At 43.1% G+C, this 576,716-nt stretch overlaps 4 protein-coding genes, 2 non-coding genes and 4 pseudogenes across 32 annotated transcripts; 4 read left to right on the forward strand and 6 right to left on the reverse strand.

Annotated features, from left to right (window-relative positions):
- Nucleotides 1-9,993: 9,993 nt before the first annotated feature.
- On the reverse strand, nt 9,994-346,797 carry CNIH3 (cornichon family AMPA receptor auxiliary protein 3). Of its 7 annotated transcripts, none has more exons than XM_035280719.3 (7): nt 346,640-346,797; nt 281,782-281,897; nt 73,102-73,170; nt 68,701-68,748; nt 21,869-21,981; nt 15,693-15,836; nt 9,994-11,065 (listed from the first exon to the last, which is right to left on the reverse strand). In XM_035280719.3, the coding sequence occupies exons 2-7, from the start codon at nt 281,812-281,814 to the stop codon at nt 11,038-11,040; spliced, it is 435 nt and encodes a 144-aa protein (XP_035136610.1). In that variant the 5' UTR covers nt 281,815-281,897; nt 346,640-346,797; the 3' UTR covers nt 9,994-11,037. The 7 variants fall into 7 exon arrangements, with proteins under 7 accessions (XP_035136610.1, XP_017821943.1, XP_017821944.1 ...); XM_017966454.4 differs by lacking the exon at nt 346,640-346,797 and adding an exon at nt 345,461-345,728; XM_017966455.5 differs by lacking the exon at nt 346,640-346,797 and adding an exon at nt 345,272-345,474.
- LOC103789173 (dnaJ homolog subfamily B member 6 pseudogene) lies at nt 89,723-90,471 on the forward strand (annotated as a pseudogene).
- On the reverse strand, nt 156,913-185,987 carry LOC128930190 (aldo-keto reductase family 1 member B1 pseudogene; annotated as a pseudogene). The gene has a single exon (XR_013529659.1). The product of XR_013529659.1 is annotated as an aldo-keto reductase family 1 member B1 pseudogene (transcript).
- On the reverse strand, nt 198,073-199,862 carry LOC144580345 (ADP-ribosylation factor 1 pseudogene; annotated as a pseudogene).
- Nucleotides 345,529-389,061, forward strand: WDR26 (WD repeat domain 26). 4 transcript variants are annotated; one of them, XM_054248017.2, is made up of 14 exons: nt 345,529-346,624; nt 348,502-348,601; nt 348,702-348,806; nt 354,890-355,026; nt 360,005-360,102; nt 361,197-361,353; nt 367,613-367,766; nt 374,090-374,230; nt 377,888-378,007; nt 379,943-380,088; nt 380,392-380,470; nt 380,753-380,882; nt 384,792-384,977; nt 388,338-389,061. In XM_054248017.2, exons 1-14 carry the CDS (start codon nt 346,212-346,214, stop codon nt 388,361-388,363), a joined length of 1,992 nt encoding a protein of 663 aa, XP_054103992.1. In that variant the 5' UTR covers nt 345,529-346,211; the 3' UTR covers nt 388,364-389,061. The 4 variants fall into 4 exon arrangements, with proteins under 4 accessions (XP_054103992.1, XP_003735262.1, XP_054103993.1 ...); XM_003735214.6 differs by having other exon boundaries at nt 367,628-367,766; XM_054248018.2 differs by having other exon boundaries at nt 348,702-348,758.
- Nucleotides 389,062-399,053: 9,992 nt separating this feature from the next.
- On the reverse strand, nt 399,054-453,874 carry CNIH4 (cornichon family member 4). 6 transcript variants are annotated; one of them, XM_078356442.1, is made up of 5 exons: nt 453,725-453,780; nt 453,385-453,486; nt 417,976-418,088; nt 411,794-411,934; nt 399,054-402,384 (listed from the first exon to the last, which is right to left on the reverse strand). In XM_078356442.1, the coding sequence occupies exons 3-5, from the start codon at nt 418,041-418,043 to the stop codon at nt 402,357-402,359; spliced, it is 237 nt and encodes a 78-aa protein (XP_078212568.1). In that variant the 5' UTR covers nt 418,044-418,088; nt 453,385-453,486; nt 453,725-453,780; the 3' UTR covers nt 399,054-402,356. The 6 variants fall into 6 exon arrangements, with proteins under 6 accessions (XP_078212568.1, XP_002760517.1, XP_035137336.2 ...); XM_002760471.7 differs by lacking the exons at nt 453,385-453,486; nt 453,725-453,780 and adding exons at nt 423,175-423,243; nt 429,083-429,188; XM_035281445.3 differs by lacking the exon at nt 453,385-453,486 and having other exon boundaries at nt 453,725-453,874.
- Nucleotides 446,858-446,956, forward strand: LOC118149620 (small nucleolar RNA U13). The gene has a single exon (XR_004737189.1). It is a non-coding gene; the product is annotated as a small nucleolar RNA U13 (small nucleolar RNA).
- Nucleotides 453,875-454,073: 199 nt separating the features above from the next.
- NVL (nuclear VCP like) lies at nt 454,074-553,229 on the forward strand. Of its 12 annotated transcripts, XR_013529660.1 has the most exons (24): nt 454,074-454,152; nt 457,675-457,748; nt 465,488-465,540; nt 465,629-465,728; nt 471,947-472,004; nt 475,133-475,405; nt 477,832-477,964; nt 478,078-478,154; nt 478,699-478,833; nt 481,557-481,658; nt 486,586-486,703; nt 488,449-488,593; nt 492,061-492,310; nt 493,834-494,052; nt 496,507-496,611; nt 502,850-502,912; nt 507,396-507,515; nt 512,779-512,878; nt 528,262-528,368; nt 543,630-543,706; nt 544,172-544,293; nt 546,539-546,627; nt 550,630-550,700; nt 552,928-553,229. XR_013529660.1 is itself a non-coding variant. In XM_002760472.6 (23 exons), the coding sequence occupies exons 1-23, from the start codon at nt 454,096-454,098 to the stop codon at nt 552,970-552,972; spliced, it is 2,571 nt and encodes an 856-aa protein (XP_002760518.4). In that variant the 5' UTR covers nt 454,074-454,095; the 3' UTR covers nt 552,973-553,229. The 12 variants fall into 12 exon arrangements, 11 of the variants coding, with proteins under 11 accessions (XP_002760518.4, XP_035137338.1, XP_008983396.4 ...); XM_002760472.6 differs by lacking the exon at nt 544,172-544,293; XM_035281447.3 differs by lacking the exon at nt 544,172-544,293 and having other exon boundaries at nt 465,493-465,540.
- On the reverse strand, nt 477,514-477,620 carry LOC118149571 (U6 spliceosomal RNA). Its single transcript, XR_004737149.1, has one exon. It is a non-coding gene; the product is annotated as a U6 spliceosomal RNA (small nuclear RNA).
- Nucleotides 553,230-566,835: 13,606 nt separating the features above from the next.
- Nucleotides 566,836-566,959, reverse strand: LOC118149599 (small nucleolar RNA SNORA67; annotated as a pseudogene).
- Nucleotides 566,960-576,716: the final 9,757 nt, after the last annotated feature.

A 576,716-nucleotide genomic window follows, 5' to 3' on the forward strand; every position in this document is an offset into this window, starting at 1 on the left:
GAGAGGACACAAACAGATGGAGAAACATTCCATGTTCATGGTTAGGAAGAATTAATATCGTGAAAATGGCTATACTGCCCAAAGTAATTTACAGAATCAACGCTATCCCCATCAAGCTACCACTGACTTTCTTCACAGAACTGGAAAAAACCACCATGAACTTCATATGGAACCAAAAGAGAGCCCGCATAGCCAAGTCAATTCTAAGCAAAAAGAACACAGCGGGGGGCATCACACTACCGGATTTCAAACTATACTACAAGGCTACAGTAATCAAAACAGCATGGTACTGGTACCAAAACAGAGATATAGACCAATGGAACAAAACAGAGGCACCGGAGGCAACACAACATACATACAACTATACAATCTTTGATAAACCTGACAAAAACAAGCAATGGGGAAAGGATTCCCTGTTTAACAAATGGTGTTGGGAAAACTGGCTAGCCATGTGCAGAAAGCAGAAACTGGACCCCTTCCTGACACCTTACACTAAAATTAACTCCAGATGGATTAAAGACTTAAACATAAGACCTGGCACCATAAAAACCCTAGAAGGAAATCTAGGCAAAACCATCCAGGACATAGGAGTAGGCAAGGACTTTATGAACAAAACACCAAAAGCATTGGCAACAAAAGCCAAAATAGACAAATGGGACCTAATCAAACTCCACAGCTTCTGCACGGCAAAAGAAACAGTCACTAGAGTGGATCGGCAACCAACAGAATGGGAAAAAATTTTCGCAGTCTACCCATCTGACAAAGGGCTGATATCCAGAATTTACAAAGAACTCAAACAGATTTACAGGAAAAAAACAAACAAGCCCATTCAAAAGTGGGCAAAGGATATGAACAGACACTTTACGAAAGAAGACATATATGAGGCCAACAATCATATGAAAAAATGCTCATCGTCACTGGTCATCAGAGAGATGCAAATCAAAACCACATTGAGATACCATCTCACACCAGTTAGAATGGCGATCATTAAAAAATCTGGAGACAACAGATGCTGGAGAGGATGTGGAGAAAAAGGAACACTTCTACACTGTTGGTGGGAGTGTAAATTAGTTCAACCATTGTGGAAGACAGTGTGGCGATTCCTCAAGGCCTTAGAAATAGAAATTCCATTTGACCCAGCAATCCCATTACTGGGTATATATCCAAAAGACTATAAATCGTTCTACTATAGGGACACATGCACACGAATGTTCATTGCAGCACTGTTTACAATAGCAAAGACCTGGAATCAACCCAAATGCCCATTGATAATAGACTGGATTGGAAAAATGTGGCACATATACACCATGGAATATTATGCAGCAATCAGAAATGATGAGTTTGTGTCGTTTGTAGGGACATGGATGAATCTGGAGAACATCATCCTCAGCAAACTGACACAAGAACAGAAAATGAAACACCGCATATTCTCACTCATAGGTGGGTGATGAAAAATGAGAACACATGGACACAGAAAGGGGAGTTCTAAACACTGGGGTCTATTGGGGGGAAAAGGGGAAGGCCAGTGGGAGGGGGAGGTGGGGAGGGATAGCCTGGGGAGAAATGCCAAATGTGGGTGAAGGGGAGAAGAAAAGCAAAGCACACTGCCATGTGTGTACCTACGCAACTGTCTTGCATGCTATGCTCATGTACCCCAAAACCTAAAATCCAATAAAAAATTAAAAAAAAAAAAAAAAAAAGAATTTAGTGTTGCAAAATTTGACCTGGGAGATTTGAACTTGGTAAATTGGTGGTTTCATAGAAAATTCACAATGGCAGAAGCTATAACTTTAAAAAATTGACTAATAAATTTAATCTTTTTCATAAAGTTTACATAGAAAATAACTGACCTCAGGGAAAATAATTTTGGAAAAATGAAAATGAAAACATTTGGAAATAGTTTATTGATTCTATATGAAAAATTATCCAAGGAATTAAACTGGCCTAATAAAGTTCACTCTAGAAATGTCTTTCTCAGTGAAAAGCTATCAAGATTGTTAAGGTTCTCATTTTTAAATTTGTATTTTTAGACAGAGAGTGAAAAATTGACCTGGGGGGTTCAAAACTGTAGTGTCAAAGATGTCCTGTACTCTCACTGGACGACAACCTTTTCAGAGGCCTAGGACCCTCTAATAAGCCAAGGACGGCCTCAAAAAAAAAACAAGAGCTGGGCAGCAATGTCTTTCTCTCTTGTCCTAAGGCCGATTCCTAAGGCATTTTCATCCAGTATTCTCAGATACCACTGTATTTTAAGCATACTCTTAGAGCAGAAGAAAAGTCAACTCCTTCTGTGACTATAATAGTAACAACCTCTCATATCTATATTGCATTTTCTATACTATAAATTGATTTCATGTAAATAAGCTTATATAGTGATCACATCATCCTCACAACATTATGCATTAGTGTTCCCATATTGTAGTTAAGAAAACAGAGACTCGGGAAGGTTGAGAAATTTGACTAACATCACCCAACTGACAAGAAGTATAGTCAGAATCCCAATTTAGGTCCTTCTTGTTCAAAGACCAGAGCTCATCTGATGAGGTAAGAGTTCACTGATCACCTGATTAACATGACAGCCCCAGGTGGATATCCAGTGTCAGGAAGGCAGCAGATTATGAACCCCAGAATTCCCAATCGTTCCTGAATAGCCTTGGACCCTGGAGTCAATATACCCCTCAGATCACCCATCATTTGGCCCCACCACTCCCATTCCCAGGCCCCTGGCTTCTTCCAGGTGCAGATTGAGGGGAGCATGTAATACCTTGACTGGGTCAGATGACACCACCCACCCAGCTCAAGCCTGCCTTCTCCCCTGCTTCCCTTGAGACCAGGCCGATCGACCCTCAAAAATGTTGGATGTGAGAAAAGGGAAACGTTGTAGAGGTGACTGGTTTAGAGTCATTCTTGCTGTCCACTTGCTCTGCTCTCACCGCCTCCCTCCCCTTTCGCAGCCCCCCTAGCTTGGAGAACTTCCAAGGGTTTTGGGGCAGAGTAGGAGCCACTGAACCATTTCCACCAGAAACATCAGACAAGAGCTGAGCCAGTGAAGGACTTCAGACCACCTCTCACACACTGGGGCCCCGTGGGCGGGCTTCCTGTGTGTTACTCCCCAACAGCTGCTCCCCCGGCCATGAGCCAGACCCTCTCAAGCCAGTAAACAACATGCAAAGGCCTGGCCTTTTTGTTTGGAGTTTTTTTTGGTCAATGTTTTCTAAATTGTTAAAAGTACAAAAGTGATGGAGTTCAATAATAGTCACTTTGCGACTCTGGAGAGCCAGTTGTCTTTGATCCTTTAGGCCTAGGAGTCCTATGTTTTAGTGATTCCGAGAAGAATTCAGAGGAAGAAACCACTCCACTTCAGTCTGGAGCAGTTTCTGCAGGGGTGAAGGACAATCTGCTGATGCCCTGTGCGTGTCTTTGCCTGTTTTACTGAACACGACAGGAGGTTGCCAGGACACAGCCTGCTTGGCGCTGCCACGTTGCCTTAACATTCCTCCCTGGGATACTGATTCCTATTTACTACAAGGTTATCTCTGCCTTCTGCTGGCTCTAATCATTGAAAATTCCATTTAATTCAACATATAATTACTGTGGGCCTAATAAGGACAAAGCCAGCTCTGGAGCTATCTAAGTAAATACCTGTCGTCAAAGGGCTTATAATGGATGGTATCCTGAATTCATCCCTTTCTATTTTTCTGCATTTGAATTATGTGGTTTGTCATTTGTGCTGTTGCTCAACTGGGGGCAAGTCCTATTTCTTCACAGTACTTCTGACAGTTGGTTCCACATTTGATCACATGGTACACACTCATCCCTCAGTCTTCCATCAACCCCAGAAAGCTCTGCCCCATGCCTCTCTCCGCTGAGTCTCCACTGCTGTCTTTCACAGAAAAGTGCTTTGCAGACAGTGCCCCCTTGGTGCTTCTGACTGAAGGTTCCCACAGAGACAGATTTGAAAAGGGCTGCTTGTGTTTAGCCCAGGAGTTCCACACACATTTGACCACAGAATGGTCCTTTCCCCTAACACCTCCCCAGAACCCTCACTGGGAAGCAACGGCTTCAACCAACATCATCTGAAGAGCAAGGGTGAGATGGTGGAGGGGGGCTGCTTTCACCCAAGTCCTCCTGGAGCCTTCATGTATTGAAGACGGTCTTCTAGACTTCTCTACCCAGTCCTATGAAATCGACCCTTGATGCCCAGCAGGCTCAGATTTCTCCATGTCCCTCCTAAAGCACATGGTTGCCCTCAACCCTTCCATATTGTGCTGCTGACTTTTCGAGCCCAATCTTAAGACCTTTCATGTATGCCTATGTATTTCCTCTAGTGAGTCTGAACTTTGTATCTTTCTCAACATCTCTCCCTGTCATGACTAAATCCTTTTCAGTTTAGCGTTATCCCAGAATTGATCAATGGCTTTCACCTAAAAGTCACTAAAAGTAAGCAGTGAAAAGGACAGGGTCAAGTGCAAAGCTCCATGGTACTCACTCAGGACAGCCTTCCACCTCCCACGAACCAGCACTCTTGGGTTACCCTAGTTAGTTCCTAGAAAGTATCATTATCCAACTGGGGCTGAACATCTGCACGGGGCCTGGGCTGGGCTTCCTCAAACTGTGAGGCTGAAACCGACGTTGGGATTTCCCAGTAACGCAGACCTGGGGAGGTCTGTGTCTCAAATGGAAAAATATGATCTGACCTCGTTTTCTTATTTTCACCTAGAAGTGGTCATGCTACAGCTGCTGTTGGGTCCTTATGATTAATTTTTCTGCTGTACCTATAACACAGTTAGGTATGCGTTAGATCTCGGGGCACAGGTGTTTTAATGCAAGCATAAAATATTACTGAAGAACACAGAACTGCCGATTTTAAAGACTGGTCCGCTAGGGTGCAGGGCTCCTAACCATCCTTTGGAGATCTGGCTCATCTGCTGGGCATCTCCATTTCACTGAGAGGGCTCTTTCTACCTTGTAGAGTCCAGAAAGTGACCTTGACATCACACTTATTTTCAACTTAGCTCTGGAAAAATAAGAACAGCATCACAAGATCGTCCTCGGAAGCCACTCACAAAATCTCCACCAAAGCCTCGAGTGCTGCCCTGCTGTTTTCATTGCAGCAATCAAAACAGACTGCCCCAGGCATGGGGGCCTGATGGATGGGTTTCATTATAATTTGATGTGGGGTCTGATATTTAGCTGGGCTCTCATTTTCCCTACCTCTCCTGCTCTAGAAGATCAGACATATAAAACTGAGAGAAAGGTGATATTGTTTTTTTGATGTGTCAAGCGTTTTTGAAAAGGACAAGGTTTACTGCTAAGACTCCTGTTTGATGTTTGAACGGAAACACTGTGGTGGCATTTAAGTCTCTCTCTGCTGCTGTCAGGCAGTCAAACTCCAGGCCATAAAACCACCTTTTCAGACTGTTGTTTCTTTAAGCCAAAACGTATGTGTCTGCCCCTTGAGGTCCTCTGGGGCCCAGCGAGGAGACTGGCCTGTCTAGAGGAGACTGTGCATGTAGAGGAACTGCTATAAGACTGGCTGGTCTTACAGCTATGAGCAATTTCCAGTGATCAATGGGGCATCGCTGAATGCAAAGATGGGAAGAGATGCGCAGTAGCATACCGTCACATGCATTTCTGCCACAGATGCAACAGACCTGGCCTCGAGTCAAAAATGCAGCAAAATACTTGGGAAGTGACAGGTTTGACTATGTGTTAACCTCTGTTTTTGAAATTATTGATTTCATTGTAAGTTCATGTAACTTGTTTTAATAATGGCTCTGTTTAACAACTATTTAGTGAAATCCCTAAAAAACTAACAGTTGGCTCTCACAAACCTGTACAAGTGGACTTTAGTACACCACTGGCTGGGAAGAAACGTGGGCATCACGTGGCAGCTAAGGTCAAGTTCACAGCACTCCTGGGGTATCCAAAACTATCTGCGCAGAATTTAATGTGGGCAGGAATGACCAGAGAGTGGGCGGGTGGGAGCAAAGCCTGGAAAATGTTATTTTGTTGTGTCTGTTTTTGACCCTGTTTCTATTTCCAATCATGGGCAGCAACTGAAACCCAATCTGATGCGTGGCCACTGAGGTCTCCCTCTACAAATGCAGCTGTGTGAAATATTTCCATCATGTGCCACTCCCCACAAGGAAAGCCTGCTCCCTGATAAACTGGACAGAGGTAAAACTTGGCTGGGCATGGTGGCTCATGCCTGTAATCCCAGCATTTGGGAGGCTGAGGTGGGTGGATCACCTGAAGTCAAGAGTTCAAGACCAGCCTGGCCAACATGGTGAAACCCCATCTCTATAAAAATACAAAAATTAGTTGGGCATGGTGGCGCGCGCCTGTAATCCCAGCTACTCAGGAGGCTGAGGAGGAGAATCTCTTGAACCCAGGAGGCGGAGGTTGCAGTGAGCTGAAATCATGCCACTGTGCTCCAACCTGGGCAACAGAGTGAGACTTGGTCTAAAAAAAAAAGCTAAAAGTTGCCCCCACATTTTTCTAGACTATGTGGTTGTATCCTGAAGGCTCACTCCCTTGGTCAGCTCCTCATGCCCTGAGCCAAGTCACAGGGCAGGTCCCAGGATGCCCCTCAAACACCCATAGTGAGTAGTGCCTTCTGCCTGAGCCTCAGAGGCAGCCGAAAAATGTCCAGCTTGGACCGGCAGCTCGGAGGCCTGCAGAAGTCTCTGCCCAGTCATTTGCCAGAGCACAGCTGAAAACAGCCCAAGTCCAGGAGGAGAAAGGGTTATGGAAATGGATCTGTGTAAAGACACAGCGTGAGTGCAGTTAATTGCTGTCAAAGCATCTCGCTGCCTGCATTCATCTCTTCTGTAGGAGAACGAAATTGTCATAATGATGACGACTTTATTCAACATTGGTGCAACTACCAAGCCTAAAAATAGGACACAAAGGGGATATTTTCTTGAGAGGGCTGAACTCTGCTGCCCATGTTGTATGCCTGGGACAGTCCGCTCCTAAGATGGAGAAAGGAAAGGAGAAAGCTAAGATTCATTGACTGTTGTCATGTGCTCCTAAGAGGAGCATTTTACCTGTTTTTACCTACGTAATCCTTCCTTCCACTCCTTGGAGGGAGGGGTAGTGGGGTGGAGAGCACTGAGGACCAAGATTTGTTGAGCACCAATTGTGAGACGGGGTCAAGAAGCATTCTGTACATAATTTCCTTCAATTATCACGACAATACTCAAAGGGCGGTATTATGAGCCCCATTTTACAGATAAGAAAGTTGATTCTCTAAAGGTTAAGAAGTTTGCACGAGATTGTAGCCAAAATCCTTCTAATTGTACAGTCATTCACACAGAGCTGCTTGCTGTGAGACATGTGAGCTCAGCAGAGCCGCACTGCTGTCCCATCTACAGCCCCTTTTCCATCTCACATCCCACTGTCGAAAGGCCTTGGGTTGCAGTCTAGTCTCCATGACTTATTAGCAATTGTGACCTTGGCTCAATTGCTAGACCTCTATAAGCTTTAGTGTTTTCAGATACATCAAAGACAACAATCATTTCCACTCGACAGCATTGTTTGGGGGATTAAATGAGACCAGATATGTCAAGTGCTTTGCAGAGCATCCAGCACATAGCAAATACATGATGGCAGTGGTCATCATTATTGGCAGAGAACATGGCACTGAAAAGAGGGGCAGGTCCCAGCCTGACCTCCAGTCAGGATGCTATAGACAGGAACGGGGCCTCGGGAGGGCGGCGGCATCCAGGAATCTTCACTCCTGTCCCACACGGCAGTTGACTTCATGGTCCTCCCAAAGGGAGGGACTTCGCCCTGGAATAGGCACAGGGCAGGGTAAGGATGGTGATACAGTTTGAATGTCTACCCCCTCCAAATCTCATATTGAAATATGATTCCCAGTGTTGGAGGTGGGGCCTGGTGGGAGGGGACTGGATCGTGGGGGCGGATCTTTCATGAATGGCTTAATGCCATTCCCTTGGTCCTCCACCATGATTAGAAGCTTCCTGAGGCCCTCACCAGAGGCAGGAGCCATGCTCATACAGCCTGCAGAACTGTGAGCCAATTATACCTCTTCTCTTCATAAATTACCCAGGCTTGGGTATTCCTTTATAGCAACACTACAGTGGGCTGGCCCAGATGGTGGGGAAAACTCGCCCTCTACAGTTAGGTGTGCTGACCACATGCAAGGTGCTGTTCTAAGTTACTTGCAGGTATGAATTCATCTCATCTTTAAGAAAGCCAGTGTGGTCACTGCCATTATTCTTCCACCTTAGCCAAGTGCAAAGTAAGCTTTAAGCCGCTCTTCCAGGTTACCCTCTGACCCTTTCTTTGGGCACAGCCAGGCCAGGCCTATAGCTCTGCCTGTCTCAGGGAATGGGAACCAGTTCACCAACACCACCCTCAGGGGATGACTCTGCCCCCGGGAAGCTCTCTCCTTGATCCACACTTGGAAAGGTGAGCTCTTTGTCTCCCAAGGAAAATATTCACTTTGTGCTTTGAAAAACAGAGGAGTTTCTCCTGCTTTTTCCATCTTCTTCCCTTTGGTCACTTCTGTGGGATAAATAACAAGAGAGTGGACAATAAGAACAAAATTATGTGAGAAGAGGCAGACTTGGGTTTAAACCCCAGCTATAGCTAGACATACCTGTTGGTAGCTGTGGATCTCTGCAAGTGACTCCCTTCTCAGTTTCCTCATCTATAAGGCAGGCAGAGATCGTACCTGCCTCGTGGTATTGTCATGAGGATCAGGGAAAAGCATACGAAGCATCTAGATCACTGCCAGATGCCTTGGTTTATAACTGTTGTACTTGGCCACATATTCACAGCATCGAGCTCTTGTTCTGGGCTACGTCATCTGGGGAGGACTTACCTTCCCTGAGGCTCCCGAGTTCCCTCATGGGTGAAGTGGGGATGAGAACATCTAACCTGCTGTGCAGGATCCCTGTGAGGAGTGGGTGAGGTCACCATGTGAGCACTTTACACAGTGCCTGACACGCAGCACGGGCCCCATTAACTGTGCTCATTACTCTTATCTTTATCATCATGATTAGCTTCTCCCAGGAACTGAAAATTCACTGAAACACCCAACGGATCACTAGAATTATTTCCCAATCACAACTTGTGGGAGGGAAATAGCTGGATGTTTCTCTTTCATAAGCCTAAGAGCTGTCAGGTCAGGAACAGTGGTTCATGCCTGTAATCCCAGCACTTTGGGAGGGGAAGGGGAGCAGATCGCTTGAGCCCAAGAGATTGAGACCAGCCTAGGCAACATGGAAAAACCCCAACTCTACAAAAAATACAAAAATTAGCCGGGTGTGGTGGTGTGCACCTGCAGTCTACTTGGGAGGCTCAAGTGGGAGGATCACCTGTGCCCAGAAAGGTCAAGGCTGCAGTGAGCCAAGATTGCACCACTTGCACTCCAGCCTGGCTGACAGAGAGAGACCTTGTCTCAAAGAAAAAGAAAAAGCAATTTCTAGTTTCATTTTAATGGTCTTTGTGTACTTGCATCTCCTGTTTTGAACCACTTCAAACTGTTTTGAAAGGGGGCAGAATATAAAAGCAAAACAGCTCCACGGTGAGCAGCAACATGGATCATTCACCTTCTACATCCAGCCGCATTTGCAGGACGGCTGTGCAGTTGGATTAGCATCTGCAGCCTGCCATCCAAGGCTTGCCTCGGATGAGGGCCCTCAGTCTTCCCAGGAATTAAGCCAGAGCCAGGCCCAAGTGGCCCCAAAGGTAACTCTATCCCTAACAACAGTTACCTGGTCAGTAAAAAAAGGTATTGGCCAAGGGGAAGCCTTCTTCCAAAAATTATCACCTCAGATTCTCCAGTTTTATACAAGAAACCTCAGAGTAAAAGTCTGCCTTTTGATTTCCACAGAATTTTTAGCAGCACGAGGCCTTTTTGAAAATTTGCCTTTTCTTCCTATCAGTTTTCCAACCATATGTAGACAAATCCAGCCTGTAAATAGGTTGAAATGAGAGAGCCAGTTAAGTGAGACACTCAAGTTGTCACTGCATTTTAATAAACATAGCACACAATGTGTTGCTACACACACACCATTCATAAACCTGAGTCACAGGTTTCAGATGGGAGCTGCGGACGTGTATAAATAGCCGGTGTATGCTAAACAGTAGAAAAAAAGTTTGGGGAATAAGGTCAAAATCATTACGCCCAATTTAAACATCATAAAAATCTCAGCCTTGTCATTATTTACAACCCCCAGCACAACTCCCACCCGAAAGAGAACGCCAAGTGGAAAATTCTAAATAAGATCATGTCCTCACGTCGACCCAAACAGTACAAATGATGCAGTATCATAAAACAAAGTTATAATTATATTGTCGCCCTTCCTGGTTGCCGGCTGCCCATGGTACAGGGCAGCCACTCCACAGGATTTTCTGAGCCCTGAGCTGTCTGGGGTTTTTATAAGAACATAGCTTTGACTAGCATTGACCAGCTGATTCACATTAAATGACTCTGTGATGGTTTGAGGTGGCAAAAGAAGAATACAGCTTCTGTGGTAGAGAACTAACACTTTGAACATGTTGCAAACATTTCAAAAATCCATCTTTCCAATATTCACCCGTCCTCAGCTTTCACCAGGTCCCTGCAGACTTGGCCTTGACTCTGGTCCTTAGCAAGTAACTTCCAGCCTTCCAGCCTCCGTTCCCATGGCCCAGGAACCCAGTGTGAACTTGCAAAGTGCTGTTCAATGAAGTGGATTCAGGAAGCAGCAATTCTCTCTCAAGAGAGGTCTAGTGTTTCGTCACATGCTCCCCCATACCACTGATGCTCAGCAGGGCTCTGTGACCCCGTGTGTGGGATTCGAAAACCAAAGACTGACTCACAGGGCGACAACAGACACGCAGGGTTAACTCAGCTCCCGGCTGCAGCGTGATCCCAGCTCTCATTCAGTCAAGACTGCCTGCCGGGTCTCTTTCTCACATGTGCCCATTCTGGTCCCTCCTCCAGTCACCAGCAGAAATGCACCTCTCCGTCTCAGGCCTCTCCCATCTCAGTCTCTGATGACGTGCATGGCCTTTGTGTTAAGAGCTCACTAAAGTGTAGATCATGCTGAATGCAAAAATAAAAGGAAAAGAAGGGATTAGTGGAAGCGCACCAAGGACTCAGGCTGCCTCTCACGAGAGGGACCTTCCAGAGGCCAGACCCCTTGGCTTCTCCCTCATTCCTGTCACGACAGCATCTCACCCACTCCACTACTGTGCCCCTTCTACTTCCCACAATGCTGGAATAAACATTTTTGGGGAGAGCTTATTGTATCCCTTGGATAAAATATGTGATTGCTCTAAGTGCCTATTATTATTCTCATTGGGATGATGATTAGGGTTGTTTTTCTTTTCGTGCAATTGCAGGGCAGGCCTGGGTGGGGTGCAGTGAATACTTTATGCCATCGGCCACCACACACTTGCATGACGGCTGTATCTAGGGCCTCCCAGGTGATACTGGATAATATGCTAGTGCTGAGGAAAAGATCATCAGCACTATTGCAAAGGCCAGTGTGGGAACATAAGCCCTCTGGGCACTAGAACTAAATGAATTATTGATTGGGTAATTCCCTGGCTCTCCTATTTTCAATGGACTCCAGGAATCAAACATACCTTAAAAGCATGTGACCTTAAGTATTGCCCCAATACTACTAAGAGTGGTGATGAAGGGGACATGTATCCCTGTGCTCTTGGTAAGAACTTCAGGTTAATTTTGCAAAGCTGAGGAATGATCTGCAGCCAAATATACCTCCGTCTACCTGGCAGAGAAAAGCCCAACCACCTTTTCACATTACAGTGAGAAAAAAAGGCTCATCTAAGAAGTAAAACCGAAGGAAAGAAATGAAAAGGTTTTACTTCTAACCCTGTGGAGCTGTGGAGGTGCAGTGAGCTCTTCTGAGTAGCTGAAATTCCAGCTTCAGCAACCTGACACACCTCATGTGCACAGAGAACCAGTGGTCAGACCTGGAGCAAGAGGGACTTGCTCTACTTGGAGAAGTCGAGGGCCAGATGAGGAGTCGCTTGCTCAAGGTCACAGAGCTAGTCACAGCAGGCAGAGAAGCCACATCCTAACTCCAAAGCCAGTGCTTTTTGCATGATAGTACTAAGCCTCATGTGGATACTTTTGCTTACTCACTTTCATTCATTCTTTCATTTAATGTTTATTGCGCACCTGCTGCATGCCAGACACTATTCTCCATGCTGGGAAAAATGCTGAGTGTGCAGCCCCAATTCCTGCCTTGAGGAAGCATACAGCTAAGCTGTAGCAGCAAGCCACGAGGGTTCAGTGAGCGCCAGGCACTGGCCAGGACACCACAGATGCAGAGGTGAATGAAACCAACATGGTCTCTGGCATCAAGGAACAAGTAAACCTTAAATAACATAATTGCAGATGGAGAGAAATACACCTGAGGAGAGGGGCAGGCATGATCCACAATAACTGTGCAGGAGGGCAGTCCTACTACTTTAGGTTTGAAAAAAATCTTTCCACAGAGCAGACACTGCACACTGGGCTGGCCAGCAAGTATCTGCGTCAACTCGCCCCCTTCTAACACAACCCACAAATATCACCTGGTCCACGAGGCAAACTGAGAAGTGGGCTGATGGGTGCCATGTGGTTCAAGCAGGGTAGAAGAAAGAGCACAGGCTCTGAATCCAGATGGTGCCAATTATTAGCCAGGACTTGAGACACATTTCTTAACCTCTCCAAGGTCCTCAGGACCCCCGCAGGAGCCTCAAACCATAACCATCAAGCCTGTCTTCCCCACTGCTGTTATGTGGGTCTCTAGCCCTGAGCTCAGTTCAGAGACGTGGCTCTGCACCCACATGGGTCCCCTTCCCTCCCTGCCACAGTGGCCTGTGCTGACGCTCCTGTGCTCTCCACCAGCTCTGGATCTGAGGGGCCAGCAGCTCCTGAGGTGAGAGAAACAGAGTCTTTTAAGGAGCCCCAAAGAGCACCAAGGTGCCAGATTTAACAAAGAACGTAGGTGTCGGTGGCCGGCTGCAGGAACTGACTGTTTCCAATTGTGTTTTAGAAACAAAGTAATTAGCACACATAACATGAAGGCAGGGCCAAACTGAAGTAAGGAACTAGAGGACAGTCAAACAGAATGTCTGGAACATACTCGGTTCAGAACGATCATGCCCATCTAACCGAGAGAAGCTGCCAAACCCACCCCCGACCCCCACAGCTGAGCACCCACATTCACTTCCCTCCCTGTGAATTCACAGGCCTTCTTCCCGGCGATGCCTCAGCTCCAGCAGTTTCTGCACAAAACTGAAATGAGGGAAATGTCTTGCCTCCATCTTCATCCACACTGAGGTGGATCCCAGGCTAAAGGGCAGGAGCTAACGAAAACACTGGTGCCACTCTGCTGGCTTAGAGAGGAGACAGTGCTGTCTCTGGGGACAGGCCACTGAGCCCATCACCCTGAAGAAGGGGAAGTCTGTGGCTCCACAAAGAAACCGGGTTGAACACACTGCAGGGAAGACACCTAACCTCCAAGGTGTCAGATCACTAAGCCCATGACGGCTTTGTCCAGGCTCAGTAGTTTCCCAACACAGGAACCCATCTGACAAGCCTTTGGATGTTAAATAGTTCAGACTTGGAGTCAGAAAGACTTAGGTGAGCCCACTGGATACCGGGGAAATCTCCCGAGGCTTCAAAGACAATCAGGCTCCCTGCAAGCTGGAGCAGTAACATTCCGGAGCACCCCACAGAGTCTGCAGACACTAGGGATGTAAAAGGGAGAGAAGGCAGAACCGAGCAGAATGCTCCAGAGCCACCAGGGTGAGCATCAGGATGGTCCAGAGAGCTTGTTTCAAATGCAGAGGCCCAGACCCAGAAAGTTTGAATAGGTAGCTATAAGCCCAGGAATCTGCATTTTTAAAAAGCACACCTTCCTCCCTTCCTTACCACTCACTTTGATAAAGACTTTTCTAGATGTTTTCTAAAACAGCCAGCAGTTAAGAGTTACTGGACACGGTGGCTCACGCTTGTAATCCTAGCACTTTGGGAGGCCAAGACGGGTGGATCACTTGAGCCCAAGAGTTCAAGATGAGCCTGGGCAACATGGTAAAACCCTGTCTCTGCAGAGAAATACAAAAATTAGCCAGCCATGGTGGCACATGCCTATCATCCCAGCTACTCAGGAGGCTAAGGCAGGAGGATCCCTTGAGCCTGGAGTTGGAGGCTGCAGCGAGCTATGATCCTGCCACTTTACTCCAGCCTGAGAGACAGAGTGATACCCTCAAAAAAAAAAAAAAAGAAAGAAAAGGAAAAGGAAATTCAATCTTTGAAATCGGGACTCAAGATGGACTATTTACAGATACTATTGGCTGTGACTTCAGAAAAACTATCTAACTTCTCAGATTCAGTTCACTTTTCATATGCGAATGAGGATAGTAAGTATCTCATAAATTGAGCGATACATGTAAAACTCTGAGAGCAAAGTCTGGCTCATTTTTAAATGTCAGAACTTTGGAAGGCTAAGGCAGAAGGGTCACTTGAGCCCAAGAGCTCAAAACCAGCCTGGGCAACATAGTGAAATCTCGTTTCTACAAAAAATTTTAAAATTAAAAAAAAAAAATTAGTCAAGCATGGTGATACACACTTGTAGCCTCAGCTACTCAGAAGGCTAAGGTGGGAGCATCGCTTGAGCCCAGGAGTTCAAGGCTGCAGTGAGCAGTGATAGCACCACTGCACTCCAGCCTGGGCCAAACAATGAGACCCCATCTCTAAATAAAAATGTTTTAAAAATTAAAAATTAAAAATGCCAGACAAACGCAGCCACATTCTGACTGGCCACAGCCCAATCCAATCATAGGGGTGGGGTGGAGCCCAACACCCCAGCCCCTCCTCTTCGTCCCCTGGCTGCTGTCAGCCATGTCCTTTTGGAGACATCACTGGAAGGTTTGGAGGTCACCATGGCCCTGCCACAGGTAACAATGGAATCACAAGTGACAGGTGCGAGTCCCTAGAGTTGAGCCAAAGAGGAGCAGGAAGGAGAAGCAGGAGTTTTCGGAAAAGGCACTCTCTGGTGTGCCAAACCACAAGATAGTCTGTTTATGGCTATCTGCTTAGTTAGGGCGTTCTGAGCGGAGAGGTGAAAAGAGAGGAGATTCCTGAAGAGGACTGCAAAGTCAGCAGGTTTCTCTTAATTGGAATAGTGTTATGTAATATTGGGAAAATTGTAAATGAAGCACTTGGCGACCCAAAATGCCACTTTATGAAGCGTGACAGCCACTGTGCGGCTGGCACAGGGAGTTTGGGGCCTCTGTTATGGCTCCCAAGAATCCTTGCAAACAGGCTAGGGGGAAAGGAGCAGTAAGGATGAGTCCCCGGGGCTACAGGCAGCCTGGTGGGCTGACCTGAAGAGTTGTGAGAAGCCCTATAGGTAAGAAGGAGCAGCCAACTGTACTTCACCAGTTATCTCCAAGGGACGTCGAGTGTTTTCACTGTGTGGCCCTGAGGATATACCAGCAGCAGGCAAGGCCTCCTGCAGGATCTCCGGCCCCTTACTTGTTTAAGTAAGGAGCCCTTGCTCCTGAGCCAGTCAGACAGCTGGGACCACACAGACTGGCCATGACTCCCACCCTCACAGGCCCTCTCCCAAAGGCCACCTCCCCAAGGCCAGCCTGAAATTCCCTTCCATGTGCTGCAGGGGTCAAAACCACCAGGAGGGGCAGATACTCACCAGTAAAGGTAGTAGAAGAAGGAGAGGAGATAGAAGGCCAGCTTACACCAGGCCTCCTTCTGACAGTAACTCAAAGTGTCAGCATTCATGACCACCGGTGGGTCGTAGGCTAGTTCTGAGCTATCTGCTGGACAGTGGAAATACCTGCAGGGAGAAAGGACAGCATTGTCTCTGAGGTCCTGGTACTTGTGGCATCACCTGGGCAAGCCCTTCTGGAGCAGAACTTCTGCTGAGCAATCCCTGCCAAGCAATTGCCTGCCTTCTGTCCAAGTCACAGTTCCAGTGCCGCTGAAAAGTGGCTCAGCCACTATCTTCCAGCAGGTAGTAAGGCCCCAAATACTCCGATCGCTGGCATCAGGGCAATTTCACCAATATACAAAGCTGCTCCAGCAGAAGGGAAAATGTTTCACCTGGCATTGCCTGGAAGTCTGAGGAAGAGCCTCCTCTCAGGACAGGTGTAGGCAGAGGTACGGGGCTATACCGCCACTGCTGGGACATCACCGTGCCTCCATTCTACCCTACAAACTAATTTACACAGACCCTCAATGAAAATCCTAAATACTTCAGGACATCCTAGTCCCTCTTGAGTGCAGAGTAGTTTACAGGTGCTTTCCTTCTTGATAGTGGGACCTAGAACTCAAAAAGAACATCAGCCATCTGTGGAGAGAGAGTGGCCTCAGACGGCAGCTGAGTGAGCGGAAGAACGTGGGCGGGGGAGAGGAGGAGGCAGAGCGGATAACATGAACTGTGTCTACTTCAAAATACCAAGTTCCCAAGGCTCACCTGGCCACAGCCCCTGAGGAGGGGAGCCCTCAGGCTTGGTGAGACCTGGGGCAGGAGTCTGAGCCTCCTGAGCCCCTTGGGAAGTGGTCGCTGCCCTCAGGACACTGCCCCCAGGACCCTTGGCCACAGCCTCCTGCCCAGCCCAAGAACAAAGTGCAGCTGGAATCTCTCAGCGAGTTCCTTTTTCAGTCATTCTGGTAAAGGCACCAGAGGCCAGGCGTGCAAATAAATGGCTTCCTGGACTCTGGGACAGGCAGTGGTTCTCAATGGTGAGCAAGGGGCCCAGGGAGAGGGCTCCAACTGGGAGATGAATCCCACTGACTTTGAAGAACATCCCTGCAATGCAGCAACTCGCAGATCCAGCATCGCACCTCCTCCCCCTTCAGAGAATTGCACTGATGTTATCTGACACTGACACTGTGCTGAAAAGAAATCACAAGCCAGATTCAATGACAACTGCCAGCTCACAGCCCGCCAGGCCACTCACCTCTCCTCTTCCTGGGAGCCTATCCCAAAAGCTATTTGCTGTCACTGTGGTTTTGTTCCTAGGTGACCTCATTAAGTGGAGGCAGAGGGGCAGGGTAGCCAAGTGGCTCCATGGGAAGAGCAAATGCCCTGCCAGTCACCGGTCAACACACTGACCTTCCTTGGGTCTGAGCCTGTCTGAGCCTCAACTTTTTCTTCTGTGAAATGGGGGTGGAATTGCCCACCTCAAAGGGCTATTGTGACCATTATGTGAAGCGGTGAAGGGAAACAACCTAGGAAGAACAGGTCAACAGCAGACAGTCCTATTTCCTTTAAGCAAACTAAAAGGGGACTTTCTCTGTACGAGACACGTCACTGGACCGGACCTGTTGGAAGGGACAGGGAGTGAAAGGGGGAAAAGGGGCTCTGATTTTTGTTTTGTTTTGTTTTTGTTTTTTAAAAACTTTTAGTTTATATTTTCTAAAGATGGGGTCTGACTATGTTGCCCAGACTGATCTCGAACTCCCGGCCTCAAGCCATCCTCCTGCATTGACCTCCCAATACTCTGAGATGACAGGTGTGAGCCACTGTGCCTGGCCTTATATTTCTTTTTTTTTAATTGCATTTTACGTTTTGGGGTACATGTGCAGAACATGCAAGATAGTTGCATAGGTACACACGTGGCAGTGTGATTTGCTGCCTTCCTCCCCTTCACCCACATCTGGCATTTCTCCCCATGCTATCCCTCCCAAACTCCTCCCTCCCACTGTCCCTCCCCTATTCTCCCCAATAGACCCCAGTGTATAGTGCTCCCCTCCCTGTGTCCATGTGTTCATCACCTGCCTATGAGTGAGAACATGTGGTATTTCATTTTCTGTTCTTGTGTCAGTTTGCTGAGAATGATGTTCTCGAGATTCATCCATGTACCTACAAAGGACACGAACTCATCATTTTTGATTTCTGCATAATATTCCATGGTGTATATGTGCCACATTTTCCCAGTCCAGTCTATCATCGATGGGCATTTAGGTTGGTTCCAGGTCTTTGCTATTGTAAACAGTGCTGCAATGAACATTCGTGTGCATGTGTCCTTATAGTAGAATGATTTATAGTCCTTTGGATATATACCCAGTAATGGGATTGCTGGGTCAAATGGAATTTCTATTTCTAAGGCCTTGAGGAATCGCCACACTGTCTTCCACAATGGTTGAACTAATTTACACTCCCACCAGCAGTGTAAAAGTGTTCCTATTTCTCCACATCCTCTCCAGCATCTTTTGTCTCCAGATTTGTTAATGATCGCCATTCTAACTGGTGTGAGATGGTATCTCAACGTGGTTTTGATTTGCATCTCTCTGATGACCAGTGACGATGAGCATTTTTTCATATGATTGTTGGCCTCATATATGTCTTCTTTCGTAAAGTGTCTGTTCATATCCTTTTTCCATTTTTGAATGGGCTTGTTTGTTTTTTTTCTTATAAATCTGTTTGAGTTCTTTGTAAATTCTGGATATCAGCCCTTTGTCAGATGGGTAAACTGCAAACATTTTTTCTCATTCTGTTGGTTGCCGATTCCCTCTAATGACTGTTTCTTTTGCCGTGCAGAAGCTGTGGAGTTTCATTAGGTCCCATTTGTCTATTTTGGCTTTTGTTGCCAATGCTTTTGGTGTTTTGTTCATGAAGTCCTTGCCTACTCCTATGTCCTGGATAGTTTTGCCTAGATTTCCTTCTAGGGTTTTTATGGTGCCAGGTCTTATGTTTAAGTCTTTAATCCATCTGGAGTTAATTTTAGTGTAAGGTGTCAGGAAGGGGTCCAGTTTCTGCTTTCTGCACATGGCTAGCCAGTTTTCCCAGCACCATTTGTTGAACAGGGAATCCTTGCCCCATTGCTTGTTTTTGTCCAGTTTATCCAAGATTGTATGGTTGTAGATATGTTGTGTTGCCTCAGATGACTCTGTTTTGTTCCATTGGTCTATATCTCTGTTTTGGTACCAGTACCATGCTGTTTTGATTACTGTAGGCTTGTAGTATAGTTTGAAGTCCGGTAGTGTGATGCCTCCTGCTGTGTTCTTTTTGCTTAGAATTGATTTGGCTATGTGGGCTCTCTTTTGGTTCCATATGAAGTTCATGGTGGTTTTTTCCAGTTCTGTGAAGAAAGTCAATGGTAGCTTGATGGGGATAGCATTGAATCTGTAAATTACTTTGGGCAGTATGGCCATTTTCACAATATTAATTCTTCCTAACCGTGAACATGGAATGTTTCTCCATCTGTTTGTGTCCTCTCTTATTTCATTGAGCAGTGGTTTGTAGTTCTCCTTGAAGAGGTCCTTTACATCCCTTGTTAGTTGTATTCCTAGGTATTTTATTCTCTTTGTAGCAATTGTGAATGGCAGTTCGTTCTTGATTTGGCTTTCTTTAAGTCTGTCATTGGTGTATAGGAATGCTTGTGATTTTTGCACATTAATTTTGTATCCTGAGACTTTGCTGAAGTTGTTTATCAGTTTTTAAAGGACTCCTCCCATCCTCATTCTTTTTTTCTTTCATGTTCTGAGAACTTACTAATTGCCAGGAACTAGACTAGATCCTGTCAAGGATTCAAAAAAAGGTAAGACAAAGCCCCTATTGGCAAGGAGACTACAGCCCCTCCCTTTTCCCATAGAGATAAACTTTCAAAGTCTAAGGGTACTGGCTGCCTTTCCTTCTCCCTCTTGGACAAGTGCTAGCCCTATGAAGCAGTGCCCTGATCCATGTGTGGCCAATTAACCACATTTCCGATGCCCTGGCTTGACAGCCCCCTACTTGAAGGAACTTGGGACAAACTCCTTTCCTGGGGAGAGGAGCCAGCCCCTGGGGCACTGTGTCAGACAGCAGGGACTTGGACTGGGATTCATACAGAGGTGGGGTGGAAACTTGGCCCAGCCATGTCCGAGATGAGGAATGCTGGACAGCTGACATAACTCTGTGAGTCTCTGTGTCCCCATGTGTCAAACACAGAAAACGAAATCCAGCTCACTTGGCTGTTGTGAATCCTGGATCCCAAGTGGGGACTCGATACATTTCCACGCCATAACTTCTATTTGACGTCTCTCTAATTCAGATGATAGCAGATTACCTTTACTTAAAGTGAGCCTTCTCTGTGTAAACAAATATTTTTCCTTCCTCCCTAAACCTGAGATTTCTTCTACCCTGCTGGCCCTAGTCAATGGCACCATCGACCTCCCAGCCACCCAGCCTAGAGGATTCCCCTCCCTCACCTGCACCCAGTTATGGGCCAGGGCCCATCCAGATCACCTCCACGGGTTCTCTTGTTCTCTCACCATTCTCACTCCCACTACCTGGGTCAAGGCTGTCTCATCTCTCTACATGCAGTTCTCCCCAGAAGCTCCCAGTTGATCCTCAATATTTCACCATCTAACCCATTCTTTACACTGCTTCTCAGACCACCTTTCCAAAAGTCAGATCAGGTAATGCCATTGTCTTCTTCCAAAGCTTCTGATAGTTGTCCATTACCTACAGAATAAATTAATTCCGCCTTCCCTATCAAGTCATTTCAGGTCCTCCATACCATACTCATGGCTATCTGCCAATCCTCTCCTTATTTCCCTCTGAGAATCCTACATCCAACCTCACCAAACAACTGCCATTTCTCAAACACACCAAGTGCTCTCTGAACTCTAGGCCTTTGCAAACTGGTCCCTTGCCCTGGAACATGCTTTTCCAGTATAACTCTTGAGTCTAGTTCAAGTGTTCCTTTCTCTATGCTCCTACCTGTATTCCTCATACATCTGATAAGAATGTATTTCCCTCTGCCACTAGGATGTACATTCCTTAAGGGTAAAGGTTTTGCTTTGCACTTAAGTTGAAATCCCTCACAATGCCCAGCATGTAGTATGTATTCCATATGTTTTCTAAATGAAGGAGTACATGTTTTAGGTGTGGCTAAATTCAAGCCAGATTTTATGGTACAATAATAATGATCAAACACTTTGGAGACCAATGCTCTGGCAGCAAAGGGTCAAGGGCAGGCAACTTATCTGCACAAATACCTTCTCTACGACTTTGGTATTCCTCCACCTCTGCCTCCTGTGTCCATATGGTGACTCTATTTTACAAAAATCCAAGAATCACATGATCTGACGCATGGTCTTAGCAGGGAATAGAATATATGAAATTATAACTGTCCCAGAAAATCCAGCCCATCTGGTAGGTGCTTTTTATTTTATTAAGATATAATTTACATACCATAAAAGTCACCCTTTTAAAGTGTACAACTGTACAGTTCAGTGGTTTTTAGCATATTCATAGAGTTGTGCAACCATCATCACTATCTAATTTCAGAACATTTTCATCACCCTAAAAAGAAAACCTTAGACCCATTAGCAGCCATTCCCTATTCTCATACCCTACCAGCCCCCAGCAGCCATGAATTTACTTTCTGTCTCTATAGATTTGCCTATCCTGGATGTTTCATATAAATAGAATCATAAAATATGTGGCCTTTTGTGTCTGGCTTCATTCACTGATATTTTCTTTAGGGTTCCATGTTGTAGTATGTATCAGTGCTACACTTCTTTTTATTGACAAATAATATTCCATTGTATGGATATACCACATTTTGTTTCTCCATTTATCAGTTGATGGGAATTTGGGTTGGTTCCACTCTTTGGCTGTTGTGAATGCTACTGTAGCTGCTTTTAACTCTGACCCACAAGGCACGGGGTTGTGGCTAATGAAACCAGCAAGAAGGGCCTTCCCTTACTGGACCTGCTGCCTGAGAGCAGCTCAGGAAGGGGATTAAAGAGAGAGACCCAAAAAGGAAGGGATAATTGGAAGGCACTAGAAGCTGTCCATTTGGGGGACATCATCACTGGACAGCAGGCTGCCCTGGCAGAAAAGAGAAAAGATAGGCCAATCCCAGTCCAACTTACCTCCAGAAGTGATAGAAAAGTAGAGGGACATTCAGCCCCAGCGTGAGCCACTCTTGCGCACACAGGAACATGATGCAGAATAGGCTATGGATGGAGTATTCTGGCAGCACCAGCTGAAGAGGGAGCAGAGACACAGCCCTGGGTTAGAGGAGGGAAAGCCACTCCTGCTTCTACAGCAGCTGACTTCTGCCTGGACACTGTCTCTCCCAGGCTGGTGACATGAAGGCCTTCCCTGCAGCAGCAGAGTCACCGGCCCGGGACAGATCCATTTCTGACATCTTCTTCTTTTCATGACGCTCTTCTTTTTTATGGCACTCTTCTTTTTATTATGCCCAACCCCAAATGACACAAGCCCTCAGTGCACTACTTACTATTAACAGAATACCGCACTTGCTCCTAGGGGTCACCCATATATGGCCACTGGGAAGACTGGAAGAGCTGGTCCAGCCCATGTGCCATCTGACCCAAGGCAGGACCCCTAGGAGAAATACTGCTAGAGTTTCTAATGAATCCATAACTGCCCCACTCTTGTTTCTCTGGCTCCTGTGTATCACAAACCCAAAGTGTATCTGTACGATTATCACAAACATAGGCGGGTGAAGAAAAAATGGCGCTCCCCAGGAGGTAGGCATTTTGCCTGATGGTGGATGGAGAAAGAGGAACATAAGAGAAAGAACAATTAGCAATGATGAGGAAGGACACCGTAGCCTCTGGAGGGAGAGGGAAGAAACTGACCCTGACCCAGAAAGGCCTGATGCTAGGAAGTGAGCAGCAGGAAGACTAAGCTCTCCTGCCTCCAATCCAGCTGCACAGGTATAAATGGGTAAAAGGAGCTTAAAATCATTGAGAAGCCCCTCCCAAGGGTACTTACATTTTATCAAAAATCAAAGTTGTAAGCTAAAGGGTAACTGTAAGGAAGAAATTGGGCCCCTAGGCCAGCAGTAGGGAAGGCTGCAGATATAAATGCATCATTTTACCCACTTATAGAGGAAGATATAGGCATACATTACTAAATATATTTATGTAACATATAAATGTACTTTGTATGGCTTAGGCTACCATGGATGCTTTGGTCTTCCCCTCAAAACCTTTTCAAACATCCTTGCGGGCCCAACTCAAATGCCACTTTTTTTTTCTTTTTTTTGTGTGTGTGACGGAGTCTCACTCTATCTCCCAGGCTGGAGAACAGTGGCATGATCTCGACTCATTCTAACCTCTGCCTCCCAGGTTCAGGCAATTCTCCTGTCTCGGCCTCCCAGTAACTGGGATTACAGGCACCCACCACCATGCCTGGCTAATTTTTGTATTTTTTAGTAGAAACAGGGTTTTACCATGTTGGCCAGGTTGGTCTTGAACTCCTGACCTCAGGTGATCCACCCACCTCGGCCTCCCAAAGTGCTGGGATTACAGGCATGAGCCACCATACCTGGCCTCAAATGCCACTTTCTAATGGGAGCTCTCCCCACCCTCCCTTGCTCCCTTGTTCCTTCGCCTTCCGCTGTACCTCTGGGCCCCACAGCGTGTTTTCTGACCCTCTCCCAGGAGTACTTTCCATAATCCATCCATTGTGGAGTCATCATCCTCTTCCCACCTCCCGGTGCAGATAGACTCCTCTGTACAGCATTCTGCAAGCCATCTTCGCCAATGTCTATTCTTTTCTCATTTCCACTTGCAAAGGGCCTTTGTACAATGCACGGCAGTTAGTAGAGACTTAACAAATACTTGGTAAAGTGCATCGACCTGACCAAGTGTATATGTTTGTAACATGGCTGGCTGGCATTAGATACCCAGCCTGTGGTTACAAACTAAGATTTCTTTGGGTGGAAAGCAAACTCCCTCAAACCATCCCATTTGGGTATGGACCATGACTTTAATCTCTCAATTTAGTTAGCTGAGCTAACTCTCCCAGATGGCAGACACAGAGGGAGAAACACATACGCACACATTAAAAATAAAGACATGCACAGCACACGCCTAAGACATTTTGTAACTATGGGGCACCTTCTTTATTCTCAAAAGTCCAGTGCAGATGAATTGCATTAACCCACACCATAGATTTCCCAGGCAGTCACCTGAGGAATCAGAGCAAAGGAGCCATCATTCCAGAGGTGGTGACCCTGGGTGGGTGAACCAGGCACAGCCAACCCCTGTGAATCTCAACCACCTGGCAGGAGGGGGCACGCATGTCCCTACTGTATCTCCTTATAGGACCTCAGAGCTGTGCTTACCAACCCCATCTGCCCCCAGCCAAGGCACCACCCTACCCCCTCCCATCCAAAGAAAAAGCCCACTTTCTCAGGGCTGGGTGCACCAGCCCCAGGAGGCAGTGGCTGTGAGTTCCCCTGTGCACATCTCTACATTTTCTAATCATCAGTTCCAGCCACTTAAGCTGAAGTAATTAACATGTTTAGAGATGATTCAGGCCCACCCTGGGCCTGAATCATCCATTATTGCTCCATCTCCATCTCCAATTCCAATTCCAATGATAAATCTCTGATTACAGTTTGGATTTCAGGTCCCACTCTTAATCACCACTGCTTCTTCTCTCTTTGAGGTTTGATTTATTGCGGAGGCTGCAACCTTTCAAGCAGGGAGGATTCATCGCTGTCTCCACGTAAAGGAAAACTGCTTCGTGGAGGCCAGGTAGTCCCAGAGGTCTCCAGCCTTTTGGAGAGTGGGAAAAAAGCTGAAGAATTTATTCTGCTGTTTCAGGTGGCCTCTCAAGGTGACTTCTGACTATCTACCACATTGAACAGATCCTTACAAATAGAAGAGCCTCCTCCCATTATCAATCCATGGACTTTTAGGAGTAATAGTGACTTTTTGATGCACACAGCGGTCCTTGCCTACTTCCCCAGCTGCTCCTTGTCACAATGATGTGGAAGGGACAGGGAACCTCTTCCTTCTAACCCAAATGGGAATCAGCCAGGTCATTCACATGAGGCCTGTACCATAGCCATTACAGCTTCCCTCCACTCACACCCAGCACTCTGCCTTCTGGAAGGTGGTAAGGTTTCATTTTCCAGCTCCCAGAACTTGGGGGTGCCAATGGGCTGTGGGCAGAAGTGATGTGAAGAGAAGGCTGGACCATTTCACGGCTGATACAAAAAAGTCTCTTTTCCTTGTCCTCTGATGAAGCAAAAAGCATTTAGGATGGTGGGTAAGCCATAAGTAAAGAAAGAGGTCCCCAGGCAATTCATGATGGACTAGAGTGAGAGCAATAAAGAAACTTGTGTTGTTTTAAGCTGCCAAGAGTTGAGTATTGTTTTTACCATAGCATGATTTAAACGATCTCATATGATACAGTCAGCAAACCCCAGAGTGAGTAATCAATGGAAAAAGCAAAGTTTTGTTCTTCACTCTTTATCCTCCTGCAACTATCCACCCAGCCCTTCCTTAACAAGACATCGAGGCTGGCAGGACACGGCTCCCTGTCACTGGACATGCTCAGGCAGGGCTGAATAACCACCAGGCAAGCATAATGCTTATTCATGTGTGTGGGCAGCCAGACTCAGTGTTCCCTCCCAATTCGGAGAATATCTGTTACATAAAGACCACCCCTGAAGCTTCCAGGCAAAATTCAGAAATGCTGATGCAAGCACTCATCACAGCCCCATGACCCTGAGTCATGTCTTAGCTTTGGAAAACACTGTTTTTTGAATAAGAGAAGCTGTTGAATGGTCCCAATCTCATTCTTTCACTAACAAAGGGAGAAACTGTTTCATGCAAGCCACAGCCTATTCAATTGCCATGTATTATTATACCCTGCTTTCTAGAGTTATAAATCCCAAATCTCAATATGAGTCTTGTGGGATTACTGAAAGACTGCAATTCATTCCAACCAGGGGGGATCATGGAAGGTTTGTGATCAAAGGGAAGTGGGAAAGGGTGAGTAAAACCTAACCACGTGTGGGAAGCAGAGGTCGGCATTCTAGAAGTGGAACAGTGACAGCAAAAGCAGAGAGAAATGGAAGTCACTGGCCTGGGGTGGCTCCTTAACAAGGCCATCTCAAAGGGCCTCTATTCAAGGACATTAATAATATCAGGCAAGGACTGCGTAAATGCTACCTTTATTCCACCTGTCCTGACTTCCTGTCCAGGTGCTCATAGTCAATTTTCATTTGCTGGCAAACATTTCCATCTGGATATTCCCCAACCACTTTGTGCTGAAATTCTCATTCTTCCCAGTACCTGCAAACTCTATCCCCTAAATTTCTGACTTCTACTAACCACACCATCTCTGACTCCTCATCAATCTCCATGAGTCTGTTGCCAAATCCTGCTTTTTCACTGCCACTTGCATTTGTTCCTCCCTTTTTATTTATTCTGCCCCTATTGGTCTGGGCCCTGGACCTCCTCCCCAGGCTGGTGCAAGAACCTTCTAGCAGGTTTCCATCCCTGTTCACCTGTGCCCTCCATCCAACAGAGCAGTATGTGCCGTGCTCAGCTCAGCTCAGCATTAAGCCATCATCCACAATCTTGTTCTTCTAGGAATTTTCCTGACTTGTCTGCATTCTAAATATTTTATTTTTAGTTATGCATCCTCTCCTTCATTCATGTATCCATTTGTTTGCTGCTTTATCCCATCAATGACCTGCAGCTAATTGGCACCCTTTATAGACTCTGAGAATTATGGAATCATGTGCCAAGTCCTGTCTTGCTTTTACTGCTGTGGTAGACAGGGGCATTAAGGTTTGTGAGAGAGATTCTTTTTATCCCCGAAGGAAAAGAAGTAGAAAGGGGATGCTAGGAGTTGAAGCAAGGGAATAATGCTCCCTGGTGGAAAAAGGGAATTCTCTAAGACCAGGGGAAGGAAGAAGATAAGGGAGACGGAGAGGCAGCAAGCGCCCCTGGTGTTGGAGATCTACCTGCTCCTGGCTCTCACCATGCACCCCAAGGGCATAGGATTTCTGAGGGGCTGGCGTCGGCATGCCTCGGACCAAACACATTAAAACTCACAGCCACGGAAGCCACAGGGAAGCTCTTGGGGCTGAGTTTATCTTGAAGAGAGTGAGAGCTGTGAGACTCAGACCCATCTCTGAATCCCCCTGTCGACTCAGACAACAAGCTTTACAGCTGTAATCCCATAAGTCTCAATATGTTAGCCCAGTGTCTCAAAGCATTATATCAATTCCTACAGTTATATAATAATCAACTGTCTGATATTTAGAAAAGCAGCTTCCCATGCTGAGTCTTATTTTCCCCATCTGTAAAATGCCACACCTACCAGCCAGGGACACAGGATGTACTATGAATGACAGAGCTCTCAAAAGTGAAGAAGCCTCCAACAAAAGAAGACGCCACTATTGTGTTGTGATCAAGATTATTATTTTTCTTCCCCAAGATGGAGTCTTGCTCTGTCACCCAGGCTGGAGTGTAAGGGCACGATCTCAGCTCATTGCATCTCCACCTCCCAGGTTCAAGTGATTCTCCTGCCTCAGCCTCCTGAATAGCTGGGACTACAGGCATGTACCACCATGCCCAGCTAATTTTTGTATTTTTAGTAGAGACAGAGTTTCACTATATTGGCCAGGCTGGTCTTGAACTCCTGATCTCACGATCTGCCCACCTTGGCCTCCCAAAGTACTGGGATTACAGGCGTAAGCCACTGCGCCCAGCTGATCATTATTATTTTTAATAATCATACACTAGCTGATGATCATTCCCAGGTGGATAACTTGTTGCTCTTACTGTGAAGGTCAATGAAATGACCCAGAGCCAAAGTTGGTTTCCTGATTTTCGATTCAGTCTCCTGACTCCTCTGATTGAACCAAGCTCCAGCTTCCTCATTGGGAAAAGAAACCAAGGGCTGTTTCAACAGCCTGCCTCTCAAATCATAAAGAACCTCGGTCCTTGCCTGTTTTCAACAGCAATCATCCTGCTCTGTGTGTCTGCCCTAAGGTTTATTTGCCCCAGGAGCCAACAGTGTAGAGAAAGAGAAAAGGATTCTATCTCTTCTATTTGATTCCTCAGCCCATCCTAAGCTGGCCCTAAAGCAGAGGATCTCTCTGGGACACACAGGACGAAGTCAATTTTCCCAGCATGGAGATATCCATTCTCCATTTATTCCCAAATGAAGAATCATACACATGAGTGTGCAGTTAGTCCTTGTTCAGTTTACATCTGGGTGAGGGGACAGCAGGAAGGAGGGAACATGGACAGCATGCTTAGAAAACTAGGATTTTGCTAAACCACAAGACTAAGAGAAAAGCCTCTCCAAGTACTCTCAGGAAACCACATGCTCTTTAATCACTCTGGATGAAGGTCATCTTGGGAGAGCCTGCACCAGTCTGGGCATCCAGGAGGGCTGCCCAGCCCCATAGGCCCTGCCATGTCAGGGACTAGCACCCAACCTCAAATGGCACAATACAGTAGGATGCTCCGCCAGCTGGGACCTGGGGTTGGGGCGACTTGAGTTCCCTATGTGTCAGTGCCGGCATATCAAATGTTTTGACCTCCTGGAATTTGCATCAAAGTTTATTAAATATTTTTAAGTTGTAAAACAAATGCTCTGCTACATAAGCAACTTAGTACAGAATCAGCTAGTCCAGAATTATAATCTTATTTTTAAATTTTTATTAAGAGATGGGGTCTCACTATGTTTCCCAGGCTAGTCTTCAACTTCTGGGCTCAAGCAGTCCTCCCTCCTCAGCCTCCCAAAGTGTGGGGATTATAGGTGTGAGCCACCATGACAGGTCCTAGAATAATTTTAAAAGTCACCATAAAATTAATATGACACCTGGTGATTTTACGTACACCAGGAACTGTGGATGTGGCTCAGCGCCCCTCACTGCTAGCAGCTCTCCTAAATGCCTGGACCAAGTATTGCTTTGACCTTGGCCATCCATGGCCAGAATTGGACCCTCTTGGCTGACCCCTGGGGACTGGGCCACAATTCAAGGGAAACCAGTAGCAGATCATTTTCCCCATGGGCCTACATCAGAACACCAAGGAAAATAAGTCAGAGAAAGCAAGAAATGGTTGCCCGCCTGAGTGACCCAGGACCTGAAGACAGAAGAATTTTCCTCTTGGCCTGGGGAGGCCCAATAGTCAGTGAGGGTATGCAGAGCAGAGGGGCGGCAGGCTGCTTCCACTTTTTCATCCTGTGGGGCCTCTGGTTTCTCCCTACATTTTCTTTGTTTACCCTCCCTGAGCACATTTAATCCACAGTGTGTATGTTTCTGCTGCTTCTTGGCACCCAGTTGGACTTATTTCCACCTCTGCATTGGGAGAAGGCAGCACAGGAAGGAAAAAGCAGAGAGAGAAAGGGGGTCAAAACCAGGACCCCTGTGGCCCACTGCTCCTGAGTACCCAGGGTGTGCGTGGCCCAGAAGCCCCCTGTTGGGATTTAGCTGTGCCTGACACATCTGCACCCGGCCACATGCTCCAGACCCATGGACTGCCCTCATGGACTGCTCTGGGCTCCGTTCTTGCCCTGTCCAGCACCCTGGGAGCTGCCTGACCTTTCCTGTCCTCACTGCTTGCTGGGGACCAGTTTCCAGCCTGACTGACACTAACTGGCTCAGACACCTCTAGCCCCACTGTTGTTTCCCTTGGGGCCCTCACAAGCTGTACCCTGTGCAGGGTTTGCAAGCCAACCATTCTGCATAAATTACAGATCCCGGCCAGTCAACTGGGGAAATTCTCCTGCTTTGATCCAAGAGGAAAAGCATGTATGCACCACACCATGAGGAAGAAGGGCTTCTTTCATTGGAATTCACGGCTCTCAGCTTTGTTTCTGGAGGAGAAGGAAACCAAGGAAGGAGGTGACTGACTCGGACTAGTGCCCGGCTCTACAGCCCGGCCACTCCCACCCTGCCTCCCACCCATTTCTTGAAGCTTCCCCATCTTTTAGCAGTGGTTCTCAAGCTTCATGGTACCTTAGAATCCCCTGGAGCTTTTGCTAAAACCCAGATTGCTGATGCCACTCCCTGCAAGTTTCAGATGCAGTAGGCCTGAGTAGGGCCTAAGAGTCCCCCTTTCTAACCAGGTCCCATGTAAGCCACTGAGAACCCTGCTCCTCAAAGTGTAGTCCCTGTGCCAGCATCCACTTTCTCCTGGGAGCTTGTTAGAAATGCAGAGTTTTGGCCCCATCCCAGGCCTACTGAAGGAGAGCCTGCAGTGTAACAAAATCCCTGGTGAGGTACATGCACATTAAAGTTTGAGAAATGGCTGCTCAGCACTGATTCCCAAAACAGAGTCCCCCAGCCACCATCATCCCAATTGCCTGGGGCACTTGTAACAAATGCGGGTTTCCAGGTTCTACTCTAGACTCCTGAGATAGACTCTCTGGGTCAAGAATCTGCATTTTCAGAGCATTCCAAAGTGATTTTGTTAAACACTTGAGCTGAGGTTCATAGACCAAAGGTATCAAGAGCATACAAGGGTCATAACACCTGGAATGTGCCCAATCCCATCTAAAGAGTACACGAGGCAGATACTTCCTTTTAAAGCCCCTAGTGCCAGGCCTCTGCCCACCCACCCATCCTAGAGGTTGTGAGTCTCCTCCTGCATCATGAGGATCCTGTCCACACAGAGCCTCCTGTTCACTACCACTTCAGGGGCTCAAGTCTGGGCAAGCAGCATTTGCAGTCAAGAGCAGTTTATCTGGCTCCTGGCTCTCTCACACACCACCCTGTGAGAGAGCACCCCTGAGGTTCCCTGAGCCCTGTAGCCCATGGCTGGTGGTCTCTAGTCTTGGAAGGTTGGCTTTGGCATCTTCCTGGGATGGAGGTGAGCTCTCCAGTAATCTTCCACTTCCTGAATCCCATCCAGTTCTGGCCAGATGCTTTCCACCCACCACAGGCCACCTCTTCCTTCAGCCTCACAAGCTCCTTCCACCTTTCTCTGGCCCTCCTGGTGTCTCAGTAGACGCTTTATAAATCTGGAAGGGGACAGCTTCCTTTTAGGACCAAATCTTTGGATTCTAGCCTTGCTCTGCCCACTCCTCCCAGCCTTCCTTTTATAATTGTTTTCATGTAGCATCAAGACACACTTGAATTTCAAAAGCCTCTGCCAGTTTCCTCACACACTTGCTAAATGACTGAATTAGCTAAGACCTCACTCAGAGAGGAGATGACAATAAAAGTGCTCTCTCCAATAATACCATATTTTTTAAGGGACAAAATTCTCCTACAACTTATTGGCAATTCGGAGCTTCTTAACACTTATAACTTCCCACTCCTTTTCTTCTTTACTTTGAGCCAGAGATGACGGGAGTAGAAATCATGCCCAGATGTGATCAGGCAGAGACTCAGATTGTTTGAAAAGAGACACTCACCAAAAGGAATGTTCCAGAATGAGGAGGGCAGTGGGGTTAAGGGTCTAACAAGCCTTGTTCTGGTGCTGGAGAGCCCCACTTTCACACTCATTCAGCAAATATTGATTAGAAGCACTTACTAGGTAAGATGCAGAGCCCTCTAGCTGGGGAGATTCAATGCAAATGAGCAGGTGCACGACAGGCTCTATGAACTACAAACACGGCAGCCAGAGGACAAACTGAGGCAGCACACGAGCACTCGAGGCAGGACAAAGGAGAGAAGAAACCGGTGTTCGGAGTGAGGAAAGGAAGGAGGAGGCCCCTTGGAGGTGACGGCCTCTCAGGTAGAGATTTAAAGGATAAGATGAGTTAGACTATGGAAGGCAGAATGTGGAGGCCAAAGTTTCTCCCAAGGGACACTCAGAGCCATCCTTTCATTCAGGGGCTTGAGACAGTCACTTTTTCCTTTATGTCTTAGAAAGAAAATCTCCATTCCTTCACTTGGGCCATCCCTTATAAGTCTTCCAGGGAAATGCCATGGCGACGGAAAATCCTTCCTGCCAGTCTCTTTGTAAACCTGGGAGACTTCCAGGGAATAGTCACGACAATTTCACCTGACAGGGAAGAGCATGGTGACAGGAAGGGGAACAAGGGCAGAAAGAAGTCATCTTCTGCCTGTAGTTACTCAGCACGGAGCAGGTAAAATGAGCCTTGACACCAACCCCACCTGCCTAGAGCTCACCCGGGAATTTAGCACAGCTGAGAACCCTGCCCTCCTCTCCAACCTGTCCCACCCAGGGTGCCCGCCCACCCGAGCGAAGGAAAGGAAGCCCAACTCCGCTTGGAGAAGAGGATTCCAAATCCCCAGGGCCACACCTCCCTACTTCCACTGCCCTGTTAAGGCTGGGTGTCCCATGTGAGGCTGTGCTGCCAGGTCTCTTCTGAAATCAGAACCTGATGTTTCCAGAGGAGAGAGTTGATCTCGTGCACCACTGTGCTCCTTAATAGACCTAACCTACTAAGAGCCTGCATCTTCGGCAGCACCATTAACTTCTAAAGAACCCTTTCCAGGAAAAAAACCAAATGATTATTCCATTTAACAGCTATGAAGTGGTTAATTACCTGTTACACTCATCAGGTTGGAAAAATTTTGCTCTAACGGACAAAAGAGGGTGAATTGAATGAGAATGGCGAGTATTGGTATTTGCAAAAGAAACACAAGCTGTCATCAGCATCATCAATTAATATTTATTGCATGCAGTTACAGGGAAATGGGCAATTTGCTGAACATCCTGACCCAGGGCCCAAGCGCAAGGACAAGACGAACAGACACAGTCCCTCTCTCCCCGAGGCCCAGGCAGAGGGGGTTGTCTGAATCTGAGTACATGCTATGTGTTTGCCCAAAGTCTGGCAATAATTCCTATTAGCTGGACTATGCCAAGCTTTACCACAAGTCTGATTTAGCAAATTAATATTTTGAAGAAAAGACAAAATAATATTGTAACTTGCTTCCAGCAAGGACAAGAAACTTGGGCTGCAGCCCTGGCTATTAAGAAATGACAGAAACTTGGGTAAACCATTTAATCTCAACAGGCTCAGTTTGTTCATCTACAAAATGAAAATAATAATAGTATCTAATGGCACAATACAGTAGGATGCTCCGCCAGCTGTACCTAGGTTGGGGCGACTTGAGTTCCCTATGCGTCAGTGCCGGCATATTAAATGTTTTGACCTCATGGAATTTGCATCAAAGTTTATTAATATTTTTAAGCCATAAAACAAAGGCTCTGCTACATAAGCAACTTAGCACAGAATCAGCTAGTCTAGAATTAGAATCTTATTTTTTAAAACTTTTTTAAGAGATGGGGTCTCACTATGTTTCCCAGGCTAGTCATCAACTTCTGGGCTCAAGCAGTCCTCCCACCTCAGCCTCCCAAACTGTGTGGATTACAGGTGTGAGCCACCGTGACTGGTCCTAGAATAATTCTAAAAGTCACCATAAAATAAATATGACACCTGCTAATTTCGGCCTGGCACTGTGGCTCAAGCCTGTAATCCCAGCACTTTGGGAGGCCGAGGTGGGTGGATCACGAGGTCAAGAGATCGAGACCATCCTGGTCAACATGGTGAAACCCCATCTCTACTAAAGATACAAAAAATTAGCTGGGCATGGTGGTGCGTGCCTGTAATCCCAGCTACTCAGGAGGCTGAGGCAGGAGAATTGCCTGAACCCAGGAGGCAGAGGTTGCGGTGAGCCGAGATCGCGCCATCGCACTCCAGCCTGGGTGACAAGAGCGAAACTCCGTCTCAAAAAAAAAAAAAATTAATATTACATCTGCTAATTTTATGTACACCAGGAGCTGTGGATGTGGCTCAGAGCCCTTCACTGCTAGCAGCTCTACATAGTATCTAAATCATACGACTGTTACGAGATTAAACGAGTTAATATACTGAAGCTCTTTAAATAGTTTCTGGCACAGTGTAACACTTTATAAATAGTAACTATTATTTGTAAGAGGAGGCATTTGACCTCTACAATCGCTACAGTCCTTTTCAGCTCAAATACTCCATATAGTTTTAAAAAGCAGCAACTAACTCCCTTGAAAACTAAGCCAATAGATCCTGCCTTTTACTCTCCAGTGCTTGTGCATTTTTCAAATCCTCTTCCTCCAATAATTTTTATCCCCAGAAACACCGTGTGTTCTGGGGAATCTGACCATGTTGTGTGTCAGAAATTACCACTCCTAAGTAATAAAAGTTCCCATGCTCCTGAAGGAGTCTGCCACTTCTCGAGTTAGTGCTGTGCAAGCGTAAGTGTCTGTGTGCGTCTTTGTGGGTCTCTCTCCATACGATTGTTCCATCAGCACAGGGACCGGCACGTAGTAGGTACTCTCCATTTATTCACGTAACAGATATGCAGCAAACTCTCCATTTATTCACGGAACAGATATGCATCAAGAGCCTAATGTGGCAGGCACTGGAAGTGCCAGGAATGTTCCAGGCACCCCCAGGCTGCTGGGAGATTCCGGCAGCCGAACGACGGACCATGCTGCAGCCAGCAGTCACACACTGGTGAGTATGCGAAGGGGTGAAAGCCACAGCCTATAAACTACAAGTAGTGGGGAAGCAGAGGCAGACACGTGAGCCGGCAGGCACACATGGAGAAAGTATCCCGCTGCAGGACGGTGGTATCACCTAGGGCCGTCTCTGAGTCTTGGGAATCACTATGACAAACTGCCATGAGTCCCAGGAAACCCCTATGCCCCTAAATCAAAGAACAGCCTTCACACAGGAGGAAGGAACCGCCCCTCTCTCCTGAAGTGTCACTTCTTCCTCCTCTCATCCCCTGTCCCTGCCTCCTCCCACCAGAGTCACCCATGTCCTCCTAACTGGTCCCCCCACTTTCACCCTACCCAAAGCTATTTTTCACCACAAAATATATTTTTGAAACATAAATTACATCCTGCCACTTTTTGGCTTAACTCTCCAATACCTTCTCATTCTCCTAGAACGATCCAGTATCTTCTCATTCTCCTAGAGCAAAACCCAAACTCCTTATGACAGTCTCTAAGGCTCCACATGATCTGGCCTCTGTGCCCTTAGGCCCCACAACCCGCCCCTCTCACCCCACTCCAGCCACATTTGGCCCTGTGTTGTTCCTCAAACCCAGCACGTTTGCTCCCACCTCAGAGCCTGAGCACGTGCTGCAGCCTCTGGCTGGAGAGCTCCTCCTGAGATATTCGCATGGCAGTGCCTTCGTCCTTCAAGAGTCTACTCAAGGTCACCTCCTCACATGAGCCCTCCCTGCCAATCCAGTATCGTCTCTCTCCTTATTTGCCTTAATTTTTCCAAGGCTCTTAGCATCATTATCTGAAAACGTACCCATTGTGCGTCTGTTTACTTGCTTACTCTCTATTTCTCACACTTGAATGTTCCATAGGGCAGCGTGTCTTGTTCATGATTTTACCCACGAGTCCCAGAACAGTGGCTGGCACACCATGCAATTTTGTTGTTGTTGAGAGAGAAAACAAACTGGTCCTTTGGTCATTCCCCACACAAGCATAGCTACCACCACCGCTGAGCTGATTTCTGAATATGAAAAACCATAACAGCCATCCTAGTAACTAAGAAATGGTGTTCACACAACGCTAATTTAGCAGGGCGCAGGTTCAGTAGGTCTGGCCCCAGTTTAGTGTCTGCCTGTTGCACATCCACAGAATGAAGCTCTAGCTCCAGCTGGTCCCTTACAGGTGAGTACAGTTGGTCACAAAGGGCGTGGACAAAGAAGAACCTGTGCAAATTCAAACTCAGCTCAACTCTCCAAGCTTTGAGCACCCAATGCCCTGAGTTAAACATGGCAGGAGGCTCAGCAAAAACCTTACAGTAGATCTGGAGAGACAAACTGAACATCTAAGTGACTGTATAACCCAAGAGTGAATGCATACAGGCAGAAGCAGAATAGAGGTGTAAGCATAGTGAGTCAAAGGAGGGAGGAGGCAGACAGGCCAGCACTGGCCCTGCCGGAATACATGCTGCTATGGACGGAATGTTTGCGCCCTCCCTAAACTAAGAGACTGAAATCCTAACCCCATTGCGATGGTATTAGGAGATGGCACCTTCGGAAGGTAACTGGAGTGGAGCCCTCATAAATGAGATGAGTGCCCTCATAAGGAAAGACACTAAGGAGCTTGTTTCCCCTCTCTGCTGTGTGAGGATACAGTGAGAAGACGGCCATCTGCAGACCAGGAAGAGGGCCCTAACCAGGACCCAGTCATACTGGCACCCTGATCTGGGACTTTAAGCCTCCTGAACTGTGAGAACAAATTTCTGTTGTTTAAGCCACCAGTCTATGGTCTTTTTGTTACAGCAGCCCACGCGCACACGCGCGCGCACACACACACACACACAAATGCACACACACGTGCACACATACACACACACAAATGCACGCACACACGTGCACACATACACACACACAAATGCACGCACACACGTGCACACACACACAAATGCACGCACACACGTGCACACACACACACAAATGCACGCACACACGTGCACACATACACACACACAAATGCACGCACACACGGGCACACACACACACAAATGCACGCACACACGTGCACACATACACACACACAAATGCACGCACACACGTGCACACACACACAAATGCACGCACACACGTGCACACATACACACACACAAATGCACGCACACACGTGCACACATACACACACAAATGCACACACACACGTGCACACATACACACACAAATGCACACACACACGTGCACACATACACACACACAAATGCACGCACACACGTGCACACACACAAATGCACGCACACACGTGCACACACACACACAAATGCACGCACACACGTGCACACATACACACACACAAATGCACGCACACACGTGCATGCACACACACACAAATGCACGCACACACGCGCACACATACACACAAATGCACGCACACGCGCGCACATACACACACACAAATGCACGCACACACGTGCACACATACACACACACAAATGCACACACACACGTGCGCACACACACACAAATGCACACACACGTGCACACACACACAAATGCACGCACACACGTGCACACACACACAAATGCACGCACACACGTGCACACATACACACACACAAATGCACGCACACACGTGCGCACACACACACACAAATGCACGCACACACGTGCGCACACACACACACAAATGCACGCACACACGTGCACACACACACACACAAATGCACGCACACACGTGCACACACACAAATGCACGCACACACGTGCACACACACACACAAATGCACGCACACACGTGCACGCACACACACACAAATGCACACACACACGTGCACACACACAAATGCACGCACACGCGTGCGCGCACACACACACAAATGCACGCACACACGTGCACACATACACACACACAAATGCACGCACACACGTGCATGCACACACAGACACACAAACACACAAGGCCTCCCCAGAGCTTCCTCCTACTGCTTCCCACTGTCAGGGCCAAGGGGTGAAGCAGCAGGAAAAGGCTGGCCCGTGTTATGAGAAGGGAAGGAAAGGTCATCTCCTAACGTCCCTCTCCAGAACCCTAGCAGGGCTCCCCTCTATCCAGTGGCAGAAGCGGGTGCTCTGAAGGGGCCTGATGAGGAGCTTTACTGCATGGCTGCCAGAAGACAGCACTTCCCCTCCTTTCTTATTTCCATTTCTCATTACTCCCACCCCCTGAGTGACCACAGCAACAGCAGAGAAGGGCAGGAGAAGAGGGGAAGGCAGACACTACTGGGGACTTTCCTCCTCACCCCACAGCTCCCTCTCCTCCATGACAGTGCCTCCCAGTTCCCTCCTGGGTGCCTCAAAATCCCCTAAGTCATCAGCCTGCTTTCCAAACCTCCAAGTCCCCACACTGTACCCCATTCCTTCCCCAAATCTCCATTCCTGCTGCTAATCCCAAGAATCTTGTCCTCCATGCATCTCCCTCAGCCCCCACAACCCCCATTCTTGGAGCAAGTGACACAGACTTGTTCCTGGAGAAGCCAAGGCTACAGTGGTGACAGATGGTTTCTGTGATTCCCATGCAAAATTCAAGACATGTGTTTATTCGCTCACTCATTCAACATTTATTATATGCTGGGTCCTTTGCGGACCCTTACTTTGGGTATACAGAAGTAAGATACCATCCTTGTCTGCGTGAAGCTTATATGCTAGTGGAGAAAATGCATGTTGTTATGAAGGAGAACGTTGATGTTATGCATGAAAAAACAGATGGTCAGAGTTTGGGGTCTGGGATTCTAGGAAGATGGCCCTGAAGAGGAATAATCAAAGCTGAAGTAAGAGTAATCCTTTGGCCCTGCCTTTCTTTGTATGTTCCAGGCAACAGATGGTGGTGGTCAGGACAAGTAGTTAGGGGCAGAATATGATGGAGTCATATGGATAGATTTGAAAAATACTTAGGAGGTACCATCTACAGAACTTAGTAATCGATTGGATGGGAGGGTGAGTATGAGCATTACTCTCAGAAATCCTGAACATCAGTGTGAATGATTTACTGGAATGAGCAGCAGCACTGGGAAGAGAAACATTTTTAGGGGTGGAAGACAAGAACTCAGCATGGGCCACCATTTGGGGTTTGACCTCTCCAAATCTCATGTTGAAATTTGATCCTCAATGTGGTGGTGCTGGGAAGTGGGACCGAATGGGAGGTGTTTGGGTCATGGGAGTGGATCCCCCATGAATGGCTTGATGCTGTCCTTGCAGTAATGACTGAATTCTCACTTTATTAGTTCCCATGAGAGCAAGTTGTTATAAGGAGCTGGCACCTCCGCAACCCTCTCATTTCCTCTCCCCCGTGTGATCTGCACAAACACCTGCTTCCAGTTGCCTTCTGCCATGAGTGGAAGCAGCCTGAGGCTTTCACCACATGCCCAACCTTTCAGCCAGCAGAACCATAAGCCAAATAAACCTTTTTCTTTATAAATTACCCAACTTCAGGTATTCCTTGATAGCAACACAAAACAGACTAAGACAAAGTTTCTGTAGGACATCAAGGCAGTTGGATGTTGACGACTGGTTCTCAGAAGAAATATCAATGGTGAATGAAACCCTGGGCTGGTGGAAGAGTGGAGAGTGAGACAAGATGGAGGATACAGTCCTTGGGCTCACCAACCTTCAAGGAATGAGTAGAGAAAGCAGCACAGAAAAAGGAGGCTGAGGATCAGCAAAGAGACAGGACAGAGGAAAACCAGAGGATGTGGGGTCAGGAAGCCAGGTTAAGGATGGAGACGTGGCTGCCAGACACTGCTGAGGGAGATAAGTATCGTACAGCATGAAAAATGCCCCCTGGATTTGGTCACTGAATCACTGACACTTTACACACCATTTAGGAAAGTGTGGCAGTGGAAAGCAGGCCATGGAAAGCAGGCAGGGAGAGGGCAGGAACTAGGGAGACACATGGGAACAAGGGTTTTTTGTTGGTTGGCTGATTGTCTTCAAGGAGCTGTATTAGATGACCACAACTTTATGTGGAGATAGTATGGCTGCAGAAATACTGATCCTATTCCTTCACATAATGTGAAATCTGGATTAGTCTGAAGACTGAACATGAGGGTTTCATTTGAAATGACCAACCTACGGGTAAATTTCTGGAATGCAAACAACCACTTATAAGCTGGGGACAGTCCGTGCTTGTCTTGGAGCCCCCACAGCTCTCTGGGATGTGGCTGTCATGTGTCCTAGTGTAGGTGTTCAATATTAACTTAATCAACTGGTGGATGAATGGAGTGAGCCCGAGGTCCAATTAATCACTTCTCCCTGGAATTTCAATCATGGCCAGCTCATTCCATCCATCCACACTCAACAGACATTATTCAGGGCCTAATAGGTACCAGAGCCCTGTGCCTGGTAGAATTTATATCACCTCAAACCACAGCACAGGGAATGTGTGCAAGGCACACACCAGGAGGTGTCCTCCATATACACCAGGAAGTATAAAGGAAGCTGCTTCCCACACTCCATGAAAAGCGAGGCTCCATATGTGCATTTGCCCCCTTGAAGAGGGCAAAGGTAACAGCCACTGCACATCTCCTCTCTGCTCCCACCACTGGTAACCCCCATTATCTTTCATATTTTCACTTGGTGCTACCTGAGAAGTTGGTCCCAACAAGCTGTTTCTCAATGAGTTTAAGGAATAGTGGGAGTGGGGTCTTACAAAGACATGTCCCACACTGTTCTGATACAAAACTCTCAAAAATAGGAGCTAACAGTGTCATCTTGTCTGGGACTTTCCAACTGAAGGCTGCTTTAATTTCAGGGAGTGTGGGCCTTGTAGAGGCTGCTTAGAAGATAGACAACATTAACGCTCTATGGCTATGCACCAATTAAAAGTTGCATTGAGGCTGGGCATGGTGGCTCACACCTGTAATCCCAGAATTTTGGGAAGCCAGGTAGGGTGGATCACTTGAGCCCAGGAGTTCAAGTTTAGCCTGGACAACATGGTGAAACCCCATCTCTACAAAAAATACAAAAATGAGCCGGGTGTGGTGGCATATGCCTGTAGTCCCAGCTACTCTGCAGTCTGAGGTGGGAGGATCACTTGAGCCCAAAAGGTTTAGGCTGCAGTGAGCTGTGATTGTGCCACTGTACTCCAGCCCAGGTGGCAGAATGAGACCTTGCCTCAAAAAATAAAAATTTTAATTTTAATTTTTAAAAAGTTGCATTGAAACCAGAGGGGCAAAACTTAGGCTAAAGTATTAATACTAAAATAGACAGATTTCAGGTAGAAAATAGCGTGTGCTTTTCTCTTTTCTTCCAACAAACTGGGCTATGTGTATATAAGCTGCTTAATAATAATAGCGGCTAATGTTTATTCAGCCCCAACCACTGTGGTGTTTTATTACATTATCACATGTATTCTTTGCAGTAACCTATGAAGTAGGTGCTTTTATATCCCTACTTTACAGAGTAGGAAGCTGAAGCTCAGAGAACTCAAAGTAACTTTCCTCAATTCATATTGCCTTTTAGTGACTCAAACAGTACTGCAGCCCTGACCTCTGGTACCAACAGCACATGTGGACTTATGGAAATAAACCCCTGAACCTGCACACAGCATGTGCACTGATTAATCAAACCAAGGCAAGAGCTGAGGTGTCAATAACAAAACCTGAAACTGTGCAAAGACTTAGCCATGATCATCAAAATCACATATACTTCTCAGCAGATAAATGTTTTTTTCTCTGGTTGGCTTTTCAATAAAACCAAAGACACTTTCTGGAAGCTACAGGTCCATTGATTATGATTTCAATGAACTACCCGAGTGCAGCAAGTCTCCTGGGCACTGTGTGTTTGATACCTGCTTGACCAGCTGCTGAAGAGCCAGAGCTCAATAACGGTACAGTCGAGAAAGGAACGTGCAACAAGGATGCTATGCATGCTGGGGGTTTGAAAGGATTTTAGGAGATTGAGCTAATTAATTGAGATTATTTAATGGTAACCTTTTTGTCAGGGCACTACTGAAAACTGGTGTGGCAGCCAGAAAATCTGAGGAGTTTGGCAACTTAGGATAATGCTCTCTGAAGTTTTCAAGAAGGTTGCCAGAGCAACCTCAGGGACCAGATCCTGGAAGAGCTGAAACATTCTATTTTAAAAACACCCAGTTGATCATCAGAGAGCCAAAATGAAACAACAAAATAACAAGGCAGATATTGAAAATTCTTATAAGGATGAGCATCTCCCCAAACTGGAAGTAATTTAATCTATGAGGAATATTCTAAACTCTGGAAGCAGAGCGATTTTAAAATGAGTCCCCAGAGGTCTGATTATCACCTGCATCTTGCACAAAACATTGGAATTAGACACTCTCCTTTCTGCTTGAATTTCCTCCTCTAAGTTTCTGCTATCCTTCAAAGGAGTCTCCCATACACTTATTCATTCTTTCATTCATTCAACAAATGTTTGCTGAGTAATTTATCCTATTACTGTGAACGAGATATCCTGCCAGGTGATTCAAATGCAATTCTGCCTTTAGGAAGAGTATAATCCAGAAGGAGAGATCAGAAACAGATGTCAACACCCACAACACACAGCAGAACGGGACCTTCAGCGTATAGAGTCCCAAGAGTCACTGGCTCCCAAAACTGTTGCACATCAGTATTTCTTTGTAGATATTAGTACAAATGCAGATTCCCAGGTTCTACTTCAGAATTTCCAGAGGCTAGGGCCCAGGAATCGGTATTTTAAATGCCGTGCATATGCACCCAGGTTTGGAAACAACTGCTAAAGGTGAGAGGAAGAACTTATTCCCAGCAAAATCGGTCATTAATAATTTTGTGAAAGTGAGTGGGCTTTAGGTAAGCCTTTATCATCTAGGGAAGATGTGGCACCCGAATGGAAGGGATGCTGCCTGGCTGGCAAGAGCTTGAAGCTGGAGAGAACCTGGACTACAGCCTGGCGAAAGGGCCTCTGAGGGCACCTTCCTTGGCACATAGCAAATACTTAATGCTGGCTAAAAAAACAGGTGTTTGAAAGAAAGCAGACTTCAATAAGGTTAAAAGATGTATTAGGGGAAATCACAGAGTAACTTAGTAGCCATGCTGAGTCCTCTAGTGGCCAGTTACTATCCAGAACCAGGATCTGGAGATTTCTGTGTATGGAAACTATATATGATGAAGGTTTGCTTCGTGCAAGGCCATGAAGGTCAGGCTAAGGAGCTGAGACCTGACGCAACAGGTGGTGAGGAACCATCAAAGGCCCCTAAGCATGAGAGTGACAAGCACAGCAGAGTTAGCAGAAATAATTAGAGGAGTTGTGATGAATAGATTGAATAGATTGGCAAAAGTTGGCAATAGGCTTTAGAAAAGCCAACAAGAAAATTTCTGGTTCTTTTTTTTTTTTTTTTTTTTTGAGACAAGGTCTAGCTCTGTCACCCAAGATGGAGTACAGTGGCATGACCAAGGCTCACTGCAGCCTTGATCTCCCATACTCAAGCAATCCTCCCACCTCAGCCCCCTGAGTAGCTGGGACTACAGGTAGGTACCACCACGCCTGGCTAATTTTTGCATTTTATGTAGAGGCAGAATTTTGCCATGTTACTGAGGCTGGTCTCAAACTTCTGGACTCAAGAAATCCACCCACCTCAGCCACCCAAAGTGTTGAGATTACAGATGTGAGCCACGGCGCCCACCCTCTGGTTCTTAAAAGTAGAAAGATTAGATCTAGGCATGGTGGCTCATGTCTTTAATCCCAGCTACTCAGGAGGTTGAAGTGGGAGGATCACTTGCGCCCAGTAGCTCAAGACTGCAGTGAGCTACAATTGCATGACTACTCTCCAGCTTGGGCCACAGAGCCAAAAAGCTGAGAGAGAGAGAGAGAGAGAGAGAGAGAGAGAGAGAGAGAGAGAGAGAGAGAGAGAGAGATTAAAAATCTAAATTGGTTGCAGTAGGAATGAAAAGGAAGAGATGAAGAAATATTATTTAAATATGTTAAATACTTTGTTTCCAAAGAAATAGATGACTCAAATGTGTTATTAATTAATATGACATATTTGTCTCTGTACAGCTATATTTAGTAATACCTAGGATCATGTTTAATTTATTCGTGTATTAAAACATTTTTCTCTGGGTTTGTTTCATTTTCTGCTTCAGAAGAGATGCAATTTTAAAGACACTCATCTATGGAGTGCCTCAAATGTGCTAAAACTGCACAGGCTGCGTGGGGAACTCAAGGTTGAAAAAGATATATCCTTGGCCCTCAGGAAGATTACAGTGAGGTAAGGGAATGAAACATGTAGATAAGATATCATTATGCAGGAAGATGCTTTAAAACATTCAGTAAAATAGAGAAGGCAGAGATTATTTCTTTAATGGAATAGAAAAGGCTTCTTAGCAGAAATGACATTTGAGTTGAAATGTTAAGATAACATTTTAGCTAACAGAGAAGAACATGCCAGGTGATGAAATGGTGTCAGTGATGGCATGAGGATCTCAAATAGAGACTGTGCCCTATCATCTCTCCTCCCAGCACTTGGCACCCTCCTTGGCACATAGCAAATACTCGATCAATGCTGGCTGAGAAAATGGGTGTTAGAAAGAAAGCAGACTGCAATAAGGTTAAAAGATGTATTAGCGGAAATCACAGAGTAACTTAGGAGCCATGCTGAGTCCTCTAGTGGCCACTTACTCTCCAAAACTGGGATCCGGAGATTTCTGTGTATGGAAACTATATATGATCAAGGTTTGCTTAGACCATCTCAGCAATGTGAAGGGTGAATGGGGGAGGAGGCCTAGGGACTCGACTGAAGACAAGAAAAACAAAAAGCAAACAAACGAGGCAGACTGTGTAACAGTCCATGCAGAGAAACGAGAATCTGAGCCCTTTGCGCAGCGGCCTGGGGAAGGAGGGCTGTAATTCACGAAGCACTCGAGAAACAGAATCCACAGAAAGAAAGAGGTGGTGTAAAGCCTGAGTAACACGGAAGACAGTGTCTCAATTAAAATGCGTGAACGAGCATGGCTGTAAAGCAATTCAGCAGTCCCCTTTCACCTTCTACCATCTCAATGACCTGCGATTGACCACATGTGAAAATAGGTCAGTACAGTACAATAAGATACCTTGAGAGAGAGACCATATTCATATAACTTTTATCACAGTATATTGCTATAATTGTTCTATTTTATTAGTTAGTAAAGGTAATTAATAATAAATTAATCTCTTACTATGCCTAATTTGTAAGTAAAACTTTATCACAGACATGTAGGTATAGGGAAAAACACAGGCTATACAGGGTTTGGTACTGTCCACAGTTTCAGGAGTCCCCACCAGGGACCTCAAAACATATCCCCTATGGAAAAGGGGGTCCTACTGTCATGAGCATATGGCAAGCTGAAGGAAGAGAGAACCCTGAACTCCTCTCTTCCTCTTCCTGCATTCCTGCTGCAATCCATAAAGCAGGAATTGCCACCAACTTTTCCCCATCCTGGGGAAGTATTAGGAGGAAGGCTGCAGCCTGGCTCTCTTGCTCTGGGGTCTGCCTGCCCTTAAACTGCAGGCCTCCTCCTTCTCTACTCCTGCCAGCAGCTGGGAGGCTTATGTGGTCAGGTCCAGAGACAGCCTCCTTGGCAGCACAAGCCTGAAGCCCACCCCTCTTTGACACTCACTCTTTCTCTCTCCTACACTTGAAGGTGTTAGAGTCAGTCCTGCCATGCCCTACATGCAGCTGGCTGAGGACCTCATGGTTCTTGAGACCTCATCTGGACTCTTGTGTCTGTTCTCAATTGGTTCGAAACTCAACGAGGTGGAGGAGTCTGATTCATAAGCACTCCTCATCCCAAGACTGAGTCTGAGGTACAACGAATAAAACCAGGTAAAGATGCCCAATAGATAGTTAGAAGCACATTCCTGGAATTCAAGAGAGAGAGAAAGCAGGAGAAGAGGCATAGATTTGGGGCCGCTAGAGGATGAACAAGGATAATGCTTCGGCCCTAGAGAAGATGAGCCCTGGAGAGGGCCCCCACTTACTCAGTGTGAGCATAACTAGCTCACACTCAAAGGCATGTGGTGCTCGACAGATACGCATGTGGCCGTGGAAGTGACCTGAGGGCAGACACCCCATCTAAAGGGGTCACCTGCTACCCACTCCAGCTGATTGTTGTCCTGAAGAATACGAATCCACTATTGCCAGGTGCTATGTTGTGTTTCATTTTGTTTTTTCAAAAGCAGCTTGAAACCCAGATTTTTGTGTGGAATTTTCAGGTTCCTAAGATATTAGATGCGTCAAATGAAATAAATTTGCAGGACATCTCTGATTCATAGGCTGCCAATAGCAACTCTTAGTACAGAGTAAGAGGAAAACAAGGGTAGAAGGTGCATGAACACCTGTATTTGGGGTGTGAGAAAGGGGCAGGGGAGAAAAAGGAGAGAGATGAGTGTGCCCAGACAGGAGGAAAACTGAGCTGGTCTCCTGCCAGGAAGCCAAAAAGGAGGAGGAGACCAGTCACGTCATACTACAGAGAGCTCAAAGGGGAACAGAACAAAGCAGTCAATCTATTGGATTTGGCAATTGGGACGTCACTGGTGACCTTCAATCACCAGTTTCAATAGAAGGGGAGGCACATCTGCTGGACTGCAAGGGATTCTGAGATGCGTAGGAGTCAGGAAGCGCAGGCAGGGAGTGCAAATGACTCTTTCCAGAATTGGGCAACATATGAAAAAAGAAATGTGTGGGTTGGTAGCGTGAAGGGTTACCAAGGCCAATGCAATTTTTTTAGAACAAGGAAGATGAAATGCGTTTGAAGATGGGGGAAAAGGGAGTTGGATAACAATGAGAGAGAGAAGGTATCGCAAGAGGGAGCTGGTCTGGATACGCTCCAGAGTGAGTCAGAGGGGGCTGAATCATGAGGCAGCATTAAAATGGGGCCCTGAGGTGAGAAGGGCCCTGAGATGGGAGAGGAGGATTGGAGAGGTGAAGATGGAAAGTGGAGGGGGAAATAGGAAACTCAGCATCAACAGCCCCCACTTACTCAAGAGCCTGCATGGTTGAGAGATGGCAGGATCGCTGGGGAGCTTAAGGAAGGTAGAGAGAGCCAGGAGCTGCCCATTGAGGCAGCGTGACCAGAGACAGGGAGCAGGATAGGGGTGAGTCGGAGGCTAGCTGCATGGCAGGAGCACCCTGCAACAGTGAGACGGTAGGAATTCTAGTGGACAGAGAGGGTCCCAGCAGCCCACCAGGGGTTCACCCAAAGGAGTGAAACTGATGAGGTGGGAAAGGCATGTCAATAAGGACAAGATAACAATGAGGGCAGGACATTCATTTCTTTGGTGCTGTCCGAAAAGGCCACACACGGTGCATATCCGGTAAGTGCTGAAGAGCAGGTACAGCTGCCAGCTCTGAACCTGACCCTGGAGTTCTCAGCCATGCCGCCCAAAATAATGTGCATATAGGATCTTGTTAAAATGTGGATTATGATCCCACAGCTCTGCGTGAGGCTTGAGATTCTGCTTTTATAACAAGCTCCCAGGTGATGCCAAACTGCTGGTTCATGGGCCACTTGAATAGCAATATTCTCAGGCCCTCCCAGGACTCATATGGCTCATTGGCCACACCTGCAATGGGTAGACAGCAAAGATTCTGTGAACTTTGTGGTTAACTCAATCATCCACACCAACGGGGAGCGGTCTCTCCATGACGTTTCAAAGCAGCACAGAATTCCTTATTTGAAGTTAGGGGTGGTTGAAGTGTGTTTTGAGCTTGTTGCTTTTTATCCAGTAGATTTGCCCTCCTGATTACATTGTGCTTAAACTTTGATTAAAATGGACTTTTCTTTCCTGTGGTCAGAAAGAAGACAGCTGGTGGCTCACACATGTAATCCCAGCACTTTGGAAGGCTGAAGTGTGCGGATCACTTGAGGTCAGGAGTCTGAGACCAGCCTGGATAACGTGATGAAACCCCATCTCTACTAAAAATACAAAAATTAGCCAGGTGTGGTGGCACACACCTGTGGTCCCAGCTTCTCAGGAGGCTAAGGTGGGAAGATTGCTTGAACTCACGAGGTGGAGATTGCAGTGAGCCAAGATACCACCACTGCACTCCAGACTAGGCGAAAGAGTGAGATTCTGTCTAACAAAAAAAAAAAAAAAAAGAGAGGAGGGGAGGGGTAAGGAGGGGAGGGGAGGGGCAGGGAGGGCAGGGGGAGAGAGCTGCCTAGTAAGTGCTAAGGCAGTCATCAGCCTGGGGTGCTATGGGAGCCCCCAGAAGCACACAGACTCCAACTGAGGAAGGCAGCAAAAGGCTTCCCAGAAGTGATGCTGTGTTCTGAGTCTTATAAGAATGGGTAGGTCCAGCTCAAGAAAAAAAAAGTGGAGGAAGAGGAAGATGAAGGGCAAGTGAATGGAACTTAATTCAGTGTGGCTGGAGCAGGGTACCGTGGCAGCCTGGGGGAGACATCCCCCTCGGCAGAACATTCGCAACAACCCCTCGCTGCTGCCACCACAGAGAGCAGACACCACCATGCCCCCTCCCTTCACCCTCCTCTGTGAGGTTGCTCAGGCGATTCCTATTATGGCTCAATACCTTGAATATCCAGCTCAAAAAACACAGAATGGGGGCAGGAGATCCCAGGAGGGAGGGGAAAGAAGAGGCGAAGATGCTGAGCCACCAGAAAAGGTATTGATCAGAGTGGCTTGTGACTCTGTGTAACTAAAAATAACCACCACCATGAAAAGGAGCCAGGACTGTGCGTGGAAGGCACACGCAGCTCTTCCCAAGAATTGAGGGCGGCCCCAGGCCAGTGTCCAGCTTCCTTGTTCATTTCCCCACATATTTATATGGGAAAACCAAACATGCAGACTTTTATTGCTGTGCTTCTTAATCCTGCTTCTCATTAGAAATACATGGGGAACTTTTAAAAACCCTGCATTCAGGGACTCTTCGGAAGATGTCAGTGTCATTGCTATTGGAAACACAACTAGATGCAATGTGTGATTTTTTTTTTTTCTGTGAGATGGAGTCTCGCTCTGTCACCCACCCAGGCTGGAGTTTAGTGGCACGATCTTGGCTCACTGCAACTTCCGCCTCCTGAATTCAAGCAATTCTCCTGTCTTGGCCTCCCAAGTAGCTATAGGCTATTGTAGTCCACCACCATGCCCAGCTAATTTTTGTATTTTTAGTAGAGATGGGGTATCATCATATTGGTCAGGCTGCTCTCGAACTCCTGACCTCAGGTGATCCGCCTGCTTCAGTCTCTCAAAGTGCTGGGATTACAGGCATGAGCCACCGCACCTTGCACAATGTGTGATTTTTAACTGCACCCTGGATTTAAAAAACAACATCTGTAAAGAAGATTATGGGGGAAAACAGAAGAAATGTGACTATGAACTATGATTAGGCAACAATATTACAACCATGCTCTTTAGTGTGACAATGGTATTGTGATTATGTCAGAGGATGTATTTGGGGATGAAACTAATGGGTCTAGCAAAAAAAAAAGTATGTGCTGTACCTACATGGGAAATGGGGAAGAGCCGAGACGGCAAATGTGGCTAACTGTGAACAAGCAGCGAGTCTTGTGAAGGCTACGTAGGTGTTCATTATGCTGCTCTTCCAACATCCCCTTACATTTGACATTTTTCAAAATAAAATGTTAAATGAGACTAGAGATGGCACCCTGCATCTGGATCCCTGTGTTTTAAAAGCTCCCCAGGGGGTTTGAATGTGCATAATCCTGCATCGTATTATCTGCTGCTGACTTTAGCTTTTGCAGAAAGCCCCTGCTGGCTTGCAGGACGCTGCAGAGCCACACTGCCCTGGATAGCAGCTTCCCACAGTCCCCATGCCGCTGCTTCCAGGAGAGAAGGGGCTGTCTCCACGCCTCTTTGATGACCAGAGACTCATGGAGGTCCTGCTCTGTAGGTTATGCAGCCTGCTCACAGCAGGCAGGACACATGCCGTTCTTCCACCCGCCACCCTTACTACCTGCAGTGTGCACTGGTGTGACCCACGCACCTACCTCCTCAACAGCAGTTCAGGTTCTCACTCCACCTAGAGGTGTACGAACCACATGTAGGGTGCAATGCACCGAAACTCTGGACTCGCTCATGTCATGATTGGCACATCTTGCTCACTTTGAGCTGGAATGCATCGTGGCCTGAGGTGGCAGGCCTGCAGAGCAGCAGTGACTCAGGTGTGCTGCGGTGAGAATATGCAGGTGTTCACCTTGTTCTGCCTAAATACCTGCTGTGTGCTGAACGGGCTGGCCGTTGGTGACGGGCCCGAGAGAGTCAACAGAATCCTGCAGAACCAGGAAATGTTCACATATATAAAAATACTAGGAATATTTTTGCCTTATGAAAAAAAGATGAACTTCTATCTTTTAGGAAACAAATTGCTTTGGAAACTCTATTCTTAGCTCAAGAACCAGGAAGGGAGGCTTGAAAGAGGCAACCGAGCAGGTAAAGGCAGCGACGCTAATAGGAAAGCAGAGCCAGGCCGACGAAACTCAGTGCCCTAACCAATGTAACTAACATCGCAAAATGCTCTCCAAAGCACTGTTTTTTCAAACTTAGCTGCACACTGGAGTCACTTGGGGAGTTTTGTAAAATACTGATGCTGCGTCTCATCCCGAGATTATGACTTAATTGGTTTGGGATGGATTCTGGGCATCTGGATTTTTAAAATTTCCCCCAGGTAATCATAATGTGCAGCAAAGTTTGAGCACTTCTGCTAAGCAGACTTCATGTTCATTAACACATTTAAGCTCAGCTGGTCTGGTGGTCACGTCTACCTTGGCCGGCTCTCTCCCCTCCTGAGGGCAGGCCCATGTGGGATGCACAGACACTAGGCCACTGGCTCCTCAAAATCTGCTGGCTTCTCCAACAGGTAGAAAAAAAGGCTTTGACCAGCCAGGACAGATGGACCTTAAGAGGTGAGAAGTGTTTCCAGCTCTGAAAAGAAACAGGGCAATGGTCTGCCTCTGCCGGCACACTGGAGCTATCTTGGCAGCATTCATAAAATGCTGAGGCCCTGACCTCACCTCCTGAGTTTCCAATTCAATGATGAGGTTCAGACATGGAAATTAAAAGCTAGCCCTTACAACCAATGTGGTTTTTCAGGCCCAGGAGAGTAGAGGGAGAGGATGCTATCTCAGCGAAGTCTCCCCTGACCAGCAAGGAGAGGGCTCAAGGAATGGGGAAGGAAAGAGGGGGAAGGGAAGAATGGGGAAAGGGAAGTTAGGATCTTGGTGTCTGCAAGGCCTCTAGCAGAAGTCTCCACCTTGGCAGCCCATCAGAAGCCTCCGAGAGCTTTTGAAACCACCACCGTCTGTGCCCTCTTGACCAATCAGGTGAGACCTGAGGGTGAGGCCCTGCATCCGGATTCTTGGGTTTTAAATATCCCCTAGCGGACTGAAATGTGGTGCTGAGACTGAGAAAGTCGGTCCCTGAGAAGTTCCTGACTGCTCAATTCTGCATCTACCTGGGGCTGCGCCTGGGGCTGAGGACAGAAGGCCGCCTCTGCAGCAGGCCAGCCATGGGCCACTCCGGCTGGTGATGCTGCTGTGCGGAAACAGGCACCTTCTTATGCTGCTGGTGGGAACACACTTGCTCTGACCTTTTTGAGAAAGTCATCTGGCAATTTTTTAAAAAAGAAATTCATATACCCCTTTGCCTGACACTCTCACTCCTGGGATATAAGCCCACAAAGGTGTTTATTGCAGGGTTAGAGGCCAAACAGAACTAAAAACATACATAAGGTCTATAAATATGAAAATGACTGAATCAGTTGTGTGTCCTGTGGAACATTATGAAAGCTTGTGTAATTACTTTTAAGAGAAATCTACAGCTATTGACCTACAGGGTTATCTGTGATGTAATGATATGTTGCAGCATTAGGAGAAAAACTAGTTATAGGAAATAATGTAATGTTTCTTTTTACATTATTAGGAAAAAGAAACAACAACAGAAAAATCGAGCTGAAGTGTGTATCTGTGCATACATGTATTTGTCTATCTAAATGTACATGGAGATACAGCATAAGAAAAGGATACAGACTGAGCTTTGATGTCAGTTAGGAAGAGAAGGGTGGGCAGCTTATTAATATTTTCTTCACATCAACTTTGCATCATTTTACTGTGAAAATATGAACATATTACTTTTATAACTAAAATAATAAAAAAAACCCGAAGAGCATGATCCAAGGAAAGACTATCTGGATTCAACCCCAGCTTTTCAGTTACTAGCTTGCGTTACTTAACTTCCCTGTCCCTCAATTTCTGCCTCAGTGAAAAGGGGACCAGAATTTATGTTCACATCCCAGGGCTGTTGTGAGTGACGTCATCCAGCCACACACTTTGCACAATGTCTGGCATATTACACCACACATAATACCTTAATAAGTGTTGTCGTTATAGGGAAAAAAACTTTACTTAAGCCTCTGTTATGAGCTGAATGTTCATTTCCCCCCAAAATTCACATGTTGAAACCTTACCCCCTAATGTGATGGTGTTAGGAAGTAGGGTCTCTGGGAGGTGACTAGGATGAGATGACAACATGAGGGTGGAGCCTGCGTGAATGGGATTCGTGTCCTGATAAAGGGTGCAGAGAGAGCTTGCCCTTCCTTGTGAGGCTGCAGCAGGAAGACAGCTATTTATGAACCAGGAAGTGGCCCTCTACAGATGCTGAATTGTCTGGCACATTAATCTTGGACTTCCCAGCCTCCCGAGCTGTGGGAAATACATTTGTGTTGTTTAAGCCATTGAGTCTATGGTATTTTGTTACAGCAGCACAAAAACAGCCACTGAAAACCAATCTTCCACATCTAGCTAACCTCGCCTCCTCCAGCCAAGAAAAAGAACCTGAGCCCCCCTTCCACTCCTGCATAGCAGTGTGACGTGCCCCCAGTGGCCTCTCCTAGAGTTTGTGCATGCCATTTCTTTTGAGTGGCCAACACAGCACGACAGGTGGCCAGTGCTCTTCATTACTTCCTTCAGCCCGAGCATGGGTCAATGCTGTCCTGCTCTCAAGTGACAACTTCTGGGCAATGAAGTGCCTGGGATCTTCTGGGAAGGGATGTCCTACAAACAAAAATAGTTACAATAATTACATGACTTCAGCCCTACTCAGCAATTGGCACCTCTGCAGAAGCTCATGTGGCAGATGTGGATTTGTCCTGACTCTGTGCCTGCTGGGGAGACAGGCACTGGAGCTCATTAGAATCATGAATGACCCATGCCTTGTCCAACATGTGCTGAGCCAACTGACTAGGTCCAGGGGACCCGCTCTGCATGCCGCTCCCTGCAAGGCTGTGGTATCATGGAGAGGCGGGACCCAGTCCCTTCTGCTTGGGCCCTCTCTCCAGGAGAATGATGGGGGAAAGTCTTCACAGGCTTTACTGAGGATCATGTTGCTTTTGATCTTGATACACAAAATAAAACCCAACTGAAAGAGGATCCAAGTCTTGCCCTTTCTTTCTCTGAAGCACATCTGGGATAATGAGAAAGTGCAGGAAAATCAAAACCCAGAAACACACTATTCACTCTATTCGCCATTCACCAAAGAACGGAATTCAAGGGCAAATAAATCCTTTCTCCTAACCAAGGGGATGTTGTTTCCATGAAAACTCTTCTCTGGTGCAGGGATACTGTTGCAGACTGAAAAACGTCCTCCCAAAATTCATATGTTGAATCCCTAACCCCCAGTACCTCAGAATGGAACAGTAACTATTTGGAGACAGAGTGTTTAAAAGAGGCAATAAGGTTAAATGTGGTCATTAGGGTTAGCCCTATTATGCCAAAACCCTAATAACCTCAGTAGGGAGGGTACCAGATTCAAGAAGCTGAAGAAGAGATGAGAGCTAGCAAATAAGACATGGGGTTTTATTAGGGGCCTACATACAGGGGAGGGAGTCCAGTAACAGCAGGCTGGACAGGAAAACTGCCTCATATGCAGAAATGGTCCGGCGGTGATGGGCTGGACAAGATATCTGCCTTCCTACAGTGCAGCGGCAGTGGGCTGGACAATACATCCACCTTCCTACGGTCCATCAGGGTGTGGGCCAGACAAGATAACCACAGGGCCCAGGGGCAGCAGGGTGGGCAAGAAATCCGCAAGCTCCTGCAAACACCGTGCAGCTTACATGACATTTTCACTTAACACTCTCCCCTAATGACCCCCGCATGGCAACCTTCATTCAACCCAAAGCTCGGGGCCTCAATCCCTGCAGTGCATGTTCCATGGGACAGGCCAGGTTGGGGGTGAGGGGCTGAGATTTGTATCATAGATAAGGTATGAACCTCTGGGTTGGCCACACACAGATTCCCTAGCTTAGAACATACATTCAGACGCATCTGCCATGTAGGGCTATTCTAAAGGTGTGCTTAAATTACTGCTGTCAATAATCTGCCCTACAGACCCTAATGTGGTAGGACTAGTGTCCTTAAAGAAGAGGAAAGTAGGACACTGACACACAGAGGAATAATCCCGTGGAGACACAGTGAGAAGGTGGCCATCCACAAGCCAAGCAGAGAACCCTCAGAAGGACCCAACTCTGCCGACACCTTTCTTCAGCACTTCCAGCCTCCAGGCCTGTGAGATGATGAACGCCTGTGGCTAAAGCCACCCAGATGCCATGATATGGCAGCCCTGGCTGACATTCAGCTGCCAAAGGGCCAGGAGAAGGGGGTACAGTGTCCTCTGAAGATTCTCCCAAGACAGCAGTTTTAACAGTGAAGTTGAAACAATGCCTTTGGTCAAAACCTCTTAGCCCATTTTTGACTTGGTGGATGGGAATCAGTGGAGAAGAGATGGCAGTCAGACTAGAGAAGAGAACAGGGCCCGTACTCATGAGACTAACAGTGTATCATGGGAATGGCTATGCCCAGGAATGTCAGGGGATGGTGCCAAGCTTGGTCTGAAAAACTCAAGACATAGAAGTATTCCGGAGAAAGTAGGGAACCATGTCTTTAATCCCTAGAGCATGGAAACATAAGGACTCCTAGAAAAGGCAGGGATTTGGGGACGAGAGGTAGATTTGAATCCAGACCCTGCAGTTACTAAGTGACCTCATAGCCCTCCGAGTCTCAGCTCCCCATCTCCACATCACAGTGGTGTGGTAAGAACAAGTGAAACACTTGTAAAGCACGGAGCACATGTAAAACAGGTAGCAGTAACCATGGAGTTTGTTCTACTCATTCATTCATTCGTTCCATCAGCAAAGCATTACTGGCTATGTGCTGAGCCGGCTGTAGGCAGAGCCCCGCACAGTGAACAAGATATACAGTTAATGCCCTTACTCATCTTCTAGTCTGCTAAGGAAAGCATGCTCTTTTTTTTGAGACGTTGTTTCCCTCTTGTTACCCAGGCTGGAGTGCAATGGCATGATCTTGGCTCACCGCAACCTCCACCTCCTGGGTTCAAGCAATTCTCCTGCCTCAGCCACCCAAGTAGCTGAGAATACAGGCACATGCCACCATGCCTAGCTAATTTTTTGTATTTTTAATAGAGACGGGGTTTCACAATGTTGACCAGGATGGTCTCAATCTCTTGACCTCGTGATCCACCTGCCTCGGCTGGGATTACAGGCGTGAGCCACCGCACCTGGCTGGAAAGCATGTTTTTTACAAATTATTACACCTTCTGAATCCCATCTACACCCACCTTCCTTTTAAAACCCAGAATATGTGTGCTTGACATATGTTATCGGTAACTCAGAATAACGCAATATTGGCAATTGGCATCACCACTATCAAAAAACATGTGAAGTACCGAATAGCACATATTAAAGTCTAGCTCATGCAGAGAATTCTACAATTCCTCTCAGAAGACACAGAGTTTGTCATTTATCAGTACATCCTGTCAAAGTGACTCCTTTATTTGGCTCCCACCAGGACATGAGGGGCACTGGAGCTCCCTTACGCTGGTGTGCTGAGTGGCAACAGCAGCGATGTCAGCACTAACAGGCCACAAGAGCAGTGCTGTTCTTGCTGCGTGCTCCCCGCCTACCTCCTTGTGCTATCACCGGTGATCATTGTCCTCCAGAATCTCATCACTGCTTTGACCATTTGGCTGATACAGAAAGGAAACAGGATGGCTTTTCTGTCCCTTTATAATCATGGCACTTTGCATTTGTATAGCACATTTAACTTATTCAGTGCATTTTCTTGTCTACTGCCGGGTCTTATCCTAATGAAACAAAACTCCATGTGTTGTGCAATTGTCTGTGCCACAGAGACGGCTCAGAAATCAGAGCCAGTGAAACTCAGCTCTGCAGGAGTACCAATGCCCCAAATTGCCTAAGGAATAACAAGTCCCATAGAAGTTACAAATGGAGCCAGCATAACTCGGTAACGCAGGTTTTCCGTGGGGAGAAGACACGTCTGGAGCATGCGAATTAATTCAGCACAAGCCGGGAGCTCAGAGGAATTCTCTCTTGCTGTTCCCACGTGGGTACAGGCTGGCACGGTTTCACCTTTAGAGAGGGGCAGTAGGAGCTGGAGAAAGCGAGAGGCAGAGACTGGATGAGGTTACCAAGAGTAAGAGGCTATCAGGATTTCGAAAGATTGCCTAGAAACAGGACCCAGAAATATTCCTTTCTTCTTTGGCGACTTGGAAAAGGGCAAGAATGAGTGCCTGGAAGGGTGAGCATTCTGGGGGCTGAAAAACAGCATCTTTACTTCTCATCATATTCTGCAAAAGGAAGTATCTGGAAGCAGAGTTCCCACCATGAAAAACACGTGGCTCATGGATTACTTGCAGTGAATCATCCCGCTGGGCTGACCATCTCCCTGGAATTTGGGAAGTAACTCCTTCAGTCCACTTGGACACCTGTTGACAAATCATTGCTTTCACTCTGCTACCATTTTGAAAATTGTGGCTCTCTAAATCATACCCTAGAGAACAGAGAAAGTGAAAACACCTCCCCACCTGCACGATTCTCCCACTCGGTCATCCTCAGCCTGGCTACACATTAGAATCATCTGCAGAGCTGTTAAAAAATGTAAATGCCCAAGCTGCACTTCAGAAATCCTGGGAGGTGGGGCCTAGGCAACAGTATTTTTTCAACCTCCACAAGCAATTGCAGTGCACAGCCAAGGCTGGAAACCAGCACTCTATGTCCACTGCAATGCTCACCCACCAGGCACTGAGGGTACTCTGAGGTGACAAGCTTGTCACACCTGTCATGGACTTTCTCTGGTCTTCTCCACATACTGTTACCCCATGCTCAGCAGTGAGAATTCCAGCTCATGCATTAAGAAAATCATAGCCCGTGGCATTCTGTGGTTGCCAGCCTCATGTTGGCTAATCCTCGTAGCTAGCTGACATGAATCTGACACCATGCTAGGCAAGGTAGCAGGTGCAGAAACCAGAAGAACAGGATCCTTGTCTTCAACAATACAACTGTAAGACATGTGTACGGGCAACTATCATGTAAGGTTTTAGGTGATTGGGGCTTTGAGGGACTCTCAGGCAGGAATGCAGAGAAAAAGCGAGATTTCTTTTAGCTGTGCTGAGCATGTCTTCACAACTGACACACATACACACACACACACACACACATTTATCCCCTTCAGCACATAACAACTGACTATGTACATGGTAGATGCTGAATGAATTTCAGCTCAATGAATGAATACATTCAGATTGGTACCTATTGAATTCCCTCAAAGTCAACACCCAGCACTTCTCAGCTCCCACAATCCACACCATGCTCAGCCTCCTCCAGGTCCCGATTAATATCATCCAGCCTGTGACACCTCATCTTGCTCCTCTCTCACCCACATTCCTGCCCTTAGTTTTCCATAGAAGTCACAAATGGAGCCAGCATGATAACTCGGCAATGCAGCTTTTCCGTGCGGAGAAGATATGTCTGGAGAATGCAAATTAATTCAGCACAAGCCAGGAGCTCAGAGGAATTCTCTCTTGTTCCCGCCTAGGGACAGGCTGGCACGGTTTTACCTTTAGAGAGGGGCACATGAGGGGCCGTGTGTCCTGCACAGGCTGCTCTGCTGACCAGCCTCCCCTGTGAGACGCATCTGCAGCTGTCCTCCAATGTCCTCACTCCCATTTCTCTGGAATAAAATCCCTGATGTTTAGCTGAGCACACAGCCCCACAGAATAAAAACTAGATTCTGCCATTTGCAAGTGATGTGTGTGGCTTCTGGGTCACTCCCTTCAAGGAAATGGCCCTTTTCCTCTTGCCCCCTCTAACCTGCTACTTGAAAGGAGGCCATGATGTGACATCCTCATGGTCCACATGTACAAGGAAATGCCCAAAAAATGACAGAGCTCCAAAGATGGGAGGAGCCTGGGTCTCTAGACAGCTTTGTGAGGCCGAGTCCCACTTACCCCATGCCAGCCTGGACAGGCCTCCCAAGGCAGAGTGAGCCCCATCGTGTTTCAGTCACAGTTATATTGGGTCTCTGTTACTCACAGCTACAAACTCATATCCCAATATGCTCTCCTGCCTCCCACACATTCTACAATCCCAGAGTTCCTTGTTACATTAGTGAGAGGAGAAAGACATTATAAAAACCCGAATTGTTTCTGTCACAACAGTCAATGATTTGGTGACTTCTCATAGCAAAACTGCCAAGAGTCCATAAATCTTTACTGCCAAGAAGGTCAGGCTGTGAAAATCTGCTCTGCCTCTGCACATGAATGCAGTAAGGGGACAAGCCTCCTTTCATCTTATCCACGTGGTCTGTGGAGACTATAGGGGAGGCTGAGCAAATTATCCTTCCTTTCACTGGCCTTGCAGAGATTGGCCCCTAGGGTAGTGGTAAGAATCTGTAAAGTTATGGAAAATAACTGACTCCTATGAATGTAAAGAATTGGAAGCAGCAAGGTATGAGGACTGTGAACCTGGACTCTGGGGCCAGACCTATGAGCTGGGTGACCTTGAACAAGGTATTGACCATCTGGTGAGCAGATAATTTCACTCAACTCACAAGGTTGCTACCAACTCACAGGGTTGCTAAGAAGGTTCAGTTCACAGCAGTTCCAGGCCTCTCTGTAAACCTACTCAACCTGAACTTCCCAAAATTGAGGGAATTTCAATAGTTACGGCTCTCCAGAAAAACAGAAACAACAGGGTGTGTGTGTGTGTGCATGTGTGTGAGTGTGTGTGTGCGTGCGTGTGTGTGTGTGTGTGTGTAGAAAGAGAGAGAGAGAAATTTTAAGGAATAGGCTTAGGCAACGGTAGAGATTTGGTAAGTCCAAAATCCATAGAGTGGGCTGGCAGGCCAGAGACCCAGGGAAGAGTCAATGGGGTTGAAGTCTGAAGACTGACTGCTGGCCGAATCCCCTCTTGCTCAGGAGAGCTCAGTCTTTCTGTTCTAGTAAGGCCTTCAACTGATTGAGTGAGACCCACCCACAGAAGGGAGGGTAATGTGCTTTACTCAATGTCTAATTTACTTTTTAATTTTATTTCAGTAGTTTTTAGGGTACAGGTGGTGTCTGGTTACATGGCTAAGTTCTTCAGCGGTGATTTCTGAGATTTTGGTGTCTCCATCACCTGAACAGTGTACACTGAACCCAATGTATAGTCTTTTATTCCTCACCCCCTTCCCCCCAAATCCCCAAAGTCCATTATATCATTTTTATGCTTTTGCATCGTCAAAGCTTAGCTTCCACTTATAAGTGGGAATATATGACATTCAGTTTTCCATTCCCGAGTTTCTTCACTTAGAATAATGGCCTCCAGTTCCATCCAAGTTGCCACAAAGGCCATTTTTCATTATTTCATTCCATTTTATGGGTGAGCAGTATTCCATGGTGTGTATATACCACATATTCTTTCCATTTCTTGGCTGATGGGCATTTAGGTTGGTTCCATAATTTTGCAATTACAAATTATGCTGCTATAAACGTGTGTGCATGTGTCTTTTTCATTTAATGAAAGTCCAATTTAAACGTTAATCTCATCCAAAAAATACACCCTCATGGAAACAACCAGAACAATGTTTGATCACATATCTGGGCACCGTGACCTAGCCAAGTTGACAGATAAAGTTAACATCCTGGGTGGATCGGTACCTGCCTTTCAGAGTCTGTATGTTTAATTATCTATCCAGATTCAATGTGAGGCACAGCCAAGATTAGGGGCCCTCTCAATGACGCATCCTAAGGCCACTTATCATTTTAGGGTTTCTCCTGCTGCTATGAGGGCTGCTTGACTTCTTTACTTTTGGGAACTGGTTGTGACAGCCACATATTCCTCTCAAAACCAACCTTCTACTGTGGCTCAGGCCAGGAAGTTTCTCTCCACACACAGCCAGGACATAGCAAAAGTTGTGGAAATGCTCCTCAAGTCCAGGGCTCAACTCATCCTGGGCTGTCTGTAAAGGAGTGGACAGCATCTGTCTGCTGTCAGCTTCTCTGGGTGGAGGCTCTTCTACCTCTCCTCTCCTCCTCCACACATCCCAGTCCTCCAGACCCTGGGGAGCCCGGCTGGAACTGCTTAGGAGTCACCAGAACATCCACCAAACACTTAAGTCACCAAATATTTCCCAGAGTGTTTCTCTACCCTGGTCACCCATGGGGCATTTTTAAAACACAGATAACTGGACCCTCCAAAGAACTCCCAGAACAGAACTTCTGGAAGTGATTCTTAAGCAGATATATGTTGAAACATATCCAGGGATAATCTTGATATGCCCCAAAATTAGAAACTACCAGTTCCACTTATGACAAATGAGACCAGCAGACTCTAACACGTGCTACTTCCAGATATAATGCTAGCACAGGAATTTTCACAATCAAGGCAGCAAGGTCTCACTGAGAATATCCATGCCCTTTGCCCTTAACTCTGTAGTTCCCTCACACGCTGACCAAAGCTTGAAAAAGTGCTTGTGCATTCCCTCTTCTCTTGCTTCTCTATGACACCCTGAGAACAAGCCTCCGATAGCTGGTGAAGAATGAGATGTGGCTGAGGCTGAATGAGATGAGGTAATGGCCTGCTGCCAAGCAGATACATGAATGAGCTCCAGACAAGACCAGAAGAACACCCCCCTGTCCAAGCCCAGCCAAGAGCAACAGAACTGACCACATGACCCATGGACTCGTGAGAAATAAATGGTGGTTGTAAGCTGCTTTGATACCATATTATCAGGGCAATAGAGAACTAATAAGGATAGGACCAACCAGCAGCTCAGATCCCCAGTGAAAAGCCAGTGCCCATTTGTTAGGGATTTGTTTGTAAAGTCCTTCAGTTTGCCTGCTGCGGCCCAAGGGTGTGAGGAGTGAGGTGAGGACATGTCCCCTCCAACTTCTGGTTCAGCAACCCCATGACAGCACCACTGTTTACACATCAAGGAAAATGCTCTATCTTTCCCTCTGACTAACAAGGAGTTTGCCGCAGAAAGTGTCTGAAATTAAATTATACATGAGACACGGTTTCTGAACTAGTTACAAGTTTTGTTCCAGGATATTTTTACTTTTCTTCAAATATTCCCTCCAGGGGTGAACTACCCTACCAAGAAGTTAAATGGAATTAGAAAAGAGCCTCAGGTGAATCCACTCGGACCCATCAACAGTGAGCCAAGCATCTTAGAGGGTCCCTGAGGCCCTCTGTGGTTTCAATATCTGTATCTTCCCTTTAAAATAGCTGAGCCACGTTACTGTGGCAGTGGTCCTTAAGGAGCATTGGTTTAAAAGAACCAACAATCTCCCCTGTAACGTGGTGATCAGGATTGTGGACTCTGGTCACATAGGCTTGCCTTCAAATCCCAGCTCTACCACTTCAGGAACAGGAGACTCTAGGATGTATACTTAACCTCTCTAAGCCTCCATTTCCTCATCTGTTAAATGTGGCTTTTAATAGTGACTACCTCATAGGGTTGTTGTGACATTAAAGGATTTAATACTTTTAAAGGCATAGAGTAGTCAGCATCACGATTTCTGTGCTTTAGAAATCCCCCCAAGAAACAGACAATTCTGATCCGGAAAACTTCTGCATCAAGGATGGTCTCTCAAAGGCACCCACGCAACTGCCCCTGAATTTATACGTCCCTTTTTGCTGTATCCTGTCCTTCAATTAAAATATGCCATTCCCTCCAGAGCCCTGTAGAAAGAACCATATTCACAGCTAAAAAGAGTTGAAATCAAGTCAATCCCTGTGGCAAGGAGTGCCAGTAATTAGAAAACAAAAAAAAGGCAGCATCTTCACCATTCCTCCCAGTTGTGGTGGTGTTTCTAGAGACAGAGTCTCACGCTGCCCCAGGCACCGTCTTCACCATTCCTCCCAGTTGTGGTGGTGTTTCTAGAGACAGGGTCTCACGCTGCCCCAGGCACCGTCTTCACCATTCCTCCCAGTTGTGGTGGTGTTTCTAGAGACAGGGTCTCACGCTGCCCCAGGCACCATCTTCACCATTCCTCCCAGTTGTGGTGGTGTTTCTAGAGACAGGGTCTCACGCTGCCCCAGGCACCGTCTTCACCATTCCTCCCAGTTGTGGTGGTGTTTCTAGAGACAGGGTCTCACGCTGCCCCAGGCACCGTCTTCACCATTCCTCCCAGTTGTGGTGGTGTTTCTAGAGACAGGGTCTCACGCTGCCCCAGGCACCATCTTCACCATTCCTCCCAGTTGTGGTGGTGTTTCTAGAGACAGGGTCTCACGCTGCCCCAGGCACCATCTTCACCATTCCTCCCAGTTGTGGTGGTGTTTCTAGAGACAGGGTCTCACGCTGCCCCAGGCACCATCTTCACCATTCCTCCCAGTTGTGGTGGTGTTTCTAGAGACAGGGTCTCACGCTGCCCCAGGCTGGCGTGCAGTGGCATGACCTTGGCCCACTGCAGCCTGAACCTTCTGGACTCAAGTGGTCCTCCCACCTCAGCTGCCCTCCCAGTAGCTGGGACTACAGGTGTGCACCACTGTGCCTGGCTAATTTTATTTTATTTTTATTTATTTTTTGTAGAGATGGGGATCTCACTATGTTACCCATACTGATCTCAAACTCCTGGGCTCAAGCAATCCTTCTTCCTCCCAAAGTGCTGGGATTACAGGCACAAGCCACTACACCCAGCCCTTCCCCATTGTTAGTACCTGACAAATACTGTGGACCAAAGCAACACAGATGTTTCTCTAGGTTCTGGTTTATAAATGTACTTAGTAGCCCACATTTAGGTCAAAGAAATTTAGACAAAGCTTGAAACCATCTATTTGTAAATTATAGAGTCAAGAAATGGCTGAACTCTGGCAAAGAGTAACATCACTTTTAAGAAAAAAGTTTTCCCCTTACACAAAAGCCACATGCTTATGGTATCAGTTAGCTGTTGCCATAAGAATGTTATATAACAAATCATTCCAAAATCCAGTGCCTTATAACAATAGCCATTTATACTTGCTCACACATCTAAAGCATGGCTGGCAGTCACTGGCTCTAGCAGGCTTGGCTCTGAGCTACAGGTGGGCTCAGGTAGGTTCCCCACGCCTCTCATGCTCCTTAACCCGTGGACTAGACTTGCCAATGACAGAATTTCAGAAGGGAGAACAGAAATAGCCAATGACTCTTACGAACTCAACACACACTCCCACGCCTGCCCACTTTGCAGTGGACAAATCCCGTCACCTGGCAGAGCCAAGAATCAGTGGGGAGAGGAAATATACTCTGCTTATAAGAGGAGGAACTGCAAAATCACATAGCAAAGGTCACAGGGACCAGGCTAAGCTGCTTCAGGGGCATGTGATCTGTGCAGCTGCACAAGGCCCTATGCTGGGAAGGGCCCCACCTCTGTTTAAATGTTTGGCATCATATTCTGACATGCAACCTCACATTGCCATTTTTCACGAGGCCCTGCCAATTATGTAGACGGTCCTGGATAGCGGGGAGGGTAAGGAAGCACTGATAATAATGCAATCTCATTTAACAAGACTGACTTTTCACTGTGAAAGTGTCATATCCACTCCCCACCTCCTGCAACCCCTGTTTGCAGAACCACATCATGGAATCTCTGCAGTGGGCTCAGGCTGCTACTGGCAGCCTCACGTCACATCATAACTCCTCCATAAGACAGAGCTGTGGCTCTGGGAAGCTTGAATGAGGAAAAGACACAAGTGCCCATTAGTGAGAACACCTGTGGTCCTATCACGACTGCATTTCCAGCACTAAACCTGGAGCACCTGCCCCTTCCCACCAGGCTCCCCAATGGACTCAACAGCCCACTCACCCCCAAATCCTACCCACACATCCTCCTCCATGTTGTGATGGGAAGGCCCAATGAGAGAATGAAAATAATCCATCCACTACAGCTTTTTACATCCACAAAAGTCAGGAAAAACCTGCAGTGGGACTGAACAAATTCTTGGGAAAATTATGACATGAACTGGAGAATCACAGAATTGTCAAGCCAGAAGGGACATCCCAAAGTATACAACTAAATGCACCCAACATTGGGCAGGCTCAGTCTAACTCAAAATCATCTCAGACATGAACTTGTCTAACTTCATATAAGGGGCCAGGCGCGGTGGCGCACACCTGTAACCCCAGCACTTTGGGAGGCTGAGGCGGGTGGATAACCTGAGGTCAGGAGTTCAAGACCAGCCTGGCCACCATGGCGAAACCTAATCTCTACTAAAAATACAAAAATTAGCCGGGCATGGTAGCACATGCCTGTAGTCGCAGGTACTCAGGAGACTGAGGCAAGAGAATCACTTGGACCTGGGAGGCAGGGGTTGCAGTGAGCCATAGCCTGGACAACAAAGAGAGACCCTGTCTCAAAAAATAAAAATAAAAAATCCTAACTTTGTCTGAGAAATGTGATCATTTCGCAACCAGTCCCAAAGTTTGATGACCACCACTGATGACGCACATTTCTCCTTAGTCTCACACCGATCATTTGGGCTCACACTTAATTTCCTTAAACCACTCGCTAAACTTGCAGATGCAATTGGAGTCAGTCTTCTCTCCACAAGAACCCTTTATGTGCCTGCAAGCAGCAGTCACACCAACCTCTGCCTTCCGGGATGCTTCCTGCTCCCAAACCTGTACTTTGTAGGGGCCCCACAGAGCTCATGACATGCTCTAGTGGGAAGAGCTGCTCAAGAGGCAAGTGGCTCTTGCCATAAAAAAAATGGGCCGGGCACGGTGGCTCACGCCTGTAATCCCAGCACTTTGGGAGGCCGAGGCGGGTGGATCACAAGGTCAAGAGATCGAGACCATCCTGGTCAAAATGGTGAAACCCTGTCTCTACTAAAAATACAAAAACTTAGCTGGGCACGGTGGCGCGTGCCTGTAATCCCAGCTACTCAGGAGGCTGAGGCAGGAGAATTGCCTGAACCCAGGAGGCGGAGGTTGCAGTGAGCCAAGATCACGCCATTGCACTCCAGCCTGGGCAACAATAGCAAAACTCGGTCTCAAAAAAAGAAAAAAAAAATGAATCAGGAGCACAAGTTAACACAAGAATCCTGCAGTTCAAACAATTACACAAAGAATACATTCTGATAATTACAGAGCTAAAATTGGATCCACTTTGAAAATCCCTTCCTTTCTCCCAAGAAAGCTGAGGAGGTGGTTTAACAACAAGCAGCTGCTGAGATGCATCACATTCTAGGGTGTTTAGGAGGCTAGTTCCAAGAAATTCTTGGAAGGTACAGTTCCCAGAAGGTGGTGCTGCTAACTAGTCCCATTAACCCGCCCCGCCACCCCAAACATGTGCTCACAGCTAGTGAATCGGAACTCAGAAACCCATGCAAAATGAGAGAGACAGGAGGGAGGAGGCCCAGGCCAGCCCACCTCGTGATGCCGCTCAAACATTAAATGGCATTTACCTAAGAAAATGAGATTGGATGCTGAGAGGGGGTGCAGCCAGCCAAGGATTATCTTGACCAGCTTTGGCACCAACGGTGTGCATAGGGATGTTATAAAGGGTTTTAGGTAGGAGGTAAGGGTTAGAATGATAATAATATTTAATATGCATCGCATGCTTATGAGCCAGATATATATTATCTCACTTAATTCTCACACGCCTCTGTGAGCACGGTACTGCTCATTTTACCCCAGTTTAGTCACACCGAGGCACACACTGTGGGTTACATAAATAATAAGGGCAGAGGCAGGATTTGGAAGTAGAAGTTTGCATACTCACTTTTATATTTGGAAGGTTACAAATATAAAGATCCCAGAATTGGCTGAGAGCAGATATTAGGACCATTGAAATACAGACTACAAGGGGGCAGTGGGTATAAGCATTACAGAAGAAAGTCAGACAGAAGAAACTATACGTTAGAGATCCTCTGTGTCAATAACAAATACAAATATTAAACTCAATTTTTAAATACAAATCTTATCTAAGGAGTAAATGTAATAAAATATGTAAATTTTGTACTATATCATGGACACTACTGAGATGAAGAAATGGAAAGATTATTGCCTAAGCCAGTGTTCCCAAGAAGGAGGATTTGGATGACAGAAGTGCCAGAAAGTTGGCACTTATTCACTTAGTAAATACTCAGCACCTTCAACGGGCTATGTGTTGCTCTACATTCTATGTCATATGACATGATGGTGCAGCTTAAACACAGCTGCTGACCTTCCAGAACTGGCATTCTAGTGAGAGGAGACATACCTGCATGCCCAGGACCAAAATGCCTTTGCAAGAATAGTGTTACCAACGTAAGCTACATAACACGTGAGCTACAAGACCTCACGGGCTAGACAAGAGCATCTATAATTTGAAATTACATTCAGAAATAAATGATGTTGAAATCATCCTCATAAAGTTAATTTTAAAAATGGCTTAGTTTTTAATAAAAGCATAAGCTTTAAACAGAAGTATAATAAGCATTAGCCAGCTTCCCCTACAGCCCACCTCCTTAGAGCCACTTACTGCTTAAAAGTCCCATTGCCTCTGTCACAGGCCCTAACTTCTATAGATAACATCTTTAACATTAAAAAAGAAAACTCAAGTTTCCCATTTGAGATATTTTCTAGATCCTGATTCTACCAGGCCCACTGACACCAGCCAGTCTGTGAACTCCCTCCAAGGAACTGACTCAGTACAAGAACGCAGTTTCTACATCCTTATGATTCTTCTCTCCCGTGCAACCCCCAGTTCTTCAGCCCACCACCAACCAAAATTCCCTTTAAAATCCCAGCCCAAAACTTCTCAAGGAGGCAGATTTGCGATTCCCTGGTGCCTCCTTGTTTGGCTGCCATACAATTATTAAGCTCTTTCTCTGCTGCAACTCCTGCTGTCTCAGTGTATTGGTCTGTTACCATGCAAGCGTGCAAAACTGGTGGTCCTGGTACAAAGCTGATGGTCCTGTAACAATCATGACATCACTGAAAACAATCTCAGGTATCCAGGGCACACAGAAGAACTAACAACCAATTGTTAACAGTAAATGTGCTTAGGGCAAGAGGACTGGAGAAGGAAAAAGATTCCACAAATAAAGAAAGAAGGCTGGGCTGGTTTAGTGGCTCATGCCTGTAATTCCAGCATTTTGAGAGGCCAAGGTGGTAGGATCACTTGAAGCCAGGAGTTAGAGACCAGCCTGGACAACAAAGCAAGAACCCATCTCTATAAAAAATAAAAAAGTCTGCCAGGCATGGTGGTGCATGCCTGTAGTTCCAGCTACTCAGGAGGCTGAGGCAGGAAAATCTCTTGAGCCCAGGGACTCAAGGCTGAGTTACGATTGCACCCCTGCACTCCAGCCTAGGTGGCAGAACAAGACCCTGTCTCAAATGAATAAAGTTGTAGATACATGGCTCATTTCTGCCTTGAATTAGTGAAGAGGTGCTGGCTACTCCAGTGCCACTCCCCATGGGAGCCAGAAAACTGTCAGGCTGCAGAAGGCGTGACCGTGCAATTACAACACCTTGTTGAAGTCAGTATTTCATGTCCTCTGATGTCTGTCTTTTCTCCCTGGCATTTTCCATAACCAAGAGCAGCAACTACATTTGACTTCCCAGAAGATGCAGTAGAGGCAGTGGCATGAAAGAAAGGAGCATGTACAAATGAAAGGGTCAAAAGGCAGGAAAATGTACCTAGAGTACAATGTTTCTTGGAGCAAAATGTCTCAGTTTATTGTTTAAAGAACCTTATGCAAATGATATGCAAATTTGCAAACAGTAATGCTAATTCTTGCATAGTGTGCTTACTTTCATACCCTTGACTCTGACCTTTAAAAGTCCAGGGCTGCAAGGCTGTGGACCTTGGCCATTGCCTGCTACCTGACCAGAGTCAGTCGTCAAGAAGTATAAAAGGGTCAGCAGGGCTAAAAGGTGATGGATACAGAACATTGTTCTGCCTGAGAACACAGGATGGTATATTCAGGATGGAAGAAAAAGGGGCAACCGAGTCTGAAAGGCAAAACTTTGATTTTGTTTTGATCCATTCTATGCCACTTAGGTGTCAAGTCTTAAAGAACAAATCAGAGACTATAAAAGCACTGGCTGGGGCAGGTTATGAGTATCTAAGATATTATCTGGAAAAATAATGTATAAATTTATGAATTCATGTGTTATTTTCCTAATAAGTCTTTATTCCTTGGATTATAAATATTTGCATATATAAGTTTTATCTGAGAATATTTCCCTGCTGTATCATACAAGATAGGGGATTCTAACACACTGACCTTCTTAGAAGATATTAAAGGACAAGTAATTAGCCAGAAAAATAACTGGCTTCTTGATTAAGCTCTCTCTCAATGAAAGGTATCATTATTGAAATACCAGAAAAAACTTGAAAAGCTTACAAAACAGTTTCCGCTCCATCAATGCCGGCATGACATTTTATTTCTGTCCCATTCATTTAAGGCTCAGAAACTCCTTTTGGGCTAACGTAGCTTTCTTATGGCCTGTGTTCACCCACTCTGTATAGAGTTTAGGGATGTCCTTTGGTTATTTACCAGAAAATTGCCATTCTCCATATTTTGCTGCAAAAAGCACACACTTTCTTGACTGGAAAAAGACACAGGGGCCCCCAGCTATGGCCCAGAGCTGTGCTAAATACCAAGCTTGAATTGTGTGTGCCTACATGCGCTTCCTGAATGAGTCTAGGGAAACTGTAACATACTACCCATCCATTCAGAGCAACTCTCTGAATGACGTGACTCTGCCTTCAATAACACCTCCTCATCCCACCCATCCAGCATTCTCAATGATGCTGACAGTCAAATTGCAAAGCTGAGTGACAGGTTGAAATCTCAACGGGAACCCAGCATCTAGTTAAAAATTCCCAAGGTCAGCAGGGAGTGTTCCTGAGCCCAGCACCAGACGGGAACAAAGGCCCTGTGGCAACAGCAGCTGGAAATGCCATCCATCATCATGCAAAGATAAAGAGTGTCTAACTCCAACCACAGGGCACTTGCAAATATGCAGGGCTGTCCTGACACTTTGATAGATGGCTCCTCCTTTAATTAGCTCCTCCTGTCTCTGGAGGTTTCCAAAGAACTGATCGCTTGCTCCCACCTCCCCTTTCCCTGCCACCATTTGCCTTCCTGAGTGGACAGGACTGGAGTAGGCACTGAACCTCACCAGCCTCTTTCACTGTGTGCCCACCCACCACCACATGACTCTCCATCCTCCGTCATGAAGCTGCCACACTGACCTTTCGCAGAAGGAAGCAGATGCGCTCGATGTTCCTCAGCCGCTCCCTCTATCAGGAGGCATAAGAAAGAAACGAGAGGGCAGGTTAGGGGTTCTGCTAAAACAGCATGAGAAGGCCTCGCAATCAGCCCCAATAGTGGACAGAATCCACCAGAGACCCCTGCTAGGCACATGGCTAGCATGGTCCCACCTACTGACTTTTCCTAACAGTTTCTGACTTTCTTCCCTCTACCTTGTCATGGTCATTTGCTCTTAACAGAACTGTCCCAGCAAACCGTATGGCCCCATCTTCCCTCTCAGTCCAACATGGATTTCTATTCTTTTACCTACAGTCAAGTCTCTCTCAGCTGCCATGTACACATAAGGTAGTCAAACTGCAGAATGGTACCTCATGTTCATGGAATATCCTAAAGCCTACAGCCAGCCCTCCCAGGAGGACTTCCCACTTGGGTCTCAAAGAGCGTATGTGCCCTCATTATATCTAATGTAGACAAGTTATCTGCCTGCTGGTTTTGTGTTTCTAAAGTGAGTCTATTTGGAAGAAGCAATCTCCCACTAAATTAGACACCAGTCATGCCCCCAGGCTACGGCTTTTTAAGAAGTTCAGGTCCATCAAGGGTTGGCTCACTGCGAAGGGAAGGTAAGATGCTGGCCTGTGGCTGGGCAGGAGGGGATGCCCACAACCTGCACTAAATGCCGTTGCCTCCCTTTTCCTTCAGTGACTTTAATGATTTGCAAAGCCACACTGAACACAGCTGTGGCATCACCCGGTGCTTCATTACTGAGGCAATTTGGTTGCTGTAGATGGAATGGTAATGAGATTCCTTGTGAATCCAGAAAGGAGAGGTGGCTTGGACACTTCATTTCCCTAATTAAATCATAAATATAGTGATTCCTGTGCCTCCTGTAACCCCAGAGGAAGGAGCCCACATCAGGGCATATTAGTGTCCACATGGCTAGCAAGACACATCGCATGCTCCTCACACACGTGTGCACACACACTAGCAAGACACATCACATGCTCCTCACACACGTGTGCACACACACTAGCAAGACACATCGCATGCTCCTCACACACGTGTGCACACACACTAGCAAGACACATCACATGCTCCTCACACACGTGTGCACACACACTAGCAAGACACCGCATGCTCCTCACACACGTGTGCACACACACTAGCAAGACACATCGCATGCTCTTCACACACGTGTGCACACACACTAGCAAGACACATCACATGCTCCTCACACGTGTGCACACACACTAGCAAGACACATTGCATGCTCCTCACACACGTGTGCACACACACTAGCACACACACTAGCAAGACACATCGCATGCTCCTCACACACGTGTGCATACACTAGCACACACACTAGCAAGACACATTGCATGCTCCTCACACACGTGTGCACACACAAGCACACACACTAGCAAGACACATTGCATGCTCCTCACACACGTGTGCACACACAAGCACACATACTAGCAAGACACATTGCATGCTCCTCACACATGTGTGCACACAAAAGCACACACACTAGCAAGACACATTGCATACTCCTCACACACATGTGCCCACACAAGCACACACACTTATGTGCACACACACATGAAAGGAGATGCTGCAAGACACACACTAGCTCCTTCTCCAGGAGGTCAGAGGCCCTGAAGGACAACATCTACGATTAATTTAAAGTAATACTGAATGCCCAGCTGGTAAAAGGGAGGGAAAACATGAGAAATGAGGAGAAAAACAGAGCATTCCTCCTCCTCTCCACCCCAGAGGGTCCAACAATATTAGGAGCTTCAGGGCATCTTAAATCCAAATGGGCCTCATGCCCTCATTGAGAGACACATCATACGGATCAGCAATTATTTGTGACACACAAGTCCTTCCAGGGCTGGAGTCACCAATCAGTGAAGTAGCTTTCTTAAGCCACCTGAGTCTGAAATGCTGCTCTGGGGGCTCTACAGAGGTCTAAGAGCCTGCAGAAGAGTTAAATGAGGCATCCGAAGCATTTAACTTCCTGCCAGGGAGTAACATCATAAAAACTGGGAAAATGTGTCTAGCACGTTTCCATTTAGGGTTCTTACTTTTGTTTTTGTTTTAAATATGAGACAAAAGTCTTTTCCCCAGGGGCATCTAGAGTCTCTACTCTGCCCATGAGCTTCATAGGGCGCAAGCTCCCTAATCATTAACTAATTAGAACTGTGCCTTTAACAATAGGAGTAAAAAAAGAGAATTGTGATTTAATTTCTATGCCACCAGTTCAATATTCATCCAATGTTTAATCAACAAATATCTATGGGGCACCTACTATGTGCAAACGCTATTCCTGCACTGGCCTTTCACAGAAGCGCCGTAGAGAGCATATACTAGTCCTGATTTTCTTTATTCTGTCTAATTTTCCTTATTCTTCACCAAGGCAAGCTGGAAAAGGTTCCACAAAAAATATTTCATGGTTTCACCAATCACGTGCAACCCAGCATGGAATCTGCATGATATAATTTAGCGGCAGGACAAATTCCTTCCCTTGCATTTGCCCTGGAATCATACAAGAAAGCTTTGGGTGTCTAAGTGAGCTGCCTATTAATTTGAGCCCAAACAATTAGAAAGAAAGCTCTTGTCTTCCCTGGCATTTCTACATGAAAGTACCTCTCTCTCAGACTAGAGCCACTCACTGCGCCTGGTAGATATTGACAGGCCAGGTGTGTACTGTTGGTGCCAAACACAAAAACACCCAGAAAGACATGAGACCCAGAGTGAGACCTTTCAGGCCCAACAGATCCAAATTGTCCCAGGTGCAGGTGAGGCTGGTAGGTGGAAGCAAAATAGATTTTAATATTTATAAGTTCATGAAATACAGAAAGTTTTCAAGTAGATCTTGCAGGTTCTTTAAACTTGCATCAAAACTTGCTTTGAAAGACTCTGGCTCTATTTCACAGAATCAAAAAATACACCAAAGCTGACCTCAGATATTATAAAATCAGGTCTCTTAAAGAGACAACATAGGGGAGGGGGTAGGATGGCAGGCTTTGGAGACTGGCAAACCTGGGTTCAAGTCCTGGCTTCACCACTCATGAGCTCTGAATCCCTGCACAAAAGAGTGCATTTTGTGGTTTATAAATTGGGTTAATGATGCCTGTCTCACAGCATTATTGTGAGGATTACAGATTATGTATATGAAGTTCCTAGCACATAGTAAAAACTCAAAAAAGTTACAACTCCAGTAACAGCTCTCGACTTTCTAGAAGGGGACCCTGAAGCCTGGTTCTTCCATACGGCCTTTTGGTACCTCCCTAAAAGCATATCCTTCTTCATGGGGCCTGCAGCGAAGAAGAGACCTCTTTGTCCCTGCTACTTAAGAACCACGCCATAAACATTCCAGGCTGAGATGGTACCGTGATAGCAGAGCCTGTTGTTCTCTCTACAACTTCTGGCTGAAAAGGTCAACAAAGCTATTCAAATAGGCAAAAAAATTGCCTTCGTGCTGGAAAGCATGGCCTGGAAGGAACTTCAGCTACACACAGAACCAGTGGATTTAGACTGAGAAACACACTTGAATGAACTGTGTGTGCCCCACCCTTCAAACTCAGAAGTGCTGGTCTGGAGTAAGTTTGGAAAAGGCTCTGTCCACATACAGGGTTGGTCCCTGGCTCTAGACATGGACTGCACTGACCAGAGAAACACACACCCAAAACACCCACCCCCACCTAGCATCCATTCAGAAGCTCCCAGTCAGAGGCACAGCCAGGGCACAGGGGTAGGGTGGCATGTGGGGCCTGCCAAGCCAGAAAAGCAGGAAGACACCAGGAGCCACACATGCCGGGGCAGGTGGCCTTTAACATCCTGAACCCAGACCAGAGCAATCAGACTGCGCCAAATTCTCCAGGCAGAGGAGAGCTGACCTCAGGCCCACAGAACCACCTGAGATGAATGCTGGCTGGGCGATAGATATGGGGCCAGGGGCTTTGTGCATCAACCCACCCTCCATATCTCCATCTGAGAAACCTGGTGCCCGAGTGGAGAGTGCAGCACGGGACATCCCTTTATGGTGCTCATGTGCCTGCAAGCATGCTGGCCAACATGGAGCCTCTTTCCTTGTTTAAAGATGATTAATCAAAACACATGAGCACCATGCTTTGAGGACTCAAGAGCCACAGCACAGTAGACAATTTCCCTGGGTTACTGGGACAGTCACACCTGATTTGCAAGAGACCTCAGCACACTTCAGATGTGAGAAGGTTCCTTCACAACCTTGAGCCAGGTGGGGAGGCACAGTGGAGCAAGAATGTTCTTTATGCACTCAAATCACTCACATTCTCACCCTCTTTCCCAGGCCCTGGGTAGCTTGGGGTGACAGCACCTTCCCATCACCAGTATCCACTACTTACCGCATGAACAGGGTTGCATTGGTCTATGGGGCTCTTAAAATCCGTCCTTAACTCATCAAAGGCAATTATCTGAAACAGAATACAGAGATTTGAGGTGTTAGTGCACATATGAGTCAATACACCATGTCCAACACCTCTGTGGATTTGCTTCCAAAGAGTACAAGAAAAAGGAAGAGGCTGTAGATGGCACGAGATTGGCCAGCAGCTGGTGACCGTTGAAGCTGGCAATAAGCACATGGGGTTGATTATATTCTTCTGTCTACTGTGTATGCTTAAAATTGTCCTCAGTAAGGTTTTTTAAGTATTCTGTGCTTTACAAAGATGTAGAGAAAGTTCACCATGCTGAGAGCATGTTGGGATTTAGATAAAAGCACAAAAAAATTAAAACTTCAAACCACTACTTTTAGCTCCTTTCCTTCCAGGAAGGGTTATTTACTTTTCATTTGTGTATGTGGGCAGAAAGGGTGATTGGAAGTAAAACAGATAGAAGTCAGGTGAGAGGGAAGAGAAAAATAGGGTAGTAGAGTTGACAGTTACAGAAATAACCAATCTCTAGATGTCCACAGGCCTGGACAGGAGGCTCTGGGCAGTCAGCGCTTCACAGCACAGTCCTTTGAACTTCGGTCCTAAGTTCATTTTGGACGAAGACTCAGAACTCCCCAGAGAGCAAGTTTCCCCATAAGCCCGGAGGAAAGAATGTTGGAGAGGACCACTCCAGTCACAGAACGAGGCATGGCCCGTCCACAGAAACACGTAAGCGACAGTGAAGGTTCGCAAGCCCACACTCTAACCGCAGCTACCTGGTCTACTGCAGGAAGAAGAAATAACAGACAAAGTGGGATTCGGCCAGGGGTGTGTCCTTTCTTAGGGTGCTCGCAGTGAAGTCTCTCCTAATGAAAATAAACAGACATGGCCAGGCACAGTGGCTCATGCCTGTAATCCCAGCACTTTCAGAGGCCAAGGCGAGTGGATCACCTGAAGTCAGGAATTTGAGATCAGCCTGGCCAACATGGTGAAACCCCGTCTCTACTAAAAACACAAAACTTAGCTAGGCTTAGTGGCATATACCTGTAATCCCTGCTACTCAAGAAGCTGAGGCAGGAGAATCGCCTGAACCCAGGAGATGGAGGTTGCAGTGAACTGAGATCGAGCCACTGCACTCCAGCCTGGGTGACAGAGTGAGACCCCAAGAAGACAGACAGAGGACAGAAAGAAGAGAAAGAAAGAGAAAGAGAAGAGGAAGAGAAGAAGAAAGAGAAAGAAAGGGGGGAGGGGAGGGAGGGAGCGAAGGAAGGAAGGGAAAGGGGAAGGGAAGGAAAAAGAAAGGAAGAAAAAGAGAAAGAAAAAAACACAAAGAAAGAAAATAGACAGACAAAACAGGAAGGCACATCCCAGGGGTCCCTGAACACTTGGCAGAATTGCCGAAGCAAGGAAGCAAGCTTCCCACCCCCGAATGTCCCCAATCCAGCAACATGGGGCTGAGAGTAAGCAGCAAGTGAGAGAAAACAACTTCCCTCTACAAAGCAAGTAGAATCTTAGAGCAGTCATATGTCATCCTGATTTCAATCCTCCTACAGAATTTGAAGAAAATTTCAGTATAACTTGTATTAAACCAACATATTTTTATATCGTCCCTTGCCAGATAGTTAATTATCCAGCCTGTACTTAAACTCTTTAGTAACAAGAAACTCACCACGTACTGAGGATGCTCATTCCATTTCTGGCTACCTCTAATTAATCACTGCTTTCTTATTAAACTAATATATAACTCCCTGAAGCTTCCACCCACAACCTAAGCCAGGGTCAGCAAACTACAGCCTGAAGACTAAATCCAGCCTGCTACCCATTTTTGTGCAACCTGTGAGCTAAGAATATTTTGTTGTTGGTGTTTTGGAGACAGAGCCTCACTCTGTCAGCCAGGCTACAATGCAGTGGCACAATATTGGCTCACTGCAACCTCTGTCTCCTAGGCTCAAACAATTCTCCTGCCTCAGCCTCCCAAGTAGCTAGGATTACAGGTGTGTGTCACCACGCCTGGATAATTTTAGTATTTTTAGTAGAGATGGGGTTTTATGTTTTTAATATTTTTTAAAATAATTAAAATAAACTAAAAGGAAAATATTTTGTGGCATGTGAAAATTAAATTAAAATTCAAGTTTCATTATCCATAGATAAAGGTTTATTGGAATATAGTAGCATCCATTCTTTTATTTATACTGCTTCTGCACAATGGCAGGGATGAGTAGTAGTTACAGGCTGTAAGGCTCACAACACCCAAAATATTTACTATTTTGCCTTTTGTAGAAAAAATCCGCTGACGCCAGCCTATTCTTTCATTTGCCTTCTAGAGCTCTCCTCTCCAATATGATAGCCACTAGCCACGTGTAGCTATTAAAGCTTAAACTTTTAACTAATTAAATTAAAAATTCAGTTCATAGACACATTTTAGTTGTTCAACAACCCTACCTAGTAGCTGTTACACAGCACAGAAAGTTCTACCAGACAGCGCTGCTTTAAAGCACATAGGATGGGTCCAATGACTCTTCCACAAAGAATCCCTTTAAGTACTGTCAGCTACAGTGACCTCAGCAAATCTTTCTTCTTCAAGTTAAATCTCTCCAACCATTGTTTACACAAACTGGCACTAAGCTGCCTCATCATCCTGATTGTCCACCACTGATGTTTCCGGTTGTAAATGTCCATTCTCAAATGTGACTGCCAGTATTAAACACTAGATTCAAGGTGAGGGTGGCTGGTACAGACAGTAAGAATGTCACTCACCTCCTCTGTTCTATGGTCTATGCTTCTTTTAATCCAGCCTGATTGCATTAGCTTTTTTGTGGCCATATCACATTCCTGGCTTTATACTAAATTTGCATTCCCTAAAAACCCTAGGCCTTTTTTCATGTGCTTCAGTTAAACTCAGACCACCTCATTCTGCACAAGTATTGTTGGGTTTAGAGGCCTAAGAGCAGGAACTAATCTTTATCCTGATTAATTTCTCCCTATTCAATCTGGTCTATTGGTCCCATCTTTTGAGACATGACCTATCTCCCAACTATTATGCAAATCCTAATAAACACAATATCCACACCCACATTCACTCTGATATAAATGTAAACCAAGCCAGGACCAAGGGCAGAGCTCTGAGCTCACCATTCCTAGCTCCTGTGAGGCTGACATTGGTTTTCCTGGCACCTATTATCTATCCAGTTATAAAGACAGTTCACTACATTCTGATCCAGTCACTGATAGCAAGTATCTGGATAGCTGCAGAACTCCACAACTGTTAGTGCACCACATACAGGACCCCGGCAAAGAGGCTGGGTGCCCATGGAGGAAAGGGAGCCAAGGCCCCCCATGGTGGACAACCCCCATCCCCAGTCCTGCCCCAGGGCCTGCATCCCTGTCTGAGTGCAGGGGGGTGGGTCTGGACTGAATAGAACAAATGTAGCTGGAGCTTGAAGTAGGAGAGAGGAGCCAATGGGGAGCTGGAGCTGTTCAGCCAGGCTGAGAGCCAGTAACCCTGCCTCAGCCTACCTCAGTGCCTCACCTGGCGCAGTCAAAGGAGGCCTGAAGAGTGGCTTATGCCTTTGAACTCCATGAGATAAGAGGTCCTTCATGAGTGTTTTCTGATGAAGTGATGGCAGTGCATCCATGAGGAGGGAGGCGTTTAGCCTCCCTGTCCCCAGTATCACTCACCAATGTATCTATCCATTCACCTAACATTTAGCCGGCATCCTTTATACACAGGCACTGGGCTAACCACTGCAGACACAAAACTCAACAAGACTGGTTGCCCGTGCTCACCAAGTTCCTAGTCTAGAGGGGACTGCCATGTAGACAGGCTACTGTGCCACAGTGTGATGAGGGCTGCCAAGACGATTGTAAAAACTGCTATCAGGTATTGCCTGCTCACCATGTCAGGTGCTGGGCTACATGCTGCACATGCTTTCTATCATTTAATCCTTTGACACCCAAAGGATTAAATGGGACCAATAATAGTACCTACCTCACTATTGTTGGTCCCATTTCAGAGATGAAGAAACTGAGGCCCAAAGTAGTTAAGTTACTCGCCCAAGATCACTCTTTGGTGCCAAGATCCAAACCAAGGCCTGCCTAACACTTAAAACCTGAGCAATACCATTACATTCTTCTGCCTCCAAGTACATACAGAGAAAAGTAAATAAGGAATCAGAAGACATACAGAAGAATGAACAGCTGTCCCCATGGAACCAAAGCAAAGCTTCCCTGAGGAGGCAGCGTTTTGGCTCTGGGCCGCCTAGCACTAACTCATCAACAGATTCCCAGTCCCAGCCTCCTGACCTGGCTGAGGAGAGAAGCCATGGGCCCTACACTGTAGTCTCATCTTCTGAGTGTGGCAGACTTCCACCTAGTGCTAAGCCTTAGCATCAGCAATGGACTAAGTGTGATAAGTGCGATGAGGTAAGGATGGGCAGATGAGCAGCCTGCACAGTTTAATTCAGCTGCACGCACAGACCGGCCTGTGTGTGTGTCCTACAAGGCTCCATGCACCCTGAGGCCCAGCCACTGACAGTACAGGTTTAACTGCTGAACTTTACCAGAACTTCAACTGCTAAACCAACAATAAGATCACTTCATTTCTCACACCCGTCTTTAAAACATTTTTACATTTAATGCAGTAAAATTCACTCTTTTTGGTGAAGAGTTCTGTGATTTTTGACAAATGCAGTCATGTGATCACCTCCACAGCCCCTGCCCAGCAACCACTAATCTGTTCTCCATCCCTCTAGTTTTGCCTTCTCCAGAAAGTCACATAAATGGAATCATGGAATATGTAGGCGTCTGAGCCTGCTTTCTTTTGTAAGCATAAGGAAATACGCTGTGTTTAAGTTTAACCCACACCGTTGCCTGTATCAACGGTTTGTTCCTTTTTACTGCCGAGTAGTACTCCATTGTATAGATGAACTACGGTTTATTATCTGCCTGTTAAAGGATATCTGGGTTGTTTCCAGATTTTGACAATTATGAATAAAGTTGCTATAAACATCTACACAAGCGCTTTTATCTAAACACAAGTTTTCAATTTCCTTGGACAAATAGGAGGGTCCATGTGGTAAGTGTGGGTTTAATTTATAAGACACTGACAGACTGTTTTCCAAAGTGGCTGCACTATTTTGCATTCCCACAAGCAACATGAGCCTTCCAATTACTCCACATCCTGGACAAAACTAAGTACTGTCAGTTTGATTTTTAGTTGTTTTGCTCGGTTTTGTTTTTTAGTCATTTCAGCAGGTGTGTTAAGGTATCGTTATAGTTGTCATTTGCATTCCTCCGCTGCCTAAGGATGCTGAATATCTTTTCATGGGCTTAGTTGCCATCTGTACATCTTTTTTGATGAAATGGTGTCCAGATAATTTTCTCTTTTAAAACAAAATTAGCTCATTGTTTTGTTACTGATGATCTTTGAGAGTTCTTTATATATTTTGAATACAAGTGTCTTGTCAAATATGTAACTTGCAAATACTGTTTTCTATGCTGCGGCTTGTCATTTCATTTTTGACAGTAACACTAGTTTATCCAATTTACCCATTTTTCTTTTATGAATCATATTTTGGTATTGGACCTATGAACTCTTTTAGATCTAAGAACTAAGATCACAAAGGTTTTCACTAACTTTTTTTTCTAAACCTTAAGCGTTTTCTTTGTGGAAAAGCTTAACTACAAATTCAATTTATTTAATAGATTTAGGACTATTCCAGTTATCTATGTCCTATGACATGAGCTTCGACAGTTTGTGATTTCAAGGAATTGGCCCATTTCATCAAAGTTGTCAAATTTGCAGATTTATATTGGGAGCCATGCCTATTTTTTTATATTTCGCCCTCCCTCATCGAACATCTCCCCTGCTTTTTTTCTCACCAGACTTTTGAGATGGAGGCTTAAGTGATCACAGAAAATATCAGACAAGTTGGCAGCAAAGCAAGAGTGATTGTTCTTCCCCAAGTCGCATAACTGAAGTCCTTGAAAGCCAGGTTGCCTCTGTGCCGCCTGGGGCTGGGCCCTGCCTGAAAAAGTGGGGCAAGGATGAGGCTCTGGGGTAGAAAACTGGAGGTCCTGAGGAGATGCAGCACCAGAGGGAGAGAGAAGGATCAAGTAATATCAGTAACATAATGCAATATATACGGGCAGACTGCAGGACTTAGTGGAGTACCAGGCTTGAGAAGCAGAGCCCGGGGAAGCCACTGAGAAGTCCAGAAAGGAGGGCAGCTACAGAGAGAACACTCTAGATGTGAAGCTGTTTCTATGAACATCGAACCCTGTTCCTACCATCACTAGGCTTAGGCAAGTTCAGCCCCAAAAGGCCCTGCCCCAACCCTCCAGCCTATGGCCTCTACCTCTTCCCCCAAGCACAGGACCATGAAGCAAGGATCCATGAAAGCTCACCATGCAGAGCCTCACCAAGGACTACCGCAAGGACAGTAGCTGCTTGGGTCTGCCCTAAGCCCAGATGGCCCGGATTCCATCCAGCCTCAAAAGTTGGGAAACTATAAAGCATCTCATGCTTCCTTCTTTGGGTTCATGGAATTTATAATCAGGAGATTTTTTTTTTAAAGTTATCTCACTTGTTTGACATCATTATTTTGCTAAAAAATAACCATGCTGTACTATGGCAAAAAATAAAAATCAAAAAACCTTCCTGCAAGATGAAGAAATGATCAAAATGTCAACATGCGTTAGCTAATGAGTCCCCAGGGCTGCCCCATCAGAGCTTAGCATTAGAAGAGGCTGGTTTTCTCTGGGACTTTCTCTTCCCTGCATTTGCTCCTCTTATTTCTGCAAGCTCTTAAATGGTCAAGACCTCACTACCTTGCATGTGTATTGCATTATCTTATTGACATAACTTGACCTGCACAAGCACTCTGTGAACTGAATAGGGATGTCCCCCTAGCACACAAGTTCAGGAGACCAAGACCCAGTCAGAGTGTTTGAATGACGTACTCCACCTTACATGATGAGGGCCAATCCACACTGGACCCAGGTCTCTGAGTCTTTGACCACTTAGTGCTCCATCCAGCACACTGTGCTCCCCTCTGTGACTTGAACGGGTAAAAAGAAAGTGTTGGGTTACTGAAGAGGCCCAGAAAATGTTGACTAGAGACCCACGATATACCTGGCACCATTTTTGGCTTTCTATAACAGTAGTGAGAAAGAAGAAAAGGTCCCTGCTTTCATAGAAATTATAATCAAGGGGAAGAGGGGAAGAGATAATTAATAAATAGATAATAAAAGCATCAGAAAATGGCAGACTGTGTGAAGAAAGTAAAACAGCTAAGAGGAAGAAATAGAATTGAGAGTAGAGAGGGAGGTGGTCAAGAAAGGCTCCCTGAGGAGGTATCTTTTAAGCTGAGAGAACTGAATGACCAGGAGGCAGATGAGGAAAGGTCTGGGAAGAAATTTCCAGAGATGGAAATCATGCTGCAGATGCCAGAAGCAGGAAATAAGCTTGGCAGGTGTGAGGCAGGGAAAGGCCTGCACAGGGGAAGCCAGAGAGTGAGACGGACAGCAGCGGGAGGGGAGGTCAAGGCTCGGGGCTGGTCAGGATCCCACTTGTGCAGGTTCATCCAACTGCAGCCCCCCCAAAGTAGATGGTGTGACAAGAAGCCATGTGGCCCATCTGCTCCACTGGTGATGTGGCCCTCATGTGACTCACAGGACTGAGTGTGTTTGCTAATTGTGGTCTCTCACTCTAACAAAAGGAGTTGCATGTACATGACTGAGGGGGCCACGGCTGATACAAGTTGATCAGTGCAAAACCAGTGTCACTTGTGCAGACTGTGAAACAGGTATTCGGCTGACAGCTTTCAAGTCCGTTCCAAGAAGTAGCAGATTCACTCAAATGAAAAGTCAGTGTTCAGGGGCAATATTTAAAGAGATCATGAACCCTAAGCAAGCCATACCCAGGGAGTCAGAGGATATATTTAGGTTAACCCATTTTAGCATTTGGGCACTGGTAAAAGCTGTGCAGTTTTCTAATGAGGCCTACCTACATTAGGAAGGGCAATCTGCTTTACCAATTTAAATATTAATCTCATCCAAAAACACCCTCACAGAGACATCCAGAACAATGTTTGGCCACATAGCTAGACACTATAGCCAAGGCAAATTGACACACAGAGTTAACCATCACAAGCCCCCAATACTAGGGACTGTCACAGGCTCTAGGCAGTGTGCTGGGCCCTGGCCAGGGGCACTTGGTTGGAAGATGGCAGAGTGATGACCAGTGGGTCCTTTTCACATGTGAGAAACCATCAGAAATCACGGCATCCAGCATCTTGGCACATGCTCATCTTAGGAAGGAAGCTGCCTTACAGTAAGGTGGGAAAATTGTGTGACCCAGCCTCCTCCACTTAGGGATGAGGAGCCCCAGGACCACAGAAGAAAGGGACCTGTCCTGGCACTCTCACTCTCAGAGCCTGCACAGGGTCGCTTATCATTGTCTCAGGAGCAGTGTCCACTCTCACCATGAGTGGGCACCGTCTGTGCTGTGGGTTACCCAGAACAGGCTCTACAATAGGATGGGGCTGGGCCAACCCCAAAGCTGAGACTTGAGGACCATGAGCACTCCATAGGAGGAGGGCTGCTGCTCAGGAAAATGAGACCCAGCCCTTCTGCTGCCACACCCTCCGTGCCTGAGCAGCAGCCCTAAGTGCCCAGATCTGCCCGTGCCACTGCCTTCTAAGTCCTGGCTCAGCCATACTCCCTTCTCACACAATTGCCACTGACTCCACGCCGCTCTCTCCTGAACAGGTAGTGCCTCTTTAGAGTGAAGAGCCCTGGATCTGAAGGAGGTGTCACTTGCATCCTGACCCTGCCTGCTCCCAGCTGTGTGACCTAATTTCACTCCTCCAGGTCGTGGCTTCCTTATCCATAAAATGAGAATAATCCCTACCTCAACCGGTTGCTATGAGTGCAAAATGGGGTTACAGACTACAGCACCATGATGGACAGAAATAAAGACTGCTGGATGTGGGGGTGGGGGAATGCCATTGTGTAAAAGGCACAACTGTGTCATTGTTACGCATGCCATGCGAGTCAGTATGTCTCAGTTCAAAGCCAAATTCTACCTCATTTATCCGTGTGGCTCAAGCCCTCCAAGCCTCAGTGTCCTCAAGTATGAAGAGGAGAGAGTAGTGGTTTCTTGGTCCCTACTTCACGTTGTTACTTTGAGGATTAAATGAAACCATGTACAAGCACTGGGCGCAATGCCTAGCATGTGAAGTTAAAACGTTAAAATCATTACTTTTATTTCTGTAATTATTACCACGCCGATGTTTGGGCCCAACCCTCTGGTCCCCTTTCTGGCCTTGAGCACGATCATTAGCAACACACCATCTGAATCAGGAGAATCCAGGCACTGCAGGGGAAAGCCGGGGTAGGGGGGTAGGTAAGAGCCATGGCAAAGCCACTCTGAGGACTCAGGTGGGTGATAAAGCCAGCATGGCCCATCCTGTTACAGGTGGAAACCTGAGCTCAGGGTTGCCAGGAGCTGGAGATCAGCAGATGAGCTGAGAACAGAGGCACTGGCTGCCCCAGAAGAGTCCCTAGACCTGAATCATGAGTACAAATTGGGAAACACAGGATACGTTGGATTATTGGCCATCATGTGCCAGAATCTGCAGACACAGCTGGTTCTGACACAGCTTCCCTGGTCCCCGTCTAGTTAACAGGAAACAAAGACACCCCAGAGTCGTGCAATTCTGGGACTAAAGCCAAGTGAGCAGGAGATCAGGCAGACCTAGCCCCAGCTGACTTGCTTCAGCTGACAGCACAGCTGAAGGTCCTCACCTCCAGCCAGCAGCCATCTGGGTCAGGGTGAAATCCAGAGAGAAGAGAATGAGAAGGCCCTTTCCTGCTGACTTGTCATAGTCATAGGCCAGGCTGTCACTCTGAACAGCTCAAGCAGTGACGGAGGGGTTGGCAAGAAGTAACGGCAGCCTGCAGTGTGCTGGGATCTCCCCCAGCAGTCAGGCCAGAATCCCCTGCTCCACCAGCCCCTAACTCAGCCAGCCCATCAGCACTACATCTGGGCCTGCATACGAAGCACATTGGGACCACAGAGCCTGCCCCAGGTAACCATCCCCAGCCCCAGGGTCCCCCTCCTCTAACCAAATGTATTCGTGCTCTGGCATCCTTGGTTCTCAAACAAAAGAATGCAGGACAAATTTCTGGCTCAAATGTTTGACGATCTTCTAGACACGCTTTTGGAGTCCCTGCTTTCAGTCTCCCTCCTTCTGGTCCAATGTCCTCTACTCCTTGGGTGCTTCTTCGACACCTAGGCCTCAAGGGCCCATGGCCAGCCCAGCCCTGCTCAGCTCTAGGGGAGCATGCACCCAAGAGTGAGTGTAGATGTGCACCAGAAAGGTTCCCCGAAGAATCTTCCATGAAGAGCCATCGTTACTCATTCCTAAAAATACTTACTAAGCATCTACCATCTGCCAGGCACTGTCTTAGGAGCTAGAGATACAGCAAAAAGCAAGGCAGACAGGAGCTGGCCTCTACCAGCCTCCACCCATTCTGTGCTGACTCTGAAAACACAACGGCTCTGGGTATGGCAGCTGATTGACAAGGCATCAATTGCTCACCTGAATATGGATTCTTTTAATCAAACTGAAGACGGAACATGTATAAAGAAGCACAGTTAATGCCAGCTCCGGGCCAGAACCTAAGTTTGTAAAAGTTGTTGGTGACCGGTTGCTTGTAGTTTGAGACATCATCATTGATTCAAGCAAGCCCCTCTCTTACATATATATGTGTTCATTTATTCATTCACTCATTTCCTTCTAGCCCATTAGCCCTTTTGTTCCATCCTTGGCAATTATTGTTTTATGTTTCAGGTGTATCTTTCTGTTCCTCGTGTGCTTACAAAATGTGTATTCTCTTTGTGTGCTTTCTTCCCTGGCAATACTCATTGTCTCAGTAATTGGCTTTCTGTGCAGCAAGCAACAGGACTAGACCAAACCCCTGGCATTTCAGTAACAGATTTTGGTTCCTTGACCAGAAGGCCTTGTTCACGGCTCTGCAGCTGTGGGCCAGGAGAGGCTCAGAAGCCCTCCTAAGTAACCACGTGGCCCTTTCTCTGGCTGGAGATGGGTTTCAGTCTCTCTCTGACTCTGTCACTGTGGCCCCAACTGCATTTCTGATTGCCTAGGAAGAACAGTCTTTGAAATTTGACATCTGCATCTGGAAAAGTGAGTCTTTTGTGGGCACCAGACAAGGGGAATGGCTCAATTTTAGGAATTCCAAAGAAATTTCCATTTGCAGCTTGAACAAGTGCAACCAACAGAGAGGCAAGCACCCCAACGATTTGCTTGGACAGTCTCGGGGCTTGTTAGTAATTGTGCGGGACAGGCATCTTTCATGGGTCTAAACAGTGGCAACTGCTCCTCTCAATTTTGCAAATTCTGAAGGAACTTCCATCTGCAAGTTGAACAAGCCCAACCAAGGAGGAAAGGACCCCAACTGTTTCAGTTTTGACACTTGGGGCAAGGCGGCTGCTGCTGCTACAGTTGGGCTGTGCTTTGGCGATTGTGTGTGCATTGACACAGCTGTGGGAGGTCAAGGTTCAATCCCAGAGTACAGCCTGCTTGGGTGCATTCTTCAGGTTGGTATGAACATAGTTGGGGGCCAAGGGAGCAAGGGAAGTCTATGGCCATACCACCCTGAACGTGCCTGACCTCATCTCATCTTGGAAGGTCTTTGAATTGTAGGGCTGTCTTACAATTGGATTCCTTTTACGGTTAAATGGGAAACTGGTCGGAGTTCCTTGTATCCAGGCTTGCAGGCTGCTCATCTAAAAAGGGTCAGGACTGATTAGTATTAAGCTGGTGCAAACATAATTGCGGTTTTTGCCATTGCTTTCAACTGGCAAAAACTGCAATTACTTTTGCGCCAACCTCATACATGATGTTCTTCTGTGGTGCTGTTTAGTCCCAGTGTTCTTTGGAGTCTGGGGAGGTTTGGCCTTTAAACTCAAACTGCTTAACCCAAAATTTTGGTTCACAGCCTTCACTGGATTACCTACCAAGGCAAAATTTAACCACATGAACACGTTCATAAACTGGTGAGTTTGCATTGCTATCTCACGGCTAGAATTCCAAGGTAAAAGCTATTGGATCTTTGTTTGTATGTGTCTGGATATTATGTGTTGTCTTTACATGGTACCAAATTGGCTTATAAATAAAAGGGAACTCATAAAGTAAGTAAATAAGTCCAAGGCTTTTCTCAAGTTCATGTGATTTAAATAAATCCTAAATAAACAAGCTGGCTTTAAAATTATTGGTAAGATTAAAATACAAATGTCTTCAGCATTGTCAACATATTTTTGGGGGTTATATTTGGTTATATTTGTCTCTGCTAGATATTATAAAGTCTAAGCGTTTGGCACAGAAGGTTATAAAACTATAAACCCAGCCAAAACAAATGATCTTTGTGTGATTTTTTTGATAAATAAGACTAAAACCATTAATTTAATAAAAAGCTGAATCTTCTTAGTTACTGGTGAAAATATCCATGTATTTAACTTTAAGTTTCTTGGGTGAGCACTTAATATGCACAGGTTATAAAAATAATTAACAAGGAAATAATGACTAGCTCTAATATCTCAATTCTCATAAGTAATCTAGATAAACTGCTAAAAATGAGTGAAATGTAAATGGGATAAATGCTACAGCTGAAATTTTGATGTAATATAAAATCTTGAAATTACTTTAAATGCGCACTAGATGTCTGGGTCATTTCCAATTAAGAAAGGGTTACAATAGAGGGGAAACATGTTTTGTTTTTTTTTTAATTTTTGATTGCATTTTAGGTTTTGGGGTACATGTGCAGAACATGCAAGACAGTTGCGTAGGTACACACATGGCAGTGTGCTTTGCTGCCTTCCTCCCCTTCACCCACATTTGGCATTTCTCCCCAGGCTATCCCTCCCCACCTCCCCCTCCCACTGGCCCTCCCCCTTTCCCCCCAATAGACCCCAGTGTTCAGTACTCCCCTCTCTGTGTCCATGTGTTTTCATTTTTCATCACCCGCCTATGAGTGAGAATATGCGGTGTTTCATTTCCTGTTCTTGTGTCAGTTTGCTGAGGATGATGTTCTCCAGATTCATCCATGTCCCTATAAACGACACACACTCATCATTTCTGATTGCTGCATATTATTCCATGGTGTATATGTGCCACATTTTTCCAATCCAGTCTATTATCAATGGGCATTTGGGTTGATTCCAGGTCTTTGCTATTGTAAACAGTGCTGCAATGAACATTCGTGTACATGTGTCCTTATAGTAGAACGATTTATAGTCCTTTGGATATATACCCAGTAATGGGATTGCTGGGTCAAATGGAATTTCTATTTCTAAGGCCTTGAGGAATCGCCACACTGTCTTCCACAATGGTTGAACTAATTTACACTCCCACCAACAGTGTAAAAGTGTTCCTTTTTCTCCACATCCTCTCCAGCATCTGTTGTCTCCAGATTTGTTAATGATCGCCATTCTAACTGACGTGAGATGGTATCTCAATGTGGTTTTGATTTGCATCTCTCTGATGACCAGTGATGATGAGCATTTTTTCATATGACTGTTGGCCTCATATATGTCTTCTTTCGTAAAGTGTCTGTTCATATCCTTTGCCCATTTTTGAATGGGCTTGTTTGTTTTTTTCCTGTAAATCTGTTTGAGTTCTTTGTAAATTCTGGATATCAGCCCTTTGTCAGATGGGTAAACTGCAAAAATTTTTTCCCATTCTGTTGGTTGCCGATTCACTCTAGTGACAGTTTCTTTTGCCGTGCAGAAGCTGTGGAGTTTCATTAGGTCCCATTTGTCTATTTTGGCTTTTGTTGCCAATGCTTTTGGTGTGTTGTTCATGAAGTCCTTGCCTACTCCTATGTCCTGGATAGTTTTGCCTAGATTTCCTTCTAGGGTTTTTATGGTGCCAGGTCTTATGTTTAAGTCTTTAATCCATCTGGAGTTAATTTTAGTGTAAGGTGTCAGGAAGGGGTCCAGTTTCTGCTTTCTGCACATGGCTAGCCAGTTTTCCCAACACCATTTGTTAAACATGGAATCCTTTCCCCATTGCTTGTTTTTGTCAGGTTTATCAAAGATTGTATAGTTGTATTTATGTTGTGTTGCCTCCGGTGCCTCTGTTTTGTTCCATTGGTCTATATCTCTGTTTTGGTACCAGTACCATGCTGTTTTGATTACTGTAGCCTTGTAGTATAGTTTGAAATCCGGTAGTGTGATGCCCCCCGCTGTGTTCTTTTTGCTTAGAATTTACTTGGCTATGCGGGCTCTCTTTAGGTTCCATATGAAGTTCATGGTGGTTTTTTCCAGTTCTGTGAAGAAAGTCAATGGTAGCTTGATGGGGATAGCATTGATTCTGTAGATTACTTTGGGCAGTATAGCCATTTTCACGATATTAATTCTTCCTAACCATGAACATGGAATGTTTCTCCATCTGTTTGTGTCCTCTCTGATTTCGTTGAGCAGTGGTTTGTAGTTTTCCTTGAAGAGGTCCCTTACGTTCCTTGTGAGTTGTATTCCAAGGTATTTTATTCTTTTTGTAGCAATTGTGAATGGCAGCTCATTCTTGATTTGGCTTTCTTTAAGTCTGTTATGGTGTAGACGAATGCTTGTGATTTTTGCACATTGATTTTATATCCTGAGACTTTGCTGAAGTTGCTTATCAGTTTCAGGAGTTTTTGGGCTGAGGTGATGGGGTCTTCTAGGTATACTATCATGTCGTCTGCAAATAGAGACAATTTGGCTTCCACCTTTCCTATTTGAATACCCTTTATTTCTTTTTCTTGCCTGATTGCTCTGGCTAGAACTTCCAGTACTATATTGAACAGGAGTGGTGAAAGAGGGCATCCTTGTCTAGTGCCAGATTTCAAAGGGAATGCTTCCAGTTTTTGCCCATTCAGTATGATATTGGCTGTTGGTTTGTCATAAATAGCTTTTATTACTTTGAGATACGTTCCATCGATACCGAGTTTATTGAGGGTTTTTAGCATAAAGGGCAGTTGAATTTTGTCAAATGCCTTCTCTGCATCAATTGAGATAATCATGTGGTTTTTGTTTTTGGTTCTGTTTATGTGGTGAATTACGTTTATAGACTTGCGTATGTTGAACCAGCCTTGCATCCCCGGGATGAATCCTACTTGATCATGATGAATACGTTTTTTGATTTGCTGTTGCAGTTGGCTTGCCAATATTTTATTGAAGATTTCTGCATCTATGTTCATCATGGATATTGGCCTGAAGTTTTCTTTTCTTGTTGGGTCTCTGCGGGTTTTGCTATCAGGATGATGTTGGTCTCATAAAATGATTTGGGAAGGATTCCCTCTTTTTGGATTATTTGAAATAGTTTTAGAAGGAATGGTACCAGCTCCTCTTTGTGTGTCTGGTAGAATTCGGCTGTGAACCCATCTGGACCTGGGCTTTTTTTGTGTGGTAGGCTCTTAATTGCTGCCTCAACTTCTGACCTTGTTATTGGTCTATTCATAGTTTCAGCTTCCTCCTGGTTTAGGCTTGGGAGGACACAGGAGTCCAGGAATTTATCCATTTCTTCCAGGTTTACTAGTTTATGTGCATAGAGTTTTTTGTAATATTCTCTGATGATGGTTTGAATTTCTGTGGAATCTGTGGTGATTTCCCCTTTATCATTTTTTATTGCTTCTATTTGGTTGTTCTCTGTTTTCTTTTTAATCAATCTGGCTAGTGGTCTGTCTATTTTGTTGATCTTTTCAAAAAACCAGCTCTTGGACTTATTGATTTTTTGAAGAGTTTTTCATGTCTCAATCTCCTTCAGTTCAGCTCTGATCTTAGTTATTTCTTGTCTTCTGCTGGGTTTTGAGTTTTTTTGATCTTGCTCCTCTAGCTCTTTCAATTTTGACAATAGGGTGTCAATTTTGGATCTCTCCATTCTCCTCATATGGGCACTTATTGCTATATACTTTCCTCTAGAGACTGCTTTAAATGTGTCCCAGAGATTCTGGCTTGTTGTGTCTTCGTTCGCATTGGTTTCGAAGAACTTCTTTATTTCTGCCTTCATTTCATTGTTTACCCAGTCAACATTCAAGAGCCAGTTGTTCAGTTTCCATTAAGCTGTGCAGTTCTGGGTTGGTTTCTGAATTCTGAGTTGTAACTTGATTGCACTGTGGTCTGAGAGGCTGTTTGTTATAATTTCAGTTGTTTTGCATTTGCTGAGCAGTGCTTTACTTCCAATTATGTGGTCAATTTTAGAGTAGGTGTGATGTGGTGCTGAGAAGAATGTATATTCTGTGGATTTGGGGTGGAGAGTTCTGTAAATGTCTATCAGGTTTGCTTGCTCCAGGTGGAGAAACATGTTTTTATAAAAAATTATGGAATTTTCCTACCTATAAAATGCTAACAACTGATAGACAGTTCAGAATTTCTTACTTCCTAGATTTTCACCCAAATTTAAGGTAACTAAGAACAGGAATTCTAGCTAATATTTAAATTTGGGCCACAGCCACCAACAGAGCCATGCTGCCACCCCACGTCCCCTGCTTCCCGCCAGCTGCCCACATCCTCCAACCTGTTCCAACAATCTGGTAAAATGTGGTGGATTACTATGAAGTTCTAGGTGTGCAGAAACATGCCTCACCAGAGGATGTTAAATGACATATCAGAAACTGGCACTGAAGTTGCATCAACATAAAAATCCTGAGGATAAAGAAGCAGCAGAAAGAAAATTCAAACAAATAGCCAAGATATATGAGGTGGTGCCAGAGGCTAGGAAATGAGACCGCTATGACAAATAGGGCGAAGGAGGATGAAGTGGTGGAGGAGGCGGCGGAAGTCATTCTGACAGTCCATTTGAGTTTGGCATCACATTTTGTAACCTCGATGATGTCTTCAGGGAATTTTTTGATGAAAGGGACCCATTTTCATTCAACTACTCTGCAGACCCATTTGAGGACTTTTTAGGAAATCAAAGGGGTCCCCAAGGGAGTAGAAGCTGACGGATGGGTTTTTTTTCTCAGCATTCAGTAGATTTCCATATTTTGGAATTGAATTTTCTTCTTTGATATAGGATTGACTTCATTTTGGTCACTAGGTCATGGGGGACTCATTTCATTCTCTTCCACATCATTTGGTGTGGGATGGGCACATTTGGTGTGGTAGGATGGGCACCTTCAAATGTGTATCAACTTCTACTGAAATGGTTAATGGCAGAAAAATTATTAAAAAATAAAAGGATTGTCACGAATGGTCAAGAACAAATAGAAGTTGAAGAAGAGGGTCAGTTAAAGTCCTTAACAATACATGGTGAGGAGCAGCAGCTGCGCTTGGTTAACAAGTAATTCAATTCACACATTTAACATAAATGTCAAACTATAGCAAGCACCATTTGAGGATTAACAAAAACAGTTTTTTGAAGATATCCAATGAACTTGACTTTCAGTATGATTGTACCTAAAGGATTTATCAACAGCTCTTCAGAGCTCCTATTTGTCATAGACTTATGAGTTTATTGTTGGGACCACAAAACAGGACTCTTTTTGTTTTAAATCTCTGTATGCACTTTGCTTTTTCATTAAACATACTCCAAGGTGAGCCTTGACTCTTCATTGGTAGGACAAGATTGTACACACAAAAACCGGCATAGATCTGCTTTTCCATCATGTCTGAAATGTGAGCCTGCTATGATGTTAATATTGCCAGGACAAGACTTCTATAGAAATAATTTCATTTTTTTTCACTATTTAGTAGTGAAAGATATCAATGCATTAACAGTAATGTGTTTCCGGTTTAATGTAAATTAAGGATGTTTTCTACTTGTGCATAAACGCTGGCAATTTAGTAGGTCTTGACAATTGTTTAAACATGCAATGTTAAGCTTGGGTTTAAAAAAGTAAAGCTGGTAAGCTGGGTCTTTGTCACTTGCTTTTAAAAAAAGAAATGCAAATGTGTTCAGTGCATTCTTTCCTGAAAAAAAAATTGTATATAAGGTATTCCAAAGAAGACATGTCCTTATTGAGAAAAAGATAATTTTGTTTAATTCAGAAGTTATCTGATATGGTTTGGCTGTGTCCCCACCCAAACCTCATCTTGAATTGTACTCCCATAATTCCCATGTGTTGTGGGAGGGAGACAGTGGGAGATTGCTGAATTGTGGGGGTAGTTTCCACCATACTGTTCTCATGGTAGCGAATAAGTCTCACAAGATCTGATAAGGAGTTTCCACTTTTGCATCTTCCTCATTCTCTCTTTGCCCGCTGTCGTCTATGTAAGACGTGACTTGCTCCTCCTAGCCTTCAGCCATGATGGTGAGGCTTCCCCAGCCATGTGGAACTGTAAGTCCAATTAAACCTCTTTCTTATGTAAATTGCCCAGTCTCAGGTATGTCTTTATCAGCAGCATGAAAATGGACTAATACATTATCCAAAGCTTAATTTAAATTATAGACTTGGAAAGGTTATTTATGAAACAAGGTAGAAAGGAACCAATAGGTAGGGGAGAGAAGTGTGAAAAAGTTCAGATTGGTCACCTATGTTAGAAAAAATTTTCCATAAAATACCAATTTGCTCTTAATCAAATCACAACAGGTTTTGATTTTGATTCTATACCATTTCTTTTTGAAAACTTCTCAAATTCATGTCTCAGAATGTGTCTTGCTGCTTTCAGCTTTTTTCTCCCCATGAAAAGGCCTGAGATGTTAACTCTCTCCTGAGATGTTAACTCTCTCCTGAGATGCTACTCTCCTGAGATGCTACTCTCTCCTGAGATGCTAACTCTCTCCTGAGATGTTCACTCTCTCCTGAGATGCTACTCTCTCCTGAGATGCTAACTCTCTCCTGAGATGCTACTCTCTCCTGAGATGTTACTCTCTCCTGAGATGCTACTCTCTCCTGAGATGTTAACTCTCTCTGAGATGCTAACTCTCTCCTGAGATGCTAACTCTCTCTGAGATGCTAACTCTCTCCTGAGATGCTAACTCTCTCTGAGATGCTAACTCTCTCTGAGATGCTAACTCTCTCCTGAGATGCTAACTCTCTCCTGAGATGCTACTCTCTCCTGAGATGCTACTCTCTCCTGAGATGTTAACTCTCTCTGAGATGCTAACTCTCTCCTGAGATGCTAACTCTCTCTGAGATGCTAACTCTCTCTGAGATGCTAACTCTCTCCTGAGATGCTACTCTCTCCTGAGATGCTAACTCTCTCCTGAGATGCTAACTCTCTCCTGAGATGTTAACTCTCTCTCTGAGATGCTAACTCTCTCCTGAAATGTTAACTCTCTCCTGAGATGCTAACTCTCTCCTAAGATGCTAACTCTCTCCTTCAACTTTTTCCTACCTCCTTTAACTTTTTTCCTCCAGTTCTAACTACTACAGTGGCCTGATGCTGAAATGTTTATCTGTAAGGTCTAGAAAAATGATGTTTTCTTCCAGTATAACTCGATTCTGTATTCTCAGCTTTTCTTGGTTATGTCTAAATTGTTCCATGTAATTGGAAAATTTCTCTTGCTGTTCCCCTGCTCAGAGTACTAGTTTTCTGGTTTCTTGTTTCCTCTATAAGGTTCATCCATGACCCTGGACACACTCTTCCTGTGTCTGATTAATTCAAGTACTCTTTTCTCATGAGGTTTGAATTTCAGGTTATCTCAATGAGCTTCCCATGAGGGGAAGCAGTCACACTGCAGAAGGTCTTTCTTTGTCTTATGCTAACTGGACTAAGAAGCAGATTTTACATTTTAGCAAGATTATTTCTATCCCGTTATTATTAAGTTTTTGACGAATTAGTAAAACTGGAATTTATAGTTTTTACATCCTTGTAACTTTCTGTATTGCTTTTAAAGTCCTTGTGCTATTAAGTTACAGGACATTGACTCCTGGTTCTGAAAAAGGCACCAACTCCTGCTACATCCTAAACACTGACACCCGTCAAAGCCTTGTCTTCAGACCCAGGAGAAGGTGACAAAACAAACTGCTTTCACAAGACACAGGGCCAAACACTGACACCAGTCAAAGCCTTGTCTTCAGACCCAGGAGAAGGTGACAAAACAAACTGCTTTCACAAGACACAGGGCCAAAAACTATAACTATTCAGTCCCTCTAGGCCCAGGGACTATAGCAGAAGAGGTGGGCACATGAGATTGCAAGGCCAATTTTGAGGAGTAAAATTAGTTCAGTCTTTCTAAAAACTAAACATTAATATCAAAAGCACGCCGATGCAAGGCCAGCATCAGGGCCTCTGTGTCAGAATAACAGGCTTTTCTAGAAGCACTGGTCTGCTCTAAAAGAAAATTATAGAAGGTTATAAAAGGTTTATGTAAATGTCAAATTGGTTAAAATGAGATGAAATTGTTTATAAGGTTTTACTGAACTTAGCTTTAACATTAGTAATGCACTATACAGAGGTAAAATTTGATTTTCCCTTTTGAACCAAATTTGTAACATTAATAAGAAATAATAGAAGATTTCTGTTTACCTTTTCAGTTAACTGCAGGAAAAAAAAGAGTAGAGAGAGAGACAATTTTTCTTTTGAGCTATTTATAGCCTTTAACAATTGAGTAAACTAAACTCATCAATAAAATTTGAAGCATATTTCTCTCTATTTCCCTGATTTCTCTAGAATTTGAAAACTATTTGTAGTGTTCTTTTTTTTTTTTTTTTTTTTTTGCCAATCAGTTTGAGCTTATGAGGTTGCTCAGGTTAGCCTTGAACTGATGACCTCGCCTTCACAAGCGCCACGACCTCCGGCGGGAGCCACTTTGGCCCCCCTTGTGGTGTTCTTAATTTATGGCTTAATATATGTTTTGTATACAAACCATAGGGGGCTGGCTTTACGATGACAGGTATATTAACCTTAATTTTTAAATTTTGGGTTTTGGCCCTTATGTTGATTTAAGGGTTAAGGAGTGTGTGCTCACCTCCATTCCTGTCTGGCCTAAAACTTTTAAATGGCCTTGGACATGGGTGTTCTACTGAAGGACAGGATGAACCCAGGGCAGGTAGCCATACCACCCTGGCAATGACATGGGATAAAATAAAAGCCTGACCATCAATGTTGCCTCTGGCATATCAAGACCAAAAGGAACCAAAGTGAAAACAAAGTCCTAAGCCCCCCATCAACTAAATGGACCCACTTGTAGCCAAGGGAATTCCAGTTGCCAATAGACAAATCTTCTCTAGCAAAAGGTCTTGCCTCTTGCCCTGCTGAAGATACATGTAGCTCCCAGAAGTGGGTAGGCTCTTATCCCCTTCAAAATGTATGGAAGACCATTTATCCAACTCCTAGACTCTAGATCATATATAAAATAATTAAGAAATATATAACTACTCTCTCTGAGCCTGCTTCCAACAGGCTCAGTTCCCTACAGATGTGCCTCTTCACTCTTTGAAACTGGAGGATCAAGTCTGATTGAAGACCTGGAAAACCCACCAGGTTGAAGACCAGCCACAACCACAACAAAACAAACAGCCCTTTTGAAATGCTGCTGACCATCCACTCACCTGTCAAGTTAGCCAGTATAGACTGGGTAAAACCAGTCCCTCTGGGATCCTTCTGGAGTAAACAGTCATGCTCTTATGAACACACCCCCCTACCACCCTTTCACTCAGCCAAAGATCCTAGATAAGAAATCATAAAGGGAACATGAACTTTTCAGGTCATTGTTCTTCCCCAGACCCTAGCTTTTTACATGTGGAATACAACGAATCAGGAAGATGTTTTGGTAGGCTTAGGATTATTCTCTTGGATTCCCCAGTAGATCCACTCCATATTCTCTGACATTTTAAAATTTGGTTTATCTGTGCTATTAATCACTATAGTTCAATGTGGCCTAAATGTTTTCCAAAAAAGCAAAATAAAAGTACACAGATCATGGCTTTCCAATGCACCAGATGCCAACCAGGTACTTTGAATATTTCCCATTATAAGTGCAATACTTTTATTCCTTCTCATTATCCCATAAGGATCTTCCTCAGTAAAAGCAGCCAGGATTGATGGTCAGATTCCTCATGATTGAGGAATTGATCAATAGAAAGGGGAAGGACTGAAACTGCCCCCAACTGTTCTGATAACTTTGGATATTGGGCCACTGGATTAGAGAGAAAACTTCTAGGATGCTCACTGGAGAACTGATGTGTTCATGAGGATTTCTGGCCCAATATCAAGCAGAACAGGTGGGGTTCTGCTTGAATGAATGCTTCTGGTTTTTTGACTAAACATGGAAATTAGTACTCCCAGTCTTAAAATGTGAATTTTACATTTGTCTCATTTGAGTTCCTTCCTCAGAAAACTGACCATCAGACAAGAAGCTGAAGCTCACAAGGTTACCACATCCAATGAGATGCCAGTCCCCACATCCTTCATGTTTGCTTCCATACTACCCCTCCCTAATTCCTGTTTCCCCATGCAAAGCTACACTCCTTCCTCACTACATAAACCTCCAATTTTAGTCAGTTGAGAGAGATGGGTTTGGGACTGATCTCTCATCTTTCTGGTTGATACCACCCTATTAAAAAGGCTTCTTCCCTGGCAATACTTGTTGTCTCAGTGATTGGCTTTCCATGCAGCGAGCAACAGGACCTAGACCAAACCCTGAGTGTTGCCAGACACTGGTGTCTAGAAAGTTGAACAAACAAGTGGAGGTGAGGTTTCCAGAAAAAGCCTATTCTGCAGTGTTCTGTGTTGCTCATTAGGAGCGGCTCCCTAGGATTCTCCCTCCTGCTTACATGTCCATTTTCCTTCAGCCCAAAGGTTAACTGTGATGAAAAGCCTCCACTTACCTTTCCAGATCCCTCTTCTCCTTTCTCCACCCTGCCCACAACCTTGGTACGTTCTGAAGTATGTATCACCTGGCCTTTCTTGCCCTCTTGCCTCCCATTACATTAGGCCAACAGGAGGTATCAGCTGAAGACATGAGGATCTTATCAGGGCACTTATTCCCCAGTTCCCTTCCTGCTAGACTGTGGCTTCACAATGTCTCTACCCCTCCACATGAAGCCCTAGCTCCTTCAGGAGACAACGCTACCCACTATAGCTCCCATGAAGTTCTAGTAACAGCCTCTTCCCCTCACCCCTTCACATCTAAGGGTGGTAACAGCTTCACTGGGTTGCTAGATCCTGGTGCCACTTCAGCCCTGTTGGTTTCTTAACCCTGTACCTCCTCTTCATTAAACTTTCCTCAATTACCCCATTTGCATGTGCCATATGTTTTCTAATGGGACCCTAACAGATATATGAGCCAACCAGAGATCTGAAGGTTAGGTCAAATTGCATTTCCTAAATACTCCAGAGATATTCTAGCATGTAAAGGGATGGTCAATGAAAGTTCTCAACATTCTATACCATAGGGATTGGAATTAGTTTGGACTAGAAAAGTTTCAAAGCAGGTACTATTTGTTTCTAGTTACTCAGCAGAAATTTTTTTTAATTGCATTTTAGGTTTTGGGGTACAGGTGCAGACATGCAAGACAGTTGCATAGGTACACACATGGCAGTGTGTTTTGCTGCCTTCCTCCCCTTCACCCACATTTGGCATTTCTCCCCATGCTATCCCTCCCCAACTCCCCACCCCCCACTGTCCCTCCCCTATTGCCCCCAGTAGATCCCAGTGTGTAGTGCTCCCTTCCCTGTGTCCATGTGTTCTCATTGTTCATCACCCGCCTATGAGTGAGAATATGCGGTATTTCATTTTCTGTTCTGGTGTCAGTTTGCTGAGAATGATGTTCTCCAGATTCATCCATGTCCCTACAAATGACACAAACTCATCATTTTTGATTGCTTCATAATATTCCATGGTGTATATGTGCCACATTTTCCCAGTCCAGTCTATCATCGATGGGGATTTGGGTTGGTTCCAGGTCTTTGCTATTGTAAACAGTGCTGCAATGAACCTTTGTGTGCATATGTCCTTATAGTAGATCGATACCAAGCAAATGGAGAGCAAAAAAAAACAGGAGTTGCAATTCTCGTCTCTGATAAAATAGACTTTAAAGCAACAAAGATCAAAAGAGACAAAGAAGGACATTACATAATGGTAAAAGGATCGATACAACAAGAAGAGCTAACGATCCTAAATATATATGGACCCAATACAGGAGATTTTTTATTAAAAATCTCAGTAATGCTCCTGTAGAATATCTGGGTTTGAGCAATACAGTTAATGAATTCTCCAGAGTGAATTACTTGCAAAATGTGTCCCTAAGTAACTAAAGGAAATGACCTGCTGTATGGAGTTATTGCTATAACCAATTAAATTCTGCAAGGCATTTGCTGATTCAGGTTTTAGAACTAGGCATCAACTGTGGCTAAAATCAGTGTCCACTGAGGTCACAACTAGTTTATGACCAAAGAAAGGAAGAAAAAGCTGTATATCGACACACAGAATATCTTCTTTATTAAACAAACAAAACCCAACTCTACAGCAAGGAGGCATGTATCTGGGCTATTCAAAAGCAACTTAAAATCTTTTGTTGTTGTTGTTAAGACAGAGTCTTGCTCTGTTACCCAGGCTGGACTGCAGTGGCACAATCTGCAACCTTCACTGCCTGGATTCAAGTGATTTTCCTGCTTCAGCCTCCAGAGTAGCTGGGATTACAGGTGCACATCACCATACTGGCTAATTTTTGTATTTTTAGTAGAGGCAGAGTCTCACCATGTTGGCCAGGCTGGTCTTGAACTCCTGACCTCAGGTGATCCACTCACCTCAGCTTCCCAAAGTGTTGGGATGAGCCACCGCACCCAGTCAAATCTTTTTTTTTTTTTGACACAGGGTCTCACTCTGTTGCCCAGGCTGGAGCACAGTGGCACAATCACAGCTCACTGCAACCTCGACCTCTCAGACTCATGTGATCCTCTTACCTCAGCCTCCCAACTAGCTGGGCATGGCGGTGCACACCTGTAGTTCCAGCTAATTTTTTCATTTTTTAGTAGAGACAGGGTTTCACCATATTTCCAGGCAAGTCTCAAACTCCGGGCTCAAGCAGTCAGCCTTCCTTGGCCTTCCAAATGCTTGGATTGTAGGTGTGCACCACCATGCCTGGCCTTAAACTCTTTAAAGGAAGGGAAGCTAAGAAGCAGCTGCCTTCCTTTGTTCAAAACAGATACAGGAGACCACACTGACTCTTCAGTGTTAAAAAGCAAGAGTAACTGAGAGTTTATATCGACTTTATGCAGCTTTATCAGGTCACAGAGTGAATACTAAGGAAAGACTGCAAACTCTGATATTTTCCTCAACAGATTTCTTCCCAGGAGAAGTATGTAAAAAACAATCAATAAAAATACAGAAATACCCAAAACCCCATTGCCCCTCATCTAAAACACTGGTCTGAGAAACACAGATTCACCAATTCAAGAAAGAAAAACACAAAATTTAGATGAAATGCCTAATAAACTATAGTCACTTTTTTTTTTTTTTTTTTTTGAGGCAGAGTTTCACTCTTGTTGCCCAGGCTGGGGTGCAGTGGTGCTATCTCAGTTCAATGCAACCTCCACCTCCCAGGTTCAAGTGATTCTTCTGCCTCAGCCTCCCACATTGCTGGGATTACAGACATGAGCCATTACAGTCGCTTTTAATGATGAGGTCCTCCCAGTTTAAAAAATGAGAGCCAAAAAACGATTGACAAGGAACACGCAGCCTAATCAGTAATTTATTTTAGTTATCAAACTGCAGCTGGTGACTCACCTGGGCCGGCACAAAATGTGCTCCCTTCCTCCAGCTGGCCTTCACCATTATGGGAACATGGAATTTCCAGTGAGTTGTGCCCCTGTCACATTCCCACTGTCTTCGCCCTCTGAACACCTGGGCAGCTGGAGCTGCTGAGACCCTCACATGTGGGCTTAGGCAGAGAAAAGAAACCCAAGTGTGCTGTGCCAACCCTCACCAGGGACAGAAAACACATTAGCAGGCTGAGCCCCACCAATTGATACAACCTGGATTTAGTTTTGCTTCTGTGGGCTTGGTTTCTGGAAGTCCAGAAATGATCCCTGGGCATCTGTGGAGCCCCCTTGCTGTCCTTCCAGCTCCTTCTACACTGATGTGGTATGTGCAGCCAGGCTCCATCCCCAGCCACTGCCCAGTAGAGGACTGGCTCGCCATACCTGGAACACCTATTGGGGACCCGACACTCCACTAAGCTCCTGCTTAACCCCCTCGTAGGGGCCTTAGGTCCCTTCTTTTTAGCCCACTCCCTTTCTTCCTACACTAAGCAACTGGCTAGAGTCCAGCTAACCGCAAGTTGACTGACTGCCTGGAACGAACACTTCTGCCAACCGAACTTTGAATATCAATTCCCTACCGCTGGGTTTCAGTCCTGCCTGCTAAACGCATCGAAGCTGTTAGCTCTTGTGCACAGACCACCCTGCAGCCCCTTTGGAATGTAGCCAGATGATATTCCCCCACCTTATGTCCAGTCCCAATCCAGGAAGGCTAAAGTTACCCCAACCCCCAGATAGATCTGCTTGCTCCCATCTGGTCATGCCTCTGGCCAAAGGTAGTACACAGGAAAGGGTCTGAGTGAGGTCACAAGGCCCATTACCTGCCATCCCTCAAAACCCACAAATCCCAGGTTGAAATCCCAGGCCAATATTCCTGCTTTGCAAGAATATCCAACAGGTCAATAATATTATGAAAGTTTCTCACCCTCACTGGTTGGCTAGGGAGTGCAACGAGGATGACAAGGAGATATCATTTTACATCTAACAGACTGAAAACAAATTTGTGATAAGTTACTGTTGAGAAGCAGGGAAAAAGGAGCCCCCAGCCACTGCTGGTGAAAATGTGAACTGATAAAGCCTTTGGAAAGCAATGTAATAATATCTATTATTAATGAAAATACATACATCCTTCACTCAGCAATCCCCTGAGGACTTATCTCATTGAAATAGATGCCACTAGGTAAGAATATACGCCCAGCTACTGTCTGAGATTGTAAAAAGCTAGAAACACATAAAGTCTGATCAATAAAAGCGTGACTAAATAAACAGGGACACATCTAAACCTGGAATATTACACAACTCTGAGTTAGACCTTTACCAATTAACTCAGAGGGATTCAGGGAGAAAAGCAAGATGCAGAGATGTAAAACCAAGACACACCCTAAAAAGCATTGGTGATTATGTGAGATTACATGAACAGGAAGAAATAAATGAAGGAGATACACCAGGCTGCCAGCACCAGCAACCCTGAGGATGGAGCGGACAGTGGCTGGAGGGAAGACTTCAGCAGTGGCGGCAACAAAAACTACAGCTTTTTAAAAGTGATGGTGAAGGCAACCAAAATGTGTGATGTAATCCCATATCATTTATGTAAGATTATACATGTGTGCTGTAAAAAGACATGTGAAAACAGTCTGGAAAACTGAGCCTGCCCCATCAGAACAACCACACAGAAAACTGAGGACTTGCTCCAGAAGACCCCACAATCCAGTGTCTACACTGAACACCTGGTCTCTGTACTCACCTCATTTTCCCTTGCCCAGGGAGTCCAGATCTTAGCCAGGCTTGTGAGGCGCTTTGCCTGAATTCCAGCAGCAACAAGAGGGGCTCCACCAGAGAGCCGAGGAGTCTTCTCCCTGGTCATCCCCTCAGGAGCTGCGTTCTGATGAATCTCTCCTGACTTTTACTCCCAAAAAGAGAGCTGATAAAGCCTCTGAATCCTCATGCACATAGAAAGCCATTTATGAACAGCATGCCAATTTGCTAAAACAACTTTTGTCATTGCAGGTGTTTAAACTGGAGAAGTCCTTCCCTCCACTGCCCACCCCTCCACCCATACCAAGCTTTGCCAACACAACATCCCCTAAGTCCCAGAGCCAAAAACAGAACTACGCACACAGTCAGCCAGATCAGGGCTGCCATCCTGTGTGAAGGAACAGAGCCAGGCACCTGGCTTTGGTGTTCATTTGCATATCCTTTTACATAAATTTGCATGTTGGCCTCCAGAAGCCTTACTCCAAGTATTAATATTTAAAATCAAATTGGTTAGTTTATGCAAACTCCAGAAAGTATATACTCAATCTCCCTGCTTGGTCAAGTCCAGAGAAACCTCTATCCTGTGGGAAAATGCTACTTAGGCAGACAGCGCCCTGGCCCCATCCTCGTGAGCGTTCACAGTGGAGGTTCCATCCTTAGCCTGGAATAGGTTATCCAGTCTCCCAAGTCACCCCTGAAGATGCTCCCCAGCCTCAAAAGCTAGGTAAGGGTGTGGCCAGTGAGGCCACAGGGCTGCTGTTGGAGAATTAGTCATTTTTAGGACTCTTCAGTTGGGTATAACGCAGAACCCAACTACGACGCAGCTCTTACACTTGACACACATTTTGTGCCTGAGGAAGAGTACTTTCACAGATAATTGTGCATAACAGCCACCATCCTGAAAGCAGAAACCACAGCTGCCACTTCAACGTTCCTGCTAGTTCAAAGATCTCTAAGATTTCTGCTCTTTCAAAGACTTCTAAGGTTCCGTTAAGGACTACAATTTTTTTTAGATGGAGTTTCGCTCGTTTCCCAGGCTGGAGTGCAATGGCGCAATCTCGGCTCACCGCAACCTCTGCCTCCTGGGTTCAGGCAATTCTCCTGCATCAGCCTCCTGAGTAGTTAGGATTACAGGCATGCGCCACCGTGCCCAGCTAATTTTTTGTATTTTTAGTAGAGACGGGGTTTCACCATGTTGACCAGGATGGTCTCGATCTCTTGACCTCCTGATCCACCCGCCTCGGCCTCCCAAAGTGCTAGGATTACAGGCGTGAGCCACCGCGCCCGGCCAAGGGCAACAATTAAGTGCAGTTGTCTTTCCGCCTGGCTACTTAAGCTTGCACACAGTCTCCTCCACCTGGATTTACAGTAGAGACTATTTCAAGCAATGAAGGGCAAGCTAGATGCAAAGCAGTGAAGTCAGTCCTCACAGCTGTAAATGCTGCCCAGGCAGACACCGCATTTGGTGGACTGGGCTGGAGGATGGATCATTCTGCAGCTTTCAAAAGAGCAACCACTGGGATTTCTTTGCTTGGGCAAAGTTTTCCCCAAGTTTTTAGCTACCTAAATGAAGCCAAGTGGATTTCTAAAACCACTGCAGAGAGCCCTACTTGGGAGTTAAATATGGGATTCATAATTCATCCAATAAATTCATTTGAGCAGGTATTGCATAACAGGCTGTGTGCTGGAAATTAGGTATACATTATAGTATTAGTCCTTACTGCTGCTTAATAAATGACCACAAATTTAGTAATTTAAAGCCACACCAGTTTATTACCCTCTAGTCCTAGAGGTCGGAAGTCCTAAATGGGTGTTGCAGGGCTAACACCAAGGTTTCAGCTGGGCTTCCTTCCTTCTGGAGGCCCTAGTGGAGACGTCCTTTCCTTGCATTTTCTGGCTCTTGGAAACACCGGCATTTCCTGACCTCTGTCTCTCCTGCCTCCCTCTGTCACCTATGAAGACCTTTGTGAGTACACTGGCTACACCCAGAAAACCTAGGACAATTTCCCTGTCTCGAGACCCTTGACTTAATCACGTCTGCGAAGTGCTTTCTGCCACATAAAGTAACAGTCACCGGTTCCAGGGATTAGGACACGAACATCTTTGGGGGTCTCTCAGTCCGCCTAGTACAACTGGTGAGCTCCACACATAAGGAAAGATCCACCATGGACAGGCTGGCTGCAGAAGCCAGGGACTCAGAAAGGAAGAAATTCTAGGAACAGAGGGTGGTGGATTCTTCACAACTCAGGATAAGTCATAACTTCTGGGTCTTCTACTTCCCTCTCTGCAAAGGGGGATTTAGTCATGGTAGCAGGAGTTTACGCTTGCAGCAGGGCTGAGAGCCTCCTTGCTCTTGTCCCACCAGGAAGGAATAGTGACTAACCTCATTGCAGAACCAGACTAGATCTTGCTGACTGCCGGACAGGGTCACTGTGCACCAAAATATTCATAAGGTCTTACAGGCTGTTCCTTAAGTCTAAGCATCTTCAGAAGCATCGTGGGGGTAAGTTACTTGGCCAAGGCAAAATTGGTATTCCCACATCCTTCTCTAACATCGTCTCAATATGCAGACTCCCCAGGCCCAAACGCTGCGCTTTGCTCCTAAGTGACTCTGAATAATGAAGATTGCCTATTACAGTACCTGGTATGAAATAAACATTTAATGTAAATGAGTGGAGAATATTCTCCCTTTGTGCTCTTTCCTTTGGCATACTCATCACTTCCCACAGTTCCCACTACTATTTCTTTTCCTTTTTTCTTTTTCTGTTTTTCTTTGAGATGGAGTCTGGCTCTGTTGCCCAGGCTGCAGTGCAGTGGCATGATCTCAGCTCACTGCAACCTCCACCTCCCGAGACTTAGCCTCCTGAGTAGCTGGGATTACAGCCACCCACCACCACAGCCAGCTAATTTCTGTACTTTAGTACACACAGGGTTTAACCATGTTGGCCAGGCTGGTCTCAAACTCCTGACCCTAGGTGAGCCGCCTTCCTCAGGGTCTTGGTAAGAATCCCAAAGTGCTGGGATGACAGATGTGAGCCGCCGTGCCCAGCCGCCCACTACCATTTCTAGCCTGTTTCACTCCTGCATAGACATGGCTGGTTCTTCACTCTCTCCCCAGCTCCAGATCCGATTTCCATCCCAGGTCCCTCCAGAACCCCAACATGCCCCAAACAGAATTCATCAGTATACGCCTCCAAAAACTCCTGCCATTCCCATAACCAGTAGTGTAAGGTAGAACTTTCTCACCAACCTGTTCTCACCAACCTGCCACTATCTGTCCAGCGGCCTGGCCCACCCAGCCCCTGTGCCTGCAGCTCCTTACGCCGATCTGGGAGCCACAGCTGCTGTACTTCCCGCCCCTCTGCCCTGCTTGCTCCCAGCCCACTTTCTCTTCTCCTCCATGCCACCCGGCTCTGTCCCAGCCTTTGTCCTCGCCAGACGTGGGGTTAACACCCATTCTCCCGAGTTTCCAGGCTTCACTTCCTCCACAGGACTCTAATCCAGTTCACTGCTTTGTGTCTCATCATGAACATCTGGTCTCAGGTAAGAATTTCCTGCCGCAACCTTGGCCACACAGAGCCCAGTCCCTGGTGGTGACTGCCATCCCAGCTTCTGCCCATCCCCAGCCACCACCCCGATACCCAGGCCCAGGCAGGGGAGTGGTCGGACACTCCTATTCCACCTCCATGGACAAGCAAGCCAGACTACTTACGGGTTTTCCACAAGACACCCTCACTGTTTGGTCTGAGGAAGAAATTTTTTATCTGAAGAATTCAAGCCCCTTTAATTATGAAGCCCAAAGAGACACTGAAATGTGACCATAGGATGGGCACAGTGGCTCATGCCTGTAATCCCAGCACTTTGGGAGGTTGAGGCAAGTGGTTCACTTGAGGCCAGGAGTTCAAGACCAGCCTGGCCAACATGGTGAAACCCTGTCTCTACTAAAATTACAAAAATTAGCTGGGTGTGGTGGTGCATGCCTTTAATCCCAGCCAGTCAGGAGGCTGAGGCAGGAGGACCACTTGAACTCAGGAGGCAGAGGTTGCAGTGAGCCAAGATCACACCACTGTATCTCGGCCTGCATGATAGAGCGATACTCTGTCAAAAAAAAAAAAAAGATATGACCATGCCACGCATGAAAGCAGTCATGTCTCATTCCCCCCTTGAGCTAAATCATTTCCTCTTGTGGCCACTGGCTATGTGGGCTCTAGGCTAACTGACACCAGGTCGTCACAGAATGGCACACAGTGGACACCATCACTCATACTCTATAGCACACCAGCGTAGAGCCCATCACTAAGAAAGGTTTGTTTCTGTAAACCGGTAAGAACTCCCATCAAACAACTTTGTATTGGCTTAGGCCTTGTTCCCTTTGCCTTTAACAACCTGCTTATAATAGGCTGGACATGGTGGCTCATGCCTGTAATCCCAGTACTTTAGGAGGCTGAGGCAGGAGGGCTGTGGCATCCACCCTGGGTAACACAGCAAGACCCTGTCTCTACAGAAAATATGAAAATTAGCTGGTGTGGAAGTACACGCCTGTAGTCCCAGCTACTCAGGAGGTTAAGGTAGAAAGACTGCTAAAGCCCAGGAGGTCCAGGCTGCAGTGAGCCGTGACTGTGCCACTGCACTGCAGCCTGGAAAACAGTGAGACAGTGTCTCAAAACAAAAACAGACACACAAACAATACACTTGTAACAAAGGCTGAAGGAAGCACTCCCCAACGCAACCTGGAATTACGTCCCGGGCAGCTGTCCTCAACCTTGGCTCAGATAAACTGTCTGTATTAACATGGCCTCAGTTCTTTTTTAGGTTGACAGCACTAATCTCTCTTTCTTTCCATCTGCCAAAATGTTCTTAGGCCCATCTAAGTGCCACTCTCTGTGATGCCCCGAATCAAACATGACCCCGAATTGAACCGTCACCACAAACCTCTGCTTTCTTACGTTAGAGTTACTGTCTTAGACAATAAGAGCCCTGAGGACTGGCCTTTATCTAACTCTTCAAATCCCATACAATTATGTGCCCGCTGTGGCTTATAAATAGATGCTCAATAAGTATGAACATAATTAAACACAACTGGATTCCCTAAAGGGCTGCCCAGCACAATGCCCAAAATAGCCTGCATATTGCCAAGGAGAAGAGATTATCTGATGTGTAAATTAAACACGGCCCACCTTCTCTACTGCATCTCCCCACTGCTTCCTGCACTTTGGCCATTTTGCTCCTTATTAATTTCCTTGGAGAAATATGCCCAGAGAAAGAGAATGTACTAAACAAAATTTCCCATGTGTTGTGGGGCGGGGAGTGGCAGTGGGGTGGTGGAAAAAGCACATCGGCTGGAGCTTGGATGTGCTTTTCTTTAGGTTTCTAGGCTCCAGCAGATGTGAACATGGGTGACGCCACAATGGGTGCTGCACCTGCTGCCACAGCACAGCCTTCCGGGCTGAGCCTGCTCCACATGTTATCCTAAACCTCACCACCCACCGTACTTCGGAAATAAGCACAGCAGGAGCACAGAGGGCGCGTCACCACGTCATGGGGAGCTGCGTCACCACGTCATGGGGAGCTGCGTCACCACGTCATGGGGAGCTGCGTCACCACGTCATGGGGAGCTGCGTCACCACGTCATGGGGAGCTGCGTCACCACGTCATGGGGAGCTGCGTCACCACGTCATGGGGAGCTGCGTCACCACGTCATGGGGAGCTGCGTCACCACGTCATGGGGAGCTGCACAGCCCTGCCTTCAGAGTGCTAGAAACACTTGGCACCCCTGGCTCAGCATCTTCCACGGCAAGCAGTCCAGTACAGCACTGAACAGAGGTGCAGGGGAAGGGAGGCCAAGCTGGGTCTCTCTGCCACTTCTTTAAGGATTGCCCTTCAAGAGCTGAGTGTACTGCCTCTTGGGGGCTGAGTCTCCGCTGCAGCATCAAACCCAGATACCAAACAGGGCAAGACCCAAGAAAGTAACATAGGAGGGAAGGGTCAGGGCAGGGCAGTGGGGAGGTGGTGAGACGAGAGAGAGAGAGAACAGACCAAGAATGATGGGGGGAGGCAGAAAGTAAGCTGCAGTTTTTCCTTGGTAGAGACCTCACTACTTCCTGTGTATTTCTGCATCCTTAAAACTGAAATAAAAGTTGCACAGCACTAAAACAGAAAGCGAGCAGAGTTTCACACTGTTCACCACTCCAGGTGGTGAGGCAGCCTCAATGACCTTCCATAATCCTCACCCAGGTCTGAAATGATTCCACCCTCCCTAGTTGGCCACACAGGCATCTCAGCCACTAGCTGCACGGGGTCTTTTGGCAGTACAGAAGCCCCTTCTCCAGCGCCCCAAGCTGAGAGGTGCATGCACTTGGCTGCTTACACTTTAGCAAGTTTCCAGCACTGGATTTTGCATGGGCCTTTCTGGGTATCTCAGACCTTTGAACTTGGAGGAGTCCTCAGCGCCATCGCTGTGCAAAACCTCAGCCCTCTAGTGGCGATGGTTGAGCATTACAGCTTGGTGAAAGAAAAAAATTGGAATACAGCAGTCAGGTAGGTACCTGCAGGATAAACGACAGTCATCTGCTTGTGGCAGCCAGGAGAAATTTAACTAAGAATGGACGAAAATAAAGCTAAAAGTATAAGGGTCATAGGGATGCTTTTTTCCTCCCTTGAATTGTAGAATTTTAATTCAACAAATACATCTTGCTATATGCCAGGCAGAATGTTAGAGCTGGACACCACCCAGGCCAACCCCACACACCCCGATATACTGTAGTCTAGCTCCATAGCTGCCACCTTGCATGGGAATCATCCATTAGAGATCTTTACAGCCCCTTCCACACATTCGGTCACCAAGCATGCACCGAATTGCAGGCCCTGCTGAGGTGCTCGAGCAATGGCTACGAACAAGCCCCACTCATGCTCCACCTTCATGAAGCTTTCAGTCTAAGAGGTCCCCAAGGCCACTCGGCCTCTACTGCAATTCTAATACCCCACTAGATCCACCAGAGTTGCTGCCAACCCCCAACTTCCAGTTGCAGAGATACCAGGATGGCCTCTACTGGTCTGAGCCACAGCAGTGAGACAGCCAGATGGGAAGGGGTCCCCAGAGAAACTCCAGCTGACCTGTGCACTGAGAGGAATGCACCTGGGGGTAGAGCCTCAGAAGTGCCCTCCATTTGCAGCAGAAAGGAGCCAGTCCCTGCTCTTCCGGGGTAGAATCTGGGATTTAATCTGTGAGGCAGAAAGCCTGTCCTGGAAGGACTCTGCTGAGTCACCGTTCCTCATTGTTTTTCTTTCTGCCCAATAAATCCCATTATCCCCACCCTTCAAATTGCCTGTGGGTGTCATCTTTCATGGCTGTGTGACAAGGACCCCATCTTTGGCTGAACTAAGAACAAGTCCGGCAATGGGAAAGAGGCTACCCGGCCCCCGTAAAGGCAGGCTCTCCTCTTACACACCAGACCCATCATCAGGCTTTGCCCTCATGACTGACTCGCTGCCTCCCCAGGTCTCTCCAGCCAAGCCAACTGGCCTCAGGGCCGAAAGCAGGGCCAGTGAGGTTACACTGAACACCTCGCTGCATTTTCCCCAGTTTCCCTAAATCTAGATGAGCCTCACGTAGATGTGACTGGAACGGATGTCCCAAAGATACTGCAAATGAAAGTCACTGTAGACACAGACACCACCACACTGGAGTGTAATTTCTCATATTACATTGGTTTTCTCTAGTTGGCTTCCATCTTTCTCAGGGCCGGCCTTGTTTTGTTTCTCCCTCCATTCCCAGGGCCCTGGATCCTTGGCAGGTATTTGATAGCTGTGAAATAAGCAGGTACATCTGAGGGCAGGAAGATAAAGTGAATGGCAAAGTGTGTACACTCTAAATACACGCCTTGACCATCAACAAGGCCACAGAAGGGCTGCAGACATGTCCACACTGTCAGATCTTAGCTGGCTGACACAGGCAGAAATGGAGGACCCGTTAGGAATCTCAGGGGAGAGCCATACCTTGGCCTGTACGTTAAGATACAATCCACTTTCCCTTAGTCCAGAGAGTTGACAGCTCAGAGCACCAACAGTTCACAATGTCCCAAGTATTATCCTGCCCAGCTCTCTGGCACCTGACTTCACAAGGCCAGGCTTTCTGTGCAGAGATGCAAGACCCAGATATCTTTCTGATATATGTGCAGTTCTAAGACAATGAGAAATCAGAAACACAAAGCATTCTATAAAATAAAATCTAATCTCTACCTACACTGCACAGAGAGCTTGAAAGAGTCACACAGAAGATACAACAGAAAGGTGGAAGAGCACAGTGGTAAGGAGCCATGCGCTGGGATCAGACTGCCTGGAATCAGTCCAGACTCAGCCATGTACTACCTGTGCCTCCACTTTCTAATCTGAAAAACAGACGCCATCACAGTAGCTACAGCCAGGTAGAGTGGCTCACGCCTATAATTCCAGCACTTTGAGAGGCCAAAGCAGGTGGAGTGTTTGGGCCCAGAAGCTCAAGAACAGCCTGGATATCATAGGGAGATCCTGTCTTTACAAAAACTAAAAAATTGGCCAGATATGGTGACATATGCGTATAGTCCCAGCTATTTAGGAGGCTGAGGCAGAAGAATCACTTGAGTCCAGGGCTTTGAGACTGCAGTGAGCCATGATCACACCACTGCACTCCAGCCTGGGAGCCAGAGCAATATCCTATCTCAAGGGAAAAAAAATAGTATCTGCATAATAGAACACTGGGAAAATTAAATGATTTGTTACAGTTAGAACAGCACCTGATACAGCAACTATTCAATCAATATCAGCTATTACTATGGTGGTGCCTATCCTTCACATCCTTGAACAAAATAACAACATAGATAAAATGCCATGTAACAAATCTTGTCATGTCCAACCCCAGCATAACCAGAAATCCCAAGGAGAGGAACACCAGTCTGCATTCTGGAGATGTCTTTTAGTGATTCACACACACGCTGTAGTGTGCAAACTTCTGGCCAAGGAATACCCTGAATGCAGAAGGAACAACGCAGCGGTTTTTGCTAGTTTTACAAATACAACTCACGTTTCCAATATGGGGGCCTGGGAGCATCAGGAAAACTTTACACATGGTCACAAGCCATGATCCCAATCCTAGATTCCATGACACATGCTGAGGAATTAGAACATGATAAAGAAAAATGGAAGAGTGTTGTGGATAGAGGCCACATCCTCTGAGTGTTGGTCAATCTTCCTTTGCGAAGTGCACCAGTGCCCAGAATAGATCCTGGAATCCAGCTAGAGCTGCCTAAGCAGAGGCCACACCTGCAGCATCTGTGCTCTTAGCAACGTCTTCCACTCAGACATCAGGATGTTGACTTGTCCCACGGCTGGCAGTTCCTGGCTTCCTTCAGGGCCTGGGCTGGGCCGGTGACTGGAATGGGAAGCAATGGCCAGAAAGTACAGACCAGACCCTGATCCTCTCTGAGAAGAGTTCTCTGGAGATTATCCCAGAGCATTGCACCTGGGTGCCTGGGATGAGGAGAGCATCAGTGAAAAAAAGTGGAGACTCCAAAGAGGCCAGGTGAGGAAGGATGGAGGGGAGGATTCCCAGCCCAGTATACATGTCAAGCTTGGGCACTGCTCCCTGGGAACTGACTGGTGAGCAAGGAGAAGCATTCCCTCAGAAGGGAAACTTCTCTTCCGCTCCCCTGCAGGTGGGGCTAAACCTCTTGCTGTACAGCAGGTGCAGCAGCTCAGGGCAGCAGCAGGGTGGTGCCGATGTATGCTGGGGAGGCTTAGCCCAGGCATCTCCCCCGGGTCCCTCTGCTACCATGCCGAAGACTCCAATCACAGCATCTTCATATCCCAATTGCACTGAAAATGAACCTCAGAGCCCCGAGGAACTGCACTTGCCTGATCAGAGAAGCAAATACAGCACATGCAAAGTAAAAGAATATGGTGTAATCTTTGCTGAACGTCAACTCCTTCCTGGAAACATATCATTTCCACGCTTGCTCACAATCAAGTGCTCCTTCTTCCCTTGCCTTTAGATCTGCTGCTTAGAACACAACAAGCAGCTGGCTTGCAGCCTGCCTCAAACAGCCCCTGCCCCTTAATGACCATTCAACCATGTCTCAAAGGTGACACACACAAAGGGAATCTTGGCAGATGGTGGCAGAGATCCCCTGATATCTCCCAAACATCTTATCTCTGGGGTTAGCTCTGCCATGACCCCCCACCAATTCACAACACGGCAGCCAGGTACATCTGAGGCCCCTACCCGCTCTGGGCACAGACACTAATGAGCAGAGAATAGCTAGAAGAGGAAGTGGGGATGCTGAGGGGTAAATAAATTATTCAGCAGATCATAGAAACTGGAGAAACACAAAGGGCTCTGAGAGTCTGCTAAGCTCTGAATCACCCAAGATCGCATGTGCCTTCTCCAAACTTGACATCAACATCCTTTGCAAAGAAAGGGCTTTTCTAAGCACCATGCTTCAAATGACCTCTTGGGGCAACTCTTGTTCAAGAGCTGGGAGCAGCGAGGAATGATGAGGGAGTCAGGGCATCGCTAAAGCACAAGAGCTGAAAGGGGCTGCTGCCCAGCCACCCAGATGAGAAAAGTGCCGCTCAGAGAGGTGGGCGAGGCGGTGAAGGAGCACACTTTCACCGTCACAGGGCAGTGGGTGTGCTAGCACGTTTGCACACACACGCACGCGCACACACACACACACACACACACAATGGCGAGAGGAAACGGAAAGCTGTTACCAAACTGAACTGGGTCCACTTGCCCAGCACAGTAAAACCACACATCCACGCCAGGGTTTTGCAGTGGGAGAAAGGAGGGCATTTATTTGCAAGGCACCGAGCAAGGAAAACTGGGCAGCTCCTGCTTGAGACCTGGCCTCCTCTACAGTTTACAGGCTTTTAAAGGCGGGGGTACGTGTCAGGAAAACAGGAACTTCAGGCAAAATCATAAATCAGTACACGGACGTTATACATCATTTTGGCCTAAAAAGGCAGGATATCTTGAAGTGGAGTCTTATGGGTCACAAGTAGATTTAAAAATTCTCTAATGTGCAACTGGGTTAGGGAAGTAAGGCTTTGTCTATAATCTTGGGGTCAGCAGAAAGCAGTGTTAAGCTCTGGCCTGTGGGCATGACTTCCGCCAGGCCCTCAGGAAGAAATTTAGAACAAAGAATGACAGAGTTCAGTCCTCCGTTTCCCCTTATCTGAGGTCTACCTGCCAGCGGATGGCATCTTCTATCTGGTAGGGGTCCAGGTTTCTGAGGAACAGCTGAGGGACAGATGCTAAGATGCTATCTTTAGTTTCTACAGGGAACCAAACCCCTACTGCTTTCCCTGGCTACTGTTTTAAGCTTTTATCATCTTCTTGCTTAGCAGGCTATTCCTTTATTTTTCAAGGCTAGCCAGGTACTTGGAATTTTCCTTGAAGGAACTCCATATTTTCCATTATTTCCATGTTTGGGGAGTGGGACCAGCAGGCCCCTAAGAGGGCTCACAAGACAGATACCAGGTCTTGCTCTTTTTCAGCCATATCTTCTTCAGGGCATGAAGGAGGAGGATGCGATGAGGACCCCATCCAGGTATGAATCACATCATCGTCAGTTAATAGAGCTTCTTGTATTTGAAAATCCACTTGAAGAGAATGTTAAGCAGTGTCTGTCAATTTCCCATGGAAGAGAAGAAAGAGCTCAAAGGTCAATAGTATGCACTGAGCCTCCCATGACCCTGGGCTCCTTGCTGGGAGCGGATAAGGCTACTCAGGAATTTACCTTCCTATTGGGGAAAGAGAATTTGCAGACCAAACAACCGTGAGAACACATTTCCTGGGATTTCCAGCTCTCTGGAATCAGTGGGAGCTCTCTTTCCTCTCCTCGATTTCCCCCCTTTGGTGTCCCCTTCCACCCAGTGTGGAAGCTGCTTTTCATCTCCTAAACTCCATCTCTCTCTCTCTCTCTAGTCCCTTCCACTCAGTGTGGAAGCTGTCTTTCCTCTCCTGGATTCCATCTTTTTGGATTCTCTCACTCAGTGAGAGAGGAGCTTTCCTTCTCTGGTTTCCCCACTCTGGGAACCCGTCTTACTCAATGTGAGAGCTAGCTGCTTCTTCGTCTCCTTCTCCTTTTTCTCCTTCTCTATCTAAATAAATCACTTTCGGCAACCACACACACACAAAAAGGATACATTTCCTGAGCAAAACAGTATGGCTAGCTTTCCACAGTGAGAGATACATATCACCTTGAGGATGTACAGGAGACCCCAGTCAAAAGGGAAACCAGGCCAGGCACGGTGGCTCACACCTGTAATTCCTGCACTTTGTGAGGCCTGCACAGGCAGATCACGAGGTCAGGAGTTCGAGACCAGCCTGGCCAATATGTTGAAACCCCATCTCTACTAAAAATACAAAAATTAGTCGAGTGTGGTAGCATACACCTGCAGTCCCAGCTACTCAGGAGGCTGAGGCAGAAGAATCACTTGAACCTGGGAGGCAGAGGCTGTAGTGAGCCAAGATCATGCCACTGCACTCCAGCTTGGGCGACAGAGCAAGACTTCATCTCAAAAAAAAAAAAAAGGGGGGGAACAGGCAGGTAAGAAGCAAATCATGAGAAACTTCCTAGAGCAGAGGAGGAAATTGGAAATGTAGAAATGTGGATTGGTACAAAGCAGAGCTGCAAATAAAATAATGACATGTTAGAAGTACAGATGAGAGACCAAGTATAAGGTATCGATACAGTGACGAATTTCATTTAATGCAAGGTCCTAGAGCGAGATCATGAGAGTGTAAGACAGAATATCATGGAATGGAATGCTGGAGAGATTCCATGGCCAGTGTTTCCTGAAGCTTCCTAATGCTACCTGTAGGTCCTAATCACTTGGAAGCTAAAAATTCAGAGTCCTGAACGCACGTTAGACTTTCTAAGAGACACTATCTAGGGATGTGCCAGCCTTGGTGCCACTAACCCTGCCACCCCTGCTTTTACAGAGCAGGAAACTGAGACCCGGAATGTTAGGGCACTGCTGGGAAAGTCAGGAAAAGCAAACCAGAGCAGAGTTCTAGAGCAAAATTCAGAAGCTCAGGGCTGACGTGGCATGGGGAAGAATGAGCCACAAGAGAATCCACCCGTCAGGTGCTTGACACCTACTTCTTAGCTTAGTCCATACGTTCCTTCCACTTTTCCTTCCTTCTTTCCTTTGTTTAGAGACAGGGTCTCGCTTTGTTGCCTGGGCTGGCGAGCAGTGGTGCAATCATAGTTCACTGTCACCTTGAACTCCCGGGCTCAACTGCGCTCAAGCATTCCTCCTGCCTCTGCCTCCAGAGTAGCCGGGGTTACAGGTGTATCCCAGCACACCTGGCTCATTTTTTTTTCTTTCTGGAGATGGGAGGGTCTCACTCTGTTGCCCAGGCTGGTCTTGAACTGGCTTCAAGTGATCCTGCTGCCTTGGCCTCCCAAAGCACTGGGATTATGGATGTGAACTCTCTTTTTTATATTAAAATACCAAGCGGAGTTCAACAACCAGTCTTTGCATGCTGCGGGCTGACTGCTTGTGTCCAAGGCCAAGACCAGCTCGACTGTGCTATGAGGTCTGAGTCAGCATCCCCGTCCCAGCCCAGCCTCCGGCACGTTATTCCCTCCCTGTTGCTCAGCAGGACTGACTTCTTGAAAATGCTTGCTGTTCCTACAGTCATTTCTCCGTTGATTTTAATAATCTTGCCACACGAAACTTTATTTAGCTCCTTTAAGGAACTTGTTTTAACAGAGGTGCCAGCACACAGCATAGCCCTGAGCCGTAATATCATCTCTCCCCTTGTTAGGGCTTGGCTCTATGTCCTCATCCAAATCTCATCTTGAATAGCAATCCCCACGTGCTGTGGGAGGGGCCTCATGGGAGTGGATCATTGGCGCAGGTTCCCCCATGCTGTTCTCATGACAGTGAGTGAGTTCTCACAAGAGCTGATGGTTTCAAAGTGTTTAGAGCAGTTCCCCTCTATCTTTCTGTCCTACCACCATGTAAGACATGCCTTGCTTCCCTTTCATCTTCTGCCATGATTCTAAGTTTCCTGAGGCCTCTACAGCCATGCAGAACTGTGAGTCAATTAAACCTGCTCTTTATAAATTACCCAGTCTCATGTAGTTCTTTACAGCAGTGTGAAAAAGGACTAACACATCCCTTGTGAGACAACGGATGCTGCCTCCCATGTACGGAGCAAAACAACTTACTCTGAACAGTACTGGGAGCTGCGAACGTTGCTAATTATGAGCGAGCAGCTCCTGGTGGGGATGCAGCAGGGCATATTAAGTGGTGCAGGTAGGGCTGAGGAGGGGTCTCCACCACTGGTTCAGCGTGAAGCAGGGACATGAAATTGAGCACCTCAGCTCAGCACAGGCTAGATGCAGGGTAACTGGGCAGGTGTGGGGGCATCTCTCAGGAAGAGGAGTTGGGAGGCAGGCACTTATGCTCCACTGGGGACAGTAAGAAGAAAAGGAAGGGAAGAGCTAGGTTTTGCTTTACCATTTATCCTCTAGAATTTGGGACTGCACTGACTGGGGGACGCCAAACTGGCAAAAAACCTTTCTCCTTATTCTTAATTCACACCACTGCTATTCCTTCCAAGTGAGCACGTGCTCTGCTAAAGTCCTGCAAAGCCCTTACCCAAGCGGACTCTGTGAAAGCTGCAGGCTCAGAAGGACAAACACGTGCTGTGGAAGCATGTTGCCTCCACAGCCATGAGAAGTGCAGGTTTTACTAAGGGGCAGTGGGCACTCATCCCCTTGCAGGGAAACGTGTTCAGGGCCACAGGTCTAAATCCATCATTCCGGCCAGACCACAGCTGCTCTGCCTCAAGCTGAGAAGGAAGAGAAATAAGATGTTTTTCTGCAGCTCACATGGATAACACATCAAAGAGTCTGTGGCACCAAGAAGATAATCTTGACTTTAGAGAAAATCTTGTTTTCCCTAAATACAGGTGAGGTGACAAGCTAAAAAATTAAACCAAAGAGCCCAAGTGATTATCTGGCTTTTTTGGTAACATACATTCATGCCACACTTCTACGCCAGTCTGATTTCCTCTGAAGAATTCGCCCACTTTGAGTGCAGTCCTGGTGGGGACATAATCCAGGGGCCTGCCCATCCACTGGAGAGATTAAAAGCATGCCTGGGGACCCTGCCATACTTCTGGTTCCTACTGGGTACGACCAAGAGACAGCACTCACCCCAGCTCAGCCTTAGAAGTTCAGAGTGATTCAAGGACGGGATCTAAGTCTGGCTGTTCTATTGTTTCAAGTCTTGTTTTCTGGACTTCCCATCCATTTTATAAGCACTCCAGTTCCCTTCTCAGAAATCTCCTTGTTGGTTATCATGACCAGAACTGATTTCTAAGAATCTTAACTGACAGGCCTGGTGGCTCACGCCTGTAAGCCCAGCACTTTGGGAGGTTGAGGCAGGTGGACAACTTGAGCCCAGGAGTTCAAGATCAGTCTGGGCAACATGGCAAAACCCCATCTCTACAAAAAATACAAAAATTAGCTGGGTGTGTTGGTGGGCACCTGTGGTCACAACTACTTCACAGGCTGAGATGGGACAATCACTTGAACCCAGGAGGCAGAAGTTGCAGATAACAGAGATCACACCACTGCATTCCAGCCTGGGCAACAGAGCAAGACCCTGTCACACGCACAAAAAATCTTAACTGATACATTCTTTACTGAGAAATCTGAAACCTCATACCCAGGAAGCCCATCAAGAGACAAATCATGGTGGGAGGAAGATAAAAAATAAGGGGCAGGGAGCAAGCAGTGGAGAAACACAGCATTTGGGGACTGGGTAGGATCTTAGAGATCACTTCGTCCATCTCCTTCATTTAACATGCAAGGAAACAAAAGGTCCAGGGGATGCAGACAGCTTTGCTAAGGAGCGCCCTCAGCAGCACCACCAGCCCCATTCGCTGCCAGCCCCTTTCTAGGGCACGACTTTTGGTACTAAAACTGCCAACCAATGAGAGAAAAGGATGTCAAAACTGAACACATTTTCCTCCAGTCAGCACATATGCTTGGCTGGCCTCGGCTCAATTCCCTATCACTCTCCAGAACCTGCAAGAAAAGCTATCCCAGGGCAAGTTATGGTCTCATAATGACTGAGCGACCTAAAGTCCCACAGCATCTGGGCCAATTCCCAGCTCCAGATGATTCCACATGATCTGGGAGACCACCTCTCCTCACCACCCCAGCCTGCCCTCACACATTGCATCCCAGTGGCTCTTGCAAATCTCTTCCCAGACCTACCCCATCCTCTTGTGAAATGACCACTGCAATTAGAACCCCATCAGACAAAGATTTCTGAGCTCCACTCAAAGGCCTGCTGATGACATAAGACGATAACAATGAGATTCTGCTAGATTTCAGGCAGGCCCATGGGGTTCACTTTAGCAGAATCTGGCCTGTATCATTTCCCAATGACCACAGAGAAAGGAAGCAGGATAATCTATGTATCTGTTCAGTGCAGAATTTAGAAACTATTGACACCATGTGTTCTTTTCCACCCGGTCTATACGTGCTCTAAAGGCTCCCAGTTTGCAGTGGCCGTGGGGAGACACAGAAGCTCAGCTATGTAGCTCCTCATCCACATGCACGTGTTCAAACAGGACCTCTCTGCCTGTGCCCCACTCAAGAGCGGGTATCTCAGACCTACGGGCAATGCAGGCAGTTCCCTCACAATATGTCTCCCCTTGTTTCCTGGCCCTGGACATCCCAAGCCCTATTTCCTACTCTTTGCATGCCGGGGAACTACCTAATCATTTGACTATTTCCACAGCCACAACTCTGGAATGCAGTTACTAATTCCTTTTTCTTAAAAAGGTTCACAGAACACAGTGAAAATTTTTTTTAACCCAAGATACAAATGTCTCTATTATATAGGGGACCATCTGGGCTGCTACAGCTAAGCTGGCTGTGTTGCTATCAACTCTTTTTTTAGAGTTCATGAATCAGTTGCCAATAAGAGAAAAAAAGAAGTAGTTAGTGCCAAGACTCTGCTTTCCTCCCCTGCATTTCTCCCCAGCAGAAGAGCTGTATCCCCAAGTCAAAATGGACCATGCGAACACAAAACAGAAAAGATACCTAAGACTGATGCTCTGGAAGCATCAGCCCACAGTTCTAGACGCTATGGAGGTAGGAGGTGGTGCCAGCTTACTTCCCAGCCCTAGAGCCCACCAGCTAGGCTACATAATATTGTGTAGCCTCCACAGATCCAAGATATGTGCACAGAAGGAATAAAAGGAGGGCAAAAGAGAGAGAGGGAAAGGGAAGGGGAAGAAGAGAGAAAAAGAAACTAAAGAAAGCATACCCAAGGCCTGGGAAATCCCTAATGCCAGAGACTCACCGACAACCACAGACTTCTGAACTAGCCAGACAGCCCAGAGAAGCTGCTGAGCAGTGGTGGGAGCTGAGTTCAAATGGGAAACCAAAACCTTGAAAGAATATGAATGGGAAAACTCATGAATGGAGAGGAACGTGCAGGTGGATTCACAGTGGCATGGCCTGCCATTCCTCCCTTGCTAGAATGAAAGGGGTCCAGTGAAAAGGGAATCATTGGGTCATTCTGTCATCCTATGTCCTGAGCACAAACCTTCCGTTTTTACAGACATTGCAAAGGACCAGAAATTACAACTCCATTCTGGCCAGACAGCATACCCAAGGGCAGAGGCCACTCACCTCACTCACCTGAAGGCAGTTTCAAGCATTAATTACACTCACAAGCAACCACAAAAACAGAGTTGGGAGCCTTTGGCCAGAAGCCTCTGGATGGTGAGAAGCATATGATGGTTGAATAAACGTGTGTGATTAATTGTTCCCACTAAGGCATTCAGCCCAAAGACTGCTGACTGCAAATGGGCACACAAGCATTCTCCACCTCCCACCCTTACCCCAGGAGGAAGAAGAAAGGAAAATTCTATCCCCACAAAATATATGGCAGGTAAGTGTGGGATGTGCATAGTTATGGAATTCTTTGTTGTGGTAGTGATTTTGTACATGTGTGAGAGAAACTACCTTTTTACAAATCTGGTTGTTTTTTAAATCACTTTTGTGACTCAAGGCAGCCTAAAGACATTAAAAAATGAAAGTATCCCCCAAATTGTCTCCCAGTCACTGACAACCTACTTCATTTCCATGTCCCCAACAGCCCCCAGCTTAGGGGCAAAAATGGAAGCGTAAGACTTCAGTCAGTAAGCCTACCTGATCCACACTCTCTCCTCCTCAACCAAGGAACTGCTAACCCTTTGCACTGATTTGAGAGCAGAAATGCAAATAAGGTTTTAATGAACAACAAAATTATTGGCAAGATGCCCTTTGTGCTTAATGGCAGGTGCATTTCTCAGTTCTCACACACCCAAAAACATTCACACCCCTAAAATCATGGGAAACACTGCTCCTCTCTTCCTGGTGAAACCCTCTGGAAGCAACAACTGTGATCAAGAGGCAAACTCCCTGGAAAAGCCCAAGAGTTGTCTTCAATAAAATCTCTGTTTAAGGACCATTTATAACTTTTCACAACTAGAGCTTGATGCAAAGACTTGAATAAAGAGTTTATAACTATTTTGTTCACTTATAAGATGTGAAATGTCCAGGAAATGTAGTAAAACAGACCAGATATTTAAGCAAATGCATGAACCTGGGTCCTGCTGTTGCTCCAGCCTAGAGAGGACAGGAGAGAGACAGCAACCATCAGGGGCCAGAGGGTCAAGGAAGAGCAGAGTCTGTGCAGCAAAGACTGAGACCAAGAGCTTCTGCCTGTAAGATCACAGGAGCCACAACAAATTAAGCATTAAATATTTGATCCAGCAACTCCACGTCTGAATATACACACAAGAGAACTAGAGGCAGGGATTCAAGCCCCGTGATAGTCATACACCCACATTCATAGCAGCATTATCCACTATAGCGAAAAGGTGGAAGCAACCCAGCGTTCATCCACAAAGGGGTGAACAAAGTGTGGTCTATCCACCCAACTGTCAACAGGAAGAGCCAAACTCAGTAAAGTACTTGAAGAGATTTATTCTGAGGCAAATATGAGTGACCATGGCCCATGACACAGCCCCCAGGAGATCCTGAGAACATGAACCCAAGGTGGGTCAGGGTGCAATTTGGTTTTATACATTTTAGGGAGACATGAGATATCAATCAAATATATTTAAAATACAAATTGCAGCCAGGGGTGGTGGCTCACGCCTATAATCCCAGCACTTTGGGAGGCCAGTGTGGGCAGATTACAAAGTCAGAGTTCAAGACCAGTCTGGCCAACATGGTGAGACCTTGTTTCTACTAAAAATAAAAAAAATAAATAAATTAGCCAGGTGTCAGCACTTTGAAAGGCTGAGGCAGACGGACCATGAGGTCAAGAGATCGAGACCATCCTGGCCAACATGGTAAAACCCCATCTCTAGTAAAAATACAAAAATTAGCAGGGCATGGTGGCGCATGCCTGTAGTCCCAGCTACTCAGGAGACTGAGGCCGAAGAACTGCCTGAACCCAGGAGGCAGAGATTGCAGTGAGCCAAGATCACAGTCCTGCACTCCAGCCTGGTGACAGAGCAAGACTCCATTAAGAAAACAAAAAAATGGTCGGAAATGGTGGCATATGCCTATAATCCCAGCTACTCAGGAAGCTGAGGCAGGAGAATCTCTTGAATCCGGGAGGTGGAGGTTGCAGTGAGCCAAGATTGGGTCACTGCACTCCAGCCTGGGCGACAAGGCAAGACTGTCTCAGGGAGGAAAAAAAAAAGATATACATTGCTTCAGTCCAGAAAGGTGGGACAATTCAAAGTGGGGGTGGCAGGTGGTTGGGGGATGTTCCAGGTTGGTAGATTCCATTTTTTGCTGGTTGACAATTGGTGGAAAGAGTTATTAGGAATAGAAAGGAATGTCTGGGTTAGGATAAGAGGTTGTAGGGACCAACATCATGACCAAAATCATGCAGATGAAGCCTCCAGGTGGCAGGCTTTAGAGAGAAGAGATGGTAAATATTGCTTGTCAGATTTAAGGTCTGTGTTGATGGTAAATGCTAGTTGGTGTTCCCTGAATTCCAAAAGGGAAGAGGGCTTGACACATGACCGACCCTCCCTTTCCCTCATGGCCTAAACCAGTCTTTCAGGTTAACTTTCAAGTACCCTGGCCAAGGAGGGAGGCCATTCAGATGCTTGGGGTGGGGGACTTCAAGTTTTATTTCTGGTTTAACCTTAAAAAGGAGAGAAATTCTGACACATGCTACAATATGATGAACCTGGAAGACATTATGCTGAGTGAAATAAGCCAGTCACAGGAGGACTAATACTGTATGATTCCACTATATGGAGTATCTAGAGTAGATCAATTCAAAAAGACAAAGTAGAATGGTGGTGGTCAAGGGCTTGGGGAGGAGAGAATGGGGAGTTATTATTTAATAGGCACAGAGTTTCTGTTTGGGAAGGGAAAAATTTCCGGAGATGGATGATGGTGATGGTTATACAATGACATGAAGGTACTTAATGCCATTAAGCTGTGTTAAGCGTTTCAAACACTTAAACACAGTTTGAAAAAAGCAAATGTCATATATTTTACAATTTAAAAAATTTTTTTAAGTTAAGGAAGCCAGATTGAGCCCCAAGTAGAAACTGCAGGGTAGGGTGAGGTCCCTTTTGCTCTCAGGTACCCAGGGGAATACAGAGACAGCTGAGCAAAGCGTAGAAGCAGGATAGAACTAGAGAAAATGGTTAACTTGACAAGATGGGCCAAGTCTAGACCTGGGCTAGACTATTAAATGATAGAGTCTGGGCAGATATACCCAATCTGATTCAATCTGCAGTTAGTGTCTATACAGGTTCCAGAGGCAGAGGTAAGAGAGACAGCCGCTGCCCTCCATTTGCTGACCAGTGACAGGGCCCTATCAATCCTTCAGCTGGAGTCATCCAACTGTTCTTTCAAGACAACGGCCTCCGAGACTCAAGTGGTAATGAAAGGTTCTGTTCTCAGAGCCCCTGTCCCAGGCATAAGTGCCAAGGCCCATTGTATCAATGGCAGAAAGCAGGCAGTCCCTGGAGAGAGAAGCCATTCCCTCCAACAATGGCCTCCGGGCCTCTGAGCCTCATTAACAGACTGACTTGTGGGTGTCAGAGACGGCACTGCACTGACTCCCCTTCCAGAGTCACAGGGCAGATTGTGGGAGCGGTCCTCAGTTCCCACAGGTCGGCTGTGCACACAGGACATACTGCACACTGCCAGACAGACCATCCTAGCAGACATGGCTCCTGCAGCCAACCACCACTGTCTTCAAAGTCACAGGCTCCCTCTTTTCTTCAAAAGAACAAGACTCATAAGTTTCTGGGTTCAAGCCAGAATGAAGCTACCAAAGAGGTGAGTTTTTTCTGCTTCCATGGACAGTCTGAGAGCCACCATCAGTCATGTGCTCAGCACGCATCCACCATGTCCTCCTAAGTCCCATGAATACATAAATTGCATACTAAGGGCCCTGCTTTCCATCCGCCCCTGCTTCACTTAGAAAGCCCAGGCACAGGTACACAGAAGCGTATAAGAACACAGGTTTGTACGTGGAGAAGAACAAACGAGACGCACAAGTTTGCCAGGTTGCAGGAACCCGTGGTAGGTTGGAGTGAGCGGAATTGCTGATGATGAGACCCAGTCTTGTCAGTGACAGCACATGGAAAACTTAGATACAAGAGGGAAGGAGCCTCTGCTTGTAGAAAGATGAATAAACAGACATATCTGGGGTGCAATAAAGTCTACCTGTCGATTGGGGATGTGAGATGGGGAGTTGAGGGAGATGGCCTGGAGAGGCAGATAGGTAAATGCTATGTTGTAATAAGCTCCCAACCCCAAATTGAGGGGTTTGGATGTTATCCTACAGGCAGTTTACATTGATCTCATCAGATTCCAAGATTAGTCTTCAATCCCCATGCCCGAGGGCAGGGACCATGGTTTTTGTTTTGTTTTGTTTTGTTTTGATCGAGCCTTGCTCCCTCACCAGGCTGGAGTGCAATGGCGCAATCTCGGCTCACTGCAACCTCCACCTCCAAAGTTCAAGCAATTCTCCTGCCTCAGCCTCCAAAGTATCTGGGATTATAGGTGTCCGCCACCAAACCCACCTAATTTTTTGTATTTTTAGTAGAGATGGGGTTTTCACTATGTTGGCCATACTGGTCTCAAACTCCTGACCTCATGATCCGCCCGCCTTGGCTTCCCAAAGCACTGGGATTGGCAGGGGTTATCTTAACCAAGATTCTCAAATCTTTTAATGCCTAGGATACACTGTGTACACAGAAATAGCGGTGGCCCCATTACAGTCTATCAGCCTAATCTTTAGCTCTATTTTTTTAGTTTCTTATTTGGGCTTTATTTTAACATATGTAAGAATATCTCGTGTTTGCCAAATTAAAAATATTTGTGAGTGTGATTTTTAAGCCCTGGACTTGTATTCAGAAATGATTAAGGATCTAGTTGTGCAGTTAGAGTCTTCAGTGACCTTTCTGGGAGTTAAGCAATTCCAAGTACCACTAAGACATGCAGGCAAGCATCAGCTACCCAGTTAAGACACAGACACCCTGGCTATGAATGAGCCCCAACAGCAACCACTTCCAACCCTGTAGATCCAAGTTGCTCACTCATGCACGTGACCTCACTATTTGTAGCAGGACCGATTTAATGCTTCTTCTCTAGATTAAAACAGTTTAGCTTATTTTTCTAAAGACCCTCCAGGTTCTAGAAGGGAAGCAACTCAGAAGCAATGTGAATGGCAAAGATTTCAGCCTGGAATTTAATATCTACCCTATCTAACCCACAAGGGGACTATCTACACCTAGTTGTCAAGGATGGAAGAAATGTATATTTCACAATCTATGATTTAAAAAATGGGTGCCACACAATAACAGTGGGACTGCTATCTTGAAGCATAAAATCAAATATGTGATGTTGGAGAGACAAGGATGCAGCCCCCTGCATCAGCCTCGACATCATCCTCTGCTTTGGGGCATTACACGTGGACTGTGGGCTGCAGTCACCACCTGACAGCCCTTTCCTGGCACAGCTCTTCTTCTTTGGTGTCTGTTGTTCACAGCCTGTCCCCAGCAGTGTCCTTCACACCTTCAACCACCCTGATCTATCCCATCTAGCATCTCCCCTCCACCTAATTCTGGACTGAAGCTCAGTCAGCCTCCCTCACACACAGAGTGCCACGAAGCCTAGGATTCCATGGGCCTCCAGGAGAGCCAAAAATGTGAATCTTTAATAAGCATCCAGATGATTGCCATAACCAGGAAAGTCTGGGAAAGTATTCATTGAGGAGGAGTCTGTCAAGCTTAAGTTGGCTATAATAAATTATCCAGATACTGAATTTATTTATCAGCAATCACTGAGTTCCCACCACACTGCCCCATGCTGGACACTGAGGCCACAAGTGAGGGCAACCATTTCTGCCCTCCAGAATCTTACAGTCAAAGCACAGAGACAAATACAGCAGTGGGACTCAGACCTGGGGACGGGGCAAAGGACAAGTGGGCTCAGATTGCCAGGGAAAATGCAGCTTCCAAGAGGACAGAGTCTAGAGCAGAGCCAGTCAGGTGAAGAATGAAGTGGGGAACAGCATTCCAGGGAGACAGAAGAGCCCATTTGGAAATCACAAGAAGGTGAGGATATCTGGAACACAGAAAACGTAAAGTGTGTTGAAACCGTTAACTGGGACCTGGTCCTGCCAGCCCTCTAAACTTTGACAGTGAGAGAAACCAGAAAAAGCTTTAGTCTAGGAATAACATGGAAGGCTCCTCTCAGGAATTAGATCACTCTTGGTAACCATGTGTGGGGAGATGATAACCAAGGGGAGTTCATAACCAAGGAGGCCAGCTTGGAAGGGACCACAGTGCTCTCAGTAACAGCCAATGAAGGCCTGAACCAAGGCTGGGATGGGAAGCATGGAGGGGAGGGGACCTGCGTGACTGGTGACTACAGAAGCAGCAGATGGTGTAGAGAGGGTCCTTGGGGTGGAGACTGAACCCACCAGGGCTGCGAGGAGTAAAAAGGGCATGAAGATAAGTTCATCTGGGACCCAACTGCAGGGTGTGGGGCCACCAGATGCATGGGTCTGTGTCAGAGGACAGGTCTGGGAGGCCAGAAAATGACCAACATGGAAAGGAAGGTGCAGAAAGAAGAATCCACAGGGGAGATGGAGGAGAAACAGGGTCCTGGAAAAATAATATTTGAAACAGCACTAAGGAAGATGCAGACAGCAGTCTCAAAGCCACAGAGAGGCCAAGATAAGCACTAAATGGTGCCCAGAGATTGACACAGGAGACCAGGGGTGTCCTCATCAAGTGCTGGGCCGAGAAGGGATGGAAGCAGAAGCCAGGTGGCCAGAAAAGAAACTCGTGGTTTTGGAAAAGACGTAAGATATAGAAACAGCAAAATGCTGACACTTGCCAATTCTGAGTGGTGGATGCAGAGGGCTTTGTTTTATTAGTCTCCGTGTTTCTGAGTGTCTGATGTAAGAATCCAAAGAGGCAACAGCAGGAAGGATGTGGTGAGAGAAAACCAGTCTGCAAGGGAAGAGAGGCTGAGCAGCATCTAGAGGGCCTGGGGACCAAAAGCTTGTCTGCAACTCAGAGGCACCAGATCCTTTGAATCTGCCAGGGAGTGGGGGTGGGCAGATCTTTGAAGGGCAGTGGCTGGAGACACAGACACATGGGGAGAAGTGATAGAGTAATGTCCTCAGAGAACTAGGTATGGAGGAAGTTGAGGGAGACTCTGCTTCTGAGTCTGGAAAGGAAAGAGAAGTCATTAATTAGAAGTCTGTGGATGGGCAGGATCCTGAGGCATCCCTGTCTGATCATCTCTCTCTTCTCTGGGAGCTGGAAGTAAAATCATCTGCTCAGAGACAGTCGGGTTGGGGGCGGTTTGGGGAGCTTCAGGGGACTCTGAGAAAATGACCACAATCTATAACAGTGTTGTGGAACCTGAAGGAATGGACTCACATCCTGCTGATGAGTTAGGAGGCAATACTGAGACCAGCTGAGATCAAACCGTGCATCTCCCTGGGCCCCAGCAGCTCCCAGGTATCTGGCGTGAGAGAAGAGAGGGAAGAGAGTGGATTCCTGGGAGACCGAGGCATCCACTACAGGAGTGGCAAGAAACGGGACGCAGCAGTGGGGAACGGCAGCAGGAGCTGAGCGGTGGATGATGAGGGGTGATGACACAGAGGAGGAATTAAATCCTAGAGGGGATATGAGTTGAGAGAAGGAAAAGCCACAGCCAAAGCCGGGCCAAGAGTTCCTGGAGCAGCAGAGTGCGGGGGTAAAGAACAGGGAGCTCACACTGCAGAGGCAGGTCCAGGACAGGTCAGGGTGCCCAGGGACCACAAAGATGGAAGTGGTCACTAGAGGGGAGGTCAGGTAACCAGCAGGACAGCAAGGACAGGACAGTGACCAGGAGCCAAGTCCTCGGTGGTGCCCAGAGGAGGGGCCCATGGGAGTGAGTCAGATGATGGTGACAAGGAAGGGTGGCAAGGACACCATCCAGATAGCACATCTACAGAAGAATGAGGCCCCAGAGGAACCTGTTTGCAGACTTACTGGAAGAGAGACCCAGAACAGAAAACAAGTCCAGAGAGCAAAGAGCAGAGCCGTGTGGATATACGTAAGGGAGAGGCACCAGGTAGCCAAAAGGGCAAGAGTGAGGCAAGGGCCCGGCACGGCTTCTGAGCCAGTATAGGTGGGAGCTCCAATTGCCTGGCAAGGGCCTCACAACACTCACTGCCTTGAATGTTTGTTCTGGAACTCTGAAGTCAAAGACAAGTTCCTTTAGTGTCTCTAACATCCAACACCAGTGAGGCCTTGAAACCTCACCAAACAGTTGGGATTGGGGCTGGTGCCTGATTGTTTTAAGTGACCTGTGAACTGTGCACACTCCTCTCCTCTCCTCTCCTCTCCAATGTGACTGTAGTGGAAATACAATGACAATGTAGGATTTCTTTTTCATTGGCCAGCCTACATTGCCATGCAAACAAGGACAAGGCGGCACGCATCAACACCAACATCACACCTTCCAGAAGGCGTCCTCTCCAGGAATAGCCAGTGCTTCTCCCCAACCTGCTCTTCTGCAAGAAAACTACCTCCACCATCATCAATAAGGGGCCTGTACTCCAGGACAATGGCCAGTTTTCTTTGCAATAATTAGTTTCCAAAGTTTCAAAATGCCAGGGCATGGGGGAAAATGCACATTGTCCAAACTGCCTAAGCAGCAGTTCCTAAGAAGCAGCCAGAAGCCAAATCAGAAATGTGTTACCATGTATATTAGTCTGTTCTCACTCTGCTAATAAAGACACATCCGAGGCTGGGTAATTTACAAAGAAAAGAGATCTAATGGACTCACAGTTTAGCATGGCTCTGAGGAGGCCTCAAAATTATGGCAGAAGGTGAAGGAGGAGCAAAGGCATGTCTTAGATGGTGGCAGGCAAGAGAGTGTGTGCAGGAGAACTGCCCTTTATAAAACCATCAGATCTCATGAGACTTATTCACTATCATGAGAACAGCACAGAAAAAAAAAACCACCCCCCCCATGATTCAATGACCTCCCACCAGATCCTCCCCACAACACATGGAGATTATAGGAGCTACAATTCAAGATGAGATTTGGGTGTAGACTCGGCCAAACCATATCACTATGTCAACTGGAAATACATCAAGCCAGAAGAAAACGAGAATTTACACCGGGGATGGGGCAGGCTGGAGCTGCGACATCCCATCTGAAAATGAGATGCCAGAATGGACAGGGGCATCACAAACAGAACAAAAAGTGGAGACCAGGTAAGACCTGGCAACAAGTGAAGTGCCCTTATCTGAGTAGGCCAAAGTGGGGTCATAAAAAGCAGGCTATTTATTGCCAACCCCAAGCATGCTACCATTACACATAAACCCATTTTTTGTTTTGGGATGGGTACTCTGAGAAACTGAGATGTTTACTAGATTTCCAGAGGCTGAGTCTGTGACAGAGTAGAACTGGCTAAAAGGCTCTACCATGAGGACATCTTCCCTAGCAAAACTGCCTCTCACTACGTTATGTATGTCATCCCAGTCTGGGGCCATTTAAACCCTCAAACAGCAAATGCTGCCGTGAATCCAGAGAAATTTCAAGGTGTGATGGTGCATCGGCTCTTTCTAGGGAATTTTATTGGGAATTAATTTTATCTGTAAATTGTCAAAACTCACAGTGACTCCAAATATAAACACTTCAAAAGCTAAAAACCTGAAATCCAGTAATGAATCTTTGATCTTTTCAAAGAATGGCTTCATCTGTGTTTATATAAATGAGACACGCTGCAAACAGGCTTAACCAAGCCAGAGCTGAGACGGTTCTTGTGAATAATCACCGTTCATTTTATACTGGCTGGGAATATACATCATTTCACATCAAAACCCCTTTAGAACACTTTTTTCCTTCTAAACATTCATATGCAATTTTTTTCTTAGAAATGGGGTCTCATCGTGTTGCCCAGGCTGGTCTCAAACTCCTGGGTGCAAGTGATCCTCCTACCTCGACCTCCCAAAGTGCTGGGATTACAGGTGCTAGCCACTGAGCCTGGCCATATGCAGTTTTTAAAAATACACAAGAAATAATCTTTTATGGACAAGATTAGTGATGATTTTATTTAATTACAAATCATTGTATTTTCAAAATTTTGAAAATTTTATGAAGTCTAATTTTTAAAAATAGAATTTTCTTCTTTTAAAAAATGATATATAGCATGTCTTGAGTCTGGTTGCTGTTGCTTTTATAACTCCAATCAGAAATTCCAACTCTAAAATTCATTTATATAGAGAAAGGTAATCCCTTGGATAGAAATTATCTAAGTTATGAATCCAAAAATAGTGACTACATTTAGAGAAAGGGCTTAGGCTTAAGAGTCTCACAAACCTAGCTCAAGTCCATGCATACCAGCTCCAATACATACAAGCTGTGCAAACTTAGGCAACCTTGTAACCTCTCTGATCCAGTTTTTTAATCTGGGAAATTGTCAGTTGTGAGGACTAAAGGGCTGCCTGGGCAGTAAGAGGCCACATGCCGAGGATATGCAAAGCCACACGGAAAAAAACTCAGTTTTCTTCTGCCTCCTCCAAATGTGATAAACGTACTCAGAGACAGTAGCTGATATAAAATAAATTGGTAACTTGAAATATTTTCATCTGAAAACAAATGCAGGTCAATTTTCAAAGTAAAAAACAAGACTTGAAAGACAGGCTGGCCACATCCATCCTTGCTCGCAGACAGCCGGTGGGAAGAGGGAGAGGAAAATGACTGCACTGAGAGATTCTCTGTACTCAAAACTTATCCTACAGCAGACACCCAATACAGAGTAGCTACCATCATAACCCCTAAGTAGGTACATACAATTCCATAAGAAAACCATGCCATCCATCTTCATATCTTACAGCCTAGGCACAGCAGCATGGCAGGCATTTTAACTGCTATATGTTAAGTGCCCAATTCATTATTTGGGGTATTGATATATACCACACAATCAATATCCCTTGTCCAATCAAGAAGTACATAAGAAGTATAAGATGCTGAAAAGAAGGCAAACAGTCTAACATAAATCCAAGTCTCCCCAGTTTTGGTCAAAATAATTACTACCATGCAACTAACACCCAGACATACGAACTGTGCCCTGAAATCAGTGTCTCTGGTTTCCCGGTTCAGTGTTCAGGAACCAAATCAGTGTGATTGGGTTTGGGTTGTTTGATTTGGAGGGAAAGGGATAGAGAAGGAAAAGACTAGGAAAGGGGGGACTGAGACTATGAAATTGTTACTGTAATTTAAGTTCAAAATGCACAAATTCTTTTCATTATTAGAAATGAGAATCTTGTCACTTCTATGAGGAATCTGGACAGAACCTGAGTTGGGATTTGAATGCATTTCAGCTACCCCTAGATAAGGGGGTGAGCATTGAGAAGTTGGAGGTCAGAGGCCAATGCTGGATCAGGAAACACCTGATTTTCATTCAAATGTCAACCAGCTGCACAAACCACTCAATTAAGCTGTTCTTGAATTATTAATCATCTTCCCCCGAATGAGAGAAAATTATTCTTTGTGGTTACTTGCTCTGCTTCTGAGACCAGTTCAGAGAACTCCAGGCCTGATGGAGTTTGAGGGAGCTGTCCAGTACCTGACGCCCGTTGGCCAGAAAAACAGCAAATGAAGTATTGCAGAAAAAAAGAGAGTAGTTAGCCTTCTAGAATGCAAATAACTCCCCAAATCCAAAGAAGCTGAGAAAGTGCATTGAAAGCACATTAGCAGAGGTTTGCTGCACTGCTCAGGCATGATCTGATCTGTACTCCTTTCTATTCTAAATTAGTAAGTTTCCTTTTCCCTTAAGAACTGTCAACAACTTCAAGTCCCAGTTTGCTACCGTAGATTAGACCCAGCCTTGCAGAGCAGAGAAGGGAGGGTTTAAAATCCCATTACTTCTAAACAGCAGGATTTGTTTTATCATCCCCCAAATATCTATGTTTGATATTTCCCTGTCAGCCCCGGATTCCTAAGTCTACTGATGGATTTACACGATCTGAGAAATGGGGGAAAGCTTAGCGACCATCCAGGTCAATTTTCTCACTTTAGAGATGTGGAAGGAAGCCAACAAGGGTCTTTCTAAGGTTACATGGTCGGAAGCCGCCTTCCTCCCAGAGCTTCCCCTCTCCTCCCTGTCAGAGCCCTGTAGCAGGAGCTGCTCTAGCTGCTTAGTTCTATTTTAAGACAAACCCTCACTCTGCAAACCACTTATACAAAACACCGACATCTCACCCACCCTGCAATTTTCTTCAAATCTTCATTTTGGGTCATCCCCACTGTAAGAGAGTCTCTGATGCTCCCCAGAACCATGTCTCCAGGAATTCGTCTCCGGGTCCCTCCCTGTCACCTAGACGCTGGGCTGGGCAAGGCTGACAAAGGTGGGAAATTATGCACTGGGGTGCTCCTTCTAAAACATTCGGCCTTGTCCATTCTTCCCACCAGCACTCTGAGGGTGAGAATAGGGCGCTTAAACAACCTCAGAGAAGGAAGCCTTGAGAGTTGCGTGCACTCGCTAAATGTTGCAGTCTTTGAAAGGACCAGGGTACTCAGTCCTGCGCTCGCTCTCTCTGTACTTCTCTTCCCCATTCAGAAGTTTTCGCTCCTCTATTCTCACTTACACCTAAAGAGCTGGGATCCACGGCTGTCCTCCACCTGGCATAGTCCCAGGAAGGGTGACAGGAAGCTTGCGCGGGCTGGGGACGCTGGAGGCCTAGCGGAGGTTCGCCACCCTCTGGGAGTCTTTAGGAGTCGACGTTCGGACGCCACGGGGGCAGAGGACACCATCGTCGCCTCCACGGTCTCTTTTCGTGACTTTCCTCCACGGCCTTCACTAAGCCTGCCCTTCCCCAGGATCCCTCGCCTCCTTGCTCTTCTCTTCCCCGCCTTTCCCCCTCCGCCTTCCACTCCGACTCGCATCACCTGGTCTCCCGCCTCTCCCCGGGCTCGGTCTCTCCACGGGCTCGGTCTCTCCCTACTTTTTACAAGGCGCTCCCGTCGCGTTTCCACTTTGTCTACAATTATGTCTAAATGCAACCCACCACAGATGCTGACATTTTAAATGTTTAGTTGTTATAGCTACTTGACTAATCGCTGGGACTGACGGCGGCGATTCTCCTTCGCCTCCCGCCGGCCGGAGAGGAGGGGGCGGAAGAGGAAGGGTTAGATGTGATTGCAGCCGCCACTCCCCGGGTCCCGGGACTCCCGGTCGGGCCCTGAAGAGGGTCCCCTACCCGGGCACCAGCGATCCCCCGCCTCCAGCCAGGACGCCGAAGGCGCGCCCGGCGGCACGCGGCCTCGGGATGCAGCGAACTGCCTCCTGCTCCGGGACAAAGGAGCAGCAGAAGGTCCAACCTCCCGGTCCGTGCACGCCGGCAAGGTGGAGAAAGTGGGTTGAAATCGGGGAAATGTGGAGATATTAGGACGAAAGAAAAGACCAAAACGGGTTACTCACGTGCCAGATGGCGAAGAAGATGAGCGCAGCGCACAGCACCAGAGACAGCATGTAGCAGAACGCAGCGAAAGTGAAGGCCATGGCCGGCGGACCCCAGTCCCACCACACACGCCAAGAAGCCCCTAGGAGCCCAATGCCTCCCTCGAAGACCGCTCTCCCTCAAAGGAGCCGCGTCTGCACGCTCCTCCCGAGGCTAGTGCCCAGGAGGGCGCACGGCTAGCGGAGCGACTGGAGGGTCCGCGAACAGGCGCTGGATTTCCGCAGGCTCCGGCGACTCCGGACCCGGCTCTCCTGCGAAGGCAGGGAAATGTGAGTCGAGTGTCGTTGGCGGGAACTGTCCTCTAATCGAAGAAGAAACCAAATCAGCAGAGAACACCTGCAAGTTAATGCCAAGCCGTGAGCCCCTCGAGACCAACACGGCGAGCGATGCGAGGGCTCCACGGAGGACCGAGGGAGGAGGTCCCGTCCGCCCCGGGAAGAGCTCTCTGCTTTCCGCCACTAAACCGCAGAGGGGAGACGAGCGCTCCGCTCCGGACCCTCTCGCGCCACCGGGGCGCAAACGTATGGTGTCCAGCTAGGTGCCCGGGAGGGCTCCGACCTCCTCCCAAATCCCAGAGCCGGCAGCGCTCTTTTCCGAGAGAAAAGGTCTTTAGGTAGCCAGGAGGAGGTAGGTCCAGTTGGTCCTGCGCCCCAGACGCGGCTTCCAGCGCAGCCGTGCGCTCCGACGCGCGCCCGGCCCCAAGCGCGACCCCGGCCAGCCGGCTTCGGCAACCCCAGTGTCCCGGAAACTGGGGGTCTGACCGGGGCGAGCACTAGCTCCACCAAGCCGGTCCGCTCCCGCCCGGATGCCTGCAGCGGTGGGTTTCAGGGCAGGCGCTGGAGCTCGCTCCACCTGCTGCTGCTGCTGCTGCTGATGCCGCCGCCGCCTCTGCCACTGCGAGAACTGTATCGGCGCGACCCGGGATTCCCTCCTCTCGGCGCCCCGCCCTCAACTCCTGCTCCGCTGAGAGCGCCCTCCCTGGCGGGCGGAGACTGCGGGGCCGGGTGCCGGAGAAAGGTGGGTGGCGAAGCGCCGCCGGGCGCTTAGTGGCCGCTGCCGCTGTCACTGCAGCTGTGCGCGCCCGCCTCTCTGAGGAAACTTGAAGCCAGCAGTACTGTCAGGGCTGGAGGCCGAGCGGAGGTGGGGCGGGACCGGTTGGAGCAGGGACTCTTTAAACACGTGCGTCTGGAGGAGGTGGGAAGCTGCGGAAGGGTATGATGTGCGCCTCGCACCTAAACGCGGCAGCTGCCCCTCCCGGTTCTTGCAGTTTCGCCTATCGGAGTGGGAAGTGTGGGGACTTGGGGCGTTGCCTAGTGTTGGTTGGGGATACAGTACAAGCCTTGGATCCCGAAGCTGCTTGGGTGGATTTTACCAAACTGTAGCATACTCAGTGCTTAGGGCTGCTTTTACTGCTCTGCTCCCAGACGCTGCAAAACTCTCCACTAGCGTCCTTCTGTCGTATCCTCCACCCTCCTCAGGCATCCCACCTTGGGATTAGGGAAACATGGACTTGGTGGTGGACTATGCTGGGCTGAAGAGGCAGTTACAGGGGCTCAGCAGTATTGGTGTTAGTCTAGTGGAATTGTCAAGAAGATGCTTTGGAGGTAGGCCGTTTCCTAGCTGCAAGTTACCTAACCTCTTTAAACCTTAGTTTCCTTATCAGAAAAAAAGTAAGAGTAGAGTCTAGCCATTTCAAAGGATTAAAAGGGAACATAGGTAAAAAACCTAGCACACAGCCTGGCACCTGTAAGTACAGGCATTATTAAGTGCACACTTTGTCCCAGTGGCCCAGCATCTTGGAAGTTCACCATGCTTGCTTTTGCAAGAGATTCGGACCCTCCAGTGAAAGAGGTCCAGTCATTCCAGATAGAACTTTGGTTTCAGGTTAAGTCCAGAAAGCAAGGAGAAATACCCTGAAAGATGACTGGCAAATCTGGGTGAAAGAATAGACCCACCTCATGGATTGGAGTGAATCTTAGAGTACCCGGTACCTTGCACAGGTTGGGAACTAAATAAATGACTATTGTTTGGTTCTGACTCTGTCGTGCTAGTGTTCCTGTTCACAGATGTGGTTCTGATGGCTTGAGAGCTGGAAGGAAGGAATTCCAGCAAGCTAGAAATGCAGCTTTTTAGTGACAAAACTGGAATCCTGTCTTCCGACTCCTAATCCTGGGCTCTTTACTAGGCCTAAACATTCCTACAGCTGTTTGGCCACATCTTCCATTTATTTTTAAATTTTATTTATGTATTTCTTTCTTTATTTGAGATGGAGTCTTACTCTGTCACCTGGCTGGAGTGCAGTGGCATGATCTCTGTTCACTGCAACCTCCACCTCTTGGGTTCAAGCGATTCTCCTGCCTCAGCCTCACCAGTAGCTGGGACTACAGGTGTGCACCACCATGCCCAGATAATTTTTGTATTTTTAGTAGAGACGGGGTTTCACCATGTTGGCCAGGATAGTCTCCATCTCTTGACCTCATGATCCACCTGCTCGGCCTCCCAAAGTGCTGGGATTACAGGCATGAGCCACCATACCCAGCTCTTCAATTTATTTATGTGTTTGTTTGTTTATTTTAAGATAGAGTTTTGCTCTGTTGCCCAGGCTGGAGTGCAGTGGTGCTATCATAGCTCACTGCAGCCTCGGACTCCTAGCTAGGATTATAGGCAGGCACCATCGCCCAGATAATCTTTGTTTTGTTTGCAGACACAAGTCTCAATATGTGGCCAGGCTGGTCTCAAACTCCCAGCCTCAGGCCGTCCTCCAGCTTTGGTCTGCCAAAGCACTGGAATCACAGGTGTGCACCACAGTGCCTGGCCTCACATCTTCAGTTTAGAAACTAGATGCCTTTCTGTGGGAAGCAGAAAAACCAGAGCAAGTCTAGAGGCTGTTGACCAAAGCAATCAACCTATCAACGTTTTATTGCCTCTGGGTCAGAACTGGCTACATACTTTGGAGGGCCATGTGCAAAATGAAAATGTGGAACTTGTATCAGGTCATTCTTGCATTGTTATAAATACCTGGCCAGGCATGATGGCTCACACCTGTCATCTCAGCAGGGAGGCCAAGGTGAGCAGATCACTTGAGCTTAGGTGTTTGATACCAGCGTGGGCAACATGGCAGAAACCCCATCTCTACAAAAAATACAAAAATTAGCCAGGTGGAGTCGCACATACCTGTAGTCCCAGCCCAGTCCCAGGGCTGAGGTGAGAAGATTGCTTGAGCCTAGGAGGTCAAGGGCACAGTGAGCTGTGTTCATGCCACTCCAGCCTGGGCAACAGAGCCAGATCTGTCTCAAAAAAAAAATACCTGAGGCTGGGTAATTTATAAAGAAAAGAGGTTGAATTGGCTCACAGTTCTGCGAGGTGTACAAGCATGACACCAGCATCTGCTCCGCTTCTGGGGAGGCCTCAAGGGTGCTTTTATTCATAGTAGGTGAAGCAGGAGCAGGCATGTCACATGGTAAAAGCAAGAATAAGGCGGGGGAGTGCCATCTCAACAACCACATCTTGCAAGAACACTCTTTATTGTGAGGACAGCACCAAGCCATGAAGATCCACCCCCATGACCCAAACACCTCCCACCAGGACCCACCTCCAACACTGGGGATTACATTTCAATATGAGATTTGGCCAGGGACAAATATTCAAACTATATCAAGCTTCTTGCTTAAAAATTAATAATTTCAAGACAGCAACAGCAGAGTATTAAGCCAAACAGGAGGCCCTTCTGAGCACAAGACCCTTGACAACTGTAGAATTTGCATGCCTACAAATTCCGCCCGGCTCTGGGTTATACCCTATGTTACCTTCTCTTTTACATAAGTATTTCTTCCAGTATAAATTGTCATTATAGAAAATTTGGAGGCCAGGCACAATAGTTCAAACCTGTAATCTCAGCAGTTTGGGAGGCTGAGGCGGGTGGATCACTTGAGGTCAGGAGTTCACAACCAGCCTCGGCAACATATCAAGACCCTGTCTCTACAAAAATTAAAATTAGCCAGGCATGGTGGTGTGCACCTGCAGTCTCAGCTACTCAGGTGACTGAAGCAGGAGGATTGCTTGAGCCCAAGAGGTCGAGGAACAGTGAGCTGTGATCATGCCAGTGCACCCCAGCTTGGGTGACAAAGCAAGATTCTGTCTCAAAAATATAAAATAATTTGGAAAATAAAAAAATGAAAAAGATAAACACCATAGTTGGCTGCTCTCAGATACCACCCACACAATCCTGGTATATTTCTTTCTGTTTTTTTCCTTTTTATTTTATCTAGATCATTTTTTTCATTGTTGTAATATTCTGTATAAAATTTCATGACACAAAAACAATGAGATTGTATCAAAGGAAAATTCAAGAATTCAAGAATTGTGAGTCCCTTTGGAACCAATATGATCTTTTGTTTCTGCTGATTCTTGCTTATGGAGTCCTAGCTTCTCATCCATTGAATAGATTTTTACTGTGCCAACATTGTTTTGAAGTTTTCTTACAGCCGTTTGAGGCCTAAAATGATATTATCTTTCTCCAGGGAGGATTTTCAGCTGCTTTTGCCAGGTGTCTAGGGCAACCTAAAGTTCCAGGAGCACCTTAATCCAAATTCAGCATTTGAGATTTTCCAGGATGACCAGGATAACTGTGGTCTCTGCGAGGGCTGGTTTATTTCTGGTTCAGCCTTACTCACATGGAGCAGTCCTTCTGGATCCCAAGTCAAAACAGAGGGCTTATCAAGTCCCAACTCTTGATGGTCTTTGGACTCTGACTTTTGCCCCTAGCCCCACAAAGTACTAAAAGCATAGCTCAGTCTCTCAGCCACCCTCAAGATTAACAAATGCCCCTAGAAAGAAAATTGGCCCCAGGAGCTAAACCAGCCCCTCGAAATTCTGAATCACTCTCAGATTTTGGCCCCAGTAATTCCTTTCTCTCTTATTAGGTCTTTGATGCTTTCAAGAAGATGTTTGTATATTTCATTCAGCTTTATAAGTTGTGTTCAGTGGGAGAACTGGTCGGAATTATCTAGCACAGCTAGAGTCAAGAGTCTGTACATCAAAATAAAATTTCAAATTAAAAAATGGAATCCATTATCCTACTACTGTGACTTCCAAGTCTCCATCCAGCCGCTGTTTTTCTTGCCATTTACCCGGTCCTGCTTTGCTTTATCAGTTACAGAATGATATCTTAGCAAAGGTGACTGCAAAACTTCAGAAAATAAGAACCCCAGGCAGTTATTGCTCATTATTTCAAAATAGCTTAGTGTCCATAGTTCCAGGCACTGTCAGGGATACACATGGTTTCTAGTCTAATTGGTGAGGCAGTAATTACTTCACAAGGCAGTGTTAAAAAACAAAAGACACCGTAGTGGAAAGCAAGGGAGAAGGTGGTTGGGAATGGATGTTGAGTAGAGTGACCAACCTACATTTTTTTCTCTACTGTAGACATTGAAAAACCAGTTACTTGATTTTCTCCCCACCCACCATGCAGCCAGGAGAGGCCATATGACACAGTGTAAACTCTGAGGCAGTATTTCTTTTTGCCTGAAATGCAGACCTGATGCCTAGAGGTACAGCAGTCATCTCGTGACCATAAGGAGGAAACCCACACATTAAGAAGGGAAAAGCTAAGAAGATACAGAGAGCAAGGACCACGGACAAATGATAAAGCCACTGTACCAGGCCTTAACTTCCAATTCCCTGACTGCTGTTGAGACAATCAAACTCCTCACTTTTTTAACCCATAGAAGTAAGGCATTCTGTTATTTATGAGTGAACACAACTCTTAACTGATACCACAGTTTAACAGAAGTAGGGGTCCTGGTATGACAGGAAACTGGGATACTCAGTTTATGGCTAGTGTAGCAGCTCCAAGACGCTATTAATGTCCCAAGCTCTTTTGCTGTCTGACTTGCTAGCTTCAGTATGTGGATTTTATTCTCCCAGTCTGAAGGCATAACTTTTGGGGAAGAGTAAAGGAAACCCTTTCCAGATATCTCCCACGTCTCATTGGCCAGAACTCTGACATTTGGCCACCACTGCTAGTTGCAAGTGAATCTGAGAAGGTGAGTGTTTTCTCATTTCAGTCTTTATTAAATAGAAAAGCAAAGGAAGGAGAATTTTGAGCAGCTTTTGAACAGCCAGTTCACATTCTAGCTATACTGCTATAGTCAGGTTTTCTGTTGCCAGCATCTAACACAATTTTCAGGTGCCCCAGGTTGTGCTGACAACTTGGTGTATAAGAGAGACAGTGCTTTGGCGTCAGTGTGATCAGGGAAAGTTCGTAGACGAAGTGGCGACTTAAGGCAACTTACATCACACTCTCTCTCTCTCTGCTTGTAAGTCTGAATGTTCCATGTTTTCCCAACCTATTCTTAACCTGTTCCTGCTCCTCCTGAGTTGTTATATATAAATTAGTTTTTATTTTCTGTCTTTTCCTAATATATAGCAATACCTCTGTTTATTGAGGGTGAAGGCAAATACAGTTTGTAATAGTCTGTTTTCGCACTGATACTACCTGAGACTGGGTAATTTATAAAGGAAAGAAGTTTCATGATTCACAGTTCTGCACGGCTGGGGAGGCCTCAGGAAACTTACAATCATGGCAAAAGGCAAAGGGGAAGCAAGGCACATCTTACATGGCAGCAGGCGAAAGAAAGAGTGAGTGAGGGGGAATTGCCAAACACTTTTAAACAATCAGATCTTGTGGGAACTCTCTATCAGGAGAGCAGCATGGGGAGAACCACCCCCATGATTCAGTCATCTCCCACCACGTTCCTCCCTCAACATGTGGAGATTACAATTCAAGATGAGATCTGGGTGGGGACACATAGCCAAACCATATCACAGATGCTCCTTATGATAGGGTTACATCCCAATAAAACCCTTTGTAAATTGAAAATAGTGTACATCAAAATGCATTTAATACATCTAACCTATCACACATTATAGCTTAGCCTAACCTACCTTAAATATGCTCGGAACACATTAGCCTACGGTTGGGCAAAATCATCTAACATAAAGCCTATTTTATAATAAAGTATTGAATATCTCATGCATTTATTAACTGCAGTACCAAAAGTGAAAAATGGAATGGCTGTATGAGTACTTGAAATGTGTCTACTGAAGATGTATTGCTTTGGCACCATTTTGAAGTTGCAAAATCTTAAGTCAAACAGTTGTAAGTTGGGGACTATCTGTAAAGTATATGCACACAACTAAAGACTTGGTTTATCAGCCGGGCGCGGTGGCTCACGCCTGTAATCCCAGCACTTTGGGAGGCTGAGGCGGGTGGATCACGAGGTCAAGAGATCGAGACCATCCTGGTCAACATGGTGAAACCCCGTCTCTACTAAAAATACAAAAAATTAGCTGGGCATGGTGGCGCGTGCCTGTAATCCCAGCTACTCAGGAGGCTGAGGCAGGAGAATTGCCTGAACCCAGGAGATGGAGGTTGCGGTGAGCCAAGATCACGCCATTGCACTCCAGCTTGGGTGACAAGAGCCAAACTCCGTCTCAAAAAAAAAAAAAAAAAGACTTGGTTTATCATGAAGCTTTCTCCAACCGTATCTCCTATCCGCCCTCCCCTTACATACCTGTCTTCACCCCACCCTCAAGCATCCATCAGAGAAATGATGAAAGCATAAATGGGCATGCCTTTGGAATCATGGGAAGATAAGTTAAGTGGTCTGTGAGCCTCCTCCTGCCCCATCACTAACACCATTCTGCCCACAGGAATATCTGACCAGATGCTTCATTTAGCACGAAATTTGAGAGTATCTCCTAACCGGTATTTTCCCCCATAAATGAACTCTGTAAACTTTTCAGTGCCATATGTAACTGGTATGATATATCCAGTTACTCTCTTGCTTCCCAACCAAGCCCTGTCAAAATTCCATAAAGCTTTCCCCATCCTCCAGCTGAAATCCAGCTCACCAAATTCTCACTCCCACCTCTCACCCCCTGTATCCAAACACTCCCTCCAGTCCCCACCACAAAGATACTCTGCTCTGGCTAAGCAACGTCCCCTAATACTGTTTCTCTCTTGGTGAAGTTTGGATGTTTGGAATGTCCTGAGAATTGGGGTTCTTTGAGTGTTAATTATAAAATCTTAAAAGATGTAGAAGGATAGAGTTTGGTGAACATTCATCTACCCATCTGGATTCAGCAATTGTTAGCATTTTTGTGCTTTGGGTTGTTTCTACATTGTATTTTACAGCTGGTTTGTTCAAACAAGGATCTAAAGATTTTCTCACCCCGCAGTGTTACAGTAGGTAGGCAGGCAGAGTTGAGCAGGGCAGGAGAGGGCCTCCCCCCAAAAACAGGCATGCCAGGCAACCATCAGGTGATGGTCAGATGGTTGTTAACTGTCTCTCTAAAATAATAATTGGTTGCAGCTGGTGCCAGAGAATGGCAGTCTCCCAATAGGTAGAAACACCTGAAACTGGTAATCAGCAGCTTCCCATTAAGATCTCAAGAGTTGGGTGAGTGGGCTCAAACATGCACACTAAGAGGCAAAATGGTGGAGTTTAAATGGTATATGAACACTCGCCCGGTAAAGGAAGAATTCCAAAGTGAGCATGCGTACAACTTCAGTAAACTCACTGTGCATGTAGCCCCTCCCAAGTGCTGGCAGGCCACCGTGCATATGGATAGCCCACCCCAAGGGAAGCATCAGGGGAGAAGGGATGCAAGCCCCAAGAAGCATGCCAGCATATAAAGCCCCAGGTCAAAGTCAAACTCTGCCCTTGAATCTCTCAAGTCATCAGCTTGGCCCTCTTTCAATTGTCCTTTACTTCCTTTCGTTTCAGCTCTAAAGCTTGTTAGCAGATGTTCAGTCCTGCTCTGAAACCTGCGTCAGTAACTCGTTCTGCCTTATGCCCCTTGGTTGAATTCTTTCTTCTGAAGAGGCAAGAATTGAGGTTGCTGCAGACCTATACTTTGGTGCCGGGGTGACTTGGATACATTCCCTAAGTGCTAAGAACCAGGACACGTTAACCCTTTTCTTGCACGTAATTTATTGAGCAATAACTTTTTTTTAATTTTGAGTGCCATGAAAGGAAAATAAAATCTCAGGACCAGAAACTCACTAAGCTAAAGGGCTTAGTGGGAACTGAGTCCAACTAGGGCTAAAGGGCAAGCTAGAAACTGGGTCACACACACCCACCTCCCATTGTATTCCTACATACCTCCCTCACCTTTTGCTCATGAGGAAATTTCCTGTGGGCCCCAAGACCTTTCCCCTAAAGCAGTTCTGCTGAATTTCACTCTGACAATGCAAATTCGCAGCTTACTGTTACAGGTAAGGGACCGTGAACAGACCTAAAAGCCATGCCTTCACTCGCCCGAGACAAATGCATATCTGATTGCTTCCTATACTCTGCGATTATTTTATCTTCTGTTAAAATGCAGATTCCCACTGAGCACCAGAGGAATGCATAATTGACTATTTCTCCACTTCTCCTTTCAAATGAAAAATGTGGATTCCATAAAGCTAATCAAAAGACTCAAAGGAATGCAACCACTTGCCTCTTTTATCCACCCGCCCTTTCTTCTTCTCTCCCCTGCTGCCTACTCTTTTCCCTTTAAATATTGAAGATCTCAGTCCCTCTGGGAAAAGCAAGGACCACAGACGTTTCCAGTGGTTACGTGTCCCTTTTTCCTAGATGTGTCCTTAACCTTGGCAAAATCAACTTCTAAAAATGATTGAGACTTGCCTCTCACAATTGATTTACAGTGCCCACCATTGGAAAGGATCAAGGACCAGTTCAGCTGTGTGGAAGCACAAGGACTTAATTCACTGCCAGCCAATATCTGTTGCACTGCATGCCCCTGTGTATCTAAGTTGGCACTTAGGGCTATGTTAACTTGCATGGCACACATCCATATGTGTGGGAAATTATGAATTGCAGATTTACGTGTACTGGCTAAATCGCCTCTTTCTTTAAAATAACTTAAATCTAAATTTGAGCCCCTCTCCTGCTTGAATGGCAGAAAATTCAGTATCAGCCTTCATTGGGGCTCCCCACCAAGTTGGGAAAAGCTTCTGAGAATCGTTCATAGCACAAAGCTCCTCACTCTGCAGCGCCTCGCTCCGCCATTGGTCCTGGGTCCACACTGGTTCCTCCTGGAATGTCCCGGTGTAAGTGCCCAATAGGTTCCTCCTGCCCACTGCACAAATAAAATCAACTCACTGAGACCATGGCGATATGGATACGAGGAAGAGAAATACTGGGTAGGAGAGGGCGGTACCCTGCAAGAACCACACCCTCAAGCCGGACAGTAGCCCAGAGTGAGAACATGTATTTCTGTTTTCCAACCTGAATGCTGCCTTTTCCAAAACAACCCTGGCCCACCCTACCCCCATCCTGTAACCATAGAAACCCCAGGCTCCACTGGCAGAGGTGCAGCAGAGAAGGAGATAAGAGAAGTGTCTGAACTTCGAGAGGAGAAGCAGCAGCCAGACATGAGAGATTATGGTTGGAGAGGAGTTCAACTAGGAACAGCTGGACTCCAGGGAAAGATAATCTTCTCACTGCATCCCCTTTCCAGCTTCCCATCCCATTGAGAGCCACTTCCACTACTCAACAAAATCCTCCACATTCACTACCCTCCAATTCATTCGCACGACCTGATGCTTCCTGGATGCCAGACAAGAACTCGTGTACCAAAAGGACAGGTACAAAGGCTGTCACCGTGATCCTCCACTGAGCTGGTAAACACTTAAGCCATTCATGGATGCCAAAACTAAAAGAGCACACTGTAACACACACTCTGGGGGTCTGGGGATCGCAGGTACCCACCCCGAGACACTGCCACAGGCGCACACAGTGTTCTACTCCTGCCAGCTCCCAGAAGCACTCATCCCGGCCCCTGCATGCACTCACTTTCTTGCTCCCCTTCCTGTGAGGGGCTGATTGCTGCAGGCTGAGTAAACAAGCCACCCACTCTGTGAGTCCCGCAAAATGGTCGAGGGAACTATCTGGTCTCATTGGCACTGCAGTAAAGAAAGTGTTTAATTGATGCAGGCCAGTCAGCCACAGAAGAGACAGAGTTATTACTCAAATCAATCTCCCCGAAGGCTTGGAGGTTAGAGGTTTTTCAAAGATAGTTTAATGGGCAGGGGGCAAGGGGAGTGAAAGTGCTGATTGGTAGGGTATATGATCATAGGGGTGTGGAAAACAGTCCTCATGCACTGAGTCCTCTGGGTGGGGGCCATAGGACTGGTTGAGTTAGGGGTCCTGGTAGGGCCATCCAGTGGTCAGAAATGCGAAAACCTGAAAAGAAATCTCAAAAGGCCATCTTAGGTTCTGTAGTGCTGGTATCTGCAAGAATAACTGGGGGAGTTGCAAATCTTGTGACTTCTGGAATTATATAGAATTCAGGCATTTTTCATCCTCCTTAGTGCCCTTTCATTAGTTTTACAAGGACAATTTAGTTTTGGGGAAGGGCTATTAATTAAACTATAAACTAAATTTCTCCCAGAGTTAGCGTGGCCCATCCCAGGAATGAGCAAAGACAGCCAGCCCATGGGGCTAGAAGCAAGATGGAGTCAGACATGTCAGCTTTCTCTTACTGTCATACTTTTGCAAAGGCAGTTTTGATCGCAACAGGAGGCAGCCAAATGCCAAGGCAGATAGGGGTGGGTCCCTGGTGAAATCCCACCTGCAAGCCACAATTTAAAGCCTGAAAGCCAAGTTACAAGTTAAATCCTCAGAAAGGATTGAGAACTTGTCTTCCCATCTGGTGCACTTTCCTCTGATTGATCCCCACCCTTCATCTATTTTACACATACCTACTTTTTCTTCATTACCTTTCTACACTGTCGTGCCCACCTTTGAGTGGTGTCTTTGCTTTAACCTTTTTTGCACACTCACAAGCCAATCAGCACACACTCCCCATTCCAAATCCACAAAAAGCCCTGGACCTAACAACACAGGGAAATTTCCCACCTTTGGTTAGGAGGCCCAACCCCACATCCCCTCTCCTCTGAAAGCCATTTTCATCAGTCAATAAAACTCTTCTCTTCCCTCCTCACCCTTCAATGTCCAGTGTATCCTCATTCTTCCTGGGCATAGTAAAACAGCTCAGGAGCCACCGAATGTGGGCACAAGCTATAATACAGGCTAGCTGGGGCATGCCAGCATGGCCGAGTGAAGACTGGGCCAGGTGTCAGCAGCCGAGGGTCCCCGGCTTGCAAAGTGACCAAGAAGAAAATTCCTACATCAGTTTCACCAGCTGGACTGGTCCTTGTTCCTTTCACCTCTGGCCTTCTGCTCTCCTCTAGCTAGACAGTCTGGGAGCCCCTATCCCTGGCTCTAGCCTTCCTGGTACCACACAGCCACATCTCTGAGGACCTGCCTCTTGCATGAGTCACTGGCACAAAGCAGCATAGGGGTCCCCTCTTCTCCAGAGCCTCCACCTCAGCCTCCGTCCAGTCCACAGGAAGCTGCCTCTCGCTTCCCTCTGACTGTTGGCAAAGGCATTCTCTCTCCTCTCCCATCCCTCCCCATCAGGGACAGAATCTCTTCAAAAAGCTAAACGCTTTGCCAAACCAGAAAGAACCTTTATCTTCAAAGCTCTACTTTCCACCTTATAATTTGTTTGGCTAACATTCTTAATGTAACTGCAGCGATTCCTATACTACTGAAAGATTTCTGTTCTGACTGGCAAATAGTATAATGGCTCTTGCAGTAAACAGCGGAATTTATTAATAATTAAATTCAAAATTAAACTCATTCATTCGGGCTAATTATCATAGGATGTCACAGGGACCACTGATAAATGGGCCTCCATGTGCTTATTAATCACAAAGCACTGTGTATGTGCACCACATTTTTATCAGTCTATGGAAATCATGTGGATGCCACTGGTTCTACATAGTTGTTACTTTAGTTATCTGTGCATTGTAATTCTTGTGTAACTTGTAAATACAGCATTTCAATATTTATACATTTAAGAGTTTACAAATAAAATATTAAAAATGAACTCTAAGAATAAAGAGACAACCAAATATGGATACCTTTATTAATTTTCCATTAAAGATCATACCCTTCAATCCTCTGATTGTGCAGAGTACAAGTAGTGACAACAGTACGGAACCACAGCCTGGAATGTCATCCAGACCACCTCAGACATCCTCTACACTGTGCAGGCATCAGTAAGGAAACACAGCCTGGAATATCATCCAGAACACCTCAGACATCCTCTACACTGTGCAGGCATCAGTAAGGAACCACAGCCTGGAATGTCATCCAGACCACTCAGACATCCTCTACACTGTGCAGGCATCAGTAAGGAACCACAGCCTGGAATGTCATCCAGACCACTCAGACATCCTCTACACTGTGCAGGCATCAGTAAGGAAACACAGCCTGGAATGTCATCTAGACCACCTCAGACATCCTCTACACTGTGCAGGCATCAGTAAGGAACCACAGCCTGGAATGTCATCCAGACCACTCAGACATCCTCTACACTTACAGCCTGGAATATCATCCAGACCACCTCAGACATCCTCTACACTGTGCAGGCATCAGTAAGGAACCACAGCCTGGAATGTCATCCAGACCACTCAGACATCCTCTACACTGTGCAGGCATCAGTAAGGAACCACAGCCTGGAATATCATCCAAACCACTCAGACATCCTCTACACTGTGCAGGCATCAGTAAGGAACCACAGCCTGGAATGTCATCCAGACCACTCAGACATCCTCTACACTGTGCAGGCATCAGTAAGGAACCACAGCCTGGAATGTCATCCAGACCACTCAGACATCCTCTACACTGTGCAGGCATCAGTAAGGAAACACAGCCTGGAATGTCATCTAGACCACCTCAGACATCCTCTACACTGTGCAGGCATCAGTAAGGAACCACAGCCTGGAATGTCATCCAGACCACTCAGACATCCTCTACACTTACAGCCTGGAATATCATCCAGACCACCTCAGACATCCTCTACACTGTGCAGGCATCAGTAAGGAACCACAGCCTGGAATGTCATCCAGACCACTCAGACATCCTCTACACTGTGCAGGCATCAGTAAGGAACCACAGCCTGGAATGTCATCCAGACCACTCAGACATCCTCTACACTGTGCAGACAGCAGTGCAAAATAACACACTTTTTATTTCTTCAATAAGAAAAATTTATTATTTTAACAAAAATACAAGTGTCTCTTTCACACTGACAAAAGCCATGAAAAAAACATGTGTCTCACCAGTGCTACTGACGTACGTATTAGATGCAAATGGCACTCAAAGTTCATTGTTAAAAGACTTTGTGGGAGACCAACATATGCTACCCCAAAATACGGATCACCGAGCTGAAGGTGATCAAGAAGAAGCAGCTACAGGAAAAGTTCTCTGCCCTCCCTCTGTTTGCCTAAAAGCAGGACACAGGTCTACAAAGACAAAAGGTATCCTGGCCCATCCTCTACCAGGATAGACAGCATTGAAACTGTGAAAGAAAAATGAAATCTTGGGACCCCAATCCACTATGCCAAAGGGAAAAATTAAGCAGAAGCTGATTAAGTCATGCCAAGAAACTGCCTTTCCTTGTTCCTAAGCAAATAGCTGCAGATAAAAGGCCAGGTAGCCCCACAGGAGCTACTCTATGTTCATCTCATGTAAAGTGTCGATTGACTGAGTGCAAGACAAATACATAATGGACTATTCTTCTGCCTATCTCCTTCTTTCCTCTCATAACATGTGGATTCAGTAATGTGACCATGGCCTCCCTTTTCCCCTCCATCCTGCTTTTCCCCTTTAAATACTGAAGCCCTCAAAATCATCTTTGGAAACAGCAGGGATCACAGATTGTTTCTGTGGTTTTGTGTTGCTTTTTTCCCCCCAGGCATGTCCTTAACGTTGCTAAATAAACTTTAAATTGACTCAGACCTGTCTCAGATACTTTTTGGTTTGCAGACCGTTTCTGGCCCAAGATGGTACCCAAGGAAGCTACATTAATGAGCTTTACTAACCAACCTTTATCTGCCATTAAATTGCCTTTCCCAAAGTTGCCACCTCTAGAGATTCAAAGTCCTTTTCCTTTTTCTTGTTACTTCTCTAAAAATTTACTGTTTTTTTGTTGAACACTCCATGTAAGCTGGAATTCAAAGCCACCTCTTTGAGAACTCATTCCCTCAGTGTCTCCCATGTACATATGAAATATACATGTTAATAAGCTTCTGTTTGGTTTTCTCTTATAAATCTGTCTTTTGTTACAGGGGTCCCTTTCAAATAAGAACTTATGAAGGTTGAAGGAAAAATTATTATTCTTCCAAGACAATTTACATACTCTTCAGAATGGCAATCACATTCTATCAAAGCTCACAGTTGTAGGGAATCCATGAGCCCCACATCACCCATGGGTAACCCGAGTTCGGTGGCGACAAAAGAATGAGAGAAAGACAGATTAAGAGAAAAAGTGGGACCACAACGCCATCACTTTATTACTCTGGAGGCAACAGTGAAGGCCCCAGGCTCTGATCATCCACACTATTTATTGATTACAATGACTTTGATCTGTAGGGTAGGGGTGGAGTGATGGTGGATGAATCATTGAGCCAGAACTGGTGTATCATCCTAAGGACTGGTAACAGTGGCAGTTTGGGAGTTTCAGGAAACAAGAACATGTGGTTATCTTTAGCTTATAATCTATGTACAGCTGATGGAACGCTGGCCTTACAAGGAGTCTACAAGTCTGGCTACGTCATACTGCTAGGAGGGGGTTTTACGTCATGGAGCACAGTGTTTATGTACAGAGCCTAGGTCACCCTGCACATGAGGCATGGAGAGGCCTTCCTCCCCAGAGGCCTCCTGGGGCCTTCTGCAGCTTATATGTTTCTCATAACCAATTTATGCAGGCACTCTGTAAGTCCTTTCTCCTTTACTGTTTTTCCCAGCACACAGTTCTATTTTTAAAATGTAAATATCTATGAGAAAAACAATCCAGAGATCAATTTCAGAAAACAATGCATTTGAAAGAAAAGTGCTGTAAATTTGACAAAACATTGATAAAGCAATTTAAAATATTACGGAAGTAATCTTTGAAATGTTGCTTGCTATACAGCATGTACTAAGCATTTTCAAACATGAAATATTCAATAGCCATTAAAAAATAATATCCATGTAAGTACATACTGCGGTTTAGATTTATGGTCCCACTTGTTGGGAAACATCATTGAAATGAGAAAGCAACTTACTTGAGATTTTATAAATCAAGACAGTAAAATGTCAATGTCATTCATTTTCTATGCCATGGTTTCACATAAAAGCATTTAATAATGTATTTTAAATGAGACATTTAAAACTTCGTTGATCTTGTGGAGTTGAAAGGAATAATATTATAAATAATATACAAACTATATTGTTAATATTGGAGAAAAACGGTACCAGTAAGAAATATTTTCATGGAAGCATATGGTTCAGATAGTGCTAGTGTTTGTATGCTACAGAGAAAGTTTGGCATTTCAGCCAAAGTTTTAGAAACATTTCTGCATATTTTTAATTTGGCACTAAGTCACTGTATTCAATCCCCACTGGATGATGCAATGAGATATTAATTCAATAATTAATTTTTTCTTCATAAGCATGATATTGACTACTATATTATTTTACTCACTCTGCTATAACAAAACTCAGCAGACTAGGTGGCTTAAACAATAGAAATTTATTTTCTCATGGCTCTAGGGGCTGAAAATCCACATCTAGGTACTGTAAAATTAAGTCTCTTGTGTGGGCTGTCGTCCTAGTGTTACAGTAGGGAGTCAGGCAGACATAAGCAGTGCCAGAGAGACCCACACACACCAGGAATGTCATGTGACCATCAGGTGATGATCAGGCAGTTGTCACACTATCTCTCTAAAATAATAATTGGTCACAGCCAGCGCCAGGGAAAGGCAGTCTCACAATGGATGGAAAAGACCTGAAACTGATGGAATCTGCAGCTTCCCAGTAAGATCTCAGGAGTTGGGCCAATGGGCTCTAGCATGCACACTAAGAGGCAAAACGGCGGAGTTGACTGGTATACAGTGTTCCTTCATCTAGGAACACTGGAGTGGTAAGGGAAAAACACCTCAAGTGAGCATGTGTACAACTCCAGTGAACACACTCCGCATGCAGCTCCTTCCAAGTGCTGTCAGGCCACTGAGCATGTGGACAGCCCAACCCAAGGGAAGCCTGAGGGGAGAAGAGACGCAACCCCCGGAAGCATGCCAGCGAACAAAACCCAAAGTCACAGGTCAAACTGCGCATTTGAATCTCTCAAGTCATCCACTTGGCCCTCTTCCAAGTCTACTTTACTTTTGTTCCTGTACTAAAACTTTCTTAATAAACTTCCACTTCTGCTCTAAAACTTGTTTCCATCTCTCACTCTGCCATATGCCTCTCAGTCAAATTCTCTCTTCTGAGGAGGCAAGAATTGAGGTTGCTGCAGACGCATTTGGACTCGCTGTCTGTAACACTAGCATGTGGACAGCCACTTTCCCTCTGTGTCCTCACATAACCTTGCTTCTGCGCACACATGGGAAGAAAGAGAGATCTCTGGTATCTTTTCTTATAAGGACAAGAGTTCTAACAGATTAAGACTGCACCCTTATGGCCCTATTTAACCTTTATTACCTCGTTAGAGGGACTTTCTCCAAATACAGTTACATTGGTGGTTGAGTATTCAACATATGAATTTTGGGAGAACACAATGCAGTCCATAAAAACTACCACAGACGGGGCTGGGCACAGAGGGGCAGGTGCCTGTAGTCCCCCCACTACTCAAGAAGCTGAGGTAGAAGGATTGCTTAAGGCCAGGAGTTCCAGGCTGCAGTACTCTGATTGTGCCTATAACTAGCCACTCGACTGCACTCCAGCCTGCATGACAGAGCATCTCTTTTAAAAAATACCATCGATGAAAAAAAACTGAGAATTAAGTAATATACCTGATGATCTTGGAACTGAAATTAAAAATTGAGAGAATAGCATTTTCAAACATGAAATATTCAATAGGCATTAAGAAATACTATCTATATAAGCTTACATTGCATTCTAGGTTTATGTACTCACTTGCTAGAAAACATACTGAAATGAGAAAGTAACTTATTTGAGAACTTATGAATCAGCACAGTAAAATGTCATTCATTAATTTTCTATGAAGCCCCAGTAGAAAACCTGCAATGCTGTAATGCAAAGAGAGTTAGAAATTTTATATTCATTTTAACATAACATCTGAAATAGGAGTAAATATTTGGAAAATTAAAACATAATTTAGAGAATTAGCCATAATAAACAATATTCCAATACTGATATATATACTTCCTCATGTCTTTATGAGAAATGTTTCTGTTAAATCAATAATTTAACTCAACAATCAATAAAAGTTATTAAGTGCATAAGAATAAATTTTAAAACTACAGAAGCAAAGAAATGTAATATGCCACATGAAACAAAGCAAATGATAAATTCTAAGAAAGTTATTAGAATATCTAATAAGTTGTGTAAAATGATTAAATGAACAAATAAATTATGAACTTATTTATATAAATCTGTATAGTACAAATATAATTATGATAATTTAAATGACAAATTATTGAATTGTCTAATAAATTATGTAAAAAACATAATGAGTTTTTAAGTTGTTTCTATTTATTAAACACTTCAACTCTGCCAAAAGCTGTTTGCAAACCTCCATGGATTGAAGGTAATGAAAAATTAATAAAAACTGATTCATTAAATATGATACTCCATAAGAAACAAGAGGCCCAGCCAGCCACTAGCTGTCCCAGTCTTGCTTCCAAGATGCCATACATTTGAGGAGGGCCATCTTGGCTCAGTAAGCCCGCCAACAGATTACAAACCCATAGGTAAGTGCCGCCAACACCACTTGGAGCAGAGACAAGTACCCAGCTGAGCCCATTTCATAGTGCAGAGTTATGAGCAAATAAAGGGTGGCTATTGTTTTAAACAACTAAAATTGGAGTAACTAAAATAACTTGTGCAGTTATCTATTGCTGCATGGTAGCCATTAAAATAAGAAGAACATCTATATACACATACATTACATTCTAGATTTATGATCCCACTTGTTAACAATAGATATTATTATGTAGCAATTATGTAATTACCTATTGCAGCAATACGTAACTGCCAAAGTTATTTATTCATCAAGTGACCTTTTATCTGATACCTGTATTGTTTATACCCGTACAACTAGGAGATACTGTGGGATCGGTTCCAGACCACCACAGAAAAGCAGAGTCACATGAATTTTTTGGTTTCCCAGGGCATATAAGTTATGTTTATGCTATACTGTGGTCCATTCAATGTGCAATAGCATTTGGTCTAAAACAATAACGTACAAACCTTAATTTGAAAATACTTTATTGCTAAAAAAATGCTAATGGTCATCTAAGCCTCCAGCAAGTCTTAATCTTTTTGCTGGTGGAGGGTCTTGCCTCCATGTTGATGGCTGCTGACTGATAACATGGTGGTTGCTGAAGGTTGGGTGGCTCTGTCAATTTCCTAAAATAACAATGAAGTTTGCCACTTCAACTGACTCTTCCTTTCAAGAAAGGTCTCTCTGTAGCATGCAATGCTGTTTGATACTATTTTGCCCATAGTAGAACTTCTTTCAAAATTGAAGCCAATTCTTTCATACCCTGCCACTACTCTATTACCTGAATGTATGTAATACTCTAAATCTTTCGTTGTCAGTTCAACGATGTTCATAGCGTCTTCACCAAGAGTAGATGTCATCTCAAGAAACCACTTTCTTTGCTCATCCATAAGAAGCAACTCCTCAAACATTCAAATTTAATCTTGAGATTGCAGCAATTCTCTCCCACCTTCAGGCTCCACTTCTGATTCTAGTTCTCATGCTATTTCCACCACATCTGCAGTCACTTCCTCCACTGAAGCCTTGAACCCCTCAAAGTCATCCATGAGGGTTGCAATCAAGTTCTTGCAAACTTCTGTTAATGTGGATATTTCGGCCTCCTCACATGAATTACACATGTTCTTAATGGCATCTTAGAATGGTGAATCCTTTCCAGGAGGTTTCTGCGTGGCAAGAAAAAACTACTTCTCCTTCTGCTTTCACATCACAATGTCGGTGGGATTCCCCACACAACAAGCGAACAATCAGTTCTGCAGTGGACTCTGGCTTGGTGTCCTTCAATTCAATTCTGACACTATCTACCTGGAAATAGCTTAAGATCCCACAGGTTGAGGACTCAGTCCCCACCCCCCACTTCTGATGCCAATCACAAGCCCCAGGTCATTTCAGCTACGTTTCTGACCGACCAGCTAAAAATCAGGGCTCCTATGACTCCTTTCCTTCAGGTAGATTAATTTGCTAGAGCAGCTCACAGAACTCAGGGAAACACTTATTTATGTTTACCAGTTTATTATAAAGAATATGACAAAGGATACAGATAGAGATGCATGGAGAAAGGTATGGGCAAAGGGATGGGGAGATTCCATGCCCCCCATAGGTACATCACCCTCCAGGACCCTCCACAAGTTAAGCTGTCTGGAAGCTTTCTGTACCCTCCACCCCCATCCTCTTGAGCCCTTTATGAAGACTTCATTGGGTAGGCATGACTGAAGCATGGACAACTGTATAGAAATGTGGTTGGACCAAAGGAGTATGATTTTATATTAATAAACTGAGCAAGGAAACCTAGCAAGGCCTGTCTGTTCAGATTCTTCTTGGTAGGTCAGAGAATTTCTTTATGGCTAGCCCCAAGACAGAAAGAGCAGGAGAGATCCCTGCTTTGGAGAAAAAAAGGAGCAGGTGAAAGGAGAGCAGGAGAAGGACAGATAGAGATTCTGTTTTGTTTTGTTTTTGTTTTGAGATGGGGCTTTGCTCTTTTTGTCAAGGCTGGAGTGCAATGGTGTGATCTCAGCTCACTGCATTCTCCACCCCCCGCCCAGGTTCAAGTAATTCTCCCACCTCAGCCTCCCAAATAGCTGGGATTACAGGCACACACCACCACGCCCAGCTAATTTTGTACTTCTAGTAGAAATGGGGTTTCACCATGTTGGCCAGGCTGGTCTCGAACTCCTGACCTCAGGTGATCCACCACCTCGGTCTCCCAAAGTGCTGGGATTACAGGCATGAGCCACTGCACCTAGCCAAGATTCTATTTTATGATGCCTGTTTCTGTAACCTAAAGTGCCCCAACATTATAACAAATGACTATCTCTCACCTTTCTCACTCTGAGCTGTTCCAAAGCTGCTTTGGGACCCATGGACAAAAGCCCAAATACTTTAATAAAAGATATTCTTCTTGTTTTAGTCATTGGGAAATAATAAGGGTTCTGGAAGTTATGAGCCAAGAACCACAGACAAAAACATATACAAAACAGTTTCCAATTTCCTTTGCCCAGATCCATCACAGGAATCACTGTCTATGTCAGCCATTGCCTTATAAAATGTATTTCTTAAATAATAAGACTGTAAAGCTGAGAATACTCCTCAACCCATGGACTACAGAACGGAGTAGTGCAAGCAGGCATGACAACAATACTCATACCCTTGCACATCTCCGTCAGAACTCCTGGATAACTAGGTACATTGTCAATGAGCAGTAATATTTTGAAAGGAAACCTTTTTTCCTGAGCACTAAGTCTCAACAGTGGGCTTAACATATATACTCAGTAAACCATGCTTAAACAAATGTCTGTCACACAGGCTTTGTTGTTCCACTTAGAGAGCACAGGCAGAGTATATTAAAGGGCTCTATGATTTTTTGGAATGGTAAATGAGCATTGCCTTCAACTTGAAGTCAACAACTGCATTAGCCCCTAATAAGAGAGTGAGTTTGGGACTTTGAAGCCAGTCATTGACTTCTCCTCTCTAGCTATGAAAGATACCAAGATGGCATCTTCCAAGAGAAGGTGTTTCAGCTACATTGCAAAATCTGTTGTGGAGTGTAGCCACCTTCGTCAGTTATCTTAGCTAGACCTTCTGGATAACTTGCTGCAGCTTCTCCATCAGCACCAGCTGCTTCACCTTGCACGTGGATGTTACGGAGATGGCTGCTTTCCTTAAACCTTGTAAACCAGCGCGGCTAGCTTCAAACTTTTCTTTTGCAGCTTCCTCACCTCTCTCAGCCCTCATAGAGTTGAAGAGCGTTAGGGCCTTGCTCTGGGTGAGGCTTTGGCTTAAGGGTATGTGGTGGCTGGTTTGACCTTCCGTTTAATGTTCTCCACATCAGCAATAAGGTTGTTCCGCTTTCTTGTCATTGTGTGTTCACTGGAGTCGTGCTTTTACTTTCCTTCAAGAACTCTGCCTTTGCATTCACTGCTTGGCTAACCGACAAGAGGCCCAGCTTTTGACCCGTCTCGGCTTTAGACATGCCTTCCTCACTAAGCTAAATCATTTCCAGCTTTTGATTTAAAATGAGGGACATGCGATTCTTCCTTTCACTTGAACACTTAGAGGCTATTGTAGGGTTATTCATTTGCCTAAACTGAATATTATTGTTTAGGCAATAGAAAACAGTTCAGGGAAAAGAAAGGCCCAAGGAAAAGGAGAGTTAGGGGAATAGCTAGTTGGTGGGGCAGTGAGAACACACACAACATTTATAGATCAAATTTGCTGTCTTAGCTGGGCACAACTGTGGTCCCCCAAATGACTACAATAGTGACATCAAAGATCACTGATCACAGGCTGGGCACAGTGGCTCACACTTGTAATCCCAGCACCATGGGAGGCCAAGGTGGGAGGATCACTTGAGCCCATGAGTTTGAGACTGGCCTGGGTGACATAGTAAGACCCCATCTCCACAAAAAAATTTTAAAATTAACCAGGTGTGGCTAATTTAAAATTATCCAGGTGTAGTACACCTGTAGTCCCAGCTAATTCCAAGGTTGAGGTGGGAGGATCACAGCCAGGAGTTCAAGGCTGCAGTGAGCTGTGATCACACCCCTGCACTCCAGGCTGACAACAAGGCCAGATTCTGTCTCAAAAAAATAAATAAATAAAAAATCACTGATCACAGATCACCACAACAGATATAATAATAAAGAAAAAGTTTGAAATATTGTGAGAATTGCCAAAATGTGACGCAGAGATGTGAGGCAAGCACATCCTGCTGGAGAAACGGCGCTGGCAGATTTGCTCAACTCAAGGCTGTCACAAACCTTCAATTTGTTAAAAAAAAAAACACATCAGCGAGACACAGTAGGCAAAGTGCAGTAAAACGATGTGTGTTTACATTTTTATTTTCTGTATATTTTAATGTTTATCTTAAAACTCTTTCTGGATGGGGAGAGACTGCCCCTGCAGGGGCTGGCCTATCTAGTCACATCTCCTCTATGGGATCTGTGTACTATAAGAAGCAATATTCTTCTGCCTTAGTCATCCCAGAGCCAGGTACCAGGCAACTAAAGACCATCCCTATAGAACCCAAAGCCTGCCGTTTATAATGCAAATTGGCCAATCCAAAACTGTTTACACTGCCCAGCCTTATCTTTCCTGCAGAAACCCCAATAAAGGCCATGGCCTAGATCTTCCCTCACTCTGGCCCTGTCGGCCTCCTGACCTACACTGGTGCGTTCCCTTGTGGCCCTGTGTGCCACACCTCCTGCTTCTAGGACCTGTGTGTGTAATAAACTTCCTTTTCCCGATCCTGTCTCGTGTGGCTGCACCTGACCAACCATCACATGAAATAACATAGAACAGCACCCACTATAGACAGAACTTGTGGCTTCTCAAAAGGTGAGGTGTATAATGAAGCTCTCATAGCTTAGATAAGATCTGTTCCAGATCCTCAACCCCCATTTGCTCCAGTTCCCATACCTGCTCTAGTCCCTTCCAGACAAGCAGGGGTGCAAAGGATGTGGAGACTGGATCAGGATGCAGTGGCCAGGCCACCTGGGCCAGGCTTGGGCTCTAGGGGTCACTTGTCCTCAGGCTGCAGAGCACTTTTCTGTTTTGCTTTATTGTGGCAAAATAAATATACATAAAATTTACCATTTTAAGTGTTCAGTTCTGTGGCATTAATTACACTCACATTGCTGTGCAACCATCACCCATCCATCACCAGAACTTTTTCAACTCAAACTAAAGCTCTGTACCCATTAACAATAATTCTTCATTCCCCACTTCTCCCAGCTATTAATAACTTTTCACTTTCTGTCTCTATGAATTTGACTACAATGGGTAGGATACCATTATAGGAACAGCACTCTATAATTCAACTCTTCCCGTCTATCTCCCTCTCTAAGGTGGCAGGTTCTTGACACTGGAGATTTTTTTCTTCATCTTTAGAATTCCCAATACCCCTCCTAGTGTCTGGCATAAAATAGGTGTCCAGCAACTATTCCATAAATGAGTAAATGTAATTATCATGGTCTAACTGGTTTTGTAGATGACTTTCAACAAGTCTTCCCCAGATGATAAGCAACATGTAGACAGGAATAGAGCCAACCTTTCATTTATTTTTAGAGCACTTACTACTCGGCAGGCACAATAAACAGAGCTCAATCCCTGCCTATAAGGAGCTCGAAATCTAACAGAGATGCACAGAAGCTGTCTATGACCTTGATAAGAACAGCGACAGAGGGCAGCAAATGTCTATGGATGCACCCAGCACAAGGCTCTGGACGGAGTGTGTGTTCAATAGAGGTATTTTTTTTCTAAATTTGCTCACTTCCTGTAATGACATTGTTTTATTTTTATTTAAAAAAAATTTTTAATTGACAATAATTGTACCTATCTGTGAGGTACATATGTTTTGATACATATAATGTATAGTGATCAGATCAGGTAGTTAGTATAAACATCATCTCAAATGTTTATCATTTCTTTGTGTTAGGAACATTGAATACCAGCGGAGGTATTTTTAACTGAACTGAATCAGATCACAAGCTCGTTGGGAAGTTTTGAGCTTCCCACTTTCAAGCTATGTGACTTTAGGCAAGCCACTTAATTTCTCTTTGCCCTGCAGATGTGTAGCAGTTATGACCCGAAAACCAGGTATAAGCCAGTTTGGCCTGTGTGGACTGGATGCAGCAAATCAGCAAGCCATGTTTTTGCCTAAGAAGTAACAGAGTAGATAGCTGGGCATGGTGGCAATGCCTGTGGTCCCAGCTACTTGGGAGGCTGCAGGAGGATAGCTTGAGCCTGGGAGGTGGAGGTTGCAATGAGCTGAAATCATGCCACTGCACTCCAGCCCGGGCAACAGAGGGAGACCCTGTCTCAGGAAAAAAAAAAAAAAAAAAAAAAAAAAAGTTTTAAAAAAAAAGAAGTAGTAGTAGTAACATAGCAGAGCTGGAGATGGGAATTGGGGAGAACCTCTAGCCACAGAACTGACCATTTCAGAGAGTCCTTGGCCCAGGGAGACAGAGTAATGGGATACAGCTTCCTGCTTGCATTTCCTACTAAACAGACACTGTAAACAAGTCACAATGAGCCTTTATTAGAAACTCCTCATCTAGTTCTGGGCCTGGATCCTTCCACACCTGGAGATGTATCATCTATTTTCACAGTACTGCTTAAGAAGCAGATGTTTGTCAGGGGAATCGCCCCACTCAGAACCTGTGGAACTTGAGCAGGGGAGCTTCCTGGTGCATGCCGAATGCCCACATCCCCCCAACTTCAGCTGTCAAAGCTAGATCCCCAGTTCAGCCCTCTGCCCTTCTAAAGGCTAAGCAGTCGATACACAGGGTTGGGCATGATAATTCTGTGATGCCAATTTTTTTCCTGATTTGCTAATTCCAACAGGAAAGTTGAAGTCCTGAGCTTTCTTGTCAGATGTGAAATATATTCCTCCGCTTCCATCAGCCATGAACGGGTATGCCATTTTTCATTCCTGTTTCAGGCATCCTGAACAATATCTGAGGCTACTAAGTTTAACCCTACAGCTAACAAGTCTATAACCCACAAGACTGATGTCAAATCTAATTTTATAGCCTGAATATTACTGCTGTGATTTCCTCTCCTTTTTCTACCCCTTTTAGGCCCTGACTTCAATACGTCATGAAAGTGCCCTGTCTGTTCATTGAGTTCTGCTCTCTTGTCTTTCATTCCTCTAAACTCGACCAGAATCTCAGCTTTTATATACATACACACACATACACACATACACACGGAATGAAGATGCTTTCACATTGGGACAAAACATAAGTCCTGGATGTGTCATTTGAATGAGCATCGGGTGTCATCATGACCTTACCACAACAACAGCCACTCTTTATGTGTTCCATGAAAGCAGTTTATAAATAGTGGCTATCAATAATCTATGTTGATTGCTTCCTGGTATCACATCTTGGGCAAGTACTTGCCTTGCACTCTTTTTAATTCTCACCCTCTGCAACATGGGTACTATCATCCCCGTTTTGCCAATAAGAAAACAGTGTAAGGCACAGATTAGGCACCAAGGTCACATAGTAAATGGCAGGGTCAGCTAACAGTCATGCCCAAATCTATCTGACTCTAAAGCCTGAATTCTGAACCTTCCCCGCTGTATCTCAGAGGTGAAGGCCGAAGGATGCTAGATTCCTGGAGAGAGGGAAAAGGAACCTGACAGCTTAAGCCTCTGACAATAAAAATGGGCTGTTTTACAATATCGTATCTGAAACCTATAAAACCACAAGTTCTCCAGTTGGAACCATTCTCCAACTTTTGTGTCTTGGTGTTCAGGAAAGGAGCCATTGCCAAGAGAGCTGGGCCTGATCAGTCTATGGTCTCTCCTTATCATGTAAATGGGCCTCCAAGAAACTCATCTCTTCAGTGAGACCAAGCCCTTCTCAGCTACCCATTGTAAGACCCAGAGGTACACAGAGAAGTTGAGTGACTTTGCCAAGGACACACAGCTAGTGAACAGTGGGGTTAGGATTCAAACCTAGGGAGTTCCACTGAAGAGCTGGTCCTCAAACTTGGCACTTCACAAAGGAGCCAGTGCAGAATACAAATGACTCCCCAGTACTGAGAGAACAGGGGCTGGAATAAGGAGAAACTTTACAGAGGACTTAACCATTCAACCGCAGCTAGAGCAGGTAGAATTTAGACGTGTGAAGTGGTGCAGGGTGTCAATGTACATGTTATTTTCACTGGTCACTGAACAGACCTACTTAGCTAGAGTGAATAATAAGTGAAACAGGAAATATAATTAGAAAGGTAGATCAGGCAGCCTTATATACTAACCTGGATTAAATAAAAACAAGTTCAAGAGAAGCTTAGATCTACCTTTCCAACTGCCTCCCACATGGTTTTTCTGTATATGTAACTTCAGGGGTGGGAGCTCTCTAGGTCAAAGAAGTCCTTTCCCTGGGCCTGGGCAGTTGTGTGTATATTTTGGATTAAAAATCTTTTCTTCTCATCAACACTTGAATTTGGGCAGAAATATCACATTAAGCTGTAGAGCAGCTATCAGACATAAAGGTGACCAAACATCAACAATTCATGCCAAACGCAGCCCTGGCCAAACCCCCTAGGTGTCAACTTTGAAAAGAGGCTGCAGGCTGCAGCTCACCCAGAACAAAATCAGTTTTGCCTGCAAATACCTTCATTTAGCCCCAGATACTCCCTCTCATCTGAGAAGACTAAACCATTATTTTGATTCAAAATGTAGACTTATTATAAAAACAATGCTGTGTGTTTCTATAATGTGTTATATCTTCAAAGTGTCTCACATTCATGGTGAGGACGGGAAGTGAGCATGGAGATGTTGGGAATTCAACAGTCCTTTGTGGCAGGGTCTGGGAATAGCAACGTGGTGCATTTCTGTGCCTGTAAATCACACAGCTGCCCTGACCAGGCAGAGGTCAGGCAAAAGTAGTTACAAACTTAGAAAGTTTCTACTCATGCCTTGCAGGTTTTCTTAACAGTAGTAATGGTGCTTGCTTAGCCACTTTGATCTTCAGAGCTCAGACTCCTCAATCCATTCTTGCAGAGATCTGGGAAATTGATAGATGTCATTATTCTCAGGAAAATGGCTCCAAAACAAAAAAAGGGTCAGGAAGAAGACAGTGGCTGGGCCCACGGCTTAATGCTAATCACCTCCAGACTTAAGAACAGAAACTTTGAAGGCCAGCCTTTACTCCCACAGTAGGTTCCCAAGCCTGAGAAGCTGCCCCCTTATTATCCAAAGTCTTTTTTTAACTCCTAGAATCAGCACCATCAAGTCGAAGCTAAGAAATAAGTAAGTGTTGCCTAGTGCTGCCAGCAGAATGAAAAAAGTGCAAAAATCTAGCTAATTACTCAGGACATGTTGGCAGACACCTCTGCTTGTCAGATTCCTGGTTGTCTGAATGGTTATTTACATCTGAATTAATTTACACTGTGGGAGTTTAAATATTTGTTTTTTTTTTTAAGTAGCAGCAAAGATCCTACCAGAAACTATGCTGTTTCCAAAAACTTCCTTTTCATCCTTGATTTATTCATGTGCATAGGACACTCTGCCATAAGGCCATGACTCTTGAAAGGAAAGATCCTAAATGGGAATTCTTCCCCAGACGTTATCATCAGAGCCTCTACCATCCTCCTTGCTCACTCCACAGACCTCACACTCCTGCTTCATGCATGTCTGAGGCAAAGGCCCTAAGAAAATTGACACAGTCTGTAAAACGTAAAAGATATTGAGAAACAATTTTTTTAAATTATGTATACATTCTGACCTTTTTCATTCATTCAACAAATATTCAGTGAGATGACACCATGTGTTAGGATTGCCCTGTTAGGTCTTGCAGGCACAGATAGATATCCAAACATAAGATGTTTGTGTCATCTCTACCCACAAGAGGCTGACAGTTCGAGGGAAAGAACAAACAGGGGGTAGTGGGAAACACAACAGAATATGGCAAATGTCTAGGAATGAGAGGAGATGGGAGCTGACATTAAGATACTGTAACTGAAATAGGAAAAAGCTAGAAACCTATTTCCATAACTGGTCTCATCTTGTAATTAATTCTTTGTTTTAGGGTTTCTATTTTTTTTTTTTTTTTTTTTTTTTTAATTCAGACAGGGTCTCATTCTGTTACCCAGGCTGGAGCACAGTGGTATGACCACAGCTTTCTATGGCCTTGACCTCCTGGTTCAAGCAATCCTCCCACCTTGGCCTCCTGAGTAACTGGGACTACAGGCACACATCACCAGGCCCCGTTAATTTTAAAAACTTTTTTGTAGAGATAGGATTTCCCTATGTTATTCAGACTGGTCTTAAACTCCTGGGCTCAAGGGATCCTCCCACTTTGGCCTCCCAAAGTGCTGGGATAACAGGTATAAGCCACCACGCCCAGCCGGTGATCAATTCTTAATGACAACGCACACATATACACACACCACAAAGATCTTAAATGTTTTTTTTTTAATTGCATTTTAGGTTTTGGGGTACATGTGCAGAACATGCAAGATAGTTGCATAGGTACACACATGGCTCTGTGATTTGCTGCCTTTCTCCACTTCACCCACATCTGGCATTTCTCCCCAGGCTATCCCTCCCCAGCTCCTCCCCATCCCTGTCCCTCCCCTATTCCCCCCAATAGACCCCAGTGTATAGTGTTCCCCTCCCTGTGTCCATGTGTTCTCATTGTTCATCACCCGCCTATGAGTGAGAACATGCGGTATTTCATTTTCTGTTCTTGTGTCAGTTTGCTGAGAATGATGTTCTCCAGATTCATCCATGTCTCTACAAATGACACGAACTCATCGTTTTTGTTTGCTGCATAATATTCCATGGTGTATATGTGCCACATTTTCCCAGTCTAGTCTATCATCGATGGGCATTTGGGTTGGTTCCAGGTCTTTGCTATTGTAAACAGTGCTGCAATGAACATTCATGTGCATGTGTCCTTATAGTAGAATGATTTATAGTCCTTTGGATATATACCCAGTAATGGGATTGCTGGGTCAAATGGAATTTCTATTTCTAGGTCCTTGAGGAATTGCCACACTGTCTTCCACAATGGTTGAACTAATTTACACTCCCACCAACAGTGTAAAAGTGTTCCTATTTCTCCACATCCTCTCCAGCATCTGTTCTCTCCAGATTTTTTAATGATCGCCATTCTAACTGGCGTGAGATGGTATCTCAGTGTGGTTTTGATTTGCATCTCTCTAATGACCAGTGATGATGAGCATTTTTTCATGTTTGTTGGCCTCATGTATGTCTTCTTTAGTAAAGTGTCTGTTCATATCCTTTGCCCATCTTTGAATGGGCTTGTTTTTTTCTTGTAAATCTGTTTGAGTTCTTTGTAAATTCTGGATACCAGCCCTTTGTTAGATGGGTAAACTGCGAAAAAATTTTTCCCATTCTGTTGGTTGCCGATTCACTCTAATGACTGTTTCTTTTGCTGTGCAGAAACTGTGGAGTTTGATTAGGTCCCATTTGTCTGTTTTGGCTTTTGTTGCCAATGCTTTTGGTGTTTTAGTCATGAAGTCCTTGCCTATTCCTACATCCTGAATGGTTTTGCCTAGATTTTCGTCTAGGGTTTTTATGGTGCCAGGTCTTGCCAGGTCTTATGTTTAAGTCTTTAATCCATCTGGAGTTAATTTTAGTGTAAGGTGTCAGGAACGGGTCCAGTTTCTGCTTTCTGCAAATGGCTAGACAGTTTTCCCAACACCATTTATTAAGCAGGGAATCCTTTCCCCATTGCTTGTTTTTGTCAGGTTTATCAAAGATTGTATGGTTGTAGATATCTTGTGCTGCCTCCGATGCCTCTGTTCTGTTCCATTGGTCTATATCTGTGTTTTGGTACCAGTACCATGCTGTTTTGATTACTGTAGCCTTGCAGTACAGTTTAAAGTCTGGTAGTGTGATGCCTCCTTCTGTCTTCTTTTTGCTTAGAATTGACTTGGCTATGTGGGCTCCCTTTTGGTTCCATATGAAGTTTAACATGTTTTTTCCCAATTCTTTGAAGAAGGTTATTGGTAGCTTGATGAGGATAGCGTTGAGTCTGTAAATTACTTTGGGCAGTATGGCCATTTTCACAATATTGATTCTTCCCGACCATGAACATGGAATGTTTCTCCATCTGTTTGTGTCCTCTCTTATTTCGTTGAGCAGTGGTTTGTAGTTCTCCTTGAAGAGGTCCCTTATGTTCCTTGTGAGTTGTATTCCTAGGTATTTTATTTTCTTTGTAGCAATTGTGAATGGCAGTTCATTCTTGATTTGGCTCTCTTTCAGTCTGTTATTGGTGTATAGGAATGCTTGTGATTTTTGCACATTGATTTTGTATCCTGAGACCTTGCTGATGTTGCTTATCAGTTTCAGGAGATTTGGGGCTGAGACGATGGGGTCTTCTAGATATACAATCATGTCGTCTGCAAATAGAGACAATTTGGCTTCCTCCTTTCCTATTTGAATACCCTTTATTTCTTTTTCTTGCCTGATTGCTCTGGCTAGAACTTCCAGTAATATATTGAATAGGAGTGGTGAGAGAAGGCATCCTTGTCTAGTGCTAGATTTCAAAGGCAATGCTTCCAGTTTTTGCCCATTCAGTATAATACTGGCTGTTGGTTTGTCATAGCTTTTATTATTTTGAGATACGTTCCATCGATACCGAGTTTATTGAGGGTTTTTAGCATAAAGGGCTGTTGAATTTTGTCAAAGGCCTTCTCTGAGTCAATTGAGATGATCATGTGGTTTTTGTTTTTGGTTCTGTTTATGTGGTGAATTACGTTTAAGGACTTGTGTATGTTGAACCAGCCTTGCATCCCCGGGATGAATCCTACTTGATCGTGGTAGATAAGGTTTTTGATGTGCTGTTGCAATCAGCTTGCCAGTATTTTATTGAAGATTTTTGTGTCTATGTTCATCATGGATATTGGCCTGAAGTTTTCTTTTCTTATTGAGTCTCTGCCAGGTTTTGGTATCGGGATGATGTTGGTCTCATAAAATAATTTGGGAAGGATTCCCTCTTTTTGAATTATTTGGAATAGTTACAGAAGGAATGGTACCAGCTCCTCTTTGTGTGTCTGGTAGAATTCGGCTGTGAACCCATCTGGACCTGGGTTTTTTTTGTTGGTAGGCTCTTAATTTCTGCCTCGACTTCAGACCTTTTTATTGGTCTATTCATAGTTTCGGCTTCCTCCTGGTTTAGGCTTGGGAGGACTCAAGTGTCCAGGAATTTGTCCATTTCTTCCAGGTTTACTAGTTTATGTGAATAAAGTTGTTTGTAATATTCTCTGATGATGGTTTGAATTTCTGTGGAATCTGTAGTGATTTCCCCTTTATTGTTTTTTATTGCATCTATTTGCTTATTCTCTCTTTTCTTTTTTATCAATCTGGCTAGTGGTCTGTCTATTTTGTTGATCTTTTCAAAAAACCAGCTCTTGGATTTATTGATTTTTTGAAGGGTTTTTCATGTCTCTATCTCCTTCAGTTCAGCTCTGATCTTAGTTATTTCTTGTCTTCTGCTAGGTTTTGAGTTTTCTTTATCTTGCTCTTCCGGCTGTTTCAATTTTGACGTTAGGGTGTCAATTTTGGATCTCTCCACTCTTCTCATATGGGCACTTATTGCTATATATTTTCCTCTAGAGACTGCTTTAAATGTGTCCTAGAGATTCTGGTGTGTTGTGTCTTCGTTCTCATTGGTTTCGAAGAACTTCTTTATTTCTGCCTTCATTTCATTGTTTATCCAGTCAACATTCAAGAGCCAGTTGTTCAGTTTCCATGAAGCTGTGCAGTTCTGAGTTAGTTTCTGGATTCTGAGTTCTAACTTGATTGCACTATGGTCTGAGAGACTGTTTGTTATTATTTCAGTTGTTTTGCATTTGCTGAGAAGTGCTTTACTTCCAATTATGTGGTCAATTTTAGAGTAGGCGTGATGTGGTGCTGAGAAGAATGTATATTCTGTGGATTTGGGGTGGAGAGTTCTGTAAATGTCTTTCAGGTTTGCTTGTTCCGGGTCTGAGTTCAAGTCCTAAATATGCTTGTTAAGTTTTTGTCTGGTTGATCTGTCTAATATTGACAGTGGAGTGTTAAAGTCTCCCACTATTATCATGTGGGAGTCTAAGTCTCTTTGTAAGTCATTAAGAACTTGCCTTATATATCTGATGCTCCTGTATTGGGTCCATATATATTTAGGATCATTAGCTCTTCTTGTTGTATCGACCCTTTTACCATTATGTAATGTCCTTCTTTGTCTCTTTTGATTTTTGTTGCTTTAAAGTCTGTTTTATCAGAGATGAGAATTGCAACTCCTGCTTTTTTTTTGCTCTCCATTTGCTTGGTAAATCTTCCTCCATCCCTTTATTTTGAGCCTTTGTGTATCCTTGCATGTGAGATGGGTTTCCTGGATACAGCACACCGATGGGTTTTGGCTTTTTATCCAATTTGCCAGTCTGTGTCTTTTGATTCGTGCATTTAGCCCATTTACATTTAGGTTTAATATTGTTATGTGTGAATTTCATACTGCCATTTTGATGCTAGCGGACTGTTTTGTCCATTAGTTGCTGCAGATTCTTCATTTTGTTGATACCCTTTAGAATTTGTTATGTTTTTGCAATGGCTGGTACTGGTTGTTCTTTTCTGTGTGTAGTGCCTCTTTCAGGAGCTCTTGTAAAGCAGGCCTAGTGGTGACAAAATCTCTGAGTTCTTGCTTGTTTGCAAAGGATTTTATTTTTCCTTCACTTATTAAGCTCAGTTTCGCTGGATACAAAATTCTGGGTGGAAAGTTCTTTTCTTTAAGGATGTTGAGTATTGGCCCCCACTCTCTTCTGGCTTGTAGGGTTTCTGCCAAGAGATCTGCTGTGAGTCTGATGGGCTTCTCTTTGTGGGTGATCCGACCTTTCTCTCTGGCTGCCCTTAGTATTTTCTCCTTCATTTCAATCCTGGTGAATCTGAAGATTATGTGCCTTGGGGTTGCTCTTCTTGCGGAATATCTTTGTGGTGTTCTCTGTATTTCCTGCATTTGAGTTTTGGCCTGTCTTGCTAGGTGGGGGAAATTTTCCTGGATAATATCCTGAAGAGTATTTTCCCGCTTGGATTCATTCTCTTCATCACATTCTGCTACACCTATCAAATGTAGATTAGGTCTCTTCACATAATCCCACATTTCATGGAGACTTTGTTCATTCCTTTTTGCATTTTTTTCTCTTATCTTGCCTTCTTGTTTTATTTCATTGAGTTGATCTTCGACTTCTGATATCCTTTCTTCTGCTTGGTCAATTTGGCTGTTGAAACTTGAGCATGCTTCGTGAAGTTCTCGTGTTGTGTTTTTCAGCTCCATCAATTCACTTATATTCCTCTCTCGGTTGTCCATTCTTGTTATTATTTCCTCAAATCTTTTTTCAAGGTTCTTAGTTTCTTTGCATTGAGTTGGAACATGTTATTTTAGCTCACAGAAGTTTCTCATTATCCACCTTCTGAAGTCTGAGTCTGTCATTTCATCACCCTCATTCTCCATTCAGCTTTGCTCCCTTGCTGGTGACGAGTTGTGGTCCCTTGTAGGAGGCGAGGTGTTCCAGTTTCGGGTGTTTTCCTCCTTTTTGCTCTGGTTTCTTCCCATCTTTGTGGATTTATCCACCTGTCGTCAGAGTAGTTGCTGATTTTCTGATTGGGTCTCTGAGTGGACATCCAGGTTGTTGATGATGAAGTATTTCTGTTTCTTAGTTTTTGTTCTAACAGTCTAGCCCCTCTGCTGTAGGACTGCTGAGGTTCACTCTGGGCCCTGCTTGCCTGGGGAAGACCTGTAGCAGCTGAAGAACAGTGAGGTTTGCTACCAGTTTCTTCTGCTATCTTTGTCCCAGAATGATGCCCACCAAATGTCAGTCTGATCAGTCCTTTGTGAGGTGACTCTTTGGATATATGGGGGTCAGGGAGCTGCTTGAGGAGGCGGTGTGTACTTTATAGGATCTCAAGTGCTGAGCTGTGAGCTCCATTGTTCATTCAGGGCTGCTAAACAGGCATGTTTAAGTCTGCTGCAGCAGAACTCATAAAGCCCTTTTTTTTTTACTCAGATGCTCTGTCTCGAGGAGTTAGGACTTTATTAATGAGGATCCATTGCACTGCCCTGCCCAGCAAGGAGGCAGTCTAGTCACTGCCTGCCTGCTGAGGCTATGGTGAGCTGCTCTGAGCTCCGCCCTGCTGCTGTGTGCTCTGCCCTGCTGCTGTGGGCTCTGCCCTGCTGCCGTGTGTAATTCCCTGTAGTCCTGTTTATATGGGTGTGGTTAGAACTGCCGTGGCGATGGTGGCCTGCCTCTGTAGTGGCAGACTCTCTCTGTTATGGCGGGTTGCCTCGGCAATGGCAGGCTGTGTCAGCATTGGCAGAGTACCTCCATAGGGGTCGAGTGCCTCAGTCATGACAGACACCCCTCCCCCACCGAGCTGCACCATCCTGGGTTCAGCTTTGCTTGCCGTGAAACTCTCAACCCCAAGCGTTTCCAATTGCCGTTTTGTTTGTTTTTGTGGGGATGAGACCTGCTGAGCCTTATCACCTGGCTCCCTGCCTCAGAGCCCCCCCTTTTTTTTTTAAGTTCAACGGTTGACTCTCTCCCAGGTGTTTCAGTTGCCTGCTGAAAGGGCGCCGGAATCTGTGTGATTTCCCATGCAGCAACCCACCGCGCCAGCTGAAACAACATCACTGCCCAGGAGTCTCCTGGCCTGGCTTTCTGTTTAAGTCCCATTTAATCAGATGAATGTGCTAATCTTCCCAGATCTCAAATTGCCAGTTTAACAGGGCAATGTATTTTTAACAGACCAGTGTATTTTGTATGGAATGCCGCTGCACTGCGACACTGGACAAAACGGCCACGCCAGCCAACACAGCTGTGCTAGCGGCCCGTGGGGCTTCTACACCTGGGAATCTCCTGGTCTGTGGGCAATAAAGATCCATCTGGAAATGCAGCATCCATTCACCCTCTGCCCTTTCACTGGGAGCTGCAATCCTCAGTTGCTCCTGTAGCGCCATCTTCTCCTCTCCCTCTCTTAAAATTTTCAATAAAAAATAGTTCAGGCTCTTCTAGGTTAGAAATACTTCTTTCAGGTAAACATGCACTTATTTTCTGAGGACAAATTCTCTATCAGGTGGGCTTTTCCTTCCCAAAGGAGCTCTGGCCAGACACCCACTTCCTTCCCAAGAGGGTACTGGGTGCAGGCAGCAACTTCTTCCCTGATGGCATCATGCGTGAATTCTGTGGTCCACACACTGTCCCCTGGCTTCTACTGGATTGCTTCTGGTCTCACCTGGACACTGATATCATACTGCAGGGACCTAGCTGATCTGTCTCCATGTCTTGATGTTCTGGGATGCTGTGTTGGCCCCAAGAGCTGCCGTTCTGAAGTTCAGGGTCTGTGGTCCCCTTCCTGAACCCTGAATCTTCTCTGTTACCTGTCCCTCTAGCACACTTGCATCCTCACTCAGGCCTGTGTAAGTTCTTAATTCCATAGGCAGCGTGCGTGAGGACAGGCAACCAGGTGCATGACCCAGAGCTCCAACACTGCCCTGCTGCTCCCACAGGGTACTCAATTGCTAGGACTGTTGCAACAAACTACCACTAACTAGGCAGCTCCAAACAACAGACCTTTATTCTCCCTCTCATCATTCTGGGGATGGAAGTCTAAAATCAAGGGGTCAGCAGAACCAGGCTCCCCTGCCAGTCTCTAGAAGAGAATCTTTCCTTGCCTCTTCCAATGTCTAGCAGCTCTCTGCATTCCTCAGCTTGTGGAAGCCTCACTCCAATCTCTGCCTCCATCTGCCCATGGCCTTCTTTTCTGTGTCTCTGGGTGTCCTCTTCTCTTCAAGGATACCAGTCATTGGATTTAGGGCCTACCCTGAATCTAGAACAATTTTATCTCAAGATTCTTAACTAATTACATCTGCAAAGACCCTATCTCCAAATGAGGTTACATTTGGGATTCTGGATGAACACAAACTTGGGGAGGCTGTTCAACCCACTATATACACCATGCTGAGACAATGGTCCTGCCAAATCCAGACTTTCTCTAAGAGGCTTGAAGTCTCCCAGGGAAGCAGAGTACTAGCCTGATATGGTTTGGTTGTGTTGCCACCCAAATCTCATCTTGAACTCCCACATGTTGCAGAAGGGACGAAGTGAGGGGTAATTTAATCATGGGGTTGGGTCTTTCCCATGCTGTTCTCACTATAGTAAATAAGTGTCATGTGATCTGATCTTTGAAAAATGGGAGATTCCCTTGACAAGCTTTTTTCTCTTGTCTGCCACCATGTGAGATGTGCCTTCCACCTTCTGCCATGACTGTGAGGCCTCCCCAGCCACATGGAACTATAAGTCCATTAAAATCTTTCTTTTGTAAATTGCCCAGTCTCAGGTATGTCTTTATCAGCAGTGTGGAACCAGGCTAATACATTGCCCTAAAGTGCCCAAAGTCCCCAGGTCATCTGGTTGTTACCAGATCCCTTTTCAAGGTTCAGATCCCATGGAGAGAACCAGACCATTCACATGAAAACTTCCTTCTCTGCCCCATTTGTTTCTGTAGTACTAAGAGAAGAAAGTCTTTCATTTTTCCTCCATGATGTCCTGAGTTCTCTCTTCACTCATGGCTCTAGTCTTGTACGGGGAAATGTGTGTCTCTAGAAAGCCCTTTTCTCTTTCAATGAAGTCTGGCTTTAAAGACTAATGCTGGTCATGAATTTTTAAAAATCTAATCTAGTTTGGAATTAAAAGCTAAACCACAATCCCTGTGCTATCTACATCTTCCTTTAAGCCATTGATTCATGTGTGTGCAGAAACTGGAGACTTTTAAGAATGAATGGGCTGGGTGCAGTGGCTCATTCCTTTAATCTCAGTGGCTAATTCCTTTAATCTTTGAAAGGCCAAAGTGGGAGGATCGTTTGAGCCCAGGAGTTCAAAATCAGCCTGGGCAACATAGTGAGACCCTCGTCCCTACAAAAAAAAGTTTTAAAATTATCCAGATGTGGTGATGTGCCTGTAGTCCTAGCTACCTGAGAGATTGAGGCAGGAGGACCGCTTGAGTCCAGGATTTCAAGACTGCAGTGACCCATGATTGCACCATTGCAATCTAGCCTGGGCAATGGAGCAGAGCACTTTTTAAAAAAAAAAAAAAAAAAAAGGATTGTGCTTTGGTTTAATATAACCAGTATATTACTGGGCATGTGCAGGATGTGGCTATGGAAACACACACGTGGTCCCTTGAAGGGACTACATCCTATGCGTCTTTAGTCACAACATCAGCACAGTGCCTGGCATATAGCAGGTGCTCATTATGTGTGTTGAGTGATTGGAATCTGGAGGGCTGTGCAGTAGAGGTGACATTAAGACAGGGCTTGAAAAATGAGTTCGTAGGATTCTGATCTAGGGAAACAGGCAAAGAAGGCATTGTGAGCAAACGGCAAAAGTGCAAAGGCATGAATATGAATGACATCTCAGGAATGGTAAGGAAAAGTAAGTTGCAGTAAACCTTTAAAGACTTGAGTGATGTGGGCAGAGCTGGGGTTTCAATGGGAGGGAAATGGAGAGAGGTAATGCAGGCCGAAAATGGAATAATCTTTAAGAGTTTTTCACATGAATTCATGCTTTAAGCAGTCTGAGGGATTCTATAGAAGCTGATGTTAGCAGATGTAGCTGTATCATTCCCACTCCTAAATATGTCCCTTGATCCTATCCACATAGACTTAATGCCAACCCACTATGGCATTTCTGAGATTCTCATTTTCTTATCTTACACTAAGTCTTGGGAAAACACTACATAGTGAACTAGGCCACAAACTGGAATATTCCAAAGAAACAAATTATTTCACAACCAAGAAATGCTTCATTTTTCTAAAATGATCAATGCAAATCAAAATGCTGAATCCTGCAACCAGAAAAAAAGTATCAAATGATAAATGCATTTCTGCATCAAATTCAAGTCTTGCCATCCTGATGACTGCAAATGTGAGTATTTTTACCAGTGTTTTTTCCATGACAAAAAGAATCAGCTTCCCAAAAAGGAAGGAATTCTATCAGCACTTTTTCTGTCTTTTAATGAAATATTGTCTGCTCTGGCATAAAGGGTTTGTGATACAACGGTTTATTTATTTTTCTAGTCCCCAAACAAAACTTAAATCCAGTTTGTTCAAAATCAAGAAGTGCCTTGTTATCTTAGATACTGCCAGGCATAATACTGTCTCTGAGTCTCCCATTATTCTAGAGATGTTCAAGGACAAATTAGAGCTGAACTGTTGGTGGGGACTGTGTACTTCTCTATGCAATAGAAACTTGAGAATTGCTTTTTTCTAATGCCTTTGTTCTGTGTATTGTAACTTTCTTTTAAAGGGCAGAATGGAACAAAAATCAAGCTGAGAATTACAATAAAATAGCTTTTAAAACATAATAATAATAGTGTCAGCAATAATAATGTGCAAAAATATCCTTTTTAAAAGTTGTCCACGAAGTTCTCAAAGAACTATGCTGTCAGTGGAATTATTTCCAAAGAAAGGGCTATGAGTGAGGCTAATGCAGTTGTGAGTAAGTTGTGGAACTTAATTATGCTAATCTGGCAGATACACAGGAAGTGGGGTATGGTCCAGAACATCACATACATTGGAGCAGGGAGTGGCCTAATATCAACTTATGTCTTGCTTATTCTTGTATTACAAAGTCTTTCAAATTCAACCCTTTTTTTCCATTTCCATTGCCACCACCTGAAATTCGAGTTCCATTAAATTAAAAGTAGGCCACTGCAATCACCTCCTATTTCACAGATTTTTAGCCAGAGAATATAGCAAAATTGGCTGAAGAGCTCTTCCACATACAGACTCCATAGGCTTTATAACAGACCTACTGAATTGGAGTCTCCAGTGGTAGGGGCCCCAGCATGGTTAGTTTAAAATGTTCTGCAGGTAATTCTGAAGTGCATCTCTGATTAGGAATCACTACACCAAACAACCTGGTATCTAAACTCACCCTCCACCATAGTTTACCATCCTCTTGTTTATCTTCCCTAAACTATCTATTTGGTGGTATCCAAAGTCATCAGAAATTTCTAATAATGAACAGGAGAGTTGATAGGTGTCTCTCACCCACTGATCCCCATATGCAATTCAGATTTTATTCCTCACTCTCACATAGCTTGGCGAAACTGGTCCACTCTGGTTGACCTTTCCATCATTGAGCTGGGACTTGCGACATTCCTTCACCCAGCATAGCCCCCTCCCAAACACACATTCACCAATTGCTCTTTAATACTCACTCCCAATCCTTTGAGACTCACCTCAAGTCCTGCCTCTAGAAAGCCTTCGTGGCCACTCATGACCCTGTCCCCTATCACAGATGTTCTCACCATCCTCTGAATTCTTACAGTACTTGGCATGTGCCTAGAGAAAGTAAGTACATAACATGAAGGAGGAGAAAATATCTAAGAGCACAGACTCAAGTGGATGCCAAGTAACTTCTTCAAAATGTAATGTTTTTAAAAACACAGATGAATTTTCAATCTCCATAATCCATTTATGGAGTTCACTAATGCCCCAGGAAGATGGTCCGTGTATATTCTGAAGCTTCTGTAAACCCCCAGCACATGCTGTGTGCCCCAGCAACACATCCACTCATGTAATATGACCGAGTACCATGGACAGAAAAAACTCAACAAAGATGTCTGAAATAATGAATAGATAAGTGAATCAACAAATTCAAATTCTTTTTCCCCTGTTATTAAGAGCAATTTAGATACATGGCAGCTCCAAACCTCCAAACTTATAGACTTGACCATCTCAGTATTCAGAAAAACAAAGTCCTCCAGATGGCAGGTCAAAGCCTTTTTAGAAGGCATTTGGAACACTTTGATTCCTGAATATGCCACTTGGAGTTCCCCATCCTGATTTCCACAGGCTTCTCAAAATATTTCTTCCAAACTCATACTCCCTCATTCCAAGAGTTTGGGTGAATGAAATGTCTTCCACTTCATTGCATGTACACATAAGAAGGAAATTCTGTGGTGAATGATCCAGACTTATTGCACACAGGCTAACACCCCAGGCATTTAAAAATCCATCACCATTATTTTAGATTAAAAATTAGCTGGTAGCTATATCAGGAAGGAAAAAAAAACATGTTCTGCTCTTTTCTATCTTTATGTAACATGCTTGTCATGGACAAAACCTACAAAAGAAAAGCCCAGCCACATCTGTCTTTGCACATAAGATGTTTGCCTCTAAAACTCTTTTCATACACCAACACACTTCAAGGCTTGGCAATCTGTGGCTACGTATAGATTATAAATAGCAGTTAAAAGAAATAAATAAACCCAGGAACAGCTGGAGGAGGCACAAAAAAAGGATGAAGGGAACCCCAGGCCCTCTGCATATCAAAGCGGAACAGCTGAACTGTATGTAAACATTATGAAGGAAAACCCAAAGGTTGTTAGGAAAAAGGACCAGCTTCCCCAGCCCTCCCCACACACCCTCTGTCCAGTTTTTGTTATCATGATTCTTTCCTATTTTGTGTATATCCACCCCCATCACCTATACAGATAAATGTTTAATATTACAACCTCACAAACACCCAGTCTGATTCCAGAGATATAAAAAGGCATTGAGGATGTGTAGCTGTAGTTACCTGCTCTCCCGGTTTCCCAAAGTCCTCCTTATGCCACTGTAATTTAGATATTAAGAGTCTGTCTCTCAAATTCTAAGTTTATAAGTGACTTAAATCTTATCCCCAAAGATCCCTAGCAAAGCAGATGAGCTAAATATGACATTAACAAATCATCTTCCGATAAAAGAAAAATGATGCCCATTACCTTTAAAAAGCCAACCAGTCAATAATAAAATAATGAGCTGACAAGAATGACAATTCTCCCCTCCCCCATGATGCAAACTATATGCAATAGCACTGTTTTCAAAGGAAGCACAATTTACTTCTCTTAAAGGAGCCCATGAAAAGGTATCCAACACACTTTGGGCTCTTGATATTGTATTCTCAAGATCAAGGAACAATTTGTTATGTGTTTGATTATTATTTGCATGACTCAGTCAATATATACAATCAGATTAATCAGGAGACAGTAGAAACCTGTGAATGAGGAACAAGACAGAAAAAGGTTTTCAGAAGGGTAGAAGGAAGTAAGAAAACTGATCAGGAATCACTGAGCAATAATTTCCAGTCTTTTCCCTGTAATGATGCCTTTTGTACTTCAAGAAATGTTAGGGTTCCAGTTAAAGATGGAAGACTAAACACACTCAGCCTCCAATCTCTCCAAAAAACCCATCAAAACCACAAAAAGACTTGGGTAAAGCCTAAACTTCCAGAACAAAGAGAAAAGGACAAAGACAAAAGCAACATGGTGTGAAAGGAAAATGAAATTTCAGGACCCCGAATTCACTGCGCCTATAGGGAAAAATAAAGCTTGGTAGCCGAGTCACAAAAAGCAAACAAACTAAACGCCTGCCTTTTCTTTTGTTCCTAAACTGACAGCCACAGATAGAAGGCCTCATGTCTCCACCAGGGGCCTCCTGCACCCTGACAGTGTAAATTACCAACTTATCCTCATGGTATGGGAAAAGAGGAGACTAGAAATTGTCCCCATCTACCCCAAAATGAATGCATATTTGACTGCTTTCTCTACTCGGTGCTTATCTTATGTAAAGTGCAGATCCATTAAGTGCAAGATAAATACATAATTAAGTGTTCCCTCTACCCCTCATTTTCACATGTAACATGTGGATTCAAAAGAATGTGAACTCCTTTTTTCTTTGCCCTTTCCCCTTTTGCCTACTTTTCCTCTTTAAATATTGAAGCCTTCGAAATCCTCTTCAGAAAAAGTACAAGCTACAGATCCTGCTGTGGCTTATGTATCTTTTTCCCAGGCACGTCTTCAACCTTGGCAAAATAAACCTCTACATTGATGGACACCTGTGTCAGATACTTTCTGGTTTACAATGGTCATGCAAACTGAAAAGCAGATGGATGAGTAGCTGGATTGCTGACTTAGAAGGCTGAATCCTAAACCAGCCCAGGTACCTTTGGGAGTAGGAGTGAAAGTGGGGGCCAAATACAAGAGGTCTGACTGAAAGTCTATATGAGATACAGTTAGAAACCCCCAAACCCCTCATTCCCTCAGCACTTGGCTGAAGACTAGATGTTTACTCTCTTACTGGGGTAAAAAGTCAGGATTCTTGGCACAGCTGAGGGTAGGGATAGCATATTTAAAACATAAGCAAGGAATCTGTTGAAGATTTACAGACTGATTTTGAAGCACTACCCCCCCACACACACACACCCCCCAGGCTTATGTTCACTCTGTGTTAGTCCATTTGTGTTACTAGAAAGGAATAGCTGAGGCTGGGTAAAAAGAAAAAAAAAAAGGTTTACATGACTCACAATTCTGCTGACTGGAGGATTGGGCATCTGGTGAGAGCCTCAGGCTGCTTCCAATCATGGCAAATGGCAAACAGGAACTGGTCTGCACAGAGCCAGAGAGGAAGGAAGACAGAGGGGAGAAAGGTGCCAGGCTCTGTTTAACAACCAGCTCTCTCAGGAACTAACAGAGCAAGAACTCACTTGTTACCATGAGGACAACACCAATCAAGTCATGAGGGATCCACCCTCAGACCCAAACATCTCCCAGTGGACTCCACCTCCAGCACTGGAAATCACATTTCAGCATGAGGTTTGTAAGGGTCAAATATCCAAACCATAGTACACTCAACTCCTAGACATTGTCAGCCAGACTTTTACCCACTATATGGAACACTGGAGTAGCCTTCCCTGCAGAATCAGATCCCAATACAGATGACCTAGAGATACTGACATAAAGAGATTGCCAAAGTTCTTCACCCAGACCAGCCTAGTAAAGCCCATATTTGACAAGTCCAACCCAATATGATCAGAATTTCCAATGGGCTCTCTGGAGACACCACTCAAATACAAAGAACTTAGACTCATTGGGGCATTTGAGGAAAACTTTTACAATGAAGGATAGAGGCCAAAATAAATAAGCAGAAAACAACAACTTGGAGGAAACAGAACTTATGAAAAGAAAAAAAAGGAACCTCAAAAATAGCATTCTTAAAAATTAAAAAAGATAACAAGATTAACATTGCAAGTGCCAGAAGTTAAAATGGAAGAAAACACTCAGAAATACAGCCAAAGGCAGAGACGGAAAATAGAGGGAAAAAAATAAGAAAACAAAAAACAGCAATAGTTCAGGAGGTCCAACATCTAAACAAAAAATTTCAATAGAGTTGTTCTCTACACTCTACATGAAAAAGAAGAAGTCGACAAAGAAATAATTGAAATATCCTGGGATGGAAGACATGAGCTTCCAGATTGAAAGGGCTCTCTGAACTCTCAGCACAACAGACGAAAATACAAAAATACGATGTGAAACTTTAGACAACTAAACAGAAAATCCACAAGCTTTCAGAAAGAGAAGAAACAGGAAGATGGTAGTTTCAACAAAAGTATAAAGAATCAGAAAGACATTAAATTTCTTAGCAGCAACACTGGAAGCCAGAAGATAATGAGGCAGAGAAAGTGTTTTCTAATCCAAAATTTTATACAGTCAAACTGTAAGCGTGTAGGCAGAATAAAGACATTTTTAGATATGCAACATCTCAAAACACTTCTCATGCAACCTTTATCGGGGAGATACTAGATACTAGTATCTCCACCAAATAATAGTACCAGTCACCAAAATGAGAGACTCGATCAAGAAAGAGAAAGACAATGGATACGGGACACAGGGGATCAAAAACAAGGGAGGCAAAGGGAATTTCTAGGATAATGGTAAAAAAAATCCTTAAGGCGGCAGCTATGCAGTAAGCAAAGAGCATAACTAGTCCAGCCTGGAGCAAGTCAGGAGGTTCTGGAATCATTAAGAAGATGAAATTGTTGGAAATATCTAATGTGTTAAAGTACTGACAGCAGATTCATATATCAGAAGCAAGATAAAAGAATGAATTAGAGATCGCACTCAGAGTCGATGAGGGGGCTCGTGCTCATCTGCTCTCTCCCTGCAGGCCTTCGAGATGGCATCCCGTGTGGTGCAGAGGCAACTTAGCTGCGACCCGGACCCAGCTCGAGGAGAGAGAGAAGATGGGGCTATAGGACCAACTCAGGATTGCAGCTTCCAGTGAAACCACAGATGGTGAGTGGATGCTGCATTTCCAGATGGAGCTTTATTGCCCACAGACCAGGAGATCCCCAGGTGTAGGAGCTGCGCAGGCCACCAGTGTGGCTGTTTGGGCCAGGGCCGCAGTGCAGTGGCACTCCGTACAAAATATACTGATTTGGTTGCCCTGTTATACAGGCAATTGGAGATTTCAGAAGGCAAATTAGCACATTCATCTGATTAAATGGGACTTAAACAGAAAGCCAGGCCAGTAGATTCCTGGGCAGCAATGTGGTTCCAGCCAGCACAGTGGGTCGCTGCATGGGAAATCAAGCAGATCCCGGCACCCTTTCAGCAGGTGACTGGAACACCCAAAAGAGAGTCAACCATTCAACTTAAAAAAAAAAGGCGGGGGGGGGGCTCTGAGGCAGGGAGCCAGGTGATCAGGCTCAGCAGGTCCCACCCCTGGAAAAAAAAACAAAACAGCAATTGGAAACGCTCAGGGTTGAGAGTTTCAGGGCAAGCAAAGCTGAAGCTAGGATGGTGCAGCTTGGAGGAGGAGGGGCATCTGCCATCACCAAGGCACTCAACCCCTACGGAGGTACACTGCCATTGCTGACACAGCCTGCTGTTGCCGAGGCAACCCGCCATAACAGAGAGAGTTTGCCACTACAGAGGCAAGCCATCATCACCACAGCAGCTCTAACCACACTCATATAAACAGAACTGCAGGGAATCACACACAGCAGGAGGGCAGGGCCCACGGCAGCAGGGCAGAGCCCACAGCAGCAGGGCAGAGCCCACAGCAGCTCAGCATAGCAACTACAGGGAAGCAGTGCCTCCTTGCTGGGCAGGACAGTGCCACAGATATTCATAAATAAAGCCCTGACTCCCTGGAACAGAGCACCTGAGGGAAAAATAAGGGGCTTTATGAGTTCTGCTGCAGCAGACTTAAACATACATGCCTAGCACCCCTGAATGAACAACGGAGCTCACAGCTCAGCACTTGAGCTCCTAAAAAGTACAGACTGTCTCCTCAAGTATGAAGTACAGACAGTCTCCTCAAGCAGCTCCCTGCCCCCTGTATATCCAAAGAATCACCTCAAAAAGGACAAATCAGACTGACATTTGGTGGGCAACATTCAGGGACAAAGATAGAAAAAGAAGAAATGGGTAGCAACCTTCACGGTTCTGCAGCTGCTACAGGTGTACCCCAGGCAAGCAGGGCCTAGAGTGGACAGCAGCAGTCCTACAGCAGAGGGGCCAGACTGTTAGAAGAAAAACTAAAAAACAGAAATACTTCATCATCAACAATCTGAACATCCACCCAGAGACCCAATTGGAAAACCGGCAACTGCTCAGACGACAAGGGAATAAATCCACAAAGACGGAAAGAAACCAGCGCAAAAAGAAGGAAAACACCCGAAACCAGAACACCTCACCTCCTACAAGGGACCACAACTCCTCACCAGCAAGGGAGCAAAGCTGGACGGAGAATGAGAGTGATGAAATTAAAGAATCAGACTTCAGAAGGTGGGTAATGAGAAACTTCCGTGAGCTAAAAGAACATGTTCTGGAGACTGACTCAAGATGGCGTGGTGAGAACAACCCAGGATTGAAGCTCTTGGTGAATGCACGGAGGGTGAGTCAGTGGCTCATTTCCAGATGGATCTTTGTGGCCCACAGAACGGGAAAATTCCCAGGTATAGGAGAGACATGGGACGCCAGCTCAGCGGTTTTGTCTGTTGCAGCCGGCGGCCAGTGCCACAGCGGTGCTCCACAGTGCTCCACACAAAGTGCAAAGGTCTGGGTGCCCTGTTGAACCGGCAATCTGAGACTTGAAAGAACAGATTGGCATATCCATCGGATTAAACAGGACTTGGACAGTGAGCCAGGCCAGAAGATTCCAGCGAAACAGCATTTGGGCCAGTGCAGTGGGACAAACAAAATGGCGATTCCAAACGCTCCGGGTGGAGAGTTTCACTGTGGGCACAGCTGAACCCAGGATGGTGCAGCTCGGTGGGGGCAGGGCGTCCACCATTACCAAGGCAATCTGCCCCTACTGAGGAACACTCCAATTGCTGACACAGCCTGCCATTGCCGAGGCAACCCGCTAAAACAGAGAGACTCCGCTGCAGGGCATAGCCCGTGGCAGCAGGGTGGAGACCACAACAGCAGGGCAGAGCCTGCAGCAACACTGCGGACCTCACACCAGCAGGGCGGAGCCTCGGCAGGCAAATAGTGACTAGACTGCCTCCTAACTGGGCAGGACAGTGCAACGGACACTCATAAAGAAAGCCCCAACACCCCGAGACAGAGCATCTGAGGGAAAAAAGGGTTTTTTTTATGAGTTCTGCTGCAGCAGAATTAAATGTAGCAGCCTAAAAGCCTTGAATGAACAATAGAGCTCACAGCTCAGCACTTGAGCTCCTATAAAGTACAGACTGTCTCCTCAAGCAGCTCCCTGACCCCTGTATATCCAAAAGACTAACAAGTGGCGGGCATTATCTGGGACAAACATAGCAGAAAAAAAAACTAGAAGCATCCCTCACTGTTCCGCAGCTGCTATAGGTGCACCCCAGACAAGCAGGGCCTGGAGTGGACCTCAGCAGTCGTACAGTGGAGGGGCTAGACTGGTAGAAGAATAACCAAGTAACAGAAATACTTCATCATCAACAATCTGGGCATCCACTCAGAGACTCAATAGAAAAGTCAGCAACTACTCAGAAGACAAGTGGATAAATCCACAAAGATGGGAAGAAACCAGTGCAAAAAGGAGGAAAACACCCAAAACCAGAACACCTTGCCTCCTACAAAAAAACAAAACTCCTCACCAGAAAGGGAACAAAGCTGGACGGAGAATGACTGTGACAAAATCACGGAATTAGACTTCAGAAGGTGGGTAATAAGAAACTTCTGTAGGCAAAAAGAACATGTTCGAAATCAATGCAAAGAAGCTGAGAACCTTGAAAAAAGATTTGAAAAAAGATTCGAGAAAATGATAACAACAATGGATAACTTAGAGAGGAATATGAATGAATTAAAGGAGCTAAAAAACACAAAACGAGAACTTCACAAAGCATGCACAAGTTTCAACAGCCAAATTGACCAAGCAGAAAGAAGAATATCAGAAGTCGAAGATCAACTCAATGAAATAAAACGAGAAACCAAGATTAGAGAAAAAAAAGCATACACAAAAAAAAATGAAGAACGTTTCCAAGAAATGTGAAACTATGTGAAGAGACCTAACCTGTTTGATAGGTGTACCAGAATGTGACAAAGAGAATGAATCAAAGTGGGAAAATACTCTTCAGGATATTATCCAGGAAAATTTCCCCAAACTAGCAAGGCAGGCAAACACTCAAATCCAGGAAATACAAAGAAAACCACAAAAATATTCCGCAAGAAGGGCAACCCCAAGGCACATAATCGTCAGATTCACCAAGGTTAAAATAAAAAAGAAAATACTAACGGCAGCCAGAGAGAAAGGTTGGGTCACCCACAATGGGAAGCCCATCAGACTCACAGCAGATCTCTCGGCAGAAACACTACAAGCCAGAAGAGAGTGGGGGCCAATATTCAACATCCTTAAAGAAAAGAACTTTCAACCAAGAATTTCATATCCAGCCAAACTGAGCTTCATAAGTGAAGGAAAAATAAACTCCTTTGAAAACAAGCAAGTACTCAGAGTTTCTGTCACCACCAGGCCTGCTCTACAAGAGCTCCTGAAAGAGGCACTACACATAGAAAGTAACAACAAGTACCAGCCATTCCAAAATCACACTAAATGCTAAAGAGCATCAACATAATGAAGAATCAACTTCAACTATCGGGCAAAACAGCCAGCTAGCATCAAAATGGCAGTATCAAATTCACACATAACAATATTAACCCTAAATGTAAATGGGCTAAATGCACCAATCAAAAGACACAGACTGGCAAATTAGATAAAAAACCAAAGCCCATCAGTGTGCTGTATCCAGGAAACCCATCTCACATGCAAGGATACACAAAGGCTCAAAATAAAGGGATGGAGGAAGATTTACCAAGCAAATGGAGAGCAAAAAAAAAAAGCAGGAGTTGCAATTCTCATCTCTGATAAAATAGACTTTAAAGCAACAAAGATCAAAAGAGACAAAGAAGGTCATTACATAATGGTAAAAGGATCGATACTACAAGAAGAGCTAACGATCCTAAACATATATGGACCCAATGCAGGAGCACCGAGATACATAAGGCAAGTTCTTAATGACTTACAAAGAGACTTAGACTCCCACACAATAATAGTGGGAAACTTTAACACTCCACTGTCAATATTAGACAGAACAACCAGACAGAAAATCAACAAGGATATTCAGGGCTTGAACTCAGACCTGGAACAAGCAAACCTGATAGACATTTACAGAACTCTCCACCCCAAATCCACAGAATATACATTCTCCTCAGCACCACATCACACCTACTCTGAAATTGACCACATAAATGGAAGTAAAGCACTCCTCAGCAAATGCAAAACAACTGAAATCACAACAAACAGGCTCTCAGACCATAGTGCAATCAAGTTAGAACTCAGAATTCAGAAACCAACCAAGAACCGCACAGCTTCATGGAAACTGAACAACTGGCTCTTGAATGTTGACTGGATAAACAATGAAATGAAGGCAGAAATAAAGAAGTTCTTTGAAACCAATGAGAACGAAGACACAACATGCCAGAATCTCTGGGACACATTTAAAGCAGTCTCTAGAGGAAAGTATATAGCAATAAGTGCCCATATGAGGAGAATGGAGAGATTCAAAATTGACACCCTATCGTCAAAATTGAAAAAGCTAGAGGAGCAAGATCAAAAAAACTCAAAACCTAGCAGAAAACAAGAAATAACTAAGATCAGAGCTGAACTGAAGGAGATAGAGACACGAAAAACCCTTCAAAAAATCAATAAATCCAAGAGCTAGTTTTTTGAAAAGATCAACAAAATAGACAGACCAGTAGCCAGATTGATAAAATACAAAAGAGAAAACAACCAGGTGGACTGCCTTAGCTCAGTAGTTCGTGACCAGCCTGGGAAACACAATGAAACCCAGTCTCTTCTAAAATACAAAAAAAATAGCCAGGTGTGGGGGCATGCACCTGTAGTCTCAGCTACTCAGGAGGATGAGGTGGGAAAATTGCTTGAATTCAGGAGGTGGAGGTTGCAGTGAGCCAAGACTGCACCACTGCACTCCAGCCTGGGTGACAGAGTGAGACTCCATCTTAAAAAAAAAAAAAAAAAAAGAAGAAAAAAACCTGCATGTGCAAGTGTCTTTTTCACATAATGACTTGTTTTCCTCTGGGTAGATATCCAGTAGTAAGATCTGGACCAAACAATAGTTCTCTAATACTTTCAGTTCTTTAAAAAATCTCCATACTGTTTTCCATAGTGGTTGTACTTGTTTACACTCCCACCAGCAGTGTAAAAGTGTTCCCTTTTCACTACATCCATGCCAATATCTGTTAATTTTTTTTTTATCATGGCAATTGTTCCAGGAGTAAGGTGGTGTTGCACTGTGGTTTTGATTTGCATTTCCATGATAATTAGAGATGCTGAGCATTTTCTCATGTTGGCCATTTGTTGTTTTTGTTGTTGTTGTTGTTGTTGTTGTTGTTGTTGTTGTTGTTTTGAGAAATGTTTATTCATGTCCTTTGCCAATTTTTTGATGGGATTATTTTTTGTTTTTGTTTTTTCTTGCTGATTTGTATTAGGGTTAAGTCTTTATCCACCTTGAGTTGATTTTTGTATAAGGTAAGAGATGAGGACCCAGTTTCATTCTTCTACATGTGGCTTACCAATTATCCCAGCACCATTTGTTGAATAGGGTGTCCTTTGTCCCACTTAATGTTTTTGTGTTCTTTGTTGAAGATCAGTTGGCTGTAAGTATTTGCCTTTATTTCTGGGTTCTCTGTTCTGTTCCATTGGTCTACATGCCCATTTTTATACCAGTACTGTAAGGGTTATTGCCAAGTTTAAAATGAGGAAACTGAGGCCAGTATAAGAACAATTAGATGCCAATTTATTTAGCTCCAGGGCGAGGTTCTGTGGTCTGGAGAAAGGTGCCAGAGAAGTCGCGCTTGACTTCTCAGGGCATGGGGTTTTATAGGGGTTAGAGGGGGGCTGGCCTAGGATGCATGGGGTGGGCTGCCATTGGGTAAGGTTTGACGGGATTTCTTCAATTTTTGCACATTCAGACATATAGTTTAGTGCTGAGAGTGCACAGTTTAGTGCTGAGGTTCAAATGCATAGCTTGGTGCTGAGAGTGCATAGTCTGGTGCTAAATATAGACCTGGGGGCAGAATGCAGAAGTGGGAGAGGGGAGCTCGCATGGAAGAGCCAGATGCTGAGTAATGTGTTCTGCCTGATAAACTGTTATTAGGCATAGAGAGGGGTGGGTGTTGTTCATCCGGCTCTTTGCAAGGCTATCGGCCTTACAAGTACCATGTGGTTTCAGTAACAATAGCTTTGTAGTATAGTTTGAAGTTGGGTAATGTGATCCCTCTAGATTTGTTTTTGGATTTTGTGGGGTTTTCTTGTTTGTTTGCTTGCTTGCTTACTTACTCTTGCTTTCACTATGTGGACTCTAGAAAAGGCTAATATTACCTTCAGAAAAAACAAAAGGTTTTACAAGAAAGAAATAGTAATGATAGTATTCTACATGGCTCAGTGGTGAATAGCATTTACATAGGTCAGAAGAATGCAAACACTGAATGTTAACTAACCACATGTGAAAGGGAAGTGTATAAAGAAAACTGAATCCTTCTCTTCCTTAGTGAGAAATGCGTAGATTATTCCTACTACCAAAAAAGTCAAGAAAGGGTGAGACAAGCATATTATTTAGAGATATGGAGGTAAATTCCAAAAAAAATTATAAGTACTTCTGAAGAGCAGGAAATGGAGGGCAAAGTTGGGAATGGAAGGGGAATCCCCATCAAGCTCTTCACTTTTACTATTTGACTCTAAACTATGGACATATATGACTTTGTTTTCTAAAGAAACTATTTTTAAAGTAAAAAGAAAGTTTATGAATACCCCTATGTATACTGACTGTCTCTTGGCTGAGAAAGAATATGATAAAAACCACACTTTAAAATATATTTGAACTTCCTAACTCAGAGTAGCATTTACATACGTTAGAAAAATGGTAGATTAATGTAGGTAAAAACACATCATCGATTTCTTCCTAAGCAGTGCTCAGAACATGAATGGATTTCCTCTCTCGACCTACCTAAGCCCCAGTTTCCCATAAATGTTTCCAAGAATGGATATAGTTGTTAACCTGCTCTCTGGATGCTGTAAGATACATATTTTTTAATAGAGTTTCCTTTTACATGTACTAGCTTGAATAGGTATCTAATTGTTGCACCCAAACATGCCCTGAGGAAAACAGTGAAGATACATTGGTGATAGAGACATGATTTGAAACTAGTACAAAGGCTATTCTACTTTGCTACATTTATAAATTTTCATAATTTTTCCTCAGTGACTTTTTTTTCACAAAAGCACTTTTTATTTGAGGTAAAGAGAAGTCTTGCCGAAAGGATTACATTTCCAAGCAGTCAAAACTCAGCTGTTAGTGGCACTATTTTGACCCTGTAGATTTTGCTGCTTTTTGGTCAGAAAGACCAAAGAAGGGTATTCAGGTTATACTTTCCTCCGTGGGGCAAAAAGAAGGGTAAAGTAAACTGGAAGAGACTTCTACTCTACTGACAGGGCTCTTCAGATCCAACATCAAGCTAGACACACCCTCGCTGGCCACTCTGCTGGTTGCTATCCCACTGCTGAGTGACACAGGCCATACTACCTTTGCAAGAAAAAAAAATGAGGGAGGAAACACAGTATAGGTCACTTGGAGGTGAACAGGCATCAACAGCTTCAAAACTCTTCATGGAAGGGGTAATCCTTGTGGGAAGCACAGCTCACCAAGGCACAGACCCTCCAGTTTCTGTTGTGGCTAGGTAAGGTGGTCATATCCTAGCTGCTCAGTTCAAACTCGAAGACCTTAAAGTTCTCAGCAATGTGTTCTGATGTCACAGACTTGCAGATCACCACCAAGTTCCTCTGCATGGGGAACCAGATCAGAACGTAGGCTGCAGTTTTATCATGCTTGGCTGCAATTGCCTTGAACCTGGGATCCTCCAGGAGGGAAGTTCCTCAGGCTTGGCCCAGGGCCTGTTGGGAGAGCTGAGGGGGCTGTAGGCAGTCACTATTATGCTGTTAGACTGGTAGTACTGGATTAACTTCTCCTGAGTGAGGTACACATAGCACTCAATCTGGTTAACCTCTGAATTATACTTTAAGTCAGGTTTGTTTAAGATCTTCTCAACATGGAGCTGGTTGAAGTTGGAGATGCCAATGGCTTTCACCAGCCCTTCATTCGCCAGCTCTTCCATGGCTGCCTATGTGTCAAGAATGTTAGTGTTACTGGGAACTATGTTGCCCAACTCATCCAATGGGAAAAATTCCTTCCTAGGATTGAAGCTGGTCAACCCGTGAATAAGGCAGAAATCCAGGTAGTCCAGCTTCAGATCACTGAGAGTCTTCTGGCAGGCTCCTTTCACCAAACTCCTCGCGCTTCACCAACTGCTCCATAAGCTTCTCCTGAATGGCCATTCTCATTCTGGTACACTTGGGCACAATTGATATGGCAGTACCTGACATCAGTGGCCACCTTCCCAGCCTCAGTTACCTGGCCCAGAGGGGACTTTCAGGTGCTCAGCCTCAGGATGGGCATCTTGGCACCATTGTTGAGCACAAGATGGCTGGCATGGCTGCTGTGCTCTCCAGACCCTTGCCCAGAACCGCGCGCCTCAGTGATTCTTTAAGTAACTTAATAATGTTAAAATAGTTATCTCTTTAAGAATGCCTGATCTAATCAACAGTGAAATACTTACTGTGACAGTGGAACCACTTAATAGATTTGGATTTGCAAAGCCAGTAGGTAGGACGTTGCTTGTTTTCCAGTAGGTACCTGACTTGAAGCAGGGGATCCTTTTATTACAGCCACAGGGACCTACCTGGTTTTTCTCAACTATGGACAGGTAGAGAGAATGAAATAGCGTATAGTCTAGTCTACATGCATTTTATATATAAACCTATTATTAAAATGTCAAAAATAAACTATTTTCTAATTAGAATATACAAAAAATGGACTCATATGTGTAATCTCAACAACTCAAAAGGCTGAGGTGAGAGGATCTTTAAGCCCAGAAGTTCAAGACCAGCCTGGGCAACACTGTGAGACCCTGTCTCTACAAATATATAATACATTTTTAAAAAAAAAAAAAAGAACATATGAAAAAGGGAAATACCATTTACAAAATTAAAAAATATAAGGAATTACAAAGTATCTACATACAAGTGAATTACCTTCGTGGTTAATAAGACCTCACTTGCAGCCACCTCTACTTTACCTTTTTATCACACGTTTCCTACCTTTTTATCACACTCTGGGAAAGGGTAGGGAGACTACTCCCTGCACAAAGGAAACATGGGAAAAAAGGCAAAGAGCCCCCCAAGAATTAGCTTCTCATACTTGAGTTCTGATATGGGGTATTATATTTTCACGTAAAAAGCCCTGCTGAATTCCTGACTTTGGGTTAATTTGCTGACCTATTATTACCTAGTTCCACTTATTCTCATTCTAGTTTTCCTTATTCTACCTTAGAAAAGGACTTTTCTTGGACTCTCTCTTATTGATAAGCTAAGTGTCAATAACTTCCAGCCTTACGAAGATCTCCCAGTAGCTCACTGCCTAAATTCCAGCTTAGAATTCCACAGCAAAGGCAGGGGCTAATCTTGGCTTTTCCTCTATGTCCGGTCAGACCCATTTTCAGCCATTTACAAAAAAAGGTTGTACCTTGCAGCTTGTGTTTTAAGCCCCCATTGCCTACATACTCTCTTTCTGAAGAAGCAGTAACTAAGAGAAAAGGAAGACTGAGTGAAAATAATGAAAATAGAGAATAGAAAAATAATAGAGAAAATCAACAAAACCAAAAATTGGTTCTTTGAAAATATCAACAAAATTAAGAAATCTTGGATGAGATTGACTAAAAGAATCAAGAGAGAAGACTCAAATTACAAAAATACGAAACAATGCTGAGCACATTACTACCGATATTACAGAAATGAAGATTACGAGACAGTATTATGAACAATTGTATGTCAACACGTTGAACAACCTAGATGAAATGGACAATAGAAACACATAATCTACCAAAACTGACTTAAAAAGAAATGGAAAATCTTACTAGACCTATAACTAGTGAGTAGATTGAATCAATAATCAAAAATCCCCTAACAAAGAGAAGCTGCAGTGAATTGTACAGAATGTTTAAAAAGAATTAACACAAATTCTTCTGAAACTCTGCAAACAGTATCAAGGAAGGGACATTTCCTGACTCATTCTATGAGGTCAGCACCATCCAGAACCAAAGCCAGAGGCCCCACAGGAAAAGTCAACTACAAACACCTCTCATGAATAGTGATACAGAAACCTTAACAAAATACTAGCAAACCAAATTCAGAAGCATATTAAAAGTATTATATACTTTGATGAAGTGGTATTTATTCCCAGAGTGCAAGTAGGGTTCTGCATAAAAAGTCAATCAATGGGAGGACTCAAGATGGCACTGTGAGAACAACCCAGGATTGGAGCTCTACTTGAATCCACGAAGAGGTGAGTTGGAGCTGCATTTCCAGACTGATCTTTGTTGCCCACAGAATGGGGAAATTCCCAAGTATAAAGGAGACGTGGGACGCCTGGCAGTACCTCTGCCTGGCGAAGCCGGCAGCCAGGGTGGCAGCGGCCGGCCCTACCCAGCGCTCCCCACAGGGCGTGCTTGTCTGGGTGCCCTGTTGAACCGGCAACTTGAGACTTGAGAGGGCTGGACTTGAGACTGAACAAGACTTGGACAGTGGGCCAGCCCAGGGGATTGCAGGGACAGAGCGTTTGGGCTACCCCAGTGGGACGAACAAAACCGTGATTTCAAACGATCCCCGTGCAGTCAGTCCGAGACGCTCTGTAGGGGAGGGGCATCCACCATTACCGAGGCAACCCACCCCAACTGAGATACACGCCCACTGCTGATGCAGCCTGCCATTGCCGAGGCAACCCGCTACAACAGAGAGACTCCGCCTCAGAGCGTAGCAGAGACCACAGCAGAACAGCAGAGCCTGCCCCAACAGGGCGAGCCTCACAACAGCAGGGCGGAGCCTCGGCAGGCAAACAGTGGCTGGTCTGCCTCTTAGCTGGGCAGGACAACTCAAGGAACATCCAAAAATAAAGCCCAAACCCCCCAACACAGAGCATTTGAGAAAAAAAGGGTTTTTTAAATGAGCTCTGTTGCAGCAGAATCAAACATAGCAGCCTAACAGCCCTGAATGAACAACAGAGATCACAGCTCAGCAATTGAGCTCCTATAAAGTACAGACTGTCTCCTCAAGCAGCTCCCTGACCCATCTATATCCAAAAGACTGACATTTGGCAGGCATCACCATGGGACAAAGATAGCAGAAAAAGAAACTAGTAGCATCCCTCGCTGTGCCACAGCTGCTAGAGCTGCACCACAGACAAGCAGGGCCTGGAGTGGACCTCAGCAGTCATACAGCGAAGGGGCTAGACTGGTAGAAGGAAAACCAAATAACAGAAATACTTCATCATCAACAATCTGGGTGTCCACTCAGAGACCCAATCGAAATGTCAGCAACTACGCAGACAAGTGGATAAATCCACAAAGATGGGAAGAAACCAGCGAAAAAAGGAGGAAAACACCCGAAACCAGACACCTCGCCTCCTAGAAAGGACCAAAACTACTCACCAGCAAGGGAACAAAGCTAGACGGAGAATGACTGTGACGAAATGACGGAATTAGACTTCAGAAGGTGGATAATGAGAAACTTTTGTGAGCTAAAAGAACATGTATTAAATCAATGCAAAGAAATTAAGGAACTTGAAAAAAGATATGAGGAAATAATAACAAGAATGGATAACTTAGAGAGGAATATGAATGAATTAAAGGAGCTGAAAAACACAATACGAGAACTTCGCGAAGCATGCACAAGTTTCAATAGCCGAATTGACCAAGCAGAAGAAAGAATATCAGAAGGCGAAGACCAACTCAATGAAATAAAACAAGAAACCAAGATTAGAGAAAAAAGCGCAAAAAGGAATGAACAAAGTCTCCAAGAAATGTGGGACTATGTGAAAAGACCTAACCTACGTTTGATAGGTGTACCAGAAGGGGACGAAGAGAATGAATCCAAGCTGGAAAATACTCTTCAGGACATCATCCAGAAAAATTTCCCCCACCTAGCAAGACAGGCCAACACTCAAATACAGGAAATACAGAGAACACCATAAAGATATTCTGCAAGAAGAGCAACCCCAAGGCACATAATTGTCAGATTCAACAAGGTTGAAATAGAGGAGAAAATGCTAAAGGCAGCCAGAGAGAAAGGTCAGGTCACCGACAAAGGGAAGCCTATCAGACTCACAGCAGATCTCTCGGCAGAAACACTACAAGCCAGAAGAGAGTGGGGGCCAATATTCAACATCCTTAAAAAAAAGAACTTTCAACCCAGAATTTCATATCCAGCCAAACTGAGCTTCAGAAGTGAAGGAAAAATAAAATCCTTTGCGAACAAGCAAGTACTCAGAGATTTTGTCACCACCAGGCCTGCTTTACAAGAGCTCCTGAAAGAGGCACTACACATAGAAAGGAACAACCAGTACCAGCCATTCCAAAATCACACTAAATGCTAAAGAGCATCAACATAATGAAGAATCTACAACAACTAACAGGCAAAACAGCCACTTACCATCAAAATGGCAGTATCAAATTCACACATAACAATATTAACCCTAAATGTAAATGGACTAAATGCACGAATCAAAAGACACAGACTGGCAAATTGGATAAAAATCCAAAACCCATCAGTGTGCTGTATTCAGGAAACCCATCTCACATGCAAGGATACACAAAGGCTCAAAATAAAGGGATGGAGGAAGATTTACCAAGCAAATAAAGAGCAAAGAAAAGCAGGAGTTGCAATTCTCATCTCTGATAAAATAGACTTTAAAGCAACAAAGATCAAAAGAGACAAAGAAGGCCATTACATAATGGTAAAAGGATCAATAAAACAAGAAGAGCTAACAATCCTGAACATATATGGACCCAATGCAGGAGCACCGAGATACATAAGGCAAGTTCTTAATGACTTACAAAGAGACTTAGACTCCCACACAATAATAGTGGGAGACTTTAACACTCCACTGTCAATATTAGACAGATCAACCAGACAGAAAATCAACAAGGATATCCAGGGCTTCAACTCAGACCTGGAGCAAGCAAACCTGATAGACATTTACAGAACTCTCCACCCCAAATCCACAGAATACACATTCTTCTCAGCACCACATCACACCTACTCTAAAATTGACCACATAATTGGAAGTAAAGCACTGCTCAACAAATGCAAAACAACTGAAATCATAACAAACAGCCTCTCAGACCATAATGCAATCAAGTTAGAACTCAGAATACAGAAACCAACCCAGAACCGCACAGGTTCGTGGAAACTGAACAACTGGCTCTTGAATGTTGACTGGGTAAACAATGAAATGAAGGCAGAAATAAAGAAGTTCTTCGAAACCAATGAGAACGAAGACACATGCCAGAACCTCTGGGACACATTTAAAGCAGTCTCTAGAGGAAAGTGTATAGCAATAAGTGCCCATATGAGGAGAATGGAGAGATCCAAAATTGACACCCTATCGTCAAAATTGAAAGAGCTAGAGAAGCAAGATCAAAAAAACTCAAAACCCAGCAGAAGACAAGAAATAACTAAGATCAGAGCTGAACTGAAGGAGATTGAGACACGAAAAACCCTTCAAAAAATCAATAAATCCAAGAGCTGGTATTTTGAAAAGATCAACGAAATAGACAGACCACTAGCCAGATTGATTAAAAAGAAAAGAGAAAACAACCAAATAGATGCAATAAAAAATGATAAAGGGGAAATCACCACAGACTCCACAGAAATTCAAACCATCATCAGAGAATATTACAAACAACTCTATGCACAGAAACTAGTAAACCTGGAAGAAATGGATAAATTCCTGGACTCCTGTGTCCTCCCAAGCCTAAACCAGGAGGAAGCTGAAACTATGAATAGACCAATAACAAGGTCAGAAGTCGAGGCAGCAATTAAGAGCCTCCCACTCAAAATAAAGCCCAGGTCCAGACGAATTCACAGCTGAATTCTACCAGACACACAAAGAAGAGTTGGTACCATTCCTTCTAAAACTATTTCAAACAATCCAAAAAGAGGGAATCCTTCCCAAATCATTTTACGAGACCAACATCATTCTGATACCAAAACCCGGCAGAGACCCAACAAGTAAAGAAAACTTCAGGCCAATATCCATGATGAACATAGATGCAAAAATCTTCAATAAAATATTGGCAAGCCGATTGCAACAGCAAATCAAAACACTTATTCATCATGATCAAGTAGGATTCATCCTGGGGATGCAAGGCTGGTTCAACATACGCAAGTCTATCAACGTAATTCACCACATAAACAGAACCAAAAACAAAGACCACATGATTATCTCAATTGACGCAGAGAAGGCATTTGACAAAATTCAACAGCCCTTTATGCTAAAAACCCTCAATAAACTCGGTATCGATGGAACGTATCTCAAAGTAATAAAAGCTATTTATGACAAACCAACAGCCAATATCATACTGAATGGGCAAAAACTGGAAGCATTCCCTTTGAAATCTGGCACTAGACAAGGATGCCTTCTCTCACCACTCCTATTCAATATAGTACTGGAAGTTCTAGCCACAGCAATCAGGCAAGAAAAAGAAATAAAGGATATTCAAATAGGAAGGGTGGAAGCCAAATTGTCTCTATTTGCAGACGACATGATAGTATACCTAGAAGACCCCATCGCCTCAGCCCAAAAACTCCTGAAACTGATAAGCAACTTCAGCAAAGTCTCAGGATATAAAATCAATGTGCAAAAATCACAAGCATTCCTCTACACCAATAACAGACTTAAAGAAAGCCAAATCAAGAATGAACTGCCATTCACAATTGCTACAAAAAGAATAAAATACCTTGGAATACAACTCACAAGGAACGTAAGGGACCCCTTCAAGGAGAACTACAAACAACTGCTCAACGAAATCAGAGAGGACACAAACAGATGGAGAAACATTTTATGTTCATGGTTAGGAAGAATTAATATCGTGAAAATGGCTATGCTACCCAAAGTAATTTACAGAATCAACACTATCCCCATCAAGCTACCATTGACTTTCTTACAGAACTGGAAAAAACCACCATGAACTTCATATGAAACCAAGAGAGAGCCCGCATAGCCAAGTCAATTCTAAGCAAAAAGAACACAGCGGGGGGCATCACACTACTGGATTTCAAACTATACTACAAGCCTACAGTAATCAAAACAGCATGGTACTGGTACCAAAACACAGATATAGACCAATGGAACAAAACAGAGACACCGGAGGCAACACAACATATCTACAACTATACAATCTTTGATAAACCTGACAAAAACAAGCAATGAGGAAAGGATTCCCTGTTTAACAAATGGTGTTGGGAAAACTGGCTAGCTATGTGCAGAAAGCAGAAACTGGACCCCTTCCTGACACCTTACACTAAAATTAACTCCAGATGGATTAAAGACTTAAACATAAGACCTGGCACGATAAAAACCCTCGAACGAAATCTAGGCAAAACTATCCAGGACATAGGAGTAGGCAAGGACTTCATGAACAAAACACCAAAAGCATTGGCAACAAAAGCCAAAATAGACAAATGGGACCTAATCAAACTCCACAGCTTCTGCACGGCAAAAGAAACAGTCACTAGAGTGAATCGGCAACCAACAGAATGAAAAAAAAAATTTGCGGTTTACCCATCTGACAAAGGGCTGATATCCAGAATTTACAAAGAACTCAAACAGATTTACAGGAAAAAAACAAACAAGCCCATTCAAAAGTGGGCAAAGGATATGAACAGATACTTTATGAAAGAAGACATATATGAGGCCAACAATCATATGAAAAAATGCTCATCGTCACTGGTCATCAGGGAGATGCAAATCAAAACCACATTGAGATACCATCTCATGCCAGTTAGAATGGCGATCATTAAAAAATACGGAGACAACAGATGCTGGAGAGGATGTGGAGAAAAAGGAACACTTTTACACTGTTGGTGGGAGTGTAAATTAGTTCAACCATTGTGGAAGACAGTGTGGCGATTCCTCAAGGCCTTAGAAATAGAAATTCCATTTGACCCAGCAATCCCATTACTGGGTATATATCCAAAAGACTATAAATCGTTCTACTATAAGGACACATGCACACGAATGTTCATTGCAGCACTGTTTACAATAGCAAAGACCTGGAATCAACCCAAATGCCCATCGGTAATAGACTGGATTGGAAAAATGTGGCACATATACACCATGGAATATTATGCAGCAATCAGAAATGATGAGTTTGTGTCGTTTGTAGGGACATGGATGAATATGGAGAACGTCATCCTCAGCAAACTGACACAAGAACAGAAAATGAAACACCGCATATTCTCACTCATAGGCGGGTAATGAAAAATGAGAACACATGGACACAGAAAGGGGAGTACTAAACACTGGGGTCTATTGGGGGGAAAAGGGGAGGGCCAGTGGGAGGGGGAGGTGGGGAGGGATAGCCTGAGGAGAAATGCCAAATGTGGGTGAAGGGGAGAAGCAAAGCAAAGCACACTGCCATGTGCGTACCTGCGCAACTGTCTTGCATGCTCTGCTCATGTACCCCAAAACCTAAAATCCAATAAAAAATTCAAAATAAAAAAAATCAATCAATGTACTACAACACATTAGTGGAATGAAGGATAAAAAAATACATGATCAACTCAGTTGATGCAGAAAAATTATTTGACAAAACTCAATACCCTATCATGATAAAAATACTCAATAAAATAGGAATATAAGGGAACTTCCTCAATATGCTATATCTCAGATATGAAAAAAACCACAGTTAACATCATTCTCAGAAATGAAAACCTGAAACCTTTTCCCTCCAAATCAAGAGAGACTAAAGGCCACTTTTCTCACTTCTATTCAACATAGTATTAGAAGTTACAGCCAGAACAATCAGACAAGAAAAAGAAATAAAAGGCATGCAAACTTGAAAGGAAGAAGTAAAATTATTCCTGTAACCAGAGGACCTAATCTCATTTGTAGAAACCCCTAAAGTTTATATGCAAACACACAAGAGAGAAAGAGAATCAATGAATTCAGCAAAGTTCTAGGATACAACATCAAACACAAAAATAAGTTGCAATTCTATACACATACAATGCACAGTCCAAAACAAAAATTAAGAAAACAATGTATTTACAAAGGCATCAGGAAGACACATTAAAAAAAAATAAACAGCTGGGTGCAGTGGCTCATGCCTGTAATCCCACCACTTTAAGAGGCCAAGGTAGGCAAATTGCTTGAGCCCAGGAGTTCAAGGCCAGCCTGGGCAACATGGCAAAACCTCACATCTATTTAAAAATATATTTTAAAAAATTAGTCAGGCATGGTGGTGCACACCTGGGAGGCTGAGGTGGGAATATTACTTAGCCAGGGAGGTCGAGGCTGCAGTGAGCTCTAATTGCACCACTGCCTCCAGTCTAGACAACAGAGTAAGACCCTGTCTCAACAACAACAACAATAAAACCAACTCAGAAATAAGCTTAAACAAGGAAGCAAAAGACTTGCACACCAAAAACTATAAAACATTGCTAGAAGATATAAATAAATGAAAAGGCATCCTTTGTTCATAGATTGGCAGACTTAACATTGTTAAGATGACAAGACTACGCAAAGTAATCTATAGGTTCAATACAATCACCATTAAAATTCCAACAGCATTTTGGGGGGCAGAAATATTTAAAAACAAAAGAAAACAAAAAATCTATCCTAAAATTCATCAAGGGATCAATCTCCAATAATCCTCTAATAGGATTGCTATAAAGATTCCATTATATCAGGGGTGTAGTGAATTCCTTTTTTTTTTTTTTTTTTTTGAGATAGAGTTTGACTTTGTCGCCCAGGCTGAAGTGCAGTAGGGTGAGCTCAGCTCACTGCAACCTCTGCCTCCCAGGTTTAAGCGATTCTCATCCCTCCACCTCTCAAGTAGCTGGGGCTACAGGCATGTGCCACCTTGCCCAGCTAATTTTTGTATTTTTAGCAGAGATAGAGTTTCACCATGCTGACTAGGCTGGTCTCAAACTCCTGATTTCAGGTGATCCGCCAGCCTCAGCCTCTCAAAATTCTCAGATACAGGTATAACAATTCACACCAGGCTGTGAATTCTTGTAACTTCATATTGTCTTGGCATCCATTTTAATATAAGTTGGACTTCCTCATGCCAGAAGTAGAGTTTAGTTGCCTTTAACACAATTTCCAGTCCTCCACCTGACTCCTAGTTCTGCAGTGTGGTTGACCCTGGTATCTGCCTTATACAACCACCTCCTGGAGACCACCTCCCTATAAGACAACCAGATGCAACCGACTTGACTTGCCCCAATGCCCCCCATAGCTTGCATTGACTGTGCAGATATGCTGCAGTGACTACCTCTCAGTCACAGCATGACCCCTTGGAAATCGTGCCTGCTTACTTTAAACCTACCAGTTAGAACTCCCTGTGGAAAACCTGCTTGGGCAATGCCCTGGACACCAAAAAAGGCTTTGGACCCCAGGTCCCTTCCTCGCTCTCTCTCTCTCTCTCTTTTGCTTTCCATCCCCTGGTTGCCCCTACAGGTCCCATTCAGCTCCCCTCTTCCTGCTGGACTTGCTAGGGTTTTTTTTGTTTGTTTGTTTGTTTTTGAGATAGAGTCTCACTCTGTCACTCAGACTGGAGTGCATTGGTGCCATCTTGCCTCACTGAAACCTCGGCCTCCTGGGTTCAAGCGATTCTCATGCCTCAGCCTCCTGAGCAGCTGGGATTACAGGCACCCACCACCACGCCTCACTAATTTTTTTGTATTTTTAGTAGAGATGGGGTTTCACCATGTTGGCCAAGCTGGTCTTGAACTCCTGACCTCAGGTGATCTGTCCACCTCAGCCTCCCAAAGTGCTGGGATTATAGGCGTGACCCACTGTGCCTGGCCCCCACTAGTTTTATGATGTCTCCTTCTCTCTGCAATCTTTAAGTAATTAAAAAAAACTTCTTCTGTTATTTCATGTGTTTTGCTCTGCCACCTCCTCCGTGTCTCACCTGGCTGACACACCTGATCCTAGCTCTCCTCTGTACAGGGCTCTCCTAGAGAGTCACAACCTTGCATTAGGGCCACTCTCAAAAGAGTAACCTCAAAACCCAATGAGAAGAAAACACGACAAGGGGTTTTTGGGGAATTTGATGGGTTAACCCAATGTTTATAGAGAATTGCAAGGGACTAAGAATAGCCAAGACACACTCAGAGTAAGACAAGAGGCCTTGCCGTATCAAGTATCAAGAATTATTAAAAAGCTCTAGTAATTAAGATGGTGGAGGCACAGAGGTATACTGAACAATGAAATAGAATAGGTTCCAGAAACAGACCCATATGCATATGTACATTTATGACAAAGCTACCATTGCTCATGATGTGGAAATTCATGGTGCTGAGAGTACTGAGTGATCACACAGGAAAGAAAAAAAAGAAATAAGATCCTATTTCTATTGGGCCTATCCTGCTGAACACAAACACCAATTCCACGTAGACTGTAGGCCTAAATGTGAAAGGTAAAATGATAAAACCTGTAGAAGATGATATAGGGAATGTGATTATAACATTCAGTAGGAAATATTGCATACAAAGTTGTTATATAAATAATTTATGTGAAGAAAATGTTTGATAACTTTGGCTAAGCTAAAATTAGAACACACGACCAACAAAAGAAACTATTAGAGAATTTTAAAGAACAATTAAAAATAGAGAAGTTATTTGTTGCAACATACAGCTGAGTATCTAAAATACATAAAGAAGTCATATAAATCTATCAGAAAAAGACATCTTAATAGAAAAAGATAGATGCAGCCATAACAAAGAACCAAATCATGTCCTTTGTGGCAACATGGATACAGCTGGAGGCATTATCCTAAGCAAATTCATGCAGAAAAAGAAAACCAAAGGTCACATGTCCCCCCTTTAAGTGGGAGCTAAACATTGGGTACACGTGGACACAAAGGTGGCAACAATAGACACTGGGAACTATTGGAGGTGGGATGGGGAGCGAAGGATTGAAAAACTATTGAGTACTATGCTCACTACATGGGTAACAGGAATGAATGTACCCAAAACCATAGCATCATATAATATAACCATGTAAAAAACCTGCACATGTACCCCTTGAATCTCAAATAGAAATTGAAATTATTTTAAAAATCACTAAGATTGGCAAGGCTTGAACTATCTCTTTAGAGTAGAAGAAACATAAGTATCCATATCCATATGAAAATATGCTTGGCCAGGCACATTGGCTCACACCTGTAATCCTAACACTTTGGGAGAATGAGGTAGGCAGATCACCTGAGGTTGGGAGTTTGAGACCAGGTTAGCCAATACGGTGAAACCCCATCTCTACTAAAACTACAAAAATTTGCTGGGCATGGTGGTGGGCGCCTATAATCCCAGCTACTCAGGAAGCTGAGGCAAGAGAATCACTTGAACCCAGGAGGCAGAGGTTACAGTGAGCCGAGATCACACCACTGCACTCCAGCCTGGTGCCTGGTGACAGAGCAAGACTCTGTCTCATGAAAAAAAAATAATAACAAACCACCATAAGATGCTATTTCATAACTACCAGACTGGCAAAAGTTTAAAAGTCTGACAAAATCAGCACAAAGGGACTCATACAAGAATGATCAAGTCTTGTCTATATCGTGTTTTAAAAATGGAAACAATCCAAACATTCATCCACATCTGAATAAACCACACTGTGGTATATTTATACACTCTAGCACTATATAATTCCTATAATAGGAATTAATTACAGTGACACAACTACACCAATGAAACTCAAGATCAAATATCTGAGTGAAAAACACAAGTTGCAGAAAATTCATATAGTATGATTCCATTTGTATAAAGGCCAGCAACATTCAAAACGAAACAACATGTCATTTTGGAATAGAGCAAAAAGTAAAAACGTATTTTAGAAAGAAAGTGAACAATAAACACAAAATTTAGGAGAATGGCTACATTCGAGAAGGGAAGAAGGCAGATTCTACAGGGCACCCAAAGGTAATGCTGGACACAGGTGGCTACATCCGAGAAGGGAAGAAGGCAGATTCTACAGGGCACCCAAAGGTAATGCTGGACACAGGCGTTCACTCTTTTGTATTTCTTTTTTTTTTTTTTTAATAGTTAAGAGGTTTTATTCTAATAGCTATAATTACAGCACTTGTTTGTCGAAATGAAAACTGAAAACAAGTATACAAAACGTTGATTACCAACCGTGTACTGAAAGCAGTAAGAGGCTCCACGACACCAAACAGACCAGTTCTGAGATTTCCCCAAGATAAATTTAACAGCTCCAGCTTCTTCAGTGTTTATCAAAATACAAAAGAAAAAAGTAGAGGTTGTCTTTTTCAATGGCAAATCGGACCCTTGCAGGTTGAGGGAAAGAAAGCTACGTCACACACGGAGGTGGGGTGCTCCCGAGGGGCTGTGGGTGGAGGTGGACCGCCTGCCCGGCTTGCACGCGCTCCTGCTGGTGAGACCCCAGACATCCTGCCGAAGTGTCTGAGCGAGCACGAGCAGTGGGAATGACGGACTCACTCAGGCCACATGCTGACCGAGGGACAGGTGGGGCCCTGTTTCCCACAGGCTGCCTGAAGGTGGGCGGGGAGGCCTGCAGGAGAGTGGGGCGGCTGTGGGCTCCCAGCTTGGCCCCTGGGAACCATGGGGGCACAGGAACAAGCACATGGCTATGGAATGCAGGGTGACCCAAGGACAAGTGAGTTGCGGGATCTCTATTGCGACCATGCAGAATTGATCGCGGTCTGCAGCGCCGCCGCCTCACATTCCCAAGGGGAACAGCCGGGCTGGCGACCGGCATCCAGGCTGTAACTGCAAATCTATGCTAGGCAGGGTCTCCCTTCTGTATGTTCAAGTGTTCTCGACTTGGATTTTTAACTATTTAAAAAAGTGCACTGAGTTTGGGTTAAAAACCAACCACCAAAATGGATTTTAACACAGCTCTAAAGCCAAGAGCGTGCCCGGCTTTCCCAACACATCGACTCCTGGAGGCCAGGTGCCCACAGGCCTACATCCCCTCTCAGCACTGAACAGTGAGTTGATTTTTCTTTTTACAATAAAAAAAGCTGAGTAATATTGCATAGGAGTACCAGAAACTGCCTCATTGGGAACAAAAACTATTTATATTAAATAAAAAGCCTGGCGGCAGGCTGCGTCCACCACATTTACAGCACGGTGCGATGCACACGGTGACCAAACCACTGAGGCAGCTTCTGGCATTCACACCAGAGCCGCACGTTTGCCACATGAGAGTAACGCAGAGGGTGAGAGGAGTGAGAGGGAGGGGGTCGCGTTCACTTCTGGTTCCGGAGCTGATTGGACAGCCAGTCCAGTCCTTCATACAGCCCGTCACCGCTGGTGGCTCAGGTGGCCTGAATGTACCAGTTCCTGTGGCGTAGGGATTGCAGCCCCAGCTTGTCTGTGATCTCGGCCGCATTCATGGAGTTGGGGAGGTCCTGCTTGTTGGCGAGGACAGCATCCCGGAGCTCATCCTCAGCCAGCATCCTCATGAGCTCCTCACGGGCCTGTTCGCGTGCTCTCTATCATTGCTGTCCACCATGAAGATCAGGCCTTGTGTGTTCTGGAAGTAGTGGCGCCACAGAGGCCGGATCTTGTCCTGGCCACCACGTCCCACACAGTGAAGCTGATGTTCTTGTACTCCACAGTTTCCACATTGAAGCCTATGGTGGGAATGGTGGTCACGATCTCACCCAGCTTTAGCTTGTACAGGATCGTGGTCTTCCCCGCAGCATCCAGGCCCACCATGAGGATGCGCATTTCCTTTGTGCCAAAAAGGCCCTTGAAGAGGTTGGCGAAGATGTTCCCCATGCTTGTGGACAGGTGGAAGGACACTGGCCAGGGACACCTCAGCAGCTGCTGCCACGAGCCAGCGTTGGTTTCGCTCCCACCATATTTCTTTTTATTTTTTTAGAGATAGGGTCTTGCTCTGTCACCCAGGCTGGAATGCAGTGATGTGATAACAGTTCACGGCAGCCTCAAGCCCCTGGTTTCAAGCAATCCTCCCACTTCAGTCTCCCGAGTAGCTGGGACTGCAGGCATGCACCACACCCAGCTAATTTATTTATTTTTTGTAGAGATGAAGTCTGACTATGTTGCACAGGCTGGTATTGAACTTCTGGCCACAAGCAATCCTCCTGCCTTGGCCTTCAGAAGTTCTAGGATTATAGGCATAAACCACCATGCCTCGCCAATATTGTGATTCTTTACACATCATATATATTTTATGAATATTCTCAATATCTAATGAAAACAATTAAATGAGATGATGACTAAGAAAGTGTCCTCCTCAGTAGGGGATGACTCGGCAGCTGGCATGTATTAGGTGCCCATTCTTCTTCTAATTCTTGTTTCATTATGAATATGTGTGTGTGTGTATAAATATCTTGTTTCATTATGAATATGTGTGTGTGTGTGTGTGTGTGTGTATATAAATATCTTGTTTCATTATGAATATGTGTGTGTGTATATAAATATCTTGTTTCATTATGAATATATGTGTGTATATAAATATCTTGTTTCATTATGAATATGTGTGTGTGCGTATATAAATATCTTGTTTCATTATGAATGTGTGTGTGTATATAAATATCGTTTCATTATGAATATGTGTGTGTATAAATATCTTGTTTCATTATGAATGTGTGTGTGTGTATATAAATATCTTGTTTCATTATGAATATATGTGTATGTGTGTATAAATATGTATTTTTAGACCAAGTCTTGCCAGGCTGGAGGGCAGCGGCATGACCTCGGCTCACTGCAGCCTCTGCCTCCCAGGTTGAAGTGATTCTCCTGCCTCAGGCTCCTGAGTAGCTGGGCTTACAAGCGCACACCACCATGCCCAGCTAATTTTTGTGTTTTTAGTGAAGACAGGGTTTCACCATGTTGGCCAGGATGGTCTCAATCTCCTGACCTCCTGATCTGCCCTCCTCAGCTTCCCAAAGTGCTGGGATTACAGGCATCAGCTACCACACCCACCCTCATTATAAATATTTTTAAACAAATTTGAGTAAAACTAAGTGGTTTTCTTTCAACTCCAATAATTGCTCTTAGATGGAAGAATGCCTCCGGATCAGATTCAAGGTCTGTAAGTCAGAGACTAACAAGGCTCCCCTACTCCTGGTTCTCAATCTTACAACATCTCAATGGGGTCATTTGTACACCTACAGTTGTTTCATCTTTTCCCCCACCTTGATTTCTACCTGTGTGATTCTCTTTTTAACTAGGAAATAATCCTTTTGTGAAACTATGACAAGGGAAGCCACACCCCTAAGCTGGAAGAAATAAACATTGAGGCATAGTGGATGCCTGCACAGTCGCACACTCTCTCGTTTGGGTGCTCTGCATCATCACACGTTCTATTTAGGTTGCTGCAAAAATAATTTTAATGGCAAAAATGCAGCCACTTTTGCACCAACCTAATACAAAAGGCAGACCAGGAGAAAAGAGTGATCTTCTCACTGCCTGCTCTCAGGGTATCTTCTGGTCAAAATGCTGTAAATCTCCAGATCTATTTGAAAACATCTGTGACACAAAAGAGCCCCAAACCAAAGAGAGTTGCAAGAAATGCTGACATTTTAGTAACAAAGGCTCTGGCATTGGTCTTCTCTCTAGTTTTGCTTTGCTTTATAACCAGGAGGCAGCTGGAAAACAAACAAAACATACAAGGTTTCATTACTTCATTCCAACAGACTTCAGAGAAGTGGCATCCAGGTATACTATAGAGACAATCAAATTCTATCTTTTGTCTGAGTGTCCAATGAATTTCTAAGTTAATTAAAGCAATGGGGAGGGGAAAAAAAAAAACAGAAAGCCAGGCAAGGACTATGTTTTCACTGGTGCTCCAGAAGAGTCAGCAAGAAACAAGGGAGAGGAGAAAGGGAAACGAGCTGACCAGACCTTCTCAGTGTGAGGGAAGCAAAGGATCACTGAGGCCCATTCATCCACTCAACCACTGAGCACCCACTGTGCACCAGGCTCTGTTCTGGGAGAAATAAACACATAATTCCCTACCTCATGGAGAATGTAGCTTGTAGGGAAAAGTCAGAAGCAAGTTGGCAATACATGGTGTACAGAAGAAGCAGGGGCTGCTACAGGAGCACACAGCACCAGGCTTGGGGGCTCAGAAAAGCCTCCCCACAGGAAGCAACAGCAAACCTCAGACTCCACTGCAGAGTAAGACCAGTTGGCCTGACCGAGTGCATAGTGGGCTGAGGGAGGGGAGGATGAAGCTAGAGAAAGCCCCAATCTAGAGAACAGTAGGTGTTGGGGCTCAGGGAGCAAGCATGGGATACAGAGAAGGACAACTAGATCAGAATGCCTGGAGCAAAGAATGCAAGCAGGGTGGTGCCAGGTTTACCATCCCTAAGTATTATGCTTTCCATGGCTTAAGGTCCCCTGGACAAACCCAGGAAATGAACAGCCTCAGACCTTATGAGCAGAATTCCTGACTCACAAATCTCATCTATCTTTTCCACAGTGCCTTGTGTTCTTGCAATCACACTCTTGGTTGCAGATACAATGCCAGCCAGAAATATGGCTGTGACAGGACAATGACTCAGAGTATACAGTTGGGCAATGAGAACTTAAGCCATAACTATAAGACTTTTTGCAAGAAAAAACCTACTAGACAGAGACATGTGCTCAGATCTGCTACTCCTAGCAACTCCTCCATTTTATATTAAAAGGAGACCCCAAGCATTGCAAAATCTATTTGAGGGAATGGCGACCAGTTTTATTGCCTGCCTGTTATTGAGAAAACCTGTGATAAATGTAATCAACTGAACTTTTTTAATTTTCAAATCTGTTCACACATATCCTTTGGGTCATTTGTAATGTGAGACTGAAGGGGACCAGGATGCAGTGGATGACAGCTACCCACCATCTGTCTGGTCCTACAGCATCTACCTTCCCACTGTAGCTGCTCAGGCTCTCCTAGCCAGAAACCTGTCAGGAGCCAACTAAGCTGTATCTATCCAGGTATCTATCCAAGTACACATTTGTTTCAGTTATGATTATTCTTTCCGGCAGACAAAGCCATCCTTGTGGAAAGCAGAGCAGGACAATCCCACCAGGCACATGGACTGGGCAGCTGGCAGAGTGCATTGAGGTGCTCTGCCATCTGCTGCTTAGAAGGAAGGGCCTGAGGCTCACATTTGTGCCCTAAGTCTGTAAACCCCAGACTTCACCAAACCAAGCGGTAACACCTCCATCCAAGTCTAGTGAGCCCTCCGGGTCACATGGATGCATTGTGTGACTTCTCATCCTCTTCAAGTTAGCCCTTGTCATTCACTTTGACCTGATAAAAATGCTGGGTTGCCAGTGGAGGGGTTGAGAATAGGAAGCAAAGAGACTTCATAGTGCGACTTGTCTTGCACTGCAGACAAAGCAAGCCCTGGGGATGGCCTTAGCCTCTTCTGTCCAGAGACGGTCCTGCTGAAAATAATAATGGATTATTGTCCTCAAAAGATTAATGTCATGGTTAGAGTTAAATCATTCTCTATTTTTTGTCATTTTAGAAGACCAGAGGTAGATGTGCCACCAATATCTAGCACACAGTGGGCATTTATGAACAGTTATTGATACTAAGTGATGAATTATTAGAACAAGAGCCCACTTATTTAGAAAAGGAAATCCTAGAAAATCAAAGATCTAGAAACACAGGCATGGACTATCCAGTACAGTGCACACCTCAACATGTGACTGCTCAAGAAGCCACTTATCACATCAAACACAGTGTGACTCACATCACATGGTCCTTTCAACATGGGGACCTATTCCTCTCCAGGATCTCACCTATTAGAAAAATGTATCTTTGCCCTGTAGATTTTGTTTAAGATTCTGTCCTCTCTGCGGGGAGACATTTGGAGATGTCACTCAGCAGCAGAGATCTGGAGGGACCAGATGGCTGGTAAAACAGGAGGCTATTCTCAATCCGGGGCCAACAGGAAAGCTGGAAGGCAGAGCCCAAATTTAGTTTGAAACCTGATGCCCGACAGTATAAAATTAGAAACTCCTTTGAACCATCTGGTTCTTTTAAATAAATACCTGTCTGTCCAATCCTAGAATAGAAGGAGCTTCCAAGTCTGGCTCCCTTCCCTAAGACACAACATCTGTCCCATCAGTAGTGAACAGCAGCCACAGGAGATGCTTAATACTGGCTAGCTGATGGAGCCTACGTTAATGGCTACCAATCTTAAGTACCCTAAAGTTCTTTAGAATCTTTCTGATTCCAACATCTCTTTCACTATTCTCTTCCCACCACCAAATTCTTTTCTTACTCTCCCTGAGGCTAGAATACACACACACACACACACACACACACACAAACACCATCTAAAATATAGTATTGTCCTTCTTCTGCCAACCCACCCATAATGATCATTCCTTCTCTACATGGTTCTGCTTTCTATTGTCCTTCTCTCCCCTTCTCTGACAGTGATATAATTTATGCATGATCCCCCAAAAATCAACACTTCACCCCACTGTGGGGTGAATATATTAGTTCATTTTATGTTGCTATAAAGGAATACCTGAGACTGGGTAATTTATAAACAGAAGAGGTTTATTTGGCTCTTGGTTCTGCAGTCCATACAAGAAGCATGGCGCCAGCATCTGCTCCTGGTGAGGACCTCAAGAAGCTTTCAGTTGCAGTGGAAGAGAAAGGAGAGCAGTGTGCCACAGGGTGAGGGAAAGAGCAAGAGACAGACAGTGAGGAGGAAAGGAATGTCACGCTCTTTTGAACAACCACTGTCATGTGAACTAGTAGAGTGAGCACTCACTCATTATGATGGAGAGGGCACCAAGCCATTCTCGAGGGATCTGCCCCCATGACCCAAACACCTCCCATTAGGCCCCATCTCCAACACTGGGGATCAAATTTCAACATGAGATTTGGAGGAACAAAAATCCAAACTGTATCAGTCACCATCCCTAAGTATTATAAAATAAGCTATCCCCAGCCAAATCAATGTATATCCCATTAATTTACACTTTCTCCCCTAAACCCCCATTTTTCAGCCTTGACAGAGCCTAAAAAAAAACCCTCTTTGACCACACACCATCTCATCACAGGCTAACATCACCCTGACCTTTTATCTTGACTGCAGATGGCCTAATCTGAGTGATTTAGTGATTTCAACCCTTGGAAACAGAAGTGAAAAGAGTCTGGAGTGGAAGGGTCAGCAATGAAGACCCCGGAAGGGAGAGTCAAACAGGACCTCATTTAAGTGCTTCCCTTTCCCTTGTATTCCAAAGTCCCATTAAAGAATAAATGAGATGATGTATAAATTCATCTAGTAAACTGTTGAAGCCCAATACAAAAGTAACAACATTGTTATTAAATTGTTTCCCCAAAATCCCTTAATTAGTATAGAAGTAGTATCATAATAGTTGCCTGAAATGAGCTCATTTTCAGTGACATGATGATTGAGTCCCAATGTTAGAACTGTCTTCAACTCCACCCCTTCTCTTGCCTTCTACATTGCCGGACACAAGTTTCCATGCACTCTTCTTTGAGAAAGTCCTTCAATCCATTCTCCATATTCATTCTCTTTTGCCCTGAACTTAGCCAAGCCCTTTGTCCCATTGTCACTGAAGCATGACTCTCTTATTCTAGGATCTACTCACTCTATGTCAATTCAGGTCCTCCAATTAGCAGATGTCAAGATGAGCAAGACATGCAAGATATTTTTGGAGGGAGATACTTGGGGAGGATAAAGGGGGAGAGAGCATGCTTAGGCAGGGGGAGATTTCAGACCACACCTATCTGACACCATGACAGGAGGGAAAGAAGACCGGTAGGAAGAGCCTCAGACCAATCTGCAGTTCCAAGAAAGTGTGGTTTGGCTGATGGGTAGCATCCAAGCACAGGTTCCCATTAGAAGAGCCCACATCAAGCAGAATTGGCCCCGCTTCAGTACCTTCAACAGGTCATTGAGGGACAGGGGCAGCTTAGGGAAAAGTAGCCCCAGCATAAAGATCAGAGTAATGAGAAAAAGACAGCTTCTCAAGTACTAAATGAAATGGATAGATAAAGGCAAAAACTGAGACTTGACTCCCTCTCACACCACTCACAGAAATCAGCTCCAGGTAGATTGTAGATTGAAGTATGAAACAATAAAGCTTTTAGAAAATTACATATAGGAGAATTCATGACTGAGAAAGGAAGCCCATAAACCATAAAGGAAAAGAGAGATGCACTATTAAAGTTAAGAATTTTTATTTGCCAAAATTAAGAGCTTTTGTTTCGATAAGCAGAAGAGTGAACAGACAAACAAGAGTGGGAGAGTGTCGTTTTAATACATATAATCAAGAAGAGGCTCATAATCAGACTCTCATAAAAACTGCTCAAAGTTAATCAAAAATGAAATAACAGAATCCAGTAGAACAAAGGGTAAGAAATTCAAACTGGTCTTCTATAAAAGAGGCCATGCAATGGCCAGTAAACACACACAGGTGCTGAATATCATTAATCACAACGGAAATGCAAATTGAAACCACAGTGAGATACACTCAACACATACTGAGTGGTTAACATCGAAAACAACAGTCACCAAACTTTTTGGCACCAGAAACTGGTTCCATGAAACACAGTTTTTCCACAGACCAAGGATCAGGCATTCAAGGGAATGGCTTCAGGATGCTTCAAATGCATTACGTATATTGTGTACTTTATTTCTATTATTATTAAATTGTAATATATGATGAGAGAATTATACAACTCACCATAATGTAGATCTGTGGGAGTCCTGAGCTTGTTTTCGTGCAACTAGATAATCCCATATGAAGGTGATGGGAGACAGTGACAGATCATCAGGCATTAGATTCTCTCTTCTTTTTTCTTTTTTTTAATATTTTATTGCATTTTAGGTTTCAGGGTACATGTGCAGAACATGCCAGACAGTTGCATAGGTACACACATGGCAGTATGTTTTGCTTCCTTTCTCCCCTTCATCCACATTTGGCATTTCTCCCCAGGCTATCACACCCCAGCTCCCCTCCAACTGGCCCTCCGCTTTTCCCCCCAATAGACCCCAGTGTTTAGTACTCCCTTCCCTGTGTCCATGTGTTCTCATTTTTCATCACCTGCCTATGAGTGAGAATATGCGGTATTTCATTTTCTGTTCTTGTGTCAGTTTGCTGAGAATTATGTTCTCCAGATTCATCCATGTCCCTACAAACGACACAAACTCATCATTTCTGATTGCTGCATAATATTCCATGGTGTACATGTGCCACATTTTCCCAATCCAGTCTATCATCGATGGGCATTTGGGTTAATTCAAGTCTTTGCTATTGTAAACAATGCTGCAATGAACATTCGTGTGCATGTGTCCTTATAGTAGAACCATTTATACTCCTTTGGATATATACCCAGTAATGGGATTCCTGGGTCAAATGGAATTTCTATTTCTAAGGCCTTGAGGAATCGCCACACTGTCTTCCACAATGGTTGAACTAATTTACACTCCCACCAACAGTGTAAAAGTGTTCCTTTTTCTCCACATCCTCTCCAGCATCTGTTGTCTCCAGATTTTTTAATGATCGCCATTCTAACTGGCATGAGATGGTATCTCAATGTGGTTTTGATTTGCATCTTTCTGATGACCAGTGACAATGAGCATTTTTTCATATGATTGTTGGCCTCATGTATGTCTTCTTTCGTAAAGTGTCTGTTCATATCCTTTGCCCACTTTTGAATGGGCTTGTTTGTTTTTTTCCTGTAAATCTGTTTGAGTTCTTTGTAAATTCTGGGTATCAGCCCTTTGTCAGATGGGTAAACTGCAAACATTTTTTTCATTCTGTTGGTTGCCGATTCACTCTAATGACTGTTTCTTTTGCTGTGCAGAAGCTGTAAAATTTGATTAGGTCCCATTTGTCTATTTTGGCTTTTGTTGCCAATGCTCTTGGTGTTTTGTTCATGAAGTCCTTGCCTACTCCTATGTCCTGGATGGTTTTGCCTAGATTTCCTTCTAGGGTTTTTATCGTGCCAGGTCTTATGTTTAAGTCTTTAATCCATCTGGAGTTAATTTTAGTGTAAGGTGTCGAGAAGGGGCCCAGTTTCTGCTTTCTGCACATGGCTAGCCAGTTTTCCCAACACCATTTATTAAACAGGGAATCCTTTCCCCATTGCTTGTTTTTGTCAGGTTTATCAAAGATTGTATGGTTGTAGATATGTTGTGTTGCCTCCGATGCCTCTGTTTTGTTCCATTGGTCTATATCTGTGTTTTGGTACCAGTACCATGCTGTTTTGATTACTGTAGCCTAGTAGTATAGTTTGAAATCCGGTAGTGTGGTGCCCCCCGCTGTGTTCTTTTTGCTTAGAATTGACTTGGCTATGCGGGCTCTCTTTTGGTTCCATATGAAGTTCATGGTGGTTTTCTCCAGTTCTGTGAAAAAAGTCAATGGTAGCTTGATGGGGATAGCGTTGATTCTGTAAATTACTTTGGGCAGTATAGCCATTTTCACGATATTAATTCTTCCTAACCATGAACATGGAATGTTTCTCCATCTGTTTGTGTCCTCTCTTATTTCGTTGAGCAGCGATTTGTAGTTTTCCTTGAAGAGGTCCCTTACGTTCCTTGTGAGTTGTATTCCAAGGTATTTTATTCTTTTTGTAGCAATTGTGAATGGCAGTTCGTTCTTTATTTGGCTTTCTTTAAGTCTGTTATTGGTGTAGAGGAATGCTTGTGATTTTTGCACATTGATTTTATATCCTGAGACTTTGCTGAAGTTGCTTATCAGTTTCAGGAGTTTTTGGGCTGCAGTGATGGGGTCTTCTAGGTATACTATCATGTCATCTGCAAATAGTGACAATTTGGCTTCCACCTTTCCTATTTGAATGCCCTTTATTTCTTTTTCTTGCCTGATTGCTGTGGCTAGAACTTCCAGTACTATATTGAATAGGAGTGGTGAAAGAGGGCATCCTTGTCTAGTGCCAGATTTCATAGGGAATGCTTTCAGTTTTTGCCCATTCAGTATGATATTGGCTGTTTGTTTGTCGTAAATAGCTTTTATTACTTTGAGATACGTTCCAACGATACTGAGTTTATTCAGGGTTTTCAGCATAAAGGGCTGTTGAATTTTGTCGAATGCCTGCTCTGTGTCAATTGAGATAATCATGTGGTTTTTGTTTTTGGTTCTGTTTATGTGGTGAATTACGTTGATCGACTTGCGTATGTTGAACCAGCCTTGCATCCCCGGGATAAATCCTACTTGATCATGATGAATAAGTGTTTTGATTTGCTGTTGCAATCGGCTTGCCAATATTTTATTGAAGATTTTTGCATCTATGTTCATCATGGATATTGGCCTGAAGTTTTCTTTTCTTGTTGGGTCTCTGCCGGGATTTGGTATGAGGATGATATTTGTCTCATAAAATTATTTGGGAAGGATTCCCTCTTTTTGGATTATTTGGAATAGTTTCAGAAGGAATGGTACCAGCTCCTCTTTGTGTGTCTGGTAGAATTCGGCTGTGAACCCATCTGGACCTGGGCTTTTTTTGTGTGGTAGGCTCTTAATTGCTGCCTCGACTTCTGACCTTGTTATTGGTCTATTCATAGTTTCAGCTTCCTCCTGGTTTAGGCTTGGGAGGACACAGGAGTCCAGGAATTTATGCATTTCTTCCAGGTTTACTAGTTTATGTGCATAGAGTTGTTTGTAATATTCTCTGATGATGGTTTGAATTTCTGTGGAATCTGTGGTGATTTCCCCTTTATCATTTTTTATTGCATCTATTTGGTTGTTTTCTCTTTTCTTTTTAACCAATCTGGCTAGTGGTCTGTCTATTTTGTTGATCTTTTCAAAAAACCAGCTCTTGGATTTACTGATTTTTTGAAGGGTTTTTCATGTCTCTATTTCCTTCCGTTCAGCTCTGATCTTAGTTATTTCTTGTCTTCTGCTAGGTTTTGAGTTTTTTTGATCTTGCTCCTCTAGGTTTTTCAATTTTGACGATAGGGTGTCAATTTTGAATCTCTCCATTCTCCTCATATGGGCACTTATTGCTATATATTTTCCTCTAGAGACTGCTTTAAATGTGTCCCAGAGATTCTGGCATGTTGTGTCTTTGTTCTCATTGGTTTCAAAGAACTTCTTTATTTCTACCTTCATTTCATTGTTTATCCAGTCAACATTCAAGAGCCAGTTGTTCAATTTCCATGAAGCTGTGCAGTTCTGGGTTGGTTTCTGAATTCTGAGTTCTAACTTGATTGCACTATGGTCTTAGAGACGGTTTGTTATGATTTCAGTTGTTTTGCATTTGCTTAGGAGTGCTTTATTTCAAATTATGTGGTCAATTTTAGAGTAGGTGTGATGTGGTGCTGAGAAGAATGTATATTCTGTGGATTTGGGGTGGAGAGTTCTGTAAATGTCTATCAGGTTTGCTTGTTCCAGGTCTGAGTTCAAGCCCTGGATATCCTTGTTGATTTTCTGTCTGGTTGATCTGTCTAATATTGACAGTGGAGTGTTAAAGTCTCCCACTATTATTGTGTGGGAGTCTAAGTCTCTTTGCAAATCATTAAGAACATGCCTTATGTATCTGGGTGCTCCTGTATTGTGTCCATATATATTTAGGATCGTTAGCTCTTCTTATTGTATTGATCCTTTTACCATTATGTAATGGCCTTCTTTGTCTCTTTTGATCTTTGTTGCTTTAAAGTCTATTTTATCAGAGATGAGAATTGCAACTCCTGCTTTTCTTTGCTCTCCATTTGCTTGGTAAATCTTCCTCCATCCCTTTATTTTGAGCCTTTGTGTATCCTTGCATGTGAGATGGGTTTCCTGGATACAGCACACTGATGGGTTTTGGGTTTTTATCCAATTTGCCAGTCTGTGTCTTTTGATTGGTGAATTTAGTCCATTTACATTTAGGGTTAATATTGTTATGTGTGAATTTGATACTGCCATTTTGATGCTAGCTGGCTGTTTTGCCCGTTAGTTGAAGTTGATTCTTCATTATGTTGATGCTCTTTAGCATTTAGTGTGATTTTGGAATGGCTGGTACTGGTTGTTCCTTTCTATGTGTAGTGCCTCTTTCAGGAGCTCTTGTAAAGCAGGCCTGGTGGTGACAGAATCTCTGAGTACTTGCTTGTTTGCAGAAAATTTTATTTTCCCTTCACTTATGAGCTCAGTTTGGCTGGATATGAAATTCTGGGTTGAAAGTTATTTTCTTTAAGGATGTTGAATATTGGCCCCCACTCTCTTCTGGCTTGTAGAGTTTCTGCCGAGAGATCTGCTGTGAGTTTGATGGGCTTCCCTTTGTGGGTGACCCGACCTTTCTCTCTGGCTGCCCTTAGTATTTTCTCCTTCATATCATCTCTGGTCAATCTGACGATTATGTGCCTTGGGGTTTCTCTTCTTGCGGAATATCTTTGTGGTGTTCTCTGTATTTCCTGCATTTGAGTGTTGGCCTGTCTTGCTAGGTGGGGGAGATTTTCCTGGATAATGTCCTGAAGAGTATTTTCCAGCTTGGATTCATTCTCTTCGTCACATTCTGGTAGACCTATCAAACATAGGTTAGGTCTCTTCACATAGTCCACATTTCTTGGAGACTTTGTTCATTCATTTTTGCATTTTTTTCTCTAATCTTGGTTTCTCATTTTATTTCATTGAGTTGATCTTCGACTTCTGATATTCTTTCTTCTGCTTGGTCAATTCGGCTGTTGAAACTTGTGCATGCTTCGTGAAGTTCTCGTATTGTGGTTTTCAGGTCCTTTAATTAATTCATATTCCTCTCTAAGTTATCCATTCTTGTTATCATTTCCTCGAATCTTTTTCAAATCTTTTTTCAAGGTTCTTAGTTTCTTTGCATTGATTTACAATATGTTCTTTTAGCTCACAAGTTTCTCATTATCTACCTTCTGAAGTCTAGTTCCGCCATTTCGTCACTCTCATTCTCCGTCCAGCTTTGTTCCCTTGCTGATGAGGAGTTTTGGTCCTTTCTAGGGGGCGAAGTGTTCTGGTTTTGGGTGTTTTCCTTCTTTTTGCACTGGTTTCTTCCCATCTTTGTGGATTTATCCACTTGTCGTCTGTGTAGTTGCTGACTTTTCGGTTGGGTCTCTGAGTGGACGCCCAGATTGTTGATGATGAAGTATTTCTGTTACTTGGTTTTCCTTCTACCAGTCTAGTCCCTCCACTGTACAACTGCTGAGGTCCACTCCAGGCCCTGCTTGTCTGGGGTGCACCTATAGCAGCTGTGGAACAGTGAGGGATGCTTCCAGTTTCTTTTCTGCTATCTTTGTCCCAGAATGATGCCTGCCAAATGTCAGTCTTTTGGATATAGAGGGGTCAGGGAGCTGCTTGAGGAGACAGTCTGTACTTTATAGGAGCTCAAGTGCTGAGCTGTGAGCTCTGTTGTTCATTCAGGGCTGTTAGGCTGCTATTAATTCTGCTGCAGCAGAACTCATTTAAAAAAACCCTTTTTTTCTCAGATGCTCTGTCTCGGGGGGTTGGGGCTTTCTTTGTGAGTGTCCGTTGTGCTGTCCTGCCCAGCTAGGAGGCAATCTAGTCACTATTTGCCTGCCGAGGTTCCGCTCTGCTGGTGTGAGGTTCGCCCTGTTGCTGCAGGCTCTGCCCTGCTGCTGCGGTCTTGCCCTGCTGCCACGGGCTACACCCTGAGGCGGAGTCTCTCTGTTGTAGCAGGTTGCCTCGGCAACGGCAGGCTGCATCAGCAATGGGCGTGTACCTCAGTAGGAGCGGATTGCCTCAGTAATGGCGGACGCCCCTCCCCCACAGAGCTGCACCGTCCTGGGTTCAGCTGTGCCCTCAGGGAACCTCTTCACCTGGAGCATTTGGAGTTGCCATTTTGTTTGTCCCTCTGCCCTACCCCAAACTTTTTTTCCCTGGAATCTCCTGGCCTGGCTTACTGTCCAAGTCCCGTTCAGTCTCAAGTTCAGCCCTCTCAAGTCTCAGATTGCCAGTTCAACAGGGCACCTGGAGCAGTGCGCTTTGTGCAGAGCTCTGTGTAGCGCCGCTGCACTACAGCACCGGCCGCCAGCTGCACCAGCCAAAACCACTGCCTGGCGTCCCGTGTCTCTTTTATACCTGGGAATTTCCCCGTTCTGTGGGCAACAAAGATCCGTCTGGAAATGCGGCCCTGACTCACCCTCTCCAAACATTCACTGAGAGCTTCAATCCTGGGTTGTTCTCACCGTGCCATCTTGAGTCCCCTTCTCTTTTTTTTTTCTTGAGATAGAGTTTCATTCCTGTTGCCCAGGCTGGAGTGCAGCGGCACAATCTCAGTTCACTGCAACCTCCACCTCCTAGGTTCAAGCGATTCTCCTGCCTCAACCTCCTGAGTAGCTGAGATTACAGGCATGCACCACCATTCCCATATAATTTTATATTTTTAGTAGAGATGGGGTTTCTCCGTGTTGGTCAGGCTGGTCCCAACCTCAGGTGATCCTCCCACCTGGGCCTCCCAAAGTGCTGGGATTACAGGTGTGAGCCACTGTCCCTGGCTTAGATTCTTAAAAGGAGCATGTAACTTAGATCCCTCACATACACAGTTCACAATAGAGTTCATGCTTCTATAAGAATCTAATGCCACCACTGATCTACAAGGAGGCAGAGCTCAGGCCTTAATGCAAGCAATGGGGAGCAGCTCTAAATGCAGATGAAGCTTGCTTACCCACTGCTTGCCTCCTGCTGTGGGGCCCAGTTCCTAACAGGCCACAGACTGGTACCAGGGGTTGGAGAGTCCTGATTAAAAGATAACACAAAGTGCTGAAAACAATGAGGAGCAACAGAAATTCCTATGTGCTACTGAAGAGTATGTAAAATGATTCCACCACTTTGGAAAACTGTTTGCAAAATCTGCTACGATATTGCTTACCCTGTTACCCAGAAATTCCACTCCTAGGTTTGGAAGTGCCTAGAAGTAGTTTAACATAATTTAGGATATACACATGAAAAGCCATGCCCAAGAATGTTCATAGCCGCATTACTCACTATTATTAATATGAAGCAAATGTCCAACAGTAAAACTGTTCATTTCATGGCATACCATAGTGAAAATTAATGCATCAAAAATACCCCCAACGATGTAGATAAATTTCACAAATACAAGGCTGAGTGACACATATTTTATGATTATATAAGGTTATAAATATATAAAGTTCAAAAATAGGTGAAAATAAAATATCATATTTAGCGATTCATACCTAGGTGGCAAAACTATTGGAAAGAATGCAAGGACATGATAACCATGAAGGCCAGGATAGTGGTTACCTTTAGGGAGAGAAAAATTGTATATTTGGGAAGAGGTATGCAGGGTCTACTGGAATCCTGGCAATAGACTATTTTTGACCCAAGTGTTTGCTTTATAATAATTCAAAATACCTTACTAACATATTTTATACATTTATCTTAATTGTGTTATGTTTCTCAATGTTCTGTAAAGGGAATTCTTTAAAAAAAATAATTACGGATGCAGTGGCTCATGCCTATAATCCCAGTATATTAGGAGACCAAGCGAGAGTATTGCTTGAGGTCACGAGTTTGAGATCAGCCTGGATAACATAGTGTGACCCCATCTCTACAAAATTTTTTAAAATAAAAAAACTAGCCAGCCATGGTGGCACATGCCTGTAGTTCTAACTACTTGGAAGGCTAAGGCAGAAGAATCCCTTGAGCTTATGAGTACAAGGTTATAATGAGCTATGATTGGGCCACTGCACTCCAGCCTGGGTGACACCAATCACAAATAAGTTAATTTCATCACATGATAAAGCATATGCATAATTTTTTAAAACAAAACAAGTGGAAAACAGAAGGTATTATTAATAGAAACATCCTCTGAAGTAAAACTGTCTGCCTAGAACCCAAACTGTATAGAAAGAGTAGAAATGACTCTGCCTCTTCCTAGCAGGTACAGGTTCCCTTACCTTCACCTGGATGGCAGTTTGAATTGCAAGGAAAGATGAAACACTGTGACTCATGTTGGCAAAAGATGATTGAGGACTAATTTTATCAATGTACTTTAGGTTCCAGTTTGCAAAGGGTGTTTTAAGTACTCTGATAATTAATGGGTAAGCTGGCAGGCACTTTTTCACTCAAATGCATTTATTTCTTAATTAAAATGACATGCAAATGTTAACATTTATTAATTATTTTACTAGTTCACAGCAATATAATTGACTAACTTTAAAAAGCTGAAAATGATACTGGCATTTTTCAGACATTGCAGCATTGGGTCTAAATGAAAATGTGAAGTAGGAAATGGTGTCCTCATTTCACAGAGCCTCTCCCCACATCTCCCCCTTGTGACTGCTTACAAGGTATACTGCAATAATTCTTCCCAACCCAGCACATGTGCCCCTTTGCAATGTGACTTTGTCACCACTCCCAACAAGGGGTGGGGTCTTTTTCCCCACTAAGGACTAACTAAGGAGGAGGAGTGGTGGGAGCAGTTTGCTCCAGTGGGGAAGAGAATTTTATTGCATGGCTTAGAATTGCTAGCACAAGGTGATATTAAAATAAGAAGCAATCAGCTTTTAGTTAGTTTTCTTATTGCTTTACAATTCTCTATAGAAAAAATGCACCCTCTAACTAACGGCACCCAGGAGTTGTTCTCCCACTACCAATCATTTCCCTGTTTGGTATGCCATTATTGTTCACCACCCCTTGAATCTGAGCAACCCTGGGACTTGCTTTGACCAATAGAACATTGTGAAAATAACACTTTGGTACTTCTAAGCCTAGACCTCAAGACATTTGCAAATGTTGCTCTAGTCCTCTTGGAACCCTAAGACCACCATGTGGGGAATCTGAGCCTGGCCTCCTTGAAGATAGAAGAACACATGAAGAAAAGGGTCCAGCTGATAGCCAGCACCAGTTATCAGGCATGTGAGGGGGGCCATCTTATATCAACGACCCCAATCTAGCCATCAGATTACTACAGCCACATGAGTGACTCCAGGCAAGACTGGCAGAAGAACTGTCCAGCTAAACCCAACCCAAAAGGTAGACCCATATATTTCTGAGCAGTTTGAATGGTTGTCTGAAGTAACTAAATTGGGTTCTTATCCTGACTCTTCCTCTTAGCAGTGAGACCATGAACAAGTCAGTTAACTTTTCTAAGTTTTTTTCTTTATCTGTAAAATGGGGATAATGATATAGCACTTTCTACAGATGACTGTGGTAAGGACTGAATAGGATTGTGTGTATGTGCCAGGGTGGAAGCACTAAGATGTGAGAGGTACCAGATACCAAAGTGAATATGACCATATCCTACTGAAGGAATTCTCAAAGTAGACAGTTAAGAACTGGCTGAGAACCCTCAAACCCCTCAATTCCACCCCAAGAGAGTAAAGACAGAGAGAGGATTTTGTGAGGGGGTTTTCTTTGAAGAAAGCACTGTTGCGAGACTCCTTCAAAGAGGGGAGAGTGGGCTGGGTGCAGTGGCTCACATCTGTATTCCTAGCACTTTGGGAAGTTGAGGTGGGAGGACTGCTTGATCCCAGGAGTTTGAGAACAGCGTGAGCAACATAGCAACACCCTGTCTCTAAGAAAATAGATAAATAAAAATAATTATTCAGGCATGGTGATGCATGCCTGTGGTCCTGGCTACTCAAGAGGCTAACGTCGGGGGATCACTTGAGCCTGAGAGTTGGAGGCTGCAGTGAGCTGTGACCGCACCACTACACTCCAGGCTAGGTGACAGAGTGAGACCCTGTCTCAAAAATAAAAAAAGGGGAGACTGGAGAGTGCTTTCCTCTCTCTTCAAGCCTGCACCAAGGCTGCTCAGATAGCCTGACATGTGCTCCCTGTAGTCCAGAGGTTCCTCAGGCTCACACCTGAGAAAGTGAAACAGCAGAGGGGAGGGCTGTCTTTGGGACACAAGATCTAGAGAGCAATTCCATACCAGGGAGCTGCTGCCCAGAGCACAGGTCCCCAATCCACAGGCCACCAACTGGTACCTCTCCATGACCTGTTAGGAACCAGGCCACACAGCAGGGGGTGAGCAGTAAGTGAGCAAGCACTACTGCTTGAGCTTCGCCTCCTGTGAGATCAGTGGCAGCATTAGATTCTCACAGAAGCATGAACCCTTTCATGAACTGTGCATGCGAGGGATCTGGGTTGTATATTCCTTATGAGAATCTAATGCCTGATGAGCTGAGGTGGAACAGTTTCATTCTAAAACCATACACCCTGCCCCATACGTGGAAACATTGTCTTCCATGAAACCAGTCCCTTGTACAAAAAAGGTTGGGAACTGCTGGCCTAAAGGGTCCAGCAGAAGTGTTTGAGGGAATCTATGAAAGAAAGTAAGGTTTAAACAGCTGCCAGCTCCAAAGAACACAAAGCCAGCCACTTTGGAAGAGAATCTATGAAGCGGATACTATTACTATAATTATTTTACAAACTAAAAATGGAGGCTTAGAGAGGTTAAGTGGTTTGCCTAAGGTCAAAGTAAGTACCTAAGTGAAGTAAGTACCACAGACAGGATGAGAATCCGAGCCGATTCTTAACTATGTTAGTCCAGATTACCTGGTAGACCATATGTGAAATAGACAGACACCATCACTAAGCAAGACCAACTGAAAATAAAATTTTAAAAAAGACAGGAAAACCAAGCTATAGGTATGACAGGTTCTCTGTTATCCCAGGAAGCAAATTGGATGTCCCATGCCTGCAGACAATGAACTGAAACAACTAAATGAGAGCACTTTTGGACATCAATATACCATGCCAGCTGTAATGTACGACCCTTCCTCATAAGTCTTCACTCAGCTCTCCCTGTAAAAGACCCCAGCAGGCAGTGAGTAAAGTCGGCTGGGCAGGAAGGTCCTTATAACCATCTACCCGGTAGGGAGTCAATATTCTGCCTACTTAGGGTCAGCTGTAGGAAACAAGGAACCATAGAGGATGGCCAGAAGCATGGCCATCTCACTCATTAGGTCCCACAGCCACAGTGTGGGACCTACAAGTCAGTCAAGGGCAAGGGAAATGTTTGAGACTGAGAAAAAAAAGGATTAGCTCAAAACTCTGAAAGGAACATTGCTAATTCATAATCAATAACTTTTAATTAAATCTCTACCAAAAGTAACATTATGTCAACCTCATTTGTTAAATTAATATTCATAAGTATTTCATTTCATTTGAAAACCATCTGTAGGTTAGGCTTCCTAACTTTGCAAGAATTCCAAGTGTTAGTGAGAAATCACAGGAATTGAAAATTAAATAAGTTGTTCACAGCATGATCATTTCTAAGGCAAAATTATTATTTGTGAAAAGTCTTCCAAAATACTTATAGAAGAAAAAGTTCCATTTAATAACAGCATTTTGTTTAAATTGTGCAGGGTGGGGGCCTCTAAAAGGATGAGTTCCCATAATCTTTAAACAGTGTCATCCTGAATAAGGGAAGAAGGGCCATTACAGCCATCAGTGAATCCAAGTTTTTCACACAATGCCTGAGATGTGGATGGTCCTCACTGAATCTTCATTGCATTTACAGGCAATGCTTTCTGTGACAGCACAGGAGTTGAAGTCTGACTGCCCCAGTTCAAATCCTCACTCCACCCTTAGCTGTGTGTCCTGGCACAAGTGGCTCAACCTTTTTGAGCCTCATTTTCCCTATGTGTGAAGGATGGAGATTAATGAACCCACTTCAAAAGGTTGGGAGACCTAACTGAGCTAATACAGTCACCCCACAGTATCCACGGGGGATTGATTCCAGGACACTACCACCTCCCCTATCATCCCCTACAAATACAAAAACCCATGGATGCTCAAGTCCCTGATACAAATAAAATTGTGCTGTATATTCACATATCCCCTATTCACATCCTCCCGTATACTTTAAATCATCTCTAGATTATTTATAACACCTAATACAATGTATATGCTATGCAAATAGTTGTTACATTGGACCAAGCACAGTGACTTATGCCAGTAATCCCAGCACTTTGGGAGGTCGAGGCAGGAGGATCACTTGAGCCCAGGAGTTCAAGACCAGCTTGGGCAACATAGTGAGACCCCATCTCTAAAAAAAAAAACTAATTATCTGGGCATGGCGGCATGCAACTGTAGTTCCACCTACTCAGGAGGCTGAGGTGGGAGGATTACTTAAACCTGGAAGTCAAGGCTTCACTAAGTCATGCTCATGCCACTGCACTTCAGTCTGGCTGATAGAACAAGACCCTGACTCAAAACAACAAAAATAGTTGTTATTATACTGTATTGTTTAGGGAATAATGACAAGAAAAAATGTCTGTATATGTTCAGTACAGATGCAACCATCCATTTAAAAATACATTTATCTTCAATCCTCAGTGGGTTGAATCCGTAGATGTAAAATCCATGGATACAGAGGGGTGACTGTACATGTAAAGCACTTATAACTGTTTCTGGCACACAGTAAATGTTGAATAAGTGTTAGTTGTTCACAGAAACTTGGATCTGCCAAGAGAATGCCACCCCACAGCCTTACTGTTTAATCATTTTTGTGTCTTTCCAAGGTGAGTGTGTGCAAAAGTAGAGATGCTTCTTCAAGTTTTCTTCTGCACAAGGTCAGGGCATGCTTGGCAGAAGCCAAGCAGGAGTTCAGGGTCAGGGGCTAGACAGGAGTTGAGTTGAGGAGTTGAGCCAATAATAGAAATCTAGGGCACAGGCATATGTTTAGAATGGCACCCCTTACTCCATGTTGGTTCTAAAAATCATTTTCCAGCACCCTGGTGGTGGATTATTTATGCCTATGGTGATGAAAAGAGAATTTGTACAAAGCTATGTAGTGAATGAAGAATGAATCTTCAACAAACTGAGTGGTTGATCTGCAGCAAATGGATTTGTTCTACAGAGGTACAAAGTATTTGAATGCAAATTTGCTGTTTTATAGATCCACAGAGAATCAAGATAACTGTCTATAAACATCTGTTTGGCTGAGAGTAGGGGGAGACAGAGGGAGGGAAGGAGAGAGGGAGGGGGAAGGAGGGAGGAAAGGAAGGAAGGAGGGGAGGGGAAAGGAGGGGAGGGGAGGGGAGGGGAGGGGAGGGGAGGGGAGGGGAGGGAAAGGAGAGGGAAAAATAAAGCCAAAGAATTTGTAGTATAAACTCATTTGTATAAAAAAAAGAAACACCCAAATTCCAGTCTTGTTTATACCACATGTGTAAACTCACAGAAGACTGGAAGAGTGAATGTCAAACTGTTTGCAGTGTTAATTCTCACTGGGGAGCAGAGCAAATTTTCCACAGCGGGCTATAGCAGGAGCACAGTAGGAAGCAGAGGGCACTAACAGCCTGAAGGAATGCCCAAGATCTAAAGGAACGAAATTTGGTGAACCAGCCGGGTCCCTGAACCTTGAACTAAACTCACAATGTGGCAACATCACACTAGCAGTCTCCCAGTGAGACTGGGTTGTGAGAGTAAGCACTGAGGAATTCTTGCCAGGGAAGAAACCCCATCGGCATCTTTCAAGCTAAGTAGCATCACCAAGCACGATGGCAGAAAACAACCTGGATACTACAGATATATCTAAGGGAAATATATTACTCCTAATAGCATGATTTGTGTACCCCCGTGTGTATACCCTGGGACATTATTCATGGTACACAATAGGTGTACATTCTTTGTTTATACAATTTGCGTACACCATGGTACACTATTCACAGTATCCAAGGGAGACAGTGCACCTAATATCACAGTGGGTGTACACCCTGTGTATTCACCCTGGGACATTATTTGTAGTGTCCAGGGGAGATACTACTCCTAATATCACAGTGCGTGTACACTCTATGTGTATGCCCTGGCATTATTCCTAGTATCCAAGGGAGATACTTCTCCTAATATCACAGCGGGTGTATTCCCTGTGTCTACACCCTGGGTCACTATACCCAGTCCGTGGTATTTTGTTACAACAACCCCAGTGTAGTCATTTTTAATGTCACAAAAGCCAAATAGTAACTAGAAGCCTGATGTTCCAGCTGATTCAGAGGAAAGCACCCTCTGCATCACACTTTGTCCAAAGCCTCAAGGCCCTGAAGCCTCTTTATTCACACCAATCCCCTCCTCCGTGCCCCTTTCTCCCCGGCCAGGATCTTCATGATGTTCGTTCTTACAGCCACTGCTTCATATCCTTCCTATGCCACCTAGTTTTCCAACCTGACACCTAAGCTCAATGTGACCTGGAAAAAGGAGGGACACACAGACTTGCACGTTCACCCTGAAGGGCAGGAAGTCTGAAAGGACTAGAATGCTCTGAAATTTGGGTAGCCTAATTGATACTGTTGTGAAATATGTATTTTTTAAAGGTAATGAGAACTCATCTAAAAGCTTGTTTCTCACTCTAAGTGTCACAGTTCATTGTAGAATCTGAATGTTATAATAGAAAGGGACTGAATTAAGATGAGAGAAGAGACAAGAATGAAGGATGGGCAGAAAGGCAGAGCTGTTTGAAGCTGTTCATTGGTTCCACACACATTTGAGTGTCCACCATGTGCAGGGGCTACAGATATGGTGGAGAACAAAACCTACAGTCACTGGCTTCAGGGAGCTTCCGCACACACAGGAAATGCACACATACACTTGTACATACACATTGCAATAATGCAATCACAAACTAGGAAGTTCTATAAGGAGAAAATGCCAATAACTTTGAGAGTGAGCTCAGTGTGATCTACTCTGCTCTGGGTGGCAAAGAAGGCTTGCCTGAGGAGGGCCTCTGAGTCTGTGCCCCAAGGAATCCATGGTCTCTCAGCTAACACTCACCCTACTCTACTTCCTCCCCACCACCAGGGCCAGAAGCCTAAAGACTACACTTTCCAGACTCCCCTGCCAGCTGATTATGCTCAAGGGAGGCACTGGCAGGATACTGGAAAGTAGGAGGCAGGGAAAAGCCATGTTTTTTCTTGATTCTAGCAGTGACTGCAGCAATAGCAGCAGCAGCAGTGACAGCACTGACAAAAGCAATAATGGTGGTGGTGGCAGAAGTGCTGAGAGGAACTGAGAGCTCTTGAGTTCCTGCTTAGGCAGTCGAGTTCCAGCAGCAGCCTCAGCAGCACAGCAGTCATGGGCTCGGGGTAACACTGCTCGCTACTGTGCACTCAGCCCTTGAGGTGAAATGGCGTCCTAAAATTACCAATCTTTGAGTCATTTTGCCTCCCTCTTTGTTCTCCCACCTTTCCAAGACCTCTGTTACCCATTTCCTGAATTGAACTCCCTATTTAAAAACCTAGAGTAGTTTTGCTTCCATGAATAAACAAAATATTCCAAAAATAGCTCCAGGAAACTGACTTGAAGTTAAGATCTGGGATTGGTTATCTGAGTTGGCTTGCATGAGATCGTGACCTCAGTGCAAGTGGAAACTAAGATACTGGTAGTCCACGGGATTCTGTAGCAAACGGTTAGTTAAATGGACACTGCTGGCTGCCTGAGATGAAGTGCATACGGAAGGCAAGGCTTCCTTCTCCCTGTGGAGACCAAGTGGTGGTTGCAACTCACTGTTTTGGAGGGAGCAATAAATATAAAGACTGAATGAACTGGCTGTTTCTGAATGCACTGGTGAGTTCGCAGAAAGAAAACTACAACCTTGGGGTTTAAATATCCTGGATAATGCAATGGTCCAAGAACCAAATAGCACTGAAAGAGCCTCTTATCTCTTAAATGCCGAAGAGCCAATTTAGCTCAGAAGACAGACCTACAATCTGATCCTGTAGGTAGCAGAATTATAGTAACAGACTCACCAGATCTCTTATGTGACCTATGACCGTATAATCAATCAACCAATCAAGTTACTGCTGTAGGTCTTGGGTATAAAGGTAAACAAGGCCGACAGTGCTTCTACCGTCAAAGAAGTCCACACCAACATCTGGAAGAAAGGTATTCCAAGCAGAGGGAAAGAGCAAGTGCAAGGCACTGAAATGGAGTCAACTTGCTGTGTATGAGGGACAGAAGAAAGGTGATCCCAGGAGGCAGTGAATATGGAGGACAGTAGAGGGAGATAAGGCTGGGGAGACAGGCGGGAAGCTGGTCTAGCAAGGTCACTGCAGGCTACTGTGAACAGTTGTTTTATTCTGGTCTAATAAAAACTATTTGGAAGTGCTAAGCAGGTGGCGTAATGCAATACAAGCCTGACACTAACCACCCAGAGTCAGCACTGACTCCACAAGCCAAAGGGCATGGTCTCCAACAGCACTGTCCCTGTTCAGACACCAGCTGCAAGTCTGAGGGTCTTCAGACCACCCACACTTCTGACCAACTAGCTACAAATTCTAAGATTTTCATGGCTCCCTCAGGTTTGTTATAGTTAGAATGACTCACAGAACTCCCATGAACTAAAGTACACAGGAGAGGACTGATAATTACAGTTTTATGATAAAGGATACAAATCCAGAACATATTAAACAAAGAGATCTGGAAGGGTTCCACACATAGAGCGGTGACCTCTTTCCCCACAGAATCAGGACATGTCAACCTCCCAGCACCAACCAAGAAGCTCCACTAAACGTCGTGTCGAGTTTCTATTAGGATTTCATTACCCAGGCATGTTTGAATGAATTATTGGCCCAAATGATTAAACTCGATCTCCAGCCTCCCTCCCTTCTCCAGAGATCAGGCTGATATCACACGACTCAAAGCTCCAACTCTCTTATCTCATGGTTGGTCTTTCTGGCTCAGTCTACCACCATCATGAATCATCTCATTTGCAGAAGCTGTCTAGGGGCCTAGCATGAGTCACCTCATTTGCATAAATGATCAGGACCCAGCACGGATAACAAAGACACTCTTATCACTTGGGAAATTCCAATGATATTAGAGGTTCCATGCCAAGAACTAGGACAAAGACCAGACAAATTATTATATAATAGCAGAAGAGTATCGCAATCTGAGTTGATTAGTGGAGCTTCTATATGGAGGAGTGGATGAGAAGAGGCAAGAGTGGTGCTTACAGTGGCATTCTAACTGGACTGTTCCTAGGAAGACACCTTGGCTGTCTTTAGACTGCCTAGTCTCTTTCGGTCCATTTACCAAATCTGGTTCCCTAGCCTTCTCATTGATCCTATGAGCTACATAACATCCTTAGAGTAAATATTTTCTGCTAAGTTAACTAGAAGTGGTTTCTGCTGTCTTCTACCCAAAACCCTAACTGTTAACATACTCTCTCTTTCCCTTTCTACCAATTGGCTGCCATAGTTTCTCTTCCACAAAATAGAATGTGGCTGACCCACAGTTCCTAAGTCACATGTTCGTCTCAGACATCCACATGGGTTTTCAGTTCCATTTCCAAGTTCTTAGGGAAGAGAATTTGATCACGTCATTTTAGGTCATAGGTATTCTGTTAGTACAATCAACGGTGGCTAAGAAAACAGGGTCACGTAGCACAAAATGGTTGCTAGGGCCTCATGTGCCCAAAATTATCGTTCAGAAGAACAGACACCCCAAATGTCACTTCCTACAAATAGATGAAAAAAGGGTGAATTTTAAGAAGGAAAACATGAGTTGATGATGCATAGAAGCTGGAATGGTTGAGGCATTTTCAAACAATAGGAAAGATTCTGGCCAAACCAGAGCAGAGGCATCTGATAGGAAGTGGAGGAGGTGTGGGCTTCACTGGGAAGTGTGAAACCATTCTATGGAGCCCCTGAACATCTGGCAGAAAAGTTTCAATGTGTGAAGAAAATTAGAAGCCACTGAACTTGTCTTGGCTGGGGAAGATTCTGGAAGCTTTTATCTAAACAACACTAGCAAGTTGAATTGGAGGGGTCATGAGTTTTGGAGTACATTGGAGGTGATGCTACAAAGAATGAGAGAGAGACATTAAGATTTTTTAAAAATAAGATGCAGTCATTTGCTGTGTATGGAAAATGAAAGAGAAATAAATCATAATTGTGCTTTAGAAGGCCGAGGCGGGTAGATCATGAGGTCAAGAGATCGAGACCATCGTGGTCAACATGGTGAAACCCCATCTCTACTAAAAATACAAAAAAATAGCTGGGCATGGTGGTGCGTGCCTGTAATCCCAGCTACTCAGGAGGCTGAGACAGAAGAATTGCCTGAACCCAGGAGGCGGAGGTTGCGGTGAGCTGAGATCGTGCCATTGCACTCCAGCCTGGGGAACAAGAGCGAAACTCCGTCTCAAAAAAAAAAAAAAAAAATCATAATTGTGCTCACAAAATTAGTTAATGAGAAAGCACCATGAATTGCAAAGCTTATAAAGCTTTAAGTGATACTCTTCTTAAAAAGAGTAGCCAGTTGCATATAGAGCTCTTTCTGTGCTTGTTCCTCTGGTAGCCTCTACCCATTGAGAAGCAATAGCATGACCTGGGACAGCAAAGAGCTCTCAGATCTAATGAATAGCTTTTTTCTTCTTTAAGGAAATCATGCATTTTTGCTGACTCAGTTCAGAGTAACCACTATGGGAAATTCATTTTTCATATGCACACACATCCTTTTTAAGGGCCTTTTCTCCCTCTTACCTCTTATCTAACTTTTGCTCAATTTTCTCAGAAGAAGATGTACTGTTTTGTCCCCTTTTTCTTACATTTGTAAGCCAAAGAAAAATGCCCCTAATCATGAATGATCAGCCTAAAGCAGTGCAGTGATACATCCACATGAGGAAAAAGGAAAGCCATAAACGTGAAAGTGAGACTGAATGTCATAAATAGCCAGTAGCATCAAATTAGAAGGTCCTGGAAATGGCCCAAATTTCCCTTTGGAATCTCCACCACGGTACTCATTTCAGCCCTTAATTAAATCTGCTTTCCACTGTGCTTTTCACTCACCATTTAGTAAAAATGAAAACCTTTCTTAATAAATTTCAGAGATGGGAGATTAAATTACATATATGCTAATATGGCAATGGACATTTTTGCTAAATTTTTTCTTGTAGATACGTGACATGGCATCAATATAAATGAGTATGAATGACTTTAGTGGACTAGCCTGGGTACCCACCTGCATTTATAATACCATTTTTATGAGAAAATGCATTCTGTCTTCAAGCAAACAAACTTGCAAGCTGATTTCTGGGAGCCTAGTTTTTGAAAGTTGAAGACTGTTTAATTCAACAAAACTATTCTAATGAGAAATATGAAATTGTATAATTACTTTAAGTATGAAATTGTATAATCATTTTCGGTATGAAATTGCATAATTATTTTAAGTACAATAATGGAGAACTCCGACATGCAAGTTTAATGCATATGACTTCCTTTTCTCACCACTTATTTGTTTTTGGCAAGCAGCCAGTTCTTTATTTGTTGTTCTTAATCTGTCATTATGAATTCTGCCAGCTTACAGAGTAAAAAAAGATGAGCTGGACGTAGGGGTTTGGCTGCATGAGTTTTCTAAATATATTTATTAATGCTTCTTAAATTACCTTCAAAGCTGGGTATCTCCCTCAGTTTGGAGCATTCTTCTCACTTGCTTTAGCACCACGATCTCACTTTTATTGTCCCTATAGCCAGATGCAGCTGCGTTTATCTACATTTTTTAAATGAATGAAACTCTTAACTTGTTGACATGTTGGAGAGTCTAAAATGTCTCATTTAAATTCATCCTCACAGCTACATCTGCATGGGCGGCAGTTGAATTAGTCCCACTTTGTAGCAGAGTTGATTTTCAAGAGAAATGTTTGAGTGAAGATTAAGGGTTTAGAAAGCCTTATTATTGGGTGACACAGAAGAAACTATTTTGGTTTCATTTCAAGTTTCCAACTGAAATTTCAAGTCAGGGCCATGAGACAAAACCACTGGAGCAAAATGGAGCAAGAATGCAGCCACATTTCCATCAAAGATGGCCTGTAGGACACTTCCCCAGTAACTAGGTGATTTTCTTTTGAACTTTTAGCTATGGTGAAGGAAGATCAGAAATTTTGAAGTTATGAGACGTACTTCAAAAAGCTATGAGACAGCTTCCCGATTACCCTCATTGTGTGATGTGAATAGTATCCATTCATTCCTTGACATTTATTGGAAACTTACATGTGTAAAGCTCTGTGTGGTCAATGTTACAGGAATACAGAAAGGAATAAAATTCAGTGCACCCTCAAAGAGCTTACAATCTGGAGGAAAGGCAATTAACCATAATATAAAGCATGTTGTACTCCTGAGAAGAAGTATGCTAGAATAGAAAAGTAAGCAAAACATAGAAACGTAGAACACAGAAAATACAGAAAGACAAAGTAGGGAATGATTAGTTCTAACTAGGTGGCACAGGGAAAAGTAGAGAGGAGGGTCCTAATGGAAGTGAGTCCATGGATAGCATAAGCAAAAACATGGAGGTATGAATGGCATATTCAGTGAAGGGCGAGTAGTGCAGTGTGGCCAGCATGGGGCAGTGACCAGCATCGTATATAAGGAAGGCACAAGGTAGGTTGAGACTAAATCCTAGAGGGTTGTAAGGTCCCAGCCAGGAACTGAACCAGGTATCTTAGGCAACAAGGAGCCACTGATGATTCTGAGGGGATAAAACTATCTGACCTGTATCAAATAGAAAGATAACTCATGCAACAATGAAGAAAATGTTGAAGTTGGAAATTAGATATATCATGAAGCTACTGAAATAATCCAGAAGAGTCAAAAAACACTTAAACTATAGCAAAATCAAGGTATTGGACTGGGAAGAATGGCCGAAGGAAGAAAGGGCAGAACTTGGCCATTGATGATTTGGATGTCAAGAGACCCTGGAGTTTAGAGAGAATGGAGAACAAGCAATGGAAGATGACTGAGCCTTCCGGCCCAAGTGAAAGCAAGGGTACAAGTCCCAATAGCCATAAGTAAATACAGCAAGAGGAACAGTATGCAGGATGGAATGTTAGATTAAATGTGCTGACTTTTAGTTACTGAAGAGAAATGTATGTGGAGATATCTATGAGACCACTGGAAATCTGTGTTACCCGCAAGAAATTTAGAGGTGAATACAGGGGAGCCCCTTCAGAAAGAAAATATGAGCAGGAAAAGATGGGAAGACAAAACTTTGAAGAAAGGTACATTTAAACAGTAAGTAGAGGCTGGGCATGGTGGGGCTTACACCTGTAATCCCAGCACTTTGGAAGGCTGAAGTAGGAGGATAACTTGAGACTAGGAGTTCGAGGCCAGCCTGGGGTCTCAAACCAACATGAAACACCATCTCTACCAAAAAAAAAAAAAAAAAAACTGATTAGCTGGTCTAGGTGGCCATGCCTGTAGTCCCAGCTACTCAGGAGGCTGAGGTGGGAGGATCACATAAGCCCAGGAGTTAGACGTTACAGTGAGCTCTGATTGCACCACTACACTCCAAGTATGAGCAACACAGCAAGACTCTGTCTCTTAAAAAAAGAGAGAGAGAGAGAGAGAGAGAAGAAGGAAACAGGAAGAATCATAGAGAAGGCATTGTCCAAGATGTAGTAAAGAGACAATTGTTCTTCCTCGCAGCTAAGGGATGGGGTACAGGGAGGCATGGAGTCTGAAAACTCCTCCAATTAAAAGCTCTTCAAGATTGCTACCTGTAGCAATTCAGTGCTACGGCTACCTCAAAAGACTTAAACAGGGTCTTTCTCCTTAGGAACAGAATTCAGTCCCTAAGCTCTCCTCCATACTCATAAGAGACTCAGAAGCATCTCATCTTGGTCAGTCAGTTATGGTGAAGAAAACTACCACATTCCTGAGGCTCTTTTTTTTTTCAGTCTTTCATATGATTTTATTTTGTTCCTTCAACCATAATAATATGATATCCAGATTTTGTCTTAACTGTAAGACAAAATCTGGATATCATATTATTGGTGGGTCTGTAAACACAGGCTATCCATCCCACTTACAGACTTTTTGAGATGGTCCCACCATGGACCCTCTGGTCATCCAACCCAAGTTGCCCCTTGCCTGGCTTTATCTTCACTGTATTGTGCAGCCACTTCGTTGAATCTCATTCCAGACTTTAACTTTTCCATGGCTTCCATGATTTTGCCATGTTTTTCAGATGGAATATGTCTGACCTTTACTGCACTGCCACCATCTTTGGGACCTTGAGCCTTCTTGTCAGACTGTCACTCCCAGAGACTGCTCCCCATTTCCCTGTTTTTCCAGAACCACTTTTTCCTTTGGACATCTTGGAAACTTGCTGCTGAATTCTCCCTGAGACTGTTATGGGATGAATTAAGCAGAGAATAAATCTAGAAGCTTAGTAAAGCTGAAGTTACAAACTTTTCCCCCTTTAATTAATGTGTCTGGGTCAGGTATGTTGGCTCACGCATGTAATCTTAGCACTTTGGGAGGCTGAAACAGATGGATTACTTGAGGTCAGGCATTCAAAACCAGCCTGGGCAACATGGTGAAACCTTGTCTCTATTAAAAATACATAAAAATTAGCCAGGCATGTTGGTGAGCACCTGTAATCCCAAATACTAGGGAGGCTGAGGCAGAAGAATTGCTTGAACCTGGGAGGCAGAGGTTGCAGTGAGCTGAGATCATGCCACTGCACTCCAGCCTGGGTGACAGAGCGAGATTTTGTCTCAAAAAAAAAATTAATGTGTCTGATTTCTACTCTACTCCACTTCATATCCTGGGTCCTCTACCTTTGGTTGAGGAAATAAAGTTCCTTTTGTTTGTTATGGATGGTACTGACAATGAATAGTCATGCAGTATCTATCAGTTAAGCTGAAATTAATCCAGCATCTCCCTGTACCCTAAACTAGACAGCTGTCATTGTTCTTGTAAGTGCGGCTGCTGCTGCTGTTGCTGCTGTTGTACATTATATATGCATATAGTTCTTTATAGGTATGAAGCAAAAACATCTGAGACAGGTCTCGGTCAATTTAGAAAATTTCTTTTGCCAAGGTTAAGGACGCACCCGTGACACAGCCTCAGGAGGTCCTGACAATGTGTGCCCTGGTGGTTGGGGCACACCTTGATTTTACGCATTTAGAGACACATGAGACATCAATCAATATGTATACAAGGTACATTGGTTTGGTCTGGAAAGGCAGGACAATTCAAAGCGAGGGGTTGGGGTTGGAGAGCTTCCAGGTCATAGGTAGATAAGAGACAAATGGTTGCATTCTTTAGAGTCTTTCCTCAGCCTTTCACTGAATATACAATTTACATGTGAGAGGTAGGTAGAGAAATAGTCACTTAGCCTTAGTGAATCTGCAGTTTTGCATAAACAACAAGGCAGAGAAAGCAACTAGATAACGCATTTGTCTCAGGTGAGCAGAGGGATGGCTTTGAGTTCTGTCCTTTATCTAGTAGCTGTGATCAGCTATCAACTTACATTGCCAAGGCGAAATTCAACGGAACCGTTTTAGGAAAAAGATCTTGGGCCAACAAGGAATTTCCTTGTGGGCAAATTGTGATGGAGGTTCACAGTTTGTTTGTTTGTTTGTTTGTTTGTTTGTTTGTTTGTTTTGGTCTTGTTTAGCAATAAAATGGGAGGCAGGTTTGCCTGACTGCAGTTCCCAGCTTAACTTTTCTCTGGCGTAGGATTTTGGAGTCCCAAGATTGAATTTCTTTTCACAGATGTGAAAATCCTTTGCCCATGCATTCATTCATTTGCTCCTCACCACAATCCTGTAAGGAAGACGCTGCTTTTCTCACATTCAGAAATTCCTTACACTAATCTCTTCCCTCAGGATTGAGTCCAGTCACCTTTCCAAGTCTTTCCCTAGCACTTTTTCTACTAACTGGAATCCGTCTCACCTCTTTTCCCTTAATACGATTCTTTCTTTCTAACTTTGTCCCTAGTCAGTGTCTTTCTTCTGACAATCATCACCTCTGAGCTCACAAGACCACTATTGTCTATCCCATTTTGTTTCATCTGTGCCGTCTCTGCCCACCACCTTGGAGCATTAAAGGGATCTACATTATGACTTAGCCTTTTCCACAATTAAAACAACTATGACAACTAGCTCCCACAATCAAAAAAAAAAATGGGTGCCACCAAAATGCAAATAGGCTGAGAGACTTTTTCTGCAAGGCACATCCTTGGAAAGTCAAATCAAGGTGGGGAGGGGTAGGTTGCAGACAGATGGATCCTTGCCCCATCTGGCACTGTCAGGACATATTTCTCATCCCCACCACTGCCAGGGACCGTACTTTTGTCCACTCTTTTTTGTACCTCAGGGAGCCCAACTTTCACAACTGCATCCACAGGTTCCTTTACCCTCCAGCTTCTGCTTAAGGGATGTTAACAAAACAGCCAAGAGGTGAGAGGAGAGAAAAAGCAGGTCCTCCAGCCCCCTCCCTGCCTTGCTGCAGGTGACAGTGGTCCTATGCCTCTACAGAATGCCACAGATCCCACTAGGCAGCCATCTCCTGCAGCCACACTGCCGCTGTCCCCAGCTCTGGGAAGGGGCCCTTCCTTCACGCCTAGAAGTGATGATAGCACCCCCTGTTACCAGCCCCTGTGGCAGCAGCCCTCCCTTGCATCCTTCGTGCTTCCCTTACCCTGTCCACATCTTTGTAGTGTCCCTTCATTCCACTCTCCTCAGTTACTACATTCGAGGGTGACCTGCCAGATAAGGTCCCTGCTATAGAGCAGGCAGTCCCCCACGCCCCTGTTATGCCATCAGCATCTGTAAATGCCTTCGCAATAATTAATTTGTTAAGTCAATTCAGTAGAGTACAGTAACATAAAAAAATGAAACTTCAGACAGGTAAACCTTGATGAAAGAGACAGTGCATCTGTGTCCCAGGGATGCTGTAACAAAGTACTATATATTAGGTGGCTTGAAACAACAAAAGCTAATTCTCTTGCAGTCTAAAGTCTGAAGTCAAGGTATCAGCAGGGTCAGGCTTCCTCTGAAACTTGTAAGGGAGGCGCTCCTTGCTTCTTCTAGCTCCTGGTGTTTGCTGGCATCCTTGGCTGAGGATGGCAGCAAACACCAGGAGCTAGAAGAAGCACTCCTCTGTCATGGGTTGGCGTTCTCCTTGCATGCCTCTGCTTTCTCTGCTCTCCTCACTGCATCTACATCCAGATTCTCCTCTTATGAGGACACAGTCCTTTCAGATTAGGGCCTGCCCTAACAACCTCATCTCAACTTGACTTCATCTGCAAAGTCCCTATTTCCAAATAACATCCCATTCTGAGTTCCTGGGGGTTAGGACTTCAACATAGCTTTTTGAGGGAAAAAAACAATTCAGCTCAGAACAGACAAGTATAGAAGTTCAGGCTGGTAGGTGTCTGTGAGTGCCTCGTGTTTCTGAAGAGGCTGAATCTGCAAGGCGTGCTGCCTAGAGCCGATGAGTACCTGCCAGGGTGGCACCTGCACTGCCACTGGGGGATTGGCAAGGGGTTCTTAAAAAAAAGAGACCAACCTCCAGGACTTGTTCATTGCAGCTCAGCCCCTGTAATGCAGCTGTGAAAAGGTGAGGAGAGTAATGTGTCACATTTGTAAAAATCTTGAGGGGGTGCAGGTGGAAGACACTGTCTGTGGTGATATATGATCATAGCAGCTATATTTAGACTCTCCTGTTATAGAAAAAGATTCCATGTTCACGCTGGTCTCACCACTGATTTTTTCCATGTTTTCTCTGCTGAGTCCATTACTGCTGCTTCCAAAAACTTTAACTCAAGAAAAATAATCTCTGTTCTGAGACCACAGACTTGCTGCTTGGGTGTTCCAAGCTGGCAACTGGTATTTTTAACAGTCATTTTTTATAGAATCCAGAGATAAAAATCTGGGGACGTCTATAGACAGATTGCAGATCTAGAAGTCTTAAATCCCAAATTATAATCTATAATCCTCCAGGGCCTCATCCTATAACATCAACTCCTAGCATTTTGATGAACAAGTTTTACCACCCTGGGTAAAGTATTTTCCAAACTCCACCAGATATTTAATTAAGACTCTCAGTAGTCTCAACCACGTACACTCTTCATAACCAAGCGCAAGTCATCCATTTCATGGATTCATTCAACAAATAGTAATTTGCTTAGCAGATGCTGTGGTTGAATTAAGTTCCCAAGGAAGATATGTCCAAGGATTTTTTGTTGTTTTGTTTTATTTGAGACAAGGTCTCGCTGTCACCCAGTGAAATGATCATGGCTCACTGAAGCCTCAACCTCTCAGGCTCAAGCAATCGTCCCACCTCAGCCTCTGGAGAAGCAGGGACCACAGGCATGTGCCACCATGCCCACTTAATTTTTGTAGTTTATGTACAGTCGGGTTTCGCCATGTGTACCCAGGCTAGTCTCAAACTCCTGGGCTCAAGCAAGCCACCTGCCTCAGCCTCCCAAAGTGCTTGGATTATAGGTGTGAGCCATCACTCCCAGCCTATGTTCAAGTTTTAACCCTCAGTACCTATGAAAGTGACCTTATTTGGAAATAGGAACTTGCCAGTGTAATCAAGTTGAGACGCGGTTAGACTGAATTGGGGCAACCCAGACGCAATATTACGAGTGTCATTTTAAGAAGAGGAGAGGAACACAGGGACAGACAAGCAGAGAGAACACCATGTGATAACAAGGCAGAAACTGGAGGAGGCAAGAAAGGCCACGGATTGCTAGCAGCACCAGAAGCTAAGAGAAGGGCATGCAACAGATTGTCCCCTCGAGGCTTCAGAGAGAGCACGGCCCTGCTGACACCTTGATGGCTGACTTCCAGCCCCAGAACTGTGAGAGAATACTTTTCTGCTGTTTTAAGCCACCCAATTTGTGGTAATTTGTTACAAAAGTCCTAGAAAACTGATACAGTAAATAGACCCTAAGTTCAGCCAGATTGTCCTCTATTTTTTGTTTGTTTGTTTGTTTTTGAGACAGGGTCTCACTATAATCTTGAACTTCTAGGCTCAAGCAATCCTCCCACGTCAGCCTCCCAAATAGCTAGGAATACAGGCATGCATCACCACTCTCAGCTAATTGTATTTTTTTTGTAGAGACAGGGTCTTGCTGTGTTGCCTAGGCTGGTGTCTCTGATACTTTAATCTGTATCCCACTCTGTCTTTGCCAGAGCATTTTCCTCTATTTGAAATTCTCCTCTCTACCTCTGCAAGTCAACAAAGTCTAACCTTTCCTCACAGCCTAACTCAGGTGTCTCTGTTCCTTGAAGCTTCCAGAATGATGCCAGCCCACATACATTTCTCCTGAATAGACTAACATTATATTCCTGATATAAATGGTATCATTTAGTCCTTCCTTATACCCTTTGTTTTATTGTGTTTGCCATCACTTCTCTACTGAATTTTTCTGAGCCTCAATGTCCTCATCTGTACAATAGGAATAATCTAAACTCACAAGGTAGTTGCAATGGTTAACTTAGATAATAGTAAGTTGAACCATATAAAGCTGTGAAACAGTCAACCTGATATATCTAAAGTCTTTATTATAGCATTTAGTAGATATAATTTGGTGATGGTGTTATTCCTGCTCTTGTTATTATTGACTCAGGTGTTTTAGTTTTATCTCCTGTATCATTTAAAAGGTCTTAAAAACAAAAATATTTCTATTATCTGGCATTGTGACTATGTTAGATAGATTCTATTCCACTCAATTTAGCAAAGCTTAATACCTGTTGGTTGTCCTATGGGCTCCAAGCTAGATCTCAGACCCAGAATCCAACCACTTCTGCCCACTTCCCTTACCACCACCCAGATGGGAGCCACCATCATCCCTCATCTGGATTACTGCAAGAGCCTCTGCTGGTGCTGCTTCCACCTTGACCTCAACAAGATCCATTCCTAACACAGTTATGAGAGTGATCCTCTTACTTGTCACATCATGCCACCCTTCTCCTTCAAACCTTCCACAGGCTCCTCCATCACAGAGTAAAACCCAAAGCCCACAAGGCCCTCTGTGCTCAGACCTCCTGTTTTCTATCTAACCTCATCTCCTGGCTCCAGACACTGGGTCCCTGTGCTGTTCCTCACACTCCCTAGAATGTCTGCATGGGAAATGCTCTTGTTTGCAGCTCACTCCTTCACCTTCTTCAAGAAACCTGCCCTAATCACTCTATTTAAAACTGCAATCCATCCCTGAGTTCTCAATCCCCTTACCCTCCTCTACTTTGTCTTTCTGCACCATACCTTATAAGTATACCTTTATCACTATAGATCTGTTATTTATTTTCTTACTTCCCCTCCCACCCCACCTTCTACCTTTTGTTACTAGAATACAGGCTCCACAATGGAGGAATCTTTGTCTTCTTTATTCTTCAGCCTAAGTACCTAGAACACCAGCAATCACAAGCAATAAATGTTTATATAATGAATGAATGCCTTCCCTCACCTTTCTACCATCTCCCTAAATAGACTTCCTCCACTTTGTTTGTTTCACTTATGCCAATTGCCTCTCATCTGCCTCTGTGCTGCACACTCTCTCCTAAGCTCCAGTTGCCCACCTCAGTCACTTGGATGTCTCACAGTTGGGTCCAGAACTCATACATATATTCTTCACAGGGCAGTTAAATTTATACTTTGAAATTCAAATCCAATCATGTCACTCCCCAGCTAAAAATCCTTCTATTGCTTCCCATTACTCTTAGGATAAAGACTAAAATTCTTTCATTATCTGAATAACCTGGTTCCAACACATCTCTGTTGATCTGCAATCCTCCTTTGATTCATTTCAGTTGGCCTGGCCTTTAATTCTTCAAAAGTACCACATTCCATATGACCTAGAGCTTCACTTTGCTAATTCCACAATCAGCTTTAACACTGCTCTCTCTAGAAAGCCTTTCTAGACACCCTAGATGGGGTCTTCCTGTCTTAGACTCCCCTGTTGTATAAAGGTACACAGTGCACCTCTTTATAACACTCAGTAGAGCAACTAATGACTCACTGAGTCCCTATTTTCCCCATGGAGTTCCAGGCTTCATGAGGGCAGGTTTCATGCCTGTCATCTTCCCCACTGTACCCCCAGTGCCTACATGAGTGCTTGGCACAGAGCAGGTATTTAGTAAATGCTATTAAATAAATGAAGAAACTGATGTGACTACAACTGGAGTACACTATTCTTTCATTCTCCGCTCCCACATTCCCCATCTTTCTTCTTGATGTTTCCAAATCAACATGGTAGGAAGAGGGAATTGGAAGATGAAAAGGGGCCCTAAGCTCTGAACCCCTAATTCGATGCCTAAGAAGTCTGCCCTATTCAGCTAGCCCAGAAAAAGTTTATTTTATCCCAGGGGGCAAAAGAGGAGAGTCACGGTGTAGGAAATTGGTCAGGGTGGTGGGAAAAATTATAAGAAAGATGCAAACCTTCCTGGAAGACCGGTAGATTTTGCAGAAGTTTCAGTATAGGGTTGTAGCTGAAGGCAGCCTAATCCTCTTACTTTGAGTTAACAGTAAAGAGCATATAACAAGGGAATGTGGAGGAGTTTATCTAAATAGCCTGTTTACTCATGTTGTCCTAAGACTAACCTTTGATCATCCACGCAAAACTGTTCTCTACTGGGGGGGCGGGGGTCAGCAATGTTAATTACCCACTAATGGTGTTGACTCAAGACTTTTGTCATTAAATCTGTAATGAAATAAATATGAGCCTCTCCAGTATATGGGTACTTCACTTCTGGACTCCCTCTTCAGGAATCTGTGAGCCAGGGAGTCCCCTGGCCACACTCACGCAGGCAAAACATCTGTGTCTGTGTACTTCTGTGATCCGCCACTCAGACAGAGTCTGCTGGTCAGATTCAGCATCATGGAATGATGGAATGAAAAGAATGCTGGGTTTACAGGAAGAAATGCAAGGTTTAAAATTTCAGCTCAGCATCTTGAGAGCTGTATAGTTTTGGATGTGTCTCAGCCTCACTCCTTTCATCTGCAAGTGTGGATAATAATCCCCACTTCAGAGGCTTGCTGTATTAAATGTAATATTGTGCATGATAATGGTTCACAAGCTCTAAAGCCTAGAATATACAAATGTTAGTTAATATTGATAATGATAACGTAGGAGTGATTACAAAGGAACAGCCAAATGCAATTTGAGACTTAACTAATGGGATTTAATTTACTCTATACATAATAAGTAATTGAGAAATAACTCCTGAATGGAGGCACATAAAAACTGCATAAACAAAATATAATACTACATAATGATTTACAGAAACAAGATTTTACAGCATATTCTCCAGACCCCTTCAGCATTCCTCCTGGAAACAACCTTACCCTGAAATGCAGGGAACTGCAGACGATGCGTTTGGTGAAGACTTCCCAGAAGTGCAGCCCTCTGCTGCCCCATAAGGCAGACTGTTTTCCATGCCTCCACAGCACTATGTAAGGCCAGTACATAGCAGGCACTCAGCAATATCAAGCTGGCTCCCCTCCATGGATCTTCCAGCCCATGTTCGCAAAAACAGTCTTGGTTCCCATGCCTACATCAGCATGTAAAAATTCAGAATTAAGTCTCCAACCCCTTATTATATCAATTACACCACCTACAAGGGCATGAAGGTACAGCCCATTATCAGAAAGAAAGTCTGACTTTTAGCAGGTTAAACCTAACTACAGAGTTCAGAGGAATATGAAAGCATTTCTTCATTTTCCCCATGGAGTCACTTATCAGTTCCTACCCAGATGAGCACTGTAATAATCTTCCCTCTAGATCTTCCCACCTTGTCTGTCCTATCCTATCAATTGCCCCAATTAGCATTTGAGTTTCACCTGGAAGGGGCAGCATAAGTTCACTAGGGTTCTGTGTGAATCTAGAGGAGGCTGTAAGTTCTTCTGGGCATTCGGAGCAGTACATCTCCAAAACAGCCCTCTCTTTTTGCAAATATTGAATACTTTGATAGCATCCTTGCCTCACATCAAAACCCCCAGCCTGGTAAGATGGAATAATATAATTATGCCTCCCTCCACTGCTTATACCTGAATGTTTTTTCTCCTATACTTTCTTTTGAATTCATCTTCTCCTGCAAAGATGCTGATAAATATCCTGCAGGGGCTGGATTTTATGCAAAAAAAAAATTTTTAGATGCTGATAATAGACTGCCAGGTTGACACAGATTGTATCGAAGTGGAAACACTGTTTCTCTATGCCGATGGATGACTGGATCCCAGTGTAACACAGACTAAGTAAGAACAAAGCTGAACAGTTGCTCCTAACTTACAAACTTAAACAAGTTGGAAACCAAGATTCAGGAGTTCATCTGACTTATGACTCACCCTGCTTTCCTCATTTCGAGTAGGAGCAGGGAGAGCTGCCTGGAGGAGGCTTCTCTGGCCAACTTGCCCCTGCAGTTTCCATCTCCTCTTCTCCCAAATGTCACACAAACCATGAAATAAGTGACACTAGCAGTATACCTACCATAGGCACATAGTGCTCTCAGAAAGAAAGCAAAGAATTTCAACATTCTCCAAATTCAATTCTTAATTCCACCATTAGCTTCCTAAATGGCCAAGAACAAGTTGGGTAGACTCTAAAATGTAGGATATTTGTGATATGCTCCATATGGGACATTGTCAAATACATTATTATTGTTCATAGGTTTCAGGTAATTCTTTTAAAAAATGAATTTGTCTTTATATTCTGACCATAAAATATAATCATGTAGAAAAACACCACATAATCATTATAGAAGATTTGAAAATACAGAGGAATGAGGGATCTGTGGGGATCACTCCCATGTGAGGCCCCAGGAAATGGGCCTCGCCATACAGTGAGCTTGAGCCCAGACACAGATCCCCAGTTGGGGGAGTCGAGCTGAGGGAAAGCAGGAACCAAGAGAGGGGCTATGTTATTCGAAATAATTAACAGACATTACTTTATGGATATGAGGACTTGGGAGGCATTCTGTCCACTTTCGGCTCCTTATGGTTTATTGTTTCATTGTGTTCATTTTGGACCCTTGTTACATTCGTTGTAAAATATTAACTTAAGTATATACTGGGTGTAACTTACTTACCATAACTTACTGGGTGTAACTTACTTACCTTGACTTACTGGGCGTAACCTACTTACTGGGTGTAACTTACTTACTGGGCGTAACCTACTTACTGGGCGTAACTTACTGGGTGTAACTTACTTAGCGGGCTTAACTTGCTTACCTTGTGACTTAAGTATTTTGATCTGATGTAAACAACATTAAGCAGAAAACTATATAATGGAACCTATTGCAAAAATAAAATTGCTGCATGGGCATAGCTCATGTGGCTCTCCAGACCTTGCTCTTTTCTTTCTCCTTTTTTTCCAGCGCAAGCTCTCTTCCATGTTTAGGACCCTCTCACTGGACAAGATTCCCGGGCTCGCGTTCAGTTCACAACAGAGGAAGAAAACCCAAATTGCCTGTAACTCTATGACCTAAAGGTAACTACAAGTAGCACCAGGCATTGGCCAGGCGCCATGGTTCATGCCTTTAATCCCAGCACTTCAGGAGGCTGAGGTGGGAGGATCACTTGAAGCCAGGAGTAGAAGACCAGCATGGGCAACAAAGCAAGACCCCCAACTCTCTAAAAAAAAATTTTTTTTAATTAGCCAGGTGTGGTGACGCCCACCATGGTACCAGCTACTCAGACGGCTAAAGCAGGAGAATCATTGAAGCCCAGGTTGTTGAGAATACAGTGAGCCATGATCACACCACTGCATTCCAGCCTGGGCAACAGAATAAGACCTTGTCTCTTAAAAATATATAAATAAATAGAGAAGTAAATACAATTTAAAAAAACATGCATTTTATTTATTCTATTATATTGTCTTAAGGACAGAATTTTGCACTGTCACCCATGCTGGAGTGCAGTGACATGATCATAGCACACTGTGGCCTTGACCTCCAAGGCTCAATCAATCTTCACACCTCAGCTTCCCAAGTAGGTGAAACTATAGGTGTGTGCCACCAGACCTGGCTGATTTTTTGTATTTTTAATAGAGATGGGGGTCCTGTCATGTTCCCCAGTCTGGTATTGAACTCCTGGCCTCAGGCAATCCTCTTACCTCAGCCTCCCAAAGTGCTGGAATTACAGGCATGAGCCACCATGCCCAGCTCAGGATTTTCCTTTAAGTCTTATGTGTACTTACATATATAGATATAGATCCAGCTATTCAGATATACTTTAAAAGAATTATTATTATGTAGATATATATGTATGTATATACATATATAATTTTGATACCTTTATATTTATAATTGATACATAATTTTATATTTATTGGGTGCACAGTACTGTTTTATCTAATGTATATAGTGATCAGATCAGGGTAATTAGCATATCCATCATCACAAACACTTATTTTTCTTTTTTACAAACTCCATATATTATGTCCTGTTTTTATTGCCTAACATTGTATCTAGGCCAATTTTCCATGATTTTAAGTCTTTTTAGAAACCACTTTGCAAAAAATTCTGCATAAGATTCCATCACAGGGTTTTAGTAAAATCACGTTGTTATAAATACAGAGTGGAGTAACTAGTAACAAAGTGTTCATCAAGCAGCCTGGTATGAGCACACACCAGCCCCCATTTTAGGATCTGCTGCCTTAGTGACACCCATCAGGCAAAGTTCACAATTTTATTCAATAGCCATTTCGCTGGTGCTTTTGTGAAGTGAAGAAAATAAACTCTCCTGCAGTAAGAAACAGTACTTTCTTTCTTTCTGGAATTAAAAAATTATATTAGTGGCTCACACAATTCCTTGAGCAGATGGGTGATAAATTCAGTTACTTACAACATCAGTAGGGCACAGGACTGACAGCAGGCTAGACCCCTGTGATGCCTCCCTCAGCAGTACAGGCCCCTGGGGGACAAGACCTGTGCAGGATTCATCTTCATGTCCCCCCAAGCACATGTCCCCCAAACACTCTGCATATACACATAGTGAGCACTCACACTCATCAAGCTTTTGTGAGCCCTGTCTTAGTCTGTTCAGGCTGTGATATTGTTGGATATTTGTACCTGCCCAAATCTCACTTTGAAATGTAATCCCCAATGTTGGAGGTGGGGCCTAGCGGGAAGTGATTGGGTCATGGGGCTGGATCCCTCATGAATGGCTTAGTGCTTCCTCATGAGTGAGTGAGTTCTCATGAGACCTGGTTGTTTAGGAGTGTGTGGCCCCTCCCCACCTCTCTCTTGCTCCTGCTTTCACCATGCCATGTGTAGGCTCACACTTTGCCTTCCACCATGATTGGAAGCTTCCAGAAGCCTCCCCAGAAGCAGAAGCCATCACTCTGCTTCCAGTACAGCCTGCAGAACCATTGGCCAGTTAAACCTCTTATAAATTGCCCAGTCTCAGGTGTTTCTTTGTAGCCATGCAAGAACTACCAAATACAGGCTGCTATAACAAAATGCCTTAGACTAGGTTCCTCGTAAACAACAGAAATTTATCTCTCAATGGAGATAATTTGTAACACTGAGACCTAAAGTCCTCCAAATAAATGCTGCATTGCAACAAATAAATAAATAAATAAAGTGAACCTGCTCTCTCAAAAAAGAAATCTATTTCTCACCGTCCTGGAGGCATGAAGTCCAAGATGAGGCACGAGCAGCTCTGGTGTCTGGTGGGAGCACTCTGCTTCACAGATGGAAATTTGTTGCTGTGTCCTCGCATGGCACAAGGTGGGGAAAGGCTCCCTTCAGTCTTTTACGAGGGCACTAATCCCATTCATGGATCACTAGTCTGCCCTCATGGCTTAATCACTTCCCAAATGGCCTTACTTCTTAATATGATCACATTGGGGATTCAGTTTCAAATATGAATTTGGGGGGACACCAACATTCAGACCCTAGAAAGCACCTACTTTTGGCCTACTTAGCCAGATGCTGAGGAGGAGTTTTTACTTGAGATTTTGTAGGAGGATAAAATACATACATTTGTAATAGAAAGAAACAGCAAATGTAACTGTGGTTAAGTGAATCTGCTGTGCTCCCATTCTGGCCTCTGACCTAGAGCACCATGTGACACAGTGCCCAGCTGAAGCAGAGGATGAGAGAGAAGCCTGCAGAGCTCTCCAGGCATGGTGATATATTAGTGGTGGAACACAGCTCAGGCAAACCCTTCAACATAGCCTCGAGTAGCACAAACTCCATTCTCCAGGGTATGGCGGACCTGCCCAGCACCTCCTTAGAGCACCTCCTGGCTCCTCTGCCTGGCCAGTTTCTAACTCTTATTCTGTATTTTCTGGATCCTATTCTGATATCCCCATCTCCTCAGCTTTGGGCGCCTTCCATTCATACTCACAGGATTCCATCTTTCCCTAATCTCACTGTTTCACCGCCTTATGACTCAGACTGAATCTAATACACATTCCTGACCCTTGAACACCACAGGTCTTGCTATATTCCATGCTATCCTCAGTCCCAGGGTGATGGCCCAAAAAGCTACTGCCTCCACCCCCCATTTCCTGGGTAGAACATGCTGCTGTCACATGTGTGCGTAGAGCAGACTGCCATCATTGTGGCATCTATGTATCAGTGAGCTGGCTCAATTGGAAATTCACAAGGACACACCCTGACTGTGGAAGGTCTGATGCTCTTCACTTGGGAAGGGGAGAAATGGGCTATGTGGACCTGAGCAATGAGTTCCTGATATGGACTGCTCCCAGGCCTTGGATGCCAAAGCAAGGAAACCAAAGAATATACTCAACTAGATCTTCCCATACTGGGTTAATGCCTGCAACTCAGGCATTTCAGTAAAAGCTACTCTCTTCTCATTTAGTTAAAAGTTGCATGACACCAAAATATGCAAAACACATGGAAGAGTTTATGCATTTCCCATAGCTGATAGCAATTACAAGATTCTCAGTTGAAAGTTTCAGAAACCCAACTTACGTGATCTCAAGCAAAACATGAGATTCGTGGGGTCCATGCAACTAAAACACACAGGAGTGTAATTGCCATGAGAGCTTAGATTAGAACATCAAACTCGGTCTCTCTTTTTATCTTGCCTTGTTTTCATTTTAAATGGCTACTTTTAGGCAGATACTTGCTATCTAATGGCAAGAGAACTCCCAGTGGCTCCAGATTTATATGCTACAATCTAACAGCACCAGTGCAAAGGGAACTCTTCTCTGCCAGGAGAGTCTCAAATGTTCTGGAATCAAGTCTCATCACTTGGGCTCCTGGCCTTAGTCACTCGTGCTCTCTCTGAATCAACCACTGTGATCAAGGGAAAGAGATAAACCAAACAATCTGAAAGCTGAAAAAACACTGTTTCTCCAAAACAAAATCAGGGAGCTATTATCAGAAGAAATTACTTGAAGGCAAAAATAACAAATATTCCCAACAACCCACCCCTACCTGGCTTCTCATTTTCTATACGCGTAGGTCCTTCTTCCCATTGATTCAATTTCAGTAATATCCCTATCTAACAATGCAACTAGTCTACATACTTCCAAAAATTAAGTCATTCCCTCCCCAGTCAGACAATCCAAAATTATGCCTCATTTTGCACCCAGATCCAAGACCAAGATCTCAAGGTCATATAAATTTCGATCAATGTCATCTGGATGTAGCAATTCACAGTTTGACACCCTACAGGCTAAATGATCAGTGTAAACAACCCCAACACATTCAGTATATAAGACAGAACATATTATAACAGTATTTCCCATTTGGAAATGAGAAGGGAAACAGCCTAGTGTGATCACCAGTCCTTTATGTACATCATGGTTTTGGACAAGAACAGCAAGGACTCACCACTAGCAGGGGACTGAGGTCCTTGACCAGCCGATCCAACAACCCTGGTTCCACTCTCTGAGAGGGTCCCCTTTGCCAGTCATCCTCCATTTCCACATCTGAGATGGGATCCTGGGGGATCCTTTAGTGACCCATTTCCAGATGTTGCAGGTTTGGGATCAGGGGTTTACCTTGGGGCTGACCAGTCAGAGGCCCTTTTTAGCCACACTGGGATTTTTCTGGCAAAGAAATTCCTCAAGAAGTTTAGAACTTAGTACTCTTTCAGTCCATTTGCATCTGGTCATTTCATGGGATATTAAGCAAAGCAAGAGACAGAGTCCTCATCTAGACTGTAGCCTGGGAATTCTGTTTCTTAGCAGCAGCCTCAGGGATTTACCCTCCCTCTCAGCTTAATGGCCTCCACTTTATCCACTGCATCAGTGAAATTCAAACTACAGCCTGGAATGGGGAGGCCCTGCTCATCTGCTGCTTGCCCTGCAGCTCAGGGATAATTATTATTTTAATGAACCATTGATCTGTACTCTCACGGCCATCTCTTCCTCCACAGTCTATGATTAGAAGACTTTTTAACATTTTTATGGACATATAACACACATACAGAGAAGTGCAGAAATCACACATCTTACAGCCCAAACAAACCATCACAAAGTAAGCACCTCCGTGTAACCATCACCAGGTGAAGAAACAGAACAAAACAAGGAGCTCAGAAGCCCCCCTTCTCCCCTTCCTGTCACTACGCCTTCCTCCTGTCCTCAAAGGTCTCCATTCACTTGACTTCTAACATCATATATTCATTTTGCCTGGTCTTGAATTTACAGAAACGAGACTCTACAGTACATTTTCCATCGTACCAAGCACCTTCACTCAAAACTATTATCCGCAAGATTCTTTCATGTCGTTGCATGTAGCAATAGTTTGTTCTGTGTATTTACATCTAGTGTTCACTGCAAAACTATACCACAATGTATTTACCCACTCTGCTGTTAATGACTATTTAGGTTTTTTCAGTTTGGGACTAACACAAACAAGGTTGTTAAGAACATTTTTTTTTTTTTTTTGAGACAGGGTCCCTCTCTGTCACCCAGGCTGGAGTGCAGTGGCCCAATCATAGCCCACTATAACCTTGAACTCCTGCACTCAAGCGATCCTCCCACCTCAGCTTCCCAAGTAACTAGGACTACAAGTACACACTACCATGCTCAGCTAATTTTTTTTTATTTTTTGTAGAGATGGGGTCTTCCTATGTTGCCCAAGCTGGTCTTGAACTCCTGGCCTTAAACAATACTCCTGCCTCAGGTTCCCCAAAACACTGGGATTAAGGGCTTGAGCCACCATGCCCAGCCAGCATATTTTTTGTGTTTTTTCATACATGTATGCACACATAGACCTAGGAGTGGAGTGGCTTGGTAGTAAGATATGCATACATTCACCTTTAATAGATAATGCCACACTGTTTGCCAAAGTATGTGGGCCTCTTTATACTCCCACCAGCAGAGTATGAGGGTCCCAGTAGGTCCACATATTAATGCTGATATGGTCAGTTGTTGTTTTAGATTTTAGCTGTTCTCCTAGAATGCGTCGTGGGATATCCCCATTGTTTCCAGGCATGTCCCTGATGACAAGTGACGTTGAGCACTTTTCCTGTTGATTGTCATCTGATCTCCTCTTTTGTGAAATGCTCTGTCACTCTCTTCCTCTCACTGTTCTATCGGACTAAATGTCCTTTCCTTATTCACTGATTTATTTGCTGGAGTTGTTTGTATAATCCAGATAGGAGCAATACTGTCTTGGACAAGTCAAAATCGGGCTCCAGCTCCTTCCCAATTCTAATGGTTCTTCTGTTCTGTTTCCAGTGTCTCTGTCTTTGCTGGAATGAACTTCGTCATGTAACAGAGAACTCACCTTTTCCAACCTTGCAAAGTATGGTGTTGTCTGGCATTCAGCTACCAAAAGAAAAAGGACTTCTTTTATCAAAGACATTTTTCTTCTTTTTTAACTTTCAGATGACAGACACTTGTCTTTTTCTCATAGGAACTCACTAAGAACTTCAGGAAGTGGCCTACACACTCCACAGCCTGAAAAGTTCTATCAAGTGCTTTAATGATCCAGTCTCTAATGGCACATGCTGTGAGTCCTAAGGGAGAACCGGCAATAATTTAATATGCTTTATTGGAGCATAACAAAGACTGCCAACTTCTTAGCCAGGAATAGAAGACCTCTATTGCCTTCCATTCTACCTTCAATTTGCCAGTCCACATTTTAGGGTCTATTACTTTCAACATTCCACTGCTAGGTACCAATTCCTGTCAGTAATCTTTTGCAACTCAAGCTAACTTACATAAAATAAAATAATAATAAGGTGTGGGATGAGGGAAACATTTATTATGTCATGGAACTGAATCATCTGTCACAGCTGCATCCAGGTCTCAAGCAATTTCATTCGGACCAAGTTTCTCATCATCCCTCTGTTCTACTCTACTCGTCCCTCCACCATCCCTTTGCATCAGCTTAATTCATCCACCCATTCATTCATTCAGGTAAGTAGGCAGGTGAAATAGCCCCCAGCAGTTCCAGGCTTTCAAACACCCCAGGATAGGGAGAACCTGTCTTTACCAAGAGTTCACACAGAAGTCCTGAAATTAAGCCTTAGTGACCTGGCTCAGATCATGTGCTCACACTGGAATGATGGACACAGAGTCCCCTTCACACCCAAAGAAAGCTGAGTGTGCATTTCCGAAAGAGGCATAATGGAGACTGGGCAGGTGAAAACAAAAGGTATTCTTGACAGTTATTTATTAATTGAAAGCATCTTAAAAACTTGTGACAAGCCCTATCACTTGCCTACCTGATATTCATCTTCCTTACCCCTCTTCCTGGCTGATAGACTCAATTTCACTTGCTGGGCAATATGCCCAGTTTCAGGGCATGAATCATAGCCAGCCTAAACCAAGAAAAATAAGCACACTCCCCTTGTCCAGATTATTTAATGGGTGGATTTATAATACTCTCTGATGAATTAGATGGAGGGAAAATTGACCTGGGAGGTGATTTTCCTTCCTCTAGGTTTACATAGAAAGCCCACTTGTTATCCTAGCCACCTACAAGCCTATTCCCAGTTCCTGCCTCTGGATGTAGTTGTATGTGGATGTGATGCCTGGAGCCACAGCAGCCATCTTGTGGACTGTAGGGGGAAGGCCGAGAGAACAGCAGAGATGCCAAGTTAGTGCCTTGACGACATGGAATTACTAACCCACCTCCAGAAATACCACAGCCAGCCTGCTTGTTCAGAATGCAGTATGTATAAAGCCATTGGTTTTCAGGTTTTCTGTTTCTTACAGCTGTATATATTCTAACTCTCTCATAACAGTTCTCCATAAACACACAGGAGCCTCTCTTCATTCAGCCACGGCAGGCAAGGAATAAGCAGGCATTCAGTGAACCATCCTTCCTTAAGGTGAAACCACCTGGATTATCCGTATCTCACAGGACACAAATCCGGGACTGAAAAAGGAGCACACGCTACACATGCTCTTCCTGTCCCAGAACCTCCATCACGCTTCTCACTTTACTTTGTAGTAGCCTGAACCTTATGAAACTGACAATATTCAATCAGTGCCTTTTCTGACCTACAAAGAAGGCAATTCCATGTGGCTCAATCTAATGATTACATATCTCTATGTGAACGAGTTGCCCACCTAAAATAATAATAAGATCAGAATCTATTTTAAAGAGAGTTATTCAAGAGCAAAGGTTGAGGATGAGCCTGCTTGGGATGCACAAATTCTAAAGAATGGAAGTCGGTGTTCCAAAGTGTAGAAGTGTGGGATCGCTTACATCGACAAAGCTAGGGAAGCTGAACAGAATTCAACATCTTTCTATGTGAGGCTTAGTGTGTTGTGCTCAAGCCTTGCTCTGTAAGGCTTGAGAGGTGTTGTGCTGAATAAAAATTTAGGGTATCCTAAATTTGATTTACTCTTACAAGTGTAGAAGCAGAGAAATTATTTCCTTCATTTCCAAGCCATGGTGAAGCCTTGAACAACACGGAACAAAATAATAATAATAAATCGTGCTAGGAGAGACGTGGCAAAGATGCAGCTGTTGTTGAGTCACCCTGAGAGGAAGGCTTGCTGTTTATCACTTGGGTACACAGCCTTGGCCTCCGGGTGCTCCAAACTAGCACTATTCAATAGAACTTTGTACGGGGATGGAGATATTCTATTCTGCGCTGTCCAACAGAGTAGTCACTATCCACATTGGCTAGTAGGCACTTGAGAGGTGGCCTACTGTGACTGCGAAAATCTATTTTAATTATATTTAACTTTATTTCATTTCAATTTCAATAGCCCCATGTGGCTAGTAGCTACTGTGTTAGTCAAAATTCTCCCGAGACAGAGAACCAACAGGAGATACATATTAAATAATGTATCTAAACTAGACATATCACATATTACGTATTTTATGTGTGTGTACATATACAGTATATGTATACATATTGCCTGCCACTTCTGCATGAAGGGAGTACACACACATAAAATATATAATGTGTGACATATATATTATATATTATTTAATATAATTACATATATAACAGGTATATATGTACACAAAAAATATATAATATGTGATATGTATATTACACACACACAAGCATACACATACATGCATACAGAGAGAGAGAAATGCTGAGAACTGGCTCACAAAATCATAGAGGCTAAGAGGTCCCATGACCTGCTATCTGCAAGCTGGAGACCCAGGAAGGCTGGTGATGTAGTTCCATCCTAGTGTGAAGGCCTGAGAACCAGGGAGCCAAAAGTGTAAGTCTCAGTCCAAGAGCAGGAGCAGGTCGATGCCTCAGCTCAAGCAGTCAGGCAGAAAGAGAGGCAAGTTCTCCCTTCCTCTGCCTTTTGTTCTGCTCCGGTCTTGACAGACTGGATGGTGCCTATTCACATTTAGGAGGGCAATCTGCTTTACTGAATCCACCAATTTAAATGCCACTCTCATCTGGAAATACCATCACAGGCATACCCAGAAATAAACTTTAGCCAGACAGAGGGGCATCCCTGAGACAGACAAGTTGACACATAAAATCAACCATCACAGCAACCTCCTAGGCTTTTAATGACTGCTCTCATGACCTCATTTCACTTGCAGAAACTGACCTTGGTCTTGCTCCATCATTTCTAGTATAAGCTAACTCTTACGGTAAATATGACCTGAAGAGCCAACGGCAGAGAAAGCTACACCAACCTAAACCCTTAGCTTAACCTGGATGGAGAAAGCCAACGCATGTGTGACACTGCTGCCCTGGTTACCCAACAGGACTGATACCCACAGCTGATCAGAGAGTAATTTATGAGGACTGAAAATCAGCAAGAGTTAGAGGCTCCCCAAAAACAGACTTTAAAGAAAATTAGGTACTAACACCATCTCTTCAGTTTAGGTGTTTGTTTAAGGGTAATGAGGAATGGTGGCGACGGTTCAAATTCAAAATTAGTCCACAAGTTTCTCAACCCCTATTAGGGTAGAAGCATGTCCACTGCCAGACATGGCAGTGTCTATGAATATCTGTGGTCCTCCTCCCCAGCACAGAGCTCTGCTTATTGCAGCAGAGTTCTAAGAGGGAGCTAAGAGAACTTTATATTCAGCCATCCACCTATTAATTTAATATACTGAATGTCTCCTGTGTGTCAAGCACTGTTGCATGCCCTAGAGATACAGAGATGAGTAAGACGAAGTTCCTCTATGCATGGAGTTTACTTTCAAGCAGCTCATAAGAAGGCTCTTTGAAAATAATGCCTGGAATGATCCTGCAAAGTCAACATGGATTCTCAAACAAGGCATCATGGTAACCTCCTATTAAAAATTCGCCTTCTTTAGAAGAGAGCTTGGTATCCTAAGGAATTTGGCATATGCCCTACTCACGTGCAGCCTTTTCAATGCCAGAATCAGCCCTGGGGTATCTGACCAGGCTTCTATTCTGGAGTTTCAGGGAAATCTCGAGATGTGTTATGCTGCATGTATCATGGCTGAGAAGATGATGACTGCCTTAACACAAGTCCCCAGGAAAGGACCTCGCAACTGCTTGACTCCTCAGATGCCAGTTACCAGAACATCCAGGGAGGTGGGCGAACCTCTCAAAGGCTTGCGATAGAAGCAATTCAGGCCACCAGCATTGGCCTCTGCTCTCTCTAGACTATTAAACAAGCTCATACTTTTGGACTCTGCTCCAAACATTCCAGGACTAGACAACTGTCTGACACACCTAAGCCAGCAGGCTCATCCTGAGAAAAGAGTCCTAAAAAAGATATGATCAGTGTAGGTGAAAAGGTACAAGTGTGGGACAACCTGACTTGTAAATTGACTGCAGTGACTTATTGGTCAATTTGTGTGTCATTCACTTGGTGCATATGTGGCCAGAAATGTACTAAGAACAGAGGAAGCAAAGATTTAAAAATATATGGTACCTGACCTCAAGAAGCTTTTAAAGAAGACGGAATACTCAGGTGATGGAGGCACTAAAATCTCAGACTTTGCCACTATACAATTCATCCATGTAACCAAAAACCACGTGTACTCCAAAAGCTGTTGAAATAAAAAAAGTTAAAATTTTAAAAGAAGATAGAATAAATAAATTACAATACAGACGAATAAGCACTAGAAAGAAGACAGAGCCTAGGTCCCTCTGTGAGCACAGAGAAAAGGCCTTGAGCCAGGGCTGTGGGGTGGGAGGACGATAAGAGAACGCTTCTCAGGGAAAACCAACCTGAGCTGAGTCTTGTAGAGTTATCTAAAAGCGGCTGTTTTGCCATGGTTCTCAACTTTCACCGTGCCTCAGAATCCCCTGGGAATGGGCTAAAGCCTGAGGCCTTTCCAGGCCGATTAAACGAGAACTTCTGAAAGCGAGGCCCTTTCCCTTTGAAGGTGGGGTGTGTGGTTGCTGAAGGCGCCCAGGTGACTCTGACGTGCAGCCAGGGTTGCAATCCACTATTCTTCCAGCAAGGGTGACGTGCAAGTGGCGTCTGCCTGACTGTTGACATTCTCAGGTTAGCATGGCACCAATACAGAATTAAAACAAAACAAAAAAAACCGTACTTCATATTCACTGCAGCAAATGAGTACAGCAGAAGACACATTAGCAAGACCAACGCACAGAAAAATTCAGCAAGGGATAATTTACGTGGAGAAAAAATATGGCAGAAATTAAATGGCTCCAGAAAAACGTGAATTCTTTCATTTGGAGAAATGTATCACTGATTAAATGTGCTTTAAACTTAACCCTAATCTAAGCCTTAAATCAGGACAGCACAAAACCAGGGAAATAAACAGAAGCCCCGACTTATCCAAACACTCCAGAGAGAGCTCAGACCAGAGGAGGACATGTCTCTTGTTCCTCAGTGACAGAAATTAGACTCAAAAGCAACCAAACAAAACACCTAGCATTTGAAATAAAAGAAAGTGAGGAAGGAATGAAGAGAACAACATTAAATATACTGGGTGGGGGGGGAGAGAGAGAGAGAGAGGAAGAAAGAAAGAAAGAGAAAGAAAAAGAAAGAAGGAAGAAGGAAGGAAGGAAGGAAGGAAGGAAGGAAGGAAGGAAGGAAGGAAGGAAGGAAGGAAGGAAGGAAGGAAGGAAGGGAGGGAAAGAAAGAAAGAAAGATGGAGGGAGGGAAGGAAGGAAAGAAGGAAAGAAAAGAAAAGAGGGGAGGGTGGGAGGGAGGGAGGGGCCAGGTGTGGTGGCTCATGCCTGTAATCCCAGTACTTTGGAAGGCTGAGATGGCCAGATCACTTGAGGCCTAGAGTTTGTGGATCATTTGAGACCAGAAGTTTGAGACCAGCCTAGCCACCATGGTTAAAACCCATCTCTACTGAAACAAATATTAGCTGGGTGTGGTGGCAGTGCACACGTATAATCCCAGCTATTCGGGAGGGCGAGGCAGGAGAATCACTTGAACCTGGGAGGCAGAGGTTGCAGTGAGCTGAGATTTCACCATTGCACTCCAGCCTGGGTGACAGAGTAAGATTCCAAAGGAAGAGAGGAAGAGAAAAAGAGAGAAGGGAGGAAAAGGGGGACAGAGGGGAAGAAAGGAAGGGAGGGATAAAAAGGAAGGAAGGGAGGGAGGGAGTGACAGAAGGAGGGAGAAAGGAAGGAAGGGAGGGAGGAAGGGCAGGAGGCGGGGGGGGTTTGCAGGCAACCCAGCATGTTCATCTTTCTATTTTATATTATGTGCCTTTACAAAAATAGAATTTGCCAGCCAGGATTAGCCCTGAGGATTAGGCTGTTTGAAATCATTGTTCCTGCAGTGAGGGCCCATAGCTGATGTGCCAAAAAAAAGGGTGAGACAGTTATCTTAGGAAAAATTGTGCAGGGCTGCACAAAAAAGAGCCAATTCCTTCCTGCAGCCCCTGGTGAGGAGCTCTCTTTCCCCAGGCAGAGCAGTGGTTACTCACTTGACCAGCCTCTATAAAGATGCTAGTATTTCACACCCTGATCTTGCTGCTGTACCTGCCTCAAACTGAGTATACACACTGAAGAACACTTGTCACTGCGGTCTTACCTGATACGTTTTCTTCTAAGTGAGAATCTTTGGTTACCAAGCACCTGTTTTCCCATCTTAAATTCCTGCACTAGGTTGTCTCAATTTCTTGTTATTGTAAATCTTACCTTCCTGGGGTTTGTGGTCTGCTTCATGGTATTCTTTTTGCAGGACAGGGGTAAAGAGAGGACCATTCCCTACCAGAGAATAAAGATGCCCCATCGGTGACATAAAATCAAAATCACAGACCCTGAATAAAAACATCACATAGGCCGGGCACAGTGATTCATGCCTGTAGTCCCAGCACTTTGGGAGCCCAAGGTAGGCAGATCACTTGAGGCCACGGAGTTTGAGACCACCCTGGCCAACATAGCAAAATCCCATCTCTACTAAAAATACCAAAAAAATTAGCCAGGCATGGCGGTGCATGCTTGTAGTCCCAGCTACTCAGGAAGCTCAGGTGGGAGAATCACTTGAACCCAGGAGGCAAAGGTTGCAGTAAGCTGAGATCACACCACTGCACTCCAGCCTGGGTGACAGAGCGAGACCCTGTCTCCAAAAACAAATCACATAAACCTCACCAGGCCCTTCTTACTTGCAAGAAATATATCAGCAGGATTCTCCTACCCTGAGACATACAGGTAATATCTAGGTAAAGTTAAATAGCAATAATAATAATAATTAGTAGTAGTAGCAACAAAAGTTTTCATCATAAAAAATAACAATAGCAATACTAATATTAATAGCAAAGTTTTTTTTGTTTTCTTCACATAAGCCACAGTAAACAAAGCAAGTAATCAGTTTTGGCAAAGGAGTACCTCCTCCAAGTTTTGAAGAGTTTCAATGAAATGGAATGTTGTTTAATGAACAGCAGAATGTTTACCTGTAAATGACACACATTGTAGACACAGTCTCCTGGGCTTCTCCCTGGCACCTCCAAATCTGAGGTCAGACAGGTCTTACAATCATAACGGATATGGTTTGGCTGTGTCCCCACCCAAATCTCATCTTGAATTGTAGCTTCCAAAATTCCCATGTGTCATGGGAGATAATTGAATCATGGGGGCAGGTCTTTCCTGTGCTGTTTTCATGGTAGTGAGTAAGTCTCACAAGATTTGATGGTTTCATAAAGGGGAATTCCCCTGCACAGCCTCTCTCTTGCCTACCACCATGTAGGACATGCCTTTGCTCCTCATTCACCTTCTGCCACGATTATGAGGCCTCCCCAGCCATGTGGCACTATGAGTCAACTAAATCTCTTTCCTTTATAAATTGCCCAGTCTGGGGTATGTGTTTATTAGCAGCATGAGACCCATAGTAGTAACTGCCATTTATTAAGTGCTTCCTAAATGCCAAGTGCTATGCTAACAGTGTTACAAACTTTATCTCATTTCATCTTCAGAACAACCCAATGGAGTAGGTATTATTATTACTTCCTTTTATAGATGAGGAAACTGAGGCTAAAGTAAAGCAAATAACCATGATCACATGTGTCGTAATTGATGCCACTAAGAGATTCAACCCATTGAGCCAAACTGGATCTTGAGAAACCTGTTCCTAACCACTATTCCTCCATATGAAGCAAAAGGAGGACTAAACCTGGAATCCAAAGGCTGGCTTTTAATTCTCTTTCTTCTTCTTGTCCTCCGAAGCTCTGCGGGTTGTTGCGTATCTCTGAATCTGTTTCCTCAGCACAAAATGAGGCTAGTCCTCTGCCCTGCCTATGTCACAAGGTTTTCACAGTGAATGAATGAATAAGAGGTTGTCTAGAAGCGACCTCAAGGGGCTGAAAAGCAAACAAAAAAGCCTGGATGCCATGGCTCACACCAGTAATCCCAGTGCTTTGGGAGGCCGAGGTGGGAGGATCGCTTGAGGCCAGGAGTTCAAGACCAGCCTGGGCAGCATAGCAAGACCCTGTCTCTATGAAAAAAAAAAAGTTTTAAAAATTAGCCAGGTGTGTTGGGGCATGCCTGTAGTCCCAGGAAGGCTGAAGCAGGAGGATCCCTTGAACCCAGGAGTCTGAGGCTACAGTGAGCTATGATTACACCACTGCACTCCAGACTGCGTGACGGACACCTTGTCTCTAAAAAACTAAATAAATAAAAATAAAACATAAGAAAAGGTCTGAAGGGAGGTACCATGTCTGCCTGGCATCCCCAGTATTTTGCACTCAATGTTTACTGAAGTAATAATGTATCTGAAAGTACTTTGAAAGCTACAGAGCACCATATGAGGTTCATGAATTGCTGCAGTCTGTGGCCACCTTGGGTGAGGGCTGGCTCTGCTGCTGCAGCCTCACCATGCTATCTCAAGAATTCGTCTCTCAGGCGCATAAACCTCAGACCTCCAAGCACTAGAAATGAACACCACTCCATTACCCAGTCTGCAGATTTCAGTAGTGAACCATAAGCATGCTGACCTGCCGCTTTCTAAAGGATGGCTCTGTTTATCAAGCTTTGTGATGAAAGCGTCTATTCTGCATTCCTTACCCTCCTCAAGGTGCCCCCATCATTCCCCAGGCCCAGCACACAGCATTAACACCTCTGCTGCGTTGTCAGTAGTAACATCCTAGTGTTTCTCCTCAGCAAAAACTGGCTCAGAAATAAGAAAGACAAGAATGTATTTCCCTAACGGCAAATGCAGCAACCTGGTTCAAGACTGTTATTCTAAGTGAAGTATCTCAGGAATGGAAAATGAAACATCGTATGTTCTCACTCATAAATGGGAGGTAAGCGATAAGAACGTAAAGGCATAAGAATGATCACATAGACTGCAGGGACTTAGAGAGAAGGGCGGAGCGGGTGAGGGGTAAAAGACTACACACTGGTGCCGTGTACACTGTTTAGGTGACAGGTACACCAAAAACCTCAGAAATCACCACCAAAGAACTTATCCATGTAACAACCACCACCTGTTCCCCAAAAACTACTGAAATAAACTACAGAAAAAAGGAATATATTTCCCCTCAGAGAGAAATGTCCTGGAAGGTGAGGCATCAAATAGCATTCCACAGGGGTGAGTAAACTCTCTGGGGTTGAGATCAGCCCCACCACAGCCTACTAAAATGCTGCGCGTAATCTGAGTTTCAGCATCCTGGTTTATGAAATGGCTCCATTAAATAGGCTCCTAGCTGGCATTTCTGTACACACTGTGGGGTGCACAGAACAGACCCCTGCCCCAAAGTGTGCTCAGCGCTGCCCCATAGGGGCAAGGGGGTCATCTCACCACTGCCGCCAACCTCCATCAGCTCAAGAGAGTGGAGAGATAGGGGAAAATGCAAGAGACTGAGATAAACACACACACACACACACACACACACACACACACACACACACACACACACAAACCACATATCCCAGAACAGTCATATCTGGTCATCACAATATGCAAGATGCATCATCTCCAGGATCCAGGTGAAACCCGCCTCTACCCCCTAAAAATAGCTCTTAATTTCCCCATCACTGAAACAGAAGCAGAGTTTGAGAAGTGGGTGGAGCCATCTGGCTTTATACCTATATCTCCTAAAAAAAAAAAAAAAAAAAAAAAACAGAGGGCCCAGGGAAAGAATGTGTCACTGTAGCACTGCCTAGAGACAGATTTTCTGGCGGGGATGATGCGATGATGGCAGAGGGTAGGAAAATGTGCTGCAAAGTTTACAATCTGCCCCATCTGTTCAGCGCTGTTCTGTCCATGGCAGGCGCCAAATGGCTCACTGGCTCTTGCTGTGCAGACCCATGCAGGGGCCAGGCTTCCTGGAGAAGCTTGCAGAGACTTGGAGGGTGAGCACCACTGTCTGGGACATGCAGAGGGTTTGCAGAGGCCCAACCCCAAAGGCAGAAGAAAGCCCATGACTCTTCATGGCAGCCCTTTTGCTTTGAGATCTAGGAACTTTTCATCTCTAGCACTGAGCTAGGCTTTGAAAACACAAGGATGAATAAGATGCCATGGCTGCCCTCTGAGGGTCACAGTCTTGTGGGAAGCCCATAAATGTAGCCAAATGGTGGTACCTAGAGTTGAATATGAAGTCAGAAAGGTAAGTTGAGGCTGTGAAGGGCTTTATGTACCAAGCCAAAGTGCATGAATTTCTTTTCTCTACATTTGTGAGTCATAAAACATGATTGAGAGGGTACAAGAAGAAAATACTAAAATGTTTACATTTTTATTTTTATACAATTCAACACATAATAAAAGTCTTATGAATATTCATGACAAGGAAACCTTCATACCTTCACTTGGTCCACTCATCAGTGACCACAAATCACAGGGTCTTGAGTGATCCTGGGGAGAGAGTGGGCATCCTACAACGTGGAAGCATTGACAGTGGCAATTCCACTTCTTGGTTCTCGTTCAGCACGATGTGCGCTGTTATAGACAAGCCTGGGGAAGTGGAACTACAGAGAGGATCCAACATTTAACTATCCCCAAAGTGGGCAAGGGGCTGAAATATTTTTCTAAAAAGAAACTGTCGATGGAATAATGCAAAACAAGATGAACTGTAAGAAAGAGGCGGATCTGACAAGTTGTTAGTCACATTTCAAGGGCAAGCAAGACAATATAATCAGATCTCACAAGCTAGCCAAAAAGTTTTCAAATTACCAAAAGACTATTTGAAATATGGCACAGCACATGCTGTTGCTAATGACGAATCTAACCCTAAGTGTCATTGTGCTCAAGATATTAGCTGACAACACTAATGAAACCACTGCAGTGAATAAGACGTTTTAAAACACTGCTTTCATTTTCTTTACCATGTTTCTTGAATTATTTGTGTACACTTTACAATGAGTATAATATACTGGTACAGTAATACATGTATGAAACTACAAATAAATGGCATACATCTGCTGGGAGTGCACATTCAACACTTTTCACTTTAAACAGTGGCAATCAAATCGATGCAACTGTAAATAGCCTAGACCCCCGCCCAGACCCTCCTGTTCTTCCCAGTGTCGGCTTTCACCTTCCAGGAGCAGTAGGGAAAACACCAAAAACATTAAAAGTGGGCACTGTCTACTAAAACTTTGTCAAAGATCATTCCAAAGAGTAAGACCTGCTGATTTAACCAAACTTTCTTCCTAGTCATGGCCACCTGCCAGAGAGGAACATGTACCAGCTAAATCTCAGCTCTGCAACTCACCGAGATGGTGGGCAATTCAAGTCAATTTTCTGGCCTAGCCTCCACACATGCAAAATAAAGGAGTCGTGTAAGGTAGTGTGGGAGGTGGGGAAGGGGCTTCTATTTTAATTTTTTTTTTTTTAATGTTTTTGAGACAGGGTCTCACTGGAATGCAGTGGCATGATCACGGCTCACTGCAACCTCAACCTCCCTGGGCTCAGGTGATCCTCCCACCACAGCCTCCCAAGTGGCTAAGACTACAGGCTCGCACCACCACACCCAGTTAATTTTCGTATGTTTTGTAGAAACGGATTTTGCCATATTACCCAGACTGTTCTTGAACTCTTGGGCTCAAGTGATCCGCCCACCTCAGTGGATCCCGAAGTGCTGGACTTACAGGCATTAGCCATTATGCCCAGCTTATTTAAATGTTAATTATTAATATGTATTTGAAAAAATAGTAATTTTCAGCCAGGCTTGGTGGCTCATGCCTGTAATCCCAGCACTTTGGGAGGCCGAGGAAGGCCGATCATGAAGTCAAGAGTTCGAGACCAGCATAACTAACACGGTGAAACCCTGTCTCTACTAAAAATACAAAAATTAGCACGCGCCTGTAATCCCAGCTACTCAGGAGGCTGAAGCAGGAGAATCGTTTGAGTGCAGGAGGCGGAGATTGCAGTGAGCCAATATCACGCCACTGCACTCCAGCCTGGGCAACAGAGTGAGACTCCATCTCAAAAAAAAAAAAAGAAAAATTGTAATCTTCCATTTATGATGGTAGTTTTTTTAAATCAACTTATATAAGTTTAACAAGAGTAGATATGAAAATATGAAGCAAATAACTTAGGTAGTGTGCAGATTTAGATGTCAAAAACTGGGGGCTGGAGTTTAACTGTGGACTCAGAAACCCTGGCTAGATGATATTTATCAAGTACCCAGGTATGAAACTCTATGATTATTCTTAACCTGTACGCATGTAAACTAAAATATCATAATGCCCTTAAGAGACTTAGACAAGTATGTTCCAGTTCAGTTCAGGTAGATCATTTTATCCCTCTTGGTCTCTGGCCCTGATTTAAGATAAACAAATGCAAATCAAAAGATGAGGTGGCTTTTTGTGGTGAAGGCGTCTGCTGCTGTTGGAGATGGGGTCTGAAGGAGAGGGGTGTTTGTTTGTTGCTTTAATAAAGAAAGCTCTCTGCCTTGCCAATGTGGGAGTCTAAAACTACTGTAAAAAGGAATGTCCAATGTCCAAATACCAGCAGAGGGAAGTGCACGTGAGTCTCAGGCCCGGCCACTCACCCAGACGCCCTCTCCCGGCAGAAATGTGCGGGTTTGGTGCCCCCTGCTGGCCCTTTTCTGACAGAGACTGGGCCAGGGAGCCCATGGCAAAATGAGCCTCTCAATGGTCGTGTGAGGGCGCAGTCTTGCAAAAATGCACCTGAAACAACAACAATGCATAATGCATAATTGTTAAGAAACAGATCCCATGAAGTAGCTCTGTGTCTCCTCCTCCAGGCCACTACACTGAATTAATATGTGACTTGAACAGACGAAAGCAAAACCCAGGGGAAAACTCGAAAGGCCTCTTCTCATCACTGCTTCTGTCCTCAGCCAGATGGTTTCCAGTGTTCTCCAGGTGCACTGAGAACACAATTAGCTTTTGCACCAGCCCTTACGTGTACCAGAACTGAGGCTGGGAAGTAGGGCTCGGGGTTTGCAATCATTTCCTTAAGAAACAAGTTGGCCAGGCACAGTGGCTCCCACCTGTAATCCCAATACTTTGGGAAGCTGAGGCGGGAGGATCACTTGAGTCCAGGAGTTCAAGACAAGCCTGGGGAACATAGAGAGACCCACCCCAACTCTACAAAAATTAAAAAAAAAAAAAAAATAGCCAGGTGTGGTGGCACATGCCTATTGTCCCAGCTACTCAGTAGGCTGAGGTGGTAGGATTGCTTGAGGTTGCAAGGTTTAGGCTGCAGTGAGCTGTGATCACACCACTGCACTGCAGCCTGGGTGACAGAGAAAGATCCAGTATTTAAAAAAAAAAGAAGAAAGAAAAAGCTGGGACACATTGTAAATTGTACAGTGGGATACAGGCTGTGGGCAGGATCTCTGCTCTCAAAGGGCTTTCCATCTAGAAAAAGAGCTAAAAACAGAAATGGTTAGTAATGTCAGTTACCATTTATGAAACTAGCCACTTTACCATTATCTCCAATGCTGTAAGCTACTCATTGCCATGTTGCATTTGGGTAAACAGGTTCAACAAGGCCGAGGAACACAGGCCAAAAGCAGGAGAGGCAGGTCTCCAACCCTGGTCAGCTTGACTCAACTCCAATCTCTGTTCACTCGCATCATTTATAGCTTGGTCCTCCATACACGTGGGAAGATCAACTACACCCACCCATCCATGGGCACACACACAAACAGGGAGGGCACGTACCCGTGACAGTAGCCACCTCAGGGGCTGGAGGGGTGGAAGGATGGGTGCGATGAAGAAAATACAAATGTGTTATTTCTTTTATTTTAAAAATAAATGAGGTTTAAAGCCTACATATACCTCACGGTATGCTGTTAGACAAAAAGACTTTCAAATGTGAATAAAAATTGTTAAATGTAAAAAAGTCAACATTTGTTCATTTTGGTTGATGGGTACATGGCTATTCATTATTTTATTCTCTGTATAGCTCCATTATTTCTTTTTTTGTTTTTGAAACAAGGTCTCACTCTGTTGCCTCAGCCGAAGCGCAGTGGCGCCATCACACTTCACTGTAACCTCAAATACCTGGGCTCAAGCTATTTCCCACCTCACCCTCCCAAGTAGATGCAACTACAGGTGTGCACCCCCACACCTCACCAATTTTTTAATTTTTTTGTAGAGTTGGGGTCTCACTGTGTTGCCTAACTAGTCTCAAATTCCTGACCTCAAGTGATCCTCCCACCTTGGCCTCTCAAAGTGCAAGGATTACAGGCATGAGCCACCATGCCCATCCTTAGCTCCAAACTTTTAAAATTTTTCTTAAATTTGTTTTGATTGTTTGCTCGAGACAGGGTCTTGTCCTGTCACCCAGGTTGGAGTGCAATGGCGTGATCATGGCCCACTGTAGCCTTCCCCTCCTGAACTCAAAGGATCCTCCTATTTCAGCCTCCTAAATAACTGGGACTACAAGGGCATGCCACCACACCCAGATAATTTCTTAATTTTGTAGACAAGGAGTCTCGATATGTTGCCCAGTCTGGTCACAAACTCCCAGCCTCAAATGATCTTCCCACCTCAGCCTCCCAACATCCTAGGATTACAGGCATGAGCCACCACACATGGCCTACTAAATAATATTTTTATTTAGGAGGAAAGAAGAAAAGAAATTGAAAGGAAATAAATATCCTCCAAGGATCTGAATATGAAATCATGAAAACCAGCCAGGCATGGTGGCTCATGCCTATAATCCCAGCACTTTGGGAGGCCAAGAAGGGCAGATCACCTGAGATCAAGAGTTCAAAACCAGCCTGACCAACATGGAGCAACCCTGTCTCTACTAAAAATACAAAATTAGCTGAGTGTGGTGGCACATGCCTGTAATTCCAGCTACTTGGGAGAGTGAGGCAGGAGAATGCTTGAACCTGGGAGGTGGAGGCTGCGGTGAGCTGAAATCTCACCACTGCACTCCAGCCTGGACAACAAGGGTGAAACTCTGTCTCGAAAAACAAAAAAAGGAAAAAAAAAATCACAAAAACCAGTCTATCCACTTTGTAATCACATGACAGTCTGACTATGAAACCACAGGTTCAATTCAGGTGGAGAATACTCAGCTATTTACACTGTGGTTTTTGTCTGGGGACCTCAAAGCACTTCACAAACACAAATTAATTCCACTTCTTGTCACCTCCTAAAAGATGGAGGGGCATTAAATAGGGTCTGGGGAAAATGAAGTGTCTTATCTAACATCACACCATGAGTTACAGACTGAATTGGGAATAGGGCCTTGGAAACGACATGCAGTCCTCTGGCCTAATCACAACTGCCGGCATCACTGATAAAGACGGAAGCTACAGCATCTGCCGCTCCCACTCTTTTCACGATATATTGTAATGCACTGTGCCTTTAAGAAGCAGGCCTTTCAGAGAGGTCAGCCTCCCTTTCCTCACACTAAGCCTCATCTGAAAATATCCTACCACGCAGAAACAGAGAGATCCTTTTCAGGGACAACCCAAACCACATCCTCTGGCTTGCACTCTGTGTTCAGTGCTAGCCCGTGGTGGAATGAAGCAACTCTCCTCCTTCTCCCCTTGCCCCTTCTCCCAGAGGACGAAGCCAGGGAGGAAGGGGGCAACCTGTCACCATCAGACCTCAGTGCCGGGAAGGCCTGTGTGTGCTGAGCCAGGACAGACAGCATGTGCTCCAGAACCCCCTTTGGAGTATCAGTCAGTAAACTGTGGTTGTGCCATCCTGGAACCCGGCTTCGGTATGGTTCCTCTTACCTGCCTGCCTGAGACCCACGGCATCAAGGTCAATGACTGGCCCGGACACTAATAAGGTTCTAGTTCCTTTTTTTGAGACAGGGTCTTGCTTGTTGCCCAGGCTTGAGTATGGTGGTATGATCATGGCTTACTACAGCCTCAAACTCCTGGCCTCGAATGAGTCTCCTGCCTCACTTTTCCAGAGTGCTGAGACTACAGGCATAAGCCATGTGCCCAGTCTTGTTTCTGGTTCTTGCTGTTGCCCGCCTCAATTCTTAGTCTCCCAACTGGCCTCCGTGGCTCCCGACTGCTGACAGTGATTGTTCTAAACACAAATCTGAGCTTGTGACACCCCTACCTACACTCTATGCCTGTCCATCAGCTGAGGATGAAGTTTAAGCTACTTCACATGTGGATGAGGCAAACTGGCTCCCACAGACCCCTGCAGCCTCTTCTACCTCTGCTCCCTCTTCCCAGAAACAGAGCCTCTCATGGCGGAGGTTCCAAGGGGAACATCCATAGACTTCCCTCAGTGAGTCAAGAGGCAGGAGTCCAGAGTGAAGTCATCAAGTTTTAAAAAGGCAGGATGAGATGTGCAGGCCAGGGGCAGAGCCATGAGTTCCAAGCTCTAGGAGCCCACGGGAAGTGGACTAAGAAAAGAAAGTCCTGACGCCCAGAAACCAGCAGCCAAAGGAGCTTCCTCTGATTCCTGCAGCAAGGGCTGGAAAGCACTGAGGAGGAGACACCACCACTTTCTCAAGCCCCTTTCCCAGGAGGCATGGCTGGGGCTCACCCCTGGGAGACACTGAGACTGTCCCCTGAAGCTCTTGAGGAGATAAGGAGGCTGCAGGACTGCTCCTCAGGCCTGGACACCACCCCAGCAGGCCAGGCTGAGGCACCTCAAGGACTCATACACGTGGACTTCGGGTGAGGGAGGCACAGAAGTGCCACAGACTGAGCATGGGTTTCACTGTCACAGGCCTGGCACCTCACACTTCTGTTTGTTTGGATTAATCTTATAGCCAAGAGGGAGCTATAGAGGATCTCACCTGGGGAGAGACACCATCAGACTAAGGTTTGCAGAAAAAACACTCTGGCACTGTTTGGGCCAGAAAGGGTACTTGGGAGATGATGACAAGAGTCTAGAAGACAGGACAGCAAGATCCTGACCTGTGGCAAGGAGGGTGGGCCAGGGAGAGAGGCTTCATGGATTGGGCACTGGGTCTTTGGTGAGGGTAGATGGTATCTGCACTGGGGAAAGCATGGAGCCAGAACAGACAGAAGCTGAGAGGAAGACTCATAGCCAATAAACAAACCACAATCTGGGCTTCCTTCCTTCTTTCCTTTCTTTCTTCCTCCCTCCCTCCCTCCCTCCCTCCCTCCCTCCCTCCCTCCCTCCCTTCCTCCCTCTTCTTCCTTCCTCCCTCCCTCCCTTTCTTCCTCCTTCTTCCTTCCTCCCTCCCTCCTTCCCTCCCTCTCTCCTTCCTCACTCCTTCCTTCTTTCCTTCCTCCCTCCCTCCCTCCTCCATTCCTTTCTCTCTTTTTCTCTCTCTCTCTCTCTCTTTCTTTTGACAGGGTTTCACTATGTTACCCAGGCTGGAGTGTAGTGGCATGATCTCAGCTCACTGCAAACTTCCGCCTCCCGGGTTCAAGCAATTCCTGTGCCTCAGCCTCCAGAGTAGCTAAGACTACAGACATGCACCACCACACATGGCTAATTTCTGTATTTTTAGTATAGACAGGTTTCACCATGTTGGCCAGGCTGGTCTTGAACTCCTGATCTCATGATCCACCTACCTAGTCCTCCCAAAGTGGAGGCGTGAGCCACCACGCCCAGCTGGGGCTTTTCTTTACCATAAGGTTTGCCCATGAGTAGACAGTACAGGCAACTTCTCTCTTCTAGTATCTAATAACACAATTTACCTCTAGCTTTTATTCAAATGCCTAGTTCCACTACTAAACTGTAAGCTACTTTACAATAAAAATCGTAGTTAACTGTGAACCCCCAGGGTCTAATACTGTGCCTCACATACAACAGGTGTTTAATAAACAAGCTCTCATTAGCTAGAATACAGGAATACATATATACATACATTTATATCTATATGATTATGACAAACCATATATGATTAGTGGGATAAGCTGGAAGTTAGAGTTGTACAATATTTTGAAGAATGTTGAATTAAAGATATATTTGATACTCTAAATAATGGGGTATCATTGAAGTTTTATGAGAAGAAGGGTAATTTGACTAGAGCTATGCTTAGGAAACTAAACTGGCCAAGCTAAGTTGAATGGAATAAAGCAGGAAGGAACTGGAAGTAAGATTAAAAGAAAGTTACGGCAATATTTTATCATGAAGAGTTCCTTCACAGAGTATTAGTAATGGTCCATGGCCCCATTCTACAGACTGCAACCTAGGTCACTGACTGTTAGGTTGAAAAATCACGTCTTAGGGATTCCGACTAAGACACAGACAGAGAGGATAGTGCAACGGACACTCATAAAGAAAGCCCCAACTCCCTGAGACAGAGCATCTGAGGGAAAGAGAAGGTTTTAAGAGTTCTGCTGCAGCAGTCATAAATGTAGTAGCCTAACAGCCCTGAATAAACAACAGCGCTCACAGCTCAGCACTTGAGCTCCTATAAAGTACAGACCATCTCCTCAAGCAGCTCCCTGACCCCTGTATATCCAGAGTCACCTCAAAAATGACTGATCAGACTGACATTAGGCGGGCATCATTCTGGGACAAAGATAGCAGAAGAAACTGATAGCATCCCTCACTGTTCTGCAGCTGCTACAGGTGTACCCCAGACAAGCAGGGCCTGGAGTGGACCTCAGCAGTCCTACAGCAGAGGGGCTAGACTGGTAGAAGGAAAACCAAGTAACAGAAATACCTCGTCATCAACAATCTGGGCATCCACTTAGAGACCCAATCGAAAAGTCAGCAACTACTCAGACGACAGGTGGATAAATCCACAAAGATGGAAAGAAAACAGCGCAAAACTAAGGAAAACACCCAAAACCAGAACACCTCGCCTCCTAGAAAAAAACAAAACTCCTCACCAGCAAGGGAACAAAGCTGGACGGAGAATGACTGTGACGAAATGAGGGAATCAGACTTCAGAAGGTGGGTAATGAGAAACTTCTGTGAGCTAAAAGAGCATGTTCTAAATCAATGCAAAGAAACTAAGAACCTTGAAAAAAGATTTGAAAAAAGATTCAAGAAAATGATGAAAAGAATGGGTAATGTAGAGAGGAATATGAAGGAATTGAAGGAGCTGAAAAACACAACACGAGAACTTCGCGAAGCATGCACAAGTTTCGACAGCCAAATTGACCAAGCAGAAGAAAAAATATCAGAAGTCAAAGATCAACTCAATGAAATAAAACGAGAAACCAAGATTAGAGAAAAAAATGCAATAAGAAATGAACAAAGTCTCCAAGAAATGTGGGACTATGTGAAGAGACCTAACCTACGTTTGATAGGTGTACCTGAATGTGACAAAGAGAATGAATCCAAGCTGGAAAATACTCTTCAGGATATTATCCAGGAAAATTTCCCCCACCTAGCAAGACAGGCCAAAACTCAAATGCAGGAAATACAGAGAACACCACAAAGATATTCCGCAAGAAGAGCAACCCCAAGGCACATAATCGTCAGATTCACCAGAGATGAAATGAGGAAGAAAATACTAAGGGCAGCCAGAGAGAAAGGTCGGGTCACCCACAAAGGGAAGCCCATCAGACTCACAGCAGATCTCTCAACAGAAACTGTACAAGCAAGAAGACAGTGGGGGCCAATATTCAACATCCTTAAAGAAAAGAACTTTCAACCCAGATTTACATATCCAGACAAACTGAGCTTCATTAGAGAAGGAAAAATAAAATCCTTTGCGACCAAGCAAGTACTCAGAGATTCTGTCACCACCAGGCCTGCTCTACAAGAGCTCCTGAAAGAGGCACTACCCATAGAAAGGAACAACAAGTACCAGCCATTCCAAAAACACACTAAATGCTAAAGAGCATCAACAAATTGAAGAATCTTCATCAACTAACAGGCAAAACAGTCAGCTAGCATCAAAATGGCAGTATCAAATTCACACATAACAATATTAACCCTAAATGTAAATGGGCTAAATTCACCAATCAAAAAACACAGACTGGAAAATTGGATAAAAAATCAAAACCCATCAGTGTGCTGTATCCAGGAAACTCATCTCACATGCAAGGATACACAAAGGCTCAAAATAAAGGGATGGAGGAAGATTTACCAAGCAAATGGAGAGCAAAAAAATAGCAGGAGTTGCAATTCTGATCTCTGATAAAATAGACTTTAAAGCAACAAAGATCAAAAGAGACAAAGAAGGTCATTACACAATGGTAAAAGGATCGATACAACAAGAAGAGCTAACGATCCTAAATATATATGGACCCAATACAGAAGCACCCAGATATGTAAGGCAAGTTCTTAATGACTTACAAAGAGACTTAGACTCCCACAAGATAATAGTGGGAGACTTGAACACTCCACTGTCAATATTAGACAGATCAACCAGACAGAAAATTAACAAGGATATCCAGGGCTTGAACTCAGACCTGGAACAAGCAAACCTGATAGACATTTACAGAACTCCCCACCCCAAATCCACAGAATATACATTCTTCTCAGCACCACATTACACCTACTCTAAAAATGACCACATAATTAGAGGTAAAGCACTCCTCAGCAAATGCAAAACAACGGAAATCATACAGTCTCTCAGACCATAGTGTAATCAAGTTAGAACTCAGAATTCAGAAACTAACCCAGAATCGCACAGCTTCATGGAAACTGAACAACTGGCTCTTGAATGTTGACTGGATAAACAATGAAATGAAGGTAGAAATAAAGAAGTTCTTCAAAACCAACGAGAACGAAGACACAGCATACCAAAATCTCTGGGACACATTTAAAGCAGTCTCTAGAGGAAAGTATATAACAATAAGTGCCCATATGAGGAGAATGGAGAGATCCAAAATTGACACCCTATCATCAAAATTGAAAGAGCTAGAGGAGCAAGTTCAAAAAAACTCAAAACCTAGCAGAATACAAGAAATAACTAAGATCAGAGCTGAACTGAAGGAGATAGAGACACGAAAAACCCTTCAAAAAATCAATAAATCCAAGAGCTGGTTTTTTGAAAAGATCAACAAAATAGACAGACCACTAGCCAGACTGATAAAAAAGAAAAGAGAGAACAACCAAATAGATGCAATAAAAAATGATAAAGGGGAAATCACCACAGATTCCACAGAAATTCAAACCATCATCAGAGAATATTACAAACAACCCTATGCACATAAACTAGTAAACCTGGAAGAAATGAATAAATTCCTGGACTCCTGTGTCCTCCCAAGCCTAAACCAGGAGGAAGCCGAAGCTATGAATAGACCAATAACAAGGGCAGAAGTTGAGGCAGCAATTAAGAGCCTACCACACAAAAAAAGCCCAGGTCCAGACGGGTTCACAGCCGAATTCTACCAGACACACAAAGAGGAGCTGGTACCATTCCTTCTGAAACTATTCCAAACAATCCGAAAAGAGGGAATCCTTCCCAAATCATTTTATGAAACCAACATCATCCTGATACCAAAACCCGGTAGTGACCCAACAAGAAAAGAAAACTTCAGGCCAATATCCATGATGAACATAGATGCAAAAATCTTCGATAAAATACTGGCAAACCGACTGCAACAGCACATCAAAAAACTTATCCATCATGATCAAGTAGGATTCATCCCGGGGATGCAAGGCGGGTTCAACATACACAAGTCTATCAACGTAATTCACCACATAAACAGAACCAAAAACAAAAACCACATGATTATCTTAATTGATGCAGAGAAGGCATTTGACAAAATACAACAGCCCGTTATGCTAAAAACCCTCAATAAACTCAGTATCGGTGGAACATATCTCAAAGTAATAAAAGCTATTTATGACAAACCAACAGCCAATATACTGAATGGGCAAAAACTGGAAGCATTCCCTTTGAAATCCGGCACTAGACAAGGATGCCCTCTCTCACCACTCCTATTCAATATAGTACTGGAAGTTCTAGCCAGAGCAATCAGGCAAGAAAAAGAAATAAAGGGTATTCAAATAGAAAAGGAGAAAGCCAAATTGTCTCTATTTGCAGACGGCATGATAGTATACCTAGAAGACCCCATCGCCTCAGCCCAAAAACTCCTGAAACTGATAAGCAACTTCAGCAAAGTCTCAGGATATAAAATCAATGTGCAAAAATCACAAGCATTCCTATACACCAATAACAGACTTAAAGAGAGCCAAATCAAGAACGAGCTACCATTCACAATTGCTACAAAAAGAATAAAATACCTAGGATTACAACTCACAAGGAACGTAAGGGACCTCTTCAAGGAAAACTAGAAACCACTGCTCAACGAAATAAGAGAGGACACAAACAGATGGAGAAACATTCCATGTTCATGGTTAGGAAGAATCAATATCATGAAAATGGCCATACTGCCCGGAGTAATTTACAGACTCAACGCTATCCCCATCAAGCTACCATTGACTTTCTTCACAGAACTGGAAAAAAACACCTTAAACTTCATATGGAACCAAAAGAGAGCCCGCATAGCCAAGTCAATTCTAAGCAAAAAGAACACAGTGGGAGGCATCACACTACCGGATTTCAAACTATACTACAAGGCTACAGTAATCAAAACAGCATGGTACTGGTACCAAAACAGAGATATAGACCAATGGAACAGAACAGAGGCATCAGAGGCAACACAACATATCTACAACCATACAATTTTTGATAAACCTGACAAAAACAAGCAATGGGGAAAGGATTCCCTGTTTAACAAATGGTGTTGGGAAAACTGGCTAGCCATGTGCAGAAGGCAGAAACTGGACCCCTTCCTGACACCTTACACTAAAATTAACTCCAGATGGATTAAAGATTTAAACATAAGACCTAAAACCATAAAAACCCTAGAAGACAATCTAGGCAAAACCATTCAGGACATAGGAGTAGGCAAGGACTTCATGACCAAAACACCAAAAGCATTGGCAACAAAAGCCAAAATAGACAAATGGGACCTAATCAAACTCCACAGCTTCTGCACGGCAAAAGAAACAGTCACTAGAGTGAATCGGCAACCAACAGAATGGGAAAAAATTTTTGCAGTCTACCCAACTGACAAAGGGCTGATATCCAGAATTTACAAAGAACTCAAACAGATTTACAGGAAAAAAACCAACAAGCCCATTCAAAAGTGGGCAAAGGATATGAACAGACACTTTACAAAAGAAGACATATATGAGGCCAACAATCATATGAAAAAATGCTCATCATTACTGGTCATTAGAGAAATGCAAATCAAAACCGCATTGAGATACCATCTCACACCAGTTAGAATGGCGATCATTAAAAAATCTGGAGACAACAGATGCTGGAGAGGATGTGGAGAAAAAGGAACACTTTTACACTGTTGGTGGGAATGTAAACTAGTTTAACCATTGTGGAAGACAGTGTGGCAATTCCTCAAGGCCTTAGAAATAGAAATTCCATTTGACCCAGGAATCCCATTACTGGGTATATATCCAAAGGACTATAAATCGTTCTACTATAAGGACACATGTACACGAATGTTCATTGCAGCACTGTTTACATTAGCAAAGACCTGGAACCAACCCAAATGCCCATCGATGACAGACTGGATTGGGAAAATGTGGCACATATACACCATGGAATATTATGCAGCAATCAAAAATGATGAGTTCGTGTTCTTTGTAGGGACATGGATGAATCTGGAGAACATCATTCTCAGCAAACTGACACAAGAACATAAAATGAAATACCACATATTCTCACTCATAGGTGGGTGATGAAAAATGAGAACACATGGACACAGGGAAGGGAGTACCAAACACTGGGGTCTATTGGGGGGAAGAGGGGAGGGACAGCGGTGGCGGGGAGCTGGGGAGGGATAGCCTGGGGAGAAATGCCAAATGTGGGTGAAGGGGAGGAAGGCAGCAAAACACACTGCCATGTGTGTACCTATACAAATGTCTTGCATGTTCTTCACATGTACCCCAAAACCTAAAATTCAATTAAAAATAAATAAATAAATAAATAGACACAGACAGATACAGTATAAAATCCAGATGTGTGAGTTCGAATATTTCTGTCTTTACTGGGAAAGCCTGCCCCTTCAAATGCCAGAAGCATTTCCAACTCTCCCAGGTCTGAGCCTGTGCCATGTTGTGAGTCTGAAAAGGCCCACATCTGGCTTTAATGGTCACTGTCTAAAAAGAAACATATCTGAAGGATTGGAGAGAAAGGAAACTTTGTGTTTGGGGGGAAAAGAGGAGAAGGACATGCTTTAGCTGAAGCCACCTAGCTTCTATTTTATAAATTTATCTGTTGCCAAATACATTTCAGGACTGGATTCTCACAAAACATTCGCATACCAGAAAATAACAGTCCAAAATGGAAATACCTCTCATTCACTACTCTGGCATAGCAGATGGCCTTCTGATATTCAGGGAAGTGGACTTTGCTTTCAGAGAAAAGCCTAGAAAAGAATGAGCAGTTGTCCAGTGTATGCAGAAACGCTTATCCCCTTGCCCGCAGGCATCAAACCTGTATATGTAACACAAACAGCTTTCCTGAGCAGGAACTAAGTCTTATTCATCTTCATATCACCACAGTGCATTACACATGGCAACTATCTCTCAGTGTGAGCATACATCTAGCCAGTTTAATAAGAAGGTTCAACTCTTGAGGTATAAAGACAAACTGGTCTCCCGTCCTCGTAAGTCTACGGGGTTTCTGCAGTTCAGCAAGTATCCAACTACCCAAGACACCAGGCACCCCCTGCTTGCAGATGCCCTTGAAAACTGAAGATAAGGGTAAGTTTTGGGGCTTAAACTGTGTTATATTCAAAAGCATTTTTGTTTTAACTACAGGCCCTCAGGCTATAGCATCTAACATCATGGGATATACATATACACCAGAGAAAGATCACATATGCATACATATCTGGCACACATTAAATAGAATATATGATGTGCTAGGCACTATTTTAATCACCTTAAAAATATTAACCCAAAATATTTCAAAAATATTAATGTAATTCTCAGAATAAACCCCAGAACATAGGCACTATTATTATCCTCAAGGACAAGTGAGGAAACTGAGGCACAGGACAGTTAACTGCCCAGGGTCACACTGCTATTAAGTGGCAAAGTCAAGACTGGAACCTGAACTGCCTGGCTCCAAGTCTGTGTCTTAACACCACCTGGCCTCATGCACAGCTCTTCTCTGGGTAGCTACACTTCTCTATTTGGTTTATTGGGTCTGGAGGGATATATACATGTTGATATGTTTATAAGAATTGGTGGCTGGGCACAGTGGCTCATGCCTGTAATCCCATACGGAGGGAGGCTGAGGCCAGCAGACGACTCAAGACCAGGAATTTGAGACCAGCCTGGGCAACATGGTGAAACCCCGTCTCTACAAAAATTAGCCAAGTGTGGTGGCTCACACCTGTGGCCCCAGCTACTCAGAAGGCTGAGGTAGGAGGCTCACCAGAGCCCCGAGAAGCTAAGGTTGCCATGAGCCATGATCACACCACTACAATCCAACCTGGGAGACAGAGTGAGGCCCTGTCTCAAAAAAAGAAAAAAACAAATTGATGCTTCCCTTTTTCATGAGTATGAATACTTTTCATCAACATGTAGATACTGAGCTTTTTGATAATTAAAATGTGATCACTTTCTCTCTAATCCAATTCTGGGCATGCTCTAATTGCTTACTACGTGAAATTCTAATATGGAGAAGGGTGTAACGGAAAAGTGAGCAAATCCATTTCCCAAGGGTGGCTGCTAGACATGTGGCTTGCTGGCTCCCCTTCTGATCTCACATTGTTATCCTAAAAGGGCTACATCAGGTCTACTTCAGGGAAGCCCTTGGAACAGGGACGATGCAATCTCAGTTCTCACTCATCTTCCCTACTTGCACATGCGCTACGGAGTAACACGCAGGTGAAAACTCCACTGAGCAGCGGGGACTGCCAGGAGATCCTCCCACTGGGCCAGGAGGGTGACACCGAGCAGGGCCCTGGGGCCTGGCAGAGCAGAAGCCAAGGCTTAAGGAAGAAGGAGGGAAGATGGTAAAAACAGAATGTGCTAGCTTCATCCCTATGCCTCAAGTGTTTTACAAACCATGGTTCTGGGACTAAGAGGAGTGACTGTGTGTGTGTGTGTGTGTGTGTGTGTATGCACGCACACATGGATATGCGTGCAAGGGATGGGAATTGCCCCCAGGCTTGGTGACACACCAACAGCACTTCACTGCTGATTTTTTGGTTTATTTAATACGTAGCTGCCTTCGTTACAAAGGAATTTCTTTCCTAAGAGATCCACTATTTTCAAAAGACTCATCTCGAAAGAACATTATTGTTCAATATTCTATAAACCAAGATTCCTTAAAACAAGAAGGCTTGGATCTTGGGAGCAATCTTTCCAGATGGGAGCAGGGGAGGGAGTATACTTCCAAAGTGGCAAACAAGATGAAGCCTTTAAGCTAATCATTTCAAGAGAAATAACCAAACTTTTAGTGCAGTAGGTCACAGGGATCAAAGTACTACTTTCGGTTAGTTTTGGCTTGTTCAAAGGACTTTGCACCTCCAGATTTTTTTTGGTAATCTGTTGGCAGTTTACCAATTTCATTGAACACCATGGGTTCATATGGTTTTGGAATGAACAGTAAATAACATTAAAGTTTAGAATCTGTTCTACAAAGACCGTGTTACTGAAAGGCACAAACAATATAAATAAAATCTTAGAAAAACAAGATCTTAGAGTCACACAGACCTGAGTTTGAATTCCAATTCTGGCAGCTACGTAATACTGGTCAAGTTACTCAATCTCTTTGAGCCCTGGTTTTCTTGTGGGTAAAATGAGGATGATTACACTGACCCCAGGGGTCTGATTTTCCACGGACAGTTAAAGGAGATAATATGTAAAAGTTCCCAGCACAATGCGAAAATACGTGTTTAATAATTATTTGTTCTCTTCCCTGTCAAATTTTTAAAAAACAATATGCCATCATTATGAAGTAACGTCACTCTGCAAATTTACAGACAACTTAACCAAAATGGGAGGGAAAATGTACTCAGGGTAGCTACTAAGTACCCACTACATGTATACCACAATTCATGACATGGAGAAAAAGAAAAGACAAATCTACTTTTGTTTTTCTTTTTGTGACAGGGTCTTGCTTTGTCACCCTGACTGCAGTGCTGTGGCATGAACGCAGCTCACTGAAGCCTCACTTCCCCAGCTCAAACAATCCTCCTATGTCAGCCTCCTGGACTACAGGTGCACACTACCACACCTGGCTAATTTTTGTATTTTTTTGTAGAGACAGAGTTTGGCCATGTTGCCTAGGCTTATAGTTCACTTTTTTTTTTTTTGACATAGTGTCTTGCTCTGTTGCCCAGGCTGGAGTGCAACGGTGTGAACTTAGCTCACTGCAACCTCTGCATCTCTTGTTTAAGCAATTCTTCTGCCTTGGCCTCCCAAGTAGCTGGGACTAAAGACAGGTGCCACTATGCCCAGCTAATTTTTGTATTTTTAGTAGAGATGGGGTTTCACCATATTAGCCAGGCTGGTCTCGAACTCCTGACCCCGTGATCCACCTGCCTCAGCCTCCAAAAGTGCTGGGTTTACAGGCATGAACCATCGCACCTGGCCTATAATCCACTTTTTAAAAACTTACACTTGACCTCTCTCAGAAAGAAAGAAAAAAAAAGAGGGAGGGAGGGAGGGAAGGAAGGAAGGAGGGAGGGAGGGAGGGAGGGAGGGAGAGAGGGAAGGAAGGAAGGAAGGAAGGAAGGAAGGAAGGAAGGAAGGAAGGAAGGAAGGAAGGAGAGAAGGAAAGGAAGGAAGGGAGGGAAGAAAGAAAATAAGAGCTTACACTCAAGTCAGGGAATAAAAATGTTCATATTAAACACTCAGTGGCATTGAAGCCACACTTGCCCTCCATTGAACACTTAGCATTGTGCTGACCACCTCAGGAACAGAGTCTCATCTGATCCTCTACACAGCCTGATGAGATAGTTACTGCAATTTCCCATTTCCCAGATGAGGAAACTGAGGCCCAGCAAGGTTAAATTACTTACCCCAAGGTCACAGGGCTAATACGTGGGCTTTGAACTCAAGCAGTCTCAATCTATAAACAGTGGCATGCAAGGACCAGTTACAACTAAGTCACAGGAGAACCCAGAGAAAGATTAAGGTGGGGTTGGACCAGCAACACAGGACTCCTTGGAGGAATCAAGCTGGGCTCTATAGGAAACATGGAAGGCAGAGGGGAGAGGAAAGGAGGAGAAGGGAGGGGAGGAAAGGGGAGTGGAGGGGAGAGGAGGCAGTCATGCCTCCAGAGGACCCCAGGAGGAAAGGGGAAATTTCTTGGGGGAGAGGAAATTGGAAGAGGAATCCCTTTACCAAATGCATAGGATTAGCGTCCTGCATTTTTAAAGAATACATCATAGTTTAAAAAATGCTTGCACAAAACTGTCCCATTTGATGATGACTGGGTAACATTTATTGAGAATTTATAATAAACCAGGCACTACACCAGCTCATTCCAGCCTTAACAGGGTCCTATGAAGTAGGTTGTAGTCCTGTCCCTCCCAGGTGAGAAAACAGAGGCCACGGTCAGCTAACAGGTGGAAACAGTGGGGTTTCAGGTTTGAACTCGGATCTAACTCGGGAAGGCATCACTCATCCATAGTCTTCAAAACAACCTATTTAAGTAAGTAGGGCAAGTAGTGTTTCCATTTTTCAGATGAAGAAACTGAGCCTTAAAAAGAGCAACGAAATGAGTAACTTTACTCCACTAACAACTAAACCAGGTTTTGTGTCACCCAGTCCTTAAGTCCTCTCCCCCACCTCCAAGTTTGCCTTTCCAGGCCTCAGGGCGTCTCCGGGCTCCCTGCACCCCGCCCTCCTGGAGCGGCCAGAGGCCTCGGAGCCTGTGGTTGCTGTGGCCCACAGCACAGCGTGCCCGAGCCTGCAGGGCTGGGCCTGTTATTCCACAGTAGTTGGCACTCCCACAGCAGTCCCTGCCAGAGGGCTGGGTCGGGTTTCCTGTCTATCTCCCCTGCCACAGCTGTGTTTTCAATAGGGAAGTTGCCTGCCGCCTCTCCTGGGGGAGGCCCGCACTCCAGCTCCCCTTGCTAAACACCAGGCAGCCCTGTGCGGTTGCCAGGGCTGTGTGAGGATAAGATTAGGAGGGGGAGCCGCCCCTGCGCAGGCCCGAGCAGCGGGACAACCGCCCGAGCGACACGGGCTTCCCAGAGGCCCAGGCTGTCACCTCGGCTCTGGGAGACCCAGTGGGGTTGCAGCAGCAGCGACAGCCCTCCTGCTGCCGGGGAGCCACCTGGCTGTTTCGGCGTGGGAGGCCGCGCTGCCCGTGGGGTCAAAACAGGAGGAAGAAGGAAATAAGAGGGAGTTGGGCGACAAAGACAAGGGGAACGAAGAAAGAAGCAAGGGAGGAAACGACAGGGAGGAATTAGGGCCAAAAGACCAATGTGGGAAGGAGACGTGGAACAGTCTGCGGTCCTGGCTTTCAAGCCCCTGTGGCACCCATGCCTCCGGCTCTCCTTAACTGATACGAATTTTAATTACGTAAAATTAAATTTTATACAACATTTAGTACATTGTGTTCTAAATGGTGTCTTGGATTTGAATACAAAATAAAGGCCACCTTCTTTCACATCCTCCTCCCAAAAGGGTGGTGACTTCATCCTTGCAGAAGTCCCCCAGGTTTCCTCTGCCCCAGCCCCCACCTCTCTCCTCCCTCCCTCCCTTGGGGGAGGGGCTGTTTGCCTCCCTCCTGCCTTTCTGGGGTTGGCACCCAGCTGTTTCTTCCCTCCTCCTCCTCCCTCACCCTCCAAAGCTCCAATCCCATCACCTTAGCCTGTGTTCTACCCCTGTCAGCTCAGAGGCTTTCAACGTCTCACCCTTCCCTCCACCTTTCATGTCTCCGGGCTCTGTTACCCACCATTCACATGGTATTTAAATCCACGGCTTCCTTTCGGCGGTTAGAGAAGGGATAAAAGCTTTCCTTTATGTTTGCCAGTGTTTAAATTGCTTCTGAAAACACCCAGTGGTGAAAACTATGAAAAGGGGACAGTCTTTTCAGCTGATTGTTTATGCAGGGAATGTAAGCAGGGGGGTTGCTTGGTAATTGCTGGACTCCATTCCCCTGGCTCGCGCCCCGCCCTCCCTGATTGTAGAGGTGGAATAGCAGTGCCCCTCCCCACACGCTGCAGGTTAGGCTGGTGCAAGGGTGCCTAGACCAGGAGGAAGGCTGTTCCTTCTGCTCATGTGAGCCAGGAGGCTCTGGAAGCAGGCAAAGTGGGTTTAGGTATAAAAAACAGGCCAGCCTCCAAATGAAAGGCTTTCAGCTCTTGCTCCAACGGCTGTGCCTTTCAGGAGAGCTGGGCTTTCCGCCCCAAAGGCTGCCCTTCTCCTCTTTCCTCCTTGCCGTCCACTTGGAGTCTCTACCACGAGATACTTGCTGCTGACCAGCTACGTTCGCAGAGATCGCTTCTGGCTGCAATCTCACACCACTTATTTTATCCCAGCAGATGTTTGTTGCGGCCTCTAATTTCCATTCCCTCGGGTCAATAAATGGCTTGATTCCCTCTATTTCTGAAGACCCCAAGGAAACAAGGGCTTCACTCTCTGGGTCCCATATCTGCAGTACTCCTGGGTTCTGCTCACAAGTGGTATCCTCAGGGGAGACTCCTTTTGGCAGGCTCCTCTGCTCGCCTGTCCTCCCCACGTTCTTCAGCCCATCCCTCCAGTTGCTCATGAAGCCTCCAGGTCCTCTGCCCCTCCACCCTACCTTCCTCCAACCTCCTCTCCAGAGAATCACCTCCCTCTTCCAGGAAAGTAGCTGGTCACAAACAAATTTCTTTTTTTTTTTACAAACAAATTTCTACATAAAACATTATCATGATTAAGAACATGAACTTTGGGGTTAAAAAAATACATATACATATATATATATATGTTCAAGTCTATGCGGCTGTCTGCTGATCATGTGACCTTAAACAATTTCCTTATATTACTCTAAACTCCAGGAACCTCATCTGTAAACCAGATACAATAATAATACCATCTGCCTCATAGTGCTGTTGTCAAGGTTAAATGAGATTAAGTAAAATTATGAGAAGAGTTCTTAACAAAGTGCCCTTCACCCAGTAGCTCTGAATAATGATACTGTTATGGCTCATGACCATTTATTCAACACTCTTCAATCCCTACGAAGAACAAAGTATGAACCCACCTACCTCAAGGGTCTTTCTGTTCAATAGAGGAGTCAAATACATAAACAAGTGGACATAAAGCAAAGCAGAATTAGTAAATGCACGTGAGATAGAAACACGATATGCTTTGGCGAGTAGAGAGATGAAAAAAACATTAGTCTTTCCAGAACAGAAGAGGCACAGCAGCAGAGGTGGCCCATGAGCAAGGCTCTGATCCGTGGAAGCAGATGGCAAGAAGTGGCCGGAGGTGAGGCATGGAGATGTGACAGTGCGGGGTGTGTGGAATGTTCCAGCCCTCCTCCTTCCATCCCAGCAGCCCCACTGTCCACTTAGGCATCCACCCCATGTGGGGAAAGCCTTGAGGTCAGGGGAAACCTTGCAGCAGGTAGCCACTCAGCTCATCCCAGCCCACTGGCAACTGGGCAGATGCATGTCGAAATCAGTATACTCAGATTGAAGATCAGTCAGGAATGCTGGGGAAAAGTCATTCTTTTTCTTTCTTTTTTGAAGGGGTCTCACTCTGTCACCCAGCAGGCTGGAGTGCACTGGCACAATCTTGGCTCACTGCAACCTCTGCCCCCTGAGCTCAAGTGATCTTCCCTCCTCAGCCTCCCAAGCGGCTGAGACCATGAATGTATGCCACCAATCCTGGCTAAGATTTTGTATTTTTGGTAAAGATGGTGTTTCGCCATGTTGGCCAGGCTGGTCTCCAACTCCTGAGCTCAAGTGATTCACCTGCCTTGGTCTCCCAAAGTGCTGGGATTACAGGCATGAGCCACCATGCCCAGCTAAGTTATTCTTTTGTTACGGATATGAGACGAAGAGCTGCTGGCAACCATTTTGGGACCATTAGAATCAGAAAGAAATTGTGGCCAGGTGCAATGGCTCAGTTTGTAATCGCAGCACTTCAGGAGGCTGAGGTGGGAGGATCACTTAAGCCCAGGAGTTCAAGACCAGTCTGGGCAATAAAGGAAGACACCACCTCTACAAAAAGAAAAAAAAATTAATTAGCCAGGTGTGATGGTGCATGCCTGTAGTCCCAGCTACTAGGGAGGGTGAAGTGGGAAGATCACTCTTGAACCCAGGAGGTCAAGGCCACAGTGAGCCATGATTGTGCCACTCCACTCCAGCCCAGGAGACACAGTAAGGCCCTGTCTCAAAAAGAAGAAAGAAAAAAAAATAAAGTAATTAGATCCTTGGGGAATTGTTGAGCCTTACCAGAAGCCCACTCTGACACTAGATTTATTTCTTCTTCTTTTTTTTTTTATTGTAGAGATAGGATGTTGCTATGTTGCCCAGATTAGTCTTGAACTCCTGGCCTCAAGCAATCCTTCTGCCTCAGCCTCCCAAAGTGTTGGGATTACACGCATGAGCCACAGTGCCCAGTCAACTGACTCTAGACTTATTTTGTTCCAGAAGCAAATAAGGCCTTGTATTGTATAAGCCAGTTTGAGTTATGCTTTTCAGTTTCCTGATGTTCAAAAAAGGACCTAAAATAGAGTTGTAAAAAAATTGAAACTAGAAAGGTATTAGAGGGTTAAACCATGAAAGGCTTTCCTTGACCCATTCTAAGTCATTAGACTTTACATAGGCAGTGGGAAATCCCACTGAAAACTGCTGAGGAGGGAGGTGGCATGATAAAATCTGTTTTAGGAAATTAACTCTAAAGGCAGGATGAATGATAGACTGGAAGGGAGAGGGATTCGAAGCAAAACAACACCACCACTGATTGATTAGTCATGAGTCTGGGCTGGTAAAAGAACATTTTATCAACTATCTCCAGATGTCCACATGGCCTGGAGTAGGAAGAGTAAGCAAGCAGAGAGACCCATGGCAACCGATCTTCTTATCAGTACCAAGGGCCTTCCCTTCCCTTAAGAGCTTAGTGTATACAGCAGAGTCCAAATCCTAAGACTGTATTACAATACCTCAGAAGCCTACCCAGTTGTCTTAGAAGCTTCAAACAACAGGAAATTTTTAATTTTAAAACAAAGACCATTTTAATTTAAATTTTTAACTAACATTTTTAAAAGGTGGGGAGGATACAACCCCAAAACAATAAGCTGTAACCAAAGTTTGTAAATCACTGACCTAAATCATGGAACTCCCAGCACCCCTTCCTGGAGGGGGAGCCAGTCCTGGCATGGGTTCCCAGCCCCCTGGGGAGCTACTGGTGTGCTAAAGCCTTGCAGTGCCTGTGGACAGGAAGAGGCTCCAGAACTCCCAGAGCTCCTATCCTCAGATCCACGAGAAAATGCGAATCTCTCCTGGAGCAATCTAAGTGTCTCGATTCCTCTTCCTGTGGCCTTTCTCTGCTGCCCTTGCTGCTGCACTGTTCCGGGCTGATGACGCCAGGGCAGTGAAGGTTTCTTGGCCCCCACACCTTCCCCGGTGCTGAAGCAGTGCATGGTAACCTGGCTGTCCCCAGTTCTGATGCATTCCCCAGTCTTCCTCATGGGCACACTCCCACCTGCATTCCAAACTGACTGTTTCATTTACATAATTCCAATAGCTTTCAGGGCCAGCTTCCTGTTTTTGTTAACTCCTGTACAGTTTTTTGGTTTTGTAAGAAACAAGGGCCCCAGCTCACAGTCACCTTCCACCAACAGAGTTTATCTGCATCAAAGAAGACAGGGAAGCTTCTGTCCATTTGGGTTTCCTTCTTATTTTAGAAATAGAAGCTTAAAAAACAGCCAGTGGTTTCCAATCCAGAGTTGCATATAAGCTTTTGACTTCACTGGTTACTGGCTTCCTGTTAACCGAAAGAAGTTTCAAGCTGAGTCAGAGAAGAGAACCTGGCCCAGCAGTGATTCATTAGTGTTGCTAATGACACCCCTGTTGCCACCACCATCACTCTGCTTCTGCTGGGGCTGCTGGGGCCTCCATGTTAGCCTAATCCTAAGAGAGCAAGAAACTGAAGCCATTTTTTTGATTTTCTCTTCTAGATGGCTTGCAGTGGCAGCAGTGAGCACAGGCCAAGCAAGACTGGCCTTGAGATGAGGAGGCCAGATGGGCCCTAAATCAGGGTGGTTTCAGGATGCCCAGGAAGGCACTGCTGCTGCAGAATAACTTCCCCCTCTCCCCACCCTCCCTTTGCACAGTGCCTGAAGATTCTTCCTCCCTTTGAGCTTTTCTGGTCTTCCTGTAAGATACAAACACAGCTTAAAAGGGCTGCTCATACCCTCATATGATTAATGTGATGAGCTCACTTTGGAAAATACTAACCACTTGAAGGAAGCAGATGGAAGAGATGCTGAAATTATAACCCAAAAGACTACCAGGCCAGAAAAGAGAGGCAGGAAAGAGACACAAGTGTCAACTACTTCTCAGTTTTACCCAGATCCAGGCTTCACTGCACAGTCATGGTCAGGTGCACCTGACCACAGGACAGCCAGCAGTGTGGGAAGTGTTCAGCGTTCCTCAGCCATGACTCTAGTTTAGGGATTTCTCCCAGTGCCAAGATCCTCTTGGAGGGCTCCAACAAACAGCAACACATTTAAAAAGTTGCTTTAGAAATGCATCTGTAACAAAAAAGGGTTCCCAAGCATGTCTTCTTGCAGCTATGTCTGTCATATGCCATTATCTTACCTAATCTTCATAGCAACCTAGGAAACATCACTTCTCCTGATTCAATAGATGAACAGTGAAGATGATACCACAAGTAAATTTCTGACTTAAAATATCATATTCCATCAGAGTACAACTAATTCCAATACTTTAAAAATCAACATATCATTCACATAACATAAAATGTATCATTTTTTAAAGTAAACATAAAAATCTATCATTTGTTAAAGTATACAGGTCAGTGGTTTTTAATATATTCACTATGTTGTGCAAACATCACCACTATCTAATTCTAGAACATTTTCATCACCCCAGAAAGAAATCTTGTACCTATTAGCATCACTCCCAATTCCTCCCTATGCCCCCCTCCCCAACAACCACTAACTACTTTCTGTCTCTATAGATTTGCCTATTTGAACATTTCATAGTAATGGAATCACAAAATGTAGGTTTTCTTTTGTGACTGGCTTCTTTCACTGAATGTTTTCAAGAGTCATCCATGTTGTAGCATATAATAGTGTTTCGTTCCTTTTTATGGCTGAATAATATTCCATTGTATGAATATACCACATCGTTTATCCATTCATCCATCAAAGAACACTTAAGTTGCTTTCACTTGTCAGTTACTGTGAAGAACATTGCTATGGATATTATTGTACAAGTTTTTGTGTGGACATATGTTTTCAATTACCTTGGGAATTCCTAGAGGTTTTTTTTTTTTTGTGACAGAGTTTCGCTCTTGTTAATCAGGCTGGAGTACAATGGCTCAATCTCAGCTCACCGCAACCTCCACCTCCTGGGTTCAGGCAATTCTCCTGCCTCAGCCTCCTGAGTAGCTGGGATAACAGGCACGCGCCACCACGCCCAGCTAATTTTTGTATTTTTAGTAGAGACGGGGTTTCACCTTGTTGACCAGGATGGTCTCGATCTCTTGACCTCGTGATCTACCCGCCTTGGCCTCCCAAAGTGCTGGGATTATAGGCGTGAGCCACCGCGCCCGGCCTAGAGTTTTTTTATATATCTGAGACACAGAAAAGTCTAAAAGAAATGAGTATCGGCTATGGTATTGCATTTATTACCAGGTATTTATAATATGCCTGTGTTCAATAAGGGTTTGCTGTATTCCCACCACTATAACCTATACCACCTGTATTACTGCACCTGACACACTGAGTCTGTTTCCACAACTGCATGGAGCGCTCTTTGAAGGAAGGGACCCATCGTGTTCACTGTAAACAATTTCTTAAGTATAAGTCATTACCTGTCTGTGAAGCAGCAGCACCTTCCTGGGCATGCTGAAACCACCCTGATTCAGGCCCCATCTGGCCTCATCTCAAGGCCAGCCTTGCTTGGCCTGTGCTTATACTGCTACACCATCTGGAAGAGAAAATCAGGATGATGGCTTCAGTTTCTTGCTCTCCTAGTATTAGGCTAACATGGAGGCCCCAGTAGTAGCAGCAGTGATGGTGGTAGCAAGAGGGGTATCAACAGCAACACTAGGCAGCTGGGCCAGAGCTGAATGACTGGGGTTGAGCATCTTCCCACAGAACAACCAGCAGTGGAGAAAGTGCTCAGGCATGGAAGTTCTCCCCACAGGCTCCTCAGTCAGGAATGAATCAATCAGACCCTCCTCAAGTGGAGGGTGGTTGGTAGAAGCCAATAGACACAAGAAAGGATGCAGTAAGCAGCAGCGCTGAGGAAGCCGGAGTTCTGGGGTATTGAGAAGGATAGGTAATTGTTCAGTAACTGCTGGGCTGGCAGGGAGGCTCAGAGACAACAAACCTGTGCAGCTGGGAGGACCAGGGGCTGAGTCCCTGCCACTACATCAAATCCTGAATCCTTTTTCACTTCCCAGATTATGTTCCACTCCACATGAAAAGAGCATACCTTACTGCTTATTATGCTCTCTCTGCCCATGGCTTTCTCATAGATGTCTTTTTCATTGTTGCTGTTTTGTAGAGATGGAGTCTCACTGTATTGCCCAGGCTGATCTCAAACTCCTGGCCTCAAGGTTTCCTCCTGTCTCGATCTCCCAAAGTGATGGGATTAGATTACAAAAGTGAGCCACGGCACCCACACCCAGCCTGCTCCTCTTGCCCAGAGAGTTTGCACATGGACTACTGCTCCCCGACCCCCTCCTCCAGCCACTCCTCACCAATAGCAAATGCTCTTCCCCTGGCGAATGCACATTCCTCCTGGGATCTCAGTGAGGACCGCTTGGAGCAGTAAAAGCCTCTCCTTTAAGGCTTCACAGCTGCATCAGCGTCTTTGTGACACCACTGCTGTAAGACTGCATCTATAGAGTGATTACTTCATTCTTATTGATACCCAGCTACACTAACACTCCATTAAGGTAGAGACTATTTTGGCTCAGCTTTGTATCCCCAGCACCTAGCCTGACACTTAGCAGGGCAATGAATGCGTGATGAACAAATGAATTCCTTTTCTTCTCAAGGAGAAGGAAACATGTACAATTTTGAAGTAATTAAGGATACAGGACCTTCACATTGACCTTCGTCGTAAAAAATCAGAGTGGATTGACAAAACTCAAGGCATGTACAAGGCATGCCCTGGGACCCTCTCCTTCTGCCATAGGAAGGACAATACCTTGGCATCGGAGAGAAGGGGGTTGGGATGAGGACTGGGCTTATTGTGTGAGGTAGTCTCAAGTCCTTACTTGAGGAGTCTCCTTGATCAGCCAAAATATTGATGAGTCTCAGGAAGGTCTCCCCCGCCCACCACAGGAACTACTCTCACCATGGGGAAGGTCTAACAGGCCTCTAAGGCATGAACTGGTAGAGGGTGTGTGTGTGCACATGTGTGCATGCATGTGTGTGTACGTGTGTGTGTGTTCATCCTGTACTCCAGATGCAGGTAAAGAGCAGTTTGGGGGGCTCAGATGCCGCGCCTGAATAGGGGAAAGTGGAGATAGGCAGAGAGGGCGGAAGAAAGCAAGCCACTTTCAAAACATCCCTCCAAATCTGAGTTTAGTGTAATAATCTGATTTTGTGAGGCAAAGATCCAGAGGGTATTGGGCATGAGTCCAGTTCAAAATCAATCTGGTGGGCACCTCAGGGCTCAAAAATACTCTCTTTACCAGGTCCTGACCTAGGCCACCTGTTACTGGTGTTGTGGAAGCTGGAATTCAGTTTTGCTTAGGGCAGAATCCTGAAGCAGTCTTTAAGATAAAGTGGCTGATAAAGTGGCTTTAAGCTAAAACAAAAAATCCCAAAAGAACTAAAGGAGTTCAACTACAGAAACCAGTATTTAGTACCATCAAGCTAGTTATCACAGGGTTTCAGCCACAAGCAAAGGTTTGGCAGGAATGTGAATTCAAAAGTCAGGACTGTTGGGCAGCAGCCTTGATAAATCAGTTACTCCTTCCCGTCTCCTCTATCTTCCTCCTCTCCTGCTTCCAGATGTAGGCTGAAGGGGAATCCAAGTATGTGGCCTGACATATATTTTCCGGGCATACAGGCTTGAGAGCATTACAAGGACACAGGGATAAATCGAGAGGACCTGGCATGCTGAGAAAGATGACAGCAGAATTAGTTAATTCTACTCCCTTGGACTAGATAGCACGTTGAAAGGCTCTGTGATTTCTGAAATCCTACAGGAAAATGATATGAGATGTAATGTTTCAAGGTCCCTTTAGTCAAATTTATCAATAAAGAATGTGAAATACCAACACTGCTGATAAAATATTCAGAAATTACATTACGACGGCTTTTGACCTGCCATCTGTGATAAGACTTATTTAAAAATCGACCCTGTGTGGCTTTTAAGGCTAAAAGACTGAAAGACATTATTACTGATTTTGCAGTTAATTTGAAGAACCACATCTGATCTTACATTGTCCTTTCTCATCAGATCAATACCTTCAAGTTTACTGTCTGTTAAAATGCTGCAGTACCGCAGCAAATTTACATACCCAATTGGTTCTGTGGCAGTGACAAGCACAAAGTGGTGTTAATGAAGGGACTCTGGTCTGTCCTTCCCAGACTGAAGAGGAAATTATTGAGTCTCCTCCAGGTGCATGAGAGGAGACGGGAATTGCACTCTCCCCCTGCCATTCTCTTACCTCCAACCTACACAAACAGCTTGATTCCTGCCTTTGTTATGGGCTCCTAAAAGCACACTGGAGTACCACTGAATGAGTGTGACCTGAATTATCAACAAGATATGGTAAAAGCAAATCATCCCCAAATTCAAATATTTTTTACTATAACGGAAACTTTGATAAACCTTGCAATGCATTGGGATGTCTCAACTCTGTGCTTTGTTCTGTACTGGAAACCATCCGCTGCCCTCTCTGCCACTCCCAGGTGTTTACTTTTCATTATTTTTGCTAACAGCAATCACACGCCTTCCTTGATCCCTGGGCTTAAACTGAAACTACATTTAAAGAAGCACACTAGTTCTCCCTGTCCCACTCCTAGAATATGTACATAAACACACATATAAACACACACACACACACACACACACACACACACATGTTCAGAGCCCCAGGTAGGTTTCCCTGACAACTTTAAAAGCCAGAAAATGACTTGCAAACTTCCTTTACATTCTGCAAATTAAAAATTTCTACATGTCTATTACACAAATCCTACAATCTCTTCATCACCCACCATATTAAGTTTATATACAAAGATTAGCCAAATAACTTCCAAAAACTAGAGAAAAATTTTGTTTCCAGGCTTAAAATACCTTTGTCAACTGGTGACAAAACAAGATTTCAAGGGATGAGTAAAGGCCCTGGGGTCAATGCCCTCATTCTCCAGGGAAAAATGTTGACTAAATCCTTATAAATGGATTAGATGGCTCACTGTCGTCCATCCTGATATTGTTGGTGATTATAATAAAATAGCCAAAGTCATTCATTTAGTCTCCCCATCAACAGATGGTGCCTGCTTTTCTCTCAAACTTGCCTAAAGGCCTCTGTTACAAACTCAGAAATAAAATGGGGACTTTTTGAAGCAATGTCAAAAAAAGACAATAAAAACTGTAGCAGGGACTCAGCTATGGATATTACAGCAAAAAGACTCAGAGCACAGGCTTTTGAGAAGGAACTGATGTCATTACCACAGACACCTGTGACTCTGTACTGGGGACTCAGGACTTTCAGGATGCCTAGCACAGAAAGAGGTGACTTCAAGAAAGCAGACTGCCTACCCAAGATCAGCAAAATAAAAGTTAATTTCCTGGGATTAAATAAACTGATTTAATTGCAATTAGTCTTCTATTTTTAGTAAGTATTTGAGGAGAACGCTTTTCTTTCTTCTTTTTCTCTATCTATTTAAAAGGACATACTTGTACAAACAGAAATGAAACATTCTTTAAGTATATATGTTAAACCAGAAAATTCAAAGAAAAAACTTCAAAAACATAATGATTCCATAAAGTATATTAATAGATTTTATCTGTAAACTACTCAAAACCATGGCAACAGTGGTTAAGTATTATTCAAAGTGCCTTTATTCAGTTCCTTTACCTTTATGATCATGTAGTTATTTGCTTAGGCTCAATAAAAATCCATCCTCTTTCCTGTAAGACTAAACTGAATAAATCAAATTTTCAACAATAACCAAGACCCAAATCTCACTTAATTAGATATGATAAGCCACTTTTAAGGAACAAGGACTATGCTTTACAGTTCAGCAGGGGGAAATGACTACACACAGTAATGCGTTGGTAAGTGTTGAACAACCAGCTCTGCAAAGGAAAAACAAGCACTGAGTTGTAGCATTTGCCAATTTCTGTGGTATAAATATTCCTGTCATGGCCAAATTTAACATGACATCACTGAATGTGGAGCTGAGAAGACATATGAAATAGCACATCACTATAAAGTATTTCCTCCATAAAGATGCAATATTCAAGTTGAATGATGAAGAATCATAAAATAACTAACTGAACTGATGCAATAGATGCAGATAGGCAGATAGGCCAGGCACAGTGGCTCACACCCCTAGTCCCAGCACTTTGAGAGGCCAGGATGGGAGGATTCTTTGAGGCCAGGAGTTCAAGACCAGTCTCTAGGCAATATAGTGAGACCTTGTCTCTACAAAAATAAAAATGAAGTAAATAAATGGGCCAGGTACAGGGATTAGTGCCTGAAATCTCAGCACTCTAGGAGGCCGAGGTGGGCAGATCACTTGAGGTCAGGAGTTCAAGACCAGCCTGGGCAACATGGTGAACCCCTGTCTCCACCAAAAAATACAAAAATTAGCTGGGCAGGGTGGCGAGCATCTGTAATCCCCAGCTACTTGGGAGGCTGAGGCAGGAGAACTGCTTGAACCTGGGAGGCAGAGGTTGTAGTGAGCCGAGATCGTGCCACTGTACTCCAGCCTGGGTGACAGAGCGAGATTCTGTCTCAAAAAAATCAAGTAAATAAATGAATTTATTTAATAGATGCAGAAAAACTGAAGAGCATCAATAAAAAGAAAATGTCATGCAATAATAAGTAAGAGATAAGTTTTGAGTATTTATTGCCATTGTTTTAAACATAATTTATCTAACTGTAAACCATAAAGTTTAGTTTCTAATAATGGCCATGTTTAACAAGCAGCTTACAAAATTCCTACAAATTTAACAGTCAGTTCTTGCAAACCAGTATGCACCAGTTCCAGTATACCATTCCCAGAAAAGTGTCCTGGAACCTATTCTATGGCTTATGGAGTATCAGCTTTACAGATAATAAAGAATTTCCTAGAAGGTTAGGAAAATGACTAATTTGGGGGGTCTCACACAAACCAAACCTCATAGAGGCAAACTGGATGGCTTCTGTTCCTCAGCTCAGTAAATACACTAATAAGGGTCTATTAAAGCAAACTAAATATGGCCTGAGAAGGACTTCATACTTCTACATTTGAGTTCTTGTGGACTAACTGTAACCTAGTGTAATAGACAAGATTGAAAACCTAACCTATAACAATAGCTAAGCCTTTGCCAATCCCAGCGGCCATACTTCAACCACTCATAGACCGCTAAGCATTCGAACTGTGTTCAGATAAGGCAAATGCCAACTGTAGCCAATCCAGCTGTTTCTGTCCCTCACTGCTGATTTCTGTATGTCACATCCCTTTTTTTTGGTCTATAAATTTGTTCTGACCATGAGGCATCCCTCGAGTCTGAATCTGCTGTGATTCTGGGGCTGTCTGATTCGTGAATCGTTCATTGCTCAATTAAACTGCTTTAAATTTAATGCAGCTGAAGTTTCTCTTTTAAAAGGCCATAAAATAATCTGACACATAAAAGTACATTACAGATATGGAGGATTTACAAGTTAAATTTCAAACCAGAAGACTCTGGTTTTTGAGTCTGTAACAAGGATGTATTTGTGTATTAACATCTCTTATACACGATATAAATAAAACAAAATTTCAAACTAGTTATATGAAATCAGAAAAATCTCGAAACAATTTAGGAGGTCAAATCTGCATGTTAGAAACGAACTTGACCATAAAGAAAAACTGAAAACACAATTAATACCCCGCCGGGCCACATCCCACGGGGGAGTGGAGAGAGAAAACCACTTTGCACCCAGGGACAAAACAAAACACAGAAACCAGGATTACTCTGTATAATTCTAGTCCCAAAAAATATGAAACCCTGAACCATTCCTGTAATGACTGCCTCACAAAAATATCTCTATCCCTAATTGTTGAAATGCTGACTGAATATATGTCTCAACCTTTGTAAATACTAATATCACACAAGAAAAATATTGTTTTTCCACCATAAACAGTAAACTCAGTGATTTAGTAATTTTTTCCTTTAAATACTTGTTGCATTTTTTATTGGATAAGTCTGTCTTTCTAAAGCCTGGATTCCCTTGCAAAACATACTACTAAAAGATACTAAAGATACTTTTACATACTAAAAGATAAAGTTGCTTTCTCTTCTAAATGCTTTTGTCTGAGTCTTTGATAGTAATTTTCTTATTTGTCCCTATTTTTTTGGTCTTACATACCTATTGCTATGATCTGAGTGTCGTGTCCCCCTGAAATATGTATATTGAAAACCTAATCCCTAGTGTGATGATTATGCAATTAGGCCATAAAGGTGGGGTCCTCATCAATGGGATTAGTGCCAAGAACTGCTTTGCCCCCTTTCAACATGTGAGGACCCAGCAAGAAGGCACCATCTATAAGAAATCAGGCCCTCACCAGACACCAAAGATGTCAGCATCTTGACGTTAGACTTCCCAGCCTCCAGAACTGAAAAAAATCAACGTTTGTTGTTTACAGCCACCCAGTCTATGGTGTTTGGGTCCAGCAGCCCAAGGACTAACACAACTGTCTAGGTTCTGCTCCCAGCCATGGCCATGTATTAACAGCTGCTATCAGACCAATCTTCCCACAGATTGCAACAGTGAGCTCTGGACAGAAGATAAAAACATCTTTCTAAAGCCACAAAACAGCAACCAAAAGCAGGCAGATGCTGGAGGGGAGTGGAAATTTGAAAGAGGGGAAAGGCACTAAGGGAGCATCCCATTTTTTATGGCTTTTATCCTGAGGGAAAGCCCCCAAATGGCACTATGCAGGGTAAGCTAAAAGTCAGAAAGAAAACCAAAGTCTTACTAGCTTCAACCAAAGGATGGAGTTTGAGGGAAATATAGCTGCTGGAAAGCAGTGGGAGGAGGAAATCCTGAAAGGGAGAGAGCCAGAAAGCAGGAGCCCCAAATTGTGTGTATAAATTCTGACCGAATGTCCAGCTGATGCTGGAACTACATGTCTGTGAGTCAGGCTTGAAGCAGCCCAGCCAAGACTAAAAGATCTGAGCAGAAATGTGAGCTGCCATTCACAGCAGGGAAGACAAAGTTTAGCTTTTGAATTCAGCCAAGTCAACTGCCTACCATTAAAAAAAAAAAAAAAAAAATTCTCTTCAGAGAAACATAGCAGAACTCAGAATCTCTACCACATATTCACAATGTTCAGGATACAATTCGAAAATTACTCGATATTCAAAGAAACAAGAAGACACTACTCATATCAAGAAAAAGAATAAAATCAGTAAAAATCAACCATGAAATGATTCCTACATTGGAATTAGTAGACAGGGTTATAAAGCAATTATTACCACTAAGCTCCAGGACATAAAGAAAAATATGCTTGGAAAATATGCTCATTGATAAATGGAAAAATAGGAATTGTCAGCAGGTGAATAGAAACCATAAAAAAGAACTAAACAGAAATTACAGAACTGAAAAACACATGTCTAAAATTTTAAAATTACTAGATAGGGAGCCAGGCATGATGGCTCATGCCTATAATCCCACCATTTTAAGAGGCTGGGGCAGGAGGATCGCTTGAGGCCAGGAGTTTGAGACGAGTCTGGGTGACATAGTGAGACCTAGCCTCTACAAAAAATTTTGAAAAACTATCCAGGCATAGTGGCACCTGTAGTTCTTGCAGTCCTACTCAGGAGGCTGAGGCAGTAGAACTGCTTAAGCCCAGGAGCTTGACTATAATGAGCTATGATTGTGCCACTGCACTCCAGCCTGCACAGCAAAGCAAGACTCTGGCCCTTTCCCCAAAAAAATTACCTCATGGCTTAATAGCAGAATGAAGATACAGAAGAAAGTGTCAATGAACTTGAAGATTGATTAAAAGACAAATAAATTATCTAATTCAAGGATCAGAGAGCAAAAAATGGGGAAAAAACTGACAGAGCTTCAGGAACCTGTGGACCATTATGAAAAGATTTAACATAAGTACAATCAGCACACCAAAAGGCGTGAAATAGAATGGGTTAGCCAAAACATTCAAGGAAGTAATAGCCAAATGGATCTCAGAATTGCTATGGCCCCATTTAGAGTACAAGCTTGATAAAAGCCAGGATTCTTGACTTACAGCTCTTTAGCAGCCCACATCACACCTAACAAATTAGGTCACATTCTAGATTCTCAGCTAATATCAGTGTACACACTCAGTATCAATAATTATTTATTGAGTGCCTGCTGTGTGTAAAGCACCAGGAATACTGTAGAGACACAAACATGTCCTGTGCTTAATGAAGGAATAGGGTTTTGAAAAAGGATAAGAGAGAGAAGCTTTTATTGTTTCTTTTTAAAGAAGGAAAGGGTTTCCAGTGGCCTCTGCTTTCCACTCTTTCCTAGGTAATTCATCATCATTTGCTCTCACTTTCTTACAGTAATAGCTGCTAAAAGGAGAATGTAACATTGTGATCCACGGTGAGAAGGGATGCCCTATCAGCTGGCCATGGTTACAGGTACGTCCTTCCAGAACCCCTTCAAGTAGTGCTCTTCTCACCTAACTGATTAGAACAGCAAGGGAAGCTTCTTCTCTACAGTTTTCACTGTTTTTGCTTGAAGCTGCCTTTACCTTTTAGGCAGAAATTATATTCTTTAAATAGCTGCAGATGATAGCTTAACTATGACTCTTTTTTTTTTTTTTGAGACAGAGTCTCGCTCTGTCGCCAGGCTGGAGTGCAGTGGCGCAATCTCGGCTCAATGCAACTTCCACCTCCCGGGTTCAAGCAATTCTCCTGCCTCGGCCTCCCCAGTAGCTGGGACTACAGGTGCACGCCACCACGCCCAGCTAATTTTTGTATTTTTAGTAGAGATGGGGTTTCACCATGTTGGCCAGGATGGGCTCAATCTCTTAACCTCGTGATCCGAGCACCTTGACCTCCCAAAGTGCTGGGATTACAGGCGTGAGCCACTGCGCCCAGCCACTATGACATATTTATCAGTCAGTAAAATACGGGGGAAAAGAGCTGAGAAAGACTATTTCTCCACTTTGGGGAGAAAATACAGAGGTGTGTATAGCTCTCCAGAATCTAGAGGGTATAACATCAAAAGGAGGCTGGGCGTGGTGACTCATACCTGTAATCTCAGCACTTTGGGAGGCTGAGGTAGGTGGATCACAAGGTCAGGAGTTCGAGACCAGTCTGATCAACATGATGAAACCCTGTTTCTACTAAAAACGCAAAAATTAGCTGGGCGTAGTGGTGGGTGCCTGTAATTCCAGCTCCCAGGAGGTGGAGGTTGCAGTGAGCCGAGATCACGCCATTGCATTCCAGCCTGGGCAACAGAGCAAGACTCTGTCTCAAAAAAAAAAAAAAAAAAAAAAACAGAAAGAATATGTGTGTGAGAGAGTGAGGGGAGAGGGTCAGAAAGACAGGAGGAGGAAGGAAAGGCTCCTAACATTCCTTTCTCTGTGTGAATTACTGAAGCACTTCCCTGAATCTGTTTACAAACTGTCCACTAATTGCCTATGATTCTGAGAACCAACTTGTCTACAAATAAACTCAGTAAATATACAACTGATGTTTTGGTTCTACTGGTCTGAAAGGCTCACCTCAAGTATGATTAGAAATGTAAGGACATGGTTTCAGGCACAAAGCCTGAAACTATATGCCTGGAATCATAAATTTAGTAAATCCCCTCGAACTGAACTGCTGAGAATGTCCTATTTCTATTAGAAAATAGAATTTACCCATAAAGATATCAGCAGAAATTAGATTTTGGTATGTTTACAGGAGCCTCTGAGTCTAGAAAGTGGCATTTATGAGTTTGGTTACAGATCTGTCACTGGCTGTTGATGTGACTCTCGTCAGTGCTTTAGTCTCTCCAGAGCCTGTTTAGTCAGCCGCCCTGGGGATAATACTCTGCCATCTTTTTCACAGCAGCGCTGCATCTGTCATCATCATAATAGCTATCACTTACTGCGTTAGTAGTGTGCATCAGGCACTGTGATAAGCACTCTACTTGCATTATTTTTAATCCTAACAATCATCTTGAGGGTAGGTGTTATTCAATTTGCAGACGACAATACTGAATCTCAGAGAGTTTTAGCAACCTTTAAAAAGCCACAACAATTAGTGAGTGGTGACGCCAGAATTTTATCAGGTGCCTCTTCCTACATGATGATAGTTTGCTTTTATTCACTTGGCATAGTCAATAAGAAAGAGCATTCTAGGTATGTATATGTATACACACACATACACACATATATATGCATGTGAGTGTATGTGTGTATACAGAAAAAAAAGAAACTTAGGTGATTACATTCAAGAAGTAGACCTACATGAAAGATGAAATATGGCCCAAATCATCTAGAGAGTGTAAACAAAACACAGTGAAAGCCACAGGAAGCACTTAAGGACTACACATGAAACACAATGTGTTACAGGCTCATGCCTGTAATCCCAGCACTTTGGGAAGCGGAGGCAGGAGGATAGCTTAAGCCCAGGAGTTTGAGACCAGCCTGGGCAACATGGCAAGGCCCCATCTCTACATAAAACACAAAAATTAGCCAGGGCATGGTGGCATGTGCCTGTAGTACCCGCTTCTGGGGAGGCTGAGGTGGGAGGATAGCTTGAGCCGAGGAGTTAGAGGCTATAGTGAGCCATGATCACACCACTGCATTCCAGCCTAAGCAACAGAACCAGACTCTGTCTCAAAACAAACAAACAAAAAATACAAAGTAAGAGAATATTTGAGATGCCTGTGGTAACCCATGGAAATCACTGGAGACTGAGAGTTTTCATATTGCATACATCCTCACCTAGATAATAAACCACCTCAAAGGGAAAGAGTCCCTTACACACACCTGACAAGATAAAAAGAGCCGTGCCTTCCCTACTGCATGATTTCCAATGTAACTTGAAAACAAGTGCCCAATGTTCCCAAATCAGAAGCATTAGAAAACTGCAGTTTCACATGTTGGTGACAGTGGATGGGTACATGGGAATTCATTATACCAGTCTATCTTTCTTTGCATGCTTAAAATTTTCCATAAAGCTTTAAAAGAAAGAACAGGGCGTCATGGCTCATGCCTGTAATCCCGGGGCACTTTGGGAGCTGGAGACAGGACAAGCCTGCACAACACAGTGAAACTCTATCTCTACAAAATTTGTTTTAAATTAGCCAGGCATTGTGGCACCGTCTGTGGTCCAGCTACTCAGGAGGCTGAGGCAATGCTTGAGCCCAGGAGTTCAAGGCTGCAGTGAATAATGATCACACCACTGCCTGGGTGACAGAGTGAGACCCTATCTCTAAAATAAAAAGTGAGAAGGGGGCGAGGGGAAGGAAAGAAGGTGGGGGAAGAGAAAGAGAAAGAAACATAGCAGTTTCTACCTTGGATAGAAGAAGGCTGATGCCTAGAAACAAAGAGAAATTCTGAAAGAATAAATGACGTACAAAGGAGCTTCTCTTCTCCTATTGGTCAGTAGTTGCCGTGTTTTAAGAGGAGAAAGCTCAGTGAAGAAAAGGAAAGATCTCCCTGTTAAAACCTCAGTTCTTACCTGTAAGGGATTCTGAATAACCAAGAAAAGCTACCATCTTGGAAGGTGCACCCAGTGGCCCTATATGGAGAAGCAGAGAGTGACTATCTAAGTTTATGAACAAAGGGCAGGTATGTAACAGAGGACTGTTTCCAATAAACTCAACTACATCCCAGAATGACGCTTAAAAATATCAGTAGGAATATAAAAATGTCCAGCACTCAATATGCTGAAATTGTCAATGTCTGGCATCCAATCAAATACAGATACAAAGAAACAAGAAAACTGACCCTTTGCAAGAAGAAAGATCAGTTAAGATAAACTGACCCAGAACTGATCCATCTGTTAGAATTCACAGTTAATGACCTAAAAAATAATGATTACAACTACATTCTATATGTTTAAAAATTAAGTAAATACATGAAGTATGTTTTTTTGAAGACTCATCAAACTTCTAGAGACTAAAACTATAAAATCTGAGATAAAAATACATGGCTGGGATTAACAGCAAAGTAGATACTACAGAAGAAAAGATTAGTGAACTCAAAAGACATATCAATAGACGCTATCCAAAATGAAACACAGAGAAGAGTATTCATGAATTGTAAACAGCCTAATATACAAGCAACTGGAGTCCCCAGAAGATAGGAGAAACAGGGACATAAAAATATTTGAAGAAATAATGGCTAAAATTTATGTAAATTTTATAAAATTTACAAATTTGATATAACTACAAAGTCACAGATACAAGCTTCACAAATCCCAACATGAAGAAAATGACACCAACACACATCATAGTCAATGTGCTCAAAACTAGTGATAAAGAGAAAAATCTGTTTTTTTATTTTTTATTTTTTTTAATTTTTTTTCTGAGATGACATTTTGCTCTTGTTGCCCAGGCTAGAGTGCAATGGTGCAATCTCATCTCACTGCAACCTCCACCTCCCAGGTTCCAGCAATTCTCCTGCCGCAGCCTTCAGAGTAGCTGGGATTACAGGCACATACCACCAATCCCGGTTAATTTTTGTATTTTTAGTAGAGACGGGGTTTCACCATGTTGGTCAGGCTGGTCTCAAACCCCTGACCTCAGGTGATCTGCCTGTCTTGGCCCCTCAAAGTGCTGGGATTACAGGTGTGAGCCACCATGCCCAGTAAAGAGAAAAATCTCAAAAGTAGTTAGAAAAAACTAGATACATGCAAACTTCTCATCAGAAACAATGTGAGCAGGGAAGAAGGCAGAGCAAGATGGACAAATAGAAGCCATCCCCACATTACTGATTGTCATCCCCACAGGAACACCAAATCTAACAGCTATTTATACAAAAAAGTACCTTCAGAAGAACCAAAAATTGGCCAGATGTGCTGGCTCCTGGCTGTAATCCAGAACTTTGGGAAGCCAAGGCAGGCAGATCACTTGAGGTCAAGAGTTCGAGACCAGCCTGGCCAACATAGTGAGACCTCGTCTCTACTAAAAAAAAAAAACACAAAAATTAGCCAGGTATGGTGTCATGTGCCTATAATTCCAGCTACTCAGGAGGCTGAGGCATGAAAATCCCTTCAACCAGGGAGGCAGAGGTTGCATTGAGCCAAGATCAAGCTGCTGTATTCTAGCCTGGGAAACAGAGCAAGACTCCATCTCAAAAAGAAAAAAAAAAAAAAAAAAAGAACCAAAAATAAGGTGAGTGATCACAGTACCTGGTTTGTTGTTGTTTTTGTTGTTGTCGCGTTGTTTTGTTTTTTTCAGAGTCTCGTTCTGTCACCCAGGCTAGAGTGCAGTGGTATGATCTCTGCTCACTGCAACCTCTGCCTCCCAAGTTCAAGCAATTCTCATGCCTCAGCCTCCTAAGTAGCTAGGATTACAGGCACGTACCCATTACGCCCAGCTAATTTCACAGTACCTGGTTTTAACTTCATATCACTCAAAGAGGCACTGGAGAGGGTAGGAAAGACAGTTTTGAATTGCCAACACCACCCCTCTCCATCCCTCTGCCAGTGGCCAGCTGTGTGTCACAGAGAGAGAATCTGTGCTTGACGAACGGAGAGTCCATTGACTATGAGATGTTGCACTGGAATGCAGTGCTGCCAACACTGGGCAGAACTCAGCTGGAGCCCAAGGAGGGATGATTTAGATCAACCCTAGCCAGAGGGGAATTGCCCACTCTATAGGTCAGAACTTGAATTTTGACGAACTTGCCAACACAGGCTAATGTACTCTGAGCCCTAAAAACTTGAAAGACCGTCTAGGCCACAGAGTGCAACTCCTAGGTGAGTTCTAGTGCTGTGCTGGGCTGGGAGCCGATGGACTTGAGGAGCACATGACCTGTGAGACACCAGATGAAGTGGCTAAGGGAGTGCTTGCATCATCCCTCCCCCAACACCAGGCAGTACAGCTCACAGCTCCAGAATTGACCCCTTCCTTCTGCTTAAGGAGAGGAAAGAGTAAAGAAGACTTTGTTTTGCAACCTGGATATGAGCACAGCTACAGAAAGATAGGGCACTGGGGAGAATTATGAGGTCCCCATTCTACGGCCTAGCTCCTAAACAACATTCCTAGACACACTCTAGGCCAGAAGGGAACCTGCTACTTTAAGGGAAGAACACAGTCCTGATAGGATTCATCATCTGCTGACTAAAGAGCCCTTCTGCTCTAAATAATCAGCAGTGGTAATCAGATAGTACATACTGTGGGCCTTGGGTTAGACTCAGACATGCTGGCTTCAGCTGTGATCCAGCACATTCACAGCTGTGCTGGTTACAAGGAGAGACCCTTTCTGCTTCAGAAATACAGAGGGAAGAATAAAGAGGACTTTGTCTGGAGCTTAGGTACCTGCTTGGCCAAGATGGGGAAGAGCACGAACCAGGCTTCTTGGGGTCCCTGATTCCAAGCTTCAATTCTTGAATAGCATCTCTAGACCTACCCTGGGCCAGAAGGGAGCCCACTGCCCTGAAGGGTGAATCCCAGGCCTGACAGCATTCAACACAAGCTGACTGAACAGCCCTTGAGCCTCAGGTAACCTATAAAGCAAAATCTGTCAGATTAATAGCAGATTTCTCAGCAGAAACCCTACAAGCTAGAAGGGACTGGGATCCTATTTTTACTCTCCTTAAAAAAAATAATTATCAACCAAGAATTTTGTATCCGGTGAAATTAAACTTCATAAATGAAGGAAAGATACAGTCTTTTCCAGACAAATAACTGCCGAGAGAATTCCTCACTACCAAGCCAGCACTACCAGAACTGCTAAAAGGAGCTCTAAATTTCAAAACAAATCCTTGAAATACACCAAAATAGAACCTCCTTAAAGAATAAAGCTCACAGGACCTATATAAAAATAACACAATAAAAAAAAAACAAGGTATTCAGGCAACAAATAGCATGATGAATAGAATCGTACCTCACATCTCAATATCAACATTCAATGTCAGTGTACTAAATGCTGCACTTAAAAGACACAGAATGGCAGAATGGACAAGAATTCATCAACCAAGTTTTGCCATCTTCAGGAGACTCACCTGACGCATAAGGACGCGCATAAACTTAAAGGGGTGGAAAAAGATATTCCATGCAAGGAAACAGCAAAAGCCAGCAGGAGTAGCTATTCTTCTATTAGACAAAACAAACTTCGAAGCAACAGCAGTTAAAAGAGACAAAGAGGTACATTATATAATGATTATATAATGATAAAAGAACTACTCCAATAGGAAAATGTTACAATTATAAATATATATGAACTTAACACTGGAGCTCCCCAATGTACAAAACAATTACTACTAGACCTAAGAAATTAGATAAACAGCAACACAATAGTAGTGGGGGACTTTAATACTCCACTGACAGTACTAAACAGGTCACCAAGACAGAAAGTCAACAAAGAAACAATGGACTTAAAACTAGACCCTACAACAAATGGATGTAACAGATATTTACAGAACATTCTACCCAACACATGCAGAATATACATTCTATTCATCAGCACGTGGAACATTTTCCAAGATAGACCATATGGTGGCCACAAAACAAGTCTCAGTAAATTTAAGAAAATTGAAATTATATCAAGTACTCTCTTAGAACACAGTGAAATAAAATTGGAAATCAATTCCAAAAGGAACCATCAGAACCAAGCAAATACATGGAAATTAAATAACCTGCTCCTGAATGACTGTTGGGTCAACAATAAAATCAAGACGGAAATTTTAAAATTCTTTGAACTGAACAATAGTGATGCAACCTATCAAAACCTCTGGGATACAGCAAAAGTTGTTGTCTTCTATTTGCTTAGGATAGCTTTGGCTATTCTGGGTCTTCTGTGGTTTCACATAAATTTTAGGCATTTTTTTTCTATTTCTATGAAGAATATCTTGGTATTTTGATAGGGATTGCATTGACTCTGTAGATTGCTTTGGGGTGGCATGGACATTTTAATAATATTGATTCTTCCAATCCATGAACATGGACTATCTTACCAGTTTTTGGTGACTTCTTCAGTTTCTTGCATCAGTGTTTTATAGTTTTCATAAATCTATAAATCTTTTGCTACTTTGGTTAAATTCTAGGTATTTTAACCCATTTCCTATTTAAACAAAAAAAAATTCAGCTTGCTGTCCATGCTCATTTCTCAGGGCAAATGGGAAACTGATTAAATTTATCTGTAGCTATTGTAAATGGCACTACTTTCTTCATTTCTTTTTCAGACTGTTCACTGTTGACATAGAGAAATGCTACTGATTTTTGTATGATGATTTTGTATCCTGAGACTTTACTGAATTTGTTTACTAGTTCTGATAGTTTTTTCTTTTTCTTTTCTTTTCTTTTCTTTTTTTTTTTTTTTTTGAGACAGAACTTGGCTCTTGCTGCCCAGGCTGGAGCACAGTGGCACAATCTCGGGTCACTTCAACCTCCACCTTCTGGTTTCAAGCGATTATTCTACCTCAGCCTCCTGAGTAGCTGGGATTACAGGCACCCGCCACTATGCCCGGCTAATTTTTGTATTTTTAGTAAAGACAGGGTTTCACCATGTTGGCCAGGGTGGTCTTGAATGCCTGACCTCGTGATCCACCAGCCTCAGCCTCCCAAAGTGTCAGGATAACAGGCGTGAGCCACTGCGCCCCGCCAGTTCTGATAGTTTTCTTAGCAGAGTCTTTAGGTTTTTCTGAATATAAGATCATATCATCTGCAAACAAGGATAATTTGACTTCTTCCTTCAATTCTGATGTACTTTGTTTCCTTCTCTTGACGTTTGCTCCAGTTAGGACTTGTAGTACTATGTTGAATAACAGTGGTGAAAGATGGCATCCTTGTCTTGTTCCAGATATTTGAGAAAAGGCTTTCCGTTTTCTCCCTTCAGTATGATATTAGCTGTGGATCTGTCCTATATGGCTTTTATTGTGTTGAGGTGTGTTCTTTTAATACCCAGTTTTTTGGAGGATTTTTATCATGAAAGGATGTTGAACTTTATCAAATGCTCTTTCAGCATCATCTTAAATTATCAAATAGTTTTTGTCCTTCATTCTGTTGATAGGATGTATCACACTGATTGATTTGCACATGTTGAAACATCCTTGCATCCCTGGGATAAATCCCACTTGGTAATGATGAATAATTTCTTTAAGGTATTGTTGAACTTGGGTTTCTAGTATTTTGTTGAGGATTTTTACATCAATGTTCATGAGGGACATTGCCCTGTAGTTTTCTTTGACTGATGAGGTTTTGTCTGGTTTATTGGTAATACTGGCCTCATAGTGCATAATGTACAAGTTTTAGGTTTACAAGTATTCCCTCCTCCTCTATTTTTTTTTTGAATCATTTGGATAGGATTGGTGTTATCAGTTTTAAATTTTTGCTAAAATTCAGCAGTAAACCCTTCAGGTTCCAGGCTTTTCATTGCTGACAATTTTTTTTTTTTTTTTTTTTTTTTTTTTTTTTTTTTTTTGAGTTACTCAGGCTGGAGTGCAATGGCGCAGTCCCGGCTCACCGCAACCTCCGCCTCCTGGGTTCAGGCAATTCTCCTGCCTCAGCCTCCTGAGTAGCTGGGATTACAGGCACACACCACCATGCCCAGCTAATTTTTTGTATTTTTAGTAGAGACGGGGTTTCACCATGTTGACCAAGATGGTCTCGATCTCTTGACCTCGTGATCCACCCGCCTCAGCCTCCCAAAGTGCTGGGATTACAGGCGTGAGCCACCGCAACCGGATGACAAAATTTTTATTATGACTTCAATCTTATCACTTGTTATTTGCCTGTTCAGGTTTTGGATTTTTTCATGGTTCAATCTTGGTAGGCTGTATATATTTATTTGTTTCATCTAGACTTTCTAATTTATTAGCATATAGCCACTAATGATCTTTGAATTTCTGCAGTACCAGTTGTAATGTCTCCCCTGTCATCTTTAATTTTCTTTATTTGGGCCTTCTTTCTTTTTTTCTTAGTCTGGATAAAAGTTTGTCAATTTTATCTTTTCAGAAAACCAACTTTTTGTTTCATTGATCCTTTGTATTGTTTTCTTCATTTCAATCTCATTTATTTCTGCTCTGATCTTTATTATTTCTTTTCTTCTACTTATTTTGGGTTTGGTTTGCTCTTGCTTTTCTAGTTATTTAAGATACATCATTATATCATTTATTTGAAGTTTTTCTTCTTTTTTTGATGTGGGCACTGATACCCACAAACTTCCCTGTACTGCTTTTGATGTATGCCATAGGTTTTGACATGTTGTGTTTCCACTGTCATTTGTTTCAAGGAAACTTGCCTTTTTTTAAAATCTCTTCATTGATCCACTGGGCATTCAGGAGCATATTGTATAATGTGTTTTTGTAATTTCCAGAATTCCTCCTGTTATTGGTTTTTAGTTTTATTTTATTGTGGCCAGAGAAGATACTTGATACTATTTTAATTTTTTGAATGTTTTAAGACTTGTTTTGTGCCCTAACATATGGTCTCTCCTTGAGAACAATCCATGTACTAAGGAAAAAAATGTGTGTTCTGCAGCTATTGGATGAAATGTTCTGTAAATATCTATTCAGTCCATTTGGTCTATAGTGCAGATCAAATCCAATGTTCCCCTGTTGATTTTCTGTCTAGGAGATGTGTCCAATGCTGAAAGCAGCGTGTTGAAGTCTCCAGCTATTATTGTCTAGCTCTCTCCTTAGCACTGTTAATATTTCCTTTATATACCTGTGTGCTCTCATGTTGGGTACATATATATTTACAATTCTTATATCCTCTTGCTGAACTGACTACTTTATCATTATATAATGACCTTCTCTGTCTCTTTTTATAGTTTTTGTATTGAAAGCTATTTTGTGTCACATAAGTAGAGCTACTCTTGTTCTTTTTAGGCTCCCATTTGCATAGAATACCTTTTCTCATCCCTTTATTTTCAGTCTATGTGTGTCCTTATAGGTGAAGGGGTGAAGTGTGTTTCTTGTAGGCATCAGACAATTGGGTCTTTTTTTTTTTTAATCCATGTAGCCACTCTAAGTCTTTTGATTGCTGAGTTTAGTCCATTACCAATTATGTATTATTATTGATAAGTAAGAACTTATTTCTGCCATTTTGTTGTTTCCTGGTTGTTTTGTGGTCTTCTCTTCCTTATTTCCTTCCTTCCTGTCTTCCTTTTAGTGAAAGTGATGATTTTCTTGTGGTATATTTTGATTTCTTGCTTTTTATTTTTTGTGTATCCATTGTATATTTTTAAATTTGAGGTTACCATGAGGCTTGCAAATAATATATTAAATAACACCTTGCAAGCCCATGCTTTTTTTATTTAAAAAATACAAACTAAGGCTTTTTCTTTAAGCATCTCTATTAAGAGTAAAAGGAAATAAGACACCTACAACTGAAGCCGAACCCTCCTGCCAATGAGAGATTAGCAGCTCTGGGCAATTTCACATAGCCCAGCAAAGATAGTTTCCTTGAATTATCATGAAAAACTGGCCCTAAAATTTATCAGGATGATTTATTCATGAGAATAATCTGAGATAGCCATTAAAAATATAGATGTCCAGAATCTTAGGTGGTTGTGGGAGAGGAAAGCTCCTGGAATTCTGAATTTTGTGGTTTTTTATTTTTCATTTTTTTATTTCAATAGGTTTTTGGTGTCTGGTTACATGAATAAGTTCTTTAGGTGGTGATTTCTGAGATTTTGATGCATTCATCACCCTAGCAATGTATACTATGACCAATGTATAGTCTTTTATGCCTCACCACTGTCAATCCTTTTCCCCAAGTCCCCAAAGTCCAACATATCATTCTTAAACATTTGTGTCCTCATAGCTTAGCTCCCACATATTGATAAGAACATACCATGTTTGGTTTTCCATTCCTGAGTTACTTCACTTAGAATTGTAATCTCCAATTCCATCCAGGTTGCTGTGGATGCCATCATTTCACTCCATTTTATGGCTGAGTAGTATTCCATGGTATATATGCCACATTTTCTTTATCCACTCACTGACTGATGGGCATTTGGACTGGTTCTGTATTTTTGCAATTGCAAATTGTGCTACTATAAACATGCACATGCAAGGACCTTTTTCATATAATGACTTCTATCATCATATAGAAAATGTGATAACACTCCATTTAAAATGGTTTTTATGCAAAAGATAGGCAATAACAAATGACGATGAGGACGCGGAGAAAAGAGAACCCTTGTACACTGCTAGTGGGAATGTAAATTAGCACAACCACTACAAAGAACAATTTGGAGGTTCCTCAAAAAAAACAACAAAAAAAAATAGAGCTATCATATAATCCAGACATCCCATTGCTAGGGAAATATCCCCAAAAAAGGAAATCAGTATATCAAAGAGGTATCTACACGCCCATGTTTACAGCAGCACTATTCACAATAGCCAAGATTTGGAAGCAACCTAAGTGTCTATGAGCAAATGAATGGATAAAGAAAATGTGGTGCATATCCACAATGGAGTACTATCCAGCCATAAAAAAGAATGAGATTCTGTCATTTGCAACAACATGAATGGAACTGGAGGTCATCATGTTAAGGAAATAAGCTAGGCACAGAAAGACAAACTTTACATATTCTCACTCATTTGTAAGAGCTAAAAATTAAGCAACTGAACTCATGGAGACAGAGTACAAGATGCTGGGAAGGGTAGTGGGGGAGTGGGGAGGAAGACGAGATGGTTAATGGGTACAAAAAATAGAATGGATGAATAAGACCTAGTATTTCCACCAGGCACGGTGGCTCACACCTGGAATCCCAGCACCTTGGGAGGCCAAGACAGGCAGATCACTTGAGGTCAGGAGTTCAAGACCAGCCTGGCCAACATGGTAAAACACTGTCTCTACTAAAAATATAAAAAATGAGCTGGGCATGGTGGCACATGCCTACAGTCCCAGCTACTGGGAGGCTCAGGCAGGAGAATCACTTGAACCCAGGAGGTGGAGGTTGTAGTGAGCCGAGATTATTGTGCCACTGCACTCTAGCCGGGGACACAGAATGAGACTCCATCTCAGAAGAAAAAACAAACAAAAAACACAAGACCTAGTATTTGCTAGCACAACAGGGTGACTATAGTAAAAATAATTTAATTGTACATTTTTTAATAATTAAAAGAGTACAACTGGATTGTTTGTAACGCAAAGGATAAATGCCTGAGGTTATGGATATCTCATTTGTCCTGATGTGATTATTACACATTGCATGCCTGTATCAAAATAGCTCATGTACCCCATAGATATACAGACCTACTATGTATCCCTCAAAAAGAAACAATGCAAGCAAGAAAACAGTGGAACAATACCTTTAAAGAACTGAAAGAGATGGCCAGGCATGGTGGTTTGTGCCTGTAATCCCAGCACTTTTGGAGACTGAAGTGGGAACATCGCTTGAGCCCATGAATTCAACAGCAGCCTGAGCAACATAGGCAGATCCCATTTTCACAAACAAATAGAAAACTACAACAACTGAAAGAGGGCTGGGTGTGGGCTCACACCTGTTACCCCAACATTTTGAAAAGCCAAGGCAGAAGGATCACTTGAGGCCAGGAGTTGAAGACCACCCTGGGCCAGACAAGGAGACCCAGTCTCTACAAAAAAAATTTTACAAAATTATCTGGGCCTGGTGGCACATGCCTGTAGTCCTAGGTACTTGAGAGGCTGAGGCAGGAGAATCGCTTGAGTCCAAGAAGGCTGCAGTGAGCTATGATTGTGCCACTGCACTATACTCTGTGACAGAGTGAGACACTACCTCTTAGAAAAAATAAAAAAAGAAGAACTGAAAGAAAGAACTGCCAAGTTTAAATTATACACCCAGTTTTTTAAAAACCATATTTCAAAAATGAAAATAAAGATATTTTCAGATTTTTTTAAAGTCTGGCAGAATTCATCACTACCAGACTTTAAAAAATATTAAAGGAAGGCCTGAAAGCAGAAGAAAAATGATATCACATAGAAATATTGATCTAACCAAAGTAATGAAGAGAGTCAGAAATGGTTACCACATAGGTAAAATACAGAAGATGTTTTTCCTATTACTTATGTCTCTTTAAGAGATAATTGGTCCTCAACAAAATATTAATAAATTAAATTCAGCAATATAAAAAAAGAATTAGCCAGGCATGATGGTACATGCCTGTGGTCCCAGCTACTTAGGAGGCTGAGGCGGAGGGATCACTTGAGCCCAAAGTTTGAGGTTACAATTAGCTATGATTTGCACCATTGCACTCCAGCCTGAGTGACAGAACGAGACTCTGTTGCTATAAAATAAATAAATAATTTTTTTAATTCTTAAAAATTATGCATCATAACCAAGTTGGACTTACCACACGTATGCAAAACCAGTTCAATATTTGAAAATCAGTCAGTATAACCCATCATATCAACAGGCCAAAGAAGAAAAATCAGGCTGGGTAGAGTGGCTCATACCTATAATCCCAGCAGTTTGGGAGGCCAAGGTGGAAGGATCATTTGAGTCCAGGAGTTCAAGACCAGCCTGGGCAACATAGCAAAACCCTGGCTCTATAAAAAAAATTTTTTTAATTAGCTGGGCATGGTGGCATGCACCTGAAGCTCTAGCTTCTCAAGAGGCTGAGGTGGGAGGATCACTTCAGCCCAGAAAGTAAAAGCTGCAGTGAGCCGTGATTGCACCACTGCACTCCAGTCTGGACGATAGAGCAAGACCCTGTCTAAGAAATAAAATTAAAAAGAAGAAAAATCATATGATCATATTAATTGATATATTTTAAAAAGCATTTTACAAAATCCAATCCCCATTCGCACACACACACACACACAAAGTTTCACAAACTAAGATTAGAGAGAAACTGACTCAACTTGATAAAGAGTATCTATCAAAAACCACAGCTAACAGCATAATTAGTGGTAGAAAGACTGAAAGACCGAATGCTTTTCCCCTAATGTCAGGAACATGGCATCACATTTTTTTTTTTTTTTTTTTTTTGAGACAGAGTCTCACTCTGTCACCCAGGCTAGAGTATAGTGGCAGTGACACAATCATAGCTCACTGCAGCCTGTAACTCTTGGCCTCAAGTGATGCTCCCACCTTCTCCTCCCACAGACACATTCTCATCATTCTTATTCAACACAAAGTACTGTGCAATAGCCTATGTAATAAAGCAAGAAAAACAGTAAATGCAGACAGATTGGAAAGAAAGAAATACAATTGCCCCTATTTGCAGGTTACAAGTATCCTCACAGAAAATCCTAATAAATCTATTTTAACTGTGATTTTAAAAATTAATAAGGGAGGTCACTGTACAGAAAACATGCAAAAATCAACACATGTAGAAAACAAAACTGAAAAGATAATACTGTTTACAACTGCTACAAAGCAAATGAAACACGCAGGTATAAATCTAACAAAACGTGTACAAGATCTGTATGCTGAAAATTATAAAATGCTAACGAAATAAATCACAGAAGACCTAATCAAATACAGAGAAATACTACTTATGACTTAGAAAACAACACTAAAAACATCAATTCTTCCCAAATTGATTTACATAATTTCTATCCAAATCAGCATGGCTTTCTGTAGATATAAATAACTTAATTCTAAAATGTATATGGAAGGGTAAAGGACCTAAAATTGTTAAAATGATTTTGAAAGAGAAGAATATGGTAAGAAGAACCGTTCTACCCAGTGTTAAGCCTTACAAAATAACTTCAGTAATCAAGACAGTAGGGTACTGGTGGAATAATAAATATGTAGATCAATGAAACAGAATAGAGAAAGCAGAAAAGAACCACAAAAATATGTACAACTAATTTTTTTTTTGAGACAGTGTCTTGCTCTTGTCGCCCAGGCTGGAGTACAGTGGCATGATCTCAGCTCACTACAAACTCCGCCTCCCGGGTTCAAGCAATTCTCCTGCCTCAGCCTCCCAAGTAGGTGGGATTACAAACATGTGCCACCGTGCCCAGCTGATTTTTGTATTTTTAATAGAGACAGGGTTTCACCATGTTGCCCAGGCTGGTCTCAAACTCCTGATCTCGGGGGATCCACCCACTTCAGCCTCCCAAAGTGCTGGGATTACAGGCGTGAGCCACCACGACTGGCCAAAAACTGGTTGTTTTTTTTTAATAAAAATTTACAAACACAATTAAATGGAGTAAGGACAGCCTTTTCAAAACTTGTTGGGGGGAAAAAAGGGAGGAGATGTCTATAGGCTAAGAAAAAAAAAAGAAAAGCTAAGCCTCATACTTTATACAAAAATTAAAATGAATTATTGATTTAGATATACATGTAAAATTATGAAACTTTTGGGGGAAAAGAAACATAACAGGGGTAAATCTTCAAGACCTACAGCTGGGAGAACAAGTTTGACTTCAACTTGATATCAAAACTACGATCCCAACCAGGCTCATGCCTGTATCCCAGCAATATGGGAGGCTGAGGCAGGTGCATCAGTTGAGTTCAGGAGTTCAAGACCAGCTGGCCAGTATACTGAAACCTTGTCCCTACTAAAAATACAAAAATTAGCTGGGTATGGTGGCAAGCGCCTGTAATTCCAGCTACTTGGGAGGCTGAGGCAGGATAATTCCTTGAAACCAGGAGGCAGAGGTTGCAGTGAGCCCAGATCATGCCATTGCACACCAGCCTGGGCAACAAGAGGGGAAAAAAAAAAACTTAAGAGAATGAAAAGGGCCAGGCACAGTGGCTCACGCCTATAATCACAGCACTTTGGGAGGTAAAGGTGGGTAGATGGCTTGAGTCTAGCAGTTCAGGATCAGACTAGGCAACATTTCCAGCAGTTCAATAAACATTGCCCAGGCTGGTCTTGAACTGCTGGTCCACCTGTCTGTACAATTAGCTGGATATGGTGGCACATGCTTGTAGTCCCAGCCACTTGAGAGGCTGAGGTGGAAGGATCACTTGAGCCCAAAAGGTCAAGGCTGCAATAAGCCATAATCACACCACTGCACTCCAGCACTGGTAACAGAGTGAGACCCTGTCTCAAAAGAATAACAAGATAAATTACAGACTAGGAGAAAATATTTGCAGGCCAAATATCCAACAAAGGATTTAGTATCTAGAATATAAAGAATTCTCAAAACACAACAGTAGAAAAGCAAACAATACAATTAGAAAGTGTACTAAAAACATTTCACTAAAGAGTAGATACAGGTGACAAGTTAATGAAAAGACGTTAAATTTTGATGATTAAGGAAATCTATATTAAAACCATAATGCAGTATCACTACATGCCTATCGAGTGATAAATAAAAAATGCCAAATTCTGGCAAGAATCTGGGTAAAACTGGATCACTCATACATGGCTAACAGAAATGTAAAATGGGATAGCCACTCTGGAAAATATTTTGGCATTATCTTTTAGAACTAAAAGTGCACTTATCATACAACTCAGCAACTGGACCCTTGGGCATTTATCCCAGGCAAATGAAAACCTATTTGCACTCTGAAATCTATACATGAATGTTGATAACAACTCTATTTGTCATAACCAAGAACTAGACACCACCCAAACTTCCTTCCATGTGTAAATGGTTGAACTGTAGTATATCCAGACCGCAGATACTACTCTGAAATATGAAGGAAAAAACTATTAATAGAATTAGGCCAGCCAGGCATGGTGGCTCAATCCCAGCACTTGGGGAGGCCGAGGCAGATGGATCACGAGGTCAGGAGTTTGAGACCAGCCTGGCCAACACAGTGAAACCCCATCTCTACTAAAAATACAAAAATTAGCTGGGCATGGTGGCAGGCACCTGTAATTCTAGTTACTCAGGAGGCTGAGGCAGGAGAATAGTTTGAACCCAGGATGCAGAGGTTGCAGTGAGCCAAGATCATGGCATTTCATTCCATCCTGGGCAACAGGGCAACACTCCATTTCAAAAAAAAAAAAAATAGGCTTTGGCTGGGCCTCAAGGGAATTATCCTGATTGATTTTTTTAAAAAGCTACACACTGGAGGGACTCAAGATGGTGCAGTGAGAACAACCCAGGATTGAAGCTCTCGGTGAATGCGTGGAGGGTGAGTCAGGGCCGTATTTCCAGACGGATCTTTCTTGCCCACAGAACGGGGAAATTCCCAGGTATAAAAGAGACGTGGGACACCAGGCAGAGATTTTGGCTGGTACAGGCAGCACCAGCAGCTGGCACTGTAGAACAGCGGTGCTCCACAGCGCTCCACACAAAGCACACTGGTCCAGGTGCCCTGTTGAACTGGCAATCTGAGACTTGAGAGGGCTGAACTTGAGACTGAACGGGACTTGGACAGTGAGCCAGGCCAGGAGATTCCAGGGAAACAGCGTTTGGGATAGTGCAGTGGGACAAACAAAACGGTGATTCTAAACGCTCCGGGTGAGGGCACAGCTGAACCCAGGACAGTGCAGCTCCGTGGGAGATGGGCGTCCGCCATTACCAAGGCAATCCGCCCCTACTGAGGTACACGCCCATTGCTGACGCAGCCTGCCGTTGCCAAGGCAACTCGCCACAACAGAGAGACTCCACCGCAGGGCGTAGCCCATGGCAGCAAGGCGGAGACTGCAGCAGAAGAACAGAGCCTGCAGCAACAGGGCGAACCCCAAACCAGCAGGGCGGAGCCTCAGCAGGCAAATAGTGACTAGACTGCCTCCTAGCTGGGCAGGACAGCACAACGGATACTCACAAAGAAAGCCCCAACCCTCCCGAGACAGAGCATCTGAGAAAAAGAGGGGTTTTTTTATGAGTTCTGCTGCAGCAGAATTAAACGTAGCAGCCGAACAGCCCTGAATGAACAACAGAACTCACAGCTCAGCACTTGAGCTCCTATAAAGTACAGACTGTCTCCTCAAGCAGCTCCCTGACCCCTCTATATCCAAAAGACTGACAGTTGGCAGGCATCATTCTGGGACAAAGACAGCAGAAAAACAAACTGGTAGCAACCCTACCGTTCCGCAGCTGCTATAGGTGCACCCCAGACAAGCAGGGCTTGGAGTGGACCTCAGCAGTCATACGGTGGAGGGGCTAGACTGGTAGAAGGAAAACCAAGTAACAGAAATACTTCATCATCAACAATCTGGGCGTCCACTCAGAGACCCAATCAAAAAGTCAGCAACTACGCAGATGACAGGTGGATAAATCCACAAAGATGGGAAGAAACCAGCGCAAAAAGGAGGAAAACACCTGAAACCAGAACACCTCGCCTCCTAGAAAAAACCAAAACTCCTAACCAACAAGGGAACAAAGCTGAATGGAGAATGACTGTGACAAAATGATGGAATTAGACTTCAGAAGGTGGATAATGAGAAACTTTTGTGAGCTAAAAGAACATCTTTTAAATCAATGCAAAGAAACTAAGAACCTTGAAAAAAGATTCAAGGAAATGATAACAAGAATGGATAACTTAGAGAGGAATATAAATGAATTAAAGGAGCTGAAAAACACAATACGAGAACTTCGCGAAGCATGCACAAGTTTCAACAGCCGAATTGACCAAGCAGAAGAAAGAATATCAGAAGTCGAAGATCAACTCAATGAAATAAAACGAGACACCAAGATCGGAGAAAAAAGCACAAAAAAAAATGAACAAAGTCTCCAAGAAATGTGGGACTATGTGAAGAGACCTAACCTACGTTTGATAGGTGTACCTGAATGTGACGAAGAGAATGAATCCAAGCTGGAAAATACTCTTCAGGACATTATCCAGGAAAATTTCCCCCACCTAGCAAGACAGGACAACACTCAAATGCAGGAAATACAGAGAACACCACAAAGATATTCCACAAGAAGAGAAACCCCAAGGCACATAATCGTCAGATTCAACAAGGTTGAAATAAAGGAGAAAATACTAAGGGCAGCCAGAGAGAAAGGTCGGGTCACCCACAAAGGGAAGCCCATCAGACTCACAGCAGATCTCTCGGCAGAAACACTACAAGCCAGAAGAGAGTGGGGGCCAATATTCAACATTCTTAAAGAAAAGAACTTTCAACCCAGAATTTCATATCTAGCCAAACTGAGCTTCATTAGAGAAGGAAAAATAAAATCCTTTGCGAACAAGCAAGTACTCAGAGATTTTGTCACCACCAGGCCTGCTTTACAAGAGCTCCTGAAAGAGGCACTACACATAGAAAGGAACAACCAGTACCAGCCATTCCAAAATCACACTAAATGCTAAAGAGCATCAACATAATGAAGTATCTACAACAACTAACAGGCAAAACAGCCAGCTAGCATCAAAATGGCAGTATCAAATTCACACATAACAATATTAACCCTAAATGTAAATGGCCTAAATGCACCAATCAAAAGACACACACTGGAAAATTGGATAAAAAATCAAAACCCATCAGTGTGCTGTATCCAGGAAACCCATCTCACATGCAAGGATACACAAAGGCTCAAAATAAAGGGATGGAGGAAGATTTACCAAGCAAATGGGAGAGCAAAAAAAAAGCAGGAGTTGCAATTCTCATCTCTGATAAAATAGACTTTAAAGCAACAAAGATCAAAAGAGACAAACAAGGACATTACATAATGGTAAAAGGATCGATACAACAAAAAGAGCTAACGATCCTAAACATACATGGACCCAATACAGGAGCACCCAGATACATAAGGCAAGTTCTTAATGACTTACAAAGAGACTTAGACTCCCACACAATAATAGTGGGAGACTTTAACACTCCACTGTCAATATTAGACAGATCAACCAGACGGAAAATTAACAAGAATATCCAGGGCTAGAACTCAGACCTGGAGCAAGCAAACCCAATAGACATTTACAGAACTCTCCACCCCAAATCCACAGAATATACATTCTTCTCAGCACCACATCACACCTACTCTAAAACTGACCATAGAATTGGAAATAAAGCACTCATCAGCAAATGCAAAACAACTGAAATCATAACAAACAGTCTCTAAGACCATAGTGCAATCAAGTTAGAACTCAGAATTCAGAAACCGACCCAGAACCGCACAGCTTCATGGAAACTGAACAACTGGCTCTTGAATGTTGACTGGATAAACAATGAAATGAAGGCAGAAATAAAGAAGTTCTTCAAAACCAATGAGAACGAAGACACAACATGCCAGAATCTCTGGGACACATTTATAGCAGTCTCTAGAGGAAAATATATAGCAATAAGTGCCCATATAAGGAGAATGGAGAGATCCAAAATTGACACCCTATCATCAAAATTGAAAAAGCTAGAGGAGCAAGATCAAAAAAACTCAAAACCCAGCAGAAGACAAGAAATAACTAAGATCAGAGCTGAACTAAAGGAGATAGAGACACGAAAAACCCTTCAAAAAATCAATAAATCCAAGAGCTGGTTTTTTGAAAAGATCAACAAAATAGACAGACCACTAGCCAGATTGAATAAAAATAAAAGAGAGAACAACCAAATAGATGCAATAAAAAATGATAAAGGGGAAATCACCACAGATTCCACAGAAATTCAAACCATCATCAGAGAATATTACAAACAACTCTATGCACAGAAACTAGTAAACCTGGAAGAAATGGATAAATTCCTGGACTCCTGTGTCCTCCCAACCCTAAACCAGGAGGAAGCCGAAACTATGAATAGACCAATAACAAGGTCAGAAGTCGAGGCAGCAATTAAGAGCCTACCACACAAAAAAAGCCCAGGTCCAGATGGGTTCACAGCCGAATTCTACCAGACACACAAAGAGGAGCTAGTACCATTCCTTCTGAAACTATTCCAAATAATTCAAAAAGAGGGAATCCTTCCCAAATCATTTTATGAGACCAACATCATCCTGATAGCAAAACCTGGCAGAGACCCAACAAGAAAAGAAAACTTCAGGCAAATATCCATGATGAACATAGATGCAAAAATCTTCAATAAAATATTGGCAAGCCGACTGCAACAGCAAATCAAAAAACCTATCCATCATGAACAAGTAGGATTCATCCCAGGGATGCAAGGCTGGTTCAACATATGCAAGTCTATAAACGTAATTCACCACATAAACAGAACCAAAAACAAAAACCACATGATTATCTCAATTGACGCAGAGCAGGCATTCGACAAAACTCAACAGCCCTTTATGCTAAAAACCCTCAATAAACTCGGGATCGATGGAACGTATCTCAAAGTAATAAAAGCTATTTATGACAAACAAACAGCCAATATCCTACTGAATGAGCAAAAACTGGAAGCATTCCCTTTGAAATCTGCCACTAGACAAGGATGCCCTCTCTCACCACTCCTATTCAATATAGTACTGGAAGTTCTAGCCAGAGCAATCAGGCAAGAAAAAGAAATAAAGGGTATTCAAATAGGAAAGGTGGAAGCCAAATTGTCTCTATTTGCAGACGACATGATAGTATACCTAGAAGACCCCATCGTCTCAGCCCAAAAACTCCTGAAACTGATAAGCAACTTCAGCAAAGTCTCAGGATATAAAATCAATGTGCAAAAATCACAAGCATTCTTCTACACCAATAACAGACTTAAAGAAAGCCAAATCAAGAATGAACTGCCATTCACAATTGCTACAAAAAGAATAAAATACCTAGGAATACAACTCACAGGGAATGTAAGGGACCTCTTCAAGGAGAACTACAAACCACTGCTCAACGAAATCAAAGAGGACACAAACAGATGGAGAAACATTCCATGTTCATGGTCAGGAAGAATCAATATCGTGAAAATGGTCATACTGCCCAAAGTAATTTACAGAATCAATGCTATCCCCATCAAGCTACCATTGACTTTCTTCACCGAACTGGAAAAAACCACATTGAACTTCATATGGAACCAAAAGAGAGCCCGCATAGCCAAGTCAATTCTAAGCAAAAAGAACACAGCAGGGGGCATCACACTACCAGATTTCAAACTATACTACAAGGCTACAGTAATCAAAATAGTATGGTACTGGTACCAAAACAGAGATATAGACCAATGGAACAGAACAGAGGCATCAGAGGCAACACAACATATCTACAACCATACAATCTTTGATAAACCTGACAAAAACAAGCAATGGGGAAGGATTCCCTGTTTAATAAATGGTGTTGGGAAAACTGGCTAGCCATGTGCAGAAAGCAGAAACTAGACCCCTTCCTGACACCTTACACTAAAATTAACTCCAGATGGATTAAAGACTTAAACATAAGACCTGGCACCATAAAAACCCTCGAAGAAAATATAGGCAAAACCATCCAGGACATAGGAGTAGGCAAGGACTTCATGACCAAAACACCAAAAGCATTGGCAACAAAAGCCAAAATAGACAAATGGAACCTAATCAAACTCCACAGCTTCTGCACAGCAAAAGAAACAGTCATTAGAGTGAATCGGCAACCAACAGAATGGGAAAAAATTTTTGCAGTTTACCCATCTAACAAATGGCTGATATCCAGAATTTACAAAGAACTCAAACAGATTTACAAGAAAAAAACAAGCCCATTCTAAAATGGGCAAAGGATATGAACAGACACTTTACAAAAGAAGACATATATGAGGCCAACAATCATATGAAAAAATGTTCATCATCACTGGTCATTAGAGAGATGCAAATCAAAAGCACATTGAGATACCATCTCACGCCAGTTAGAATGGCGATCATTAAAATATCTGGAGACAACAGATGCTGGAGAGATGTGGAGAAAAAGGAACACTTTTACACTGTTGGTGGGAGTGTAAATTAGTTCAACCATTGTGGAAGACAGTGTGGCAATTCCTCAAGGCCTTAGAAATAGAAATTCCAATTGACCCAGCAATCCCATTACTGGGTATATATATCCAAAGGACTATAAATCGTTCTACTATAAGGACACATGCACACGAATGTTCATTGCAGCACTGTTAACAATAGCAAAGACCTGGAATCAACCGAAATGCCCATTGATAATAGACTGGATTGGGAAAATGTGGCACATATACACCATGGAATATTATGCAGCAATCAGAAATGATGAGCTCGTGTTGTTTGTAGGGACATGGATGAATCTGGAGAACATCATTCTCAGCAAACTGACACAAGAACAGAAAATGAAATACCGCATATTCTCACTCATAGGCAGGTGATGAAAAATGAGAACACATGGACACAGGGAGGGGAGTACTAAACACTGGGGTCTATTGGGGGGAAAAGGGGAGGGCCAGCAGGGGGGGAGCTGGGGAGGGATAGCCTGGGGAGAAATGCCAAATGTGGTTGAAGGGGAGAAAGGAAGCAAAACACACTGCCACGTGTGTACCTATGCAACTGTCTTGCATGTTCTGCACATGTACCCCAAAACCTAAAATGCAATAAAAAAATTTTTTAAAAAAAAGCTACACACTGTATGACACAACATAAGTGATTCCATTCATGTAGTATGCTTGAATAACAATATTAAAAGATGGAGAACAGATTAGTGGCTGCTGGGATTAGGGACTGGGGAGAAAGAAGGTAGATGTGACTATAATGGCATCAGGGAGGCTTATGGTGATGAAACGGGTCTGTATCTTGATTGTGGTGACAATTACACAAAGCTACACATATTATAAAACTTCATAGAACTACATACACACACAAATGAGTGCATGTATAACTGGTGAAATCTGACTAACCCCTGTGGATTATACCAATGCCAATTTCTGGGTTTTCGTTCTTCGTTTTTTTGAGACGGAGTTTCAATCTCATCACCCAGGCTGGAGTGCAATGGCTCACTGCAACCTCCACCTCCCAGGCTCATGCAATTCTCCTGCCTCAGCCTCCCAAGTAGCTGGGATTACAGGTGCCCACCACCATGCCCAGGTAATTTTCATATTTTTAGTTGAGATGGGGTTTCACCATGTTGGCCACACTGGTCTCAAACTCTTGACCTCAGGTGATCCGCCCAAAGTGCCCATAGGGCCAGTTTCTTGTATCACTTACATACATAACTGATACAGTATGTAGTTATGCAAAATGGCAACATTGAGAGAGGAGGTGAAGAATGTGCAGGACCTTTCTATATACTTCATTGCAACATCCTGTTTATCTGTAATTATTTCAAAATAAAACATCTGAAAAAAGAAAACTGGCTGTTCAAGCAAAAGTAATAGACTGGGGTTTATTAAAAACATGTAAGTAAAACATATTAGAAGAAAAGCATAAAAGCTAGGTGGAGGAAAACAAAGGTGTAATCCTATAAAGTTACGTTTACTCCTGTGAAGTTATGTAAAGTGATACAATATAACTTGAAAGTAGACTGTGATGAGTTGAAGATAATTCTAACCAGCCAGGCACAGTGGCTCATGCCTGTAATCTCAGCACTTTGGGAGGCTGAGGCAGGCGGATCACCTAAGGTCAGGAGTTCAAAACCCACCTGACCAACATGGAAAAAACCCCATCTGTACTAAAAATACAAAATTAGCTGGGCATGTTGGCATATGCCTGTAATCCCAGCTACTTGGGAGGCTGAGGCAGAAGGATTACATTAGAGTGAACCCTACTGTAAACTATGGACTGAGTGACATGTCAATATAGGTCCACCGATAGTAACAAATGCACCAATGGGCTGAAAACAATCCAAGATAGCTGATCGCTAACATCTCGGGATTGCAGCTCCCAGTGAAAGCGCAGAGAATGAGAGGATGCCACACTTTCAGACAAATTTTGGTAGCTCACGGAGCAGAAGATTCCCAGTGGAGGAGCCCCACACGTCACCAGCGCGACTCTTGTGGTCGGCGCAGTGGTTTTGCCGGAACCTTGGTGCAGCAGATTTTGGTGCAGAGTAAATGGGACTGGTTCCCCTTCTGACCGACGTTTGGAGCTCCAGGAAGGCAGAGTCGCCTATTATGAACTCAAGAAGGAAGCCAGACTGGAGATTCCCAGGCAGAAAAGCACCGTCAGTCTTAACGCCGCTGTTTTGGCTGGTGTAGCGGGTTGCTCATATTTCGGCCCTGGGAATTAACAACTTGGACGTCCACTCAGAGACCTAATTTGAAAGTTGGTAATTACAAAGACGACAGCTGGATAAATTTACAATGATGGGAAGAAACCAGCGTAAAAAGGCTGAGAATACTCAAAATCAGAATGCCTCTCCCTCTAAAGAAGATCACAGTTTCTCATCAACGAGGGAACAAGGCTTGATGGAGAACGAGTGCATCCCATTAACAGAATCAGGCTTCAGGAGATGGATAATAAGAAACTTCTGTGAGTTAAAAGAACATGTTGTAGCCTAATGTAAAGAAACTAAGAACTTTGAAAAAAGGTTTGACGAAATCCTAATGAGAAGAGACAACTTAGAGAGGAACATAAGTGAATTAATGGAACTGAGAGAACTCCAAGAAGTATGCACAGGTTTAAACACTCGAATTGTTCAAGCAGAAGAAAGGATATCAGAGGTCGAAGTCCAACTTAATGAAATAAAATGAGAAGACAAGATTAGAGAAAAAAGGATTAAAAAGGAATGAGCAAAGTCTCCAAGAAATGTGGGACTATGTGAAAAGACCAAATTTACATTTGATAGGTGTACCTGAATGCGACGGAGAGAATGAATCCAAGCTGGAAAATATTCTTCAGGATATTATTCAGGAAAATTTTCCTAACCTAGCAAGGCAGGACAATATTCAACCCCAGGTAATACAGAGGACACCACAAAGATATTCCTCAAGAAGAGCAACCCCAAGGCACATAATCGTTAGATTCACCAGGGTTGAAACGAAGGAGAAATTACTAAGGGCAGCCAGAGAGAAAGGTCAGGTTACCCACAAAGGGAAGCCTATCAAACTTACAGCAGATCTCTCAGCAGAAACTCTACAAGCCAGAAGAGAGTGGGGGCCGATATTCAACATCCTTAAAGAACAGAACTTTCAGCCCAGAATTTCATATCCAGCCAGACTAAGCTTCACAACTGAAGGAAAAATAAAATCTTTTATGAACAAGCAAGTACTCAGAGATTTTAATACCACCAGGCCTGCTTTACAAGAGCTTCTGATAGAAGCATTACACATAGAAAGAAACAACCAGTATGAGCCTTTCTAAAAATATACCAAAAAGTAAAGAGCATCAACATAAAGAAGAATTTACATCAACGAATGGATAAAACAGCCAGTTAACATCAAATGGCAGTAATCCTAAATTTAAATAGACTAAATCCCCCAATCAAAAGATACAGCCAAAACCCAATGGTATGCTACATCCAGACCCATTTCACATGCAAGGATACACAAAGACTCAAAACAAAGGGATGGAGAAAGATTTACCAACCAAATGGAGAGCAAAAATAAATAAATAAAAAGCAGGACTTGCAATTCTCGTATCTGATAAAATAGATTTTAAAGCAACAAAGATATAGTGGTAAAAGGATCAATGCAACAACAAGAGCTAATGATCCTAACACCCAGATACATAGAGACTTAGACTCAATGAGACAGAAAATTAATAAGGATATCCAGGACTCAAACTCAGATCCGGAACAAGTAAACTTAATAAATATTTACAGAGCTCTCCACTCTAAATACACAAAATATACATTCTTGTCAATACCACATCACACCTGCTCACAGGTTTAAATGAAATATTGATTGGCCATTATTAATACCCATTGTTTTTTAGAATAAAGCAACATTTCCATTCTCTCTCCCTCTTTTTCTTCCTCTTTATTCCTCTCCACTCCCTTTTTTTTCTTTCCTTCTCTCAAAAAAGAAAGAAAGAAAGAAAGAAAGAAAGAAAGAAAGAAAGAAAGAAAGAAAGAAAGAAAGAAAGAAATCAACTTGTAGACCTCTAGATCCAGGTCAGCAATGTCTCTCTCACTGCCTGATTTCCTTCCTTCTCTTCTCTCCCTTCCTCCCTCCCTACCTCCCCCGCTCCCTTCCTCCCTCCCTCCCTCCCTTCCTCCTTTCCTCCCTTCCTGCCTTCCTCCCTTCCTCCTTTCCTCCCTAAAAAAAAAAAAAAAAAAATGCACGGATGGTGACAATGGGGGAGGTCTTACATGGAGTGGGGCAGGGTGTATATGAGAACACTCTGTACTTTCAACTCAGCTTTGCTGTGAACCTACAATAGCTCTAAAAAATAAAGTCTATTTTTTTAAAAAAGGAAAGAAGTACTGGTAAATGCTGCAACGTCGATGAACATTGAAAACACTGTGCTAAGTGAAAGAAGCCAGTCACAAAACACCACATGCTATATGACTGACTCCATTTATATATGTCCAGAATACGTAAATATATAGAAAAAGAAAGTGCATGATTAGTGGCCTAGAACTGAGGCATATGGAGGAGCGAATGGGAAAGAGCTGCTAACTGACATGGGGTTTCTTTGGGGATGAAATACTCTAAACTTAGATCATGGTGGTGGTTGCAGAACTTCGTCAACATACTGAAAACCAACGAATTGTGTACACTTTCAATGGGCGAATTTTATAGTATGATAAAATCTTAATAAAGAAATGTTAAAAAATTGTTTTAATCACTATGGTAACTGAAAACAGAAATCATTTATGTAAGGTATACGCATGTGAGGAAGAGGTACATATTCAGAAGTAAATACATATGTCCATAGATTCAGTAAATACCTTTTAGTTATGATCTTAAATCAGAGGTAAGAAAAGGGAAACGAGTGTACCTTGTGTGCTGATACTACTCTATAGAATACTGGTGTGATTATCTTCCCTTAAAGAAAGAAGAGTAAAAGTCATACTAGCTATAAAATCATATTGTTTAAAATGTATAATGAATCAAAATAAGTCTGTATTAAACATCTTTTGTTTAAAATATACAATGGAGGCCAAATACAATGGCTCATGCCTGTAATTCAAGCACTTTGGGAGGCCAAGGAGAGCAGATCACTTGAGGTTAGGTGTTTGAGACCAGCCTGGCCAACATGGCAAAACCCCGTCTCTACTAAAAATAGAAAAATTAGCCAGGCATGGTGATACATACCTGTAGTCCCAGCTACTCAGGAGGTTGAGGCACAAGAATCACTTGAACCCGGAGGCAAAGGTTGCAGTGAGCTGAGATCACCCCACTGCACACTGGGCAGCAGGGAGAGACTCCAGCTCAAAAAAACAAACATAAAACAAAATAAAATAAAATATACAATGAATCAAGGGTAAAGTCATAATAAAAATAACTAGCTGGACACAGTGACTGTCACCTGTAATCCCAGCTGCTCAGGAGGCTGAGGTGGGGGAATTGCTTGTGCCCAGGAGTTTCAAGGCCATAGTGAGCCACAGTCATACAACTGCACCCCAGCCTGGACGATGGAACAAGATCACGCATCTAAATTGATCCAGCATTCTACTCCTGGATATTTACCCAAGAATAATATGAAGGCCCATACACAACTGTTCATAATACATTGTTTATTTAATAGCCAAAAATTAGAAGTGATCCAAATGTCCATCAACAGGTAAATGGAAACAGACTGCACAGATGTGGTACATCCATACAATGGAATGTTATACAGCAACAAAAAGGAAAGAATCAACACAAGCAGCAAGACAGATGAATCTAAAAAGTAACTATGCTGAGTGAAAGAAAACAGACCAAAGGAGAGCACATACTCTATGATTCCATTTATAGAAAACTTAAGAAAATGCAAACAAAGCTGTAAGGACAGAAAGAAGTTCAATGGCTGCCAGGGAAGGGTGGTGGATCATAAGAAGCCTGAGAAAACTTTTGTGCGTGATGGGTATGATCCCCCTGTTGATCATGGCGACAGTTTCACAGATATAAACAGATGGCAAAACTTTAAATTATCCACTTTAAATATAAGCAGTGTATTATAAATCAGTTATACCTCACTGTGGCTGTTTTAAAAAGATGACTCCAAGCTTAAGAAAGATAAGCCAGGAACAGTGGCTCATGCCTGTAATCCCAGCACCCTGGGAGGCCGAGGTGGGTGGATAACTTGAGCAACCTGGTCTTAAGCTCAGGAGTTCAAGACCAGCCGGGGCAATATAACAAAACCCTGTCTCTACAGAAGGTATAAAAGTTAGCTGGGTGTAGTGGCATGCGCCTGTAGTCCCAGCTACTCTGTGGGCTGAGGCAGGAAGATTGTTTTAGAAGTTCAGGCTGCAGTGAGCTGTGTTCATACTTCTGCATTCTAGCACTCCAGCCTGGTGACCAAGCAAGACCCTGACGAAAAAAAAAAGATAGATCTTAGAGGACTCTAACAACCCCTCTTCCCAGGGTGTGCAGGGGAACTGAGCCAAGGGCCTCACTCCTGTCCTTGCTTTTTCTGAGCTCAAGCCCAGGGCTTTGCACAAACTCCAATGTGCATTCTACAAAGGCAATCAGAGCAGGCTGTCTCTCTCCTCTCTAATCTTTATGGCTCCTCTACATCTCTACCCCCATATTTAAACTGAAGCTAAGAGATACTACTATGTGCTTATGAAACTGCAGCTTCCCTCCAATCCCACCCTGGGAAAGACTTCAAATACAATAATTCTAAGGAGAAAGATAAGCATAAGCAGATCTATTTTATTCTGTGTACAGAGCTCTACCAGAAGAAATGCCTCACCAAAATAGAAGTTATTTCTCGTCCTCACTGACAGGTATTTGCCCCTTTGCCATAGTATAGACGAGAACAGGAAAATGCTTGGATATCGCCGAGGGTCACACTATCTGTTAAAACTAGGTTTGGCTCTGCGGAATAGAAAACGTGCTTTCATGTAAGCATTCATTTTCCCTCATTAAAGACCAGGAGTAACCAGTCAGGAACTGTTTTGGCAGCTCTGTGAAGTCATCAGGGTTTCGGCCTTCTGTTTCCTCCAGCATGTGATATCCATCCTCAAGGTCACATGATGTCTGCTGAAGACCTGCTCTAAGCAGCAGGAGGAAGGACGCAGGGAAGGCAAAGAAAGGGGCTCTGATTGTCCCAGAAGATAAAAGCCAGACTACCAGAGAGAAAGTCAGGTGTCTGGCCATTTGGAGTCAAAAGAGATCATAGACACTGGAACCAATCTGGAATAGCACTCAGGTACTTTGGAGGGTGTGCCCTAAGAGAACTGATCACTGGAGCTGAAAAAGGACCTCTGGGTATAAGGGCCACACAACTGATTATGGTGCTAACATTTTCCTTTTCTTGAAAAACTGCTGCAAAGAGCTCCCCTCCTAAGTTCTGGTCCCATCCTTCAGAGACTGTATTACAAGTGCAAGCAGCGCCTCTCCTGACTGTGGACCAAACAGGCACTGGGAGACCCCATTGACACTGCCCCTGAATACCTTGCATCTTCCCCTGAGCACTCAGCTACCCAGGGTGTCTGGGATACCCATGGTGAGTTGGGTGCATGGGTGGATCTGAGCAAGACAAATGTTTGCACTTCCTGAACACACACTTGAAAAGTGGTAAGTTCTCAACAAATTCGTAAAAGTGGGTTCAGTATGTTATCGTTAGTGGGAAAGTGGTGGCAGGTCTGTTCAACAGTGGAAGGAAAGGTGGAATCAGACAGTAAGAGGCACAGAGAAGGTAGTCAAAGGGTGGTTGCTGTCATCAGCCCAGGCTCTCCTGCCCACCAACCGCAGGCCACCATCCCAGAACTCCTCTCTGACATAAGGAGCTGGGGAGCATCTGTCTTGACAAGCCTTATGCGATCAGCCCCTGGCAGCCTCACACCTGGTAGGCTAAGGGACTGGGAGTGAGCCAGAGCCCCTCTGCTAAGCATAACTTCAGGCAGTGGGCAGCCCACCCCTGAAGAATCAGTACTGACAGAGCACTGCTGCCTTCGCTGCTGACCACACAGAGTGTACAGCTCCTTTCTCAGTTTTGATGCTCTGGCCACACGATGCCCCAGAACCCGTTTCTACTCGGCCTGTGCTCTCCCACCACTGTCAGTGAATGAGATCAGAGTGAATGCAGCTGTACACCACTCCTTAATACATTCAAAAGCACAGAGGAGATTCCTGAACACAAAACCAGAAGAGGGTAGAGCCCTGGAAGGGAATATCCTACCCAAGTGCGGTACTTAACTATAATTATTTCAGTAATGCATTATCTGTGTTTAAGGTCATTTCAGAGGCACTAACTGTATAAAATAAGTCCCCTTCCTCCCCACAACTAGCTGCACTCCCCAGGGACCACCATGTACAGTTTCTGGTATCCCTTTCAGAGTTCTCTATCCAAGTGTATTCTGTTGAATGCATGTGCTAGAATTTTACTTATAGATAATTCAATTAACAACAATCACTAATTTATAAAATGCATATTATTGACACTGACATTGGAGGTGGAAAAACAACTAAAAGTGGTAAAAGTGAACGTTTAATTCTTCGAGTGCAGTTTTTGAAATGACCACCAGGTGTCAGAGTTATCAATAGTAATCCCCAAATTACGACTGGAAAGTTACAAGAACGGAAAAGTGCCTGACTGGGAATGAGACGACGAGATTCCCCCCTCAACAGGATTCCTTGGCCCTTTGGCCCAATATTTCATCTACTTACGGTTGCAGGGAGGGAGGAAGGGAAGCTACAGAAGAAAAAAAAAATCCTCAGACCACAGTTCCCTTTCAGTTGGGTACCCTTTGATCTTTAGAGAAGCTCTGTGAAGGCACTGTTAAATTTTACAGGAGAAATGTAAAGACTAGGCAGAGTCGGTCCTGTACAGCTGCAAGGCTACTTTTGGAAGCCAGAGCTATCTCCTTTCCTCAGTAGGGGTGGAGAACAGAAGAGGACACAGACAGACAGACACACACAGACACAGACACACACACACACACACACACGCACGCACGCACAGGCGAGGACTCAGCTACGGCCATCCTTGTTTTAAAAGGGAAAATCCAGTTCTTTGTAGGAGCACCTCCTAGTTTACCGCCACCATGTCTTACTCATTTCCCATTGATTCCTTGCATGCACTTCCTCTAGCAGGCCTGACCTGCCGGCTGTCCTGAGCTGCTGATCTATAAATATTCCACCTCCATGCTTCAGAGAAGGGTGTGGACAGTCTCCCCTCAGCATATCCAGGCTGTCATCCAGGGGTGGTTACACCACCCTTCCTCCAGGGCAGAGGCCTGAGCGAGGTGGCCTTGCTGCTCCTACTCCCTGGCACCACACGCCCAGCTCTTGTGCAGCCAACATACCATGGACGGCTCCAGGCAGCAAGCCTCTTCCTGTATCTTCTTGGATCACTGATATCCATACTGGCAGACCAGAATAGTGAAGCAGTCACAAGGCCTTTTATAAAGAGGGCACAGAATAGCGCACAGAATAGCACAAGTCCAGAGTGAGCTAATGTTTTCCCTGGGAGGGCACAGTCAAAGAGTATCAAAAAGAAAGGGGAATCTGGCCGGGCACAATGGCTCATGCCTGTAATCCCAGCACTTTCAGAGGCTGAAGTGGGAGGATCTCTTGAGGCCAGGGGTTCAGGACCAGCCTGAGCAACACAGCGCAATCCTGTCTCTACAAAAATACAAAAATTAGCTGGGCATGGTGGCATGCACTTGAGAAGCTTGAGAAGCTGAGGTGGAAGGATGGCTTAAGCCCAGGAGGTCCAGGCTACTGTGAGCCATGACTGCACCACCGCACTCCAGCCAAGGCAACAAAGAGAGGCCCTGTCTCCAAAACAAAAAATAAATATATAAATAAATAAAAGGGGAATCTTTACATGTCCCATTGACACTTGTCTAGGCTGCTCCCTGGACCACACCTCATATCTGAGCTATGAGGCTAGGGAAGGGATCAGATAGGATTCAGACCCCTACACACCGGAACTTTGTGGATGGAACTTCGCTATGCAGAACGATGCAGAGCTTGTGGAAAGGGGCAGGAGATGGTGTGAAGAGAGGGGAGGGGAAGAAAAGAGTTCCACTCTCCATGGAGCATGTTATAGGTTTCAATCCTACTCGAGATGTGACTTCCATCATTTCTGACAGATTAAGGTGACCTTTTTATGCGAGTTCAATAACCACATCTGCTAAACTGGCACATCCCATATCGACCACATGAAGCAAGTAATTATTTTAGTCACCATACTATAAATACTATATAAAATTTAAAATTATGTACCTGTGGTACCACGCATATAATAAAATACCAGCTATTATTAAAATACTGGTAGTATTCATATTCAATATGATAATACAGTATGTTTGATGTTTCAAACATGAGGTTCAAGCCAAATGCTTCATATAAAAATAAAAAGAGCAAAGCAATGTTTATATCTGGATGTCCATTCATTTACCGTGACTGATATAATAACTGTCGCTTTAATGCAGCCAACATAGCTATGGCAATCGAAATCTTTCTCCATTATCCTATAACTTATAAGGGGTACAGAATAGAAAGAATCTCATAATGCATAATGCTATTCCTATTATATCCTCTTCCTGAGTAGGGTCAGACTGAGCCATGGGCAAAGACTGTCCAGCATCACCCTCGTCTGCCCTGGATGTGTCTACCTCAAGGAAGGGCTAATAATGGGCCTCCTCTCTGGGCACCGAACTCACTCTTTGGTGACATTTGGATGATCCTAGGTCTACTAGATTCCTGGTAAGCCAAAGAACATTCCAAACCTCTGCAAAGTCTTCCTATCAGTCACAAGTTCTACTTCATTATGCCATTCAAACAGTAAGGGCTTCACAAGGCCAAGACAGACTTCACTGGTCTATGTGTACCTTGATGGGGTGGGGAGAGTGAAAGGAGGGTGGATTCAGGTCCCCAGCTCACTGATTCAAATACAGACCGTCCCTGATCTACAATGGTTCAGCTTTACGATAGTGTGAAAGCAATATATATTCAGTAAAAACCATACTTCAAGTCCCCATACAACCATTCTGTTTTTCCCTTTCTATACACTGTTCAATAAACTACATGCTATTCATCATTATTATATAATAGGCTTTATGTTAGATGATTTTGCCCAACTGTAGGCTACTGTAGTGTTCTGAGCATGTTTAAGGTAGGCTAGGCTAAGCTATGAAGTTCTGTGGGTTAGATGGATTAGACACATTTTTGACTTACAATATTTTCTACTTACAATGGGTTTATTGAGATACAACCCCACTGAAAGTTGAGAAGCATCTCTGTACCTGCTTGCCACCACCTCCTCCAGGTTATTCACGCTTTAAGTAGGTGAGTCAGAGGAGGTGGGCGGTTATATTTGGTTTTGCCATGTGTATGGTATGCTGATGACAGTGGCTGCTCCCTCTAGTTAATCCTTCCACAAGTGACTCCACCTCCAAGCTCTGAACTCAGCCAGGTAAAATGCCTGATTGAGAATCTCCCATCTTTTCACCAGTACCAGAGGCTGATTCTCTTCTAGAAAGCAAGGAAGGAAACCATTGCTGTGAACACAGAAGCTGAAGACTTCCTGAGCCAGTCACGAGCTTGGGTGCAGAGTGAGGCCAAGCTAAAAGCTCAGACAGGTCACTGACTGTAATTATCCCTCCCATAAGGGCAGCCTTCCTCACCTGCAGCCACGCAGCTTCTGAGGCAGTGACAAATAGCTGTGCCTGTCGAAACTCCTAAGGAAACATTCCTCACCAGGTCTCTCAGTCCAGGCTTCAGTGACGGGACCAGAAAAGTAAACAGACTACACCGAAGAAACAAGAGAGAACTGGTTCTCCTGCTCTCTGGCTGGTTTATGACATTTCAATTATGTTCAACACAATATAGCTGAATTATCTTTAACCTTACCAAGCTTCCTAGCTTTGCAAAAGAAATATTAGTTGATAGAGTGGAAGGATAGCTAGAAGCAGAGATCTGAAAAACAAAACTCACAAGTAGAAATGAGCCCATAAATGATACTACCACAATACTGGGTAGATAAAGCATAGCACCTTTTACTCAAGGAACCATGAGTGAGGGACATTTTGGGTGTTATTTGTAATTTATTTCTTAGAATAATATAGTATATTTTCTTCAAGCAACTTTGCTATTATTTCTGCAAATGGAAGAGGAACCCTAGGTTCTAATCTCCCCAGTTGCTGTGCTGCCATGATTACCATCATACTAGAACAGTTCGAGATCATTCTGCCTAAAGTCAAGACGGAGATTCTTCATATACAGTCTTTTGGACAATGTGACTCAGTGTCTGAACAAACTGATCTTGGGTTTTAATAGTTCTGCTGAGGGGAGGGAGGATAACGAAGGGTCCCATTTCGTCTCTCTGTTTCACTTTTCTTCTCCCCTCAATGCTACGAAAATCTTCTTTCAAAACTTGTCAAAGGTGGCAGGGCACAGTGGCAGGCACCCGTAGTCCCAGCCACTAAGGAAGCTGAGGCAGAAGGATGGCTTGACCCCACAATTTTGAGGCTGTGGTACACTTTGATGATGCCTATGAATAGCCTGTACCCTGCACTCCAGTCTGGGCGACATAGCAAGAACCCATCTCTAAAAATTAAAAGAAAATTTTTTAAAGCATTGTCAAAGGTATACAACAACCTCATAGTGAAATATCCAAAGTTCTTCTGATTGTGGTGTTAGAACTTAGCATAACACTTGCAACCTCCAGTGACTACAGGTGCCAAATAGATTTGTTTCATAATATCTTCAGGCTGGGTAGAGTGGCTCACGCCTATAACCCCTACACTTTGGGAGGCCAAAGCAGGAGGATCCCTTGAGCCTAAGAGTTCAAGACCAGCTTGGGCAACATTGTGAGAAACTGTTTCTACAAAAAAAAAAAAAAAAAGCCAGGTATGGTAGCTCATGTCTGTGGACACAGCTACTCAGAAGGGCTAAAGTGGAAGGATTGGAAGATGGGTTGAGCCAGGAAGTCAAAGCTGCAGTAAGCCATGATCACACCACTGCACTCCAGCCTGGGTGACAGACAGACCGTGTCTCTCTCAATTAAAAACATATGTACACACACATTTATATGTATATGTGTGTGTATATGTATATATAACATATATAATCTTGAGTTAATTCTTTTTGCTCAAGATTGTGCATATTATATATGCACGTAATTTATATATATATCATATATAATATATGATATGTATATTATATATAATATACATTTATGTAACAATGTATATTATATATATATATAATTATATTTTCGTTTGAGAGGGAGTCTTGCTCTGTCACCAGGCTGGAATGCAATACATATATAATACACACTACATATGTAATATAATAATATGTATATTATATATATAAGTATTATATGTAATATATCATATGTAATACCTGAAATACTTGAATTTTTTAAAAAATCCATTTCTTCTTGAAATACAGCCCCCTTTGCCAGGTGCAGTGGCTCACGCCTGTAATCCCAGCACTTTGTAAGGCAGAGGCAAGTGGATCACTTGAGGTCAGGAGTTCGAGACCAGCCTGCCAAACATAGTGAAACCCCAACTCTACTAAAAATACAAAAATCAACTGGGCATGGTGGTGGGCGCCTGTAATCCCAGCTATTCGGGAGGCTGAGGCGGGAATATCGATTGAATCCGGGAGGCAGAGTTTGCAGTGAGCTGAGATCACACCATTGCACTCCAGCCTGGGTGACAAGAGCAAAACTCTGCCTCAAGATAAAAAGAAAAAGAAATACAGCCCACTTTTATTTTTACTTTTTAGACAAGGTCTGGCTCTACTACCCAGGCTGGAGTGACGTGGTGCAATCTGGGCTCACTCCAAATTCCACCTTCCAGGCTCAAGCCATCCCCCCACCTCAGCCTCCTGAGTAGCTAGGACAACAGATGCACACAACACGCCAACTAATTTTTGTAGTTTTTGTAGAGATAGGGTCTCACTTCATTACCCAGGCTGGCCTCAAACTGGTGAGCTAAAGAGACCCACCCACCTCAGCCTCCCAAAGTGCTGGAATTACAGGTGTGAGCCATCACGGCCAGCCCAGCCCAGCCCACTTTTAAGAGACATGGGGCCAGGTGAAATGGCTTAGGCCTGTAATCCCAGCACTTTGGGAGGCCAAGGCGGGTGGATCACTTGAGGTCAGGAGTTCAAGACCAGTCTAGCCAACATGGTGAAACCCTGTCGCTAGTAAAAATACAAAAATTAAAAAGAAAAAATAGCACACTGGTTAGGCAGAAAGAAAAAACACAAAAAAATTAGTCAGGCATGGTGGCCTGCATCTGTAATCCCAGCTACTCAGGAGGCTGAGGCAGCAGAATCACTTGAACACAGAAGGCAGAGGTTGCAGTGAGTTGAGATCGTGCCACTGCACACCAGCCTGAGCAACAGAGTGAGACTCTGTCTAAAAAAAAAGAGAGACACGGTTGTAAGAAATAGTTCACTTTCCTCTTAATTCTACTATCAGAAATACAATAGTGCAACAAGGTTGAATTTCAAAAGTCACAATAAATACAACAGTACTGCAAGTGGCAGCTGATAGTCAACCTCAGTATCTGGGAGGCAACAGGGAATAGTGGTGACTCTGGTAAATTGAAAAGCACATAACCTGTATAAAAGCAGAAGCCACTGTTAATGCCAACCATCTGTTTTGCAAAAGTGCGGATCCAAGTCTTTGAAGAGAAACCAGAAGTCCAGATTCCTATGTGTAATCTCTCTATTTTTCAGTATGGACTATTAGCTTAAAAGAAAAAGGAAAAGTCATGTGGTTACCACTTTGCTACCTCCCTTTACTACCTAGAGGCAATCTGACTGGGAAGAGAACTGTTCTGGAAGCCAGGGAGCCAAGATTGTTAAACCCAGCTCTGACACCAACCCACTTTCTTCCCCTGGGCAAAAGACCTAATCATCCAGGACCTCAGTTGCCTTGTCTAAAGTTTAGAGGTCCAAAATTCCTTTCTTTTTTTTTTTTTTGTTTTTTTGTTTTTTCGTTTGAGAGGGAGTCTTGCTCTGTCACCAGGCTGGAATGCAATGGCATGATTTCAGCTCACTGCACCCTCTGCCTCCTGGGTACATGCAATCCTCCTGCCTTAGCCTCCCAAGTAGATGGGCTTACAGGCAGGCGCCACCACGCCCAGCTAATTTTTGTATTTTTAGTAGAGAAAGGGTTTCACCATGTGGGCCAGGATGGTCTCAATGTCCTGACCTTGTAATCCACCCGCCTTGGGCTCCCAAAGTGCTGGGATTACAGCCGTTAGCCACCATCCGTGGCTCCAAAATTCCTTTCAATCCTAAAGTACAGCATACAGATGAATACATTTACTAGACAGTCAATGCCCACAAGAATAACCAGGGACATAATTAAATGAAAAACAAAATTAGATCAATGTGCCATAGCAGGCTCTATTACACTGTTTAGACATGGCCTTGGTGTGAGCAAGCTATTTGATTAACATAACCCCAAGAATGGGAACATGTTTACCAGAGCAGATCTCCTTTCCAATAGCCACCCACCCATGGGGACAAAAAAAAAGTACAGATCTCTAGCACATCATGACTCTGGCAGGAGCACCCCTCTATGAAACAGAACTCTTGGGTCTTTTGAACCCAGACCCAGGGTTTCAAGGGAATAATTCTGAGTCAGAACAAAGCTGACCAACAGGCTGCTCCAAGCCACAGGTCTTGCTTGGCAAGTTCACGCTCAGCCTACCTGAGATGAGCTTTGTAGTTGCCACATCATGGTCTCCCGCAGGAGCCAACCGTACTAGGAACAGCTCTTGTTACATAATCCTCAGCCATGCCCACGACTGTGCACGAGGACATGGCTTTGCCCTGCACAAAAGCACACAGGATTTTAGATATGGCATCTTGTTTTTCAGGGAGCACAGGAAGGAAACAGAAAATATGAGGCTGGAAAATAATGAGGATAGATAAATTAAGGGCCTTTCCCACCGTAAAGATTAAAATAAACACATTTCAGAACAAAAATGTTCACATTCTTGTGGTAATATTAACTGTGTGCCTTGGGCAAAGTGAAAGCCCAAATAATGGAAACCCATGTGAACTGTAACTGGTGGCTTCTTCACACAGGCCATCCTGACACAGATCACTCGGCGCCAAGTGAAATGCAGAGGGGGTACTGCCCCTACATTCCTAAGTGCTTTTGTGCCTCAGTTGTGAACAACAGGACTTTTATTTTGCTAGTAGCGGCTGCCAGTAAGTATCTAGTATGTCTTAAAGAATAATTTACCTTTGGCTCTAGAACGAGCTATGAACTTTCTTCAGTTCTATCTCCCTTACAGGCATTTTCTTCACTGTGTCCTTTCAATGCCCTGGCTTTAGTTAACCAGGGTGTTTATTCTAAAAGTCAGTTCATTCTTACCCTAAGGCCTTTGTATTACCTGTTCCCTCTGCATGGAATGCTCTTTACCCTGATGTCACAAGAGTAGTTCATTCAGATCTCAGCCTCAAGGGTACCCCTGAGAGAGGCCCTCCCTGGCCATTCAGCAGACAGGGTCATCCCAAGCACTGTGTCATGTGACCCTAATTTAATTCTCTGCCTAGCACTTCACACCACCTGACACATTTCCTGTTTATTTTTTTCTTTTTGATACACTTCCTGTTTCTTTCTTTTTGCTGGTCTTCCCTAGAAGATACAATATAAGACTAGAATACAAGTTTACATAAGCTTATATGAATATAAGCTCCATGGAAAGATTTTGTGTCTTGTTCACTGCATATTTCTAGCACCTCAAAGTGTCCTGCATATAGCAAGTGCTCAAAAAATATTTACTGAGGCAGTCTCTGAAGCTATTCTGGCTCATGGGGCTTCCCAATAGTGTGTGTGTGTGTGTGTGTGTGTGTGTGTGTGTGTGTGTGTATGTGTGTATGTGTATGTGTTGAAAGAATGAATGGACAGTTGGATGGACGGAAGAATCCATTCAGCGAATATCCACAAAGTGCCTGTGGTATACTAGAAATACAATGAAGAGTAAGATCTTCCTTTGTGGACCCTACCAGGTCCCTACCAGGGAAGCCAGACATTATAGAATACATTGTGGTGGGAGAAATGCTTGAAGAAGCATTTCAAGCTCTTAACTTTCCTTAGAGATTACCCACATACTATGATCTTGGTATGGGTATGAGGGTAATCGCCAAGGAAAGTTATCAGCTGGTCAAAAGGACAAGACTGAGAAGAGGGGTAGCAGGCAAGGCAACTGAGAAGCATCGCAGTAAGTCTGAAAGCAGCCATGGGTTCCAGGAGCCCCAAGATGTCTAGTGTGACTGGAGCCACAGGTGAGGGACTTGAGTAAGACCAGGCCTCGAAAGACAAGCATGGGCCAGTTCTTAGGGACCCACGCGGACCAGTACCTGGGCATTAGATTTTATCACCTAAGCAGTAAGGGCCACTGAAATCGTTTTACATAGTTTTAAGTGGGGAAGTGACATAATGGTTTCATGCCTTATAAGATAATTTTGTAGCCGGGGGTGGTGGTGCGTGCCTATAGTCCTAGCTCAGGAGGCTGAGACGGGAGGATCACTTGAGCCTGGGAATTCAAGTCAGCAGTGAGCTATGATCGCCCCACTGCACTCCAGCCTGGCTGACAAGGCAAGACCCCCTCTCCTGAAATAAAATAAAATAAAAGGCCAGGTGTGGTGGCCCACGCCCATAATCCCAGCACTTTGGGAAGCCGAGAAGGGCAGATCACCTGAGGTCAGGAGTTCAAGACCAGCCTGACCAACATGGAGAAAGCCCATCTCTAGTAAAAATGAAAAATTTGCCAGGCATGGTGGTGCATGCCTGTGATCCCAGCTACTTGGGAGGCTGAGGCAGGAATGTCGCTTGAACCTGGGAGGCAGAAGTTGCGGTGAGCCAAGATTGCACTGCACTCCAGCCTTGGCAATAAGAGCAAAACTCCGTCTCAAAAAAAAAAAAAGATAATTTTGGTACCAGTGACAGCAACAAATTAGAGAAAAGAGTAAACCATTCAGGTGGTTATTGCCTTATCCAGGTGGAATAAAAAAATGTAAACCCAAACTATTAGTGGCAATGGAGATGGAAGAGAAGAGACAGATTAAAAGCTATTAAAAGGGTAGGATCAATAGAGCTTAGTGACACAGAAGATGCAGGAGGTGAAAGAGAATCCCAGTTTCTGATTCATGTCAGTGGGAGAAATTGTGACGTTCTTCATGGAAATGAATGGCCCTCAGGCAGGCGTGAGGCCTCTGGAGCTCTAAATTCACTCTGCCTGTGAGGTGGCTAAATCTAAGTCCACTTGCTTGCATGAGCTCATGGACACTTGCCCAAGGGGCTATCTGTGGTCCTAGCATATATGTGAGTTTAGCTGCTGAATAAGTAAGTGCATGTAAAAGTCCCTCTGGTGTGCGTACATCAAATCTACAGTGCTGCTGATTTATCTGTTTATAACGATACACGTGGGACTGTACTGCACAGCCATTTTGGGAGGCACACACTGATCCATCACCAGGACACATGACTATTGGTCTAAATATAGATGTGCCTGTCACCTCAGAGAAAGAACAGACCAGAAGTCATGATTCCACTTACTCCAAGGAAACTTTAAGGTGACAAACTTGAAAAAAATCAATGAATGTAATGTTTCTTAAGTCTGAATCTGATCTAAAGATCAAATTATAATTACCTCCCCTATGTTTCATTTTTCTTGACTTTAATTGCTAATTTAACCCCAGCCTCTTCTAAGGTAATCCCATTTCCATTCCAAGATAATTCTGACAGTCCTCAAGGGACATCTCACAGGTACTCAAAAGCAAGTACAATCAGCAAGACGCTCTGTGGGGATCTCCAGTTTATTTCTGATGGTTTTCTTGTGTGTGTTTTTGTGTTTTTTTTTGAGAGACAGGATCTTAATCTGTCGTCCAGGCTGGAGTACAGTGGCATAATCATAGTTCATTGTGGCCTCAGCCTCCTAGGCTCAAGCAGTCCTCCCACCTCAGCCTCCCGAGTAGCTGGGACCACAGGCATTGCCGCCGTGTTTACTCATTTTCTCCTCCTCCAGCCCCCATCTGCTGCTGCCACTCGAAACACTATATGATGTTAAGAGCATGGGCTCTAGTGACTGCCAGCTTGGGTTGGAATCCTGGCTTTGCCCTTGATGAGCTGTGTGACCCTGGGCAAATTATTTAGCCCGTCTGTGCCTTAGTTTCCACCCTAAGTGGAACAATAATATTATTATTACCATCATTAATCTCTAGCCTACCTCGTGGGAGGTGCTTGTGATGAGTAAATGGGTTAATGTTTATAAAGTGATTAGAATAGTACCTAAAGCATAGCAGGCACTAAATAAACGCCAGCTATTATTTTTACTACCACCATTCCTACCGGCCATGGGGATGCCTCTGGTGGTCCTGCCATAGGTTGCCAAAGCCACAGGGGTTCATTATAAGGTAAGGGACAATGCCCTCTCTTTGTAATATGACATCAAAGGCAGATACAGCTTATGTCCAGTGTTTCCTGAAATTACCACTGTGATAGTTAAATTTAGGTGCCGACTTGACTGGATTAAGGAATAGAAAAATAGTGAAGCACTGTTTCTGGGTGTGTCTGCCAGGGTTTCCAGAGGAGACTGGTGTGTGAGTCAGTGGACTGAGTGGGGAAGACCCACCCTCAATGTGGGCGGGCACCATCCAACTGGCTGGGGGCCCAGATAGAACAAAAAAAGGAGAGAAAAGGATTTCCTCTCTACTGCAGCTGGGACACTCTCCTCCTCCTGCCCTCAGACATTAGAACTCCAGGCTCTCTGGCCTTGAGACTCCAGGACTTAACCAGCAGCCCCCTAGGTTCCTGGGTTTTCCACCTCAGAGAAGTACACCATCAGCTTCCCTGGTTCTGAGGCTTTCAGACTTGGACTGAGCCACACTACCAGCATTCCAGGGGCTCCCACTTGCAGATGCCCTATTAAGGGACTTAGCCTCCAGAATCAAGAGGATCAATTCCCTAATAAACTCCTTCTCATACATCTATAGATCTAAGTCTATCCTGTTGGTTCTGTTTCTTGAGAGAACCCTGACTAACACAATTCCTAAAAGTTCTTTACATTTTTACTTGCATCCTGTCCTTCTTACATTATCCTCTAAGGGACTGAGATGAGCTGTAAACCCATGGGCACCCAAGCTAGAAGGCAAGTGAGTGACCGACACTACCTACCCTCTGCTGCCCCAGTGAAAGGGCTCTGTTGGGCCGGGCACGGTGGCTCACGCCTATAATCCCAGCACTTTGGAAGGCCGAGACGGGTGGATCACGAGGTCAAGAGATCAAGACCATCCTGGTCAACATGGTGAAACCCCATCTCTACTAAAAATACAAAAAATTAGCTGGGCATGGTGGCGCACGCCTGTAATCCCAGCTACTCAGGAGGCTGAAGCAGGAGAATTGGAGAATTGCTTGAACCCAGGAGGCAGACGTTGCAGTGAGCCAAGATAGAGCCATTGCACTCCAGCCTGGGTAACAAGAGTGAAACTCTGTCTCAAAAAAAAAAGAGGGCTCTGTTATAGGCTCAGCTGGGTCCAGTCTGGTTCCAGCTCCCTTAGGATGAATTCTGCCCAGGATACTCTTTCCTTCCTTACCTAGATAGACTTTTTTGAGTCCCCCTCTTCCCAGTGCTTCCAAAGGGGAATTTAAATCTGATCTTTTAAAAATAATGAAACACCAGCTGTATCATTAAGTTATTTCTAAGTGGAATTTAGACTTAATTTGAGTCTTTTAACAGTAGACTCTTAAATGAAGCTCCTTAATTCAAGGCTAAAGAATACTACTGATGTGGGCATTCATCTTTGATGATTAAGTCCCTGTTGATAGTCTTAACATTAGGACAGGAAGAGAAAAATGAAATTTTAAACATATCATTTACATTAGCATCAAAAAACATCTAATACCTAGGAATAGATCTAATAAAAGATGGGCAAGACTTCTACACAGAAAACCATGAAACATTACTATGAAAAATTAAAGACTTAAAGAACTAGATAAGTAGAGAAACATGCTATATTCCTAGACACAAAGATTTGATATTATAAAGATGTCTGTTCTCCCCAAATTGACTCAAAGATTGAATGCAGCTCCCATCAAAATTTCATAAAATTTTTTGTGGAAATTGACAAGATGAGTCTACATTTTATATAAAATGCAAAGGGCCAAGAATAGCCAAGACAATACTGACCAAAAAAAAGTTGAAATAATTATACTAACAGATGGCAAACTTATTATAAAATTACAGCACCAATTAAGTCAGTATAGTATTAGCCCAAACTTTTGCCATTTAAAGCATAAAGATATGTGAATAAAGCAATTGAGCAGAGAGTTTAGAAACACACCCACACATGTACAGTGCTCTAATTTATAATGACATCACTGCAAGACAGAGGGGAAAGGATTTTGTTTACCCTGTGGTGTGGGTCAACTGAACATCCACATGGAAAAACAATGAACCGTGGCCCCTACCTCACACCAGTCAGAAAACTAAATTCCAGAATGGTTGTAGACATAAACATGAAAGGCAAAACATTGAAACTTCCAGACGATATAACACAGGAGAGTATCTTCATGCCCTTGCAGACAAGAAATGACTTCTAAAGTGAAACATGAAAAGCACAAACCATAAAGAGAACAACTGATGAACTGGATTTCATTAAGAACTTCTGTTCATCGAGACAACATTAAAAGAACGAAAACAAACCACACAGAGGGAAAAGAAATTTGTAGTGCATACATCCAACAAAACTCAGATCCAGAATATACACAGAATTCCACAAATCAATAATAAAGAGACATCACAATCTTTTTGTTTTTGTGGGTTTTTTTTTTTTTTTTTTGAGACAGAGTCTCACTCTGTAGCTCAGGCTGGAGTGCAATGGCACGATCTCGGCTCACTGCAACCTCCACCTCCCAAGTTCAAGCGATTCTCCTGCCTCAGACTCCCAGGTAGCTGAGATTACAGGCATGCACCACCATGCCCGGCGAATCTTCGTATTTCTAGTTGAGACAAGGTTTCACCATATAGACCAGGCTGATCTCGAACTCCTGACTCAGGTGACCCGCACACCTTGGCCTCCCAAAATGCTGGGATTATAGGTGTGAGCCACCATGCCCAGCCAAAAGGCAACACAATCTTAAAAGAGGAGGAACCAGCAAAAGACTTGAAAGGGCACTTCACAAAATACCCAATTAGCAAAAAAAAAATACATATATATATATAGACATACAAATGTGTATGTCTATACATACACTTACGTATTTATATACACACACACCATTAGTCATCAAAGAAATGCAAATCAAAACTACAATAAGATACTATAGGAGTTCTGGTAATGGTCTATTTCATGACTTGGGTGATGGTTTCACAGGTATGTTCACTTGAAAAAACTGAGTTGTACAATTAAGGATTTATATACTCCTCTCTACATACTATGTTTTTAAAAAATGTTGGCTAAAAAAAACCAGGGCCAGGTGTGGTGGCTCACCTCTGTAATCCCAGTACTTTGGGAGGCTGAGACAGGTGGATCACAAGATCAATAGTTTGAGACCAGCCTGACCAATATGGTGAAACCTCATCTCTACTAAAAATTCAAAAATCAGCCAGGCAAGGTGGTGTGCACCTGTAATCCCAGCTACTCAAAAGGCTGAGGCAGGAGAATTACCTGAACCTGGGAGGCAGAGGTTGCAGTGAGCTAAGACTGCGCCACTGCACTCCAGCCTGAGCAACAAAGCAAGACTCCATCTCAGGAAAAAAAAAACCCAAATGCAACTTGTGGACCTTTTTTGGATCCTGCTTCATATAAGTCAACTGTTAAAAGAGATTCTGAGACAGCTGGAAAAATTTGAAGATGAATGGCATATCTGATGACTATATTAATTTTTAGGTGTGATGATGGTATTATGGTAATATTTTCAAAAGAAGGTTTTATTTTTAGAGCTATAAGTAAACATATTATAAATAAATTAGTAAAAGTATAAGTAAATATATTATAAGTATATTTAATATAAGTAAATATATTATAAAGAAATAATAACCTCAATTTTTACTTCAAAATAATTAGGAGAGAGGATAGATAAAACAAGAACAGAGGAGTTGATAGCTATCATAGCTGGATGGGTGGGGACATGGGAATTGCTATAGCATCCTTTACCTTTATGTATGTTTAAAATATGGCATATTAAAAATTTTTTAAAATCTAGAGCAAATCCAAGGTTTTATACTCTTTGCCTATTTATGACTCTTCTCTTCTGCCTCTACCTGGCCTAATCAAGTAAGATTATATAGTAGCAATGCACATTCCACAAACACTGAATCCCTAGGCTATAAGGACCTCAAGAAATCGTCTTGGCCACCCCCTCACTATCAAGCAGTTTCTGAAACAGAGGACATCCCAAACCACATCTGCACACTGACCAGCACAGGCGACGGTGTGTCTACTCTCAGAGAATCAGCCTAAATATACATATATTATTAAGAACCTAGATAGGGCAGAGCAATCTTTACCTATATTCTTTGGGGTGTATGGCAAGATGAGGTCTCTAAGTAGCCTGGCTGCTCTAAAACAGAAGACTCTTAAAAGAGGCTCCTGTATTCTCCCTGAGCTGACCTTTCCTGATTTGTCCCTCAATATTAAGCTTATGCTATCGAGCCTCATCTCAGTTAGGAATCTGTAGCTTCCTTTGCCAGCTGACCTAGCTGGAGCTGCTAATGGAGTAATCAAGTATGAATTCCTGTATAAATCAAGTCTGGCTCTTATTCCAGGATTCAAGACTACTACAGGCCTACACAGTAGAAACCCTCATTAGATAGATGCAAGTGGTTAAAAACATAAACCTGGCTAGGGCCTTCTGACTTAATGTGTCTCCCAGGAAGCCCTGAGGTTTGGGAGGGCTTCTCAGTTCACATGGAAAGAAAATTCATTTTTAAATTTTTTTTAATTTTTAATTTTACTGCCATACAGAACTGCAAAGAAAATTCATTTCTTCCTTCTCGCCTTCCCTTGCTATTTCAAGGTGAAGTGTCCTAAACTGATAAATCTCCAAGTTAATGCCTAGCTTAATATGCTGTCCTTACTGGACATAATGTCTGTTTCAACAAGAACTTCTTGGAGAAATGAACTACACCTTTGGTACAAAGCATTCAGGTACCCCCCGTGATAGCTTCTAGAGGAAAGAAAATCTTTTAGTGTCCCTAATGGGTTCACTTACCTACTACTAATTTGGTTAATGACATGATACAGGCTTCAAAAATGAGGAGGCAAGCAAGGTTTCATATACCCAAAAAGGGAAAAGTTCAAAAATTAATGTATGGGACCTGCTCCATTTTTTTCTTTTAACCTCTAAGGAATTTAAACAATGGCTACTTTGTGGACTAACACAAGCCATCTCTGAAAAGCCATGTAATTAAGGGGTTGAGAATATGGCCCTGGAGCCATACACCAGCTATATGACCTCAAGTTTTCCATGCTTTGGTTTATCTCCTGGAAAATGGGGCCAATGAAAACACAGCCTGCATAAGGTTGATGGGAAGATTACGACAGTACAATATATGTAAAGCTCTTGGAACCATTGTCTTCCCACAGTGTTGGCTCCATTATTTCATTATCACAGAAGCCCTGCTGTGGACATGCACCATCACAGGGGAAAAAAAAGGATAAGAATGGAACAAGTGGGCACAGAATGAAATGAAAAGTGTTGTTGACACTCTGATTAAGCCTTAAACACATCTACTTCTATGCCATAGTATTTGTCAATAATCTGGGGAACAGAGAAAAAGACATTCTGAAATAAGGGGTCGGAGACATAGCAGAAAATGTACATCCTCATTTTTCAGGAATGTGCAGAGAAAGGCTACTCTTATGTGTGATTATACAAACCCCAGTAAAAGAGGCCAGGCTCTTGCCTGTAATCCCAGCATTTTGGGAGGCGGAGGCAGGAGAATCATTTGAGCCCAGGAGTTCAAGACCAGCCTGGGAAACATGGAGAGACACCGTCTTTATAAAAACTTAGCCAGGTGTGGTACTGTATGCCTCTGGTCCCAGCTACTCAGAAGGTTGAGGTGGGAGGGCTGCTTGAGCCCAGACAGTCGAGGGTGCAGTGAGCCAGGATCACGCTACCACCCTCCAGCCTGAGTGACAAAGGAAGACCCTGTCTCACAAAAAAAAAAAAAAAAAAAAAATTATGGGAATCAACAGATCTTTCAAACTGTTAGTCCTGAGTTTGCCAAGCACCCCTCCACTAGCCACAAGAAGCTAAGAGTTATTGTTTTGCTCTTTTGTTGTTAATGACTGGCATTCATGGTCTTTCATTCCACAGATTTTTTTAAATTTAGGTTATTATAATATTTCATGTTTGCCTATACATTTAATATTATTTAGTAAAGAGCACAACTTTTAAAAATAATAATAAACCTTAGAAGTCTCAAGATCCCTTCAACAATTTTTTTAATTTTATGAATAATCTAGTCTAAAATTTTTCAGTTTTAAATGCCTAGTTACTGGTCCATTATCTCTATAAAGGATGCACATACATATTCAGAAACATTTTCTTATGATAATTAGAATTTGTTAACAGTAATAATTGTGTTTTACCATTGATTATTATGATTATCATAAGGCCAGAGGGATGAACAACACATGTGAAACTGAGAAGAAGGAAGACTGCCCAAAGGGCCTGTTGTCTAGAGTCTACGCAGGGACTCCTGGGCTATTAATTATTTATCTACTTTTCAAAGTTAATAAATAGGAATGTCTTTTTGCCCTTTATTCCCTAGATGAATGTAACCAAATGAGAAATGGGGTGTGTGTGTGCAGAGATGGCAGTCTGAGAATATGAGAGGTATGGGTAATGAGAAGGAGATTTTAGAAAAACAAATACTTACTATCAAATATACTTAACAGCATTGCTTTATCTGGCATGTTTTTATTATGGCATGTTTATCTGGCATGTTTTTATTATGAGCATTTTGATGTTTTTTGAGTGTTCTTTTAAAAACATGAGTGCTTTAGAAGCATAACATTAATATAAAAAGAAAGAAAAATTATATGCAATCTCACAACCCAAATAACCCCTTGGCACTTTTTAGAAATACTTAATACTGTATACAGCTGTAAAATTCAAACACTAACAAGTAGTATTAAACGGAAAAAATAAGAACTTCTCTCGCTACCCCACTCCATCCACCAAAGAGAAACCAGTTTATGCTTTTCTTTTCTGTGAAAGAAAACAATATGTGCATATATGCATATATTTATTTACCAAAATGAATCGTATTATGCACACTATTTTGTAACATGCATTATTCACTTAATATCTTGGTACTATGTTTATATCAGGCAAATGATGATTACCACTTTCTTTTTGCTCTTAATGCTTCAGGCCAGAAGCGGCTGCTCATGTCTTTAATTCCAGCACTTTGGGAGGCAAAGGTAGGAGGACTGCTTGGGCCCAGAAGTTCAAGATCAGCCTTGGCAACATAGGGTGATCCTGTCTCTACAAAAAATAAAAAATTAGCCAGGTGTAGTGGTGTGCACCTGCAGTTCCAGCTACTCTGGAGGCTGGGGTGGAAGGATTACTTGAACTTTGGAGGTAGGGGCTGCAGTGAGCCATGATTGACTGCATCACTGTACTCCAGCCTGGACAACAGAGGAAGACCCTGACTCAAAATAAAATAATAACAATAATAATAATAATGCAGCCAGGTGCAGTGGCTCACGCCTGTAATCCCAACACTTTGGGAGGCTGAGACAGGTGGATCATGAGGTCAAGAGATGGAGACCATCCTGGCCAACATGGTGAAACTCTGTCTCTTATAAAAGCGCAAAAATTAGCGGGGTGTGGTGGCATGTGCCTGTATCTCAGCTACTCAGGAGGCTGAGGCAGGAGAATCACTTGAACCCGGAAAGCAAAGGTTGCAGTGAGCTGAGATCGCGCCACTGCACTCCAGCCTGGCAACAGAGCAAGACGCCATCTCAAATAAATAAAATAAAATAAAATAATGCTCCAGTGACTATCTTTGTATCCATAGCTGAGTGTTAAATTTTTTTTTCAAATACGATCCTACTGCACAGTCAGTGCTGCAAGTACAAACCACTCTAAGCAGTCTATCCCAGCTGCGTGGTACGGAAAGAACAATCTCATTTCTACGGTTCATTTCAGTTTCTTCAGGAAATTTCCTGCGACATTGTTATTTATATCAAAAGGGTCTCAAGAACATGAGATGGCTACTGAGAAGAGGACTGCTTTCCGCTGAGAGGAAGGTGAATATGTCTAAGTGTTCGCTGCTGACTGTAAAGGCGCCTGTGGCAAAGCAGTAGTCCTGTCTTTGCACTTAAATCCACCGGGTGTGCCACCCCTACCCTTGCTTACCGGAGTGTACTGAATGCCCATGGCATGAACAGAATGTTTGCAGAAGGGGAAAATAAGCAAGCTCTGGAGAGGCATGCATAGAACAGCAGGTAAAACTGCCAGATGACTGTGCCCTTCACCTGCTCATGGAAGACCAATATGAAGCAGTTTTCAGAGTCGTCTGCCCAGAGCTACAGAGGAATGCAGCCAAGTGGCAGGGCTGAGTAACAAAGTGACTACAGAGTCACGGTTCAGAAATAATAACCAAAAAACCATCTTATACTTCTGCATTTAGCTGCCTCAACTCCTTTCTAAATGATGAGGTATTTACATTTTATTTTAAAATATTTCTTATATTCATTATCTCATGACCCACACATTAACTCTAGCAGGCAGGTAGGCCAAGGTCATTATCCCCACTTTAGCGTGACATGCCTGAGGGTCTGTGAAAGTTAAATGACTTGGCCGGGCACGGTGGCTCACGCCTGTAATCCAAGCCCTGTCGGGGATCACCTGAGGTTGGGAGTTCAAGACCAGCCTGACCAACATGATGAAACCCCGTCTTTATAAAATTAAAAAAAAAAAAAAGAAACTTAAATGACTTGCCTCAAGTCAATCAGCTGACCAACTGTTCTGACTCAAGAACAGTGCTCTCCTGAATTCTCCAATCCTACACAGGCCCAGCAAGTCCAGCTGGACAACTTTAGCGCCCTAAAGAAAAGCTAGGAATGAAGCTGGAGACATAAATATAAAAATATTCCTTCCCGAAGTCACCTGAGATCTGAAAACTATCTCTTCCTAACAAAATTTAACAAATCAAATACCAATGTTGCTAAGCACAAAATTGATATACCAAACTTGAATCTTGACAGAACTATAATCTCTACTAGTTACAAAGACTTGTGAGAAATGTTGCTTTTATGTTTTATTATAAACACTTAGACTATCTCCGCTTTTTTAAATATGGTAGAGTTTAATTTTTACAGTTAAGATATTGTTTTGGGGTCAGGCGTGGTGGCTCACACCTGTAATTCTAACCTTTTGGGAGGCCAAGGCTGGAGGATCACTTGAGCTCAGGAGTTTGAGACCAGCCTAGGCAACAGAGAAACTGTGTCTGTATTAAAAAAGAAAAATACAAAAAAAAAGCCATTGCCATGGGCAGTACTAGATTTATCATTTATACACCCAACACCTATTTCTTGAGTTGCCTTCTAGTCTAGTCTGGACTGGCTTACATGAACGTTTTTCAAACTTTTTTGACAATGGCCTACAGAAGAAATATATTTTACTTTGTAAAACACAGGTGTGTGTCCGTCATTAAAACAAACATTTCACGGAAGAATCACCCCTCTTTTCAGTGATTCCCTTGGCTTTCTTCCACGCTTTTATACTTTGCCACCTTATTTTTTAAAATACAACTTATGGCCCACTAAATGGATTTCATGACTTACAAATGGGTCACAACCCAAAAGCTGAAAAACGCTGGCTAAGATGGACAATACACAGATCATGCCTCAAGGCATTTATACATGAGTTGGGAATCTCATACAATTCACAGACCTCTTAGAGTTGAAAAGGCCTAGAGGTCAATTATTCAACTATCTACTCTATACTTGATGCTATAGCATCCCTGACAAAAGGTGAGACAAGTGAAAAAGCCTTGCTTGCTATTTCAAGGACAAGAAGTTACCTCTTACTTGGAACCTAGCACAGGATTGGTCAAATAGAATTTCAAGGACAAGAAGTTACCTCTTACTTGGAACCTAGCACAGGATTGGTCAAACAGAGACCTGTTAAAACAGTACAGAAACAAATACAAATGAATCGAGTATCAAAATATATACTTGATTTCTTTTTCCTAAACCCATCTTAGTCTTTTTTAGGCGGAGGGTGAAAAGGGGAAGGTAAATCGGGGGATAGAGGTCTAGAAAGGCTTCTCTCTGATGACCTGAAGAAGGGGTCTTAGCAAGTTACATCACAAGCAGCCTTTGCAATTGAGGAGCCTAATAAATGACACTCACAATGATGGCTGGAACGGTGGAAGTCAGGAAAGGCTCCCCTATGGAGGTTTGAAATGAGCTGAGTCTTGAAAGACTGACTGGAATCAGACAGGTGAATAAAAGATGGAAGAGTGTAGTCAAAGACACTGAAGAAGAAATGAGCCAGAATATTTGGGGGATAGCAGATGGGTCCCTGAAGAGGAGCAATAAGAAATGAAGCCAAAAAGAAAGACTGAAACCAACCTGTGGTGAGAAAGACAGAATTTGGATTTTATTCCATAGGTAATGTGGTGTTACTGAAGGTTCCTCAGTGTGTAGAGTGGTATTTCAGAATTATTCATCTGCACATAGACCTGAAACTTGGTTCTAGAAAGACCTAAAAACCAAGAGTTCAGATAGCAGATTCTCAAGCTGTGTTTTAGTACAGAGAAAAATGTTCCGTAATGCACATCATAAATTCAGAATTCTAACATGAGCAGTCTTGGTTACTTAAAAAAGTAGAAAAACTGGAATATACATATTGAGTTTAGATAACAATGGAGTCCAATTTCTTTTTCATCATTTAACTTTTGTTAATAAAGTGTGAGCTTTGTCTGTAGCTGCCACTATGTGACTGATTTCCTTTATAAAATCTACAGACTTTACCGAGATGCAACTCTTCAATGATGCCATGGGCCTAATAAATTATTATAAACCATTTTGCAAAAATTAAATTTTGCCTAAACAACACTTTTAATAATAAGGTTGTCTAAAGTTAATATACGAACAGGGCTCTCTGAAGGTGTTAACTATCTAGTAATTCAGGCTCTGCTGGATACAATGACCGAGCCCTACAAACCTCAGCTAGAACTCAGGTCTGCCTCAGGTGAATATAAACACTGTATGTGAGTCACCTTGCAATTACAGCTGCCACCTGGAAGCATACTTAAGCAGTAAGAACCACAAAACCAAAGCCCTGTAAGATCCTGCATTGGCCTTCTTCTTCCTTCTTCCTGTCTGAGGATCCATAAAGCTCAGGATTCTTTACTCATCAGCATCATTTCTCATTGTATTTCCAAACTGAAAAAGGACTGTCTCCAAAGGCCTCAAAATTACTTTCATTTATTAGTATAACTGAATTAGTATATCAGATATGCATGATGTATTCATTAGAACCGATGGTGTTTTTTTCCCCTCCCCACAGGAAAACTACTTCAGAGAAAGGCTTCTGAGAAAATGTTTGTACATATCGAGTATATACGCTATCAACCACATACATGAAAATAATTGTTTGGGGATGATGCAGACCATTTGCCAAAGATTAAGATTCAGCCCAGTTCCTTGTCGTCACATTTCTGCATTCACATAAATTGGTAAGTCATGATGGCATGGAAGCCTCACATGCCACATAAAAATTTCAAGCCTGGATCTGAATTGGTGCCTGAATCCTCCTCAGAATGCATACTTTGGAGGCAACTGTTTGGTTTATGTTACTGCTCCCTAAACTGGGCAGTGATTCAAGAGGCAGCTGGAAGAGAGAAGGAGGCGCTGGGCAAGTGCTAAAAAAGTGAAGCCTCAACAGCAGAGTCCCTCCCCTCCTCTACACACCACACAGCCTTTTTGTGACTTCTTGTCCCCATCAGATATTCTCCGATAGACTAGCTGACCTTCCCAGGGTGGAACAGAGTCTCACTGGCTCATTATCTCAAAGCTCCCGGGATAGCCCCGGGTACAGCAACTGTGTGACACTTGGCTGTGGAAATTCAAGTTTTTCTACCCTAAAACAGGAGGTTGTGAAACCCGATTTCGGTCCCGGTTACCACTGAGCGAGGAGCCTACCACAGCCCTGTGCCTGGAAGTTCTTGCCACTCAACCTTGCCCTCTGCTCCACCCTCACCTTCAGCACCTAATGGAGAAGCTGCAGTGTCTCCGCACACCTTACTTGCCCCGGCCACACCGGTGGACACACGCACGCACGCCAACTCTAACATCCCGTGCACGCCCGGCCTCTGAGGGCGGCTAGAACTTACTGCTCGCTGAGCCAGCCGAGCCAGGGCGCAGGGGGAGAGGCCCGAGCTGGGCCGGGGATAGGATCGGACCAGATAGGAGTCGGGGTCGGGGTCGGGGCAGACCCCGCCTGCCCGCCGGCCTCCCTCCCCTGACCCCAGGGCCAGCCTCGGCGCACGTGCTGGGTGACAGGCCCCCTATAGGTTCCATACCTGCCACCGGAAGTGAGTGAGGAGGGCAGTATAGGCATTTCCTGTGACGCGAGCGCCTGGACTCCATTAGGCAGCAGCTGGGGGAAGAATCAACACACCAGGGAGCAGAGCGGAGCGGACCGGAGGACAGAGGCGGCAGCTGCCTCCGCTGCCGCCCGCCGCCGCCGCCACTGCCGGGGCTCAGCCCAGCGGCGGGCCCCGCGCCCCCGCAGCCGCCCCGCGGCGCTCCCCGGCGCGACCCCCGGGCCGCGCACCTCGAGCTGCCTCCGGGAGGGGGGGGGGAAAGGGCCCGGATCCTCCTTCTCCCCCTCCTCCTCCTCCTCCTCCCCCTCCTCTCACCCCCACCCTCCTGCCCTGACCCCCTCCCCGCCTCCCCGGCCCCCCTCACCCCGACCCTCTCCCCGGCCCCCGCCTCCCCTCCCCCGCCTCGCCCCACCGGCTTCCCACCACGGCCTCTCTCGGCGAGGAAACTCTGGCCTCCGCTTCCTCCTCCTCCGACTCGGACACCGGCGGAGCCTCCCCGCCCCCGCGGAAGAAACCCCGAGCCTCGGCGGCGGAGGGAGCAGGAGAGCCCGGGGCTTCGGCAGGCAGAGCAGGCCTCTCCCCTCCGTCCTCGTCGTCCTCGTCCTCCTCCTCCTCCTCCTCCTCCGTGGTGGTAGTGGTGGGACTCCCCCCGGCTGCTGCCCCTCCCGCCGCCGCTGCTGCTGTCCCCCACCGAAGTAGCGGCCACAGCCTGGTCAGCGGCAGCATCATGCAGGCCAACGGGGCAGGAGGAGGAGGAGGAGGTGGCGGTGGAGGAGGAGGGGGCGGCGGGGGCCAGGGACAGACCCAGGAACTCGGCTGCTTGTCGGCCCAGAACGGGGAGTCATCCCCCTCGTCGTCGTCGTCCGCGGGGGACCTGGCCCACGCCAATGGGCTGCTGCCTTCCGCCCCCTCCGCCGCCAGCAACAATAGCAACAGCCTGAATGTCAATAACGGGGTTCCCGGCGGGGCGGCCGCCGCAGCCTCAGCCACCGTCGCAGCTGCCTCCGCCACCACCGCCGCCGCCTCTTCCTTGGCCACCCCAGAACTGGGCAGCAGCCTCAAGAAGAAGAAGCGGCTCTCCCAGTCCGATGAGGATGTCATTAGGCTAATAGGACAGCACTTGAATGGCTTAGGGCTCAAGTAAGTATCCCTTACCGGCAGCTGGTGATGGACAGACTGAGGGACGGAGGCTCCTGGGGGGGAAGGGGAAGGGGCGGAGGGGGGAGGGGGCTGGAAAGAGCTCGGTCAAAGAGAAGGACTGCTGGGCACGCAGGGCCCTGTACACAGGAGGACGCGGCTCAGACAGGCCGACCGGGGAGGAGGAGCGGACCTGAAAGGAAATAGGGGAAAATCAATCAGTCTGACAAATTGTGAGACGAGACAGGCGTTTGAGGGGATGGGAATGGTTAGGGGAAACCCACAGAATGACTCCTCCCCACGCACCTTCAGAGCTTAATTGTCTGTCAATAAAGACAGATGCGGGAGTGTGTCTCTGTATGTGTTGGGGGAGGGGTGGATTAGAGCTGGTGGAAATAATGAACCTTGGAGGATTTGTTTTTCAAGTGTATCTTAGAGGCATCTTTGTGGGACACCTCCCCACCCCCAACCGTGGCAGACAACAACCCGAGCAAACTACCAATCAGGAAAGACAATCACCTACAAGTGTTTATGGGAACGGAGGGGCTGGGATAATTTGGAAAGAGGTTGAATAAATCTGATGGGAATAATGAAGATACAGTGTTGATGTCGTTTAAAGGCCCTTGTGTGTGTACAAGAGGCCTAACCCTAACTACTCTGAAATCTCAGTTTAATACCAAGAATATGATCGCCTCAGACAAGGGGATATCTGATCTGGTGAATCAATTGTTTTCAAATACAATTTAGGTGGCCTTGTATACCTAACACAGGGTGAAAGTAGACAGCGACCTTGGACAAAAACCACCGCTTTGTATACACAAAGAAAAACTAAGTGGGTGGAAGGTAGGATTGGTGGGAGTGCCTGAGGAAGGAGGTGCAAGAGGCAGAGTCAGAATGAAATGAAGGGGGGAAGATGCAGCAGTAGTCAGTTTCCTGCATTCAAAGTGCAGATTGAAATAAGCTCTCAGGCTAGCCGCTGAGTACTTTTGCATTTATGGATTTCTGGGGAAGTGGGGAGGAGAACAGAACTTTTTAAAAGTGACATAAGTATTTTGATTTTCAGATAGATTAAGTAGAGCTGAATAAGAAAGCATTGAAACATAAGCACAAAAAATAATAAGACTCATAAATGAAGGTTCTTAGATACCAGAATACATTAGGGAAGAAAATACAGTTGATGAATCTTTTAAGCTCTCAACAAATATGTGGAAGAATTCTCTTTATTCCCTAGGGAAAAGGATTAGTATGAAAACAGATTTTATAAATGCTAACAGAACATAATACTGAGACAAGAAGCAAGCTGACAGCAGCAGGAGGAAATAACTCGTGACTGTTTGGAACCTACACCATAGTAAATTTGCTATTTTTAGTAGAGAGAGAAAGGAAATGATTTTTGATGCTGGATTTATTTTAATTTTAAAGATTGACCTAGTAGAATTTCTATGCAAATATAGTATCTGGATGTAAGCCCTTACCCAACATGGGTCGTCTCTGTCACCTTGTGTGGAGCTAACAATTTTTATATTTCAAAATGTAACATAAGTAGTATGTAGATCCTAGTTTGTCATTTATTTGACTAGTTGGTTACAGCACATTTTTAGAAATTTTATACTTTATACATTAAATTGAGGCATTAAATGGCAAACTAGGAAGAACTTACATTGATTCTGATTTCAAGAAAGGTTTTTAACTTGACTAGGAAAAAATGTAAGTGTCAGTCTGAAATCAAGTTTGTTTAACCAAGCACATGAAAGCTATTTTTTTCTTCATCATGAGGCTAGCTTAAAAACTTTGCAACTGTTTTCATGGACATGAGTTTATTTGGAAGATTAAAATCCTAAAGTTGGTCAGGTCTGTTTTACACTGTATCTCTCCTGCAGCCAGACTGTTGATCTCCTCATGCAAGAGTCAGGATGTCGTTTAGAACATCCTTCTGCTACCAAATTCCGAAATCATGTCATGGAAGGAGACTGGGATAAGGTAAAGTAGGGCATATAGAGCTGTGTGACTGCTGCTAAAATTACATATTTGATGTACATTTTGTGACATTTCTGTTTTTCTTTTATACCAATTTTTACAGGCAGAAAATGACCTGAATGAACTAAAGCCTTTAGTGCATTCTCCTCATGCTATTGTGGTAAGAGGCGCACTTGAAATCTCTCAAACGTTGTTGGGAATAATTGTGGTAAATACACTTTTGTTCTTAGTTTCACATTTATGCTTATTTTAATAGGTTATTGATAACTCTAGGCTTCTGCCTCTTATTAAAAAATGAGGCCTAAAAGTAAATTTCATATAATTTGTAAATGAGGATGAATATAATGTTTTAAAGTATGAGTTTTATATTTTTAAAATAATACTTATTAAATGTGTCATTTGAACCGACTTTATAAATTGAGCTCTACAAAAAAATATATATTGAAAGATCTTTGTGCTTTCAGTGCTGCTAATAGGAGTTTTATATTTATAGAGTTAAAGATAAATTATACTTTTGTTACTCATAATACTGAATGTGCTGGTTGAAGAAAAAATGTGTCTGGGTGTGTGGATATCCATACAGTCTTAAGAAGGTGATACATTAATTATCTTTTTTGTTAATCTTTGAGAATTATAGTTAATTCAAACCAACTCCGTTGGTGTGCTGGCCATTTTCCATTCTTGCATTCCAGTTGTGTGAATTGACAGTGTCAAAGTTTGTACAATACATACCGCTCTGGTGGAGGGTTTGTATGCAAGATTTGACCATTGGGCCTGCTTGTGGCCTTATTTCCCTGACAGATCAATTTAGTAGTTTAACCTGTTCGCCTCTTCTATAAATGTTGATGAATCTTTTAGACTTATGGGCTTTAATTCTTCAGTAGATGTTGGTGAGGGAGAGAGGAAATAAGTTTTTTCTAAGGACTGGAGTTTGGAAACCATGAAGAATCAGCTGCTAACTGCTGGCTTTTTAACTTCTAGCTGATTCATTTGTTGTCAAAAGCAGTTTCCTGTCTGGGGGTGGGGAGAGAAAGAAGGCAAAAAGGAAGTGAAGTAGAGAAACCAGCTGTTCGTTAAATATTAGTAAATGACTATTTTGATTTTTTTTAATTGGGTCAAACATTAATCTTTTCTGCCTCTTTCTATAAACTTAATAGTGTCTTGTGTTTTTTTCTCTTGAAATCTTACTATAAAAGAATTTTCAAAAATGTAATTCTACGCAATAATATATTTTTGGAGAAATGGGCTTCTGGTGAATTAAGGTGCAAACAAGTAAAAACAAACAGATTCGTTTAAATTGGTGATGCAGTGTATTATTTTTATTCGTTAAATACTTAAAATATTAAAAATTTTAGACTGTTGAATAAGATGATTGATAATAAATTAACTTATAAAATAATCAATTCTGTAGTAACATTTAAAAATAAAAACAGAAGTTAAAATAGTTAAACATCGATACTCAAAGGGATTGGAAATTTTATAACTAAAGTTTGCTCAATCAGTGTCTTTGGGATTTTAAAAAAAACACCCAAGTATATTTTATTGAGCAGTTCCTTATAAATTTTTACTTCTGACTGAATGAGCTAAAATAAAAACAGTTAGATGGCCAAAATAAGATTTAAGGTTGCTTTCCCATTGGGCAAGTTAGCACTACTTGTGTGTTGACAATAAAGAACTTGCCTATGGACTGTTTTAAAATGTGTGTGATTTCTTGGAGGTTGTTTTTCTTTTATACACTTCACCCAAATTATATCTATAATTTAGTAGTAAAAAATTTAATAGTCTTCCTATTTTTTTCTTATTTGTTTATAGTAATTTTAGAGTTCTGTATTGGATTTTGATTATTACTTTCTCATTAGAAACCTTAATTAGATGCAACATGTAAACTGAAGAAAGGTAGTTATAGATAATAAGGAATCCTTTCTTTTTACAGCCTGTTCAGTCTATAGAACATTCTAGTATCTAATAAAAGATGAGGATTAAATCTCTGGCTGAGCCTCACACCATCAAACTGTTTAGGTATTTATACAAAGAAAGGGGTTCCAACTTTTATCTCACTTTGAAGCATTGATAAATCAATTGCTTTTAAAGATTCATTTCAGCATATTTTGAAGTTACTCTTTACTTCTCAAATTGTGTTTAAGTTTACTCTTCTTGTCCATTCCATCTCCAGAAGAAGAGACTCTACTATAAGCTTAAATTTGTAATAATGTCTTAGAAGATAACTATTAGGGTTTCTTTAAACATAATTATTTTTATTGTATACCCAGACACATTTGATGGCTTAGTCTAGACTAAAATTGTGCTTTATTTTTTAAGCCTGAGTGTTTTCATTGACCCAGTCCACTCCCTCTACAGTCTACTCCTGTTTTTGTTTTCTTTTTTGAGACACAGCCTTACTCTGTCACCCAGGCTGGAGTTCAGTAGCGCTATCTCGGCTCCCCCTCCTGCAGCCTCCCCTTCCCAGGTTCAAGCAATTCTTCTGCCTCAGCCTCCCAAGTAGTTGGAACTACAGGCGCATGCCACCATGCACAGCTGATTTTTGTATTTTTAGTAGAGATGAGGTTTCGCCATATTGGCCAGGCTGGTCTCAAACTCCTGACCTCATGATCCACCTGCCTCAGGCTCCCTTAGTGCTGGGATTACAGGCATAAGCTACCACGCCTGGCCAACCTACTTGCATTTTTAAATGGTTTCCAGTCAAATGGTAGTAGGAATAGCAGAAGTTACTCTCATGAATCAGCATTTTTTTTTAAGACTAGAGTTTTATTGTTGTCCAGGCTGGAGTGCAATGGTGCTATCTTGGCTCACTGCAACCTCCACTTTCTGGGTTCAAGAGATTCTCCTGCCTCAGCCTACCAAGTAGCTGGAATTATAGGTGTCCACCACCATGCCCGGCTAATTTTTTTTTTTTTTTTGTAGAGATGGGTTTCACCATGTTGGTCAGGCTGGTCTCAAACTCCTGACCTCAGGTGATCCACCTATCTTGGCCTTCCAGAGTGCTGGGATTACAGGTATGAGCCACCATACCTGGCCAAATCAGCATTTTTTAGTTTGGGTTCAAATATACTTAGCCATTTCTGGGCAATTTGGATGACTATACGAGACCAGTAATAGAAAACTTTTATATGTCTAGAAATATTTGGTTCTTTATTTTTTAATGTAATCGAAATATGCCTAACAAGTATTGGCATCTATAATTAACTAGTATATTTTAAAGTCAAATAAGGAGGAATTTTGAGAGCCAAATTTAGATATAGTTTATTTCCCCTTTTCTCTGAATCATGATTTAATTGGTAAGATGTGGTTATAACCTTACTCCAGAGTTAGAACCACTACTGAATTATCTAGGAGGCTGCCCTTGAGAACCAGACTTTCTGAGTGTCATAATTTCTGGGTTTTTCTTTCATGTTGAGTTCAATTTAATAATATGGGAGCAAAGGAAGGGATAAAGCAATTTAGTATTGGGTGGGCTAGGGGAGCAACAGCAGAATTTACAATGTGAAGCTATCATTCAAGCTATCCCTAGTCACTTAACAATTTCAAATTTTTATTAAGTATTAAAATGGAGAAGGAAATCCTGCTGGGCCCAGAGATGGTGGAAAAATCATTAGAAACCAAAAATAATCTCTTAAGAGATCTAGTTGGGAGTTGGAAAAAGACATAAAGGAGAGTTTATTTTCCTAACCCTTTTCTTCTTTATTTCTTCAAGATTTTTTTTAAACATAAACATTAGTAGAGCCCTGTCTCCATCTCAGCAAGCTTTAATTTTTGTCTGAGTTTTACAAAGTTTTCAGTAAATATTTAACATTATTTGTTAATTAATTTAAAGGTCTTTGCTTTCTGGAGGTTATATTTACATTTTTGTGCTTTAAATTTGGGGAGGTAAAATGTAATATTACTCCCCACCCTTATTGTATGTGTCAAATACATCAACTGATTATTTTGGAGAATGAACATTTTCTCTCAGCCGAATCTCTAGTTGTGCTTGGCCAGCAGCAGCATGTTAATTGTCATGCGTGGTATCAGGATTTGATATCTGCTGGAGGATATTCTTGGTCTTGATCTGGATAAAATGACTCAGAGAGAAATGCTCTTTTGCTACTTTTATAGCTCTCTGTATATACAGAAGTATGTGTTCATATTGGCTTCTCTCAAATTTCTAGTCTGCCTTTCTCTGCCCTCCTGCCCCGCCTCTGCCCCATGGAAAGAGAGTAACATGTTCTATCAAGATCTTGGTGGGAAAATAAGGGGGAAATAGCACTATGGGCACTGTCCCTACACACAGTGGAATTGGGTAGGGGTGGACATAGGGCCCAATAATTGATACTAAAAAATACATAAATATTAAGTAAATAAAAAAACTTGCCCTGAAATTTTTTTTTTAAGTCCCTCAATTCCCAATTACTAAGAGAATTCTGTGAAGAAATGACATCACATGCTCTGGCCAGTTCCATGTGGCATTTAAATGAAAAAGTTCTGCAACTGAGTATGATTTTCAAATTTGAATTTTAAAAATACCACAAAATAGAATTAAGCTTTTAATAGTATATTGATAAATGAAAATATATGCGGTCTTCATTTCATAGTTGCATTTTTTTTCCAGAAGCTAAAATGGTGCAGATATCCTGAATAACTTCAAATATAGAATGTTTTGATTTTTAGATTTTTTTTTTTTTTCCTTGTTTAGGTTTTGGTTTCTGTGATCTGATCAATGTCAGAAGTTTTTTCCATTTAACATAGGAAGGTTAACTGTAGGCTACATGTACAGCAATGTACTTTGCAGGGCATCTTGGTAATTAATATATTTCTGAAACATTCATTAGTTATTCTAAATTTATGTGTAATATTTGGTAAGTGTAATTTTCCTAGAGTTACAGGAGTGTCTCAGTTTGAATTTTTTCTGTTCCTTAGCCATATATTTAAGATGAGATTTATATCAAGCATAACCAATGTATCTTATAAAGGATGTATTTAATACTTGCCTAACTTATATAAGAGGGTTTATTATTGCTTACTTTCTCTAGAAACCACTTTTGTAAGCTTGAAGTTCATATCTCTCTTCTAAATACTCCTTGATAGAAAGTCTTGTAGAGAAGTTTATTATACTGTTAATTCTGCAAATAAATGGTAATTTCTCCACAACATTTCATGACAGCAGTGTATTTTTTTATGGTTTTAAAGTAAGCATCTTGGGCTGGGTATGGTGGCTCACACCTGTAATCCCAGCATTTTGGGAGGCCAAGGCGGGCAGATCACTTGAAGTCAGGGGTTTGAGATCAGCCTGGCCAACATGGTAAAGCCCCATCTCTACTAAAAATACAAACATTAGCTGGGTGTGGTGGCACACACCTGTAATCCCAGCTTCTTGGGAAGCTGAGGCAGGAGAATCTTGTGAACTCAAGAGGCGGAGGTTGCAGTAAGCCAAGATCATGCCACTGCATTCCAGCCTGGGCCACAGAGTGAGACTCTGTCTCAAAAAAAAAAAAAAAGGAAGCATCTTATGAAGAAGAAAAATTATACTTTAAGTTTTAATTTTAAGTGGACTTAAGAGTTTTGCCACTGTATATGCAAGTACAGATACTAAATTTTTTAAGAAGCCTTTAAATTCAATCATTTAATGTAGGCATCCCTTAATAGCCACCTAGAAGAGAGTGAGTCCATCAAACTTAACGCTTGTCCACTTTAGTGATAGGAAACTCAATACTTTGCAAACCAACTTGTAGTCCATTTGTTGGACAGCTCTTAATTTTAATAAGCCAAAATACGACACTTTTCAACTTCTGAATGTGTCTAGTTCAGCTTTCTGGGGTCTGCTTAGTCCCTCTTTCACAATGAGACCTACATAGTTATTTGCTGGTTTTTTTCTCTCATCTTTTCAAAACTTATTGCACAGAAGCCCCCAGTGCCCCAGTTATAAAGTCATACTTCTTAAAAAGCAAAGTTTGAGTACTTGGGATAGTTCTAAATTTTTATACAAGAAATAAAATTCTAAGAGATTGTTTTGAGAGGAGAATTTATTTTTTCCAAGGCTGATCTGGTGGTCACTAATGATCTAGTCTGATTTGCGATTATTTGTTCAAAGCAGAGTTTTATTAAGATGTGGAATTGAGCAAAGTCACATTTAATCTACTGTGGCGCAACTAAACTATTTAGAGTCATCTTGAAGCTTTATAAAAAGTTATTTCAAAGGACATAGTAGAATGGTTTCTACTGTTCTGTTTAGGCACAAACATTTTCTGAAACTTCCATCAACTTTTTTCCCCTGACTGCTGCTTTCTGTCATGTCAGAGGATGAAGTTTTTGCTGCTGCAGCAGAAGTACCTAGAATACCTGGAGGATGGCAAGGTCCTGGAGGCACTTCAAGTTCTACGCTGTGAATTGACGCCATTGAAATACAATACAGAGCGCATTCATGTTCTTAGTGGGTAAGGAAACTGAGTTCTTGAACTTAGGTTAACGGAGAGCCAAAGTTATATTTCTTTAGTATTTTTCCAAAATATAAATACTTGATTATTGCTAAATTCTTAGATGTTTGTCTAGGTAAACTCACTCCTATGTGTATGAACTATTTTTGTCATTCTAGGAAACTGTTCATATTACGATAGAGAGATATTTAAGTGGGTGAAAGGGAGAAGAAAATATGTGTTGCCTGTGAAATGCTATTTTGAAATCGTCTATAAAAACCCTTTTACATTCCAAGAACAGCTTTTGTAGTTAAAAACAAAACAAAAATCATATGATATGGATCACAGTAAGCAATGATGTTTCCAGTATTGGTGCATACTGACTTTTTAAGTGAGTACTTGTCATGTACCAGGCCCTTGCTCAGCTTTTCACATAAATAGCCTCATTTCATTCTCACATCAACATCAGTCCTTTTTCAGGGGAGAAGGAGTAGAGACAGGGTCTCACTATGTTGTCCAGTGTGGTCTCAAACTCCTGGCCTCAGGTGATCTTCCCACAGTGCTGAGATGACAGGCATGAGTCACTGTACCTGACCACGTTAATCCTTAAAATGTTAGAGTACCCAAAGGTTTGATCTTGGGCCTCCTTTCTATTCTCTGTCTACATACTCTTCTTAGGCAATCTCATTCTATACCATGCATTCACATACTACCTGTATACCAGTGGCTCTTCAATTTACGCTTCCATCTGAACTATCAATATGTATTTCTACTGGCATACTTGACATTCTCCACTTGGATGTTTCACAGATGTCTCGGTTATATGAGGCTGGAGTGCAGTGGCATGATCATAGTTCACTGCAGCCTCTAGTTTCTGGGATCAAGCTATCCTCCTGCCTTACCCGCCTAAGTAGGTAGGACTTCAGGCATGTACTACCATGTGTGGCTAATTTTTTCATTTTTTTGTAGAGACAGGTCTAGCTATGTTGCCCAGGCTGGTCTTGAACTCCTCCTAGCCTTAAGCAATCCACCCACCTCAGCCTCCCAAAGTGGGATTATAGGCATGAGCCACTGCACCCAGCCTCAAAACAAAAGTCTTGATTCACCTCTTCATGATAAATACACTCAACAAACTGGGAATAGAAAGGAACTTCCTTGCCCGAATAAAGGGTATTATTGCAAACTCATGGGGCTGGCAGTGAAAGACTGAAAGCTCTCTTCCTGTGATCAAGAATAGGACAGTGATGTCTACTCTTGCTACTTCCATTCAACATTGTACTGGAGGTTCTAGCCAAGGAAATTGAGCAAGAAAAAGGAATAAAAGGCATGTTGAAAAGGAAAAAGTAAAACTGTCTCTGTTCAAAGATGTCATGATTTTATATAAAGAAAATTTAAGGAATCCACTAAAAAATAATTAGAACTAATAGGCAAGTTTAGCAAGGTTGTAGGTTAAAGATCAATACACAATAATGTTATTTCTCAATGAATACTTCAAAAAAATGGAGTTAAGAAAACAGTTTTACTTACACTAGCATAAAAAAGAATAATTTCCAGGAGTGGTGGCTCACACCTGTAATCCCAACACTTTGGGAGGCCAAGGCGGGCAGATCACAAGGTCAGGAGTTTGAGACCGTTCTGGCCAACATAGTGAAACTCCATCTCTACTAAAAATATAAAAAATTAGCTGGGTGTGGCGGCACACACGTGTAATCCCAGCTACTCTGGAGGCTGAGGCAGGAGAATCACTTGAAACCAGGAGGCAAGCCTCATACTGCTTTCTCTTTATCTTTTAACTTTGACGTGTATGGCCTAATTCTAAAACATCTCAAATTTTTATTTCTCTGAATCTCCATAGTTTCTAGCCTCGTTAAGCCATGGACATTTCTCTTAGAATATTATGGTAGCTTCCCACCTCGTCATCACTCTTAATTTTTTTTTTTTTTTTTTTTTTTTTTGAGACAGAGTTTCACTATTGTCACCCAGGCTAGAGTGCAATGGTGCAATCTTAGCTCACTGCAACCTCCTACTCCCAGGTTCAAGCGTTTGTTTAGCCTTGCCTCCTGAGTAGCTAGGATTACAGGCATGCGCCCACCACACCTGGCTAATTTTGTATTTTTAGTAGAGACAGGGTCCTACCACATTGGCCAGGCTGGTCTCAAACTCCTGATCTTAGGTGATCCACCTGCCTCAGCCTTCTAAAGTGTGGGGGTTTATACACATGAGCCACTGCAACCAACTTCACTCTTAATTTCTTAACAGTGCATGTTTCACACAGCAGCCAGACAAATAAGCAAAAACCATAAATGAAGTCTTTTCACTCCGTTGCCACTGGTTTTCCAGCAGTCTTAAAGTAAAGCCCAAAATCTTAATGCACAAAATCCCCGATCTTTTTCTGCCATCTTTTTCTTTATTCGTTACTCTATAGTGACACTCATGATCTTTCTGTTCGTTAACTTGCCACCCCTTAAGCCATTTGCACTGCTTGTCCCCTCCATCTGAAATGCATGCCCCGCCCCCAGTCTTTGCATAGCTGAGTACTCCTTGCTCAATTCCCAGCCCGAGCATGATCTTCTCTCAAGATTACCCATAGGTATTCTCTGTTACATCACTCTGTTTTTAATTTTTTTTCTTTATAGCATTTTTCACTATATGATATGGCCCCGGCATCGAGAACAAATATGTGACACATAATGAGTTTGTAAATACAAACGATGGACAAAAGAATGGGCCCGAGATAAGGGCGCATTCCTTGCAGATAAGGAAACTGAGCCTCAAAGAAATTAAGTAACCAGCACAGTTTAAAGCTAATAAATCAGAAAGCCAAGACTCAAAACCTGGTTTGACTGATTCCAAGGTCATTGGTTTTACCCACCACCACATCTTGAAACAGTAAATTCTTCAAGTTTTTTGATATGGGGTCTCGCTGTGTGGCCTAGACTGGTAGTGAACTCTTGCGCTTAAGCAGTCCTCCCACCTTGGCTTCCCAAAATGCTAGGTTTACAGGCATGAGCCACCATACCTGGCCTGCTAGATGTTTTAATATGGTAGCTGAAAAATTACCTTGTTCTGTTTATCTTTTTTTTTTTTTTTGAGACAGAGTCTCACTCCGTTACCCAGGCTGAAGTGCAATGGCACAGTCTCGGTTCACTGCAACCTCCACCTCCTGGGTTCAAGCAGTTCTGCCTCAGCCTCCCAAGTAGCTGGGATTACAAGCACATGCTACCACACCCAGCTATTTTTTTTTTTTTTTTTTTTTTTTAAGTAAAGATGGAGTTTTGCCACATTGGCCAGGCTGATCTCAAACTCCTGACCTCAGGTGATCCACCCGCCTCGGCCTCCCAAAGTGTTGGGATTACAGGCATGCTGATTACCTTTTTAATGCAGTATCTGATTTCTTTGTCATCTGAATATCATTTACAGGATGATTTTTTTTTCCTGCTCTTGTGTCAGAACATATAATTTAATCATACGGGTTTTATTCTGAAGCAAACCCTGAGTTTTTTGCCTAAGGAAATGGCTCAAAGGTGGCAAGATGTGGGACTGGGATCAGAACCTAGGGTTTGTTCTTCTCAGTCCAATGTCCTTTTAGTTATGCTATGTGACTCTCTGTAAAACAGAAATTCATTTGAAACTTTAAGATTTAATATGTATTTTCATAAGAACATAGAAGTAATCATAAGTAAAATTTTAAAAGTGAACATTTCTTTCATATAATTATTGATAATAAACTTTCCCAAAAAAATTATTTTAGAAACAAAATATTCACAATATCCAACTTCCTATAGAGTATTTTGAGTATAATTACTTACATTATTTTTTAAAGTATTTTTTGTTTTTGTTTTTTGGCTAAAGCACTATGTACTAAACAACAAGAGAACAAGTAGTTCTGTTTGGGAAGAGACTATTAAAGCATTTAGATTCTAAGTGAAACATGCTTTATGCAGTTACGAAAGGGAGGGAGTGATACTCAGGTTAACAGAGATTTCTGATATTTATTGAGCTCTACCTGTATAGCAGATAGTAGACTAAGTACTTAATATGCTTCATCATCAAGAATCCTCATTACCCTAGTTAACATTGTTTTTACAAGTGAGCACAGATTTGTCTGGCAGAGTATGAGACAAAACAGCAGGAGAGTTACTTGCCACATCTAATCTCCATGTTTGAATAATACCTTCACTTCTTTTACTTTCAAAGCCCATTCTCCTGAGAAGAGCCAAAGCCAGGTCAGGGTCACACTCCCAGCAGGGGGCACTTGTTTATTCTCCAAAATCTGTGAACTTTAACATTTATTCCACTTTCTGTATATATGGTGAGCAATAAAACAGTTACCCATTTTTGTGCTTTGGGATCTCAGTATCTTTCACAAGATGACACAAAGATGATTATCCAGTTATACTATTTCTAGAATGATGTTTATTATAAAGTTTTAAAGATATGTTCTTTGAGTTTTATTCTACTATTCAAAAGTAGTTAAGTTAGCCTAGTGGTTAAGAGCAAGTTCTACAGCTAGAATGCCTAAGTTTATATTCCTTCTTTGCCTCTTATAACCCTAGACCAGTTACTTAAGCTTTCTGTGCCTTGGTTTTTTCATTTTTTTCTCATAAAAACAGAATAATAATAGTGCTTACGGGTTGTTGTAAACATTAAGGGCAGTGATATATGTTGATTGCTACAACAGAACCTGCACAATAAGAGCCATACTGATGGCATATATGGAATTTTGATGTTGAGATGACAGTGAAGATCCTAAGAATCAATATAATATATAACAATAACGCTGGAATATGTTCTGTTAGTAGATAATATATATTTAGCTATTGTTGCTTTACATTTTAGTCATTTTATGCAGGTACCAGATTAATTAATTGAGTCCACTGTAGAGATTTCTTGATATGAATTAGTAAGAAGCAGATAGCCAGATCGTCAATACTTTTCAATTCTATATATTTCAAAGAAATGCGCTTGATATTGGTTGCTTTCTCTGTTGTATTTTTAGGTATCTGATGTGTAGCCATGCAGAAGACCTACGTGCAAAAGCAGAATGGGAAGGCAAAGGGACAGCTTCCCGATCTAAACTCTTGGACAAACTTCAGAGTAAGGGTCTAAATTTTTTATGTTTCTATGTTTTCCCTTAAATTATAAGTGGATACAATGGATCAATTAGGAAGACATATCTAGACATACTTTTATTGAGTGGTTAGAAGAGGGAGAATCCATTTTTGCAGACTCTGTCATGGAGTCTAGGAAAGTAACCTCAGGAGTCAATGAAAGGGCACTGGTTCCAGAGCACCCCCTTTTTTCATTTGTATTATGTAGTGATGCTCTCCCTTAAGATTTTGTTGGGGGAAAAGTGCCATATTTAGAGAAAAAAAATACGTAAACCACAGTTTTAAGTCACAAGTGCTTTAAAGATTTGTTGATTTCAATAGTAAGGCCCAAGTTTCTTTAGTTAAATTGTTTTCTTCCCCAACTGTGTTATGTTACTTCTAGATTGTAACACGGGTTTCATTTTTGCCATATTTTTATGTAAAAGATGTTGTTCTCTCTGAAAATTATGATTCTGTAGTTTTGATGTTGAGATGACGGGAAAGACCCTAAGAATCCCAAAGCCATGCCGCTGGGGAGATAAAAAGGTATTCAGGGACTGCAGTAGGTTGGTGCTGATACCAAAACACCAGTTACTCCCTGAATTCACACGGTATCTCTGACATTTGGAGCAGTTTGCACTTGATCCTAGCCAAAAGGCCAACAAGTGATTTTTAGAGCAGTTTAATGGGAACTAGAACTCGACCTGCTGCAGCATTTGCCAAAATTCTGCTCTTTGTTAAGTGGAGACTTTACTTACACCTGGTCTCCTTCTGGTACACAATCATTATCTGATATTCTTTTCATTGTTGTCTTCTTTTTCTTCATTTTGTTGTTGTTATTCCCCACTTATCTTTCCTGCCTCTAGAAAATCCACATACAAAATAAACCCCTCCCACCCAAGTATATCCAATTCTAGGAGCAACATAGTTATTGGTGCTGACAGATATTGATAAAGCTCACATACCACATCACTCAGAACTTCTCTACTTAAGGAATAGATACTATTGGGGTAGGAACAAGTACAGCAGAAGATGAGCAAATTTCTTAAATAAAAGTTTACAGCTTATTATTTCTCTTTTTTGAAATATCTTCTATTAAAGCCTATTTACCACCATCAGTGATGCTTCCCCCACGGCGTTTACAGACTCTCCTGCGGCAGGCGGTGGAACTACAAAGGGATCGGTGCCTATATCACAATACCAAACTTGATAATAATCTAGATTCTGTGTCTCTGCTTATAGATCATGTTTGTAGTAGGTAAGAGGAAAATTTTTCATATTCTGAAATAGGCTAACATTTACAAACCTGTGATGATTTTATTTTGGGTTTTTTTTTTTTTAGAGTTTTATCCTATAGCTGTATAACAATTCTTGTCTGATTTAGCATTTGTTCATAAGTAAAACTAGACTCTAAACTTGAAAATTATGAGAAATTTCTCTGTTTACATAGTAACCCGTACCTTGAAAACTGAGTCTGGGAAACCAGTTTTTCCTTATCTCCATAGGCATGGTTGGTTGTTTTCTGTGTCTGATGATTTAACTATGTCCCAAATTATTTACTGCCAAGAAAGATCATGGTAATACTTTTTTCTTAATAAAAGTTCTGCATTTTAATAGAAGATGGACTCTAAAAATGGTTGGAACAACAGATACTGGATTTTTTTAACTGTGTCTACCCATGTACATAATTTAACTTGTAGGAATTCAGGCTTCTCTTTTGACATTAGGAGTGCTTTAAGTAAAAATATACCTGCTATTTTAATAGTCTCTAAAATTAAAGCTTAGCTTTATTTTGTTCTTGGTTTTTTATTTCTTTTTTAGACACAGTCTCTCTCTGTTGCACAGGATAGGACTGGCACAATCATAGGCCACTATACCGTTGAGTTCTTAGGCTCTACCAGACCACTCACCTCAGCATTCTGAGTAGCTAGGACTGTCTAGGCATGCACTACCATGCTTGGCTAATTCTTAAATTTTTATGTAGAGATGGGGTTTCTCACCCCAGCTGGTCTCAAACTTCTGGCCTCAGGCAATTGATACTTCTGCCTTGGCATCCCAAAGCATTGGGATTATAGGCATGTGCCTCCGTGCTGGGCCTATAGCATAGCTATAATCTTAAGATATCGAAAAACAAATTGTGAAATATTTCAAACTTCAAAAAGGAAATGATTTGAGTCTGGTGAAGCACACACAAAGAAGAATAGCTGGAATGCATGTGCTCAGTTGCTTTTACCAGTGACATCAAAGTAGTAATGAAAGTAACGTAAATAAGGACAAACGTATATTAAGTGTGAGGGCTTTGGAATAACGAGGAACTTCTGAATAACCATAAAAATTGTCTATATATGGATATTTCTACTGTGATTTAAAATAATTTTTTACATGTGTATAAACTACTTTTATATGTATTGAGTTTTTACCTCACTCTCCCTACTTGAAGTAAAAAATAATAATTGTTTGAGATATTGGACTTAAGTTACTTAAAATGGTCATGTTAAAGTATTAGATTATTACTTGGTGCATATCTTAAGTGTTCTACATGAAGGTGATAAGAAATTTTTTCCCCTGCCCTTTTTAAACTCTTTAATACTGTTCTATGACTTGTTTCTGAGGATTTTAAAATCTTTTTTTATACATCGAATAGAGGTAGGAAGAGCTAATAGATTAAAAGGCTATATAGTTTCATGGTTCATAGCTCCATGAATGGATTTGAGAACAGTGTTAAAATTAAGATACTTTTGAACCCAAATTTTTTTTTGCTTCATAAATTTAAATATTTTGAAAGATGATGGCTAGACATGATGGTTCAGGAGGCTTCTAGGTTAAGAGCTTGTCTTCCTGTTTGGAAACTGCCATCTTTGGGAACATGACCAAAGTGTTTTAACATCTACATCAGTACCTATGAAACTAAATGATGAAAAATACTTAATCTAACATTTTCCAACCCTCAGATCAGGGACCAGGTGTCATTAAGCCTCTATAGAAAAGCAGTCCAGAGTTTTACGTAGGAATGAAATAATCCTTGTTCTTCTGAAATAACCATTAATCAATTATTATTAGAAGGTCTTCTCTGTAGTCTTAAAACAAAACAAAACTCACTCTATGCTCCTAGTTACCTCTCTTTCTCTCTCCCCCTCCACTTTAGAACTAACTTCTTAAAATCATTACCTACTAAACATTCACAATGTTTGTGGCCTTACTTTCCCTTCACTCTTCAGATTTCTTTAGTATTAAGGCTTGTGTAGCTAACACAACACCAGAATTGTTGATGTTGGTGAGAACACCGCTGTTACATTCCATGGATGTTTTCTAGCCTATATCTTCACCAAATTTATCTCCTGAGGCTTAGACCTTAATACCACAATTTGGGTTGCTCAAGTACATTAAACACAGCATGTCCAAAATATAAATTCCTTTTCCTCTCACCTATTTTTACAAAATCTGCTTTTTCTTAAATACCCTACCTCAGTGAAAAGCAACCATCTACCCAGTTTTCCCAACCCAGAAAACTAGGAGTCAGCTTTAGCTTTGCACTCCAGAGATTTTAAAGACGCAAAGAGAATAATGTCAGACATTACATTACATACACAGTCTTGAGAGTGAGTTCTGCCCTTTATTGCTAAGCTGGAAAAATAGAACCAGAATTTATTTATTTTTTAATTAAAAAAAATGTATTCAACACAAGTTTTTGCTCTGTAGCCCGAGTTGGAGTGCAGTCGTGCAGTTATAGTTCACGGTAGCCTTGAACTCCCATCTCAGCCTCCTGAGTAGCTGGGCCTTCAGGCATGGACCACCACACACTGCTAATTTAAAAAAAATTTTTTTTGGCCGGGCGCGGTGGCTCACGCCTGTAATCCCAGCGCTTTGGGAGGCCGAGGCGGGTGGATCATGAGGTCAAGAGATCGAGACCATCCTGGTCAACATGGTGAAACCCCGTCTCTACTAAAAATACAAAAAATTAGCTGGGCATGGTGGCGCGTGCCTGTAATCCCAGCTACTCAGGAGGCTGAGGCAGGAGAATTGCCTGAACCCAGGAGGCGGAGGTTGCAGTGAGCCGAGATCGCACCATTGCACTCCAGCCTGGGTAACAAGAATTTTTTTTTTTTTTTGAGACGGAGTCTCGCTCTATCATCATGCTGGAGTGCAGTGGCGCGATCTCGGCTCAACGCAACCTCCGCATCCTGGGTTCAGGATGGTCTCGATCTCTTGACCTCGTGATCCACCCACCTCAGCCTCCCAAAGTGCTGGGATTACAGGTGTGAGCCACCGGGCCCGGCCAAAAAAAAATTCTTTTTGGGTGTGTTTTTGTTGTTGTTGTTTTGTGCCTTATTTTTTAGTGATGGGGTTGCTTACTGTGTTACCCAGGCCAGTCTCAAACTCCTGGCCTCAGGTGATCCTCTCACCTTGTCCTTCCAAAGTGCTAGGATTACAGGCATGAGCCACCACACTGGATCTGAAGCTGAATTTAATTTCTATTATTTATCTAAAAGTCTTCAAAAGAAAAATTGCTAATTTTTGTTACCTGCTTTACTGTTTCAGAGACTAGATTTCAGTATTAAAGCTAGAAAACTATTTTCATAAATTAAATCTTAGCTTTGAAATTAAATACCAGCTTTATTTCTGGAGAATAAAGAATTATGAATAAATGAATAATGACTTTTTAAAAATCCTGATGTACACTGAAAAGATTTATTAGATTGTATACAATTTCTAGGCAGGGCACGGTAGCTCACGCCTGTGATCCCAGCACTTTGGAAGGCCAGGGAAGGGAGATCACTTGAGCCCAGGAGTTTGAGACCAGACTGGGCAACAAGGTGAGACCCTGTCTCTAGTAAAAATGTAAAAATTGGCCAGGTGTGGTGGTGGGCACCTTTAATCCCAGCTGCTCAGGTGGCTGAGGTAGGAGAATTGAATTGCTTGAACCTAGGAGGTGAAGTTTGCAGTGAGCTGAGATTGTGCCACTGCACTCCAGCCTGGGCAACAAGAGCAAAACTCCATCTCAAAAATAAAAAAAAAAAAACATCCAGATATAGTGGCTCACGTCTGTAATCCCAGCCCTTTGGGAGGCCGAGGTGGGTGGATCACCTGAGGTCAGCAGTTCGAGACCAGCCTGGCCAACATGATGAAACTCCATCTCTATCAAAAATACAAAAAAACTAGCCAGGCATGGTGGCCCATACCTGTAATTCGAGCTACTGGGAAGGCTGAGGCGGGAGAATCACTTGAACCCAGCAGGTGGAGGTTGCAGTAAGCCAAGATCGTGCCACTGCACTCCATCCTGGGCAACAGATTGAGACTCTGTCTCAAAAAAAAAAACAAACAAACAAAGATAAACAGAGGAGGAAGAAAACTATTTCTGATACTGAAATTGTTTATTTCATTGGAATTTATTCAACAGCACCTTGAAAAATAAGATTTAAAAATGGGATTTGAAAAGAAAACTGGCCTTGGAGTCAACCATAGGTCCAAATCCTAGTACAATTACTTACCAATTTTATGACATCTAGTAAGTTTTTTGTCCTCTTTGAGCCCCATGGAAATGGGGATTAATAGTACTTGTATGAGCAATATTATATGTAAAGTGTGTAAAGCAGCATTTGGCACCTACTGAGTGCTTAATAAATCATCTAGTATTGATTATTTTATCTAAAGATCACACATATAGAGTAATAATATTAAAGCAATTTAATTTAAAAATCTGAAAGCTTAAAATAGCCTCCAAATAGCCATCTGCTAAAGTAGATTGCCATGTGTACCAAATAAAGAACCTTAATTTACTTTTAAATATATATTATGTTTCAGGCTGATGAATCAACCAAATAAAGTTTTTAATTATTGATGGGGAAAAGAAGGAAGAATGTGTTTCAGGATAGACTTAAAAGTGTATCCATTAATGTTTCAATAACATTGGGTTTTTTTCAGCGGGGGATGGGGAGGCGGCGGTTGGGGGTGTTGCTGCTGTTGTTTGAGACTGTCACCCAGGCTGGAGTGGAGTGGTGTGATCTCGGCTCACTGCGACCTTCACCTTCCAGGTTCAAGCGGTTCTGCCTCAGCCTTCCCAGTAGCTGGGACTACAGGCATGCGCCACCACACCCAGCTAATTTTTGTATTTTCAGTAGAGATGAGGTTTCGCCGTGTTGGCCTGTCTAGTCTTGAACTCCTGACCTCAGGTGATCTGCCCGCCTCAGCCTCCCAAAGTGCTGGGATTACAGGCGTGAGCCACCATGCCCAGCCTACTTAAATAACATTTTTTATAATACAGAGGATTTATAATATTATATAATTCATAGTATAGAGAATGTCTAAACAGTAGCCACTAACTGCATGTGGGCATTTAAATTCAAGTTCCTCCAGCTTACTGGCCACATTTCAAGTGTTCAATAGCCATTTGTAGTGAGGGCTACCAAGAGTATATGGCATTTCCATTGTCACAGAAAGTTCTGTTGGATAGTGCTGATGTAGAGGTTGGGAAAGAATGATTTTTTTAAATGAGTACTTAATGAAAATAGTCATTTAAATTGGTAAACTGGATCATAAATCACAAAATTATTTGCCTTTGATATATAATATTGGTTGCCATTTAAGAGGTATTAGCTAAGTGTCAGATTCAGTCTAAATGGTTTATAGTTATTTTCCCTTCCTCTTATTTCATCCGTGTGTAAGGAATTCTATAAGGCAAATACCTTAATCTTTAATGGTTGGAAAAATTGAGGTTAATTTAATCTCTCAGAATCATAGCTAAGTGGCTGAGCCAAGATTTGAATCTAAGTCTGTGAGACTCCACTACTCCCATTTTTAAGGCTTTGCTCTTAACTATTGCACTCCTTGCCATATATTGCATTTTTCCTGTGCTTCCCCAAAAATATTATTAATCACAGTTGAGTATTACATTCCAAAAATTTTTAATGCATTTCTAATTCTTAGAAGAATTCTAAGAACCTCGTTAGGTAGATATTATCTCCTTTTGTAGATGTGGGAACTCAAGCTGAGAGTAGCTAAATAACTTTCCAAAGACATTAAAGCTTATAAGAGAGAAGGGACCTAAACTCATTATCTGGAGCTATAATGCCTATTCTAATTCTGATTTTGGTTCGTTTGTTTTTTGAAATGGTCTCACTCCATCACTCAGGCTAGAGTGCAGTGGTGCAATCACACCTCACTGCAGCCTCTACTCCCAGGCTCAAGCAGTACTCCCACCTCAGCCTCCCCAGTAGCAGGTTAAAAAAATTTAGCTGGGTGTGTTGTCACAGGCCTGTGGTCCTAGCTACTCAGGAGTCTGAGGTGGGAGGATCTTGAGCAGGCGGTCAAGGCTACAGTGAGCTGTGATTGTGCTACTGCACTCCAGCCTGGGCAACAGAGAGAGACCCTGTCTCAGAAAAAGTAAAAATAATAATAAATTTACATATGCATTTATTTCTTATTTTTAAATAGTGATGTGATCTTCAAAGAAGTTTTATCAGTTATTTAATCTTTTGTATTATTACTCTAATCTGTTTTGGAAGAATAATAATTTGTAGACCTCTTTGTTTTAGGAGGCAGTTCCCATGTTATACGCAGCAGATACTTACGGAGCATTGTAATGAAGTGTGGTTCTGTAAATTCTCTAATGATGGCACTAAACTAGCAACAGGATCAAAAGATACAACAGTTATCATATGGCAAGTTGATCCGGTATGTACCCCAGTATGAGTGTTTATATTGCAAAAGGGGGTAATTTTGAATCTAATTCATTGATTTCATACTTTTAAGTATACATATATCAGTAGTAGTATTTTCCAACAGCATTTTTTGTCATCTTTATTTCTTACATCTTCATGTGTTGTATAAATAATATATATGTTAATATTATCAGCATTATTTATGTACCAGTGATAATTCTAAATCTGTGTATGCATTATCTAATATTCTGGAAAACTCTGAGGTGCTAACATCTCCTGTATTCATATGAGGAAACCGAGGTAGAAATTAAATACTTTAACTCTCACAGCTAGTAAATGGTAAAGTTTGACTCAAATCCAGGAATATCTGAACTCCAAATCCACTGCTATTAACGTCTCTACCAGTTTATCTTTAATACTTGTTTGAACAATTAGGCCAGGCACGGTGGCTCATACCTATAATCCCAGCACTTTGAGAGACTGAGGCAGAAGGATCTCTTGAGCTCAGGGGTTCAAGACCAGCCTGGGCAATATAGGGCAAGTCTGTCAAAACAAAAAAATTAGGCATGGTTGTATACACCTGTAGTCCCAGCTACTTGAGAGAATGAAGTGGGAGGATCACTTGAGCCCAGGAGGTGGAGACTACAGTAAGCTATGATCTTGACACTGCACACTGGAGCCTGGGCAGCAGAGTAAGACACTGTCTCAAAAAAAAAAGAAAGAAGATTAATACAACATCCATTCTGTCCCAAGCACAAGTTAGAAAAAGACTCATTACTCTTGCTTTCTGAAACCCATTATTATCTTGTATAATTGGTGGACCTTGTTGTGTATGCCCTCCTCACCTTGTTTTCCCATTGATATATAAAGTATTTTATTTTGGATTTAAAATTTCGAGTTCCCTCTAAAATCAAATAAATGTGTGTTTATAACCAAATGACCTATGGAATTGTTGTGGGTAATAAGTATTTTCATTTATTTCTACTAGTTGAACATTTATCAAGTGATCATGACTCCAGATAGGTTAAGGAGCTATATTTGGTTTAGGAGTCATTCACAAAAAATAAACTTATTTTCAAGTTTAGAATTAAAATATGATATTAGCCCAAGAAAAAAGTTTTGGGCTCCCATGTTGAGAAAAACAGAAAAAGGAAACCATAGATGGAAGTAATTTTTTTTCTTTCTTGGACAGTGTCTTACTGTTTCCCAGGCTGGAGTGCAGTGGTACGATCTCGGCTCACTGCAACCTCCACCTCCTAGGTTCCAGAGATTCTCATGGCTCAGCCTCCCAGGTAGCTGGGACTATAGGTGTGCACTACCACGCCTGGTTAATTTTTGTATTTTTAAAGTAGAGACCGCGTTTCAGCATGTTAGCCAGGCTAGTCTCATACTCCTGACCTTGGCCTCCCAAAGTGCTGGGATTACAGGTGTGAGTCACCATTCCCAGGCTAGCTGTTCTTTTTAAAAGAGAATTGAAGTTGAGAGCACACAGCAATTCTTGCATACCTATATGCTGCAAGCAATGAAGAAAGGTAAATAAGGGACATTCTTTATCATAAAGCAGTGGTTCTTTACCTTTTTTTGGTACTACTTGTCTCTTTGGCAGTTTGGCAAACCTTATGGTCTCTTTCTCAGAATGTGTTTAAATGCATAAACCAAAGCACATAGCAAGGCCAAATATATGTTATGTATTCATTACTGAGGAAAGCCAATTACATTGATATATGGTTGTCGACATAATACAAAAGACATTTTTGAATGCTTTATTTATGTATTACATAATAAAGTCTAGCAGCAGACATAAGTATCAGAATTTTGAAGTAGTGAGCATAAATAAGATATCTGTAGCAACTATAATATGATATAAAAAGATTTAAGGTTTCTGTTGTTAATGGAGTTACCTCATACCACCTAATTGACTAGTATACTACCTACCACTACCTAATATATTGCCTAATGTAATTACTGATATACCCAATACTGCTAATACTACCTTGTTAATTGCCTGCATATAAGGATGAAGGAAGTACCAAATTTCAGGCTGTGTTTAATGAAAATAGAGATGTGTCTTTTTCCCATTTATATTCATAGATCCCTGATTCTATTCCATTCTTGTAGATCTCAAGTTCAAAATCCCTGTGAAAAGAATGTACAGTTTAAATGAAAACAAAATGCATTGAAATAAGGATGATACATAATAGATAATACATAAAGTATTATGAAACCACAAGGGGGCTTTACTGTGCATCACACAGTGGGGCAACAGGAAAGGGGCATTCTAGGAAGAGAGGAAAAGCTCTTGCCCCCCTCTCTCTCTCCCAAAAAAAAAAAAAGTAAGAAAATGGGATGAGTAACGGCAGAGTGGGAAATTAGACTAGAAAAAGAGTTTGGGATCAAATCATAGCCTTTGCATATTAGTTCTGTTTTCATTTATTTGCATGATATCTAAAAAAGAAGGCAGTAATACCAAAACTGTGCTTTATTAGGTTTTTCCTAGTAGCAATGTATACAAGTCCCCTTTCATTTAGCCAGCATTTATTAAACACCTGCTGTGTGCCAGGTCTTCTGCCATAGACAGACTAAAGCACAGGATAATATACTGTATTTGTTCTATAGTGGGTGCTACAGGAGCTCATAAAAGAAAGCCTCCTGGAACTGGAAAGCTAGGGAAAGTAGGAAAAGTAAATGTTAGATGAAGAAGAGGTAAAGAACTATTTAGGCAAAACTAGTTAGGATAGACCCTTGGGCAAAAGAAAACATAGCATGGCACTTGGGTGGTTTGGGGGAAGAGTTTTGGGTAGAGTAGGAGTTGAGGTTAAATAGCATCCAGATCAAGGAGGAGCTTTTGTATTCTTTGCTGAAAAGTTTAGACTCTTTAGCCAGTGTTTCCCAGCATGTTTTTGTCAGAATAATGGATATACAGAATGAAGTAAGTGTTAGATGTAAAGGGCCTCTGTTGCCAGATTAGCTTGGGAAATGCAGAGTTAATGCTTACATTCCAAAATGAAACATAGAGGCTTTTAGGGACCATACTTTTTAAATAACTGTATTACAGTGAGTCCTCTGGGACTGTTTAATTCTTTTGGTATGATGGTATTTTTGTTATGTCAAATACTGTCTGAAGAAATTATAAGAAAATATATGCCCTAAAAGGCTGGGTGCGGTGGGTCACACCTGTAAGCCCAACACTTTGGGAGGCCGAAGTAGGTGAGTCCACCTGAGGTCAGGAGTTCAAGACCAGCATGATCAACAGGGGTGAAACCCCATCTCTACTAAAAATACAAAAAAATTTAGTCTGATGTAGTGGTGCATGCCTGTAGTCCCAGCTACATGGGAGACTGAGGCAAGAGAATTGCTTGAACCCAGGAGGCAGAGGTAGCAGTGAGCTCAGATCATGCCACTGCACTCCAGCCTGGGCAACAGAGCAAGACTTCATATCAAACAAAATGCATATATATGCCCTTTTGAACGTGTGTGTGTCTGTATTTTTCTAATGGAGAGGGAAAAAAGAATACATTTAAGAGAGCCTGAAAATTTGAGTCGATGTGATTCCAGTGCCTACTTTGCTTTAACAGTTTTTCTTTGCCTTAAAAAAAAAAATGAATTTTACCCATTCCCCCCAAAATCCAAGCAAAGTCATGTAGGCTTCACAAACATCTTATTTCCACTTTGAATATATTAGTATAAAGGTACTTTATACTTGTGAAGATACCGTATTAATGTGTTTCTTTTCAACTTTATCTTTTATAGGATTATATTTTTTTCATTCAAGTACATAAAACAGTTTTTGAGTTAAATATTTCTTTTTCTTTTTTAATTGAGACAGGGTCTTGCTCTGTTGCCCAGGCTGGAGTGCAGTGGTGGGATCTCAGCTCACTGCAACCTCCACCTCCCAAGTTCAAGCGACTCTCCTGCTTCAGCCTCCTGTGTAGCTGGAATTCCAGGCACACGCCACCATGTTGGGCTAATTTTCGTATTTTTAGTAGAGACAGGGTTTCACCATATTGGCCAAGCTGGTCAAAACTCTTGGCCTCAAGAAATTCACCAACCTCGTCTTCCCAAAGTGCTGGGGTTACAGGGATGAGCCACCGCGCCTGGCTAAGTTAAATATTTCTAAAGGAGTTTGTCTTCAGTTGAAAAGCAAATCTTCGTGTTTATCTGGAGCAGTACTGTGAATGAAAATTTGTTCCTGGAAGATCTTGAGCTAGTCAAGAAGACTTACCTTGCTTAGTAAATTATTTAAACCACTTTGTCCTAATGATACTACTGATCTAATACAAATCCTCATGCCTCTTACTCCCTTCCAAAAGAAGAATCAAAAGTAGTCACATTGTTAACTATTTAATGTTGTCAAAACAGTGATGATTTGGACTAGATAATTCTATGAATGAGAAACGTATCGCTCAGTGAAGAAACAAGAGTGTAAACATAATCCATTTTGCGGTGACATTTCTCAAGAGAGGAGGAATCTCCAACCTAATTTTATCAGACTAGTTCCCAACTTTTTCAACTGCTTGTGAGTCATTCATTGGAATTTCTCCCCCGCCCAGGCTCAAAGCTAAACTCAACAAATCTTAAGACTGAAGTCTAAAACTTATTGTTTCTTTCCACCTTTAGCCAAATTCTTACTTCATCTGTTTGTTTTTAACATCCATCCCTGTCCCCTAAACCAGAAATCTGGAGGTTGTCTTTGAACATTTATTGTTACATTCTGTCATGTCATTTTTATCTCCACAATAATTTTTTTTAAAACAATAAGTGTGTCTCACTATGTCGAGGTTGGTCTTGAACTCCAGAACTCAAGCAAGTCCTCCAGCCTCTGCCTCTGAAAGTACATGCATGAGTCATAGTGCCCAGCCCAAAATATCTTTTGATCCTGACCTCTTTTAGTCCTTACCATCTTACATTAGGGCCTCATTTTTTGAGAACTCACTGTGAACTATGGCTCATTACAGTTCCATTGTCCCGTTACTGTTTCCTTAGCCTGTGTCTCTTTCTGATTCATCTTCCACATTTTTATCCTAGTTCTTTTCCTAAAGCCAAATATCATTCTATATATTCCCTGGCTTACAAATTGTAAGTGGCTTTTCACACATGAAAAATGTAACCCCTTAACCTAAAACAAACATGTCAACTCTTGTTACCTTGTCACTTGCCACGTGTACATTTGCACTTCACAGTTCAGCCCACATAGCTTACAGTATGTGCTTTTAAATGAGGCAGCCCAGATTTAAATCCCTGGTGGACTACAAACAGGCACGTTTCTAACCTTTATAAACCTTCATTTATTTCTCTATGAGAGAGGGGATAATATCCTAGATTTGTGAAGATTAAATGAAGTATTGTTTGTGAATGGTGCTAATATTTGTTAGCATTAATAAGTGGTAGCTTTGCTGGTAGCATTGTAAAATGGTATAACCACTTGGAAAAGAGTTTGGCAGTATCTCAAAATGTTAAACAGTAGGCATATGACCCAGAAATTCCACTCCTATGTATATACGCAAGAGAAATGGAAACATATGTCTACACAAAAACTCATACATATTCATAGCAGCATTATTCATAATAGCCAAAAAGTAGAGAAATAGCCCAAATGTTCATCAATTCATAAATGGATAAACAAAATAATTATACTGTTAGCTATTATTCAGCAATAAAAAGAAATACTAATACATTCTATAACATGGATGAACCCTGAAAACATGCTAAGTGAAAAGCCAATTAAAAGACCATATCATACATAAGTCTATTTATATGAAACATCCAGAATAGGCAATAGAGACAGAGACAGAAAGTAGTGGTTGCCAGGGGCTGCAGGGAGGGGTGTGACGACTGCTGATGGGTAGGAGGTTTCTTTGGAAAATTATGAGAATGTTCTAAAATTAGATGGTGAGATGGTTGCACAACTCTGAACATGCTAAACTATACTGAGTTGTATACTTTAAAAGGATGAATTCTATGGTAAGTTATATCTCAATGAAGTTGTTTAAAAATACGTAAGAGATAGCTCTTATTATACCCATCTGTTTTCAGTTGCCTTGAAAGCTTTCTAAGGGCAAATTTAGTATATCTTTTTACATATATTAAAAATACAAATATATCTCTGTTTTCATGTAGCAATACAATGACTTGTATAGTAGATGCTTAATAGTATAGTATAGTAGATGATTAATAGATGTTGCAAGGTGAATGAATCTTTATGAAGCAAGCTATTAAAGGGAAAATTGGTCTGAAAATTTCCTTAAATTATCAAAGTACTTCTTTGTAGTTAAGTTCTTACACCAAAAAATGACTTTAGTGACAGAAGTTAAATGAGTTGTCTATTTTCCCTCCTAGGATACACACCTGCTAAAACTGCTTAAAACATTAGAAGGACATGCGTATGGCGTTTCTTATATTGCATGGAGTCCAGATGACAACTATCTTGTTGCTTGTGGCCCAGATGACTGCTCTGAGCTTTGGCTTTGGAATGTACAAGTGAGCGAGTTCCATTTTTGGTTTAGCGTTTAAGTACAGCATAGCCATAATGTACATAGTCATTATAACTTTATTGATTTATATAACAGAACCATTCAACCTAAATTACTATAATCCATCTCTTAGTTATTCAAGTAGAGCCCAAGTTTCCAGATTTATCAATTTAAATATTATGCTGAGTAATATAGTTTTGAAAGAATGATCAGTAAATATTTTCAGGATGTTTTGCTTTGTTCTGTGGGAATTTATACTGTTTACTGCAGTTCCTCAGAAAAGATTTTATAGTGGTTTCATAGTTTCACAATTGTACATTAGACCTACCTTTGAAATGCAAAACGTCAGCATTAAACCAAATTTTCCATTCTAATGGCAGTTACACCGTCTCCTTACCTATATTTAATTTACTAACCTAGTTTAGTGAAGCTAAATGATGTTTTCAGTACTTACAACTAAGGGCTTTATTGCTGGATTTTTTTTTTTTTTTTTTTTTTTTTTTGAGACAGAGTCTCATTCTGTTGCCCAGGCTAGAGTGAAGTGGCATGATCTCGGCTCACTGCAGCCTCCAACTCCTAGGTTCAAGCGATTCTCCTACCTCAGCCTCCCGCGTAGCTGGGATTACAGGTGCCCACCACGCCTGGCTAATTTTTGTACTTTTAGTAGAGACCAGGGTTGCACCCTGTTGGCCAGGCCAGTCTCGAACTCCTGGCCTCAAGTGATCTGCCTGCCTTGGCCTCTCAACGTGTTGGGATAACTGACATGAGCCACCGCTCCCGGCCCATTGCTATTTATATATGAAAATTTGAATTTTATGCAGGATCCCATTTTAGGAAAAATCAACATTAGGTTCAGTTTGTTATTTACATTCTATGTTTTAGAAACTCTGTAGTTACAATAGTAAGACTGCCTCACTGGTCAGACATATTCCTTGTTTTCAACTCCAGCTTTTTTTTTTTTTTTTGAGGCGGAGTTTCACTCTTGTTAACCCAGGCTGGAGTGCAATGGCGCGATCTCGGCTCACTGCAACCTCTGCCTCCTGGATTCGGGCAATTCTCCTGCCTCAGCGTCCTAAGTAGCTGGAATTACAGGCATGTGCCACCATGCCCAGCTAATTTTTCGTATTTTTAGTAGAGATGGGGTTTCACCGTGTTGACTAGGATGGTCTCAATCTCTTGACCTCGGCCTCCCAAAGTGCTGGGATTACAGGCGTGAGCCACCACGCCCGGCCTATCAACTCCAGCTTTTAAGAAAATCATTCAAATATTAATAAAAGTTCAAAGAGGACATTGATGCTCTGTATGCCCAGCACCATAGATTCAACAGCTGTTAACATTTTATGATATTCTGTTTATACATACATGCATAGATAACATAGAAACATGCATTTGTGGCTGGGTGTGGTGGCTCATGCCTGTAAATCCCAACACTTTGGGACGCCAAGGCGGGTGAATCGTGAGGTTAGGAGTTCAAGACCAGCCTGGCCAAGATGGTGAAACCCATCTCTACTAAAACTACAAAAATTTTCCAGGCATGGTGGCAGGTGCCTGTAATCCCAGCTACTTGGGAGGCTGAGGCAGGAGAATCTCTTGAACCCAGGTGACAGAAGTTGCTGTGAACCAGGATTGCACCACTATACTCTAGCCTGGTTGACAGAGTAAGACTGCATCTGAAAAACAAAATAAATAAAGGAAACATGCATTTGTACTTACATTTATATACATATCTAAAACATTTGAAAGTAAATTAGATATTTTGCCCTAAATACTTAAGCATGTATCTTTTAAAAAATAACATTCTACATGTTCAAACACTATGATAGCTAAGAACATTAGCTATAATTCTCTAATATCTAGTAGTCATAATAAAAATTTACAGTTGTTCCCAAAATATGTTTTATACCATTTTTGCAAGATCAGTATTTTAATCAATGTTGCATTTGTGATTGGGTTCAGGGAGGCGGCTAAACATAGAGTAGAATATTACAATGGCTCTGTCTCAGTAACGCAGAACTTGAAGTGAGTCTGACCTACAAGATCAAAGAAAACTTTTTTCCATTAACGCTTTCTTTTCACCTTCCAAAGGAGAAAGTATGTAGTCTTAATCCTGTAATAGAGATTTGATGTAGCGTGCCTTTGTAGTCTTCCTTTGACCAATTTTGAATTTCTGGACGATTAAACTATGTTCTAATGTAATTTTCATTGTGTAGGACTTTATATACTTAAACTTCTAAAAGTGTGATCTTTTAATTAGTTTTCAGATTTCTTTAATCATTTCCTAAATTAGAAAAATTCCTACTAAACCTCCTGTACTCACTATTCAAGGCATAATGAGAGAAGACAAACCATTTCTGCCTTCAGAACTTAGTGTGTTCATATATTTGTCGATGGAAAATGCCAGGAATTTAGCTACTGCCATGTATTTGTGCTCTAAATTTTTAACTGTTTCTATCAGTCAACCCAAAAGAGTAAATAGAGGAGAGTAGTTAACAGTTTGGGGGAAGGATTTACATTGAACACCTTTTTCCCAGTGTAAAAGAGACCTGGTTTTCTGGTTTTGTGCCCTCTTTGCTTTTAGTACTTGGCCCCATTTTCTAATCATACCCTTTGTTTTCACTCTTTTATTTCTACTTTTGATTACCCGTTTCTCACAGGAAAACTATGCCCATGTACTTTTTATTATACCAAGGGCAGCTATTATCTCTCAGATCCTGTTTGTAATCCGTGAACAAAATGGAATCAAGACTAGATTAAATGGTATGTGGTGTGTACCTTCTAAGTTGAGTAACTCAGAAAATGTAACAAGAGGATGCCTGAGGGTTGTAACCACTAAATATTCTTAGTTAGAAATGCCATTGAATGGCTGTGTTAAACAGTACCAAGGTTTCTCTGTTACTCTTCATTGAAATAAGGTTGTGTGTCAAAAAAAATGTTTTTTGCTCTCTTCCTGCCTTCCCTACTATATTGTGAATATTTGAATATGAAATTTAACATAATTTATTTAGGCTGCCCTTGGCCTACTTTATGGGTATAGTTTTTCTCTTTTTTTTTTTTTTTTTTTTTTTTTTGGTGAGACAGAGCCTCATTCTGTCACCCAGGCTGGAGTGCAATGGCACAGTCTCAGCTCACTGTAACCTCCACCTCCTGGATTCAAGTGATTCTCGCACCTCAGCCTCTCGAGTAGCTGGGGTGTGCACCACCACATATGGGCACAGTTTTTTACTCATTAATCATGTTCTTGAGGAATTGCTAATTGCATTAACTGCAGTTTTAGAAAAAAATTTCTAAAGAACTTTGGACTGAGAAGTAAAAGCTCAGAAGGAATAGGTGTCTAGTCTTAGGCTTTTCATTATCTTGCTTGAGAAAAATTATGTGTTTTAGTTTATGAATATAATTGATTTAAGATGAGAGATTTATTGAAGTTTATCTCATCTGCTCTTTCGGTTACCTATGCCAGACATTGTTTAACTCCTGGGTTTTTTTGGCAGGTCCTTATTTCTCTTCTGAGTCCTGTAGTCTCTTTTTTTGTAGGGGCACTTAAAACAATTCATTTCTCTAGTGAACTGGGAAACCAGCCAGACATCCATTATTATATATATTTTTTCACATATTTTCTTTAGAGGGGTATCTTGAAGGTCTCATTTACAGTTTTATTTCCTTATAGACAGGAGAACTAAGGACAAAAATGAGCCAGTCTCATGAAGACAGTTTGACGAGTGTGGCTTGGAATCCAGATGGGAAACGCTTTGTGACTGGAGGTCAGCGTGGGCAGTTCTATCAGTGTGTAAGTATTCAGTGCCCCCTTCCCAATGTCTCTTGATTTAGAAGCAAATTTAGTTTTGTTTAAACAATTTCCTTGACTCAGAATCTTATAAAGTATACTCTATGGGCCAGGCATGGTGACTCACACCTGTAATTCCAGCACTTACGGAGGCCGAGGTGGGTGGATCACCTGAGATCAGGAGTTCAAGACCAGTCTGGCCTACATTGTGAAACCCTGTCTTTACTAAAAATACAAAAATTAGCTGGGCATGGTAGTGGGCGCCTGTAATCCTAGCTACTCAGAGGCTGAGGCAGGAGAATCACTTGAACCTGGGAGGCGAAGGTTACGGTAAGCTAAGATCGCACCACTACACTCCAGCCTGGGCAACAAGAGCAGAACTCTGTCTCAAAAAAATAATAATTAATTAATTAATTAATTAAAATAAAATATACTCTATGAAGACCTACTTTACCCTCATCCTAGACAAGCTCTCTCCAATAGAATTTTCTGGGTTATTTTTTCCTTTCTTTTAAACACTTCAAATGTTTGTACAAAGTATAGACTTCGGGTTTAGTAGAACAAAAAATGTGTTTTGCTAAACATTTTTGTTCATGAAAGCAAGTTTCTAATTTATAAGAATTGTAAAGATTTTTTAAATGTCTTTTGAGATTGACCCTTTGAATTTTTGTAACCAAAAAAAAAAAAGCTGAATTCCATGAGTGGACTCCCTTTAATAGTTGAATAATAAAAGTGGTAACAAGTGCTACCATAGAACTTTTCAGTCTTTGAGTTATTAGTAGCTGCCCTAATTATTTTGGATTGTTGGAATGATAAAGATAAATAACAGATAAGAAGTTTTATGGCAAGGTAAACTTTATATCATAGGTATTATTTATATCATAAATCATAGTTTACTTGCAATGTGGCGTCTGCATGGATTCCATGTCTCGTTACAGACTCATATGGTTCCAGTAGGCAGGATTGTTTTTTCTTTTCCTTTTTTTTTTTTTTTTTTTTGAGACAAGGTCGTGCTCTCTGTCACCCATGCTCGAGTACACTGGTATGATGATGGTTCACTGCAGCTCAAACTTCTGGGCTCAGATGATCCTCCTGCCTCGGCCTCCCAGCATGCTGGGATTACAGGCATGAGCTACCATACCTTTCTCCAGATCCATTTTTTAAACTTAAATTAAACAAGATAAATAATTTAATTTAGCTAAAACAGGTTATCAGGTTATTTTATTAAGCTGGTTTGGAACACATGGATTTTGGGTTGTATTATCTCAATATGGTTATAAACAGTTCTTGATTCTCCAGGTGCAAGATGATCATGTATGTTTCTGCTGAGTTTGCTGTCCTATACAGAGTTTAAACCATCAAAATACAAGATTATCTAACTTACAAAATGGGAAGGGTGATTCTTCTCAGAACTTTGGTTATTCAGTAAAATGATTACTGTAAGAGCTTTCATCTGTAGAGCACATTACAAATTTGGTAAATTTTTAAAAATGTGGTTAATAGATTTCTCCAGTCTGTATGAAGCTGTAAAATGTTTTCGAAATCTTTTTCCATTTCACACCTCCTAAATATTATAGGACAAATTCCAGTGTAGTGAATTTTAAAGGAACATTTAAATTATTTTCTAAGAAAAGTAACTCCTTACTTGGAACATAGGGACTGTTCCTTTCTTTCTATTATGTATGCATGGTGAGTTATTGAAGGGAAGATAGAGCTACAGAGTGTCTTTCCACTTTTCCTTAAGTATTGTTGTAATGAAATTTGACCTATATTCAAATTTTCATGTTAAAAATACTTCTAGAACAATTAGGTTTACATCAGTCTTAGGAAAAATAAACCTATTACTAAAAGATACTGTGAAGGGAGTTTTTTGGTTCTTTCATTTGCTTTCTGAGTGCTATTGAGTAATTAAGATAATAGTAGTTTTTTCTTACTCAGGATTTAGATGGTAATCTCCTTGACTCCTGGGAAGGGGTGAGAGTGCAATGCCTTTGGTGCTTGAGTGACGGGAAGACTGTTCTGGCATCAGATACACACCAGCGAATTCGGGGCTATAACTTCGAGGACCTTACAGATAGGAACATGTAACTATTTTTTGTTTCCATTAAACAACAATCATCTGATTTATATTAAAATGTGTAGTAGAACTTGCTTTTTTGGAAGAACAGTTTTATTATGTATTTGTTTTGGTTTGCTTGGCAATTTGGATTGGTGGTCACATGGTACCTAGTATTCATTGACTCAGATTCTTCGCAGTTGAAATATAGTATGTCATAGAGTTTACAGGCAGAATTGTCATACTTAAACTAGCCCATCTTCTATATCAATAATTTGAATGTCTTGACTCTTAATATTTTTGCTTTTGACAAATTATTTTCTGGTTACAGAGTACAAGAAGATCATCCTATTATGTCTTTTACTATTTCAAAAAATGGCCGATTAGCTTTGTTAAATGTAGCAACTCAGGTATGTTTATTAATATAATTTTCTGAAAACTGGCTCAGTACAACTTTTATTCTGTTATTTTCAGTGCATTTGTATTAACAAAATTGTCTGCTTACCCTTAAATTTTATTGCATGTGTTTGATACTTAAATGTATATAATCAACCATAAATTTGTCAGCATACTGGTGTTTTGCATGATAGAAAATGAAGATATTTCATCAGGCAAAGGGATATTTACAGATACTTTTTAAAGTTTGTTTGAGTTGAGGTAGAGTAAATATCTGTATTCTCCTTTGCCTGCAGGGAGTTCATTTATGGGACTTGCAAGACAGAGTTTTAGTAAGAAAGTATCAAGGTGTTACACAAGGGTTTTATACAATTCATTCATGTTTTGGAGGCCATAATGAAGACTTCATCGCTAGTGGCAGTGAAGGTAAATTGTGTCCCTATCAGTTTACATATATTAATATTAAAGTCTGTAATTCTCAATTTGTGAAGGCAGGCATATCTCCAAGAAGATTCAAGGTAGTAAGTTAAAATTCTTTTATTTATCCAATACACTGTTAATTTCCCTCTGTAATGACCTAAGGCCCCCATATTGTCACAGATTGTCACATACTGTCATGTATTATTTTCTCCTTTTCTGTAATGACCTAAGCCCTTTCTATTGTCATAATACGCAGTCATAATCAGCAGTACTTATTCTGACCACATAGCAGTGTGTTTGGTGCATGTATCATATCAAGATTTAGTTAAATTATTATACTTTCATATGTTGACTTGTTTTTTCGTGAGACTGATGGTTTCTCAGGGTTGGTAGTAGTTGAGAAATCAAGGTTAATTATAATATTTTACCTGAACTTGCACAGCTTTGGCTACTTAGAGCTTCAGCATTTCTTCAGTGGTCACCAGAATATAATTGAGTGCGATAATTCTTAAGATTTTAGGAAAGCTGAAATTAACCAAATTCTTCCAACTACTGCCCTTTTGGGTAAACTTGTTCTCTAAAAGTCAGTATTCCAGACCAGGAATATGCCTCACGTCACTCTGATTTAAAATGTGAATTGTAAGTCACTTTTTTTGGCCAGGCATGTTGGCTTACACCTGTAATCCCAACACTTTGGAAGGCCTAGGTGGGAGGACTGCTTGAGGCCAGGAGATCCAGACCAACCTGGGCAACATGGCTAGACATTGTCTCTACAAAAAGTGAAACATATATACTGAATCTGGTTTTATAAGACAGGCCAAGGAATTAGATGATATTATGTTCCATTTATTGTATAAGATGTTTACTATCCCTATCTTGACAAAAAAACTCATCTCAATAGATAAGAGGATCATAAAGTGAAACATGAGTTTTTCCTTTAGGAATAAGGCTGCCAGGTACAGTGGCTCACACCTATAATCCCAGCACTTTGGGAGGGAGGATGAGGCAGATGAATCACAAGGGCAGGAGTTTGAGACCAAAAAAGGCGGGGGGGAGGCATATTTAAGGATTTGGACAAAGAGACACATTTAGAGATTTCGATTTTAGCATCAAGCATATAAATTCATCTATTCTTTTTTTTTAAATGCGATGGCACGATCTTGACTCTGCAACCTCTGCCTCATGGGCTCAAACTGTGTCTCCTTCCTCAGCCCCTGAAGTAGCCCCAACTAATTTTCGTAAATTTTGTAGAAATGGGGTTTCACTGTGTTGCCCAGGCAGATCTCGAACTCCTGAGCTCAAGCCATACACGCCTACCTCAGCCTCCCAAAGTGCTGGGATTACAGGCATGAGCCACCATGCCCAGCCTGAATTCATCACTTCTTTCAACCAAAACTCCGTGTCAGCTGGGACCGGGAGGAAAGAGTAGTTTGCTAGGTAGCAGTTGGGAATTTACTTTTTCCAATCAGGAAATTTGCTTTTTTCTACTACTTGTAGATTATTCATTGGTTTTTTGTTTTGTCTCATTAATATATAGAAGGACATAATAGACATTCATTAGTTTCCAATTAAAGTTTCCTGTGGTCTAAATATGTTTAGCCTTCTTGCTTTTTAATTTCCCTCAAAAGATGTCTTCTCTCATGCTCTATTCAATCCTGCTTCTGGTAGGTTTTCTTTCTCCTAATTATGTCTCAGAATCCCTTACAGCTCTTTCTAAAAATAGGTACCATAGAGGTACTTAAAATTATGTTTGGCTGCCGTTATCCCTAATAAAGCCAAACGTTTTTTTAAGCCCAACTAACTTAGAACCAACCCTGATGGATACTATAATTAAACTACATTATCTTCTGGGTTAGGGCTAAAAATTAGACGACTGTCAGGTACAGAGATTAGTCTTCTCATGACTCAAGTGATTTAGAATGGTTTTGAAAATGTTTTGAACATCAATCAGATATAGTGAATATATAATTAATAATCAAGAAACCTTTTCCCAAAAGAAATTATATACTGCTACTCAAGTCTTTTCATTGTGCTGGCAATATGTAGAAAAACTGGACTTACTTTTTACCTTTTCTTGAACAGTAGATTTCCCAGATTGATACAGCAAGCAGAGCTTGATGTTTAAGCCTGTCATTTTGACCCTAATTACTTCGAATCCTGTTTTTCCTACCTTTCAGCAAATATGCTCTTTGCATATATCTTCACAAAAACATTTTCCTCCAAATAGAGAAATGTTTCAATTGCATTTGAACTTTGACCCTGTAATCCTTCTCCTTGTGGACTCTTCAGTTAGGGAAGGACATACAGCTAATCTGTCTTTTCTCTTTTTCTTTTCTTTTTTTTTCTAATTTCTTTTCATGTAAGAAAAAATTTTCAAAAATTTTTGAGCAGCAAATACTTCTAAAAAGATAAATTCAGTCTTTTAATTGGTGCCTTTTAGATTTTACTTCACACATACACACACAAAAAGTTCAGATACAGTTCTAGGTTTTTATTTTCATGTCAGAAGCTAAGGTACGTTCTCTAAGGTTTCCTCAGTGGCAGTGTAGCCACTGACGGTTTGCACATCGGCCGCATACTTAAGATACCATCAGGTAAAACACCTTCTTAATTTGCTCTGGGATTCTTCCCCTCTGTTCAAGAACCATCACCCGTATTTAATCTCTTCACATTAATAAATGGTGTTTATTCCAAACACCTTTCCACATACAAATACATGTATTCCTCATAACAACATGATATGAGGTAAGTATCCCCATTTTCAGGTGAAGGGTTGCATTGCCTGAAGTTGCACAGCTAGTCTGTTGGAAGAAGGACACGATCTTGGGTAGTCTGATTCCAGAGCCCATACTCTCAACTGATACTCTTTATACTATGGCCAGTTTTTTTAAGATTAGTTAATTACAAAGAAACAAAGCTGTAGGGGATTTTGATTGTTTGGTCACCTCATGAGATATACTCTACAAAGCCATCTGATGCAGATAAGGGACCATTATCTAGACTCACTAGGAAGCTCTTGAGCAGGGCTGCCTGGATTTGAATCCCAACTTTACCATTTACTAGCTGTTAACCAAGAGCAGACCATTTAACCATAACCCATGTTTCAATCACCATTAATAAGAGGATAAGCCAGCCAGGCGTGGTAGCTCACGCCTGTAATCTCAACACTTTGGAAGGCTGAGGCGGGCAGATCATGAGGTCAGGAGACCGAGACCATCCTGGCTAACACAGTGAAACCCTGTCTCTACTACAAATACAAAAAATTAGCCAGGCGTACTGACAAGCACCTGTAATCCCAGCTACTTGGGAGGCTGAGGCAGGAGAATTGCTTGAATCTAGGAGGCAGAGGTTGCAGTGAGCCCAGATCACGCCACTGTACTCCATCCTGGGTGACAGAGTGAAAAAAAAAAAAAAGAAAAAGGATAAGGAGAATACCCACCTTATGGGGTAGTGATGAAGATTAAATAATATGCATTAAGTACTTGATACCTAGTACTTCCTAAGCACCCAATAAAGGTTTAGCTGTCATCTTCATTTTTGCCTCATTATTCAATTTGGATACATTGCTTTTCTGTCACTTCCCATTTCCATAGAATTTATCACCATCTCTATCCTGGATTTGTTTATGTTCAAAGGTCTTGATTTATGATTCTTCATTACTCATGTATTGACAGAATATTGCAGATAGTTTATGTGTGTGACTTGATGTGAGAGCTAATCATCTTTAACAGAAAAAAAAAGAATTTATTTTATTTAAATGTTTTTTCATAAGGTAATATGTTAAGCTATTCATGGTATATTTTCCCTTTAAGTTGTAGTAAAGAGTCCTGTTCTGTGTGTACTGAAAGATAAATTTAAGATCGGTTAGTTGGTTTTGTTAATGTAAAACTTCTCTCTGAATTACTGTATGTTCAGATCACAAGGTTTACATCTGGCACAAACGTAGTGAACTGCCAATTGCGGAGCTGACAGGGCACACACGTACAGTAAACTGTGTGAGCTGGAACCCACAGATTCCATCCATGATGGCCAGCGCCTCAGATGATGGCACTGTTAGAATATGGGGACCAGCACCTTTTATAGACCACCAGAATATTGAAGGTAATACCATTGTACAGTGTTCCTATCCCTTGGCCAAATGAAATGTTGCTCAGCTTAATATGAAGTTAAAGCAGTTTTTAGCAGCAGTTTATTTGAAGTGTGGTATATGATTTTTCTCTTTTATACATTGTGTACTCTCTCAGGTCACAGAATGAGTTTAAGTAATCTAAGAGCCAATAGTGTAGTGGTTGTTTGGCAGGGGACAGTGAAGAGAATAAGCTGGAATATGATACATGATTGACGTCGTTAGCTACTTAGTAGTTTCACTTTAAAAGTTTTACTGAAAATCTTGCTTCATCATGCTACCTAAATGTAATATCGTAGGAAGCATACACATGAAACTAACCATACAAAATGTGAATAACTTCAGATATTAAATATCTTTATTATGGAGTTACTGTTAAAAAAAAAAATAGTCTGTTTACACCATGCATCATACTAACATGAGTTGTGTTTAATGGATAAAGAGAAGAAGGAATTAAAATTGATCATGTACCTGTGTGCCAAGCAGCATACTAATCCCTTTACATATACTATCTTGCATAAAGTCTTCATAGTCCTATGAGGGAAGTATTTTTATTAATATTTTTAGAGGTAGGGAAACTTCAGCATGGCAAAATTAATTCACTTGTTAAGTGCCATCAGGTCTTCAAGTCTTAAGTCGGAAAGGTTTTTTTCACCACTTTGAGAAAGGCCAGAGTATAAGGCTAACAGTTAAGGGCAAAAGCTTAATTGAACATGATATCAGTACTACAGCAAGGAGGTATTGGGACACCTCCTGTAAATGACTCTCTTAAATAGAGCACGTAAAATGTTTAGCTTGCTTAGAAAGAAGCAGTTTATCTATAAACAGATTTTTTTTGTTAAGCATGTCCCACCTAAATTTTTTTTTAGTGAGAAAGATGGATGACTAATTTCTCTCAGTTAAGTGATTCTCTGTGGAGGAGGGTTGTCAGAGTAGTATGCATGGCTTGAAAAGTATATTCCCTACACTTTTGTCTTTGTGGTACAGACCAGAAGGCTTGGCCGCATCTTACTGGCTGTTAAGGTTATGTAATCAGAGATGAGAATACAAAGCATGAAGAGCACATGGGTCAAAAAAGTTTGAGAACTACTGTGGATTTGCCCAGAACCCTGAAGGGCCTTTTTATATTTGTAGATCACTACCTGACATTCTAACATTCCTCTAGGAAATAACTAAGACCAGAAATCCTTACCTTCTTGTGTTGTCCTGTTTGGGTTTCAGTCAAACGCTTACAAACGCAAAGTCTTCATAGATCTGCAACTGTGATTCAATCTGTGATTTTCTCATTAGTTATTTGGAAGTTATTTCTTCAAATAAACATACTTGGTTTAAAGGGGCAGGAAAATATTAGGTATGTAGTAACAGATTTACCCCAGAAAAGGATATGTTTTATGCCTCCACAGTGAGGGAATAAAAGTGTGCTGCTATTCGGTGACTCTGACTAACGCAGATCCTCACTTTGGTGAGAGAGCCAGATTTTGGCTAATTTGTAGGATCTGGATCCCGTTCAGCAACTCTCCATTGTGCTTTGGCAACATGGGTGTAGCCCTAAAATGATTTTCATTTTCACCTGAAATAATAAAAGTACCAGTATAACCAGACATTTGGCTTTATGTCCTTTTCACAAGTTATTTTCTGGAGTATTCCCCCTCCACCCCAAAACACTTTTTCTAATTAAAGTAATAACTATTAAGAATAGAATTTCTGAAAAATATAGATGAGGCTAAAGAAATCAATATTCAGAAATCAAAATACAACCAGGCATGGTGGCTTGCGCCTATAATCCTAGTTACTCGGGAGGCTGAAGCAGGAGGATTTCTTGAGTCCAGGAGTTTGAGGCTTCAGTGAACTAGGATCATGCCATTGCACTCCAGCCGAGGTGACAGAATGGGACCCTGTCTCTGAAGGAAAAACAAAAAAGGAAAAATATAACACAGTAAAATACTTTAAGTCATTTACAGTGAAATAAAAATATTTCACTCAACAACTTCATTTCAAAAGAGAAATTTTAACAGTGGAATTATGGTCTGTAAATAAAATAAAGTTTTATTATAACAGTAGAATTATGTATTTTTTTGAAGGATGCATAAAATGGAATAGGACAAAGTACTGATGCGTGCTGCAGTGTGAATGGACCTTGAAAACGATATGCTAAGTAAAAGAAGCAGGACACACAAGACCTGTGATTCTATTTACATGGAATGGTCCAAAATAGACAAATCTGTAGACAATATAGATATAGTGGTTACTTAGGGCTTGGGGAGGTGTTTGCTAATGAAGGTTGAAAATATTCTAAAATTGATTGTTAATGATTGTATAATTCTGTGGATACACTAAAAACCACTGAATTGTATACTTTATTTTTTTGTTTGTTGTTTTTTGTTTCTGTTTTGAGACAGAGTCTCACTCTGTTGCCCAGACTGAAGCACAGTCGCATGATCTTAGCTCACTGCAACCGCCACCTCCTGGGTTCAAAGTGTACACTTTAAATGGTTGTATTGTACAACATATGAATTATATCTTAAAGCTGTTATACACACACACACACACACGAAAAAAATGGAGTAGGGAGATACTGTAGAATTTCAGACTGAGCAACTGAAAGGAGAATTAACAACTACATAGTTATAATGTTATTCTACCTCTTTTTTCCTCTTTACTATTGTGATATAAAGATTTTTCTATTCTGCTGCTTCGAGGTTAATTTTAAAAGTAAGAGATTTTGAGGCCAGGCATGGCGGCTTGTCCCTCTAATCCTAACACTTTGGGAGGCCAAGGCAGGCAGATTGTTTGAGCTCGGGAGTTCAAGACCAGCCCAGCAATCTGGCGAAACCCTGTCTCTACAAAAAAATACAAAAAGTAGCAAGGCGTGCTGGCATGCACCTGTAATCCTGGCTACTCAGGAGGCAGAGGTGGAAGGATCACTTGAGCCCAGGAGGCAGAAGTTGCAGTGAGCCCAGATTACATCAACAGCCTGAGTCAAAGAGTGGGACCCTGTCTCAAAAAAAATAAAAGCATGAGATTCTAACATGAGTGTTCACTTGGGTTTCTTCAGTCTTCAAAATAATCACGATTTTAGATTGTATATATGGTCTAAGACATGATAGAGCACATTGTTTTAATAAGTATGATGTATCATACTCATTAAAATGAGTATATTTAAGGAGCATACTAATTAAAGTATCAAGAATTTGTTTTGATTTTTTAATGTTAGTATAATTTTGTAATGTCATAATGCTAATTTTGAAGCTTTCTAACTGGTAACTTTTTTCTCTCCCTCCCCTTTTTCCTCCCCCATTCCCCTCCCCATACATTTCATCTTGTCTTCAATTCAGAGGAATGCAGTAGCATGGATAGTTGATGGCGAATTTGGAGCAGACGACTTCTGTTTAACTTAAAATTAGTCGTATTTTAATGGCTTGGGATTTGGTGCAAACAAACATGATTGATAGCTGGACAGACATGCTCGTCATGAAAAAAGAACCATTTCTGAAGCCCGATTGGGGCCAAACATTTACACCTTGCTTCATAGTAACCAGTTGAGATGAAGCACGTCGTTAGAACGTTGTTGGACACCATGTTGAATTATCCCCCATCGGTTGTGAAGAACTGTGCTACATTCAGGCTTACCCATTGAACTCAGTATATATATTTTTTTCCTTCCTGTCTTTTGTCTGGCAGGATACCATTCTTGTTGCTCTTCTGTGTAATGAAGTTTAAATGCTTGTTTGGAAAACTTTATTTAACAGTTTAGAAGGCTTGATAGAAAGAGTGCATTAGTCTGAAGAGAATACATTGGATAGGAAAGAATTTCCTCCTTTTGTTTTTCCAAATCTTTCCGCCTTATTTAGCTTGAGATCTTTGCAGCTTGGTTCATGGATTCTAGCCTTGCCCGTTGCGCAGTATATACTGATCCAGATGATAAACCAGTGAACTATGTCAAAAGCACTCTCAATATTACATTTGACAAAAAGTTTTGTACTTTTCACATAGCTTGTTGCCCCGTAAAAGGGTTAACAGCACAATTTTTTAAAAATAAATTAAGAAGTATTTATAGGATTAAAGTGACTTCATTTGTATACATTTGGAATCTAAACCAGCTTAAAAACAGTTTCCTCAATGACTTAAATACACAGTATAACTGATGCTCTTCTGGAATACCACATGAGACATGGTCAGAAACAGTGCTTGGAAGAACATTACACAGGAAGTTCAGAGTAATGTTTTGAAGGTTCCCCCCTTTTGTTTTATTCCTGAAGGAACATCAGTACCCGATCTTGAAGAAATTCAAGATTCAAAAAGAATTTTAAATACACCAAAAGGAAAGATCAGTAGTCAGTTGGTTTTCAGTAAAGTTTGTTCCAAGTTTTTCTCAACTTCGGAAGTAATTTTGGTGTGATCTAGCAAAAGAGTAGAAATCAGCAGATATAACCACTTTGGAAGTTTATAGCATAACTGAAATTATTAGAAGAATTCAGCAGGTTACAAACATACTTAAACTGGGATTAAACCTCATAGTCATTTCTCTTGATTGCCCTTAATATTTTGACATATAGGGATACATAAATTTAAAGAATATTTCTTCTCAGTTTTTTCAGATATTGCCATACTGAACCTCATTCTAAACTGGTGCTGTGGGTAGTCTTTCCCTCGCCCCTCCTTTTTTAATTTAAGGAAAGGTTTCCTTCATGGAAAAGCACTTTTAATTTTGGGAATTTCACATTTAAAATAAGCCAAAAGCCTGATGTTCACATTGTGCTTTTAAACTCCATGACAGCTGAATACAACGTAACATAGTCTCCCTTGAAATTCCTTCCGTTTTTCAGTAGAGGATAAATAGGGTGACCCCAGCTGTTGGGAAGAGAATGGAGATATCCCCAAAATAAGATTTTGGTGAAGAAAAAGTCTTGTACTAAGTTCCCCTTTAGGCTTAGCCAAGTCTGTAATATAATTATGATCATGAATAGACTCCTCCAGAATCCACCAAGGAGAGAGGGCTTGGATGTCAAAAATTCTCCCATTGTGGGGTGGGTGGGTGGGGATGGGAGAAAGGGAAAGTCAGGGAAGGGGAGAAGAAAGAAAAACACATTTGGCCTTAAAATAGCATGCATTCTCCCAGAGGCCTGTAGCAAGAGAAAATGACAGATCGTGGTCAACAGACTCTATCAAATTGGTATGTAAAAGATTTCTTCAAGCTCCATTTTGCAGAGACCACCACTTAGAGAATCAAAGAATTCCTGTTTTGATACTTCTAAGTTAAAATATATGTTAATCTGGTACTTCATTTTTCTTAACTAAAATTACTTTTTACTTTAAACTTGAATAAAAATCTTCATTGGTAACTGTAATTAAGTGGCAACTTCTCTTTACCTCAGTATAGTTAAAAAGCATTCATATTTTAAGTGATTCATGTGTACCCTGAAGCCATTAATACACCCCAGTCTCTACAGTAACATCAGTAAATGTGGGCATAGAAACTCCACAGCTGTTTACAAATTTGGTTACATGTGTAACACTGAGATTTGTGCCCATTCAGTGGCAATTTGGCACTCAGATTCTTCTATTCTCTACACCTAACCACCCCTAGATCTGAGTTTTCAGAGTGCTTCTGAAGTACAGTTAAAAAACACTTTTTAAAAAGTGGAGTAAAAGTGAGGCACATTTTACAAGAACATAACTCCTATTAAAACGGAGTAACAACTATGCAAAGGTTTCTGTAGCAGCTAGGTGAGTTTGTTTTCTGGGTCTGTCTCAACTGGCAGCTTCCTGTATATACTGGTACTTTGCTGTGCCAATTTGCTGTAAACGTCTGTTCCATACATTTGCCATGCAGTGACTGCTAGAAAGGTGAAAACAGTGGTAAAGAAGCCTAGGATTTTATGGTATAAGAAACTGATCACAGGATTTGCCAATCCATAGCTATTAATTGAAAACTTCTGATAGTGCTTATAGGCTCTATAGTAGGCTTAAGAGTGAGAATACTATGAAGCCAGCCACAAGATAATAACAAATGTATAAATTGAAAAGTACCAATACTTTTTGCACATAGATCAAAATAGAGTGGAGAATTTGGGCTCCAAAAATCAGGTTAGTAGGCTCATTTCCATGTGCTTAAAAATGTTTTTGTTGTTGTTATGCATTGATTAAGGGCTAGAGCAAATATAAAATTAAATGTCTTTTTCCTCCAAATAATTGGTTATTAATGGTAAAATGTTGGACTTGGGGATTACTGAGATTAGTGTGTGGGTGGTAATAAAAGAATTGGAGTGGGAGTTAGTTGGGGGGGATGACAAAGCTTTAGCTTTGGTTTTTGTATTTTATTAGTCTTCCTGACAGCTGTATTTCTGTTGCTCTTATTGGCCAGATAAATGTGTTGTATTAAACCAGGTAAGTATTTTAAACAGAGAACAGTTTATTTGCATAGATCCCTACCAATTGGCCCATTTTATTGGGTGGGAAAAAAAAACGGGAGGGGAATTCCCTAACTTCAAATAATTAGAATATCCTGCAGTTGAGAGGAGAAAAGAAATCCAATTTTTTGTCAATATTTTCTTTTCTTAGGCTGAAAAAAACAGAAGTAATAATATGGTGAATTTTATTATTAGGAGTGTTCTGCCTCTAGAGTGGCATTCCATGACATTAATAGAAAATCCTTCTTTCCCACCCTTCCCCATCTTGAAATTTTCTTTTTTAGGATGTTGGTTCCTGCAAACAAGAACTGACCCTATCACCTCTGCCTCACAGTGGGTAAATATATCGTACATCTCTTGAAAGGGAAAATATCTATGTCAGTTTCTTTCACAGCAGAAGAATGGCTGCTTTTGAATGGGGAGGAAAGAAGACATTTTTCTTAATATCCTTTTTGTCCCATCTCTAAAATGTATAAATATTTTGATTTGTTTTTACTTTAATTTCTCATTCACAATTTAGCAACTCTCCTTTTGGGTTGCTCTCCAACACATTACTTCCATTTCAGAAACCATATCTGATTTAATATAAACTGCTAACTTAAAAAGGAGAGGTGAATTTGCATTTACACTTAGACACTTTCTAAAAACAGGGTGAACTTAATTGAAATTTTTCAGTGTTGTTAAGCTATTGTTATAGTAGCTGCCCTATAGTTACAAAAATAAAAACTATAAAAACCCATCCCCTATCTACGTAATCCAGATAGCCTGGATTTAACAAAACTGATAGTATAAAAATATGTGTGTGTGCGTGTTCTGTGTGTATGTGAGAGAGAGTACTTGATTCATAAAAAGTCCTGGAAACAGCTGTTCTAGGATCTTGTCATTTTTACTAAAAGTCTTGTGCACATGTAAAGTGCCCTCTGAGTTTAAGGTTTGGTTAATACTGGTATATTTTTATAAGACTGAAATTGTGTCCCCATCTTTAACTTAAACATTTTCATTATCAGGGTCAATGTGCTAGAACTGAATTGTAACATTTTTAGGCACAGATGGAAAAAATGTTATTGGCGCCTTGAAAATGTGTGTGTGTGTGGCGAGGAGAATAGATCCACAAAAGCATGTATGTACTTACAAACCAAGCTGTAGAGATCAAGAAAAGAACTTACAGTGTTGCTCTCAAGATTTCTAAATTGTCAAGATTTACATGGCATTGTGGTGGAACTAGTTAACACTTAGAGCTTTTGGTATGTAATAACTATTTGCTATGGACTGATTAAATGTTTCAAAAGATTGTGTTCTTAAATTTTGGTGGGTTTTGATTTTTGTTTTCTTAACTGCCTCTCAGATTATATTTAGTTTAAATTTCTTTATTCATTAAAGTATAAAAACTTCAGGTGTCTGATATTTATTTTCACTTGTTTACTGATTATTTACAAAACACTCTGACTTATTTTATAAATGTCTAGTATATTAAACGTGTTTAAATTTTTGTTCAACTGAAACTACATTAACTTTGATTTGCTTTACTGGGATTTTTTTAAATACACCTTTTCCATGTCAGTGCGCAGCACTTAACCAGTCGTTTGTATTCCCTTTCTTTCAATCCAATAAACAGAATGAATACCTAAATAAACCTTGGTGTGTTACATCTCCTAATAGCCACTAATCTGAATGTTTAAATAGTACTTTTTCGCCTAACAACAATTGATTTGCTGAACTTTTATGCATTTTAGAGAGAGATCTCACTGTGTTGCCCAGACTGGACTTGAACTCCTGGGCTCAACCTATCCTGCCTCAGCCTCTCAAAGTGCTGAGATAACAGGCAAACCACCGCGGCTGGCTCTGATTTGCTGAATTTTGTCTTTGATATATGTACCCAGAGTGTGTGAGTTAGCTGAAGAAGGCAGCGTTTAGTCTGTTGGGATCATCTTTGTAAGGGCCGTTGTGCAATCATGGATAAATGTAGAAAAATTTTAGGAGCATTTGCATTTTAAAGTAATTGTATGCCCTATTTTGTTCAAAAATAAAGTTCAAATGTGAAAAACAAGTATTTGGCAGCCCAGTAATGTTAAGTGTAGTTGTGAGAAGTATTGCTTCCATAATACTGCTCACTGCTTAGAAAATCATGGTTTGCAGCTTTCTCTGATTAACAGGAAAGAGAAGGGAGAAAATTTTCTACTTGTCTTCTTTAAATACAGCTATACTTTAACAGCAGATTTAGCCAAGTTGTCAGATTCTTCATCTACATTTAGAGTTTCATGCCAGTTCCCAGGACCAGGTATAGAAATGTTCTCAGCCTTAAGAAATCTAAGAGTACAGATTTTCATTTTAAAATGCAGTCTGGCCAGGTACATTGGCTCACACCTGTAATCCCAACACTTGGGGAGGCCAAGGCAGGCAGATCACTTAAGGTCAGGAGTTCAAGACCAGCCTGGCCAATGTGGCAAAACCCCATCTCCACTAAAAATACAACAGTTAGCCAGGAGTTGTGGTGCATGCCTGTAGTCTCAGCTACTCAGGAGGCTGAGACAGGAGAATCGCTTGAACCTGGGAGGCAGAGGTTGCAGTGAGCCAAGATCGTGCCATTGCACTCCAGCCTGAATAACTATAAGACTCCCTCTCAAAAAATAATCAAATACGATCTAATTCTCTTCCACTTAAACAAAAGAAAAACTGGTATTTTATTACATCATTTAATGGCTTCTTTTCCAAAAAGTCTTAAGGAAGATTCAACAAAGAGAGGTATTCCCCTCATCCTATCACATCTTTCAAGAATCTTGGTTGGTGGTTTTGTGGCAGTGGGCTCTTCTCCTTCAAACTTGATTAGCCTACTTAAATGAGCTTGCTATATATGACAACATTCTAGTCATGTGAAGTAATATCAGCATGTTGTTATAGCTAATGTGGGAAACACGGACAAATAGCAAATTTTCTGTCAAGTTTATTTTTGTTGTGTTTCGTTTTTTATCCTCAGATGAGACAAGTTTCTTGATGTGAGGAGTAGGAGCTTCCTTAGACATGATATTAAAGTTGGCCCAACTTTATGTACATTAGTCCCTTCTGTACAATTTAGACTTCTCAAACTTCTTCCGTACGCTCGGGAAAGACATTTAAGACAATTGGCCATGGCGATAGAACATATCTAGAGTAAAAATGATTCACTACAAGTTTAACTTATTTTTTAAAGTAGAATAAATGAATGAATATGCTAAATGTTCAATTAGCATATTTATTTAGAAAAAAAGGCTTTGTGGCTTATTTTCCCTACTGTTTTGAATATAATTAAGAAATAGAGCAACAGATTGGATTGGAAATTGTATTCCAAATAGTTTCCAAATGTTGAATAATCTTCCCTCATCCCCCATAGCTGAAAAATATCAATTTGTGTCCTAAGCATTCAGAAAAGTTTATTAAAATCAACAAAACTTCCTAAAAATTCTTTTTGAAGAACAGAGAGACAGACTTCTAACAGAAACGAAATAGATTTTGCATCTGTATGCTATGTTTTGAAAAGGAAAATAAACAAGATGTATATACCTGAGCCTCTCCCAGGTAAGTATGTTTAAGTGGGCATTTTTGCTCCATCATGGATTTGCATGAAGGGATCTTTTCAGTCAGTAAGTTTTGGTTAACTTGCATACATAAAAACTAAACAACTGACTTGGTTTTCCTGTTTCTTTCTGTACTTCCTCTTAGTAAAAATAGATAGTTGGCGTGCCTATTAGATGCCAGGCACTAAGCTAAGCATTTCATATATATTATTTAACTGTCTACTGTAAACAAGTATTAATTACTGTCCACTATTTTCCAGGTGATAAACTCAAGTTTAAAGATACAACCTATTTGATTCCAAAGCCAAATTTTTCCAAATGCATGTGCGACTCAATGGGAGGCTTTTCTGAGTTTGAGATTTCTGAGCCAACTTTCAGATCTTGAGTCAAAGGGAGATCTGGAGTGTGTGGTGTGTGTGTGTGTGTGTGTGTGTGTGTGTGTGTGTGTGTGTGTGTGTCTGTGTGTGTGTGAACACTCCAGGTAATTTAATTTTTTAATATAGAGACACGGGTCTTACTTTGTTGCCCAGGCTGGTCTCAATCTCCTGGCCTTAAGCAGTCCTTCCACCTTGGCCTCCCAAAGTGCAGGGATTATAGGTGTGAGCCACTGCTCAAGACAAGGTAATTTTATGCTGTCAGCCTGGCACCAATCCACTTGTTGGTGTTTGAAAACCACAAGACCATGGGTGAAAAGAATGAAAAGCAGGAGCATGGAGGGCAGCATTCAGAGGAACTAACCACAACATTCATTATACACATACTACACCTATTTGGTTATTGAACAAGAAGTATTCATTTGGGTACTTACTGTAGGCCAGTCACTACGAGTGTGAGCCATTTATGCATTCTCATTTAAATATCAAGGTAGCTTTGTGGGGCAGTTACGCTAATTCTCATTTTACAAATAAGGGAAATAGGCTTTAAAAGGTAATGTATGAAAGAGCTGGTACTCAACCCCATGTGCCTTTGAGCTCATGTTTTTCGTCACTACACCATAAAATATTTTTTGGTGTCTATAGATGGCCACTTACCTTGGAAAAATTGTCTGTTAAAACTTGTCAAGATAGATGAAAAGTTTAAGGCCTCACTTCGATTCTAGGGAACTGCTTAATTCATAGAAGGAAATGACACTTGAAATTCTGGAGACTCCTTCGTATTGACTGCTTCTGGCGGCGGGGGGGGGTTGTTTTTTATTTTTGTTTTTGAGATGGAGTCTCTATCGCCAGGCTGGAAGTGCAGTGGTGCGATCCTGGCTCACTGCAACTTCCGTTTTCCGGTTTCAAGCAATTCTCCTGCCTTAGCCTCCCAAGTAGCTGGGACTGTAGGCATGCACCACCACAGAAGGCTAATTTTGTGTGTGTGTTTTTAGTAGAGACGGGGTTTCACCATGTTGGCCTGGATGGTCTCGATCTCTTAACCTCGTGATCCACCTGTTTTTGTTTTGTTTTGTTTTGAAACAGTCTCGCTCTGTCACCCAGGTTGGAGTGCAGTGGTGGATCTCGGCTCACTGCAACCTCTGCCTCCCAGGTTCATGCAGTTATCATGTCTCAGCCTCCAAGTAGCTGGGACTAGATATGCACCACCAGGCCCAGCTAATTTTTGTACTTTTAGTAGGGATGAAGTTTCACCCTGTTGGCCAGGCTGGTCTTGAACACCTGCCCTCAAGTGATCTGCCCACCTTGGCCTCCCAAAGTGCCAGGATTACAGGCATGAGCCACCATACCCAGCCTGATAACTTTAATTGTAAAACTGACTCAAGTTTTGTAGAGGGAATCCTCCACAACAAATTTTTATCTTTTTTCAAGAGATAGAGTTTTGCTCTATTTCCCAGGCCACAGTGCAGAGATGTGATCATATTTCACTGTAACCTTGAACTCCTGGGCTCAAGCCATCCCTCAACCTCAGCTTCCCAAGTAGCTAGGACTGCATAGATGGCTATATTGGCTAATTTTTTTTTTTAAGAGATGGAGTCTCATGGTGTGGCCCAGGGTTTCTCAAACTCCTGGCCTCAAGTGATCCTTCTACCTTGGCTTTCCAAAGTGCTGGGATTACAGGCATGAGCCACTGTGCTTGGCCTAGATACTTAATATTAAGAAATTGCCTAGGCTGGGCACGGTGGCTCATGCCTGTAATCCCAGCACTTTGGGAAGCCGAGGCGGGAGGATTACAAGGTCAAGAGATCAAGACCATCCTGGTCAACATGGTGAAACCCCGTCTCTACTAAAAATACAAAAAATTAGCTGGGCATGGTGGCGCGTGCCTGTAATCCCAGCTACTCAGGAGGCTGAGGCAGGAGAATTGCCTGAACCCAGGAGGCAGAGGTTGTGACGAGCCAAGATTGCGCCATTGCACTCCAGCCTGGGTAACAAGAGCGAAACTCCATTACAAAAAAAAAAAAGAAATTGCCAGTTTATTCTGTGATCACATTCCATAAGAAAAAAAAATTTTTTTTAAAGAAATTGCCAGTTTGTGTGACACTGGTACTGTAGCCATGTGTGGGTTTTTTGGTGTTTTTTGTTTTGTTTTTGAGACAGTCTTGCTCTGTCACCCAGGCTGGAGTGCAGTGGCACAATCTTGGCTCACTACAGCCTCCACCTCCCGGATTCAAGTAATTCTGCCTCAGTCTCCCAAGTAGCTGGGACAACAGGCACGTGCCATCACGCCTGACTGATTTTTTGTATTTTTAGTAGAGATAAGGTTTGACCATGTTAGCCAGAATGGTCTCAATCTCCTGACTTTGTGATCCACCAACCTCGGCCTCCCAGAGTGCTGGGATTACAGGTGTGAGCCACCACGCCCGGCCATCATGTGTATTTTAAGAATCTTTATCTTACAGAGAAACATATTAAAATATTACAGATGTAATGAGGCCTAGGATTTGCTTCAAAATGGAGGGTGGTGAAGGTCAAGGAAGGTGGTAGGTAATGGATAAAGAATTACTGTAAGTTTATTTTTTTTCTTTGCTGTTTGAATCAGCCAGTATGATCATAAGTTGATTATTGCAGCTGGTAAAATAGAAAATTACCAACCTGGGTAAGTCCTATTACTCTCTCCCAGAAAGTTGGCAAATTTATATTAAGGTACCCCAGAGGATTCACCCTCCCACAGGTCTCTTTCTGATGGATTAACAGTGCCAGTCAATGTGTTACTTTTAATTAAGCAACACGAGAGGTTCAACTCTCACCCCGGTTGCATCCAGCCTGTGAAACAGGATCTAGAAAACAGGAATTAAAGTGTGTGTTAAACTGACTCCCATTCTGACTAGGTGCTAATGTGTAATGAGAACTGATATAGAAACCAAGATCGCTCCATAACGGATGTAGCAAACCAAATATACAGCAGAGGAAGCCACAGGCAAACCACTGAATTCTCAGCCTGCTGATTCCACCACCCACCCACCCACCCACTCTTCTCCACCCAGCTTCAGAGGGAAGCCACTGAAAAATAAAAGCAGCCTTCACCCAAGAACTTACTAAAGAGCAACCAGAGCTCAGAAACAAGTTAGCTCAGTGAACAGGCCCTTTAACGTGTCCAGACTGATTACTGTGATTACTGTAGGGCAGAATAAACGGAAAGCTCTGAATAACCTCCAGTCATTAGACTATTTAACTGAAGCAAAAAAAAAAGGTTTCTACCTTTTCAAACATTCATGAAAAATATGGATTAGATCCAAAGACTTCATTAAACCAAGAATATTTCAATTTTTGCTATATTACATAGTAAAATCGTGTATTTGGTTTAAAGTGCATAAACTCAGATGACAAAGATCCAGATAAGTGTAGAATTTCAAACTTACCTTCTCTATCTTGCTGCCTATTTCCATATATTACAACAAGTGTATTTAGATTTTGAGGACAACTAATTACACCTCGTATATTTTTCACTACTACTTGGCAAAGTATTACCTGTGGGCAAAGCTGATTTCTCCAGTCTCAAATGGAAACCAGTTATAGCCATTTCCTAGCCTAGCATGTCAGTATTTCATAACGTGACTCCCTTGAAAACAAAGAAGGTGAACTCTGATTATGCTGCTCCATTGCTGCTTCTCTTTGACTTCTTGCTGAAAAAGCAATAGAACACCACAATCAGATGTACTTATTCACTCAACAGTCATTTATTGTTTCTGTGTGCATGGCACTGTGTTAGGTGCCAAGAGCAGAAGGAAGAAGATACAAATATGAATGAGCGTACTCTGCCCTCCAGGAACATACAATCTAAGAGTGATTAATCGCATACAAATAGCTATAGTACCAGATAGAATGTGGTAAGCTGCTATGGGAAGCTTGGTTAGCTCTTGACAAGACCGGGTCAGGTTTTGTTCTCCTGTCGTCTGTGTGGCAGGCATGAAAAGGCAGCCGAGGGACCTGCTAGGCTTTGATGAACTGAGCTGCATCTTGGATCTCGCTTCCTCTGCTCTCTCAGCTGAGCTTGCAGGGATTAACAAAGGGCAGCTGCTACCATGGAAAGAATAGAAGGAAAAAGGCAAGGGAAAATGCTATGTCCTAAAAATATGCACATAGGAGCACTCCATAATAGTCTATTGACTGTGCCCTGGGTACTGCCATTGTAGAGGGACAGGGAAGAGGAGTGGTAAGGGAGAAATAGCACTGGACTGAACATTAGGATTCCATGCTCAGTTATGACACCTTGAGCAATCTCTAGGCCTCAGTCTCTATCTTTGGGATAAGGGAGTTAGGCAAAATGATCTCTAAGTTCCTCTACAACTCTCCAATCAGTGAAAAGCTGAGAAAATGGATAGCATTTTAACCACAGCTTTTTAAACTCAGTGCTTTTGCCTCCCTTTTCATTATTTGCGGAAGTGCCCCCCAAATTTTTTTTTATCTGGGCATGGTGGCTCACACCTGTAATCTCAACATTTTGGGAGGCTGAGGCAGGAGGATCACTTGAGGCCAGGAATTTGATACCAGCCTAGGCAACACAGCAAAACCTCTGTCTCTACAAAAACATTTTAAAAAATTAGCTGGGCATGTTGGTATGCACCTAGTCCCAGCTACTTGAGAGGTGGAGGCAAGAGTATTGCTTGAGTCCAGGAGTTGGAGGCTGCAGTGAGCTGTGATTGTGCCAGTGCACCCCAGCCTGGGCAACAGGGCCATACCCTAACTTTAATTTTAAAAAAAATTTTCTTAACTACAGTGATCCTCCAGCTTCCTGGCTTTGATGGACGACCAACATAAGAAGGAAGAGTTTCTGTTTTTAACCACGGTTGATGTTTCAGAAGTAAGGAGCTCTTGTCCTTTGTTATAAACATGGCACCTTTCTGATTTGCTCAGCCTCGGCAGCTTACGCCTGACGTACTGTGAACTGACAGCCCAAAGGCCCTCTCAATTGCATAGGTCGCTATTTTGGTTACTAAGAATATCTGAATGAGAAGGTAAAAAAGTTCTCTACATGGCTGGGCACAGTGGTTCATGCCTGTAATCCTAACACTTTGGGAGGCTGAGGCAGGTGGATCATTTGAGGTCAGGAGTTCAAGATCAGCCTGGCCAACATAGTGAAACCCTGTCTGTACTAAAAATACAAAAATTAGCCGGGAGTAGCTAGCTGTAATCCCAGCTACTCGGGAGGCTGAGGCAGGAGAATCACTTGAACCCAGGAAACAGAGGTTGTAGTGGGCCGAGATCACACCACTACACCCCAGCCTGGGTGACAGAGCGAGACCCCATCTCAAAAAAAAAAAAAAAAAGCCTTACCACCTTTGAGTTTAAGTAGCTTGTCTCTCAGTTGCAATGATTTCAGTTCTCCAACAGTGTCACTGCTTTAAAAATTTTGAGCAGAACATGAAGAGGCATGGGAAGTTAGGAGGAAAGGCAGAGTGAAGGGACCGTGTTTTAAGCAAAAGGTGCCTCCAAAGGAAAAGGTATGAAAAACAGATGCAAGCAAAGGCATGTCTGCATTACACAGCTTCTTGGCCCCGTGCCTGACAGAAATATAACATTACCACAAGGAGCGACTTCTGTGACCCCAAAGAGGCCAACAGAGCCGAGCTGACTTTGCCTACCATTTCACCATTCCTTTTGTGTGCTGCCAGGGCACTGCTTCCATCCTAGAAACATGGTCTGTCTGTAAGGGAGTTTGGCTTAGTGGCTCCCTTGCTTCTGCCAAGGCTAGACCTAGTCCAGGACCAAAAGGACATGCAACATTTAATCTTTTGGGGACCACACACCCTGTTTAGCTACCCAATTCTATCTCAACTAGAGTGAATAATCCCTTTGGACTCTGCCATAGGACACAGCCATGTTTTGCCCAATGCCAGGGCTTAAGATAGCAACATTAAAGCACAAACTAGGACTGAGGATCAATCGCCAGGTTTATTTTGCCCTGTAAGAGCTGGCAAACAGAGCTGAGGAAGTGAACTGCTCTCACCAACTGCAAGAGTTTACAAACACAGCTCCAAGGAACAGAGTTTGGTTGTATATTGCTATGTCCATGAAATGGCTTGTCCTGGGTCTCCCAATTCACATGGTTAGTGCAGAAGGATAGAACCGTTAATCTGGCACCACGCAGAGCACCAAAAGGCTCAATTTCACTGACAGTGAATGACTATTCCTGCTTCTAATCTTGATTAGCATCTTCTACCAAATCACTTCTCCAAACCCATTAAAATACTTATCAGGGAGATCAAATAGAATTGGAATAACTGTAATATGAAAACCAGACTGGCAAGAGCCACTGGGGACCGTCTGGGTTTGGGGGCGATTGTGGAGGTAGTGGCTTTTAAATGAAAGTTCTGGACAAAGTATTATATTGGTTTTTAAATGTTTCCTTTCCATCAGCAGGAACTACATTGTACCTGGGAAAAATGGCTTATAAGGTTTTACAAATTGTGCAAAGAAATATATATTACGAAATGCCATTTTCTGTGGACATTCTTGTGAAGAGACTTTTAGCTGACAGTCTCATAAATTTTAAAGCATGCTAAATGAAGCTGCCGCAACACAGGCAAAAGGGTCATTAAAATTTTCTTCTATTGTCCAGATCAACAGTGTTGTTTTGTACACTTAACTTTTCAGTAGACCTGAAGGGCACCTTTGCTATCTCTTCAGTTTGCCCTTTAAAGTGTGTTCTTTACTTCTTGGCATGCAAAGCTGGGATGGCACTCCTGTTCCTAAATACAAATAACCACCTTCAGCAGATGATGAAAAACACTTTCAGGTGTTGGCGTTCAGCCTAAAGTTGAGAGCTAGAAATCTAGAAACTCAATTCATGTTTTTGAAATACTTTATATGGTAAAAATACAGCAAAAATAGTTTTTTGTTCAAAGAGGAAAAATATATACTGCTATGGTCACGGTTCTAAGGATGATTTAAGACGTCTCTGGCTCCTCATCTGTGCACTGTAGTGTACGCTGACTTCAACCACGGCTTCTCCAGCTTCAGTCATTTATCAAAGCTAAGATCATACTGTGGAAAGAAGAAATTAACATTACTAATGTTTTCTCCGGAATGTTCCTACAGAGCCTGGTCTGTCCAGACTTGTGTCCCTACGGTTTATGAAGGAGCAATCATTTGAGTAAAAGACAATCATTCATACCCAAAGGCAAGAATATATTAGGGTCTTTCATGTCCAAACTTTTTCACTAAAAAAGAGTTATTGGGGGCGGGGAGGTAGGGAAAGTATAATTTAAAACCTATGTTTTCCTTCACAGAAATTGGTAAAATATTTAAAAAGAAAGAAAGAAGGAAAAAAAAACCTATGTTAGGCTATAGTTAAAAAACAAACACACAAAAACGAGCTCGGTCAGTTAAAAAAACAAAAACAAAGCAAAACAAAAAAACCACCTATGTCCAGGAAAAAACCTCTAAATTCTCTAGCCAGATACTGTTGTATGCCTGGACCCTCTTCTTCCCATCCAACACCCCATCAAAGCAGTAATTTCCTACTCAGGTATTGTGATCGGCTCTAGGGCACCTTCTTGGGGAAGCTGGCTCAGCCCAGGGCAGTTGGACAGCCTCCTTCCTCAGCTCTTCCTGCTGCTGTGGCTCACCTGTTGTCTCTACCACTGGACTATGAGCAGCTCTGAGATGAAAGCAGGGCCCAAGCATCACCACTCTCATGTTCTGCTAGCACCCCAGCCTGCAATTACCAAGCTCCAAGCTTACTGTAGGGATTCTGTGCTGCTCCTTTGTGTCACTTGCAATGCTCTACACAATGTCTACACACGGCAGTCAGTCACTCAATAAACACTGTGCCGCTAAAACTGCCACAGTTAACAATGACGAAACCATTCTTTCCTTTGAAATACTGGGCTCAGCCTTGCTCTGCTGAAATCAAATGCTAAAATACACAGAAATATCCTTCCATCACTAGTGGTATAAATAATTATCCAGGCCGGGCGCGGTGGCTCACGCCTGTAATCCCAGTACTTTGGGAGGCCGAGGCGGGTGGATCACGAGGTCAAGAGATCGAGACCATCCTGATCAACATGGTGAAACCCCGTCTCTACTAAAATTACAAAAAAATTAGCTGGGCATGGTGGCGCACGCCTGTAATCCCAGCTACTCAGGAGGCTGAGGCAGGAGAATTGCCTGAACCCAGGAGGCCGAGGTTGCAGTGAGCCAAGATCGCGCCATTGCACTCCAGCCTGGGTAACAACAGCAAAACTCCGTCTCAAAAAAAATAATAATAATTATTATTATTATCCAAATTTAACCATACTAAATGTACTCAATGCACAGTAAAAATTAATGATAGTTGCTAATATTTAAGATTTTTTTATTTTTACTATGGGTCAGTATAAACCTAAGTGTCTTACATGTATTATCTCACTTAGTCCACATTAAAATGTGATAAGTACTATTAATATCATTAATATTCCCTTTTCAGATGAGAAACTGAGGATCAGAGAAGTTAAGAAACTTGTCCCAGGTCGGGCATGGTGACTCATGCCTGTAATCCTAGCACTTTGGGAAGCTGAGGTGGGTGAGCCAAGATCATGCCACTGCACCCCGGCCTGGGTAACAGAGCAAGACTCTGTCTCAAAAGAAAAAAAAAAAAAGAAAGAAAAGAAACTTGCCCCAGACCTCAATGTAAGTGGTAGAGCCCACATTCTACTAGGCTAGCACCAAATCCAAAAACCAAATCCTCTAAAGAAGATGAGGGCCGGGCACAGTGGCCTATAATCCCAGCACTTTGGGAGGCCGGGGAGGGACAATCACCTGAGGTCAGGAGTTCGAGACCAGCCTGACCAACATGGAGAAACCCTGTCTCTACTAAAAATACAAAAAATTAGCCAGGTGTGGTGGTGCATGCCTGTAATCTCAGCTACTTGGGAGGCTGAGGTAGGAGAATCATTTCAGCCCGGGAGGTAGAGATTGCAGTGAGCCGAGATCATGCCACTGCACTCCAGCCTGGATGACAGAGCGAGACTCCATCTCAAAACAAAAAAAAAACAAGAAGATGAGCGTTTTTTCAAAACTTGAATTCCATTTAACAAGCCGTGAAATGTCAACAAGGTGCAAGGTACAAGGCAAGGTGTGGCAGGTGTTGGATAAAAAGATGAGGAACATAAAATCTCTGCAATCAAAAGAGCTAATGACTTGGTATTAGCAGCAAATCCACTGTTTAAAAACAGCAACCAAAAGAGAAAAGTGCTGCAAGGACATCCCCCGGCCCCTCGAACCGTATGTAACACCAAAGGGGAAGGTAATAGCAAGGTGGCTGAACACGACAGAATAATAGGGAAGGGGAAAGGAAGGGAAGAGAAAAGCAAACGGTACAGCCAGTGAAGTACACAGCTGCCAGGCAAACCAGTTACCCAACTCGCCTTTTATTTAGTTTTAAAGAACAATACTTTAAACTTGCCCCAAAATTAAATCTTAATTCCTCCAGTCCAACTCCCCACTACTTTAAATTCAACAACTAAGAGTTCAGAAACTCATATACATTTTTAAATCCTAAGACTTTGTTGGGTCTGCTAAGTAAGACACTGCTCTCCAAGCCTACATTTACTCCCCAGAGCATGACTACATGGGCTGCACCTACAGCACTGCCCCCAGGGGATGCCTGCTCTAGTTTACTTTCCAACAGCATGAAAGGATAGGGGGATGAAGAAAGGATAACCTTGGCCAAGCCAATTCTAGCTTTTTATCTTTTCAGAAACATATATAAGGGAACATATATGATGATAAAGATACAAAAATAAGAGAAACAAGAATAGATGCATCATTATATTCTCCTCATTAACCTTTTTTTTGTTTTTGCTCCTTTTTCATCATCTTTGATACTTGGATTAAAAACTAAGCACATTAGTAATAAGGTAGGATATGAGAACCAGAAACTGAGACCAGTGTGCTTTTTCTGTCCTAGTTTTTAAAATATAGGCTTGAGTGTAGTGGCACAATCTTGCCACGCTGTTGCCAGGCTTGAGTGTAGTGGCACAATCTCAGGTCACTGCAACCTCTGCCTCCCTGGTTCAAGCAATTCTCCCGCCTCAGCCTCCCGATTAGCTGGGAATACAGGCAGGCACCACCACGCCCAGCTAATTTTTGGTATTTTTAGTAGAGACTGGGTTTCTCCATGTTGGCCAGGATGGTCTCGATCTCTTGACCTCATGATCTGCCTGCGTTAGCCTCCAGAAGTGCTGGGATTACAGGTGTGAGCCACCACGCCCAGCCACAATCTAAACTCCAATTTTAATCTAATCCACTAATGGGTGGATTTAGCACAGTGAAAGGATTTTAGGAAACCTTCTTTGTCAGGCAGAGGCTAAAATGGTTCTGACTTCTAAACTATTTCAGACAAAACAGCAATTGTTAAAAAAAAACTGCTATATCTATATAGTCTCTAATCAAGTATTTTCTGAGTGGCAGAAGTTTACTTCAGTAAAAGTTTTTCCTAATAGTCCTTACGTCTATGTGAAAAATTAAACTCTACCTAGGGGAAAAAATAAAAATGATCCAATTAAAGCTTTGATACAAAGGTTAAGCCTGATTCTAGCTTCTCAACGTTTACTCAAATCATATAACAGAATTTTTTTTCTCCTTGGCTCTCTTCTATGCATCTATGATGGATAAAGGGAAAAGTGGCATGTTCCCCTCTAACACACACACAAATAGTTCAAAACAGGACTATATAGGCTTCCAGTGTCTGATGCCAATCTTTCATATTAATTCTCACTTCCAGTGTGTTATAACTAGAGGACTGATACAACTTTACCACGACAGACCATTCAGCATGCTGGAGAATCAGCATCACACCTAAATTACTTATTGCCAAGAAAGATCAGCACAATTTGGATCAAAGTTGCTGAAAGCTGCTGCCAGTGGTATGATCCCCCAGAGACCATGAGTGGGATGGTCACTGAGGCACATATATTAATGCTTATAACAGGCAGTGGAACTCCAAGTTGTATCCTACTAGAGCAGGAAAAAAATAGCAAAGACAGTTTTAAGCATGATGATGGCCTCAACCGCTAAGGCATAACTAAGATGCCACAGGGTAGATCTACTGCAGGTCAGACAGAAAGCTGATTCAATGACACATAAATAATTTACAGGGCCACAAGGAACTTACATAATCCCCGAAAGTTCCACAATATCAATGCAAAAATCCTATAGTATAGTAATATCTCATGTAAGAATTCACTCAAGGTAGTAGCAAAAATACTAAAAGAAAAACAGTAAAGTTATAAAATAGAGTCTCAAACCCTCTTAAAAGGCCTAAAAGTTTTTTCATAGTTTCAGTGAAAGTTTCAGCTAAAAGCAGCCTAATTCCTCTTTACATTTAGTTACTAAGTAAAACAAATAGCCAAAGTACGCAGAGGAGTTTGCCTAACTGCTTTACTCATGTAGTCTTAACACGTAAGCCAAATAATCCTCTCAAAAAAAGTCCATCAAAAATATTATCTACTAACAGTGTCTGCTTTAAGCATCAAAACCTGTGCTTTAGTTTTCACTCTAGTAGTGTTAACTCAAGCCTTTGTCAATTAAACTCTACTAGATAAATGAGGTCTCGCCAGCTAAAGGCTGGCAGCTGAGCTGTTCACAGCGCTCTCCAGAGTGCCTGGAAGCCGCCCAGTCACACTCAGCCAAACTGGCGAAGCATAACATCCGTGTGTCAGTGTACTCTATTCATCCGCTGTTAAGTCAAAGTCTGCAGGACAGACCCCCGCAAGTGGTAACCCCAATAGCGGCACCCAGTGTGGGGCAACCCCAACAGTAGTGCAGCCGTGTGAGGGAAACTGTTAAGAGAAGCTGACATAATCATTGCTGTGAAAAGAACGCAACAAGCGGAGCCTTCCATAGCCCAGTTGGTAGAGCGGAGGACTGTAGTGGAGGAAAAGAACGCAACAACCCCCCCAAAAACAAAAGTGCAGAAGACCACGACGTCGAATCAGTAAAAGAGTAAGTCAGGGCTCAAGCCTGTAATCCCAGCACTTTGGGAGGCCGAGGCAGGTGGATCACGAGAGATCGAGACCAACCTGGTCAACATGGTGAAACCCCGTCTCCACTAAAAATACAAAAAATTAGCTGGGCATGGTGGCACGTGCCTGTAATCCCAGCTACTCAGGAGGCTGAGGCAGGAGAATTGCCTGAACCCAGGAGGCGGAAGTTGTGGTGAGCCGAGATTGCGCCATTGCACTCCAGCCTGGGTAACAAGAGCGAAACTCCGACTCAAAAAAAAAAAAAAAAGAGTAAGTCAGTAAGTCATCAGTACCCACTAAAGACTACCAAGTTCAAGAAAAGATTGTTCAGGCTAAAGTTTCATCAGTTCAACAAAAACAGTGTATAAAAATATTAACACAGTTGCTTAAAGCCAGTAAAGCAACAGTTTCACAGGCTCATTTAAAAGACCGAATGCAAACTTGTTTCCCGAAGTCCGCAGTTTCCAGAAAAAAAGAACACTAGACTTCTCTAAGAACAAGTGAGGAAAAATCTTAAACAGCATGATGCACAGAGGCAACAAGTCCCCGTAACTTAATCACCACGCCAAAATCACACACACACACACAAAGTTTTGTGTAAGCCCCCTACTCCAATGAATAAGAAAAAAAGCATTCGAAGGGGAGCTCTTAGCCTGCCTAGTAATGCAAGATCAACAAGGCAATCAAATACATAAAAAGATAAGAAAAGCATTACAGACCAAAGCTGTATGGCCAAGCGACCAGTAAAAAAGCCCAAAAACCCAAAGCCAGCAGATGCTCCTGAAAACAGCCCGCACGCAGCAACGGCAACGAAGAGCCAGGCTCAGCGCGCCAAAGTTAGCCCGCTAAGGATGCGCACGTAGGAAGTTCTTCCCAGGCAGCAGCAACTGCACAGTGGCTAAGAGGAAGGAGCAGGGCACGTGGAACGCGGCGGCCGACCGGAACCCACACTGCTGCTCTCTAGCTCCGTGGGCAGCCCACAGCAAAACTTCCTATGTTCCTTGTTTACAAGCTCTGCTAAAATTTAAGTAGAATTTAAGAATTTGTAAGACCTTTTTCTAATAATTGCCACTGTTGTTATTCCTTACCCTTAACATAGTTCTTTTAAAATCCTATTTAAGTAAACAGTAACCTCTGAGAAAGAAGTTACAGCTAGCCCATAAATGAAAGCGCAATTAAAAGTCATATAGCTTTGTCCCCAGTAAAATAAATACTATTAACTAATAACTTGCAAAACCTGTTTTCTCTAGTAAAAGGCAACACTACTAGCACAAGCCTTATTTACCCTTAATTTTCTAAATTTAAATAACAAATTTCAAAAAAGCACTTTGCTAAAACCTCTCAAGACAGCAACAGAGAGATAAGAGAAATAAAACAAAAAAGTAAAAAAAAATAATAAACACAAAAAGTAAAACTAAAAAACATAGTGTAAAAATGAGAGAAAGAGACAAGGAAGCAAAGAGAAGTAAAACAAAAAGAGAGGGAGAAAAAGACAAAGTCAAGGCATGTTAAAAATTGTAAAAGTCATAAATCTTATAAAAACTTATGGAGTGGCAGAGGAGTGGTAAAAAAATTTATGCAGAAAATGTATAATTTTTGTTTCAAAAGTCTAAGCAAGTTTTAAAATGTTAATTGTGAAAAAAAGTCTATGTAAACATATTAGCTAAAGTTAAAAAAAGTATCCAGATTTTCTGTAAACTGAACACTAAAATACAGCACAAGTTTTTCTTAAAGCACTAACCTGCTCTCTTGTAAAAGTTATAAAGGTCTCTTAGCACAGGCACCACCTCTAAAACTTCCAGTATGCCAGCACCAGCCTAAAAACTACGTCCTCATTTAAAAACAAAACAAAACCTCAAGCCAGCCTAAGAAAAACCCTAGACACATGCCCCAAACGTCACCTGAAGAATGCTAAAAAAGAATGCAAGAGGCTAAGCGAATCCTTCTCCAAACAGACAGCATTCACTTCAAATAATTTGTTTTTATTCTCTCACTCGGCCTGCAACCTGTATCTGCTACACTCTGTTAAGCCCATCTTCTTTCTGCCTTTTTTCTGTCCTGTTACTTAGACACCCACTTCCAGCCTATAATAATGTAACTACTTGGCCAAAAAAATTAACATACCCCAAGTAAAATCCATGCCACCCCAAAGCACCTTACGGTGCCTAGGACACCTTAGTGCCTCCCTTAACACCTAGCATAAAACACATCATAGTTCCAGTCACAACCACACTATAACCTTTATTCATAATCACACTAATCAGTGCCTAATTAGCATTAGCCATCCATATGTTTTCCTTACAAGAACTAACATTTCCATGATTCCCCAAAACTCCACGTTTGTAACCCAAGTGCAAAAACAAGCTGAGTTTGCCTCCGGCATCGCTAATTACAATATATCTAATTTAAAAATTACTAGTGTCATAGTATTAAAAAAATCTGAAGCATTCCTACCAGTCAATTTAACAGGCAATTAGCAAAGTTCCTCTGCCCTTTCCACCTTAAAACACGCCCTGTCCCAAGTCAAACACAAAAGATTCATAGTTACACTCATGGCCCTTATCATCTCACGCATAGTCATCCTAGCAACTGCCAGCCTAGCAGCAGTGTCTGTTACTTAGTCAATAAAAATAGCTGCTTTTATAAATAATCTAAACAAAAATGTGTCTAGTTAACTTCTTTTACAGCAAAGTATAAATCAAAAAATTCCTGCAGGTCTTCAAGTCCTCAAAGCTGCTGTAGAGCATGTGGAGAAGAGACAAGAAGCACGAGCATTCCAACAGCAAGTAAGCGCGGTGGAGAAGACACAAGAACACGAGCATTCCAACAGCAAGTAAGCGCGGCTAAGAACTTAACCCTATGTGTCACTTCTCTACCATAAAAGCAATCAATACATAGTTAAGATAAAGCGAAACACCTCTAAAAAACCTTTCGTAACAATTTAACAGCAAATGTAAAGCAACTTAGAACTAAAATTATTAATTCCCTTCACACTGTATCTACACACCCAACAAACAGCCATATAGAAAGGTGTGCAAAATCGTCTCTCCTAGTTAAACCACCCTCCTAGAAATCACTCTTTTTTTTTTTTTTTGAGGCGGAGTTTCGCTCGTTACCCAGGCTGGAGTGCAATGGCGCAATCTCGGCTCACCGCAACCTCCGCCCCCTGGATTCAGGCAATTCTCCTGCCTCAGCCTCCTGAGTAGCTGGGATTACAGGCATGTGCCACCATGCCCAGCTAATTTTTTGTAATTTTTAGTAGAGACGGGGTTTCACCATGTTGACCAGGATGGTCTCGATCTGTTGACCTCGTGATCCATCCGCCTCGGCCTCCCAAAGTGCTGGGTAGAAATCACTCTTTAACTAATAAAAATGTTTCTGACTGTACTCATAACTGTTCTATGTTAAAATGCAAAACCAGAAAAAAAGCAATAACCACCTTGCCTAACAGACTAGTTGCTGCAACATCTCTTCAGTCAACAAAACCTAATATTAAAAACAAAACAGGGGAGATATAAGAATTCACTCAAGGTAGTAGCAAAAATATTAAAAGAAAAATAGTAGAGAAAGTTATGAAACACAGTTTCAAACCCCTTCAAAAGGCCTAAGTGTTGTTTCATGGTTTCAGTAAAAGTTTCAGCTAAAAGCAGCCTAAATCCCCCTTGCATTTAGTTAATAAGTAAAACAAGTAACTAAAGTATGTAGAAGAGTTTACCTAACTTGTTTACTCATGTAGTCTTAACACTAACCTTTTAGCCAAATAGCCCTCTCAAAAAAAAGTTAAACAAAAATATTACCCACTAATAGTATTTGCTTTAAGCATCAAAACTTGTGCTTTAGGCCAGGTGCAGTGGTTCACGCCTGTAATCCCAGCACTTTGGGAGGCCGAGGCAGGTGGATCACGAGGTCAAGAGATCGAGACCATCCTGGTCAACATGGTGAAACCCCGTCTCTACTAAAAATACACAAAATTAGCTGGGCATGGTGGCGTGTGCCTGTAATCCCAGGTACTCAGGAGGCTGAGGCAGGAGAATTGCCTGATCCCAGGAGGCGGAGGTTGCTGTGAGCCGAGCTCGTGCCATTGCACTCCAGCCTGGGTAACAAGAGCGAAACTCCATCTCCAAAAAAAAAAAAAACTTGTGCTTTAATCTTCACTCTAGTAGTCTTTAACTCAAACCTTTGTTAATTAAACTTTATTAAAGAAATACGAGTCTCACTAGGTATAAAGGCTGGCAGCTGAACTGTTTACAACTCTCCAAAGCACCTATAAGCTGACCGGTCACATTCGGTCAAACTAGCAAAGCATAATGTCTCTGTGTCAGTGTACTTTATTTAACCATCGTTTAGTCAAAGTCTGCAGGACAGACCCTCACAAGTAGTAACTCCAACAATCTCGTCCTTCAAAAACAAATATGGCCTCTAAGAAAATACCAGGACTCTAAACTCACCTGTAAAGATACATGAAGAAACAGAGCAAGTGGAAACCAAGTTTGATCATGGCTTCTTTCATGTGTGACTTCAGCTGCCCTCGGTTGTGTATTTCTGTTGGATCAAACACTCCCATGTTACCACTTGGCACCATAATGTATCTGACGAATCAAAGGACACACACATTAGAAGCAAAATCAAATCATAGGCATATATACTCAAATATAAGTAGCCAATAATATCAACTATTAAAAGTGGACCACTCAGGCCAGGTGCAGTGGCTCACGACTGTAATCCCGGCACTTTGGGAGGCCGAGGCAGGCAGATCACTTGAAGTCAGAGTTCAAAATCAGCCTGGCCAACATGGTGAAACCCCGTCTCTACTAAAAATACAAAAATTAGGCCAGGCGCAGTGGCTCATGCCTATGATCCCAACACTTTGGGAGGCCGAGGCGGGTGGATCACGAGGTCAAGAGATCGAGACCATCCTGGTCAACAAGGTGAAACCCCGTCCCTACTAAAAATACAAAAATTAGTCGGGCATGGTGGCACGTGCCTGTAATCCCAGCTACTCAGGAAGCTGAGGCAGGAGAATTGCTTGAATCCAGGAGGTGGAGGTTGCAGTGAGCCAAGATCATGCCATTGCACTCCAGCCTGGGTAACAAGAGCAAAACTCCGTCTCAAAGAAAAAAAAAAAAGTAGTCGGGCATGGTGGCAGGCACCTGAAATTGAAATCCCAGCTACTCAGGAGGCTGAGGCAAGAGAATCACCTGAACCCAGGAGGCAGAGGTTGCAGTGAGCCAAGACTGCACCATTGAGCCCCAGCCTCGGTGACAGAGCAAGACTCCATCTCAAAAAAAAAAAAAAAAAAGTGAACCAATCATACCAGCCTTAAAATTCATACCACATATGGACAGAGTAGTATGACAATGTCATGGGCTGCCATTTAGTTTCCTTTTTATTTATTTATTTTTTTGAGACGGAGTTTCACTCTTGTTACCCAGGCTGGAGTGCAATGGCGTGATCTCGGCTCACCACAACCTCCGCCTCCTGGGTTCAGGCAATTCTCCTGCCTCAGCCTCCTGAGTAGCTGGGATTACAGGCACGCGCCATGATGCCCAGCTAATTTTTTGTATTTTTAGTAGAGACAGGGTTTCACCATGTTGACCAGGATGGTCTTGATCTCTTGACCTCGTGATCCACCTGTCTTGGCCTCCCAAAATGCTGGGATTACAGGCGTGAGCCACCGCGCCCGGCCCTTAGTTTCCTTTTTAAAGTTACAATACTATTAATTTTCTGTCCTCTGAAATGAATACAGTAACATTCCAGAAAAGGGTATTTTATGCACTAAAATCCTTTTACTTACCTGTAGAAAACCACATACCAGTCATTTCTACAGCTCTTTTTTATTACACAAAGGTTAAAGGAGGCTCCAAACCCAAACCAATTTTATTAAGTTCTTAGAAACTTCATTATGGTAACAGGGAAATTAAGGATGCTGGGTTGAGAGGATCAGTGAGTTTAAGTGTCTGGGCTTCAAAATCCAGCCTGTGTCATCTGTGTAACATATATGTCCTAACCTAGAATGTCCATGAATTCTTCCTGCTCTCACATCTAAGCTTCTTCTAGTACAACCTTAGACTGTACTTGTCACAGAACTTCTCAATTATCATCTCTTTGAAATGCTAAGAACTCTCTGAGTTCCACAAATCTGAAATCCTCCTTAAAATTCCAGAAGCCCAACTATAGCTGAATAGAGGGTAGTTTCATTGGAAGATCCAGAAAACGTCTCATCCTTGTGTAACTTCTAGGTTATCTAATAAGTGTCACCATTTTCTTAGTGACCCTTAAAAACTTGATCTTACCAAACTCGGGCTTCTCTCCTCCTCATCTTCCGTGGTCAGTCCATCAAACCCTGGTCCAGTCTTTCTTCTACCACCACTTATTTAGCTGTCTCCATTTTTATTTTTTAGGTTTTTTATTTTTGTGGGCACATAGTAGGTATATATACTTATGGGTTACATGAGATATTTTGATATAGGCATGCAATGTGTAATAATCACATCAAGGTAAATGGGGTATCCATCACCACAAGCTTTTATCCTTTGTGTTACAAACAATCCAATTGTACTCTTTTAGGTTTTTTTTTCTTCAATTTTTTTTTCCAGACGCAATCTCTGTTGCCCAGGCTGGAGTGCAGTGGCACAATCTCGGCTCACCACAACCTCCTCCTCCTGGGTTTAAGCAATTCTCCTGCCTCAGCCTCCCGCAGCTGGGATTACAGGCACCTGCCACCACACCCGGTATAACTTTTGTATTTCTAGTCGAGAAGGTCTCACCATGTTGGTCAGGGTGGTCCTCAACTCCTGACCTCAGGTGACCCACCACCTCGGCCTCCCAAAGAGCTGGATTACAGGCGTGAGCCACCGCACCCAGGCTTCTTTCAGTGATTTAAAAATGTACAATTAAATTATGTTTGCTATGGCCACCCTGTTGTGCTAGCAGATACTAGGTCTTATTCATTCTTTCTATTTTCTTTGTGCCCATTAACCTTCCACACTTCCCCGCTAACCCTGCTACCCCCCGACCTCTGGTAAACCTTTCTTCCACTCCCTATCTCCAAGAGTTCAACTGTTTTAAAATTTAGCTGCCACAAATGAGTGAGAACAGGCAAAGTTTGTCTTTCCGTGCCTGGCTAATTTCACTTACTGTAATGAACTCCAGTTCCATCCTTACTGTTACACATGACAGGATCTCATTCTCAGCTGTCTCTTTCTCATTCCCAGTGTCATAACCCTGTTCCAGCATATATTATCTCACCACAGTCTCTCAACTGGGTTTCCCTACCTACTTCTCCAAATTGCTTCCAGGAAAATCTTCCCAAAGCATAATTTATTTCACCTCAACTTAGCTGCTCAAAAACATATAAAGCAAAGAAGATATATGAGTGACTAATAAACACATTAAAGGATACTTAGTATCATTAGTCATTAAGGAAATGTAAATGGAAACCACAATGAGATAACTTCACACCCAACAGTATGGCTAAAATTTAAAAATACACACACAGACTGGGTGCAGTGGCTCACACCTGTAATTCTGGGAGGCCAAGGTGGGCAGATCACCTGAGGTCAGGAGTTCGAGACCAGCCTGGTCAACATGGTGAAACCCCATCTCTACTAAAGATACCGAAATCAGCTGGGTGTGGTGGCGGGTGCCTGTAATCCCGCAGGAGAATCACCTGAACCTGGGAGGGGGAGGTTGCAGTGAGCTGTGATTGCGCCATTGTACTCCAGCCTCGGTGACAGAGGACAAGACTTTATCAAAAAAGAAAAAAAGACACACACAATAAAAAGTGTTGGCAAGGATGTAGAGAAACTGGAACCTCCAATAAACAGTTGGTGGGAATGTCAAATTGTGCAGATGTGGCTGGGCACAATGGTTCACAGCTGTAATCCCAGCACTTTGGGTGGCTGAAGTGAGAGGATTCCCTGAGCCCAGGAGGTTAAGGCTATAATGAGCCAAGATCATGCCACTGCGTTCCAGCCTGGGCAAGAGAGGGAGACCCTGTCTCAAAAAAAAAAAAAATAGTGCAGCTGCTTCCAAAAACATTCAGGCAGTTCCTCAAAAGGTTAAATATAGAGTCACCATATGACAGTGATTCCACTCCTAGGTATTTGCCTCTTTGTCCTGTAGACTACTGTACTTTATGTCTAACAGCAAAGAAGATATATGAATGACTAATAAACACATTAAAGGATACTTAACAGCATGAAGTACGGTAGTCTGAAAATAGAAAATAATCTGTTGATTTTTTAAACCTTTTTAAACTGGAGGTAAACTTGTGACCAGCAGACAGTCAACCTGCCAGTGCAGTTACCAGGGCAATAAATAGACATGATCTTTGTCTTTATAATTAAATAAAAATTTGGGGGTTTTTAAATTTTGTTTTTGAGACTGAGTCTCATTCTGTTGCCCAGGCTGGAGTGCAGTGGTGCAATCTCAGCTCACTGCAACCTCCGCCTCCCAGGTTCAAGCAATCTCCTCCGTCGGCCTCCCAGGTAGCTGGAACTACAAGCCCATGCCACCACACCTGGCTAATCTTTGTATTTTAAGTAGAGACGGGCTTTTGCCATGTTGGCCAGGCTGGTCTCAAGATCCTGACCTCAGACGATCCACTCACCTCAGCCTCCCAAAGTGCTGGGATTACAGGTGCGGGCCACCATGCCCAGCCTAAAAAAAGAATCTTTGGACTTGACTTCGTAGAGCCTTCTACCACCATCCACAAAGAAGCCATGCCAAAGCTGGCTCTTCTAGCATGTTTTCATTTCTAGTAGAGACGACTGACAGTACGGTCTGCTATAACATTAAGATCCACAGTCTCAAAGGTTCAAGTCCCCATTCTCACTCCCAAAGCTGTGTTTCACTCAGTGAAACTAGAGGGAGACCTAGCTGTGCTAAAAGTCAACCTGGGACTAGCCCTCAGCAGAAGTGTAAGTAATCTGTGTTCCCAGCTCAGAGTTCATGTTAGGGTGTTGGTCTATGCAACTAATCATGGGAGAATACTAAGAAACTTGAAAGACGCCAGGTGCAGCGATGTGCACCTATAGTCCCAACCACTCAGGAGGCTAAGGTGGGAGGATCACTTGAGCCCAGGAGTTCAAGGCTGTAGTACACAACATGCCTGTGTATAGCCATTGAGCAATACAGACACACTTCATCTCTTAAAAAAAAAAAAAAAGGCTGGGTGCAGTGGCTCAAGCCTATAATCCCAGCACTTTGGGAGGCCAAGGCTGGAGGATCACAAGGTCAGAAGTTCGAGACCAGCCTGGCATGTGCTTGTAATCCCAGCTACTCGGAAGGCTGAGGCAGGAGAATTGCTTGAACCCAGGAGGCGGAGGTTGCAGTGAGCTGAGATCACACCACTGTACTCCAGCCTAGGTGACAGAACGAGTCTCCAGCTTTAAAAAAAAAAAAATCAGCTGAGTGTGGTGACTCATGCCTGTAATCCCAGCAATTTAGGAGGCCAAGGCAGGTGGATCACCTGAGGTCTGAAGTTCGAGACCAACATGGAAAACCACATCTGTACTAAAAACACAAAATTAGCTGGGCATGGTGGCACATGCCTGTAATCCCATTTCCTTGGGAGGTTGAGGCAGAAGAATCGCTTGAACCCAGGAGGCAGAGGTTTTGGTGAGCCAAGATCACACCAAACCACTGCACTCCAGCCTGGGCAACAAGAGCAAAATTCCATCTCAAGAAAAAAAAAGGCCAGGCACAGTGGCTCACGCCTGTAATCCCAGCACTTTGGGAGGCCAATGTGGGTGGAGCTATAGCAGAGCAGCAATCCATTAATATAACAACTGCAGGCTTGTCAAGATTATTGCAGAGGTCTTCTCTAGAAAGCATGCTATGTATAATAGTCCAACTATAAAATTATACACAGTCATGGTTTCCATTGAGCTCATTTTGAACAAACTTCCTAAATTTATTAAGTCAAAAATTTTAATAAATTACATAATTTGCAGCTTTTACATGTAATTCCAGCCTGGCGACATGGCTCACGCCTATAATCCCAACACTTTGGGAGGCTGAGGTGGGCGGATTGCTTGAGGTCGGAAGTTTGAGACAAGCCTGGCCAAAATGGTGAAACCCCATCTACTAAAAATACAAAAATTAGCCAGGCATTGTGGCGGCCACCTGAATCCTAACTACTGGAGAGGCTGAGGCAGGAGAATGGCTTGAACCTGGGAGGTGAAGTTTGCACTGAGCCAAGATTGAACAACTGCACTCTGGCCTGAGTGACAGAGTGAGACTCCGTCTCTAAAAAAAAAAACCTATTAAAAACCTTTTTTTGGCCACGCACAGTGGCTCCCACCTGTAAAGAATCTCAGCACTTGGGGAGGCTAAGGCAGGAGAATCACTTGAGGTCAGGAGTTCAAGACCAGCCTGGCCAACATGGTTAAACCCCGTCTCTACTAAAAACACAAGAATTAGCCAGGCATGGGACCTGTAGTCCCAGCTACTCGCGAGGCCGAGGTGGGAGAATCACTTGAACTGCGGTGGAAACTGCAGTGAGACAAGATACATCGCACCACTACGCTCCAGCCTGGGTGCTAGAGCGAGAGCCTGTCTTAAAAAAAACACGATTTAAAAAATTTTTTAAACTGCCTTGACACCAAATGAAACAAACTATACTCACCGATATATATTCCAAGTGGCAACAGGTAAGTTGAGAAGGAAGATGAACCAGTGCAATGAAATGAGCATTAATACAGTGACAACGGTATGGCCAATCAATTCTGGAATTACCCACTGCAATGGAAGAACACAGTATTACATCTCATTGCTATGTCCTTCCTGACTGGACATGTTATTTGAAACTAAATCAATGAATGTACAGAGAATTTACAAGCTACTGTTTCAAGATTCTTTTTAGACTCACGTGTCCCAGATTTGCATACTGCTATAACTTTGTATCCCATGCAAATACATCAGGGCATAGCTTAAAAATAAAGCACTTAAATTTTAATTACTTTGTATCCTAAGCAAAGGCTTAGGTTCGTTCATTAAGCAGGCTTGAATGAGAACTAGAGAAAAAAAAACAGAGTCCTGTTTATTTCCTATTCTGGTATCTATGCCAAAGCCTCTAGCTCTAATTTGCGATGGTCGACATCCGTACACATGTTGCCTTTCTAATCAGAATAGCAACCTTACACATTTTCCAATCTCCAGAATCCCTAGGAAACCAGTTCATATTCAGAGAAAAAAACATGTAAACGCTTACTATAATAGCTCAAAGTTGACCAAATACGATCATGAACCAGAATGCCAGAATCCTGGCCATCGGCTTTACAGAGCTCCATGCCCTTCCCTATGATCTCTGTTGACTGTGTAAAATTCTAGTTCCATGCATCAACAGCTTTCATGGCAGGGTTCTCAATTCACCAACAGCCTTCCTTTCCTGTGAGTACAGATTTTTAATTAAAGTTAACTTCTTTTAGTGGAAGTTAACCTTTAATGGAGGAAACTGGCATGCCTCCCTTTCAGAAATGAGGAAATCAAAACTCAGAGTGGTTAGGGAAATTGCCCAAGGTTACACAGTTAAATAGTAGCAGAACACTATAGTGTAAGCCAGCCAGGCGCAGTGGCTCACGCCTGCAATCCCAGTACTTTGGAAGGCTGAGACAGGCGGATCACGAGGTCAGGAAGTCAAGACCAGCCTGGCCAACATGGTGAAACCCCATATCTACTAAAAATACAAAAAAATTTGCTGGGCATGGTGGCACGTGCCTGTAATACCAGCTACTCAGGAGGCCAAGGCAGGAGAATTGCTTGAACCAGGACCTGGGAGGCGGAGGTTGCAGTGAGCTGAGATCGTACCAGCACTCCAGCCTGGGATACAGAGCGAGAATGTCTCAAAGAAAACACACGTGCGCGCACACACACACACACACACACAGAGCGAGACTCTGTCTCAAACACACACACACATACACACAATATAAACTCTTGCATTTAGATTTTGGATACTATTTTGGTAAAATAAAGAAGTAGAGATTTTTCTGGGCCATAAACCTAATTTGCAATCAACTTGGTTATACTTTTTAAAATGCATATTACATATTGGAAAGTTCTAGTTGATTGCATACTTCTTACAAGCATGAGCTACAAAGTTATCTATGTCCTATTTATTAGCTCTGTAATCTTGGGAAAAGTTACCCTCTGTAAGCCACAATGTTTTCATCTATAAAATACACATACTACCTATCTCACAAAGTTGTTGTAAAGAATTAGATGAAATAACATGTAAGCCACATGCAAAGTAGGCACTGAATAAAATGTCAGCTGATGAATACTACTAATATTCTCCAAGCCATATTACAGTCCTAAAGCTGTACCCTTCAGTCTTTGCATTCCTTGCTGTAGGCTGCAATCATCTTTGTTTCACACAGACACAGACCTGAAACATGTTTCTTTATTTTTTCTCTCTCTCTCTTGTTTTAATTTTGTAAAGAGGAAGTCTCCCTATGTTACCAGGGCTGGTCTCGAACTCCTGAGCTCAAGTGATTCTCCCTCCTCGGTCTCCCACAGTTCTGGGATTAAAGGTGTCAGCCACTACACCCGGCCTGAAATACATTTCAGGAAGTGAGACTTAACCTTATTATGCTTGGTTTACTAACTTTCAACCAAGTCCTCTGTTTTGCGTCTCTTTCCTCCTTAATAATATGCCCTTCCCCGAATTTGTTCTCAGCACTTAGGCACTAGACTCATATCCTCCATGTAGGAGTTTGGAGAATTCTTCTGTAAAGTAAATGACTCAAAAATAACTGCCATTCAGGTACCCCAACAAAAGTCCAGGTAGATACCAATCACCCTTCAGGGAAGTAAGTCTACCAGTCAACAAATCTAGACCAGCCAATGAGCTTTCAATGAGCATTTTAGGGCTTTCCCCTTAAATATGAATAGGCAGTCATATATCAGAAACTTGAAGAAAGCCTCCAAAATGAAAGACAGAGGGGGGAAAAAAAGGAAAAGAACTTGATGGAAACAGATATAATACAGGAAGCAGAAGAAAATTTCAAAAATACGGTAATCAGCCAGGCATGGTGGCGCACACCTGCAGTTCCAGCTACTTGGGAGGCTAAGGTGGGAGGATCCCTTAAGTCTAGAAATTCCAGGCTGCAATTAGGTATGAGTATGCCATTGTACTTCAACCTGGATGAGAGAAGAAGACCCTATCTTTAATAAAAAATAGAAAAATACTATAATCAGTATTCTCAGAGAACTAGGAGTCAAACATAAACCAAGAAAATATAAAGCTCTTAAAAATTAACATTTTTAACATAAATGTTACTTTTATTAGAAAATTCAGAAGACTGGGTATGATGGCTCATGCCTATAATCCCAGCACTTTGGGAGACTGAGGCAGGCAGATCACCCGAGGTCAAGAGTTCAAGACTAGCCTGGCCAACAGGGCAAGACCCCATTTCTACTAAAAATACAAAAATTAGCCAGGCCTGGTGGCAGTCACCTGCAACTCCAGCTACTCGGGAGGCTGAGGCATGAGAATCACTTGAACCTGGGAGGTGGGGGTGGCAGTGAGCTGAGATTGCGCCACTGCACTCCAATCTGGGCAACAAGATCGAAACTCCATCTCAAAAAAAAAAAAAAAAAGAAAAAGGCTGGGCATGGTGGCTCACATCTGTAATCCTAGCACTTTGGGAGACCGAGGCAGGCAGATCACCTGAGGTTAGGAGTTCGAGACCAGCCTGGATAGCATGGTGAAATCCTGTCTTCACTAAAAATGAAAATTAGCTAAGCATAGTGGCGCGTGCCTGTAATTCCAGCTACTCAGGAGGCTGAGACAGGAAAATCACCTGAACCTGGGAGGCAGAGGTGAGCTGGGAGGCAGAGGTTGCGGTGAGCTGAGACCGCACATGGCACTCCAGCCTGGGCAACAAGAGAAAAATTCCATCTCAGACAAAAAAAAAAAAAAAAAGAGAGAGAGAGAGAGAAAAAAAAAATCCAGAAGAAAAAGCAAGGGAAATAATAAAAAGGGCAGAAAAAAAATCATAGGAATAAAACTAAGAAAAAAGAAAAATTGGCAATTAATCCAGCAGATCAATTGTCTAGTAAGTGGAAGTTGTAGAAAGAGAAGAAGGGAAAAAAGATGGGGAAGAGACATCAAAGAAAGAATACAAGAAAATGTCCTGTATTGAAAGAGCCTATCAGATATCCAAAACAAATGAGAAAGGCCTTTTAAAAAGTACACAGAGATATAGCACTGTAAAATTTCAAAATACCAAGAATAAAGAAAAGATTCTAAAACTTCCCTATAGAGGACAGGAAAAGAAAGAGAGAGAAAACCATATTAAAAACATAAGAAATAAAAATGGCATGACACTTCCCAAATTGAATAACGCCGGAATTCAGAAGACCACCAAGGGATGTCAATTTGATTGCCATTTACCTTATCTCAAGAAGCTCCATGAGGCTGGGCATAGTGGCTCATGCCTGTAATCCTAACACCTTGGGAGGCCAAGGTGGGCAGATTGCTTGAGACCAGGAATTTCAGACCAGCCTGGGCCACAAAGATCTGGTCGTTACAAAAAAATTTTAAAAATTAACCAGGTATAGTGGCACACACCTGTAGTCCCAGCTATGTGGGAGGCTGAGGTGGAAGGATTGTTTGAGTGTGGGAGGTTGAGGCTGCAGTGAGCCATGATCGCATCACTGCACTCCAGCCTGGGCAACAGAGTGAGACTCTGCCTCAAACGATCAAACAAAATTTATGAAAAGTTTTAAAATATGGAGCTAAGGTCAGGCATGGTGGCTGACACCTGTAATCCCAGCACTTTCAGAGGCCAAGACAGCAGGATTGCTCAAGGCCAAGAGTTCGAAACCAGTCTATGCCACATACCGAGATCCTGTCTTTACAAAAGAATTTAAAAATTAGCCAGGTGGCCAGGCACGGTGGCTCACACCTATCATCCTAGCACTTTGGGAAGCTGAGGCAGGTGGATCACTTGAGGTCAAGAGTTTGAAAACCAGCTTGTGCTGATTCAGAGCATCAAAAAAGAAAATAAAGAAAGAAAGAAAGAAAGAAAACCAGCCTGGACAATATGGTGAAACCCCATCTCTACTAAAAATACAAAAAAATTAGCTGGGTGTGATGCCAGGAGCCTGTAATCCCAGCTACTTGGAAGACTGAGGCAGGAGAATCGCTTGAACCTGGGAGGCAGAGGTTGCAGTGAGCCGAGATTGTGCCATTACACTCCAGCCTGGTGACACAGTGAGACTCCCTCTCAAAAACAAAAACAAAAAACATTAATTAGGCATGGTGGTGTGTGCCTGTAGTCCCAGCTATTTAGAAGGCTGAGGCAGATCACTTGAACCTAGGAATTCAAGAATAGCCTGAGCATCACTGGAAGACCCTGTCTCTCAAAAAATAAATGAATTGAGTCATACATTACCAAAAAAAAAAAAATCAATTTCTCAGTAAACCACCCAAGAAAGGTCTTCCTTCACTCAACCAAAGACAGACTGAGCTTTTTTCCATGAGTGGGAGGAGGAAGTTCCAACAGAGACGGCAAAAGCAATACCCTCATATGAACCTTTCCCTACTCCGAGGAAAGATGCTGTCCACTGTAAACAAGGGCCAAGCAACATGTAAAGAAACGAAATTTCAATGCAGATCTTCTAGTCTAATTTCATGATCTAAAATATTATAAAACACAGCAGTTCTATCAGATTTCCAATGAATAAGAGACAGTCTGCACTCTAAAATCAAAAATCTTTATATTATCTATAATGATCTTAAACACGGAAAATGAACTGGCGTCAATGCCGGAAAATGAACTGGCGTCAATGCCGGAAAATGAGCAAAGAAATGTCTTACCTTGTTTAATTTTGAGCAACATGATCTAGCGTTAATGTAATCACATTCTAAATCAGACAACGTAATTATCTGACGATTAAGATAAGGAAGTATTATATTTCTTTTATAATAACTATTTAAGTTTCAGAAAGCAATCCCAGTTACAAGGCAGAATTAGATTTGACTTGGAAAAAAAATGAGTTCTCTAAAGTTTGCTCATTAGACAACTCAATCTTCCCATTTATGTTCATTCAACAAATTATTTTTACAAGATAATCCTATTTTGCTCAAATCTAATCTGACCCAACCAGAACATCTAGTTTGAGTTCCTCATTTGTAGAACAATGGCTATAAAAAAATGGAAAATATCCCAGCACTTTGGGAGGCTGAGGCAAGAGAGTCGCCTAAAGCCAGGAGTTCAAGATCAGCCTAGGCAACACAGCAAGGCTCCATCTCTGTTGCACAGGCTGGAGTGCCATGGTGCAATTTTAATGCACTGCAACCTCCTCCTCCTGGGTTCCAGCAATTCTTGTGCCTCAGCCTCCAAGTACTGGAATTATAGACATGCACCACCACACCCAGCTAATTTTTTGTATTTTTAATAGAGACGGGGTTTCACTATGTTAGCCAGGCTGGTCTCAAACTCCTGGCTTCAGGTGATACACTCACCTCACCCCCATTTCTACAATTTTTTTTGTTTTTTTGAGATGGAGTTTCGCTCTTGTTGACCAGGCTAGAGTGCAACGGTGTGATCTTGGCTCACTGAAACCTCTGCCCCCAGGTTCGAGTGATTCTCCTGCCTCAGTCTCCCAAGTAACTGGGATTACAGGCATGCAGCACCACGCCCAGCTAATTTTTTTTGTATTTTTGGTAGAGATGGGGTTTCTCCATGTTGGTCAGGCTGGTCTCGAGCTCCCAACCTCAGGTTATCTACCCGCCCTGGTATCCCAAAGTGCTGGGATTACAGGTGTGACCTACCATACCTGGTCAATTTTTTTTTTTTAATTAGCTGGGCATGAGTACCTGTAGTGCTATCAGTGCTAGGCTTAGGCAGCAAGATGCCTACAGCCCAGGATTCGTATTACAGTGAGCTATAATCATACCAGTATGCTCCAATCTGAGCAGCAGAGTAAGACCCTGTCTCAAAAAAAAAAAAAAAAAACCTATAAAAATATTTTAGGCCAGAGATGGTGGCTCACAACTATAGTCCCGGCACTTTGGGAGGCCAAAGAGTTCAAAACCAACCTGGGCTTCATGGCAAGACCCCATCTCTACGAAAAATACAAAAATCAGCTGGGTGTGATGGCACATGCGGGTAGTCCCAGTTACTTGGAAGGCTCAGGTGGGAAGATCACTTGAGCCCAGGAGGGCTAGGCTGAAGTAAGCTATGACCACACCATGGCATTCCAGCCCGGATGACACAGCAAGACCCTATCTCAAATAAATAAATAAAATATTCTTAAAACCTGAATTTCTGTCAGGTGTTGTGGCTCACGCCTGTGATCTCAACATTTTGGGGAGGTTGAATTGGGCGGATCACCTGAAGTCAGGAGTTCAAGACCAGCCTGGCCAACGTGGCAAAACTGTCTCCTCCAAAATACGAAATTTAGCTGGGCATGGTGGTGGGCGCCTGAGTCCCAGCTACTCAGGAGGCTGAGGCAGCAGAATCACTGGAATCCAGGAGGCAGAGGGTGCAGTGAGCCAAGATTGCTCCACTGCACTCCAGCCTGGGCGACAGAGCGAGACTCCATCTCAAAAGAAAAAAAAAAAAAAAAACCCATGAATTTCAAATAGGAGAAAAATGATGTTCATGATATATCCACAAAATGTCTCTGAAGACTTAAGATGTGAATAGGCCAGGGGCAGTGGCTATTTCCTATAATCCCAGCACTTTGGGAGAGTCAGGCAGGCGGATCACCTGAGGTTGGGAGTTTGAGACTAGCCTGACCAACTTGGAGAAACTTCGTCTCTACTAAAAATACAAAAAATTAATATTAGTACAGGCATAGTGGCGCATCCCAGCCCCAATTTATTTATTACAGTGCCTGCAATCCCAGCATCTTGGGAGGCTGAGGCAGGAAAATTACTTGAGCCTGGGAGATGGAGGTGGCAATGAGCTGAGATCACACCACTGCACTCCAGCCTGGGTGACAGAGCAAGACTCCATTTCAAAAAAAAAAAAAAAAGCCAGCCTGGCCAACATGGCAAAACCCCATTTCTACTACAAATATAAAAATTAGCCAGACGTGGTGAGAGGCACTTGTAATCCCAGCTACTCGGGAGGCTGAGACAGGAGGATCCCTTGAACAGGAGGCAGAGGTTGCAGTGAGCCAAAATCATACTACTGTACTTCAGCCTGGGTGATGAGCGAGAATTTGTCTCCAAAAATAAAAATAAAATAGGCCCGGTGCAGTGGCTCACACCTGCAATCCCAGCATTTTGGGAGGCCAAGGTGGGTGGATCACGAGGTCAGGAGTTCAAGACCAGCCTGGCCAACATAGGGAAACCCTGTCTCTACTAAAAATACAAAAATTAGCCGGGTGTGGGGGGCGCATGCCTGTAGTCCCAGCTGCTTGGGAGGAGGCAGGAGAATCGCTTAAACCTGGGAGGCCAAAGTTGCAGTGAACCAAGATTGTGCTACTTTACTCTAGCCTGGGTGACACAGCAAGACTCTGTCTCAAAAAATATAAATAAATAAAATAAAGTCAAACTCATCACTTTCTCCACAAATTGATCTCCCTCCAATTTGTTTTTACTTCTGTTACTGACACATGTATCATTTGCCCAGGATCAAAATATAGAAAGCTATCTCTGCCTTGTGTTTCATACATCGTAATCAATCATTAGTAGGTCCTAGCCATCATTTCTTCTGAATACTACTCACATATTCCCTCCTTTCACCTGCCTGCAACTAGCACTCTGAAATCCAGATGACCCCATCCCTGTTTCATCTTCCAATCTTTCTTGTTTCCAACCCACTCTGCTGATTCACCTTCCTAATCAACTATGGAAAATAAAATTTTTCAATGGCTCTCTATTGCCTGCTGGATAAAAGTGAAAGACTTCCCCTCCAACCCTTAACATTCAAGCCCTCCAAAATCTGATGTAATCCTGTCTTTCCAACCTAGCCTTTTACTGCCACCAAAATCAACCATGTGCTCCAGATGGTGACATTAACTGTCACCCAGAAACGCACAAACAGGTGAATATTCAAAATCAGACACTGGCAAAGGTCTCTGCACCTTTGCCAGTGTCTGATTTTGAATATTCACCTCTTTCCCTTTCTGTAGATTTTGTCCACAGTTCAAAGTCCAAGAAAATTCTTATACCCTATATGAAGTCTACCCTGATCATTTTCCACTTCCTATCCCTAAATTAGTGCAACTATCCTAAAATACAGAATTTCATCAAATGCTGAATTTCATCAAAACACCCCAGAATGTACTTTGATGTAAGGTCTAAGTCAAACATTCCACCTACCATTTCTCTATATGCGTAAATTGGTGCAAACCAGGGCTACTTCAAATTATCAAGCCTGGCTTTCCAAACTGCAAAAAGAAAAAACCCAGTTTCATTTCTGAGTGTAAGCTCTAGTTCAGAGGTGTCCAATCTTTTGGCTTCCCTGGGTCACACTGGAAGAATTGTCTTGGGCCATGTATAAAATATACTAACACTAACGACAGCTGAGAAGCTTTAAAAAAAAATCACCGAAAAACATCATAATGTTTTAAGAAAGTTTACAGATTTGTGTTGGGCCACATTCAAAGCTGTCCTGGACCACACGCGGCCTGGGAGCCATGGGTTAAACAAACTTGCTCTAATTTCTTATATCACAAGAGGGGCATGGGTCATGGAAACTTAAGCAAGTGATGCTGCCCTTTCAATCAGCTCCCTAAACCTAATAAAACTCAGAAATCTTGTTGTTAGAAATCATCAAAGTACAAACTGCTGCTCAATTGGGGAGGAGGGGAACAGGAAGGCAGAGCAATTTTTTTTTTTTTTTTTTTGAGACGGAGTTTTGCTCTTGTTACCCAGGCTGGAGTGCAATGGCGTGCTCTCGGGTCACCACAACCTCTGCCTCCTGGGTTCAAGCAATTCTCCTGCCTTAGCCTCCCGAGTAGCTGGGACTACAGGCGTGCACCACCATGCCCAGCTAATTTTTGTATTTTTAGTAGAGACAGGGTTTCACTGTGTTGACCAGGATGGTCTCCATCTACTGACCTCGTGATCCACCTGACTCAACCTCCCAAAGTGCTCAGATTATAGGCGTGAGCCACCATGCCCGGCCAATTTTTTTTTTTTTTTTTTTTGAGACAGAGTCTTGTTCTGATGCCCAGGCTGGAGTACAGTGGCCAGATCTCGGCTCACTGTAACCTCCACCTACTGGGTTCAAGCAATTCTCCTGTCTCAGCATCATGAGTAGCTGGGATTACAGGCATTTGCCCCCACACCCAGCTAATTTTTGTATTTTTAGTAGAGAAAGGGTTTCACCATGTTGGTCATGCTGGTCTCCAACTCCTGACGTCGTGGTCTGCCCGCCTCGGCCTCCCAAAGTGCTGGGATTACAGGCGTGAGCCACCGCGCCGGGCAGGCAGAGCAGTATTTACTGAACATTAGCTATGGGGCAGGCATTGTGCTGGGGTGCTCAGCAACATTATCATTATGCATATCTAGGAAACAAACACTTCCCATTTTAAAGATCAGAAAACTGAGGCTAAGAGAAATAATCTGCATAGCAAAGAACTAGCTGAGCAGGGAAACCTGATTCCAAACTTTGTCCCTTTCCACTACAACAGGTTGCCAGTCCACAATAAAGTATGAAGCTGCCCTGAACATACACTCTGCACAACTATCCTAAAGCCTCAATGCTCTAGCAAACAAACGGTTTCGTCCGATCAGAAACAGGTACAGGTGATTTCCAAGAAACGAAGATGAAATGCCGAGCTCCTCATACGTTTTTTCCTAACTTATATCTAATTACTTGAAACTGGATTGTGCAATACAACATTGGGTAACAACTAAGACTAGATGCTTCGTCAAGAGCTGGGAAGAGTTGTAGCCGACATAGTTACTGCAGTGCTACATTCAACAACCATTTATGGCTCTGGAAAATACAGCTTGAATAATGTAACGTGTACAGCTACAGAAAATACTTAAGTCTTAACATGGATCGATAGAAAAAAATGTTAAAGCTGAGAACTGGGAATCACAACACGTGTAGTTATTGAATTTACAGATCTGCAACCGCTGGGGACAACCAAAATAATCACTCTGTAAATAGCTGTTAAAATAACTCCTTTTCAACACTTAGTACGAAACGACACAGTAAAGGAAGCGACTTTGCTCCTCTGGTGAATGAGTCAACTCCTAGATGAGAAAGGTCCCTGCAAGTACCAACACCCGACTGAACAAAAGGGCGGGTGCCGGGGGCGCTGCCCGAGGAACAAGAGGAGGCAAATCGCCCGCACTCGTCCTGGCACCCGAGTGTGGCACGCGACCGCCCTGGGGACCCCCCAGTATCCGACGAAGAGCACGGCGCGGGGACTGTCCCAGGAAAACAGCGACCCTTCCCTCCCGCGGGCGGTCGTGCCTCCGGCTGGGCTGGTCCGCACGCCGCTGGGACCCGCGGAGCGCAGGCGAACAGGCCGAGCCGGGGCGCGCCCAAAGAGGCCCACTCGGACCCGGGTGAGGGGCGGCCGGCCACCCAGGCAGGGCAGGCGGGTGCAGGGCAGCAGGGCCCACCGGGTAGGGCAGCCGGCCTCTCCGCCCTGCCTCCGGCCCCGCGCCTCTGCCCCGGCCGAACCAGCTCCCAGGGAGCGCACGCCCGCCGCCAGCGCCTCCCCGTCCCACACACCTGCCAGGGCTCCCAGCTGGCCCACCCTCAGCCCTGTCCCCCGGCAAGGCCCCTGCCCGCCTCAGGCAAGGATACGAAGTAGACCGAGAGGAAGATGAGCGCGCAACAATCAAGGAGAGAAAAGACAAACACCACCGCCTCCATCCTCCTCCTGCGTCGCCGCCGCTCCTCCCGTCAAACCAGCTCAGATGCCCCGACCCGCCCCTAATAGGCCCTTACCCGGCTGGCGGGGGCGTGTGGGCCTCGAACCCGGAGCGGCATGCCGGGAGTTGTAGTCCATGTTTTAAAACCCCACGGCCCTAATTCTGACGCATGCTGGAAATTGTAATTCATTAGTGCAATACGTATCAAAGAGATGGGCAGGGCCTCTGCCATACGATTATTTCCAGAAATGGTGACAAGGAATTTGTCAACAACTATTTATTCATACTTTTCTTTTAAAGAATTGGGGTCCTGCTTTGTCGCCCAGGCTGGAGTGCATTGGTGTGATAGAATTCACTGCAAACTCGAATTCCTGGGCTTAAGCAGTCCTCCCACCTCTGCTTCCCGACATGGCCAGCTAATTTTATTTTATTTTATTATTTCTTATTTTATTTTTTGAAACAGGGTCTCACTCTGTCGCTCAGGCTGGAATGCAGTGGCATCGTCACAGCTCACTGCAGCCTCTACCTTCTGAGCTCAGGTGATCCTCCCACCTCAGCCTCCTGAGTATCTGGGATTATAGGCGCGCACGACCAGGCTTGGCTAATTTTTTTTATTTTTAATACAGATGGGGTTTTTGCCATGTTGCCCAGGCTGGTCTCAAACTCCTAGGCTCAAGCAATCTGCCGGCCTCAGCCTCCCACAGTGCTGGGATTAGGGGTCTGAGCCACTGCACCAGGCTCTACTGAACGCTTTTAACCTGGATATCTGTAGAATGTATTTGCCATGTGTATAATTTTCTTGAGAATCGGCTCTAGAACCACTGCATTCCCTGACTTGGTGTTTGTAAGGAGTTTTCATCTCAAAGCACAAATCTAATCTAATGCTCCTGCTTGACAGTTGCGATTTGTCCTTCCCTTCCTGACGTCTATTTCTCCAGAGATTTCACAGTCCTTTGTTTAGTGTCTCCGACAGCAGTGTTTCTCTCCTCTCTAGATTTTAAGATCTTTAAAAAGTGAACATGATACCTTTCTCATCCATCCCTTCATTTAGCAAATACAGAAGTGCACCTTATTCGCAGGGGCTACTTTCCAAGACCCCCAAGTTGATGCCTGACACGGTGGATGGTACCAAACTCTACGTGTACTGTTTTTTCCTATACATACATACCTATGATAAAGCTTAATTTATAAATCAGGCACAGTAGGAGATTAACAATAAAACAGAACAGTTATACTGTAATAAAAGTTATGTAAATGTGGTCTTTCTGTCTCAAAACATCTTTTTTTTTTTTGAGACAGTCTTGCTCAGGCTGTTGCCCAGGCTGGAGTGCAGTGATGTGATCTTGGTTCACACTTCAACCTCCGCCTCCCAGGTTCAAGCAGTTTCTGCATCAGCCTTCTGAGTAGCTGGGATTACAGATGCCCGCCACCATGCCTGGCTCAGTTTTGTATTTTTAGTAGAAACAGTGTTTCACCATGTTGGCCAAGGCTGGTCTTGAACTCCTGACCTCGTGATCTTCCCGCCTCAGCCTCCTAAAGTGCTGGGGTTACAGGTGTGAGCCACCACACCCGGCCTCAAAATATCTTATTGTACTGTATTCACCCTTCTTCTTTTTTTGGTTGGGGGGGGACGGAGTTTCACTGTTGTTACCCAGACTGGAGTGCAATGGCGCAATCTCAGCTCACTGCAACCTCTGCCTCCTGGGTTCAAGCAATTCTCCTGCCTCAGCCTCCCGAGTAGCTGGGACTACAGGTGTGTACCACCATGCCCAGCTAATTTTTATATTTTTAGTAGAGACGGGGTTTCACCTTGTTGACCATGATGGTCTTGATCTCTTGACCTTGTGATCCACTCCCCTCGGTCTCACCCTTCTTCTTGAGACGATGTATAATGATAAAATGCCTACATGATGAGATGAAGACACAGATGCAGGCTCTCCAGTGATTTTTATATTTTTCAGTCCAAATCTATTCTTGCATTCGTGTAAGTATCCATTACTTGCAGGAAGTGGCTTCCTATCACTCGTTTTAGGGAATCCCTCGCTGTAGACTTCATATAGGCTCAATACTTTCTGGCTCAACACGTTACCATCAGTTGGGACACCTTTTCTGTTAATGTCTTCCACCCATAAATGTAATGCTTTCCATCTTTTTTGTGGTTGTTTGTTTTTGTTTTTGTTTTTCTGAGATGGAGTTTCACTCCGTCGCCGAGGCTGGAGTGCAGTGGCACCATCTCAGCTCACTGCAACCTCCACCTGCCAAATTCAAGTGATTCTCCTGCCTCAGCCTCCCGAATAGCTGAGATCACAGGTACATGCCACCATGCCCAGCTAATTTTTTTTATTTTTAGTAGAGATTGGTTTTCACCATGTTGGCCAGGCTAGTCTCAAACTCCTGGCCTCAAGTGATCTGCCCACCTTGGCCTCCCGAAGTGCTGTGATTACAGGTGTGAGCCACTGTGCCCTGCCACGTTTTTCCTGTTAATTAAGCATTTATCAGGCACTGTGGCCATAACTTTTGTAGTCTGAATTGCAACAGCAAAACTAGCACAAATTCCTTTTTCCCTTTTTTTTTTTTAAGATGGGGTTTCACCATGATGGCAAGGCTGGTCTTGAATTCCTGACCTCAGGTGATGCACCCACCTCGGCCTCCCAAAGTGCTAGGATTACAGGTGTGAGCCGCCACGTCTGGCCAAATTCCTTTTTCCTGTTTCACAATTTCACGGATAAAATACTGGTTTTTACCATAGATCTTAGCAGTCTCACATGGTTTCTTTTCTTGCCTTAAGTCAAGAACTTTGACCATTTCACTTAAAGGAAGCACTTTATGGCTTCTCTTTGGCATACTGGAATTGCCAGCATCACTGCTCTTGAACTTTGGGGCCATTATTAAGTAAAATAATGGGTACTTGAACACAAGCCCTACAATACCGATACAGTCAATCTGATAACTGATAAGATAGCAACTGAGTGACTAACAGGCAGGTGGCATAGACAGAGTGGATATGCTGCTGGACAAAGGGATAGGTAATTCATGCCTCAGCCAGGATGAAGCAGACAGCAGGAGATTTCATTACACTACTAAGAGTGGCACACTATTTAAAACTTATGAATTGTTTATTTTTGAAATTTTTTATTTAACATTTTAGGATGGCCAGGCACGGTGGCTCACACCTGTAATCCCAGAACTTTGGGAGGCCGAGGCGGGTGGATCACAAGGTCAAGAGATCAAGACCATCCTGGTCAACAAGGTGAAACCCTGTCTCTACTAAAAATACAAAAATTAGCTGGGCATGGTGGTGTGAGCCTATAATCCCAGCTACTCGGGAGGCTGAGGCAGGAGAATTGCTTGAACCCAGAAGGCGGAGGTTGCAGTGAGCTGAGATAGTGCCATTGCACTCCAGTCTGGGTAACAACAGCGAAACTCCATCTCAAAAAAAAAAAAAACATTTTAGGACTGTGATTGACCTCAAGTAAATGAAACCAGTGAAGGCAAAACTGTGGTTGAGGCTGCTGTATTTACTGACAGCACCCCTGGTATAGGCCAAGAACTGCTCTAGACTCCAGAGATACAGAAATAAACAAGGCAAACAAGTTGCTGCTCTCATAGGGCAAGTGGGAGGAACAGGCAATAAAGTATAACAAAGTACAGGAAAACCATAACTTCAAGCAGTGATAAGCCTATGAGCAGCTATGTCAGTTATTTTTCATTCAACCAATATGTTCAGAGCAGCCAGAATATGTGAGATACTGTTCCAGACCTTGGAGGTACACAGTGAACAAGAAGGGAAAAGTCCCCCCAAGCCTATGGTTTACATTATAGTGAGGAAGACAGATGACAAAATAAATATACTAATGACAGGCAGTCATAAGTACTTGGAAGGGTATGGGGAAACACTTGGAGACTGAGTGACCAAAGAAAGCCAAGCTGAGTAACTGCCACTTAAATAGAACTTTGAATAGCTATGTGAAGGTCTGCAGGCAGAATGTTTCAGAAAGCAGGAGCAGTAATTGCAAAGGCCCAGTTGTACACAGAGGCTTGCTGTGTTTAAAGAATAGAAAAAAGACTATCTACTGTGCTCCTGTGGCTAAAACACGGGATGAGCGTGAGAGAGTGCTGAAGGAAGAGAAGGAGGCAGGGTAAGGTCATATGAGCCTTGCAGAACCTTGGCAAGGATTTTTATCCTAATATGACGAGAAACCACTGGACAGTTCTAAGCAAGAAAGTACCTTAATCTGATTTACATTTTTTTTTTTTTTGAGACGGAGTTTCGCTCTTGTTACCCAGGCTGGAATGCAATGGTGCGATCTTGGCTCACCGCAACCTCTGCCTCCTGGGTTCAGGCAATTCTCCTGCCTCACTCACCTGAGTAGCTGGGATTACAGGCACGCGCCACCATGCCCAGCTAATTTTTGTATTTTTAGTAGAAACGGGGTTTCACCATGTTGACCAGGATGGTCTTGATCTCTTGACCTCGTGATCCACCCGCCTCGGCCTCCCAAAGCGCTGGGATTACAGACGTGAGCCACTGCACCAGGCCCTTGATTTACATTTTTAAAATCTCATTCTGGTTATTTAGTGCATTGAACGTATGAAAGGGAAACAAGTTTGTCAGCAGAGAGATTACATGGAGAGTAAAACAGGAGAATTAGCATGAAGGCAAAACCGACTGGATTTGCGTGATGCAGTATAGATTCAGATTCATAAAGGGTTCATAGGTTAAAGCTACATTTACAATTAACAGATTATGTAATTAGATAATTAAACCGCCAGGCACAGCGGTGTGTACCTGTAGTCCCAGCTACTCAGAAGGCTGAGGCTGGAGAATCGCTTGAGTCCAGGAGTTCTGGGCTGTAGTGCACTATGCTGATCGGGTGTCTGAACTAAGATCTGCATCAATATGGTGACCTCCCGGGAGCAGGGGACCACCAGGTTGCCTACGGAGGAGTGAACAGGCCGAGGCTGGAAACAGAGCAGGTTAAAACTCCTGTGCTGATCAGTAGTGGGATCGTGCCTGTGAATAGCCACTGCACTCCAGCCTAGGCAACATAGCGAGATCCATCTCTAAAATAATAATAATAACAATTAAACCAGCTATTAGCAAACTCCCATTGTACCTGTACATATCTGTAGCAGAATATTTGTTACATACTCAATTATCTTGAGGTGGGAAAAAAATACTCAACTGTCTTCCTTATGTGCTTAGCCAGTCACAGTCTTCCTTATGTGCTTAGCTTGTCCAATCCATGGCCCATAGGCCACATGCAGTCCAGGATGGTATTGAGTGCAGTCTAACACAAATTCATAAACTTTCTTAAAACATTATGAGATTTTTTTGCATTTTTAAAAATTTCAGATCATTAGTTATCATTAGTATTAGTGTGTTTTGTGTGTGGCCCATGACAATTTTTCTTCTGATGTGGCCCAGGGAAGCCAAAAGATTGGACACTCCTGCTTTAGATTATGATAAAAGTAACAGATTTTTTATTAATTTTTATATCCCAATACTTTGTATTCTATAAATAGCTGGTGGTTAATAAATGGTTGCTGAATGAATGATCCACAGTATCATGACAGATTTTATTTAAATTAGTCCAGATTTTACTATAAACATAAACCTCACTCACACACATTCCCCGCTGAGATGGAATAGGAAATAGAGGCTATTTTGCATTTTTTTTTGACAGAGTCCCACTCTGTTGCCCAAGCTGGAGTGCAGTAGTGTCACTCGGCTCACTGCAGCCTCCACCTCCTGAATTCAAGTGGTTCTCATGCCTCAGCCTCTGGAGTGGCTGGGACTACAGGCATGTGCCACCACACAACAATGGTAGCATTTTTTGTAGAAACCTTAATCATATTCTAAAGTTTATATGGAAAGACAAAGGACCTCTAATAGCCAAGACAATTTTGAAAAAGAGCAAAGTTGAAGGGTTCACACTACCCAATTTCAAGATCAAACTAAAAGCTGCTACAATGAAACACCTGTGAGATTCATGAAGGGAGAGATAAATGCACAGATACATGCACAGATAAATGCAACAAAATGACGAATGGAGAAATAGACCCACAAACATATGGTCAATTAATTTTTTTTATAAACGTGCAAAGACAATTTCATGGAGAACAGATTCTTTTCCAGAACAAACTGTTCTGGAACTACTAAACAGCCATATACAACACAACAACAAAAACTTTGGCTCATACCGCTCACCTTATTCACAGGTTAAAAAATCAAATCATAGTGTAAAGGAAAAAAATTGTGATTGTGGCACAATCTTGGCAACCCTGTATGCAGTAAAGCAGGAAAGATGGATACTATTTCCATCTTCTTACACAGAAATTCAGTCAATATTGATTGAATATCTGTGTCAATAAACCTAATGGACACAGAATTTATATTCCCTCCATCCAGTGCCAAACACAAATAAATGCCACATAAAATGCAATATTAAAACACAAACATTAAGCTAGGCATGGCAGCTCACAGATGTTACCCCAGCACTTGGAGAGGCCAAGGCAGGAGGATCTTGAACTCACTTGAGGCCGAGAGTTCTATGAAAATAAAATTTAAAAAAAACTTAGCTGAGTGTGGTGGTACATGACTGTATTCCCAGAGCCTTGGGAGGCTGAGTCAGGAGGATCACTTGAGCCCAGCAGTTTGAGTTTACAGTGAGCTGTGATCCCACCAATCTACACCAGCCTGAGTGACATGAGCAAGATCCCAACTCAAAAACAAAAATAAAAATAATTTTTAAAATGAATACTAAACTTATTCATTAAAAGGTGGGATTACCCTAGTTTCATAAACCCAAATCAGAGCAATCAGTGAAGCAGAGTTGAAAAACCCTTGAGGGAATTCAACTACTTATGTATTGAACAATTGCCCACTGGGACCTTATTGTCCAAGTAGGGAACAGAGTCAAAGACTGAAACCTCATAAGCAAGGAAAATATGGCACTGAGTACGGAAATCCTACGGATCAGTCCCATTTATAAACAGGATTTATAATTAATAAAAAGATATAGGCCAGGTGTGGTGGCTCACGCCTGTAATCTCAGCACTTTGGTAGGCCGAGGCAGGCAGGTCACCTGAGATCAAGAGTTCAAGACCAACTTGACCAACATGGAGAAACCCCATCTCTACTAAAAATACAAAAATTGGCCAAATGTGGTGCGCTCACCTATAATCCCAGCTACTCAGAAGGCTGAGGCAGGAGAACCACTTGAACCTGGGAGGAGGAGGTTGTGGTGAGCCAAGATCGCAGCATTGCACTCCAGCCTGGGCAACAAAAGCAAGACACCATCTCAAAAAAAAGAGAGAGAGAGAGATAAAAAGCAAATGGACATCTCGAAAAAGCTTCGCTTTGGGTAAAAAAAGAAATTCCCCAAAAGAGGCCAGACACAATGGCTCACCCCTGTAATCCCAGCACTTTGGGAGGCTGAAGCAGGTGGATCATCTGAGATCAGTTCGATACCAGCCTGGCCAACAGGCTGAAACACCCTCTCTACTAAAAATACATAAAAAGAAAAATGAGCCAGTGTGGTGGATGCCTGTAATCCCACCTACTTGGGAGGCTGAGACAGGAGAATTGCTTGAAACTGGGAGGTAGAAATTGCAGTGAGTCGAGATCATGCCACTGCACTCCAGCCTGGGCAACAAGATCAAGATTCCATCTCTAAAACAAAACAAACAAAAGAGAAATTTATCAGGCTGGGCGCAGTGGCTCACGCCTGTAATCCCAGCACTTTGGGAGGCCGAGGCGGGTGGATCACGAGGTCAAGAGATCAAGACCATCCTGGTCAACACAATGAAACCCCGTCTCTACTAAAATTACAAAAAATTAGCTGGGCATGGTGGCGTATGCCTGTAATCCCAGCTACTGGGGAGGCTGAGGCAGAAGGATTGCCTGAACCCAGGAGGCGGAGATTGCGGTGAGCCGAGATCGTGCCATTGCACTCCAGCCTGGGTAAAAAGAGTGAAACTCCGTCTCAAAAAAAAAAAAAAAAAATTTCTCAAAAGAAATCAGAGTTCCACAGTTCAGGAACATGGTTATATATGTGATTTGAATTCACATTTACACTAAAGTATAAAATTAATAACAACAAAAACATTCTTGAACAAGAGAAACATCACTGATTGCAAATTACCAATTGTGCATAAAGAAAACGATTCAGATATCTAAGGTAATAATGTAATATGAATAAATATGCACTGAAAAATACTAGAGAGTTGGGCGCAGGGGTGCGTACCTGTAGTCCCAGCTACTTGGGAAGCTGAGACAGGAGAATCACTTGAGCCCAGGAATCTGAGGCTGTAGTACACTATAATTGTGTCTGTTAATAGCCACTATACTCTAACCTGGCAACACAGTGAGACCCCCAACTCTAAGAAAAAGAGAGATTATAGGGGAAAAAAGCCTGGAAATTACTTAACAATTATGAACAGGCAAATAGATAATCAAATGTGGCATAACCATAAAATAGAATAATACCCAGTAATAAAAAGAATGAACTATTGATACACACAAAACATGGATATCTCAAAGATAATATATTGAGCAACAGAAGTGAAAAATATACTGGGGGCTTAGGATCATGCCATTAATTCTAGCACTTTGGGAGGCCAAGGTGGGCAGATCAGTTGAGGTCAGCAGTTCAAGAGCAGCCTGGCCAACATGGTGAAACCTTGTTTCAACTAAAAATACAAAAATTAGCCAGATGTGGGTGGCAGACACCTGTAATCCAGCTACTTGACAATCTGAGGCAGGAGAATCTCTTGAACCTGGGAGGCAGAGGTTTCAGAGACCTGAGATTATGCATTGCACCAGCCCCCAATTCCCCCCAAAAACAGACCAAGGCAGTGGCTCAAGCCCATAATCCCAGCACCTTGGGAGCCTGAAGTGAGCAGATCACTTGACCCAGGCATTCAAAATCAGCCTGGGCAAGGCAAAACCCCATCTCTAAAAAAAAAAAGAAAGACAGAAAAATTAAAACTAGCCAGGCATGGTAGTGCACATCTATAGTCCCAGATGGCTGGACTACTTGGAAGGCTGAGGTAGAATTACCTGAGTCTGTCAGGTCGAGACTGCAGTGAGCTGTGATCACACCATGGTACCCCAGCCTGCATAACAGAGCAGGATTCCATCTCAAAAACAGAATGAAACCCCAAAATGTCCAGTTTTCAACAACAGAAAAATAGGTATGCAAAGAAACAAGAAAGTTTCTATACAACCAAGAACCTCAACAAATCCCAAGTAGGATAAGCTCAAAGAGATTCCTACTGAGACTAATAATAATCAAACTTTTTTTTTGAGACAAGGTCTCATTCTATCACCCAACCTGGAGTGTCGTGGCATGAACATAGCTCACTGTAACCTCAAAATCCCAGGTTAAGCAATCCTCCTGCCGTGGCCTCCCAAAGGGCTGGGATTACAAGCATAAGCCATCATGCCAGGACATAATCAAACTACGAAAAGCTGAAGAAGGAATTCAGAAGGTAGCAAAAGAGAAGCAATTAATCATATACCACTGATACTAAATAAGATTAGGAGCTGATTTCTCATCAGAAACATGGAAGCCAGGTGGCACTGGAATAACATAAAGCGTAGAAAGAAGGAAAAAAAAATCTCTAAACCAAGAATCTTATGTCCAGCAAAATGATTCTTAAAAAGTGAATGCAGGGCCGGTTGCAGTGGCTCATGCCTGTAGTACCAGCACTTTGGGAGGCCGAGGTAGGTGGATCACCTAAGGTCAGGAGTTTGAGACCAGACTGGCCAACATGGTGAAACCCTGTCTCTACTAAAAATACAAAAAATTAGTTGGGTGTGGTAGTGGGCACTTGTAATCTCAGCTACTCAGGAGGCTGAGGCAGGAGAATCGCTTGAACTTGGGTGGCAGAGGTTACAGTAAGCCAAGATCGCACCATTGCACTACAGCCTGGGCAACAAGAGTGAAACTCCATCTCAAAAAATAAAAATTAAAAGAAAAAGTGAAAGGAAAACACAAGACCTAAAACTAAAACTCCTAGGTGAAAAACATAGGGGAAAAGCTTTATGACATTGGATTTCACAATAATTTTTACATAAAACACCAAAAACATAAGCAACAACAAAAAAATAGACAAGTGGGACTACATCAGACTTAAAACTTTCTGTGCATCAAAGGACATAATCAGTAACATGAAAAAGCAACCTACAGAATGGAAGAAAATATTTGCAAATCGTATATCTGATTACATTAATATTCAAAATATAGAGAGAACTTCTCGGCCTGGACAACAAAGTGAGAACCTATATCTACAACAAATAAAATAATTAGCTGGGCATGCTGGCACACACAGCCCCAGATTCTCAGGAGGCTGAAGCAAGAAAATTGTTTGAGCCCAAAAGTTTAAGCCTGCAGTGAGCTATGATCATGCCACTGCACTGAAGCCTAGGTGACAGAGCAGGACCCTATCACTTAAAAAAGAAAAAAAAAACTATAATAAAACAAGCTGGCTGGGCACAGTGGCTCACACTTGTAAAACTTTGGGAGGTGGGGGCGGGAGGATAACTTGAGGCCAGGAGTTTGAGACCAGCCTGAGTAACACAGCAAGAGCTTATCTCCAAAAACATACCCATACACTCTTCACTTGATTTAAAAATGGCCAAAGACATGAAAACATCTCTCCAAAGATATATAAATGGCCAACAAATATATGAAAAGATCCTCAATATCACTAATTATCAAAGAAAAAAACACAATGAGATATTGCCTAGTACCCATTTGGTTGGCCACAATTTAAAATATGCACACACATACAGAGATACACACAACCAAGAAATAACATGTGTTGATGAGGATGTGGAGAAATCGAAAGCCTTGTACACTGTTGGTGGGAATGTAAAATGGTACAGGTGCTATGAAAAATAATATGGTGGTTCCTCAAACAATTAAAAATAGAATTACCATAGGCTCTAGCACCTATGGGATCGCACCTGTCAGTGGAGTGGCCACTGCCACTGCGCTGGCTGCAGCACAGAGGTGTAGGAGCAGCAGTGGTGGCAGTGGGTCCCGTGTGCCCTGCATCTCAAAGGCAGCTGACTTCGACACCTCCACCCTTGCACAGCCGGGCAGGATCTGCTCCCACGCCCTGAGCCTCATGGGGTGGGCATGGGGTGGAGGTGGAGCTGGGTCTAAGGTGGTGCCACACTCCATGGAGACAGCAGGAGCCTGGGACAAGTGGGAACCCCCCCCACCAAAGCCCACCGCCCTGGGGGTCTCTGTGATGCAGCCAGGCAGAGCTGCCCAACAGTGGGAGAGCAGCCGGTCAGGTACAGAGGGGTGGGCAGAGAGGGGTGGGCAGAGAGGGGCCCAGCAAGGACCTGGAGCCCCAGCCCCAGGCTGAGAGGAGGCACAGCCAAGGCTGCCAGTCCCCGTCCTTCCAGGTACAGGACCTAGGAGTCTCCGCAGTCTGCACAGTGGAGAACCTGGGAAGGCCCCATTCTCTCCACAGGTTTGTGGGTGTCTGCTCCCACTGCCTGGTCTCTCCCTGCTCCCAGCACCCGCTCCTATCTCAGAGTGGTGTTGGGGCTGATCTCAGGTGCTGTCACAGCCTGACTGGATGTGCACATGCTCAGGCAGCCCTGACATGCCAGCCCCCTGTCACTTCAGCCCCCTCTAGAATGTAGGTACCCACGAGCCTCAGGGAGAAGCCAAGGGGGAGGCAGCTCAGCACAGGCCTGCAGGTGCCCCTTGGTGCAAGCAGTCTGGGCACCATGAATGGCAGCAGAGGCAGATCAGCTCCTTGGGCAGAAAAGGGCAGGTCCCTGGCGAGGTCCCACCTTCAGGCCAGTGAGGTTCTGAAGGCTGGGGACCGGGCTGCCAATCCTGTGGACTGGAGTGGGAACCTGTGGTGCCTTTCTGGGGCCTGCCCATGGCTGCCTCCCCTCTGAGGCCCATAAAAGCTCTGGAATCAGCCAGAGCTGAACAGACCATGGGATGACCAGCTGTAGAGAGGAGCTACCTTCTCTGCTGAGAGCAGAACACTTGTATGTAGAGAGGAGCTACCCTCTCTGCTGGGAGATGAACACCTGTTGGGACAACCTACCTGCAGAGAGGAGGAGCTACCCTCTCTACTGTGAGCTGAACATTCGAACAGACACCCTGGCTGTGGAAAGGAGCTGTCCCCTGTGAGTCTCCTCTGAGCTATTCTATGGCTCAATAAAGCTCTCTTACCCTCCACTTGTCTGACTACCTCATTCTTCCTGGTCGCAGGACAAGAACTGGGGATCTGCCAAATGGCAAGGCTAAAAGAGTTGTAATACAAACACGGCTGAAACATGCCCCTTGCTCACCATGTTGTGGGTGAAGAGGAGAGTAGAGCTGTGGACCTTTGGGGAGCCCTGACCTGGAGCTCCCCAAGCCAGGGCTGCGACTTCCTCTTTGGGACCCTATGGTTCCTGGCATCTCCAAGCTTCCAGGCACCAGTGTTCCCCAGCTTCCACCAGCTGTGGAAGCCCCTTGCCATGCACTTTGTCCAGCTGCACCCTCACAGAGAGCCGGAGCCCATGCCAGCACCTGGAGCTGCCTGCCCCTCTGCAGCAGCCAGTGTGTCTGTGCAGTGGCCAGACCTTAGAGTCATCTTCACACCTCACTCACTCACACATGCCTCACTGCTCCATGCCTGACTCATCCTTGGCAGGCATGGGATCCAGGCTGGTAGCATGAGCCGAACACAGCCTGCCAGGCCAAGTGGGTGGAATGAACCAAGTGGGCCCCAGGAAAACTTGGGCAAAGGTGCCACCAGCCACAGAGGTTACCAGCCAGAAAAGCAACACCCCAAAGATCTCGTAACAAAACCATATAAAGAAATAAAGAATTCTAGTAAAGGTACCTACCTTAGATAAATATTAAAGTCAGTATAGGCCGGGTGTGGTGGCTCACTCCTGTAATCATCCCAGAACTTTGGGAGGCCAAGGCAGGTGGATCACCTGAGGTCAGGAGTTTGTGACCAGCCTGGTCAACATGGTGAAACCTGGTCTCTACTGAAAATACAAAAATTAGTTGGGTGTAGTGTTGGATGCCTGTAATCCCAGCTACTTGGGAGGCTGAGGAAGAACTGCTTGAGCCTGGGAGGCAGAAGTTGCAGTGAGCTGAGATCATACCATTGCACTCCAGCCTGGGTGACAAGAGCAAGACTCCATCTCAAATAAATAAATAAATAAATAGGCTGGGTGCAGTGGCTCACGCCTGTAATCCCAGCACCTTGGGAGGCTGAAGCGGGCGGATCATCTGAGGTCAGGAGTTCAAGACCAGCCTGGCTAAAATGGTGAAACCTTGTTTCTACTAAAAGTACAAAAATTAGCCGGGCCTGGTGGCACACACCTGTAATCCCAGCTATTCGAGAGGCTGAGGCAGGAGAATCACTTGGACCTGGGAGGTGGAGGTTGCAGTGAGCCAAGACAGCACCACTGCACTCCAGCTTGGGCAATGAGAGCAAAACTCCATCTCAAAAAAATAAAGTCAGTAGAGAATATATTTTTGGGCCAGGTGTGGTGGCTCATACCTGTAATCCCAGCACTTTGGGAGGCCGAGGTGGGTGGATCACAAGGTCTTCTAGATCATCCTGGCCAACATGGTGAAACCCTGTCTCTACTAAAAATACAAAAATTCGCCCCTCCCCCCACCCCCTTCCAAAAAAAAAAAATTAGCTGGGCATGGTGGCACGCGCATAGTACCAGCTATTCAGGGGGCTGAGGCAGGAGAATTGCTTGAACCCGGGAGTCAGAGGTTGCAGGGAGCTGGGATCACTGCACTGCAGCCTGGCAACAGAGAGTAAGACTCCATCTCAAAAGAAACAAAAAAAAAAATTAGTTTTACTTTCCAGGGCAATCATTAAGAAATTAACTTTACGAAAATGTAAATCAAAATGACAGTAATTTGATTGTAGCTGAGTGAGGAGGCTCACGTCTATATTCCCAGAACTTTGAAAGGCCAAGGCAGGCCTGAGCAACACAGCAAAATCCCGTGACTACAAAAAATTTAAAAAAGTTAGCTGTGTGTGGTGGCACACATCTGTTAGTTCCAGCTACTTGGCAGGCTGAGGTAGCAGGATCACTTCAGCCCAGGAGGTCAAGGCTGCAGTGAGCCATGAAGGGCCACTACGTGTCAGCCTGGGTGACACAGTGAGACCCTGGCTCAAAAATAAAAAATAATTTATTACTTCACACCCACTAGAATGGCTGTAATTAAAAAACAAAAGAGAAATTAACTGTTGGGGAAGATATGGAGAAATCTGAACCTTCAGTACCTCGTTAGTGCAAATGTAAAATGTTGCAGCAGCTGGAGGGAACAGTTTGGTGATTCTTCAAAAAGTTAAACATTGAATTATATGACCCAGCAATTCTGTAACAGCAGAATCAACATAATCTGGCTCAACCTTTGTCTAAGAAAGCTGAGTGGTTTCTCAGTGCAGCCAACCCCCAGGTTGCAAGTTACATAACCTCAGCATGCCCAGATGAGCCAAGTGTGCCCCACTGGTGACTTAGGAGCCAAGCAGAATGAAGAAGTTGGTCACAAACAGAACCAAAGTGCTTGGATCAAGGAAAGGGGACCAAATTCTGAAGCAAGGAGTGCCCTGATTTGTTGTAGCACAGACTTAAAAGCCAAGGACCCTAAGCATGACCCAATCAGATCATACCTCATTGAATTTTTCTTTTCTTTTCTTTCTTTTTTTTTTGATGGAGTCTCACTTTGTCGATCAGGCTGGAGTATAGTGGCATGATCTTAGCTCACTGCAACCTCCACCTCCCAGGTTCAAGTGATTCTCCTGTCTCAGCCTCTGAAGCATCTGGGATTACAGGTGCATACCACCATGCCCAGCTAATTTTTGTAGTGATGAGCTTTCACCATATTGGTTAAGTTGGTCTCAACCTCTTGACCTCAGGTGATGCATCCGTCTGGGCTTCTCAAAGTGCTGAGATTATAGGCGTGAGCTACTGTGCCTGGCCTATCTCATTGTATTATCCTATATTCCTCATTGTAAGTCTCTGCCTATAAAACCTGTCCAGTCTAGGGAGACAGATTTGAGCATGGCAAGCCAACTGTGCAATAAAGGTTTTTCTTTTTCAAAAGCAAGTGCTATGGTATTGTTACTGGTGGAGGGTCTTGACTATGAGTTGTCCAGGTTCTTGGTGTGTTGAACAAAAAATTGAATGAAATGCGCAAACAAAGCAACAAAAGAATGAAGCAATGAAGCACTTACTGAAGCAAAAGTACACGCCAAAGAGGGGAACGGGCTCAAGCAAGCAGTTCAGGAGCCCCAGTTGCAAAATCTTCTGGGGCTTAAGTACCCTTTAGAAGTTTCCTATTGGTTATACCTACTTGGCCCATAACCAATTGGAAGCTGAATTAAGTTACACTCTATGCAAATAAAGACTCGGCCTGCAACTAATCAGAGGCTAAAATGAAAGCTCCCTGTCTCCGCACCCTATTCTCCTGCCTCAGTATTGGCTTCTGTGCCCATTGGGCAAGTGAGCCCTTGCTCCACAATTCCACTCCTGGATGTACTGTATACTCCACAGAACTGAAAACACATGTTCATAGAAAAACTTAAAGTGGAAACAATCCAAATGACTATCAGGTGATAAACTGATAACTAAAATGGGACATATCTATACCATAGAATATTACTTAGCAAAAAGGAATGAAGTACTAATATATGCTACAATATGGAGAAACCTGGAAAACATTATACTAAGTGAAAGAAGTCAGACACAAAAGATTACATAATTTCATTTATGTGAAATGTCCATAATAGGCAAATCCACAAAAACAATAAGTAGATTTGTGGTTTCCAGCAGCTGGGAAGAGGAGAAAACTGAAGTGATTGCTTAATAGTTATAGAGTTTCTTTCTGGACTAATGAAAATGTTCTGGAACTATATAGTAGTGATGTTTGTATGACCCTGTAAACATATTAAATACCACCGAATTGTATACTTTAAAGTGAATAAAATGGTGAATTTTTTTTTTTTTTATGGATTGGAGGTTTCAGTGGGACGGGAGAATCAAAGGAATCAGGTGTTCAGAGGAAGGAATGTATTGAGTAGAGGTGAGGAACTGGGATGTTGAAAAGTAAAAAAAGGAGAGAAGGAGAGGAAGAAAGAGGAAGAAAAAGAGGGAGAGAGAACAGGAATATTGCTTCATTCTAAAAATGGGTATTAATAATGGCCAATCAATATTTTGTGTATTTAAAATGGAGAACTCTATAAATATTTATTGAGTTTACTTGTTCCGGATCTGAGTTGAAGTCCTGGATATCCTTATTAATCTTCTGTCTCGTTGAGTCTAAATCTCGTTATGGGTCTTATGTATCTGGGTATTAAGATCTCTTATTGTTGCATTGATCCTTTTACCACTGTATCTTTGTTGCTTTGAAATCTATTTTATCAAATGTGTTATTTATTTTTGCTCTCCATTTGGTTGGTAAATTTTTCTCCAACCCTTTGTTTTGACTCTTTGTGTATCTTTGGATATACCGTTAGGTTTTGGCTGTATCTTTTGATTGGGGGATTTAGTCGATTTAAATTTAGGGTTACTGCCATTTGATGTTAACTGGCTATTTTATCCATTCGTTGATGTAAATTCTTCTTTATGTTGATGCTCTTTACTTTTTGGTATATTTTTAGAAATATACCCTACAAGCCAGAAGAGAGTGGGGGCCAATATTCAACATACTTAAAGAACAGAACTTTCAGCCTAGAATCTCATATCCTGCCAAACTAAGCTTCACAATTGAAGGAAAAATAAAATCTTTTATGAACAAGCAAGTACTCAGAGATTTTATTACCACCAGGCCTGCTTTACAAGAACTTCTGAAAGAAGCATTATACATAGAAAGGAACAACCAGTATGAGCCATTCTAAAAATATACCATAAAATGGTGAATTTTATGCTATGTAAATTTACCTCAATTAAAAAAAAATTTGCCCAGCAATGTTAGCTCACACCTGTAATCCCAGCACTCTTAGAGGCTCAGGCAGGGGGATTGCTTGAGGCCAGGGGTTTGAAACCAGCCTGGGTAACACAGCAAAACCCAGGTAAAAAAATAATAAAGCAGCCAGCACAGTGGCACATGCCTATAATCTCAACTACTCAGGAGGCTGCCTCAGCCTCCTGAGTAGCTGGGATTGTAGGCGCACGCCACCACACCCAGCTGATTTTTGTATTTTTAGTAGAGATGGGATTTCGCCATGTTGGTTAGGGTGGTCTTGAACTCCTGATCTTGTGATCCACCCACCTTGGCCTCCCAAAGTGCTGGGTTTACAAGCGTGAGCCACTGTGCCTGGCCATTTTATTTTTTATTTTTTAATTTTTCCTAAAGATGGGGTTTCACTATAATGGCCAGGCTGGTCTTGAACTCCTGACCTCAAATGATCCACCCACCTCGCCTCCCAAAGTGCTAGGATTACAGGTGTGAGCCACCGCACCTGGCTTTTTTTTTTTTTTTTTTTGGTAAAGATGGCATTTCACTATGTTGGCCAGGCTGATCTCGTAGCTCTCGACCTCAAGGGATCCGCCAACCTCCACCTCCCCCCACCAAATTGCTGGGATTACAGGTGTGAGCCACTGCTCCTGTCCTGAATCTTTTATATGTAAAGTTTTTAGTAAGTATTTGTTAAGTAAATGAATGAAAATTGTGAAGAGTACTGTGATAGAAAATAACAAATCCTTTTGTAGTTCCTAAGTGTGAAGAATGGGTGCTCATGCACATGCGTGAGATGTGGTACCTTCAATCCTTGTTCTGTGCACATTACCTGTCTCACGTGGAAAAAAAGAGAAGAAAATTAAAAAGGGAGACTACCTCAGTCCCTCGCCAAGGGAGGTCTTTCTGAGAATGTGAAAGGTAAGGACTTTAAGGATAGCAGGAGCCAATTGTACAAGAAGAGTGGGAAGAGTTTCAGGTAGAGAGAGAATCATGTGTGCAAAGACCTTAAAGCAGAAAAGAAGTTGACTTGGTCTAGGAACAGAAACAGAGAAAAATAAACTTCTTTGTTGTTTAAGCCACCATTATTTGAGGTTTCTCTCGTTCGAAACCAACATTAATTTGAACAAGTACAAGTATTTGGAGGAATTTTAAAAGTTGAGTGTAAGATTAGGTACAGAAGAGAAAATGACAGAGAAGAGCCAAAACATTCCTGAATAAGAACCTGGTATCATTGATATTTTTAAAAAAACCACTATTGAGGACAGGCCTCAAACACTATTGGGAGGTTGAGGCGGGCAGATCATGAGATCAGGAGTTTGAAAGCAGCCTGGCCAACACAGTAAAACCCCATCTCTATTAAAAATACAAAAATTAGCCAAGCATGGTGGCATCCCTGTAATCCCAGCTACTTGGTAGGTTGAGGGAGAAGAATTGCTTGAACCCAGGAGGCGGAGGTTGCAGTGAGCCAAGATTGTGCCACTGCACTCCAGCTTGGGTGACAGAGCTAGACTCTGTCTCAAAAAAAAAAAAAAAAATTGGGCTCGGCACGGTGGCTCATGCCTGTAATTCCAGCACTTTGGGAGGCCAAGAAGGGCAGATCACCTGAGGTCAGGAGTTCAAGACCAGCCTAACATGGTGAAACCCCATATCTACTAAAAATTCAAAAAATTAGCCGGACATGGTGGGAGATTTCGCCATCGCACTACAGCTTGGGCCACAAGAGCAAAACTCCATCTCTAAATAAATAAAAAGATTCTATACCATAGGCTAAGAAATCCTCCTTACTTTTCACTGTTTTAATTAAATATTTATTGCTTTACCAGTTAATTTCCCAACCCTCTCTAAAGGGACACTCTAGAATATAAACTCTAAGGCCATATCTGCTTTGGCCGTCACTGTCTCTTTTGACTTCAGCATAGCAACTGCTACATAGGAGACAATAAATATTTGTAGAGTGAATGTATATGCCAAGCTCAAAATATTATTTTCATTTTTTTCAGGATTAGGGACATAAATGAGGCAATCACCTCAAAGAATGACAAATTTGATTAGAAAATGGAATTGTTAGCCATTATCAAATAAAATAAGTCGAAGATTGTTTTTAATCTCAAAAAACTCAAGGCTAGGTACCTTGTACTCCCAGCACTTTGGGAGGCCAAGGTGGGCAGATCACTTGAGGTTAGGAGTTGGAGACCAGCCTGGCCAACATGGTACAACCCCGTCTCTACCAAAAAATACAAAAGTTAGCTGAGTGTGGTGGCACATACCTGTAGTCCCAGCTACTAGGGAGGCTGAGGTGGGAGAATTGCTTAAACCAAGGAGGCAGAGATTGCAGTGAGCTGAGATCGCGCCACTGCTCGCTAGCCTGGGCGACAGAGTGGGACGCTGTGTATTAGTCCATTTTCATGCTACTGATAAAGACATATGAGAGACTGGGTAATTTATAAAGAAAAAGAGCCTTAATGGACTCATAGTTCCACATGGCTGGAGAGGCCTCACAATCATGGTGGAAGACTAAAGGGACATCTTACATGGTGGCAGATGACAGACAATTAGAGCCAAGTGAAAGGGAAAATCCCTTATAAAATCATCAGATCTCATGAGACTTATTCACTACCACAAGAACTGTATGGTAGAAACTGCCCCCATGATTCAATTATCTCCCACTGGGTCCCTCCCACAACTTGTGGGAATTACAGAAGCTACAATTCAAGATGAGATTTGGGTGAGAACAGAGCCAAACGTATCACTCCGTTAAAAAAAAAAAAAAAAAAAAAGAAGAAAGAAAGAAGGAAAGAAAGAAAGAATTAATTCAGCCTCCAGCTCCCAGCAAGCAGGCAGCCTCATTTTTGCATCTCAGTAAGGGTCCTCTGACATGCAGACTTCATCTTTTTCTCCATGTTCCTACTATACATAGAGTGGTCATACATTGTCCAAACTAGAACCTTTTTGAGAGATAAAAGCAAGACACTGGACATGTGAATGAAAAATGGGCAGACCCCATGCAAAAATAGAACTCCGACACAATCTGCAGCAATCAGACCAGAAAATCAATCTTATCATCTGTAAGTCAGACATGTAGGAAGTCAGACCACTATCACTGGCAAACAATCCAGGAACCCAGCAACAACCCCTGTAACAAATGGCACCAGACGGCAAGAACGTTATTAATAAATGATAGCTTTTCTAATTTTTCTACCTGGTCTCAACATAGGAACAAAGAGAAAAGCAGCTATGCATCCCGACCAAACACAAGATGCTCTGCTAGTTCTAGTTAGCCTAGCTATAGCTTCCCTTTGCCAACGGCCTTCATCAGTGCACACCTGAAGCCTTCCCCCTCTCCCCACTCTACAGTTTTCCCACTCCTCTGGCTGTCTTTGAGGCTCCGCCAAAACGCAGGTGATGGTGGCTGACTCCTTTGCTATAGCGAACTCTGAACAAATAGTCTTCTTCTCAAGTATTTGGTCTTCACGTATTTCCACAAAAGGATACTGGTAATAATTATGCTGAACCAACAGGCAAAAATCAGGACTGTCCTGAGCAAATCTAGACATAATCACACTAGTTATAAAGCACAATTAGACAAGAAGCTTTTTGCTAATGAAATACCGTACAAGGCTTAGGAGAGTGAAAGTGTAAAAGACAAAAGATAAAATATGCCACCACCACTAGGTGGGGTTACACCACTAAAGAAAGGAGGACGTTTCAATTAAAAAAGGAAGTACTTGAAGTGTTTAAGCCCTTAGGTTACTGTTCAGTAATCTTTTCGGTTTTGATGCATGATACTATAAATCCAAACACCGGAATCAATGTAAAATGGTCTTCTGGGCAATAATTGCTGAAATAATTCCAATGGAAAATGTTCAAGCATATTATTATCTAGAATTAATTCACTCTCAATTACTGCCTTCTGTACCTAAAGCAGTAATGAGGTAAACAACACATTCCCTGCCTTTAAGAACAAGACATTCTAGAGTACTTCAAGTTTACATATGAAGGGCTGGTTACATAATTTGCAAGACCTAGTACAAAATGAAAATAAGGGATGGCTTGTTCAGAAAGTATTTCAAGATGGCAACAGTAGAGCATTAAACCACATGTGGGGCCCTTCTGAGCACAGGGCCCTGTGTGACTGCACAGGCCACACACCCATGCAGTTAACCCTAAGTATAGGTTAGTATTCTATGACAAATTATAGACTAATAAACTATGTTACCTAGTACGTGTTGTGATGCTACTAGGCCTTTCAATGTGGTTTTTTGGTTTTTTTTTTTTTTGAGATGGAGTTTTGCTCTTTTGCCCAGGCTAGAGTGCAATGGTATAATCTCAGTTCACTGCAACCTCTGCCTCCCAGGTTCAAGTGATTCTCCTGCCTCAGCCTCCCAGGTAGCTGGGATTACAGGCATGCGCCACCACACCAAGATAATTTTGTATTTTTAGTAGAGACAGGGTTTCACCATGTTGGTCAGGCTGGTCTTGAACTCCTGACCTCAGATGATCCACCTGCCTCTGCCTCTCAAAGTGCTGGGATTATAGGCATGAGCCACCGCACCTGGCTTCAGTGTGTTTTTACTCTATGTGGTACATCTGGCATGCACAGAATTACATTTCTTTTTTCTTTTTTTTTTTTTGAGACGGAGTTTCGCTCTTCTTACCCAGGCTGGAGTGCAATGGCGCGATCTCGGCTCACCGCAACCTCCGCCTCCTGGGTTCAGGCAATTCTCCTGCCTCAGCCTCCTGAGTAGCTGGGATTACAGGCACGCGCCACCATGCCCAGCTAATTTTTTGTATTTTTAGTAGAGACTGGGTTTCACCATGTTGACCAGGATGGTCTCGATCTTTTGACCTCGTGATCCACCCGCCTCGGCCTCCCAAAGTGCTGGGATTACAGGCATGAGCCACCGTGCCCAGCACATTTCATTTTTAAAATTACAAAGCATTGACTATACTTGTACTATATGCTAAAGGGAATCTTTACAAACATTTAATGTAATCAAGTACATACTTAATTTTTTTAATGTTATAAAAAGTTACAATTATAATTCTTCTGCTTTTCCCCACAAGCCTAAAGGACAGAGAAGAGACTGAAACTGGTAGGCACTCAATAAATACTTGTCGAATGAATGTTAAGAGGGCTGGAAAGTTCAAAATCAAGGAACCATCATTTGGGGAGGGCCTTCTTGCTGTGTCATCCCATGGCAAAAGGCAGAATGGCAAAAGGGCCAAATTTTATTCAGCCTTAAAAAACGAAAGAGGCCAGGCACTGTGGCTCATGCCTGTAATCTCAACGCTTTGGGAGGCCAAGGCAGGTGGATCACCTGAGGTCAGGAGTTCAACACCAGCCTGACAAACATGAAGAAACCCCATTTCTACTAAAACTACAAAATTAGCCAGGTGTGGTGGCACATGCCTGTAATCCCAGCTACTTGGGAGGCTGAGGCAGGAAAATGGCTTGAACCCCGGGAGACAGAGGTTGAGGTGAGCCAAGATCTTGCCATTGCACTTCAGCCTGGGGCAACAAGAGCAAAAGTCTGTCTCAAAAAAAACAAACAAAAACAAAAACAAAGGAAAGTCTGGGTGTGGTGGCTCACACTTGTATGTAATCCCAACACTTCAGAGTCTCGAGGCAGGCAGATTACCTGAGGTCAGGAGTTTGAGATCAGCCTTGCCAACATGGCAAAACGCCATCTCTACTAAAATTACAAAAATTATTCGGGTGTGGTGGCATGCAACTGTATTCACAGCTACTTGGGAGACTGAGGTGGTAGAATCACTAGAACCCAGGAGGCAAAGTTTGCAGTGAGCTGAGATTGCGCTACTGCACTCCAGCCTGGGAGACAGAGTGAAACTCCATCTCAAAAAAAAAAAGAAGAAGGAAATTCTAACACATGCTACATGAGGGCATTATGCTAAGAAACAAACCAGTTTCAGCCAGGCGCGGTGGCTCAAGCCTGTAATCCCAGCACTTTGGGAGGCCGAGTCAGGTGGATCACGAGGTCAAGAGATCGAGACCATCCTGGTCAACAAGGTGAAACACCATCTCTACTAAAAATACAAAAATTAGCTGGGCATGGTGGTAGCTACTCGGGAGGCTGAGGCAGGAGAATTGCCTGAACCCAGGAGGCAGAGGTTGCAGTGAGCTCAGATCGCGCCATTGCACTCCAGCCTGGGTAAGAAGAGCGAAACTTCGTCTCAAAAAAAAAAAAAAAAAAAAAAAGAAAAAGAAAAAAAAAAGAAACAAGCCAGTCACAAAAGTCAAATACTGGAAGATTTCACTTATATGAGGAAGTTAGTGTTGTCAAAATCATAAAGACAGATAGTAGAATGGTAGTTGCCAGGGGCTGGGGGGAGGGAGGATTGGGGAGTTATCTTTTAATTGGTATAGAGTTTCAGTTTTACAAGATGGATACAGTTCTGGAGCTAGATGGCAGTGATGGTTACATATCATGAATGTATTTAATATCACTAAACTGCACACTTTAAAATGTTTAAAATGGTAAAATTTTCTTATATTTTACCACAACTAAAAAAAATTAAAATGGCCCAGGGAGGTGGCTCACACCTGTAATTCCAGTACTTTGGGAGGCTGAGGCAGGCAGATCACGACGTCATGAGTTCGAGACTAGCCTGGCCAATATGATGAAACCTGTTTCTACTAAAATTATAAAAAATTATCGGAGTGTGGTGGTGGACACCTGTAGTCCCGTTTACTCGGGAGTGTGAGGCAGAACAGCTCGAACCCAGTAGGCAGAGGTTGCAATGAGCCAAGATCGCACCACTGCACTCCAGCCTGGGTGATGGTGTTAGACTCTGTCTCAAAAAAAATAAATAAAATAAAAATTAAAGAGTATAGCGAAGAAGTAGGAAATGAAGTTGCAGCCAAAGGGACCAATAGTTTGAGTGGGAAATCTAATACTTAATTCAGTGCTTATTTTTGTATTTTTAGTAGAGACGACGTTTCACCATGTTTGCCAGGATGGTCACGAACTCCTGACCTCAAGAGATCCGCCCACCTCGGCCTCCCAAAGTGCTGGGATTACAAGTATGAGCCACCTTACCCAGCTTCACACCCTTAATTCCATTTTCTCTCCTCCGTCTGCCCCTGAATACACTGCGCTTAACCTTGTCATAAGCAAAATAGGACCTGAAATAAGAATACTCAAAACACGATGGAAATGAAGAAAACAGAAACTAGAGCTTGCAACTTAAAAAAAAAAATGCTTGGTAACTATCCCTTTGTGTCTCCCTAACTGCAGGATAAACTCACCTGGAACAAACAGAAACGTTTAATAAAATTCTGGGCCAAGGAGTCTTGCACTGGATATATTCAACAAATTAGCTGCTCGTAACAGCGTAGGTCAAACGAATTCTAAAAGTAACAGATGACTTAGTTATCTGGATAAATCCGTCCTTCCTTTCCTTACTCACCTAGCTCTTTCGTGGGGCCCCAAAAATGTAACTATGTGGGAAAGCAAGCAGAGGCTGGTGGTGTGTTTGTATCCTAATTGTATTACTCCAACTATCTACTGTCGCGGGTTTTGCCAAGACTAGCTTTGTATTGGAATGAAGTGTGGCTGGAAAGCCTGAGGAAAGCAAACCAAGTTTACCAGCGGACGTAGCTGACAGCTTCCCCGCCCGCCGCGCCGGGGTAGGAACCTTCTCCAGCCTGGTTCGCCCGGCGGGGAACCAATAAGGTTGAGCGCGTTCAAAGGGGGCCTAAACGTCCAAGGCCCACTGGGCATGCCTGAAAAATAAGGCCCCTAGAAACTCCCTGATGTGTTCAAGTCTTTTCCCGCTCCTCGGAATTTTTCCCTCTCATTCGCATTACTTTTTTTTCTGATGGAAACGGCGCGGGCTAGGACCCAGGAGGGGCGCATTTCAGGTCCTACTGACCCGGCATTCGCGCCGGGCAACCCCTACGAGGCCCCCGGTTCACTGGGAGCAGGCGATCGGAGCAGTGGCTCGGGAGAGCGACGCGATGAAGCCCAGACGTGCAGGGTTCGTGGATAATAAACTCAAGCAGCGAGTCATCCAGGTGTGTATTCTGCACCGCTCGGCCTCGCCATGGGCCCCGATTGCTGCCCCAGGGTACCACTGCCCTTTTATCTGGCGGCGTCCGCGTGGAACTCAACTAGTTTCCTTGCCCCAGTCTGGGTCTGGGCGTGCGTCTGTTCTTGAGTTGGTGGTGCCGGGGCCTTCCTTACCCACGTGGGTGCGGAGTCACAAGGAGCAGCCAGGGACGGTGGGAGGGTGCAGCTTGGTGGGGCTGCCCAGGTTGTCTCGTCGTCTTCAGCGCTGATCATTCAGGAGAGTGGAGTTAGCCTTTGAATTTTAACCTCTTTGGCTTGTGAAGTTAGTACAGGAATGGTCTTCCAACGCTCTCATTGTAAGAGGTCCTTGAGAAGGGGTGGCATAAGTAATACGAAAAATTTCCGTTCTCAAGGAACTTAAACACTAAAACGTGGTAACATGGGTCTGGCAACTGTAACAGGCACCTTGCCTATGGTTTTCTCATTTTAATGACATCAGTAAAAAGCAGTGTGTGGCAAATACCTTAGAATGTAACCAAGAAGTCTAAGTTAAAAGATAGGAGAGATTTTTGTTCACTTTGTAATTTGTGAGCTACACATTCTACTTTTTTTTTTTTTATTCACCTGCCCCCAAACAATCTTCTTTTCGGACCCATCTTTTTCTACCAACTTGTAAATGTTGGAAGTGCTCTGAGCTACTGTTCTTTTATCTCCTCTTCCTCCTCTTTCCTCATACACCGCCCTTGTCTATCCATACTTCCTATGTGATCTCATTCAGTCTAATAACCTTTGAATAGTATCTACATATTATTGATATATTTATTTCATTTTATTTTTATTTTTCCGAGACACAATCTCGTTCTGTTGCCTAGGCTAGAGTGCAGTGGTTGTTTATGGGCACAATCATAGCTCACTGCACCCTCGATTTCCCAGACTGAAGTGATCCTCCCTCCTCAGCCTCCACAGCAGCTGGGACTACAGGTGTGCACCACCATACCTGGCTAATATATTATTATTATTTGTAGAGATGGGTTTCCAGTACATTACTCGGGCTGATCTTGAACTCCTGGGTTCAAGTAATCAGGCCTGAGCCTTCCAAAGTGCTGGGATTACAGGTGCAAGCCACTGCACTGGCCTCCATATATTTATGACCCCTAAATTTATATCTCCAATCCAGATTTTATCTTGAATTACAGATTAACATATCCAGCTGCCTAGGCAGCGTGCGTATCTCCAAATTAAAATGGCCAAGTGGAACTTGTGATTTTCTTAGTGTTCTGTATCTTGTTAAATGATACTACCATTCATCCAGTTGGTAAGGCCAAAAACCTTAAGGATCATTCTGAGTCTTTCTTTCATTTCCTGTATACCATCCATCAACAGCCTGATTGGCTTTACTTTCAAATTATATTCCAAATACTTCTTACTGTCTTTGCCTCTAACCCTTAGTCCAAACTATCATCTCCACCTTAGACTATTGCAATAGCCTCCTAACTGATCTCTCTGATTCTGCTTTTACCTAAAGCCTATTACCCACAAAGCGGCCAGAAACACCTTTTTTCATTTCTCACTGCAACCTCTGGCTCCTGGGTTCAAGTGATTGTCTTGCCTCAGCCTCCCAAGTAGGTGGGATTACAAATGCATGTCATCACACCTGGCTAATTTTTGTATTTTTAGTAAAGACAGAGTTTCACCATGTTGGCTAGGCTGGTCTCGAACTCCTGACCTCAGGTGATCAATTCCCCTTGGCCTCCCAAAATGCTGGGATTACAAGTGTGAGCCACCATGCATAGCCAAGACATCCTTTTAAAGGGAAAAATCAGGCTAGGGGAGAGGTAGCATTAGGAGAAATACCCAAAGTAGATGACGGGTTGATGGGTGCAGCAAACCATCATGGCACATGTATACCTATGTTACATGTTCTACACATGTATTCCATAACTTAAAGTATAATAAAAATAAAAAAGGGAAAAATTGGAGCTTGCCGTAGCTCTGCTCAAAACCTTTCAGTGGAGTCACAGACATCCAGAGTAACACCGGTCTAAAAAGCCCTGCATATTCTGGCCTCTGTTGTCCTAGTTTACTTTTCCTCTCCTGTCCTAACCACACAGACCTTCTCAAACATGCCAAGCACAGGACCTTCGTTCTCGTTCATTCACTCTGAATTACTCTTCCTCTGATGTTCCTGCGTCCCACAACTTCCTCCTTCAGTTTATTCAGTTTTCGGAGCAGTGACTCCTAATTACTGGGTCTGGTGGCCCCTTCTCTGTCCTTACACTTGACTGCTTTTCAGCATTTGACATTGTCAGTGTTCCTCTATAGCTTTCACTTTGGTTCATTATAAAAGTACAGATTTAATATCCCTTATTCTAAGTGCTTAAGACCAAAAAATGTTTCAGATTTTGGAATGTTTACATATACGTAATGAAATATCTGGGGACGGGACCCAAGTTAAACATGAAATTTATTTATGTTTCATATTCACCTTATACACGTAGCCTAAAGATAATCTTATACAATATTTTAAATAGGTTTTCACTTAGCTATACATTTAATTTAATTTTTTATTTTTGAGTCCAGGTTTTCCTCTGTCATCCAGGCTGGAGTGCAGTGTTGTGACACTGCTCGCTACCACCTCAAACTCCTGGGGTCAACAGATTTTCCCACCTCAGCCTCCCATGTAGCTGGTACCACAGGTGTATACCACCATGTCTGTCTAATTTTTACATTTTTTGTGGAAATGATATCTTACCATCTTTCCCAGGCTGGTCTCAAACACCTGGACTCAAGCAATCCTACTGCCTTTGCCTCTCAAAGTTGCTGGGATTATAGTTGTGAGCAACAACCAGGCTTTTTTACTTATTTATTTTTGATACAAGGTCTTGTTCTGTTGCCCAGGCTGGAGCGCAGTGGCTCTATCATATCTCATTGCGACCTCTAACCCTGGGCTCAAGCGATCTCTCACCTTGGCCTCCCAAAATGCTGGGATTACAAACACAAGCCACCACATATTTTGGAGAGACAAGGTCAAACTTTGTTGCCCGAGGTGGTCTTGACCTCCTGAGTTCCCAAAGTGTCGGGATTACAGGTATGAGTCACCACGCCCAGCCAAAAGGTGATTTAATATCGAAATGAAATTGCCTCAAGCTAGTAGTTCCTGCAGTATCTGACAGATGTCAAATGTCACTGTGTTCCCTGAAATTTAAAATGTCCCCTGGTGTCCTGGTGAGTTTATTGCGGTGTTCTGGGCTTGTTTTGAAACCTGGGATATTAGTAAGTAAGCCCTAACTTACTGCCTTATATTCTAGTAATTATTAGTAATGTGTTATAGTGATTAATAATGTTGATTAAATTTTCTGATTCCAGACTTGACAATTATTTGGTTACTTTTATTTATGTTTCTGGTATGCTTTATTAATGAAGAGTTTATATTAAAGTATAATGTGTTCAAATAGCCCAATCTGTTGATTAAAACCACTGAGTTTGAAATATCGAGTGTTTTATATTTGTTATATTTTCTGTTTTAGTACCTTACCAGTAACAAATGTGGCAAATATGTGGACACTGGAGTCTTAGCATCTGATTTACAAAGAATGTACAGGTAAAGAAATATAATTTCCAGATCCTTGGATTTTTCTTTCCCCTTTAACATTTTAAAAGTTTATATCCAGCCGGGCGCGGTGGCTCACGCCTGTAATCCCAGCACTTTGGGAGGCCGAGGCGGGTGGATCACGAGGTCAAGAGATTGAGACCATTCTGGTCAACATGGTGAAACCCCGTCTCTACTAAAAATACAAAAAATTAGCTGGGCATGGTGGCGTGTGCCTGTAATCCCAGCTACTCGGGAGGCTGAGGCAGGAGAATTGCCTGAACCCAGGAGGCGGAGGTTGTGGTGAGCCGAGATTGCGCCATTGTACTCCGGCCTGGGCAACAAGAGCAAAACTCCATCTCAAAAAAAAAAAAAAAAGAGTAGAAGTTTATATCCTGCTTAAATTTCCAGTTGATATCAATAGCTGTTGGCATTAGTTCACCAATCCATAATCTTGGAACTCAATCTGGTTATACAACATTATCAAGTACCTATTATGTGCAGTGAGATGATTTTTGTACTCTGGGGAACAGTCACTGCTTATCTTTCAGTACCTCATAGTCTGGTCAAGAGACAGACATGTTATTATACCATTTTCTTTCCTGCTTCATTAGAAAATTAGAACTGGGTCAGGTATAATGGCTCATGCCTATAATCTCAGCACTTTGGGAGGCTGAGGTGGGAGGATGGCCTAAGCCCAGGAGTTTGAGACCAGCCTGGGCAACATGGTGAAATCCTATCTCTACAAAAAATATACAAAAATTTTCCAGCGTTGGAGGTGTGTACCTGTGGTCCCACCTACTTGGAAGGCGGAGGTAGGAGGATCACTTGAGCCCAGGAGGTCAAGGCTGTAGTGAGCTGTGGTCATGCCATTGCACTCTAAGGTCAGAGACAGAGCAAGATACTGTCTCAAAAAAAGAAAGAAAATTAAAACCATCACCAGCAGGTATGATCTCCCTGAGTTTCCTAACTCTTTTTTTTATATATATATAACTTTTATTTTTATTTTTATTTTTTGTGGAGACAGGGCCTTTCTGTATTTGTCCAGGTTCGTCTTGAACACCTGACCTCAAGTGATCCTTCCACCTTGGCCTCTCTAAGTGCTAGGATTATAGGCTTGAGCCACCATGCCCAGCCAGCTTCCTGAGTCTTTTTTTTTTTTTTTAAGACAGAATCTTGCTCTGTCACCCAGGCTGTAATGTAGTGCCTGATCTCCACTCACTGCAACCTCCACCTCCTGGGTTCAAGCAGTTCTCCTGCCTCAACCTCCTGAGTAGCTGGGATTACAGGCATGCGCTAACCATGCCTGAGTAATTTTTGTGTTTTTAGTAGAGATGGGGTTTTGCCATGTTGGCCAGGCTGGTCTCAAACTCCTGACCTCAGGCCTCCCAAAGTGCTAGGATTACAGGTGTGAGCCACCTCACCCAGCCAGAAAGGCCCTATCTCCAAATGCAGTCACATTCTGAGGTAGTAGGGGTTAGGACATCATCACAAGAATTTAAGGGAAACATAGTTCAACCTATTGGACTCTGTCCTGTGGCTCCCGAAATTCATGTCCTTCTCATGTGAAGATACATTCATTTTATTCCACAAGCCCTGAAAGTCTTAACTCATTTTAGCATCAACTCTTAAGTCCAAACTCTCATCTAATTATCATCTAAATCAGGCCATATGCAAGGACTCACACCTATAATCTCAGCATTTTGAGAGGCCAGTGGCTTAAGGCCATAGAGTTCAAGACCAGCCTGGGCAACATAGTGACACCCCATCTCTACAAAATAAAAATAGAAATAATTAGCTGGATATGGTGGCATCAGCCTTACTACTCAAGAGGCTGAGGTGGGAGGATCGCTTGAGCCCAGGAGTTCAAGGTTGCAGTGAGCTATGATTGCATCAATGCACTCCAGCTGCTTACCAGAGCAAGACCCTGTCTCTAAAATAAATTTAAAATATATATATCATCTAAATTAATCGATAGTGGCTGAGATTCAAGGTACAATTTATCCTAGGGCAAAATTGTTCTTCATCTATTAACCTGTGAAACCAGACGAGTTATTTGCTTCCAAAATACGGGCACGTGCTGCATAACAATGTTTCAGTCAGTGATGAACCTCATGTATGATGGTGATCCCATATGATTACATCATATTTGTGCTGTACCTTTTCTGTGTTTAGATGTGTTTAAATACATAATACCATTGTGTTACAGTTGCCTATAGTATTTAGTACAATCATATACTGTATAGGTTTGTAGGCACAAAAGGCTATACCGTGTAGTCTTGGTGTATAATAGGCTATACCATCTAGGTTTGTATAAGTACACTCTTACTTATTTTTGTTTTCACACAATGAAAATGCTTAATACCCATCTCAGAATGTTTCTCCATTGTTTAGTGATGCACGATTGTACCATGGCGGGGCAGGCATAGGCATAGGTTAGACATTCCTAGTCTAGAAGAGAACAATTGGAAAACAGAAAGAGTCATAGGTCCCAAGCAAGTCCAAAACCAAGCAGGACAAATTTCATTAGATTTTCAGGCTTTAGAATAATCTTCTTTGGCCTGATGCTCTGTGATCTTGCCCTGTGGTACCTAGGAGGAGACAGTCCACCTGCTGGACCTGTGCCCTCTGGGTGTGTGTCGGCAGTGGCAGGCCTGCATTCTTTTGAGCCTCCTTAAGGGTCATTCTTCCCTTTTCTTGAAGGATAACTTGTCTTCACAGCTGAGTAGTTTTATTGCCCTGTCCCATAGAATCCTGGAAGTCCAGAAGCCTTCCTTAATTTTGTCCCCATCTCTGTCCCTTCAGTCCAAGCTGGCAGTGTTTCTGTTGCTTTAACCCTTCCCTGTTCCTGGCTTCTGCTGAGATGGCTGACTGGATGCATAAGTCATATGCTGGTAATCCCTTTAGCAGATCGTAGTCCCTCCATACCCTTGATGTTCTCTAGATTATGCTTTTTCATTTTGTACAATGTGGATAGACGGAGAATTTTCCAATCTTCAGGTTCTGGTTTCCTTTTTGTTTAACACTTCCTTCTTTATCTCTCTCTATACCATAAAATTTCACTATAAGCAGCAAGGAGAAATCAGGCCACACCGCAACACTTTGCTTGAAAATCGGAGTGAAACATCCACATTCATCACTTACAAGTTCTGCTTTTAAAACAGTAAAACCAAGTCCTTGGCCACTTCATAACGTGGACTGCCTTTCCTGCAGTTTCCAGTAACATGCTTCTCGTTGCTGTCTGAGATCTCACCAGAAGCATCTTTAACATTCATGTTTCTACTAGTATTCTCTCTCTGTGTGTATATAACTATAGAAGCTTCCTCTATAGCTCTTCTCTTGTCTTTGTGAGCCCTCACCAGAATTACCTTCAGGGCCCATACTTCTAACAGCAGTCACTTCAGAGCCTTCTAGGTTTCTTCTAACATGCACCTCAAAACTCTCTGGTCTCTATTACCTAGTTCCAAAGCCATTTTACATTTTAAAGTACTTGTCACAGTAGCACTATACTTACCAGTATTGAAATCTGTTTGGTTGTTGTTGTTTTATTTTTTTGAGACAGAGTCTTGCTCTGTTGCCTAGGCTTGAGTGCAGTGGCACAATCTCAGCTCACTGCAACCTACACCTCCCGGGTTCAAGTGATTCTACTGCCTCAGCCTCCTGAGTAGCTGTGACTACCCGGCTAATTTTTGTGTTTTGGTCTTAAGCATTTAGAATAAGGGATATTAAATCTGTACTTTTATAATGAACCAAAACGAAAGCTATAGAGCTATAGAGGAACACTGACAATGTCAAATGCTGAAAAGCAGTCAAGTGTAAGGACAGAGAAGGGGCCACCAGACCCAGTAATTAGGAGTCACTCCTCCGAAAACTGAATAAACTGAAGGAGGAAGTTGTGGGACGCAGGAACATCAGAGGAAGAGTAATTCAGAGTGAATGAACGAGAATGAAGGTCCTGTGCTTGGCATGTTTGAGCAGGTCTATGTGGTTAGGACAGGAGAGGAAACGTAAACTAGGACAACAGAGGCCAGAATATGCAGGGCTTTTTAGACCGGTATTACTCTGGATGTCTGTGACTCCCCTGAAAGGTTTTGAGCAGAGCTACTACAGCAAGCTCCGATTTTTCCCTTTTTTATTTTTATTATACTTTAAGTTATGGGATGCATATGTAGAACATGTTATATATATATGTTGTTTTTGTTTATTTGTTGAGATGGAGCCTCACTTTGTCACCCAGGCTGCACCCAGCGATTGCACCGCTGCTCACTGCATCCTCTGCCTCAGCCTCCTGAGTAGCCAGGACTGTAGGCACATGCCACCACACCCAGCTAATTTTCGTGTTTTTAGTTGAGACAGGGTTTTGCCATGTTGGCCAGGCTGGTCTTGAACTCCTGATCTCAAGTGATCCTCCTGCCTCAGCCTCCCACAGTATTGGGATTATAAGCATGAGCCACCACGCCTGGCCTGTTTCAGCTTTCAGACATGCTCCCTACATCTATCTGCTATCTTCTCTTATCCAGGTGTTGGCAAAATATGGTCATCAAACCAGTTCTTGCCTACCACCTTGTTTTGTATGGCTCATGAACTAAGAATCATTTTCACATCTTTATTTAATTTTGAATTATATACATATATATATAATTTTTACATCTTTATTTAATTTTGAAATATATATATATATATATATTTTTTTTTTTAATAGAGATAGGGTTTCACCATGTTGGCCAGACTGGTCTCAAACTCCTGACCTCAGGTGATCCGCCCACTTCGGCCTCCCAGAGTGCTGGGATTACAGGCATGAGCCACTGCGCCCGGCTGAATTTTTATGTTTTTATTTTTTGAGACATGGTCTCACTCTGTCACCCAGCCTGGAGTACAGTGGCACAATCTCGGTTCACTGTAGCTTCAATCCCTTGGGTTCAAGTGATCCTCTCGCCTTAGCCCCTAAATAGCTGGGGCTAAGGCACGTGCTACCATGCCCCACTAATTTTTTGTATTTTTTGTAGAGATGGGGTTTTGCCATGTTGCCTGGGCTGGTCTTGAACTCCTGAGCTCAAGTAATCCTCCTGCCTCAGCCTCCCAAAGTGCCAGGATTCCAGACATGAGCCACTGCGCTAGCCCGCAAGTTGTCTTTTTTAATGATCGTGATTTAGTACATCTAAAACTTTGTGTTTTGATGTAATTTCCATACCAGCCTGGACAACATAGTGAGACTCTCATCTCTACAAAAAAAATTGAAAAATTAACTAGGTGTGCTGGCACATGTCTGTCGTGCTGGCTACTCAGGAGGCTGAGATGGGAGGATTGCTTGAGACCGGGAGGTTGAGGTTGCAGTGAGCTCTGATTACACAACTACACTCCAGCCTGACTGACAGAATGAGACCCTGTCTCAAAAACAAAAATAAATTATTTATTTATTGTCACCTAGGCTGGAGTGCAGTGGCACGATGTCTGCTCACTGCACCCTCTGCCTCCTGTGCTCAAGCAGTACTCCTGCCTCGGCCTCCCGAGTAGCTGGGACTGCAGGTGCCCACCACCACGCCCAGCTAATTTTTGTATTTTTAGTAGTGACTGGGTTTCACCATGTTGGCCAGGCTGGTCTCGAACTGCTGACCTCAAATGATCCACCCTCCTTGGCCTCTGAAAGTACTGGGATTATAGGCGTGAGCTACCACACTGGCAAGCATTTTTATAAAGAGGAAAAGTGAAAGAATAGTACAAAGAACACCCATATACTCTTTACCCAGAATGTGCCTTTATGCATGTATACTATGCATACAAGCTATTCTCTAAGGACAAAGGCCTTTATTGTATAACCACAGTTTATTTATTAAAACCAGAAAATGTAATCTTCATTCAATAATGTTACTGGATCCACCATTCATATTCAGAGTTTGCCTGTCTCAATAATTTTCTTTATAGCTAATGTTTTGTGGGAATTCTTTTTCCTGAACTGAAATCCAACTCCTAAATTATGCTTGTTTTGCTTTTTAAGTTTCCTTTAATCCAGAACAGTTCCTCAACCTTTTTTTATTTTTCATAATCTTTACATTTTTGAAGATTATAGGTAGTTACTATACAAAATATCCCTCAATTTGGGTTTTTTTGCTGTTTCCAAATGGTTGGAATCAGGTTGTATGTTTTTGGAAGGAAGCACCAGAGGAGCAATGTGACTTCAAAAGGCACGGAATATCTGTGGTGTTATTTATTCCATAATGCTAGTTTTGATCAATGCACTGTAAATTAATTTGAAATTAATAAATAATTTATAAGAAGATATTTTAAGATTATATAAATATTATGTAACTCATCAAACTTTTTCTTTTTGAGACGGAGTCTCGCTCTGTCACCAGGCTGGAGTGCAGTGGTACTATCTCGGCTCACTGCAACCTCTGCTTCCCAGGTTTAAGTGATTCTCCTGCCTCAGCCTCCCAAGTAGCTGGGACTATAGGCACGTGCCACCACGCCCAGCTAATTTTTGTATTTTTTAGTAGAGACAGGGTTTCACCATGTTGGCCAAAATGGTCTCGATCTCTTTATCTTGTGATCCGCCCTCCTCGGCCTCTCAAAGTGCTGGGATTACCGGCACGAGCCACCGCACCCGGCCAACTCATCAAACTTTCACTGATATTTTTAGCACATAGTCTTGCTTAAAATGTTTAACTTGAATTTAATAATGAGGAGACAGAAAATAAATTCAGATTGTGGGACATTTTATAAGTTAGCTGGCCTGGATCCTTTGAAAATATCAGTGTTACATCCACAAAGGTGAAGAGACTATTACAAGTTAAAGAGTCAAAGGAGACACAACAACCAAATAAATGCATGAACCTTGACTAGACTCTGGGTTAAAGAAAAACAACTCTAAAGACCATTTTTCAGAAAGAATTTGAGAAATTTGAATATGGACTGTATATTAGATAATTTACCAATATTAAATTTTTTATTTGTATTGATTGTATTGTAGCTATTCGAGTAGCCTTTTTTTTTAATAGAGATACATTCTGAGAATTTTTGAGATTGTTTGTAACTTATTTTCTTATTAGTTTTTAAATTTATTATTATTATTTTTGAGACGGTCTTGCTCTGTTGGCCAAGCTGAGTACATTGGCACAATCATGACTCACTGCAGCCTCCACCTCCCAGACTCAAGCTGTCCTCCTACCTCAACCTCCCAAGGAGCTGGGACTACAGCCACATACTACCATGCCCAGCTGATTTTTTAATATTTAGTAGGGATAGGGTTTCCCTGTGTTGCCAAGGGTGGTCTCAAACTCCTAGGCTCAAGTGATCTTCCCACCTTGGCCTCCTGAAGTGCTGGGTTTACAGACATGAGCCACTGTGCCTTGCCTAGAACTTATTTTCAAATGGTTCTGCCCTACCCCTCCGAAAAAATCTCTACACAGAGATAAGTAAAGTAAATATGGCAGTTTGAGAATACTATAGATAAAGAATATGTGAGTGTTGATTACATTATTTCTTTCCTATTTTTAATAAATTTGAAATTTTTTTTATAAGTTTGAAATTTTAAAATAAAAATATTTGAAGCAAAAAAAGATTAGTTAAAAGGGAAAAAATGGAGAACGGTCACAATAGTAAATATATAAACTTAGAAGTTCGAAAATGGGTTTTTGGCAAGCCTCTGTACTGTAACATAATTAAATATTCATGCAGATTTGGTCCATTTAGATTGAGCTTAATGGAAAAATACTGGTGGAGACTACTATGCTAAACTTCTTTTCTTTTTTCAGTATAGACTATGGTCGAAGAAAAAGAAATGCGTTTAGGATTCAGGTAGAAAAAGGTGAGTCTTACTGTCAGAGCTCAATTATCAATAAAGTTACACAAATCATTGTTTTAGCTCATAGCGTTTTTTGTTCTTTTTGTTTCAGTATTTAGCATAATTAGTAGTGAGAAGGAACTTAAGAATTTAACAGAATTAGAAGATGAACATTTGGCAAAAAGAGCAAGACATGGTGAAGAGGATAATGAGTAAGTATACAAAATGCACTGTTTTTTAAACAGTGAACTTGATCACATTACATTCCTGCTTGTAAAGCTTCCAGTGGCTCTGTATTGCCAGCCAAGCCCTGCGTGATATTGACCTGGCCTCTCGGGACCTTTACTTCGGCCGTATTGAATGTTCTCTGTTCCCCAAAGAGATCAGATTCTCTTTGACTGTGCCTTTGTATGGGTGGTTTTGTTGAGTTAGAGTATCTTCCCTTTTGCAAACTCCCACTCAGCCCTCAAGAATCAGTTGAAATGTTGCTGCCTTTATTAGGCCTGACTCCTTTTAAAATGTTTCCTTAGCTTCTAGTTACAGATGTTCGTTACAATCCTTATCATGTCATATGACATTGAAATTATTTGCTTACTTGTTTGCATTACCAGCAGTACTGTCTTATTACCTTCTTTTTCTGCCCTAATACAACATCAGATATATAAAAAGGCGCCAATTAATTTTGTTTCAGAAATAGTATTGAGAGCTTTTTTTTTGAGACAGTCTTGCTTTGTCACCCAGGCTGGAGTGCAGTGGTACAATCTCGGCTCACCGCAACCTCTGCTTCCCAGGTTCATGTGATTCTCTTGCCTCAGCCTCCCTAGTAGCTGGGGCAACAGGTGGGTGCCACCACACCCAGCTAATTTTTGTATTTTTAGTAGAGACAGGGTTTCTCCATGTTGGTCAGGCTGGTCTCAAACTCCCGACCTTAGGTGATCCCCCTGCCTCGCCTCCCAAAGTGCTGGGATTACAGATGTGAGCCACTGTGCTCACGTCTTATTGAATCATCACCATAAGCAAGATACTGAACCTTTCCATAAATATCAAAAGTCTTCTTGTTCCCCTTTGCAATTCATTTTTCCCTCCACTCTTGTTTCTACGCAACCTTTTTTTTGTTGAGACAAGGTTTTACTCCGTCACCCAGCTGGAGTGCCATCACAGCTCACTACAGCCTTGACTTACCAGGTTACTTGATTCTTCTACTTCAGCCTCCCAAGTAGCAGCAGGCACATGCTACCACACCTACCTAATATTTTGTATTAACAGGGTTTTGCCATGTTGCTCAGGTTGTTCTCGAACTCCTGGGCTCAAACAGTCTGCCCGCCTCAGTCTCCCAAAGTGTTGGGATTATAGGTGTGAGCCACAGCGCCCAGCTTGAGGCAACTATTGATTTGCTTTCTGTCACTGTATGTTACGTTGCATCTTGTAGAATTTTACTTGGAATCATACTTTTAAAATCTGGATTCTTTCATTCTTTGACTTAGCATAATGATTTTGAGATTTATCATATTGTATGTATCAATAGTTTATTGCTTTTTATTAATGAGTGTGTATGGACATGCCACAATTATTTTATCTGTTTATCTGTTTTGGGTTTTTTGTGTTTTTTTTTGAGACAGGGTCTCACTTTGTTGCCCAGGCTGGAATGTAGTGGAGTGGCATGATCACGACTCACTGCAGCCTCTACCTCCTGGGCTCAAGCAGGTCTCCCACCTCACCTGCCCAGTACCTGGGACTACAGGTGCATGCTACCATGCCCAGTTAATTTTCTAATTTTTTGTAAAAACGGGGGTCTCACTATGTTGCCAGGCTGGCCTTGTACCCTTGGGCTTAAGCAGTCCTCTTGCCTGGGACTCCCAGAGTGCTGGGATTACTGGTGTGAACCACCTTGCCTGGCCTATCTGTTTATCTCTCATTGGGCAATTGGTTTGTTTCCAGTTTCTGACTATTACCAATTAAGCTACTATGAACATTTATGTCCAGGTCTTTGTGTGGACAGTATTTTCATTTCCGTTGTTAAATATCTAAGATTGGAATAGCAGGCTCATGTGATAGATGCATATTTAACTTTAAGAAATTCCCAAACTATTTTCCAATGTGTTTGTACCATTTTGCTTTTTACATTAGCAGTTTATGAGAAATCTACTTTTTTTCCACATACTGCCAATATTTGGTATGGTCAGTCTTTAAGTTTTGGTAATATTTCACTGTAAATATGACATTAGCTTTAGGTTTATTTGTAGATGTCCTTGGTCAGAATGAGAAAGTTTCCTAATATTCCTAGATAGCTGAGAATTTTTGTCATGAATACGTATTGCATTTATTAAGTTCTTTTCTGCATCTATTGAAACATCTCGTTATGGGCTTCCTTTAGTCTATTAACTTGGTGAATTACGTTGGTTCCCAGTATTAAGCCAATTTTGCATTCCTGGGGTAAACTCTACTTGGTCCTGATATGTTATATTTTTAATGTATTACTGGCAGCCTGGGCAACATAGTGAGACTCTGTCTCTACAGAAAATTTAAAAATTAGCCAGGCATGGTGGTGCATGGTTATAGCCCAGCTTTTTTGGAAGCTAAGGTAGGAGGATTGCTTGAGCCCAAAGTTGAAGGTTACAATGAGCTATGTTTATGCCACCGAACTCCAGCCTGGGAAACAGAGAGAGACTTTGTCTCTTAAAAAAAAAAAAGAGTATTTCTTTGTTTTTTTGAGGTAGAGTCTCGCTCTTGTCACCCAGGCTTGAGTACAATGGCACACCCAACTCACTGCAATCACCACCTCTGGGTTCAAGCAATTCTCCTGCCTCAGCCTCCTGAGTAGCTGGGATTACAGGCACCTGCCACGATGCCCAGCTAACTTTTGAAAAAAAGGGTATTAATTCGATGTAATTTATTAATCTTTTTCTACCGATGTTTGCATCTGTATGTCGTACTGGTCTGATTTTTCTTTTGTTTATTTTTGTGATGTCTGTCAGGTTTTGGTGTTAGGGATTTACCAGCCTCATGATATTAGTGGGAAAGTGTTTGCTTTTCTCTATTTTATGAAAACGAATTATGGAAACTCTTTTTTGAATATTTGTTAGTGTTCGCCCACAATTCATCCAGGGCCAGAATCAGCTTCCCCCAGAGTCTTCTTTTTCTGAAGGATTTTGATAAATTTTAGTTTTGCTGGATATACAACTCTTTCTTACATCTCTTCTTATGTCAGTTGTGGTACATTGTATTTTTTAGTCATCTGTTATATTTTCTCTCAGGAGTGGAATTCGTTGGCATAATACTTCTGCAATATTCTCGTATTATCCTTTTATTTTATTTTTTTTTTGAGATGGAGTTTCACCCTTCTTACCCAGGCTGGAGTAAAATGGCGCGATCTCAGCTCACCACAACCTCCGCCTCCTGGGTTCAGGCAATTCTCCTGCCTCAGCCTCCTGAGTAGCTGGGATTACAGGCATGCGCCACCATGCCCAGCTAATTTTTTTTTTTTTTTTTTTTTTTTTTTAATTTTTTATTGGATTATAGGTTTTGGGGTACATGAGCAGAGCATGCAAGACAGTTGCGTAGGTACACACATGGCAGTGTGCTTTGCTTTTCTTCTCCCCTTCACCCACATTTGGCATTTCTCCCCAGGCTATCCCTCCCCACCTCCCCCTCCCACTGGCCCTCCCCTTTTCCCCCCAATAGACCCCAGTGTTTAGTACTCCCCTTTCTGTGTCCATGTGTTCTCATTTTTCATCACCCACCTATGAGTGAGAATATGCGGTGTTTCATTTTCTGTTCTTGTGTCAGTCCAGCTAATTTTTTGTATTTTCAGTAGAGACGGGGTTTCACCATGTTAACCAGGATGGTCTCGATCTCTTGACCTCATGATCCACCCGCCTCGGCCTCCCAAAGTGCTGGGATTACAGGCTTGAGCCACCGTGCCCGGCTTTCTTGTTATCCTTTTAATGTCTGTAGGATTTGGAATGATAGCCCTATTTTACTATTTGTAACTCAGTCTTTTTCATTTAGATTTATCATAATTTTCTTAATGAGTTCCATTTTCATGGATATTTGTGTTATACTATTATATAATAAATAACTCTTGACTGGGCACGATAGCTCACGCCTGTAATCCTGGCACTTTGGGAGGCAGAGGCGGATGGATCATGAGGTCGGGAGTTTAAGACCAGCCTGGCCAAGATGGTGAAACCCTGTCTCTACTAAAAATACAAAAATTAGCAGGGCGTGGTAGCAAGTGCCTGTAATTCAGGGTACTTGGGAGGCTGAGGCAGGAAGGGAATTGCTTGAACTTGGGAGGCGGAGGTTGCAGTTAACTGAGTTCACACCTCTGCACTCCAGCCTAGATGACAGAGTGAGACTCTGTCTCAAAAAAATAAAAAAGTAAATAAAAATAAATAACTCTTTACTGCATATATCTTTATACACATTACATTTTTCTATGTTGAATTTTTGAGGTGGAATTTCTGGGGTCAAAGATTGATATTTTTGAAATTTCTAGTGCGTTTGGACTTGGCTTCCTAAAAAGGTAGCCTGAATTTATACGTCCAATAACTTTGTATAAAGAGAACATTTCTTTGCATCCCTGCAATCTTAATTATACTATTATTTAACCTTTGCTGGTTTTATAGGCAAATTATTGATCTTTTTTTTTTTTTTTTTGAGATGAAGTCTCACTCTGTCACCCAGGCTGGAGTCACAGTGATGCGATCTTGGCTCACTGCAACCTCTGCACCCTGGGTTCAAACAATTCTTCTGCCTCAGCCTCCTGAGTAGTTGGGATTACAGGTGCCCACCACCACTCCTGGCTAATTTTTGTATTTTTAGTAAAGACAGGGTTTCACCATGTTCGGCAGGCTGGTCTCGAACTCCTAATTTCATGATCCGCCCCTCTCGGCCTCCCAAAGTGCTGGGATTATAGGAGTGAGCCACTGCACCCAGCCTTGATTATATTTTTATTTGTAATTTTATAATTATTGAGGTTAGTTTTTTGTTATTTCATATTTGTTTTGTGAATTGCTTGCTTATGGGTTTTTTTCTATTTCATTTGAGAGGTATTTGAATTTTCCTTATTAGTTGTTGGAGGGCTTTGCATAAAATATTACCTCTTTTTATATGTATTATAACTGCTTTCCCCATTTACCACTTCCCGTTTGATTTTTGGTTATACTGTCTTTTGATTAGTTTTGCATTTTTATGTAGTCAATTCTATCAGTCTTTTTCCTTTTAGTTTATGCTAATATGCTTAAGACCTCTGAGAAGAGTGTGTAAAGTGATTACTTACACTTTTTTCCTATTTCTTTCTGGTGTTTAACTCTTTAATCCATTTGGAATTTTTTTTTTCCCCTAGGGCATAAATTGTAAGGCAAACTATTTTTTTTCAAACAGTTGAGTAATATAACTTATTAACATTGATTAGAAATGCCCCTAAGTAATATTGATAAATTTTAATGAATAAAGAATTTGCTTTTTTTTTTTTAAGACAGGGTCTTACTGTGTTACCCAGGCTTCAGTGCAGTAGCACAATCGTGGCTCACTGCAGTGTTGACATCCCAGGCCCAAGCAATCCTCCCACTTTAGCCTTCCAGGTAGCTGGGACTACAGGTGTGCACCAGCATGCCCAGCTAATTTTTAAATTTTTCTGTAGAGACAGGGTCTCCCTTGGTTGCTCAGGCTAGGATTTGTATCTTAATATCTTAATTATAATAGCATTTCCTTGCATTCATATAAAGATTTTTACTTAAAAAAAAGTGCTTTTCTTATTTAAATAATTTCTAAAGAAGTATTAAATACTAGCAGAGTCCTGAAGTCACTTGAAGCTATTAGGTAACAACTTTCAATTATAATGAATGAAGACTCCATTGTCAGCTTGTAGTTTATTAGGATTTAGAGCTCTTTTTTGATACAGAAGATTTATTTGCTCCTTCATCCCTCATGAACAGTCTTGGAGAAGTTGTATTTGGTTACATGGTTTGGTCATGTTGATTTTGTGAATTTGTTACTCAGAGTGCTTAATTATGAGTTGCTGAAATATTCCTACCTGAATCTGATATTCCTAAATGAGACCTTTGGGCCCGAGGGGGTTGGTATCTCACTTTTATTTATTGCTAGGATAAAAATAACTAATTTATTATGCGTTTATTATATATTATAAACACATAAGGAGTTTGCAAGCATTTATTTAATTCTTTAATAACCTTGGGAGATAGACATTACTTATTATCTCTGTTTTATGGATAAGAAAGCTGACACTTAGAGAGGTTAAGTAATAACTGGTTAAGTTGGATTTTGAATCCTAATTTCTCTGATTCCAGAGTTTGGACTCTTAACCACTATAATATTTTGCCTGAATATATTTACCTGTTTGGGGTAGTAATTTTTTTAGGATGTGGGAGAAAAAGTCTTTAAAACATTTTCCCCTCTTGTTACTGAGGTATCCTGAAAGCTATTCTGATGATGATTCAAGTGTGGAAGACTACCCAGATCCACAGGTAAGCCAAACATTTAGTGGGTCCACTTGGATTTTTTCTTTTTTAATCGTTATGATACTTCCTTACAAAAACCCAGTAAGACCTGGGCATGGTGACTCATACCTGTAATCCTAGCACTTTGGGAGGCTGAAGCATGTGGATCACTTGAGCCCAGGAGTTTGAGACTAGCCTGGGCAACATGGCAAAACCCTCTCTCTATAAAAAATGAAATAAAATAAAAAGAAATAAGCCTGGCCAACATGATGAAACCTTGTTTCTATAAAAAAAAAAAATGCAAAAATTAGCCAAGCATGGTAGCATGCATCTGTGGTCCTAGCTACTTGAGTGGCTGAGGTGGGAGGATCACTTGAGCCCAGGAGGCAGAGGTTGCAGTGAGTTGGGATCGCACCACTACACTCCAGCCTGAGCAACAAAACTATATCCTGTCTCAAAAAAACAAAAAAAAATCAATAAGGAATATAATAAAAAGCCAGGTGCTGTGGCTCACACCTATAATCCCAGCAGTTTGGGAGGCAGGAAGATCACTTGAGGCCAGGAGTTCAAGACCAGCCTGGGCAATATAGCAAGATTGTCTCTACAGAAAACAAACAAAATTAGCTGGGTCTGGTGGCATACACCCATAGTCCTAGCTACTCAGGAGGCTGAGGTTGGAGGACCTCCTGCATTTGAAGCTGCAGTGAGCTATGATTGTGCCATTCCACTTCAGCCTGGGTAACAGACCTTATTGCAAAAGAGAGAAAAGAGCAGGAAAGAAAGAAGAAAGGGAAAAAAAAGGGTTAGGGCTGAAGGGAGGGAGAGAGGAAGGAAGGGGAATAGAATAAGAGACTTTTGATATCTTCAGCAATAAATAATTGAACACCTTCTGTGTTCAGTGTTGGTAATGGATTAACCATCCTTCCAGTATTTATGTTTGTAGTCAGTTATACAAGGAAAAAGAAGGGAAGAGAATAGCTAGCAATAAGGGCAGACAGGAATAGAGTAATTAATAGTAAAAATGGAAAAGGATGTACTTTTCGCCAAGGAGATGGCATTAGTAATGAAAAGCCTTGATTAAAGAAGAATATGGAGATAATACAGTCGTCCCTCACTATCCATGGGAGATTGGCCCCAGGGCCCCACATGAATATCCACAAATGCTTAAGTTCCCTGTGTAAAATGGCATCATGTTTGCATATAACCTTACACACATCCTCCTGTATACTTAAAATTATCTCTGGATTACGTATAATACCTAATACAATGTAAATAAGATTTAAATAGTTTTTACACTGTATTTCTTTCTTATTTTTGAGAGGGAGTCTCACTCTGTCACCCAGGCTAGTGTGCAGTGGTACGATCTCAGCTCACTGCAACCTCTGCCTCCCAGGCTCAAGCGATTCTCCTGCCTCAGCCTCCTGAGTAGCTGGGATTACAGGCAGGTCTCACTGTGTTGCCCATCCTGAAGTGCAATGGCGCCATCTCAGCTCACTGTAACCTCTGCCTCCCAAGTTCAAGCGATTCTCCTGCCTCAGCCTCCTGAGTAGCTGGGATTACAGGCACGTGCCACCATACCCAGGTAATTTTTGGCATTTCTAGTAGAGACAGGGTTTTGCTATGTTGGCCAGGATGGTCTTGAACTCCTGGCCTTGAGTGATCCGCCCATCTCAGCCTCCTGAGTAGCTGGGATTACAGGCACGTGCCACCATACCCAGGTAATTTTTGGCATTTCTAGTAGAGACAGGGTTTTGCTATGTTGGCCAGGATGGTCTTGAACTCCTGGCCTTGAGTGATCCGCCCATCTCAGCCTCCTGAGTAGCTGGGATTACAGGCACGTGCCACCATACCCAGGTAATTTTTGGCATTTCTAGTAGAGACAGGGTTTTGCTATGTTAGCCAGGATGGTCTTGAACTCCTGGCCTTGAGTGATCCGCCCATCTCAGCCTCCTGAAGTGCTGGGATTACAGGCATGAGCCACCATGCCCAGCCTACACTGTATTTCTTAACATTTGTATTACTTTTCATTGGTGCATTTTTTTAATTGAATTTTTTTCCCAAATATTTTTCATTAAGGTTCTTTGAATTCCTGGATGCAGAACCCTTGGATATAGAGGGCGGACTGTCTGTCAAATTATTTATAATTTGCTTTTTATTTTTACCCTAGGTAAATCAGTTTTGAATTTATTGTCAAAATATTTGATCCATTTTTTGCAGGGATAGGGTCTTGCTCTGTCACCCAGGCTGGAGTGCAGTGGCATGGTCCTAACTCACTACATCCTTAAACTCTTGGGCTCAAGTTGTCCTCCTACCTCAGCCTCTCAAGTAGCTAGGATAACAGACATGCGCCACCATGCCTGGCTAATTTTTAAATTTTTTGTAGAGACAGGGTCTTGCTATGTTGCCCAGGTTGGTTTTGAACTCCAGGCTTCAAGCAGTCCTCCCAGTTTGGCCTCCCAAAGCATTGGGATTACAGGGCGTGAGCCAGCATGCCCAGCCCCAATTTTGAATTGATGGACTAATAGTGACTCGCATTGGTAACCAGCTCATTTCATACTTCTTTGGTGTATTTTTTAGAAGCAATCATACTTACTTGATTTTATTTAACCACTAGTTATGAATTGGTTTTCCATTAATTGGCAATGGAGTAGAGTCTTTTTAAATAGTAAATGCTTGTTTGTGAATCATCTTATTGTGATCACCTATATATTCTTTTATTTTCTTTCTTTTGAGACAGAGTCTCACTCTGTCAACCAGGCTGGAGTGCAGTGGCATGATCTCAACTCACTGCAACTTCTGCCTCCTGGGTTCAAGTGATTCTCCTGCCTCAGCTTCCGAAGTAGCTGGAATTACAGGCACCTGGCACTGTTGCAGCTAATTTTTGTATTTTTAGTGGAGAGGGGATTTTTGCCTTGTTGGCCAGGCTGGTCTCGAGCTCCTGACCTCAAGTGATCTGGCCACCTTGGCCTCCCAAAGTGCTGGGATTACAGGCATGAGCCACTGTGCGCAGCCTAACACCTATATATTCTGATTATAAGCGTTCTGAGAGAATTCCTGAGAACAGAATGTAGAAAACTTATTACTATCGGCAACACAACTTTCATGAGTACCTGCTGAGTAACTTATGCTAAAGTTTCATTTTATGTTTCTGCCAGTCAGCAAATCACATGAACAGTTCCCTGCTGTCTTTATATCGGAAAGGAAATCCTGATTCTGTTTCAAATACTCCTGAGATGGAGCAAAGAGAAACCTCATCTTCAACACCACGGTTAAGTTCCAAAACAGGCTCCATTCCCTTGAAGACTCATGCCAAAGATTCAGAGGGAGGATGGTTTATTGACAAAACCCCAAGTGGAAAGAAAGACAGTTTTTTCTTGGAACTATCAGATGAGAAAAGTAATCCTAAGAAGCCAATAACTGAGATACAGGTATTTTCATAATGAAATTTTAGCCCGATATAGTTGTAGTACATTTCAGCCTTTTCATTGAAATGCATGGAGAAGTTGGTCACATTGCACTACTTGCTCTTTCCATCCTAGTCTGAGCCTTTTCTCTTTCTTGCCTTAATTATTGAAACAGCCTTCCAGCTGGAGTCTATGTCCTTGCTTATTCCCCTAGTTTATTCTTCACACAGAGATAGCTTTTTTTTCTTTTTTTTTTTTGATACTGGGTCTGGCTCTGTCACTGGGGCTAGAGTGCAGTGATGCGATCTTGGCTTACTGCAACCTCTCCTTCCCGGGCTCAAGCCATCCTCCCACCCCGGCCTCCCATATACCTGAGACTACAGGCATGAGCCACCATGCCTAGCTAACTTTTGTATCTTTTTTAGAGATGGAGTTTTCCCATGTTGCCCAGGCTGGTCTGGAGCTCCTGGGGTCGAGCAATCCACCCACCTCGGACTCCCAAAGTTCTGAGAGTATAGGCATGAGCCACCACACATTATCATTCTTCTATTTAAAACACTCCAGTGGCTTCATTCAGTCTCAAATCCAAAGGTCTTGTGAGCCAATAAAGACCTTTATGATTTGGCTGCCTGGCTTTCTCTTCAGTCTCATCTACTACTCTGTTAAGTATGTGAATCTGTTTCTTTGGCTGTAAATTTTATAAACTCTAAGTACAAATCAAGTGTTTCTCATGAAAATTTACGGTCCAAATTGAGATTGCTAGAAACTTAAAGTGTACATTAGACTTTGAAGACTTACTGAAAAAACAGAATGTAAAACATCTCATTAATATTTTTTTATATTGACTCTATGTTGAAATGATAGTATTTTGGATATACTGTTAAGTTATCCAAAGTTACTGTTAAGTAAAATAATAATTAAATGAATTTCATATGTGGCTCACATATTCCTCATGGACAATGATGCTTCGGCTGGTTTCTAAGAACCAAACTCTTTGATTTGGCAAAACCTTTATTAATGGGCCTTTCCAAATCTCTTTGCTTTAATTATCCATATCATCCATGTATAGAGAACATAGTTATGGTTGGCAATAACTCAAGTCTTAATGCTGAATTGCTTTTTTTAAAAAAAGAAAACAGAGCCCGCCTTGTCACCCAGGCTAGATAACCTCCACCTCCTGGGCATAAGCCATCCTCCCACCTCAGCCTTCCAGGTAGCTGGGACTACAGGTACTCAGCACCATACCTGGCTAGTTTTTGTACTTTTGTGGAGATGGGGTTTCACCGTATTGTCCAGGCTGGTCTTTACCTCCTGAGCGCAAGCGATCTACCTGCCTCAGCCTGAATTATACTTAAAAACACGGTTTTTTTTGGAGTTGGAATATTGCTACATTGCTCAGTGCAGTCACTTTCACAGGCATGATCACAGAACATTATAGTCTCAAAACCCTAGGCTCAAGTGGTCTGAGCCTCCCGAGTAGCCAGGGCTCCAGGTGTGTACCAGTGTGCTTCGCTGAATTATCCTTTTTATGACTGTCAAAGCAGCTCTATAGTCCTATTTAATTTAGTGAATCATCAGCTGTCAGATGAAGATGACCATGTAGAAGACCCAGTGAGAAATAAAAGGCAAATATCAGTGTCCTTATTCAAGGAGTTCACAGTTCAGTGAGAGAGAGAGAGATAAGTGAGTGACTCATACAAGGCAGATTATGCCAACTAATAGTTGCAAACGTGGTATCCTGGGAATGTGAGAGAGATTAAATCTAACTGAAAGAAGGCCAGGCATGGTGGCTCATGCCTGTAGTCCCAGCACTTCTGAGAGGCTGAGGCAGGCAGATCACCTGAAGTCAGGAGTTCGAGACCAGCCTGGCCAACATCTCAAAACCCCATCTCTACTAATAATATAAAAATTAGCTGGGTGTGGTGGTAGGCATTTGTAGTCCCAGCTACTTGGGAGGCTGAGGCAGGAGAGTCACTTGAACCTGAGAAGCAGAGGTTGCAGTGAGCTGAGATCATGCCATTGCACTCCAGTCTGGGCTATAAGAGTGAAACTCCATCTCAAAAAAAAGAAAAAAGAAAAACTGTACAAATCTGGAAAAGAAGCATTCAAATGTTAAGATTTAGTTTTTTTTCCCCCATACGGAATGCTTCACAAATTTTCATGTCATCCTTGCACAGGGGCCACGCTAATTTTCTCTGTATTGTTCCAATTTTAGTATATGTGCTGCCAAAGCCAGCACCAGATATTAAGATTTAAACTGAGGTTTGAGGCAATGAGGAGAAGGACATTCCCAATAGACAGCATCTTTGAGCAAAGAGGTTGGGAATAGTTAACAGAGGTGAAAATGCTAGGGCAGGAATGAATTTTCTTTATAATGCCCCTCTTTAAAAAATAAAAGTTATTGGCATAGAATTTTCAGCATGGCATATATAAATTTATGTTATTTCCAGGATTCAAAAGAGTCTTCTCTTTTGGAGAGTGATGTTAAACGGAAAGGCCGGCTAAAGATTAAAAGAAGCAAAAGGAAGAAAGAAGATCTTCAGGAAGCAGATGGAGAGATCGAAGCTCTCCTGCAAAAGAAAGGTCAGGTGTGAGTCTTGTTGGTGGCAGTGGTCACGTTTGCTCTGAGGGAAGCATCATTCTGTGAGTTACTACTGAATCATTAATCTTTTCCTCTCCTCCTGTTTGTTTACCAGCTAAAGCCGGGGGGTTAGAATTCCGGATCTCCAACGTGAAGTTTGAAGATGTGGGAGGCAATGATATGACATTAAAAGTTAGTGCAAATTCAGAATTTCACCTCAAATGGCTATATTACTCATCAGTTATGAAAAAAAGCCTACCTCTTTGTTTCTAATATGAACTGGGTATAGGAGAAGAAACTGGGAAGGTTGAGAAGGGCGAACCAGACCTGTACCCTTTAGGGCATTGCAGGAGAAACGATGCATACTGTTTTCAACTTTTCTGTTATTTTAATTATAGTACATAACATCCATGCTTTATAAGTAATGTTGTCTTAACAGTACTAATAGTTATGGTAACTTTATTTTTAATGCCTACTCTTTTCCATCTGCCATTCTAGTTACTCTGCATTACATCCTCAAGGTAGATAATGTCACAGCTTAGGAAATAGAAGCTTCTTGGAGAGGTTAGTGCTGAAATCACACAGTAGCTACCAGAGCCAGGATTCAAACTCTTTTCTAAGTCTAAAGTGTATATTCTGCCTGCCTACTCCATTTCACTGCTCCAAAAAATAGGACATTTCATTCTACTTTGATTCTTCTGTCTTGAAAGATGTCTTTGTGCTTATCCTCTGCCAGGAGGTCTGCAAGATGCTCATTCACATGCGTCACCCAGAGGTGTACCACCACCTGGGCGTCGTGCCCCCTCGTGGAGTTCTCCTCCATGGGCCACCAGGCTGTGGAAAGACATTACTTGCACATGCAATTGCTGGGGTGAGGATCGCTGACACTTGTTTGCTTTGGCTGTTTTTGTTGTTATTACTTGTTTTTGTTTTTTTCTCTTTTGTCAACTTAAACCAGACCTGGCATTCTTCAGGAAGAGAATATAGTCGTTGGAACTGATCCCTTTGTTATCATGCTGGTATTGTTTGTGGTATTCATTCATTTGGTTTATTTTTTGCTTCTCATGAGCAACTTGTGGGATTTATTTTTAAGGTATGTAATTGTATATGGCAAGAGTTAGGTAGAAAGTAAAATAATACAGTTTCAAACTAACCTTTTTATTAACACATAGCTTACATTTTAGTTACTTCGCTTTCCCTTTAGCCCGATAGTTATCTTGTTTTATTTATTTTTTTAAGACAGAGTTTCACTTTCGCCCAGGCTGGAGTGCAGTGTTGCAATCATGGCTCACTACAGCATCAACCTCCCAGGCTCAAGTGGTCCTTCCACCTTAGCCTCCCAAGTAGTGGAACCGCAAACACACCACTACGCCCAGCTAATGTTTTGGGTGGTGGTTTTTTTTTTTGTAGAGACGGAATCCCTCTATGTTGCCTAGGCTGGTCTTAAACTACTGGCCTCAAGCAGTCCTCCTCAGTCTCCCAGAATGCTGGGATTACAGGCATGGGCCACTGCACCTGCGCTCCCAGTGGTTCTTAGGAGCAGTAAAACAAGGAAACTAGGGTTATATTACTTGTCGTACAGCTAAATTTATTCAGAATTTCTATTTAGAGTTATGTTTTTATACTTTTTAGTTTCAAAATAATTCTTTCTAAAACAGTAATAATAGACACTTATTTTGTAAAATTAAGTTAGCAATCTTCTTTTAGCCCTCTTTGATTTTTCAGAAGCTGTATTGGGCAGTGATGTAAAATATCTGAGTAACTTCAATTAGGAAAATAGCATGCTGGCCGGTGACTCACGCCTGTAATCCCAGCACTTTGGGAGACCGAGGCAGGCCGATCACCTGAGGTCAGGAGTTTGAGACCAGCCTGACCAACATAGAGAAACCCCATCTCTACTAAAAATACAAAATTAGCCAGGTGTGGTGGCGCATGCCTATAATCCCCTCAGGAGGCTAAGGCGGGAGAATCACTTGAACCTGGGAGGCAGAATTTGCCATGAGCCAAGATCACACCCTTACACTTCAGCCTGGGCAACAAGAGTAAGACTCCATCTCAAAAACAAAGAAAGAAAAATAGCATGCTATACCAAGCACTAATACAATAATGTTCTATGGAAAAAAAAAATCATTTGTAAAGGGAGACTTGATTGGTTTGCTTCATTTTTGTTGAATAATTCTATGACATGACTACTGCGTGCCAGACTTTGGAATATAGTATTAAGTACGACAATTCTAGTTCTAATATGAGAGACATTAAACAGGCATTGATATAAACAAATGCTGTACATAGTAACAACTGTAACAAGTGGAGACAAGACAAGAAGTACCGAATGCTATGTGGTATGTTGGGATTCCCAAATTAGAGTTGGATTCACAAAGATATGGTTGAGAAAGTGAAATTTCAAGCACAGGAATGGGACAACATTAGTTTCTCTTCTCTTTTTTTTTAGACAGATTCTCATTCTCTTGCCTAGGCTGAATACAGTGGCATGATCACAGCTCACTGCAGCCTCGACCTCTCAGGCTCAGGTGATCCTCCTGCCTCAGCCTTGCAAGCAGCTGGGACTGCAGGCATGCATTAGCATGCCTGGCTAATTTATTATTTTTTATAGAGATGGGGTCTCACTGTGTTGCCCAGGCTGGTCTCAAACTCCTGGACGCAAGCACTCCTGCCACCTGGACCTCCCAAAGTGCTGGGATTACAGGCATGGGCCTCCACGCCTGGTCTTTTCTTAAAGAGTCTCCCTCCTCTGACTAATAACTGGCTTCTCTCTGGGTTAGGATTTGGAGAAATACTAGCAGGATGCGTGGGAAACATCTGTGTCACAGCCCTTGCTATTTTCTCCTCAGCAGATGGGTAAGAATTATTTTGATAGGCCAGGCATGGTGGCTCACTCCTGTAACCCCAGCACTTTGGGAGGCTGAAGTAGGAGGACTGCTTGAGGCTAGGAGTTTTAGACTAGCCTGGGCAACATAGTGAGACACAGTCTCTACAAAACAAAACAAAGAATTGCTTTGGCTCAGCCCTAAGTGGGGGATAACATATATATCTCTTGAGAGTCAAGAGCCTTTATTCAGAAAAGATAATAGAATTTTATAGTGACATGTATAAAATAAAAAGATGATAGTATCCACTTAAACGTGTTTGCATAAAACCATTGGTTTTTTTTTTTTCTTTTAACGGAGTTTCGCCCTTGTTGCTCAGGCTGGAGTGCAATGGTGTGATCTCAGCTCACCACAGCTTCCTGCCTCAGCTTCCTGTGTAGCTGGGATTACAGGCATGCACCACCACGCCTGGCCAATTTTGTATTTTTAGTAGAAACGGTTTCTCCATGTTGGTCAGGCTGGTCTTGAAGTCCCAACCTCAGGTGATCCACCCACCTCGGCCTCCCAAAGTGCTGGGATTACAGATGTGAGCCACTGCGCCCAGCCAAAACCATTGATTTTTAAATAGTGTTTTTCTCTGGGCCAACATAAAAAGATGAAGTTCCTCAGGAAACTAGCTATTTAAAAAATGTGAGGACACTGGATAAAGAAAAAGTAGGAAAATTAAAATTGGAATATTTAGTTCTTCTTTTATGTGTCTGCATAGGAACTTGACCTGCCAATTTTGAAAGTGGCTGCCCCAGAGATTGTGTCTGGAGTATCCGGGGAGTCTGAGCAGAAGCTGAGAGAACTATTCGAGCAAGCTGTGGTGAGTCCGTTAATGACTAACGCCAGGTGGTCAGACGCCACCAGCTTATATTAAAGATCCTGCTTTTTCTGATGCTGGTATTTGTTCACCCACTCACTGGCCATTCTTTTATTAAATTAACATGGTAATTTGCTATGCATGATGGCTAAATATTTAAAGTAGATTTAGTGATAGCAGCTGTTGGATAAGTGACCCTTTTCATTTGAAATCAAACATAAGTATTATTGGTTGGAAATTCTGTGCTGTCATACCCGTAGTCATATGTTGAAAGTATATTATCCTTATGATATTTTCCACTCGTTTTGACTTTCCTCAACTTAAGTTTGGCCTAAAAACCTGTAAGCAATGTAAAAATTGTCATTTAGGATATTATAAAAGCAACCATAAAAATGCCAGAATAAATTGTCATTCCTTACTAGTAAACTAGGGTAACAATAACACCCAAATCTCATGTGGCTGAGAGTGTTAAGTGAGAGACTTCTTATAAAACCTTCGATATGGTGCCTTGCACACAGCACAAGCCCTGTAAATATTAGCTGTAAATTATTTACACTTGAGCAAATATCACCACTGTGTTTAAAACTAAAAAATGGTGAAAAGTTTAATTGTATGTCATTGTTAGCACTGACAATGTATAGTAGCTGATGAATATCCAATACCACTGCTAGAAGCCTATGTGAAATTCGAAGAGAAATTTAAGCAGTAATTGAAGAAAAAAAATTTAAAATAACAAGAATAGGTAGTCCATCTACTTGGTGCTGACATAGAAAGAGGTGTGGGCAACACTAGGAGGATAAAGAGAAAAAGGGTGGAAAACGAAGCTGAACTCTTTCAGGTGCTACCTGTTTTCCAAAACGCAGCTAATTCCATTGTTAAAGTGGCATGCATAGCCAGAGACAAGGAGTACATTTTGTGTGTATGGTAAACACAATGATCAGTAAGGATAACAGACAAATGACATCTTTAGGTTGTTGGTTCTGTGTTTAAAGCTCTCACTAAACCAGTACTGGGCCAGTAAAGTACCTCACAGTAGATGCCCCGTAAATATGTAGCTTAACACCCCACTCTTCCTGGTTCCTTCTTCCCTAATGAGAGTGAGTACAGGAAAGCATGTGGAACAGAGAACAAAAAGGTGAAATCCACTTTGGGAGGCCGAGGCGGGTGGATCATGAGGTCAAGAGATCGAGACCATCCTGGTCACCAAGGTGAAACCCCGTCTTTCCTAAAAATACAGAAATTAGCTGGGCATGGTGGTGCGCACCTGTAGTCCCAAATACTCAGGAGGCTGAGGCAGGAGAATTGCTTGAACCCAGGAGGCGGAGGTTGCAGTGAGCCGAGATTGTGCCATTCCACTCCAGTCTGGGTAACAACAGCGAAACTCCGTCTAAAAAAAAACCAAAAAAAAGGGTGAAATCCAATCACGTGATACTTTGTTGAAAACTGCTTTCTTTAGGCCATGTTCCAATGACCATCATTTATTTTTTTCCCCCCATTCAACTTTCCAGGTCACTGACAAGTACTGATTGATGTGCTTGTTTTCTGATACTGTTGGTCTCTGTAATTTTACCCTTTTCTAACTGGATTATGTATCTAGCAGTCATAGACATCTTTTGCAGACATTGTCATAAGGATGATTAGGGAAGAGAGTCAGCTACTGATAGGCTAAATATCTTTTCCTTGAAAATGTAATGGTTCCCAGGGTTTTGAGATGCCTTAAGCAAGGCTGACGTGACAGCCTTACTTAGCATAATCACTGCCACTCCTAACCATTGAGTAACTGATTGAGTAAAATGATTTAGATTATAAATGTAGATATTTTTCTTCAATTTTTTTTCATTTTAACTGATCCTTATCTCTTTTTTGTAGTAAAGTATATATAACAGAATTTACCATTTTTTAAGTTTTTGTAAATTATTTCATTTCTTTCATGATGATTTAGAGGGACCAGTACAGATAGTTCATAAATAACACCTGGCAGTTTGCTGACCAGTTGGGTAATTTGTTGCACAATAAGCCACCTCACATCTTTCAGCAAGGAATACATTAAATCTGAATAGTAAAGGCACTAAACAATGAATTAGGACACAGTTTAAATTTGTTTTAAATGTTTCTTTGGGGAAGAGGACACTACACTTCTATTCAATTACAGTCCAGAGGTCTTTTATTTTTTAACACCTGTTATACCATGAATTCATAGGGAAGAGGATCCAGCAGCTCGGGCTCCGTCCTGTTGCTTCTCACAGAGTTCACTTCTCTGGGTGGAGCAAGCTGGCGCTTTCCCCTTGGTTTCCTTTTTCTGATCATCTTCCTTCACGAGTTTCAGAAAGCTATCTCTGCTCTTAGAGTGCTTAATGTGCTCAGTACACACACTGATTCTCTTAACAAGAATCTTGCCCTGAACTTGTTTCTTTACAACAATGCCAGCAGCATGTTGGGTAATACAGACTCCTCCGGTTTGCGGTGGTAACACTTGTGGGGCATTCCTTTTTGAACAGTACCCATTCCCTTGATGTCTACCATATCTCCTTCCTTCCTTCCTTCCTTCCTTCCTTCCTTCCTTCCTTCCTTCCTTCCTTCCTCCCTCCCTCCCTCCCTCCCTTTCCCCCCTTCCTTCCTTTCCTTCCCTCCCTCCCATCCTTCCTCCCTTCCTCCCTCTCTCTCTCCCTCCCATCCTTCCTCCCTCCCTCCCTCCCTTTCTTTCTTTCCCTCCCTTTCTTTCTTTCCATCCCTCCTTTCCTCCCTCCCTTCTTCCCTTCCTTTCTTTCCCTCCCTTCCTTCCTCCCTTCCTTCCTTCCCCTCCCTCCCTTTCTTTCCCTCCCTCCCTTCTTCTCTCCCTCCCTCCCTTCCTCCTTTCCTTTCTCTCACTCCCTCCCTTCCTCCTTTCCTTTATTTCCCTCCCTCCCTCCCTGCCTTCCTTCCTTCCTTCCTTTTTGACAGACTCTCATTCTGTTGCCCAGGCTGAAGTGCATTGGCGCAATCTTGGTGGAGTGCAGTGGCATGATCTCAGCTCACTGCAACCTCTGCCTTCTGGGTTCAAATGATTCTCCTGCCTCAGCCTCCCTAGTAGCTGGAATTACAGACATGTACCGCCACATACGGCCAATTTTTGTATGTTTAGTAGAGACAGGGTTTCTCCATGTTGGCCAGGCTGGTCTTGAGCTCCTCACCTCTGGTGATCTACCCACCTCGGCCTCCCAAAATGCTGGGATTACAGGCATGAGCCATGGCGCCCAGCCTACAATATCTCATCTCTTATAGATTCGCATATATATAGCCAAAGGAACAGCTCCGTTTTCTGAAAGGCCTAGAGAATATCAGGTGCCTCTCTTTCCCTTCGTGTTCATCATTTTGGTGAATTACTGGAAGATGGCAGTTGCAGCTAAAAAGGCCATTTTAAACATTTCTAAGTGTACAATTCTGTGGCCTTAAGTACATTCACATTGTTGTGTAATCATTACCCCCATCCATTTCCAGAGCATCTTCATGTTCCCAAACAGTAACTCCCCATTCATCTCTCCCACCAGTCCCTGGCCACCACCAGTCTACTTTTTGTCTCAATGAATTTGACCACTCTCGGTAGCTGATTGTTACATCTTAATTTATTCTTTCTGAACGCTATCTAGTTTATTTCTTAAAAACAAAACAACAAAACTGGAGGTGATCATTACACTGATGTATCAGAACTTTACCATCCTTTCCTTATTCAGTGTAGTCTTTATTTATTTATTTATTTTTTGACCTCTTAATGCTCCAGTGCATTTAATTTCTTAGAACACCACAGAATCATGGCAGCTTTTCATGATGCCAGAAGGTTGAGGATGGGGAGAATGCAGAGGTAGAGTCTCATTTTTTTGCAAATCCTACCTTCTATTACAGGGAATAAAGAAGAGGCACCAGCTTCTTCTCAAGCAAAGGAATTGAGTGTAACTATATTAAAATTTTAGCATTTTCCTATAAAATTTATTCAATCTTCTTTAATTAGTGATTTAAGGTGGTCTAGGTGATGCTCTCCTATGAAGGATTTTGCTTGATTCAAAGCTTTTATTTTCACCAAAATAAGAATTATTTCTTCAACTTCATTCCTGAATTGACTTCTAGATAATTTATGTGCAGACTGCAATAAAAAGTGAATGAAGTTTTCTAGCTGTGGAATAGATGTCCTCATGGCAGAATTTTCAAACCAGTTTTCTGGTAGACATGCTGCCACCTGGTTGCACTTTTTAACCACATCTGGCCCCGGTGTGGCATTGAGAAGAGCTTCAGTGTAGTCTTTAAAATAAGCTTCTGGTACTTTTCAGTGTGGATGCTGAGAAAGTTCTGGAGATGGATAGTGGTAACGTTTACACAACAGTCTGAAAGTATTTAATGCCACTAAACCATATACCCAAAGTGGTTAGAATGGTAAGTTTTATGTATATTTTACCACACATTTTTAAAAAAGCTTCTGGTGCTTCTCAAATTTCCTCTTATAGCAAATCATAGAGAAAGACTTGGAAATTTTTATGTTGGTAGAAACGCTCATAATGTTTCTAGTAAGCTTGGGTTTGCTAATTTAAAGTTTATAAACTTGTTTTTAATTTTTTTTTCTGTGCATATGCTTATTCAAAATCATTGTTTCTATTTCATAGATAGCAAATGTGACTAATTTACAAAAGAATTTCAGTAGATTTATCAAAAACATGCATTGATGAAGACACTATAATGTGTTGCCCTCTCAGCAGTCTCTTACTGTGTACTTTTAAGCATCTTGCTTCTTTTAAGTCAGATAAAAATCAGAAGTAATACATGTGAACTGCCTTCTTTAGGGTTATTCTTTTGGCAAATGATCCTTGAACTATAAGATTTCCCAAAAAATGTATATGCTTAACTGTGCTTCAGTATAGGTGATGTATTTATGGTTGTCTTTATGTGATATTTTTATTTCTAGTCAAATGCACCATGTATCATTTTCATTGATGAAATTGATGCTATTACACCCAAAAGAGAAGTTGCTTCAAAAGATATGGAACGAAGAATTGTAGCCCAACTCCTAACCTGCATGGATGGTCAGTTTAAAATAATGAAATCATTTTAAGATAATAAATGTTTTAAAATAGTATAATTAATACATAAAGATATAAAATATTCAAATAGCAAATATCAAATAGTGTAAAAAAAATAGTCATACTGGGCACACCTATAATCCTAACACTTTGGGAGGCTAAAGTAGGAGGATTGCTTGAGCCTAGTAGTTTGAGACCATCCTGGACAACATGGCAAGACCCCACCTCTAAAAATAAATAAATAGAAATAGCACATATTTTGCGTACACAAGAAAATTTGAAGTACATATTTTATGTTTTTGCATTACCAGGTTGTAGGTTACTTCTTCTAATTGATTGACTGATCGATTGATTGATGAGATAGAGTATTGCTCTGTCACCCAGGCTGGAAAGCCGTGACATAATCATATCTCACTGCAGCCTTGACCTCCTGGGCTCAAGTTTTCCTCCCATGTAAGCCTCCCAAGTAGTTGGGACCCCAAGTGTGCATCGCCATGCCTGGCTTTTTTTTTTTTTTGAGACAGAGTCTCATTCCGTCACCCAGGCTGGAGTGCAATGGCATGATCTCACCTCGCTGCAACCTCTGCCTGCTGGGTTCAAGTGGTTCTCCTGCTTCACCTCCCAAGTGGCTGGGATTACAGGTGCATGCCACTACACCTGGCTAATTTTTATATTTTTAGTAGAGACAGGGTTTTGTCATGTTGGCCAGGCTGGTCTCAAACTCCTGGCCTCAGGTGATCCACCTGCCTCAGCCTCCCAAAGTGCCGGAATTACAGGCATGAGCCACTATGCCCAGGATCTTTTTTTTTTAAAAGACAGGATCTCACTATGTTGCCCAGGCTTGTCTCGAATTCCTGGGCTCAAGCAATCTTTCTGCTCAGCCTCCCCAAACTGCTGGGATTCTGTTTTATTTTTATCTAAAATTTTCTTGCCATGTCTCTGAGGCCTGTATTATGAGAAAAGCTTTTATGGCTTCCTGCTGGCTAAAGGACACACTGTATAAACTCCTCATGATTTAATTAGCATCTTACTACCTTCTTGTTACCTGTGAGGGAGAATAACCTCAGACTCCTTGCTGTTCAATCCTGGTTCAGTTGAGAGGAATAATACTTAGGAAAGATAAGATTTAAGCCCCAGTTTTGCCCATTCCTAGAAATGCATCCCTAGGTTAAGCCAGAACAGCTGAAGACTATTTTGTATTCCGCTGCTCTAATTAATTTTATCAGTCTGCTCTGAGACACAGACTCCTGCATCCTCCCAGCCTTCCTGTTGTCCTGCTCACCTTGCCTGGATGTGCCATGCATGCTTGACCCTCTGTGCTTTTACTCATCTCTTTCTTCTACGTAGAATTCCACTAATCTATATATCTGCTTGTTAAAATTCTGTTTACCCTTCAAGCCCTTTCTGAATTGTTACCACCTCCATGGACCCTCCCTTATTCCTCAGTTGGAATTCATCATGTGTTTTCTTACATCTGTTATTACACTTCACAAAATGTGTCTTATGCCATTTCTTTATTTACACACTCGGTGTTTCTCAATAGATTGTGAACTGCTGAGGACAGAGTTTGTATTTTATTTATCCTCCTCACACCTTTTACATATTTGACATTTAATAAATATTGGTTTTATATGTATGTTGCTGTCAAAATCTGTAATACTTTCTCTAGCCATGAAATGATTTCTGAAAGCATTATTGCCCTCAATGTCAAGTGCTTTGTTCACCACTCCCTCTCTGGCTCTTACTAGATCTGAATAATGTGGCTTCTACAGCCCGGGTCCTAGTTATTGGAGCTACTAATCGACCAGACTCATTAGACCCGGCTTTGAGACGTGCTGGAAGGTTTGACCGAGAAATATGCCTAGGTATCCCAGATGAAGCATCCAGGGAAAGGTATATCATAGCATGAAGTTTGTATACCACTAAGACATTTTAACTGAATGCTTTGAAAGTAAGAAATACCATGTAGCCTTTTCTTTCTCTCCCATTTTCTTTCTTTTTGTGCCAGTTAAACTGATTTGAAAAAGGAGAAGCCCACATTAAGAAAACCACTTATGGCTGGGTGCAGTGGCTCACACCTGTAATCCCAGCTCTTTGGGAGGCTGAGGCAGGTGGATCTTGAGGCAGGGAGTTCAAGACCCTTTAAGCCTGTCCAAGATGGTGAAACCCCGTCTGTACTAAAAATTACAAAAATTAGCAGGGCTTGGTGGCATACACCTGCAATCCCAGCTGCTCAGGAGGCTGAGGAAGAGAATTGCTTGAACCGGGAGGCAGAGGTTGCAGTGAGCTGAGATTGCTCCACTGCACTCCAGCCTGGGTGACAGAGTGAGACTCTGTCCCCAAAAAAAAAAGCCATTTATGCCTAGGTGCAGTGGCTCATGCCTGTAGTCCCAACACTTTGGGAGGCCAAGGCAGGAGGATCATTTGAGACCAGGAGTTTGAGCCTGGGCAACATAGTGCTACCCTGTCTCTACAGAAAATAAAATTATAGTCCTACTACTCAGGAGGCTGAAGCACAGGAGGATTGCTTGAGCCCACGAGTTCGAGGCTACAGTAAGCTATGATTATACCACTGCACTCCAACCTGGGTGACAGAGGCAGGCCCCACCTCTGTTAAAAAGAAGAAAACAATTTACTCATCAGTAGGATAATTGTTTTTTCAGAAGTAATAATGGACTTCGGTATCCATACTCATCTGTCTGGTCTGAATTAACAACGGCTTGCTTTCTTTAGTTGGCTGACCAGGTTGGTAGCAGTGTCTGGAGCTATGGAATACAGCAGCGCCATCTGGTCCACATGTAGGTTAAATCTGAGTACTATGGTGTGGACAGTCAGACTTGCAGAAAATAAAAAAAAATCCGAGTACTTTTATTGCATATTGCACTAACCTGCCTGAGACCACAGGCTCTGTTGCCAGTAATGAAATGGCAGCCAGAAATTGAAAGCTGTTTGCGGCAGCACCGGCCTTTCCTAGTAATTGAGCAAATGAGTAATGTCCGTAGAACAAATAAACATCCACCAATAACCCGAAATATAACTACATAAGCAAGACTGTCTACTGCACCGTTGAGGCGGTAGAGTAGAAATCTAGTTAAGAAATGTTCTGAAATATCAGACCGTATACAGTGGCTCACCACCTGTAGTCCTAGCACTTTGGGACGCTGAGGCAGGCGCATCACCTGAAGTTATGAGTTTGAGACCAGCCTGGCGAACATGGCAAAACCTTGTCTAAATCTGCATAGTAGTAAATTGTGTGTGTCTTTTGGAAATAGTTCTTTAGCGAAGTTTTCTTGATTCCCATTATTCAGAGTATCGAAGTGAAAATTTTAAGAAATTGTCAGTAATGTTTATCTGCTTCTATTCTGCTCACTTACATGATTCCAAATGACTTCTATCATTTATTCTTTATTAGCTTGACATTTGAAAATATTGGTGTTCTTTACAAATTTATTAATTTCAAAATACGTTTGCTTGTCCAAGTTAGTTTATAATATCAAAATATGTGAATAAGAATTAACATTCATTGGGCACTCACTATGGATCAGCCACTGTTTCATGTGCTTTACATGTATTCATTTGTAGCAATAACCCCCTGAATAAGTGCTACTATAATACAGATTTACTAAATGAAGAAATTGAAGCACAAAGATCAAGTAACTGGCCCAGATTACAAAGGGTAATAGAGCCGGTGTTCAAACTTTTGCAGTTTGGCTTCAGACCTTTCATCCTGAATATCTTTTTTTTTTTTTTGACGGAGTTTCACTCTTGTTACCCAGGCTGGAGTGCAATGGCGCAATCTCGGCTCACGGCAACCTCCACCTCCTGGGTTCAGGCAATTCTCCTGCCTCAGCCTCCTGAGTAGCTGGGATTACAGGCACACACCACCATGCCCAGCTAATTTTTTGTATTTTTAGTAGAGACGGGGTTTCACCATGTTGACCAGGATGGTCTCGATCTCTTGACCTCATGATCCACCCGCCTTGGCCTCCCAAAGTGCTGGGATTACAGCCTTAAGCCACCACGCCCGACCTATATATATATATTTTTTCCAAATGGAGTCTTGCTCTGTCACCCAGGCTGGAATGCAGTGGCACAGTCTTGGCTCACTGCAACCTCTGCCTCCCGTGTAGCTGGGATTACAAGTGCCCGCCACCATGCCCAGCCAATTTTTGTATGTTTAGTTGAGATGGGGTTTTGCCAGGTTGGCCAGGCTGATCTCAAACTCTTGACCTCAGGTGATCTGCCTGCCTCAGCCTCCCAAAGTGCCGGGATTGTAGCCATGAGCTACCACACCTGACCTCATCCTGAATATCTTTACTGCTTTTAAGTTTTAATTGAGTAGGTCTTATCAGAAATTGTTCAAGGTATTCCTTTAATAACAATTATCTAGAAGTCCAGATTTTTATAGATACCATCTTGCCAGTTAGGTTGAACAAAATTTTTCACTTGTGTAGTACAGGGGATGAACAATAGGTAAAGATAAAGTTGGAGAACAAAATTTTTCGCTTGTGTAGTACAGGGGATGAGCAATAGGTAAAGATAAAGTTGGTGAACAAAATGTTTCACTTGTGTAGTACAGGGGATGAACAATAGGTAAAGATAAAGTTGGTGAACAAAATGTTTCACTTGTGTAGTACAGGGGATGAGCAATAGGTAAAGATAAAGTTGGTGAACAAAATGTTTCACTTGTGTAGTACAGGGGGTGAGCAATAGGTAAAGATAAAGTTGGTGAACAAAATGTTTCACTTGTGTAGTACAGGGGATGAGCAATAGGTAAAGATAAAGTTGGTGAACAAAATGTTTCACTTGTGTAGTACAGGGGATGAGCAATAGGTAAAGATAAAGTTGGAGAACAAAATTTTTCGCTTGTGTAGTACGGGGGGTGAGCAATAGGTAAAGATAAAGTTGGGGAAGTAACTGTCCTAATATAAAATGGGAAAGTATGTGACAAGATCATTTTCAATGATGAAGAGAATGAACGGTTTGTGTCAGTGTGGGGGCTTTTATTTCTGCTAAATATCCATTTAATTGACTCTAAAAGTACCCTCATAAGTTATTTATCTCATTTCCTCTGTAATGTTGTAAATACTTAAAGGCAATTTTTTTTTAAATTCTGTGTATTCCTCACAGCACTTAGGATGGTTCCTTACAAAGCAGATATTTACCATGATCCTTTCTGGAATAAGATGGGACATGTAATAATGACTTAGCATTTGCGGAGTGAATGAACTATTTGATCTTGTGTAGTATCCATTTTAATACCATTGGCAGAGGTGAAGGACTTCAAATAAATATATTTGGTGACTTGTTTTTAGTATTAGATGAGGAATCTGAAATATTTTTCCCTGTCTTTTCTATAGAATACTTCAAACATTGTGCAGAAAACTGAGGCTTCCTCAGGCTTTTGACTTCTGTCACTTAGCACACCTAACTCCAGGCTTTGTTGGTGCTGATCTGATGGCACTGTGCCGAGAGGCAGCAATGTGTGCAGTCAATAGAGTCTTAATGAAGCTACAGGAACAGCAGAAGAAAGATCCGGAAATGGATGATTTGCCATCTAAAGGAGTCCAGGAGGAAAGGCTGGGAACTGAGCCCACTTCTGAAACACAGGTGTTTTCTCTAAAGGCACCTTCAAGTGTCCATTTAATGTTCTTTGTGTTATCTTACGTTGAAGTAAGGGTCAATATAGTTGAGGTTTATTATTTCTTGTTTTATTGGCATTCAATCTATAAGATAATTATCAGTTATACCCACAATGTGTATAATTTCAAAAATGTGAGTTGTTTTATGTTTAGTTTATTCTGAATAAATTTATTTTACAATAATGATTATGAAATTCTGGAATGGTGTTGACAGACTGTGGCCTACCCACCCACCACCTGTTTTTGTAGATTAAAGTTATATTGGAACACAGCCATGTTCATTTGTATACTTGTCTGTTTCTGCTTTCATTTCACGGCAGAATTCACACAGGAGTCTGCAGCAGAGACTGTGGCCCACAAAGTCTACAGTGTTTACAGTCTAGTCCTTTACAGAAAAAGATTGTCAACCCCTGTTTTGGCATTGGCGTTTAATTATATCTCCTGGTTAGCTTTTGGATGGTCTGTTGACACAGCAATATCCAGATCTTAGCTGCAGATAGCTCTGGCGGACAGTCATGTGAATGAGGGGACATTTATCAGTCTAAGATCAATATTAAATTTTTTAGTTTTGTGAGTCATGAAAACTCAATATATATAGCATTTTATAGCTTGCACAGATGGCTTCTGCGTTATATAATTTGATCCCTGTGACCTTATATAAATATCATTACTTTCCCCGTTTTATAATTAATCAAAGGCACTAAGCTTAAGAGAGAGGCTGTAATTTGCCCAAGGCCATACAACCTCTACTTTACAGAGCAGGAGCTTAAACACACATCTTCTGTTCTCAGATAATTTGTTTTTTTCTTTGTCATTTGAAACTGCAATTACTTCCGTAAAATATAGCAAACTCATTTCTTTTATAATATTGCATGGGATATAAAACCATCAGATTTCATTAAAAAATATTGCATATAAATTAATATTTTACAAGTTGAATTAATTGGTTACCTGTTTTTTAGACTTGTCTTTTCATGTTCCCTCACAAAGCAAGAAATCTGCCTCTTAAATTTAAGATTTAATGGTAATAGGAAAGTTGCCTTGCCTCTACATAGTTTATAATCCATCAAGGAACCATATTCATGAATTATACTACCTCTAGCATATCTTTGTTTTAATTTCATCAGAATTCAGCTGATGAATTTCATTGAATATTTATAAATGAAACATGGGAAATATCATGGTTGCTGAAATAAGTATTTGCCAACTGCTTATATTTGCTATGCTTACCCCTAAAAATAGTATCTAGAAATCATTCTTATATATTTAATTATAATTATAATTGGTGTATCTTTACTTGATCAGAGCATATGATCCTTTAGAGTAAAATGAACATGTCTCATGTCAGAGAGAAAATTATTGAAATACGTAGAAGTTCAGGATAGATTGCAGAAATACTGCAGTAATAATTTTTTCAAGTAGAAAATGTAACTTTTCAATAACTGTTGTGGTGGTTTTTTATTTTTTTCCCCCTCAATTGTTCCCTTCAAGGATGAATTACAAAGGCTGCTGGGGTTGCTAAGAGACCAAGATCCCCTCTCAGAGGAGCAGATGCAAGGACTGTGCATTGAACTGAATGATTTCATTGTTGCTCTATCCTCAGTCCAACCCTCTGCCAAAAGGGAAGGCTTTGTCACTGTCCCTAATGTGACATGGGCAGATATTGGTGCCCTGGAAGACATTAGAGAGGAGCTCACCATGGCAATATTGGTAGGTATATCAGCTGCCAAATATTACTGGCATGTCATGGATTAAGGACCAGAGATAAAGCTCCGTGCATGTGTACTAGGTTCTGTGTCTAAACTGACTTGAATATAACACTTTTTTCAAGTGCCCCCCACAATGGTTTTTCTTTTGAGATCCAGTTTATTTGTTCATTTTTTAAATTGATGTATCATAGTTGTAAATATTTTGGGGGTGCATATGGTATTTCGATACATGTATTAAATGGGTAACGATGAAGTCAGAGTAATTGGGATATTTGTCACCTCAAATGTTTATGTTTTCTTTGTGTTGGGAACATTACACTTTTTTCCTTATAGCTATTTTGAAATATACTTTTTTCTTCTAGCTATTTTGAAATATGCTTTTTTCTTTTAACTGTTTTGAAATATTATTTCCCTACTGTGCTATGAAATACCAGAACTTACTGCTCCTACCTAACAACCTAACACCAAACTCGTGTGTGTGTGTTATTATTTTTTTTCTGAGAAGAAGTCTCACACTGTCGCCAGGTTGGAGTGCAGTGTGTGTGTGTGTGTGTGTGTGTGTATTATTTTTTTTTTTGAGAAGTCTCACACTGTCGCCAGGTTGGAGTGCAGTGTGTGTGTGTGTGTGTGTGTGTGTGTGTGTGTATTATTATTTTTTTTTGAGAAGAAGTCTCACACTGTCGCCAGGTTGGAGTGCAGTGGTGCCATCTCGGCTCAGTACAGCCTTCACCTCCTAGGTTCAAGCAATTCCCTGCCTCAGCCTCTCGAGTAACTGGGACTACAGGCACGTGCTACCATGCTCCACTAATTTTTTTTTATATTTTAGTAAAGACGGGGTTTCACCATGATGGCCAGGATGGTCTTGATCTTCTGACCTCATGATCCACCTGCCTTGGCTTCCCAAAGTGCTGGGATTACAGGCGTGAGCCATCGTGCTCAGCCTGTGTTTTTTTAACCCTTTAACCAACTTTTCTTTATCATACTCCTTCCTCCCTGCTTTCCGTTCCCAGCCTCTGGTAACTATCAATCTGCTCTCCATCTCCATGAGGTCCACTTTATTGACTCCCGTTATGAGTAAGAATGTGCAATATTTGCCTTTCTGTGCCTGGTTTATTTCAGTAACATAATGACCTCTAGTTCCATCCATGTTGCCGCAAATGACAGGATTTCATTCATTTTTGTGGCTGAATAATATTTCATTGAGACCTATTTTATGCTGATCCTTTCGGTTGTGCTTTATTTCTATAGCAGTGAGTTTAAACAGCAACAAAAAACTTATGCTTTCAATCAAGACCAAATTGTTTGACAAAGACTTTCTGAACCTGATAATACTCGTATGGGTCAAGGCAGTTTTAATGCACATGAAACTTTGGATTAATTTTTATTTACTTTTTTTTGGGTGGGGGGAGGCAGAGTCTCGCTGTGTCACCGAGGCTGGAGTGCAGTGGCACCATCTTGGCTCACTGCAACCTCTGCCTCCCAGGTTCAAGCGATTCTCCTGCCTCAGCCTCCCAAGTAGCTGGGATTACAGGTGCACACTGCCACGCTCAGCTAATTTTTTGTATTAGTAGAGATGGGGTATCACCATGTTGCCCAGTCTGGTCTCAAACTCCTGAGCTCAGGCAGTCTGCCCAACTCAGCATCCCAAAGTGCTAGGATTACAGGCCTGAGCCACCATGCCTGGCCAATTTTTACTTACTTTACTTTTCTACTAATCATTCATGGTTCATTAATTGAAATATGATGGATTTAGAGGTATGCACTACTGAAAGAAAAAATACTCTGGAATCACAGTGAACAGGTATTTGGCTTTTAACTATGCGAAAGTTACTGCTGCATCTCATTTCTTAGAGACCACTGCCTAAACATTTTATAACATATCAATTTAAATGGTCTTCTAAAAAATCTTTGTTGAAATATTATATCGTTTTGTCTAAACTGTTCTTAGATTTTATGTTTAAGTATAAATTCCTCAAGCGCAAGAACTTTTCTTTTTATCACCGCTGAGCATGAACAGGTAAACCAGGTACTGTTCACATCTTCAGGCTTCATAGTCGTGTTGAAAATATGTCTGAGAGGCCGTGTGCAGTGGCTCATGCCTGTAATCCCAGCACTTTGGGAGGCTGAGGCAAGTGGATCACCTGAGGTCAGGAGTCTGAGACTAGCCTGGCCAACATGGTGAAACCCTGTCTCTACCAAAAATACAAAAATCAGCGGGGCATGGTGGCATGTGCCAGTAGTCTACTTACTCAGGACACTGAGATGGGAGCTTTGCTTGAACCCAGGAGGCAGAAGTTTCAGTGAGCTGAGATAGCACCACTGTACTCCAGCCTGGGTGACAGAAGGAGACTAAAAAAAAAAAAGAGAAAATACATATCTAGAGATACTATGAACCTGCAGTAAAAAGTGGACATGTAGTGGATTGCCATATCTGTTCTGCTGTCATTCTTTCCAGGCACCAGTACGCAACCCAGACCAGTTCAAAGCTCTTGGATTGGTGACTCCAGCTGGGGTCCTCCTTGCTGGTCCTCCTGGCTGTGGGAAGACTCTGCTGGCGAAGGTATGACATAAGTTCAATTGCATGTAATTTGTTACTGTCAGATAGGTTAATTTGAATTTAACTTTAAATATTACAGTGAGATAAATCTTATGCATGATTTTTAATAGAAGTTCATTTTAGCAAAAGTGACAACTTTCTTCATGAAAGTTTCCTACTTTTTTAAATTACAAAGGCACATGCTTGAAAAATGTTTAGATTGGCCGGGCGCAGTGGCTCAGGCCTGTATTCCCAGCACTTTAGGAGGCCAACGAGGGCAGATCATGAGGTCAGGAGATCTAGACCATCCTGGCTAACATAGTGAAACCCGGTCTCTACAGAAACACAAAAAATTAGCTGGGAATGGTGGTGCACCTATAGTCCCAGCTACTCGGGAGGCTGAGGCAGGAGAACTGCTTGAACCTGGGAGGTGGAGGTTGCAGTGAGCCAAGACAGTGCCATTGTACTCCAGCCTGGGCGACAGAGCAAGACTGTCTCAAAAAAAAAAAAAGAAAGAAAGAAAAATGTTTAGATCAACCATAATCCCATCAATTTTAACAGCAGTTATACTTTCTGTGTATTATATTTTGGCATTTTAGTGAGTAGTATTCCATAGTTTTAGTTCTTACCTGACTTGGTTTCCTGCTTTGGTATTTTTATTTTTCACAACTTAAATATTTTCCTCTATATTTCTTATAATTATTTTCTAAAATTGTTTTTTTATAATAGGAAATAATAATAAGCAAAAAGGAAAAGTGTCGTATATAATTCTCTCACTACTACCTGCTACTAACCATTGTCTCATTTCATTGTCAATCTCTCAAATATTTTTCTGTGTATAGATATCAAAGTAATATCTAACTTTTACATGCATTTTTACAAATATAAGCTTTTTAGACATATTTTTCTCACTTCGCTATATTTCCTGAACATCTTCACATGTCAGTAGATATTGATACATATCAATATTTTTTTCTACATATCAATATTTTTAATGCCTGCATAATACTCTACCAAAAAGTCAGATGTTCTGTAATTAATGGAAATGATTCCATATTGAAACAACAGTACTCTAAATGGTTTTACACTTACATTTTTGTACCTTGACTAATAATTATATTAGAATGCATTTCTAAATAATTTTCCAGTCAAAGGAATGTATGCTTTTTTTTAAATTTTTTAATTTTATTTTTTATTGCATTTTAGGTTTTGGGGTACATGTGCAGAGCATGCAATACAGTTGCATAGGTACACACATGGCAGTGTGTTTTGTTTGCTTTCTCCCCTTCACCCACATTTGGCATTTCTCCCCAGGCTATCCCTCCCCAGCTCCCCAACCCACTGGCCCTCCCCTTTTCCCCCCAATAGACCCCAGTGTTTAGTACTCCCCTTTCTGTGTCCATGTGTTCTCATTTTTCATCACCCGCCTATGAGTGAGAATATGCGGTGTTTCATTTTCTGTTCTTGTGTCAGTTTGCTGAGAATGATGTTCTCCAGATTCATCCATGTCCCTACAAACGACACAAACTCATCATTTCTGATTGCTGCATAATATTCCATGGTGTATATGTGCCACATTTTTCCAATCCAGTCTATTATCAATGGGCATTTGGGTTGATTCCAGGTCTTTGCTATTGTAAACAGTGCTGCAATGAACATTCGTGCGCATGTGTCCTTATAGTAGAACGATTTATAGTCCTTTGGATGTATACCCAGTAATGGGATTGCTGGGTCAAATGGAATTTCTATTTCTAAGTCCTTGAGGAATCGCCACACTGTCTTCCACAATGGTTGGACTAATTTACACTCCCACCAACAGTGTAAAAGTGGGCGAAGGGCCGGAATGTATGTTTTTAAAACTTTTGAGCCATATAATTAAAGTGCCTTCGTAAAGGTTTTCACCTTTGTATAAATAGGGTATGAGTATCCATTTTTCCCACACCTAAACTAGTGATGGCATGAAAGTGACCTTTAATAGTGGACAATTTAATAGGTAAAAATGCCAGCTTACAGTTTAAGTCGCATTTTCAATCTTACTGGTGTTTTTTTGGCCGGGCGTGTGGTAGCTCATGTCTGTAATTCCAGTGCTTTGGGAGGCGGAGGCAGCGGATCACTTGAGCACAGGATTTTGAGACCAGCCTGGGCAACATGGTGAAACCCTGGTCTGTACTAAAGTAAAGTACAAAAATTAGCCGGGTGTGGTGGTGCAAGCCTGTAATCCCAGCTACTCGGGAGGCTGAGGCACAGGAATTGCTTGACCTCAGGAGGTAGAGGTTGCAGTGAGCCAAGATTACACCACTGCACACCAGCCTGATTGACAGAGTAAGACTCTGTCTCAAAAAAAAAATGTTTAGGCTGGGCACAGTGGCTCACGCCTATAATCCCAGCACTTAGGGAGGCCAAGGCAGGGAGATCACAAGGTCAGGAGATCAAGGCCATCCTGGGCAACATGGTGAAACCTTGTCTCTACTAAAAATGCAAAAATTAGCTGGGTGTGGTAGCGGTTGCCTGTCATCCCAGCTATCTGGGAAACTGAGACAGGAGAATCACTTGAATCCGAAAGGCTGAGGTTGCAGGGAGCTGAGATAGCACCACTGCACTCCAGCCTGGTAACTCTGTCTAAAAAAAAAAAAAAAAAAAAAAGAAAGTTTATTTTTCTTGTGAGTTGTCTATTCATATCCTTTCCTGTTTTTCTAATGACATACATGTGATTTTCTTTCTTGTTTACACTCACTTTATATATTAAGATTTGTTATTTATAAATGTTGGTCAGTTTATATTGAGTATTTAATTTTATTACCATGTTTGACACCTTGAGCTTTTTTTTTGTTTTATTTTTATGTGGGCCAATTTCTGTCTTTTTGTGATTTTTTTTTTTTTTTTAAGCCTACAGCACCTGGTATTCCCAGGCAGTCTCCATCCAAGAACTAACCAGGCCTGACCCTGCTTTGCTTCCGAGATTCGATGCACTCAGGGTGGTGTGGCCATAGACTCTTTTTGTGTTTTTTTTCCCCCCATTGGAATCACGCTTATTAGAACTCTCTTCCCTAAGAGTAAAGTATGTTATCCATCATTTTTTTCCTTCTTTTTTTTTTAATCCGGTCTGAAACATCCTGTTACAGCTTATCCATCATTTTTAATGTCTGTATAATATTATATTCATAAGTGCTTAATCCTTAACTTCTCAAAATATTTTTGATTACTTCTAAGAAATTAAAATTAATAACATTTTTAACAAGTACCACAGCAACCAAATTGTAACTACTCAGTAAATGTCAAATATCCATAGTGCTATGTGTAAAACTTACTGGGCGCAGTGGCTCACGCCTGTAAGCCCAGCACTTTGGGAGTCCGAGGCAGGTGGATCATGAGGTCAAGAGATTGAAACCATCCTGATCAACATGGTGAAACCCCGTCTCTACTAAATATACAAAAAATTAGCTGGGCATGGTGGCGTGTGCCTGTGATCCCAGCTACTCAGGAGGCTGAGGCAGGAGAATTGCCTGAACCCAGGAGGTGGAGGTTGCGATGAGCCGAGATTGGGCCATTGCACTCCAGCCTGGGTAACAAGAGCGAAACTCCATCTCAAAAAAATAAAACAAAACTTACTTTTATTTATATTACTAGTTTTCCTTGTTTAATGCTTTCAGTACTCTTACAAGGCATTGATTTCAGGCAGCTGGGTACGGAGGTAGGAGAGAACAACATAGTCATTGATCTACATTTTTTTCACAATAGTTTTGGAAAGCTATAGCCAGAAAGAAGGTTCAGCATGCTGGTGTGTGAATTCTCCAGGTCAGTGCAGCTCGCTTTCATGTGTGTCTTAGAGTGTTTATTAATTAGTTACATCTGCCTTTGAGTAGTCCTGTTCACAGCAGAAAGGAGGTAGCTTGGATAACTTGAAAGCATATATAGTACTAAAACATCATAGATCCATATTTCTCCTCTTCTCCCGCTACTAACTGCCAACAATTGAGGACCACTCTGTTGAGTCAGATTTCTTTTATCTGATCTGTGGGAGCAGGGACTCTTACCTAGGACTCCATGGATGGACTTCACAGTTTCACTGGATCTATGAGCCCAGGCAGTGTATTGTGTATATGTGTATTGTTTCTGGGGAAGAGTGTTCACAACAACTTTTCCAGGTTCTCCAAGGGGCGCAAGACTACATGCCCAAGAATCCAGAAGTAGAAATGTCCTTGAATGGCAGGTGCGAGGTATGACCTAGAGTAAAGTTAAGGGACAACTTGTAGGTCAGAACCTAGAGACCTAGAGTTGCATATAAAATTAGGTATTTGGCTGATCTTGATTGTTTTGTTTACTCAGGTAGAAATCATTTACTCATCTAGAACTAGTATATAGCATGGAAACAGAGCTCGTGACACTAAGCACAAGATTCTTTGCCAGAAATTGAAGTGCGAGGGATAAATTAGTGAACAAGATACATACTGTAATGGAATTTAGTATCTGCAAGAGGCCAGCAGTAAATAAGTAAAAGTAAAACAATAAAATTGGTAAGAGTGCGGTGACTCACACCTGTAATCCTAGCACTTTGGGAAGCTGAGGCTGGCGGATCACCTGAGGTCAGGAGTTTGAAACCAGCCTGGCCAACATGGTGAAACCCCATCTTTACTAAAAATATAAAAAGTAGCTGGGCATGGTGGCTCATGCCTGTGATCCCAGCTACTAGGGAGGCTGAGGCAGGAGAATAGCTTGAACTGGGACCTGGGAGGCAGAGGTTGTAGTGAGCGGAGCTCATGCCATTTGCGGTTTTGAAAGAATCTTCTGACTGTTTGTTATATGGAAAATGGATTGGAAGAAAGCAAGAGTGAAAGGAGACCAGAGGCTGGGGCACGGTGGCTCATGCCTGTAATGCCAGCACTTTGAGAGGCCAAGATGGGCAGATGACTGAGCTTAGGAGTTCAAGACCAGCTTGAGCAACATGGCAAAATTTCATCACTACAAAGAATACAAATATCAGCTGGGCATGGTGGTGTGCACCTGTAGTCCCAGCAACTTGGGAGGTTGAGCTGGGAGGATTGCTTGAGCCTGGGAGGTAGAGGTTGGGGCTTGGAGAGGGTTGGGATAGTAAGAATCAGGAGTCCAGTTTTGGAAGTGATAGGTTTGAAATGCTTGTGCAATCCAAGTGGTGATGCTGTGGAATAAGTGGAACAGATCGGGAGCTCAGATACCAGGTTCTAATTAGGAGCAGGAAAGAACTCTTCCCTGATTATTTTGAAGTTCTGATTGATTTTATTCAGGTTTCACCTCTGCATTCAGATTATAATTCTTAGACTCTTCTGCATATACAACTATACAGACTGATACTGATGTCTTTAATTTTTCATTTGTAAACGAATGAATGATCACTTTCATCCCAGGAGGTATTTCGCTGGAATGCCAAACTAGGGCTATAAATGTGTTTACATAAGCATGTTTATGTAAACAAATGTTCACATAAATATTTGTCATTTCCATTTGATTTATAGCCTTAGTAATTCTTAGAAAGTCATAGGGCTCAACCTGGGCAATGTGACAAAACCCTGCCTCTACCAAAAAAATACAAAAATTAGCTGAGTGCGGTGGCATCCTGTAGTCCTGGCTCCTCGGAAGGCTGAGGTGAGAAGATTGCCTGAACCTGGGAGGCTCAGACTGCAGTGTGCTGTGACCTCACTACTGCACTCCAGCCGGGGAAACGGCAAGACTCCATCTAAAAAAAAAAAAAAAAAAATTAAACTTGAAATTTAAAACAAAAGTTGTAGGTTAACATTTCCTTTGATTTTCCCTTTATCCATTCCCCCTTTCCCATTTATTTGTCTTTTTTCCTTTTTTTGAGACAGTTTTGCTCTGTCGCCCAGGTTGGAGTGCAGTGGTGCAGTCTGGGCTCACTGCAACCTCTGCCTCCTGGGTACAAGCAGTTCTTCTGTCTCAGCCTCCCAAGCAGCTGAGACTGTAGGCTCACACCACCACACCCAGCTAGTTTTTGTATTTTTAAAATTTTTGTATTTTTAGTAGAGACGGGGTTTTACCACATTGGTCAGGCTGGTCTCAAACCCCTGACCTCAGATGATCCACTCACCTCAGCCTCCCAAAGTGTTTGGATTATAGGCGTGAGCCACTAATAAGAAAGAGGTAACTATTAATATAAAAAGGGAGACACAGACTTAAGACCAGAAAAGGTCCTTGCATTGTCACACATCATTATTACTATTATCTTATTGTGTAATTGCCTTATTTGTGTCTTGTTGTTTCCTCTTGCTAGGCTGTTGCAAATGAGTCTGGACTAAATTTTATATCTGTCAAGGGCCCCGAATTATTAAACATGGTAAGTTATTGAGCATGAGACATTAATTTAGATTAGAAAGAATAATGGTCATGCAAATTATGGGGTAAAATGTTCTCAGATCTTTGAGCAATTGTAGTATTTTGGTATTTAAATCAGTGCTGTAGGAGTGAGGAGGTTGAGTTTTGCTCTCCTCTCCTACTTTGTGTGCATAAATGCTTTCTCAATTAAGTCTATTAACTTCTGAGCTTTTCCCACAACTAGAAGCAATAGAGCCAAGATTCAACCTGGACTGTCTGACTCCTGATCCACTTTTTGCCCTGTTGCTGTGTTGTTGTGTGGCTCCTATGAGTTCTGTATTAACAAATAAAAATAATTCTGGAGATAGAAGTCACTCAAGTGCTGTATCTTCCTTCTGCATTTAAGCAATTTATACCCAATTTAAGACACTGAATTTCTTATTTCTTGTTCCTCTCTATGAAATGTAAAAAAGGCCATTCTATGAAATATTCCAACAAAGAAGAAATGAGGGTAACATTTGTTTTAGAAGGTTTTAAAATTTATCTCTACCCCAATGTTTAAATCTTTCCTATTGTGTGTTACTTTCTCCCTAAAATAAGAGAGTTATACGTAAGTATGTCCTACAGGCTTTTTACCTACCTCTTAACTTTTTTTTACTTCATTTTGACTTTCTAGCAGAGGTGGAATTAGATATGAACCTTGAAGCAAAGGGCATTGGTAGGAACTGGGATTGGAAAAGAAGATCATAACCAGAAATTGAAGGGCCTTTATACCAAGCTCGAGTTTGAATGTTAACTTCAAAATATCACAGAGCTAATAGAGGCTTTAAAGCAAGAGTGTAACATATTTTTAAAGATTGCAATTAATAAAAATTTTATTATGAAATATTTCCACATATAAGGAATTACAACATGTAATATAATATACTCCATGTATCTACCACCCAGCTTAAAAAAAATAAATACACTTAAAGCTTCTTGCAAACCCTCCCTCGTGATGTTCTCTATTCTCTCTCCCATGGAACTTACTACAAGGCTGAATTTGGTGGTTATTAGTTCCATGCACTTTACTGTCTATGTTTATCCCTAAACAATATATAGTATTATTTTATATGTTTCAAAAGTATGAGGCCAGGCAAAGTGACTGACACCTGTAATCCCCAGCAGTTTGGGAGGTCGATGAAGGAGGATCACTTGAGGTCAGGAGTTTAAGACAGACCAATATAACAAGACCCTGTATCTGCCAAAAAAAAAATTCTATGCCGGGCTCGGTGGCTCATGCCTGTAATCCCAGCACTTTGGGAGACTGAAGGGGGCGGATCTCGAGGTCAAGAGATCGAGACCATCCTGGCCAACATGGTGAAACCCCATCTCTACTAAAAATACAAAAATTAGCTGGGTGTGGTGGCGCACGCCTGTGGTTCCGGCTACTCGGGAGGCTGAGGCGGAAGAATCGATTGAACCCAGGGGGTGGGGTGGAGGTTGCAATGAGATTGCGCCACTGCACTCCACCCTGGTGACAGAGCAAGACTCCATCTCAAAAAAAAAATTTTTAACATAATTTTTTTAAAATATGAGGTTTATGAGATAATTGGAAATGTTAGTGCTTACTGGATGTTTGATATTAAAGAAATACTAATTTTTAAGTGTGATAATGACATTAAAATCATTATATTTTAGAGATGCTAAAATATTTACAAATAAAATAGAACACCTAGGATTTTCCTCAATAAAACAAGGGAAAAAAAGTGGATAGGAATATAGATGAAGCAAGTTTGGTCATGAATTGAGTTGATAATAATTGAAGATCAGCGATGGGTACATTTGAGGTTTATGACTTACATCTACTTTAGTTATAAGCTTGGAACTCTCCTTATAAACTCCCCATAGTATGAAATTAGCTGGATGTGGTGGTGTGTGCCTGTAATCCCAGCTACTCAGGAGGCTGAGGCTGAAGAATCACTTGAACTTGGGAGGTGGAGGTTACAGTGAGCGGAGATCACACCACTGCACCCCAGCCTGGGCGACAGAGTGAGACTCCATCTCAAAAAAAAAAAAAAAAAAAATAGATGATCTAATGAGGAATATGGGCATCTTGGGATTGGGAAATTAGTTCACTCTAGGACATTTTAGATTAAACAGCCATCTGGAGATGTCCAGCAGGCGAAAGGACATGTGAATCTGAAGCTCTGAAGAGATGTGGGAGTCAGTATCATCTTAAGTGGTACCTAAAACCATGGGAATGGGTTCAGTCTGGTAGGATGTTTATTAAGTAAAAGAACAATTACATTAGGGCCTCTGACAGAACCCTGGAAGATTCCAACAAGGGATAAAGAAGCAAGATCTAGCAAAAGAGACTGAAAGTGATTGGTCATTAGATGGAGGACACCCCGGACTTTCTAAGCCTGAAAACCATGGGAAGATGAGTTTTCAACCTTGTCAGTGTGACCAGTATAAAAGATATTGAGAGTGGGACTTGGGATTTGGTAATTAGAAGGTCATTGGTGGTTGTAGGGAATATATATATATATATATATATTTTTTTTTTTTTTTAAGGCGGAGTTTCGCTCTTGTTACCCAGGCTGGAGTGCAATGGCACGATCTCGGCTCACCGCAACCTCCGCCTCCTGGGTTCAAGCAATTCTCCTGCCTCAGCCTCCTGAGTAGCTGGGATTACAGGCACGTGCCACCGTGCCCAGCTAATTTTTTGTATTTTTAGTACAAAAAATACAGGGTTTCACCATGTTGACCAGGATGGTCTCAATCTCTTGACCTCGTGATCCACCCGCCTCGGCCTCCCAAAGTGCTGGGATTACAGGCTTGAGCCACCGCGCCCGCTCAGGAAAATATGTTTAATGATGTTTGCAAAAACCAGACTAAAATGATTGAAAATTTGATGGCCAGTAAAGATTTTGAGATAATAAATATAGGATCTTTACTTGAAATTTTGTATGTTTCAAATAAAGGCCAAGATAGGCTTTTCTTTTATTTACTTATTTTTAATCACTGTTGCCTTGTTAAGATTAAATAGGTTTTAATCTGTCCTGTTGAAACTTTAGGTTTGCCTTTCCCTAAATTAAATGTCCTTTTACCTAGCTGCCTTGGTTTGCCATTTCCGAAGTCACTTTGCCAACGGTATTGATTGTTGTCTTCTGTTCCTATCTGAAACTTTGTCTCCCAGCCCCCGATATCCTTTCTTTTACAAGAGTACTGAATATTTTGCTTCAGCATTACAAATATGGTTTTTGTTGAATTAGATTTTCCAGGAAAGTCGACTATATTTTTACACCGTTTATTATATTTGTACACTGTGTGCTATATTTGTACACTGTGCAGGATGTTATGAGAGAAAAATCTGAATAGTACTTCTGCTTTCCAAGGGCTTTGTAACATAATAAGTGAAGTAGAAGAGTTCAAATGTCATTATAGTACAGAGTACTTTAAGAGCAAAGAGGAGAGTAATGGTTAGAATGATTAATGAGGATCTTTCAGAATGCAAGAAGAAATGTTTGGAGGTAGGATGGAAAGCAGTTCGAGTCAGGGAAGCAGAATGAGCAGAAGTTCAAAGAAAAGTGCCAAAAGGATATGAGGGAAGGAAAGCTCTAGTCAGATGGAAAAATAACACTTCAATCACTGTCATCTGTGGTGTATTATTTGCCTTGATTATTTGTTGTGGCCATATACTCATTAAATAGCATAGGCGATATGAAATAGTTGGCACTGTAGGCCAGGCGCGGTGGCTCATGCCTGTAATCCCAGCACTTTGGGAGACTGACGGGGGTAGATTATTTGAGGTCAGGAGTTAGAGACCAGCCTGACCAACAAGGTGAAACCCCATCTCTAGTAAAAATGCAAAAATTAGCCAGGTGGTAGTGGCGGCACGCCTGCAATCCCAGCTGCTCGGGAGGCTTACTTAACTTACTTAGTCCTAATGTTACAGTTGCTTGTGAATTGCTGTATTTCTTGACTGATCTTAATGTTTTATATTTTGTTTAGATTTCAACACAGAGTAAGCCATTATGAAACCTGTTAAATGCCTAGTTGGCTCACTTTGCCTCCTCTGATGCTGTATGACAAAATAGCTCCTCCTTTATTTAGTAAGATGACTTGCGTAGAAATAACAACAAAACAGTAATTTGACTTGTGTGCATGGAAAGTACTATTGAATAATGACAATTACTGCTGGATATTTTATATGCACAAGGCTTGCAAGGTTAGTTCTATAGCCAAAAGAACTGGCAAAAAAAAAAAAGTTTAGTTCTAAAATACAGTTGAAATTTGGTGATTTTTTTTTTTTTAGCTAGAGAAGACCTTACATTTCACTTAAGTCTTCATTTTATGAATAAGGAAATTTATAATAGGCTTAAATAGTAGCCAATTTTATTGCGTTGAACTATGACACAGATAACTAATTTTATGTCACTTAAAACTAGTTTTACTGTCATTAGACGCAAACCCCAAATTTTGAACTGTTGACATTTTATTTACTTCCTATGTACGTTTAGTACGTTGGTGAGAGTGAACGTGCTGTGCGACAAATTTTTCAGCGAGCCAAGAACTCAGCACCCTGTGTGATATTCTTTGATGAAGTGGATGCTTTATGTCCTCGAAGATCAGACCGAGAGGTAAGTATCATGGATTAGTGGTTTACAGATTCTTTTAGCACAATAAACCTTTTCTAAGTTCCAAGCCACGTATTTCTTGCATCCCTTGGGAACACTGAGACACCTAATGAAGACAGCTGGTAATTTGAAATCACTGCTTAGAGATAGCAGTTGTCTAAAAAAATATCCATTTTTTTTCCTGTATATTATTTTGGTTGCACAATCTATAAGGTCATCCTAATTTACACAAATGAGTAGGTGAGTATGGAAATGATGTTAGTTTTAAACAGCTTGCCTTATTTATAATCTTGTAACCCTACAATATTCTCGGGTTAAATGGGTTCATGAGACAAGAAAAAATACAATTTAAGTCATCATGCACTCAAAATCGGGTCAGGTTATTAACGTTAAGACCCAATACCTTTTCAGTTAAAGTGAGGACATTAAAATGAAGGAGATTAAAAAAAAGAGCCAACACCCGTTAAGATATAAAATTGATCTGCCTTGAATACCACTTGAGTCAGCCACACTGAGTCACAGTCCTTAGAGATTTCAGTACAGAGTACCAGAAACAGTTATTAGGAGTTCCATTATATAAGAATTTGAAGCTTAGTGAAGCATAGCATAAACTCTGTGTGTGTGTGTATGTGTGTGTGCGCGCGCGCACGTGTGTAAACCTTTTTGAAGGAGATAGCAACTATTTTTTTATTAGTACATTTCTTGTAAGATGACTGAGGGAGTGGTTACATTTCTGAAACCTAGGAAATAAATCTTGTGTGATTTACTTTCAAATAGTTGTGTAGTGTGTGTGTGTGTGTGTTTTCTTAGGTCTTAAAACATTTATTACCTGCCTCATTTTGCTAAAAATCTTCAAAATATTTAAAAGTCACAAAAACAAAAGCTGACTGATATAAATAAATACATAAGTAAACGTGACTCACAATGTAGTGGTTTGTTTCCTCATCCAGTGGTTATTGATACCGTCACAGGAAATTCTTATTACAGGCTTATCTTTGATAGTGATGTCAGTGACTGAGTCAGACACCCTTCCCAGGTTCCCCAGTCATATTCCAAAGGCTACTGTGGGCTATAGAGCAGAACACGGCACTTTCATATCTGTTTAGGGCACGACATGCTCTGGATTTTGTTCCTTTCCTTTTTATTCCTGTCTCTTCTGCCATGAATAAACCCTTTATTTGTCCACAGCCCCTTCATTGGTTTGCAGCTCTTTACTGTCAGCTGGTAAATCTAAATTTGGAGAGGTTCGTTGTTAACTGTTGCCCTCAAAGAAGTCTATAGCCATATGAAGTACATGTCTCACTTCTGCTTTCTCTCTCTTTTTATTTTTAGGAATAAAGAGTGGCTACTCCACAGGCAGAGCAGCCTTATCTGTTTCTTGAATGTCTACTGTCATACATTTTTTTTTTTTTGAGACAGAATCTTGCTCTGTCATCCAGGCTAGAGTGCAGTGGTGCTATCTCAGCTCACTGCAACCTCTGCTCCCAGGTTCAAGCAATTTTCCTGCCTCAGCCTCCTGAGTAGCTGGGATTACAGGCTCCTGTCACCACGCCCAGCTAATATTTGTATTTTCAGTACAAATGGGGTTTCACCATGTTGCCAGGCTAGTCTTGAACACCTGGTCTCATGTGATCCACTGGCCTTGGCCTCCCAAAGTGCTGGGATTACATGCTTGAGCTGCCATGCCCACCCTATTGCCATACATTTCTATACTCTGTTATATATGCTTTTCCTTTCTTTTTTCTTTCCTTCTTTTCTTTTCTTTTTTTTTTCTTCTTTCTTTCGGTCTTGCTCTATCACCCAGGCTGGAGTGCCATGGTGTGATTTTGGCTCACTGCAGCCTCTGCCTCCCAGGTTCAGATGATTCTCCTGTCTCCGTCTTCGAAGTAGCTGGGACTACAGGCGTTTGCCACCACACCTGGCTAATTTTGTATTTTAGTAGAGACAGGGTTTCACCATGTTGGCTAGGCTGATCTCGAACTCCTGACCTCAGGTGATCCATCCACCTCGGCCTCCCAAAGTTCTGGGATTACAGGCGTGAGCCACTCCGCCCGGCTATGGTTTGGTTTAATAACATTTTCACCTAAAGCAGAATCTTTTTTTTTTTTTTTTTTTTTTTTTTGCCTGTGCCTTGCCGGCCCTGGGACAGGCATGGCCGCCCGCTGCCCATCTCCTGGGTCGCCGAGGACTGCTCTACCCCTCCATTCTGGCCACCAGAAGCAGAAGAGCTCAGGGCAGGCAAAGCTCGAGGGGACCTAAAGCAAATTCTAAAAACATTTTATTTACATTTGTTTTTACTTATTTGTTTGTTTATTTTTGGAACAGTCTCACTCTGTCACCCAGGCTGGAGTGCAGACGTGTAATCTCAGTTCTCTGCAACCTCTGCCTCTGGGTTCAAGCAATTCTCATGCCTCAGCCTCCTGAGTCCCAGCTACTACAGGCTCACGTCACCACACCCAGCTGATTTTTTGTATATTTTTTTAGTAGAGACAGGGTTTCACCATGTTGGAAAGGTTAGTCTTGAACTTCTAAACTCAGGTGATCCTCCTGCCTCAGCCTTCCAAAGTGCTAGGATTACAGGCATGAGCCACCACGCCTCACCTCTAAAAACATTTTAAATTTGAATGTATTCTGTTTTAATTACACTAGTTATACATGAATACATGCTTGTGAAAAATTCAAATAAAGCACAAATATAAAGAGAGTACATTTCTTTACATTCTCCTCCATATTACTCTTGGAGGTTATTATGTGACTGCCGATAGTTTATCACTTAGTACGTATCATTCTAGAACTTATTCCACAAACATAAAAACGTGTAGAGTTGACACTTCTGCTTTGTTGCTGCTGCTGTTGTTTGAGACAGGACCTTACCCTGTTGCCCAGGCTGGAGTGCAGTGGTGTGATCGTAGCTCACTGCCTGCTGCCTTGAGCTCCTGGGCTCAAGCGGTGATCCCTCCTCAGCTGCCTGAGTAGCTAGGAGTGCAGGTGTTTTTGTTTTTAGAGACGGGATCTTACTACATTGCCCAGGCGTGTCTTGAACTTCTGGCCTCAATTGATCTTCCTGCCTCAGCCTCCTGAAGTGCTGGGATTGCACCACGCCTGGACCTAGGCTTTTGTTTTTTATATAAATGTAGTCATTCTGTCTTGATGACTTTCTCATTTACGGAATAACTTAAAACAATATATTGTATAATCCTGTCTGGATACAGCAGAGTTTACTTAGTAATTCTCCTGTTTTGGGTGTTTGGTCTGTTTCCAGTTGTTTCTCTTACAAACAGAACTCTAGTGAACTTGTATCACGTATTTTTATGCACCTGTGGTGGGGCTATGTGAGAGATAATTTTGGAAGTAGAAACCGGGATTGAAGATTGATATATATTAGATTTTGAAAGATAATGCTATATCATCCTTCACAAAAACTATCAGTTACATGTGCCCATCAACAATTTGTGAAAATAACCATTTCCTATCAACAATGGATTACACCCATCTTTTTATTTTTTGTCAGTTTTATTGGCAAATCATATTACATTTTAATATACATATCGCTGATTACCATGAGGTTGACTGTCTTCAGTAATTCCAAATTATATTTTTGAGTATGGATTACAATTCTGTTAGTATTATGTTCCCACGGAGTGATATTAAGGGACACCAAATATTTTTTATCTGGAGAAATCAGTAGGGTAAGCTGGGCATGATAGCTCATCTCTATAATCCCAGCAGGTTGGGCAGCCAAGGTGGGTGGATTGCTTGAGTCCAGGAGTTCGAGATCAGTGGGTAACATGGTGAAACCCTGTCTCTACCAAAAATAATAATAATAATAATAATGATACAAAAATTAGCCAGGTGTGCTGGCCCATACCTGTAGCCCCAGCCACTTCAGAGGCTGAGGAAGTAGGATTTTTTGAGCCTGGGAGGTAGAGGTTGTAGTGAGCCAAGATCTCACCACTGCACTTCCAGCCTGGGTAACAGAATGAGACCATTGTCTCAAAAAAAGAAAAAAGGAAAGAAAATCATTGAGGTAAGCCCATTATAACCTGTGTACATAAAAATTAGGCTGAAGAAAAGCAATTAATGACCAAAAACACAGCACCACTTTTCTCATTTTCCTCATTTAAAACGTTGTTTCTGTATCTGAGTGGTTTATCCTCTAGTTACCAATTCCCTGAATCTCTCCTTTCCCTTAGATATTGCTGAGGTAGCTGTACTTTGTATTATTTGCTTCAAGGAAAAGAGAAAATGCCTCAGTGTCCCAGATACTTCTGTATATAGTGCACTAAAAAGATCTGGAACACCTGGCTGGTCTGATGGTGGTGGGTTATCAGAACTTACTAACGTTAGTGTCTTCTGGATGTGGTGGCACAAGCCTGTAATGCCAGCACTTTGGGAGGCCGAGGCAGAAGGATCGCTTGAGCTCAGGAGTTTAAGACTAGCCTGGGCAATATAGCAAGAGGTTCTCTAGAAAAAATATGAAAATTAGCCAAGCATGGTGGCATGCACCAGTAGTCCCAGCCTACTCAGGAGGCTGAGGTGGGAGAATTGCTTGAGCCCAGGAGGTCAATGCTATAGTGAGCTGAGATCGTACCACTGCACTCCAGCCTGGGCTACACAGTAAAACCCCGCCTCAAAAAAAAAAAGTCTCACCAAAGTTGGTATACAAACCCCCACTGTTAAATTTGACTGGCTTTAAAAATAAAATAAAATGAGATCTAGAATACCTAATATACCAGGAAATTTGGGGTTCAAAAGCTTAGTCTAGGTGGGGTGCAGTGGCTCACACCTATAATCCTAGCACTTTGTCTGCTGAGGCAGGAGGATAGCTTGAGGCCAGGAGTTCAAGACCAGCCTGGGCAGCATAACAAGACCCTATCTCTACCAAAAAAAAAACAAAAGCTAGCTGTAGATTTGCCCCAAAGGAAGTTTATTGTGACAGTTAGATCTTTGAGTAACTCAAAAACATCAGACCTTGAGATCTACTTGGCCTGATACTGAGTTTCATCTCTTCCTTTATCTAGTGGTGAGAACTTGGACAATAACCCCTCTAAGCCTCAGTTTCCTCATTTTGACTGTGGATGATAATAGGATTTCTGGGGAGGTCCACATGAGAACACATTTTGCACAGTGTCTACATATAGTGACTCCTTAGAAAATAATCATTGTTATCTCTTTTGAGTTGGTAAATGTATTATTTTTATGGAGAAGAAAATGGGTTTTTTTCTTTATATTGAGAGCTGATTGAACCAGATATATTTCTTTTTAGACAGGGGCAAGTGTCCGAGTGGTGAATCAGCTACTTACAGAGATGGATGGTCTGGAAACACGCCAGCAGGTGTTTATTATGGCAGCCACTAACAGGCCAGGTAAGAAATAAAAATATAACACAGATGAATCTAGAAACTTGCAGCATTTCCATATAAGAGATTCAGATCATTAAAAATAAAAACTTTTAGCATTTATAAACAATATAATTCATATGCATCCTAGGAAAGGAAGATTAAATTTGGGCAATCAATTTTTGGTCTCTGAAAGGAAACTTCATAGGTCGAAATAAACACTTAGAAAGCTCTTGCATAGGGCCGGGCCTGGTGGCTCACAACTGTATCCCAGCACTTTGGGAGTCTGAAGCCAGTGGATCACAAGGTCAGGAGGTCAAGACTAGCCTGGCCAAGATGGTGAAACCCCATCTCTACTAAAAAATACAAAAAAGTAGCCAGACATGGTGGCAGGTACCTGTAATCCTAGCTACTCAGGAGGCTGAGGCAGAGAATACCCGGGAGGCAGAAGTTGCAGTGAGCCAAGATCATGCCACTGCACTCCATCCTGGGCGACACAATGAGACTCCCTCTAAAAAAATTAAAAATTAAAAAGAAAAGGTTTGGCATACATAGTATTACTACTTGGACCCCATGAGATTGCTTTTCTGTGTTGGTACTTAGAAAGCTCTTTTTGGCCTGAGCACAGTGGCTCACGCCTGTAACCTAAACACTCTGGGAAGCTGAGGTGGGTGGATCACTGGAGGTCAGAAGTTTGAGACTAGCCTGGCCAATATGGTAAAACCCTGTCTCTTTTTGTTGTTGTTGTTATTTCTCAAATTTATCACCGTAGAATTTATTTTTTTATTTTTTTATTTTTTATTTTGGAAACCCTGTCAAAAGTAGCTGGGCGTAGTGGCACATGCCTGTAATCCCAGCTGCTTGGGAGGCTGAGGCAGGAAAATTGCCTGAACCCAGGAGGTGGAGGTTGCAATAAACCAAGATTGCGCCATTGCATTCCAGCCTGGGTGACCAAGCAAGACTCCATCTCAAAAGAAAAACAAAAAAAGAAAGAAAACTCTTTTTGGCTGAGAACAGTTGAAGCATATACTTTTTTTTTTTTTTTTTTTGAGATGGAGTCTTGCTCTCTCACCCAGGCTGGAGTGCAGTGGCACGATCTTTGCTTACCATAACCTCTGCCTCCTGGGTTCAAGTGATTCTCCTACCTCAACCTCCCAAGTAGCTAGGATTACAGGTGCTGCCAACATGCCTGGCTATTTTTTGTATTTTTAGTAGAGATGGGGTTTTGCCATGTTGGTCAGGCTGGTCTCAAATTTCTGACCTCAGGTGATCCACCCACCTTAGCCTCCCAAAGTGCTGAGAAGTACAGGTGTGAGCCACCATGCCCGGCCTCTCTTTCTTTTTTAATAGAGACAGGGTTTTGCTCTGCCACTCAGGCTGGAGTGTAGTGGTGCAATCATAGCTCTTTGCAACCTCGAACTCCTGACTTCAGGTGATCTGCCCACCTCAGACTCCCAAAGTGCTGGGATTATAAGCATGAGCCACTGCGTCTGGCCAGCATACACTTTTGACCACAAAAGTATTTTCAGAATTTGTGTCTTGGGGTGTCTCTGAAGCTTAAAGGAAACAAAACCCAGAGACTCTTCACTATACTAGAAATTAGAGATAGATTTTTATTTTTTATTTTATTTATTTATTATTTTGAGACGGAGTTTCACTCTTGTTACGCAGGCTGGAGTGCAATGGCGCGATCTCAGCTCACCGCAACCTCCGCCTCCTGGGTTCAGGCAATTCTCCTGCCTCAGCCTACCGAGTAGCTGGGATTACAGGCACGCGCCACCATGCCCAGCTAATTTTTTGTATTTTTAGTAGAGACAGGGTTTCACCATGTTGACCAGGATGGATCTCTTGACCTGGTGATCCACCCGCCTCGGCCTCCCAAAGTGCTGGGATTACAGGCACGAGCCACCGCGCCCGGCTAAAGATAGATTTTTAAGGTTTTCTGCTGGAGCTATGCTCCTATATCTGCCTTTAACAATTACTGAAAATTATTTTCAAGGTTAAGCATTCTGTGAGGGATTTAGAAAAGGGCTCAAGACTACAGAAATTCAGAAGGAGCGTCGGCGTTACAACTCTAATCACATGCTTGATCTTGCTGGTGGTAGTCTGCAGCCGGAAGCTATCTATGGATTAGCTCAACAAAGACACTCCTGGCACTCAGGAAATTGCAAGGATTTTTGAAGCTCTATGCCAGGAATGGTGGGCAAAGACCAATTATATTCTGTATGATACCATAGTAACCTTGGGACTATATTACTTCATTTTTCTGACCCTCATTTTGGAACTTTTAAAATGTGGATAATACTTAATTAGCAGGATTGCCACAAAAGTTAAGTGATGTTGGTAATGTGTCCACCACCATGGTAGTAAACAGCTGGCAGCTATTTAGTAATGATCATGGTCATGAGCACCTTAGGTAAAAGTAGTGGGAACAGTCATGAGGTCATAGTATCATAGTCTTCCTAGAAGAAAGTCTCTCAGAGTTGAACAGAGTTACATCCTTTCATAGGTAGATACAGATCTTTTCTCACATATTTCAAGAAGATGCTTGTCTTAGTCTGTTTTGTGTTGCTAGAACAGAATACCTGAAACTGGTACTTCGTGTACAAAGAAAAGAGATCTAGTTCTTCTAGTTTAGGAAGCTGGGAAGTTCCAGGTTGAGTGGCCTGCATCTGTCAAGGGCCTTTTTTGCTGCATCACCCCAAGGTGAAAGGGTGGAAGGACACGAGAGCATGCACGAGAGAGCAAAAGGAAAGTGGCCTGGACAGGAAGAACCATGGTCCCATGAATAAGGGTAGACAAAGTTTAGTTAATTTTGCCCTATCTTTGGACATTTATCTCAACTGCCTGAGCTAAACAACTGTTTTCTTCAACCTACCAAAAAGCATTTTGTACAGCAAAAGATAGGGAAGCTGGAGAAGCAGAGAGCGGTGGATCCTCGGGGGTAATAGGTGAGGGCTCTGTTGCTCTCAAAAGCCTCATTGAAGAAATACATTGGTCTAGTTTTTTCCAGTATATGATCATCCTTTTTCAAGTGAGGAGTACAAATTAGTAAGGATGGGCTTAATATCTTGGTAATAAGATAAGAAAATGCTAAAATTATTATGTTATGTAATTGTTTGTACTATTTTGATATATGGCTTGTCATATATGCTGTATATTAATAACATTATATACAAACACAGTTAATAATAAGACAGTTAAAAAAACAAAAGGAAGAAAAGAAAGAAAGTGGCCAAGCTGGGCATGGTGGCTCATGCCTGTAATCCTAGCACTTTGAGAGGTCGAGACAGGAGGATCACATGAGCCTGAGAGTTTAAGACCAGCCTGGGCAATACATGAGACCCTGTCTCTATTATTTAAAAACGAGAGAGAGTGGCTAAACATATCCTTTTATCAGGACCCCCCCCTGCAGTAACTAACCCTCTCCCTTGAAACCAGCATTAATACATTCATGAGGACAGAGCCCTCATGACCTATTCACCTTTTAAAAGATCCATTTCTCAACACTGTTTTATATGGGGATTAAGTTTCCAACATGTGAACTGTGGGGGACACATTCAAACCATAGCAGAAACCTTTGATTTCCTTTAATAACCTATTCTATCTTTAACAACTCTCACCATATTTTAAGTTTGTTTATTTAATTTTATTTATTTATTTTGAGACAGAGTCTTTATCTGTTGCCGAGGCTGGAGTGCAGTGGCGTGATCTCAGCTCACTGCGACCTCCACCTCCTGGGTTGAAAGGATTCTCCTGCCTCATCCTCCCAAGTAGCTGGGACTACAGACACATACCACCATGGCTGGCTAATTTTTGTATTTCTAGTAGAGTCAAGATTTTACCATGTGGGCCAGGCTGGTCTCAAACTCCTGACCTCAGGTGATCCGCCGGCCTCAGCCTCCCAAAGTGTTGGGATTACAGGCATAAGCCACTATGCCCAGCCTGTTTATTTTAAACCCCAAGTTTAAAATGGCAGATGAAGTATAATGTGGTATCAGTGTTTGGTTTCTTCCCTATGTGCATATATTGTCTTCCCCTAAAACTCTTCCATCCTTATTTTCCCTATAACAAATTTGTTGCATTAATAACCTACATTTTAAATTAAACGTTCTAGATCTTCTTTACTTGTTTTCATGCTTATTTGGCAATTCTGTTCCATTGTATTCTATCATGTAACATTCTTTTCTTTTCTTTTTGAGACAGAGTTTTGCTCTTGTTGCCCAGGCTGGAATGCAATGGTGCAATCTTGGCTCACTGCAACCTCCACCTCCTGGATTCAAGTGATTCTCCTGTCTCAGCCTCCCAAATAGTTGGGATTACAGGCATGCACCACCATGCCCAGCTAATTTTTTTGTATATTTAGTAGGGATGGGGTTTCTGCATGTTGGTCGGCTGGTTTCGAACTCCTTACCTCAGATGATCCTCCCACCTCGGCCTCCCAAAGTGCTGGGATTACAGATACGAGCCTTTTTGAGACAGAGTCTTGCTCTGTCACCAGGCTGGAGTGCAGTGGCGTGATCTCGGCTCACTGCAACCTCCATCTTCTGGGTTCAACTGATTCCTCTGCCTTAGCCTCCTTAGTAGCTGGGACTGCAGGCACGTACCACCATGCCTGGTTAATTTTTTTGTATTTTAGTAGAGACAGGGTTTCACCATGTTTTCCAGGATGGTTTCGATCTCCTGACCTCGTGATCTGCCTGCCTTGACCTCTCAAAGTGCTGGAATTACAGGCATGAGCCACCACGACCAGCCTCATGTGATATTCTTTTGATTGCTTAAGACTTCTTTTTGCTTAGCTTTAAGAACTCCCTTCTTGCCTGATGGTCTGGTTAGCTGTTGCTGTATAACAAACTACTATAAAGCTTAGTGCTTTAAAATCACCATTTGTGGCTGGGCGCAGTGACTCACATCTGTAATCCCAGCACTTTGGGAGGCCGAGGCAGGTGGATCACTTGAGGTTAGGAGTTCAAGACCTGTCCTACAACGTGAAACTCCGTCTCTACTAAAAATTCAGAATCATAGGTGCCTATAGTCCCAGCTACTCAGAAGGCTGAGGTAGGCTAATTGTTTGAACCTGGGAGGCAGAGGTTGCAATGGGCCCAGATAGCACCACTGCACTCCAGCCTGGGCAACAGACTGAGACTCCATCTAAAAAAAAAAAAAAAAAAATCATTCTTGCTTGGCTCACAATTTTTAAGTCAGGAGTCTGGGATGGGCTTGCCTGGGTGGTTCATCTTGGATCCACACGCTATCAGCTTGGAGTGGCTGGACCAGAGAATCCATTTCCACAGTGGCCTCTTTGCTCACAATGTCTTCACGATCCTTGGTCTCTCTCCCAACCCACCCCCCAAAATAATTCTCATCTTTTAAGTTCTCTTCATGGTGGCTTGGGCTTCCAGTAGCATGCTTCTCTCAGAGCTTGCATTTCTTATGTGGTAGGCAGATTCTAAGCATCGAAAATGGAAGCTACCATTATTCTTAACGGCGAACCCTATTCTGGGTGACAGAAAGGACCAGCTTCAAAAGGAGAGGAAATGGGAATGTAAAAATATTTGTGGTCAGCTTTAATCCTTCATACCTATATTTTTCTTTTTAACACATTCTCCCTTTTATTATGCAAGTTGTTTAACCACCTTATGGTTTGGTGTGGATCAGTCATATTAATATAATTCTCTTTAATCTGTGAGGAGATTTGCTCTTTCATTCATCAAATAATTATTGGATATTTACTGTGTGCCTGGTCCTGCTGAGCTTTGGGAATTCAACGGTGAACAAATCAGAAAATTATTTGCTGGCATACATTCTGCTTCGGAGCTGGGGAACAGGGTGGGGTGGGACTGGGAGTAATAAATAAATAAAATGAGGCTGGGTTTGGTGGCTCATGCCTGCAGTCCCAGCACTTTGAGAGGCTGAGGAGGATAGATCACCTGAGGTCGTAAGTTCAAGATCAGCCTGACCAACTTGGCGAAACATCATGTCTACTACAAATGCAAAAATTAGCCAGGTGTGGTGGCGGGCGCCAGTGATCCCAGCTACTCGGGAGGTTGAGGCAGGAGAATCTCTTGAAAACCCAGGAGGCAGAGGCTGCAGTGCGCTAAGATTTCACCATCGCACTCCAGCCCGGGCGACAGAGCGAGCCTCGGAGAAGTAACAGGGTGAGATAATAGAGAATGACTAGTGGTTAGGGAGGGGAGGCTGATTTAGATACTGTTACCTGGGAAGGCTTCTTCAGAAAAGGGCATGTGCACATGAAGCCAAATGATGTGAAGCAAGCCATGCAGAAATCTGAGAGATGAGAGAATTCCAGACAGAGAACAAACAATAAGTATAATACAGGCCCTGAGAGGAAAATAGGCGTGGCATGTTGGAAAACCAGCAAGAACACCAGCGTGCCTAAAGTGAATGAGTGAGGGAGACAGTGATGGACAGTTGCAAGGGCCTTTCAAGCTACAGCAAGGAATGTGGATTTTATAATGCTGATGTGATGGGGAGCTATTGGAGGGTAATGAGCAGTTTTTCTAACAGTTTGATAACTTTTAGATTAAGAGACTAACTTTTAAGCATTACCTTCCTTGTAATTTTTCTGATGTATTTTACTTTATACATTGGAAAACATTTAAGAAGCAGTCCATAAACTTTCTGTATTCCCAAAGAAGTCCTTGACACAAAAGATACTCTGAGCTAGAAGATCTACAGTCCATGGGAGAATTTGTGTGAGCTTAATGGGAAAAGTAAGAAGGGTAAAATTTGAGACTTTTTTTTTCTTTCTTCCCAGTCTTGGGTATGTCTTTACCCACAGCATGAAAGAGACATGTTTTGGAAGTAAAACCAATAGGATTCTCTGGAATTAGACATCGAGTAAGAGAAAGAAAATAAATAAGGGCTATTGTTATTGTTTGTTTTACCTATACTGGGTAAAAGGTTTTGCCACTTCTGAGATGCGGACAGTTGGAGAAAAGTTGGTCTGTTTTTAGTTCTAAAATGTCTGTTAAAGGAGATGAAAATAAGTTTATTTCATTTTCTTTACAAGTCCATATTATTTAAAACACTTACCAGTAATAACAACTAGGTTCTTGGAGCACCTGCTAAGCACCAGGCCCTCTGGTGGGTGCTTTACCATGTTAAACCTCACAGCAGCCCTATGAAGAAACTGCTGTGTGCAAAGTTGAACATTGGTGAGTGATATGCTTTGGCTCTGTGTCTCCACCCAGATCTCAGCTCCAGTTGTGATTTTCACATATCAAGGGAGGGACCTCAGTTTCAAATCAAATGGCAAGAAAAGCGTATAACAAAAACTATTGTTCTCTGTCCCATCCCTTCGAATCCCCTGTGCAGAGGAACCACTTGAGCTATTTTTTCCTTCGTATTTTCAGATATGCTCATATGGCTATTTCTTGCCCGTTTTAAACACTGCCCATTAACTTCAGGTAGATGAAGATTCAGTTATCTCTCATTCACCGATTCTCCACACCCTCCGCCCCCACCATCACTGCCACACTGTCTGCCTTCTTCTCCATCCTCCCAGTATTGTAATATAGTTTGAGCAGAACTTTTGGTTAAGTACTAGTCAGTATTTACCTCTGCTGACCCAAGCGTGACACTGAGTAGATTTTCTTTCTCCTGTAACTCTTGTTCTGGGATTCAGTTGCCCTCATTTTTTTCTTTTGCTTTGTTTTCTGTTACTGTCCACATATTTTCTACAGCTGTCGATGTTATTTATTCAAATGACATACCAGCTCCGTTTGTTTCTAGAGACCTCCCTCTGGAGCTTTCCACCTTCCTGCTCTGATCTGGACTGGTTGCTTTAGGCCCATGGTCTAAACAGCTGTTATTTCAGGACTTCCTTTACTGTTTTCCTTCGTTTGTCCTTTGTTTCTGATCTCATGGGTTTTTTGTGTGTTTTTTCCTTGCTTACAGCTTCATTTTGCTGGAGCTTATCTTCCAGTGGCTTTCTAGGAAAGGAAGTAGATTTTTCTGTATTGTTTCTATATTTGATTTGTTTTTCCAAATGTGAGACCATCCCCCATAGTTCTTTTATATTTGAAAGTATCTTTATTCCGGGTCTATTGGGGGGAAAAGGGGAGGGCCAGTGGGAGGGGGAGGTGGGGAGGGATAGCCTGGGGAGAAATGCCAAATGTGGGTGAAGGGGAGAAGGAAAGAAAAGCACACTGCCATGTGTGTTCCTACGCAACTGTCTTGCATGCTCTGCTCATGTACCCCAAAACCTAAAATCCAATAAAAAATTTAAAAAAAAAAAAAAAAAGAAAGTATCTTTATTCCACCCTAATTTGGACTGGTCACCTGGCTGGGATAGAATTTTGAGTTCAAAATTATTTTTCTTCATAATTTATAGACATTGCTTTAAAAAAAGAAAGTTTCATGTCATTCTCATTCTTTCTATGTAACTTTTTATTTGTTTGTTTAGTTTGTGTGCTTAGCACTTGGATCTTAAACTCTCCTGGACTGATCTTCTAAATTTCCTCTTTTTTCTTATTTTTCGTCTTCTTGCCTTTAAGTTTTTCCCATTATTGAAGTATTAATGCTTAGAGAGTACATGAATATACTTTCCTCTCACCATTCCACCTTCAGTTATTCTGAATAACTTGGACAGCCCTTTTCTTTTCTTTTCTTTTCTTTTCTTTTTTTTTGAGACAGAGTGAGACTCTGTCACTGGAGTACAGTGGCGAGATAACACCTTTTGTTTATTTGTTTTTTTGAGACAGGGTCTCGCTCTGTAGCCTAGGCTAGAGTGCAGTAATGCAATCGCAGCTCACTGCAGCCTCAGCCTCCTAAGCTGAAGAGATCATCCCTTCAGCCTCTCATGTAGCTGGGACTACAGGTACGTACGACCACACCCAGTTAATTTTTTAAAAATCTTTTTTGTAGAGATGATGTCTCACTATGTTTCCCAGGCTGGTCTCAAACTCCTGGGCTCAAGAGATCCTCCCACCTCAGCTTCCCAGTGTGCTGGGATTATAGGCGTGAACCACCGTGCACAGCCGTAGCCCTCTTCTAATGTGTGCTGTATCAAAGACCACATTCTTTTCTGGAAATAAGTGACTTCCTTGTGCTTAACTAGAGGAGATGCAGTTCCTTGTACCCTAGTTTTAGACTCTCCTACATACATCTTTGCATTCCCTTCTTAACATACCAGCTCCCGTAAAGGATGTTCTCAGGGAACTGCCTGTTCCTCCTTAATCAATCATCTAGCTGGTTAAAAAGATATTCCTGCACAATTATTAAGCCCAAATATCTTATTACTTTCTCTTCTACTCAATAATTATCTATTTTCTACCAGTGCCAGCATACTATCCAGAAAGAGGTTCTGCCTTCTATGTATGGCTCAGTTGGAAAAATAAATAAAGGCCGAGTGTGGTGGTTCACACCTGTAATCCCAGCACTTTGGGAGGCTGAGGCAAGAGGATCACTTGAGTCTAGGAGTTCCCTACTAGCCCAGGCAACAAAGCAAGACCCCATCTCTACAAAATAAAATAAATATTAGCTGGATACACTGGTGTGTACCTGTAATCCCAGCTACTTGCGAAGCTGAGGCAGGAGAATAACTTGAAACCAGAAGTTTGAGGCCATAGTGAGCTATGATTACACCACTGCACTCCAGTACTCCAGCCTGGATAACAGAGCAATACCCTGTCTCAAAAAAAAAAAGGAAACAAAAAGAAAACAAATAAGTAAATTATGATGGTGTTGAGCAAGCTTCTGCAGGGCAGGGATTTGTTCTGCACTTTTGTATCTGAGAGGTAGCTTTTAGTTAGAGTCTCTGTCCATTCTAAGCCCTTAATAATTACAAAAGAGTGGATGACTTGCAGAGAAGGGATTTATTTCATTGTACTGAGGTATTTGCCACTGAAGTTCCAAGCTAAAGGGAGTGTTTCTTCACCCATCTAGTCTGGATGCTTTGGGTCATTGTTGAATGAACGTTGAAGGTAATTGAACGATGACTTGGTGCCATAGTTAAACCTGTATGTTTTGCCCTTTGGCACAGTTCTACCCTTTTAAAATTAAGTTATACCCAGCCAGAACTTCAGCTGATTTATAGATGCCATGGTATGTAGTAGAGCTCAATAATTATTTGTTTTGGGCTGGGCAGCATGGCTCACACTTGTAATCCCAGCACTTTGGGAGGCTGAGGTGAGCAGATTATTTGAGACCAGCCTTGGCTAATATGGTGAAATCTCTACTAAAGAGATTATTTTTAGTCTCTACTAAAAATAAAAAAATAAAAAAACACCTGGGTATGGTGGCACACACCTGTAATCCCAGCTATTGGGAAGCTGAGGCGCAAGAATCACTTGAACCTGGGAAGTGGAGGTTGCAGTGAGCTGAGATTGTGCTACTGCACTCCAGCCTGGGCAACAGAATGAGATTCTGTCTCAAAACAAACAAACAAAAAATAGTTTTTCTTTTTCTTATTTGTTTAATGAATCATAAGTAGAAACCTATTTCATGAAGGTTGTATGATCTTGTAATTATTTTCAGTGGATATATTTATAGTGTTGTTAGTCTGAGGATTCATTTTTTTTAAAAAGTTTTACTGAGATATAAGTGGGATATCGTAAAACTCACCCATTTTAAGTTTATCATTCAGTGGTTTTGAGTCTATTTACAGGGCTTTACAGCCATCCCAACAATCTAATCTTAGAATATTGGCATCACCTGGCCTGGGAAAGGTCCTAACACTTTGGGAGGCCAAGGCGGGTGGATCACTTGAGGCCAGGAGTTTGAGATCAGACTGGCCAACACAAGGAAACCTCGTCTCTACCAAACACTTACAAAAATTAGCCGGACGTGGTGGTACACACCTATAGTCCCAGATACTTGGGAGGTTGAGGCAGGAGAATAGCTTGAACCCCGGCGGCAGAGGTTGCAGGGAGCCAAAATTGCAGCACCACACTTCAACCTGGGCAACAGAGTAAGACCCTTAAAATAAAAATTTTCTATCACCCTTAAAAAATCTCACGCCTGTTAGCATTCACTTTTTCTTTTCTCATCTCCAGCCTTAGGCAACCACTAATCTTTCTCTTCCTCCCTCCCTCCCTTCCTTCCTTTTTTTTGTAGAGACAGGGTCTCATCATTTTAGCCAAGTTGGTCTCGAACGTTGGCCTGCAGCAGGCCTCCTGCCTTGGCCTCTGAAAGTACTGAGGTTTTAGGCATGAGCCACTACTCCTGGCCGTCATCTACTTTCTGTCTGTGTAAATTGTCTATTCTGGATACCTGATGTAAATAGCATAATATAGTATGTGGGCTTTTGAGTCTGGCTTCTTTCCCTTAGCATAATGTTGTCAAAGTTTATTCATATTGTAGAATGTATCAGTACTTCATTCCTTTTTACTGTGAAATAATATTCCATTGTATGGATATACCACATTTGGTTTAATCACCAGTTGGACATCTGGGCTGTTTCTGTTTTTTGGCTGTTATGAATAATGCTGCATTCATGTGTACATTTTTGTGTGATATATGTTTTAATTTTTCCTGGGTCTATATCTAGGAGTGGAATTGCTGGAACATATGATAACTCCATGTTTAACATTTTGAGAAACTGCTTAACTCTTCCAAAATGGCTGCATCATTTTTATATTCCCACTCACTAGTCATTCTGATATTACAATATATGAGAGTTCTAAGTTATTCATATTCTTACTAATACCTGTTACTGTCTTTTTCAGTTATAGCCATTCTAGTGGATATGAGGTGGTATTTCATTCTGATTTGATTTGCATTATGATAACTGATAGTGTTGAACATCTCTTATTGTGCTTGTTGGTCATTTGTATGTCTTCTTTGGAGATATATCTGTTTGAATCATGTTTTAGTTAGGTTATTTGCCTTGTCATTGAGTCGTAAGAGTTCTTTGTTCTAGATACAAGTCTAAAATCAGATATGTGATTTACATATATTTTCACCCAATCCGTGGATTGGCATCACTTTCTTGATGTTATTTGAAACACAAGTTTTTTGTTGTTGTTTTTATTTTTTTCTATTTTCAATTCTTTTTTTTTTAATTTTAGTTATCCAGTACTCATTTTTGTCCTGTAACAAGTTTTTAATTTTGATAAATTCAAATTGATGTGTTTTTTCTTTCATTGCCTGCAATTTTGATGGTATGTCGGTGCTGTAAACATTATTTCCTAGCCAAAGGTCACAAAAATTAACTCCTGCATTTTCTTCTCAGAGTTTTACACTTTTTAGCTCTTACATTTAAGTCTTTGATCCATTTTGAGTTAATTTGTATGTGTGAAGAAGGTGTCCAAATTCATTCTTCTGAGTATCAGTATCCCATGTCAGGCCCAGTGCAGTGACTCACGCTGGTAATCCCAGCACTTTGGGAGGCCAACGCTGGAGAATTGTTTGAGCTCAAGAGTTCAAGACCAGCCTGGGCAGCTTAGTGAGACCTCAGTGCTACAAAAAATAAAGGAAATTAGATGGGCATGATGGTGCATGCCTCTAGTCCTAGCGACTTGGGAGGCTGAAGTGGGAGGATTCCTTGAGCCTGTTAAAATTCGTGCTTTGAATTAAGAGACCCCCTCCCTCCCACGCCCCCACTCCTGCAAACAGGCTTTGTGTGAGCAACATGGCTGTTTATTCACCCATGGGTGCAGGTGGGCTGAGGCTGAAAAGGGCGTTAGAGAAGGGCAGTGGGATAGGAGTTGGTTTTATAGGTTGGGGCAAATCTTTTGGGGAGGGGCAGGGGTGGTACGGAGTAAGATAGGCTATAGTGGTGGAGGTAGGAGCAAGAAGTATACGTTACCATGAGTTCAGTTACAATGGCAGGTGGGGTAAGAGTAGTTAAGATGGTTGGGAGGGATAAAGGGAAGCTTATGTGGGTGGAGGGGGAGGCGCCGATGGGTGATCAGAGATAATGGCAAATGCAGATGCGGGTTGGGGGTTGGTCAGCCAAAGTAGGCAGGACTTTAGACTTTCTGGATCCAGGCTTGCACGTGGAGGCCTGACAGAGCCAGGAGATCAAGGCTGCAGTGAGCTATGATACACCACTGCACTCCAGCCTGGGCTACAGAGTGAGACCCTGTCTCCAGAAAGAAAAAAAAATCTACTTGTCCTAGCACCTTTGTTACAAAGATTAATTACTCCGGCATTGAATTGTCTTTCTACCTTTGTCTAAAATTTAGGGTCCATTTGTAACAAAATAATGTTTTCCTAAAGTTAAAAGTTGCTACTGTTACCTCTCAATTTAACTTTTTTTCTTTTTAATTAACTTTTTTTTTTTTTTTTTTTTTTTAACCAATGGCAAGCTGTAATAGCTTTTTTGCAGTGGTGGGCGGGGGAGGTCCTTGATATAGAACAGTAGATGCTGCTTATCAACGTTTGAAAAAGAGAGTTCTGCCGGGCACGGTGGTGCGTGAGAATCTCAGGAGTCCAGGAGTTCTGGGCTGTAGTGCGCTATGCTGATCGGGTGTCCACACTAAGTTCAGCATCCATATGGTGACCTCCTAGGAGCAGGGGACCACCAGGTTGCCTAAGGAGGGGTGAACCGACCCAGGTCGGAAACGGAGTGGGGCAAAACTCCCTGGCTGATCGGTAGTGGGATCGCACCTGTGAATAGCCACTACACTCCAGCCTGGGCAACATAGCGAGACCCAGTCTCTTTAAAAAAAAAAAAAAGAAGAAGAAGATTTGTTTTTGTGGGGTTGTTTGTTTGTTTTGAGGTGGAGTTTCACTCTTGTTGCCCAGGCTGCTGTGCAATGGCATCGTCTCAGCTCACCACAACCTCTGCCTCCCGGGTTCAAACGATTCTCCTGCCTCAGCCTCTCGAGCAGCTGGAATTCCAGGCATGTGCCACCATGCCTAATTTTGTATTTTTAGTACAAATCCATGTTTTAGTACAACATGGATGGGATTTCTCCATATTGGTCAGGCTGGTCTCGAACTCCTGACCTCAGGTGATCCGCCCACCTCAGCCTCCCAAAGTGCTAAAATTACAGGCTTGAGCCATTGCATCTGGGCCACTTTTTTTTTTTTTTAAGACAGTCTCTGTTGCCCAGACTGGAGTGCAGTGGCATGATCTCAGCTCACTGCAACCTCTGCTTCCCAGGTTCAAGAATTCTGCTGCCTCAGTCTCCTGAGTGGCTGGGATTACAGGTGCACACCACCACACTTGGCTAATTTTTGTATTTTTAGTAGACCAGCTTTCACCATGTTGCCCAGGCTGTTCTGGAACTCCTGACCTTAAGTGATCCTCTTGCCTCAGCCTCCCAAAGTACTAAGATTATAGGTGTGAGCCTCCATGCCTGGCCTGTATTTCTATGTTTAAATTAAAAGATGTTTCGACAGCATGATAATTGGCATAGAGCTGAGACAGGTAGATCAAAGGAACAGAAAAAAAATCCAGAAGTATTCTTATGCATATCTAGATAGTTTATGTTTTTATAAAGCACAAAGGCAATGCAGTGGATAATGTAAAGTCTTTTCAACGATGAGTACTGGAGCAATTGAATATCTATATGCAAAAAGAAAAATTGAACCTTATTCCGTACCTCTACCATATACAAAAACTCAAAATGAATCAAAAACCAATGAAAACAACACTATAAAATTCTTGGACGAAAATATTGGAGAAATTTTTTTCTACCTTGAATTAAGCAAAGATTTCCTATGTGACATTAAAAGCACAAACCATAAAGGAGAAAATAGATAAACTGCTCTTTGAAAGGTGCCAATAAGCCAGGTGCAGTGGTACACACCTATAAACCCAGCTACTCAGGAGACTGAGTCAAGAGGCTCCCTTGAACTCAGAAGTTCAAGGCTAGCCTGGGCAGCATAGTGAGAATCAGTCTCTTTAAAAAGTGCAAATAAGAGAACATAAAAATAAACCACAGACTAGGAGAAAATATTTGCAAAGCATGTTATCTGTTAAAGGATTAAAAACTACACCATTCTGGGCCAAGCATTGTGGCTCACACCTATAATCCCAGCACTGTGGGAGGCTGACAGGGACAGCTCACAAGGTCTAGAGATCGAGACCATCCTGGGCAACATGGTGAAACCTAGTCTCTACTAAAAATACAAAATGTAGCTGGGCATGGTGTTGCATGCCTGTAATTCCAGCTTCTTGGGAGGCAGAGGCACGAGAATCACTTAAACCCGGGAGGCGGAGGTTGCAGTGAGCCAAGATTGTGCCACTGCACTCCAGCCTGGTGACAGAACGAGACTTCATATCAAAAAAAGAAAAAAATTAGACAGGTATGGTGGCATGCGCCTATAGTCTTAGCTATTCAGGAGTCTGAGGTGAGAGAATCACCTGAACCTGGGAGGTTGAGGCTGCAGTGAGCTGAGATGGGAGACAGAATCTGGGAGACAGAACGAGACCCTGTCTCTAAAAAATAAAAATAAAAGATTTTATTAAGACTTTTTCCTCCCTTCTTCTCTAGATATAATTGATCCTGCAATCCTGCGCCCAGGCCGTCTGGACAAAACACTGTTTGTGGGTTTACCACCCCCCGCAGATCGCCTTGCCATCTTAAAAACTATCACAAAAGTGAGTAAAGGAAATGGTATATTTTTGCATATGTTTCTGTTGTTTTAAATAGAGACAGTTATAACAGGTAGTAATTTTAGTTGAGTAATTACTCTTTCTATAGTTGTAAATGTTTGCCCAGCCTCTATCTCCCAAAGGGAAGGTGAACTGATCTTCAATTATTACTTTAAAATAATTTACCTCAGATCCTCTTTGAAATAGAATAGAAACTTGTAGAGAAACTCCAGCACTTTGGGAGGGCGAGGTGGACAGATTTGAGCTCAAGAGGTCAGGACTAGCCTGGGCAATATACTGAGACTGTCTCTACAAAAAATAGAAAAAAATAGCCAGATAATGGTGGCACACACCTGTAGTGCCATGAACTCAGAAGGCTGAGGTGGGGGGACTGCTTGAACCAAGAGGGTCAAGGCTTCAGTGAGCTGTGATCACGCCACTACACTCCAGCCTGGGCAACAGAGCAAGACCCTATCTCTAAAAATAAATAAGTAAGTGGGCCAAACACGTTGGTTCACCTGCAATCCCAGCACTTTGGGAGGCTAAAGCCAGTGGATTGCTTGAGCTCAGGATCAGCCTGGGAAACATGGAGAAACCCCATCTCTGCAAAAAATAAAAAATTAGCTGATGTCAATGGTTCAGTCCTGGCTGAAGCTGGAGAATCGCTTGAGCCCAAGAAGTGGAGGTTACAGTCGGCCAGGATTGTACCACTGCACTTGAGCCTGGGTGACAGACTAAGACCCTCTCTCTCAAAAAAAAAAAAAACTGAATAAGTTCTGTCATCCTACTTCTCACTACTTGGAACTAGTTTTTCTGCCCTTCACACATTACATTTTGAGGTCTGTGTAAGTGCTTCGTATCTACATTTCTATAGCTTTGCGGTGGGAGAGGGAGCTAACCGGTGCTGTTAGCCCCTCTGGAGATGAAATGGCTTGTACCTGGACCCGCTCTGTCCTTCCAGTTAGAGATACGTCCCCTGTGGGAGCTGTCCACCTCCCTGGAAAGTTGCATACCTTGGCAGTTCTTCCTGATTCTGCTGAAATCCCTTGATTATGTGTCTAACTTTTTCCAGAGCTGTCTTCTCCTCAGGCTACTTGTCTCCAGCTTGGAATATTAATGGACATCACAAGATTTTGTCAACTTACCTTCTTTCTTCCTTACTCCTTCCCAGGAATGGAGGCCTAATTATCAGCCATTTTTGAATTTTCTCCCTGCACCCACTTCTCAACATTTGCAGCAGGAAGGTTTACTCCTTTCTTTGTTTGGTTGCTACTGGTAAATCTTAAAACTTGCTTTAGTATATTCTTTTGATGCTGACAAAGGAAGATTCTGTGATCCTTCTTCACTGGGCCATCATTACTTACAACTGCCTGTAGCAGTGTTCCTGACAGTCACCCAGAGGAGGGAGAACAGGGCAGATGAGAACAGAAGGAAGATCATCCTTATGGGGTAAAAAGATTCCATTAATGGCAGTATGGAAAATAGCTTAAAAGCCAGTAAAACTAAAAGCTATGAAATTAAGCATGTTAGAACTAATGCAGGTATGACTCAGAAACATCAGTGAAAAAGAAAAAATAACGAACTAAGGTGTTATCACAGGAATAACAAGGAAGATGTAGATATGAGAACTGCTTAAAGGTTTTAATTAGTAGGACATTGAATTAACTGTAGAGTCGGGAGGTAAAGGAAAAGGTAGATGAATTTGCAGCTTGTGCAGCTGGTGGCATCTACTAGGATAAGAGGTCTGGGAGATGAGCTTCAGGTGCCTCGGCATTATCCAAGTGGAGAGGTCGAGCAGGATGTTGGGTCTGTGGGTGGGAGTTCAGGAGAGTCCTCTGGCTGGGTTATAGTTGTGCCTGTCACCAGGACATAGCTGGTGGTAAAAGCTATGAAAACGTGTTGCTTTAGCTCATTGGTTCTCAACCTAAGGCAGTTTTCCCACCTCCCCACCTCACGTTCCCAGGGAACATTTGGCAGTGTCTAGGGACTTGTGTTTACCCCTACGGCAGAGGAATGATAATGCTGCTAAATATCCCACAGTGCACAGGACAGCCAACAACAAAGATTGTGCAAGGCCAGGCATGATGGCTCACGCCGGTAATCCCAGCACTTTGGGAAGCTGAGGCAGGAGGATCACTTGAGCCCAGGAGTTTGAGATTAGCCTGGGCAGCAGAGTGAGACCCTGTCTTCTACAAGGAATTTTGTTTTTTTTTTTTTTTTGAGATGAAGTCTCACTCTATTGCCCAGGCACCATCTCAGCCCACTGCAACCTCCACCTCCCAGGTTCAAGTGATTATACTGCCTCAGCCTCCTAAGTAGCGGTGATTACAGGCATGCATTACCCCACCCAGCCAATTTGTGTATTTTTAGTATAGATGGGGTTTCATCATGGGAGAACCCCCATCTATACTAGTTTAGTTTTACTGGCCAGGGTGGTCTCGAACTCCTGATCTTGTGATCCACCTGCTTCAGTCTCCCAAAGTGCTCGGATTACAAGTGTAAGCCACTGCCCCCAGCCAAGAAAATGTTTTTAATTAGCTGGGCATAGTGGCATGCACCTGTAGTCCCAGCTACTTGCTAGGCTGAGGTGGGAGGATGGCTTGACCCTAAGAGGACAAGGCTGCAATGAGCCATGTTCACACCACTGCACTCCAGCCTGAGCAACGGAGCTGAGACACTGTCTCAAGGGAAAAAAAAAAATTATTCAACTCAGAATATCAGTAATGCTAAAGTTTAGAAACCCTGCTTTGGTTGCACATGCTTCTTTCTTTGCATCAAACAAGTTTGATGATGAATGCATCATGGCATTTTCCCTCCCTTTCGTTGGCTCTGGTTTGTTTGTTTTTAAACAGGGTGTCAAAAAAAGAGGCCTTGTTTGTCACCCGTGCTGGAATGCAGTAGTGTGATCTCAGCTCACTGCAACCTCAGCCTCACAGGTTCAAGCAAATCTGCCTCAGCCTCCCCAAGTAGCTGGGGCTACAGGTGCACGCTGCCATACCTGGCTAATTTTTTATGTGTTTTCAGTAGAGACGGAATTTCACTATGTTAGCCAGGCTGGTCTCAAACTGCTGACTTGAAGTGATCTGGCCACCTCGGCCTCCCAAAGTGCTGGGATTACAGGTGTGAGTCCCCATGGCTCCGTCATGAGGAACTATGATAGTGAGATTTTGTTTGCTTTGGTCAATGTATGTGGGTGTGTATGTATATACAAGTAAGCACACACATATAATCCAAGCTTGTTTATGAATTTCCTGTAATCGTGGTGATAAATGATAAGTCTTTCACACTTGTCCTTGGGATTTCATGAACCAAAGAGAAAAGTTGGATTGGTATATATTTCTAGACATGCCAGACATGAGGCATGTGGTATTCGGAGCATTATAGATTTGGACCCAGAAGAATAATTGACTCGTTCTTCCTGTTGTGTTTCATTCACTGTGTGGTACTCACACCAGAACAGCTTTACACTTCATTCATCTAGAATTTCAGTGCTGTTTGCGGAAATCATTAGGCCTCAGACCAAGGTCTGAATGTTCAAAGTACCCCACTTCGGCCAGGCACAGTGGCTCATGCCTGTAATCTCAGCACTTTGGGAGGCCAAAGCAGGTGACTCACTTGAGGTCAGGAGTTCAAGACCAGCCTGGCCAACATGGTGAAACCCCATCTCTACTAAAAATACAAAAATTAGCTTGGCGTCGTGGCGCACGCCATAATCCCAGCTACTTGGGAGGCTGAGGCAGAAGAATCGCTTGAACCCGGGAGGCGGAGGTTGCAGTGAGCCAAGATCATGCCATTGCACCCCAGCCTGTGCAGCAGAAGTGAGACTCCATCTCAAAAAAAAAATCCCACTTTGTCAATAGGGATTTGTTATAAACTAAATACATCCTTGACTGTGCAGACACTAAGAAACATAAGACATTGTCTCACCTCTCAGGAGCTTGTCTTCTAGATGATAATAGAAATGTTTATGAAACAACAACAAATGTATTATTCATTTATTCCTGAGGAGGGGAAGTAAATAAAGGTGACTGAACAGTGTGGAGATTCCAACCATATATATATAAAGACATTCAGTGAAAAACGTCAGGAAGGAAATATGCCAGAATACCCACAGTGCTTGCCTCCGGGAGATGGCATTACACGTTATTTTTCTGCTTTGTCAGTGCTCTTCAACTGAAGCCCACCAGGAACACACGTGTAGTTGAACAAGTTGGGCTTATTACTCTGCAGTTCAGAAGAATGTACCCCATGGGGAACTAGGGGCATTATCTCAGTAAGAGGGTATTAGAAAGGACTTAGTTGATTTGGGATTCGTGTTAGATTTGGGAAGGATTTAATAACAGGCTTTGCCCCAAATGACTGTTGAAACACAAGCATGATTCTGTAATTGCGTGACTTAATAAATCTTACCTAAAAGGAAGGAAGACTACACCAAGGCTAAAACTGTGATTGGCAAAGAAACAGCAGTGATATTAGCTAGGATGGTGGATGTTGGGTCATTTTGGTGTCTGGGACAGTGTTTGTGCTTTGTCCATGTTCAGGCTTCATTACAGAGTTCTCATGTCTGTCTTGATCCTTCATGGTCACAAAGTGGCCTTGGGTAATGTCCATATTCTGTGGAATTGTTTATTTCATAGGAGAGCACCATAGCCTCGCTGTAAGGGCCCAGCCAGCTTGGAGCAACAACAAGACCTACCTAATAATATCAGGCTAGATGTCCAGGGCTTCTTGGCTCACTGTAACCTCTGCCTGCCAGGATCAAGCGATTCTCCTGCCTCACCCTCCCGAGTAGCTGGGATTACTGGTGCACACCACCATGCACAACTGATTTTTGTATTTTTAGTAGGGATGGAGTTTCACCATGTTGGCCAGGCTGGTCTCAAACTCCTGACCTCATGATCTGCCCACCTCAGCCTCCCAAAGTGCTGGGATTACAGACGTGAGGCACCGTGCTCAGCCATTTTTCTAGTTTTAGTAGAGACAGGGTTTCGCCATGTTGGTCAACCTGGTCTCAGACTCCTGGTCTCAAGTGATCTGCCTGCCTTGGCCTCCCAAAGTGCTCATTTGCTTATATTTTCAGATTTTCTCTCATGACTAAATGTATGTATGTATTTGGTTTGTCTATCCGTGTAAAGAATAGTCATCTGGCACAAATGGGGTGGATAAGAGAGAGGAGCCCTGCAGCTTCCAAACATGAAGTTGTGAATATGGGAGAAGAAACAAAAAAACAAAAAAGACATTTCAATAGAAAAAGTCAATTTTGGGCAGGCGCAGTGGCTCACACCTGTAATCCCAATACTTTGGGAGGCCGAAGCGTGTGGATTCCCCCCTCCCAAGTAGCTGGCATTACAAGCACATGCCACTACACCCAGCTTTGCATTTTTAGAGAGATGGGTTTCCCCATGTTGGCCAGGCTGGTCTGGAACATCTGACCTTGTGATCCGCCCACCTCAGCCTCCCAAACTGCTGGGATTACAGGCATGAGCCATGGAGCCCAGCCAAAAGCATCTTTTGTAGATTGTGCTTTAGACTGCTGCATAGTCAGTCCTCAGCCTCTGTCTGTGCCAAAGGCAGAAGGGCTTTTGTCCATTTATTCTCTTTGACTTGAGAGTGCATTTTTGCTTCAACTCCGGCTGTGTCCTGTTCTCAGACTTGGAACCTCATTGGGCAGAGTGCATGACCTGCATGGAGGAGCAGGACCCGCATGCAGCTTCCCTGTGCCCTATCTGCCTATGTCAGCCTGCTGCGCTCTCCAGGGGCTGTTAGCACTGCAATTTCACATCCTTATCTTACCTCATCCTCCAGAGGTCATGAGTGTTTTTGTTTAAAGAACTTTGTTGATGGCTAAAGCAGGGCAGAGTGAGAGGAAGAGGAAGCACAGTATCTAATTCTAGAGGGGAGAAGTCATAAGGCAGACTTCCTGCCCATGTGTATTCTTTGTAAGTCAACAGAAAGTGAGGAAAATTGACATTTTTAATGTTTACCCTTTCTATTTCAGTTTGCTAGCTTTTGACTTTAATTCCCCAGATTGTTTTATATACAGTTTTCTCTTCTATTAACATCTGAAATATTAGAGAGATTAGAATAGAGTTCTTTAGTCCTTTTCTTAAAAGTCTGAAAAAAATTGTGGGTCAGAGCAACTTCTTCATATCTTTTGGGTTCTAGGTTTCTTGAAAGAAGAGTGAGTAAGCTGGGCACAGTGGCTCACACATGTAATCCCAGCAGTTTGGGGGGCCAAGGTGGGCAGACCATGAAGTCAGGAATTCAAGACCAACCTGACCAACATGGTGAAACCCGTCTGTACTAAAAATACAAAAATCAGCCAGGCCTGGTGGCATGTGCCTATAATCCCAGCTACTCAGATGGCTGAGGCAGGAGAATCACTTGAACCTGGGAGGTGGAGGTTGCAGTAAGCCAAGATTGTGCCACTGCATTCCAGCCTGGGCAACAGAGCAAGACTGTCTCAATTTAAAAAAAAAAAAAGGCGAGAGCAATATGGTAATTTTTTTTTTTTTTTTTAGATGGAGTCTCGCACTGTCACCTAGGCTGGAGGGCAATGGTGTGATCTCAGCTCACTGCATCCACCTCCTGGTTTCAAGCAATTCTCCTGCCTCAGCCTCCCAAGCAGCTTGGATTACAGGTTACTGCTACCACACCCAGCTAATTCTTGTTTGCATTTTGAGTAGAGATGGGTTTCACTATGTTGACCAGGTTAGTCTCAAACTCCTGACCCCATGATCCAGCCGCCTCAGCCTCCCAAAGTGCTGACATTAGGAGTGTTCAGCCACCACGCCCAGTCTTTTTATATTTCTTATTGGGTATTTCTGGTGATGATGAGGTGATAAGAGGTCTATCACTAAAAGCTTAATGACAAGTACAATTTTTTTTTCTTTGAGACAGAGTCTTGCTCTTTTTGCCTGGGCTGGAGTGCAATGGTGCAATCTCGGCTCCCCGCAACCTCCACCTCCTGGGTTCAAGCGATTCTCCTGCCTCAGCCTCCTGAGTAGCTGAGATTACAGGCATGTGCCACCACACCCGATTAATTTTGTCTTTTTAGTAGGGAGGGGGTTTCTCCATGTTGGTCAGGCCGGTCTCAAGCCTCGAGAGATTACAGTGAGCCAAGATCTCACTATTGCACTCAAGCCTGGGAAACAACAGTGAAATAGTGTCTCAAAAAAAAAAAAAAAAGAAGCATTACTGATGCTAAATCCCAGCACTTTGAGAGGCCGAAGCGATTGGATCACGAGGTCAGGAGTTTGAGACCAGACTGACCAACATGGTGAAACCCAGTCTCTACTAAAAATACGAAAATTGGCCAGGGCGTGGTGGCGTGCACCTGTACTCCCAGCTACATGGGAGGTTGAAACAGGAGAATTGCTTGAACCCAGTGAAGTGAGATCACGCCACTTCACTCCAGCCTAGGCGACAGAGTGAGACTCTGTCTCAAAAAAAGGAAAAAAATGGCCGGGCGTGGTGGCTCACGCCAGTAATCCCAGCACTTTGGGAGGCCGAGGTGGGTGGATCACGAGGTCGAGATCAAGACCATCTTGGTCAACATGGTGAAACCCCGTCTCTACTAAAAAAAAATACAAAAAATTAGCTGGGCATGGTGGCGCGTGCCTGTAATCCCAGCTACTCAGGAGGCTGAGGCAGGAGAATTGCCTGAACCCAGGAGGCGGAGGTTGCGGTGAGCTGAGATCGCGCCATTGCACTCCAGCCTGGGTAACGAGAGCGAAACTCCGTCTCAAAAAAAAAAAAAATAGACTTGTGTCACCAAATGGAAATAATTGTTAAAATAAAAATAGTAGCACATCTTGAATTACTTTTTGAACCTGAGTATTTCATATATGCTTAATCAGAATTATATGAAATATCTGTAAATGAGCCATAATTGTTTTCAAATATGAGTAAAATAATGTAGATGTATAACAAAGTTTACCATGTTAGCCATTTGTAAATGTGTATTTCTGTGGCGTTAAGTACATTGACACTGTTGTGCACCCATCACCGCTACTCATCTCCAGAACTTTCTCATCTTCCCAATCTGAAACTGTACCCATTAAACACGAACTACCCATTCCCCTTTCCGCAGCCCCTGGCAACCACCATTCTACTTCCTGTCTCTATGATTTGCCTATTCTAGGTACCTCATACAAGTAGAATTATACAATATTTGTGGGCGATAACTTTTTTTTTTTAAGATGGAGTTTTGCTCTTGATGCCCAGGCTGGAGTGCAATAGCATGGTCTTGGGTCACTGCAACCTCTACCTCCCGGGTTCAAGTGATTCTTCTGCCTCAGCCTTCTAAGTAGCTGAGATTACAGGTGCCACCTGTACATACCACACATACATTTTTAGTAGACACAGGGTTTCACCATGTTGCCCAGGTTGGTCTCAAACTCCTGACCTCAGGTGATCCGCCTGCCTCGACCTCCCAAAGTGCTGGGATTACAGGCATGAGCCACCCTGCCTGGCCTGTAATTTCTTAAGAGATTATTTTTCTTCTTTTTATAATAATTCCTTTAGCTTAGCTTTCTGTAGTTACCAAATTATTTGAGATTTCCGTTAGGGCCTTTATTAAAAGATAATGTATTATTGTAACATAATATTATATTATTAAGAGATAATGTCATAAAGAAAAACCAAATTAGTTTAAGCTTCTAAATACTTCATATCATAGTACCATTTCAGTAAATGATTTTCCAAAATACTCATATTTGTTTTATAAGCTCTTTAACATGCCATTTAAAATTTTTCTTGGCCGGGTACAGTGGCTCACTCTTGTAATCCCAGCAGTTTGGGAGGCCGAGGCAGGTAGATCACCTGAGGTTGGGAGTTCAACACCAGCTTGGCCAATATGGTGAAACCCCGTGTCTACTAAAAATACAAAAATTAGCCATGGTGGTGATGGGCACCTGTAATCCCAGCTACTCGGGAGGCTAAGGCAGGAGAATTGCTTGAACCCAAGGAGGCAGAGGCTGCAGCAAGCCGAGATTGCACCACTGTACTCCAGCCTGGGCAACAGAGTGAGACTCTGTCTCAAAAAGAAGAGAAAAATTCTGATCACTCTCACATGAGAATAAACAGAATTCATTTTACTTCTTACTGTAAGTCAGAGATATTGCCACATTGCAATTAAAGAATAGTTAGATTTCAGTAATCCAAAGTTTCCTTTGCCCTTATTTCTAATAATTAGAAACCAATGTTGCTATAGAGACTTGGAGGTATCCTAGGTGGAGCACACCTCATGCCCTCAAAAAAAAGAAAAATCAGTTTGTAGTTTGTTTCTTTCAAGTGAGGGTATTTGAAAGGATTTATCTTTCTAAAGCTTTAATCTTCTAGAAATCTGGAAACTTCTCAGAGTATCTAAATGTATAACAATTAAGTCATTTTCTGAAGCTCATAGACCACCTGATTTATTTATTGTGTTCCTTTATATAACAAGCTTTCTTTCACTAAAGATTGTTCTTAAACAAAGAATGTGCTAAGAATAGAAAGCCAACAATTGCTCCCACTATGCAAATGTGAGAAAAATTCCTCTGCCTGGCACAGTGGCTCATGCCTGTAATCCCAGCACTTTGGGAAGCCAAGACGGGTTGATCATGAGGTCAGGAGTTCAAGAGCAGCCTGATCAATATGGTGAAACCTGTCTCTACTAAAAATACAAAAATTAGCCAGGCATAGTGGCACACCTATAATCCCAGCTACTCAGGAGGCTGACGCAGAATCACTTGAACCCAGGAGTCAGAGGTTACAGTGAGCCAAGATCATGCCACTGCACTCCAGCCTGGGCAACAGAGTGAGACTCCATCTCAAAAACAAAAAAAGAAAAAGAAAAATTCCTCCTCTGGGTCCTCACACAGGGAACAGTAAGATGTGATGCACAATGCCTTTAACAATATTTCTGACATAAACACAGTAAGCCTCTTGGGACTGAGGCTTGTCATTTTCTTAATATAAACTGAGGGTATTACTCAAAGACAGTTCCTTAAATACAATTTGATGAAGGTCCAAGAAAGGCACTCTGAGGGTGCACAGGACATTGGGCAGTCCAGCTTAACCCAAGGGTAGAATCTGGATATTGAGAAGTATAAAAGAATGGTCTTCAGGCATTCCAAATTAGTTCAGACGATTCTAATAATGAATGAATTTCTTATGATTGAGCTTTTTTTTTTTTGAGACGGAGTTTCGCTCTTGTTACCCAGGCTGGAGGGCAATGGCGCGATCTCGGCTCACTGCAACCTCTGTCTCCTGGGTTCAGGCAATTCTCCTGCCTCAGCCTCCCGAGTACCTGGGATTACAGGCACGCGCCACCATGCCCATCTAATTTTTTTGTATCTTTAGTAGAGACGGGGTTTCACCATTTTGAGCAGGATGGTCTTGATCTCTTGACCTCGTGATCCACCCTCCTCAGCCTCCCAAAGTGCTGGGATGACAGGCTTGAGCCACCGCGCCAGGCCCTATGATTGAGCTTTTGATTAAAAGAGGACGCTAGATAGTTTGAGGTTAGATTCTCTAAGGATGCAGAGATGTCCTTAGGGAGGATCCACACAGTTAATGTGACAGTGTGACAGTCGTAAGTTGATGCGTTCCTATAACTGTAGAAAGCACCTACTAAGGGCTCTTGTCTAATGTGGCAACCCCACCACCATAGCAAGAAAGTCTATGCCAGTCTCCATTTTAAGAAATCACTATTATATATGTTCACTGATGCCCCCTCTCCGCTCTCAAATATAGCACAAAATTATATATACTTATCTGCAGATAAGATACTGTTTTTTACCAAAAAATAGATAAATAAATAAAGATGAGCAAACTTCCATAAGGGCCATTCAGTTGCAAATTCAGACTTTAGAACTCACGTTTTCTAATTCCTCATCCAATGTGATTTGCACTTTTTCGGTCTTTTTATTGAAGTATGATATACATACAGAAAAGTGGTAAATGTCAAGTAGATTTAGAGATTCAAAAAAAAATTTTTTAAATGGTAAATGTCCAGCTCCATGAATTGTTACTAACAAAGCTTCCAGATCAAGAAAAAGAACACTTCCAGTCTAATTGATAGAATTATGAAGTAGAATGGTGGCTGCCAGCGGTTAGGAGGTGGGGCGGGAGGAATGGGGAGTTAGTGTTTAATGGATACATTGTTTTCTTTTGGGAAGATAAAAAAGTTCTGGAGTGGGATGGGGTGATGATTGCACAACAGTGTGGATGGACTTAATGCCACTGACCTGTACACTGAAAAAGGTTGAAATGGCCAATTTTTTGTATGTATTGCCACAATAAAATAGAACATTTCCAGACCCTGAAGCTTCCTGTTCAGGGCGTGAGGAACATTCCCAGTAGCTGCCCTTCTGCTTCCAGCCACTGCCCACTCCTGCATGCCCCCAGGATTGACTGCTATCCTGACTCAGCTGAAAATTGTTTATACTAAAAGATGCTTAGCAATCCTGCATTCTGACCCCTTAGTTTTACTACTTAGAGAACAAAAAGCGCAAGATTTTTGGCTAAGATCACAGTTTGTGTCCCAGGTCAAAATGGATTGAATGGGAAATTAACTGTTTCTTGAACGTGTTGTGGATAACTGTTTAGTGGTAACAGCTAACGGAGCTATAATCTATGCAGTTCTTGAACATGCCCTGTGGGGAGGCAGTGAGAAGCTTGTGTGTGAATGTAGGCAGAGCAACAGGAAACTAGGGTACAAGGCCTCCAGTTCCAGTCCTCTCGGCCAGGTTGCCGAACCCTGTGCCTGAAGCACTTTGCCAAGCTGATATTTTGTTTTTTATTTTTATTTTTATTTTTTGAAATGAAGTCTCGCTCTGTTGCCAGGGTGGAGTGAAGTGGCGTGATCTCTGGTTCACCTCAACCTCCACCTCCCCGGTTCAAGCAATTCTCCTGCCTCAGCCTCCTGAGTAGCTGGGACTACAGGCGAATGCCACCACACCTGGCTAATTTTTGTATTTTTTAGTAGAGACAGGGTTTCACCATGTTGGCCAGGCTGGTCTCAAACTCCTGACCTTAGGTGATCCACCTGCCCCAGCCTCCCAAAGTGCTGGGATTACAGGCGTGAGCCACCACACCCTGCCCTGCCAGGCTGATATTTTACAATAAGAAAAGCTTAATGGACCAAGTACAGTGGCCCACATCTATAATCCCAGCACTTTGGGAGGCCAAGGCAGGCAGACTGCTTGAAGTCAGGACTTTGAGATCAGTCTGGGCAACATTGTGAAACCCCATCTCTACAAAAAATACAAAATTGGGTGAATGTGGTTGTGGGTACCTATAGTCCCAGCTACCCAGGAGGCTGATGTGGAAGGATGGCTTGAGCCCAGGAGGTGGAGGTTGCAGTGAGCTGAGATTATGCTACTGCACTTCAGCCTGGATGACAGAGCCAGACCCTGTCTCAAAGAAAAAAGAAAAGCTTAATGGCTTGCATATATTCACTTTTGTGTGTGTTTCTTCTTCTTCTCTTTTTTTTTTGAGACCAGATCTTGAACTGTGACCCAGGCTGGATTGCAGTGGCACAATCTCGGTTCACTGTAGCCTCCACCTCCTGGGTTCCAGTGATTCTCCTGCCTCAGCCTCCTGAGTAGCTGGGATTACAGGCACCTGCCACCACACCTGGCTAATTTTTGTTTTAGTGGAGACGGGGTTTCTCCATGTTGGCCAGGCTGGTCTTGAACTCCTGACCTCAGGTAATCCACCCACCTTGCCCTCCCAAAGTGCTGGGATTACAGGCGTGAGCCACCATGCCCACCCATGTTTCTTCTAAAAATAGTTATTTCACAATATAATATTTGCTACGCATGAAAGAATATATGCAATGTATATATAAGTTATGAATCAGAATAATAAGCGAATACTCATAAACTTACCATCTAACTGTCGCACATTTTATATAATTAAAAACAATTGGGTGGCGGCGGAAGAAAAAAAAAAACTGTTGACTGGGTATGGTGGTTTATGTCTGTAATCCCAACATTTTGGGAGGCTGGGGCAGGAGGTTTGCTTGAGGCCAGGAGTTTGAGACAAGCCTGGGCAACATAGTAAGACCTCATCGCTACAAAAAAAAAAAAAAAAATAGGTCAGTCAAGGTAGCTCACCCCTGTAATCCCAGCACTTTGAGAGGCTGAGGCAGGCAGGTCACCTGAGGCCAGGAGTTTGAGACCAGCCTGGCCAAACCCCGTCTCTACTAAAAATACAAAAAATTAGCCAGGCGTGGTGGCACATACTTGTAGTCCCAGCTACTCAGGAGGCTGAAGCAGGAGAATTGCTAGAACCCAGGAGGCAGAGGTTGCAGTGAGCCAAGATCATACCTCTCCACTCTGGAGCGAGACTGTCTCAAGAAAAAAATTTAGCGGGGCATGGTGGCATGTAGTTGCAGCTCCTCAGGAGGCTGAGGTGGAAGAATCTCTTGCGCCCAGGAGCTCAAATCTCTGGTGGTTGTTCCACTGCACTCCTGCCTGGGCAACAGAGTAAGACCCTGGGCAGGGGGAGGATACGCTGTTTTGTTTGCCTCTGCAATTTGTTGCTAAAAATATTATTAAACTAAATATATAATGTATATATGCAAGGTACCGGGTTAAGTGTTAAAATTCTGGGTTGGCAAGCCTGGGTGCAGTAATCCCTCCCAAAGTGCTTGTAATCCCAGCACTTTGGGAGGCTGAGACAGGCAGATCACCTGAAGTCAGGAGTTCAAGACCAGTCTGGCCAACATGGTGAAACCCCATCTCTACTAAAAATACCAAAAATTAGCCAGCGATAGTGGAGGGCACCTTTAATACCAGCTACTCAGGAGGCTGAGACAGGAGGATCGCTTGAACCTGGGAGATGGAGGTTGCAGTGAGCTGAGATCACGCCACTGCACTCTAGCCTAGGCAACAAGAGCAAAACTCCACCTCAAAACAAAAAATCTGGGTTGGCTTCTTTCTCTACATCTAGTCTCATGAGAAACTCTAAGAGTTCTAAGTTACATACTTGTCATTGCTAATGTCTCTTGAAATGAGCTGAAGGGGAATTGGCACCAAAATCAAGATTAAATGTTAGATTAAGGAAGAATAGACTGAACTCAGGGGGCTTTGTGGTTTTATTACAGGGCAGGTTACTGCTCCTTCGTTCCTGGCCAGGTTCAGTACTATTTATCCCGTCTTAGCCTCACACCAAAACTAAGCATTGCTTAAGTATTTGCCATATTTAATCTGGCAAAGGAAATGTGTTTCTTAACATTTGGAAAGACTGAGGTGCTGCTTTTTACTGCTGTTGATGGTGTTTAGTTTTTGCTGTAGCTGCAAACAAATTCCTCACATTTCATGAGCATAAATTGTTGTCTTTAGCTTTCTCAAGTTTGGAATCTGCTTCTTAGCCTCATTTCTCAAAATTGAAATTTGTATCAATCTTTATATATATGTATATACTTTGAGTTCTGAAGTACATGTGCAGATCTTGCAGGATTATTGCATAGGTACACACATGCCATGGTGGTTTGCTGCCTCCATTTCCCCATCACCCACATCAGGCATTTCTCCCAGTGTTTCTCTCCCCAACCTCCCCACCCAAATTTGTATAAATCTTAAAAGCTCTGTAATACTTTTTTTTTTTTTTTTTTTTGAGACACTCTGTCACACAGGCTGGAGTGCAGTGGTATAATCTTGGCCCACTGCGGCCTCTGCCTTCCAAGTTCAAGCGATTCTCCTGCCTCAGCCTCCTGAGTAGCTGGAATTACAGGCATGCGCCACCATGCCCAGCTAATTTTTGTATTTTTAGTAGAGACACGGTTTTACCATGTTGATCAGGCTGCTGTTGAACTCCTGACCTCGTGATCCACCTGCCTCAGCCTCCCAAAGTGCTGGGATTATAGGCGTGAGCCACTGTGCCCAGCCAAACAGCCATTATTATTAAGAACCTATTATGTAGTCGAATGTGGTCTTGTCTTTATTTTTGGTACTCAGTCTCACTCTGTTGCCCAGGCTGGAGTGCAGCGGCATGATCTCCACTCACTACAACCTCTGCCTCCAGGATTCAAGCAATTATAGTGCCTCAGCCTCCAGAGTAGCTTGGACTACAGGTGCACACCATAATGCCAGACTAATTTTTCTATTTTTAGTAGAGATACGGTTTCACCATGTTGCCCAAGTTGGTCTCGAACTCCTGACCTCAGGTGATCTGCCCACTTTGGCCTCCCAAAGAGCCGGGATAACAGGTGTGAGCCACTGTGCGCAGCACGGTCTTTAAAGTTGTAGTGAAAAATCATTTTTCTCTCTTACTTAGAATGGTACCAAACCACCACTGGATGCAGATGTAAATTTGGAAGCAATTGCTGGTGACCTTCGCTGTGATTGCTATACGTAAGTGTTTGAAGTCAGTTCACTCTCGGGGGTTCAATCTTCTCCCTATAAAATGAGGGATAATGATGCCCACCTTAGCAGATTGTTGGGAGGATTAAATGAATTATCCTGTGAAGCATACGAAGTGTCTTTAAGAAGTCCCTTCTTTGCTGTCCTTTACAAATTGTGCTGGTGCTTCAGCATGTAAGAGACTAATCTACAAGCACCACATTTTCCAGCCCTCAGGATGCATTTTCACTGCACACGTTTTCCCCTCCACACGCCTGCAGAAACTTCAGGAGGTCTGCCTGACATTCTCCTTCAGCCTTCCTGTGTTTATGGTCGTTGTAGTTGTTAGTTTTTCTTCATGTTTTGAGGTAAATGTTTGCTAACTTTCCCAATTTGGGAACATAGAGGGAAGAAATGAAACTCAGTTTAACTAACAGAGACAATGCCCCCTCCAGCTTTTTTTTTTTTTTCTTCCAGACAGGGTTTCCCTCTTTCACGTAGGCTGGAGTGCAGTGGCATGATTACGGCTCACGATAGCCTCCACGTCCTGGGCTCAAGCAATCCTCTGACCTCAGCCTCCTGGATAGTTGGGACTACAGGTGCACACCACCATGCCCGGCCAATTTTTTTTTTAATGTTTTGTCGTTATGGGGTCTTGCCATATGGGGGGGTGGGCGGGTGGGGGTATCAGCCAAGGCAGGCAGAACTTCAGACTTTCTGGGTCTGGGCTTGCACATGGAGGCCTGACACTCAGGAATTTGAGACCAGCCTGGCCAATATAGTGAAACCTTATCTCTACTAAAAATATAAAAATTAGCCAGGCGTGGTAGCGCTCATCTGTAATCCCAGCTGCTAGGGAGGCTGAGACAGGAGAATTGCTTGAACCCAGGAGGTGAAGGTTGCAGTGAGCCGAGATTGTGTCACTGTACTCCAGCCTGAGCAACAGGGCAAGACTCCGTCAAAAAAAAAAAAAAATTTAAATTAAATAAATAAATAGATGATCTTACTACTTAGGGGACTACTACTTGAGTAGTTTACTGCTTTAAGGGCAGGAGCAGTGGCTCATACCTGTAATCCCAGCCCTTTGGGAGGCTGAGGCAGGCAGATTGTTCGAGGTCAGGAGTTCAAGACCAGCCTGGGCAACATAGTAAGAACTGGTCTCTAAAACAAAACAAAAACACAGCTTTAAGTGCTCAAATCTGAAAAGATTTTCAGTGAATAACAAAGATGGTTTTGGTGGCAGAACTTGCCCTGGGCTAAATCTTTTGGATATACCAAGTAGGCTGTCTGTCTATAAAGGGTTTAGGGCTAAAGTTGAATGGTGTACATTTTGGATTTTCATGCCACTACTTTGAGAGACACTACACTCCTACAGTCTTTAGCTCTCTGTTTGTGTTAGTTATTATTGTCTGCACAGTGTTAGACATCAGAGTAGAGGAAGGAATGAACACCCCAGCATGTATGTGATTATTAAATAATGTTATAACCCTAACATTTAGCTAACAAAACACCAGATTCAGTTAAAAATTTAAGCTCTGTGGGTCTTTACTTTTATATAGTATGTGTCTGAGGCAGGAGAATCACTAAACCTGGGACGTGGAGGTTGCAGTGAGCCAAGATGGCACCACTGTGCTCCAGCCTGGGTGACAGAGCAAGACTTGATCTCAAAAAGAAAATGTATATAGTATGTGGATTATCATTATGTACATTATCAAATGTGTATAGTATGTGGATTAACATCATATAATAAGTTTAATATCCAGAAATTTAGTTTTTTTTCTACAATCATTTGAAGCAAATTGGAAAGGTCAGAAATGAAGTTTTTTATTTTCATCTTTTCTTTCCAAGACTTGTGACATAGAAATGAGGTCTTTATCCCCAGATTCAGACTCTTTCTCAAAACATCTCTAAGAGACCTGTGACAGCTGTAATGTAGTGAAACGCCAGTCAGCATGAGTCTTTCATTGGACTCAGACCTGTGCTGACTGAGCATATTACATGAAATAATTAAATAAATGAAGGACTGTTTGTATTTGTGATATTTTAAGTAACTTGTGATGTGTTCATTCAGTTTTAACTTGAATCAGGTGCATTAAAGACTTTCCAGGGTTTGTATTTTTCCCTTTTGAACTTGGGTTTTTTTTGAGACAGGGTCTAACTGTGTCACCCAGGCTCACTGCAGCCTATGCCTCCCGGGCTCAAGTATCTCAACTTCCCAAAGTGCTGGAATTACAAGCATGAGCCACTGCACCCAGCCCACAAGTGACTTTTTAATAAGCTTACTTTAGACATTATGTAATACCTGGACATGCTCGTCAGCACTTTAGCCCTTTATGCATTGTATTGTTTCCTCCCGAATTTCCTTTTTTTTTAAAATTGGGACAGAGTCTCATGCTGTCACCCAGGCTGGAGTGCAGTTGTGCAATCTTGGCTCACTGCAACCTCTACCTCCTGGGCTCAAGTGATCCTCCTACCTACGCCTCTTGAGTGCCAGGGACTACAGGCACATGCCACCACGCTCAGCTAATTTTTTGGTATTTTTTGTAGATATGGCATATCGCCATATTGCTGAGACTGGTCTCAAAGTCCTGTTCAGGTGATCCACCCACCTCGGCCTCCCGAGGTGCTGGAATTGCAGGCATGAGCCACTGAACCTGGCCTAGATGTATCATACGTAAAAGCTGAAAGCTCTTTCCTATTGATCATAATCAGTTCATCTCATCTTTATTGGTCACTTTCTTTCCTGGTTATTTCATATGTGACTTATATGAAAATTGTTGTCCGGCTTTTTTTTAGGCTTTTGCGGTATCTAAGAAGAAGTCAATAACTATTCTTTTATTGTAGGGGTGCAGATCTCTCTGCTTTGGTACGAGAAGCTTCTGTCTGTGCCCTGAGACAGGAAATGGCAAGACAGAAGAGTGGAAATGAAAAAGGTACAGTTCTCCAGAATCTCTCACGTTTCATTGGTACTTCACCTTTGCCCTGGAAAATAACCATTTTCTAGTGTCTGTTATCTATGATATTAAAGCTAATGTTTTTTAATGAGACTGTTAGAAGCTGTTCTGAAATATGTAAACTCTGTTGCTGACAATTGTAATAATAGCAAAGTTATTTAATGCCTCTCTAATAAAGAGCACTATACCCATAGGTAAATGGATCCCTTCACTGTCTTCATTATGAGTTTAGGCTGCTTATCAATTCTGGAAAACCTTATTCTTTTGCTAAGGTGATATCTACTTGCCTGTTAAAATGCGACCTGAATTGGAGAGCTAAGAAAATACACAAGAGAAGTGAAAATTAGAATAACTTTCCATATATTGAGACTTTCCTTTCAAAATACAAAATCCATGTATTGTATTATGTGATGCTTTGGGGTTATCTCAACAGCTTTGCACCATCCTTCACGTTTGATAGTGTCTTTAATTTTACTGTTTGAGTGCATATGGGAAAAAAAATTGTCTGCTGGGTGTGGTGGCTCACACCTGTAATCAGCACTTTGGGAAGCTGTGGCAGGAGAATTGCTTGAGCCCAGGAGTTTGAGAGCAGCCTGAGCAGCAAACCAAGACCCCCACCCCAACAGAAAAATGAACAAATTAGACTGGCATGGTGGTACCTGCCAATAGTCCTGACGACTTGGGAGGGTGAGGCAGGAGGATTGCTTGAGCCCAGGACTTCGAGGCTGCAATGAGCTGTGACTGCACCACTGCACTCCAGCCTGAGTGACACAGCAAACCCTGTCTCTATTAAAAAAAGAAAGAGAGGCCAGGTGTGGTGGCTCACACTGTACTTCCCAGCACTTTGGGAGGCCAAGGTGGGTGGATCACCTGAGGTCAGGCGTTCCAGACCAGCCTAACCCAACATGGCAAAACCCCATCTCTACTAAAAGTACAAAAATTAGCCAGGTGTGGTGGCATATGCCTGTAATCCCAGCTACTTGGGAGTCTGAGGCAGGAGAATCTCTTGAACCCTGGAGGTGGAGGTTGCAGTGAGCCGAGATTGTGCCACTGCACTCCAGCCTAGGTGACAGAGCAAGACTCAGTCTCAAAAAAAAAGAGAGAGAGAGAGAGAGATTTATTAGTGACTTGCACTCCAGCCATGCCAGGTACAGAAATAGCTTTTGCTGTGCTTGGTTCCTGTGATAATTATTTGATCAGCTGCAGTTTATGGGTATCTCTGTAGTACAACAAAATACCCTTCTTCAAATAGATTCACTCTGGGCCAGTCATCCTGTCCCACATCTGTAATCCCAGCACTGTGGGAGATCAAGACTGAGATTGCCTGAGCCCGGCAGTTCGAGACCAGCCCAGACAGTATAGGGGGACCCTGTCTCTATTGTTTTTAAAACTAATTTTTAAAAAATTTTTAATTAAAAAGATTTTCCCTGTCCTCTAAACCTGTACTTTTATCCGAAGTTTTTATATTGATCTTCTTTCATTAAATAGACTTCCAAAAGATGTCTTTTTAAACTTGTATTGGTTTTCCATTTTTCCTCTATTCCCATTTTTCTTTGGCTGCCAAAATTCTTAAAGCTAAATTTGTTTGTAGTTATAGCAGCATAGGCTTAGATTAGATTTGTCAACACATTAGAAAGCCCTTGGGCTTTTTGTTATCTAAGATTCAGTTGTCTGAATGTCTGTTATTATATGCTACATTAAATTCCTTTCGGAAGGAGGTGAGTTATCAATAAGAAAAATCAAAATATCTTGTAAAAAAAATCATATATTCTATCTGAGAGCTGAATCTGAACACTATCTTGGGGTATGTTTGTTTGCTAAAAATTAATGAACCCCTGTACATGTATCGGAAGTGCTAGTAATAATTTTGTTTTGTTTGGAGGGTGTTTATTTGTTTGTTTGAGAAGTAATCTCACTCCGTCATCCAGGCTAGAGTGCAGTGGCGTGATCTCGGCTCACTGTAACCTCTGCCTTCTGGGTCAAGTGTTTCTCCTGCCTCAGCCTTCTGAGTAGCTGGGATTATAGGCATGCACCTGTCCAGATTTTTTCTGGGATTTTGCAGTATCTAAGTTATTTAGTGCCTCTCTAATAAAACTAACTTTTTTTTTGAGATGGAGTTTTGCTGTTGTTACCCAGACTGGAGTTCAATGGCACGATCTCGGCTCACTGCAACCTCCGCCTCCTGGGTTCAAGCAATTCTCCTGCCTCAGCCCCCCAAGTAGCTGGGACTACAGGTGCGCACCACCATGCCCAGCTAATTTTTGTATTTGTAGTAGAGACGGGGTTTCACCTTGTAGACCAGGATGGTCTCGATCTCTTGACCTCGTGATCCACCCACCTCGGCCTCCCAAAGTGCTGGGATTATAGGCGTGAGTCACCACGCCCAGCCAATAAAACTAATTTTTATTTTATTTTATTTTATTTTTTGAGATGGAGTTTCGCTCTTGTTGCCCAGGCTGGAGTGCAGTGGCACAATCTCGGCTCACTGCAATTCCTACTTCCCGGGTTCAAGTGATTCTCCTGCCTCAGCCTCTCTAATAGTTGGGATTACAGGCCTCTGCCACCACACCCAGCTGATTTTTTTGTAGTTTTAGTAGAGACAGAGTTTTACCATGTTGGCCAGGCTGGTCTCAAACGCTAGACCTCAAGCGATCTGGCTGCCTCGGCCTCCCAAAGTGCTAGGATTATAGATATGAGCCACTGCGCCCAGCCTAATTTTTGTATTTTTTTAGTAGAGACAAGGTTTCGCCATGCTGGCCAGACTGGTCTCAAACTTCTGACCTCAGGTGATCCTCCTGCCTCAGCCTCCCAGCATGCTGGAATTACAGGCATGAGCCACTGCGCCTGGCCTGGAGGTTGTCTTATAAACATAAGTAATAAACCCTGACATCCCTGCTTTGCTACAGCTTCCATTTCTACCTCTCTATCCTTTAGGGAATTTTGTTGCTATCTTACTGAACCCGAAGTCAGTAATGCCATTCAGCTTACATTTGATATGCTGAACAACACATTTTATTTTATTTTATTTTTTGGTGAATATACTATCCTAATATCTGTGTAGAAAGTTTAGTATTTTAAATATAAATTGTCATCACATAAGCTATCATATTTACATTCTAAACCAAGTTGTATTTAACATTTAGCTATTTTGTTTTATTTATGTAATGGCATAACCTTGCAGAGTATTAGAGTCCCCTTGTTTTTTTTTGAGACGGAGTCTTGCTCTGTCGCCCAAGCTGGAGTGCAATGGTGTGATCTCGGCTTACTACCGCTTCCGCCTCCCAGGTTTAAGCAATTCTCCTGCCTTAGCCTCCTAAGTAGCTAGGATTACAGACACACACCACCACACCCAGCTTTTTGTATTTTTAGTAGAGACACGGTTTTACCATGTTGGTCAGTCTGGTCTCAAACTCCTGACCTTATGATCCACCCGCCTCAGCCTCCCAAAGTGCTAGGATTACAGGCATGAGCCACCGTGCCTGGCCTAAAACCACCTTCTAATCCAGTGCTGAGATATTACATATATAAAATATTCTGTGATGTTATGGCTCCATAAGATCTCATTGTGTGTTGCATACTCTTAAATATTAATACGGTGGGATCCTACTTTCCATTCCCAGTTAAATTCATTTGAATTATCTGAATAATTCTGGTTCTTCTTCATCAACATCACTATTAAGTTAAACAATGCAAAAAGGCCTACAAAAGGTTACCAGCTTATGAGTGGCAGGTCTCTTTGGGTGGTTTTGGATTAAAATCTGATAAGCAGAATATATCTGGCTAGAATACTGTTCTGAAAAAGAATATACAGCCCATCACATCACTGATCTCTTTAGCGTACCCCGTGAGAGCTTGGAAGTCTTCCAAAGGAATTTAAGTTCTAAGTCAGTTAGCATACTATACTGAGATGTGCATTTGCTCATCTGCTGTGTGCATAGCATGCCATACTGAGATGTGTGTATTTGTGCATTTGCTCCATAGGTGAACTCAAGATTAGTCATAAGCACTTTGAAGAAGCTTTCAAGAAAGTAAGATCATCTGTATCAAAAAAGGTAAGAAATGCTGTTAAATGTATAGAGAAGGGAAACTAGAGTTTTAGTTGAATTAAACTTTTACAGATTGTTTCGTATACTGCTTCTACTTCCTAAAAAGAAATTACATGGTCCATTTTGAGCTGAAAACAAGCAAAATAATAGCCTTTGTGAGAATGTTCTTGAGAGATTTTAATTTTATATGTTTCTTAGGGACTGGAGCACAGTTTTCCTAACTAGATTCTCTAACAACTATTTATTCAGAGAGAGAATGACCTCTTTTGTCTCCACCATCTCAGAATTTTTAATCATCTAATTCAAGTATTATTTGACCTCCTCTTCCCTTTTTGACAAATGCCTTTGTATTTCTTAGATCTAGACTATACCCAATCTAAGCCATAGGGACTTACCATACATTTCAGGGAAATAAAAATATCTTTACCATAAGTAGGAGAAAGGTTAAAAAAAAATCACTCTGGGCTGGGCGCAGTGGCTCACACCTGTAATCCCAGCACTTTGGGAGGCCGAGGCAGGTGGATCATGAGGTCAAGAGATTGAGACCATCCTGGTCAACATGGTGAAACCCCATCTCTACTAAAAATAGAAAAATTAGCTGGGCATGGTGGCTCGTGCCTGTAATCCCAGCTACTCGGGAGGCTGAGGCAAGAGAATTGCCTGAGCCCAGGAGGCGGAGGTTGCGATGAGCCAAGATCGCGCCATTGCACTCCAGCCTGGGTAACAAGAGCAAAACTCCGTCTCAAAAAAAAAAAAAAAAAATCACTCTGGAGCTAGGCACCGTGGCTCGTGCCTGTAATCTCAGCTACTCAGGAGGCTGAGGTGGGAGAATAGCTTGAGCCCAGGAATTCAAATTCAGCCTGGGCAACATGGTGAGATCCTGTCTCTACAAAAAAATGAAAACTTAGCCAGGCATGGTGGCATGCACCTGTAGTCCCAGCTACTCAGGAGGCTGAGGCAGGAGGATTACTTGAGCCCAGGAGGTTGAGGCTACATTGAGCCATGATCACACCATTGTACTCCAGCCTGGGTTACAGAGCAAGGCCCTGTCTTAAAAACAAACAAATAAACACAGAAGAAAAAAACACACTTCAAATATTTCTTTGGGATAAATACACAGGAGTGGAATTGCTACCCCACACTTAAAATGTTAATTTGACCACAGTGAGATTCGACTACACACCTACCACAAAGACCAAAATTGAAAGATTGACAACACTAATTGGTAGCAATAATGTGAAACAGCTGGAACTCTCTCTTTTTTTTTTTTTTTTGAGACAGAGTTTTGCTCTTGTTGCTCAGGCTGGAGTGCAATGGTGCAATCTCAGGTCACCGCAACCTTTACCTCCCGGGTTCAAGCAGTTCTCCTGTCTCAGCCTCCCAAGTAGCTGGGATTACAGTCATGCGCCACCACACCCAGCTAATTTTTTGTATTTTTAGTACAGACAGGGTTTCATCATGTTGGTCAGGCTGGTCTCGAACTCCTGACCTCACATGATCCATCCGCCTCCGCCTCCCAAAATGCTGGGATTACAGGGAACTCTTATACATTGTTGCTGAAAATGTAGATACAACTACACTGGAAAACATTCTGGCAGTTTCTTACTAACGTTAATATAGTGTAAGAAGCTTCTGCTTTCGCCTCCATTTCCATCTGGATTCAGCATAGGTTAGAATTGTGCTTTCTTCACTAATTAGATAGAAACAGAAGAATCTTTTGACCTTATTTTTTAGAAAGCCTCAGTAGAAATTGTGAAAGTCATGGGAGTTTCCTGTGGAAAGGAACATGTATAGTATTTAGATGATGCAGGAAAGTGAAGTGTCACCTCTCTCTAACAGTGTGATAGCCAGCAAGAGCTACTATGACAAAGTACCACAGACCGGGTGGCTTACAAAATGGAAAATGTATTTTCTCACAGTTCTCGAGAGTGTTGGGTAGGGTTGGTTCTTCTAAGCCCATGTCCTCACAGATGGTGCTCTCCCAGCGGCGCTCTTTCCTCTGCACATCTGAGCCCTAATCCGTTCTTTTTGTAAGGACACCAGTCATATTGGAAAAGAGCTCACTTGTGTGACCTTGTTTTAATCCAGACTCCTGTAAAGACCCTCTCTCCAGTTACAATCACATTCTGAGGTTCTGTGGGCAAGGACTGCAGCATGTGAATTTTGGGGGGACACCATTCAGCCCATAACAAGCAGTGATGGGCTCTGTATTCTGTGTTCTCCCTCCTCTCAGGATCAAGTCATGTATGAACGTTTGCAGGAGTCCCTCAACCAGTGACGTCTCCAGCAACCGGCTTGAAGGAGCCAGCCCATCAAGCTGGCAGAGAACCCTACACGCTCTAAAGGACCTGCTTTCAGCTGGACACAGGTGCCGTCTCATGTAAGCAATTTGTTTTCAAATTAATGAGGCCAAGCTGAAGCTGAAGATTCTTCCCATCTGGCCAGTCTGGTGTGAAAATGCCTTCTTCCTTTTTAAGAAAAAGGAAAATTTTTAAACTGCTGAAATAAAATAATTGTTACACTTTTCAAATAAAACTTTTTACTTTGAACTATTTTGACTGTACACAAAAGTTACAAAGAACTCCTCCCCTGCCCCTCCACAACCATCTGGGAATAAGTGACCAGCTTGGTGCCCCATCATTCCCAAATACTTTCATGTGTATTTCCTACACTTTAAGATACTCTCCTACATAACGTGCCATCAAAGTCAGGAAATTAATACATTGATACCTTGCTGCCATCTAATTCTCCATTTCTCTGGTTGTCCTGCTAATGTCCTTTAAAATGGGTTCCTAACCCCCAGGCTACAGACCAGTACCTGTCTGTGGCCTATTAGGAACCGGGCTGCACAGTGGGAGGTTAGTGGTGGGTGAGTGAGCAGTGTCATCTCCTTCCCATCACTCATATTACTGCCTGAGCTCCACCTCCTGTCACATCCATGGTAGTGTTAGACTTTCACAGAAGCAAGAACCCTACTGTGAACTGCGTATTTGAAGGACCTAGGTTGTGCACTCTTTTTTTTGAGACAGAGTCTCACTCTGTTGCCCAGGCTGGAGTGTAATGGCATGATCTTGGCTCACTGCAGCCTCTGCTTCCTGGGTTCAAGCAGTTCTCAGCCTCTGGAGTAGCTGGGATTACAGGTGCCTGCCACCATGCTTGGCTAATTTTTCTATTCTTAGTAGAGGTGAAGTTTTATTATCTTAGCCAAGCTGGTTTTGAACTCCTGACCTTGTGATCCACCCGCCTCGGCCTCTCAAAGTGCTGAGATTACAGGCATGAGTCACCACGCCCGGTGGTTGTGCACTCTTTATGAGAATCTAATGCCTGATGATCTGAGGTGGAACAGTTTCTTCCTGAAACTACCTCCCCCCACCCTGTCTGGGGGAAAAATGATCTTGACGAAACCAGTGCCTGGTGCCAAAAAGATTGGGACCACTGCTTTAAACGGAAGCCACTGCAATTCGTTTCCACATCTCTTTAATCTCTTTTAGGTGTGGAACAGTTCTTCAGCTTTGACTCCGACACCTGTAAGGGTTGCAGGCCAGTTACTGTGTAAAGTGCCTTCGATGAGGATGTGCCTGATGTTTTCCTTGTGATCAGACTCAAGTTATGCATCTTTGACAGATTACAAAGGAACACTGTGCACTTGTCATGTGCAATTCCAGTTTGTCCCTCACTGTGGTCACTTGATTAAGGCAGTTCTGCCAGGCCTCTTACACTATAAAGCTACTCTTGACTCTTTTTTTCCCCTTTGTAATGTATGTGTATTTTGTGGAAGTTACTTTGAAACTCTCTAAAGTCCATCCCTCATCAAATGCATGTATTACTATTTTTTAATGTATTATCCATTATTATGATACTCAAACTGTCCCAGATTTGACTCTTGTTTGGCCTCTGTATGTGTTTAATGAGCCCCTAGGCAACACTTTCTGAAGGGCTTGATTTTTGTTGTGTTTAATCTCAACTCATCATTTACAGTATTGCTCACAATATATTCTGAAGCTATATATAGATGGGTCTGGTTACCTCCTTTTCTTTCGTCTTAAATTTTTACTTCACCTCATTCTACAAAAAATTTTAGGCTGCTTTTAAGAATGTGGGCCAGGCACAGTGGCACATTCCTGTAATCCTAGCATTTTTGGGAGGCCAAAGTGGGAGGATCACTTGAGTTCAGGAGTTTGAGACCAGCCTGGACAACATAGTGAGACCCCCTTCTCTACCAAAAAAAAGAAAAATTTTACAAAGCTGGGCACAGTGGCTCATGCCTGTAATCCCAGCACTTTGGGAGGCTGAGGCAGGCAGATCACCTGAGGTCGGGAGTTTGAGATCAGCCTGGCCAGCACAGTGAAACCCCGTCTCTACTAAAAAATACAAAAATTAGCCAGGTGTAGTGGCAGGCACCTGTAATCCCAGCTACTTTGGAAGCTGAGTTAGGAGAATTGCCTGAACCCAGGAGGCAGAGGTCGCAGTGAGCCAAGATCATGCCATTACACTCCAGCCTGGGCAACAGTGAGACTCCATCTCAAAAAAAAATTTACAAAAAGAATGAGATGAAAAAAATGTTACTAAAAGTAAATCAGGGTTACAAAGACAATAAAACACAGTCCTTTTATGAGGAGTTCCCAGAAGGATTCAGACATCTCACCAGAGTATGACCATGGCCAGTGAAAGGGCATGAAGAAGGGGATACCTTAGGACACCAGAAGAGGGAGCACCCAAAAAAAATGCAAATCAGTATCACATACTAAACGTAGGTGATTAAGGATGAAGGGAATATTGGAATATGCACAGTAAGGTCTTAATTTGAGGAGCAGATTTGACTCCGCTTGACATGCACAAATCCAGAGTCACACAGTCGGGCGTATCATAGATGTGGGTTATGAGAAAAAGCAAGAAATTTCTTGACAATGACATGTTCGTTCTAAGTATCCAACTTGTTGGTAGTTTAGCTTAACCTCAACACAAAATGTGGAACGCATAAGAGAGCAGACTGACTGTATGTTCACTGGCTCTGCCAGTCAGGCGTGGTACAGGTTGATGGTTGTGGTACAGGAGGCAGATACTGGGCCAGCTGATGTAACAGTGGATGTTGCCAGCACTTCTCCAAATGCAAGGGAAGATCACACTTCTCAGCATGATCTGTGTACTGACACTGCCAAGTGTGATCACTAATGCTCCCGACTGGTACTAGGGCTCAAATAGGGTTACCCCATTTCATCAAAAAGAACAAGGTTCAGAGCTTATTCCAGGGAACTTGCGGAACAGTCTGAATTCTGCTCTACAACGGTCTAACTTTTCTTTCTCTTAGAAAAAAGATCCAGTCGTGTATTCAGAAACTCCCGGAATTATATCCTCTGTTCTAGCACTGTCAACGATTTAGCCGTTTCATTAAACACTTTGTCCTGAGTATTACTGACAGAATGGTGAACACACTCACAACTTAATGCCCAGTGTGGTGTGTGTGGCAGAGAGCTTATCGTCCCATACTGTCCATTCTTCCTTTCTACCTTTTAGTAAGAAGGGCTCTTGCTACCAGGAGAGTGACTAACGTCTGGCTAGTATAATATAGAGAAGTGATGGGAACAGCTTCTGGTTACATCCTTAAAAGGAAGTGACTTGGGTTGCTTTAACCCATCATTAACTCAGGGCAGCCTACATTTAACTCACACACCTTCCCCCAGAAGCAAAGACCCTGGTTATATCCTTGAAAAGTTGGCCGGGCGCGGTGGCTCAAGCCTGTAATCCCAGCACTTTGGGAGGCCGAGGCGGGTGGATCACGAGGTCAAGAGATCGAGACCATCCTGGTCAACAAGGTGAAACCCCGTCTCTACTAAAAATACAAAAAATTAGCTGGGCATGGTGGTGCGTGCCTGTAATCCCAGCTACTCAGGAGGCTGAGGCAGGAGAATTGCCTGAACCCAGGAGGCGGAGGTTGCAGTGAGCCGAGGTCGTGCCATTGCACTCCAGCCTGGGTAACAAGAGCGAAACTCCGTTTCAAAAAAAAAAAAAAGAAAAGAAGTCAGAACTTGTTTAAAAGAAGGTGCTACTTGTCCTTTTAACTCCATGCTGCGCTTCCTGGGCTGAAGAGTGATGAGCTGATCGTGAACCTGCTTTGGCCTTGTAAATGGAGACAACATCCTAGGGAATGACACATAAATAACAACATATAAGAAACCGGGATCATGGGCAACCCTTTCGGCGGAGTTTCCTCAACCCTGAGACGGTCGAGGCGCCTGACTTCTGTGTGCAATCTTTATGTTGTTTAAGCCTTTTATATTTTGCCCTCTGAGAAAGCAGCCAAATTAATTTCCAAACTAATACAGCATTCAAACAGGTAAAGAGACAGTACAGCTGGGCGCAGTGGTTCACGCCACTTTTCTAATTACTTAAAAAGTATAGGGCACTACACTTTTACCTACTTATACTTTTGGAGGTAATAAGGCATTTTACAACATTTTTAGGTTTTGGAAATAAGATCCTCCCATAAATACTACTTGGGCATGTTTTCAGCAGAAACCTACGCACAAACTTGAGAGGCCACCTGCTTCTTCCCACAGACACCAGCCCCTCCCTCATCCAGGCCTTTGTTTTCTGCCCTGGTCATTTACCTCCTTCCTTCACCTTCTCCGCCTTCAGGATTCCGAGGAGACAACGCATTCTTGGGAGTGTGTTCCAACTCCAATTACGGACTAGCTGCTCCTCCCCTGTGCTCCTCATTTGGCGACTATTCTTATCTTTTTCAGCCCTTCTCAGACTGTTTTGTGACTGTCTTTTTTTTTTTTTTTTTGAGACGGAGTCTCACTCTGTCACTCAGGCTGGAGTGCAGTGTCAAGATCTCAGCTCACTGTAACCTCCGCCTCCTGGGTTCAAGGGATTCATATGCCTCAGCCTCCCAAGTAGTTGGGACTACAGGCACACATCACCACGCTTGGCTAATTTTTTGTATTTTTCGTAGAGACAGGGTTTCACCATGTTAGCCAGGATGGTCTCGATCTCCTGACCTTGTGATCGGCCTGCCTTGGCCTCCCAAAGTGCTGGAATTACAGGCATGAGCCACCACGCCCGGCCTTATTATTATTATTATTATTATTATTTTTAATTCACTTTTCCTGTAATCCCAGCACTTTGGGAGGCTGAGGCAGGCAGATCATGAGGTCAGGAGTTGGAGACCAGCCTGACCAACATGGTGAAACCCCGTCTCCACTAAAAATACAAAAATTAGCCGGGCATGGCGGTGCATGCCTGTAATCCCAGCTACTCGGGAGGCTGAGGCAGGAGAATCACTTGAACCTGGGAGGTGGAGATTGCAGTGAGCCGAAATCGAGCCACTTCACTCCATCCTGGACAACAGAGTGAGACTCCATCTCAAAAAAAAGAAAAGAAAAATGATAAAGAGCCAGGTGCAGTGACTCACACCAGTAATCCCAGCACTTTGGGAGCCAAGGCGGGTGGATCAGTGAGCTCAGGAATTCCAGACCAGCCTGGACAACTTGGTGAAACCCCATCTCTACAAAAAATGCAAAAATTAGTTGGGTGTGGTGGTGACTGCCTACAGTCCCAGCTACTTGGGAGTCTGAGGTGGGAGGATCACTTGAGCATGGAAGGTTGAGGCTGCAGTGAGCCATGTTTGTGCCACTGCACTTCAGCCTGAGTGACAAAGCAAGACCCAAAAAATAAAGAGACATGTGAATAGTCCAATGTTCCAATCCTACATATGAATATGCATATATATTTTCACCAAAATAGCAGCATAATTCATAATAGATCAAAACTAGAAACAACCCAAATGTTTGTCAACAGTAGAACAGATAAATGTGGTATTTTCGTACACTAGAATGCGGTGCTGCTCAGCCATGACAAGCTTGCTGTAACAACATGGGTGACTCACAGATGTTGACTGAAAGACGCCAGTTCTTATGTGATTCTACTGATTAATGTATATACAGTTCAAAGACAAAGCCATTTGATACCATTAGTAGGCTGATGGTTACTGTGGGAGGGGTGGTGACTGGAAGAGAGCATGAAGTAGGGTGGCCCCTGGTGTGCCAAGCATGCCCTCCTTGATCAGGTTGATGGTCACGTGGTCGTGTTTCCTTTGTGAAGATCCATCATGCTGTATGCTTGCCTGGGCTCTTTTCTGCAAATATGTTTACTTGTGTTAAAAAGTTAAGAAACAGCCAGGCTCAGTGACACATCCCTGTAATCCCAGCACTTTGGGAGGCCGAGGAAGGAGGATCCCTTGAGCTCAGGAGTTGAAGACCAGCCTGGGCAACACGGTGAAATCCCATCTTTACTAAAAATAGAAAAATTAGCCAGGCATGATAGAGGGTGCCTGTAATCTCAGCTACTAGGGAGGCTGAGGCAGGAGAATCGCTTGAACCTGGGAGGCGGAGGTTGCCATGAGTTGAGATCGCACCACTGCACTGCAGCCTGGGCAACAGAGCAAGACAAAAAAAAAAAAAAAAAACTTAATAAACTTAAGGTAAAAATGTGTATTGATTAACTTTCCACACTTGCCATTGTCTTTTCCTGGAAGAATTCCATTTGTGCACATAAGCTTCAAATATGTATGCAGCCAGCAAAGTCGGGATAAATGCTGCCTTCTGGAATTTTCCTTAGAAAGCATGTTGACACTGTGCAATCTGGTCTCGCTACCAAGCAAGGCTTACCCTTGAGTGAAGGAGAGAGAGACTTAGCAAAGGTGTTCCAAAGAACACTTTCCTAGATGCCAAAGTAAAAAATCCACATTATGTCACGGCCATTCTGTCTTCCAAGACCAAAGTCTCAAGATGGGAAAATTACAGTGAAATTCCTGAGCTGCCCTTCCACCTCCATCCTCACTGCTGTTCTTCCTCATCACCCAAGCCAGAAATCTGAAGTCAGCTCCAGTTCTTCTAGCTCAGTCATTTATGATTTAGAAATGTTTCTGAAATCCATCCCCTTTGTTCTCATAGACACTGATCTAATTTCAGGCTGTCATCCTTTCATAACTATTACTACAGCTTCCTAGTTAATCTGTTCAAATCTCTTGTACACTGAAACCAGAATTGCCTTTCCAAAATGCAAATTAATCCAGTCTGGCCAAAATGGTGAAACCCCATCTCTACTAAAAATACAAAAAATTAGCTGGGCATGTTGGTGAACACCTGAATCCCAGCTACTTGGGAGGCTGAGGCACAAGAATCACTTGAACCTGCAGAGATTGCAGTGAGCTGAGATTGTGCCACTGCATTCCAGCCTCTGTCTCAAAAAAATAAATCATGTCACTTCTCTGTGGACATTCTTCAGTGGCATTAATGTATTAGTCTAATTACACACGGACTTTGTAATCTGACATCAGCCCACCTTTGGTACCTGACTGTCCTCTTTCCTTGATTGGATTGATTGCCATTTCATTCCAGTGCTATGTTTTTTCACACCTCTGAGTTTGTGCTCATGATGTTCCCACTTCCCAGAATGCCTCCTTCCTACCACCCACAGGGCCTGCTTTGGGGTTTAAATACCATTTCCTGAGCAGCTTTGCCTGCTCCATCTGCTTTCAGCTCAGACTGCCTTCTGTGCTGACCTGGACTGACCAGCACTGATACTGGATCTGCTATGTAGGTGCTAGGCTAAAAGTGGCAATAGCATGGCCTCCTCATTTTGGCATCTATATAGCGCTTGACACATAATAAGAACCAAGTCACTTTTTTTACATTTTATTTTTGAGACTGAGTCTCCCTCTGTCGCCCAGGCTGGAGTGCAGTGGTGCAATCTTGGCTCACTGCAACCTTCGCCTCCAGGGTTCAAGCAATTCTCCTGTCTTGGCCTCACGAGTACCTGGGAGGGATTACAGGCATGAGCCACCGCACCCAGCCAGCAAGTAACTTTTTTATAATAATTGAACTGAATCACATCATTCTAGGGTACAAAGCACAGTTAACAGTGAAGAGATCTGATGTCACTTCCACCAAACTGAGACTTCATTGCTGTCTGAAGAGAAGCTGTGAGGCTTTGGAGGTGGGGCTTCCTCTGGTAGTTAGTGCTGGCCAGAAGCCGTTTCAGCAATACTCTCATGCCGAGGGGACTGGGAGCCCTGAATATAATCAAAGTGTTCAGAAGAAACTGTTTCTAGGAGCCTGGCTTACAGCAGCCTTCCCTAAAACAGCTTCAAAGAGGAGATTATTGATAGTTGTTACAACCAAAGTTCTAATTAGCTTTTTTTGTACAGACAGGAAAACCTGCCTTCCCACGCTGGCTGATTGTGAGCCTGGTACGTGGACAATGGGTCTTCTTTTCAGATTCCAGGAAGTTTCATTCACTTGAACTTTCTCAAATTAATGTTGCAGAAAGATAAATGAGTTTCACAGTAACTGAGGACTTTAGAAGTGGAGACACTGGGTGAAGCAAATAGCATAGTCCAGGGAGCTATAGAAATATTCTTTCATATCGCTTCTCAGAAGTGTAGAAATGTTCTTTCATGTTGTATAAGGAAATCAGTTTATCAAATTAAAAAGCCATATATTAGAAAAGGGGGTCAGGGCCAGGCACTGCGGATCAGCCTATAATCCCAGCACTTTGGGAGGCCAAAGTGGAAAGATCCCTTGAGGCCAGGAATTCAAGACTAGCCTGGGCAACATAGCAAGACCCCGTCTCTAAAAAGAAGAAAAAGAATTAGCCAGTAGAGTGGTGTCCCAGCTACTTGGGAGGCTGAGGTAAGAGGATTACTTGAGCCCAGGAGATCAAGGTTGCAGTGAGCTATGATCATGCCACTGCACTCCAGCCTGCATGACAGAGTGAGGCCCTGTTTCTAAAAAAAAAAATTAAAATAGGAGGTGGAGAAAAATAAAGAAAAATGAATAAAAAGAGATGAAAAGCAAATCTATTCAACAGCACTTTTTGAGGACCTACCTCATGTCTGATTTTTAAAAATTCCTTCATTTGGCCAGGTGCAATGGCTCATGCCTCTAATCTCAGCACTTTAGGAGGCCAAAGCAGGAGGATTACTTGAGTCCAGGAGTTGGGAGCAGGAGTTTGAGACCAGCCTGAACAACATAGTGAGACTCCCATCTGTACAAAAAATAAAATTAACCAGGCATCGTGGCATGCACCTGTACTGAGTATCCTTCCACCTCTGTCTCCTGAGTAGTTCCAGCTACTGGAAGGATTGCTTGAGCCTGGCAGGTCCCATTGTGGTAACCCAAGATCCTGTCACTGCACTCAGGCCTGGGCAACAGAGCAAGACACTTTCTTTTTCTGTTTCATATTTTTTTGAGATGGAGTCTCCGCCCATCACCCAGGCTGGAGTGCAGTGGCATGATCTTGGCTTACTGCAAACTCCACCTTCCGGGTTCAAGCAATTCTCCCTTAGCCTCCCGAGTAGCTGGGATTACAGGTACGTGCCACCAGATCCAGCTAAATTTTTATATTTTTGGTAGAGATGGGGTTTCACCATGTTGACCAGGCTGGTCTCAAACTTCTGACCTCAAGTGATCTGCCCGCCTTGGCCTCCCAAAGTGTTGAGATTACAGGCATGAGCCACCACACCTGGCCACAGAGCAAGACACTTTCTCAAAAAAAAAAAAACGCTTTATTTTTCTCAGCTTACTAAGAACTTGAACACTGAAGTAACAATCTCAATAAAATATTCTTTTTTTTTTTTTTGAGACGGAGTCTTGCTCTGTTGCCCATGCTGGAGTGCAATGGCACGCTCTCAGCTCACCAAAACCTCCACCTCCCAGGTTCAAGCAATTCTCCTGCCTCAGCCGCCCAAGTAGCTGGGATTACAGGTGTGCACCACCACACCCAGCTAATTTTTGTATTTTTAAGTAGAGACCGGGTTTCACCATATTAGTCAGGCTGGTCTGGAACCCCTGACCTCGTGATCCACCCGCCTCAGCCTCCCAAAGTGCTGGGATTACAGGTGTGAGCCACCGCACCCGGCAATAAAGATTCTTAAATCCTTTATTGCAGCCTCAGTTTATAGTCTAGTCTAGATCCATTTGTGAAGAATGAAATTATTTGTATCCACTTTAATTTGCCACTTTGCATGGCATGAGTTTGGAGATTCTGTGCTTTAGCAGACAAAATGTCACAGGTCTTATTGTGGCATAGGATGGAGGAAAAAGAGAAGTGGACTTAGAAACATTAGCTTGGCTCATGTCTGTAATCCCAGCAATTTGGGAAACCAAGGCAGGCAGATCACTTGAGTCTGGTTGTTTGAGACCAGCCTGGGTAACATGGTGAATCCCGTCTCTACAAAAAAATACAAAAAATTAGCTGGGCATGGTGGTGCATACCTGTAATCCCAGCTACTCGGGAGGCTGAGGCAGGAGGATCGCTTGAGCCCAGGAGGCATAGGTTATAATGAGCTGAGATGGCGCCACTGCACTCCAGCCTGGGCAACAGAGTGAGACTCCATCTCAAAAATAAATAAGTGATTTTTAAATGGGACGGAAGTGAAGAAATACCCATCCTATTCTCTAGCTTAGGGAGTAAAACATTTAAGAAAATGGACAAATGTTTAGGGACATTGAAGAATCCTAACGTCTCTCCTTAGGCATAATTAGAAGCCAGTGCTTTCATTGTAGGTGGTTGTTTTTTTTTTTTTTTTGAGACAGAGTTGCCACAGGCTGGAGTGCAGTGGTGCAATCTCGGCTCACTGCATCCTCTGCTTCCCAGGTTCAAGTGATTCTCCTGCCTCAGCCTCCCGAGTAGCTGGGACTACAGGCATGCACCACAACACCCAGTGAATTTTTGTATTTTTAGTAGAGACAGTGTTTCACCATGTTAGTCAGGATAGTCTTGATCTCTTGAACTCTTGATCCGCCCACCTTGGCCTCCCAAACTGCTGAGACTAGGGGTGAGCCACTGTCCTCAGCCACATCGTAGTTTTTAAGACCTATTGATTTGTACAGAACAATGGATTTTTTTTTTTTTTGAGAGAGATCGAGAGAGGGAGTCTCGCTCTGTTGCCCAGGCTAGAATGCAGTGGCGAGATCTCAGCTCGCTGCAAACTCTGCCTCCTAGGTTCAAGTAATTCTCCTGCCTCAGCCTCCTGAGTAGCTGAGATTACAGGCTCGCCACCACAACCAGCTAATTTTTGTATTTTTCGTAGAGATGGGGTTTCACCATATTGGTCAGGCTTGTCTCGAACTCCTGACCTTGTGATCTGCCCACCTCGGCCTCCCAAAGTGCTGGGATTACAGGTGTGAGCCACTGAGCCCAGCCAGATATTTCTTTTCCAAGACCACCTGTCAAGGGATCTGATTTTTTTTTTCTTTTTTTGAGACAGAGTCTTGTTCTGTCTCCCAGGCCAGAGTGCAGTGGTGTGATCTCAGTTCACTGCAGCTCTGACCTCCCCAGGCTCAGATGATTGTCCTCAGCCTCCCAAATAGCTGGGACTACAGGTGTGCACCACATGCCTGTAATCCCAGCTACTCGGGAGGCTGAGGCAGGAGAAGCGCTTGAACCCAGGAGGTGGAGGTTGCGGTGAGCCAAGATCACGCCACTGCACTCCAGCCTGAGCAATAAGAGCAAAATTCCATCTCAAAAAAAAAATTTAAAAAAAAAAAGAAGAAGGGGAACCTAACCCAAGGCCCAGATAATGACTGTCCAGGAGCATGCACTAGTGGCTCCCAGGGGTGAGGCCCACGTCCCCTGCCCCCAGGTCAGCATGCTTTTACTGAGACCACAAAGTCTCGCCCAGATTCCAGATAGGAGAGAATGGTGACTTGGTTCCATTTCAGAGTGCTTTTGCTTTGGTTTACTCCCAGCAGCAAAGGGCAGGGCTGGGGATGGAAACCAAACACAGAGGGTGTGTCTCCTGATACCTCTTTTAAATCTCAGGGAGACACAGTCAGGACTGCGATATCTTATCAGTACCTGGATGGGAGGGGACTGCCAGGTGGGGGAGGGGAGGTGTGGACTCGCTGCCTCCTGTGTCCCCAGCCTCCTCAGCACCTAGAAACAACTTACCCCGCCTTTTAAGACTCAAATGCTGCTGCTGGGGAGCTGCGGGGCCCAGGCTTGGAATTCTTGGTGCACCGGCGCTTGGCGGCTCCCCTCCGCTTGCACTGCTGGACCTTGGGGTTTTTGGTTGTTTTTCTAAAGGCATTCCAAGGCCAGGACAGTGCTAATTTAAGTTCCTCCAGGGTCAGTTTTTTTTTAAACTACAGATGGGTCTCACTATGTTGCCAAGGCTGGCAGGCAGCGGCTGGAATGCTGTGCACTGCAACAGGCTCAGTTCTCTCTCGCTCTCTCGCTCTCTCCTTTTGTCAGAGTTGAGATCAGCCAAGAACAGACCCAATTCTTGACCCTCCTAGTTTTCTGAGACTACATCTACTTGATAGTTTCTACGGAGTCCAAGTTAGAACATCCCAGCTGGTGGGCTGTCTCCCAGGAGGACCTCAGAGAGGAGCCGTGCATCTGGGGCACCTGGACACACCCCACCCCGCCGAGCTCCGTCAGGCAGCCCTGTTATTTACATCCTTTCACCCTTTCTCAATAGATTATCAGGCGATGTGCTCCTCCAGATAAAGTAGTCCCAGGAAAAAGGAGACGTGGGATACAGGGAGGGATCCTGAACCCAGGGAGGACAAGGAAGCACCTTGGAGGACAGCTGTGCTGCCGCCTGGGATAGTGGGCAGCCAGCCTAGACTGTGGCTGTGACTCAGGAGATTGACTGCGGAGCAACGATGGTGCTTGTAAATGCAGATAAAATGCTCAGGTGTGCCCAGTTTGAAGAAGATTAACAGCCCTGCGTCCTGGAGCACTCAGGGGAACTGATGAACTCTTCCACATCTGTCTGTTTCCACCCACTTCAGCCGTGGCGAGTCTGGAAGCAGAAAATCCAGAGCAGCCCATGCCCTTTGACCATGTTCCTGCTGGTCAGCCAGCACCTCGCTCACATGATGCTCTGTGACACACGCCTACCGGACTCTGAGAACTCGAGGGGAAGTTGAAGCCAGGCTCTGCCTGGAAGCTCCGCTCAGTCGTCTTCAGGGAGCTTGCTAGATGTGGGAGCATCCTTGCCCTCCCCTTACAAAGCTAAATCTGTGCTTACTGCTCAGCTTTTTCCAAAGTAAACAAAGTTGTTGAGAGATTCACGGAGAGATAAAAACAATTAAAAAGAAATGCCAGGGGGAGGTTAGCACAAAGGTCTGGATATTGGTTACCTCTGGAGAGGAAAGGGGGTGAGATGGCAGAGTGCTCAGGGGTCTTTGGAGGTGCTTGTGTCTCCAGTGTAGTCACATGAGATTCATTTTAAGCTGTACATACACATATTTTTTTTTTCTGAGACAGAGCCTCACTGTCGTCCGGCTGGAGTGCAGAGGCACGATCTTGGCTCACTGCAACTTCCACCTCCCAGGTTAAAGTCATTCTCCTGCCTCAGTCTCCTGAGTAGCTGGAACTACAGACGTGCACAACCACACCCGGCTAATTTTTGTACGTTTAGTAGAAACAGGGTTTCACCATATTGTCCAGGCTGGTCTCAAACTCCTGACCTCAGGTGATCTGCCTGCCTTGGCCTCCCAAAGTGCTGGGATTACAAGCGTGAGCCACTGCGCCGGGCCTGTACATACACATTTTAAACCCCTCTCCATTTATAATATATTTCAAAGTAAGCATTTTTAATGATATAAGGATTGTTTTTGGAAAAGAAAAAATACTTTCTACTTTAATAATTGGCTGAGATAGAAGTGATTTTGTCTTTTCTTTTTTTTTTTGCCTCAAAAAGTGACGTTTATTCAAAGAAAAAAAAGTGACAAGATGTCCATCCCTTGGCTCCCTTCCCTCCCTCCTCCTGCTACTCCTCAGTGCCCCCCAAGACTGAACTCCGGCTGGGGTTAGGTGGCAGGACAGCCCCTCAGATGACGTCAGCAACATTGCGGGGCATTTCCTCAGTGGAGGTGTTGTAGAAGGTCTCTATGTCTCGAAGAGTCCGCTTGTCTTCTTCTGTCACCATGTTAATAGCCACACCCTTATGGCCAAACCATCCACCTCGACCGATTCTGTGGATACAGTTTTCCCTGTTGGTGGGAAGGTCATAGCTGATGACTAAAGAAACCTGCTGCACATCAATGCCTCTGGCCTACATCAAGAAAGACAACTCTTCAGCATGTGCATGAGAATCTGTCCCGAAGGGATGACACGTGGATATCCATGTAGGCAGTCAAGGAAGGCAGAGGAAATAAGCATCCCTGTTCCCCAAAAGACCTTAAGCATGCCAGATTCTATTCCAAGTTGCTACTTTCCTGAGAGGGGTACTGGATTTTGTCTTAAATGATCTAGATAATCATGACTGGCTGAAGCCTCAGCTAGTACATTTTGGCTTCCTGCCAACCTTGACTCACTGAGCAAATGAATCTACCTTCAACAGTATATATAATCCAGACGTGCATTTGTGCCTGTCTCGTTCTCAATACGAAATAAGTTTGGAGAACCGTTTGACGTAAAAACAACACATGATCTCTTTTGTCCACATACTTTTCACCTTTCCTTCCTCAGCAGCTGAGTCGAATCACCTGGCTCTTTGGTGAGCTGGCACGTTGAAGTTAAAATGTTTTTTTGTTTTTGTTTTGTTTTCCTGAGACTGAGTCTTGCTCTGTTGCCCAGGATGGAGTGCAGTGGCGGGATCTTGGCTCACTGCAACCTCCGCCTCCCAGGTTCTAGCAATTCTCCTGCCTCAGACTCCTGAGTCGCTGGGGCTACAGGCACATGCCACCATGCCTGGCTAATTTTTAAATTTTTTAGTAGAGAAGGGGTTTCACTATGTTGGTCAGGCTGCTCTGGAACTCCTGACCTCGTGATCTGCCCGCCTCAGCCTCCCAAAGTGCTGGGATTACAGGTGTGAGCCATCACACCCAGCCATGTTTTTTTTGTTTTGTTTTTTAACCAGCACAGGAGCTGGAGAGGGGCATCTTGAAGTCAGGAGGTAATGCCGATTGGCCTGGGCAGGGAATATTGTGTGATTAAACAGTGAAGGGGGCAAATTCCAGGAGCCCTCCTTACCTCTGCGGGAATTACTGTACGCAAGTTTCACATCCCGAAGGATCCTGTGTTGGTTTTCACTTGAAACCTAGACCATATTCACGTGGCAGACTGCAACTAAGCCAAGTTCATTCCAGGTCATCCTAATGATTTCTTAAATTGGCATTAGTGCATAATATAATGATTTGCAGTTTGTAGTCCACTTGTAAGTTGCAATTAGAAACTGCAAGGACAGTAATACATAAGTGGGAGGAGAGATTTCATTAATTCCTTTGACAAATATTTATTGACTGGCAGCCGTGCTAGCTGGTGACAATAATACAGCTAAGAGCCAAGCTAACGTCCCTCCCACGTGGGCCTTTCTTTCCAGTGGGAAGAGGGTGGAGGGTACAGGTGTCAATAATACAGCTAAGAGCCAAGCTAACGTCCCTCCCACGTGGGCCTTTCTTTCCAGTGGGAAGAGGGTGGAGGGTACAGGTGTCAATAATACAGCTAAGAGCCAAGCTAAAGTCCCTCCCACGTGGGCCTTTCTTTCCAGTGGGAAGAGGGTGGAGGGTACAGGTGTCAATAATACAGCTAAGAGCCAAGCTAACGTCCCTCCCACGTGGGCCTTTCTTTCCAGTGGGAAGAGGGTGGAGGGTACAGTCAATAAATCTGTAGATACGTATTTATGTATGCACACATATATGTAACAAGTGGCATGTGCTGTGAAGGAAAAGTAGGGTAAGGCCCCAGAGAGGGCCGAGTTTGTGCATGAGTTTGGGAAAGGCCTCTGATAAGATGATCTCTGAAGGAAGTGGGACTGAGTGGTGCAGCTTTTGGGAGGAAGATTGCGCTGGACAGACGAAAGAGCAAGGGCTACCTCTCTGCATTCCAGGGTTACAAATAGAGGGTAACATTCGCCCTCCACCTCTCAGCACCTCTTTGCTGTGACCTTTGGGAGCAGAACCTAAGTGTCCATCAGTCAGAGACAATGCCCCGACCCAGACCCCTCTAGCTGAGTACCAGACAGAGCTGGAATTATAAGACCACAGAGCTGGCCAGGCACGGTGGCTCACGCCTATAATCCCAGCACTTTGGGAGGCTGAGGCGGGTGGATCACAAGGTCAAGAGATGAGACCATCCTGGTCAACATGGTGAAACCTCGTCTCTACTAAAAATACAAAAATTAGCTGGGTATGGTGGTGCGCGCCTGTAATCCCAGCTACTCCAGAGGCTGAGGCAGGAGAATTGCTTGAACCCGCAGGGCGGAGGTTGCGGTGAGCCGAGATTGCGCCATTGCACTCCAGCCTGGGTAACAAGAGCGAAACTCCGTCTCAAAAAAAAAAAAATACCGCAGAGCTGACCAGGAATGAGGCTTACAAGTATGTCAGGGAGCTGCTCACTAACTGGGAAGAGGCTGGCCAGGTTTCATTTTCTGCATCGTTCTGATGAAGCAGCTGGTACCAATGTTAGGCGACGGTGGCACGTGGTGGGGAAAAGCCCAGGGCTCCACCTCTGGTCTGGCTTTTCTTTCCTATTTTTTTTATTATACTTTAAGTTCTGGGGTTCATGTGCAGAACGAGCAGGTTTGTTACATAGGTATACACGTGCCATGGTGGTTTGCTGCATTCATCACCCCATCATCTACATTAGGTATTTCTCCTAATGGATCCCTCCCCTATTCCCCACCCCTTGCTATCCCTTCCCTAGCCCCTCACCCTTGACAGGCTCCGGTATGTGATGTTCCCCTCCCTGTGTCCATGTGTTCTCATTGTTCAACACCCACTTATGAGCGAGAACATTTGGTGTTTGGTTTTCTAGTCTTGTGTCAGTTTACCGAGAATGATGGTTTCCAGCTTTATCCATGTCCCTGCAAAGGACATGAACTCATCCTTTTTTACGGCTGCATAGTATTCCATGGTGTATATGTGCCACATTTTCTTTATCCAGTCTATCATTGATGGGCATTTGACTTGGTTCCAAGTCTTTGCTATTGTGAACAGTGTCACAATAAACATATGTGTGCATGTGTCTTTATAATAGAATGATTTATAATCCTTTGGGTATATACCCAGTAATGGGATTGCTGGGTCAAATGGTATTTCTATTTCTAGATCCTTGAGGAATTGCCACACTGTCTTCCACAATGGTTGAACTAATTTGCACTTCCACCAACAATGTAAAAGTGTCTCTATTTCTCCACATCCTCTCCAGCATCTGTTGTCTCCTGATTTTTTAATGATCACCATTCTAACTGGCATGACATGGTGTCTCAATGTAGTTTTGATTTGCATTTTTCTAATGTCTGGTCTGGTTTTTCTACCTTCGGACCTTTTACCTCTTGGGGTCTGTGAGTAGACAAATGAGTAGGTAGACTGGGAAGGACAGGACGGGGGACACAATAAGATTTGCTTTGTCCAGGCATGGGTGGCTCAAGCCTGTGGTCTCAGCATTCATAATGACTTACAAAAGCATTTATTCATAACTTACAAAAGCATTGAGAGCTGGGATTATGGATGACTTATATACCTTTTTACTACTTTCTGTGAATTTCTACAAATTACTTTTTTTTTTTTTTTTTTTCAGACAGAGTCTGGCTCTGTTGCCCAGGCCGGAGTGCAGGGGCAGGATCTCAGTTTACTGAAACCTCGGCCTCCCGGGTTCAGGCAATCCTCCTGCCTCAGCCTCCTGAGTAGCTGGGTTGACAGGTATGCTCTACCACACACGGCTAATTTTTGTATTTTTAGTAGACACGGGATTTCATCCTGTTGGTCAGGCTGGTCTCGAACTCCTGACTGCAAGTGATCCATCCACCTTGGCCTCCCAAATGTGCTGGGATAACAGGTGTGAGTCACTGGACCCACCCTACAATTTAGCAACAAAAAAACAAAGTGAGCAGCCGGGCGCGGTGGCTCAAGCCTGTAATCCCAGCACTTTGGGAGGCCGAGGTGGATGGATCACGAGGTCAAGAGATCGAGACCATCCTGGTCAACATGGTGAAACCCCGTCTCTACTAAAGATACAAAAAATTAGCTGGGCATGGTGGTGCGCGCCTGTAATCCCAGCTACTCAGGAGGCTGAGGCAGGAGAATTGCCTGAATCCAGGAGGCGGAGATTGCGGTGAGCCAAGATCGCGCCATTGCCCTCCAGCCTGGGTAACAAGAGCGAAACTCCGTCTCAAAAAAAAAAAAACAAAAAAGTGAGCAAAGTTATGCACAAGTGTATTAACAGACTGCTCTCCTGTACCTAAATCAGTCATTTTTTTTTTTTTAAGTTTTGCTCTTGTTGCCTAGGCTAGAGTGCAATGGTGCAATCTCAGCTCACCACAACCTTCGCCGCGCCCTGGGTTCAAGCGATTTTCGTGCCTCAGCCTCCCAAGTAGCTGGGACAACAGGTGCATGCCACCATACCCGGCCAATTTTTGTATTTTTAGTAGAGACAAGGTTTTGCCACATTGGCCAAGCTGGTCTTGAACTCCTGACCTCAGGTGATCTGCCCGCCTCAGCCTCCCAAAGTGCCAGGAGCATAGGCGTGAGCCACCGCGCCTGGCTGACAGCTTGGTTTGATACATTTTAGGGAGACATGCTACAGCAATCAGTATATGTAAAATGTACATTGGTTCTGTCTGGAAAGGCGGGACAGCTCAAGCAGGGAGAGGGCTTCCAGGTCACAGGGAGGTGAGACAAAGGGTTGCATTCTTTTGACTTTCTGATTAGCCTCTCCAAGGGATATGCTTCTGTCAGATACGCATCTATCTCAGCGAGCAGAGGAATGACTTTGAATGAGTGGGAGGCAGGTTTGCCCTAGCAGCAGTTCCCAGCTCGACTTTTCCCTTTAGCTTAGTGATTTCAGGGTTCCAAGGTTGATTTTCCTTTCACAGTGGCATATGCCTGTAGTACCAGCTGAGGTGGGAGGATGGCTTGAGCCTGGGAGGTCAAGGCTGCCCTGAGGCATGATTGCGCTCTTGTACACCAGCGTGGGTAACAGAGTGAGACCAAGTCTCAAAAAAAAGAAAAAAGCCAGGTGCAGTGGCTCAAGCCTGTAATCCTAGCACTTCGGGAGGCTGAGGTGGGTGTCAGGAGTTCAAGACCAGCCTGGCCGTCATGGAGAAACCCCATCTTAAAAAAAAAAAAATCCTGTATTGTAAAATGCAGATACAGAAAAATACACAGAGCAAATGTGCAGCTTAATGAATTACTCTAAGGCAAACACCAATATAACCCTTGGTGGGATGGTGCAAGGTCTCTCAGGAGTCCCCAGGAATGAGACCCAGTTGCCTGCAGTGGTTACCTGCTCCTTAAGTGATGCACACTTTATGGACCTGCTTTTTCGAACTCCTTTTCTCATTCATTTCAGGATCACCTTCCAAATAAGCCATGTACCTAATCTCTCATCTCGGGGTCAGTTTTTGGTGAAACTGGAAGTCAGGCTGTTTCTTTTTTTTGAGACGGAGTTTCGCTCTTGTTACCCAGGCTGGAGTGCAATGGCGCGATCTCGGCTCACCGCAACCTCCGCCTCCTGGGTTCAGGCAATTCTCCTGCCTCAGCCTCCTAAGTAGCTGGGATTACAGGCACGCGCCACCGTGCCCAGCTAATTTTTTGTATTTTTAGTAGAGACGGGGTTTCACCATGTTGACCAGGATGGTCTCGATCTCTTGACCTCGTGATCCACCTGCCTCGGCCTCCCAAAGTACTGGGATTACAAGCATGAGCCACCGTGCCTGGCCTGTTTCTAAGGAAGTCTTTAAAAAGGTGGCGTTTGGAACGATCCAAGATGGCCGATCGCTAACAGCTCAGGACTGCAGCTCTCAGTCAAAGCGCAGAGAACTAGAGGATGCCACACTTTCAGACAAATTCTGGTCGCTCAGGGAGCAGAAGATCCCCCATGGAGGAACCACATGGGTTGCCAGCGGGACTCTTGGGGCCGTGCAGCGATTTTGCCGGCACCTTGGAGAGCAGAGTAAACAGGGCCGGCTCCCCTTCTGACCGAGGCTTGGAGGACCCACACGGGTCCCCAGCACGACTCCTGAGACCGGCGCAGCAGCTGTGACGGCACCTCAGCGCGGCAGCTCTCGGCGCAGAGTAAACGAGACTGGTTCCCCTTCTGACCGAGGTTTGGAGCCCCGGGAAGGCAGAGTTGCCCATTACGGACACAAGAAGGAAGCCAGACAGGAGAATCCTGGGAAGAAAAGCACCATCAGTCTTAACGCAGCCATTCTGGCTCTGGGAACTAACAACTTGGACGTCCACTCAAGAGACCTAATCTGAAAGTTGGTAATTTCAAAGACGACAGGAGGATAAATTTACAATGATGGGAAGAAACCAGTGTAAAAAGGCTGAGAATACTCAAAATCAGAACGCCTCTCCCTCTACAGAGGATCACAGTTCCACATCAACAATGGAACAAGGCTTGACGGAGAACGAGCGCATCCCAATAACAGAATCACGCTTCAGGGAGTGGATAATAAGAAACTTCTGTGAGTTAGAAGAACATGTTGTAGCCCAACGTAAAGAAATTAGGAACTTTGAAAAAAGGTTTGACGAATTCCTATTGAGAATAGACAACTTAGAGAGGAGTATGAGAGAATTAATGGAACTGAAGAATACAATACAGGTTTAAACACTCGAATTGTTCAAGCAGAAGAAAGGATATCAGAGGTCAAAGTCCAACTTAATGAAAGAAAACAAGAAGACAAGATTAGAGATAAAAGGATAAAAAGGAATGAGCAAAGTCTCCAAGAAATGTGGGGCTATGTGAAAAGACCAAATTTACGTTTGATAGGTGTACCTGAATGCGATGGAGAGAATGAATCCAAGCTGGAAAATACCCTTCTGGATATTATTCAGGAAAATTTTCCTAAACTAGCAAAGCAGGTCAACATTCAACCCCAGGTAATACAGAGAACACCACAAAGATATTCCTCAAGAAGAGCAACCCCAAGGCACATAATCGTTAGATTCACCAGGGTTGAAACGAAGGAGAAAATACTAAGTGCAGCCAGAGAGAAAGGTCGGATAACCCACAAAGGCAAGCCTATCAGACTTACAGCAGATCTCTCAGCAGAAACTCTACAAGCCAGAAGAGAGTGGGGGCCAATATTCAACATCCTCAAAGAACAGAACCTTCAGCCCAGAATTTCATATCCCGCCAAACCAAGCTTCACAACTGAAGGAAAAATAAAATCTTTTATGAACAAGCAAGTACTCAGAGATTTTATTGCCACCAGGCCTGCTTTACAAGAGCTTCTGAAAGAGGCATTACACACAGAAAGAAACAACCAGTATTAGCCTTTCTAAAAATATACCAAAAAGTAAAGAGCAACAACATAAAGAAGAATTTTCATCAATGAATGGATCAAACAGCCAGTTAACATCAAATGGCAGTAACCCTAAATTTAAATTGACTAAATCCCCCAATCAAAAGACACTGCCAAAACCCAACGGTGTGTTACATCCAGACCTGTTTCACATGCAAGGATACACAAAGACTCAAAACAAAGGAATGGAGAAAGATTTACCAACCAAATGGAGAGCAAAAATAAATAAAAAGCAGGAGTTGCAATTCTCGTATCGGAGAAAATAGATTTTAAAGCAACAAAGATATAGTGGTAAAAGGATCAATGCAACAACAAGAGCTAACGATCCTAACACCCAGATACATAGAGACTTAGACTCAATGAAAGGATATCAAGGACTCGAACTCAGATCCGGAACAAGTAAACGTAATAAATATTTATAGAGCTCTCCACTTTAAATACACAAAATATACATTCTTGTCAATAGCACATCACACCTACTCATAGGTTTAAATGAAACATTGATTGGCCATTATTAATACCCATTTTTTTTTTCAGAATAAAGCAGTATTTCCATTCACCCTCCCTTTCTCTCTTCCTCTTTCTTTCTCTCCTTTACTCATTTTTTTTCTTTCCTTCTCTCAAAAGAAGAAATCAACTTGTAAACCTCTAGATCCAGGTCGGCAATATCTCTCTCATTGCTTGAATTCCTTCCTTCCTTCCCTTTCCTCCCTCCTTCCCTCCCTCCCTCCCTCCCTCCGCCCCCTTCCTCCCCTCTTTCCTTCTTTCATCCCTTCCTTCCTCCCTCCCTTCCTGCCTTCCTCCCTTCCTAAAAAAAATAAATAAATAAAAAGGTGGCGTTTGAGCTGAGAGCCGCTTGGTGAGAGGGAGGCAGCTCTGTGAGCTATGGTCTAGTGTCTACTCGGAGGACACCAAGCAGGCCCTGGGACACAGCAATCCTGAGTGTGTGTGGAGTAGAAAGCAGCCCTTGGTGGCTGGACCACAGGGAGAGATGGCCTGGGAGAGGCAGGCAGGAGCCGAGTCACAGGAGTTTCCAGCCCTGCATGGGTGTGGGTGCTTGAGCAACGTGTGAGTCACGTGGGATGAGAAGCCTCCTTTGAGCTTCCCTTCTCAGCCCCCTGCCACCTGACATCCACACTCACAAACATCCTAGCAGGCAAAACCCAATTTCATGTGGCCAGTCCAGTCTTAGGATAAATACCCATTCAGAGAAGGCAATTTAAAAAGCCAAGTCATCTCAACAGGAGCTACACTAGATGCACAGATGTGTGAGTCAGCAGGGTCCGGCTTTAACATATCTTGGTGTTGTCTAATAGTGGAAGCACAACTTTCATTGCCAAAGCTGGGGCCCAGAAGCTCTGGAGATGGAGCAGACAGATAAGGGTGTGGCTGGCGCAGAGTCAGGCCCTCTGAGATGATGAGCACGTCTCTCACCAACCTCTTCTGCAGTGAGCAGCTGTCCCACCGGTCTCTCCAGCTGCCAGGAGAGAATGAATTAGGGTGTTGAAAATTACCCAGATCCAAGGCTGGGGAAGGTATGACTCCATCCAGAACAATCCTTGTCTTTGCTACTCCAGCGTGGCCCAGGCCTGCCGTGGAGTATTTGCTGTGTATATTGACAGTGCGAGTTAAGAGTTTTGTTGATTAAAAAAAAAAATACTCAAGTCAAATTTATAGAAACAAGGTAAAGTTCTAGGTGCCAGGGCTGGGGGAAAATGGGGAGCTGTTTAATGGGCATGGATTTTGAGTTTCTTCATCTTTTCATTATTTTATTTTATTTATTTATATTTTGAGTTTCAGTTTTTCAAAAGGAAAAGTTCTGGAGATAGGTTGCCTAACAATGTAAATGTATGTAATTCTCCTGAACTGGACACTTAAAAATGATAACAGTGGGTTGGGCGTGGTGGCTCGCACCCATAATCCCAGCACTTTGGGAGGCTAAGGAGGGCAGATCACCTGAAGTCGGGAGTTTGAGACCAGCCTGACCAACATGGTGAAACCCTATCTCTACTAAAAATGCAAAAAAATAGACAGGAGCAGTAGCCAGAAATCTTTCTTAAAATTAAAAAAAAAAAAAAAAAACTAGACAGGTGCAGTGGCAGGCACCTGTAACAATCCCATCTACTTGGGAGGCGGAGGCAGGAGAATTGCTTGAACCCAGGAATTGGAGGTTGGAGTGAGCCGAGATCGTGCCATTGCACTCCAGCCTGGTGCCTGGCAACAGAGCAAGACTCCATCTCAAAAATCATAAATAAATAAAAATAAAAGACGGTTTCACGCTGTTGGCCAGGACGGTCTCAAACTCTTGACCTCATGATCTGCCCACCTCCCAAAGTGCTGGGATTATAGGTGTAAGCCACCATGCCCAACCTTAAATTTCTTAAAAAATAAATTCAGACAATAGTTTCGAGTGCAAGCACTGACTACCATGGTTGGAACAATTGTGACCTGTGCTCTGACTGCTGGCACTGTCCTAAATGACCGATTCCAGGAGCTTGGTGTTTCCAGTCAGTGGCATCAGTGACCAGCACAACACAACCCTGCAGTGAGTGACAGTGACTTCCCATCTGATTTTCAAGGCATCTCAGGGTCCCTAGAGGGAGGTAAGATAAGATGATAAAGGAAACCAGCTCAGGGAAGGTAATTTGCTTGGTCACACCGGTGACACAACCTGTTTTTCTTTCCTGTCCCTGCTCTGAGATGCCTAAGGGGCTGCACTCACAAGGGCTCTTCCTTCAGGTTTCACAGTGGGG

Source organism: Callithrix jacchus, chromosome 19 (genome assembly GCF_049354715.1).
Source record: "Callithrix jacchus isolate 240 chromosome 19, calJac240_pri, whole genome shotgun sequence".
NCBI classification, from domain to species: domain Eukaryota; kingdom Metazoa; phylum Chordata; class Mammalia; order Primates; family Cebidae; genus Callithrix; species Callithrix jacchus.

What these genes read in the sequence shown, in the direction of transcription:
- CNIH3 (XM_002760469.6), bottom strand. Translation starts at nt 131,716, where the DNA reads ATGGCCTTCACTTTCGCTGCGTTCTGCTACATGCTGTCTCTGGTGCTG. An exon ending in CTTTTCTATCACTTCTGGAG is followed by an intron (nt 15,837 to 21,868) that starts GTAAGTTGGACT and finishes TTCTCCCTGCAG; the next exon opens with GTATTTCCACTGTCCAGCAG. An exon ending in TTCTTCTACTACCTTTACTG is followed by an intron (nt 11,066 to 15,692) that starts GTGAGTATCTGC and finishes TTTTGCATTCAG; the next exon opens with CATGATCTACACTTTAGTGA.
- WDR26 (XM_054248017.2), top strand. Translation starts at nt 346,212, where the DNA reads ATGCAGGCCAACGGGGCAGGAGGAGGAGGAGGAGGTGGCGGTGGAGGA. An exon ending in CGTTGTTGGGAATAATTGTG is followed by an intron (nt 348,807 to 354,889) that starts GTAAATACACTT and finishes CTGTCATGTCAG; the next exon opens with AGGATGAAGTTTTTGCTGCT. An exon ending in GACCTTACAGATAGGAACAT is followed by an intron (nt 380,089 to 380,391) that starts GTAACTATTTTT and finishes TTCTGGTTACAG; the next exon opens with AGTACAAGAAGATCATCCTA.
- CNIH4 (XM_002760471.7), bottom strand. Translation starts at nt 429,151, where the DNA reads ATGGAGGCGGTGGTGTTTGTCTTTTCTCTCCTTGATTGTTGCGCGCTC. An exon ending in TCTTCCTCTCGGTCTACTTC is followed by an intron (nt 423,244 to 429,082) that starts GTATCCTTGCCT and finishes CTTAATCGTCAG; the next exon opens with ATAATTACGTTGTCTGATTT. An exon ending in GCCACTTGGAATATATATCG is followed by an intron (nt 411,935 to 417,975) that starts GTGAGTATAGTT and finishes TTGATTCGTCAG; the next exon opens with ATACATTATGGTGCCAAGTG.
- NVL (XM_002760472.6), top strand. Translation starts at nt 454,096, where the DNA reads ATGAAGCCCAGACGTGCAGGGTTCGTGGATAATAAACTCAAGCAGCGA. An exon ending in TCAAGCAGCGAGTCATCCAG is followed by an intron (nt 454,153 to 457,674) that starts GTGTGTATTCTG and finishes TTTCTGTTTTAG; the next exon opens with TACCTTACCAGTAACAAATG. An exon ending in GCCCCGAATTATTAAACATG is followed by an intron (nt 502,913 to 507,395) that starts GTAAGTTATTGA and finishes ATGTACGTTTAG; the next exon opens with TACGTTGGTGAGAGTGAACG.